A 540,087-nucleotide genomic window follows, 5' to 3' on the forward strand; every position below is an offset into this window, starting at 1 on the left:
GAACTTGTAAGGAGCATATGAACAATTTTTTCTTCATTTCTCAGTAATTACTGGTAACATGCATTGCATATTGTCGATTGCACCTTTGTTCTGTGTATTCCGTTTTCTATTTGCAGGCATCGTATTATTAATTATCGATGTTTTACATCCACACTGCATTTATGCGGAGATATTTTATCGCCTCCCTACGTGGCATTTCGAATGGCAATAAACTTATATTTTGGTTAATTGTTACATGCATGTCATGTGATTTGTGTTGCCTGAATACACGTCTTAAGTTTGTGCGTCAATTGTGTGCTAATATGAAAACTCTAACTTGCGCGTTAATGTATTATCATTTGCCAGATATCGAGCTATCGTGATGCGTACAGCAGCAGCAATTATGCTGTGACATTGCATGATGCAGTGCCTAACTAAAGAGCACACGAAGCTAATAGGGACTGGTGCAGTGACATGATATTTTACTGAACCACAGGTGTAAGCTATTTCTAGCAACATAATCAGCGTGGAAGCCTTCCATGTTTTTTCCTTCAACAAAATAGCTTATACAACCAGAGGCATCAGTTATGAGACAAAATGACTTCCCCACCCCCACCCCCATGGGGGCCCATATGTTAGCAGCCCTAACTAGTGGCTACACTTTATTCTAGACATGTATAATGCTGGAAGGAATGTTTTATTTATAAATTCTACATTTTGATGACAAAAATGAGATTTAATTTGCGTGCCTCGCTCTGAATACACAGTCGTCCTGCTTGACTCCCCACCCCCATTCCTTGGCAGCTGGAAAACCTACGTTAACGCCTCTGCATGCAGCACGAAAAAAAATTTTCAAGTGTAATATAGTTAAGCAAAACGTCACAAGGTGTCATATATTCCTGGATTTTGGAAGCGTGTGTCTCCATGTTTCGATCTCAACAGGGGCGTAGCCAGAAATTTTTTTCGGGGGGGGGGGGGGGAGTGTTCAACTAACTTTGCATATGTACGTGTGTGCGTTTGTATGTGTGCGTGTATATATACACAAGCAAAATTGAAAATTTTCGGGGGGGGGGTTGAACCCTCCCTCCCCCCCTGGCTATGCCCCTGGGTCCCAATACAGGTACAATGCACTCACTTCATACCTTCAGTTGCATTGATATCAGTAACTGCCGCTCATGGCATGACAGTGCCTAAATAATAAGCTGCCTATCTAATCATATTACTTCAGGCTTGAAGTGGTGGTCCAAATGTGGCATTTTGCTATAATTCTACTTGCCTAGACCTTAGTGGGTGCCTGCATTTTATCATGCATCTTGACGCCTGCTCATACACTCCCAAGAAAAAAAAGTATGTGTGACTCCTTTCGGAGAGTCCTGACTTGTCACGTATATGACTCTCTTTAAAGAGGCACGTCAACTTTCTTTGTGGATCATTGTACTCTCTTCGGAGAGTCGTGTGACCCACAGGAGAGTTAATGACTCTCCTTAAAGAGAGTCATGTACGTGGCAAGTCAAGACTCGAAGAAAGGAGTCCCACATACTCTTTTTTTTTCGTCTTGGAGAGTAGGCTAAATCCGGCGATTTTTTCATGTATACCGGTCTCAATAAAATCTCCAATATATGTTGTTTCGACAAAGTTGGAGAAACTCTGGTTACAGAGAGAGGGCTAGCTGCCCTGTCGCATTCGGGAAGTGCCGGGCTTCAGTTCACCGTTTGACCTCCACCATATTTGTAGAAGGTCGATTCCACGAAAGATCAAAAAAGGGTGTATGTTTGATGTTTCCGATTTTCCTGATAATTTTGTATGTTGTGCACATATGACTGCACAGCACGAAATCGCAGTTCGTTTTGAAATAAAAATTTTTTTTCAACACAGCAAAATTCGACAAGTGTCGCCGGTTGACGACGACCATTTTACGAAGAGTGCGTTTTCGTAACTTCGGAACCATGCTGGCAGCTACTCAAGCTATATATTACAAATATCTTTCTTTTTAGCGGAAGTAGAAGTAAAGAGGAAATAGCTCTTATCATTTCATAGAATTCCGAGCAAGTTATGTATTTTTAAAAAACCACGAAAAACGCTGCGTTTTTGAAAATCAGTCAAATTTGGGACGCTATGGCTACTTCTGTGAACATCTTGGCTTCTTCATATTTGCAGTATGAATAGGCCTTTATGTGAGTAATGAACCTCTGCATTTGTTTTTCTCTAATAATTTTCAAAGTAGTACATTTTCATGCTCGAAACACCAAAAAGAGAAAAGTGCTCCTCGATTCAAAAATCTATAATAAAAAAACCCCAATCTCAACTTTGTTCAAAGTCCCTCAAAATGTTCTCAAAGGACTGCAGAATGATATTATGAAAAAACATGTTGCATCATTTTTATTAGAACAAAAGCAGAAAATGTCAAACATTGTGTTTCCAGAGCGTGGTGGGTACTGCGTGAAGGACACCTCTAGTAACAAGAAAATACAGTAACACGTATTTTTTCTTCTCTGAGCTTCGCTAAACAACAGTAATGATCTATTGTCGGAAAATGGGAACTGTTTTGTAAAGAAAAAAAGATCGTTCCAATTAAATGCATTTGCGACACCACTTATATTCCTCGTCGACGGGCAGCACGGACATTTTCATTCCTCTGGATAATTTTTTTTTAGTAAATGCGCTTATATAAAAGCAACGAAGCTAAACGCGAAATTTGTGTAGCTGAGTCGATCATGCATTGTAAGAATGTGAGAAATCGCAAATGGCGACAGTGGTGAACGGCGAGTACCGCAGCGCAACCTAAGCACAGCAACCACACATTGTTTGCCAGGCTTTGTCGCTCTGCACGAGAAAATGCTGGGGTGTCGATTGCGTTGGTTACACGATACATTTTTCACCGCTCGTCGCTCTCCCGCCCGGTCTCTGGATCCGCACCGTGCGGATCGTGTGGCGGATCGAGTGGCCCGCGTTACAAGCACTCGTGTAAACGGAGTAGCATGCGTTAGGCGGACAGGTGCAAAGGGCGGCGCGATAGACGCCCGCCTGAGCAGACGACCGCAACGAGCACGGCTGTGCCAGTCAGCCAAACACCACCTGAGATAGAAGTTAAGCATCCAAATTGTGCTTCACTTTGATGCGATCACTGTCCTGCGCTCTGAAGGTGGCTATGGGTAGGCGTTATAGCCATGGCCGAGATTTTGTACGGACTGCCTCATGGTGTACAAAAAGAAAATTCCGCTGCAGTGGAATTTTCGTTATGTAGAAGATATCGGATCGAGTCTCTTTTGCGGAGGGTCAGGAAGTAGGACGCGCGCTCAATTCAAGAGGGAGACCAGATCTGCCAGCACTGCTTTAAGAGATACAAGGAGATGCAAAACAAAGCAGATGCAATGCAAACAAAACGTGTTTTGTCCGTGGCCAAAACTGCTGCCACCATTCTTCACGTAATCGATTCTTTTTAAACTCTGCATTGATCACATAAGGTTTGACAACGTACACATTTGGGCCAACAAAAACCACACCTCTTGGCGACCGCTCTCCAGAAATTAATTTCCATTCATGAAGAGACCTTGGCTTTTATACCAATCTCCCAATTCTGGCACAGTACATCATCATAAGAGACGCATGGAGGGAATGCGTTCTTTAGCACTCAAGATATGAATTATACTCAACTGAAATAGATGAAAGAAAAGGAGGCTACAACTGTAAGTGCATACTGTGGACTGAGGGATGTCTAACACTGGCGTGAAGTCGCAAACCACGCGAATGCATTTAATTGGAACGGTCTTTTTCTTTACAAAACAGTTCCCAATTTCCGACCATAGATCATTACTGTTGTTTAGCGAAGCTCATAGAAGAAAAAAGACGTGTTACTGTATTTTCTTGTTACTAGAGGTGTCCTTTACGCAGTAGCCACCACTCTCTGGAAACACAATGTTTGACATTTTCTGCTTTTGTTCTAATGAAAATGATGCAACATGTTTTTTTTCATAATATCATTCTGCAGTCCTTTGAGAACATTTTGGGGGACTTTGAACAAAATTGAGATTGGGGTTTTTTTATTATAGTTTTTTTAATCGAGGAGCACTTTTCTCTTTTTGGTGTTTCGAGCATGAAAATTTACTACTTTGAAAATTATTAGAGAAATACAAATGCACAGGTTCATTATTCACGTAAAGGCCTATTCATACTGCAAATACGAACAAGCTAAGATGTTCACAGAAGTAGCCATAGCGTCCCAAATTTGACTGATTTTCAAAAACGCAGCGTTTTCCCGTGAATTTTAAAAAATACACAATTTGCTCAGAATTCCAAATCATAAGGGCTATTTCCTCTTTACTTCTACTTCCGCCAGAAAGAAAGATATTTGTAATATATAGCTTGAGTAGCTGCCAGCATGGTTCCGAATTTACGAAAACGCACTCTTCGTAAAATGGTCGTCGTCAACCGGCGACACTTGTCGAATTTTCCTGTGATGAAAAAAATTTTATTCGAAAACAAACTGCGATTTCGTGCTGTGCAGTCATATGTGCACAACATACAGAATTATCAGGAAAATCGGAAACATCAAATATACACCGTTTTTTGATCTTTCGTGGAATCGACCAGAAGGGATTTGGTGATGGACACATGCAGCAGCGTCGAAGTCATTTTCATCTGTTATGAAGCCGAACGCTTGGCGCGCTCCGTTGGGTGTGGATAGACGAAGACGTCGTTGCGCCGTTCTGCCGGTGCGAGGTGCCTATTTATGTATCCGTGTAGGGAACGTCTTGGGATCAGTATTATGCGTCATAATTCCGGAGTTTGCCTGCAAAGATACGCCGGTCTTCACACTTCCCTATATAAGTGACGAGTGCTCGATATGCGACGCTACGCAAATGTGTAAACGCTCGATGCATGCACGAATGTCGGGGCAAGTGCGATTCGCGCTGATAGGCAGATTTAGAATAGGGTGTCCAAAGTTCTGCGTACGCAGTCGCTTGCATTTCTCGCCACTGTGCATGCGTCATATGCTTCTGGGTACATGCGTTATAGAGCAATTTTAGAATAATGTACGCAAAGCTTTGTTTTAGCGTTTGCCCCCACTGCGCATGCGTCGTATACGCTATCCTCTTGGGTACCCGCGTTACGAAAATAGACACTTTTAAAACAGGGTACGCAAATATAGCGTTCGTTGGGTCCGATATACTCTTATTTTGTCACTGAACGTGGGTACCCAAGAGGCTAGCGTATGACGCATGCGCAATGGCGAAAAACGCTAGCGAAAAGCTTTGCATAACCTATTCTAAAACTGCCTAATAGCGTATCGTACCTAAGTAACGATAACGCTACTGACCTTATTCTTGAACAGCCTCGAATAGCATGCGTACCAAAGCAACGCAAATGAACTCAGGCCGCGAACATGCCTCGTGTGGTGGCTCCGCAAGCCTCCAAATAGCGAGCAACGTTCGGAGATAAGCAGAAGGCTGCGCACAGGGGGGGGGGGGGGGGCGCCCCCCCTAATCACCTAAGAGGGGGGGGGGGCAAAATCTGCCTCGTACATTGACTTCATAGGGGGGGGGGGCGCTGCGATGAACCTTCGCCCCCCTGATAGGAACCTTGCGCACGCCTATGACTATAGTAGCCACCGAGACGCGAAAAAGCATTTTTTCTTGAAACTTTCCGCACAACAGAAGAGCCCCCCCCCGCCCTTTGCGGCCAGCCCTCAGAAGTGTTCAATTGTTTCTTCATTATCGGCTTTCTCGGCGCATCAGATACTTGTTGGACAGGTAGCTACGTCGTGAATGAGTGCTACATGCGAACAATAAGATAACGACGCGCGCAGTTTCCCCATGTACTACGCGTCGTCACAGATTACAAACTGCCTGCTTGTCGGCGGCGGTTGTTCTGCACGTAGCACTCGCGTCATCCTGCTAGCTAGTCTGTACGTCCGTTGCTTAATCTGTCGCGCGGGCGCACTTCGTGCTCCAGCCGTTCCGTCCTAGCTTGTGTGAAATCGGTCAAGATAAAAAACGAAGTAATGGAGACATTTTACTTTTTTTGTTCGCCACCGTAACACGACTGTAGGAACGGATCGGACATTCGCCCGGATGCCGCTGGAGGGACGTATTCCAAGCTACTGGGCGTCTTTTGTTTTGTTCGGATAACAGAGTAGCTTGCAGTTCAACAGCATCCCCTCCCCCTTTCTTCCGTCCGACTTCCCTTCCAGATACGTGGCCCAGCTGAGATACCGAGTCCCGCTGAACGCAGCAAGCGAAAGATATTGCAGTTGCCATTGTCCAGTCAGCGTGGTGCCTTGCGGCGTGGTAAACGAGTGCACTGGAAATGCGTAGACTTGCTTCGGAAAGGCATCGCCGCAGAGCACTGCTGGAATCGAACCTCTGACCTGTTGGCGCAACTTGGGGAAACCGCGGCTCGAGCGTTGAAGTGTTTGACGTCTGCCGCCGGCCGGCGGAATGTGTGATTTCGGAATACCGGTCAAACGAGCACGCTACCTGGTACTAACGTGTGTACCGTTTGTGTAGTTAGCGACCGTGCGCGAGAATTAGACCTGGTGTACCGGTTTATACCACGACTCGGCCAAGAAGCTTCAGCGAGACTCAAGTCAAGTTTTGGACTGATTTTGTCTCTACTACATTTCGTACCGAGTGCAGTCGCGGTGGCGCGTCGAATCGCGGGAACCACTTGGTTGACTGCGTGTCCCATAGCGTTATTGGCTTGATTTCTTAGCGCCCATTCCTAGCCGTCACGCTAAAGTCAGCTTCACGCTAAAGTGGAGTGAAACAGTTTCGTCGCTCATTTTCCAAACTACCTCTAGACGGCTTGCAGGCATCTTCCGAGCGCCACGGCAGCTTACAGAAGACTTCTAGACGTCTCTAGAAGACTTACAAACATCTTCCGAGCCTCAAGGCAGCTTCCAGAAGACTTCTAGACGTCTCTAGACGACTTAGACATCTTCCGAGCGCCACTGCAGCTTGCAGAAGACTTCTAGAGGACTTGTAGACATCATCCGTGTGCCACGGTAACGTCCAGAAGACTTCTAGACGTCTCGCAGCAGACGACATTCCGCGAGTGCCGCAGTGCATTTTCACACGACTTGCCGATCCAGGCGGCACTTCAATAAGACGCGACGCTCGCGCCTTAACGCTGTACTTATCCAAGGGAAATTTTTTAGCGTCTGCTTGATGAAAGAACAGCTTACGTCCGCTGAGAAGATGGACGCCAAGGAGGCGGCGTTCTGGAGCAGCTACACCGCCGTGGCAACGCCCAACATCCAGGAGGAGATCTTCGTCCAACATTCGGCGCCCAGTAGAGCATGGTTCAGCAAGACCGAGTCCACCGGTCTGCCTCCAATCACCAGGAAGCAGTGGCTCATCATCGTGCTCATATACTCTGGCAACTTCTGCGCCGCCATGAGCTTCTCGCTGCAGGCGCCGTTCTTCCCAAAGCAGGTAAGTAGTACACGCACCGCTCTCAAAACTGACGTGCACCTGTCACGTACCTCCATATTGGCTCCTAACTACCTTCAGTGCACACACACCCGCCACTGTGGTCTAATAGTTACGGGGCTCGACTGTTGAACCGAAGGTCGCAGATCGAATCCCGGCCTGGGCGGCCGTATTTCGATGGAAGCAAAATGCTAGAGGCTCGTGTGCTTAGATTTATAAATCTAAGCACATGAACCATGCATGAACCCCAGGTGGTTGAAATGAACGGAGCCCTCCCTCCACCACGGCGTCCCCCATAATCATACCGTGGTTTTGGACGTAAAAATTCAACAGTTATTACTATTCAGTACAAACTCGCTGTTGAGACCCATATAATTACCACTAATTACCATGGTAGCCAACTGTAACCATTAGCGCTGGCACTCGAGTAAGTATATAGGGCAGCCAACACGCACTTGTATCTCATTTACTTTTAAATCGTGGATGGTTTTCTTTCTAATGCGTTATTTCTAGCGATCGGACGATGGTCGCTAAAGCAAACGTCGCCATGCGCAGCTATAGCTAGCAGAAATTTTCAGGCTCGCGTGGTTATAAGAATCGTACAAGCGTACAATACCAGTACAATTATACTGGTATTGTGCGAATAAATGCGGTGGACCAGCTGCCACAAACTGCCAGTCGGCTGATAGTATTGTGGCTGATAATTTCATAATCGCAGCGTACGTGAGCGATTTTTAGTACAACATGCAGTTCGCTAATTCAGAGTATAGTGCCACGCGCCCTTATTTCTTTGTTTTGATGTTAACGGGTTTCTCCCACAAAAGCTGTCAGCACCGCTCGGCGCAGGCCGCGCCGCAATGTTTGCGAAGGTTCGCGATTATTTGAGATCATTCTGTGAAGATTTCGTGCAGGACGCGAACAGTCAAGATTATTCGAGAGCTTACGCGAGCACCAGCGATAACTATGGAAGGTTTGATCACTGATCCATTAAAGAAGACGCGTTCCGCCGACGACAAGGATTCCGACGACTGGGTTCGCCGCTATCAGTGTACAGCGTACAGTGTCTTCTGGGCAAAGGTTCGCCCACTAAAGAGTTTCGTCTCCAGCACTGTGACCACCGCCTTCTTCACCGCGTCTATACCACGTGACAATAGTTTTTAATGATTTTTAATGCCTTTCAATTATTTTAGGGGACATGGTGTAATTGCACAGTTCAAGTGAGCCAGTACTCAAACTATAACACGGTTATGCTATATGAACTGAACGCCTTGCACTATAGCTATAGTTTCGAGCAGTAGGTACTCAAAATAAGTAACGACACGGAATGATGTTCCAGTTTAAACTGTTCCGCAATGTACAGGAACGTAGTAGGGATAACTTTATAACTTTTAAGTAGAACAATGACAGCATTTCGTGGTGCATTTTGAGTCCTTATTTCTCGAAACGGGAGTAATCGGTGCTCAGGTGATCGAACCGAAACACCTGCAGTATAGTATTCATGTGGCTATTGCGCATGCGCTGTTGAGCTCCAGGTAACAAATGAGATACGAGTCACGGCGGCCGCATTTCGATCGGAGCCAAATGAAAAGCACAAATACTTGTGTAGGTTTTGGGTGATGCGTTGAAGAATACCGAGTGGTCAAAGTTTATCTTGAGCCCCTCACTACGGCGTGCCTCGTTATCTGATAGTGGTTTGTACTCGTAATTCTCTAGCCTTTTTTGTTTCCGTTTTAGATAACTAAAACTAGTGACCAAGGCTTTACTGCTTCTTTTTAGGGTTATTTTCACTTGCTCAAATCCTGTTATCTTTTAAAGCAACGCCTTTGCTTCAAGTTCTGCGACTGATGGAAGTAGGCGGTGCGTATGAGTGTGTGTAAGCTTCCTTACCTCGAGCTGTCAAAGTTGGTTTCAGTATATGAAGTGGTATCTTTTCTACGCCAGTCATGACTGTATTCGCGATTGCAAACACATTTTTTTCTCCTAATCGTACCTCGTGGCATCCTTTAATTTCTGAATCTACAAGAAAAAAGTCGCGTTCTTTTACAGCTAGGGGCACATGTTAATCTGTGTCAACTATTTTTATTCGTCATTTTTTTAAAGTCTACGAGTGATACTTATCCCAGCTATAGGAAGTAGTCCGCCCGCGCCTGTAAAAACGAAAGAAGCACGTGAATCCGACTTTCCCGCATAAGCCCTCTTACTGCAGAAAAGCCGGCTTTGCCGAACGTTAACAGCTGTGGGGGAAAAAAACTGAACGCGCGTTTTTCTTTTTTATTTAACGTAATTTTTTAATGTCTTCATGCTCTAATGCCTATATTGTTTTCGCATTTAGCCCGCATTGAAGTGAGGATGACGTGGCAGGGAATCGAACCCGTGCCCTCGCATGCGCACTTCTGTGGTTCTGAGCATATAAACATGCAATGCTTTCCAGTAAAGTTGTAAGTTCAGCGCCGTGGTGCTGCCCTCCTTTCTACAGGTTTTCCCACTCAATTTTATCCAAGCGCCAGTCAAATTGGCTGGCGCTTGGATTAAATTGAGCGGTGAAACCTGTAATCTCTATGGGGAATTTGCGCTGGTTTTCTTCAGTCTGGGACAGAATTAACGAAACTTCTCTATCGTAAGCGCCTTTTCTCATTGGTCAGCCCGTTTCGTTAATGATTTGTCCCACATTGTGATTGGCTGAAATGTTCTCTTAGGAAAATTTTTATCGTAAGACGTTTTGGGGAATACGGGCCCTGTCCTTTCGTTTGTACTGCGGCTTGAGGCCCGTGTGCTTAGATTTAGGTCCACGTTAAAGAACACCAGATGGTGAAAATTTCCGGAGCCCTCCACTACGGCGTTCCTATAAATCATGTGGTGGTTTTGGTACATAAGACCCCAACAAATATTGTGTTATTGCATTATTGTGCTGCGGCATCCGAGTGCAAGGCGTCGACACGGTCAAGTTCGCGCGTACTGCTATTCTTCAAGGTCACCAAAGCCAGCACAGGTCAAATAAAGTAAAAAGACGTGTGTTTTTGGTCTTGGAGCTTTTGCGTTCGGTAATTGTTGACCATATCTTGTCTTTTTGACTGCGGATTGATACTGTGCCGTCTAAAATTTGCCCTCTCAAGTACTCGCTGTTGACGCGCCTTTGCCCGTTTCTTGAGTGGCCTTTTATTATTTCTTTTTTCGTTTTGTCTGCTCTTTTAACAGTGGGCGAACAGAGTTATAAAGACAGCTAGCTCTATCTCGGAAGCTACTTTCTGTAAACACATAGTAACAGAGAACGTAATTTTGCTCGGCGTATATTTAAGTTTCTTGCGTATTTGAAAGAAAAAAGTTAGTATCTGTGGACGTTATATATGAAAAATAGTTTATGCCAAAATATTTATGCCGAGAACAACCTTGAATACGTATCGCAAAAGTAAAGCACGGGATAAAACTTTTGCAGCTCCTGAACAATGGTATCTCACAAATCTGTAACCTGCGTGCGCACTCTCTAAGATACCTATATTAAACGAAAAAGTTAACATATTCTACACCACTCTGAAATATGCGAATAATTTGCTAGTAGGGCTAAAATTTAGTAGCATCGAAATGTACTAAGAACTTCACTGCGATTATCGCTCAGAAGGAACCATTGCTTTAATAAATAAATAAATAAATAAATAAATAAATAAATAAATAAATAAATAAATAAATAAATAAATAAATAAATAAATAAATAAATAAATAGACATTTCGATGCCTGTGGGCGTTGTCTGCATCCTTCTTCGTTGCACCTGTAGAGGAATCTTCAAAAAGCAAAGCTCTCCAGAATACATGATCTATCGCGACTTCTCTTTCTCACGCATGCGCACAGAGGCCTGGCAAGGCAAGTGTCGGAAAGCTGTCGCATGTTTGATGCGCTCTTGCCGTTTACGTCGCCGTGCCGTCATCTTGTCGAGGCGCATGCGCGGTCCCAAGCGGAGGTTTGTGGGCGGTCTCTAAAGTAAACGCTCGCAAACGTGACGAAGTGCGAAGGGATGCGTTGTCACGGGCTACGCTAAACCGGCGCTGCCGAAGGACGTATAAGCTAGGCGGTAGCGTTCTCGCCCACGCTGTTCACAAGTACTGTGTGCTGCATACACGATTTAGCGTTCTTGCTGAGCAGTTGTGTGGTATATGCACCCAGTGGTACACGCACTGAATCCGAGCGGATCAGACAGTAAACTACAAGCTACAAGCTACAAACACAACTGCAGCTGCAGTCCTACGCGCCCTGTTGGAATGTGTGTGTGTGTGTGTGTGTATGTATATATATATATATATATATATATATATATATATATATATATATATATATATAGTTGAAGAAATGAAGGAGCACACTTACGAGTGAGTGAGTTAGTGAATAAACTTTATTACGAGATCCGGCATGTTAGACCGCACAGGTAGACACCAGGAGACCTTGTCTCCCTATAGCCTCCCTGGCCTGCTGGATGGCCCATCTTTGGTCTTCGACCTCCGAGCTGAGCAGCACTAGCCGCCACCGCTCCCGGAGGGCCTCAGGAGAACTTGTTGATAGGTTGGGGCATTCCCACAGTATATGTTTATACGAAGCCCTTTCTGTTGTGCATAGTTTACATCTGTTGTCCGGGTATAGGTGTGGATAGCTCCTGTGGTCTAGTCAGGAAGCAAGCATCTGAATTCCGACAGCTACAAACAAACTCCTACCCAAACCCTGTGCACCTCCACTTACGAAAATTGCATATTTTCTCATTTACGTTTCGGCCGTGGCACGGCCTTCGTCAAAGTCATTCTGACGAAGGTCGTACCACGGCCGAAACGTAAATGAGTAAAAATATGCAATTTTCGTAAGTGTGCTCCTTCATTTCTTCAACTACATGTGCACCGGACCTTCAGAACTTTCTTCTGAATTATATATATATATATATATATATATATATATATATATATATATATATATATATATATATAAAGAGAGAGAGGGAGAGCGAAGCTCATTCGCAGCTTTGTCTTTCAGCCAACGCTCAGATGCGCAGCGCAACGTGTGCCCGTATCTTGTTCACTTTCTGTAACGGTATTATTTTTTAACATGAGAAACATTTTTTTTGAAATTTTGTATCTCCACCAGCTTTTCGCCGACGTAACTCAAGCGGCATGAAGCATTGGCAATGGCAATCTTCAGCCCATACCCACTGACCTGGGATGCAGACGTCAAACAAACTCATTTCCTTTTCCATCGCTTTATAGACAGCACCATGTTTGACGTCTGCATCCCAGGTCAGTGGGCATGGGCTGAAGATTGCCGTTGCGAATGCTTCATGCCGCTTGAGTTACGTCGGCGAAAAGCTGGTGGAGATACAAAATTTCAAAAAATATTTCTCAAGCTAAAAAAATTATACCCTTTTGTAACTTTGCCTATGTTCAACTAACACATAGAGATTTCAAATGAAGTATCGTGGATATTTTTAGTCAGGGTCCGACCACCAAGACAGGTTTTTTGACGCTGAATATAAAACTTTTCTCAAAAAAGTGTTATTCGCAATTTTTTTTCAGACGATCTGCTACACCTTCAGCAACTACTACTACTACTACAGTACATAACTACTACTACCACTACTACTACTACTACTACTACTACTACTACTACTACTACTACTACTACTACTACTACTACTACTACTACTTTAAAGTAATAGTTTTTGGAAACTTCATGTCCCAAAACGAACCCTTGCATCGTACTTCATCTCGTCATGGCCACCCGAATGCAGTTTATCCCCCCGCACTACTACTACTACTACTACTACTACTACTACTACTACTACTACTACTACTACTACTACTACCACCACTACCACTACTACTACTACTACTTTAAAGTAATAGTTTTTGGAAACTTCATGTCCCAAAACGAACCCTTGCATCGTACTTCATCCCGTCATGGCCACCCGAATGCAGTTTATCCCCCCGCGCTACTACTACTACTATTACTACTACTACCACCACCACCACTACTGCTGCTGCTGCTGCTGCTGCTACTACTACTAATATGTGGGGTTTTACGTCCCAAAGCCACGATATGATTGAGGGACGCCGTAGTGGAGGGCTCCGGAAATTTGGACCATCTGACGTTCTTTAACGTACACTGACAGCGTACAGTACACGGGCCTCTACCATTTCGCCTCCACCGAAATGCGACCGCCACGGCCGTGAGTTCGATCCCGCGACCTTCGGGGCTGCGGCTCTTTAGGGTACGGAAACACGTCGCACTGCCGCCTGCGCATAGCTTCGCTAGCCGTACGGATGGCGAGCCATGCCTAATTTCCGTTATGCCACTTCCAGTCATCCGAGTGACTTTTGGGAGCGCATTACAGTACAGTAGCTAGAAAGGTTTTCTAGCCACTATACTTCCAGCCTTACGTTCACTTTCGGTTTCTGCTTCCAGTCGTCACTCCATTTCCGCTTCCTGTGTATCGTATATGCTTAACTTCTGGTCTGTACACTTGCGGATCTCGGCGTCGTGGTAATAGTACCCCAGCCTTCGCTAAAATTGGGTGGAACTGGCCCTGCGGGCCCGCGCTCCTGCACCTTCAAAGCGACTCGCATGACATCGAAGTAAGGCGGCCGCTTCTCCAGAAAAAAAAAAAAAAAGTAATGTACCGTGAGTGGGAGGGCGGGGCCGGCGATCGCTGACCCTGAATCGGAGAGATATAGCATTAGCCTCGCCTTGGAAATCGCCACGATGGGGGACGGTGTCCAGCATTGACTGGTGCTCGCCTCATACACGATGCGTGTATGAGGCGTGCGTGTACGAGGCTTTTCTTTCCATACAGACTGACGTTCGCGTCGCTGGTTTTAGGTAGAAACGTGAACGTCCTGGCAAATTTTTTTCAGAGATTCTGGTATAACTGCTGCTCAGCCACGTAATATGTTCGATAGGAAAAACGAACCTCTAATTCGCATTGTGCGTAGTGTTTAAAATAGCTGAGAGAAAGTGCAGTATAACGGAAAGGTGGGCGAGTTGGTTGGATACACTTCACTGTGAGAGTGCTTGCGCTTCGAACGGATCTAGCACGACTCGCGTCTGACAACTGCTCAGCCACGTAATATGTTCGATAGGAAAAACGAACCTCTAATTCGCATTGTGCGTAGTGTTTAAAATAGCTGAGAGAAAGTGCAGTATAACGGAAAGGTGGGCGAGTTGGTTGGATACACTTCACTGTGAGAGGAAGTGCTTGCGCTTTGAACGGACCTAGCACGACTCGCGTCTGACATAACTGCTCAGCCACGTAATATGTTCGATAGGAAAAACGAACCTCTAATTCGCATTGTGCGTAGTGTTTAAAATAGCTGAGAGAAAGTGCAGTATAACGGAAAGGTGGGCGAGTTGGTTGGATACACTTCACTGTGAGAGTGCTTGCGCTTCGAACGGATCTAGCACGACTCGCGTCTGACAACTGCTCAGCCACGTAATATGTTCGATAGGAAAAACGAACCTCTAATTCGCATTGTGCGTAGTGTTTAAAATAGCTGAGAGAAAGTGCAGTATAACGGAAAGGTGGGCGAGTTGGTTGGATACACTTCACTGTGAGAGGAAGTGCTTGCGCTTTGAACGGACCTAGCACGACTCGCGTCTGACATAACTGCTCAGCCACGTAATATGTTCGATAGGAAAAACGAACCTCTAATTCGCATTGTGCGTAGTGTTTAAAATAGCTGAGAGAAAGTGCAGTATAACGGAAAGGTGGGCGAGTTGGTTGGATACACTTCACTGTAAGAGAAAGTGCTTGCGCTTCGAACGGATCTAGCACGACTCGCGTCTGACATAACTGCTCAGCCACGTAATATGTTCGATAGGAAAAACGAACCTCTAATTCGCATTGTGCGTAGTGTTTAAAATAGCTGAGAGAAAGTGCAGTATAACGGAAAGGTGGGCGAGTTGGTTGGATACACTTCACTGTGAGAGGAAGTGCTTGCGCTTCGAACGGATCTAGCACGACTCGCGTCTGACATAACTGCTCAGCCACGTAATATGTTCGATAGGAAAAACGAACCTCTAATTCGCATTGTGCGTAGTGTTTAAAATAGCTGAGAGAAAGTGCAGTATAACGGAAAGGTGGGCGAGTTGGTTGGATACACTTCACTGTGAGAGAAAGTGCTTGCGCTTCGAACGGATCTAGCACGACTCGCGTCTGACATAACTGCTCAGCCACGTAATATGTTCGATAGGAAAAACGAACCTCTAATTCGCATTGTGCGTAGTGTTTAAAATAGCTGAGAGAAAGTGCAGTATAACGGAAAGGTGGGCGAGTTGGTTGGATACACTTCACTGTAAGAGGAAGTGCTTGCGCTTCGAACGGATCTAGCACGACTCGCGTCTGACATAACTGCTCAGCCACGTAATATGTTCGATAGGAAAAACGAACCTCTAATTCGCATTGTGCGTAGTGTTTAAAATAGCTGAGAGAAAGTGCAGTATAACGGAAAGGTGGGCGAGTTGGTTGGATACACTTCACTGTGAGAGAAAGTGCTTGCGCTTCGAACGGATCTAGCACGACTCGCGTCTGACATAACTGCTCAGCCACGTAATATGTTCGATAGGAAAAACGAACCTCTAATTCGCATTGTGCGTAGTGTTTAAAATAGCTGAGAAAAAGTGCAGTATAACGGAAAGGTGGGCGAGTTGGTTGGATACACTTCACTGTGAGAGGAAGTGCTTGCGCTTCGAACGGATCTAGCACGACTCGCGTCTGACATAACTGCTCAGCCACGTAATATGTTCGATAGGAAAAACGAACCTCTAATTCGCATTGTGCGTAGTGTTTAAAATAGCTGAGAGAAAGTGCAGTATAACGGAAAGGTGGGCGAGTTGGTTGGATACACTTCACTGTGAGAGGAAGTGCTTGCGCTTCGAACGGATCTAGCACGACTCGCGTCTGACATAACTGCTCAGCCACGTAATATGTTCGATAGGAAAAACGAACCTCTAATTCGCATTGTGCGTAGTGTTTAAAATAGCTGAGAGAAAGTGCAGTATAACGGAAAGGTGGGCGAGTTGGTTGGATACACTTCACTGTGAGAGAAAGTGCTTGCGCTTCGAACGGATCTAGCACGACTCGCATCTGACATAACTGCTCAGCCACGTAATATGTTCGATAGGAAAAACGAACCTCTAATTCGCATTGTGCGTAGTGTTTAAAATAGCTGAGAGAAAGTGCAGTATAACGGAAAGGTGGGCGAGTTGGTTGGATACACTTCACTGTGAGAGGAAGTGCTTGCGCTTTGAACGGATCTAGCACGACTCGCGTCTGACATAACTGCTCAGCCACGTAATATGTTCGATAGGAAAAACGAACCTCTAATTCGCATTGTGCGTAGTGTTTAAAATAGCTGAGAGAAAGTGCAGTATAACGGAAAGGTGGGCGAGTTGGTTGGATACACTTCACTGTGAGAGAAAGTGCTTGCGCTTTGAACGGATCTAGCACGACTCGCGTCTGACATAACTGCTCAGCCACGTAATATGTTCGATAGGAAAAACGAACCTCGAATTCGCATTGTGCGTAGTGTTTAAAATAGCTGAGAGAAAGTGCAGTATAACGGAAAGGTGGGCGAGTTGGTTGGATACACTTCACTGTGAGAGAAAGTGCTTGCGCTTCGAACGGATCTAGCACGACTCGCATCTGACATAACTGCTCAGCCACGTAATATGTTCGATAGGAAAAACGAACCTCTAATTCGCATTGTGCGTAGTGTTTAAAATAGCTGAGAGAAAGTGCAGTATAACGGAAAGGTGGGCGAGTTGGTTGGATACACTTCACTGTGAGAGGAAGTGCTTGCGCTTCGAACGGATCTAGCACGACTCGCGTCTGACAACTGCTCAGCCACGTAATATGTTCGATAGGAAAAACGAACCTCTAATTCGCATTGTGCGTAGTGTTTAAAATAGCTGAGAGAAAGTGGAGTATAACGGAAAGGTGGGCGAGTTGGTTGGATACACTTCACTGTGAGAGAAAGTGCTTGCGCTTTGAACGGATCTAGCACGACTCGCGTCTGACATAACTGCTCAGCCACGTAATATGTTCGATAGGAAAAACGAACCTCGAATTCGCATTGTGCGTAGTGTTTAAAATAGCTGAGAGAAAGTGCAGTATAACGGAAAGGTGGGCGAGTTGGTTGGATACACTTCACTGTGAGAGAAAGTGCTTGCGCTTTGAACGGATCTAGCACGACTCGCGTCTGACATAACTGCTCAGCCACGTAATATGTTCGATAGGAAAAACGAACCTCTAATTCGCATTGTGCGTAGTGTTTAAAATAGCTGAGAGAAAGTGCAGTATAACGGAAAGGTGGGCGAGTTGGTTGGATACACTTCACTGTGAGAGAAAGTGCTTGCGCTTTGAACGGATCTAGCACGACTCGCGTCTGACATAACTGCTCAGCCACGTAATATGTTCGATAGGAAAAACGAACCTCGAATTCGCATTGTGCGTAGTGTTTAAAATAGCTGAGAGAAAGTGCAGTATAACGGAAAGGTGGGCGAGTTGGTTGGATACACTTCACTGTGAGAGAAAGTGCTTGCGCTTTGAACGGATCTAGCACGACTCGCGTCTGACATAACTGCTCAGCCACGTAATATGTTCGATAGGAAAAACGAACCTCGAATTCGCATTGTGCGTAGTGTTTAAAATAGCTGAGAGAAAGTGCAGTATAACGGAAAGGTGGGCGAGTTGGTTGGATACACTTCACTGTGAGAGAAAGTGCTTGCGCTTCGAACGGATCTAGCACGACTCGCATCTGACATAACTGCTCAGCCACGTAATATGTTCGATAGGAAAAACGAACCTCTAATTCGCATTGTGCGTAGTGTTTAAAATAGCTGAGAGAAAGTGCAGTATAACGGAAAGGTGGGCGAGTTGGTTGGATACACTTCACTGTGAGAGGAAGTGCTTGCGCTTCGAACGGATCTAGCACGACTCGCGTCTGACAACTGCTCAGCCACGTAATATGTTCGATAGGAAAAACGAACCTCTAATTCGCATTGTGCGTAGTGTTTAAAATAGCTGAGAGAAAGTGGAGTATAACGGAAAGGTGGGCGAGTTGGTTGGATACACTTCACTGTGAGAGAAAGTGCTTGCGCTTTGAACGGATCTAGCACGACTCGCGTCTGACATAACTGCTCAGCCACGTAATATGTTCGATAGGAAAAACGAACCTCTAATTCGCATTGTGCGTAGTGTTTAAAATAGCTGAGAGAAAGTGCAGTATAACGGAAAGGTGGGCGAGTTGGTTGGATACACTTCACTGTGAGAGGAAGTGCTTGCGCTTTGAACGGATCTAGCACGACTCGCGTCTGACATAACTGCTCAGCCACGTAATATGTTCGATAGGAAAAACGAACCTCTAATTCGCATTGTGCGTAGTGTTTAAAATAGCTGAGAGAAAGTGCAGTATAACGGAAAGGTGGGCGAGTTGGTTGGATACACTTCACTGTGAGAGAAAGTGCTTGCGCTTTGAACGGATCTAGCACGACTCGCGTCTGACATAACTGCTCAGCCACGTAATATGTTCGATAGGAAAAACGAACCTCGAATTCGCATTGTGCGTAGTGTTTAAAATAGCTGAGAGAAAGTGCAGTATAACGGAAAGGTGGGCGAGTTGGTTGGATACACTTCACTGTGAGAGGAAGTGCTTGCGCTTTGAACGGATCTAGCACGACTCGCGTCTGACATAACTGCTCAGCCACGTAATATGTTCGATAGGAAAAACGAACCTCTAATTCGCATTGTGCGTAGTGTTTAAAATAGCTGAGAGAAAGTGGAGTATAACGGAAAGGTGGGCGAGTTGGTTGGATACACTTCACTGTGAGAGAAAGTGCTTGCGCTTTGAACGGATCTAGCACGACTCGCGTCTGACATAACTGCTCAGCCACGTAATATGTTCGATAGGAAAAACGAACCTCTAATTCGCATTGTGCGTAGTGTTTAAAATAGCTGAGAGAAAGTGGAGTATAACGGAAAGGTGGGCGAGTTGGTTGGATACACTTCACTGTGAGAGAAAGTGCTTGCGCTTTGAACGGATCTAGCACGACTCGCGTCTGACATAACTGCTCAGCCACGTAATATGTTCGATAGGAAAAACGAACCTCTAATTCGCATTGTGCGTAGTGTTTAAAATAGCTGAGAGAAAGTGTAGTATAACGGAAAGGTGGGCGAGTTGGTTGGATACACTTCACTGTGAGAGAAAGTGCTTGCGCTTTGAACGGATCTAGCACGACTCGCGTCTGACATAACTGCTCAGCCACGTAATATGTTCGATAGGAAAAACGAACCTCGAATTCGCATTGTGCGTAGTGTTTAAAATAGCTGAGAGAAAGTGCAGTATAACGGAAAGGTGGGCGAGTTGGTTGGATACACTTCACTGTGAGAGAAAGTCCCTGCGCTTCGAACGGATCTAGCACGACTCGCATCTGACATAACTGCTCAGCCACGTAATATGTTCGATAGGAAAAACGAACCTCTAATTCGCATTGTGCGTAGTGTTTAAAATAGCTGAGAGAAAGTGCAGTATAACGGAAAGGTGGGCGAGTTGGTTGGATACACTTCACTGTGAGAGAAAGTGCTTGCGCTTTGAACGGATCTAGCACGACTCGCGTCTGACATAACTGCTCAGCCACGTAATATGTTCGATAGGAAAAACGAACCTCTAATTCGCATTGTGCGTAGTGTTTAAAATAGCTGAGAGAAAGTGGAGTATAACGGAAAGGTGGGCGAGTTGGTTGGATACACTTCACTGTGAGAGAAAGTGCTTGCGCTTTGAACGGATCTAGCACGACTCGCGTCTGACATAACTGCTCAGCCACGTAATATGTTCGATAGGAAAAACGAACCTCTAATTCGCATTGTGCGTAGTGTTTAAAATAGCTGAGAGAAAGTGTAGTATAACGGAAAGGTGGGCGAGTTGGTTGGATACACTTCACTGTGAGAGAAAGTGCTTGCGCTTTGAACGGATCTAGCACGACTCGCGTCTGACATAACTGCTCAGCCACGTAATATGTTCGATAGGAAAAACGAACCTCGAATTCGCATTGTGCGTAGTGTTTAAAATAGCTGAGAGAAAGTGCAGTATAACGGAAAGGTGGGCGAGTTGGTTGGATACACTTCACTGTGAGAGAAAGTCCCTGCGCTTCGAACGGATCTAGCACGACTCGCATCTGACATAACTGCTCAGCCACGTAATATGTTCGATAGGAAAAACGAACCTCTAATTCGCATTGTGCGTAGTGTTTAAAATAGCTGAGAGAAAGTGCAGTATAACGGAAAGGTGGGCGAGTTGGTTGGATACACTTCACTGTGAGAGAAAGTGCTTGCGCTTTGAACGGATCTAGCACGACTCGCGTCTGACATAACTGCTCAGCCACGTAATATGTTCGATAGGAAAACGAACCTCTAATTCGCATTGTGCGTAGTGTTTAAAATAGCTGAGAGAAAGTGCAGTATAACGGAAAGGTGGGCGAATTGGTTGGATACACTTCACTGTGAGAGGAAGTGCTTGCGCTTTGAACGGATCTAGCACGACTCGCGTCTGACATAACTGCTCAGCCACGTAATATGTTCGATAGGAAAAACGAACCTCTAATTCGCATTGTGCGTAGTGTTTAAAATAGCTGAGAGAAAGTGGAGTATAACGGAAAGGTGGGCGAGTTGGTTGGATACACTTCACTGTGAGAGAAAGTGCTTGCGCTTTGAACGGATCTAGCACGACTCGCGTCTGACATAACTGCTCAGCCACGTAATATGTTCGATAGGAAAAACGAACCTCGAATTCGCATTGTGCGTAGTGTTTAAAATAGCTGAGAGAAAGTGCAGTATAACGGAAAGGTGGGCGAGTTGGTTGGATACACTTCACTGTGAGAGGAAGTGCTTGCGCTTAGAACGGATCTAGCACGACTCGCGTCTGACATAACTGCTCAGCCACGTAATATGTTCGATAGGAAAAACGAACCTCTAATTCGCATTGTGCGTAGTGTTTAAAATAGCTGAGAGAAAGTGGAGTATAACGGAAAGGTGGGCGAGTTGGTTGGATACACTTCACTGTGAGAGAAAGTGCTTGCGCTTTGAACGGATCTAGCACGACTCGCGTCTGACATAACTGCTCAGCCACGTAATATGTTCGATAGGAAAAACGAACCTCGAATTCGCATTGTGCGTAGTGTTTAAAATAGCTGAGAGAAAGTGCAGTATAACGGAAAGGTGGGCGAGTTGGTTGGATACACTTCACTGTGAGAGGAAGTGCTTGCGCTTTGAACGGATCTAGCACGACTCGCGTCTGACATAACTGCTCAGCCACGTAATATGTTCGATAGGAAAAACGAACCTCTAATTCGCATTGTGCGTAGTGTTTAAAATAGCTGAGAGAAAGTGGAGTATAACGGAAAGGTGGGCGAGTTGGTTGGATACACTTCACTGTGAGAGAAAGTGCTTGCGCTTTGAACGGATCTAGCACGACTCGCGTCTGACATAACTGCTCAGCCACGTAATATGTTCGATAGGAAAAACGAACCTCGAATTCGCATTGTGCGTAGTGTTTAAAATAGCTGAGAGAAAGTGCAGTATAACGGAAAGGTGGGCGAGTTGGTTGGATACACTTCACTGTGAGAGGAAGTGCTTGCGCTTAGAACGGATCTAGCACGACTCGCGTCTGACATAACTGCTCAGCCACGTAATATGTTCGATAGGAAAAACGAACCTCTAATTCGCATTGTGCGTAGTGTTTAAAATAGCTGAGAGAAAGTGGAGTATAACGGAAAGGTGGGCGAGTTGGTTGGATACACTTCACTGTGAGAGAAAGTGCTTGCGCTTTGAACGGATCTAGCACGACTCGCGTCTGACATAACTGCTCAGCCACGTAATATGTTCGATAGGAAAAACGAACCTCGAATTCGCATTGTGCGTAGTGTTTAAAATAGCTGAGAGAAAGTGCAGTATAACGGAAAGGTGGGCGAGTTGGTTGGATACACTTCACTGTGAGAGGAAGTGCTTGCGCTTTGAACGGATCTAGCACGACTCGCGTCTGACATAACTGCTCAGCCACGTAATATGTTCGATAGGAAAAACGAACCTCTAATTCGCATTGTGCGTAGTGTTTAAAATAGCTGAGAGAAAGTGGAGTATAACGGAAAGGTGGGCGAGTTGGTTGGATACACTTCACTGTGAGAGAAAGTGCTTGCGCTTTGAACGGATCTAGCACGACTCGCGTCTGACATAACTGCTCAGCCACGTAATATGTTCGATAGGAAAAAACGAACCTCGAATTCGCATTGTGCGTAGTGTTTAAAATAGCTGAGAGAAAGTGCAGTATAACGGAAAGGTGGGCGAGTTGGTTGGATACACTTCACTGTGAGAGGAAGTGCTTGCGCTTAGAACGGATCTAGCACGACTCGCGTCTGACATAACTGCTCAGCCACGTAATATGTTCGATAGGAAAAACGAACCTCTAATTCGCATTGTGCGTAGTGTTTAAAATAGCTGAGAGAAAGTGGAGTATAACGGAAAGGTGGGCGAGTTGGTTGGATACACTTCACTGTGAGAGAAAGTGCTTGCGCTTTGAACGGATCTAGCACGACTCGCGTCTGACATAACTGCTCAGCCACGTAATATGTTCGATAGGAAAAACGAACCTCTAATTCGCATTGTGCGTAGTGTTTAAAATAGCTGAGAGAAAGTGGAGTATAACGGAAAGGTGGGCGAGTTGGTTGGATACACTTCACTGTGAGAGAAAGTGCTTGCGCTTTGAACGGATCTAGCACGACTCGCGTCTGACATAACTGCTCAGCCACGTAATATGTTCGATAGGAAAAACGAACCTCGAATTCGCATTGTGCGTAGTGTTTAAAATAGCTGAGAGAAAGTGCAGTATAACGGAAAGGTGGGCGAGTTGGTTGGATACACTTCACTGTGAGAGGAAGTGCTTGCGCTTAGAACGGATCTAGCACGACTCGCATCTGACATAACTGCTCAGCCACGTAATATGTTCGATAGGAAAACGAACCTCTAATTCGCATTGTGCGTAGTGTTTAAAATAGCTGAGAGAAAGTGCAGTATAACGGAAAGGTGGGCGAGTTGGTTGGATACACTTCACTGTGAGAGAAAGTGCTTGCGCTTTGAACGGATCTAGCACGACTCGCGTCTGGCATAACCGCTCAGCCACGTAATATGTCCGATAGGAAAAACGAACCTCTAATTCGCATTGTGCGTAGTGTTTAAAATAGCTGAGAGAAAGTGCAGTATAACGGAAAGGTGGGCGAGTTGGTTGGATACACTTCACTGTGAGAGGAAGTGCTTGCGCTTTGAACGGATCTAGCACGACTCGCGTCTGGCATAACTGCTCAGCCACGTAATATGTTCGATAGGAAAAACGAATCTCTAATTCGCATTGTGCGTAGTGTTATCTAGCACGACTCGCGTGAGTGGTAGGCGTGCCGCCGCGCTTCTATATCGCCGTGGAGCTTTATTACCGAGAAAGCCTTAGATGCCTCATCAAACGCGAAAATTGGCCGGCGTCCCGCGTCGGCGGCGTCAACGCGATGACTTCACTATATGACGTCATCATGACGTCACAGATTGGCAACAGATTGTGACGTCATCAGATTGTGACGTCACATGGTGGCGTCATCACATGGCATCGTTGGTCAGAGATGGGCCGATCACGGAGGCAGTGCAAAAGCAGGTGAAGTGCCTCCGATCCTGGAGGTAGTGCAAAACCACGCGAGGTGCGGAAATCTTCAGGAGGGTGGTGGGGCAGCATCAATACATCTAAGGGGCTTTAAATACATTGATTGAGAGGAAGATGGCTTTCACCTTCGAGTCGTCCTAAGTGAATGCGTAAGCAACTCTGTGACTTGTTTTTTTTTTTTGTAACGGGCTTTATTTTTGGTGCACTACCAATGTTCACATCCTCATCGTACGGGATAGTGACGCATGAATCTTCGCGTGATAGGCTATATAGTTGCAAGTGTGCGCACGTTTGCGTTTTCGTACGATCGTCGCCTTTGCTCACGCCACATGTTCTTTTTTCGGTCCCCTAATCCACATACCTTGTATCACGTGCGCAATTTCGCTCTCACTTTCAAAGCTGCCGGCGGGGCGAGGTCACGAGGTAACTGCGGTTCACGAGACTTCATGAACGCTTGGTCCCATTGTGCATACACATCCTGCCGATATGCGGGGGTCGTGGGGACGCGGAGGCTGCCGTGGTCAGGGGGCAATGTTAGAAGCGGCGATAAGATAGGCCACAAAATTGTTTCTTTTTTTTGGGTCAGCTTTTTGGGCCAGCATCACGTGTGGTATCTCTTTTGAATAATTGCCATTGTGTTTGGGTCGCGAAGGGCGCTGCCCCGATGCCCCCCATAGCTGAGCTCTGGGTCTTATGCACTACGCCGCCTTTTTTTTCTTACTTTTTTAAGGCTACAGAGCCTTGGGATGCCTCATCAAACGCGAAAATTGACCGTTGGCGTCAACGCGAGTGGTGAAAAAGATCGTCGCGTGATGACGTCACCATATGAAATCATGACGTCACAAGTCGCCATAATTTGTGACGCCATCATGACGTCATCAGGACATGACGTCATCACATGACATCGTCGCTTGTCTAAAGGTGAGCCAATCTCGGAGGCAGTGCGAAACAAGGTGTGCGGAAAGCTTGCAATGCCTCCGATCCTGGAAGCAATGCAAAATCACGTTAGGTGCAGAAATATCTAGGAGGGATGCGGGGGAGGATCAATGCGTCGACTGAGAAGAAAAAAGAGATAGCTTTCGCCTTGAGTCATGTTAGGCGAATACACGAGACCATTGCGAGTTTTTTTTTTTTCTTTTTTTTAAAGGCTACGAGGGAGACTTACTTGATCTATATCAAGGAGGTTCTTGAGAATATTAGTGGTCATTTGTCAAAAATAAATAGGCCAAAGAAGAATAAGCTCAACTTTTACTTCACCTAACGTTCCTTGAAGTTTAAATTATGTAGGCTAAAAATTCCGCCGGCTAAAAACGCAGCATATAGCCAACACCAGGCGACACATTGACAGCATTATCTGGTGCCGGCATTATGCAAATAAATGCGGTAGGCTTTAAAAAAACATGGCTTATCCCTCCGTCATAGGAATCGGTATAACACGAAAGTGAAACGTGTCAATTCACAGAGGTAGTCGCGTGTTTATTGGGCATTGATATATGAGAGCTTTGTACAATGTCTATTGGTGTTTGGCAGCTATAGCACCGCTAAACACAAAAAGTCGCACGAAACGAACACACAGGTATACTCAGGACGAGCGCGAACTAACAACTGCCACACTGTTGTTACTTTTTTTGTTTGAGCAGCGCGCTCCTTTCGGAAACGCGGCCACTGCAGCGAGCGAAGTGACCATCGTGCGCTCTGTAACTTCAACGCAACCTTTGCGGTGAACGCACAAGACGTATAAACCGCCCCCACCTGCCTACCACGAGATAAGCGCGCGCGCACGGGCGACCACGCCCTGTCGAGCGCGCATCGCAATGAGCGGGGCGACGACCTTTAAAGCGCCCTTCGCGTCATCTCGCTGGGGATAACCAGAACACGCTGAAGTGTCACCGAGCTCCGAGTACCGCCAGCGGTAAATGGTGTATATAATTAGCTCGCCATTAGTATGCTGAAGAATGTACGCTTTGTGGCTGAGTCATTTAGCGCTGCGCGCTGTAGAGCGAGAGGTTATGGTTTCGATTCCCAGAGACGGAACTTTTTCTTCTAGTTCTTTTCTTTGGCATCTATTAGTGCACATTTTACTGCGCCATATCCGCGACGGAAATACGTCAGTGAAGTCTTGGTGGACACCGGCATAAAACACTTTCGTGTTAAAAAAATGGCCGTACGAGTCTGTTGCCAGCATGGAGGAAAAAGAACTAGGAGGGAGCATCACGGGAAAATTTTGAAGCCCAGCCATAAAAAATGAAACAGGAGCATGCTGGGAATTGTGACCAGCGTATAGAGAACGAGGGGGAGAGCGGCGTCCGAGGAGGTTGGCTTGTGGACGCTAGGCGCGCGCGCACGTCCATTTTTGTTTTTGTTCATGAACCCACCGAAAAAGGAAGTGAAACAGGAGCATCATGGGAAGAGTGTCATGAACGCGAGGAGCAAGCTGCTTCAGATGAGATTGGCTTGTGGACGCTAGGCGTGCTCCCTCCTATATTTTTTTTTCCGTCATGGTTGCCAGGCCACTTGAAACGTTTGTTTTTACAGTGAGGCCAATAGCAACTTCCCTCATAAGTGGAAGTGCGCGATTGAATTAGTACGGCGTTATCAAGAACAACGATGTCGACACGATGTGCTGTACCACGTCCGTGATCTCGTCGAGTGGGGGAATTGTTAGTGGGCACTGTCGCAACAATAGGAACACTGCCACTTATATGAGGAAACCTTCACGTGTCTTGTATCTATTATTGTCGTGCTTATCGAATCATCTTTTTTCTTTCCTTTCTTAGCTATTATGTGACTTCCCTTGTGACCTCTGTCTTTCTCAGCGAAGCTATCTCAGTCTACTCCAGGGTTGCCGTTGGGAGGTACTTTGCCCCAAATTGGCTACATTACGACAGTGTCTGGCGAAGAAAATTTCAAGTTGGCTACATGGCTATTTTCTGACTAATTTAAACTTCCATTTTGCCGCATTTATTTATAAATTCTGCAATCCCGTTACGGGATTTCCGCAGGATGGTGATACAACTTTATAATATTACTTGCAGGGCAAACAAAAACAGTAATACAATAAAAATATACCAAGTAAGTTAAGTATTTGCTAGCCATTTCTTCTGATTATTTAATAATAAAAAAGTTAGGAAAACTAGAAATATAAATTTTTTCCCAACCTCTTCCAAGCTATTCGACGTTTCAGCTTATCGAAAATCACGCTATTTACTCTTGAATATTAAACTCTATTCATAATATCGCTTTTGCTCAATTTGGCTACAAATTTGGCGCTAAAATGATACAGCATGGATACTTTGGCCACTTTTAGCTTGAGTATTGGCTCCTTTTCAAGTCTACCCAACGGCAACCCTGGTCCACCCTGGGCCGTCGTCGTCGTTGTAGTAGTAGTAGTAGTAGTAGTAGTAGTAGTAGTAGTAGTGAGCGTCACGCAGGTCACGTGACCAGCAGGGAGAGTGAATAAAGAAATGAATGACAACGTGAAGGGTACGTTCTAGCATCGTGTACCAACTGGTCCAGAAAACCGCACTGCTAAAGACATAAATAAAAATAGGCGGCGGTTGAACGCAATTCAATCTTTTGTGGGCAGCATGGCCAGTTCCCTTCAAGACAGCCCGGTCTACCGACAGCCAAACAGCTCCACTAACGTGAAACCTGTGGAGGGGCGAAGCATGCAGTGTGCGCCGGTGTTTTCCACAGCGAAATCACTGCTAATGGGCAATGAGAGACAGAAGAAAGATTAGACACAGAGACCCGCGGTCCACTTTTTGCTAACGTGCACGCTGCGAATCTTTATTGTTCAACTACGCTCAAGAGAAATCTCAAACCGGCACTACATTGCGGTCAAGATCCAGTGCCTACAGTAAAACCTCGGTGATACGAATCTCGCGGGGTAACCAAAAATATTCGTATCATCCGAAGTTCGTATCACCAGAAAACATGAAAAATTAGTATGCGACAAAAGATGTTGGCATACGTTTTGATTGAGTGTTTCTCAGGATGATTGCCAGTAAAGTTCTAAGACGTGAACGATCATACTTGTACTCGTAAATATACGGTGCATGCGCGCGTGTGTAATTAATGGACCAGATGTGTTGTGCCCCATGACCGCTATAGTAGCCCCTTCCTAATCTTACTACGCTTTTCTGCATGGCACCAGAGTACTGCGGCGAAAGAACATGAAAATCATGACATGCGTGTCTTGTAGAACATGGTTTACATGCCACGCTCATGGTGCGCTCGTGGCTGTTTCGCTAGCTTGGTATACCCCAAAACTGGTGTTTGGTGACGTGACTGTACGACGCGAATAAATGACAGGCGGTAACATGAAAATCATGACATGCATGTCGTGTAGGGCATGATTTACATGTCATGCTCATGGGCTGCTCGCGGCCGTTTCGCTAGCCTGACATACATCAGCAACGGTATTGCGCGACGCGACTGTATGCTGAACACAAATAACGGATGGTAACATGACAATCGATCATGACATGCATTTCATGTACAGCATGATTCACGTGCCACAATCAAGGTGCGCTCGCGGTCGTTTCCCTAGCTTGATATACACCAAAACTGGTATTGCACGACGCGACTCCATGACGAACATAAATGACAGGTCCTAACACGTACGCAAATCATAACATGCATGTCATGTACGGCATGATTTACATGACAATGTCTCGGTGGGCGTCCGACCGTTTTGTTAACTGGATATACACCAAAATTGGTACGGCATGAGATAAGTGCGTGACGAACATAAGCGAAAGGCCATGCATTGCATATACCAGAATATACGTTTCATTATATTGAAGATTGAAGATTGTACACGCATGAATGCATGACAAATATGCGATATACAGTGAACTAGGTGTCCATGTACATGAATGACTTCATTTGCCTCAAAGGCAAACAAGGCGATGTATGCAGCTCTTTGCTGGCTGCTTCGCATTACATCGATTCCCACAGCGCGTGGGATCTGCCGGATTATTATCATAATAATAATAATAATAATAATAATAATAATAATAATAATAATAATAATAATAATAATAATAATAATAATAATAATATAATAACAATAATAATAATAATAATTATTATTATTATTATTATTATTCAAATGATGATAATGATATTGACTTGTTTGTACCGAAAGTCATCATCAGCATTTCAGTTTCGCATCTTCGACGGTTTTCACGGCTTGGAACTGGCCGCATGTTTCTTTCTTGATTAAATGTGAGAAAAAATTGCAAAGATTGGCCACATTACGGGCTAGCTGTTCCAAACTCACGGGCTTGAAAAGAACAACAATAACGTGTGTTTACAAAAATTGTGAACGACTTAAGAGTAATTTCTACTCTACTATGGGAGAACTGCATTCAGCTGTCCCGACAAAACAGCAGGACAAGTGTGTTTGGAAAAATGGTTGACCATTTAAAGTACAGTGTGTACTCTACTTTACTCGGATAGAACTCGAGAAAAAAGCGGCTTTTCGCCGTCAAAGAACCCCCCCTCCAGCCAATGATGTCGTGGCCTCTTTGTGGCACGCTTGTGACTCTCCTCGCGAGCGCGGCGCGAAGGCGGTCCGCCGCGGTATCCGCCTCGTGCGCTGCTGCTTTCAGTTGTACTGGTGGCGCCACCAACGGCGAACGGTGGCGAAAGGTGGATACGCGCGGCTCATAGAAGCCGTGGGCAAAGCGCCCGTTACTCGCCGTTTTTCTATTCATTTTTCATTCTGGTTTGATATTTGTACTGCCGACGCTGCTCCACTAGACAACCATGACGTTTGTTACGTCGACTGTTCTATATTATTTGTTTTGAAATGACAGGCCCGTTTTCTTATGCGTGCGCGCGATGCACTGCGTACGTTTCTTACGTGCATGTGTCCAAGTTGTTTGCGTGATCTGTTAACACAGATGAAATAAAAACTGTTGCAGTACAAAACAGCATTCTTGTTTTATTGAACACCCCAAACAGTACAACAACAATGACTATTACGGCTGTATGCTTGCTTAAGAAACGCACATAAGACACGCGTTTTTATCTTCGCCCAACACTCGTAGCACTCAACTAGGCCAAGAAAACCAAAATCTAACTTGCTCAACGTTTTAAAGGGACCGACAACCAACTTTTGTGGTACCCGTTTTCTTGAGTGCAATGGGAAGCTTACCGGTCAGAGCTTCTAATCACGGAGTGGTAACGCGGAGAACGCCGTAAAACATTTGTAATCAGAGTTTTTCGATCTGCAGCGATTATGCAGTCTTAATATCACATGCTGCAAACAGTGAGAGGTGAGCGCGATAGCGATTATACGCCAGCAGTGGTGACAAGTTATGCCCTAAGTATGAAAAGGCAATGTTACGTTTGCAAAGCCTGCGGTGCCGCGACTACTGCTTTCTAGCCTATTAAATTATTTTACAATAGTTATAGCGTTTTTCTGGGGCTTCTTATAGAAGTACTATGGCCGTACACAGGTCGCTTTATCACATTTTAGTCAAGCCAAGCCAAGCTAAGCCTTCGAAAACGAAACAAGTGGTAGGATACACCAACATTGCTGTTCATGAAGTCGTAGCAATCCTCCACAGAACAGTAAGTCGATGGCATTTTGCGAGCAGCAGCGCAAACTCGCGTGCTACTCTTCAAAAGTCCGATACGACGAGAGCAGACGAGAGTCGAGCTACGCGGGAAACGCCGCCGGACGCCGCGCGCATGCGCCGCAGCCTCCGTGTCGCTGGAAGCCACGAAAGCAGCGCCGCATCTCATGCTTTACTTCTTTTACCTTAGAAACAAGCGGGAATTGACAATAACATACATATTCAAATTTTCAGCCCTCGTTCTGGTGCGTGTAAAAGCATTAGACTACGTACAACAAAGTGCTTAAGACTGCATACGTCTGGTTCATGGCGCTCGCGCTAGGCTGCGCGACATACCGGTTTTCGTTACTTTTAAACGCGATTTAAAAATATAAATCCTACTCAGATCGCGAAAAGTATTCCGGAATCTGTCACTATAATTCACGGCCTTTTCATTTCCACCAGGATCTAATCACCCGTTCTGGCCAGTTGTCGGTCCCTTTAACAGCCGTCACACAGCTGCATAATAATGCGTGAAAGTACTTTAGCAAATGACCAACAAACATTCACACAGCGTTTTTTTTTTGTTCACAGACCGTGTTAACATATGAGAAAGTTTTATAACTGCATTGCAATCACATATTTCGGAATACCTAATCACTTTCACCATTGAAGCCACAATCCTCTAACACATGCGCTTTAAATTGAGCATGGCATTACTCAGATTTATATAGGAAATGCGCACGCGTGGCATTACTCAGATTTATATAGGAAATGCGCACGCGTGTAATGTATCTCGTATGCTAGATTCTCCTTTGGTACGTGCAGCTCAACATAAAATGCGATTCTAGAAGTAATCTTCGTGGAGTAGCGAGCATATAGAAGGGCAACTACTTACAGCTTCACTTACCTTTGTCGATGAATCCATCGCCAGCATAAGGACCGTGGCTCTTAAACGAACAAAAAGCAGCCAGGGTGCTCCGTCTATTCGTCGTTCGAAGCCGCTCCCAACATCAGAGAGCGAAAGCACTATTCATGGCGAGTAGAACACGAGCACACCTCGACTATCTCGAAATTTGGCAATGGAATTGCCGCACCTTCCACAAACGGGCGGCGGCTCTGCAACAATTTCTTAATACGGCGCCAGTCAAACCTGATGTCATTTGTCTACAAGAGATCGGTAACAAGCCCGTCAAATTGAGCGGCTACTATACGATATCGAATCCAATATACCCTAAAGTCGCAACGTTGGTTCTCAAGGACATAGCGACTAGTATAGATTATATGGTAACTAGTAACATCAACCACCAAATCGTAAGAATATTACCGCAAAAGCGTACCAAAGCCAAAACCATAATCATTAACGTTTATAGCCCACCTAAACAAAAGAAGGCCGATTTTGAGGCACTCATTCGGTATGCCAAGAGTAATTCCAGCACCCAGGATCGACTACTACTACTTGGGGACTTCAATGCCCCTCACACTACCTGGGGTTACCGAAGAGATACTCCCAAAGGCCGCGAACTCGAGCGAGCGGTTGACGCGCAGGGCCTCCAACTTATCGTACTCCCACAACACCCGACGAGACTGGGCAACAGCGTTAGTGCAGACACCTTTCCTGATCTTGCATTCATAAGCAATATCGACGAGGTGTTCTGGAACAACCTAGGAGAGAATCTAGGCAGTGACCATTATATCTTGAGCGTGTCGATAGCCTCTCCGAAAATTCGGCAATCCTGTGGGCATGTGGTAATCACAGACTGGGAAAATTATCGTAAAGTGCCCATGCCTGATATTATACCCGATAGCGCTGAAGACTGGGCAACGCACATACGAGAGGCTCACAAAGCAACTTCTAAGCGGGTAGCGCTCACAGTGGAAACCCCGGTAGTCGACAGCCATCTGCTACATATGTGGGAAGCCAGGAGAGGGCTGACCAAACGATGGAAGAAACAGCGACTTAATCGAAAGCTGCGCCACAGAATTGCGGAGATATCCGAACGGGCAAACGCTTACGCACAGCAGTTGGAGACAGCCAGCTGGGCGTGTTTTTGCGACTCACTTCGCGAAACATTACACACCTCCAAGACATGGGCAATACTGCGCAGCATAATGGAACCTGGTAAAACCAAAACGGCCGCAAACCGCACTCTCAAAAAGCTCGCCGAAGAATTTCCAGGAACAGATGACGCTCTCCTGACTAAGCTCCGAGAGAAGTATGTAGGCCCGGTCACTACTCCCCCGTGCACCTTACCATACCGAGGGCAAGAAAATGCAGCGCTCGACGCACCGATAACCAGGTCAGAACTATTTGCTGCAGCCCAAGCAGCAAAGCGCAATACTGCCCCCGGACCTGATCAGTTAACAAACGCTATGATCCGGAACCTGAGCGACGAACACATCGAACAGCTTACTCGGTATTTTAATGAACAGGTATGGGAGAGAGGAGTGGTTCCACAACATTGGAAGGAAGCCAAAATCGTCCTTATTCCGAAACCAGGAAAAACTCACGCCCTACAAAATCTCAGACCAATATCACTAACATCCTGCCTTGGCAAATTATTTGAAAAGGTGATTCACACACGTCTCACGTCTTACATCGAAGATCGAAACCTTTTTCCAACTAACATGTTTGGATTTCGCCAACATTTATCAACGCAGGACGTTTTCCTACTCCTTCGGGAGGAGGTCCTTTGCAATACCACGGTTGGTACAGAGCATCTCGTCGTAGCTCTTGATTTGAAAAGCGCATTCGACACTATGTCACATGAGCTCATCTTATCTGAGCTAATTGACATCGGTTGTGGGCAAAAAATCTATAACTACGTCCGCTCTTTCCTGACCGCTCGCACTGCTACAATAGGCATAGGCACTACGCGCTCAGCTCCTTTCCACATGCCCAATAAAGGTACACCGCAGGGGGCGATACTCTCCCCCCTTCTCTTTAACATCGGCATGAGACGCTTAGCCAAATACCTCGACGGCATTCCAGGGCTAGGGTATGCGTTATATGCGGACGACGTTACCCTATGGGCCGCCAGTGGCTCTTTAGGACAAAAAGAACAAATCCTACAAGACGCAGTGACCGCTGTTGAAAACTTCGCTCGCCGCAGCGGAATGAGCTGTGCCCCCGAAAAATCTGAATTTATTAGAATCCGAGGCCGAGGCCGTAGAATTCACGAGCCGGTCAACCTCTTTCTAGGAGACTACCAGATAAAAGAGGTCCAGAAAATGCGAGTCCTCGGACTCTGGCTTCAGAGTAACAAGCGAGTGGACCACACAATCAAAACTCTCCGAACAACGGTGAAGCAGATCTCCCGTATGATTTATAGAGTCACCTATCACCGAAAAGGTTTCAAGGAAGCTGAGACGCTCCGGCTTGTTCAGGCTTTTGTCCTCAGTCGGCTGACATATAGTCTTCCTTTCCAGGACCCCAATAAGACAGATCTAAAGGCCCTAGATGCATTGATCCGAACATCGTACAAAGCGGCTCTCGGCCTACCTATCGGAACATCCACTGAACGCCTAGAAGCCCTCGGTATCCACAATAATTATGAGGAGCTACGCGCGGCAGTGCTCATTTCTCAACGCGAAAGGCTTAGCTTAACCACTCCTGGAAGAAAATTGCTATGCCGTGTAGGTTACCCATCTCGTCCTCAGTATGCGGGAGAAGAACTGGAGTCCATGGCTAAACAGGTACGTGAAAGGATCTTAGTAGCCCCTATTCCCAAAAACATGAGCCCACAATACCACAAAGGTCGTAGAAGCGCTCGAGCTCGCAAGTTACAGCGGCAATTCGGGGGAAATCCTGACACGGTGTACACAGATGTCGCCCGATCCGGTACCAACAAGTACGCCCTCGCAGTCGTAGGAGCGGCCGCAGGTCAAGGGCTTCTGACATGCGCCACTACTCGAGCTGCGTCCGCGAATACCGCAGAAGCTTCAGCCATCGCGCTAGCTATTAAAACTAAGGATATCCTGGGACAATCATCACTTATTCTTACCGATTCCAAGGTCGCATGTAGACTCTTTCTCACCGGGAGACTACCACACAGCACCATTCGCCTATTAGGACCCGACCTAACGCAGGACCATGCGATCATCTGGTGCCCGGCTCACGCAGGACTCGATGGCAATGAGAGAGCGGACGGCGCAGCTCGTGCTTTTATCAACCGAGCGGCCGACCACTCCGACGAAAGCCCTTTCTTACCGCGAGACATCCTTGAGCACCAACGGCTTGAGCGACGACAGTACAGTCCACCCCACCCTGATCTATCCGGGCGGGACTCTTACGACTGGCGCCGCATACAAACACATACATATCCGAACCTTTCTTTGAAACATGCCATTCACCCCACAATGTACAGTGATAGCTGTCCGTGGTGCGGAGGCAGGCCCACTCTCGCCCACATAACGTGGGATTGCCAGAACAGGCCACCCGAAATTAACTCGCCGCAAATAGCCGGCAAAATTTCCGGAAGGGAGCAGTGGGAGACTTTGCTCGCCAGCGGGGATCGGGTGGTGCAACTAGCACTCCTCGACCAGGCGCGGCGGGCCGCTCAAGCCAGTGGAGCCCTGGAATAGGGGCCCCACCCACCCGCTCCCTAAACACTTTTTTCTGTTCTTTTTTCCCTCAATAAACGTTTTGATATATATATACCTTTGCAAAAACGGTATTCCAATTGCAATTCAATATTAACCGACGCAACAACGATAACAACACACTTGTTGCACACAGGCGTACCAGGTTGACGCGCGAGGCCAAGCGCGGTATTTTAGATGCGAAGTATCTAAGGCGGAGCTCAATCCGGTGGTGGTGGTGTGCGGCGTGACCACCCTTACTGCGCATGCGCATACCCTCTCCACACACCTCCTCTACACTCACCCTCTCCCCTCCCCTCTCCAATTTCCCTCCACGTTCCTTCTCCCCTTCTCCTCTCCACTCCCCTCCCCTTTCCACTCTTCCTCTGAAACGCGGGCTAGACATGCCGAAATTCTCTCCTGCGCAACGCCGCGATGAGCTCGAGCGCATGCGCGTCCCCTCCGCTTCTCTCTCCTCTCCCACGCTGCCCCCTCTCGCCCGCCTGTCGACCGCGTTCCCCGCTCGCCCTGTGAGAATTAACGGCCAGGCTAGATGGAAGATACGACGCGCGTAGCGTCCCTCTTCGCGTTCCACGACGCGAGGTCGGTAGCATGCCCAACGAACGCCAACGGAACGCGATCGTGCAAGTGCTCCGGCTTCGCATCGCCTCATGGTCCCCTTTAGCGGGAGATGGTGTAATTTTTTTTAAGTGTAGCACAATCGTGCGCGTACAGTACGCTAGAATATTCTGGCACAATGTCGTCAAGCTTGCAGTCACTTCAGCGGTTCCCACGATGTAGCACTAGTTGACGTCCTCGCGTCATCAAACTGCTACGACGCCGAGAACTACACACACAGCTGACTTGGAAAAACGCAGTCTTGCAGGAGGCCGTCTTGTCCAGCAACCAACGGACAAAAGTACACAGCTGAGGCGTCTGAAACATTGCTGTTGATGGGATGGCAGCTGTACGAAATCAGGGCTCATCGTCTGGCAGGGTTCTGTTTGGTGTCGCAGAAGTCCGTGGTGTGCCCGTGTCACTGGGGCGCACGTAACCCAAGAGCCGCTTCGCCCTTCTCAGTATTTTGCCAGCGTCCGTGGTGTGCCCGTGTCATTGGGGCGCACGTAACCCACGAGCCGCTTCGCCCTCCTCAGTATTTTGCCAGCGTCCGTGGTGTGCCCGTGTCACTGGGGCGCGACTCACGAGCCGCTTCGCGCTTCTCAGTCTGGCAACAGACTTCTGCGACACCAAACTACAGTGTACCAAACAGAACCCTGCCAGAGCCTGACTTAGAGTTACTGTATATGCTACCTTATACAGTAACTCTAGCCAGACTGTGCAGAGCGCGCGCTCTCACGGCCACCGAAAGAAATAAAAGAAAGTGGAGAGAGGAGTTAGCTTGGAGCATGGCCAGTCGGTGGAAGCAAGAGGACGTGTTGCGTCGTCGGTGTGGCGTATTGTCGAGAGATGGCGCTAGTTTGTTTTTGCGCAACGGAATCGCAAACTTCATTGAAAATGCATGGGATCCTATGGGGGTTTGTGAGAGGGTGCAACCGCCTGAGCCGAGCGGTGGCGCCACCATACCGATGCACGAGGCGGATAGCCGCGGGGACACGATGACACGGCGACAAGGACTCCCCCTATGTAAAGGGTCCTTTTGTGCCTGCAAACTCTCATTTTAATAAAAGTTTTTTCACACACACACACGCCATTGGCTGGAGGGGGGTCCTTTGACGGCGAAAAGCCACTTTTTTGTTTGGAAAATTTATTGTATCACAAACGGTTAACATCAATAACAATTGAACATGACGTTTTCTTGCTAGAAATACGTTCACGAGAAAGACAAAATTCAGTAACATGGACATAAATAAACACATGGAATGAACATAGCAAAGCGCATCGAACCATAAGCGATTGTCAGTTAAGCTTTGAGACCGTCAAATTTTACCGTAGACATACGCGTTTGTGTCGCTGGTTTTAAACAGTAAGCTTGATCGCCTGGACAAACTTTGTAAGGGACTCCGAGATTAATACTCAGGCCAAATATGATGTTTTAGCCAGAAACGACGAACCTTTACTTTTTAATACATCAAACACTTGCATTAGCAGCAGGAGAGCACTTAAGCTTCGAACGATTCCAGGTGGCACAACTCTGTTACAGAGGTGAAGGACTGGCGCGTCCCGGTTTTGTGGCATCTGGAGCTTATATTTATATTCGTAGGTTGGAACAGTCATTCATCATGACATCATGACATGTTTGCAAAGCACAAATTGAACGATGGCACGTGGGAGGACACAACACAGGCGTTGTGTACTCTCACTTGTCCTCGTTCAATCTGCGCTTTGCAAACATGTCGATGCTAAATCACCGACTAGCCCAAGCTACAGTTCTATCCATCATGACGCCGTGGCAGCTACGCTGCTGACCCCGTCCTTGGCGCTGCGCCAACTTTTATCGCCGAGCTTCATACACCCAATACACCCACATCGCGATTACCCATTACCACTTCCCCCAGCACAGGGTAGCCAGCTGGTCTAAGAACTGGCTGTCTTTCCACTTGTTTCTTACTTCCTTCCTTCAAAGTGGAGGCATGTACGCTCGCGCTTACATGCTTAACTTAACCCTTCCGGCCCTGGCATCGTCAATTGACGACACCGCACAAAAGTTCCCCTAGCACCTCGGAAACGAAACGAAAACTGCTCGTTCTTGGGGAAATACTTCTTCAATGATCCCCACTGTGATTGACACCAAAGTTGCGACATCTTTGCGGAGCTGGGAGCCACAAAGAAGAAGCTTGACCGAAGTCATGGGTGACGCCAAAGCGGGTCAGGTGAGGCGGCTAAGCGCCGTTTTCGGGACGTCGTACAGAAGCTGTTTCAAGGAGTATCACATTGAAAATTGAGACGTGGTTCACATTTTGTGTACTCTAGCGAGTAGCAGAAATAAAGAAGCCATTTTCCTAATTTCACAACCACTGAGCCCTGATGACCTATTTGATTTCATGCTAATTAATCCATAAATGCTTGCACCACTGGCTCGATTTTTCGTTTTTGGTCTTCTGAGGCCCTAACTATTAGGAAAACACGCACAAAAATGTATCCGGCCAATATAAAAATTCCAGGGCTGAAAGGGTTAATCTCATGAAGAGCATCACGGCATACTGTCACTTTTAAAGTTGCCGTGTTTGTCCGTCGCTCTCGCAGGCAACCGACAAAGGAGCCACCCCGACAGAGTACGGACTCATCTTCTCGTCCTTCTACTTCACCATCTTCCTCATTGCTCCCGCTTACGGAAAACTGGTGAGTGATCACCTTTCATACGTCTCTACAGTCGATCACAAAAGTATGCGAGACGCTATAGCTCCACGAACGACAGGTGTGAATAGCTGTTACAGAAATATATACATAGATGTTGCAAATTAATTTTGCTGAATCCCGCAAGGTTGCGGAAGGATTATAAAAGGGTTAATCCGTCTTTTACATTTTCCTGTGCTGCCCCCTGGCGTTTTGGTAGGCGCCGGGACAACCGCGGTAGCCACCATAACCGCGGTATTGCCAGAACGAAAACATCCGAGGTGAAGAGATGTTTCGCGACATTTCCGCTAGGGGAAAGACGCATGCGTCGTGGCGTCGCGAAAAGAAATTTGACATCCATCCGATTGATAGAGCGACCGCCTCGGACACGCGTTTGTCCCGGGTTCGACCCCCGTACCAGGACGAATTTTTCTTCAACTTAAAACCTTTCCTCTCCGAGAAATCCGTACGAATTTCACTGTGGCTTCGTGCTACGACTGTGTGGTTGTCAACTGCCCCTTTCATATATACCTAAATGTGCAAGACTATCGGCTGTAGTATCGGTACTATATATTGCCAGACCTGTCGGCTTCAATCGCTGGTTCTATATGGTACTGTTGGGGCTATCGATATTCGAATCGCTAAGAAGTATGAAGGGCAAACCAATTTCGTTACGAGCACTCAAGGCCTAACCCTACGGTTGGGCTTTGAGTGCGCGGGGTAGCCAGGTTTCGAACCGTGACAGCGGAAACAAGTATTTGATTGCATTCATCAGATATATGCTGCAGTAATACATATACTGAGTGTCACTGTATACTCAATATGGAGTTTGACAGCACAATCAGTAAGTTTCAGTAGGCCGCAAAACTTGGTACTCTCGTTATAATAATCAGTTTATCAATACTTTTGCGCTACTACTCGCGACTCGTGTCGGTACACTCGTGCTCTTCAATGTGTCGGAACATTTAGACTAGTGCTCTATTGCAAGCTCTACTACACTAATCAAAACTTGAAGAAATCTGGCCCCTTTCGAATGTTATAGCCTGAAACGTCATTGTCCCGCATTCTTACCTACAGAGTTTGCGTGACCATAAGAATGAACATCACACTGTCCCCTGCGATGTCACGTGTCACTTTTTTTGTTTTGCAGGTAGCCATAGTGAGTCCTAACATCATGCTAAACGGAGGGTTCAGTCTTACCTGCCTCTGCGTCGTGCTCTTCGGGTGAGTAAAAACAGGTAAAAACACTCCACTCGCGTCATGTTGTGACGAGGTGATGACGTCACGACGTAACGCCATTGATGATGTCAGGTTACGTTTCCTCCTTTGCAGCCTTTTTGTAACATTCGTGTTGACTCCGACTACGCAAAATTTGCCGACTCGTGAGACATACGAAGCCCTCGCTTTAATATTTATTCAGTGCGGAGCACTTTAGGGTCCCTGGTTGTCGTAGGCTGTCGTCTCCTGTCGCTTGGCGCCAACGCGGGAAAAACCATGTATGGCATAGCCATGTATAGGTGGCAAAAGGAAGTGAGGGAAAGGAGGAGGGGTTGGGTAAAGCATAGCATAGCCGTGTATAGAGTAATATAGAAATGGGTGGAAAATGGAAGTGAGGGAAAGGAGGAGGGGAGAGGGCGCCACTGCATCCAAAATGAAGGTTTCCTCTGTCGCCATGGACGCCGGGCAGGCTGCACCTTCGGATGCCAGCGCTTGCTTGCCCGTGAACGCCAGCGTCGCCAAAAGGCAGGCGAATCATTGCTCCCTGACTTCCCACTGCTTTCACGTTGAGTTCAACTGCATACATCTATTTCTCACATTCTTTTTCTTTCAGATGTGCGCGTATGACCATTACGTGGTGTCACTTAGGCTATACTAAAACTCTGTAATGAATAACGTAAGCGTTTGGGCGAGTTGGTAATTCATCGTCAAGGAAATTTTACATTTCTGTAATGAACGTGTCTTTCAGCTTCATCAACCATGCTCCAGCCGGTGCTACGTTCGTGGCACTGGCGTTTCTCATCCGCATCATGGAAGGTTTAGGTGCGGCCGCCTACATCACGGCCAGCGCCACCATCATCATGTCCGAGTTCCCGGGCCGCATCGGCACCGTCCTGGTGAGCCGAAACGTCCCTCCATCATGATGGGGCATTTGAATGTAAGATGCAGTAAGATGGAACACTGGGCGAGTTGTATAGATTCATAGTGGCTACAGCGCGACAGACAGACGAAAGGCGGGGGTGCCTAGGTGAAGGCTTTTTCATCTTTTCCCATGTTATAGCTGCTTATTTTACCTTTTTGAATGACTGAATTTGTTGTTTGCCAAGGGCTAGGTTCGGTCACTAATGGGCGCGTTTTCTGTGTGCTTCAACCAATAAACTTCACATAGATTTGAAAATGTGTTTAGATATAGTGCGCATTTATTAAGGCGAAAGCCTTTGATGCGAAATGTAACCGTCGGCGTCTTAGCGAATGATGCAAAAAAATCATGAGCTGACGTCATCATTATGTCACAGATGGCCAAAATTTGTGACGTCATCACGACGTTACATCGCGTGACGCCGCAGGATGACATCATTACATGTCGTCTTCGTTTGGTTAAAGGTAGGCCGATCCCGGAGGCACTGCAGGAACCACGTGAGGTGCGAAATGCTTGCAATGCCTCCGATCCTGGAGGCCGTGCAAAACTACGTTAGGTGCCGAAAGCTTTGGGAAGGGGCGCGGGGTCACCACAGTTGACAGAGAAGACAAATAAGGCTTTTGCATTCGAATCGTTTCAAGTGAATGCCAAGGGACCGTGTATTACATAACAACGCAAGCTTGTTTACAGGTTGCACGGAGAGGGATAAAAATGCCCCCCCCCCCCCTTTTTGTTCCCTGTGCGCAGGTCTATGGTAGTAGTTGTATTAGTAGTTGTGGTGGTGGTAGTTTGAGGAGAGGAAAGAAACTCGTTTCTGCAACCCATAAAAGAACGCGGCGCAGCGCCGTTGGGTGTGGGTGAAAGAAGAAATAAAGGGAAGGGAGAGGTACCTCGATTTGGTGTTCGGTAGTCTACGAGTATACTCATCTCGAGAAGGTGGCCCCTGACCCTGAGACGTGCTCCCATTTAGGGTTGCAGAACTAGCGCTTTTTCCGCTCCGCAACGTCTTCCTTCTCCTAAGGTGTCCTCTCCTTCTTCATCCCTTCTGTCTTTCCCCTTCCCGCTACCTCGCCGGGACGCTGCGCCGTGCTTCCGTATGCGTTGTAGGAACAAGCGTCCTTTGAAACAGTCAACCACTGGCCGGCAGTATAGCCAACGCTGTAGACTATACGTTGGCATTTTGTTGTGACATTTTCGGTCTACATTGACCATAATCTATTATCGTTGTAGGGCCTTCATCGCGAACAAAGGACTAACGGCCGAGAAAGCAAGTGCGTAGTGGGGCGGCGTGGCAAACAAAACCGCGACGTTGTTTGAGGCAAACAGGAGTTGGGTGGACACTACTCGTGATTATCGCTTCTGTGCCGCATGCGTTTTCGCTCCGCGTTGCCAGCTCGCTTCGAGTACGTGTGTGCATATCGCAAAAAGAAGCTGCGACTTCAAGAGCGGCGTGTAGCCCCCTCACCCCCCCCCCTCCGCACCCCGACTTCTCTGTTTCCTCCCGAAGACAAAAGTTTCCGCGTGCTATTCCGTAGTTTCCATTGTTCAACGAAAGCTGCCGCGTGAATTACTGTATTATTAAAGACGATAGTCTTTCTTGGGGAACTTAGACGCAGAAATTTTGGTCTGTCTGTCTTTCTGTTTGTCTGTCTGTCACCCGATTCAGCCACCCGGCCAAAGTTTAACGACTTGCGGAACGCCCAGCCATCTTGGAACTGGTAGTGCCGTTCATACTTGTGAACATTTTCGATCAAAAAGCAAATGTTACGCATATCTTAGGCGCAACATCAATACGTAAGTATTAGGTGGTGTGTTCCTTTACTAGAAAATACGTAGATACGTAATTCTAAAGACCCTAGTGTTTCTTAGACTGCGCTGAAAATGTTAGTGTTTTGGGGCTGCGCTGCAAATCTGACGCTATTAGCCAGATGCGGCGATTAAACATAGAGGAGGAGGACTCATGCAGTACGGCCGGCAGAAAGCTATCGTCTTTTGACGACATTTTCAGCGAAGCACGCAGATACGCGGCCAATCTTTTTAAAGGGGCACTAAAGTGGAACAGTGAATCGGTTTAGATTGATTATTTGTACTCTAAGAACTCTAATGTCTTTAATTTCACCATCATAGGCATATTAATAGAGGAGAAAACCAAGGTCGAAGTTTCATTCTTAATTTTCGTGCCGAAATCTCTACGCCCGATGTCACGGATTTAAAATTGTATATTTTTTATTTTTTTTTGTGACATTGGCTGAACGAAGTTCCATGAAACTTGGTATGTTAAGTCTATGGCCCACTCAGAGGACAATGTACTGATTTTTACTGATTAGGAACTACGTAGGACCTTGTAGACGCCGTCAAAATCTATGACGTCATGACGTTTGGTGCCAGAATTTCAACGTGGCTTCGGCGCCTGCATTTTTTTTTGCTTGTTTTCTCGCTTACCAAGCGTCTTCTTGCGGCAGGCGGGGTGATCTTGGAATTGTGAAAGAGTAATATACTAATATGAGAAAAGGTTTTTCTCTTTAGTGTACCGTTAATGCGAACTATCGTAGCGTAGTGAACTGACATTTATTTAGACAGCTATACACACAGCAAAATAAATAAATAAATAAATAAAAATAGTGCAGACATAATGGCTTTCACTGTCAAGTCGTCTAAGCATGCGGAGACCCTACAATTTTTTTTCCTTCAATACTAATTGGCTCAGTTTACTGTTACTAATGGGTATATCCTTTGACGGACTTCACTTGTGGTATGTCACTATAACTGTGCGCCATAACTGAGGCATAATTCATCATGGCCAGGAATTGGAAACATTGACGTTGTTGAGGGATCTGCCACCAGATGCCACTACAGGAGCTAAATTGCGCGCACGCTGCCCGCACCAGTAACGAGGCGGACTCACCGAGGCCTTGAAGCACCCTCTTCGTCTCGCTCTTCCGCACACAAAGACAAATGACATGCATTAAAAAACTTTGACAGCACCGCGAGCTGTTCGGACACACCGCGATACAATAGAGAAGCAGATGTCGGCTTTGGAAAAAACAAGAATAAGGCCGACAAAAACAACCGAGGAAGTTACATGGCTTTAGCCACACAATAATGTAGCATATCACTTGAAAGAGCGCTTCTCAGCCAATCTAAAACGGAGTGTTGTTTTTGAAACCTCTTCTTTTAACTTTGCAATCGAAGTTGAAGGAGGCCGAAATGGGTCTAAATTGAGGCAAATCTCGTAGGCTGTGTGGTAAAATCTTCAAATGGCCTGGTAAGGTAGGCGCTTTGTGGTACATTATTAGAATTACGCCTAAAATGTTCTAGTGCTTCCCTGGTACCTGAAACCGAGAGTCCTTTTCAATATGATATTTCGTTCGTGAGATATGATTTTTTAGGGGCGCTTCCCATTCAGTTACGCCGGGGCGCCCGGCTGCCGCCGAGAGATGGCGCGACATGTACATGACCCGAAATTCTCGAGATTGACAGGTGCAATATTTGTGCTTCAAATTTGGGCACGCCTAATTTATCTTGCAAACCGCCACGGTGGCCTAGCGCCCAGAATTTTTTTTTTTGGTAACATGACCTCCTTTCTTGCAGTCGTCACTAAAGACCGCCTTCAGCGTCGGTGTCATCATCGGGCCGACCATTGGTGGCTTCCTTTTCGATGTGAGTAGCAAACCCCGAATCTATCTATCTATCTATCTATCTATCTATCTATCTATCTATCTATCTATCTATCTATCTATCTATCTATCTATCTGTCTATCTATCTATCTATCTATCTATCTATCTATCTATCTATCTATCTATCTATCTATCTATCTATCTATCTATCTATCTATCTATCTATCTATCTATCTATCTATCTGTCTGTCTGTCTGTCTGTCTGTCTGTCTGTCTGTCTGTCTGTCTGTCTGTCTGTCTGTCTGTCTGTCTGTCTGTCTGTCTGTCTGTCTATATCTATCTATCTATCTATCTATCTATCTATCTATCTATCTATCTATCTATCTATCTATCTATCTATCTATCTATCTATCTATCTATCTATCTATCTATCTATCCTCCACAAGCTTTCACGCGCACTTCGAACATACGGTGCACAGGGCGAGGTTATTGATTTGGACTTTGTACGGAACATCACGGCGACGGCAGAAATGCGCCTTAAATGTCCATATAATTTCTATCGCAATAAAAAAAAAGAAACGTGATTATTGCTTCATGAGTGAACGTGATGAGTATTACACCTTATTTTGCTCCATCAGTATGTACAGTCAACCACAAAAGCTTACGGGCCACGTGAGCGCCTGCCAAACTAGTCACTGGAAAAATTTCAGAGTATCGCATCTGTTTTCCGCGCGCCGCCGCCGACGCGATTGGCTTACTCGCATCACGTGACCTCTCGCCGCCATATCCCTTCCAAGCGATTTGGGTGCAGGCGCGTTCAATGCAGAGCGTGGCCGGACATTTAGCAGTACCACGGTCCCCAGAAGTACTTCGTCGCTTTTTTAAACGCGTCATGCAGACACGGGCGTAAGCAGACATTTTTTTCAGGGGGTGCACAGGCCTGGTGTGCCACCCCCTGGCTACGCCACTGCATGCAGATGCCAGAAGAGAGCAGCTCACCATCAATCAAACGTTACCGGTGAGCTACTCTGGAATCTCGTTTGCCGTGTGGGAAAAATAATTAATGTCGAAGAGCGCCGTTCTACGTGGCTGCATGGTTGCCCTGAACGAATTCGCCCCCCTCAAATAACACTCCTTCCTGCACTGAACTACACTAACTTTGCTGGAAAAGATCTTATGCGACAGGATACTTCACCTTTTCGGTTCGCTATGGCCAGCGAACTGCCTGTTCGCGCCACCTAGTGGTGCGCCATCTACCGTCGACCGCAGCGCTGGGCCATAGCTGGGCCGGAAATGGGTCCTCTTATTATTAACTGCAGTATATCGATTTTCTACTGCCATAGTGTTAGTTCGTTGTTTTTACGCAAAGCGCTTATCTGCGGTATCTGCAGCGTCTCAATTCTACTTTGATAGCAAAATCAAAGCTATCACGGCGCGCTTCGAACGGTGTGCCGTTGGGTAGATATTCCGACTCATAACGGTTACGCTGATAGACTGCTCTCGAGACACAAGCACGTAGCCACGGCTGCCGAAGAGCGTGTCGCGTTATAAAGAGAAAGGTAGGAAATATTTGTGCGCATTGAGAAAGAAGACAGGCCATTGTTTAAGGGAGGGATGCGTCTTGGGCGTAGAGCTGCTGTCGATCACCGCTGACGTAACGACAATGTCGCGAAGAGGCTCTTGGCCACGCGCTCGCGTGGTCCGTGAACTTTTGTGGTTGACTGTACGCTGTATTTCATTCTTCTCGTTTGTATATGTTGTTGTGTATATATGCAGCGGATTTTATGTATCAGCTCCCCTCTTATGTCTACCTCGAAAGAGGCATTTAAGAGATCGATAATTGGCGTGATGATTGTAGAAAATCTTGATTGTTTATTTTTTTCAGTTGGGCGGCTACACGACACCCTTCGTAGTCTGTGGTAGCATCGGGTTCGTCTGTAATTTGGTGACCTACCTCGTTATTCCCAGCATAGGTGAGTGATTATTACCTCAATACTCCTAAGTACTCTTACGACAGATAGATAGATAGATAGATAGATAGATAGATAGATAGATAGATAGATAGATAGATAGATAGATAGATAGATAGATAGATAGATAGATAGATAGATAGATAGATAGATAGATAGATAGATAGATAGATAGATAGATAGATAGATAGATTAACTTTAACAACTTCTGGGTGTTACGTGCCTAAAACCTATGAAGAACCCCAGGTGGTGGATGTTAATCTGTTAATGCAGAGTCCGCTGCTACGGCGTGCCTCATAATAATATCGTGGTTTCGGCGCGCAAAAGCCCGGCAATCATTATTATCACTATTAAATCCAAGTACAGGGGTGTTGCATTTCGTATCCATGGGTATGCTGCCTCCGTGGTAAGGAATCGAACCCGCGAGCCTATCAGCCCGACAGCCCTTCGTAAATGTGTCAGTCATCCCTTACAGAGCTGATAATGTGGCACCTTCTATCAAGATTGCCTCCCGCGATAAGTATGTGTGTATAATGCATAGGCACTTTCCGGTCGTGTTTTCTCGTTTTCTGCGCGTCTTTCAGTCGACGATGCGGAGTTTGCCGCTGACCCCGGAGCCGCGCTCGGCACGACGCCGCGGCGTTATCAGGAGCCTATCGATGACGATGCACAAAAAACGGGGGGGGGGGGGGGTGGTAAAAAAGAAAAAAGCTGGCCGCGGCCACTGCTATCGCGCACTGATAATACAGTTGCCTTACCCCTTTCCTCACGATTACAACAGATCGTCCCGCTATCCTCCTCTCTCTCTCCGAAACGGGTGTACTTGACGGGTCAACGACTGCATTGGCGACTCGCTCGCGCTTCCAGCTTTCGCCAGATCTTTATCAAAAGGAACTGCAGGTGCTGGTATTTTTGTAGCGGTGCCTGTTCCGATGCATAGTGCCTTCTCGTGCCTTTTCTCGCGAACAGGCATTAGCATCGACATTTCTTTCACGATGTCGCGCTCAATTTCATATTACAACGGAATAGTGTCCCTTATTTGCACAGTTAAACGGCGACGATATGCTGGAAGCCCGTGTACTTACAGATTTAGGTGCGCGTTAAAGAACCCCAGGTGGTCCAAATTTCCAGAGCCCTTCACTATGGCCTCTCTCATAATTATATCGTGGTTTTGGGACGCAAACCGCAACAGTTATTTCTTTGCACAGGGTCGTGTTATAATTGCCAATCAGAAAGCGCACGTCCCCATTTTAAAATTTTATCTAGTTTATCTGTAGAAAAGTGTATTAGAGGTGTGCACGGGCTCCGGGTAGCCCGAAAGCCCGAGCCCGACCCGGCCCGCGGGCCGGGCTCGGGCGGGCCGATGTATTTTCACCTCGGGCCCGGGCCGGGCTCGGGCTACTTGGAGTTTTATCGGGCCGGGCTCGGGCCCGGCGCCAAGCCCGACTCAAGCCCGAAATAAGGAAAATGAGCGGGAATTGTTTTCCAGCACGCATACAGCGCCTTTTCCGCAACCGCCCTCTACCGCTTTTCCTTTTCATTCGCACTGTAAACAAAAGGGGATCAGGTAAAGCACTGCCTCTGTTGCACTCCGACAAACAGAGAAGTAACACCACCTGAGCTAGTGACGGCGCCACGCGACTGTTCGCGTTAGATTTAAGGCCAAATCCCATACGAGTGAAAATGCACGCGACAGCGACGAGCGGTGTGCCGTTTGATCATATTCGATACGCTCAATAAAATGCCAAATTACCGGAAAACGATGTTTTGTTTTCGCAGCGAACCTTCAAAAAGCCGGGCCGGGCCGGGCCGGGCCGGGCACGGAATTGTGTTTTCGTACGTCGGGCCGGGCCGGGCGGGCTCGCAGCGCTTTGCCGTCGGGCTCGGGCGGGCCTCCGACAAAGTCAGCGGGCCCGGGCCGGGCTCGGGCTCGGAAATACGGCCCGTGCACAGCTCTAAAGTGTATAGCTCTGTGCGAGGTCCAACATTCTTAAGTACTCAACGGACGTGGGTAGGACATTGCATCTATAAGTAATAATGGCAATTAAGTATTAATTACGTTGTAATTATATTGCCAACTAGCCGAGCAGTAACTGTTTCTAAACTAATTAATGGTCGCGACAGAGGACAAGCACGACAGCACCCCGACCGACCTTCGCAAGTTCTGGAGCGGGCCCCTGATCTACATGTACGCGGTGGCCATCTTCGGAAGCTACGTCTGCGTGGGCTTCAATCAGGCGACGCTGGAACCTCATCTGAGGCCCGTACGTAAATACTCGCCTAACACGGTGTATGTGTGCACGTTAAGTGGGTAGGTTAGGCGGGACGCTTAAGGTGCCACCACTTAAAGGGGCTCTTCAGCACTTTTTCAGCTCAGTCAGAAAATGCAACCGATCGGTGGTCGAGGCTCCGAGAATACGCGAGCAAAACATTATGGCGCAGCACGCGGCCCGGAATTTACAATTAATTCTCAGTCTGCCCACACTGTAATGTGGCAGACACCTTAGCACGCCTTCTGCTGCAATGCAAAGGCAGCAACCCAGCCATACAAGCAGCAGCAAGAGATGCAGACCCAAACCTCCTTAGTCAAGCGTGGGAGGCTGCGATCTCCAAGCCGAACCTGGTCGACCAGCGCCACAACTCGTCGCGCGGGCCCGGCAGGCGGTCCAGGCCAGCGGGTTCCTGGAATAAGGGAACCTCCCACATTCACTCACTGGCCAACTAATAAACGTTTTCCTCTCTCTCTCTCTGTTAGAAATCGCTCTCTCTTCTGAGAGAGCGATTGATGATGCCATAAACCCAAATGGCCGTACCATAAACCGGCCAAAGTCCACGGCCATTGGCTGATTTGAGCATCGTGAGCTGCGTAGTTACCGCGGCCGCCGCGAGATGCCGCCACATTCCCGCTCGCGCGCTCGGGATCACACCGAAAGTAAGCCGCGCATTCGAAGAAAAATAAAGAAAATAAAGTGATTATTCGGTGAAAATGAAAGAAATGCGTCGATTATTTGGAAAAGTGTTGCAGGGCCCCTCTTAAGGAATACTGAACAGAACTTTTGCCGCCGAGATTTTCAGCCCAATTGAAAGCCGAAGTTGGCTCACACAACCTTGTTTTTAGGCAGAAAATAGAGCACAATAATGAATTTAGTGCGTTTTTCCCAAGCTGGCGCGTCTAGCGGCCGCGCCGTTAACTAGAGGAGGTGACGTTTAATATTCCCGGAAACGGCCGGGCGTGCCAACCTTGCCAGCCGTCGCCAGCGTCTCTCAACCCACTACGATTCCTAGAACCAGACTATGAAGCAGGCTGTGAACCAATGCGCCCAGCATTCCAGACTATGAACCAACGCGCCCAGCAAAGCATTTTATTCCTAGAACCAGTACGAACGGCACCGGCAGCGAACAGTGCTCCCGGTTGGGGTACGTCTCAATGCCTTTGTGGAATGGAGAGTGGAAAGTGAAGGAAAGGTGGAGAGGGGAAAGTAGCATGACAGGAAAGCGTCCACCCCGCTTCCGCCGCGGGGACACCTGACGTCACGGCCGTCGATGCGCAGCTCCGCGCGCACTGGCGTGCAGCCGCTGCGCGCTCGTGATCATCGAAAAGTACAGCCAACCGTTCAGAAATCGGTAAAATAAACTGTTTATCGTAAGAGTCGCGTCTTCCGAGTAGAATTTCGATGTTTTCCTCATTTTTCAATATTCTTCTTTGAAGAATATTTTTCAATATTCTTCAATTTCGTCATTTTCAATGCCAATAAACGCCAGAAAAAGCGACCGAATGCGCATGCGGTGGGTTAACATGTCACCGGGCACCAAGGTCCCAGTGGAATGGACACAGGCTTTCGCCGAACACGCATTGGAATTTACAAAATGTCCTTCAATTTTTACATCCTCCGTAACATTAATTTATCTATACTGCTGCCGCTGCACGTTGGACCACGTTGCTGGCCCGGACGGCCTAAATGGCACATCCACGGCCTCCTGATCATTATCTTCGTCGCTTGTCACTGGAGGCTCGTAACCGTAATTTCTTGGCAAGTTGAAATACTTTGTATCGTCAGAGGTGAATTCATCGCTGGCAGAGGGACCACGACATGAATGCATACTGCGCTGCTATGTGACGGCGTGCGCGTTTCGAAAGACTGCGGCTGGCTGTCCGGCACGCTGTCGAATGAGGGAATCCTGACGTCACGGCTTCCAACTCGTGTTATGCGAGTGTCTTAGCGCACGCTCACAAAAACGTAGAAAATAAGACCACCCGCTGAAAAGTTCGATAAGTGACGACTTCTTTTCGATGTAATCGTACCCTGAGAATTCATTTTCAGCATTTTCGCGGAATTTTTCAGATTTTGGTTCAGTATATGTCCCTTTGATTTCAGTTCAACTTGTCCACCACGGTGCTGGGACTGGTCTTCATGATTCCCGGTATCTGCAACGGTCTCATGACTCCCGTGTGGGGCTGGCTATGCGATAAGAAGGTGAGCTCATAGCACAACGTGGCATATCGTGCATGAAACCGTCGATTTAATACGTACCTATGTTACAGGACACTTTCAAAAATCAGCGGTAATGTAGCAGTGAATGCAGGAGAAATTATTTAAAATTACTTTAATTACCTCCAATCATCTTAATATTGATGGCCAAAACTAACCTACATTAGTAAACATAACCCCCCCCCCTTCCGGCGGTGGTCTGTGCTTACAGTGCTCGACTGCTGACCGTAAGGCGAGATCGAATCCCGGCCGCGGCGGTCGCATTTAGATGGAGGCGACATGCTAGATCTCGTGTGCTTCGATTTAGGTGCCCGTCAAAGAACCCCGTCAAAGAATGGTCGAAATTTCCGGAGCCCACCTCTACGGCGTCCCTGAATATTATATCAGAGTTATAGGACGTAAATAGGTGCTCTTGTAAAACACCATTAATTATTATTTAACATTAGTAAAAGGAGCTAGCATTATTCGAGTAATTACGGTAGGCCAGCCATACACAACCTGTCGACTTCACACCAGTATACTTTTCATTACAATGGCATGAGGCGGGACATCCTGGAAAAGTGTGAGTTCGAGGGTAGCCGAACGTGTTCAAATTCCTAATGCTGGCTTTAGTGTTCGCTATCGAGGTAATTAAAGGTAATACCAACGAGTCTATCTCTCATTTCGTGCCATAACTCCACTCCAATTTGAACAGCGAAGCCGTCTAGCAAATCGTTCCTTGTATCTCGTATCACGAAACTATCATCATAAACGGGTATGTGCCACAGAAATTGAGTAAATCCCACTGCTCACCACTAGAGTACTAGAAAAGAAGGCAACAGTTAGCCCAACACTAGGGAACGGGAAAGGCAACGGCGGCTGCGAGAAGACCCCGAAGCGATGGAAGGCCTATGTGCCAACGCTGACCTGCCCGTAGATCTACGAGAGGTGTGAACGCTTGGTTTCAGCGCGAGTTTCTGTCTCTGGAGTTTGAACGTATGTGTCGTGACTGCGACTGGCATGGCATGGCAAGAACTTCATTATGATCCAGAAAAAATACGACCGGAGGGCAAAGCCCCCGGGCTAAGTCGGTGGCTCTGCCCACGTAGGTACAGGTAGGCCAAAAGCTTTCCCGGTGGCGTGAGCTATCCGGACGGCCAGGAGTTGCTCTTGGAGACTGTCTGCGGTTTAGCTCGAATCTCTCTGCGCTGTGAATCAACGTGGAAACAACCTAGCATCACCTATAGCTAAAGCTTAGCTACGACCTAGAAACAATCTAGAAACAACCCTCATTCAGTTTTGCTGTGTCACGCCTTGCGCGGCTTAGTGCAAGCTTCGCCAGTTGTTTTTCTTCGTAGTGTTAAAACATTAAAATATATTTTGGCGCCTTATTTCTTACATGCAGGTCAACACCAAGCTGCTGACCTCTATCGGCGCCTACTTCACACTGCTGTATCTGCTGCTGGTAGGCCCGGCGCCCTTCTTTCCATTCAACACGTGAGTCGAGGTGCATTAAGGGCCATTTGAGATAGTCTAAGTACGGACGCTATGTCAGTTCGAATTGGTAAAGTAGTAGCTCTATAAAGTAAAACTTGTTCATGATCTGGTGTAAACTAATTACGAACGATGAAACAGCGCTATAGAAGACGACGAAGACGAGAGGGCACATACACGAAGCTAACAACAATTTATTGCGTTTTCCCGCCAATATGTACAGGAAGAACACAATCATCATACATATCAGGGAACAAGATATCGCAGTATGCAATGCTATAGTCAGTTTTGATAATGTAAAGACGTTTATTTGACTCGGGGATCGGGCGATCGGCACTCGGCGACAATGGGCAATGGTGACAGTCAAAGCAGAGCACGGACTCTCAGCTCGAGCGGCGTTGTGAGGAAGGAGCCGCAGAGGACGACCCGCTAGAAGGCGCTGGATATGGTGACCCATTACACAGTTCCAAGGCTTCACTGCAGTTACCCCGGGTACGAAAAGGGAACAGGAACACAGTAGACTGGGTGAGCGCTGAGCTTACAGCTGACATCTTTATTGCGTCCTCATCCTTATTTGCGCTGTTTTTCCACTGCTAAGCATGTACCAACTCGCCCAAATCAGTCTTGTACAAAAAGGGAGCCGCCCGGCGACCTAACAGCTTGTCACTATGAGCAGGTCATGGTAGGCCTTGAGGCGCTCCACGTTGACAATGTCGCGCCCTCGACGGCGCATGTCCGAAGATGATTCCATGAGTTCGATCAGGTAGTTAACCGGCTATGTGCGGTTTGCATATTATTTGTGTATTCATCAAGAAAATGAAAATTCGTTGATGAAATAGACACTTGATATTTGTTTCCTTGATACTTTCGATAATTCGGCATTTGGTTAATGCGGACATTTTTTCCGGTCCCCTGAAATCCAAATTAACGAGCTCTTACTGTAACTGTTAAATCGCTCAAGAGCGTATGTGCAAGGGCAGGACATAAAAGGCATTGTTTACACGTGCGCGTCAAGGGAAGCCTTCCATTTGTTATGCAGGCTGATAGACAGATAATTAATTACATTCACTCGCCTTCTTTAGTTTTATATAAAGTATTATTGCGATAGCAATTATATGGACACTCTCTGGTTTTTGCCGTCGCCGTTTGTCGACGCCGTCATGTCCCGGATATGTACATGTACGTATACATAAATAAAAGCCACAAAGAAAAATAAATCAGAAGAAAAAATTTGAAGCGCGCCACCGGGATTCGAACCTTTGACCCCTCTGGCTCCGTAGCGCGCTGACTCGGTCATGCGCCATCGGCTCCTACATTTTCCTTCAGACGCGCACTAAAAAGTGGCCCATTTCTGTACCCACTGACGATGTGGAACGCCGAATAAACGATGCGTCGAACGCCACCGCGTAGCAGGAGACGCGGAGGGGTTTTAAAGAAAAAGAAGTGTAAGAGCGCTGGGTTGTAGCGCGCTGCTCAAGCACGAAGAAGTGGCAACCGTAACAGTTCGCGCTCATCCTGTGTGTGCCTGTGCGTTCTTTTCAAGTGTCCTACCTTGTGTTTGAGCACTGCGCTGCAAGTGTCGAGCTGCGACCGTTGTTAGTTCGCGGTCGTCCTGTGTGTGTCCTTTTCGCCAGTCCTTTGGGCTCGAGCGACGCGTTCCAAGTATCGAGCTGCTTGCCGCGTTCTTCGTGTGACATTCTAATTTGTTGCTATCGCATTCATTACGTCGCCGTTGCGGCGAAACTGTGACTTTTGTACTGTTACAACTAATATCGGATATAAGGAACTAATTATGCTCTCAATACTACGTCGTTATAACGAGGTTCGATTACAGTTCCAAGTAACCTTTCCGTTCTCCCCTCGCTTTGATCGCAGGAAGCTCTGGCTCGTCCTGGTGTCCATGGCCTTCTTTGGCATCGGCATCGGTGGTGCCTCCATCTGCGCATTCATGGCAACCCTGGAGTACACGCTGTGAGTCTTAATTTTCTCGTGCCCCAGTGACCACAATGCTCGCAATGCGCCTTTAAACTTCACGGGGTAGATACGCACTAATTTCGGTAAATTAGGCCTCGCACTGCTCGGGGGTGGTGCAAGTGTTGGTGTGGCAGGGACGGTGCCAGATTTTTTAACACGAAAATGTTTTATGTCGGAGTCCACCACGGCTTCATTGACGTATTTTCGTCACAGATATGACGTTGTAAAATATAAAGACTAACAGATGGCAAAGAAAAAACTAGAAAAAGTTCCGTCACCGGGAGTCGAACTTACGACCTCTCGCTCCGCAGCGCGCGGCCAGAACGACTAGGCCACAGACGGCACGTTCTTCGTAATGCTAACGGCGAGCTATTTATATACACCATTTGCAGGTGGTGGTACTCAGAGATCGGTGGTACATCAGCATGTTTTCGTTATCACTAGCGAGATGGCGCGAAGGGCTCGAAGAGCGTAGGGAGCCTACATGACCGGCCGTTTCCCTAGAAGAGCGCGCTTTAAAGATCGTTGCCCCACGCGTCGCGATGAATGCGCGCCCCTATAGTGCGTGGTCACTCGTGCGTGCGCTTATCTCGTGATGGCGGTGGTTTGTACATCTTGTGCTCTCTCCGCAAGCTTGCGTTGAGAGCACGAAAGTCATTTCGCTCACTGCAGCGGCCGCTTTTGCGAAAAGAGCGCGCTGCTCACACAAAAATAAGTTACATCTGTGACAGTTCGCGCTCATCCTGTGTATGTTCGTTCCGTGCGTCCTTTCTGCTTGAGCAGTGCGTTGCAAGTTTCGAGCTGCTTGCCGTTCTTCGCGTAACATTACAATTTGTTGCTATAGCATTCATTCCTTAGCCGTTGGGGCGAAAGAATGCCCAACAAATGCTCAACACGTTTACTTTCGTGTTATACCGATTACTATGACACAGGGATCAGTCATGTTTTTTTTTTGTTTTTTTTTACTGGGGTTGCACCCACGACAAGTTGCTACGGGGGCAGGGAGGCGGGAATCTTGTGCGTTGCGTTTTGACGGTGTTTGCGCTTGAGGGGGGCGGGAGCAAAGGGGGACAGGCGGAAATTAGGGGCGGGGGGGGCGGTTGCCCCTCCGAGCTCCCCGCTGGCGTCGCCTCTGTAGTGTGGCTTGGGAAGAGGGCCCATTTGGTACCCCCACCCCTGCCGACGCCCATGGCCGAGTTGTCTATCAATTTCTTTAATGGTAAATTCCCACCTACTAGGTCCAACTTTCTGCTCTTTCTATATCTTCTTCACTGATGTGCAATTCTACCGGGTTTGCAAAGTCCGTTATACGTTAACTATATCCCTAAACAACCTTCGTTACAAGTGGGGCAGAAAGATGCGGAATGGCGCTTTTTGGATAGTAGTTTAACGCTGCATGCCACCGTAATGTATTTGCGTACACAGAATGAGAAAATAAAGAGATCATCGCTCGAATGGTGCACGTATACCGGGTTCTTTGCTCCAGGAACCGGGGTTTCGAGCGTAGCATCGCCACCAACGGCTTGGTCTCGTCCATGTTCACCCTCTGCCAGTCTATCGGGTCAGTACTGCGCCATTTCCTTTTCTCAGTGTTGCTTTCATTTGTTTCTTTCATGCAGCAGGAGCACTTTGAATCCCGAGGTCCAGCTCCCGCAGAGTTCTGGTGTCGGATTCGGAATGTAACGAAAATTGCGTTGCGTAAATGACACGTGTAACGAAAACACTAAAATCTGACCGAGGTATAGTTTGCAGAGTAATCTCGCGACATTGCGTACCGATTCATCAAATATTTCTACCTACGGCGAATACCAAGGTGACATTCTGATACGAGCTTCGCCGCACTGTCAAATTCTGTAATGGCGCACAGTTTAAGGAAATCTGAAAGGTCGTATCATACCCATCAGCCACTCAGAGGGTAGCGACATGGCGGAATACGACACTGTCCAGGATAAGTGTGTGTGGTGCCCCCCCCCCCCTCCCCCCATGAGGTGGGGGGAGGGGGGGCACCACACACACTTTGAGTTCAAGAAACACATTCCTTCACAATGGATACGTAAAAAATGAAAATGAAGCGATGACGTACTTCTCGCAATGGCATGCTTTTGTCCCTGGCTTTCCGGGATCGAGTAAAGATGGAGTAAGGACGGCCGCCATTATCGTCAGAAACCTGCGTGGCCATAACCCTGCTCTTTAAAAATTGACGGGACAGGTCCGGCTAATGAGAAGAATGGGGTAGACATTGCGCCCTCACTTAGGTGATTAGGGGGAGGGGGTGCGAGTCTATGGTGGACACCGTTGGCTACATTACACTCGCAGCCTTTGCGTGTGTAATCACCAAGGTTGTAATAACGTGCCGTGTTCCGTGGCAACTGAATGCAGGTCCTTCACGGGTCCCGCTCTCGGAGGCGTCCTGCTGCAGCACGTGGGCTACGCCTGGGGCACCGTTGTGCTGTTCGGCTTTCAGGCCATTGTGGTGAGTATATAGGGGCAGAGATGCACGGCCTCTGAGATCGGTAGGATTAATTATTCCCCGAGGCAGTTCCCGTAATCCCGCAGGGATGTGCACAAACAGTATATGCCCGCGAAATCTAGCGGAGTTGCCGTCTGCAGGACTATAGTGTGGAGTGCTTTCGTCTACAGTAGACAGTGTCAGCTTCTTCTCATGTCTCAACTTTCCTGCTTGCTGCTGACCCGAAGGTCGCGGCTTCGATACCGGCCGCTGCGGTCGCATTTCGATGGAGGCGAAATGGTAGGGGCCCATGTACTGTGCGATGTCAGTGCACGTTAAAGAACACCAAATGATCGAAATTTCCGGAGCCATGCACTGCGCGTGCCTCATAATCGTATCGTGGTTTTGGCACGTAAAACCCCATATATTATTATTATATTAGTTTCCTGCTTGCGATGGCCAGCGCAATCAGGTTTTATGGAAATGCATACGATATTTAAACAGAGAGGGAGGCAGTGAACAACCCGACCCCTTTGAAAATTTTTTTTTCCGCAAAAAAAAGAGAGAAATCTTCTGTCATCAAAATTGACAATCAAGCATGTTCCAGTAACATTCTAGCATCGTTGAAGCGCTAGCTGTGTCACGCCTGTACCTGTGTCTTGTACGTTCATCATTCATAGGCATGCATGTCTTGTTCGCGCTGGCCATCATGAATATATTCCTCCCCACCCAATTTTATACCTTATTACAGCTTCCTGCTTTTAGTAAACTGTGACCTTGTTCATTGTGAGGAGGATTTCCATCGGAACGTACTGACAAGGAACTGTGTCTCTTCCTAGTCCAACGATGTGTTGATCTGTCGTCCTTTCAGGAGCGAAGCTCCTTAGGCCCGCACCCCTCCGCGCCGTCGAAGCTCCCTTCTCCTAAGCATCGCTTTAAGATGCAGTGGCCGGTGATTTAAGAGGAAATGTTTAGGCCTTGGGCGGTTTGGTTCTAGCTCACCAGAAACTCGAGGTTAAAAGAAATAAGCTCTACATGTGCACAACTGGTTGTAATGGTCGTCTTCATTTTCACCACCTTTATCGTGGATTGTGAAATGACAACCATCATTCTAGCGCACTACGGGCGCTTTGTCGAAGGTAGTAGCAGGCAGTCTCCCCACCCGGTGCCGGCGCAAAAAGACAATCAAACGCGGCGTTCCGTCGCCGCCGTCGAAGCTCCCCGCCGCATCACCGCTCGCACCTGTCCCCTCTCCCTGCACTTCGCGCGCCGCAGACTCACTCGCTCAGTCGTTCCCTCCACCGAGCGCAGCAGACGCTCTCCCCGCCCACTCCCCACCCTACCGCCTTCATGAAAGCCAGCAGCGAGATCAGGCGCATAGTCGTTTGCGTCCCATTTCTTAGGAGCTTCGCTCATCGGTTCTATTCGTACACGGAACAACTTGTCCTTGTCAGTGCGTTTGGTTGGAAACCCTCCTCACGATGACCAACCCACTAGCTCAGGCAAGCACTGTTTCAAGTGGTCTTGTTCTGTCTCTTCTTTTGCGCAGGCCGTTCTGGTGACCACCGTCTACCTTCGCGAAGTGTGCTGCAGCAGGGCCACCATATGCCGATCGAATACGCGCGGCCGACTGCTGGACGCCGACACAGCCACGAACTCGACCAGCTGCGAGTTCACGACCGTTTCGGGCCGCGTGCACAAGGCCCAGCAGCGCCAGTACGGCGCCTGCAATGGCGACGGCCCGTCATAACGACCCACTGTATCCGCGCTTCCCCGCTAGGGGTCGGAGCTGTTGTTGCCACGTGATACGCATGCACTCACCACGCTGACGAATCTGGCTCACAAGTTCTATAGAAGCTGTTAGCTCTCCAAGCGTGTGACGTCTGAACTCTTGAATCCGTTTAGTGGACCACCATGTTGTAGGGATGATGTATAATCAAAGCAGCTAGGCCTGATAGCGAGCTTTACTGCTGGGGACTCCAAGCCGCTTGCTTATATTCACGCTCCTGCCTTCCTTTGTACTCCCAGCCGCACCCATGGAGTATACAAAGGAACGCAAGGCCTTGCGTACGCAAGCCATTTTGGGGCCACGGCACTGAAACTAACAGCGAGTTACTGCGTGAGTAGCGACTGTAAGGTCTTTGCCTACGTAAGAACGCTGCGTTTACGGACGCTACACCGCTAAGACGCAGTACTAAATCACGGATTACTCTCCGTAAAAATAAAACAGTCAGGCTGTAATCCTGCCAACGATTATTTTCAGATCGCGTCAGCTGACCCTCGAAAAATATGAACAGCGGCTGGCGCAATGAGACATACAGTTGCGCCGTTAAATACACCGTTTTTGGTGTTTCTGCGTTGAGACGTGGGCGTCCCAAAATAACCCTCTGTGCTGCTTCGTTCGTCCAGACGAGGCAGAAGGGGATGCACCGTAATTCACTCGAATATTGATTATTCAGCAAGTGCGCGCGAGAGCACGAATTGCGCGGACAATTAAAACAGTTCGCTCGTTGAAGTCATGATCATGCCCGACTGGAACACCTACAGAAGAAGCTGTAAGCCTCTCTCTAATTGTTCTTTTTTTAATTTTTAGTTTTCGATTGATTTTAAGAAAACTGCCCCACTTTTAGTTACATGCGGGAGTTTTACCGAACTTGCGGTGCGAGTTACCCTTATTTGCACCGTTCGAAGCTGTACAAAACGGGTGCCATACTGCCAGCGTTATACGATCGAGTTACTTGTTTTGAAATAAAATTGTTTCCGAGAACTCGAGCTGTCTTTGTTTTGGTTCGTCTTTTCTGTGTTCCAAAGCACGTGGAATTACGCCCCCTCCCCCCCCCCCCCCCCTGTTTCGTTTAAAAATCCGATCGTAACACAAATTATGCTAGGTTTCGGGTGCAAAATCGCGACCAGATATGCATGTGACCTACAGTTTTGTAAGTGAGAAGCCACTCAGGTGCGTTGCTTCCGGGGTTGTTACGTAAGTAAATGAAAATCGTGAAATTGCGTCGATCTTAAACGCGGGCTTTTGATTTGGGAAAGCTAATACGTACCGACAACTGCATGCGGGCGCATTTTTTTATCAGTACTCCTCCTTTGACAATATAACTGCAAGAAATTGTATTCATTAAAAACAAGAATACGAAGTATCGAGTTACCAAATGCACCTTTGCAACTTAAAATTTTAAAAAATTGCAGGCAGATATTTTTTTTCGGCAAAGTTTATATCTCTTACCGCAAATAGCGAAGGCCATCAATCTAGAATTCCAAGGCGGGCAAAAAAGATCAACCCTCTTGCCTAAATTTTGCCTCGCATATATTAATACCCATCAAATAATAAATACATGCACCGACTATGTCCGCTGTGGTGGTGACGGGTACATGAAACGAATTCGCATTTAGTATTGTTGAGAAGGCCACATTTGAGAGCTGCTTGGTCAGCGATGTTACCAATTCCGCGATAAAGGGCGCAGACATCGGCAAACATGCGGATGTGGCAACATACACCAGGAAGTGGTTATAATAATAATAATAATAATAATAATAATAATAATAATAATAATAATAATAATAATAATAATAATAATAATAATAATAATAATATCTGGGGTTTAACGCCCTAAAACCACGATGTGATGATGAGAGACGCCGTAGTGGAGGGCTCCGGAAATTTCGACCTCCTGGGGTTCTTTAACGTGCACTTAAATCTAAGTACACGGGCCTCAAACATTTTCGCCTCCATCAAAAATGCAGCACCGCGGCCGAGATTCGATCCCGCGACCTTCGGGTCAGCAGTACACCAGAAAGTAAGTCACTGATGTATACATTTAGGATAACATCAGGCGTCTTGCCGCAAGGCAAGACGCCTGATGTTATGGAGACAACCATTCCGCTATTCTGACCTCATCATTAGGCAGTTTTAGAATAGCGTACGCTAAGTTAGCGTTAGCGTTTGCGGCCCGCTATTTCCGTCACTTTACGGGAGCCCGCAAGTGGTTAGCGCGCATGCGCAGTTGCGCGAAAAGCCAACGCAAAGCTTTGCGTACGCTATTCTAAAACTGCCTATTATGTAGCTGAGGGCAGCTGAGGGGGCACGAAGGCATTCCAGGGGTGTAGGCCTTTTCAACGGAGAGAAGGGTCACCTCCATGCTGGACTGTTGCACGGGAGTACAAAAGCTGACGTCCGTAGGCGTGCGCAGGGTTCCCCATCAGAGGGGCGGGCGGGGGGGGGGGGATGTTTTACCTCTGTGCCCCCCCCCCCCGCTTCCCCGTTGGTCGAGTCCAAGAGACAACATGCTCAACAATGGATGAAAACATGAGAATGAAGTGATGACGTGCTTCACACAACGGCCTGCCTTTGGTCCTTCGCCTTCCTGGAGTAAAGATGCAAACAGCTCTTGGACATGTCATGGGCCATTATCGCCAAAACCAATGTGGCCATGCCGGGACAGGTCCGACTGAGTAAAAGTAAGGGGCAGACTTCGCCCCCCCCCCTCCTGCCCCTCTTGTGCGCACGCCTATGCTGACGTCACAGCCTCGGCAGTGCATTTCTGAGGGATTACGCATATTAATAACAGCACAGAGGGGATTATGGCGACGCCCAGGGAGCCTTCGCTGACAAGTTGCATACTCAGTTACAACCTAAGAAAAAATGTCAGCTCCACGCACAGCCATCGATGTCCCTCCCACAAAGAAATTGCATACGTGGTCCGTCCAATAGCGCTTACTCATTCTCGTGACGTCAAGCACTCAACGACCATTTCAAATAGCTGACTTTCCCATGCAGACCCACGTTTGCGTCGCTAGCTTTAGGGCAGAAACTTGAACGTCCCGGTAAATCTCCTTAGGGACTCTGGCATCGCTGCTCAGCCGAACGTAATGCTTTAGGTAGTAACGACGAACCTTTAGCTCTAACTTACGGTTTGAGCGGAAACCATCTAGCACTACTTCATTTCACAGGTGCAGGGCAGGCGCGCCGCGATTCTGTCGGCGGGGCTAACGTTCTTTCTTAGGTTGTATTTCTGTTTGTATTTTTTCTTAGGTTGTATGGTGCTATTTCATGAGGAATGTAGGGACTGTTCGAAATAGCGCCTTTAAAACACGCGCCTGATTGCCGATCTCGGAGGAAGCTTCAGAGCCTTCATTTGTCATTCACAGATGACGCCACCTAACTTCTCCCGCACGCGAGGCGGATGACGTTGGTACCAACGTCGCTCCGTACGTCACTGCTGACGTAGTGTTGTGCCACTCTCTTCTTTTGTTGGCTGCTCGCTCTTTCTCAGCCATTTCAGCGGATTTCAGTTTCTCGTTTTTACGGTTTCGGGCATCATAGCAGCGATGCGAAGCTTTAAAACCATGCTATTTGCATCACGCTTGGGTACTCACTCTATTTACATTCAAAAGCGGCCAGGGAAAGAACTCTGAGTGGTGGGGCCAGCGAACGGTCGAGATAAAGAACAAACACAAAGGGAGGCTAGCTTCTCCCTGGCTTCCCGACCTCCTCACCCTCCTCCTGAGGAGGAGAGGCTTAGGAGAGGATTCATCCTCCGTCATTACTGACTCCAGCGCGCACTACTGTCTAAGGCGAGGGTTCGCTAAGACAATATAAGATAGAGAGTGAGAGAAAGACCGTGAGGGGAGCGAAAGAGAGGCTCCGAATAATCGCAAAAACAACAACAAAAAAAAAAAAATGTCGCGGGTAGCTGAGCAGCAGTACTGGCAGTACGCCGCTGCCGCCGAGTCTTCGTTGGCTTGTAGGCTGGCGCCGCGACCGCTGTCGCAGTGCCCGCAACGTCGTCGCACCGAAGGATCGCCGGTTTGCGTCGTCGCGTTCAAGTCGCCGTGCTGCTGAACTGAACTGCGTTGACGAGTCGCCGCCTTGAAACCACGAAGTCGCCCTCCATGACATGCACCGTTGCCAACGAACGCTCGGAATGAACGGTAAGAGAACAAGCTTTCCCCGACTTTCACCTAGTCTGCCTGCCCGTGCTGCGGGCCTCGGAAAGCTCCCCAGCAGCGGTCGAGGATTTAGGTCTAGCGCGTTTGGCGTGATGAAACGCGCATTTCTAGCCGAGCTTGAATCTAGCAGGGTGGTTCAGGGAGTGTGCCTGTCCTGACGTGCGACTGTCACCCCACTACGTGCCGAGGCGGTGGTGAAGGGATTGCAATGCGACCTCAAGATCGAACGCTAAATGTGTCGAGTGTACCACTCACGTAAGGTACTGTCGTTGTCGGCCGGGCTTCTGCAAGCTATGTTTTGCGCAGTTCAGGCTAGAATGCCGATCCGTGGTTTTCTGTCTTTCCCGAATGTTTCGAAACAAGAGCGATTTCGCGGAGGCCTCCTAGCTCTCCTATCTTGACTAATAAGAGATCTTTTAGCGCGGACTCGCGGCATTGTCTAGCGGTTCGAACCTCAGACAGGGAACTCTGAAACGGCGCACGATGTCAGTATTGTGTGCGCGCTGTTTTGTGAGGCGCAAATTAACGTTGGGGTTCGTAGGAATCCGTCGCGGCCGAGTCTCCCTGCTCGAAAACTGCGAGTCGCGACTCCCTTTCAGCCGCTGCAGAGAGCTTATCGCGCACGCAAAAGCAGTAAAAAAAAGCAAACAAAACAAGAGGACAGCGAAGAGAGTTCACTTCTATTTTTCTACCCCGGGCTTCTGATGAATGTGGGCGCTTTCGCTTGTCCGACCCGCACGCGGAGCGGGACAATACTGTAATGGATACGAGCGCATTTGGCTGAATATGTCTCGTCGGTACCAATTTCATTCGAGATGGGCAAAGTGAAGAATGTGGCGTCAATTATTTCGCTCGTATATACACGTCACAACGAACTAAGTGCTGCCGTCTCTGACACCGTTATCGTAGTTCAGTCGCTCTTACTGTTATACAGCAAAACGCCGTCTACCCGCAGACCTGATTCAACACATTGTGGTCGCAATCGTCACTCCGAATATTTCGTTTTAATTTTTTGAATGCCACAACACCGACGGGGCGCGGGAAAGTCACAGTACTTACTGTAAGCTCTCGCACATGTATAGTCATAGTAAGAATAATTGTAGGCTCCGCTCACAGCAGTCGTTGTTCCCACCCGGAGAATTTTCATAGATGCATGGCATTCGGTCATTTCGATGGCTTCAAACGTCTTACAAGCGCGCCAAGTAGGTAGGTGACTTCCACCATTTAGACTCATGTTCTTGTCGCTGGTTTTCAGCATACAAATTGAACTTCCTGGTAAATGTCAGCAAAGATTCCGACATCATTAGCTTAGCGAAGCTCAATAATTTAAGTAGCGACGACGAACTTAATTCTTAATATGCGTATTACTTGAGACGTACCTACGGTTGGAAAGGAAACCACCTACACGACTATCTTACACCGATGAATAGCAGGCGCGCCACAGTTCAATGGGCTGGAGCTTGTATTTATCCGAAATTGTATTAACCGACTATAGGGTGTTGTTCCCTTTGCACTGCCTCACACGGAACTAAGAAAAACGAATTCGGATATAGTTTCAGAACAAGTTACTGAAATGTAAAATTTAAAAAAAAAATGTCGTTCTTGTGTAGGTCTTGGTGTTACCCAAGCTCGTAGCATGGGTAACTCAGCGATTCCCTTGGCAATCCCGCGCTTGTCGAGGCGGTGGCGCCCTCTCTCCCGCGGCGCGCGTATCAGCCGGATGCTTCAGGAGCGTCTTTCGCGATCTTGGGTGAATTATTGCAATTAATTCTTGCTTATTTTTGTAGTTTATATTATTTTAGACCCTGGGAGTTTATTCTGCACTGGTTTTGAGCACTTTTAGCCTTGTTTGAGCCCTGTTTTGACTGCATTGACCACTGCGTGACGATGCGACATGAGACAGTGAATGGACGACAAGCCCTAAAGTGCTACGCACTTAAAAGCTCCGGATAGTTTCAGGACAAGTTACACAGATATAAAATAAAAAGTCACACATAAACTCCTTTGTGATGCAGAAGCGTATAGAGTTTTATTTCAGGTAGCAGCACCTTTGGAACGGCCCCACAATAGGGCGCTTTTTGCGACTACAGAAACGCTCGGCGTCAAACTTTCACAAAGTCGGGATTTCCCTGATGTGTGCAATCCTGCATTTCGATTTTACATCTTGTCCTGGGGATGGTTTTTATTCCAGTGCCAAGGCATTCAACGAAACTTTCATGAAAAGTCTATTTTTTTGTTTTTTGCACAGTGAGTACTACTGCGTTCATTCATACGATTCGGATATATTCGCATTTTGAGAGCGTGCGTACGTTGTAACTTCCATCCGCGTCGTATTGAGTTATGCTTATGAACGCCTCGTGCATCATTGAGCACAGAACAACACGCAGCGCTCGGAAAGTGTTGCAAAAAAAAAAAAAAATCATGTGGTGACGTCACCATGAGACGTCATCGTGACCTCTGCAACGGCCCACTGAATTGTCCCGTTATACCCAACCGTCTGTCTCTGCTAATCAGTAAGGTAAGTTAACATCTTTAATTACCGCTGTAATTGATTTCACTAGCCATCTTAAGGTGTCTACCGCAACAGAAAAAATTCCCTTGTTTTTCAGGATTTTCGGGCACATTTTTTTTTTTAGGCACCCTCTATTCACCTTCCGCAAGCATGGCTCTTCAGCCCAGTGGTTAAGGCACTCGTCTGCGGATCGTGGGGTCTTTTGTTCGAACTCACCACCGCGAAGAAATTTTTGGTTGCTTAATAAACTTATTGCTTAATAGCGCTTTCTCTAACGTAGCAGAGAGGCGCACAGACGAACCCGCCCCGTCGCGTCGGCATTGAAATGCTTACGAATTTAGAAACTACTCACGATCTTTTCTCCGAGTCTAAGCCTAAATGATGCGCAAGCGCATGTGGTTTTATTGTATACTCGGTTACAACATAACAAAAAAAAAAAAGCGCAGCTCGCCCTAGTGGCGCAAGGCTGGAACCATCAGCGGAGCTAGTGTTCGACCTAGCTAAGTTGTGCTAGTAATGCCGAGATTTTGCTAAAGATGCTGTTTTTGCTAGTGGTACTCAATATGACTAGACTTGGCTAGACATGTCGCATTTCGATAAAATTGATTTTTTTTACCATTCCTCGCCGAAATGGCAAGCGAAATTCCATAGCCTTTGGAAATCTTGACTTTTTCGATTGTTTGAAGTTTCTTCGCATTTCGATAAAATGGATTCTTTTTTCCATTCGTGGCCGAAATGGCAAGCGAAATTCCATAGCCTTTGGAAATCTTGACTTTTTCGATTGTTTGAAGTTTCTTCGCATTTCGATAAAATGGATTCTTTTTACCATTCCTGGCCGAAATGGCAAGCCTATAGCCTTTGGAAATCTTGCATTTTTCGATTGTTTGAAGTTTCTTCGCATTTCGATAAAATTGATTCTTTTTACCATTCCTGGCCGAATGGCAAGCCTATAGCCTTTGGAAATCTTGAATTTTTCGATTGTTTGAAGTTTTTTCGCATTTCGATAAAATGGATTCTTTTTACCATTCCTAGCCGAAATTGCAAGCCTTTGGACATCTTGCATTTTTCGATTGATTGAAGTTTCTTCGCATTTCGATAAAATGGATTCTTTTTACCATTCCTGGCCGAAATGGCAAGCCTTTGGAAATCTTGAATTTTTTCGATTGTTTGAAGTTTCCTCGCATTTCGATGAAATGGATTCTTTTTACCATTCCTGGCCGAAATGGCAAGCCTATAGCCTTTGGAAATCTTGAATTTTTCGATTGTTTGAAGTTTCTTCGCATTTCGATAAAATGGATTCTTTTTACCATTCCTGGCCGAAATGGCAAGCCTTTGGAAATCTTGCATTTTTCGATTGATTGAAGTTTCTTCGCATTTCGATAAAATGGATTCTTTTTACCATTCCTGGCCGAAATGGCAAGCCTATAGCCTTTGGAAATCTTGAATTTTTCGATTGTTTGAAGTTTCTTCGCATTTCGATAAAATGGATTCTTTTTACCATTCCTGGCCGAAATGGCAAGCCTTTGGAAATCTTGCATTTTTCGATTGTTTGAAGTTTCTTCGCATTTTGTTAAAACGAATTTTTTAGTATTCCTGGCCGAAATAGCAAGCCTTTGGAAATCTTGAATTTTTAATATTTAATGTGCATAATCTGCAGACGCACTTTAAAAACTCTCTTGTCAGCTCCGTTGCAGTAGCCTAGTCGGTAAGGTGTCCGGCTCGTAACCGAATGGGCGGTGGTTCGAATCACGGGGCCGGTGTTGCTGGAAAAAACAAACTAGCCGTACGGCTATGTGGTTACCCAGGCTGAAACATGCTGATTCACTTTCCTTTTTTTAAAACCTGAGCTCACTAGTACACTGAACAACTTCTAAACAATGCATCCTGTGCCGTGCCGGTAGCTGAGTGAGTATGGTGCCCAGTTCATAAACAAAAGGTTGATGGTTCGAATGACAGAGCTGGCATTGCTCAGACACAGGAAGTTATACCGTGAACTTGCTACCAAAGTTCAAGTGTACGTGCTCGCACATAATTTGTGAACCTAGACAAAAGTAATACGGAGAACGACTGTTAAAAACATTAAGGTGGCCTGATAGGCTTAAAGGTTTAATGGGCGTCTTTTTTAAATAAAATAACAAAACGTCGTTTTTCTTTTTAAATAAAAGTAGGGGGCACGCAACAGACGACATGGGACCGGAAGGGGCCGAAAGGCCAGGCGGTCCCACGCCGTGGTTCCCACAAAGGGGTGTGCCCCCCGAGCGATTTATGCATCGTACTGCCGTAGCACCACCACGAAGCCCGCCCGTACCTTATTTTAACGGAGGTCCCGTTGAGGTGCGTACCCATAAGTAACCGAGCGCCAGGTTCGGGTGCTCCTCTGCCTTTGAAACCGGTGGCCTCCGGCCGGCACTGGGTATCGAACCCGGTACCTCCCACATTGGAAGCGGACGCTCAACCATTTTGCTACCGCTGTGGTGGGAACATCGATGTAAAATGCTCTATATGAATTTTATCAAAGTGCGACAAAGCTTTACGAAATCGAAAAAATAAGAACTTTAAACAATCTTTGCTTGAAACGAGGCCGACAGCCGGATTCGAACCACTGTCCTCCCGGTTACGAAGCCAACACTTTACTCCTCGGCTACTGGAACGCCACAGCAAACAGCGTTTTCAAATTGGTCTGCACATTCGTTTAGCCGATAACTGAAATTCAATGCTGCTTCCATGTCTGAGCTTCCATATACACGCATCAGTACGCACATTCAGGTGGAATTTAAATCAAAGGTATGTCTATAAGGATATCATTTTCAATAAATCGAAAACTTCAAGATTTCCGAAGGGTATAAGTTTTTATTCTTTCGGTCGAAAACCGTCAATGAATAAATTTTATCAAAATGCGAGGAAACAAAAAAAAATCAGAATTTTCAAAGGATATTTTGGCAAAGGCTTGCCATTTTGGCTCGCCCGTATATCAATTATATCAAATTGTGACAAAACGTCTTTAAAAACGCATTAAGAATTCTGAAGGCTGCTAACCAAGCGTTTTTGAAAACAAGTCCAACAGCGGGATTCGGACCACGTCCCTCGGTTACGAAGCGAACACTTTAACCCTCGGCTACTGGAACAGCACAGCGAACAGTGTTTTCAAATTGGTATGCACATTCCTTTGGTTCGTAATTGAAATTAATGCTGAGTTTCTATGTCTAGGCCTCCGCACGCGCATCACTTCACAAGCAAAGTGGAATTCTTAAGGAAAAGGTAAGGCTATAGGGGTTATCACTTTCAAGAAATTGAAAAAACGGTCGGTAATTACCCGGCATTTTTTTTTTTACAATTTGGATGAATCTTCAGAATACCGAAAAACTGACGAAAACAATAAGCCTTTGGAATCTTCAGAAGCGCTGGAAAAATCGATTTGATGAGAATGGGAGAAAGCTTCAAAAAATCGAAATATCCGAGTTTTCCAAAGGCTGTAGGCTTACCGTTTTCGCCAGAAACATTAAAAAAATGGATTCCATCAAAATGCGAGAAAACTGCAAAAAATCGAAAAATTCCAGATTTCCGAAGGATATTGGATTACTATTTTCGTCAAAAATACTCAATATTTTCAAAGGGCTACTGCCTTACCTGCTCGGTCAAAAAGGAATCCAAAATTTATTTTATCAAAAAACAAGGCAACTTTAAGACATCGAAAAATGCAGTATTTCTTGCCAGAAAGGCCCCCAATGTTTATTGTATTGAAATGCCACGAAACTTCAAAAAATGGAGAAATTGAATGTTTCCAAGTGTTATAGCCTTACCTGTTTGTTCAAAAAGGCACCCAAAATTTTTCATTGAAAAACAAGGCAACTCTAAAAAATCAATACTGCAGGAGGAGGAGGAAGGAAACATAAAGGGCAGGGAGGTTAACCGGAAACGCTTCCGGTTCACTACCCTACCTTGGCGGATTAGGGAATAGAAAGATGAGAGAGGGAGGAAAAAGAAGAAAACAACATTGAATTCATTGCAGCATGAGGGACTGCACCACAAGTTGGAGGCGTTCGCACAATCCTGTCGTCCCAAAAAAGCACAACAGTGCCATCACTACCTCTTGAGCCGACGAGAGACGGGGACGGTGTGACGCACCTGCACGGATAGTGGCCGATCGTCCCGTCGTCGCAGTGCGTTGGAAAGTATTTGTCTCTCCGAGGCAAATCGAGGACAGCAACTGGTTTTCTTCGGTGCCGCAAACATTGCATGTCGCACTGTGAGTCATTAGTATTAACGTTGCCGAGGGTAGCAATCCTGGCCTGTTCAAGAAGGAAATAAAGGAAGTAAAGGCGAAGCTATAGATACGGAAAGATATCGCGGAGCGATGATAAGGGCTTTGGTTGGGTGAGACGCCCACCAGACGAGCAGTCGGTGAAGAGAAGAGGCACGCCGTGTCGATTACGAGATTCACTGCAAGACTACGTAATCTCAACGTATATTCTTTGAGGACACCGAAGTTGTCCGCCTTCTTACGTGAAGTTGTAGCCGCAGTGGAGATTCTTAAGGCAAGACTTTCCTTTCAGTAGTTATCAGATATGACACGCAAACGTTTGTATAGCTTGATGTTTTTTCCCAGTTCCTTTGTATCGTGGATTGTGTCGCTTAGGCCCTGAACGTGATGCCCTCAAGCGGGTAAAACGAATGCCGGTGAAACCGTCAATGAAACATTTCTTTTTTCAACTGCACACGGGCACCTACAAAGCCATGGCTATAGAGCAAATGCATTTTTGTTGCTTGGTCGGTTAACTGTCTTGCTTGTAGAAAACCGGAAAGTATCGATCACATGTTCCTAGACTCATGACGCGATTTTTCTCTGGGATGTGCTTCAACGGACGTTGAAAGAAAGACCTGCCTTTAAAGGGACACTAAAGAGCAAAACAATTTTTCTCGCATTAGTAAAGTGGTCTTCCACGATACCAAAAACACCACGCTTTCTGCGCGAAGACGCTTAATAAGCGAGAAAACGCGCAAAAAGAAAATACAGGTGGCGACGCCACCTTGGAATTTCCGCACCATTTGCCGTGACGTCACATTTTTGACGGCGCCTGCTTTGGCCTACGTAGTTCCTAATCGGTTAAATCGAAGTACATTGTCCTCTGAGGGGGCCAGAGACTTGACAAAACGAATTTGTGGAAATTTCGTCGAGCCAGTGGCGCCAAAATACGTTAAATGCTCTTTGAAGTCTTTTACGTCACGAATTACAAATTTCGGCGCGAAATTTAAAAAATGAAACTTTGAACTTGGTTTTCTCCGCTAATAATAAACCTATGGTGGTGAAATAAACTACACAAGAGTTCTCCGAGCACACTTTATCAATCTAAACTAATTCATTGCGGAATCCGCTACTTGCCACGCAAGGTAGGCGATGAAGCGCCATGCGATATGTTTATGCTCATGTACATGCATAGTGTCTGGCGTACAGGAATGGTAGTCAGACATGCGCGTTTGAAAGTTTTTCCGGCAAACCGTTATTTTTTGGAAGAGGTGATTTTAATGCGAGATGTAATAAGGCACTAAGTGGTCCGCCAGAGTGGATAACGCTTCTGATTAAAGTTAAGTACTTTTTAATATAAACGATCTCACCCGAACGGCTAGGTCCGCTGCCGTCGCTTGGCGCAACGCAGGCAAAACCACATATAAAAATAGAAAGAAATAAAGGAAGCAAGCGAGAAAGAGAGAGAGAGAGAGAAAGGGGAAATAATAGAAAGAGCAAGAAAGAGAAAGAAATATATAAAGAGAGAGCAAGAAATAAGTTGAAATAAAGAGAGAGAAAAAGACAGAAGAAACACACCGGAAAAGAGAAAAACAAAGAAAGAGAGGAGGAAAGAAAGAGAAAACCGAAGAGATAAAAAAAAAGGCTGCCCAACTCCGCACTTCCTTCAGGCTTGGCACCTCTAGTTCGAAGCGGCCTTAATTTCTTTCCTCTTTTTTTTGTGTCTGTTTCTATCGCTTTCTCTCTCTCTCTATTTATTATCTTTTTATATTTTCCTTTCTTCCCTTTCTCTCTCTCTGTACTCATTCTCTCGCCCATTCAGAGTTGTTGCATCCCACGCCGGACAAACCGATACACGCGTTCTGGCAACGAAGCAGAAGAGTAAGAAGAGGACGAAAAGAGCGCGTGCCAGTTCATGATGATGATAGTTTTCTCTATACGCCACACGTGAAACCTCGAGCATAACAGCTCTGTTGTAAAATTCAATGCTGTTGTTGTGTGCTCAGCGTGGGTGCACGAATGCGCTTCTTAAATACATTTTGCTTGTCTTGTTGACCAAAAAGGTACAAAGGCTGAAAAGGCCTTTGTAATGAAATCTTGAATCCCCCTTCCTCCTTTTTTTCCTTTTTTTTTTGAAGTTTTCACGGATTCGGTTAAAAGTGATTTTTTAAGGATTTTTTTTTCAATAGGCAACAAAGCTGTATAAAATCGTTGATAACGTTCCCGTCTCCCGCGCTTGTCCAGCGCTTGTCCCGTTGTCCTAGTTCCACTGTTGTCCTCGTTCTAATCGCGCTTTTTCTTCCTTTGCTCTAAATACCTTTCCCATTTCGTACATTTTCCCGGTGCCAACGTTCGCGATGTCGATACCAAGCGGAACTGCGCGATGTCTCAAAGAATTCGGATATTACTTCCCGGATAGTACGTTTTTCCCGACCTCTTTTTTTACACCCTGTGCCGTTGTCGTCGTAAGTAGAAGCATTAGTAGCAGCAGCAACAGCAGCATCAGCAGCAGCAGCAGTAGTAGTAGTAGTAGTAGTAGTAGTAGTAGTAGTAGTAGTAGTAGTAGTAGTAGTAGTAGTAGTAGTTGTTGTTGTAGTAGTAGTAGTCACGCAGGTCACGTGACCAGAAGGGAGACTGGATAGAGAAATAAATGAAACGAAATGATGACGATGACGATGCTCGATCACGTGCACTCGCGCGCTCACAACTTCGCAGTCCGACGGTTTTCACGGCGTGGTACTGGCTGATTTTTTTTTAAACGTACGAAAGCAGGTTCTACCGCACAATGCCTCCCGCGAAGAGCGCCACAGCGAACGCCGGAACGTACAAAAAAAAAAAAAAGAGAGAGAGAGAGAAAGAAACGCGGGCTCTCGACCAGCAGAATAAAGTCCCTGCAGCAGAAAGGCCGCTAGCGCCCACTTTTTCCGCGGATTCCGCGAAAAGCTCGCCGAGAGAGTGTAACGTACGTTGTTACGGCGCTCTCTCTTTCCTGTCCCTTTCCGCGGAAGAGGCCGCCTTGCCAGCCCCGCCCAACTAAATGACAACAACCCTCGTTGATGAATGTCAGCAGGGCACGCCAGCCGGACCATCTCCAGTGCTTCGCCAGTTTCGGCCGTCGCGCTAAAGGGACGCTGAAGAGAAAAACGGATTTTTAAGGCGAAAGCCTTAGATGCCTTATCATACGCGAAAATTGAGCGCCGTCGGCGTCCCGCGTCGCCGGCGTCAACACGAGTGACGCAAAAAAATCATCGTCGCCTGATGACGGCACCATATGACGTCATCATGACGCCACAGATTGTCAATGTCTGTGGCGTAACTATGACGCCACAATCCGTCACATCACGACGTCATCACATGGCATCGTTGCTTGGTCAAAGGTGGGCCGATCACTAAAGCACTGCGAAACCACGTGAGATGCGGAAAGCTTGCAACGCCTCCGATCTTGGAGGCAGTGCAACCACCACGCTTTCGGAGAAGGATGAGTGGGGAGCATCAATACATCGACTGAAGAAAGAGAAGAAGAAGATGGCTTTCGCCTTCGACTCGTCTTAGGCGAGTGCAGAAGGGACCCTGTGAGTTCTGCTGTTCTGCGTATAATGTCTAAAGCAAACAAGAAAGAAAAAAATCCATGAAAAGTGTAGCAACGGGTCAAATGCCTCTCTAGCTGTTTCCGACGACTGTGTGCCGACGCTGCATTAGACGCGCAGCCCCCGTTTGTTTGGACGAGCTGCAAGGATTTCGAGGAAAGACCACTTCAAACGCAAATGGCTTGCGCGGAGCCCGCGTTAGCCGCTTAACGTGTCTTCAGTCGGACTCCAGATGCACGCACGCGTGTTCTGTAGCGATTTCGTCATATATAAAGCCTGATTACTTCATGTACATGGGACGCACCATTTCTTTCGGTCACTGATGCACTGAGCAGAACATGAATTTGGAATGGTTTGTGTTTACCGCTAATGGAAGACAATGACAGACAATGAACGATTAGTACTGATGATTAGTGCTATTGAGTGCTAATATGCGTTGCGTATTGTGTGTGTGTGTGTGTGTGTGTGTGTGTGTGTGTGTGTGTGTGTGTGTGTGTGTGTGTGTGTGTGTGTGTGTGTGTGTGTGTGTGTGTGTTTACATTGAGTGCATTGTTGTTCCTGTACTACTTGTGTATTTTGACTGTCTTAGTATTTCACCTCGTTCCCTTCTAAATATCACTTTTATTGTATTTACTTATAATTCATGAGTGTTTGAACGTTCCTTTTTCTTGTGTATGCTCCCCCCTTCTAATACCCCAACAGCTGGCCCTTAAGGGCTATTAAATGATGATGATAACGATGTATATATGTCGTACCGTTCGGCTTTTATGTCTACTTCGGTGCCGAGATACTTAATTGTCCCGTAAACTTTCGCGACAGACTGTGCCGTCTCCTGCCGCAGTAAACGAGCCTGACCTCAGCACGCGTCAAATACATAGCGCGCGCGCGGCCACGTCAACGCGATCACTGCCCTCCAGGTTTTATTGACTGTGTGATGTTTGATCTCTGCGCGTGCGCGTGTGTGGAAAGGAGGGGGGGGGGGGCAATATGTTGCCCCCGCTCCTCTGGATCACCGCCTCGCAGGCAGCACGTGCTGCCCGACGATGATCGGGTGTATACACGCCGATGGAGTAGTCGGCATACGAAGTATATATATATATATATATATATATATATATATATATATATATATATATATATATATGTACTTGTTACTTTGACAAAGTCTGGTCCACCAGACGAAACGTTAGTGAAAATATACAGTGCCAAACCAACGAAAGTCGTAGTTTCTTTCTTCATTCCTTGTTCTATCGGGGTCCGCGTGATTCTTTTCCCACTACTATATATATATATATATATATATATATATATATATATATGTATATATATATATATATATATATATATATATATATATATATATATATATATATATATATATATATATATATATATATATATATATATATATGAATTAACGCGCGCGGTGTTAATTCAACCGCGCATCATATCAATCGCCGAGCAGGCAAGCCACTTTTATAATCCTATATCTATGTTTTCGTTGCCATTTTCGCTTCGTTCCCCGTTTCACTTTGTGTGAATGCGTGTGTACATGACTCGTATATGCGCGCCTCCTTAATTGTGTCGTCGCGTTCACCCTACCATAACGGGGTCAGGCTCGTGGGCCGCGTTCCCTTCTTCCGCCGCAGCAATTACATCGACATGACTATACAGGCGGCGTGACGGGACGGATGGCATATCCCAACTTGCGGCATACCCCGACGACGTGTATATACTTTGTTTCACAATAACGTCGGTGGCAGTGGAATTGGAAGTCGTGTGGACAGCCAATCAGGGGCTGCTATAGGGCGTTCACGCGAATGTGATTCGGGTGCCACCAAGGGACAGCTTGTGTGTGTTCGTGCGTGCGTACGTGCGCGCGCAATATTTTTATTGCTGCAGGTAATGTCATGTGCGCATTGAAGTGCATAACAGAACATTGTCCATAACGTGCCCCTGATATATGTAGGTGTTTCCGCCAGTTTCCGCTAGTGTACGACAAGTTATGTGTCAGCGTGATTGGTTGCTGAAGGTTGTTGTTGAAAGCGGTGCACGTGTTGATGCATTCGTCTGAGCGTTTTACTCCCGGGGCACCAATGTGCAGAGATTTCCCTACACACCTCTTTTGGAAACAATGCACCCCCCCCCCCCCTTCCGCGGTTTTAATGATTGCGCTACCATAATGTAGCATTCTTTTCTTGCGACGCTTCGACACCTAGGATCCTAGGTCTAAGGTTCCCGCCGGGCTACCTTAACGAACGCTCGTTTTTCGGGAAGATAAGGTTAAAGAAGATTCGATGTATTTATAATGCTTCTTAATGAAAAGTGTGACGACGCGCGGCAGGGCGAAAACGAGATACAGTCGTTCCGCGCATGCGCGTCACGCTTCGTTGCCAAGGCGACGGACAAGTGGGGCTTGTGTTCTCGGCTCGCCTTGCTAGGGGTTCGACACGGCGTCTGCGCAATCGCAAAGGTGAACGTCGTGAGCGTTTCACGCATCGGCGCACACCGGAAGTGGCCGCGCAGGAAGTGCCGGCCTGCCGTCGTGCATGCCACCGGAAGTTGGAAAGGCGGGAGTCGCGGGGCCGGACCACGGCCCTCTCGGCGTGAGCGCGTTGTTTCGCAGCCGCTGCAAGAAAAGACTACCCCCCTCCCCCCCCCCCTCCAATTTCTTTCTTTTTCTTCATTTGACAACGTGTTCTAGCCAGCACACCTGAGCCGTGCGTGACCAGATGAGAAATCGAAAGAGGAAATAGATCAGGCAGAATTAGCTAAAATAATCGCTATAGATGTAGACTGAATGAGAACAATATATAGCCAACACGACAGACATTAATCATTATAGGCAATGTATGACGACACTAGCTGTACTCGTCGGGGACTGCTCATCTTGGCAGTGGAGCGAAGGCTACGCCGCACATTCGCGTTACTCCGCTAGTAGTGTCGGCTTGATACGAAAAAAGGCAGAAGTTCAGGGGAAGACGGAAGCTTGGAGAGATCAGGTGAAATGCCGACTTTTCGACAAGCGGACTTTTCTTCAGGAGTTCTCGTTATGCTGCAGCCTTCAAGAAGACAAGACCGCTTGTCAAAACGTCGCCTCCAGCTACTCCCCATGTTCACGAATTCAAATATGGACTCGTGCTTGTGAATAGACGGGATACTGCATATCGTGGTATATGCATATATTGCACATACTGATAACTGTCTTGCGACTGTTACGATACGTACGGGCACAAGTATCGCGCACGCCTGCTCATTCCGACTCTAATAAACGAAATTTCCCAGCGCAGCTGATTTCAGTTTTGGTTTTCCTTCGATATCGAAACGAAACTGTGTTTTTTTATATTAAAAGTATATTAAATGCACTACCAAGCACCACGAGATACTCCTTTTAGGGTTCTCGACACCAGTGTCTTTATTTAGTGCAACACTCCGAAAACATTTAAAATTCATGTCAACGCACGCTTGGTACGTTCGAATATGTGGGGTCAGTCGATCAGCAGAAGTGGCTTCGGAATGCGGCGCATGCAAGCCTTGTGGGCCAGTATGCATGGTTTCTCTCAGCGCTCGTCTTTGTGTGTGTGCGTCATCCAGGCACTCCACATAGCGCCCAAAGTGGTTGTTGTTATTCTTGGAGAGGTGTGTCGCCGAGCACGCCCTCTTCCGTGCCTTTTTCAAAAGAGCCGCCGGATGACCGCTAGAAAAGCCATTCTCCTCCCGTTTGCGGACCCTTATCATCTATTTCCGGCGCGCAAAAAAACTTGATCCGGCGATCGCCGTTCTTTTGTTTGCACTACATATGAGTTAGGGTCGAAAATGTGGAGCTACGAATGAGAATGTGTCACTCGCCCTGTTGCGCTTCCTGTGAGCCGCGACTCGGGAGGCATGCGTGACGTCATTGCGGCGTAATTGCAACTGCAGTAGACGTCATTTCATTTTACAGCGAGCTGTGTTATTCTACTTTGTGCCGTCGTCGTCACCGAGGTCACGTGACCAGAGAGGGAGTGAATAAAGAAATGTACGAACCATTATGAAACCAAATGATGACGATGATGATGCCCGATATGATTGACGGCAGACTTACGACACCACGTGATCTGGCTGGCCAATCAAATACACTCGCGCGCTTGCAGCTTCGCTGTCCGACGGTTTTCGCGGCGTGGAACCGGCTGTTGCTGCTTTCTCGGGCCAAACCTGTTGTCTGTATTGCGCTTGCGCATTTTCGTTAAGTTCTTGAAGGAGTGTACATGGGCGTGCCACGCTACGCGCACACACACACACACACACACACACACACACACACACACACACACACACACACACACACACACACACACACACACACACACACACACACACACACACACACACACACACACACACACGCACGCACGCACACACACACACACACACACACACACACACACACACACACACACACAAAGATAAACCCAAGCACACATGTGTCTCGCATTTTTCATGTATGCACCTAAACAAAAAAGTTTAACATATGTATGAGAGTTGGGCTAGTTGGTATGAACTGCTGATGAGACATATCTAATTAGCGCAAAAAAAGAACGAAGGACAAGGCAAAGGAAACAGACAGGACGCAGTGCTAAACTTGAACTGAAGATATACTTACTTATATGAAAATGAAAAATGCGCAAAAACTTTTGAACTACCTTGGGAAATGAAAAATTGCCATCCCCAAAAGTGTAGCACCAATTGACAAAGGAAAACCCTGATGGGCTTCTCCAAAAAAAGCTTCGTAATTGAACAAAAATTAGTCCTGATACAGGGGTCGAACCCGAGACCAACACCATTCCCGAGTGGCCACCATCACTTACAAAATATCTTGCATATGGCGCGTACTCGCACACACGCATATACACGCACAAACTGTCATGAACCAGTGTAGGCACCGCAAGAAAAACGCTACGGCTGTGTCACTGTGTGTAGTAGTATGCATACGTTGCACATTATTTGGAAGGTAAATTGGTATGCACAAATTGTACACAAGGACACAGTAAGAAAAAACACAGACAAGCACAAATTTTTTTCTTTCTTTCTTACTGTGACCTTGGTTACAATTTGCACTACCAATTTACCTTCCAAGTATGAACCAACTCGCCCAGCAACAAGTTTTATTGTTGCACATTATACTGATTATCTTTGTTTCATTTGTTTTTTGCAGATAATGTGGTTCTTGAGACGGCATCAACGTTAGCCGAAGCCCAGACCACTTGAGACAATTGGGGCGGAAAGAAAAACTGTTTGGCAGCACCTGCTGACATGGGGAGCTGCGTTTCGGCCTTGTCAAGTGTCGGCGGAGACAGGAGTCGTCGGGAGCGGACGTTTCAGGTGAGAATGGCTTTATTTTACGTGCTCTTAGAGGTATCCGAGAAAGGATTCTCAGCGAAAAACAGCCATATTTAAATATGCTTTTAAAGTAGACATTTTCGCAATATCTTTAAGAGCCTTTTGCCTCAAATGTTTATCTCGTGTTTGTAATATACCAACATGTCATTTAGATAAGTTTTCTAGGAGTTTTATGTGCGTAGTATGCATGTTTCGTGAGAAGTGGCTTCAGTCCACAAATAGTGAATGTATGCTGGCCCCTCAACAATGATAGCATGACAATATTTTCACAGCAAAGCTGTATATCGGTAGGAGATCGAAAAATGTGGTGGTCTGTGATTCTGTGAGTGCGCAAAAACCCTATTCAGGAAGCAGCGTTAGCATACGCTACCTCAAAAGGTCTCCACGCTTGCAATAGTTTCTCTTAAGGTTTTGTCAGCATATAAAGTTAGGGATGATACCCACCGCAGCATGAACCACTACCAATAAATTCATTTAGGTGTCTTTAGTATTATTTGAGCTAAAGGCACCAAAGCCAAACTTTGAAGCACCAATCTCTAAAATGTGGTGATAGAGAAATCAAAAGCTACAACAGAGGACACGTCAATAAATCCCAGTTCATGGTGAACATTGGGGCCACACGTTTCAAGTTGCTGGTTAACCATCTGTACAAGGAGCTTGGCCGGTGATTTTTTTTTTCTAATTTGCTCGGACATTAATTTATCTGTGGGTGTACAACAAATAAAGGTGATGAAAAACAAGATGTCGATAAAAGTGCTGCTGCTTCCATGGCCACCGGATCTCCGGCCACAGGGGAATGCACATAGGGTATAAAAGTTCTGAGGGCATTCCCACACCCGTTACGTGCTACAAAGTACGGCAAAGACAGATCGGTGCAACGCCGGTGCAGGTGTGGAACCTGGACGAGCAGGGCGCCGAGGTGAGCCCGGGCAAGATTGAGGTGAATGCGAACGACCTGGTGCTGTACCAGCGTGGTCGGCCACCGGTGCGGTGGCCCCTGCGTGGCCTGCGGCGCTACGGCTTCGACGCGCACCTCTTCTCCTTTGAGAGTGGCCGTCGATGCCCCACGGGCTCGGGCATCTATGCCTTCAAGTGCCACCGCGCGGAGGCACTCTTCAACGCCCTGCAGGTAAACCATTGCTCGTTCTTTGTTATACCAATAGTGTTTTATTTCAAAGTGAAGCTTTACTCGTTTACATCAAAACCTTGGTTTCCCATCTGTAATTTTCACGTCAACTAAGGAATGCTGAGCCTGGAAATGGTGACAGTGAACTGCCTTGGAGGTTGTATATACAGTTGTGCCTCACTGTGAGCCAAATCCAGAACAAAAATGCCTTCATTTACCCAATATTTGTAACATCGTATTGTATTACATGTATTGTTACATTAATAATATTGCCAAGAAACACTTTAGCCCTAAGTTCATTACATCCGACAATTTCATAACACATTATGTTCATTAAATCTCGAGATGTAACTGTAACCCACTCATGGTATATCGTAGGAGACTCGGGCCATCAGTGGTGGTATGAACTTGGATGGATGATTGACACCGGTGCTGGCGTGTGCCATGTAGTTTTAAATGCAGGTTAACCATGAAGACGATGCAGTCTTACTAATTCTACAAGGTGCAGTTGCTCATGTGTCGCATGCCATGTTGCCGCTTCATCCAGCAGCGGCAACATGGCATCAGTGTATTGCCGATTAGCAGTTGCAGGAAAGTTCCCACAGAGCTATGGCACGAAGGGAAAGCACAGTAAAGACAACTAGCCAGATTGACTGGGAGGTACCTGCAGCCATGACCCTTGAAATTTCAACTCTCTTTTAGCATCCTCTACAAGCGAAGCTCGTTATAACTCGCAGATTTCAGTGGTTGCGCCGCACACAAAAAAACCCAGCGTCGTATACGAAAATCCCTGCGTCGGCGAGTGCACAGAAGTGCAGTCCTTCAAGGTGCACCGGTCACGTGCGTACGTGCATTTGCCGTTTTCCAATAATTGCTGCTCTCTTGATCGTGGGCTTGTTGGCGATCAGCTGTTTCTAATATGGCAGTCTGATCTTTTATTGAGGCGTCTTGCCATTTCATGTTGTTCCATCTGGCCATTGTTGCCCAGATGTGAACTCATGACCGTCGTCGTTGCCTGCAGCAACTGAAGCGCTGCGCTGCTAAAGCACGTGGATCAAAGTCCACTTTTCAGCATGAAGGAAAGAAACAGTTAGGAGGAAGCATTGCGCAATGTCATAGAAAGAAAGAAAAGCAGTACGCCAGACACATGCACATGCCAAGCTTTGCTTGCCCCCCATTTTCCTGATAGGGTAAGCTCTCCTGACTTCTTTATATATTTTGCTAGGCTCCATGCTTAACGTTCTTTGAGGTGCAGAGCTACATCTGTTCCGTCTATTTGCTTGCAGGAGTGCATCCAAAACTCGGGTGCTGCGTCCGCCATGACAACGACCATCAGCAGTTCGGCGACCGTCCCCGACCAGCAGCAGACGGTTCCACCCTCGAGCGTGGTCCCGCTCACGAGCCAGAGGAATGACATCGTCTTTCCCCCGCCGATCAGCAACGGTCCCACAGTTGACTCGTCGGGCTACCTCGAACCCATCTCCCTGGGTTCGCTGCGGCCTCCCACCTCGACACAGTCAAATGCAGCCGCCATTACGACGCCCGGCGCGATGTCGCAAAACCTGCCCCAGCATTCCTACGTCAACTCGTGTGCCCAGTGTGGCCAGCCACATCCGCCACCCTGCGTTGACATCAACACCAACTATGCCAAGCTAGACGACCTGCTCAGGCAGGAGGCGGGCGTCAAGCCGAGAGACAGCAACCACTTTTACGTTAACGTGAACCCCATGCCCTTGAATCAGCAGCAACAGCACCAACAGCCACTACAGACGCACTCGTACGCGAACCTGAGTTGCCCGGCATCCCCCGAGCGAACCGTTCCCCCGATGGCAGTGTCGTCTTCAACAGCAGCAGCAGCAGCTGGCCTCGTAAATAATGGCGGATCGGTGGACGAAGTCAACTACGTAGTGCTCGATCTGGACCATCAAAGCGACTCGAGCACTAGTGCCGTGTCACCCGTGGCAACGGCAGCACCCGCGGTGGGCGCAACGGCGGCGGCACCGGGTGGCACCGCTGCAGCCGGTGTTGCAACCCTAGTGCCTGGCTCGCAGCCGACGTCACCCATACGCACGCCCGAGGGCTACGCGACCATCGACTTCGATCGCACGGCCGCACTGTCCAACTCGGCCAACCCGGGCGCGCACCATCATGACGACAGTGTGCGCAAAACGCGCCACAACAGCAACGCGGTGCCCGTGCTGTGCTGAATGGTGGGTGCGTCTCAGGATATGCGCACGTATTGGTCTGTAGCCAAGCTGATGATGTGCATGTACGTGTTCTGCATTGCCGCTAACTGGAGGCTAATCATCACGACAGCTTGGACAAGACAAGCCACTGCAGCACTGTTGGTAAGGATTTTGATATGTGACGAGGGGCCTCTCAGGCATGTGCAGATTGCCACAAGCATGGTGATAAACTTCCATGTTGACAGTGTGACACAAGAACAATCCCAGGTGCTGCTGTACAAGTGACCCTGCCCATTGGATGATGTGAAGTTTTCCAGAAGCACAGTGAGCACGCTTCTGCACTCTTCTCCTGGGACACTGCGCTCCACTCTGGGAGCCAGCTTTAACTGTACTGTCACGTTAGTTCTTGAGCTGCTCACTGTTTCCGAGATGTAGCACTGAGCTCTTGCTTTGAAGTAAGCACGAGTGGTGAGTGGCACACTTTGAATGGCACACTCATTTCGTGCACGTCGATGCTCGATACGTCATGCATGTGCTTTGCTTACATGCTCTTGTGATGGCTGAGAAAAGCTGCCTCAATGCTAACAGACACAAATTGACATTCGAATCACTGAACAGCTTGTCATGACAATGAAGCCTCTCGTGTGGCAATACGCATTGAAAATGTTTGGACCACCTACCTGATCATCTTCACAATTCTGATGTGCACCCGATTTTTGTCACAAATGAAAGAAGGGTAGCATGCTCCCTGTTTTAAAAGTTGGAGAAGAAATTTGAAATTAACTATCGCAATATTAAACTGCATCACTGCATAAGTGTGAAAACAAACAAGTCCCTTTTGGAATGAGCCTTCATAGAGTGAAATATCACTGGCAAGGATTTGTGAATTTTCAGCCAAAAATACCAAGCACAAAAAATGCACAAGCATAGTAACATACAGAGAAATATGTTCCATTGCTATCTCGTGACTGCCATCATCATATTTGAAGGCAGGCCAGAAGCGATGCAGCAACTGCAGTTTTTGTTTTTATATGCGACTGCAACATGCAGGCAACATTTCAACACATTTTCTGGAAAGGATGTCAGTCATAAAATACAGCATACACGCTACCTTCAATTTTGTGCACAACCATTGTGTTAAAAAATTTGCTCTAGATAGTTCACACTTTCTGGTGAACTTCATGCTTTCGTTTTAATGCACACAAATATGAAAACATAAAGAGCACGAGAGTAATGAAATTAAGTGCTCGCCTGCAGTGCATACTATATTTCGTGTGTCTGTAAAGAGTTTTCCAGGAGCCATCACCAAAAGACTTGATAAGTAATGCAGTGCTCATACATAACGAATGGTACTCCAAATATGGAGTAAAATGGAGCAATTTCCACGGCCTGCATATTCAGATTGAATCAAGTGTTGTAGAAGACTTGTTACAGAGCTCCTATTTGTGGCCACATGTGCAGTGGTCTGTTGACTTTTGACACAGGTGGTACCGTTGTCATGACAGCTACCAGCTTTGGAAATGCTGCATTTACAGCTAAAAAAAAAAGATTCCGATCACTAGATCTCCAGATCAATTCATTAGGGTACGAAGTTTTACCAGCAGATGTACACCAGATCATAGCAATGGGTGGCAACCTTGCTCTGGTCTGTCACAATTGCTGTGCTAAAGCAAGTGCATTTATCTGGCAGCATAAGCATGAAAAAAAGTCTGAGGGTTTAATTTTGAGACCTGTAAATACGCAGCTAGCTATATGCCATGCATGTGTCATTGTAACATTGTTTCGTGCAGCAAATACCAATGTGAGAGCATCTGTATTGGACGTAAGCATGACAGTAGCTTTCTGCAACCTATTGCGGTTAGAATAGTTGAAAGTGTGTTTAAGAGAATGCAGCCTGGTTTATTTTTGAAAAGGCAGAGACTTCCACCATATGGTGTGTACCAGCATAACTGTGTTGACACCACAGACGGTGTAACTGTGGTTGTACACCGCATATCGTGTAGACAAGGATGAGACATCGTATGTGTAGCATACTATCAGAACCGTGTAAAATGCCACAGATGGAGTAGATGTGGTTGGGACACCACTTTCGGTGTTTATATGGATGAGACACCATATATCGTGCACACCAAATCAACGTTACTAGAACAAACTCAGTTTCAAAGCTCCGTATCTCCGCCAGCGGAGGAGGGTGGTCCGAACGGCGGTCGCGAGAACTAGCGGCGCTGCAGTCCCGTGTTGCGCCACTATCGGCGCGTCGTCTGCTGCCACGGCATAACGCTGCGGACCACTGCGCAGTTGCTCGCGGCAACTGCGCGGCAACTTTCTTATTTTACTAGTGGCAAACTGAAACATTTATCATTCATTCATTCGACGTTCGCGCATCTCAATTGCGGACTACTCAGGTGGATATGCATAAGGTTGTCTGTGTGCATTGGCCCGCGTGCGTTGTTCATTGATTGGCTAAGAATCGATTTTCGGTCTATATTTGAGCTGTCTACATTGCGCTTAACTTCCAAGCATAGGAGTTTCTAAGCGAATGAGGGTTTTCAGCGTAAATTTTATAACTACCACCACAATTTTAGCCGCTGCCGTCTTATCTAGACCAAGAACAACCCAACACGTTTGTAAAAGCCTTTATAGTGTACAAAGAAGCGCACTTACTCGAGATACAAAAACGTCCTAGAAGAACAGTACTCATGTTGTCTACAATTTATTGAAAAACACTTTCTCGAAAAACATCACCAATGCTTTGCAATGTTTACAGGACACGTTTTCGCGACGGTCAAAGGGATACTGACCCAAAATTGGAACATTTTACGAGAACTCTGTAAATGAAATCTCAGTGTGCGATTGCATCGAATAGATGTCGTCTCTGAGCAATTTTTTCAGCGTATAGTTGTATTTTCGGCGTCGCATCTTTCTACGTCGCATCCTTCTACGGTGTCTTAAACAATTTGAACAGATCGGCCGTGATGTGAGCACCGAGCAGTTATTCGCGCGCACTCTGTCGCTAGAAGAGTCGTTGCAGTATTGACTCCTTCGCACAACTTCAGTTTTTCAACTTTGCCGAGCAGATGTTCCATGCCCGCACCACTTGTTACACTGTAAGACAGCCGTTTACGTTCCGTGCTGTAGCCGTTCACTACGCAGTTAAACTGCTCGTCAACTACAATTATCTTTTGCACATGTAAGTCTCCGTTCCCGAAGCACAGTGTGGGATTGGGCTAGTTGGTATGCCATTAATAAACTGCTCAGCGCAAAAAATTTGACGCGGTACACATAGAAAAGACGAGGACCAGCGCTGGTCTTCGTCTTTTCTATGTGTACCGTGTCAAATTTTTGCGCTGAGCAGTCCGTTCCCGAGTCGGCGAGTGTAAAATATTCCGCACATCTTGTTCGATACCTCTTCGTAAAACCTCTCGAAAATCCACTGCTTTGAAGGCATAGCGACAGTTGACAACTGATCGAAAGTCAGTGTGATGCAACTCTCAGTCTTGGTAGCGTATATAGGTAATCGCCTGCTTTTCGTTCTGCTGTTCTATTTCTAGCGGCTCCTCCACACTGGGCTTTCGCGGGACGCCGTGCGTTTTCGGGGGGATTTGCGCCTTGGTCCCGAACATTTTAGCTTTGAAATATGGGGTGGAAGCGCTGGCAACAAGCGCGGCATGGCATCGGGCGCGAGTTCCCACTTTCCACGTGGGATCAAAACTTCTTGTCCCGCAACGACACGACGATAGTGCTTTACAATGTCGTCACTTTCAAAATGAACGTCACAGACCTTGCATTTCGCAGTAAGCTTTCTATCTTTGCGATGGAAAGCTTGAATGGCGTAGGGTCTTTTGGAGGTCCGAAGAAGTGTCGTGAAGCGGAGTCGTTGCGGTAGCCGCTCTTGCAGCCCGGAACAAGCAAGTCGGCATACCGCACTGTGAATGTGTTCGCCCTCATTACGCTTCGTACATCATGCACGTGTCTTCGTACAAGACGCTAAGCCTGGTCAAGAACAGTCGCAAAAATGACGAGCCAACAAAGCGCAGACGTCGCTGTAACCCACGTGCGCTCGTACATCGGCGGCGCCGATTACAACAAGCGCGAGCCGCGGGAGCTAGACGTGACTGAAGCGCCACTAGTTCTCACGACCGCCACGCGGACCGCCTCAACGGCGGAGCTTTTAAACTGAGTTTGTTCTAGTAACGTTGCACCAAATGGCGTTTTCCCAATGGCATTCACAAGCAACAAAGCCGTATATGGGTCTGATGCTTGTCTCACACAACACCACCGTTTCTGTTCAAAGATACAATGTCCGGTGCATATGAGGCACACTTTGTACGAGACCTGCTAAGTGTGTAATTACCACAACCTTTTCACTAAAATGCAAAGGATGCCTTCTCGGGTTTGTCAGTTTGGCGAAATGTCCCACAGTCATTGCGCATTGATAGAGCTGTAAGAACTGCGTCCCATCAACTTTTCTTGGCATGATGAAGAAGCACAGGTTCTCATCTACATCGACGCTAACCATGAGTCTGTCCGAATCGGGCTTGCACGACTTACGGTTGTATTGCTTTATGATCTCATGCTAGGCAGTGACTGTCGCTGCTTCTCACTGGCGTTCTACAAGTGACCACAGCAGCACTCTGAACGAGGTTGCATTTATTTATTGACGTAAAAACATTCATGGCAGCTGACCTGTAGCATGTTTCAATTGGGCATTTTCATTCCAAGCATGTCCTACGTGTCTTAACATGCCTGGAAGAAACATTTAATCACCTTGAGGGCATAAGCCGGCCAGCGCATTGTTATCTTTTACTGTACTTTTTTTTTTTTCGCATGTCCGAAGTGTTCGCAAAAGCATTTTCGTTAGCAGCAATCAAAGTGGTGTCACATACTGAACAGTTAAACTTATGCCTTACGCTTAAACCACACAGTTTTTCAATGAGATGCTTTAGCGACAGCGCAGAACTGAAGTGCCAGCTCAAATGTTGCCGTCTCATTCACAAATGACCTCGCATCTGCCATTTTGTTGGCTTCTTGACCGAGAACATGAAGCAGGGTTTTCTTGCAGGGTAAACAACATAATGGCTCGGCTTAACTGCCACATTTGGGCACACTACCGTCTGGAGCTGCGTTTTACAAATGTCCAAGGTATTCCAGTTACTGACCAAAGACGGCGAGGTGCTAATGTCGGGATGTGCGCCGACTGCATTTCACGGGCATTTTCTCACACGACGTCACCAAAGAAACGCCACCACACATTATCGACGTGTTGACAATTGTTTTAGCCAAAGCTTGTTTATATACGTTTTGTTTGTGTACTGATTTAAGCATGAATGTTGTGAAGATCTCATGAAGTGTTACTTGTTTTTAGTGAGTTTTTTTGTTCTTCTTACGATTCTTGCAAATGTATGTAGAAACAAAGGTGCAGCTGAGAGACAAAACTTTCAACTTGTGTGCAGTGACCTGTGGTACATTTGGTGCTTTGCTCTATCTGCAGCCACAGTTATTTTTTAATGCATGCTCACTTCTGCGTTTGCTTGAATGCAGGTTCTTCATATTTAATCCTGCTTGTATTGCTCGTGGTGTTTACAAGGTGGCTGAATTATTAGTCGTGTTTGAGGTCTCAGCTAGATTACTTTATAAGCCCTGATGGGCTGCTTTATGAAAACAAAATACTATTTTTTCTTTTAAATTTCACTTCAATTCAGGCACATGTACCGTCCAGTGTTCAGCTTTTTGTCATTCACACAGAAATGGATACGAGTGACAGTGTTTCAAGACAGGGCTTTGCAAAGAGGCTTTCATGATAAAATCACAGTATTTACATTTCATACTGAAGTAAACACAGGGTGTGCACTTTTCTCTTCATGTATAATTACCTGTTCAAGGATACACGAAGTTATGACAGAATTTCCAATCTCCAGGCAGCACTTAACGGGAAGCTTATTGAAACGAAATCTTTTCTTTAAAGGGACACTAAAGAGAAACAATAAATCGGCCTGGATCGATAAATTGTGCTCTGAGAACTCTAATGTTAATTTCGCCATCATAGGTTTATTATTAGAGGAGAAAATCAAGTTCAAAGTTTCATTTTTAAATTTCGCGCCGAAATCTTCCCGCGTGATGTCATGGATTTCAAACGGTATTTATCGTATTTTGACACCATTGGCTCAACAAAATTACCCCAAACTTGGCATGTTAAGTCTATGGCCCCCTCGGAGGACAATGTACTTCATTTTTACCGATTAGGAACTACGTAGTCCCTAGTAGGCACCGTCAAAAGATGTGACGTCACAACGAATGGTGCGGAAACTTCCAAGGTGGCGTCGCCACCCACATTTTCTTTTTGCGTGTTTTCTCGCTTACTAAGCGTGTTCTCGCAGCAAGCATGGTGTTTTTGGTATCGTGAAAGAGTACCTTACTAATATGGGAAAAATCGTGTTGCTCTTTAGTGTCCCTTTAACAGCTGTAAATTTTGAAGCCATGCCTGAGCGCAGCCACGTAACTGGTTGTTTGTAGCTGTGCAGTAAGCACGCAGAAGCAAGCATCAGAGTTAGGCTTAGCAACAGCTGCTCTTTCCAGCAATGTATTAGGCCTAATTTCATTTGTACAGAAGTCATGCTGTCATTTCTGCAAAGTAGTTGCTGTTGGCAGCAACAAGCATGTGATAGTGTGGTTTCTGTTATGAAAAGCTTAGAACTGCACTCAGGCACACATCCGCCATTAATCAGTACAGTGTTTTGAGCCTAGCTTTGTTCAGAAAATGTATCTATGCCTATTTTTATTCACCGTCAAATAATATGACATGCTTATTACAGGTAACAGCAACCGCTTTTTCAACTTATGTTACACTTTTACAGCTGAACTTGTTGACAATGTTATCACTGTTGCAGATTTTTAAAGCTTCGACGTGTGAACTCTGAATGTACATCGATTCACAAAAGTAAGAGTTCAGTCATTGTGGTGCTTCGAATGTTTGTTTGTTAAAAATGCAGTGAAGTCTTCAGCTGCGTTTAGTGGACAAATATTGAATAAGTCTTAGTTGAAACAATTACTAGTAGCACGCTATGTTGCCACAACGTTGAAGCGACATTTGGAACATTGCAGCAACGTTGCAGCAACAAGCGGCACTACTAGGGATAATTAATGTTCATTTATGCTTCCTGTAAGCAATAGCTTATGCTTGTCCTGTTGCCTTTACTGTGCTGTGCTTATGTAATTGTATGCTGTGGTGTGTCAAGCAGCTATGCCTGCAGAAATGTACGAAAATGACAGCTGTGTGAACTGTTACATATTAACTTAAAAGTTCCTTCATAATGTGTTATGCCAGATGATGTCACAACCTTAAGGCAGATGTTTACACATTAACGGTGAGCCCATCTAATTATAGAAAGCATTGCTGAGGGCCAACAGAGATGATCTTATTCAATGGCATGTAAAAAGGCAAATACTGTTGTAACACCGATTTGAACACGTTGCTTGTGAATAGAAAATTACCGAGCACTGATAGTTTGAAGCTGGTACGTTATCTACCCTCAGCATTTTTCTAAAATGTGAAAAAATTAGAGCATTAAGTTTACAACTTTGCCATAAAAACAGTCATTGTAATTTTGTAAGCTCCATTTCATGAGGCGGTTTAGAGTCAGCAAGATTATTATACTAAATTACAGTTTATATGAAATTCCTGCTGTTAGTTAAATTTCAAAAATGTTCTATTCACAAACTCCTTAATCGATGCTACTTACAAAATTAACACACACACACACACACATCATGTTGTACAATTAAAACTTTAAAAAGCATGAATTTTAAAAATGCATACCTGTGCTTTTTTACATAAGCTCAAAATTTCAAACAAAATTCTTGGCCCTATAATTAGACATTTTCTTTTAAATGATACACTGCGTCAGCTAAGAAAAGCTTCGTGCATGTTGCAGTAATGCTACCATTTGAAAACGGAGGTCAAGACCAAGGTTTCCTACTACACAGTTACCGCTAGTTATGAAACATCACTTAGCAATTGATTGATAATTAGCGGCTGATGCTCATCTGTTTGAATGTTTCAGTAAAGCATTCAGTCTGGTTGTAACGACCAGCTTGTAATGATTGACCCATTAATGGGCCACGTTGTTTGTAATGGAACATAACAAAAGTGTCAGGTTAGCTGCTTTAATCACTGACAATGCAGTACCGAAGTGGACAGTTCGGAGCAGCATTAAAGATAAGTTATCAGCCATTTTCTAATGTTCACTACCAGTTCAGGCCGGCTTTTGCCGTCATTGGGTTGAACATAAGACCAGTGAACATAGGACGGCAATTGTGCTAGCAAAATCCTGCTACATGAGCCAATAAAAACTAGTCTGGCACTGATTAACAATGTTTTAAGTTTGAGAAGTTGACCTGTAAATATCAGAATCTTGTTACAAACAGGGTTAGGTGAAGAAACAGGTCTATGTTATCCGGTCTTTCCTTGAAGTCCTGCCTGTAGCAGACTTTAGCTTGTTTAAATCCAGTAATGTAGCCAAGCAGAAATTTTAAGACAGTACTCTTCAGCTAAATGGCTTTAGCTTGTTACCCAGTCTAAGAAATTAGTCATGGTTGACGTATTAGGAGGACAGCTAATCAGTCGACTACCTAGTCCTAGTTGGTGCCAGATACCAAAGAACCACAGGTGCGATACTTTTTGAGGCATCTCTGGCAGATGTGTTGTTGCTCAGGTGCTTGAAAAGTTTGGGTGCTCTCGTGTATTCATTGACTTAGCATACGTGTACCTTTGGGGCTGCTAGTCGCCAGAAAACAAAAAAAAAAGGAGACTGCAGGAAATGTGTTTGAATTGCGTCATACATGTTAAAGCCCTGTACGGTTGATTCAAAGTATGGTTGCTTGAAGACTTTGCTTCGACGCGGATGTAAGGAGAGTTGCTCGAGACCTGTTGAAGTTTTTCGCACTGAGGTGCCACGGCATTAAGTGTATATCTCAAATATGTCTAGCAACTATGTTACGTGTGTGTGTGTTGATTGCTAACTGCCTTTGTCAGGTTGAAACAACGCGTAATGTTCGCTGTGCGTAGGTGTCGATGACAGCGGCTCTGTTGCAACCTCGCAAACGGTCAGAACTGTACAGAACATGAGCTTCTGCATAACTGTGTGTGTTCTGTGCATGTGTGTCGTACAATAGATCAGCGTTGCTCTCGTCGTAACTAAAGCATTTCTTCTGTACGCGTTAACGGCAGGAAAAATGTTCATGAGTACCTTACTTGACATTGTGCCTCTTGAAAGTAAGCGGATAAACGGAATCAAGCTGCTAAAGTAACTTCACATGAAGTTGGTGTCAAATACGCCCAAGTCCTTGCGTGACCCTCTGCCAAGTTACTGGTTTGGAAAAAAAAATTTATGATTGTTGGCGGCACTTGACTGTAGCCTTTATTTCTTTCCTAACAGTAACATTCTCTCAACATCCAACAGGAATTCTAATGCTATCTTCTTTACACATTAGGATACAGATATTACCGGCACTTACATCTGGAACACCAAGTGTCAGTTAAGAAAATTTGGCATGCATACCAATGTACACTCAAACCTCGTTAAAACAGTCACATCTGCCATGAAAATAACTTCGTTATATCCGAAAATTCGTTATAAACATTTATTTTTAGCACTGTATCTATGACAAGGCTGTTCTTCATTTACTTCGTTATAACCGATAATTCGTTATATCCGTGTTTGCTATATCGAGGTTTGAGTGTACCAGTGCTGTTATGCTGTGATCTTTTTATTTTTTTTTTCCCCTCAATTATGTGAAGTGTTTTGCTTGGAATGCAGGAGTGCACTCTTCTTTACGAACTTACACAAACTCTGACTCGATTTATTTAATTGCGTTGCTTGTACCATCCTGCTATATTTGCCAACTACCCACTCAAAATGGACATCCCCATTTGTGTCTGCTATTACTTCAAACTTAATTTGCACCAAGATAATGCTAGGAAGTTAGTACTACAACTTATTCAAGTGCCAAGTGACTGCACACGTTTCCATTTCAGAACACTAGAACTTGGCAGTTGGTCAGCACACACTGGGTAATTCTATCAACTGCAATCACTATTGTATCGTGTGTCCACTGCAGAAAAAAATGCCAAAGAACGCGAGTAAATATGTACCTGTCGACATGTCCGCCAATTCCCAAGAGACGACTACTACTATTTATGGAGAGAAAAGGGAAATAATAAAAGCTTCATATCGTTCTACCACCAAGGTTGCGTGACTTAATTTGCACTGGACTGCAGGAGAGAACTGGCTCGGATGGCTGAGTATCTTTCCTGCTTGTACGAAAAACTGTATTTATTTATTTATTAATGTAGCCTACATCGCCCAAGTGGGTATTATTGTAGGGGGGTAAAAAAAAATCACACAGTTGTACAGTCAAAACGATGAAGTACATTCGCGCAGCAGTGCCTGCACATTCACCAAAAGCACATATCTTGTAGTGAAGGATAAACCCATCACATGCATTGATGTTCACACACCAATGCTGAATAAATGCAAAGCTACAGTGATGATGTACAGCAACAGCTGCAATGATGCAGAGTGGAGGGGGGGGGGGGGGGCTGTGTAATCTCATAAAGTGTACTAACATCTGGGGAAGCAAAATGACTGAAGCTTTACCACACTGCTTATTGCAAAAAATGCAGACCAACAAGTGTTTGCATTACAAAGCTGCTGCTGTTAGTATCAGTGAATGGGTGCCTCCAAAGAGGTTACAAAAATTCAACACAGTTTTCTTTTTTAATTATAAAAGAGGAGATAGATGGCACTCATTGCCATAAAAAACAATATATTACAAAATATGTTACAAGCTCGCACGTCGTCCACGTCTCGAGCTCGACCAAACTTTTTACAAGATCACGATGTCTTCCGCCGCTTGACCTTGCCAAACTGGACGGCCTTCTTGCGCTTCAGGGCTTCCTTCTTCCTCAGCTGTTGCTTCACCTTTTTGCGAGCTCCCACCTCAGGATTCCTCACAACCTACAACAAGCCGATCAGGCAAGGTTACTTGGCCACTACGCTCTCGACCACCACACATAGGCCCAGCATAACTAGAGTGAGAGAGCTAGGGCGTCATTTTTCTTTTAAAAAACACAGAATTTAAAAGAATAATATGGCGGACATTGATTGCCATCAGTTACCACTGTCAATGCAAATAGCATAAAGCTGACTGTACGACAAATCGAACCTCCTCATAATAAAGTCCCATATGACATGAACGCTATGTTCATTGTAAATGTATACAGTAGAACCTCATTGATACGTTCCCGCTTAGTACGATTTCCTGGCTCCCACGCTCGAAATCGCAAAAATTAGAAATAACCCAATACAGCTGTGTGTAATACGTTCCGGTTAATACGTTCCCGGAAAATACGATTATTCGGCAGCAACGTTCAGCACCGCGGAAAACTGCAGTCGTATGATACGTTTTGTAGTCAGAAACTCCCATTCAGGTGTGCAAAAAGGGGCCCTCTCGTGTTACTTGTGAAGCGTGAAGTGGCAGAAAACTGCCGCGTGGTGACAGTGGCTTCTACGCAGTGCATTTCCCCCCTCCACGCTTTCTCTGCTTTGCTCAATTGTCCCCTCTGCGTCTCTTCCGAATTGCTCGATCGTCCCCTCCGTGTCTTCTCCGAATTGCTCGATCGCCACTCTCTGTCAAGCACACTGCGACCCCAAGGCAGGCGGCAACGCTGGCCGTCAAAATCTTTAAATGGCTTTCAAAAAAAAAAATAAAGAATAAAGTTTTTTTCTGTAGCACGTGGCACGATTTTGCTGAGCATTGCAAATCCTTCATCCGTAGCACGGTACATAGGTGCACACTCGTTCCATACACTTTTGTTCAGATCCCATGGCTACAACAACAGCCGGGGGAACTTACAGTGCGGCCCAAAGAATGGAGACTGTCGCTCCTCCAGTCCGCCACGGGTTGGTACAAGACCTACGGAAACGCACATGCCACCGCCGCATCGCCACCGCTGCACAACACGCCGCAACAAGTAACCATAGCAACGTCGCCATTGTGCCCAATGAATATGGCTGACAATTTCCCCCACACTTTTCTCCTAGAGCGCGTTTGTTTTCGGGTCGCTCCGCCCATCGCACGGCGCAATTCCAGTCGGCGATCGTTTTTCTCTGGCTGGACAATTCTGTCTACGAGCAGGTCGTCAGAAGCTGCCAGAAAAATAATTTGTTCTGGAAGATATCTGGGAGGTTTCTGGTGATCAGGCGAGACGATGCGCGCTGGCCGCCATCTTTTTGAGGACTCGACGGATCGCAATGCGGGCGCTTGGGGACTTCACCTTCGGTTATCTTTTCAGGGCGTTATCTTTTAAAGCCCGTTCCGCCGTTTGAGATGGTGCGATTACGAGTGGCAGCGAGCATACCAGCGCATGTCTCAAGTTAAGACAGAACACAAACTGATCAGCGCGAGTGTGCGACGTAGTACGCGATAGCCGCGAGCAGCTGTCGCTTTCGGGACGCTTATCACTTTCGCGAGATTTCACATATCGTGTTGTACCGCGATTGTTACGTGCACTGCACAGAGTTGAGCTTGTTAAGCCTTTAGCGGGGCGGCAGTTTTCTTCACGGACGGGGTGAGTCGCGCGTGATCTCGCGAACGTACGTGATCGTATGCCGAATGCGTATGCTCGATAACTCCCGCTCTTCGGCAAACCTAGCCTCCTATTTCCAAGCGGCAATGCAGAAAGAACTGACCCTCATGTGGCGCAAAGTTTCGTCTGCTGACACGGCGGTAGCGTTTTTTTATGTTTACGCTGTTTGTCCCAGAGTTCAATTTTCCAATATTCGGGTTGCCTCGGGATTTCAACACACGTGACCACGACGTTATTTCCTGTCAGGACCGGAACTAGCTGGCTGACCTCTGGCTGCCAGCGAGATGCCAGGTGTTCGAAAATCGAAGAGTCCCTCCATGTTTTTTGAGAAATAAATGTTTTTTGCTCATGCACCTCAATATGGGCTTGTCAGCCTAAATTTTTACTGGATTTGGATCGTACGTTTTCCCGGATTATACATTTATTTTCCACGTTTTTTTTCGGAAACGTATCAACAAGGTTCTACTGTATATGTTGCACTGTATTAGCAACGAGACATATTTATTTCATTATAGCCAATATTGTTATACCAGTGTTCATTACATCAAGGTTCAACGACACCGTCGCGGCCAACCAAGTCCAGATTAATACCCGTCACATGCTTGTCTGAGGCTCACCTCGAGTGCCTTCTCCCGTTTCCGCTTCAGTTTCTTGCCGGCCAGCTTTCCCTGCAGAGCGACCAGAGCAGCACCGAATGCCTCTACGCCTGCCGCCTTTTTTATGACAGCCGTCGCTTCGTTTGCCATCTGTTTCATCTCATCACCTGGGTGTCACCGGCAACAAGAACATGCGACATGCATACGCAGTTAGCACGGACAACATCTCAATGCAGCCTTTAAAACAGGCTCGCATGACAATACTTGCTGTGGTTACTTTAGCTACCCTTCCAGTTCTTGTAACAAACAGTGTCAAGTATCGTATGAGCGCGGCAAATAGCAAGGAGGCCATGCAGGCTTTCTTATTTTGGTAGAACTAGCGTGAAACAACTGCAATGGCCAAATATTTGGTCAACAACAACTGAGGTATCAACGACAAAACACCCTCGGTGGACACGAATACACTGAAGTTGATAAATTTAATTGTGGAGCTAGTTTCACATGCCAACAGAACAATCTGTTTATGAGGTATGCCAAAGCAAAAAAAACTTTGGATAACACTTAATCACCCGGGTTATTTACCATGCACCTAGATATAAGTACAGGAGTGCTTATTGCACTTAGTTGCCACATTCGATATGACGGTACCACGACGGGTACTGGCCGCAGAAAGCTATATCCACCAACTAAAATAGCTGGTAAATCAGCAAAACTTGAGGCTCCGAATTACCCACTCGAAACAATTATAATACAATTCAAGCATCCATTTTTTTAGGAAGAGCAAACTTCATTCTCCGCTTCAGTGGTCTGAGTTTTCATGCTCCAAGCTACAGGCCTTACACAAGCACATGTGGTACACTGCCATGTTTACTCCTGCACGCATCTCTCCCCGAGATTAACCAAGTCATCCCCACCGGTGTGTTCACCGCTTTAGTGTCAAACATCGAGCTTCCAACAAATGGTGCACTCGATGAATAAAGTGCGAGACTAGAGCAAACGCCAAAGACATCCATTCACACTGACTCTGGCTAGGCGACTGGTCCTCGAGCTCCCGACAGATGGGCGTAAGGATGAGCTGCAGATGCGAATGCAGCTCGGGCCGAGTCAGGTCCAGGCTCACAGCAGCCAGGAACTTGAACACGTGGGAACGCTGCAATGACACAACAGTGGTGCATGCCGTATTGATCCGTATTCATTCGTATATGTCCGTATTAACCGTATACCAGAAGGAGAGGGTACAGTACTCACGGATTGAAACGCGACACAGTTTCTTTTAGTAAAACAACTGCTATGAGCAATTCCACGAGATAAACCGGTCATGTCACTGCAAATCTGGCTGCTAAACGTAATGTTGGCTCTGATGTAAGTGTCAGGGTCAATATTACGCCGATATGAGGCGAACTGTAGACGCTGGAAACGAAAGTGCGTGCGTTACTTAGCCCTAAATTTTTCACATTTCAATCCGTGAATACTGTACAGTTGGAGACTGCAAGAAACCAAGAACATTGACACTAGAAATCTTTAATATTGAATTTACCAGAAAAAAAAAAAAATGGGCAGTGTAACCTCGTTAAGTAGAATTCCAGGGCAATTTTAATTAAAGAAAGAGGAGGAGGCTTCAGCAATAACCACCAGTTACTTTATTTCAAATTAACTTTAATTTTGTAAGGTGCAATGACTGACCCCCCCCCCCCCCCCCCCCCCCGGCACTATGCAGTAGACTCTCATTAACGTTCGCAATATGGCTATCAAGCAAAACTGCACGATGTTTTAGTAAATTTGGACTCTTACGTTTTTGTGGACAGCAAATTTTTTTCTCCACATTTTTTTTAAAGAACATCATGAACAAGGATCTACTGTATTTGTACAAACACCAGAAAATTGCTCAACGAAGTGAAAGCACCACCAATGAAAAAAAAAAAAGACAAAAAAAAGAGACTTGAAGATGGTGGAACGCAACAAACCTTCAAAGTGGACCGCGGGTTCGACACCACCTCCGAGTGGGCCTGCTGCGACACCTTCTTCACGATCCATTCAACAGGGTGCAAGGTGTCGATGCCGAGACGCGCGGCACGAGCCGACACCCTAGTCAGGAACACCAAGTTTCTAATGACCTGCAGAATGTCGTTAGCAAAGCCCGTTCTTAAGTGAAACAATGTTAAGAAGCAACACAGCATAGTATGAAAGATGTAGACCTTTGTCATTAATGTGGTGTAAAGACTGCTTAGCATGGGAATATGATTTTCATGCAAAATGCATCCAGACACCGATATGCCAGTGCCATGTCACAAACCTAAAAGTGTTCTCTTACCCTTAGTCACTTTTTGGCGCAGGTAATAATATCTGAATGCAAAACGATTTTCTCGCCAATAAATAATAAACTACACTTGCATATAGAGTCAGAATTCCTGACGCCATGGCCAGCTTGTGCGAAAAAAAAAAACTTCAAGGCATAGATGCTCAGTGTCACATTTTCCCATTTTAATGAGAACTAACAGACAATAACGGCAAGGAAAGTACAGGGGGTGTGATTGGTGTTATTGTCTGTTAGTTCCCATTAATATTGTGTCTAACAAAGAAAAACGAGCCCTTAAGAGTCATCCCCTTTCCTTTTTCCATTTTGTGGCTTACCAATCCTCCCTTTAACAGTTACAGGTGCCACTTTCTTATAAATGCAACAAAGCTAGATACGGTGAATTATTTTATACACGAAACATACAACTGAGTGAGTGATGCCCACACTGAAATCCGGATGTCATAATTTGACACATGAAGAGCCACATTGCCCCATTCTTTCTAAAGACGTTTTTCCAAGTAATCACAGAGTGACCTTACTATCGTGCTCATACACCTCGCAAACCTACCGTGGGAAAAAACTTTTCAATCCGTCTAGTATAAGCAAAAATACCACACAGAACGAGCATTTTCTCTCTGCTTTTGTGGATAACACAGTTTTTTAATAATAAGCAATACTGGGCACACAGAATCACTCGAGCTATCTATTTTAAACGTGCAAGCCTGCTCATTATAAACGTGTTAGACAGCAATACAGGTGACGCTAACTCTTTGAGGTCTCTTAAGGGGGGACACGGGTCTTAGAAGGCCGAAAATCGCGAAAAAATCGACTTTTTGAAGCTGACGTTTTCGGAATCTATATCTATTTTTGCACAAGTCTGCTAAGTTTGTAGCTTCTATTTTCATTATTTCCGCCGTAAAATCAATCTGTAACACCAATATGAGGTTTGTCTGAGCGCAAATTGACGCTAAAATCGCGCTCTTTCCGCGCCGAACCGTTGCCGGTACACACGGGCTATCATGGCCATCTTGATCTCGTTTGGAAGAGCCGTTTTTCATCTTCAATTTCCCGTCACCGCTGGCTCGCCTTGCTCATTGGTTTTCTAGCAAAAACGCGTCATCGAGAAGTACAAGCGCGATTCTATTGGCTGCTTGGGGCACGTGACAAAATCTAGGCATCCGATTCGCCAAGCGGCGTTTCCGGCGTCTGCTTCACCGCCGAGACGCACGTGAGCGTGCGCCATTTTGTCCTGGTGTTGTCGACTGCCTACAGCTATGGGTCCTGTCATCAAGAAGTTCCGCACCAAACACAAATTCGGAAAGCGGGTGAGGCGATCGCTAGCCGAGAACTTCAGGAAGCGCCCCGCAACGACCCAGAACAACGAGGATGACGAACTCGCAGTGGCTGTCGACACCAGCGCGGTAGGCCTAACGGACACTAGTCCTATGAGCCCGTCAGTTGCCGACAACGTCGCAGAAAGCGGCCGTGTGCGTCACGACACACAAATTCTGCAGCCCCAACAGATAGAAGACAAGATGAAGAAGGCAGAAGTGAAGCTGCAAGAGATTTCATCTGTTGCGGCGACGGAACGGAAGCGCAGCCTTATCGCTAAACGCGCGGACGCCGCGGGTCCCCCATCTGATAAAACGACCTTCACCATCCTGGACTTGGAGGCGGTAAATGCTTTGATAATATTGCATTTAAAGTGCAAGATTTACAACGGAGACACCGAGATCAGGAGAGGCGAGCGGGAATACGGCCTTGCCGTCAAGCTTGAGCTAGTGTGTGAACTGCAGTGACGGGTCGTCAAAGTGGAGTTCGCCGCGCGTCGACGGGCAGCAAAAAATAAATCCATTCACAGTAAACGTGCTCGCCACCCGCCCAATGCAGGCTACTGGCAACAGGCAGACTGCTTTTAACGACATATTTGCAATGATGAACATATCGCGTCGCGGCCTCCACACGAAAACGTGGCAGGCATACGTGAAGAAGAAGCTAACACCTGCCGCTACTCTTGCTGCCTCGAAACTCATGAGTGAGTGCGCGAGTTCGGTTCGCGACATCTACGCGGAACTCAACGTGGACAACCCAGGAAACATCGCCGTGTCATACGACGGATCGTGGATGACGCACGGACACTCGTCGCATATTGGCGTCGGTACCGTCATTGAACTGATAAGCGGCCTCGTTGCAGCAGAACTTGAAACTTGCAGCAGAACTTGAAAAAAAAAAGGCATGCTCATGCTAACAATCAGTCTGATTATATGCCTGGTGCATATTAATCATTAAAAGTATGTGTGCCTTTGATATTTTTCATTCTGTAATGCTAAATAAAGTTTTAACCTTTTTTGCTCATTTTCTCAAAACATGGATTTTGGCCACTTCCCTTGTTTGCTTCTTCTGTAAAAGTCGACCTAGGACAGCTAGAGCTACAATTCTTTTTGCACAACCTAGCTAAATGTGCATAAAAAGCAATGCTGCAAGCAGATTTTCAATCTGCAATTCCAATTTTTTTTATATTAATTTAAAATTTTCTTGTTTTTGGCTAGGTGTAGGCCATGAACTCATTAGTGCTGTAAATTGAGAAGTAGTTGTTCGATTTCCAATCAGCTTGCAGCGTTGCTCTCCTTAGGCTTTCTGGTATCTATATATGGGTTTATAATGATGTTATGTTGCATAGATAATTTTTTATTGTTTCAGCAAACAATAAAATGAGATTACTAATTATATCTGAAAATAATTGACCTGTGTAAAATATAACTGAATAGTTAAATAAAGCTAAAAAAAACTGAACAAAGCAGTGCAGTTTCATCTAATTTGGCCAAGAAATAACCTATGTTATCTCTAAAAACCATGTCCCCCCTTAAACGAGCACATAATCGTCCTTTGCTACTAAACGAAGCAAATTAATGTAGGTATTTTGCACACACAGTGAAATTAAGCAAGAAGGGTGTGTAGCGGGCGTTGATGCCGGTGACCGCGATCATTTTTATTTGTGTGCGCATACCAATTCTTACACAGAGGTGCACGGCGCATACGCGGTCAACATGCCTCACGTTATCTCCGGCGTGCCGCGGGAGATACGCAGCCACGCCCCTTTTGTGTCGTCGCTTTCGAAGCCTGTTTTTCTGAGAAAATAAAATAGTTCTTGCCCAGACTTCAAGGAGTGTAGGTGTTTGCTCTCGCTGCTCCTTGGGGCGAGTACGCTACAAAGTGGTGACCCGCGACGTTTGGAAAAACAGCAGCCATGTCAGACGAGGAAGGCACTTCAAGCTCAACCACAACCAACGCCTCCGAGTGAAAGCTCCCTCATTTCTGGCCCAAAAACCCCAGGGTGTGGTTCAGCCAAGTCGAGGCCCGCTTCCAGCTTCGACGCATCACATCGCAGAAGTCGAAATACCTCCACGTCGTTGCAGCACTGCCACCTGACATCGGTGACGCCGTAGACGATGTGCTCGCCTCCACTCTATCGGAGAAGGCCTACGACGAACTAAAAAGCACCGTCCTGAAACGTCTTGAGATGTCCGAACAGAGCAGGCTACAACAACTCCTGTCTCATGAAGAGCTCGGTGACAAGCGTCCCTCGCAACTTCTCCACCGAATGCGTCAGCTGCTGGGCCAACAAGCGTCAGAGGTGCGTCAACAGCCATTGCTTCGCGAGTTGTTTTTGCAGAGACTGCCACAGTCAACACGGATGATACTCGCTGGCTCGGACAACGTGGCTCTCGAGCGTCTGGCTCAACTCGCCGACCGCATCACCGACTGCACCGAGCCATCAAAAATGCCTATTGCTGCAGCTGGAATGTCCGAACATGCAAGACGGTTAGGTCGCTTAGAGGACAGAGTTGACCGACTGGCTGCAGCAGTGGAAAACCTCGCCCTGTCTAACAAACACCGTCCTGCACGGCATCGTTCGTCGTCCCGTGCTCGAAGCCCGCACCACCGCGGCCACTCAAGCGAGGCAGAGCAGAGCGTCTGCTGGTACCACCGCCGCTTCAGAGAGCAAGCCACTCGCTGCACCCAACCATGCTCGTGGACGGGAAACGCACCGGCCAGTCGCTAACGGCGGAATGCGACACGGGCCAGCGCTCAAGCCGCCTCTTCTTCGTTGTCGACCGCATCACCGGCACACGCCTCCTTGTCGATACCGGAGCTGAGCTATCTATCCTACCAGCAACAGCTCAACATCGCCGACGCGGCAAGTCCATTTCCAGCTTAATTGCAGTCAACAATGCTGCTATTGCATCATATGGAGTGCAATCAATGACGATAGACATCGGACTCAGGCGCACATATCGATGGCTCTTCGTTGTGGCCGACGTCAGAATGGCCATCCTGGGAGCGGACTTTCTGAGCCACTTCAATCTTGACGTTAGCGTTCGCGATCGTCGTCTCAAGGACAACGTCACTTCGCTCGCTGTTGTCGGACTGAAGTCTGACCTGTCCTCATGCGGCATTTGCACTTTCCACCCAGAGTCAAACTTTCAAAAGATTCTGGCTGAATTCCCTGAAATCATCAAACCTCGGAACACCGAACTGCCAATCAAGCACAAGGTGACGCATCACATTGTCACCACCGGACCGCCCGTCACCGCTAGACCTAGAAGGCTCGCTGGACAAAGACACGAAATCGCCCGTCGTGAGTTCGACCACATGCTCCAGCTCGGCATTATTCGACCTTCTTCCAGCAACTGGTCCTCTGCACTGCACATGGTGCCAAAACAAGAGCCTGGTGACTGGCGGCCTTGCGGTGATTATCGGGCACTCAATGCTGCGACAACGGCGGACCAATATCCTCTCCCTCACATCCATGATTTCAGCGCTCGCCTCGCGGGAACGACCATCTTCACTAAGCTGGATCTGATGGCCACTTATCACCAGATTCCAGTAGAACCAAGCGACATCCCAAAGACGGCCGTGACAACACCTTTCGGCCTCTTTGAATTTGTTCGTATGCCGTACGGACTGAAGAACGCGGCACAAACGTTCCAGCGTTTCATGAATGAGGTCACTCGCGGACTGCTCTTTGTCTTCGTCTACTTAGACGACATTTTGGTCGCCAGCAAAACGCCGGAAGAGCACGAAAATCACCTGCGGCTCCTCTTCAAGCGTCTTGACGAGCACGGTCTGGTTTTGAAGCTGCAAAAGTGCATATTTGGTGTTGAAGCACTAGATTTCCTAGGCCATCGAATCACCCCGCAAGGCATCTTGCCGCTCGAATCACGGGTACAAGCCGTTAAGGAATTTCCCACGCCTACCTCTTTCCGCAAGTTGCGCGAGTTTCTCGGGCTGATCAACTTCCATAGGCGCTTCATCCCATCCTGTGCACACATTCTACAGCCGCTAACTGACTTGCTGCGCCGGGACACAAAGAAAACACCCGAGTTTCACTGGTCAGCGGAGCACGAAAAAGCCTTCCAGGACGCCAAAACTCAGCTTGCCTCCGCAACACTCCTGATGCACCCGCTTTCCGACTCGCCAACGCGGCTCATGGTTGACGCTTCAATGACGGCAGTGGGAGCAGTATTGCAACAATACGACGGCAAGGACTGGAAACCGATAGGTTTCTTTTCGAAACGGCTGAAACAGGCGGAAGTGCGCTACAGCACCTTTGGAAGAGAGATGCTGGCCATTTATTGCTCCGTAAAGCATTTCCGTTTCTTCCTCGAAGGTCGCACTTTCCACATTTTAACGGACCACAAGCCGCTGACATATGCGTTCAAGAACAACAGTTCCTCATATTCGGAAAGAGAACTGCGCCAACTTTCTTTCATTTCCGAATTTTCGACGGACATCCGCTACATAGCGGGGATCGAAAATCAAGCAGCCGACGCACTCTCCCGCATCGACACCGTTTCAGCGTCCGTCGACTTTGAGACATTAGCCGCCGCCCAGCGGGAAGACCCAGAGCTAACCGAGATGCGGCAGAATCCACTGTCACTGGTGCTCGAAGAGATCCCGCTACCATACACAACGACTATGGTCACATGCGACACATCGCAGAAATCTCCAAGACCCTTCGTCCCCGTCCAGTTTCGGCGTGCAGTGTTCGACAGCCTTCACGAACTCAGCCACCCAGGAATCCGCGCGACGCAGAGGCTCGTCACGGACCGCTTTGTGTGGCCAGGCATTAACGCCGACGTTCGACGCTGGGCGAAGACGTGCCGAGCATGTCAAGCAGTCAAGGTGACTCGTCACACGCGCACAGCACTTCAAGCATTTCGGCCACCAGAGTGTCGCTTCGACCACGTCCACTTGGACTTGGTAGGACCTCTTCCTCCTTCCCAGGGTTACAGATACCTGCTCACATGTGTCAACCGCTACTCACGGTGGCCTGAGGCAACGCCGATTCTGGACATCGCAGCCGAGACCGTCGCACAGGCGTTTGTGGCCACATGGGTTTCACGCTATGGCTGCCCACTGCGCATAACAACCGACCGTGGACGACAATTCCAGAGCAACCTATTCTCTGCGCTGGCGAGGCTTCTGGGAACACAGCTCCAGTTCACCACGGCTTACCACCCAGCGAGCAATGGAATGGTCGAGCGGCTACACCGTCAACTGAAGGCATCTCTAACGGCCAAATTGGATAGAGAGCACTGGGTGGAGAAGCTCCCTCTCGTTCTTCTGGGCTTGTGTACCGCGCTAAAAGAAGACCTCGGATTCAGTGCAGCAGAAATGCTGTACGGCTCTACAATCCGACTACCGGGAGAATTCTTTGGTGATAAACCAAGCACTGCGCCGACACCTTCAGAACATATGGAAAGGCTACATTCCTGGTTGGAGCACCTGCAACCCAACGCGCCACGCGTCAGCCGCGACCAAAGAGTGTTTTCGTTCCCGGACATGAATACGGCAACCCATGTGTTCGTGCAACGAGACACAGTGAAAGCGGCGTTGACTCCTGCGTACGATGGGCCCTTCCGTGTGCTGTCGCGCTCGCACAAAACTGTGACCATTCGTGTTCGCGACAGAGAGGACGTCGTTTCTCTCGACCGTGTGAAACCGGCTCACCTCATGGATTAACTCGTTTTTGCTAACATTTGCTTGTTTTTTTTTCCTGGCTCCGCGGTCTAGGGGGGGGCCTCTTGTAGCGGGCGTTGATGCCGGTGACCGCGATCATTTTTATTTGTGTGCGCATACCAATTCTTACACAGAGGTGCACGGCGCATACGCGGTCAACATGCCTCACGTTATCTCTGGCGTGCCGCGGGAGATACGCAGCCACGCCCCTTTTGTGTCGTCGCTTTCGAAGCCTGTTTTTCTGAGAAAATAAAATAGTTCTTGCCCAGACTTCAAGGAGTGTAGGTGTTTGCTCTCGCTGCTCCTTGGGGCGAGTACGCTACAGGTGCATTGTTTATCGTGAGGCAGTTCCACTGGATATTACCAACACAATTCGGAAAGCCAAGTGAGAGGCAGTTGCATCACCTACCTGCTCGGCTATTTTCTCCAGGACGTTTTCTGGCTGGAGCTGAGAGCAGAACTTCTCTGTAAGGCCTCGAAGCTGCAACATAGAAAGCGTACACACACACACACGTTTGCTGTGATTTGACGCGAGTTACAGCACAAGCTTTCTCATTGAGTATCTGGGGGTTAACATAAAACAACAAGCCACACGTATACCCTGTGCGTTTTGAATCCAAGCAACACCGCAAAATTTAAAAAAAGATGTTTGAGGCAGAAAGGGTGATGTGCAAACTTTTTCTATCTTTTGATAATAACAACCTTCGGTGCTGCAAGTGTCTCAAGTGGTAACGACACATTTTCCGAAGGAATGAAGCGAACAACATTTCCATAAATATATACTTAAGAATGCGAGTTCAGTGACAAAGTACCTTTGCCGGTGTGTCGACCACCAAATAGTCTGACGAACGAGGCACCTTGGTAGCTGGCTTGCACGCTGCAGCAACTTCATCAGGAGTGTAAGCCGCAAACACGCGGCCGTAAAATTGAGACGCCGCCAACCTCACCCAGTCATGGGGGTACAGCAGGTACATGTCTGCGTAACCTGTAAAATCAACAAAACAGGCAATTTACATAGTTATTGGTTTAATGAGCAATGCTATGCTGAATTATCACACCGCGCTTAAACCAAATCGAGCTCGCCGCTGCAGCGAAGCGCCGCCGAAATCTAATGAAGACAAGAAGCACCACTATGTCACATACTGTTGCATTGCCGCGATGATGGTGACCACAAAAGCCGAATTCTGCATGCCGAACTTCTGCATGACAAAAGCAAATAATGCTCAAATCACAACAGCAATGGCGAGCACAGTTGTCGGATGTCAATACCTAATATGCATGTCATCTGCATGAGCTAGTTGTACTTGGTTCACCCCACATTCCAGCATAACTGTTTGTATTCACATACTTTATATAATGAAGACCGCTATTCACTTCACGCATCCGATTATGAACAAAAGTCATTCGCTACAGAATTGGTGGTAACATTTGAGAAAGTCAATACATGAAGGCGTGTCTTGCGCCGAGCAATAGCACTAACAGTTTTGAGCAGCACGCGAAAAACAGTCACCAGAAAAGATCAAGTGCACATCTTTACACATGGATCATTGATAACACAATTTTTTTTAAATGCCCTGGGGCATACAGCACAAACTTTCTCGCTAAGCTAGATTACTTGAAGAGGCAGACATTACTTGCACTGTGAATTGAGATCTGTAATTCGCTAATTAGCAAAACTTCATTAATTGGATATTTAATTACTCTAGCATACTACATCGCTAAGTAAAGAATGAAGCCAGAAGACATATCCACGCTAAACAAATTTTGTAACTAGCACACGTTTTGAAATAAGGGCTGTGGTGAAAATGCCCTGTTAAAAAAGCCAAAAGAAGTAAGTAACAAAACAATGCATTTTGTGGCAAAACTTGGAAATGCTTATCTTCGAACTTGTGCATTATTCTAAAAAAATCTGTGTCAAGCGGATGGTATTTCTGAGGCCACCAGCTACATTTCATAGATTACAATATGTCTCGTAAAAAATTTAGCGGAAAAGCTGTTATCGAAGTTCACTAATTAACTTAAATACTCATGCTAAGTTCTTGTGACAATTCATTATCATTCCATTACAGCATGCAGGTTGAAAAAGCTAAGAAAGACAATGCTAAGGGAGCCTTCTTAGTAGCCTGCCCGGCCATCACTTTACAAAAAAAAAAAAAAAAAGAGAGGACATTTCAACAGGGTGGGGGAGATTTAAAGATGGAGAGGAGAGGAGGACATTTCAACATACTCTGAAAGGAGGAAACTGGGCAGGGCAATTGCCTGCAAATCTCACAAGGCAAGATCCACAACGTTCTCATCATCATCATCGTCAAATTTAAAAATCCAGACACACCTTGTATAAACTGTGCAACATCCAATGAAGACAGCACAGCTTTTTGTGGTGGCTGTTCCCACTTGTATTGATCAAGAACTAATGAGCTCAACCAAAGATGCCGCAAACTCACCACACAGCGTTCCAAAGCTTTCCCGCGTGGCAGGAGCTCGGGCAACATTGCAGGCGTCGACTATCTTGGTTAGCGAGACCAGGTACATGAAGGCGATGTGGTCCTTGGCACGCTCAATGTCTTGCATCGTAAGCTGCAACAACCAACCGACAAAAGCTCTTCAACTCCTCAAAAGGGTGAGAACAAAGTGCACACAGTCAAGAGCAACAACTGCAGATGCCAGTGAGATGGCACAGTGAGCACAGTGGCATGGTATAGCAAGCAGTGTCATAGAAATGAAAACGGTGTCATGGCATGGTGAACACTGCAACATGGTATTTTAAGCAGTCATGGCACAGTGGCATGGCATGGTAAGCAGTGTCATAGAATTGCAAACAGTGTTATGACACGGTAAGTGCAGTGTCATGGCATGGTGAGCAGTGTCATGCCATCATGAGCACAATGGCATGGCATGGTGAGTGTCATAGAATTGCTGGGTCATGGCATCATGAGCACTGTGACATGGCATGGTGAGCACAGTGACATGGTATTGTAAAGAGTGTCATGGCACAATGACCACAGTGACATGGCATTGTGAGCACTGCACCATGGGATTTTAAGCGGTCATGGCACAGTGGCATGCTATGGTAAGCAGTGCCATAGAATTGCAAACAGTGTTATGGCATGGAGAGCATAGTGGCATGGCATGGTGAGCAGTGTCATAGAATTACAGTGTCATAGAATTGTAGCGCCACAGCATCATGAGCACAATGACATGGTATGGTGAATTCAGTGACATGGCATGGTGAGCAGTGTCAAGAATTGCGAACAGCGTCATGGCATTGTGAGCAAAGTGATATGGCATCGTGAGCTACGCCACAGATTCACAAGCATTGTCATGGCATGGTGAGCACAGTGGTACGAAATGATAAGCATTGTCATGGCATCACGAGTGCTAGGTCAAGGAATATTCAGCCTATTTGATTGGGTCACAGACACATCAGCAGAGACTGTGCCATACCTCTTGAAACTTGTCGGGGTGCATCTCCTCAACCAGAACAGGCATCACGTCAGGCAGATGACGCTCAAAGCGCTCCTTCTCAACCTCGGCAAACAGGCCCAGCGTTTGTGCTCCTAGCCGCCGAGTGGCAAACTAAAAAAAAATTCATAGGCGACTACAAAAGCTGCCAACTACAAATGAGCTTTCTTTAAGTGCTTTACGAAATTTCGAAGTGTGCCAAGCCAAATGCTGACAAACATGAACACAATGAAGTGTGTTGCTAAAGTGAGTAAAAAATGGTCAAAAGAAATAAAACAGAACAGTAATTACATGCCAACAAAACCAATAACTTGTACTGTAAAAAAATAAAGCAAATAAATAAAAAATGTGGGGTTTTATGTGCCCAAACCCCGGTATGATTAGGCACGCCATAATGGAGGGCTCCGGAAATTTGGAACATCTGTTCCGCACTGACATCGCAAAGTACACGGGCCTCTAGTATGGGCACCGTGCATACGTTAGGAGCCGCCACAGTCGCGCGCTGCCTCCAGCGCCAAAGCGGCCACGGCAGCAGATCTGGCGGGATAAGGGAGCAGACAACGCAGGCGGCGGCAAGCCATTGCGCCGTGTTTTGGTGCTTCGCTTGAGGCGTTTTCTTTCCCGTTTGCTTCCAAAAGACGTCAAATTGTCAGCAGCTGTCCGAGAACGTAGCGTTAGCGCGGGTGCTTCTTTTCGCCAGACCTCGTGTATCCTCAGGCGAACGCGGCAACATTAAATGCATGAGCTGGCGGAAGACAACGGAGGTGACGAGCCCGTTGAGCGAAACTGCGCACGTATAACGCGGGCCGCCTCGCTCACTAAACAATCACAGCTTATCACCCTCGGGCTAACACGGCAGCGAACTCAGCGGCAGCTTGAAACTGGCGATACCAGGAATTGCACTGTCACGGCCACTGAATGAAAAAACGCTTTCCATCGAACGGCCATGGCGCTGCATTCACTGCGCCGACTTAATCAGTGCAGCCGAGTTCGTCGTCGTGGCTCGTGTTTTGCTGCCATGACACTGCAAAGCTTGCCAATTATTATTACGTTTGGATTGAGAGAGCTACGTCATATAGTTTCCTCCGAGGAGCTAATCTGAAGAAGGACAGGGACCTCCTAGAAGCGGGGCACGTTCACAGCGTCGTGGAAGAGGTGTTGCTTGGCAGATCAACAATCACAGGCAAATGCAACCCCAGAAAAAAAACCGTCTATTTACAAAACTCACTTTTGTCGTCGAACGAGTGCGATCCACCGTTCACGCCGATTCCGTTCATATTCTCTAAATGGAAACCGGTAAAAACGCGTGCCCGGAGAATTCCTGTAGGTGTTATTGCACCCAACAACGCAACCATTATTCCTGGAGTTCGGCATTCCTACGAACAGCGGAACCGGCACAAAACGAACTGCCCGCGAAAATACCTCGCGCCGTCACAGCGGGAGCGTGGAGCGAGCAGGGGTGCAATCGCGGAGCGATCTTGTATGCTATATTATTATTGCGATAGCAATTATATGGACAGTCTCGGCTGGAAAATGTCCGTCCCCGTCGCCGTCATGCACCGTATATGTATAAGTATGTATATATATATAAAAGCCCCAAAGAAAAATAATTCCGAAAAATGCTTCCGAAGCGCGGAATCGAACCAGGGACCTCTTACTGAACAGGGACCTCTTGCTCCGCAGCGAGTGGCGCTATCCACTACGCCACGAAACGCAGAACCTTCACGTAGCTAACGGCGAGCGTTATATACATATCCTTTACCGCTGGACGGACTCAGAGACGGCAGGCGATAATAAGCGTTTCTTCATTACCAGCGAGATGGCGCTAGCAGCACGACGGGCGCATTTAAAAGTCGTCGTCGAGCTCGCTCACTTCTTATATTTGCGCAGCGAGAACATTGCCCTTCCGTTGTCTGCTCGCGCGGTTTTCTCGCGGTGAGGGGAAGAGAAATGTTTCACGCTTTCACCGTGATGTCCGCGCTCATGTTACCGAGCGTACGAAAGTCACTCGAGCTGAAGGGACGCCGCTAAACGAACAAACAGAAGATGAGCGCGAACTATCAAGTGTCACAGCTCGACAGTTGAAGCACGCTAGTTTCCTTCGCTGCTTCGGCCGCCTTTGCAACAGGAACGCTGTTCAAACTGAGAGTATCCATTGGCGAGCCTCACTTCGTATAGCCTTAATTTCTTGCTATCGCATTCATTGCTTCGCCCTTGCGGCGAAACTGTGACTTTTTTTCTTATCGTCTACCACCTGCGGCTGTCTGATCGCGTTGATAATGCGGACGTACCGTCGCTCTGGTCACTAGCCAAGCGCGAGAAGCACGAAAAGTGTAGTCATCGTAAAAGGCATAGTTCCTCACTCGACTTCACCGCATTGCGAGCGCGTGAGAGCATCCCGCCAAATCTGCGCTTCTTGCCGCTAGGGACGCCGAGCGGAGTTACGTCTGCACGGAGCCTATTATGCCTCCATCGAAATGCAACCGCTGCGGCCAGGATCGACAAATAAATATTACTTCGGCATTACATCAAGCTTAAGAATGACACAATTGGTATTTTTCGTGCGAACAATGAAAAAATATTTGGCATAATTTTCTAAGGCTGTTTACTACAACAAAGTGATATTTTCAGGCATATTGCTATGCCACCATTCAGGATCACACCAGCACATTAAGATTCGAACATCTAAACTTCTGCCATTTCAAGATTTTTTTTTCCACACACCTAGCCACTCAGAAATCTCATTCATTGTCCCGAATGTGCTGCAAAAATTTTTATTCTCCTTAAAATATGCACAGCTCTCGTAAACAAACACCCTGTAATCTGCACAGCCTTGTTTTCTCCAGTTTTTTTTTTTCTACAGAGCACTGTTGCTGTATGTTGAAGCACAGTGGCGCTTCATGGCAATGCAATCTTTTCCTTCACATTAGACTTCACTGTAAGTAATATGCACTTCTGTGAAGCGGCATCAAAAGGCAAAATTTGCAGTGTACAAAGTGCACAACCCTGTCCTTTCATGCCGTATGAGGAGTTACTGATTATGATGCAGGTTACGTTTCGAAAAATATGATTAGTGCTTCTCCGTTGTAATTTCTGCGAGGCATTTTATGAAACTAAACGTGTAAAAATGATGACAGCTCACCATTTGTTCCTTGCACCACGCTATAACCACAGACAGCAAGGTGTCCCTCGATGGCTCGTCCAGCTAAGCAAAATAAAAAACAAAAGAAGGTTATTTGATACCCTCAGAACCTCTCCCAATGCACTAAGAGAGCACTGGATTACGCGGTACGGGAAATCTTTCGTACGTGTTCAATGCTATCCTCAAGCTTTGCCCCACTTCTCGAGTACCCTGCATCAGATTACTAAAGAATGCCATCAAAAAGCCCGTAAGTCACAGGTGCTTGTTTCCAAGCTGTCGCTGTGGTTCTAGGGCCCAGCCTGCCAACTGATCTCAACACAGGTCAGGCGTCCAGTGCACGAAATGTGCCACAGCAGAGTGCAGTGTGTGCCAATGTTTACAACGCCCGCGTTGAACTTGACTACAGGGCATCAAGATTCACCGACAGCTCTCAAAATTCGCTCAGTAACATGTATGGCTCTTTATCGTGCAGACCAGCCGTAGCCTCGTCCGACGAAGGGCGGCTTCAGGGGTGCGATAATCATCACTTGCAGGGTAACACGATATCATGGGGCAAACGCTTTTATAACATGCTAGCTCACGCAAAAAGAGAATACTTTTTTGAGCAAAGCTTCTACAAGTTAGATTTTGGTGGCAGCGGCAGCATAATTCACGAAATAACCCAGTGCAGGCGAGTGTACAGAAATGCGGGTCCCTCGACGGCTTGTCAGCTAAGCAAAATAAAAAACAAAAGAAGGTTATTTGATACCCTCAGAACCTCTCCCAATGCATCAACAGAGCACTGGATTACGGGGTATGGCACAAATTACTAAAAAAGAAGGTCAAAGTCACCGTTTTGCTGCAAGGGGGAAGCAATGAATGCGATAGCAGCAGACTGGAATGTTATACGAAGTAAGGCTAGCAGCTCACTCGCTTCGGAAACACGGCAGCGAGCAAGGTGACTTTCATACTGTCTATGGCCTCAGTGCAAACTTTGCAATGAGAGCGCAACACGTACAAAGCTATGAACCATCTGCTGATCACCTCTAAAGATACCGGACACAGCGCACGCGACCACGGGCAACCACGCTCAGACGGTCAAAGTACGCATTTCCTGCCGGACCCACGCAGTCCCCCATCCAAATAGAATGCTTTGCTGGGCAAGTTGGTTCATGGTCATCAAATAACACAGAGCACAAAGAAGACAAGACATAGACGAGACAAGCACTCCTATCTCCACAAGCCTTTAGTGCGATGAAGACGGATGGCTCGTTTCATCTCTGCTTGAGCGGCATTCGTTCGCAGCACTTGCACGCCTTCACTCGCACATAGAACACACGATATGCAGGGCAACGTTATCGATTAGGACTCTAAACAGAACACAACGGCACTGGACGGAATATCCGTATAATTGCTATCGCAATAAAAGCACGAATTCAGTGCATAGTGCTGTGGTAGGTATACATGCGAGAACCACATCAACAATTTAGGCAGAACGCGTCTTTGAGGAGTGTCTACTGGTGTGAGTGTCACAGGGGCACATTTGATAATCGCCGCGCCCCAATGAGGACAGAATTTCTTCAGTGTCATTGGCTCCCTTCTCCGAATAAGTGGATAACTATCAAGCAGCTTTATTTCAATTAGGCTGGTATTTTCTAAAACTCATAGCTTTACATTCCAGTGCCTTAGCTTAAATAACATATCATGCAGAGCAGCATAACATGCAGCTCTGCATGACATGTTATGTGGAGCAGCACCACTCAACGCTGCACTAACCTTTGCTATTGAGTTTATCACAGTGCACCTCATTTCTTACATTATGGAGCTTCTCTAACAAAACACGATTTTCGGATGATATGCTTTCCTTTTTCAGTTGCCGTGAGGTTAACGTCAATGACATTTCCCACAGCAGACAACACGAGAAATCCAATGGGGAAATAAAAACAAACCTTGCTGAGGAGACTCCGGATGGCAGCTGCAGCAACCCGCTGCACATTCGGTGACTGGTCGTTGACTAGGCGTGCCGCCATGGGCACAAACAGGCTGGGGGCGTAGTGAGAAAGTGTTTGCTGCACAAAATGCAAAAAAGTGCGTAGTCAGTCAACTGCTGCAAGTTCCCAACCCAGATCAAAAGAAGAAACAAGAAAAATAAAAAGGAAAGCTGATAACAAGGTTACATTCAGAAAAATACTTTGCCTGAAAATAAGGCTTGTTATTAATGAGAACTAGCAGACAATAATGCCAAGGAAAGCACAGAGGATGTTATTTGTAGTAATTAGGATATAAATGTGAAGGATGTGACGTATGTGAATGTGTACAGAATGACTAATCTTCACATTTACATCTTAACTACGAAAATAACATCCCCTGTACTTTCTTTGGCATTATTGTCTGCTAGTTCTCATTAATATTGTGTCTAACAAAGAAAAAACGAGCCCTTAAAAGTCTTCTTTCTTTAATGAGGCTTGTTAATACCCGAAACTTGGCAGATGTTCTTATGATTCAATTAAAAGAATAACATTAGACTCAGTGTGGTCACCAGTGAAACTGATAGTCATGCTTTCGGTACTTGCTGCACAATTCGGCAATGTTTTTTGTATTAATCGATCAGCCGGAAAGTTGAATTCCCATTTGGAAGTACTATACAAATGTACGAAATTGACTTGAAAAGCATGTACAATATATACAACATGTTTTTCAATTAAAGGTATTTCAATGTATGAATTGATTTTTTACTGTATTGTATACAAACATATCAAAAATGACATTTCAATGGAAAGTATGCGAACATGTGCAGAATGACTACTCAATGAAACACATGCAATCATATGAGAATTACTAGTGCTGAACGAGTCACTTCCCCAGACGAGACATCAAAGAGGACCAAGACTGCACCAGTACAACCATCTCACCTGTGGGAACTTGTTCGAGTAGGCATCAAGCATCTCGAGAGCTGAGAGACGGCCCGCCTCGGTGCTGTACTCCAGCTGCGCCGTGAAGAAGCCCACTGCCTTCTTCATGCGCCGCTTCATCGGGTAGTCGAGTACGTATTGCAGGTATGACTGGACGTGGGAGTAAGTTTGAACTATCAGTAACATAACTTTGGAACAGACAGACAGTATAGGGAACAAAGTAAACACACACACCTCATGCTTTAGCAGGGCATAAAAACTTCTGTACAACACTGTGGAACATCACTAGGGCAGTTTGGATGAAACCAGCACAGTCTGTTAAGAATAGTACTACACTGCATTAACTGAAGCATTGTCAGGCCTGTTCCTGTGAGCCATTACCATACAGCACTGCCTAGCATTTAAATTCTGGGCATAATGGAAGCATATGTATATATATACCACATCAGAAACAATGAGAAGGCTGGTTTAAGTTACACCTCAGCGTTCTTTCGCTGCTAAGAAAAAAACTGTTTTTAGGAAAACTTCCACAGGGGTGCTATCGCGCAACGATTCTATTTTTTATTCCAATGCTTTTCGTGCTTGGCCATTGGTCAGAACGACGGTCCATCCGCGTTATCAACGCGATCAGCCAGCCGCGAGTGGTGGATGATAAGAATAGCATAGAATATGGCATTGGAATCAGGAATAGCATCGTTCCGCAATTGCACCCCAGTTTGTTTTCCCCGCACATTCTCCAAAATTTATGCTATGTGTGTGGCTTTAACACATAGTGCAGTCTCTACACCTGCCTTGCTCTTATATACATACAGTCGCGATCATAAGTTTGGAGACCGCGCGAACGCGTAGCAGTGAGCATGTGTGTGCTGCCTAATGGCTTGTTGCCTGCTGTCAAGAGTCTCGCAGTGCGCATGTGCGGCCATTCTATCTCACTGGCTTGGTTGCTCGCTTGCTGCACGCTGGCTCACAGGCTGATTATTGGAATTAGCGATCCCTGTTGCCAGTAATGCTGATGGCACAGAAGGAACGACCTAAACTCGACGTGTACCAGGTGTTGTTCTATTGTTGGAGAGTACACCAAGACATCATCAAGGAACGCCATGGCAAATTTGTGGTTTATGCCCTCAAGAACCCTGTCCATTAAAGCTTGGAATGTGGCTGGGCCTCCAGCCACACCAAACGGCATCCTTGTGAATTCGAAGGTGCCCCTATGACGTATGAATGCAGTCTTCTCAACATCTTGTTCCCGCAGTGGAATTTGGAAGAACCCTTGGGAGAGGTCAAAGCTTGTAAACCATTGTGCATTGCCTAGCTGAGCCAGGAGCCAATCAGTGCGAGGCATTGGGTACACTGGTACCCTTGTGCAGGAATTCAAGCGTCTGTAGTCGACAGCCACCCGGTAGCCTCCGGATTTCTTTCCCACCAGGACTGGTGCACTTGTCCAGCTGCTTACGCTCCGCCTGATTAGGCCTGCTTCTAGCATCTCGTCCAAGCAAGCATCCATGATGCATTGTTTTTTTTTGGATTGACTGGGCGCAGTTTTGTGCGCACTGGTGTGCTGTCACCTGTGTCGATAGAGTGCTCAATGAGTGTTGTACAACCAGGCAACTTTGTGAAGAGTGCCTCATATTCTCCCAGCAGGCCCCTGAACTCATGCATCCAGTGATGTGATTGACTGAAGCTGTTTTGGAGCAGGTTTTTGGAGCAGCAAAAAGTGCATTTGGAGCAGGTAAAAGGGCTTTTGGAGCAGCCAAAAACGCGTTTGGGAGCAGGAAAAACAGCTTTTGGAGCAGCTAAAAGCTCACTGCCAAATGGAAAAATGAACCGTGTGAGGCAAAACAGTTAAATAAAGAGGAACTCTTTTGAAATAAAAATTCTGTAAAGTAATGGGTGTTTGCATAACACCATTGGATCAACTAACAGCCCCGTAAGAGTAAACATTGGCGTTGCGGTCTTATAATGGCTTAGGGTGGCCAAACAAACAACGCAGGTATACGGTTTCCTAACTGCAGTACTGTTGTACCGAGATTGTACTTACAACCTCGGTGATACGAATCTGAAGGGGGAGCGACAATATTCGTATCGCCCAAAATCTCATATCACAAAAAAACTAGCAAAACCTGTTTTCAAACCACGATATACGCACAAAACATTTATTTCCGTCAAAAGAACTCGCGTACGCCTTTCTGGCACGCACGTGAACGGACCAACAAGGGACGGCGCAGCTGGCTGCCGCGAAAGCGCGCGTCAAAGCTTCGCATGATGCCAACTGAAAACTAAGTGAAGTCCGCTCCACGATAGTGACAACCGAAGATCGACACGAACGCCGAAAGGCTTCGTGCCAGGGGCGTAGGCAGAAATTTTTTCTTTCGGGGAAGGGGGGGGGGGAGCACCCCCTTGATTTGAAGTGGGAGCCGGGCAGGCAGAGTGGTCTAGTGTCATTTTGGGCTCTGTATGCCGTAGCAAAAAAATTTTTTTGGGGGGGGGGGGGTGCCCGCCGCCCCTTGGCTACGACACTGCTTTGTGCCTTTTTTTACGACTATATAGCCTTTAATCTACCGCTGCGTTAGCCGCGTACCTTCGGAGCTCATAGTCGCTATCGATGATCGCGTGGCTAGCGACCGTGGTTTCGTGCGCGGCGGTTGCGACAAACGGTAATTCCGTTTTCAATCCGCCTGCGCTGGCCGCACACGTGCCTTCAAATCTACGTCGTTTGCGTACCTTCGGAGCTCGTAATCGCTATCGATGATCGCGTTGATGGCGACCGTGGTTTCGTGTGCGGCGGTTGCAGCAAACGGTAGTTCCGTTTCTTCAATCCGCCTGCGCTGGCCGCGCACGTGCCTTCAAATCCACGTCGTTTGTTGCTATCTATGCACTTTTGTCCGTGGCGTTTGCGGGAAGCAGCGTCGCTCGGACTAGGTAGACGTTGGACACGCGTGCACTTTCGGAGTTCCGTCAGTTTCGTCGTCGCCTTACATGATAGTGTCAAGAGCGGCCGTGGTTTCGCCCACAACGGTTGTGCATGACAAACGATAACCACAGTCCTGACAGTGTGCGCGCTGGCCGCGCGCGTACTTCCAAAGCTAACAACATTCTGCTCTCGGCCGTCGCTCGACGAATTCGGTATCAAAGTTCGTATCACCCGCCGCGACGCGGAAAAGTGTTCGGAACATCCAAATTTCGGCCCATTCAACACAGTGGAATTCGGCTGGGGAATTTCACAAATTCATATCAGCCGGTTACGTTTACATTGACAGTGGTATAACACTGGTTCGAGTAGCGGAACTTAAAAAAGGGGGCAAAAATAAGGCATGGATGTCGCTGTACTAACAACTGAAATTTTACTTCTATGTTGCTATGGCGGTGCGGTCACACCAGCTCGCGGCGAGCCGCTCCTTCCAGATGCATTTTTGGGGGGTCACACCAATTTACAGCAGTCTGGAGAGGGTTATGTCGGCCCCCAAAAGCCTGAGCAAGCCAAACCAGCGCTTACGAGCCTTCCCATCAATCTGCGTCCGGTCAGGTCCCCCAGAAAGCGCCAGGCGGCGTGCCGCGAAAAATGATGCAAGAACCCATTCCTCTCACGGCACGAAAATTTTGCCGCGCGGCAGCTTTGGAGTGTCGCGTTTTGCCGCCGGTGGCGCGCTGCGTACGTTTTTACGCTAGTGTTCTTATAGTTTGGCGCAGTTTTGGCGCAGAACAGCGGAGATGTAGCAGGATGTAGCAGGTTTCACGTCTTGGCGCAGTTTGGCGCAATTGGCGCAGCTATCACATCACTGCGCATCACTTCTGCTTGCTGTCCTGAACCACTAATGGTGTTGCATGCCACAACATCTGGCTGTTGCTCAAACAAGTTTCCGAGGCAATTGGCATCATCCACTGGATCTGGGGCAACCTTTCTGTCTGGTTTGGCAAATGGAACAACAAGCTGTGGCTCCATACCTATAGTCCACCCGCCCAAAGCTATGTGCAAGGACATGCCAGTGGCTGTAAGGAAGTCCCTTCCGAGCACAACATCCTGGCACAGGTCAGGCAGATAAATAAATTTTTGAACCCGGGAGCCGCCATCCCACTCTATTTTGCATTTGGTAGCCTCGGAGCTCTGGGACCAACCTGATGCCAAGCGGAGTGTTCGAGTTTCGCGTTTCCTTTTTCCCCCCGAAGAGCATGCCTCACTGGTGGCTAGTGGACCAAGGAGACTCACGCTGGACCCAGTGTCGAGCAATGCACGGAACGTCGTACTGCCGATTCGAACATCCAAGAGCGGCTCCTTCCCTCCTCCGGCTGCAGATGCAACTTGCATAATAAAATTGCAGTAGGAACCCGCCGAACCGGTGCCTACTGGCGCCCGTTTCCCGAGCACTGAGCCTGGAAGTGCCCTGGACGGCCGCACTGGAAGCAAACGGTGTTGTCTTGGCGCGGTCTACTCGCACAGTTGCGTGCAATGTGGCCGACGCCGCCACATCGTCGGCAAACAACTTGGCTCGGGGCCCGCTGAGGTCGACGCCCCGCTGATGGTCGGTACGTTGGTGCGCCGACAGATTGGGCCTGAATCATGGGCCACTGGTCCCGGTGGTATGACGGTTGCACTGCTGCGGGGTGGAGGGGCCACGCGCACCCAGGTGTCCAACCGGCATTCGGCGCGGAGACGACTGCTGCGGAGTGCTGGGGCACTGTCATTGCGTCAGGCATGCCATGCGCCGAATATGCCAAGTCGCGCGCGACCTGATTTGTTTTGGGTGGCGGAGGTCGATATTGTAGCCGGCGGCGCACTCGCTCCATCAGGCCATCGGCCGCATCCGCCAGGGCCTTCAAGCTTGAGAAGGTGGACCCCGCTACCAAGTCTTGCAGCTGGGGGTGCATTTGGCGCAGCACTCTGTCGACCTTGACGTCGTCGGCAACCTCCTCTCCGATTCGGTCGTAGAACTCGGAAATAACATAAACAAATTCTTTCAAGTTCTCCTCCGGGTGTTGAGTGCGTGCCTCCAACTCTTCCTTCAGGCACTTCTTTTCGTCAGCCGACGCGAATTCCCGTCGGAAAGCGGTGACAAAGGCATCCCACGTAGCGAAGGGACCCGCGAAACGATGCCACAATTTCGCGCTGCCGTCAAGCGCCGCGGTAACGACGCGGCGAACTCGGTCCTCCAGAGCTATGTCATTAATCAGGCAAAAATTGTCCACTTTGCTGAGGAATTCCTCCGGGTGTTGCACATCCTGGAAGCCCGCAAACCTAGGCAACGTGGTCACAATGGGCACTGTCACCGTCGCCGACATTTGTGTAGCCGGCGGTCGATAGCCGATCCATTTGTCTGACGCAGCATAAACTGTACGAATTCATCGGGAATTTCAGTCGGTCCAATCCCGGACGGGCCCCCACTTGTCATGTTCGTTAGGCCTCACTCCCCGAATCCCGCGCCACTGTCGTCTAACCACAACACCGTCCGCGCACACACTCCCCGCACACAGGCCGGATGTCCACTGTTGCCACCACGCCCAGGGGGCGCCACATACCCCCATCACTACCAACGGATGCCCTCACAAATGAAAGGGTCTCCTGGCAACGGGGGTTGATGCGTCTGCCGAGCAGGCAACATTTGGCCGTGCCTGCTAAAGGGAGTGCTTTATATTTGTTGCTATATGCATTCTCCGAGATCTGTTTGTTGCTGTCCAAGATCCAAGATCTCTTTAACAGATTGCAGATATGTAGGCTTGTGTGAATAGTAAATTTTATGTCCGAAGCGAATTCGAAGTGAATAGTGATTTGGTCGAAGCGAATTCGAATAGTTTATATCACATATTATAAAGAAAAATTAGCATATTTGTCATGACCCAACTATAGCCAGCGCAATATTTTTAAAGTTGAAACAAGGCATATGCATATGTCATTCTTTTTGATTCAAAGGGAAGTGGAAGCAACTTTGAGTAATAGCAGGATTTGACTTTCAGTAGAATGCAAATGATAACCTGTAAAATATGTTAGGTTATAAAATTTATTATACTTAGAGCATATAAGCCAGTATAACAAGCTTTTAAACTTAAAAAATGATGAATCGATGTGAGGGTAATACAGTAAAACCTCATTAATTCGAACTGTTATTTCGAAATCCCGCATAATTAGAAGGATTTCTTTGGCCCCGTATTTTGCAATGTAAATTTGAGTGGATAATTTGAAGTGGCGGTCAGTACCAGCCCGTTTAATTCAAAAACTTTGGGTGCCATGTGCGAATTACCTGATCCCGATTTAGCCGCAAGTCTGCAGAAACGATGGCCCTTAGAAGCCACAAGACAATGCAATGTAGCGATACTAATGAGTGACAGGTGAAGCATTTCAGCCTCCCTGCTGCCAGCGCAAGAAAAAAACTATACAAAAGGCAATCTCGTGATCAGCTAAAATGTGCGCCTGCGGAAAAGACGTGCTTCACTGCAAGACAGCGGTGACACGCAGGCAGCGTGACGCATGCTTCTCTCAACGTCAGCGCGTCATGATTTACCCATTCTTTCTGGGAACATAGAGAAATTAATAAAGGGCGGTCTGACGGAATTCGCGATGTATGCGAACCTCCGAATGGCAGTTGTTCCGGCAATTTGCGCACTTGCACTGCTGGTGGTGTACTTGCCTGCAACGCCTACTTTGAAAACTCAGTTTGAAAGCTTCAATGATAATCTTTTCCACCCAGAACACACCGCGAATTCCATCACACTGGTCATTATTAAATTCTTTATTTTACCAGAAAGAATGGGCAAATGGTCGCATCATGATGCACTGACGCTGCAAGGAGCAGGTGACATGCTGTCCGCGTGTCATCACTGTGTTGTAGCGAAGCACATCTTTTCCGCAGGCGCGCATTTCACTTGACCACGAGACCGTTTTTTTTCCCTCTTTCTTTTTTTTTCTTGTGCTGGCAGCAGCGAGGTCCGCCATTTCCCCGGTTTAGCGGCAAAATTGGGACCAGGTATTGCTGGAAGACATAACCCTTGTAGCTGCAAACTAGCAGGAACAGCAAACGACCACCTCTGATTACTTCCAGTAATTCAAAGTTCCTTGCATCCCGATTTTTGTATGTTTGGTTAATTCGAAAACCTGCTTAATATGATTTTTCACAGTCCCAGTGACTTTGAAATAACGAGGTTTTACTGTATGTTCATTTAAACTTGAAGTGGGGCTTTGCGACAGTGCGAATTTCTCCTGGAAAGGTGTATTCATGGTATAGCACACCACTGCAGTGAAACCACCTTTACAGGGGGTTACATGCGGTTTATATATGTCTATTCGTTCATTTCGAATACTTCAAAATTTCCTAGAATTTAAATTCGTTTCGAAACGAATTCGAATACTGTAATATTCGTTCGAATATTCGAAGTGCTCAAATATTCGCACAAGCCTACAGATATGGCATTGTGGTAGGCCCTTGGGAAATAACTCTACTAGTATTCGCTCTCCAGATAGAAACTGCTACTACAGTCAAATCTCAATACAACGAATCTGAAGGGACTGCTAAAAATTGTTCATTATTTTGAAAAATCGTTGTAGCATACCTGCCAAGTTCAAGGAATCTCAATCCGGACATTTCCAAAAAAGAGGGGAGGGGGATTTACATTGCCCCTCTCCCTTTTTTATTACAAAAAATATCTCAGAAATAGGGGGAAGCCCCGAACAGCCCCTTAAGTCTGTATGCGTAAAAAATCGGCGTCGTGGTCTTATAATGCCTGAAGTGGCCAAACAAACACTGCAGGTAAGGTTTCCCAACTACAGTAGAATCTTGGTGGTACGAATCTCAAGGGGGGGGGGGGGTGAAAATATTCGTATAGCCCGAAATTTCGTATTGTCGCGTAAACCTTGATGTAGCTATTTTCTTTCAACTTTTGGCTCGTTCCAATGTCGCGGGTCAGCCCAAGAGCCGGGGTTGCGGTGGTGTCCTTGAGTGGCTCACCGGCTTTGTTGTACGAGCGCATTATCTTCCTTCCTACGAGGGTCCGGTCCCCATTTAGAAGACCGCAGACGGCTTTGCATCCGCGGCGCCGGAAGGTATGCGGGGTGAGTTGTACGGTGGAAGCCTAACGGATGTCGCGGTAGTTTTCTGTGTGTTTTTACTTTAGTTTAGATCCTTATTCTTTAGGATGACGGTGGTCATCGAGTTCAAACTCGGTGGAGACCGCCAGCGATTGGGTGTACCTGTTTGAATTCGTGACACCCGATTGGGTGTCGTCAACGGAGACTTCTGAGTGGCCCTTTTTTGTTTGGTCTCTGCGGTGGCCTCGGGACGCTTCCAGAGGAGCCGAGGGGGAGTCGCACCGGAGAGGCCACGAGAGCAGGTTGCAGCGAGCGCTGCTCAGAGTTAGTTGTCAAGAGTTATGTAGCGTGCAAGTGTGTGCAACCTCTAATTAGGAAACTTAAGCCAAATAAATCAGTTTAGGAGAAAGTATATGGATATGCTGTTTGTACGTGTCATCTCTCCGGCGGCGACCAAGTAGCGACCAGAACACTACGCTACAAAGTGGTGGAGGCTGCGCGGTAGCGAAAACCCCCCGTACGGTGATGCCCACTCTGAGGAGCCAGAACGGCGTGGACGACGTTGCGAGAATGGCCCACCTTCCAGCTGCTGCAACCTCGAGACCCTTCATCGGGCCCCCGATCTTCAAAGGTACACCTGAGGAATCCGTATCGGAGTGGGTGACCTGCTACGAACATGTATCTTCACTCAACTCATGGGACGACGATACAAAGGTGAAATTTCTTTATTTGGCTTTGGAGGGCGACGCAAAAAAATGGTATACTACGAAAGTTATGACCGGCGCTCCTAATACGTGGGAAGAGTGGGCCACGTTGCTTAAGTCTAGCTTCACTGGCCGCCACGCAGCAGAGATAACCCGCCTGAGGCTAGAGAATCGAGTGCAACTGCCGTCTGAGAGCCCGGAGCAGTATTACTACGACGTACTGCAGCTCTGCGCCCGCGTAGACCCAGCTATGAAAGAGGAAGACCGCGTACGTCATCTTTTGCGCAAACTCCGTGCCGATGCTCTAGAGAAAATGGTCCTCGCCAACCCGACAAGTTCTGGAGAATTTTTACAAATTCTGCAGCGGATAAACCATGCCGCGTTGATGGCCCGTGCCCATTTGACTCCTTTGAACAGTTACCTCCCAACCAACGTCACGCAGCCGTGGTTAGCGGCCGTTCCTGGGGAATCAATCACGACACAGCCTTCCCTGGTGAGCGCCCCCGTTCGCGATCAGCGCCAGGACGCTGTGCCAACATGCATTTCGGACGCCCAACAGCACCGACGCGACGCGGCGAGCAATCTGGAATTGAAGGCCCTCACCGAGTCGATTAAATCACTTGCCGACAGGTTGAAAGCTGTAGAGGACGAGGTTTGCCGGCCGCCGGCCCAGTGGCCTCCTAGGACATCCCGCGGCGGCGATGGGCGCCCCCGGTGCTACTACTGCCATCGCCTCGGCCACATCGCGTGACAGCGTCACAGGCAGTACGAGGACCAGCAGCGACAGAGAAGGGACGAACAAAGCGGCAACGGTGAGCGGCATTTTGACTCGGGAAACGGGAATGGCCAGGCATAGGGGGCCAGCCTGGCCGTTCAGTCTGCACATTGGCGGTAAACCAATTAATATTTCTACCGGTCAAGGCGAACGGAAGAAGTGACAGACTAATCGTCGACACCGGCTCTTCTGTAAATGTTGTCTCCCTTGATTTCGCGCAGAAGATCACTTCAGTCCGAGAACTGAGAGAGAACGGAATTTTGATTAGAGGAATTGGAGGAAATATCCTATCGCACATGGGGGAAGCGGAAATACTTCTTGAATTTGGCACCGTTCAAATAAGACAGAAATTTCTAATTGTCAAGGAATGCCCTTACGAGCTGCTGGGTGGGCTCCCATTTTGCCGAGCAGCTCGGTTAGTTATCGATTTTTCTGCGGAGAAATTGCAGATTGGGGGACAGGCGTTTGATCTTCAAGTAGGGCCGAAGAATGTCACTCATGGCGATGTCCCAGTGAGGTGCCAGGAGCAGATCCGCATAGAGCCACGCACCGAGGCGATTGTGCCTGTACAGGTTCCCATAGACGGCGTCCACATTATTGAGCCAAATGTTAATTTGAGAAACGGGTTGCGTGTGGCACGAACCGTGACGAATGTGTTGAGTGGTGTCGGCATTGTCCGTGTGGCTAACCCTACTATGTCGCCAGTAACCTTGAACTGCGGCACGAAGCTTGGCTGGGCTGCGTCTATTTATGATGCGCAGCTCGGCATCGCCGCGCCGCACTGCACAGCGGGTAGCGGCGACTTCGAAGTGGACACTGGGGACCATTTGCAACCTACCGAAAGAGCTGAGCTGCTCTCACTTTTGAATAAGTTCCGCCATTTGTTTACGGGAGAACATAACCCAATTCAGAGAACTGACGTCGCGGAGCATGTCATAGACACAGGTGATTCGGCTCCCATTCATCAACATCCCTACCGACATTCCACCTTCGAAAGGGAGGTTATTGGCCAGCAGATTGATGAGATGCTTCATGACGGAGTGATCAGAGAGTCCAACAGCCCATGGTCGTCCCCTGTGGTTCTGGTAAAGAAGCCGAACGGCGGCTGGCGCTTCTGCGTAGATTTCAGAAGAGTCAATGCCGTCACAAAGAGAGACGTGCACCCTTTGCCGAGAATCGACGACATTCTTGATGTGCTGCAGGGATCCCGTTACTTCACCACATTGGATTTGACATCAGGCTACTGGCAAATTGGAATTCGAGAGGAGGATAAGCCTAAGACAGCATTTACATGTGGGCGGGGACTCTACGAATTCAATGTTGTCCCATTCGGTCTGTGTAACGCACCCGCCACATTTCAGAGAATGATCAACAAAGTTCTCAGCGGCCTGCTCTGGAGGGTGTGCTTGGCCTACTTGGACGACATTGTGATTTTCTCTAAGACCATGGCAGCCCATTTGAAAGACTTGGAAAGCGTACTAACGGCTTTGGACGCGGCGAACTTAAGACTAAAGCCCGAGAAGTGCAGTTTCGCGCGAAGAGAAATCAAGTATCTCGGACACATTCTTACGGGCGAAAACATCCGGCCGGATCCCGACAAAGTGGCAGCGATCGAAAAATTCCCTCAGCCACGAAACAAGAAAGGTGTGCAGAGCTTTCTGGGAATCTGCAACTACTATCGGCGATTCATTAAGGATTTCTCTAGTATTTCTCGACCCCTGACCAACCTGACCAAAAAAGATGCCCCTTTCGTCTGGGATGCGGCCTGCGAAGTAGCGATGCAATCCCTCAAGGACAAGCTTATCACAGCCCCCGTTCTGCATCAGTTTGAGCCGGGACGGCCAATAGAGGTGCACACGGATGCTTGCGATTACGGCATTGGAGCCGTGCTCGTTCAGAAAATCGCATCTCAGGAAAGAGTCATCGCATATGCTAGCCGGCACCTTAATAAAGCTGAGATTAATTACAGCACCACTGAGAAGGAATGTCTCACCGTCGTGTACGCCTGTGCACAGTTTCGGCCGTACGTTTTCGGGGCTAAATTCACAGTCGTGACCGACCAAGCTAGCCTTGCTTGGCTTATGAAAGTCCGGAATCCAAATGGTCGTCTCATGCGGTGGTCTTTGTTGCTGCAGGAATTCGACATAACGCTGAGACACCGCCCAGGCCGGAAGAATGGAAATGCCGATACGCTTTCTCGCCTTCCTCATGATCCCGCGCCGGCAAGCGAAGAAAATCAGTTACCGTTGCTGGCTCTGGATCGAGTGGATGTTAGGGAACGGCAGAGGGCAGATCCATGGATGAGAGAAATTATCCAGCACCTCGAGCGGCCGAACGCGCCCGTTGTCAGGAAAACTAAAAGAACGGCACGGAGCTTTCGGTTGATCGATGGTGTTCTGTATCGGAGGGCAAAAGGGTTTCAGGAAGACCGCGCGGCACTTGTTGTCCCCAGGTGTCTGAGACCGGACATCCTAAAGCACTGCCATGACGACACCACTGCAGGCCACCTTGGTGTCAAGCGCACATGGGAAAAAGTACGCTGCCGGTATTTCTGGCCAAAGATGTTTGCATACGTGAGCAAGTATGTCCTCACCTGCCCAGACTGCCAGACGAGAAAGCCACCACCCGGCAAACCTGTCGGTTTCCTTCAACCTATACCCCCCGTGGGGCGGCCATTCGAGCAAATCGGGATGGATTTTCTCGGACCCTTTGTGAAAAGTAAACGCGGCCATCGCTACGTGCTTGTGATGACTGACTATCACACAAAGTGGGTAGAAGCGGTCGCCTGCCCCGCTGCAACAGCCGCTGAGGCAGCCCAAGCTTTTGTGGAGCAAGTGGTTCTACGACATGGAGCCCCGGCGAAGATAATCACTGACCGAGGAAAGCATTTTGTCAGTAACTTCATTGAAGAGGTATTCAGAGCAATGGGGAGCAACCACGTCACAACCACCGCCTACCACCCGCAAACGAATGGCCTGTGCGAGAGGTTCAACCGTACGCTTGCAGACATGCTCAGTATGTATGTTTCGACAAACCACCGGGATTGGGACGAATTCCTCCCTTATGTCGTCTTCGGTTACAACTCTTCGCAGCAAGAGACAACCGGCTTCACGCCATTTTTCTTGTTGCATGGCCGCGAGCCGACCTTACCCATTGATGCGAGCCTCAACCTGCAACATGACAATGAGGGTGCTTTCAATGCATATGCAGTGGCGCGCAGGCTTCGCCAAGCTCGGGAGCTCGTGGCTCAGCGCGAGAGGGACCAGCAAACAAAAAACAAGAGAGCGTACGATGCCCGACGACGGGGTGCTGTGTTTCGACCGGGGCAATTCGTCTACGTGTGGACGCCCTCACGAGCGAGGGGCAAAACAACAAAGCTCCTCCACCGCTACCATGGACCATTTCGCCTCCTTCGACAAGTAGCGGAGAACAACTGGGAGGTCGTGGACCGCAGCGGAAGGAAGAGGGACATTGTGAATGTAGCGCGTTTGAAACTGTGTCGCCCCCGTTCATGTCTCGACGACGACGCGGATGACGAGAGTGAGAGTGAACGCGAGTGTTCGGTCCGTGTTGACACCACAGTGCCGCAGGGTGGTGCCGCAGTTCCGCCCGCGAGTGATCACGGTCAAAGTGAACATTCGACTAGTGACACCGAGGTCTACTTTGATCCGCGGACACAATATAGGGACCAGTCATCCGACACCGAACCGAAAAGACTATGGGCTTATGACAGTGACACCGAGATTTACTACACAGCCAGTGATGTTGAGTGAGTGAATTGAAGGACTCCTTTTGTAACTCTGTGTGTCTCCGCGTGTGCTTTCGTACTGAGATGTGTGCGTCAGAACTGTAGTTAGCAATTTATCGTTTCCTTGTTTCACTGTTTTAAACCAAGTTTATTTTTGAGCATGTGTACTTCGTCATCATGTATTAGTGTTTTAGTGTCTTGCAGATGTAAAATGTTTTGTGGATTTATTTGGTCGCGGGTCACCTTTTTCGCATGTTATAGTTATGTGTTGTTTTCTTTTAAATGTACATGAAATGTTTTTTTTTCTTTTGGGAGGGCGCGAAGCACATTATGTCCTTGTTTGTGGTTTTTTGTTTACTTGCAGCTCATCCAGAGAGGGGACACTCTTAGTTCGTATAGGGGAGGTGTCGCGTAAACCTTGATGTAGCTATTTTCTTTCAACTTTTGGCTCGTTCCAATGTCGCGGGTCAGCCCAAGAGCCGGGGTTGCGGTGGTGTCCTTGAGTGGCTCACCGGCTTTGTTGTACGAGCGCATTATCTTCCTTCCTACGAGGGTCCGGTCCCCATTTAGAACACCGCAGACGGCTTTGCATCCGCGGCGCCGGAAGGTATGCGGGGTGAGTTGTACGGTGGAAGCCTAACGGATGTCGCGGTAGTTTTCTGTGTGTTTTTACTTTAGTTTAGATCCTTATTCTTTAGGATGACGGTGGTCATCGAGTTCAAACTCGGTGGAGACCGCCAGCGATTGGGTGTACCTGTTTGAATTCGTGACACCCGATTGGGTGTCGTCAACGGAGACTTCTGAGTGGCCCTTTTTTGTTTGGTCTCTGCGGTGGCCTCGGGACGCTTCCAGAGGAGCCGAGGGGGAGTCGCACCGGAGAGGCCACGAGAGCAGGTTGCAGCGAGCGCTGCTCAGAGTTAGTTGTCAAGAGTTATGTAGCGTGCAAGTGTGTGCAACCTCTAATTAGGAAACTTAAGCCAAATAAATCAGTTTAGGAGAAAGTATATGGATATGCTGTTTGTACGTGTCATCTCTCCGGCGGCGACCAAGTAGCGACCAGAACACTACGCTACAGTATCATCAAAAAACTAGCAAAATCGGTTTTCAAACCATGAAATACACGCGACACATTTATTTCCATCGAGAGAACTCGCGTATGTCTTTCTGGGACACAAGTGAACAGATCAATAAGGGACGGCGCAGCTGGCTGCTGCAAAAGCACAGGTCAAAGCTTCGCTTGAGGCCAACCGAAAACTACCGTATTTACTCGATTCTACCGCGCCCTCGATTGTAACGCGCACCCGTTTTCCGCGACCAAAAAAAAAAAGAAAAAGAAAAAGAAGTAATACATATATTGTAACGCACACTCATTTTTCGGGAGAGAAAAGAACAAAAAAAGTCCGTAGGAGTCAAACTTCGCACATTCAGAAGAACAAGCATTTGGGTTTTAAAGAACTAAAGTTTCAAAAAAGTAAAACACAAAGTCAAAAAGTGGGCCTTGCCGCTAAAACTGTCACCACTACAGCGGCGATACGAGTCGCGTAATGGATCAGTCCTCGTCGCTGTCGGACAACTCCTTGTCGCTGTCAACACTCTTCGATTTCGGGAAACCGGCCCTGCTTTGGTCCACTGAGACCTTTTCGTGAAGCTGTGCTGTAAAATATCTTCTGCTTCTGTTTGCGCCAGTCTCGCACGCACGTTTCGGGAACTCAGAACTATATCCGAACGACCGCCATGCGGCCCGATTTCCGTCCGTCTCTCTGCACATGTAATAACTATTCTTTTAAACGCGGCATCGTGGTACACGCGTCGAGTATTTGGAGTCGGCACTTCCATGCCGTCGATGCGAACGCAGAACGGGATGACAATCTCCTCAGCACACGTACGAACTGAAAAAATGGCAGAAATGGCCAAGGCGCGTAGGAGGCGGCCATTTTGAAATGTCGATGGCAATACAATAACCGAGTTTCTTTTTTTTCGGTACTCGATTCTAACGCGCATGCGATTTTTAGACTCATTTTTCCGGAAAAAAGGTGCGCGTTAGATTCGAGTAAATACGGTAAGTGCCTAAGTCCACTCCACCATAGTCATAAAAGATCAACAGGAATGCCGAACCGCTTCATGCCTTTTTTACGTCTTTATTGCTTTTAATCTACTGCTGCGTTAGCCGCATATCTTGCTCGTAGTCGCTATAGATGATCGCATTGCAGTAACCACGGTACCGTGTGCAGCGGTTGCGGCAAACGGTAGTTCCGTTTTAAATCAGCATGCACTGGCCACGCATGTGCCTTCAAAACTACGTTGTTTGTTGCCATTTGCTGTCGCATCTGCCGCGGTTTTGTCCACAGCTTTTGTGGAAACCAGTGTCGCTTTGACATTTGGAGTTCATCAGTTTTGTTGTCGCCATACATCATCGTGTCAAGAGCGACCGCTGTTTCGTTCACAGCGGTATTTGTGGCAAATAATAACCACAGTTCTGATAGTGTGCGCTGGCCACGCGCATAGTTCCGAAGCTTCTGGAATGCTGCTCTCGGCCATCGCTAGACAGTTTCGGTACCAAAGTTCATATCACCCGCCGTGACTTGGAAAAGTGTTCGGAACATCCGAATTTTGGCCCGCTGGACACAATAGAATTTGGCTAGGGTATTTCATGAATTTGTATCAGCCGGCTTCCTATCACTGGGATACTACTGTACGTTTACATCAATGCCTCCTAAATTGTTTTAAATAATGCTATATGCATTGGGTTCACAAAAAGCCTGGATCGGATTGGGTTGGATTCTTGTCAATGTCGCCAGATCACGCACAGAAATTCAGATTCCCGGGAGGTTTTTCTGCCAACTGTACAAACATAAGAAATGGTCGAAATCCCGGAGTCTCCCGGAAAATCAGCAAGACTTGGCAGGTATGTTGTGAAAAAAAAATCCAAAATTTGCGCTAAAAATCGTAAATGCAACCAAGGGAGTCTCTTACTTTTGTTGGGTATACATCCGTCATTGCGTTATTCTCTAATAAGCGCCAAAGAAACAAACACGATGTATTCCATCTAATAATACATGCACTAATACATGCAAACAGAAACTGCATGCGGCAAACTTCGTCTAAACTAGAAGCGGTCATCTCAGTCTCGCTTGCTACAAAAGAAGCAAAAACATCCCTGACTCACCTCTCGGCACTGGCTCCTAATGTGAGCCTGTTCATGTTCGATGCTCATGGTTGCCACTTTGTCCATCAAGCCGTGCAACTCGTCAGCATCCACTTTTCGATGGAGGATGGCCTGCAGTGTTTGTTTGTTCTTTGAGTCATCAATATGGTTAAATTTGCTTCGAGCACAGATGAGACATTTTTACTACAGAAAGCCAGCGGCGTCCCGCAATCAAATTAATACACTCAGCTGCTCAACAACACTTGCTCGAAATTGAAAAATTGCACTATGTTTGCTTCGCCAGTACCCTGTGCTTAGAGTTGTCGATTGTGAACTACTGGCTTTACTGGGGTGGGGTATTCTGCAACAGTCCACTCAGTAGTCTGGCCATTTCAGCATGAGGGTGGCAATGTGGTCTTGTCGGTACTACAGTTGAGCATGGATATATCGAACCTACATATATCGCAATTTCGGCTATATCGAACTCGTAAATTATCCCCTTGAAAATCCTTTGTAAAAGTATAGAAATTTTCGCACGTTTATATTGAACGGTATTTTTACCCGCCATAGGATGTATCGAACGCCGTGCAAGCTGGAAGATGCGCTTCGGCACTCGCTGCACCCCGCGACCTTCGCGGTACCGTGCCTGCGCCGACATCCGAAACACTCGAAAAACGTGAGGGCAAGAGGGCTCGGACTGTACTCCTGTTGGGCGTGCTCTCCAACTTGCGGAATGGCTTTTTTTTTTTCTTCTTTTGTCCTCTCTCTCTTGTTCTTATGCTTTCTCCGCGTTACCGTCGGCTCGGAGAGCAGGAACGAAGGAGCCGGCGGCCTCCTCCTTTTGCCGTTTCTTTCTTTCTTTTTTGTTGTTGTTTTGTGAGTTTTGATCAGCCAACCACAGCCCGCACCTTTCGTAATTGCTCAGCCAACCACAGCTCGTGCCTTTTGTACATCGCTGCTGCCCTTGCAGGTAGCCGGGTAGCCTAATAGCCATCGCCGCCATCGCGACTGATCGCGAACACTTTGTTGGCGGAGTCCACTTCCGTGAGTTTTCACATACCACCGCATTCCTCTTTTGCGTGCGTGCTGTGCAAAGGCGCTGCGGACTGCTTGAATTGACGACTTCTCGTGTAGCAATGGCCAGCGTCAAGAAGCGCAGGAACCTTGACTTTGCGACGAAGTTGAAAGCCATACAGCGTGTTGAGGGGGCGAAAAAAGTTTGACGGTGGCGGACGACATCGGGGTACCACGAGGCACTATGAGCACCTTGTTGAAGGACAAGGCGGATATCAAGGCAAAGGCAGCGGAGCAGTGAACGTCGGCAGCCTGTCGTGTGCGCACTCCTGCCCACGGGAAAGTAGAAAAGGCACTCTATGCCTGGTTCAGAAGTGCGCACGAAGAACATTCCTGGGGATGGCCCAATGCTGATGGCTCAAATGGTTTGCTGCCGCACTCGGTGAAGACAATTTCGCTGACAACACCGGGTGGCTTCACCGGTTTCAAACATCGTCGGCAAACGACGAGCGCATAGACGACGCATTTCGCGAGTTGGCGTCCCTCCTCCCGGCTGCTGTTCCACCCGAAGTGTCTGCGGACAATTTTGTGGAAGCGGACTGCAATGTTCAGGCTGCGGCGAGCCTCGCTGATGAGGACATTGTACAGTCAAATCCCGCTACAACGAAATTGACGGGACGCGTGAAAAAGTTCGTTGTCGTGGAATTTTGTTGCAGCGAAATTTCATCTATAGACCACAAAAGTTAGGAAGATCTGATGATCACGACTCATCCTTTGGTCCCGGCAAGCGCATGCATTGTCTTTTCCATTGAACTCTCGCTAACTCGGACGTACTTGGCCGCACACCGAGTGACTGTATTTTCTCGCGTATAACACGCACAAAATATACAGAAAATTTAGCGCTAAACTTGGGGTGCGAGTTATACGCGAATTTCGGTGCGCAAGTTGACTTCACGGTAATGCAAGAATGGCGGCTTTGCGTCAATACGCGAGTTATACACGTGGGTTATACACGAGCAAATACTATATGCAGGCTACCCTCGAAGCGTGCCGAGCGCGTATCGCCGCGAAGGAGCGTGGCAAAGTTCGCTGGAGGCTAACTGAAAACGAGGTGCCGAAGCTCCGCACTACCACAGTCATAAGCGAGCGAAAGGAAAGCCGATACACTTCGTGCCGTTTTAAGACTTTTTATTGCCTTTAATCTTCCTTCCGGTGTGTTAGCTGCGTACTTGAGCGTATTCGCTATCGATGATTGCAACGATAGCGACCGCGGTTTTCTGTGCAGCGGTTGCAGCAAACGGTATTTCCGTTTTCAATCTGTGCGCGCTGGCCGTGCGCGTGCCTTCTGAACTTCGTCGTTGCTGTCTGTGATCGCGTCTACCACGGTTTTGACCGCAGCATTGCTTTGAGTCGGTGCGCGTACGTCGGATGCGCGCGTACTTTCGTGGTCGGCCATCATCGTGTCGACACGACCGCATTTGTGTTCGCAGCGGTTGCGGCAGAATGTAGTTACGCTTGGACTAGGTGCGCGCTGGTCGCGCGTGTGCCTTCAAAACGCCGTGGCCGTCATTCACGATCGCAGGGCTTGTGACGATGAGCAGTAGTTTCAGTTCTTGAAGAACGATTCTTCCGTGGCCCGCACGCGCATCAAACCCGCCGGCAGCATTATGGCGGATGGACGATCTGACGCGAGCATCTCAATGGCGAATAATTTACCGGAGTGTGCGTGTGGTGGCAGAAAGCATGTCTCCGATGAAGATACGGGTCTTGCGATGCGACCGCAAGGCTCTGGCAACGAGAAATGGTCGAGTTTCTAGCGGGATTTCGCGGCAATCCTTGGCAAGCCCCTTTTTCTTATGTTCTAGCACTCGCGAAAACTTCATTCAAGCAGCAATACCCAGAAAAAGTATTCGTTGTGACGAGACATTTTTCACATTGTTTTCTATGGGCAGCTGACGGGGAATCGAAAATTATTCGTTGTGGCGGAAATTTCGTCGTAGCGGTATTCGTTATAGCGGGATTCGACTGTAGACCAGTGCTCGCTTTTACAGCCGATGCTGCGATAAGGTGCAAAATCCCATCGTCTCTGATTCTGGCAGATCATGAAGCCAGCTGGCATTCCTGCTCCACCCTTCTCGTGCAGAAACCTTGGTGTGTGACGCAAGCCTTCGTAATTGCACTTCAGAGCTCTGTAAGGTGGCAAGGCTACTAAGGCATGAAGCGATGTGGCAAGGACCAAACAAGATGCATGCATGCTCTTAGTGGCATCACCGTTTTTCGGCAAAGGCCACACTTTCGCGCTTCTCACCTTGAGCAGGGCAAAGGCCACACTCTGCCTGGAGTGGTCGTACACGTCTCGCTCGACGTACGTCAGCAACACGTGCAGCTGCTGCTTGCTCAGCCGGCACAGGGAAGTGTCCCGCACAAGCGTTGTCATCACCTGCGCAACACGGAGATTAACTAGCACTTCTACTGCCACCAACTCATGCAACCACCACTACTAAGAACAACAGCCCTTACTTTGAGAAGACTAGCACACAAACAGAACCATTAAGCCTGGCAATAAGCACTAAGCATAGTGCTACCCCCCAACCCCCCCGAAAGCTTTGGGAAAAAATAGAGGATTCTTCCTGGCTATATGACTCCTAACTGCTCTGAATACCAACTGAAAGTTTGAAAAATGTATACCAAGTGCTTGAATTCAAAGAGCTGAATGTAAAGTAAACTGCTACCGTCTAACGTATAAATAAAATAATTATATTCCAATGACAATCAAATACTTGGTAGCACGTCAAAGAGCTAAGACCTGTCGCCCCCTAATCCTTAGGATTATTTTGCATTCCTTATTCGTCAACCATCTTGCCTAGCAAGAAATATCAACTTGTTCCAATGCCATTCTTTCTGACATTCTATTAGAGTCTGATAGGCTCTTATATCAACAGCGTAAGCTGGCCACAAATGGCAGGTGATATGAGAATGGCACAGAATCATGCAAAATACATCAATGTCGCAGCGCTCCCAGTTTCTCTGTGATGCCGCGGAATAGCCGAACGAGTACACCGCCTACCTTGAAGGCGAGGACGAGCAGCTCGAAGTTCTGTCCCTGCTTCATGCCAGCACCCGCATACTTGTGCAGCAGCACAAACAGCGACTGGCTCAGATGGCGCATGTGCTGCCGCAGGCTCGGCAGGGGCATTCGCAAAAGGAGTCCAAAGCATCGCAGTGAAGTCGTCACCACCTGTGTCCAAAGCAAAGGCAACGAAGAGTTGCATACGTGCCAACCAGCACAAAGACTGTTTCACATCTACTAATGTAGTTTTTCACAAGTGAAAGAAGCATTTGAGGAGAGGAATCTGTCAGTCTACAAAAGTATATGCGGGAGGTGCAGTGGTGTCATGGCCGGGCAAGCAGGTAATGCTGGCTTTGTCGCTGTGTACGACAGATAACGCGTCGGGCATGTTCACATAGTTTACAGGCTCTTTTACGGATGCTAGGCACAAAAATTGTTACATCATCCCATGTACAGTAGAACCCCGCTGTTACGTTCCTCACTGCTGCGTTTTCCCGGCTGTTACGTCGTTTTCCGCCGGTCCCGGCATAGCTCCCATAGGATACAATGTATTGGGATCCCCGCTGTTACGTCGTAACTGTCGGACCGTTCCCGTATGATGCGTCGCGAAGTGCGCTCGGAGCCGACCGAGTGACTACCGAAGAGAGCGGCCATGGTGCATTTTCACGCAGCTTGGCCTGGTTTGACCATAATATTAGCCACATGAGAGACGCAAGCAACAGGATCTTTCAATTGATGCAAACAAAAGCATGGCCTTCGAGATTCGCATTGCAAAGATGGCGTCTATGACGTAAATGCTCGCAAAAGCAAGGCCTTCGAGATAGGCATTTACTATTGACAAAAGCATAGCCTTTGAGATTAGTATTGCACAAACGTGGCGTCTATGACGTAATTGCTCGCGAAAGCAAGGCCTTCGAGATTAGCATTCACTTCTGCCATCGCGTTGGCGTAGACTCATCATCATCGTTATTTGCCGGAGGACGGGAGGAGTTCTAGCTGGTTGGAGCTCGCATGGTCGTGCGTGGTTCGCGGTCGGACTCGCCGCGCTGGTCGTGATTGCGTGTGCTTAGTTCTTTCATGCCTACAGCTGTTGGTGTTAAAAAAATCACATATGTTGATTACATTTCTGTGGATGAGGCTGTCCCCAGCTCCGCGTTTCTATCCGTCGACTAGATCGCGGCTGAGCGCGCCAATTTTCGTGCTGCTCGTGAGCATTGAAATAAAATTCTGTACCACTACATATTTTGTCGTTTTTCCTGTTTTTCGGCTCTTACGTTTCCCGTCTCTTACGTTTATTTCCTACGGTCCCTTCAAAAACGTATCAGCGGGGTTCTACTGTATTCAGTTTTCCCAGATTCTATTTGGTAATCAAAAAACAGAAGTAAAGAACATTTTAGTTGCAGTTTCAGAGATGATGTCGCGCACAGTTAACTGCATGCTTTTGCATGGGGTTTCACGGGGTAGTTCTGCACATGCCTTCCCATTCCGTTGAACGCACCTCCGCTCGTGAGCCATTAGCCACAAATGACTAAGAGGTAGGTTTCTGTCAGCGCTCAACGGTACCAACTCAATATCCTGGTGAGGTGAGGCTGTTCAACTTTGATTCCGCAACATATCTACATCAGCTAGACTGATTGTGTAATTCGGTTAGCTGGTTTACTGTACACAAAGGTTGAATAAATTCCCCCCATTTTTTTTACGTTTTCACTGCTGTGTGCTTCTTTTTTAATTCACAATGAGAAATGTGGTCATGGATTACTTAAACATGGTTTCCTGCCCAGAGTTACAAACAGTTCTTTCAAACACATCACTAAACGGGCACCAAGAAGTCGTCCTGCTAAATTTTTTAGTAATATATAATAATAATATCTGGAGTTTAACATCCCAAAACCACGATATGATTATGAGAGACGCCGTAGTGGAGGGCTCCGGAAATTTCGACCACTTGCGGTTCTTTAACGTGCACCTAAATCTAAGTACACGGTAAATTTTTCTTTTTTAGTAAGGCCACTCAAACTCAAATGTAGACTATTCAGAGCACTATAATATTAGCGCGTCCAGTTGTTTCACGTCTGTCCGGTTCAGGTAAGGAACAAACGGTGAACATACCAAATAGGCCCTTTTTTTTACCAACATATTTACAATACAGCTGACAATGACAGCTAAAATGCTGCATTTACCTTCAGACTGCACGAAAACTCACTTAGGCCAGGTTATGCCTGCAAATATTTTAGTGTTAGGTGCTCACAAAAAGAGAGACCAGGTTGGTTCTGCAACATGGGCACGGTCATCTTACTGCGGTGCACACTGCACTGCTCATTTTGGTACACTGATCTCAACATACAATGTTCTGGTAGTTTTTTTAATGATAAAGCAAGTTCTAGAAAGCCGTCTACAAAGCCACCTCTAGGTCACAGAAATGTTGTCAGGGAGAAACAAAAATCAGGGAGGCATGACTCACCTTTACATAGTTCGAGTCCAATAAAGTGGCCAAAATGGAGACGTATGGGTCCAGCATTTCCAGCTCTTTCTGGTCAATCGTTCCTGCCTGCTCCTTCTTCAAAATGGCATGCAAGAGCTGAAAAGCAAACAAGCAAACCAGTGACACACTAGCTACACCGTGAACATTCTCCGAAGAGATATACAGATGTACTTCATAAACAAACGGACAAACGATATGTTTTAGACTGTAGCACAAAAGCTGCAGCTACCTCGCAACAAGAGACACTGATAGGCAGCAAAGTACTACATTCAAACCCATCTATATCGAACTCTTGCAAATCGAATTATCCTTTATATCGAACTATTTTCAAACATGACAATGCTTTAATGTCAATTCAGAGGAAAATGTAACATACATTGAAGAAAAATAGCCGGAAAACTTCATACATTGAACATCGGGCCAGTGTGAAATGCCCCGAAAAATTGGCTTTCAAATAGTGGAAAAATAAAAAACAATATCTGCATAATGGCGTGAAACCACCTTCCTTGCATTATCGTGAAGCAGTGCCACAAAACCAACTTGCGCATCAAAGTTCGCGTCAAAAAGATAGTAAATTCTTTAAAAGCTTTGTATCAAATTATACGATATATCAAACTAATATCCGTTATTTTGCAAGTTCGATATATGAGGGTTTCACTGTATAGCAATTACAGGTATACACATGGCAATAATTCGTTGGTGTCGCCATGATGTGCTCAGTGCGAAGCCCAATGCGCCGTGGTCCTAGAAAGTGGAGGAAGGGACGAGAGTGAGCTGTAGCCCTGGAGAGAGGAGGATGGTACGAGAGTGCGCCATAGCACTGGGGAGAGGAGGAAGGGACGAGAGTGTGCAGTAGCACTGGGGAGAGGAGGAAGGGACGAGAGTGCGCCGTAGCCCTGGAGAGAGGAGGAAGGTACGAGAGTGCACAGTAGCACTGGGAAGAGGAGGAAGGGACGAGAGTGCACAGTAGCACTGGGGCGAGGAGGAAGGGACGAGAGTGCACAGTAGCACTGGAGGAAGGGACGAGAGTGCGCAGTAGCACTTGGGAGAGGAGGAAGGTACGAGAGTGCGCCGTAGCCCTGGAGAGAGGAGGAAGGTACGAGAGTGCACAGTAGCACTGGGAAGAGGAGGAAGGGACGAGAGTGCACAGTAGCACTGGGGCGAGGAGGAAGGGACGAGAGTGCAGAGTAGCACTGGAGGAAGGGACGAGAGTGCGCAGTAGCACTTGGGAGAGGAGGAAGGTACGAGAGTGCGCAGTAACCCTGGAGAGAGGAGGGAGGGACGAGAGTGCGCAGTAGCACTGGAGAGAGGAGAGAGGGACGAGAGTGCGCAGTAGCACTGGAGAGAGGAGGGAGGGACGAGAGTGCGCAGTAGCACTGCGGAGAGGAGGAAGGGACGAGAGTGCGCAGTAGCACTGGAGAGAGGAGGAAGGGACGAGAGTGCGCAGTAGCACTGGAGAGAGGAGGAAGGGACGAGAGTGCGCAGTAGCACTGGAGAGAGGAGGGAGGGACGAGAGTGCGCAGTAGCACTGGGGAGAGGAGGGAGGGACGAGAGTGTGCCGTAGTCCAGGGGAGAGGAGCAAGGGTCGAGCGCGCGTCTCCTCCTGCAGTTGACCGGCCGTGGCAGCTGCGCTGGCTTTCCGCGCGGCTCAGCGCATCGGCGGCCCGCGTGAGCAAATCAAGAAATTTTTATCGATCCCGACCTGTCTCAGTTATGACATAATAGGCAGTTTTAGAATAGCGTACGCAAAGCTTTGCGTTGGGTTTTCGCGCAACTGCGCATGCGTCATACGCTAACCGCTTGCGGGCTCCCGTTAAGTGACGAAAATAGCGGGCCGCAAACGTTAACTTAGCGTACGCTATTCTAAAACTGCCTATTAGGAAGTTTTAGAATAAGGTACATAAGGCTTGGCGTTAGCGTTTGTCGCCACTGCGCATGCGTCGTACGCTATCCTCTTGCGGTCCCCCGTTAAGTGGCGGAAATAGCGGGCGTACGCAACGAGCGCTGTCTTTGCGTACATTATTCTAAAACTGCTTATTCTGACCCGAGTGGGCGGTTCTTTTTTGTTGTTTTTTTGTATCGGCGCCATACGCTAAAGGATCATTTCAAAACGCCGCTCAGACGCACACGCGACGCGTGCCCTTTAGCGCATGCTTGGCTTGGCTACAAAGCGATCTCACGTTTGTTACAAAGCACTGGGCGTCGCACGGCGCGTTGTCAAGAGCCGCCGTCTGGGCAGATAATTGCATTGTTAGCCTTTGGAAAATGAAATCTCCAGCCGGAGAGCGCGCCTCCCGCTGTGCAGTGCACCTGTGCGCGCGTCGACGCCGGTTGTTTACAATCGCCATGGTGCCACATACAATCTTAAGGTCACGTGAACGACACTGCCGCCACCAACGCAAGACGCGCGAATTTCGTGTACTTCCCGGCGCACTACACGAAACCCAGAGTGCCGGGAAGCTTGTGGCTCAGAGCACTCAAAGCACTTCGTTACATAATTTTTCTCGCTACATTCGCTGGCAACACTCGTCGCCTCGCAGAAGCAACACACTGGTCGCAAGAATAATAAGAAAGGCAAGTATTCACAGGCACTTACGGTCGCGTTAAAGGTGAGCTGCGACACTGTGGCCGTGGTTCAAGGGACCTCAACACTGACGTAGCCAAGGGGGCGGGGTTCAAACCCCGCCGCCCGAAATTTTTCAGTTTTGTATACATAGTTTTCACGGACGTCACAACTGGGGCTTGTGGGATAGGTGGCCGCCATGATGGTGAACTGCTAGCGCGGTGTTATCGTTGGGTGCGTGTGCAGGTCCGATATTTTCGCGTTGTGCGGGCTCAGTAACAGCGCGGCGTCGCAATGCCGATGTGTGCGATGACTGGCTGCAGTGCGAGAAGCACGTCTGCCGCACAGAAAACGGACCTGGAGCCAAGAACCGGGCTCTACCGATTGCCGAAAGTGATAACTCGGCAATGCGACCGCACGAAAGTGTTGTCGGAGCAGCGTCGGCGTCTCTGGCTCGCTCGCATCAACAGAAAGAGCCTCAAGAACCTGGATTACCTCCGTGTATGCGGTCGGCGTTTCATGTAAGCAAAACAGGACGAAGCGAAAACTTCAAAAAATTAACGCCACCGCTTACAATCGCCTGCAACACAGCCGTCGCTGTGTGTGCAGCGGTTTAAACCTCGCAGGAGCTCTCCGGGTCGCGTTCGAGCCCGTTCCGGATCTTCTGCTGCTTAACGGGCACCTTCGACTGCGATCCGCGCGTACTGCAATCGAGTTAAAATGTCACTGTCTGCACCAAACTGCTGAGTTTAACGTGCTCGATGCGTGTTGTTTGTACCGTGCACTGAAACTGCCGTTCACATCGGGCTACTGATCGCGAGTGCCTTCTGTAATTTTGCGCTGTTCGTAACAGCTTGTAACGAGACCGTTTTCGCGCTGAAGTCGCAATTTCACATGCAACAGCGCGCCAGGTTTTCACTGTTGATGTTTTGTAATTTGCAGGACAGCCAGCGAGTCTAATGGACAACACAAACCCAGATTGGGTGCCGAGCCAACACTTGGGATACAGCAACCGCACAGCACCGGGCGTAAACTCTACTTCTCGGTACAAGCGCGCCAAAAATCGGCTGGCAAAAAAAAAAAAGGGCCACAGCCGCGAACGCAGCTAACATTCAGCCGGCAGAGGTTGACCATCCTTCGCCCGAAATGGTCGATGCAGACGATCACTTCAGTCAAGAGACGCCTGATGAATAACTTTACCTCGCTCAACACGATGACGCGCTTGGAGGGTAGCCGCTTTGCTGTCACGCCGCTCACACGGCCACTGGTGAAGTAGTTGTGAGCCTCAAGTGACTTGTAAGCTTTCATTTCGGTGAGCGATACGTCGTTCGTCCGCAGCACCAAATAGTTCACGATGTCGGCATGCGTCGTAACCGGTAGTATAGCTCCACTGCCGTCGTCGTGTCAGTACCGGCGCACAACGTGTAGGGCTAAACTCCATCGCACATGCTGATCTTCGCTTCATAACGTGCACGCGTCGGATCCACCAGCTCGGCAAAATATGACGGGCAGAATTCCTTCCGCCTGACAGGCGCCACCATTCAAACACTCGATAGCTCGCAAGGTAGCAAAATCAATGACTACCACGCCGACAGACTGCAGGAAGACAGCGATGAACACTCGTGCGCACGCTTGGGCATGCTCGCGCGCGTTTGTCGCTGTTCTCCAACATGGCGGACACCGCCAGCAGACGACGGTGTGACGTCACATGAAAACTATGTATATACACGTACACATACAAATGCACGCACGAACGTACATAAAGGGTGGTTGAACCACCCCCCTCACTCCCCTGAAAAAAAATATCTGGCTACGCTACTGGACCCAAGCCTGAACGGTGACACCGGCAAGCGTTAAACTGATTTTGAGAATACCAGTAACTGAAACAGTGTTCACTATTTTTTGCTTTGTCGGCGCCACTTAGAGCACGGACAACATGTTGCCACTCATACACGAATGTACACGAACTCGCACGCGAAATGTATTTACTTGAACATACAGGAACTTGACGCAGAACGGTCTTTTCTACGCGTTACGACATACAATGCTTTCACATACCTTGAGTCCGAACTCCACCATGACGTGACCGTTGGCCGCCTTGCTGGTACGCACGGGAAGACCGCTCCTAGCCGGTTCCTGAGGTACCAAGTACACGTCGGACTTCTCTTCGAGCAGTCGCGGCTGCGGCACCGGCTCCCGGGGCCTGCAAAGCGACGTCGAAGGCGGCGTCGCGTTGTCCTCCTCAGAGCTCATCACGTACAAAAACAAAACAAAAAAACCTAGAGTCGATTCGAACCCGGACCGCACACCGAGTTCGTCACAGCAATCTCCTCAACACGCAGTTAACGAGTCATTCGCTAATTTCTCGCGGCATTAGTGATGCAACCACGTGTTTGCGCTCGCCACTGCGCACAGTAACGATAGTGGATCAACGCCTATCATAAAGAACAAAAAGAAAGAAAGGAGACGCGCGCGCGGCGTAAGTGCTAAATCACAGAGGAAGGCAAGCGTACCTTCTCCCATGCCTTCTCCACGCGTTGAATAAACTCAAAAGCAGTCACAAAAAGAGAGTCGGGATTTCGACGTCAACCGAGTGTCGCGCCATCTGCGGAGTCCGCGCAAAGAGCAGCAGCTGCGAGGCACCTGCAATGCCTGCAAGCGCAAACGCTAGATCTCGTTGGCGTTTCGCTCAAAGGCGACGCGTGAGTCTGCAAGCTCCCAATGCGACTGGACTTTGCAAGGTGCCGCAGCTGTGTGCAGTAAGCGCCGTTCATCATACAGCAGCTTTTGTGGACAACCGTACTCATGCGTGTACTACACGGCCGGTCTGCGTTGCACAAGTCAGCGCTGCGCCGGAAATCGACGGAAAAAGAGAAAGAGAAAATGCTGCTTCTAATAACTTCAATTCTCTCCGCTTTTACATCGCGACGGGCTGACGAATCAAACTTGCGAGCGTGGTTCGTGGTTCCCTCGAGAGCGGCATGATTTAGCAGGAATCGCTGATTTTTCGCGTTCCACGTGAGAAACACAATGCGAAACAGGACAGAGACAGGTTTCGTTCGTTTGTCATATGGTACCGTCTTACGTTCTGCTTATCAAACGTCTCTTGTTCTTTTTCTATATCTCAACGTACCCGTTTCCACACAACTGTTTCCCTCCTACCACTTTTCTCTCTCTCGGCAAGGGGGATACCCCAAAAAAGTTTTATTAGTTTGTCACTGTGACCCAACTTCAAGACCGAAACGGAAAATCGATCGTCTTGCTGCCATAGCACCTGCCGCCGTTCGGGGTATCCGAAATCGCATGACCCGTGATCAGCTCGTAACACAGATCGTGGTCATACCTCGCATTTGCGGTGCGCAAGGCGACGTTATCGATCTGGACTTTAACCGGAACATGACGGCGACGGGAAAACCCGTCGAGAGTGTCTATATAATCGGATGGATGAAAAAAATTGTTGTGGTCCTTCAGAGCGTGCGTTAGCGCGCAGCGGGCCGCTCCCACGTCGGGAGAGAAAGGCCGAGCCTCTCTGCCGCGTCGCGGGCCCTTTGGACAGCCCATAACTGTTCGTCGAGGTTGGGGCTGCGTAGAACCGCATCCCAACGTGAAGAAGTGTTGCTTTCATCGCCTCGTAACGTGGGACACCGCCAGGGCATGTGACCCAAGTCCGCTAAGTCCGGGGTCGGCAACCTGTGGCCCGCGGGCCGCATGCGGCCCGTCTGGTAGTATTATGCGGCCCCCAGCACGACGTCAGAACCCTCCCTCCCCCTTCCCTCGTCAATTCCTATCTGAAGGCCGACATCGCAGTTTGCCTCAAATGGGATCAGATAAGAACAAAGAAAGATCGCTTCCAGTTGGCATTGTCCACCATCTTCTCACTTAGCCAAATATCGTCTTCACTTCCTTTCTTTGCACAGGTTCAAAAAAGGGGGAAGAACGATCGTTTGTGAAAATACTATACTCTGTTTCACACATCAGGTGCAACGCTGTGGAAGCTATGCAAAAAGTTCGGTCAGCTATTCAGCAAAATGCATAAATCCGCGCGTCTCGTGGTCGGTCTTTGTCGTTGTAAACGCTCGCACGAGCCGAGCCCAAGCCTGTGTGGGACGCATCGTGACGGGTTGCGAATGAAATACCAAAAAACGAGAGCAAGTAGATGCTGAGCAATCCAGCTGCATAATAGCAGCTGTATAACGGCGTTTATTTGTAAGGCACAGAACGTGCCTTACAAATACTGCGCACTGCAAAAATGAAAAAAGAATGTTTACTGGCTCAATAAGAACACTGAACTATTTCTCAACGTGAATGCATCTGCAGCAAGAAGTCTTGCTAGCCTCCACAGCATTGCCCCTGATGTGTGGAACGGAGTATAGGTCAGAGTCAGGAAACACCTACATCCAAGGAAAAGGAAAGCTCCTGTATGGCCTTCTTGCACACGTTAAGGCTATTGAGCTGAAACTCAACATTTTCCAACAGCAGGCTAGTGAGCCTAACCTTTGTCACGTCCCTTGCTGCAAAAGTTTTGTGGGAGATACAGCACACCGCTTCCCACAGAAAAATTCTGTCAAATATTACGGGGTTTAAAGAAAGAGTTCGAAGTTAGGCTCTCTTGATTTTCAAAAACATTCAAGTAGCATCCTGTTTTTTCAGAAGCCTTTTAAGTTGGGAATATGTACCAGATGGAACTGGCTGATCTGCAGACAGACGGTGAGCTCAAAGACGCAAATGATGCGTAAGACACAGTAGAGTTTTATGCTGGCTTCACAGCCTCAAAGTTTTTGAGTTTGAAGAAACTAGCAGCAGCCATGACAACAGTGTTCGGCAGTACATATGCCTGTGAACATAATTTCTCGAGAATGAAGTTTATCAAATCAAACTTGCGTTCCCAAATAATCGATGAACACTTCCACGAACTTATGCATCTGTCTGTCGGTAAGCAACCTCGATGTAGATGTTAGCGAGTTAGCTAAGATTGTTCAGCACCAATAGTCCCATTGAAAAACTTTTCCTGCTTTTTGCTTGTAACCTACATTTGTAAATTGCAACCTTGTGACATGCGTACTGAAAATAAATAGGATTTCTATTCCAATTTCGTACATTAGTATCAGTTCGCGGAATTTTTTCCCTTTGCCTCAATGCTGTGGTACAAAGACTCCCGAAAGGGTGCAAACTGGTCTTGGAGCATAATCTTAAAAACAAAGGGCGTACTTGGGCCATCTTTCTGTCCCACAATGATAATTGTCTTCTAACTTGTGCGCCTTTCCTTGCTTTGTCACCGCACGCCCAGTACTTTCACGTCAAGAATGGTGCACGCGCTATCAGCGTATAACATAGCATTCTTGATAGGGAATTTGCAAGCACCGAGTTTTCAAGAAAGGAAACCCAAGCCAGCCAGGTGATTACTGTTTTGGGGTAAAAAGACACCCTAAATACACCCTCCTTTGAAAAAGTGTAGTTTACAAAAAAAAAAGGAGTTTCTCACTCTTCTTGAAGAGCTTGTATTTGGCACATATATAGGGAAGACAATCTTCATTCTACTGTAGTAGAGCCTTTCAACACCAGACGACTCTGCTGACACTTTGCTGTTTTCTGCATTAATAACAAAATTTTCAAAAAACTACTCCAAACTTAACCTCACAGACAAATTTTGCCTTTAGGAAAAAAAATCCCACCAATTAAAGCCAAGCCAGCAGCACATTTTTTTTAAAATATGCACACAATGTAATGACAGCAAAAGGGTGCTTATCTGGCCTTGTTGGCATTTACATGACAGCAGTGCTGCTGCATTTTTGAGATATCGCAGTCTGCAGCTAGTCTATGACATCCAGAGAAGCCAGCATTCTTGGTTCTTTGAGATTTGAAATGAAGCTTTGATAAGTAATGGATTGCAGACCATTAGCACACATTCCATTCGTCTTTTACAGCGAAAACAAAATAAGACTGAAGAAAAATATGGTGGCAAATTCCCTTAAGAAAGCTGTCGTTCTTAGCGAATGCAGTGAGGCAAAGACATATTAGTACATACGTATTTCTAATTACAATGTTTTAGAGCTGATGGCAAACATTTCGTAACATTAGCCACCAGTTTGGCAACATTAGACTAGGCTGGTAATACAGTCGAACACAGATATATCGAACACAGATATATCGAAGATATATCTATAAAATTTTCAGCTATATCGAACTCGTAAATTATCCCCTTGAAAATCCTTTGTAAAGGTTAGAAATTCACACGTCTATATCGAACGGTATTTTTACCCGCCATCGGATATATCGAACGCCACGCGAGCTGGAAGGTGCGCTTCGGCACTCGCTGTGCCCCGCAACCTTCGGGGCACCGTGCCTCAGCAGACACCCGAAACGCTCGAAAAACGTGAGGGCGAGAGGGCTCGGACTGTACTCCAGTTGGGCGCGTTCTCCAACTTGTGGAAAGGCCTTTTTTTTCTTTTTTCTCTCTCTCTTTCTCATGCTTTCTTTGCATTACTGTCGGCTCGGAGGGTAGGAACGAAGCAGCCGGCGGCCTCCTCCTCTCACCTTCTGTTTCTTTTTCTTTTTGTTGCTGTTTTGCGAGTTTTGATCAGCCAACCACAGCCCGCCCCTTTCGTATTTGCTCAGCCAACCCCAGCTCGCGCTTTTCGTACATCGCTGCTGCCCTCGCAGGTAGCCAGGGCACCCGGGTAGCTATCGTCGTCATCGCGACTGATCGCGAACGCTTTGTTGGCGGAGTTCACTTCCGTGAGTTGTCGCATACTACCGCATTCCTCTTTTGCGTGCATGCTCCCCTGCGAGCTCAAAGACATTGAGCTGAAGTTTCTGCTGGCCAACACGACAGCGAAGCTGCAACCGCTCGACCAGGGCATCATCAAGTCCTTCAATGTGGGCTACAGGAGGTGACTCCTTGATAGGCTGCTGGTCAACCTCCGCATGGGCAGTGAGCTGAAGGTTGACCTGCTTGGTGCCATTCAAATGGTGACGGGCACCTGGCGAGACGTGAAGATGGACACAGTGGCCAACTCCTTCCGGAAGGCAGGCTTCGTGACGGTGGAACTTGCGGAAACCAGTGAAGACCGTGACGACAAGCGCATAGACGACGCATTTTACGAGTTGTCGTCCCTCTTCCCAGCTGCCGTTCCATCCGAAGTGTCTGCGGACGATTTTGAGGAAGCGGACTGCAATGTTCAGGCTGTTGCGAGCCTCGCTGACGAGGACATTGTAGCTGCGGTCGCAGGGACCCAGGATGCCCAGGCCAACAGCTCAAGTGGTGACGAAGATCGTCTGGACGAGGTGGCGGCAGCGTTCGGCTCGATTCGCTGTTTTTGTGGCGACATGAAGTGAACCGGGCTGTCACACCTGGACAGCCTCGATAAGATCGAGGCCAGCGTCTTCAACTTCATTTTGAAGACAAAGAAGCAGGCCAAAATAAGCGATCTTTTTTTGCGCAAATAAAACATTTTGTTGCATCGTGTGTGTGGAATTAGTTGTCATTCTTGAATGCGCCGATTGTAGGTGACCGTCCGCCACTGGTAAGGTCTCGGAGCCTGTATCTTTTTATACTGAAATTTTTCATATATCGAACTAATTCGCGATCCCCATCGAGTTCGATATATCCGTGTTCGACTGTATGACAGTTAACACAATATACATGTATGCCGTGTCATTTATGTACAATCATACATATTCTAATATTCCTGCTAAAATAAATGCCTGGAACGGCACCTCTTCATGTCATTCCCATCATGAAGCACACGTCCTTTGCTTCTGTCATACAAGCACATCATGCCATGCACATACTCATATTATAGTACATACCCAATTAATCAAATTATCCCAACGACGTCACAATGTAGGACCTCGGATCAATAGAAAGAAACTTGAAAACACACAGCATGCCAATGCCGAATACGAAGACTCACTTTTCTGCAAGGCTGGGAGCATGCTGGCTGATGGTTTGATATGTGTAGATGAGCAGCTCATCCACAGGCATGCCTTTGTTCCCAGAGAGGCCCGTGACAATGTTGTGCAGGCAGTCGTCACACTTCTTCACTGTCTTGTGACTCGACGTGGACAGCAAGACCTGTAGGCATAAATGTGCAAACAAATGTGCTAGAGGCTAAAGCGAGATTAAGTAATATTGTAATGGTACAGAACAAAGTTTGTAATGAGACGATGTTGACATCAGTGAGTGCAAAGATGCCACGTCCGCTGTCATTGAAGCTGATCCAACACAGCAGCACTCTATCCCTGTCAACGTTTGCTAAAATGTCATCATCGTCATCATCATCAGCCTGACTACACCCACTGTAGGGCAAATGCCTCTCCGATCTTTCTCCAACTCGATCCTGTGCTTGCTGCGGCGATGTTATTCCCGCAAACTTCTTAACTGATCTGTTCACTTAACTTTCTGCCTCCTCCTCGCACACTTGCTTTCTCGCTAAATGCCCTGACCATGCCCATTTCTTCTTGATTTCGGCTAAGATGTCCTTAACACACATTTGTTCCCTGACCCACTCTAGCAGTTCATTGCTAGAGTAGTGTGCTGCAATTATAAACAGCATTTAAATTGTTAGTCAATGTCATTGCATTAACGTCATCCATCACCCTGAGCTGTGGTACAAGTGACAGCGGCTGCTCAGACACACAGCAGCAGCAGACCCAATGTATCCTATGGGAATTTATGTACAGCAACGCTTCTCCGCATGTCCGTTTTTCACCAAAGTTTACGATGCACACGATGTGGCATGTCTTCCTGGCTTTCTCTAACAAACTTTCTGTAATGCATGGAAGTAAACAGCGCGAAAAGCAAGACGGTGCACACAGGGAGGAATGAGAAGAACAAGTGCTATGTCACGACAGAAGCTGGGCCAGTTGGTATGGATCCATGGAAGTAAGCAGTGCTTTTCGCAGTGCTTACTTCCACGGATCCATACCAACTGGCCCAGCTATCTAAACTTCTGTAACGAGGTGCGATGCACACTATGTCGAAGATCATCTCTGACCAAATTCGTCTCGGTCTTGGGCCAGTAAGGCAAGGAAGTGAGTGGAAGTGGTCATGTTATGCCGCTTTCAGTCACTTTGGTCCCCTTCCATGGGTGACACTTCTGTGGCAACACTTCTGTTGGTGGCACTTCTGTTGGTGACACTTGCATGGCAACACTTCTGTGGTGACACTTCCATTGGTGACATTTCTGTAGTGTGACAATTGTGTTGGTGACAAACTTCAATTGGTGACACTTCCACAGTGTCACCATAGTGACCACAGTAACATGTCACCATAGTGACACTTCCATGGTGGCACTTCTGTCGTGACACTTCTGCTGGTGGCACTTCCATGGTGACACTTCCATTGATGAAATTTCCATGACTGGAAATGTCACTGACATGCTACGTCCCATTGGTGACCAAAAGTGTCAGAAGTGAAACTGGGCACGATCCACCATTCCTATGATTAGGAAGGCTAGGCCAGCACAGGTGTGGCCTATTTGGCAAAACAGCCGCAGCAGCAGCTATGGTCAGGGAAACCCGAGAAGGTTTGCAAAGAAAGCTTAGCTTTGAAGCTCACATTTGCGAGGCTACCTTAGATGAAACAATGGCCACGGAAGACCTACCTCAGTAAGGGCAGGGGTCAGCTGACGCAGGCTGTCCTTAGAGGCCACAGATGCGAGGATGTTATAGATGGCAAAGCTCTTGGTGGCCTTGGCCTCCCTGACCTTGCTGCCAATCTGGGCCACTTCTTTCTCCTCAGCAATGTCCGAAAACAGCTCGGCCTGGCACACCTGCGTGGCAAAGAAAATGGCACTGCTTGCTGATTTCAGCTACTTTTAAAGAATTAAGGAAATTCAGTACTCTTACGTGAAAAAAACAGCTGAAGTTCTCTAACATGTTATGTTTTCTTGCATGTAATCTTGCATGTAGTACTCGGCTATATCTCCGCAGAAACTTGCGCAACACTCCTTTTAACGTACATGGATTATCATATATTGCTTATGTTCGCCCACAACTCGAATATGCATCATCCACATGGTCACCATATCAAGATTACTTAGTCCGTATCTTGGAAGCTGTCCAGAATAGGGCAGTGAGATTCATCTCTGGCAACTACGACTATCATTCAGCATTGCACTAATAAAACAAGACCTTGCATTTCAGTCACTGGAAGAATGCCGCGTCATTGCTCTTTTATGTTTGTTTCACGGGTACATTTATAGTAATAAATTTCACTGTTTGCCACTTCATTCTCCTGTGCACACATCTCGACACATTCACAACGCACATAGTTTCATGCACATTCATGGTCACACGCAGGCATTTAACTCATCACCACTACCTAGAGCCATTGCACATTGGAACAGTCTTCCAGATCACATTGTATCCATCCCTAATCGTGAAACTTTTCGTGATACCTGATTTCGTTACATTTTAATATTGTATAACGTTCTTGCACCTTGCTTTTTGTAATCTCTTTTTTTCCTTTTTTTCTTCTCTTGTTTTTTTTTCCTTTTGTCTGCATTTTTTTGTTGTTTTGTAAATACTGATGCCTCCCTTACTCATTACTCAATGCCCTTCAATGGGCCTGTAAGGCATTTTGAATAAATAAACAAACAAATAATACAAAAACCTTATGCCCTGATACTTGGGTAAATGTTAAAAACCTCAGCTGGTCAAAACTGATCTGGAGTTCCATGCTACAGCCTGCTTCATTATCAGATCACGGTTTTGACACAAAGCCTTAGGATTTGTATTATATTCCAGCGTACTCCAAAAATATTAAGTAACGTAGCCTAAATGCCAGTCCACTGTAAAGCGATGAGCCACTTGCCTCAATGATGTCTTCGAAGCAGGCATCCAGGTCACCGGTGACAAATCCAGATGACATGGCGGAGAGCACTGCGTGCACCGTGTAGGTCAGCACGTGAATCTGCGCAGAAGAGCACCAAACACCACAGAGAGTTGCAGCGGGCCTGGCATTATGGTCTACACATTTGCATAATTCTAAAGGGTTGCCGAACCCTGGCAGTTCCTTTCCGGCTTTTGTCCGTGCACGACAGCTGAGCACCTTAGACATTCATATGGCCAGCCCCACCACATTTTGTTTTCTTCCTACTGTTCTTCGCAGTGCATTTCCAGTGGCGGTATTGCACATCCACACTGAATGATTAACCAAAGTCATCAAAGTCATAAGCCATGGTGAAGTTACACACAGTGCATGTTGCACAGGGCATTCGTACATGACACTCCCTTGCTTCACGTGAAGCATGGCTCCTTGAAAAGGAATACTAGTGCACAAGCAGAGATTTCAACTTTCACTGTCGCAGCCGTCGCCAAGTAATCTAAATTTTCCACTTGTTCATTTGTAGTGCACAAACCCAGCGAGGGGTAATTAAAGTATGATGATGATGATGATTTCTGAGGCCGTTCCTTTTGTAGCGGGCGATCAACGGTGTTTCCGGACCTTGGCCAATTAAAATACAAAAAAGAACAAAAAAACCCCACGTAGAGTTCTTAAGGTGTCACTTTTCACTGCCTCTGCACCATCGAGGCGCTCGCTTGCCACCATCTCTCCAGTCGCCTTTTGGTAGCAGCAACCGCTTCATGATGCGGGTGCTCGTCCGGTTTCCGGAAACCCAGCGCTATCGCGAGCCTGCATTCAACTTCGTCTGGGGCGTTGTCCGCAGTCGCTGAGCCTTCTCGGTTTCCTGCAACTTGGCTGCTAGTGTGAAGCGTGCTAGGGTGTAGGCCCGGGCAATCAAGCACGACGTGATGGATAGTCTCTTCTGTGCAGTTACACAGCGGGCACTCTTTGTCCAAGTTGTCCACGTACTTCGCCCGTAGGACTCGTGTACGTAGCACCCCGCTGCGCGCCTCAAACAGCAGCGCACTTCCCCGGGAGTTGTCATACAGGGGTTCCTTGCAGATGATCTCCATGCTCGCACAGTAGGTCGTCAGCGCCGACTTCGCCAGAGCCTGTGTGTGCCACCTTTTGAGCTCCGCCTTCTTCACCAATTCTCTGACCTTCTGCCTCCCGCCTCGTTGTGGTGGCTCGGTCAGACTGACGGTTGGCGTCTCATATCGCTCAGCCAGCCGCCGGGTCCGGGTGACCCACTTGGTGTTCACGCTTCAAAGGTGCAGGTATTTGTACACCTCCCGGGCCCAACGGCCATCCGGCAGACCGCTAAGACGGAGCTCGTACGCAAGCTTCGCTGTCGCTTCGCGGGCCTCGAAGGATGACCACCCAAGGTCCCCCTGTATAGCCTCATTTGGTGTGCCGCCGTGGACTCCCAAAGCAGTGTGGCCGGCCTCTCTCTGTCGGGTCTCCAGTACCAGTCTTGTCGACGCGGCGATGCAGACCACCGCATTGCCAAAAGTCAGCGCCGGGACGGCCACGCACTTCCACAGCTCTCGGACCACTTCATATCGACTAAAGGCCCATAGGGCCCTCGAAGGCAGAAAGGCATAAAATATGGCTCAAGGTTGCCAACTGTTTTGAGCAGACAATTTGAAATCGAATGACAACTCATTAACATCGGCCAGGATACTGTACCCGTTCTGTGAGCAAACATCTCTGCTGCATGACACTGGTCGAGGATTGTGCCATCATTGAACACAGATGACCTACGCATGAGCCTAAACCAATCGGCATGTAGCAAAAATGTTCGTTTGTTTAGCAAAAGGGTACAAGATCCCTGTTCTGTTGGATGACATCCACACGACATGGTAAGTAAGTAGTACACAATGTTTCAATAGCGAAATTAACAGTGGTCACCTGGTATCCTCTCTTGAGCACTGCACGCATCTGTGAGAACAGGTACTTGAGGTAAGGGGCACCCAGCGACGACATCACCTTCACCAGCGTGCCACGAGCTGCTTCCCGGACGTCGCGAGAGCGCGACTTGAGGAAGTCGCAAATCCTGAGGAAGACGCTGAAGATGGAACAAGCCCGACTGAGATACTGGGGGCTTCGATGGAGCTCGTCATCAAATGCACGTCTTCAGCTTTTTGCAGCATTATACAGTTAGCATCTGATTTTCCTATTTCGTAATCAATTATACTCTTCCATACATAGCAGTCAACAGTGCAGAGGCTAGCGAGACTTCTTGCAGCAAATGTGTTCGCACCGCGCAAAGAAATACTTCATTCTTGTTTTGCACGCACAATGCAATTTCTTTTAATTTTATGCGGAATAATAAATTAGAAGTTTTTGTGGCTTAAGGATAAACAAATGTGTTATACAGCTATGAATATGTTGTTTTATATCTCTTAGCGTTTCGTTGTCTTTGTTTCCTTGTTCTTCATTTGAAGCGTCGCAACGCTTACACACACGCGTTCCCTTGCTGTGCTCGCACGAGCACTTGCGAAACGCGGCTATGAGACCTGCTAAGTTATTTTGCATCCGAACTTCTTGCATAGCCTCCACAGCCTTGACTGCTATGTATGGAACGGATTACAGTTCACTCATTAATTCATAACCTTTGCTATAATTATTTGAGGATCATGTGCAGTCATGAAAGTGACGACTTCCCTGCTTTCTCAACTTGTGCTACAATAAATGGATAACTACACAAGCACAAACAGCCATGCAAAAAGGATGGTCTCTTACCCCGGCAAGTGCCTTTGCAGCATGCCATCAGGCAGCGCTTGAAGAAGCTTGACCATGGCCACAGCTATCGGAATTCGCAGGATCTCGTGTTCTTCCGGAAGGAGAACCTTCGCTGCCTTGTGCTCATCATCTGCCCGAGCCTGAAATGCAGTGATTATTGGGATGCATCTTTTATAATAGTTGCCACAAGGTCTCATGCAAAAGCACTTGCTGCCATCCGGATGCAATTACTGCCAATCATCGTCTACTTTCTAAGAATGCATGTTAATCCCTACCTTTATGTAACACCCCCGAACGGGGCCTTTAAGGCAATTAAACTGAACTGAACTTAACTGAATAATATGTGGCTTCTGTGGCAGAATGCAGTAGCATGGTTTGCCCCTTTAACAGACTGGACTGGAATTAGCAACAGTTTCAGTGCAGTAGCAGAGTTAACAACCTTTAACATTAACAGTGCGTACAGGCAGGAAATGGGGAAAAGCCAATAGTTAGGGACCACTGGCTTTGTAGTAAATCTTGCCAAAACATACCTTTTGGTTCAGTACTTTGTGAAGTCTTGGCAAAAGCCGAGTGGCTATGGCTGTGTGAATAGCTGTGGCCGCATCTTCGCTGAGGGCCTTGTTTTTGTTGTCAACCGACGTTCCTCCCACTTCGCCTGTGCGACACAAAAAAGAAAGAAAAACCAAGATCTTGTACTTCACAAGTCGAAAGCTTCCCAAATATGAAGGCAACTACTCTAAGCTACTGTTCCTACCAAGCCACCACGAGAAGAACCAAATGTTTACACACCATTCACCTCAGGGACTTCGTTTTCGTCCGCATTTTCATCAAGGTTTTCATCGACATTTTCAGTCTCTTTAAGGTCCACCTCTATCTCTTTGACCTCTCCTTGAGTGGCCACAGCCTCGGCTTGCTCCGCACTCTGAGCCGGCTTGGCTGCCCCTGATTTCTGTCGGATTCCCTTGGACTTGCTTAGGTCGAAGTGGAATCCGTTCAGGATCGCCACCACCAACCTGTCAACGGGAAAACGGGCGTATAGTTGAGAGCCAAGATAGTGGGAGTCCACAAAAGATTAGGTTGTGAAAATGCAGCTCTTGCAGTTTGCAGCAGTCCACTAGAACCTAAGATAACCTAACTTAACATAGGCACCTATGTTTCATCTGTGCCACTATAATCCAACTGGCTTCATGTAAACATGCAAAGGTAATGAGTCAGGATTGCTTTAGAAGACATATTAATTTACTCGGGCTGTCTTTCAGATTTATGTGCATATATGAGGTCAGTTGCATAAACATAGTGCTTCACAAGGTTGGCATTGTTTGACAAATACGAAAATGCACAGCATAGTAGCAGTCTTGCACTTGTACACTGCATTAACCTGCAGCATCACTCATTCTAGCTATGTCACATGAACCTATGCTGACCAAAGGATCTTCAGACCTAGTAGACCTACAGTGCATGTTTGACACTTGCTTCTACCAAAGCAATAAGAGTCTATTGTGAGCAGGTTAATGTATCATTCATACTGGCAAACTATAACGGTCACGCGACGAAGTTCACTGTAATGCAACGGGTCACAAATGGTTGATAAAAGCCTGTTTTGGGGCAGTCATTCACTGCCAGAACATTCAGTCGTGCAAATACAGGAGTAAAGTTTGTAAACCGATCGAGGCAACCACAAAGTGAGCAGACATTAAAGGCACCAAACGCAATGCACTTCAGTGCGGCAATGGATAGGTTGTGTCAGCCTGTGTCAACATCGATCGCCATGAGTGGCTTCGTGGTCACCAGTTGCAATTGGTCATGCAACCTCTGTCAATCACTATAGTGAATGAGCGCTAAGAGTTGCTGATGAGTGCCCTTGGACATTCAGGCAACCTGTTGCACTGACCGTATGGCCATCTTGTGGTGCTCCGAGTCCCGCTGCAGTTGCTGGATGTATCGCAACAAGTTTGCTTCGTAGTGGCGCCACGGCAGTCTTGAACAGAGCGCGCTCACGGCCTCGATAGCTGCGTCCACCAGAGCTGTCTGCTTGGAGTATGCACTGTTGAACAGGTAACATGAGCTCAACGGTAGCAGCACACCAGAGATGGCTGGCGGCGCCAGCAACGTCAGTTCGCCTGCCCTCAGAGCAACCGCCAGTCGGTTAAGGGCTCGTGCACGTCGGTGAAGCTGGAATGAAGGAACAGGCAAACAAGAAACGTCTTTATGCATAGAACTTTGCGCAGGATGGCGTTCTGAGATCCTGCGACTATCAACTGGAGTTGGAAAACATAAAGCTCAATATTGCTTCATACAGAATTCTGAAGGAACCTTTACTTAGCCGTGCGAATGTATGTGAATAATGTATGCTGTATTTGTGTTTGTTTTTCTTGCTTGTTCCTTAGGTATGGAACATTTCTTATATTGGTCGTCTGTGAAAGTGGTTTTGCATGTTCTTATGTGCCTGGAAATATGTATGGTTTCGTCATGCCACATATAGTTTTGTAATTTTGCTCGGAAAAGGTGTGTATTGTTGGTAAAAAGCATTTGTGTTTTGAAGATGAATGCTGAAATAAATGATTAGGTAGATTGCATTGGATGATCCCACTCGTAAAAGATGTGGGGCAGCATATGCTTCGTCTCTCCAACTCCACACAGCACAAGAAAAGCTGAGGTTCACTAACTGATTCACCAACTCTCAATGACATGGCAATGGGCTGGTTGGGAATCTTTAGGAATCTTCAGGCAACCTTTAGCTATCTGTGGTGCTTGCCTTCTGTGCGGCATTCATTTTGCCCACAATACGTCTACTAACTTATGATCATGCTCAAAGAGGTTTGTCTCGACTGAGCATTTAATTATTTAGTGTTGCTGACAGACTACATATTAAAAAAAAGCAAGATCTTGCAATGCTTAAGTTTTGAGAACTAGGTTTTTAACTAAGTGTCTTTAGCTACAGTTGGGAGGCAAGCCACAAGCATTTCGACTTGGAATGCACACAATCCTCAAATTTTTTGTACATGTTCAATGCTGTCCTCAAACTTTGCCCCACTACTTTCACGAGTACCCTGCATCAGATTACTAAAGAATGCCATCAAAGAGCCCGTAAGTCACAGGTGCTCGTTTCCAAGCTGTCGCTGTGGTTCTTGGGCCCGGCCTGCCAATTGATCTTGACGCAGGTCAGGCGTCCAGTGCACGAAACCTGCCACAGCCGAGTGCAGTGTATGCCGATGTTTACAACGCCCGTGTTAAACTCAAGTAATACAAGGCATCAAGATTCACCGACAGCTCTCGTAATTCGCTCAGTAACAAGTGGCTCTTTATCGAACAGACAGGCAAAAGCCTTGTCCGACGAAAGGCGGCTTCAGGGGTGCGATAATCATCACTTGCAGGGTAACACGAGTTGGTGGGGGCAAATACTTTTATAACGTGCTAGCTTACATGAAAAGAGACCACTTTTTAAGCGAAGCTTCTAAGAGTTACAGATTTCGGTAGTGTTGGCAGTGGCATAATTCGTGAAGAAACCTGGCGCCAGTGAGCATACGGTATTGTGGATGTACGCTAATACACTCAAACCTCATTATAACGAAGTTACACCTCACACGAAAATAGCTTCGTTATATCCGGAAATTCGTTATAAACATACATTCCTAACACTGTATGTATTGCAGGACTATTATTAATTTACTTCGTTATAACCGATATTTCGTTATATCCGTCTTCGTTATATCGAGGTTTCAGTGTAGGTCCTGGAAGGTTCGCCAGTCAAATGCGTATTTGTATGCGCCGTTTTTCTATATCTGATGCTCTCTCAATCATGGACTTGTCGGCAATCAGCCGTTTCTGATATAGAAATCTGATTTTTTATTGAGGTCACTTCGCATTACCACATTTCATTGTTGCACTTCATTGTTTCACACATGGCAGTAGTTGTTGCCTGTGGCAACAGAAGTGTAAAGCTGCTAAGCACGTGGGTGAAGGTCCCATTCCCGGCATGGAGCAAGGAAAAAGTTAGGAGGGAGCATTGCACAATGCGAAAGAAAGAAAGAGCAAAGGATGCTCGGTCAGACACGCACACACCAAGCTGCGCTTGCCCCGTTTTGCGGTAGGGGAAGGGTTCCTCATTTCTTTTTTTTCCCTTTCTCAGACTTAAAACTTTTGCTTGGGATAGTGAAGCAAAACGGAAAGGCGAGCTAGTTGGTACTGATTCATAATGGTGTAATAGTAGCGCAAAAAAGACGAGGACAAGAAAGTGAACACCACAATGGGATAGTTATGACCACACTAACAATATCAAGTTCAATGGAAGCTGGTTCCCCTTACGTTCTAACTTTATTATTGGAATCAGCAGTTTGCTTTGACATTTCTACATTTTAGAAGATGTACAGCCGGCCAAATCTTTAACTATCATGCCCAGTGGCAACTTGTTTCTGTGTCAGTGCCATATGATTGAACAAAGTAGCTAAAAATTATTCTGTAGGCATGCGCTTTGTGGACATGCGCTTGCCCTCACCCTTTCTGGAACTTAATTCAGTCATACGGCGAAGATACGCAGAAAAAATTGCCACTCGCGAACAATAGTTAAAGATTTGGGCAACTGTACCATCAAGAAATTTCTACCTGCAAGAAAACACTACTGTAAAATCCCGAGCAAGCGGCCCCCCTCCCTTTTTCTGGAGATTTGATATATCTGCCAATGACCGAGCAAGCGCCTCCCCCATGTCCTCACACCATGTTCACTGCTTCATTCAGTGTTTTTATTCGCTTGACGAGGGCTAATAACGACAGTGAATGCATGCCTATTCATTAAAGCATTTCAATGGAAGCACACGCGGCTCTTCTGCTGCAATCTTGAATTTCGATCCGTGACCGAGCAAGCGCCCCCCCACCAAATCTTGTCAGATTATCTTTCACCAAAGGGGGGGTGCTTGCTCGGGATTTTACAATACACTGTTGGTGTTAATGAGGTGCTGATGATGTCAAACACTCAAAATGCTTAGACCTTGATCGTGTCACCAATATACTACATTCAAGCATGGAATGCCATGACAGTATGCTTAAACAATGTGTTGGCTTGTTTCTTGCTGTTCCACAGTGTGCCTTTGCATGCAACTGTGCAACAAGCTTAACATGACACATCCTAAAGAGAACAAAAAGAAGGAGGCAGTGCTTGTGACTTCAAACTTGACACAGACCCTCAATGCGAGAACACAGGAAAGAAATGAAGCTTGAGGACACATGCAGAAGAAGAATGCTCCCACCAGTAGCGAAGCACACTACCTGGTAGCATGAAAACATGACATTTGCAATATGACCTAACTTTCAATTATTCTTGCGATAAGGTGCTCCTTAGACAGCAATCGATGACTGCGAGTGTTTTACTGAATTTGCAACTGGAACCTTGTTTTTTACAGAAGTCTTAGCCACACACAAGTTACACTGGTAATGCGCCCGAAGAGATACTGACAAAGGAAATGCCTCTCAAAAATCCAACGTTCCTTCACATTTCAAGCGTACCAAAGCAACACCTTTCACCAGTATGGAAGTCGGAAAATTGTCCAAGGGGCTCGTTTTCTCTATTATACACAACTAATGAAACCGAGAGGCAATTAAGCCAAGGAGAGCATAGGCAACGTTATTTGTGGTTTCTTAACTGTATTGTAACGACTCTCACTTACATTGAAAGAAATTGAAGTGGACGAAAAATCACCCTTTATTCAAACCCACAACCTTCGCCTTTCACCAGTGACACATGCTATCCTTTCACTTTGCACCACTTCCTTCGCGCGACTACCCCGCATCAGATTACTAAAGAATGCCATCAAAGAGCCCATAAGTCACAGGTGCTCGTTTCCAAGCTGTCGCTGTGGTTCTTGGGCCTGCCCTGCCAACTGATCTCAACGCAGGTCAGGCATCCAGTGCACAACATGTGCCACAGCCGAGTGCAGTGTGTGCCGGTGTTTACAACGCCCCGCATAGAACTCGCGTAGAGGACATCAAGATTCACCGACAGCTCTCGAATTTCGCTCAGTAACGTGTATGGCTCTTTATCGTGCAGACAAGCCGAAGCCTCGTCCCACAAAGGGCGGCTTCAGAGGTGCAACAATCATCACCTGCGGGGCAGCGCTAGTCAGCGGTGCAAAACTTGGCATTAAACCACTTTTTAAACGACTGTGACAGTAAACTTTACAGTTTAACTTAAAAACTTGTCTTATTGTGGCATCAAGCGGAGTAACTGCGGCAAAATGTTACCAAAGGAAAAAAATTCAGCCAGTTCCACGCCATAAAAACCGCCGGGCAGCTGTAAGCATGTGAATGTATGCAATTCAAGTGAGATCATGTGGTGTCATAAATCCGCCTCTAGATTTGTAATACGCGCTTACACTTTATTGGGCAAAGCGAGATCACGTGACCTGCCAGCTCAGGCAATGGCGTTTCAGTGAACACCTCACGTCACGTGATTTGCCTCTAGTGTAGCTGAAATCCTACCAAGTGTGCGCTCCCTGTTACACGCATGACGCTCTCACGTGTCAAGATGCCTTGCCATGGTTTATTACATTTAATATAAGTCTCTGATTAATGTAATTAACTAAAGTGCAAATTGCTTTACCAGTATTTTGTACCTAAAGTCATCATCATTATTTCGAGCATCATCGTGAACACCATTTCGTTTTATTTACAGTGCAACCTCGTTAATGCGTACCTGCCGGGAACGCCGCATAACTACGCACTAAACGGTAGTACGCATTAACCACCAAGTAAAATTTTGCATCTCCTCGCGTATGCCATCGCCGCCAGCAAAGAAATATATACAGTGCCACAGCAAATATTGCCTAAACTACCCATGGCAAAGCCTTTTATTTGTTTTTGCCAAAGTGGAGAAAAGATTCTGGCACTTTCGCACGACCGTCTGGTAGTGCCGATAGCGCACGGTGGCGACGCGAAGGAGCATTTCGGAACTATTACAGGGTCCGGTATACACAGTGACCGACATAGCGACGGAACGGACAGTGTCGGCTATGTGTGTGTGCGTCTGTACCACGATCTGCTCCTAAACGAAAACTGACAGTTTCAGTGAAACGCGGTACGGCTGCGTGGAGCCGATCGTCTCCTGGCTAGTTGCGTGCAGCGCGTGGCCTTCTCAGCTCACGTCGGCACTGCCGGGCTGCTTGCTGCACTGCACGCGCGCATTTGTCGTGGGAGTGTGCTTCGTACCCACTTAGCTCCGACCGTGCACAGATGCGGCGAGTAGCTGGTTCAGTTAACGCGCCGGCGGCGATGACGAACTTCCTGCAAGCGATGCGCACTCTGCGACGCTCTAGCGGTGCTGGCAGCGGACGGAAGCGCATTTGGGTGGTCGCCCAATAAAAGCGTGCAGTATGGTTACAACAGCGCTACGCTTGCTGTAGGTACGCGTGCGTTTATCGTGATAGCGTCAATACAAAGAGGTTTCTCGTCGCCCGCGACCAGCAACGCTCAAATCCGCAACAGTGAGCTGCTTTCGTTTCTACAAAGCGGCGCGCGCTTGAACACGGCCCCGCACAACGAGGCGGCAGCGATCGGCGGCCCAGCGCGTTCAGGTTGTCGCCTATTAAAAGCGTGCAGTAGGCGTGATGCGCCGCACGCGAGCCCGGCCAGATATTTGAAGATACTTACTGTGATAAGGTTGTCGGCGATAAGTCATGCTAGCACGTTCTTCGGTGGCCGCCGCCTCACCTTCGTTCTTTCCCGGTGCTTACTCGCAAAAGCGTCGTCGCAATCGCGCGGAAGTCGGAATCAGCGATCGACCGATCTACGCACTTCTCGAAGATGGAAAACCTTTGGCGGCATTTTGGGGGGTCCGGAAGTTCAGCGGCGCAGTAAAATTTTATGGCACAAAAAGTTATTGCGGTACGTAGGGTACGCACTAACCGGTAGGCGTAGGACGAAGCACTACGGCTTAAGCGGTCAGCGAATGCATCAGGCTCTATGAGACTCAGTCGGGGATTCATCGCAACTACGTTTTAACCGTTAGTACGCTTAAAGCGGGTACGTATTAACGAGGTTTGACTGTATCTACTTATTCACTCCCCTGTCTGGTCATGTGACCTGCATGACAACAACAACCTCCTCCTCCTCCTCCTCCTCCTACTACTACTACTACTACTACTACTACTACTACTACTACTACTACTACTACTACTACTACTACTACTACTACTACTACTACCACCACCACCACCACCACTACTACTACTACTACTACTACTACCACTACCACCACCACCACTACTGCTGCTGCTGCTACTACTACTACTACTGCTGCTGCTGCTGCTGCTGCTGCTGCTGCTGCTGCTGCTACCACCACTACTGATGCTGCTGCTGCTGCTCCTTCTCCTGCTACCACTGCTACTGCTGCTGCTACTACTACTACTACTACTACTACTACTACTGCTACTACTACTACTACTACTACCGCTACTAGTGCTGCTGCTGCTGCTGCTGCTTCTCCTACTACTACTACTACTACTACCACTACTACTACTACTACTACTACTACTACTACTAATACTAATACTACTACTACTACTACTACTACTATGACGATGATGGCACAGGGCAGACTAAGAGAGCTTCACTGCAAAACACTTGAGCAGCCCAAGTGAAGAAAGCTAGAATTCAAAAAACAAAGATCGCAGCAGCATTCACATTCTACTCCCATTACAACGCTTCCCAGAATAAACCGGGTGGTTGCTCCAATGCTTTTTCACTACTTCGCTCAGATTTCTCTCATTCCACACACTTGGGCAACTGGGGTGTGACAAATCAAACCAGGAGAAAGACGTTGGTTTGGGAAAAACTGCTTCTTTCGTAATCAGCAGCTAACTACCTATAAAGAGATGACAAACTCAGTACGGAATTGAGTGGCAATAGCGCGGAGGGACAGCACATTAAAAATGGAGAGGCAATCACGTCGTCGCATTCCCTCTATTTCGTTCTGTTCCTTTGCAATGTTTCCACTAAAGTCACGAGCTAACCAGCTCAAATGAGCAAGCTTGTTGAGAATTGGGGGTTTGCCTGTGAGGCCTCATCACCCACGATCCCCAAACGAGTCTCAAGCGGTTGTTTAAAGACACCAATTTCTCACTGCCTTCAAAGCCAGCTAAACGAGTCCAATGATTACGTGAGCCAAACTCTGTGGTGGTTCAAAGTGGTGGGGTATCAAGAACACTGGGATCAAAAAAAAATTCAAGGAGCCCTTGCCCTACCAGGAAAATGAGGGCAAGCGAAGCTTGGTGCGTGCGTGCCTGACGTCCTAGTGCTTTTCTTTCTATTACATTGCGCAATGCTCCCTCCTAATTGTTTCCTTCCTCCATGCCGGGAATAGGCCGTTCATCCACGTGCTCAGCAGCGCAACGCTTCTGTTGCTACAGGCAACAAGGACGGTCATGTGTTCATATCTAGACAACAATGAAATGTGGCAACGTGAAACTACAAGTCACCTCAATAAAAGATCACATTGCCGGAGTATCGGAAACGGCTGATCGCTGACAAGCCCACGATCGAGGCAGCGTCGATTATTGGAAAACCGTGCATGCAAATACGCAGGTGACCGGCGCACCTTTGAGGGCCACATTTCTGTACGCTTGCGGGCGCCGAGTTTTTCACTTGCGACACCACCGAATTCTGCGAGTTATAACAAGCTTCACTTGAAAATGAGAAGACACTAACTCGTATGGCCTTCTTTGTCTTGTTCGGTTTCACGGTTTGGCTGTGTTCCGACACAGACTCCCTCACAGCCGAATCGGACGTCGAAGGAGTGCACGCCGTACCTGTATGTGGCAAAGGTTCTCCCAGAAGTCAAGCTCCACGTCTTCCTTACAGCACAGCTGACTCAGGCCAGTGAGGGACGGGTGCTCGCTGCAGTGTTGCAGCAGCTGCGACAGCACACGCACAAATTCCTGGCGGCTGGGCTGTCGAGACAGGAAGAAATGCAACTTAGATGGGTAGCGGTTCGGGCTAGCTGGTACTGCATGATCTTTGGCATAATGACACATTGTCCCTTTCATCTTTTGTTGCTTTTCCCTGCTCTATTATGCCAAAGTTGACATACAGTGGCGATTTAGCGGTAAATGAGAGGCAAATGTGTTAGCATTGCCTTTAGTTACCTCTAACAGCTTTCCATTACCTTCATAACTAACATTAACGACGTTAGCCAACAGCACTAATATGCGAGTACAGTGCAAGCTCATGGATATGATTTTACATATGTTTTTCAGTGTAACACGTTTCCTGCTGCCCTGGTCAACATCCCACAGGAGCATTATTTTTATACGGTTACTGCAACCACATTTTAACCTGTAACTAGGTAATACGACTGCAGAAGTGGGCTTTTGTTCATATCTATAAAACTCGCAGTTTTATATTTGCACATAGTAAACTCCCATTAAGACAAATTCTCGCTTACGCTGAACAACATAGGAGGGTTTGTTTGGTTTCCCATAGACTTAATCCAAAAAAAAATCCCCAGGGTAGATGCGGGTCGAAAAAAAATTTCTGTAATGCCGTACAGCCTAGAGCCAAAGCCACACTGGCACCCGTCAGCTTTCTGTGCAAAAGCGAAGCTACAGCTCAGGTGGAACATCAAAGCTGGAACAGCCGAGGCAGTGGCAGTAACGTGTTCGGGATTTACTGTTTTCATCATGCTTGCATGGCCTTCATGGCTACTCAGAGCAAATGCTTGCGGAAACAATGTCCCAACTTGAAGAACTCACCTCGGCTTTTCCACGGAGCCCCTGACGAATTTCGCCCATCAGAGCCTCGGTGACGCACTTCTCGTACGCCGCTCTGTCCTCTGTCAGCCAGGTGTGGAACGCGGGACCCATCTGAGCGAGGGCCAACGATGCGGCATCACGAAGAGCGAGGTCGTCAACCTGGGCCCAGCAGAAGAGGATAACGCACCATATATGCATAAGTATAATCGATTCACAGAGTAATGATCGTTATTCATGACTATGATGAGACACGCAATGTCATGCTGCAACTACAGTCACTGATTTGTTCTTACTGCTCGAATGGTGTAGGTGCAGTTGTAAATCACAGCCAACACGATGCGAACATCTGGCTTCTCCTTCTGCCCCAGTACCAAGGGAGCGGCCATCTTGAATCCCTCCAGCCTTGTCTGGTAATTTGGCTCATCCGCACACCTTGGATTCCAGGAGTTCACCTGACAAAAGTTTTAAAAGTGAAGTGAAATAAAAATGCACGAAGAAAGACCACAAAAGAAATTAATGTTGCAGCATTAATGTTGCAGCATTAAGTTGTCCAAAACAAGGGAGAAAAAGATAGTTATGCAAAGCTCCAACTGACCTTGGCAATGAACGATGCCAGTTCGGTAAAGCGCGAGACACGCTCGGCCACGACACGGTAGATGTCACACAAGAGACGCCTCGACTGGTGGCTGCCAAGACTCGAGAAAAGCACGGCAGTGTACCTGAAGAAAGGAACAAAAAGAAATTGTCTTGAATGTGATTAATAACACCACAGGTGCAATAAGAGCACTAGCATGGGAGAATGTTTCTAAGGAACATATTACAACCTGTCAGTACAGCTTTACTGACACACCCTTGTGATACAAATTCTAAGATTCATCGTTTTATTCATGGATAGATCAACACTTCCCCTACATTAACTGTGTTTATTTATAATATGGAAGCATCCCACGGGTACCACACTGAACAGCACTGAACTTATTCAGGCCACTTGGGGCTTTTAGCATGTGCTTAATTCTAAGTTCGCAAGCGTTTTTGTACTTTACCCCCATCAATGAAGTCAGTACTCGAACACGTGACTTTTACAAGAGTGGGGATACATTACCAGAGCCTTCTTTTATAAAAAATAAATGTACAGTGGCCCTTTAATGCTAGCAATATGCGAGTCCCAATGGGAGTTGGTTGTCAAAGGATGTAATGGGATAGTAGAATACTGCAGTGAACTCTCACTTCTACGAACGTCGGTTCAACGAATATTTCAGAATAACGAACTTTTAGAAAATCCCCGGTGCTTTTCTTATGCATTCTATGCAAAAATCTTTCAGTTAAACGAATTTCTGAATAGTAAATATTTCAGTTGAACTACTTGAACCCCGGACTCAGGCTAATTTTTTTAATCAATTCAACGAAGTTGAAGATTATGTGCAGTATGACAGTGAGCTTCTACTTGTGCAGAACTACTATCAGATTTGAAAATTTTTTCCAGAGTTCGTCTGGAACCGGAAGAAGAGTGTGACGAGGAAGTTGTAATGGCTGAGGCAGGTTCAAATCTTGTATCTCTAGCCGACGCTGTAGGATATATTAGAAAGTTGCCAGACTTAATGTCACAGCAACAAGCTGTGCTAGAGGCAGTGCACAGAAATGTAGACTGTCTGGAGAGTTTTGTCTGTTCCCACCTCCAATATTTTTTTAACATTTCAAGTTAACGTGTGCATCGAGTTAAGAATGCTGTCACAATCAACAATACCAAACACAGCAGCACTACGCGCTGCGGGCGACCCACAAATTCCAAGAAACAATCCCTTCTCCTCTCCGTGCCTTTCGGCATTCCTCATTTCCTCAACGTTCGGCGTGACGCCAACATGTCGTCTGCTCGTCATCTACACCTGTTTGTCCGCTCGCTGAGGAGGAACACTCGGCCACAAGGAGAGATGAGCCAACGAGCGAAGGAAAGAAAGAAATGAGCGAGGGCGTCTTTCGTAACACCAAATGGGTGTAACTCCACTATCACGGCACCATTTCGAAAAACTCTCACGGTTATGTGTTCGTTGTACACTCGTGCACAACTGCAACAGAACTAAATTTCAACCTCTGGGTGGTTTAGGGGCCCTTTAAGGGCATCAGTCCAAATGAAAATTACAGAATTCTTTTCCATATAAATTGCATTTTGCACTTTTGACTCGCTAACTGCTGTTGCCTAATGCTGTTCCATATTTTAGTGAATATTCAGTTTAGTCAACTTTTAGTTCAATGAACTATTTCATTGGGTCACTTGAAGTTCACTGAAGTGAGAGTCCACTGTAGTACTGAAGCTAATATATAGCACATTTGTAAGACAAAGAAAAACACAAGGTTACAATAACCACACCTGACCTGAAAAAAATTACGTACGAATCGCGTATGCATCACATGAGCCATTCACAAAGTAAAGAAGAAAAGACAGAGGAAATGGTTAAACATTGTGGGCAACGCATTTAAACTGTCATTCACGCAGGCAAAAAAGATTGCATTTGAATGTATCGGTGTGCAGGTGGAAAGGCGTAATGCTCAAAGCACAACCTATATGGTTGATGTTTAGTAAACTGCAGTTCATTCAACCTAGGTCGATTCTCGCAGTTGACTTATCATAATGAACTAACAAAGTCTGAAGTAGTCTTATTAGTAGAGCTGTGCGAATAGCAAAATTTTGGGTGCGAAGCGAATTCGAATAATAAAGATTGAGTGCGAATCGAATCGAATAACTTTAGAATATTTCTCAAACATTTTTTGAATAATTCGAAGTGAAATTACAGAAAAAGTTGCAGAGAATCCCTATGCATGTTCTTGTGAGATAGCAACATGAAAGTGTTTCTTTTTGCTAGGTTATGAAGCGCTGGCAGGGTCATGTTTCATAGTTGTCTTATCAAGAATGAGGCAATGTAGAGGCCGAATCGTATTTATGTACATGATTTAGTGCAACCAAAGTGTTGCCGACAACACTTTACACGTGATAGGCAAAGATGCCATTTCCTCAGCCTCTCCTCTTTCAACTTCTGTGGAAGCCCAACTGATGTGGCGGACAAGGGTGTGCTCCCTTCAAGTCCAGAGTTCCAAATCTGCCTCGTAGACGTCGATATATAAGAAAATGAAATTTTGGATGCTAAAAAGCTTCGGCGTCCAATTTTTCGGACTTCCTGCCCAAATTTCAGGTCCAAAACAGCATTAATTGAGCCCCCACCTCTGCCACATCTTTCATCTCCATGTTGGAACCAGCATTTTCCTGAGTTAACACATTTGCGACCGTAGCGGAGCTTGAAAGCAAGCTTTGCCGCAATACCAGGGTGTGATGAGGTGGAGCCATATTGAAAAATCTAGGAACCACTTCCAATCGGACGTTGACAGTCTCTTGGCTAAGTTCGACCGAAACGGAGCTTGAAAGGCAGCTTTGCCGCAATACGGGGGTGTGATGAGGTGAAGCATATTGAAAATCTAGGGACCACTTCCAATCGGACGTTGACTGTCTCTTGGCAAAGTTCGACCGTAACGGAGCTGGAAAGGCAGCTTTGCTGCAATACAAGAATGTAATGAGGTGAAGCATACTGAAAATCTGAAGGGGTCACATTCAATGGGACGTTGCCTGTATTTGTTTTTGGGAAGTTTGAATAGTTCGAATAGTAAAATTCCAGTGCGAATCGAATCGAATAGCAAACACTATTCGAAAAATATTCGAAATTTCGAATATTCGCACACCCCTGCTTATTACAAATGTAAAGATCTGATGGCATACCCCAACAGTTGGTCCGGATTGTCTGCAATCTTAGCCAAGTTGAGGACAGTCGCCAATTTTTGCTGGTCAGAATCCTGAAAAAAGAAAAAAACAACAAAGGCTCGATGATTACGTCCATGAATAACAGTTCCGTGTGTCCAGATTGCTCGACTTCATTGTTACATCACAGCAGCAAAAATGCAAATGCAATATTTTAGGGTTTTTTTTTTTCCTTAAAGGCCAACTCCGGCGATTTTTCAAGGTCGATGGATCTCAGTGAAATTCGCTGGGTACGTTCCTTTGCACGTTTCTGTCATTTATGCCAAATTACAGGCTTGAGACATGCGCAGATTGTTTGCAAATGAATTTTAAAGATTGTCTGCAAACGCCCTCCTGGCTTCCCACAATTATTGGCAACATTGCGTCTGTGACGTCAGTATTGGGAAGGCGGCGGAAGTGACGCAGCCGAGGGCACCGCTAACTTCGGCGCTTCGGCCGCTACAGCGAGCGTCTGCTGTCCACAAGGCGACAGACAGCGCTGGTTTGGCCGGCGCTTCGCTGGTCGTCCCGGCTGTCACAGTTTTCATACTCCGCGCCGGCGTGACCGGCATGCCTTGCACGACTTCCGGTTCGTTCGTAACAACGTCTACGTCATACGTAGACAGTACACTCGGTTGGGTTTCGGTTTCGGTGTTGCGCTTTTTTGCTTATTTAAAATTATTCTCCAATTTGCCGAGTATTTCTGCTATCGGGCCCGTAACAGGAGCGTCTCAGGAACATAAAAGCACCATTATTTTGACATGGCCAAAAAATCGCCGGAGTTGGCCTTTAACCCTTTGAGGGTTTTCGCCGTACATGTACGACATGCCTGTATGTTTAAAACGTGTGCCTTTTTCGATAATTTTTCTTGCTTGGCATGTGCTGCCAGACATCGGAAATGCGTGGAATTTTTTTTCATGCGCCTATGTCTCTCCGTTGTTTTTTTTCTTTGCAAAGTGGTGCGCCAGCTTTCGCTTGCTCATCCGAGAGCACGCACGCGCGGTTCAGCTGGTTTCGCGTGCCTTTTTCAATCATTTCTCTTGCTTGGCATGTGCTGTCACACTTCGGGAAAATGTGGAATTTTTTTTTCATGCGCTGATGTCTCTCTGTTGTTGTTTTTTTTCTTTGCAAAGCGCGTGCCAGCTTTCCCTTGAGCATTCGAGCGCATGCGCGGTGTGGCTGGTTGCAGTTTCGTCCTTCGGGTGGTTATCACATCTCGCGCCCCCAAAGCTGATGGCTGTCTGATTCTTAATCTCTTCAAGGGGTGACCGTTCGTTACTCTCTCGTTTGTTGCTCCCCGGAGCACAATTACATCTGTTTTTGTACGGTGCTAAATTACACAAACGATGCCGCCATGGTTGCGTTTCCTGTTTTGGGGACTCAGAAAAACTAACTGCGTCTCGTTGGGCATAAGAGGAAGGATTACTATAGCTTTTTCACTCGTTTTGCTTTCCGGACAGGCGCACAACCATACAGTTTTCTCCCGTGTGCTCACTCACGCAGTTCGCTTACACTCTGGGGGGTGCATGCCAGTTGCTCTGCTGCTAGTGAGTCGAGCGGCGATTCTTCGGATGTCGACTATTGCCCAAGTGCATTTTACTATTTCTGTATGTCTGTGAGCTATGTTTAATGCAACGCATAATTTTTATTTATAAAAAATTGTATAAGTGTTTTGTTAAGGATTTTGCTTAATGTTACTACAAATAAACCATGTGTAACAACAAATATGATTTTTTTGTCACTTTACAGTTACGCAAAAAAATTTTGGACGATTTTTTTCTGAAATAAAATCGTCTTAAGAATTTAATTCAGCAATAAAAAATTACACATTTTTGGAGTGCATGTCACGAGAAAATTCGGCCCTCAAAGGGTTAAATTACCTGAGCTTGGCTTCGGAGCTTCTTGAATCCAACGACGAAGAGCTTTGCCAACTCTGCACACTGTTGCGAGTTCGTCAACAGTCCACTTACTCTGAAAGGAGCATAAATTAAGTACACTTGTTATCAGTCTAAGCTGGTAACTTGTGCTTATAATCGTTCAACACGACAGACTTTGTGTGTGTTGTCAGATTTTTTCATCAAATATGAATTGCTGATAATGAAGAACGCACCTCAGATGGTGCCATTCGACAACTGCTTTGCAGTGCCACCACTGTATTGACATGTCAATACAGTTCATTATTTCTACAATTTACAATAACAATATCTTGAAAGATGCAACTTAAGGCACGCAGCTGTCAACAGTCTGACGCCGTCGTATAATTTAACAATGTTTGAAGACCCCAGAATGGAAGCTACAGTCGCCGACCGATAAATCGGACACCGATAATTCGGACATGCTCGGTAATTCGGACAGTCGCGCGGCACTGCCAATGATCCCATAGAAGTAATGTGTAAAGACGACCAATATTTCGGAAAGCTGCGAGAATCTACATTCAATAATCCGGACCCTGTCCGAGACTGTCGCGCACGCCGAATCGCCAGTCATTATCTCCTCCGGCACCCTTACCGTACAAAGTATGGCCTCAGAGATCAGTAATAATAATATCTGGGGTTTAACGTCCCAAAACCACGATATGATTATGAGAGACGCCGTAGTTGAGGGCTCCGGAAATTTCCCTCAGAGATCAAAACGAAAGCTAATTGGTGATCTATAAGGCTTTATTTCGATCGCTACTTTGTGCCTCAGAGATTTGTGATTGGAAATGCCGATCTTGGAGGCATTGGTCCACTGTGGGAAATCGTATCGACATCGCGAACATCCTACATTCCAGTTCCTGTATCCCCGCCAATCCCCGCGCTGTGCTGCTATCGCCGCCATTTTGTCGAATGCGTCTGCGGTAAAGCGTTTTGCGCGCGCGTTCATTTTGATCTTGAGACTTGCTTTATCTTACGCTCTGCTGTATCAAAAGATCTGAGTTAAATGGCGCCAACGGTGCCCTCACAGCCAGCGCCGACGACAACGAAACACGGCAGATACAGTCAATGCTGATTTTTCGGACGCCCGATTTTCCGGACATGCTCGAAAATTCGGACGCTTTCGCGGCACCGTCACCAGCCCCATAGACGTCAATGGTCAAGAACGTCGGAAATTTCGGACGCTAGAACTCTTCGGCGTCCGATTTTTTGGACTTTCTGCCCAAATTTCAGGTCCGAAAGGCAATAATTGAAGCCCTCACCTCTGCCGCGTCTATCATCTCGTAGGTTTGAACCAGCGCTTTCGCGAGTCGACCTGTCTACGACAGTAGCAGAGTCCGAAAGTCAGTTTTGTCGTGATGCCGAAGTGTTATGGGGTGAAGCGGACCGGAAATTCAAAGGGGCCGCTATCACGGCGCCGTGCGGCGATGTCTTTGCGGATAAGCAGTGGAAATGCACGGAGGCGTGATGGCGGCAGGTGGCAAACGCGCCAGTACGGCTCAATCGCTGACAAGCCTTACGATAAGCATCTTCAGTCAACTGCTCGATAGTGCATGTGCCCTGGGGCAGTTGCATGTGTAGTGCACGCATTTAATAGGCGAGAACCCTAACACGCCACGCCACCATTCATGCTGCCTCTTTGTGCGACCGCTAAGTGCGCCGCACAGACGCGTTGCCTTCACGAACGAAACCAGCTCGTCATCTTACAGCGATCACATCACGCTGGCGGAGATACAGGCGGACTTGTTTGCACGTAAGCGGAAGTGCGGGCAGCAACGCATTGACAACTTTTTTCGGCCACCGGGACCCTAAAGTGTCAATAAAAGTATTTTTTTCTGACGCATTCGTTTTTCGGACATTCGATAATTCGGACTTATTTACGTTCCCCATGGAGTCCAAATTATCGGTCGTCGACTGTATTTGGTGCCATTGTGAAGTGGCATAAAATCTTAGTTCAGGCCAACTGGTAATCCGTACCTCTTCAAGTTATGATGTTATCGATCGCCAACCAGCCCAAACCAACGCTTCACCAAGTTGTAGTACCCATGCCTGCCAGTTTGCATGTTGCAATGTCCTTAAAATGTACGCTAAAAATCCAAGTTTTAAAAGGTGTAACGGACATGCGGTTAAAAAAATAACATCTAGTCTTAGTAGGGTAAAAAGTAGAGCTGTGCGAATAGCAAAATTTTGGGTGCGAAGCGAATTCGAATAATAAAGATTGAGTGCGAATCGAATCGAATAATTTCGAATAATTTTCGAATATTTCTCAAACGTTTTTCGAATAATTCGAAGTGAAATTACAGAAAAAGTTGCAGAGAATCTCTAAGTATGTTCTTGTGAGATCGCAACATGAAAGTGTTTCTTTTCGCTAGGTTGATGAAGTGCTTGTGGGGTCATATTTCATAGTTGTCGTTCTTATCAAGAGTGAGGCAATGTAGAGGCCGAATTGTATCTATGTACATGATTTGGTGCAACCAAAGTGTTGCCGACAACACTTTACACGTGATAGGCAGAGATGCCATTTCCTCAGCCTCTCCTCCTCTTTCAACTGCTGTGGAAGGCCAACTGATGTGGTGGACAAGGGTGTGCTCCCTTCAAGTCCGGAGTGCCAAATCTGCCTTGTAGACGTCGATATATAAGAACATCTGAAATTTTGGATGCTAAAAAACTTCGGCGTCCGATTTTTCGGACTTCCTGCCCAAATTTCAAGTCCAAAACAGCATTAATTGAGCCCCCAACTCTGCCACATCTTTCATCTCCATGTTGGAAGCAGCGTTTTCTTGAGTTAATACATTTGCGACCGTAGCGGAGCTCTAAAGGTAGCTTTGCCGCAATACGGGGGTGTGATGAGGTGAAGCATATTGAAAATCTAGGGACCACTTCCAAACCGACGTTGACTGTCTTTTGGCTAAGTTCGACCGTAACGGACCTTGAAAGGCAGCTTTGCCGCAATACGGGGGTGTGAGGAGGTGAAGCATATTGAAAATCTAGGGACCACTTCCAATCAGACGTTGACTGGCTCTTGCCTAAGTTCGACTGTAACGGAGCTTGAAAGGCAGCTTTGCCGCAATACGAGAGTGTAATGAGGTGAAGCATATTAAAAATCTGAAGGGGTCACTTTTAACCGGACGTTGACTGCATTTGTCTTTGGGAAGTTCGAATAGTTCGAATAGTAAAATTTCAGTGCGAATCGAATCGAATAGCAAACACTATTCGAAAAATATTCGAAATTTCGAATATTCGCACACCCCTAGTAAAAAGTTGACCTAGCTGTTAAGAATTTATCATAAAAGAGGGTAAGGCTTGCACTCTTTAGATTCTTTTGCGATAAACAATTAGTCCCAGCTTGGCAATAGAAACTATGGCAAGAGATCTATAGATTAAGTGCAACTGCGCTAGTCCAAGGCACTCAAAGTGGCCAGCACTTGCCTCAGCAGGATGTTCAGCTCAACTGGAGACAAGGGCTTCTGCGTCTTCACGGCGCTTTCCACAACGGCCTTCAGCCTGTGCAGTATGTGAGGAACGTAAGGCAACATCAGCAGCGCCCCATAACTGTGCTCCCCGTCCGGTTGTTCTGTAGCAAAAAAGAAATAGACGTCAACCAAAAAAGATGGTCAGCCAGGAAAAACTCGATCTATGTATACCCTTGCAATTTTTAACAGTATCACGGGAGTACTGAACGCAGAATATGGTAGCGCCTAATATTCTCGACAGGTAACGAGATCTGCCGACGACGCGCAAGCGCACAAAGCACACTGAACTACGAGCACCTTCTGCTACGCTGTTTGGATAACAAGAGCATGTGCATTATTAACCGCAAAAATTTTCATGTTTCAATCCGTGAGTATTGGACATGCGAGAGCACATGGAAGCTGACACATATTACGACACAGACAATATTTGCTTTTTACATCTTCGTTCAACATTGCCATTGTCGGTGAAGCCGCTGGCCTAGGCAGTTTCAGAGCATTTTCCAAAGCAGGCCAAAATTATTTTCAGAGAAGTAAAAGCAGGCTCTTGCAGCAAATGTCTTTGAAAGCAAAGGTGAAACTATCAAAACTGCAAACTGCAAACTACAAATGTAGCATTCATAATGGACAAATGATAAGAGAGAAAATGTGATAGACAAATGGTAGCGATAACAGGCCTAGCCAAGGGAAGGAAGAAAATAGAAGAGGGAATAAAACCCTGGCTACACCACTGGTGGAAGCTGACACATATATAGTGGAAGCTGACACAAATGTTCAAGAGTAATTTAAATATAAATGTAAAATATGCGGTTCTTTCTCAAGTTATTTATTAGCAAACAGTCTAACCCTCACCAAAAATTGCTGTTGGGGAAATTCATTCATGGTCGACAAGGGAGGCCACCAAGGAAACCAATGGCAAAGGTGAGTGTCAGTACCCCCTGAAAGGGGTACTGACCCCAATTTTTGAAGGAGTTTACTCTGCCATACAAATTTCCTGAATACAGAGACGGCTCTGAGCAAGTGTGAAGTTTGTAAATGAAGATATTCTATTTTGCCATTAAAGTTGATCTTCACATAGTGCATCTACTGACATTGACACTGACATGACATTGATATGTCAGGGTGCAGTATCAGTTCAGGTGACTTCACGCACCAGTATGGCTAGATGTGAAGACGTCTGATACCAAAACATTCAAAATGGCCGCTTATGCACCCCCAACAGAGCCACGGAGTGGAGCAGCTGTGAAAACGTCACAATATCAAGCACAAGCACGTGACGAGAAACTCGCACTGTGTCGCAACATCAGGGTACAGTAGGAACCGAAACTAGCTTTTAAAAAAATATTGTAATCCATTTCACAGGGTGCACTCACACTTTCCAGTACATTTTCAAGGCTCTTAAGGGCTTGGGTGCTCATTTGACACACACACACAAAAAAAAGATGACAAATGGAAATCTTCATGTCAATACCCCCTGAAAATGGCAGATGCGTCACTCACCGGGCAAGCCAGCAGTAGAGCGCCGCGCTTCAACGTCGAAGCAGTGAGACACCACCAGCGGTGGCGCTCGCTTGCCACCTTCCATATCATCGTCGTCGTCACCACCTTCACGGAGCGTCAAAATGTTGTCGATGATCGTGAGGAGCACCTTGAGGATGGACGGCGAGATGTCCATGTTGCTCAGCAGCGAAGCGAGGCACGGCAGCGGAGACAGGCTCGGGTCGTCGGCCTTGTACTTGGCAAACAACATAAAGTACCTGTCGAAGAAAGCAACAAGAAAGATTGCTTCCCAAAACAGCTCTTAAAAAGGAAAGTAAAAAGAAGCAGCACTAATTAAGCTCATAGACAGATGAAGTACAATAAAACCACAATACGAATGATACAGACATAACAGATTAATCAGATACTTTAATAAAACTAGGGGTCTTTTATTAATGAACTCAAACCTCGATATAACGAACACAGATATAACGAATTATCGGTTATAACGAAGTAAAGGAAGAATAGTCTTGTTGTAGATACAGTGTTACAAATAAATGTTTATAACAAATTCTCGGATATAACAAAGTTATTTTCATGGCAGATGTGACTTTGTTATGAGTAGGGATGGGCGAATATTCGGCCGTTTCGAATATTCGAACGAATATTAAAGTATTCGAATTCGCTTCGATACGAATTTAGATTATTCGAAATTTCGAAGTATTCGAAATCAATGAATATATGTATATATTTGATCACACATAACTCCCTGTAAAGGTGGTTTCACTGCAGCGTCTGGTTGCTGTGCCGTGAAACCACCTATCCAGAGAAAACCTACACTGCCGCGAAGCCACACTTCAAGGTTAAATGTACATTTTTTTATGTTTAAAACGTGTTATATGGGTTTATATGCGCTAAGTCTAGTAATTTTTAAATTGTAACGTATTGTACCACTTATAACTTGCACCCTACTGCTATTCAAGGTTTCTTCCACTTCATTTCAAACAAAAAAGTGACATTCACTCATACCTATACTCGCGGACAACATTTCTTGGCAATGAAGGGAAGGCTAGAGAGCCGAACTACGCGTGTGCTACCGCTGAAGATTATAGTCCCACAATTGCGTCCGTGGTTTCTGCGTGAGAATAAAAAAAGAACAACATTACATTATTTTCTACGGGGCGCTGTTTGAAAAGAGGGTCAGCGCGCACCAAGGAGATATTTATATTTTTCTTGCTTTATGCAACGTCATTTCGCGTTTTTGAACCTGTGAAAACGTCGCACCTTTTACGTGCACCTCACAGTCAAAATGGCGTCTTCGTCTTCAGGTGAGCGCTCGTCACCCTCCAGCTTTTCCGGCGACAGGCCGAGGGAGCTTGTGACGAATTTCACTAACAAATCGCTGTGTAAGCCTGTGACGGCCGCTCGAATAATCACAGGAGGCCGTCACAGGAGGTACGGAAGGTTCACAAACCAAAAATAGATTCAAAACGCGCGCCGAACCGGACTACTTCGCGGAGCAGCAGATGTGCAGTAGCTCCGCCCCCGTAGCCTTTCCTTCATTGCCAAGAAAAGTTGTCCGCGAGTATAGTTCCAATTCTTAAAAATATTGTGCAAGGGCCATGACGAAAATGCTCATTTTTCTTAATATGTGGTGAGTACTATTCGAACTATTCGATTCAAAGTTATTCGACCAAATCACTATTCGCTTCGTATTCGCTTCGAACCTCAAATTTACTATTCACCCATCCCTAGGTGTGAGTGTATGCAATATTACAAATAAACGGTTATAACGAATTTTCTGATATAACGAAGTTATTTTCATGGCAGATGTGACTGTTATGATGAGGTTTGAGTGTAACTTGAAATGCCTAAGCACCATAATGAAATGGCCATGATTTTACTAAGCCTCAGCTCAGTAAAATCTTGAAACTTGTGGGGGTGCTATATCACCCCTGTAAAGGCGACTGCCGTGGCTTGGGCGCGACCGCTGTGTTTGGAACGCACGTGCTTGGCGTAAGTGGACACGTTCATCCAAGGTCAGTGATGCGTTGTCTGTAACCCGAGTTTAGCGCGGTGGCGCCGGCATCGCCGCCGCGAATTTAGGCCGGCGCATAGAAACAGGAGTTGGTGATTCTCTCTTTTCGGGTGTGGCTGCGTGCGCGGATGGGCGTCTGGTCGCGGTGGGTCCGGGGGACGGTACCGTGGCTCGCTGCCCTCGGGCCCTCGTGGTGAGTCGTGCATCTGCGGCGCCGCCACCGCATTTGTATTGTATTTTATGTCTTATTTTATGTCTTACGTTATATTGTATTGTATGTCTTACATTGTCTCGAGTGTGCGTTATATGTTTCCCAGTATTCATTGTTAGCGTGTTACGTTTACTAATTCAGCCGGCGAGCTCGCCATATATGTAAAGAAGTGTTTTAATAAACCTACACGTTTTGTTGCCCGACCGCGTGAACTGTCTCCGTGTGTTCCGAGGGCGGCGGCGGTTTTATCGCTCAGACCCCACAAACTTTTCAAGTTTAGCCTCTCGCTCTATGCAAAATCAGCCGTAGTTCAATGTTGCAGCAAAAACGTCAAGGTTTATCACTGTTTGCTCAATGTTCATACATTCATCTCGTCATCTCCTTGTGACCACATTCACTGTGTTTTCCTTGCACATATCTGACACAGAGCAGCTATGATTATAGTCACATGGGCCCTTGTGCATTTGTGTAAGATGACTCGAAGGCGAAAGCTATCTTCTTTTTCTTTTCAGTCGATTGTATTGTCCCCCCCCCGACCCTTGACCAAGTGACGTCATGTGATGACGTCATCATGCGACGTCACGGTGACGCCACGATGGCATCCCAAATTTTGGCAACTTGTGACATAATGATGATGTCATAGGGCAATGTGATCACATGATGATAATATTTTACATCAGTCATGTTGACCCCTACGGTCACTTTTCATGTTTGATGAGGCATCTAAGGCTTTTGCCTTAAAAACCTTACCTCGGATTCCGACTCAGGGTGAGGAAGAACTTGAGCAGAGGGTTGGGCTTTTGCTTTCCGGCCAACTCGGCCAAACGAGGCAACTGTGGGGCAAAGGTGCAGACCAATATTGTCAAAGCGCAAGATTGTTGCTTGGAGATGCAACAATTTTTTTTAAAGTATCACTCACCTGAGGCCACACGAATGACTCGAAAATGGCATCTATCTCAGCCGACGTGAATTCATAGGTGTCGAAACGTTCAAAGAACTGAAACAGAAGTAAAAGGAAGAAAAAGAAAGGTATGGGGAAGATGGCAAGGGAAAATAATTACTTTTAACCATGGTAAACAAACTCCTATTGCATATCAGTTTATGTTGTACTTAGACACACAGAAACTTGGCTACGAAATCCAATGCTTATTGTAACTGTAAACGAACGCACTGCCGCTTTATCTTGAATACAAAGGGCAGCACAAAAAAAAATTATGAAGACAAGGTCAATAACCAAATGTGTCTATTATGAATGTGATTGCATTTTTGTTGTGACGATTTTTTTCATAAGGCGTAATGTTCCATAAGTTTTACGTTATTGTGCCAGTAGTGCATATGAATTTGAGGAAAGATTTGTTGTATGTCTGTCATAGCACACCCAGTAATAGTTTTATTTGGCACTGCAGAGAGGGTTAATGGCATTGACAGTTTTTAAACACATGCAGGAATCAACAATAAAGAAAAAGCATCTAACGGAATGAATCTGTCAGGTGCAACAGAGTATTCACTCTGAGAAAGGTACAGGCAATGCTTGAAAAGGTAAATCTAACTGGTCTAGCCTTGTTTTTGGTCTTGTGTTTTGTATGCTTTGCAGTCAAGGTAAACGGTATCCAACCTTCCTGTACTGTGGCTTCATCCGTGACCTTACTTCTCACAAGCATGGGTACCCCGCATCAGATTACTAAAGGTTGCCGTCAAAGAGCCTGTGCGTTAAATTACAAGCGCTCGTTTCCAAGCTGTCGCTGCGGCATCTTACAACCCAGCCTGTCAACCAGTCTCATGGCAGATCGGGCCCTCGAAACACACGTGGGGATGCCACAGCCCAGTGTACTGTGCGCCGGTGTTTACAACGCCCCGCTTAGAATGTTCAAGATCAGGACATCAAGATTCACCGGCAGCTTCACTACGCTCAGTAAGATGGATGGCTCTCTATCGTGCAGACAGCAAGAAGCCTAGTCTGACGAAGGGCGGCTTCAGGGTTGCAAGCATCATCATTTGCGAGGCACCGTGGAAAAAAAAAAAGAAAAAGAAAATGCAATTGTCTTGCTGACCTACAGAACTGCAGGTCACAGCAAAGTAACTATAATGCAAAGCTCTTAAATGCCTGATCTGTGCGCAAATGCCTTGTAGAGGGAATGTGTACGATGATAGTTTTTAGTTTGCATCGCATACATTACCTCATAAAAAAGCCGCCTATGGAGTGAGACGTTCCGCATGTTCTGACTCTCAAGGGAGAGTAAAAAGTGTCAACATACACATTTACTAGGAAAACAGTTTACGACATTTGGGGACTATGTCTTTTACGCAACAATAAGGGTCATCTATCTATCTATTGGCGTGACACATCATTATTGACAGGAAAGTAGCGTGCGTGCTGTCTCTCAAGAAACAGAAGAAAATTATCAATGCGTGACAAGACTACATCTTAAAGGGTGCTACTGTGTTTAAAGTGCAAATCAGTTTTACACCTTTTTGGCACCCACGTAAGAGTAAAAAGAGTGCCCCACAATGCACTAACCTGAGAAACCAGGGTTATCACCCGCGACCTCAGGACACGAGTGTTGCCAATTACTGCACGCACCACCCGGTCCTTCTGCGAGAGGATGGCCCCACCGTAGGTTGCCACGGCAACGAGCAGCTTGAGCAGTGCAGGCAGCAGGCCGGGTGTGAGAGCACCCAGGTGCCGCAGCATGTTCTCCACCGTGCCTAGTGTGCTGCATGGAGCGACACATTTCTATTCAAATTTTTAATGTAATTCAGGTAACCGTGCTATAGTTGCACACTAGCCCCCTTTCTGAACCAACAAAGCAAAAAAAGAACTGCATGCACAACTGATGGAGAATGCAAACAATAACGTAGGATAGAGCAGTACAAGTTAGGTTGGAAGCAACTGCTGCATTTCAGCGAATATTTTTTCACTGAAAAACTGCAAAGTGGTCTAAAATCAAGTACATATGGCAGTTACAGAATAGCATAGTCTGGTGAGACATGAGATATCATCTACAGGGAATGTCAATGAAGCCAATGTTTTGTCAAGAGCACTCATCTTCATCAGAGCAATCCGCTTGTAAAAACGTTGGCTCAAGCAACAATCCCTGTTCAACAAGCCTCCACCTTCGCTCGAACTTATCTCTTGTTTGGATAGCCTAGTTAGAGTAGGATGGAGCAAAAATCTTACCCATGAAGGCGACGAACAGGCACCACCTTGGAAAGATCCAAATTGTTCCTGATGTTGCTCACCACGTCAGTAATATCACCTGCGAAAATGAATAGTATTTGCCTTCACACTCAAGTACATCCATCTAAGCCACGCATCCCGCTAATAAATTCCTTTTTCACACCATCTTTGAAATCACAAGCTAACTTTTTTTTAGTACAAAGTTTTACGCAGCATCATTAAAGCACACAGTTATAGCTACCGCCAGGCAAGTGCACTGGGAGCCCGCATTCAACAAAGTAATGTCGGCACGCGCTGCAAGGCTTACTGGAAAGGTACTGCTTCAAAGTTGCCAGCTCGAGGTCCATGAATGCAGCAAGTTCGGACTCCCGGCAACTTGCCAGGAATCGTAGCACAGTGCCCTGGCGCGTGCTGAAGCTGGTCTTGCCACCGGTCGCTGAACCAGAGCGCATGTGCATCTTGCCGTAGAGTACCCTAGACAGAAGACAACAGTAATGTTGCTAAAACTGCACAAGGGAAGCCTACACAAGAATGCGAGAGGAGTTCTCGACGTGCGAAATAGAAGATGCCAAATGGTGCTGCTAAAAGCTATTGTAAATGCTTCCCTTAAAAATGAGGTCACTGAAGAAAGCAGCAAGTCTAAAATGTCTTAGCACAGAGCACAGGACAGAAAATTTACCGAAGTTCTAAACACACGATACAACGAGGCGTCCAGCACAACTTTCAACAAGTCATTTCAACAGCGAAAATTAACCACATTCAAGCAACGTCGAAAGGTGACGTTTCCTCAATGTTGCGAAAACAAAGCATGCCGCTAGGGTGATGTTGCAGGAGTCATGCACAAGGATTCCAATCACAAGATCATTCGATAAACGTCTTAATTCGTAAACACATCAGAGTTAATTCAATCCAGTACTACGTCGCACATTCTTTGTCAATTTGTTTCGGACAGGTCTGGAATATCGCAATCCGACAAGATCCAATAAACCAGGGCAGTTTGCCTTGTTTCCGGAGCCCACTGTCACAAAATCTCCCAAGAGTGCAGACACACTGTGTTGATGCCTGCTCTCAATCTAAACATACACATGAGGGAATAAAAAGCAAGATAGTGAATCTCTGTGCAGTGCCATGCGATCGACACGTCTTCCACAGATGTCCTTGTTTCTACACAATGACGACACATTCCAATTTAAAAGCAGCAATGAAAATGTGACTTTAAACAAAAGTGTGGCCCAACCCTCACCTCATCAGGATTGGAATGACGTCGGCTCGGTGCTCCGCCCGTACTGCTCCTTCTCCGCCATCATCAACGTTGAAGAGAACAACTTCTGAACGAAAGCTGGCCTCGTCCAGAAGCCTTTCAAAGTTCTCCCTGTATCAAAACAAAGAAAAATTAATGAACCTGGTTTATTTTTTACCACCTTTGCATATCACCCAAGCACCAACCGTCAGCCACGTTAGAGCCTCACAAAGAAAGAAGATGCTAACCTGTAGGGAGTCAGGAACTTTTGGCTGTAGGCGAGGATACAGGCAAATGCAAGTTTCTGGACTTCTGGATCCCTAAATGTCAGCAGCTGTTGAGAGGAGAAGGGCATTGAAAATTTCACTCACTTGAGGATCACGCAAGCTGAACTTTCAGTATCACTAAGATGTAGTAATGAACCACTAGGCATTCCACCACCGCTCAAAATGAAATACTTCAACTACATTTTTGCCCAGCAGTTGATCAATGCCCAAATACAGTAGAACCCCGCTGTTACGTTCCTCACTGCTGCGTTTTCCCGGCTGTTACGTCGTTTTCCGCCGGTCCCGGCATAGCTCCCATAGGATACGTCGTAACTGTCGGCCCGTTCCCGTATGATACATCGCGAAGTGCGCTCGGAGCCGACCGAGTGACTACCAAAGAGAGCCGCCATGGTGCATTTTCACGCAGCTTGGCCTCGTTTGACCGTAATATTAGCCGCATGAGAGGCGCAAGCAACAGAATCTTTCAATTGATGCAAACAAAAGCATGGCCTTCAAGATTCAAATTGCAAAGATGGCATCTATGACGTAACTGCTCGCGAAAGCAAGGCCTTCGAGATTGGCATTTACTATTGACAAAAGCATAGCCTTTGAGATTTGTATTGCACAAACATGGCGTGTATGACGTAATTGCTTGCGAAAGCAAGGCCTTCGAGATTGGCATTCACTTCTGCCATCGCGTTGGCGTAGACTCATCATCATCGTTATTTGTCGGAGAGCGGGAGGAGTTCGAGCTGGTTGGAGCTCGCACGGTCGTGCGTGCGGTTCGCGGTCGGACTCGCCGCGCCGGTCGTGATTGCGTGTGCTCAGTTCTTTCATGCCTACAGCTGTTGGTGTTAAAAAAATCACATACGTTGATTACATTTCTGTGGATGAGGCCGTCCTAAGCTCCGCGTTTCTATCCATCGACTAGATCGCGGCTGAGCGCGCCAATTTTCGTGCTGCTCGTAAGAATTGAAATAAAATTCTGTACCACTAAATATTTTGCCGTTTTTCCTGTTTTTCGGCTGTTACATTTCCCGTCTCTTACGTTTATTTCCTACGGTCCCTTCAAAAACGTATCAGCGGGGTTCTACTGTACTGCTTTAGTGACTCCTTCTTCTAAGCATTATTCCAGTTATTCCCCAGTTATACTTCAGTTACTCAGATACTCTACACTAAAACCTCGATATAACGAACACGGATATAACGAATCATCGGTTATAACGAAGTAAATGAAGAATGGTCTTGTCATAGATACAGTGTTACAAATATACGTTTATAATGAATTTTTGGATATAACGAACTTATTTTTGTGTCAGATACAACTTTGTTATAATGAGGTTTGAGTGTAGTTACACTTCAGGTATGACCTTCAACTTGCTAATTAGAGTAACAAGACGTCTAGTGCTAAACCTTGAAATGGACTTACATCAAGGAAAGTCTCGTAGAGGCGTTCATGCTTCGAAACTGCTCGTGGGTTGGAGAACTTGGAAAAAAGCCTTAGGTGGTCACACAGGCTCCTGGAATCGGCAAAAGAAGAGTTTATTCATCCAACTTTGCACTGAACAATTTCAAACAATCACAGATGCCAATGTACTCCACAGGCAAATTACCTCACAAGCTTCAGCCTTGCTCGCATGGGTACATGCTGGACATCGTCGTTCGGTACCTCCTCTTCGTCATCCGCATTCTCCTCCTCGTCTTCCACATCTCCCTGTGGTTCGTCCACACCCACGACGATGACGCTCTCCTCTTCGGGATTCTCTGGCTTAGCCTCCGCACCTTCGGTGGGCAAAATGGGAGTGTCTTCCGGTTTCCGTATGTCATGATGCGGTGCCATCTGCATGTTTGGCCAGAACTCTTTTCTGCAAGAGTCAGATGTACAATGGGGCAGTGAGATTTCCGAGATCGCTCAAGGAAACACAGAAGCTGATCAAGCATCTCTAAACTGCTGCCGTGTTGGTGTGTACTATTTGGCAATAATATTGTAACGTTTGCACCAAACAAGCAAATAGCGCTATCAAATATGATGGCAACTATGGCTCCTGCTTCATCCCGAATTCTCGTGATTGCTATGCTCTATCATTCATTGCCAGTAAGTGCTGAAATCTTTAAGCTCAACTGAAGCATTAGTTATAAGGGCATAGCATGCACAATTTTTTACATCGTTCTGCCATTACAACATCCATAGGCCTAACAAGACATATAGGTAAGAAAAATAACAGTATGGTGAGTAATGGATTCTGTTGGCTACTACGTGTTTGGCACGAGGCACTAGAGGAAACGCAAACATAAAGACAAGGTGTTGAAGGAAGAGGCCTGCAAAAATGCTCGCATTTACCGCACAAAATGCGATAAATGTTATTCTAAAACTGTCTAATGAACATCACCATTAGTGTTGAACCCACAACCTACCGAGACAATTTATACTAGCTGCAGACGTCAATCTTGGGCCACATGCAAAATTTAACAGGCAAACTGTTTGTGGTGTACCCAAAGCGAAACAAGCAAAACTGGCACAAAACACGGGAGACACACGAAGCCACTCACTCCAGAAATCTGTAAAAGAAGACCACGACATCCTTGCTGCGTCTCTCTGCAACTCCGGCAAACTGCTCGGCTGCTTTCCAGAGCAAGTGGCGATGGTTGACATAGTCCGGCTTGTCTTCCAACTTTGTGGCTGCCTCCAGCGCTTCACCAAAGACGCCAGCGAGTCCCTCATTGGCCACGCCGTCCACGCCATCTTGGTCTTCGGGCGTTGCAGGGAGAGAAGTCTCTGCAAGAGCAAAAACAATTTGAAGGCAACCGATTACTCTGCAAGCTAAAAAATATTGCAGCATAACTTTAGTATGTAAGATAGAAGGATATCAATCCGTAAATGCAACTAAAGGAGTTGCCTACCTTACATCTGCAAACGCATTAGTGCAAAAAGAACTAAATACAAAGTATTCCAGACCAAGTGCACGTTTATATGAAGAAGACTGTGATCTTTGCGTGGTGGTGGGTGCAGCTCAACTGCTGCGAGATGAACACTTCAACGTGCACATCTTTATTATGCACTTCAAAACGCTGGCGTTAGATACAGATTCTTTGCATTGGTTTACACCGTTGCAAGTAATTTTTTAAGCTTGCAATTCATTATTTTGAAGTGTTGTTGAGACACATGGGCGATAAAATTCTATATGTTATTCTGAAACAATCAGTATTCTGAAATTTGTATTAGCACAATATTTTTGCATCAAACTAATGGACATTCAGAAGGAGATTTTCGAAATATATCTGAAAAAAACCTTAATCTGAGGTTCGCTATAATGAGATTTGACTGTACAAGTCATCATTAACATGCCACAAACCGAGCCAAATCAAATCAATGCTGAGAGTTCGAAGCTGCAACTGACCTATCGTGTCGTAAACAGTGGTCAGGTGCTGCACAAAAGTGCTCCAGAAAGGGCCGTCGGCACTGGCGTGACTGGAGAGAATTTCCTGGCACGGTTGCCAGAGCAGTTGGAAGTTTATGAGAAGGGTGCCCAGCAAGTAGTGGACAGGAGCCTGAAAAACAGAGGGTGCACCATTTACCTAAACTGTAACTACAATAGAACCTTGTTTGTTACATTTCTTAGGGAATGACAGAAAAATAATGTATGATCCGAGAAAATGTAACATCCAATAACAATTTTTTTTACAGAAAGGAGGGACTTTTAGCATGGAAAACTGTAAGGAAAACAAGGAAGCGTGACAAAGCACATTACATACATGGGACATTCTTTCTAGTAGGCAAGAATGCCAGCTTACACAAAATCTTGTGAAAGTAATACAGTAGACTCTCGTAAAATGGAACCTGAAGGGACCAGGAAAATCTGTTCCGTTTAACAGGAGTTCCGTTTACTGAGAGGTGAACAGGGGTGCAGAAGTCAAGTATGAAACCAATCGTATTATAGAAAGTTGTTCCATTTAAGCACCAGTTTCGTTTAACAGATTTCCGTTTACTGAGTGTCTACTGTATTGTATATTGGCAAAATTAATCGAACGAAATCGTGAGCGTCCTTTTGTGGTGATGTTTCTTCGCAGAAACGTACAAGGTGCATTGTTTTAACCAATGTTTCAACTATATTAACTCAATTTTTGCAGGTTACATACAGTCGCAAGGGTTCTTTCACATAACGCAGCCACAGCGATGTTACAGGCATTTCAGAAGCACCTCTCTGAAGCCTGTCATACTTACACCCACCTCTTCATCAAACTTTCCATACTGATGTACTAATGTCTCTCACGCAAATTCACAACGTAAGGTAAGTAAGCCCTTGCCCAATAGCTTGCTTGGCGTCTGTGTGCCTCACATACCACTTTTCTTTCATTCTATCGCATTGCGCAATGCTCCCTCCTAACTTCTTCCCTCCTCCATGCTGAGAATTGGACCTTCATCCACGTACTTAGCAGCGCAATACTTCAGTTGCTACAGGCAACGACAGTCATGCATTCATATCCAGGCAACAATGAAAGGTGGCAACGTGAAATGACAAGTCACTTCGATAAAATATCAGATGGCCACATCAGACACGGCTTATCGCCGACAGGCCCACGATTGAGAGAGCATCAATTAGTGGAAAACGGCGAATACAAACGCCCACGGGACCTTCGAGGGCCGCATTTCTGTACGCTCGCCGGCACCGGGGTTTTTCGCGTACAACACCGCCACCAAAATTTCAGAGTCATAACAAACTTCACTTGAAAATGCAAACCACATCGACAGCACTCACCATCGAGTAAGCACCCAAGGAAACACCGGCTGCCGCGAGCTGCTCGGAGCTCAGTGCCTGAAGCAGCTTGAGCCTCCTGCGGTAGTCCTGCACCGTCAGGGGCACGGCCTCCGCGTTGAGGCAGGTGTTGAAGACGTGACAGGCTGAGGCAAACTCTCCCAGCTGGAAACGTTACAATTTGTGTAAAGTTTCATTCTCACGGACACGTACGAACGGCGTTCGTAAAGTCAGTTTAAAATGTGTTTTGAAAATATAGTATAACACTGTCTTTTTCACAATATGCGCATTAATTTAAATGCGTTTGACAGGATCCCGAGATATCAGCAACATCACGGTAAGAGTGTTTAGATATTCATCTAGGTACCACAAAAAGATAAACAAATTAAAAATGTCACATAAGCAATCCTTCAAGAAGCAATGTGAAATCTCGTAAAAGCAGTACTTGCCTTTTCGTCCTTGTCGAGGGATTCTGGAGCGGTCTCGGGCCTAAACGCAGTCAACACCCGCAACGTCAGAAGTCTCACCTGAAGAAAGACAGAAAGCCTCACGGTCAGCTTGCTCAGGGTTTCAAGTGTTCACAATTGAGAAGAAAATGAGTGAAACACACCAGCACAGCAAACAAATTGCTTGTTTTGAAGGGTCCCCAAAACTACAACGTTTACTTATGTACTGTATTTACTCGAATCTAGGGCGGCCCCGATTCTAAGCCGACCCCCCAAAATTCACAAGGCCAGAAAAAAAAAACAACTTAATCATTGTACTTGAATCTAAGCCGACTCCCCCCACTTTCGCATATCATTTTTGCGAAAAAAACATCGGCTTAGATTCGAGTAAATACGGTAAGTGGTTACGCTACAGCTGGAGTACCTAAGTAATGCACGCTGTAATTTAAGCAAAGCCGCTCGTATCAAGGGAGCTGCAGGCAATTATAAAGGTTATCCTTCACTCAAGCTGTGCTTCATGAAAGTTATCCAGTGCTAAATTTTGCGACAAACACACAGAAAGACATAACAGGACGGGCGCTTTACTCCAACCTGTAGAGAGGAGCAAGAGTTTGAGTGCAGCACCTGTCCTGTTAGGTCTTCCTGTATGTTTGTCGCAGATTTAGTGCTGGATAACTTTCACGAATAAAACTATGCGTCACTAACTAGCCCCCCAACGTGTTTTGTTAAACCAAGCTGTACTTTTCTTCAGTTCCCCCGAGTGCTCAGGGACTAAGCATTTGAGCTCGGCTCCAGCTTCTAAGATCTTCTGCCAATGCGCCATACAAAGTGAAGCATGACGTTCAATGCTCAGTTGATCTCTGCACACGGAGCCACCACACACACAGCTAACCGGGTTCTTTTACTCCACTGCAAGCTCTAAGAAACCAACCAGATTGATCCCATGAGTGTGATCGCAAAGCACACAGGCACTTTGAAACATGCAGTACAGTAGAACCCCGCTGTTGCGTTCCCGTGTGCTGCGTTTTCCTGGCTGTTAAGTCGTTTTCGGCCGGTCCCGGCACAGCTCCCATAGGATCCAATGCATTGGGAACCCCGCTGCTGCGTCGCAACTGTGGGACCGTTCCCGCATCATACGTTGCGAAGTGCCACGACGCGCCGGCCCGAGCGGCCATGTTGTCTTTCATGTAGCTTGGCTTGGCGGCTTGACAATGGGATTGGCCGCCCAAAGTGCCGGGGACAACACCTATGACGTATTTTCGGTTCATGCCAGCAAAAGCATGACCTTTGAGATCCGTATTTGCACTCTAAGAAAGATTGTGTCTATGACGCGTTGGGGCCCTAAAATTGGTTTTGGCATCTGTAAAAGTAAGGTCTCCGAGACCTATTTTTGTTTTCTTGGGATGTCACGCTGGCTTAAACTTATCGCCACCGGGTCGCGCAGGCGGCCCGATTCAAAGGGTATAGCCCGATCGCCATCACCATCGCCCATGTGTGCCCGTGCTACCCGTGCTTGCTGCGGTCTTCTCGCATTGCCTTTGTTTCGTGTCGGTCGTTGCGCAGGTTATACGAGCGTGCAGCATAGTGCCTTTACACTTCCAACGCTCCAAATAGTCTTCAAACAGGATGACATCAAGAAAGCGGAAATCACTTTCGCTGCAAGAGAAGTTGAACATTCTCCGCACTGTGAAAGAGAACCCGACGCGGAAGAAGGTGTGCATAGCGAAGGAGTTAGGACTGACGCCTTCCACCTTGAACTCCATCGTTGCAAAACGGATCGAAATTGAAGAAAATGCCCGAACCTTCGACGTCAAGTGCAAGCAAGCCCGGAGTTCGGAGCACGTGCAGCTTGACAAGGCCGTTTTCGAATGGTTCAAACAAGCCAGGGCCGCAGGAGTTAACTTCGACGGTACCATCCTGCGAGAGAAGGCACTCGAGATCTCCGACAAGCTCGGTATCGACGGTTTTTGTGCATCTAACGGTTGGATCGACCGTTTCAAACGGTCGATCCAACCATGGAGACTGTTGGTGCCAGTGGAATCGCGTACAGTGACTACGCTTCTGTTGACGACGCTGTTGTCACCTCCGCGATGTTATCCGTCGACGACATCGTGGCTGAGTGCGCCGATCTGTGCGCCAGTGACGAGGAAGTTGAGGAGGAGGTGGAGCGGATACCGGAGCCAACGTTCTCATCGGCCGTAGCGGCACTGGATTTATTGCGAAGATATGTGCGCACCAGTGACGATGGCGAGAGCCACATGGCACTACAGGTGCTTGAAAAACGCCTTGTGCTTGTCGGGCGTGAGAAGATGCGCCAGGCAACGCTGCATGATTTTTTCAAGCGAAAGAATTAAAATAAAACTATGTGCAGTTCACCACTACTCTTATTTCTCAATTTTTCGCGTTTCTCGGCTCTTGCGTTTCCCGGCTCCTACATTTTTTTTTTACAGTCCCGTGAAAAACGTATCAGCGGGGTTCTACTGTATAGAACTAGAGGAAGGATGGTTCTGCCATTAGATTTAGCCAAAGAAACTGAACACAGGCACACTGCACATAAGAATACACACAAACAAAAACACGAGAGAAAAAAAGTGCATAGACATACAATGCCATGAGGTGAAGCCAGGTTCCGTTCAAGGATGCTGTAGAAGGACCTCAGCAGCTCTTCCTGCTGTTGTTGCCGCATAGTTTGCTCCTGGCTGGCTGCATGGACCAAGAAGATGTCCGCTGCTTTCAGCAGGCAAACATTTTCTGGCAACTGCCTGTTTAGCAACGAAGAAAAAAAAAAGAATAAAGGATTGTTTTTTTTTCTTTTTCGACATTTGTACAGAATAAGTGCAGAAAATCGTAATGTCCATGTCTGTGAACCCAAACAAACACTACAGTCCCTTATGCATTCGTTCAAGAAGACTCCAAGGCAAAATCCACCTTCTTTTTCTTCCCAATCAATTCTATTGATCCCCCCAACAGCTTTCTGCATCTCACGTGGTTTTGCATGCCACCGGGATCTGCCCACCTTTGACCAAGCAACGACGTCATGTGATGCTGTCATGATGAAGTCACAAGTTTTGGCAACCTATGAAGTCGTCAAATGATGATAATTTTTCGCATCACTCGTGCTGGCACTGACACCGATGGTCCCTTTTCATGCTTGACGAGGCATCTAATGCCTTAATAAGGACAACCTAGACCAAACATCAAGGGCAGTTTACTACATAGTAGTATTGGAAGACTGTTTCCAATGCTAAAAACTAGGGGTGTGCGAATATTCGAAATTTCGAATATTTTTCGAATAGTGCTTGCTATTCGATTCGATTCGCACTGAAATTTCACTATTCGAACTATTCGAACTTCCCAAAGACAAATGCAGTCAACGTCCGGTTGAAAGTGACCGCTTCAGATTTTCAATATGCTTCATCTCATCACATTTTCGTATTGCGGCAAAGCTGCCTTTCAAGCTCCGTTGCGGTCAAACTTAGCCAAGAAACAAAGTCCCATTAGAAGTGGTCCGTAGATTTTCAATTTGCTTCGCCTCATTACACTCCCGTATTGCGGCAAAGCTGCCTTTCAAGCTCCGTTGCGGTCGAACTTAGCCAAGAGACGGTCAACGTCCGTTTGGAAGTCGTCCCTAGATTTTCAATATGCTTCACCTCATCACACCCCTGTATTGCGGCAAAGCTGCCTTTCAAGCTCCGCTACGGTCGCAAATGTATTAACTCAAGAAAACGCTGGTTCCAATATGGAGATGAAAGATGTGGCAGAGTTGGGGGCTCAATTAATGCTGTTTTGGACCTGAAATTTGGGCAGGAAGTCCGAAAAATCGGACGCCGAAGTTTTTTAGCATCCAAAATTTCAGATGTTCTTATATATCGACGTCTACAAGGCAGATTTGGCACTCCGGACTTGAAGGGAGCACACCCTTGTCCACCACATCAGTTGGCCTTCCACAGCAGTTGAAAGAGGAGGAGAGGCTGAGGAAATGGCATCTCTGCCTATCACGTGTAAAGTGTTGTCGGCAACACTTTGGTTGCACCAAATCATGTACATAGATACAATTCGGCCTCTACATTGCCTCACTCTTGATTAAAAAGACAACTATGAAATATGACCCCACCAGCGCTTCATCAACCTAGCGAAAAGAAACACTTTCATGTTGCTATCTCACAAGAACATACTTAGGGATTCTCTGCAACTTTTTCTGTAATTTCACTTCGAATTATTCGAAAAATGTTTGAGAAATATTCGAAAATTATTCGAAATTATTGGATTCGATTCGCACTCAATCTTTATTATTCGAATTCGCTTCGCACCCAAAATTTTGCTATTCGCACAGCTCTACTAAAAACATCATCTATGTACCTGAGAATCTTCACCAAGACGTCACAGGTGATGTTGCTCAGAGCACCTTCGAACTTGCACAAGGCAGCGGTGGCCAGGGCGTGAAGAAAAACAAACGAGAGGCGTGCAGCAGACGACGCAGACAGCGTTTCCTGCTGCAGACGATCTCTGAGTTCCTGAACGGTTTTGTCCACAGCTTTCTGCATCTCAGCGATGTCACCCCAATCACTAAAAAGGAAAAAGAAAATAGAAATTCATCAGAAAACTTTGCGAGTCCTCCAAATACAGTCAAGCCTCAATACTATAACAAAATACAGATACAGATACAAAAAAAAATAAACGACTTTTTTAATTACTTTTTCTACATTCGTGCAGCAACAAACAAACAACAGTGCGGGAAATCGCAACTCACATATAACGACGTGTGCACATATATCGAACAGCTGTAAAATTCCCTTCAAGTATTTTCAAGACAAAATATTTTATATATCAAATTATTTAGATGTAGAACTTTTTTGCGACCCCTTCATACTCTATATATCCAGGTTTGACTGTATGGCGAACTATCATTTAGAATGATGCAAATGAGGAAATGCGTTACCATTAATACAGTGCTACGAGTATACGCTTATAACAAATTTTCGGATATCACGAAGCCATTTTCGTAGGAGATGCAACTTTTTTTATAATGAGGTCTTACTGTCAATTCATTTGCTCACATGCTTTTACATAAAGTACTGTCATCCCCTCAATAACGTTTTTGTGGTGCATACAACTTCATTCTTGTCTGACACACCATCTTGAGAGTTTGCCCTCCAAAACAATAGCAATGGTGACACAGCCCTGAGAACCCCTCACAAATTATACCACATAACGAGCCCCTACAACATAGCAGCATAGTGATTCGCCCTTTCATCTGAGAACTGAACGGACATTCACACGAAGGCTAAGCTGTACTACGCAACCAGCGAGTGCGAAAAAGTTTGCAGTGAATCTTGCTAAAGAAAATGGTCCTAAAGGGAACTGTCAAGTAAATGCAGCAGGCCAGGAGGCCAGTCTTGTGGCAGCTGTGGTGACCTACATTCTTTCTGTGCAATTTGTTTGTTTTGCTAAGCTGCCATACTGTTACACACACAAACACATGAACACACACGTAATGGTAATGCATTAAAACAGTGATTGCTATCGCACCTTAGGTGTGGCAAGCAGACCAGACCAGCCCAAAGCAGAGGGTCAGTCAGGTCCTTGGTCAAGGCTTCGAGAACAGCCTCTGCAAGCGATGCCACGTGTTCCCTGCAAAGTTCACGATGTGGCAAACTTAGGTCAAACATCACAGTCCAAGAGATGTTCTTGTACAATCACTCACAGTGGAATTTCGGTGATACGATTCTGCGTAAGACATTTTTTGGCCTAATCATTTTTATTTCCGGCCAACGTCCCTTGGAAATAAGTACATTTTCATGCGTCCAATACGATCACATTTTTGCCCATGAATTGGATAATACAACCACGAAGGTGGATCTTGACCGATATGTCTAGAAATCCTACGTTTATTCTTAGGAATACTAGCTCAAACCACATTCCAACAAGCCACTATCTGCACGGTGTAGTCGCTGAGGCCACAGCAACGGCGGTTTTGCGGCGACAGATCGCTGCCAGACGCGACCGCTGCGTCCAATGATGAAAAGAAGAAAGTGCAGCGCAAACTGACAAGCTACTTCAAAGTTGCTCAATAAAAGTGAGTTGCTGACAGAGTATTCACATTTTCCTCCTTTTTTTTACCCTCTTTGGTTAATATGATTTTTGCATAACACATTTTATTTTCCAGTTCCCGTGAAAATGCACCGAGCTTCCACTGTATACGATTGGCCACAACTGAGTTACACTCAAAGCTTGTAATGAAGCTCCATAGTACGAGAAAATACTTTTGCTTCAACAGAAAATTTGGTATACAGTCAACGATGCCCAATTTTTTGGACATGCCCTATAATTTGGATGCCTAATTTGGCCCCGCCATGAAGCAGCCCACAGAGTAGACATAAAATGCCATCTAAAATTTCCAACGCTGAAACCCTTCTCCACCCGATTTTTTTCAATTTTCTGCCAAGACTGCAGGCACAAAAGAGCACTAATCAAATTCACCACCACTGCCATGCCAATTATCTCACAGGCTTGAACCAGTGTTCTTGCGCGCCAATTTGCTAATTAATATACGCCCCCGTATATATATGCCGTAAAATCCCAAGCAAGCACCCCCCTACGGTGATGGATAATCCGAGAAGATTTGGAGGGGGGCCGCTTGCTCGATCACGTATCAAAATTCAAGATAGCGGCGAAATAGCCGCTAGGAATAAAGAATGCACAGCCTGCTTCTAATGAAATGCTTTATTGAATGTGCATGCATTCACTGTTTATCCGCACTTGTCGGGCGAATAAAAATAGTGAATGAAACAGTGAAAATGGCGGGAGGAGAGAAGAGTGTGCATTGTTCAAATCTCCCGAAAAAGGGAGGGGGGCGTCTGCTCGGGTAGGGGCGCTTTCTCAGAATTTTACGGTACATTAACTTTCAATGACATTCAACTGCGAAGTCGTACTTTATACTAGTGATGTCAGAACATGTAAAATCCATTTGTCACAAATATCTATTACAAGATAGTACATTGGTTGCATGCTGATAGGTATCACGAAGAAATGCGTCAATATTTACTGCATTCACTTGACTTTAACACAGACATTTTCTCTCCAACAAAAAATTTTACTGAAGAATAATATACAGATCACATTTGAGCACAAGCTAAAACTGCACCGCTGTCCAATCCGATCGTTGCTGCAGCACTAAGTGTCACCATGGCATTATGCTCTCTCTTAACCTAACCTAACCTAAGAGAAAAGCGGGACCTCATATGCCACAAATGATGCTGAATATATGATGTTTTGAGCTGTTGATAGTAACAACAAGGCCTCTGCTCACTGCAACAAAACTGACGAGAGTACCAGTTGTTACAGGCAGGTTTTCCCGATGCAAACTTCTTGGAAAACACTTTGAATGTCAAGACACTGTTTGTATTAGGCAAAAGCTAGACGTAAGCGGGACTCTTGCACATAAACTTGACTGTATATCAAGGTTCAATGCTATTACCACGTGCGCTTATTTCTTTATTTTGATGTGATTGCGTTTCACTCACAAAAGCAGTTACCACCACTCGGTGCAGGTTTCACCACTATGTTTAGGAAAGTTCTCGACTGTTTGAGACTATTCAGATAAGAGTGCGCGCACGACATGAGTAGCCAAGTTGATTCTGGAGCTAACGCAAGGTTGAGCGAGAGCTGGAATTCTCTATCATTCGTGTAGAAAAGACGACACGCTCCACTGACAATCAGATCATCGTCGACCAATGTCCATGCTCGCCATTATCATTGTATAGCGACTGTCGCCGTGCTTCGAGTCTTTCCTTTTTTTTTGTGCACAAGTTCGCCCAATAATGAAGTTTCATCTTTACCAGCTCTCTGGAAAGAAACAGAGCTGCAAGCCACAAAAACCTTGCCTCGTGTCATCCGAGGTGCAGAGAGGCAGGGGCCTCCAGGATCGTAACAGCTCATCGGCAGTGGCGGGCATGGGCCTCCTCCGAAGAACCACCTCGGCCAAAAGAGATAGCGCATGAGTCCTGTCATCGAAACTCGAGCAGTGCCGAACCACGTGACATAGCACATCCTGAAAGAGAAGACAACATGGCATCTCCCTTACTTTCTTCGTGAAAAAGAGAACACCCAAAAGATGGCCGTACTTCCTTCATTGTGATGTGACATCATTGTGACAGCTTTACAATGATTACCAAATGTCACAACTAACATTACACTTAACACCCAAAAGCGACAGCATCTCATTTGGGTATTTACAATGATTCCCAAGTGTCACAACTAACGTTACAATGAACATACAAAAGAGACAGCATCTCTTTTGAGTGTTTACAATGTGCCACAATGAACATCACAATGAACACCCAAAAAAGACAGCATCTCTTTTGGGCATTCATTGTGATGTTTGTTGTGACATTTGGGCATCACTGTCATGCTGTCACAATGACATCACGTCACAATGAAGTACAGCCAAACTAGTCCAATTCGTGCCCCGTGAATACCTTTTCAAAAGCCGAACATTCGACAACTTGATTCGTGAAGTCGATCACGGTTCCTGCCGAGAATGACCCAGAGTAGACCTGTGGACATTTCAGCAAAGGGTAAGTCACCTTCACAGACGTTGAACACACATACATTACATACATGGATCACAGCAACTTGTATGGAAGTCAAGGACAGTAAAGCTGCATAAGAAAGTTGTAACTTGCACCGGAAGTCTTAGGTGCACGGCTTGACATGGTCAAAATCCAACGAAATATTTGCTCAAAGCAGTTTCTTTACATGCTATGCAGGTTCTAGCGCACTAGCTTCACTTTGTACAGTGTATCTGTGCCTCCTCGCTATAAACCATGCCGCCATGCAAAATCCACTGTGCAAATCCTCCAAAACACCTTCACTGTAAACACTCAAATCTGTAACACAGCTTCTCTCATCACAAGAAGATATTTGAGAATGTGTGAGTTTTCCTTTCTTTCATGTGAGAGAGGAGTATATAACAGCTGCATCTTACCGGTACTTACCTGCGGGGCAGAGGCCTGGAGGCTTACGAAAAGTGTTCAACCTAAATTGATGACGACGCAGTGAGCCATGGAAAGAAAAATGATAGAGGAGAGCAGTGTGGGTCAAGGAACAAGCGGGTGTTATCTTAGTTTAAATCAAGAAGTAATGGGCATGGGCATGGCATGTAGTGTGTAGGCAAGATAATCCCTGGTCATTACGAGTAACAGTCTGGATTCGAAGAGAAGGCAAACACGCGAGGGGGAGACAAGATTAAGAAGTTTGCGGGTATAACGTGGTTGCAGCGAGCACACGAGCTGGTTAATTGGCGAAATATGGGAGAGGCCCTTGCCCTGGAGCTCACCTTTTGAACAAGTCTGCTGACAAGACCAGAGGATTGGCTCACGGTGCTGCTGCCATTCTTTACCAACGAAGCTACGCATTCCAGGAGCGTCGCCGTCAGTGTTGGCGACGCCTCACCAAGCTCAAGGAGCAAATCAAGAATCTGCAAGTGCATTAATCAATAAACGCGCAAGTCAGTGAAGCAACAATATACTGGTTAGAAAAACAAGCTCAACTGGCCTAAACCAACATCATTCTTGACTACTAATCAGGAATCATAGACTTGGGATCGAAAGTTTTGACTAACTGTGTTGATGTAAAGGTGCAAGTGAGGGACTGCCATTTCAGTGACCTGGTTAGACCTAAAGATTTTATTTATTTATTGATTTCATAATACTGCAGGCCAATATGGCCCTAGCAGGAGTGGAATTAATACAGGAGAACTACACAGCAATAAATTACAGATGGGAGAAATTGCACACGCAGGTCAAAACGCCTCAACTTTGATCATCAAAACAGCACATAAATGACAGACACATAAGACGTGACATAGGCCCCTGTTGTGTTAGTACACTGTTTATGTGCCATTTTGATGATCGTCAACAATCAACTAGCCTGAAATACCACCCTTTTGAAGACCTATATTTTACACTGAATTTTCAATAAATGGCATCCTAAATACCAATGAAACGCTTTCTACAGAATCCATGCACAAATTTATTCAAATAATACATTCTAAAAGACCGTGAACAAAAAATAAAGGCAATAGCTCTTGTATTTATATTGCACTGCTTTCAACAGAATGGCTGTGGCTAACAGCCTCGCACGTACAAGTGCTTTCTTTTTTTGCACTCACATCTTAAGCAGCTCTGTCACAACTAAGCTGTCACAGAAAGCAGGCAATAAAGAATGCCTAATGAAGCACAATTAGCCAGGCACCAAATATGTACCTCGTAGACTGCATCGTTGTTTCGCACCAAGAGACCCCTCTTGAACAAGACCCAGATCTTCACCAACGTGGCCAGGTTTTCCAGAAGTGCCAGAACCTTGTCGGATTCTATGTTGGATTCCTTGCTGGATTTATACTTTCCAACAACTTCCAATGCAGCCTCCTGCAACAAAACAGAGCATAAAGAAATTCTTCCCCGGAGCTCATTCAGTCTATCGATCCTTGATACCAATTAGAGCAGCACCAAAGCAAGCGGCCAAATCAATATGTATTGGCCTGCCTGTCCCCAGGGGCGGCGTCAGCGGGGGGGGCACAGGGGCTACTAAATTTTCACCTGCCCCACCCCCCAAGAGCAAACACTATCAAAACCCAATGCATAAGCCCCCCCTCCCTGCCGATTGCAATGTTTCATATAATTGCATATGCTATAATAATATATAACATATGTTAAATAATTCCATATGTTATGGAAGATTCATAAAATTAATATGGAATCCTCATTTACTCCATAAAATTATGCAGAAATTATACACACTTACTGGAATAACAAATAGAATGTTTCAATTCAAAGCTTCGCAACTCTTATTCAAGGTTAGAGAAAGCAATAAGGTTCAGCTAAATAAATATACATGTAGGACAGAATAAAAATACATATTTGGTTCGTTACATAACAGTTTTCAATATTCAAACATTCCTGAAAGAGCAAGGTCCACCAACCTTGAGACAGTTCCAGACCGCAGACGAGTTTTCGGCGTGGCTCGCGAGGTGGTCCGCCAGGGCAACAAATGTTTGCCTGAGGGCTTGACATGCGATTGCTGCACTACATGCCGAGCCATCGAGACGCTTCAGTGCCAAAGGCAACACCTGGCAAGAAACAAAAGACGAGTCCACTGTGTTCAAAATATTGGTAGTAGTGCCGTTAAGTCTCGAGCATCAACTACAGAAGTGTTCCAGAACTAAACCACCTTCCACCCGTTCCTTTATTGAAATATTCATTTAGCATGAGCTTTTGATAGCCTGGGGTTTTAATATGTGCCTACATCTAAGTACATGGATGTTCTTGCATTTTACAACCCCCCCCCCCGCCCCCTCTGAAATGCCTCAGCCATCAAAGCCAGCGGAAACAAGCAACAATTAACAGCATTGTGTTTAAAATACTACTGCCCTTAAAATCACATCTACCATATTTTAGAATTAGCACACCTTCTACTTTTTCACAAAATGCTGTCCGTGACATTGAACATAAGCAAGGCTTGCGGTTACTAACTGTGGGATGTCGTTCATAGTGTTGTTACTGTAACCCTTATTTTGTTTGGAACATATTTATCGAGCCTAAGTATGCCCAAATTGAAATCTTTGAATGTGGAGCTGATGACATTTTTTGCTGTTTACATTTCTTTTTGGTGCTATGGTTACGCTGCGCTTGGATATGTTTTGTCGTCTCCAAACCTGAGGTACTTTGTGCAGTAGAAATCCTCTGACATGTTCTTCACGACACCAGAAAAAAAAAAAAACTCAGCAATAGGGAAATGTGTAATGTGAACGTGCGGTTAAAATTAGAAAAAAAAATTGCTGATAAATATAGAAATGCATTGCACACAGCGCTGCCTCAGAATAATTTTTCAGCTTAAGGCTTAAAAAAGTCTTTGTTGGAAGTCTGGCGTTTCTTTCGTGCCTCTGCCAGAACAAGATCCTTTTCGAGCGCTTGGATGGCCTTATGGCAGCCGACATCGCCAAACTCATTGATGTACACCTCCTCAGTACTTCCAGCATGCCGACAGTTTGAAACGTATCAGACTGGAACGTTGCAGGAATGTGTGCAAAAGGGATTCTAATACATAGATGTCACTAGATTCTCTGCTGGGACCGGATGTCAGAAATGTTATACATAAAAAAAAAAACGTATCAATGATTAAGGTACAAGGGGGTTTTACTGCATCTCATGAGCCCTCTCCTTTACAGACCTGAAGATGCCTACAGTATTGTCACATGGTTGTGACGGCAGAGTAAGGTGGCAGTGGGAACTCATACTGGGCAAGCTTGTGTCCAGAAAATGAAGTCATACTCACTCTACAAACAAGTAACACTCCCAAGACGATAACAGCGAGTACAGTCGTCGACTGTCAAATAATCTGATCATCGGCGGAATGCGTCATCTTTTATACATGAATGATAAAAAATTCCAGTGCTATCGTTAGCTCCAGAAAAAACTCAAATATTCATGCTGCACGCGCAGTCTTATCAGAATGGTCTGAAACAATCGAAATGTTTACTAAACATCCCAGCGTGGGCTGCGCCGAGCGGTGGTAAGTTTTTGTGGGTGAAACTCGATCACACTGAAATAAAGAAATAAGAACACATGGCAGTATTTTGTAAGTGATCAGCCCTCGCCAATACATACCGTCCCCATACAACTGTGTGTCTGCCCTTTGACTCCCTTGACGGCCTCAAACAGCAGTCGACCAATGCCATCGGTGCTCTGGAAGGGATATGCAGGAAATGCCAGATGTAAAACTGAGCATCGCAAAATGATGACAACAGGTCAATGTTGCATGACTCTCACCTGTGGGTTAGCTTCGAGGTAAGTCAGCAACATGTCCACAAGCCTCTCTTTGTCTGACACCTGAACGAATACGTCAGTGCGAAAAATCACGTTAGTGAAGCAACAGATACAAGAAAGCGGAAATAGCGGAGGCATTCACAGAAAGCCTTAATGTGCCGTCATACGTAATTACACTTGCTGCAAGCGAATGAGAAGGCAATGCAAACAGGGCAAAATAACTCTACACTCAAACCTCATTATAACACAATCACATCTGACACGAAAGTAAGTTCCTTATACACTCAAACCTCATTATAACAAAGTCGCATCTGCCACGAAAATAACTTCGTTATATGCGAAAATTCGTTATAAACGTTTATTTGTAATACTGTAGCCACGGCCACCTGAATCGGGGCGCGCGGCGGTGTTGCTCCGGCCGTCCCATTCGGACGGAGGAGGCGTAATTGCAGAAAGCGGCGTTACCGCTCCTTTCACCGCACCGCGGCGCGCTCCTACTACCCCTCCATTCCTTTGCGCTCTATGCGGGAAGGTTTGCGACGCCTTGAAGATATCGCTGTAGAGTAACCGTGGGTTACCATAGCACTTCCCCCACCCTCAAAAAAGCACATAAAAGGATGGATGGCGGCTATCGCTATATTCTTTATTTTTGTGTGTGTGTGTGCGCGCCAGTTCTTGTCGTGATGATGGTGACCGAAGCGAAAACACCCGTGAGTCACTTATCAAGAAAATTGTTTTGGTATTCTTAAGTGCAGCATATCAGTAAAAAAGTATACATGCGAAGGAAAGCACGAGATTTATTAAAAACTCCTTTTTTTTCTGAGTGCTTCCAGAATAGGGGAAACGATCCGAAGGTTGGTTCCGCTAATTAAAGGAGGTTGGCGGATTTCCCTTAGGATGCTGCGGCCTTGAGTGCGCCAGCTTTACCAGCTAGAAGGAATGCCACTTTGGCGTCGAGGCAACGTAAGGTTTGTTGGTGTTGACATACAGTTAGGCACGCAGCAGTACAGCACGTTTCTGAAAAACACGGTAAATTACACATGGAATCCCAACGCAGACTAAAAAACAAATTACTTGCCTGAAGTCAACGTGGTATGACAATGTGAAAAAGCATATGAAAACCTATATGCTAGTCGATCCTAGTCGCAGAAAGCCTTATCAGCAGCCGCTCAGCCAACGAACCGGTAGATTAGTTCGAATCTTAAAGGGCAAACTGCATGCAGCAATAATGGAGGTGGAAATTGGGAGACCCTTAAGCTTCACCTTTAAGAGTTAAATGCGACAGCGATATCTGCGCGCATACACACACGCACACAAACGTGCACACACACACCGCCGCCGACACCGGAATTACTGCGAAACGGGCTCTTTCATGCTGTCGCGTTAAAACGACAAGCGATACCAAAACGAGAGAAAGTGGCCATTGCGCGACCGACCCTTAGCTAATTCGCAGGCGACAAGCGTCACTCATCGCTTTCGCGTTCAAATTCGCCTACATGCGGCCTGCGCTTAAATAAGAACGTCTCATTCACATCAATGTCGTATCGTGGAAACTTCAGAATGCAAAGAGACGTGCCCACAACAAAATGTTGCCTATCATCGGCAAGGTGAAAACGACTACAGCATTATCATTACCGCAATTTAGTTTTCCAGCAACGTGATGCTCTTAAGACAGCGCTCGACCGCAGAAGATAGTTATGCAGTGCCGACGACGACGAAATGTATTTCCTTTAGAAAGAAGCATGGCGCGCGCCGGTCCAGGCGGCCGTGGGAGAAACGAGCGCCAAAACAAAGAATGAGAAGCACGGCAAATCACGTACTCGGCACAATACATGTGTCGTGGCACTTATGTAACGGCCGTGGTCATGGCATATGAACGCGCAGCGCCACATGAAGTCTCCTAAGAACGCTGCTTGGCTCTACCTCGACCGTAATATGCTACAGAGAACAACACTCACTGTGTAAAGCCAGATTAACAATACATAACAGCGTACCTTGATTCCAGTTACCACGTGCACGATGTCCAGTGTGCATTTTTCCAACACATCTGCGGCTGTCTACGGCGCGGCCAGCGCGGCATCATCCACAAAGGGGTGGGAGGAGAGCGCCGCGTCGCGGCGCGCGGCTGCACTACCTCAATTACATTTTTTCAAAGGGGCGCGCGCCGAATGGGACGGCCGGAGCAACACCGCCGCGCGCCCCGATCCAGGTGGCCGTGCTGTAGCTATTACAAGACTATTCTTCATTTACTTCGTTATAGCCGACAATTTGTTATATCTGTGTTCGTTATAACGAGGTTTGAGTGTATCCTAAAATTCATTATAAACATATATTTGCAACACTGTACATATGACAAGACTATTCTTCATTTACTTCGTTATAACCGATAATTCGTTATATCGTGGTTTGTATCAGTTTCCACTCTCAAAGGCAAAGCTTAAGTGTCCTCCAAGTTGTTTTCTTTCTCTTCCCAAAGGTAGGACTTGGGCTTGTAGTCAAAACGTAGGTGCAAACTATGCTTACAATGACAGAGAAGTTAGACGTGGAAGGTCAATGCCTGAAACATTACGGCAACTTCGTAAGACAAGAACTGTAGCCAGCATGCAAAACACTTGCCTTGCGGATGAGGAACGCGAAGCTCTCGGCAGCAAAGTCCCGAACATACTTCTTCTGCTGTGGCCCGAGAAGTGGAACATACAATCTGAAATGCACGTTAGGTGGAGAAAGTTTGTACGGAATCGCAGCAAGGGTATACAAGACAAAAAATTGTGAAATTAGTAACGCAACTGTTGCATACAAACTGCTAAAAAAGCAAGCAGTCGCTAAAAGCCAGTGACACGTAAGTTTTTGAAATGTGTGGGTCCTCGTGGTACACTTTAACAAACTTAATGAGACAGCATTATGGCATCCAGTCACCTTGTGAATGCTATCCCTAGTTATTTACATCCATACAAGGTTCAAACAGGTAATTAGGTCAATAGCTAATTAAACTTTTAAGGCCATTCTAGGCATGCTTTAGAAACACCACAGCACACATGGAACAATTTCACCACACATTTAACTTCTTTGACATATGTGCAGCACATTCACGGTACAGCATAGTGCGCATTTTTGTTCGAAATGACTGTTCAGTAGTTCTTAAGGATTCAAATTCATGCGATTTTTTTTCCAATTGAAATACACACAACTTTGACAAATCGAGCTGTGCAGTTAGTTCATTCAATTCAAATTAGGAGACTTCGAATCATCAAGTAGTGCAACAGCAACACAATCGTGGCTAGACATGCACAACGATGCACATTACTGAACAAAGGTCTCTCATTTAATGCAATTGCATCGGAGAGTAAAGTACTATGACATAGCTCACTTGAATATGAGGTCGATGTCCTTGACCATATACCGCCAGAGAAACTTGAAGAGGTAGGAGAGGCAGACGAAGATTCGTTCCAGCAGTTCGGGGTCATGGGTGTCGAGGTGAGCACAGACAAGTCGGAACACGTCCGGGAAGCTCGGGTAGAAGTCGTACTGGAGGTCTCTGGCCAGGGCAACTGTGATGCTGGAAACAATGAGTCATGGTTGACATTTAGCAACTTGCTTTACAGTCTTTGACAAAGTTTTCAAATTGTGATAGATTGTTGACGAATGCGACTGCATTTAGAAAATTTCTCATGCTCACTCCAGAACTGCATCTAGGGCCTTGTTCTCAAGGTTGCCCAACTGTGTTTTGATGATGTCCAGTAGTGCATCCTGTCGAAGTAAAGAAAAAAATAACAAGTGCAAGGGCTGTTAATCAGATTCCAAAGCAAAGCAAGTGCGTGAAATATAGTACGCACAGCACGCAAGGAATTCACAAAATGTCACAAATTCTGCCTTTAAATAAGGCTTCATGGCAGTCCGCTCAACCGTAATGCAAGATCACACCTGAAGGCCATAATATTGAGGCCAATCTACAAACTGGCAATAGTTTATGTCAGTAATGTTAAAGAAATACACTTGCGCAGCAGCTGGTGGCACCATCTACAGATGTCACTAATGACGTGCACAACCACCACTGCAACAGCTACATTCTTACCACATAAAAGGGACACGAAAGCAAATGAATCGGTTTAGATTGATAAATTTTACTCTGAAAACTATAATGTCGTTAATTTCACCATCATAGCTTTAATAACCGAGGAGAAAGTCAAAGTCTCATTTTTAAATTTCGCACCGAAATCTCAGAGTGTGACTTCACGTGCATTTTTCATACTTCGGTGACATTGGCCCAACGAAATTTCCTGAAACTTGGTATGGTAAGTCTCTGGCCCCCTGAGAGGATAATGTACTTCATTCTTTACTGATTAGGGACAACGTGGGTCCTAGTAGACGTCATCAAAATCTATGACGTCACAGCGATTGGCGCAGGAACTTCAAGGCGCCGTCACCACCCGCATTTTCTCGCTTACAAAGTGTCATCTCGTGTTTATTTTGGTCTGAAGCAAAACTGCTAGCCGGCCTAGTTGGAACGAATTCATTGTAGTACTTGTGCGAAAACAAACAGGGACATTGGTACTGGGAAAGAGTAATTTACTAATCAGTTTTCTCTCTAATATCCCTTTAAGAAAGCGGCTGCAAAGCAAACTGACCTTGCGAAGCACAATTTGAGGCAAGGTGTGAATCTCCGAACCAATGTCATGCCTGAGTTTGTCTGAAAAAGAAAAAAAGGTATCAGTACAGTAACATTGTTTTATCAATGAGGCTAAAATAATTTCCGATCATGGCTTCAAATGTTGTGCTGCATACAGTTGAACACATTAGAATACGTCCCACGTAGAAAAATGATTTGCCAGCAGCAGTAGTCAGCTTCACCAAAGTGCTCTTGTAGGTGATTTGTGAGACAAACAAGGTGATGCCAACTCCACATTCCAATGCGATAGTGTAAACACAAATCTTTTTTCGGTTGTAAAGTGTATTCAACTGCGTTTCCTGCATTTTAGAGCTAATCTTTTTTGGTTATTGAACATTGTATTTATAAAGTACTCGATTTCCATCGATTTATCCATAGCTATACGTTGCACAGTGGTGATTTGTATGTGTAAGATTTTACAGGATTTTATAGTAGCTAACTTCATGTGTCGTCATTGCAGCTATGTTCAAACCAGTATCATCATCTTGCACAGGACGTCCCGATTAAGTTTTCAAGTACAGGATCTCCTACCTTACCACTGACTTTGAAAAAGTAAGGCACACAGGCAGACTTTTTTTAGGCGTGTTTAGCTTTCTTCTATGCTGAAACTGTACAAACTGTCTCGGCTTAATAATTGCTGGGGCTTAACATCCCAAAACCACGATATAATTATGAATCATGCCGCAGTGGAGGGCTCCGGAAATTATGACCATCTGGTTCTCTTCAACCTGCCCCTAAATTTAAGTACAGGAGCCTCCAACATTTCGCCTGGCCGCAGGAATTCGATCCCGCGATCTTCGGGTCAGCAGTCGAGCACCATAACCACTAGACCACCGTGGCGGGTCAGTGTGCCGACTGTTCTGTCGTTCCGATTCCGAAATGTTCTCACCAAAGTCGTCGGTGCAGTTCAGTTCGGACCACTTGGTTAGAGCTTCTTCGACGAACGTTTCGCTCTCAAACGGCGTCAGTCGCCTGTGGGGGCCCACGCGGTGGATGACATCGATGTTGATGTTCGACAGCCGCTCCGAGAACGACTGGAACTGAAAGACAGAAAACGCGACGAAACCACAGAGATGACTCTAGATGAGGCTATGTTGTGCGTTCGAGTCACGCTGTTGCGTCTTGATACGAAGTTAACACCTCGATTTCTCGAAACGTTCGCTCCAAGGATTTTTCAACGTATTGAGGTGTGTCATAAGGTCATGCCACTTTGACTTTTCTATGCTAACAATAACATTAGTCACAGCGTCGTTTGAGCCGAGGTGTCTTCAAATCTGTTGACGATGTGTCAGTCACGGTGCTGGCACCAAGGACGCCAACCACAGCGTCGCAGAAATGCGACGCTGCGCATTTTGCGAAGTGTGCTACTTGTAAGTTAGACGTTCCGGTTTATAAGTGTACGATTGACGATTATCACGCACCGAAGACGCGCCGACACTCTCTGCAAAGGCATTGATCAAAATACATCCGAGCGCGCGGGTCATAGGTTACCGGTAAATGTACGCGGAACTGTATCACCTGGCTTGTGAAGTAAGAACACACGATTCACTTACCCTGAAAGTGTTGTCCGCCTTGTGTTTTAGCGGTTTGTTCTTCATACCTGCCGCTGCGGAGCAAAATAACGCCGCTTGTCTACAATGCACGTGTGAATGGCATGGAAGTCGCCATGTTGCGGTGTCCGCTTGTATGATGCATGCGCGATGGGCTTTTGAATGACAGAGCGAGCCTGCTGTTTTGTTTTTCACGTTGGGTGGTGTCCCGACTCCAAAACTCGCGTACCAGCGACAGCTTTAATACTTTTGCGCAGGACAAGCGCCAAATTAGTATTGCGGCAAAAGAAAACCCGTTATGGTCGCCACTGTTTTTGCGGAGAATGTTAGCGATGTCGTCCAACTTTTACAACAACGGTTGTTTATTGAAACAAACAATTTAGCATGAGAAAAGCCTTTTCTAAAGAACGTGCGCCGCCATACTGTTTATACGAAACTGTCTAGAAAGTTGCACTTTTCTGTGTGCATGCATGCCTTCGTCCAAGTAGTGTACTAGTCCAAGATGCAAGTCACCACAAAATCGCAACTGCAAATCAGTATCGACAGGCATCAACTACCAGAAAAAGCAATGGCAGCACTCTGTTCTCATCCCGCCCATAGAGGCCGCATTTCGACGGAGGCAAAGTGCTTGAAGCCCACGTACTTTGATTTAGGTGCACATTAAACACCATAAAGTAAAATTTCCGAAGCCCTCAGCTACGGCGTCCCTCAATTATATCGTCGTTTTGGGATTTAAATCATAGCACTCTGCTCTTACCTGTCTGCAATGAAGATTCGACTTCCAATGTAGGTGCTTCACCTCTCCGGAGTAAAATTACAAGTGATCTTTCGAAGAGCACAAGTTTCGCAGTCCGCTCCACAGATTAATCTGGGAAAGCATAATTCCAGCCATTTCAACTGCTTCACCAGCACACAGGCTACAGTCGCCACCCAGACCAGGGGTGCAATTCTGTGCAGTGTCATATTCCGCAATACTGTCAAATTCCCTAGTGGTGGCACTTTAAGCCAATAAGAGGCACAGTAGCAGCTTTCTGGTCCAATCAGAGTTAACTGAGATGGTGAATTTGACAAGATGGTGGAATTAGGCAGTACAGAATACTGTACAGAGACTGGAGTCAATTTCTCGCACTTCCGAGAGAAGAGTGAGAGAGACAATGAAACAAAATACCACACAACAGTTTATACCGAAATGCATCCTTTTATTACACTCTTTTTATTTAGAGATGTTGATGTACAAATAGGGGTGTGAGGCATGATCAAAACTGCTCGAGATATAGTCAAGTTCTTCAGAATGTACAAGTTGATACACCATCATTGGTAGCCGCCCCAAATGCCACCCCCCTCCCAATCTCCCCGTCCTCCGCTACCTCTAAAGAGTCGCACAGAATGTATGACCAAAACAAAAACCAGGGTCCACTCAAAGCTTTAATGGGACAGTCGATGAAGAAGCAAGGCTGCGTAACAGTCGCGGCATTCGAGAGGCCATGCAGATCAACTACAGGCCAATCTTGTACTTGATGACATTGCCAATCTAACGGTGCACTTTTAGCTAAATGGGCGCATGAATTTCAATGAGGTGTACGTTATGGCAGATGGGGTGCCAGGACTGGTGGCTGACGTCGATGAGCGAAAAAAAAATTTAAAAACCATGAAGATTCCATCCTTGGTGTATGTTTACCGAAAATGACAAATACACGACTCTATGTACCAGCAAAAGATAAATGAATAAAAAAGAAAAAATGCATATGAAAACATACAGAATGAAAAAGACGATTAAAAAAAATAATGATAATAAGGCAGCAAAAGGTGCTCCCAATCAAAACAAGCTAAGCACGATTTCAGTGTAGACAAAAACAAGCTCCTCAATCAGAGGAATGCAACATCCTCACTAAACACATGCTAAACTGTGTACCAGGGGAAAAGAACAAACACTACCTTAGACACGAAACAATCAAAACACTCGCCAAGCATCGCTGGAACCAGTATTCATTTGTCCAACACACTGAGTGTGACAATCATTGCTTATTCTATGGCCACCATTCTTGATTACGACACACAGGTCAGTTTCGCTGAACACGACTACAAAACAACAGAAGTTTCTTCCTTCCCAGTCAAGACGAGATAAGAAATGAGTTTTAAAATTTTGCTTGCGCGATGAACAATGAAAAACTATCTTTAAGGTACCCGACCAACAAGTCTGCACAACCACTAGGAAAGCATGCCATCTTCTTGCTAACGCACGGCACTCGAGGAAAACCTAGAAAAGAAAACCTGCCTACAAAAAGAATTGCGCCCTTCAGGAGCTGAGCTCTCCTCAAGTACGAGCCCCATTCCCCTAAACTATCACTCTCTCTGCAATCAAAGAAAGAAACTTTTTGCGCGCGCCAACAGATACACGCTGGATGCCGCAGCCAAGCCGCAGACCTTCAGCATACAAACCACGCCCTTTAGCTTTGCACACCTTTGATCAGACCCAGCGGAAAAAAAAATAACAATGACAACAACAAAGATAGGTATGAATACCAGATTTCCAAATACACAACAACAAATTAGAACGGCACCCGGCCCTGCAATTCCACAGAGCTGCCGCCGCCGCCTCAGTTTCTTTGTTGCTCTCGCCCCCAACAGTCCTTCCCAAGTGATAAACAGCGTCAACGAATGAAGCGGCAGGTACAGTGGAACCAGAGCCACCGGCGATACAACAGCCCCACGCAACAATGACAAAGAAACTTGACTGAAGCGGTGTTGTTACCCCCTTCGCTTCGGTGCCCCCGTTGCACAGCCCCTCCCTCCAAGACCAGTGGTGGCAGTGGTGTTTGCCTCTCACCACAGAACGGTGTCCGCGGTTGAGAAAGGAGTATGAAAGGGGAGGGGGCTGCTTCTTTTGCGAACGGGTCGCAGAAGGGGGGAGGGGTAGCCAGGAGGGGTAGGCGTAACCGGTGGCATCCACTACTTTCGCGCGGGCGGAATCTGCTGCATGGGCGCGTAGCCGCCGCCGGCCGCGTACGTCTGCTGCTGTTGGTAGTACTGGTTCCACTGCTGCTGCTGTTGCTGCTGCTGCTGCTGCTGGGTTTGGTAGTACTGATTCCACTGCTGCTGGTACTGCTGGTACTGGGCGGCCTGTCCGTAGGCCGCGGCCGGCGCCTGCTGCTGGGGCGCGGCTTGGCCGTACGACGCCGCGGCGGCCGGGGGGACGACGGCCGGCTGCCCGTAGGCCCCGGCGGGTGGCACCTGCTGGCCCCCGTAGGGTGGCTGCGGCTGCGGCTGTGGCTGCGGTTGCGGAGCCGGCGGCTGCCCGTAGCCTGCGCAGGTAACCCCGAAAAGCACTCGCGCTGAAGGGGGCAGAGTCGGGAAGACAGGGGGGGAGGAGAACCAGCGCATTCACCACGGCTGACGTCGGGGCTGTGGCGGCAGGGGCCAGCCTGCGTGTGGCACACACAAACAACACCGCCCACGTGTGGCCGTATCCCATGTGGCAGCAACCAAGCCATTCTCTCTCTCTACGGACTCTCAGAGACCAGGCGTCGTGCGAAGAACGTGCGACAAGAAAGGACCGATCCGCACACGGCAGTCATCCAGCCCGTCCAGTCATTAGCAAACTACACACATAGTGCCCGTAACGGCGTTGCATACGCAAGAATGCCACGTTACGCGTACAGTGCGTGCGCACTATGCGTAACACAGCGCAGTAACACATGCAACGCCGTTACAGAGGCTACGTATGCAGTACTAAAGCTCGCTATTGACGCGTCGGCAGTTTCCGTCGGTAGAACGTGCCTCCCGTCCATCCTCCCTTCGAAGAAGACAGGACATTGACACAGTTTTCTCGCTGATAACCGGATGCTGCCGTAGTCAATGTCCCGCGTTATTGAGCAGGGATTTGTAAGGAAACACTTTCTCCCGACAAAAACCCGTGCTGTGACGGGTCGGACGACCGCTGCGGGAAAACGGTCTCAAGCATGCGCAACACGACAAGTGTCACGAGCCTTTTTCTTTTTTATGGAACTCGTATTTAATCGCGTTTGCAACGTTCTTGCAGGATTTGTATACTCTGGGAATTTTGATATTTTAGCGCAGCAGGATGAGGGGTGTATGAGCATTAGATAGCACGCGAAACGGATTAAGGTAGCAAATCAGTTTACGTAAAAACTTGCCTCGAGTACTCTTGGGAGCAGGGCAGACAGCATGCGTCTTGAGCGTGTCGACAACTACTCTAGGCTCACGTTTAAGACTCACGCTAGGGTAATGCCTCAGTTACGGCATTGCCTGGCTACGAAAAAGGAATAAGCGAGTCATTTACGGTGTATTCACCCAGTAGTGCTGCGCAGCTAGGCCGCAAAGGCCGTTGCAGCTTAGTCCAAATGCCTGTGCCATCGGGTCTCCGCTTTGAAAAGAAAGGTTATACAAGGACATTCCTTATCAGCAAGTTATGGCCCTCTCGCCAAGCAAGCAACTAGCAAAATGCATGCAACATTGCCAACATGCCTCATGCACCCAGAAACCCCACCAAGGGGGAGGAATCACATCCATACCTTGCTGGCCATATGATGGGTACTGTTGATTGTAGCCGCCACCGTATCCACCGTAGGACTGGGGAAAAGAAAAAAGAAAGCAGCGTTTTAGCCCTATGTCCAGCTGGCTACGTAAGCCAGTGTTTTCCGGCATGAAATTCCTTTCCTGGAGGCAACATCTAGCACAGAGAGTACAATAGGGACTTCAGTCGACCTTAGCAAATGACGACGGCAAAACCTCGGCACAGCAAATCTCAAAGGGTAGTGCAATATACTATTCGTTATCAACCACATCATCGAAGCATAGGTATCTGGAACAGAAAGTCTGTTCGCAACCAAAAGTGCGGACTGCCGTACCCTGCTTCAGGCACAAAAAAAAACACAAACCAGTGCGACAGCCTATATCTGAAGTGTTTATGAAACTTACAACTATAGTAGTGCCAACGTTAGTCACAAGCGAGAAGAAAGCACACATGAAGCAAATGGTTATCTCACAACACCACAGATTACAATGAAAGCTCGTTAATTCGAACTCGAAGGGGACTATAAAATTGTTCGCATTAAGCAGATTTCGAACTGGCATGCGGAACCCAAAAAAAGCCACCTCTGGACTCGTTATCGCAAATTATGCGCTACATGTTTGTGGCAGGTGATTTCGTAAAGCAAGTTCATGGAGCTCTAACAGCAAACAGAATTAACTCAGTTGTGGCCGAACAGTTGTGGTCGAACATAGTTGTGGTCGCTCAGTTGTGGTCGAACATAGCCAAGACACAGTCAACGTCCGATTGGAAGTGGTCCCTAGATTTCCAATATGCTTCACCTCATCACACCTCGGTATTGCGGCAAAGCTGCCTTTCAAGCTCTGCTACAGTCGCAAATGTACTAACTCAAGAAAGCGCTGGTTCCAACATGGAGATATGTGCAGAGTTGGGGGCTCAATGCTGTTTTTGGCCTGTAATTTAGGCAGGAAGTCCAAAAAATCGGACGCCGAAGCTTCTTAGCATCCAAAATTTCAGATGTTCTTATTAGGTGTGTGCGAATATCAAATTTTTCTAATACGAATCGAATACGAATATCCACCTTCGAATATCGAATCAATATCAAAGGAAAAAAGCCTCCACAGTAACAATATTTTATTAAACATGTAGCTATTTGAAGAAAAAAAACATTAACAGCCTGACTGGCAACACACACTGCTATCTCCAAAACACAATGTCCAGGCTAGCACAATGTACATCACAACACAAGCGAATATCACGGCACAATGAAAGTAATGACTACATGTTATCATGAAGAAATATGAGTTGCTGCACATGATCAGGCAGCAGGCGCTCCCTTGTAACAGAGACACCCCCCCCCCTGCCACTGAAAAGGCACGCTCGCTTGGAACAGAAGTGGCTGGTATAGGGAGTTACATGGGGCAAAGCTTTGCCAGACTGAGGTATCTCCAGGTGCCTACAGTCCGCCACCAGTCACGTGGGTCACTGTCTTTTTTCAGAAGTGGTCCCGCATAGTGAACGAGTGGTAGTGCGGCACGTTACGGCCGCATAATATTGAAAATGCACGGTTACATGATCGCCAACAGCGCTGCACGTCGGAAATGCACCAGCAATAAATCATACGTATTGGGGCGCTCGTCGCAGGCAGATATCGTGCCTCCGTGTACTTACGATGTTTATCGCTCCTCTCGGCAACGTTTTTAGCGATACGAACTGTGGGGGTGCTATACAGCAGTGAATCTCTCTTTTGGGGTGTGGCAGCGCGCGCGGATGGACGACGGCCATGGGTCCATGGGGGTCGGTACCGCGGCTCGCTTCCCTCGGGCCCTCGTGGTGAGTCGTACATCTGCGGCGCCGCCTTTGCATTTGTATTGTATTATATTGTGTTATTGTATGTCTTATTGTATGTCTTATGTTATATTGTATTGTATGTCTTACATGGTCTCGAGTGTGCGTTATATTCACTGTCAGCGCGTAAGTCTTAGCGTGTTACGTGTTTACTAATTCGGCCAGCGAGCTCGCCATATATGTTTTAAAGAAGTGTTTAATAAACCTACACGCGTTTTGTTGCCCGACCGTGTGAACTGTCTCCGTGTGTTCCGAGGGCGGCGGCGGTTATATCGCTCAGACCCCACACTGGCTTCCCAACGGGGGGCTCTTGGAACATCGGACGACGGTTTTCGCGGTTCGGGGCAACATTTGTGTAGCCGGCTAAAGTAAGCCTAAGGGGGGATTTTCATCGCTAGCGTCGGCGGCGTGCTTTTTGGAGAGCGCGATGAGATCGGTTGCTGTGGCGTGTTCAAACTTGTCGGCACGCTAAGTTTTATGTGTTCGCAGGCGGTTCATTTTTATTTTAAGAAGGTCGTTGAGTGTCGGTACGAGAGTCACATGGTCCGCATCCTGGGAGAGCAAAGCACAGAGAACGTGGATGGTAGGCAAGCCCGAAGCGAGTGAGTACAGAAGCCTCGTAGGTGGTCCGAGTTTTTCTGTAAATAGTTTTCTTCTGTCTCTTTGACTCTGGGAGTCGCGGCTTGTGTAGCCGGGTGGCCAGGGGCCACGGGTGTCGTTGCTGCTTGCATTGCGGCTCGACGCCGGGGCGTCGTGACATCGTCCGGGACGGTGGACGCCGATCGCTCGGTAAGCTGCTGTGTGCAGCGAGCGCTTAGGGCCACCTCACAGAGCTGATGTCTCCTCGCGGCTGCCTCCTCTGCGCCTGTGCGAGTGCTTGTTTTTGGATGCCGGTTGTGTCGAGCGAGCCGTTAGGCCTAAGGCTCTGCTTAGCTGCCTGTTGCACGTGAGACACAACCCGCTGGATCATGGCGTCGAGTTGTTGCACTCAGCTTCCCTCATTTTTAGCTTGCGCACACGATTAAACTAAGAAAAGCAACCGTTCATTGCATTTGTCGTCTCAGTCACCACCGATGTCATTGCCAGCCGGACTGCACCGTTCTTTCGAGAGTGTACACAGTGGCAGTTGTAACCCGCGGATGGCTGTGTGCTGCACATCGTCTTCAGCGATGGCCGACATCCCGTGACCTGCGTAGCTGCCTTCAAATCAGTGCCCTCGTTGAGTGCTGCCCGCAACCAGAAGACGTGTCGGTGCGAGCGACGTTCTCTCGCGCCAACGGCGACGTTACCTTTGCGGTTCCGGGACTGAGGTCAAGCCAGCGCAGCGGTGTCGACCAGCGGCTGTGTCGCGGTGCACGGACATTCTGTAGGGACGTTTACGCCACTTGTTCTTTCGTAGAGCTTGTGTAGCAGTTCGTTTTTTTTAAGTTTTCCGGGATATGGTTTTGATTTAAGGTTGGGGGGATGTGGGGTTGCTATATCACCTCTGTAAAGGCGCCTGCCTTTCGAAACTTTTCGAATACACGATTTTCGAATCGAATACGAATATTTCGAATATAATATTCGACGAATATTCGAAACTTTCGAATATTCGCACACCCCTAGTTCTTATATATCGACGTCTACGAGGCAGATTTGGAACTCCGGACGAAGGGAGCACACCCTTGTCCGCCACATCAGTTGGGCTTCCACAGAAGTTGAAAGAGGAGGAGAGGTTGAGGAAATGGAATCTTTGCCTATCATGTGTAAAGTGTTGTCGGCAACACTTTGGTTGCACCAAATCACGTACATAAATAGAATTCGGCCTCTACATTGCCTCATTCTTGATAAGACAACTATGAAACACCACCCTGCCAGCACTTCATCAACCTAGCAAAATGAAACACTTTCATGTTGCTATCTCATAAGAATATGCTTAGAAATCCTCTCTAACTTTTTTCTCTGCAATTTCACTTCGAAGTATTCGAAAAATATTCTAGAAATATTCGAGAAATATTAAAAAAATATTCGATTCGATTCGCACTCACACTTCAATATTCGAATTCGCTTCGCACCCAAAATTTTGCTATTCGCACAGCTCTAGAATTAACTGATCTTTCAGTGATAAGCGAGAAACAAGCACCGACATGCATTCATGTAAGCAGTGAGCCCTAATGTTGAAATATAAGATGCTATTTGTGCTTCAAAATACATTTATTTACATGGCGGAGTTAATGCAATCAAAATTAAAGGTAATCAGCAATTTGCACTTGGTTGCATTTCTTCTGTATCGATTATGAGCATCGCTTACAGCTTGCCCAAGAGCTCCAGTGCAACTTCTGAATTCTCATCTGCTGAGCAATGCTGCTGTTGCGTTGTTTTGCATCTACAGTGCATTTGGTTTGGTTTTGCAACACACTGTAATCTCTCTGGGCAGACTTCAGCGAGGAGCAATGAAAACCAGGGGCTCCCAGTTCGAATTAACCGTTGTCGATACTGACGAGTGAATTATAGAAAGTTTTCGTCCATAGAGATACACAGGGCTGTGCCGGGACAAGGGTGTCAGTTCTAATTAACTGCAAGTTCAAATTAACGAGCTTGTACTGTACCTGCAAGTCAGTGTGAGTGGAGACACCTATGCACTAGCCACACAGATGTCACAGCTGGAGAGAGCGCTCATCTTACTGCCTTGTCGCACTGGGCAAGCTAAGTTTGCTTGGAAGGGCAGTCAGTGGGGACAGTTGGAGATTCGTGATCTTAGGCTTACAATAGCTGTAAACCTAAGTTTCGCAACCCTGCACCACCAAACTGTTTCCAGGGGCCACTGGGCTCTTCACAGTTCGTGCTCACCTGTTGCTGGGGTGGCATGGGGCCTTGCGGTGCTGCATGAGGCGGTGGGGGTCCGGCTCGGCCGCCACCCCCGTAGCCTCGTGGTGGCGGGGGCCCGCCCCACCCTCCACCTCCTCCTCCCCCCCTCGGGGGTGGAGGACCGCCCCTCCTCATGTCTACGCCCCCGCGCATCGGGGGTCCTGGTGGTGGTGGCGGAGGGCCGCCTCGGTTGCCCATGGGGGGCCCACCGGGGGGCCCGCCCCGGAAGCCGCCGCCGCCACCTCCTCGGAAGCCTCCCCCACCACGATATGGAGGGGGTGGTCCACCATAGCCTGCAGGAAACAAACCAAAGAAACATTGCCAAAATGATTAAAGAATGAGCGTAGGTCTATAAAGGCAAGTCTTGGTGGAGAACTTCTAATGTCACACAAATGTACTGCAGCAGAACAACAATGGTACAGGTGACTAACAGACAAAAGAAAAAGAAGAATTTAAGCCGATGTTTTTTTTTTTCGAAAAAAAAAAAACGATGTGCAAAAGTGGGGGGGGGGGGTCGACTTAGATACGAGTACAATGACTAAGGTTTTTTTTTCTAGTCTTGTGAATTTCGGGGTTCGTCTTAGAATCGGGGCCGGCCTAGATTCGAGCAAATACGATAGATGCCATCGCTAAGACACATACCGTTTCAGCTACGGTATCGAGGTGACGTCCATGAAAAATTTTTTGTTTCTTACATAGAGTCTATGGCACACCAAGCAAAAGTTCCCACATAGTTGACAACATAAATATTAATATTAGTCTATGCTAGTGGCAAAAAACACACATCGGCACCTTCCCACGAAGACTACCTTGGCGAGCGTCTCACCGTGCGGCAGCACAAAGAGATCTTGCGCCCTCTAGGAATGCACGAGCAACATCGAGAGTGACCATTGTCTTCTGTTTGCAAGTCACGCTCTTGCTGCACTGCGGGATGTTTCGATTGAAAACTCGGCGCGGAGAGACGGCATCTCAATCGCCACGGCTTCTCGACGTCACCTTCGTCACTCCCAACTGCTCATTCACCACGCGGCACGTGTCATTAGCAGCAGAATTGGGTCTAGACGCATTTCGCACAACATGCCGCGAAAGTTCCGAAATCTGCAGTTTCTGATGCGCACGCATCAATGCCGCAGTACAGCACGTGGCATGACGTGCATTTTTGTGGCCGTACCCTTACTTACAGGGTCCAGCACTCTTAAAAAAACAGGTACAGGAAGCGAGAGCAGGCTGTGTTCAACTCACCTCCCCGGCCGGGTGGTGGTGGTCCTCCACGAAAGCCGGGACCGCCAGGCGGTCCTCCACCTCGTGGGAACGGTCTCCGTCGGTCAAACCCACCTGCGGAGACAAGTTACAGGCTGGCTTGCAACGGCACACTTTACAGTAGAGCCGCCAGCCATCTGCAGCAGTGTAATCCCTTAGACACCCAATTCTTGCCTCTATAAGTCCTCAAATCGGTGGTACAATCGCAGTTGTGTCCACCAGGACACGATCGCCATTGTACCTCTGGTGTGGTGACTAATAGAATTGGTCCAGCCTCATGGCCAATATTGGCACCAGCGTAATTTTAGGAAACCGGTTCAGCCACATGGCCAGCATTGGCACTGGCACAATTTCAGGAAATCTGTTAGACCATAAAGGCAGTTTTGGTACCTGTAGGATGCCGGGAAATTGGTTCGGCCTCATGGCCAGTATAGGTACTCTCAAAATTTCAGGAAATCGGTAATAACATAATTCGAGAAAATCATGTTGGCCTTATTGCCAGTTTCTGTACAGGCACTGTAAATTGCCTTGGCCAGGTTTGGTAATGACATATCTCCAGGAAATCAGCTCGACCTTATGACCAGTTTCTGCTAAGGCCTAGTTCTTGGCTATTGCTTTGGCCTTATGGCCAGTTTTGGTACAGGCATACAGGTCCAGTAAATAGCTTTGTACTTAAAGGGACACTAAAGGCAAATATTAAGTCGACGTTGATTGTTGAAATAGCGGTCCACAAACCTCGTAGCGCTGCTTTTGTGCCAAGGAAGTGCTTATTTTGAAATAAAATCACGTTTTTAGTGGTCCGCATCGCGTTAGCCCGCTTCAAATCTCCCGTCTGAAAATCCGACTCTCATACGTCACTGCTGCCGTGCCCAACGTTGCCCGCTTTTACTGCGCGGCCGCCGACACTAGTAGCAGCCGAGCGGAAGTAGCGGGACCCACAGTAGCAACAACGGCGCTGCGGCAAAGACTTGCTCGGATGGGCACATTCAAAGCCGTCACCAAGTTGCGGTTGGTCTCGTAATCCTCAGTACGAAAGCGTAGCGAGCACACACGCAGAGGTTTTGACTGTTTAGTACACTGGCGCAATGGCATGACACTAAGCCACTTCGAGCGTAAGGGTTCATTCCGCGGCACTCAGTGAAAAGACACACCGGTGTCCTTGCTGTAGCACTGGCGTCGTGCACCATTCGGGCATCCGGCAATATCACACGCATGCGGCATTTTGTCGAACTTTCTGTCAGAGCGACTTTCACGAGCGCGCAAAACACGCACGGCAGTACGCGATCCCGAAACTACCACTGAGACGGGTGAGGCACAGTTCGGCGAAAACGGAACCTTTGAACCACGCGCGCCGTCCCCATGGCAACGCCACGGAGGTTTTGTTTTCCATGAATCCAGCGGAAACGAACAAACAGCATTTTATTACGTCTTTTGATGCTCGGAATGTTCTTTTTTTACTGCTGCTAGTTTGATTACTAGTGATTTATTGTAGGCCGACTTCCCTACGTCATCGGGATCACTTCGAAAATGTCCCACTCGTGGCGCTCATCATGTGATACATTTAGCTTAATTTCTCGGTAAGTAGGGCACTGCTGTTGATAATATTGCCGTTTTAGAAGTTGTCATACATTGGGCTTTCACTCTGACACAAATTGTTATTTGCCTTTAGTGTCCCTTTAAGACAAGTTTTGGCACAGGAAATTCCAGGAAATCGACTGGGCCTAACGGCCAGGTTTAGTAGTGTCATAATTCCGGGAAATTGGTTTGGTCCTACGTCCAGTTTTCTACTGGCATATTTTTAGGAAATCAGTTTGGACTTATCGACCAGTTTTAGTAGTGCCATAATTCCAGGAAATCAGTTTTGCCTGTGAACTTGAGTTTCTTCATCCTGCAAATTTCTGTAAAACCAATTGCCACTGATCCTGATTTGCCATCATACTCCAGGCACGTAAACACAGGGCAAGGAATGCAACAACCAACATTGACATCAGCACCTCCCACAAGGCCCTCATTCAGCAGGCCCTCTTTTTAAAAAAATAAAGCAGACACCCTATGCAGGAATTGTCTCTATATTCAATATTCCATCTTTTCACCAACATACAGCAACAATAACAAAACGTACCAGTCACTGAGCCAACACAAGCAGACACTAGCCATCATCAGCCAATACCAGCCAACAATGGCGGTCATTTACACATCAGCCAACATTGGCCATAAGTAGCAAACATGAGAACAGCCAACTTTGGTCAGCTAGTGCTGCAGTATGCAAGTAGATAACAGTAGGCCATCAAATGTCTTGCAGTAACTGTAATGGCCTACTTTCTTTTTGTGTCGGTCATTTTGATTTACTGTCATACTGGTACACACTTACATAATAAATGCCTAGACACATTTATCTCTAGAGACATTGTCAAAGAATGCTTACACATTAAAAAAACAAAAAAGCATGACTAACCACGAAAGCCTGGCCTGAATCCGCCGCGATCACCACCGCCGCCGAAGCCACCGCCACGGTGGTTGTTGTCGAAGCCGCCACCCTGCCGGAAGCGCTGCTGCGGGGGTCCGCACGCCGCCCGGCCTTCTTCGTTGTACTTCTTCACAAGGGGCTCAGCCTCCTCGCGTGGGAGCTCCGTGAAGATCACCTCATCAAACAGGCTCCCTTGCTCGGGCATCACGAAGTTCGCTGCACGCATGGCAACACACAGAAGCGAGGAACGGGAGATCGTCGTTAACGTACGCATCAGCAACAACGTCAACTACACCTCGTATTCCAGACTTATAACCTAGAATGCAGCCTCCGCCCTCATGCGATTGCAAAAGGTGCACGCAAACATCCCGCGGCAACCCTACCGCCACAACTAACATGCTCAAGCTTGCAAGTATGAGCTAACCGCTTGCTAAACCTAGCACTTCAAGTACTAAGTGCACACCCTCGACCCTTTGCTGCAACCGAATCAACACACAAGTTTGTTGGCACCTATAAAGAATGTGCCAACGCCTTCAGACAGATGAGAGATTGGTATTCCCAAGTTTGGAAAGGCCCCACGCTTTTGCTGCAGCTCTCGAGCACAGTGCACACCCATCGGGAGTACGGTAAGCGATAAGACATGTTGCTTCCATACACATCGCTCAACATTTTCACAGGCCTACAAGCATATGCTTAAGACCTTCTTCAACCTTGGGCACCCAAACTCTCAAATATGCTCGGCAAAATGTGCCAAACCTCACTACAGCAAAGTCACACCAGAACGTCCAGCAGGACAAGTCTGTTACATGCCAATAGCTAGCAAGAAACATTCTAGGTTATATACAATTATGTTTTATATCCATTTGTTACACATTAATACGAGCAACAAACGTTCTCTATTTACTCTGCTGTATCAAGGTTTGGCTGTGCAGCAGGTGAGATACAATGCTATTGCCTCGGGAGGCAGTTTCCCTTACCGGGAGAGAGCGCGAGTGAACGAACGAGAACAAGTGTGCACCTTTCATCTCAAGGACGGCAATGTCCGGCACATCCTTCCCTTCTTCCTTTTCTCGCTTTTGACACCGCCTGAGGAACTCTTCATCTGTGGGCACTATCACTACGGCTCGACGCTTGAAGCCCTCGAAGGGGCGCATTTTGCGCCGCTGCGCCGTCGGGTACACATTGGTCTGAAACGAGGCACCGCGCAGAAAAAGCCCAAACACCCCTGGGTCAGCCACTGTCCAGCCGTTTTTTCGGTGAAGTCAGGGGCGTGTACACACACACAAACACAGTCACAGGAGCTAGCAGCACGCGAAGACTAGGGAATATGTGGTGGCAAAAGGGTTAGCCTGTCGCGGGTGGTGAAACTGACGCATCCAACTCACCTGGTCGAGAATGTAGTTGCGTGGAGTCTTGGATGCCATCTCGAGCAACTTGTTGAGACACTTGGTGGACTTGTCGATGAGGACGTCCCAGCGGCCTGAGTAGTTGCGTTTTCGCGGCAAGCCCATCACCTACGTCAAAGGTACGAGGACCTTTCTTTAGTGATTAGCAAAGCTTGCCAGAACCTGTCCTTCGTAATCTTACTGGCTTCTACAGAGCAAATTATTATAAGGATCACCACGACGAAGCATCTAAGCAAGGCCTTTCAACCCTTCTCATGCAGTCACAAGCGACTGCTTTAAACTTAGCCTTTTCTATACAACCACCAGTTGCTCATATAGGGCTATGTGAATGAAGACACCAGAATGACAGACAGCTGAGCTAGCTGGCAAGGACTCATCAAAAAGAAAGTAAGGCACACGGACAAAGGTAACAGGACTACACGAACGCCGACTGTCAACTAAAAAGGCACACCACAGTGGAAATGAAGGCCACAAAAAATTTCAAGTCGATGCTAGCACACCTTACCTTCTTTATGACAAATACACTATGACGCGAACCAATGATCAATTAGTGGAAATCCCATGCCAACATCTGCCAATTTTCTGATCAAAATAAAAAAAAGTAAAATACCATATAGAATTAGCAGCATTCTTCTTGAATGCAACTAGAAATGCAGCTCAGACCACTTATAATGTAACCGCTTGAAACACAGGACCAGCAATAAGGCAGCTTCTTCAGACTACCGTTTACTCTTCCATAGAACTCCGTGTGCATGCACACCGCTTATCGTAATTTAGCAAACTGTAATGCAGTTACTTGGTCATTATAATTAATTTGCTGGGCTATCCACTACTGAAACTTCACTCCAAGTCGAGAACTGCACTATGGCTTTCACACTCAAGTTCTGCACACGCTTATCGAAATTTTCAGGTGTGAAGCCCAGCATATGAAATAAGATCAGGCTTTTAAAAAGTAAAAGACAAGTCCAATCTCATAGCAAACACAAGCGTGTCTTGCCCCTGGTTTTACCACTGCCCAAAAGTAGGTGAGCAGCGGGGAATAGAGGACAAATGCTGCTGTCTCACGCACAAGAGGAAATTGCCCCCTCCTTTATGAAATCAAAGAAGACGGCAGCTCAGCGTGAAATGCCGAGATGAACAGTGCTGCTGATTATGTAAAAACCACAATCGGGTAAACCAGACATGACGAATGAAACAAAACCACTACCATAAGGTGAACAACCCTACGCTGTAGATAAGATGCACCATCATCTGACCTGCAAAGACCTATATCAGACCTGCTATTACCGGGATGAAAGTATTTATAAAAGAAAACTCAGTCACAAGCAACATGTTTGAGCAGCTGCCAGGGACATGAATTGTGGAGTTTTACTAAGTCAAGCCGACGGCCACCCACCTTCATCTTGTCAATGATGTTGTTGGTGCCGAGGATGTTGTACTTGCGCTCGGGAAACTTGGCCGTGTACTCGTTGGCCCACGTCGTCTTGCCGCAACCAGGCAGTCCACACATCATGATCATCTGCAAAACAACCGATGGCTTACTTGTGTGGGGAGGTTCAATCTTGGAGCCAAAAATTACTTCCCGATTCTAGTTACACTGCCGAGAAAATTTTGGTAGTTAAGTGTACATGTTTATTTTGCATCAGATGTACTTTTTTTTACTGTCTTGTATTGTTGAAACATACATAGTATATGGTCGCCAAGTTGATGTATGGTCACCCATTTGATTTGATTTGATGTATGTCACCCATTTGATGTCAAAAGGGAACGATGCTGGGCCGGTTGATGTTGCAGCGCTTGTGTTGTCATACTCTCTTGGTCTGAGTTAGGATCCGCATCGTACTCGTACGCACTGTCATTCACCTCAAACGCCGCATCGAGCTAATTCCGATCTTGGCTTGGATTGGCCAGCTGTTTGGCTGTGGTAGCCGTTCAATGGTTACTTGACCGGCTAAAGTCAAAAGGCAACCGTTACGTGTAGCCAACAAACACAGCCTTTGAGATTGGTAACTTCTACGTGGATTTCGACACTGCATCGATCTCCTGCTACAGTATAGACCGCTTATAACGTAAGTCACCGGAGTCGCGAATATCCGCACTATAACCAAAACAACCTTTTCAAAGGCTGCACTTGCGCAAAAAGTGTTGAGCATGTAGCCTCGCGTGTCCGATAATCGACATATGCGATTTGGGGCGCTTACAACCACTTAAATCTCCGAATGCATGTTCAAAAATTAACCGCCAAAGACCCGCATTGCCAACGAAATGAACACGAGGGGAAAAGCAAACAAAACAAAGTGCCATCGCGGAAATTCGCCGACTACGTTTCAGGCCACCTCGAGGTATGCGCATTACACGGAAACCATGTCGAATCGCGACCGAAATTTCACGTGCTGAGCGCGGTACCGATCGTTCGATTTCACGGGCGCGCACGCGATGTCCAAGACATTGCAATCGAATCCGGAACCACCATTCGAGAGTCGCTTGTGCCAACCATGCCCTCGTTTTCATTAACGATATGATTCCCTTCCCTTCAAGTGCAGCCATCGCAAAAAGTTTCGTTGATTCCGCACCAAACCGCAACTTTTATCGCCCGCGACCGCTACCGAAAAGCAACCAACGCTCATTAGGCCTAGCCTGCGGTTCAGCATGTTGTCGCGGGAAGTTTGTCCAAGACAACATGAAGGTCGGACGTCGAAAAGATCGCACTCAAGCACTAACCCAAGAACAGCGCGCGTGATACGAAGTTTGCGTTCGCGGCCGGGAGACCAACGGCGACAAAAGCCCGCCAAGCTCGTTTAAGGGGGGACGCGGCTTTCGTATCGCGAAAAATGGCAAAAAAATCGATTTTTTTAAAATCACATTTTCAGTTTCTGTAGACCTTTTTCTATCAGATTCCAAAATATCTTCACCAAAAACCACGTAGAAGTGCTTTAAAAAATTTGTTACGTCCGCCAAGGTGGCGAAAATTATTGCGGAAATTCCAAAAAAACACAGATTTTCAAAAAATCATAGCTCCGCAACGGCACCACCGGGCGCCGATATTTTGGTCTCGTCGGAAAGCACATTTCTCCATCTTCAAATTCCCCGCCTCAGCTGGCTCCTCCCTTCGAAAACAAGCGCACAAAAAGCAAATGTTCGAAGGTCGTTTCGAGGCCTCCGATTGGCCGCGTCCGCCATGTTGCCCCAGCGCGCCTCGCCATTGGTCCGATGCTCGCTTCGGGAGATCGTCGGCTGCTGCTCGTCCGTCGCGACGGCTGTCGAATTTCGAAAGTCTGACGCGTTCGCACTCGTTCTGTTCACGGCTCGACGATCACGTCGAATATAACTACGTTTTAGTTCGGAGCTGCAAGCGGAAGCTTGATCAGATTACGATGGCGCGCTGCGCTCGTAGTGAACATCGTCGCGCGTCTCGGGCTCGGACCGGCCCTTTAGCGTTGACTCGTCGGATCAGCGGTCGGAGGTTCTGCTTATCAACACTTCGGACGTCGTGACGAAGATAATCGCGGGACGACTCCTTGTACTCGCGACCACGCATTACGTACTTTGAAACAAACATCGGGCACCGCGGCCGGCGCGTCTACTGCTCGGAGTCGTCACTAGGCCTAACTCCGCTCACGGCGCCGGCGTGCGATACGAACTTCGAACTTTGCGGGCAAGAACAACGCGTTAGCGGACCCGCGGCAGTGTGCTTCTTCGCAAGCAACGAAGCGCATCTCCTGCCAGCTCCTCGGAACCGCGGATGGTCATTTTTACGCATCGGCAGCGGACCCCACATCCAAGCTCGTCGCGCAGCGGCCGCGCGTCGGCGTCCCGAAATGCGAAACCAAACACGTTGCGCGCCGATTTTTCGTCGCCGCACCTAGGGATATTGCGCATCGTCAACGAATGCCGCCAACCAGCACATCGCGTGCCAACTTCCCGGACTCCGCGGCCGAGCACTTCGAGGTGAAATAAAGCGCTGTTGATGCAATTTAGGTGCGCTTGGAGCCGTGCGTATCGCCGCAAGCTCTCATGAATCATCTGAAAAAATAAAAGCCTCGCAGGTAACCGTGTCCGCAACCGGGTGAATGATGAAACGCATCACAGTCGAGGTTTACAAATAAGCTTGAGTGAAGCAGGGAGATGAGTTTACATCTGCCCAATTCGCGTCTTGAATAAACTGCTAAGGAATTTCTATTCCACCAATGTCTTGGCCATAACTGCCTGTTATTTAGAAGGAAGGGATAGGTTGTCATGATGAGAGCCACTCTTAGTATTCTATAAAAATGATTCAATGATCAATTGCAACCAAGACTGTTAATTATGTTAGTGATAGCATGAATACAAGAAAGCTGGCAAATCATATTACATGACCTACTTGCATTACAATATCTTGCTTTTGTCATGTTACACCACTTCATAACTTCGTTTAAAATCCATGCTACATGCTCTTTGTATATCAGAAAAGGATTTTAAGAAAAAAGAGAGAAAACAAAGGCACAACCGATGAAAGGCCACATGTGCAGGAGGTCCAACCTTATAAAACACCTTAAAGATCACAATCTTCTTGTGTTTTAGACAAGCAAGGCACTTCAAACTAAAGACAGGGCACTCAAGAAACTGCACATTACAAAGGACTCAAAATATTACGACCCCAGTGCCTTTTGATGAAGTAATATCGTTAGTACAACTTTAAAAGCCGTTTTCCCAAAACGACTTTTCTTGCTTCCAGCTTCGCTTGTTCCGCTGTGACCGCTGGGTCTATTTCAGTTCCGTTTTTTGTTCTATATTCCTTGAAGCACAGTTCAGGGCGTGACATTCTTGCTTTTTCAGTATGGCCTTTTGATAATTAGCTATTTGACAAGTTGCATAAAGCCTCGATGCCTGTTGCACAGTCACCTCATGAAAAATGAAAACTAAAAAAATTTTTGTTGCAAATAAAAAAATCTAAGAATGTCATGCCCGCAATCAGACATCTTACAATGCATAGCATTTTGAACGAGTTTTCTATCGCATTTTTTAAGCGAGGCAGACTCGGAACAAGAGCAGAAGGTGAAATATATTGTACATCAAAAAGTTGTGGAGATATATTCATGAAAATTCTACAGTAGCATTAAAAAAACATTTCAGATAAGTGTGCCAATTTTCATCAAAATCCATGAAGAAATAAGAAAGTTGGTACCGAAAGCCACGTCCCCCCTTAAGTCCGCGCACTGGCAGAAAAGGCGAAAGCTCGCGTCATGAAGCCGCAAAACTTTTCAATTTGCGGACGAGGTAGCAAACGCGATATCTGTAGCAAGTGTGATAACAACGACGCTTTTCCCGACAGGAAACTTACTGTAAAGCGCATTTGATGAGGACGCGATCGTACGTTCCACGCATTCCACGCGGAACGCGCTGCCGGCAAGCTGCCGCGGAGCCTTGCCGCCGCCGGTGCAAAGGCTACTCCGTCGCCTAGGCAACCACCATCCTTCCCCACTCGGCGAGCCCGCATAGCGCTGCCGCGGTCTTTTTCCTCCCTCCGCCCCTCGTTCGTTCACTGTGCGTGCCCTCGCCCTTCGCAACGACCTCGTCGCTCCCTCCCCAGCGGCGTACCTCCTTTGAGAACCGCACCCGCTGCCGCGTTTGTTAGAAATATTTTCCCGCAACCGCATTATAAACGGTATTTCATCTTGGGGGACTGCACAATAAGCGGTATGCCTATACATGCGGTTCTATGGGAGGGTAAACGGGAGTCGAAAAAGACCGCATTATAACCGGTCCTGCACTATATGCGGTTACGTTATAAGTGGTCTGCACTGTATAGCCAGTGCAACATTTCAGCTCTGGCCACCTAGCAAAAATATTGTAAACATTGCAGAGAGCTTGTCATGGCCTTCAACGTCAAACTCGATCAGCCAGTTGGAGTCCGAAAAATGGAACGACACACTGTAGGGTGTCCGAATTTTCGGTTGTAAATTTATGTTACTTCCATGGAACGCGTAGTGGTGCCGCGAAGGAGTCTGATTAAACGGGCACGTCCGAATTTTCAGCGTCCGAATAAACGGTCAGCAACTGTATTTCCACGTGCAAATCTTAATATATTTGCTTGCAGCTTCTTGCTACAAACCACTGCATGACAGTATTTCGCGTATCTGAGCTGAAGCAAGAGTTGCTTCAAAGCCGACTTTTGGTCAACACTGAAGTCGAGTGAATCGTTCATTGGAACATTTTCACACAGCGCATCAATGGCAAAACACGTACAAGAAACAATCGCCGCAGCCCGTGCATAAACGTACCTCGCACTCAGACTTCTTCTTTGGTCCAACTGTTCCACGTATCCTCTCGTCCAACGGAACGCAGCCAATGAATGTGTAGCTTGAGTCGGGCGGCTTGAACCAGGGCTCCGGCTGAAACAAGCGCAGAAACACCAAGTTTTGACAGCCCTACTCACAACAATTGCCAGATGCTGCAATTAGCGCAGTACAGTTGTGCATCACTGTAATGAAGTTCCCCCAAGGCCCAATATAAGACTCATTCTAAATTTGTTTACAAATGCATACCAGAAGAAACTTTGTATATTCCCACGACTGTCTCTCTGACATTTGCCATTATTCGGATCTAGATTTTTGTTCTAACAGGAGTAGAACACTCCGTGCAAAAAGCCCAGCCAACCAAATTCCATTTCTTCGGAGAATTTGCTATGGCGCAGGTGGCAGTGTGCAATTAGACGACAATAATTCAGTCTCTCTACAATGCAGTGAAGGTAAGATGCCTTAGATGGAATGGCAGTTACACAGTTAAGAGAACCACTGTAGCGACTACAGTAAAAAAAAAAAAAACTCTTCCAACGTACACCAATCCAACATTCCCAAAGCCATAGAACGTACCCCAGTTTGTATATTTTACAGAGAAGTGGACGGGTCGGCAGGTGAGATCACTTGTCAAAGGGAACTGAGACACTCACCAGTTGCCCAAAGTTGCACTGGAAGGCACAGTTCTTGGCCAGGACGTGGGGGAACAGTGCCCGGCCCTTGAGCGTCTCCTTGGAGATCTCAAAGGCGGTGCCCAGATGCCTGCCATTCTTGGCATACGACAGCTGCACGGGATCGCTGTCCATGTCCTAGCGGGGTCGAGACAAAGAAGATGTAATGAACAAGCACCAACGCACCTTTGCAGAAAATAACGACGAGCGAAGAGCTCCTTCTACATCACAGCTACACACAAGCCTCGATAAAACTTAACATGGATATAATGAATTATCGGTTATAAGGAAGTTATAAATAGTCTTGTCATGAATACAGTGGTAGAAATATACCTTGATCGCAGATTTTTGGACACAACAACATTACAGTAGAACCCCACTGTTACGTTCCTCACTGCTGCGTTTTCCCGGCTGTTACGTCGTTTTCCGCCGGTCCCGGCATAGCTCCCATAGGATACAATGTATTGGGAACCCCGCTGTTACGTCGTAACTGTCGGACCGTTCCCGTATGATACGTCGCGAAGTGCGCCCGGAGCCGACCGAGTGACTACCAAAGAGAGCGGCCATGGCGCATTTTCACGCAGCTTGGCCTCGTTTGACCGTAATATTAGCCGCATGAGAGGCGCAAGCAACAGAATCTTTCAATTGATGCAAACAAAAGCATGGCCTTCGAGATTCAAATTGCAAAGATGGCGTCTATGACGTAACTGCTCGTGAAAGCAAGGCCTTCGAGATTGGCATTTACTATTGACAAAAGCATAGCCTCTGAGATTTGCATTGCACAAACATGGCGTGTATGACGTAATTGCTTGCGAAAGCAAGGCCTTCGAGATTGGCATTCACTTCTGCCATCGCGTTGGCGTAGACTCATCATCATCGTTATTTGTCGGAGAACGGGAGGAGTTCGAGCTGGTTGGAGCTCGCATGGTCGTGCGTGCGGTTCGCGGTCGGACTCGCCGCACCGGTCATGATTGCGTGTGCTTAGTTCTTTCATGCCTACAGCTGTTGGTGTTAAAAAAATCACATACGTTGATTACATTTCTGTGGATAAGGCCGTCCTAAGCTCCGAGTTTCTATCCATCGACTAGATTGCGGCTGAGCGCGCCAATTTTCGTGCTGCTCGTAAGAATTGAAATAAAATTCTGTGCCACTAAATATTTTGCCGTTTTTCCTGTTTTTCGGCTCTTGTGTTTCCCGTCTCTTACGTTTATTTCCTACGGTCCCTTCAAAAACGTATCAGCGGGGTTCTACTGTATTTTCATGTCGGATGCAAAGTTGCATGGGACACAGCTTTGGGTGTACACTCAAACTAAGTTACATCTTACACGAAAATAACTTCGTTATATCCGAAAATTCGCTATAAGCGTATATTCCTAACACTGTATGTACCGCAAGACTATTCTTCATTTACTTCGTTATCACAGATATTCCATTATATCTGTGTTTGTTATATTGAGGTTTCAGTGTACTTCATTAGCGACGTAGGTGGTGCCAAGTGAACTTGTTCCAATAACTACAAACCTCACAGCTTATTAAATTTTACGGACAGAGTGCACCTTTCATAAGATGTAACGCAACGTCTGCAGAATGAACAACAGAGGCCAATTCGCGACGTCCACTGACAAGTCCAGAAAGGCTGCAGCTGTTCAACTTGGTAAAACATGACGCGAACACTTTCCTTTCGCGAAAGCTTCCCAAAGACGACTGCGAGGCGGGAAACCAAACTCACCGCCATAGCCAGAATGACGTCCCCTTCCGCAAAGGGTTCTCCGTAGTCCTTGAATTTGCAGTTCTCCGAGATCTTGCCCGTACCACCGTAGCCGTACGACAGTGGCTCCTCACCTGCAAGGAAGGAGAGCCGCTTTCGTCCACACACCCACAGCACAGCAGCCGCAAGCACTACAATCAATTTCATATGTAGCGCGCAAAGCCATGAAGGCTACAAAAGGAGTTTGGTAAGCAACACATAAGATGACGCACACTTTGTAGCCAGATGTTACGGTTTGGGGCACAGTCACAAATCCATAACTGTAAACAGCTCACTGCTAACAAACAGGGGCATGATAATGCAGCACAAACCATGGCGGAAGCACCAGCGACACTCACCTAACTGCATAGATGTGTCCTCTATGGAGAAGCCGACACGGGCAACGTTTGGTGTGGGTTCGTCCGACGGCAAATGGGAGACGTCCAGGTACTTTGTGATCTGTTGGCAAGAAAAACTCTGATTAACACCGCCACTCGGTCACGCGATTAACAACATCACAACTGTCAAATGTTCGCCTTCGCTTTTTATAGCCAAGGTTCGTTCTATCAGATTACTGATGTTATGAAAGGTGCAGTTTGATGCAAGACGTGCGCCTACGCTGGTGTAAATTTCACGAACACTTCCACGCACTTTTTGGTAAAGGAGGCTGAATGTTTGATCACCCTGTGTTGTTGTTGGACAAAGCTTGCCTTATAACTCTCACAGTTTAGAAATCAATCTTGCTCCTAACAAGGTACATCGAATGCTTACATTTTAAAAGCTGCAAGTTGCACTAGAACAACAGTTGCACATTTGAAATCAGGACATAAGAATACATAAGTGGCAAAAGTTCCATAAATAACTACTAAAAAATAAAGCACTATAAAGCACAATAAAGCAAAACAAGCAGTGTGAGAGGAGTGCACCCGCCTTTGTCTCAAAGCAGATCTTGCCCTTGTTGACGCCATAGGAGGCTCTTGCCCCCGCCCACATAAGGCCAAAGCCAAGCTGGCTCATGGACTCCGCCTCATACCGGCTGCTGTCTATACACAGGTTCAAGTCCGAGTTGTCTGCACAATCACACACACAAACACCACAATCTGCTTACTGCAGTCGACACGCAACAGGTGAGTGCAGTTTGGGTGTGCAGTAACTTATCAAAATAACAGAGAACCACGGTTCAGAAGTGTGGAACACTTACACGTATCGAGCGTGACCAACGTCAGGTCAAAGGTTTCCTCGGGAAATTCCTCCACCTCCGCCTTCACCTGCGGAGATCTTGCCCTGCAACAAGAAAAACAGCCCTCGCCTCAGCATACATACAAAGTCCCAACAATACATACGCGATATACACAGCACCACACATTTTCCTTTCAAGCTTTCGGTGAATTCCACTCACGCTACCTCTTTTGCTGTTCCAGTTTCATTCTCAACACGCAACGAAGTATGACGGCCACTCAGCCGCCTGCTCCCCCGCAAAGGTCTAGACACACACCGCAAATGATGAGATCCCCATTGTCGTCGGCTGGGTAGTGTTGCTTCATAGACTTATGAGTGCGAAACCCAAGCTTTATCACCATGTTATCATCCCTGCATTGCTGGTTCAGCCCGATGCCTAGGCACCTTACAATAATGTCCAAAGATATGCTGTATTTTCTCGCGTATAACCTGCCCCTACATAGAAGCTCCCACCTCCCTTCGAACTACAACCTGAGGAAATCTTTTAAAAAAGATACCAGTGTATTGCCATGCACACCAAGATTCCTTTACAACCTTGCACACGAAAATTAACGTAAAACCCACAACTTCAATATAGCTTCAATTTTTTATTAATTATTTTGCACGGGTAATACAAGATAAAAATACGGTACCTATCTTGAACTTACTCCCTCTCTTGCAACTTTTTTCAGCATCGCAAGAAAACAGTCCCAATCTAAGACTGTGCTGCTGTGAACATACAGGCAAAATATCGAACAGCACACAATTTTTGAATAATTTACGCAGAGCCAAACACCTCTTGCAAGATCAATATGAAATCTATTAATGATTTAACATTCTATCCTTTGAGGCAAATAGTGGAATCAGCCACACTAAAAGTTGAGGGAAAATAAAATGTGAATGCAGTACACGCAATAAACCGGAGGCAATACTTACGACTCCCGTTTACTCTCCCACAGAACTCCATGTACAAGCACACCACTTATTAGTGTAGTTACTCAATCACTAACTATTCATCTGGGCTATCCACTATCAAAACTTTACTGCAAGTCAAGAACAGCACTATGGCTTTCACACTGAAGCTTTCCACACATTTATCGAAATTTTGAGGTTTGAGTCAAGCCCAGCATGTAAAATAACGCCGCGTTTTGAAACGACACGAAGACAAATGAAGTCACGCAACGAAAGGAAGGATTGTCTTGCCCCTGGTTTTACCGATGCCCAAAAGTAGGTGAGCAGCGGGGAATAGAGGACAAATGCTGCTGTCTCACGCACAAGAGGAAATTGCCCCCTCCTTTATGATAGCAAAGAAGACGGCAGCTCAGCGTGAAATGCTCAGCAGAACAGTGCAGCTTATAAAGAAAAAAAAAACTATAAGGTATAGACCGGACATAACGAATGCAACAAAACGTTACTACATGGTGGACAACTTTCGAAGCAGTCTATGTTAGTCCACACCAATCGATTGATTGGCCGATATCTCAATGCGCCTAACAAACATTCGATTTAAAAGGCATACACCAGGCTTCAAGAGATTTAGGCCAGATACTTCCTCATAAAAATGTTTCAACTGTATCTAAAACAGGTATATGTTAATAACAAGGTTCTATTGTAGGAGGAAAGAATTCCAGCCCCAAAGGACATGACAAAAAAAATCACAATAAGCATAAGTGCCTCCTTGCAGACTGCTGCCCTCAGAAATGTGAAGTTATTGCACTTACCTATTCCTCGGAGGGCTTGGCGACCTTTTCCGTTTCCCTTGCTGAGCATTAGCTGCAGGAAAGGAGAGAAGGAAGCACATGAGGAACTTGGCAACATGCCTTGCCCGAGGCTAATTTAGGTCGTGGTTAGTATCGTATTGCATTTATGTTGCCCGAGTCGAAGAGAGAAATTGCTCAACACTTTGAGCCAGCAATTTGTTAACCCAAAGCAACCTTCAGTGCTGAAGTCAAGCACTGTGTGTGTGAGTGCTTCATCAGCATCATCTATACATGCTCATCATTAGTTGGAACCATAGCAGTGGGGAAGACAGTCTCCGAAATCTGCCTTTTTCAGTGCCGCAAGCACGTGCACCTCCTTTCCTTAGTGGGGAGGGCGTGAAGTGTCTTGGTATGGTCTCCATACTCTTCTAAGTCTCCGACGCTTTGGTATTCTGGATGGGCTGAAGATCCGCACAATTAAAATATTAATACTGCTGCATTGGCCTGTTATATTTATTTGTTGACATGGAACCTGTGAAAATCCACAGACTTGAGATTTATCCTCCCTCCTGCTACCATACACTGCGTGCTTCAAGGCAACATGCATTGTAAGCAATGTGTTCACGCAAATAAAGTGCCGGACGTGCCAAAAGTGTGCTTATTTCTTTTTTGCAAGAGAAAAAAGAATTGCATCAGTGACGGTGCAAGGAGATGGCTCACCACTGCCGGCGTCTCCTCCGCCCATCTCCTCCTTGACCTGCTGCTCGCCGTTGACTTGCACCGTCGAGGTGGTGTCGGTGGCGGCGGCATCCTTGTCCACGGGCTCCTGCTTCACCTGGACTTGTGGTGTGCTGTCCCCTTCCTCCATGGCCGGGGCCCCGTCCTCCTCCTCTTCCTCCAGCTGCTGTTCCTCCTTCACTTCTTCCTCCTGGCAGAGAGAGGCAAAGCCAGACGAGAACTGTGACCGACCTTCGTTCCAACGTGACCGTAGTTTTTGTCATTTCAAATTAAACTCAAGCAAAAACAGCAAATTAGCCGAGACTTCACTCTGAAAACTCCACTAGCATTAATTTCACCACCACAGGCTTATTGAGAGATGAGAAAACAAAAGTCAAAAAAGTTTGCGAGCGTGCAAAACGCGCGTACTGCCGTGTGTGTTTTGCACGCTCGTGAAAGTCGCTCCGATAGAAAGTTCGACGAAATACCACATGCATGTAATGTTGCCGGATGCCCGAATGGTGCACGCCGCCGTGCATTAAAGGTGGGCAACGTTGGGCATGGCAGCAGTGAAGTGCAAAATACCGCTTTCGGGCGGGTGATTTGAAGTGCGCTAACGCGATGCGGACCACCAAAACACCATTTTATTTCAAGACAAGCACTTCCTTGGCATAAAAGTAGCACTACGAGGTTTCTGGAGCGCTATTTCAAAATCATCGTCGACTTAATATTTGCCTTTAGTGTCCCTTTAACGTGTAAGTTTGGGCTAGCTGGTACTCCATTGCACAAGACATTACAGCGAGAAAACTAAACAAGAGACGTAGCGAGAGGAGACAGACAAGCGCCGACTTCCAGCTAAAATTTATTTCAAAAAAACACTTATAAGTAAAGGCACACAGGCAGACCTGCGCTACTGCACAAAAAAGCAAACAATTGCAATACCAAAGTGAACAAAAGGCAGCGCCGTTTCTCCGCCAACTTTTACCTCATAAGCAGCACAGAATTGAGCAGGGGTGGATAGTAATAGACATACAGTAGACTCAGTAAACTAATCTGTTAAGAGGAACAACTGCTTCCAATGCTATTGGTTTCATGTATAAATCCTGCACCCTCATTCATCTCTCGGTAAACGGAACTCCTGTTGAATGGAACATATTTTCCTGGTCCCTTTGGGTTCCATTTATTGAGAGCCTACTGTACGTACTTTAATTCTAAGCACTAAGCATGACAACATAAAAGCATCAGGCTACAGCTAACGGAACAACTCCATAGTGCAGCCTCAAGGCCGTTCTATTAGGCTGTGTGGCATACCGGCACTTGGGAAAGCCATTTAGAAATATATAACCCTAGTCAAATGGCGAAAAGCATGCTTGAATCTGTCTCTATATTTCACAGTCTTTTCATTTCCACCAGGATTTAATCACACATTCTGGCCAGTTGTCGGCCAGTGTCGGAAGCCAGGAGCGGCTCTGCCTAGATGACCGAAGCGAAGCAGCCTATTGCCTTTGCAACTGAAGAAACAGTCCATGTTCCAGCAACGTCCTCCGTAAGCAGATCACTGCCCGCCCCGCTCTTGACATCATTCCAGAATGTGCAACCATTATCAATACCCAGGCTTTTATGTGCCAAAACCACGTTACGATTATGAGGGACACCTTAGTGAAGGGCTCTGGATTTGTCGGCCGTCTGCTGTTCTTTAACGTGTGCACCGACGTCGCACAGTACATGGACCTCTAACATTTCAGTTCCATTGAAATGCAGCCGCAGCCAAGTGTGGTAACCACTGTAGCACCGTGGTGGACAATGCACACCCATTGGTACAGGCTTGCGTGCAGGTGGAAATGTCGCTGCCTTGTAAAGTTGTACCAGAATATAGTGAGGTGCCCTTTAACTATCCAAGTCCAAGGATCAAAGGCCCGGCCTGGCTTACCTGCTTGGACGAGTCGTCGTCTTGATTGCAGCTGTCGTCACCGCTGCCACCCAGGTTGGTGGCCGAACTCTGCGACTCGTCCCCTTCGTCGACGCTCGTTAGGGCAGCACCTGGCAACGAGAAAATGCGGGAGGTCAACCTTTAATTTGCACGAGGTCATTTATAGATGCAAGCTACATCGAGCAGTTTGCGAACCCCCCCAAAAAACCTGCACAAGCTAGTGTACTACTCATCTTTGTCGCTGGAGTGAACGTTTCGACGAGCGGTCCTCTCTTCAAGGCAGCAGCTGCCTTGAGGAAGACGAGACCACAAGTCGAAACGTTGGCTCCAGCGACAAGAATTTTTTCATCTGTACAGTGCTCAGCAATTCAATTGCAATAATACGGCACAACAGCTGACACTCATTGCACAACCAGTAAATGACGCATTTGCAGTGGCGAGCACCCGAGGCGACTGCGTACACAAAGCTCTGTGTAGCCTTTTATTAAGATCGTCTGAAGTCGCAACGCATGCGTCTTCAAAGAGAAACTGAGCATCATTCATAGAAACATTTGGGGGCATTTGGTGCTTGCTAGTGTTTAATAATAATAATAAAATATTTCGAGCAATTGAGGCTAATGTATCAGGGCTACATGACCGTTTTCTTTGAATGTACAAAGGTTCCTTTGACAAGAGGTCGCACCCCACAAAGGTGGTAGCTACTACATTGCTAGAGGCAGCGGGAATCAAACCCGCGTCCTCGAGCTTAGCAGTGCGATGGCACAGCATTGTCCTGAAGTTTGCTAAAGTTTTTTCGTCAAGGCGCATTAGACGCGCTGTCTCCTAAAAGCGTATCTACTATTATGAAGTGGTCACAAGAAACGTTTGCTACTAAATGCGAACTTTTCATCAACCCTTTGAGACGCTTTGTACACAACTGTGCACACCACTTGTTTTTCCTAGTTGGGTCGAGAAAGAGCAAGACAAATTGATGGTTGGATGAAGTGAAGCTCCTGCATAATAAACGTGTCATCCAACTTCATTTTGCAGTGTCATGCTGCATATGATCACTTTGCTGAAGACACCAGCATGTTTAACGAGTCGTTCAGCATGCCGTATCCTGCGAGCCACACCACAAGTATAATTCTTCTTTGCTCGAAATGAACACAACCTAAGACGAATGTTTCTAGCCTGAAATGCGACTAGTAATGCAAGAACAGAACCCGAGTTACTTCGGAATAGATATTTAATTACTAGTTAAGATTAATTACGATATAAATCAACGTACTATGACACTTTTGTTGCAACAGAATATCGAGTGCCCCGAAATGTGTAAATTTGACGCACTTAGTTCTTCACAGGTGGCGTCTGACAGAGTTAAAGTCAAGCCGCTGCTTAAGTAAATCAGTAGAAACATGACATCGCTATCAATATCACACAATCACTGCTCATGCATGATAACCGCCGACGCGCCTGGGCGACTCGGAAGAGAAGTTGAGAACACGTGTACAGCGTTTTATCGCTGGTGTGATAACGTTCACGATGCGTTAAGATGACAACGGTCCTATCTACACTACGTGATCGCAACTATCGCTTTCAGACAATCGATGGCCGAGCAACCCCTTAACAATTATCTCACTTGTTAAACGCGGCAATTGGTTCTCAAGGCCACAGCGGCGTCACCGAGAACGAACGTGCCAAATCGTCAAGTCACTTCTATTCCGGAGCGAAGACAAAATTTTTTGTTATCGGTGTTACGTGAAGCGTCGTTCACGACGAAGTCCACAACGGCGGTTAGCCGCGCTTTTCGTTAACTTTTTTTTTTTTTCTCTCTCTCTCAACAAGCGCCGGCGGTGTTCCTACAGACCGGTCGAAAAATGGCGGATAGCGTAGGCCTTCCCCATGTTCACGCGACTAAAAACGCCGGGCCACAACCGCAAACTCACTCAGTACCACCGTTCGAACAGCAACAAACCACCGCAAGGCTTACGCGAAATCGAAGACACGATTCCAGCAGGGATTCGCGAAAATTCTCGATCAAACGAGAAGCCGGGTTTTAAAAAAAACCTAAAATAAAAAGCGTAGAAAAAATCGTGGCGACACCTACAATAGAACTTTCGCCGGTAGATTCGTTCCTCGTTCCTCTGAGGAACGAATCTACCGCAGCTTAGGCTTACGATTATTCCACGGCCGGTATTGCAGCGGACCCGAGTAAAGATTTAAGAACACAGCAGGCTAGCCGGCGACGCAAGTCCACGCAAACGAAAGGCTTCAGGGCGCCATGCGCAATCAATCCTCGCACAGCCCCTCTCAAAAGGAGAAGGCTCGTAAAATCCGATACTCACGATGTTGTTGGGAGTTTCGTGTGAAACTTGAAACAGCCCGATCGGGCAACACAATGAAGTAATCGTGGCTCGAGTATCAAACGTAATAAAAAATGTGCTACTCGACAGAACTGCGGCGCGCGCTTAAGAGATGTCTGTTGCGGCGCTGACGGTGCCTAGCCACAATCCAACCCGGTAGTCGGTAGGGCGCACGCGCAAGCGCGCGGCACTTTTCTGACTTCGGAACACTTTTTTTTTTTTTGTACGAAGCGGTTTAAACAACGACATGCGAGGGCTAAAGTAGTGACGGTTAGAACGAAAAGTTTGTACCGAAGAAAAGCCAAATGACGCTGTCGCAAATGCGGACCGGCACTCGGCATGCGTGGAAAGCTGGGAGTGCGACGGCAGAGCCAACTTCCACACTGTTTTCTTTTCTCGTAAATAGCAGCTGCGAGCAACACTGGTGCGAACGACACAAAAACTGACCTCCGTGCGTTAACGAAACAATAAAGCGAGCCCGTTCCACGGCGACGAAGCGTTCCCAAACGAGCCGGGGTTAGACGGGCAGCGCAGTTGGCTGTTCCGCGCTCGGCTGTTGCAACTGCACGACGAACCAGCTAAGCCTAACGGCGGCCAGTCGCCGAAAGCCGGTGCTGTTTCGGTATGAATGGACGGCGCACGCGAGGGCGGCACGGAGTTTCGGATCAAAGTTTGTCGGCGCGTTTTGCACGGCCGCACTCACCTGAATTGCCTCCGGACTCGCTCGAATCGATGGCATCCTGCAGTCGTTTCACGAGCACCGCTTTGTTACCCTTTGTATCTAGGCCTCGCGCTTGGAGTTCGGCCTTCAGCTCGACCACCTTGAGTTTGCCGATATCCACATCACTCATCGTCGGCGATCACGGTGTCGGGACGCCCACGAGAGGAACACCGTCGCTCCGTCGAGCAAGGGCCGTATTTTTTTTTTGTGTCGCGTTAACCGCTTCTTGTTTACCAATGTCGCCCCTCACCGGACACACACACACTTTACCACACGTCTTTTTTCGGGGGCGAAAGAAAATGGCGGCCAGCCAAGGGGGACCTCGTGATTGCGCCGCGAGTTTTTGAAACGGCGCCACCGATTGGCCACTGCGAGCGCGCCCACCTGCGGCCAGCCAATGAGCGCGCGCCTCTCAACCCAACGGCGCAGACGCTACATTTTCTGCTACGCACGTTTTCTTGCGTGGTGCGCATAGGTGGCGCCTGCAATCAGTTAACTTTGAAACTTAGCAGACCTTTTTTTTTTTTTCTGCGCGCATTTCAACAGCTTTAAAGGACTCGAAATTCAAATAACTATTCGTGCTAAAATGTCGTACTTACCACTAAGTAATCACACGAAGCATACACATTCCTTGGTTTATAAAACATTTTTCTTGTGACGCAAACGTAGGAAACCCCCTAAAATGCTTTGTAAGGCACATTCTGGACGTAAAAAAAATATCATACATAACAATATCACATTAACCATTTCACAAATTGGAAAACTTGGGTGGTTCTTTTTCCTTGGCCATCAGTGCCATGGCAGACTTCATCAGGTCCTCTGATTGCAGCATACACATATTCCAGCATGCCTGAAAAAAAAAAAAAAAAAAAAAGAATGCATTTAACAATATCATAATCATGGGAAGTATTTAGAGGGATATCAGATGCTGACATAGGGCTTGGCATCAGTATAGTTTGTGAGAAACAGACGATTCACAAGGGTTAGATAGCATCTTGGTTTAGGGTCAAAATTGAACGCTTAATTATTCATAATAACATATATAGTCACACACAAGCTCGGGGGTGCATTCTGTTACAGGTCATTCAACAAAGAAGTCATGATTTACCAAGCATGCTGACCGCACTTAGAAATAACCACACAAGCTTGCTGAAAAGAAGTTTTTTTTGTAAATGTGCATGTCACGCAGGAAACATTTATTGCATTGAAAATGGTGCATTGCTAGAATATTTCAGACAGAAAAAAAATTTTTTGGTCACGTGGGAGCCTTGCGAATTTCGCAAAATGTCGTCAGTCACGTTCGCAAGAAAATTTCTTCCGAGAGTACGGTTTCTTGTTTCAATCTAATTTGGTTTACATATTAACCAAAGACGTTTGAATCTCAACAAAATTACTGCAATTTTTCGGCCATATACACTAACGGAAATTTTTCCAAGATGCTCTATGTTTGCATTTCCCCACCGCAATGTTGCGCTAGGTGGGAATATTGCACTATGCATTCTGCGATAAAAATATTTTTCGACCATTGAAATTTGTAAATCTTACAGGAAAAAATCTTAAATTTGAGAAAATCTTCATTTTGGTGCACACTGAAAGGCAATTTACACAATGTGGCGGTCCAATGAAAAATCATCTGTATACCTCCACTGAAAGCAAATAAACAGTTCTTATGTGGCAAGTTTTATCCTTACATTCCTTTTTTAACTAAAAAATTTGTTTCTGAAGTTCCCCACTGTATGCAATGGGGAACCTCAATGGGGAAGTTGCCGTATGAACAAATAGAAAGATAGCCGTCAATATTGCTCCCAGAGAGTCACTAAAATGGCTGGTACATTTGGCATGGAATGACACACACACACAAGTGCTCTTGTACAACCCTCTCAATGCACGTGTGCGTCGCAAATCCCACTGGCTACAAAAAGTGACAGCGAGCTACCATGTAGCGAAGACCCTCGTCGACGCCGTGGTCCCTGGAGTAGACGAGGTGCACTTTGCTGCCCTGTACGGCCACTGGACTCTTGGAAGCAATCTGCTTGGCCAAATCCAGAGCCGCAGCCATCATCTGGGCCTTGTCCGGAAACACTCGGCTCACCAGACCCGCCTGAAAAAAGATGTAGCCTCGTGAAAGCGATGGCAAAAAAAATTAAAAGCAGTTCGACACCTGTGAAATGTGAGTAAAGAGCGAAGCTGGCAAGCAAGTGCCACCACCTGGTGAATGCAGACTGAGTTCTTTCTTTAGCTCTTCCTACTTCTTTCTTTCGTCTTTCATTATTGCCCTCTCTCACGCTTTTCCTCCTCCTAATCCTCCATATCACCCCTCCTCACCCTCAAGTGTCCTTCCCACCCCTTGCTATGCTGTACTGTACATGGTTATGGACGCTGCCTCGCCGCTGATAAGCGCAATGTCCTTGAACCACTAATAAGCCTCTTCACAGTTGCTACATTCCGTCGGATGATTATGACAGCAACACGACTTCTTTTTTTCGCTGAGAACAGCTTTTTGCTAACGCCACCTTTGGCAACTACGTCGACACCTGATGTTTCAAGTGACAACACCCACGAAAGTGAAGTTATGCAGACAGACGTTCTGTAGACAGCCTAAATGCTCGACAGACATTCTGTAGACTGCCTAACTGCTTGCTGCCGTGCGTCTCTCCATGTGCATGCCGACGTTTCCCGTGCTTTGCTTACATGCAGTGTTGTTTGGTCTTTCGGAAAGGTGCTCCTTCCATTAAAAAGCGGAAATTTCTGACACTTCAGGAGAAGTCTATTTAGCACCATTGCCAAAGCTGCACAAGGTAGAAAAAAAGCGGATATTGCAGAGGAGTTCGATAGAGCAAGATCAGAGACTTCTTTAAATAAATTTTGGTTGTGCGAAGTAAGTGGACTGCGTATTTATCTATTTTCGTGACAACGAAATTCTCATGAGAACGAACAAAAATCGCTTCCCCAGCGATTTTGTTATTGAGGGGTTTGACAGTTATCGTTATCTGTATCATGTGCTTTCCTTGTGTTATTGCCACACACACAGCACCTTACAGTCATGAATGGTGCATGCAATATTGGTGTGACATAGAGTTCTTAAAAGGTATGGGGTTTGAGTGATAAAGTGTCGCTCTCGGAACACTTGGACACAGTTCACGCCATCCAGGAAACCACTATATGTATGTTTATTAAACAATTCTTTTACATACGACGAACTCGCCTGCCAAATCTGATACACAATAAGTAACTTGCTAAATAACCTTATACAATGCTAATACAATTCCCAGAAAACATGACACACACCCGAGACAACATAAGACATATGTCTTAATGCACCGCGAAGGCGACGTCGTCGTCGTTTGACTCACCACGAGGGGCCCGCGGGAAACGAGCCGCGGTATCGTCCCCCACGGACCCACCGTGGTAGACGTCCATCCATGCACGCCGCCAATCCGCAAAAGGCTCGCTGTTGTTTTCTGTCTGCCTGCCTAGCTTGTCCCGCAGGCAGCGCTGCCGGCACCACCGCGCTAACCCTAACCCGCCACGCGAGCACAGCGCCACTGCTCACTCGTCAACCGTTTAACCTAACTGCGGCCTATCCGCGGCTTTACAGGGGGTGACAGCACCCCACAGAGGATAGAGGCAAGTGCACAGTTTTCAAGAAAGAAAGAACAAGCAAGCTAGACGACGTTTACTGTTGTGTGGCAGAAGACACCCCAAACAACACTTTTTACACACTCTACGGCAAACAGGAGCATTTGGGGTGTCTTCCTGTCACACAACAATAATCATCATCTAGCTTGCTTGCATTTCTTTTCTCAAAGCTTGCTTGCATTTCTTTTCTTTTCGCACTCACTACTTTCCTATTGAGAGTGTTATGTCAAGCTGATATCGCACGCACCATTCGTGACTGTGAAGTGCTGTGTGCGCGGTATAACGCAAGGAAAGCATACGAGGTAGATGATGATTATGGTTGCATGGCGGAAAGACACCCCTGGGACAAAAAACACCAGAAAAGGTGCAACTGTTTTTCAAGAGTAATGCAACAGGACCCTTCAGAGACGGACAAGGCAACCATCCTGCCTGGCTAGGACATCCAGCAGGTCGAGAAATGGGCTTGTAGTGTAGGGACACAGACCTGGTGAGCCTCCGCAGCCTCCATCTTGCGAGCCGTGAAGACGAGCTCGTTGACAAGGCTGGCATTGCCAATGACGCGCGGAAGCCTCTGCAGCGTGCCCACATCCGCAGCCAAGCCAAGGTCGACTTCCTGCGGAGACACATTCCAGTACAAAGTTTCCTACCACATTTACTAGAGGGAACTGCACCGCTGCGATCGTTCAGCCACTGTGAGAATGATGGGTAGTAACGTTGATTCACCTAGTCTTCGCGCTTGCGGCGTCGAACGCACTTGTGGCTTTGCTTATTGTTGTGTTTTCGTTTTTGTTCCGGATGAAGCTCGTAGTGAACCTCGTGAGTCGCTTTGAATTGGTCAGCCTGAAAGGGTCAAGGTGGTGAAGTGGGACTGCCGAACTTTTGCTGAACTTCGTCTCGTGACAAAGCGGCTGCAGGCCACACAGAGCCAAAAGGACGAAACTTAGGCAAATCCATGTACACTCAAACCTCATTATAACGAAGTTACATCTTACACGAAAATAACTTCGTTATAACCGAAAATTCGTTATAAACGTATATTCCTGACAACGTATGTATTGCAAGACTATTCTTCCTTTACTTCGTTATCACCGATATTTCGTTATATCCTTGTTCGTTATATCGAGGTTTCAGTGTACTATACCCATCATTCACGCACTGGCTCAAGCGCCATGCACTGCACCTCCCATAGACACTAGCGCCAAATTTACCTCTAGTGTGGCATTATGAAACTCTATACGTTCCAATACAGAGGGCTTTTGTTCCACTCTCTAGCAATGCGTACATCCCCACCATCGTGACCAGCCAATTTTAAGTCCACAACAGGACAAAGGCGCCTCCCAATGACCTCCAATTTGCCGTCTTGTGCAAGCCAATTCAATTTTGCACCTCCAAATTTATGAAAGAGTACCAGCACAATTTTGAGCCATCACACAAGGAACATTTCTCGTTCCCTTTCTATGCAATGATAACGCTCTCCACACACCAGAGTAGAAATACACGTATAAAATATCTTACATTGATTTTAAAGTTTTTGTCGCCAGCATCTGCATGCCAGCCCCACCACAGTGTACATTATCACGAGTCAGCACAGTTCACTAGGTATGCAAACTCTACGTCCTGCATTAGCCTAAATCACAGAAATCGCTTTCGGAGTTACCGGACGACAATGTGCTCATCGTTGTTTCCGTGCACCACGTGACTTGCTGTCTCCCTGTGGTGTCAAACTGTGTTTGCCCGTCACCGCGAAAGCGCCCCCTCGTTACTGAAACCGAAAGTGGTTTTCTTAAGGTAGTGGTATTAAAAAAAAAAATCTCCACAGCTTGCAATAAGTTGCGCAACGCTGAGTCACAGCAGAACTGGTGGGCGCGTAGCGTCCTGGCTTGGCTAGGATTTTACCCTCTCGCCTCTCTTTCCCACCTCTTGCTATCCTATCCTATACGTGGCTACGCTTGCACTATTTTTTTTTTGCTGTCTCCCTTTATTCCTATTTCTTTCTTTCTCTCTCTCTATTTATTTCGTTGTCTCGCTCTTTCCATCTTTCTTTCTCTTTCTTCAATTCCCCTCTCTCTCCTCATCTCTTGCTTCCTATCTCTATCTATTCCTCTCTATCTTTGATTCTCTCTCTTTCTTTCTATGCTATGCTTTACTTTATCCCCTCCTCCTCTCCCTCCTGCACACCGTAACTTCCCTTTCCCACCCCTTGATATACCATACTATACAAGGCAATGTTATACCCTGCTAGCGTGCCTGGATAGCCGAGTAGTTAGGACGCTCACTTTCGGATCTAGGGACGCAGGTTTTAATCTCGCCTCGCCAAGAAATTTTTTTTCGCCCAGAATCTCTCTTTCTCCTCTCTCTGTACTAGTTTTCTCACCCATCAGAGTTATTGCATCCCACGCCGGACAAATTGGCGCACGTGTTCTGGAATTTCCGCAAAATGAGCTCTTTAATGCTATCGCGTCAACATGAACATGATAAAGCACCTGTTCCATGTGTTGCCTCAATCTGCCCAGTTATCAGACAGTTTACCATCACAAGCAACTACACACGGGCCATTGCAGATGGCACGTAAGCGTGTCACAATCCCAAATTTTCTTGTTTTCTATCCGTGCTCCTAGTATAGTTGGTATGATCTGAAGAAAGTCACACCACCTAATGTAGCTGCTGCATTAGTCTCCAAAGGTCACGTCATCTTATAACATTTTTCATGGTTTATTATTAACTGAATATCTACATAGGCCTACAAATCGTAAAACATACTCTTCAGGAAGTCGCAATAATAATAATAATTGTTGGGGCCTAACGTCCCAGAGCCAGTCGCAAAACAAACCTTGACTTGAAAATAGGCGTCGCTGGTGCAGTAGCGGATGTCGCAAGCCGTGATCATGTCGACTCCGCCACCGATGCAAGCATTGTGAACGGCTGCAATCACGGGCTTGGTACACTGAAACATCGTAAACCAATGCATGCAGAGGAAACAACGTTAACCATAATGCGAAAAAGGCAAAGAAGTGGGGAACATAAAACGCTACGTATCAAATGAAACAATACAATCTTGACACAACTACAACTGTCAAAATTGATATGTCTAACTGAAATCACCCAACATATTAAACAACCTGCAGCTTGGTACAGTGACATAAGCAGGCGTAATAATGCGCTTACATTGGAGTTGATCATGAGCACTGTGTTGACAATGTAAGAGTTACATCTCAACTAGAACGATATTGAAACATGTGATACTGGCAACAATGGGTGACGCAGAGAGACAAAGGGCAAGGCATCAATTGTTACTGCAGACATTTTCACGATTGGAGGACTCCTTTCTGGACTGCTGTGCATAACTAGAATGCATGCTGCAATGCAAGACTACTACGATAAGACTACAACGCAATGAAAGCCCAACTACAGTGCAACAAAAATATGCCCGGTGTCATATAATCCCAGTAGGCATTGTAATACGATGCCTGGGGCATTCTCGTTGAAAAGGGTCTCTTAGAAACCAGCCCTGATTAAGGCAGCTCATGAGAAGCCAAACGATTGATGAGAAGCCTCTAGATTGATGACTTGACATTATATACCCCATTTCACACATCAAGTGCAACACTGTAGAGGCTAGCGAGAGTTCTTGCAGTAAATTCATTCGCACCAACAAATAGTTCAATGTTTTTACCACCCAGAATGTGGTTTCTTCTTATTTTTGGGGGGGGTAAGCAATACATGAATTTTTGTGCCTTGGAAACAAGCAGATTCCGTTATACGGCTATCAATACGTTGTTCCACATCACTCAGAGTTTCGTTTTTTACGATTTCTTTTATTTGATTTACAGCCGGTCACAACGCCTTGCGCACAGGCTCGTGCTCAGGTTGCACGAACATTTACAAGCATGAAAGCCAACCACGAGACGCGCGGAGTTATACATATTGCAGACCGAACCGCTTGCCATAACTTCAACGACGTCGCACTTGATGTGTGAAAAAGTGTGTACAACCACTGAACGTACCTTTTCTATGGAAGTGAAGGTCTCTTGATACTTGGTGATCAGCCCGTGGAGGTGCCGTGCCTTCCTGGCCACATCGGGTTCCTCGTCGCCGGACGACTGTGCCGCAAATGTGCTTGCCATGCAAGCCAGGTCCAGACCTGCGTAAGTTGGCTGTCCCTTCGAGACACGGCGTCCTCATTTGGCAATCTGAGTTACAGTCGCCATTTCTGTGCACTACTGGCAAGGAAGAGACCACTAACAATGAGTTAATGGTAAATTAAGCATTCTGATAGCCTAAAGTTCCTTTATATCACTTCCACTTGAAATATTTTGCTACACACGATCTCTTTGGCAAAGGCAGTACCTCGTTTAACGAGACGTTGGACGTGGGGTATTTAGGCAGGAATTTGAAAATACTTTACCTTTTCAGAAATGCCCACTGACAGCACATAACTATCGCATGAAACTTGAACAGGTCATTAAATTCGGTTTGTGAAAGAAATATAGCATGACTGACTGCACAATAATGAGATAATTATTTACATTGTAATTGCAATTAATTGCTGTAAAATACACTATAATTTATTCAAACACTTCCACTTGCTTCAAGTTTGGTCTCCAGATCCTCAGCATCAAATTATGCAAATTTCACGCACTTACAGATAGTCTATCATAATGCCTGTCGCAAAGGGTTATGCATTGCAGGCAGCCACTCAAGGGAGACTCTTACCATCCAGTACAGCAACTGCTATGCTAGCAATAGCAGCTACGATAACTATGGTGCAAGAATGACATCTGCGCAGCTGAAATGGTAATGACGCAATGACGGCATGTCCCATCTCTTTGTTTTTCTGCCACTCAAACATGATTAGAGACATCATAACGACATCTACTGCCCACAAGATGACAGATGTCAAATGAGAGAACTATGTCAAATTACACAGCAGACACGTGGGATCCAACCACTTATCTTCCAACAATAGATGATGAGCAAAATCTCATGACCACGCTCTCTATGAATTTTATCTGGCGCCTATGTAGAAGGGTAAACTCCAGCTATATTAGCACTGTTGAACCCTGGTGATGCGAGAGTACAATTCCACACACTAAACGATGCTCTATTTATGATTACCAAAGTCTTCCACCCTAGTTGGGGCTGACAATACACATATATTGTCATATTTGTGTGTCATGCACACGTGTGTACACACGTATTTTCGTGAATTTTGCATAAAATACTATCCATTAGGGCAGCAACAGAAGTTGTGACGGAGATTGCATACACGGTGACAGTACGATGACATAACACGCAAGGGACTCCACGGTGAACCCCTTGTCTTTTGGTAAATATACTGTCATTTGGTGGTGACAGCGAGGAAGGCAACAGTCACACTGGTAGAGATGAAACTTTATTGGGCAAACTTGCGCCCAGAAAACTAAGTACCTCAAAATACAAGCAATGCACTCTGTACACTGATAGCGGCGATCACAGTAATCTGATCGGCGGCAGAATGCATCATCTTTTATACATGAATGATTGAAAATTGCAGCGTTGGTAAGTTTCTTTTTTGTGGCTGAAGCATGATCACATAACAATAAAAAAGCGCATGTGGCAATATGCAATAACAGATATTACGACGACGCCTATCATCTAAACGATGGCATCCTCATGCAAATGATGACAAACTGAACGGCTAGAAACTTCAAGAGCAAATCTTTTCATCTTCTGGCAACACCATCAAGCACATCATGATGTCTTATCGCCACACTGATGAGACATTGTGACAATACTTTTGTCAGGTGTGACGCAAGAGTCCATATAAAAGTGCTCAAATCAATCGTCACTGGTCATGGAGAACACCCAAGCAGGAACTAGCACTCCAAAATTGGATATACACTCAAACCTCGTTATAACGAACATGGATATAACGAAGTAAATGAAGAATAGAGTTGTCATAGCTACAGTGCTACAAATAAATGTTTATAACAAATTTTCGGATATAACAAAGTTATTTTCATGGCAGATGCGGCTTTGTTATAATGAGGTTTGAGTGTAGATGCGCTTTCTCTTCACTTAAGTCATAACAGAGACAATTTTTGTACTGACAAGAAGAAGGTGACGATTATCTCACATTGCCCAGGCTTAGCCACAGTTCAGAAGAAAAGATCATTCCACCGCACACTTACCAGCCGTGAAGATTCTTCCGGAACCACTGACAATGACGACACGGCAGTTCTGGTCATTCTGTAGCTGCTGAAAGCATGCCGGAAGTTCCCTGCAAAGTTGTATTAGTTGTAGCTGTGTTAGTTTTATTACGCCAGCAGTGGAGAGGAAGAACAGAGAAAATTCCTTTGACCACCCCTGCAAGTACCCGTAACTTACCCACCAAAATATTCTGTATTCCTATGGTTGCATATGTAGTCCATACTATTCTTATGCAGATCTCACAGATGCCATATATTTGCCACATTACTGCCATATATTTCCTCCGTATATTTACTCCGGCATCTTTTTAACGATATTACGATAATGTTGTTTTCCAATGGTATAGATGGTCCTGTAACAGGTAGGGTGGTTCATATTGCTCAGAAACTCATACTTATCAATAGATTTACATCATTAAAAAAAGCGGTGTTTAAACTGAAATGGGCACCTGCTTCATGCAACATCTATCACACATTCCTCTGTCATGTTGACACGGTACACATGATGCTGTTGTGAGAAAATAAGAACTTGCAATGTCATTACACGATTGCGATCAGCTGTACCAACATCTCGAAACTCTAAAGTGGTGATTTCAGCAACGAATTGAGCATGGGAGGATCATCGTTTCTGTTTGACTGCATGCTCAGGGAGGTAGTAGTGTAGAACATGACGTCACAAACACAGGGTGGCCCACAATCGAAGCCATGATACAGGCACTAGCTAAATATCTTTACAAACTGATTTTCGAGAAAACTAAATGACCTGCAATCGTATTGTTTGGCACAGATCATAGGTGTACCAAAAAGAGCAATTATTAAAAATTTCATTGAGATCAGTGGACACAGAAAAATCAACGAAGTTGCCCTTTAATAGTATTTGTTGGGGTTTAACAGTACAGTGGAGGGCTCCGGCAATTTCGACCACTGGGGGGTCTTTAACGTGCACCCAAATCTAAGCACACGGGCCTCAAGCATTTTTGCCTCCATCGAAAATGCGGCCGCCGCGGCTGGGATTCGATCCCTCGACCTGCAGGTCAGCAGTCGAGCATCATAACCACTAGACCACCTTGGCAGGTTCGGAGTTGCCCTTTAGAAATCATATGAAAACAAACAGAATTGTTGAAATGGCATACAGAATGTTTCAGTACAGTTAATGGCAGCCAGACGGGAGAGACGGTGGAATATGAATATCAAAAAAGGGAGGCACTTCCATATCTATACTTCTATACAATTTGTGACTGGGTATGCAGCTTCACCTCTGTCTAACACTATAGCCAGAACAAGATCAATGACACTATACAATCTCAATATGACACGCATAAGAAACTAAGCAAAAAACCACAGTACATATGCGGATCTGTGCATACAAGCCGTGTGTGAACAAACATACACTTCAGATGCGCACACACGCATGCGATGCACAGTACTAGCATACATACGCGAAGACCAGTCATCAATTAATCCCACAGTCTTCAGGAACAACTTGAGCCTGGATCTTCACAACCGGTGAAGAAAAGCTCACGACTTCTTGCTGCCCATAACGGCTTAGCAGCTTCAGAATCAGGGGCAAAACAAAGAGAGTAATACGTCTTGACACATACAGTACTCGGGGTCTGAAATAGGACAGTTTAGGGCTAAGTAATACACGTGTTTTCGTTTCTGCCGTCTTCAGTTCGGGTCGTATCGGCGTAATTTTGACTTTAGCGCGTAGATCAGAGCCGCAACATTATCTTTAAAGACCAGATTCGTCGTGAGATGACATGGTTATCTCGAGCAATTGCATGCACAAGTCGTTATACTGAAAATTTTGAGGTCGCGTTTGAATCCATGAGTACTGTACATATGGACTTTTCAAAACAATGAGTACATCCATGCAGCCTTTCCAGCAGTAGACAAATGTATTTTTGCAAGCTTTCATATGTGCTGTAAGGAGTGATCTATGCCACGATTGCTCGAACCACAAGTATGAACCTAATCCTCAAAAGTCGATCGGCACAGATGTTTTTGTTGCTTCCTCGTAACAAAGCTGGCAAAAGAAACAACGCGACTAACCTGTTATCTTACCTAACAGTACTTCGAATCGAATAGAAAACCTCAGAGCGGAACCAAATGGCTTCCAGCGAATGTTTCATTATAGCTGGTGCTACCTTACGGAAAACCAATGGACAATGAGGTATAGTGGACGTTATTTGTAGTCTTTTAACCATATTGTAGCAACAATTCATGTGTTCTAGTAACTCCACTTATGTGGTAATTACTAAAACACATGACATGTTTCTACAATGTGACTAATTATCACATAAATGTAATTACTACAATGCAGTTAGAAGAGTACAACTGACGTCCCCTATGCCTTCGCTAGCTTCATTGTCTGCTGGTTTTCCTTGGAGTTGTGTCTAAGCAATAAAAAACGAGCCTTTAAATTCTCTTTTTCTTTTATTCTATTTGACGCGCTTTTTACTCCTAAAGCTGTATTAGTGTCACGGCGCGCGAATCAAACTTAATTGAAGGATAAAGAGAGTCTCGTATGCAGTTAATAGTGTATTGTCGTCATCAGGGTTTACTCACGCCCAGAAGGCCGCATTCATGGCGTTCAGTTTGTCGGGTCTGTTCATCTCGACCTGAAAGACGTTCTCAGCAGGCTTGGAAACGAGCAGCGTCTCATAAGAGTAGTTTTGGGAGTCGCCCATGGTTCTCAGGGAGTTGCAGCGGAGGTCTCCCAGACGTCTCCTCGAAGACAGCAGCAGGACACGACCTGCAAGTGGGAGCGGACGCGAGCGTTCGCGAATTTTAACTACGAAAACTCTTGGCTCAGTGTCGTGGCTCGATGCGTTCAAGGCTGTGCGAGTCGACTGTGCAAGCCGAGAGGAAAAAGGCTTTAAGTAGGCACCGAGGCCAGCTCTGGGTGAGAGAGGAAGTGGTGAAAGAGGAGTTTCGTCCTACCAAGTGACCGGTAGAGTGTCATGTTCGTTGTCGGCGATGCGATGCGTAGCTCTCCGTCGCACGTCGACACTACGCTGCCGGAGGATCAAAGGCGGCGAACGGACTGCAAATTGGTAGTAGTGACGAGCACGACAGAACGATTGCACCGTTAACTCGTCGATTAACTGATAGCAGATGCGAGATCGAGAAAGAGCAACCGAAACAATGTGGAGAGAGCGATGTAGTACTACCGTACTACGGCGACTACGGTACATGTTCATCTCTGCAAGGCAGATTTCGGCAGTTTCGTTTTCTCGAAAAGAGGCGAAAAAAAATTTTTTTTTCGTAGTAGCGCTGCACTGCACGAGAGCACGAGAGGCGGGGGGCAAATAGGAAAAGTGTGGGCTACGAAGTATTCGCTATTTATGTTGTTGCAGCGGCTGCGCTCGTACGAAGTCAGCCGGCTGCGCACGCTATTAGTTACCGCTTTCTCAGCCGATGGTCCCAACGCGACCATTCCGCGATGACAAAGAATTCGTGCTTGTTTCATCGGTGGATGGCGTTAGAAACATCACCTCAATTTTTATCAGATATGCGGCGTGTAAAAACGTATATATTTAAATGTGGAGCTCTAGAGTGTGGATGTGGGGATAACGACGGGGATGGATACAAAAACAAAAAGGAGACGGTGCACGAGTTAGCGGTGTTAGCGGTAGAAAGTAGTCGAGTCGCGTTATATGGAAATGAAAACAACAGCAGGAGGGGGCGGCTGATGGTTCCGCTGTTTCCAATCATGGGCTTGAAAAACGTCCTTATGTGCGCGGTCGCTGGTGTTCTGGCCGTGTTCGCGTTGCGTCAGTGGCGAGTACACACTTGGGGTCGGTGCCGAAGCAAGCGCTCCATGATCGGCAAGACTGTGGTGATCACGGGCGCCAACTCGGGTCTCGGCAAGGCCACGGCGATCGAACTTGCGCGGCGAGGAGCCAGGGTTATTCTCGCTGTTCGCGACATCAGTGGAGGCTTGCTCGCTGCCGCCGACGTGCGACGCGTGACTAGCATCGAGAACGTCGTGGTTCGCTACCTGGACCTCTCGTCGTTCAGCTCGATCCGGGCGTTCGCCAACGGAGTGCTCAAGAGCGAGATGCATCTGGACGTGCTGGTGTGCAACGCGGGAGTCTTCCAGTGTCCCCTGACGCTGACTCGAGACGGTTTCGAGATGCAGATGGGTGTCAACCACCTGGGACACTTTTTGCTCACCAACCTGCTCCTAGATCGGCTCAAAAACTCGCAACCCAGTCGCGTCGTGGTCGTCACGTCAAACCTGTACAAGCGGGCCAAGCTCAAGTCCAGCGAACTGCTCATGGACGTGAGCAACTACGACAAGCGACTCGCCTACGCCAACAGCAAGCTCGCCAACGTGCTCTTCGTGCGAGAGCTGAGTCGAAGGCTTCGCGGAACGGGGGTGAAGGCTTACGCCGTGAGTCCAGGCATGGTCTACACAAACCTCGGTCGCCACACCAAACTACCCTGGTATTTGATGGTCCTGCTGTTGCCGTTCGCGCTGTTCGCGGTCAGAACTCCGGAGCAGGGATGCCAGAGCATCGTTGACTGTGCCGTGAACGAGGAGTACGAACAACACTCGGGAAAGTTCTATTACAACTGCCGGCCCGAGAAATTGGAGAGCATAGCTTTGGATGACGATCTGGCGCTCAAGGTTTGGGCGGAGAGCGAGAAGTTGACGGGTGTGTTGTCCGTGGACGTTAGAGGCTGAGCGCGGACGTGTGTAGATGCGATTTCAGTGATTGATACGTCGAGTTTGCTGGTGTTTCAAACTCTTCGTCGTAGCACCTGTGATCAAATCTGTTGCGAAGGCCTACAATTTCTGGACGCGCCTTTTAATTCGCGGCAGCTAGTTCCACCATAATGTAGTAATTTATTGTATTCGTGTATTTTGTGTGTGTGTCGTAGCCTCCCCGATCAGTTGGACGGGGAGGCCCAATGTGTGTTCATCCACGTCTTTACTGCGTGCGTAAAATAAACGTGACCTCCCCCGCATCCCAGTGTGTCGACTCCCTGCTATTTTTGTTGTGCGTCGTGTAGTTTCACTTTTTGGCACGACGCCGCTCCTGTTGACAAAACAAATCCTCGTAGCGTGGGATATTTCCGGAACCGGAAGTGGCTAAGCTACGCTCGCGAAAATGCGCGGGTGGAGAAAGCGTAGTATTTAACTGACTGGTTTAATTAGTACCAAACTGTAACGACTACCGCGAAAATAAATTGCGATTATGTCATAACAGAGAGAGCGCTGCGCGCTCAGACGCGTATACGAAACTGAGGCTTATGTACGACGGTGCGGCCGAATTCGCTTTGAGTTGGAATTAAAATCCCCTTGCTTGTTCGAGCGAGTGCGAGACTCCTCGAAGGTGTTCGAAAAGAAAAATTTTGTCACATGCCGTACTGAAGGTCTGTGGTCGTGAAGCATGGCAAACAAAAAGAAGAAATACAACGCCAGGTTCCCGCCCGTAAGCCAGCACTCTCTGTTCTTTGACAAACGCTGACGCGTTTCATTTTCTCATTGCTTTGGCGAAGGCGCGCGTTGAATGGGTCCCACCGTTGACCCTACGATCGGCCTCGATGTAAACGAGCCCCGAAGCAGTACTGCTAGGTGGCCCGCCTTAAAACGTAGCAGATGTCGCCTTGTTTACTCCTCATTGGTCATGCGTCCTGTGAAGCCGCGAGCTGCGTTCGAACCGCGATTCGAGGTCGCTGTGAATCTCCCAGCGAGCGCGCGCTTCGTGCACCCGGCATTACTGCAATATGGGACCGTAGCGCAAAAAACGGAACGGCTCTCCGTATGTAAAACTGGCGCGCTGTCGTGATACGAAGAGCTCGTTTCCTTCGCGACATGCTCCACTTTTTTTTTGTCTCGTCCCGCTTACTTACATTCCTAATACAATCTCGCGTCTGAACGGCTGTGAATTACAGAAAGGAGGCCGCGGTGGTTAGCGACAGCACGGGATGTTGAGGCAATTTGCTGACCCTCCAACGTTATGTACGTCGGCTTGCAAGCAAGCAAGCCCCTGCGTCAGTGCGTACGCGGTTGAACCCCGGAAATCGAAACAAAAATAAACAAGCAGTCCGCGGCGATCTTTTCGAGCAGGAGCGATCTGTTAAGCCGCCTCCGCGATGCGGATTGTTTCCCAATCGGCGAGCGTGGCGAAAAAAACAACGTGCTGTGTTTCGCCGGCTGCGGCCTCGCTCGAATTTCTACGATTTCTCGTTTTCATTTTAACGGCTCGCTCGCACTTTTATGTACCATCCCCTCGTCATAAAAGCCTCTTGCGAGAAAAAAAAAATTCCGTTCCTCGTTGTTTGTGTAATAATCTTTTGCGCTCGCCTTGTCATATTGTTGGCGGTGGGACGGTTTTTTTTTATTTCTTTTTTTATGTCTACGCGTAGTGTTTTGTTTAGCGCGGCTGTGCGTATGCGCTCACGATCACCGTCGAACAGAGAGTTATCCATCACGCCTGTTTACCGAACCGAAATATCGAAAGGAACCGGGAATAATGAGGAAGGTTACCTAGCGCGTAGTGGCGCGCCGTGCACGGAGCATGGTAGATGATGGTGGCGCGTATTTGGCCCTGTTCTTTAAATTTTTGCGTCTCTACTGATAAGCTCTTTTTTTTTTTTTGCGTTTGGCTAAGCGCTTACTGACTTATAGTCGCAAAGTGTGCCCTTACATTGGCAAGATCTGTGGCGCCTAGCAAGCTTTGAGCCTTGGCAGAGGGAATAGATTATAGTTAAGCATTCATTCTTGCCAATTTCAGCCAACCTGAAGGGAAGAATGACTGAACATTGAACTATAGTCGATTACAACCTAAAAACAAATACGAGCTCTGCCCCCAGTACCTATTACTCATCTGTGCAAGAGAGTTGTGCTAGGTGGTTTCCATTCACACCTTAAATACTTTTTGGCTGCTAATGTAAATACTACGCACACCAAGAATTAAAAAGTTTGTTGTCCCTACCCAAAATATTGTGTTTGGATGAGCAGTGGTGTTGGAATCTTTGCCGAAGCGTGGCAGGAAGTTCAAGTTTCCTAGTGAAAATAACATGTGTCTGTATGGCAAAATCGCCTACCTGAAATACGCAGAAGGTTCCTTACATCATGGAATTGAGCAAATGCGACTAGATAGGACATCTATGCACATTCTTTCTGGGTGGGACGGCAGTGGGCGGAGTCTGCATTTATTTTTAGGGCGTAACCGTCTATAGTTGTTGCAGATTTATGATAAAAGATATCTTCATTGTGGTCGTAGCGCGACAAATGTAGACACAAGAAACTGCTATACATTCTACTAACTGATTAGTAGAATGTATAGTAGTTTCTTGTGTTATCAGGCTGGGTGATTGCCGTGGTTGCTTTGTATGTTAGTTTCTAAGCAAGTGTTTTCTGTGATTAAAAAAACCAGGTGAAGTTTAGCGCCTGTCCTGTGTGGTTCTGCTCTTGTGTCTACGTTTGTCGTGCTGCGATAACAATGAATACTTGCCAACTAGCCCAATTTGCAGTTCTGATAAAAGATACCAACACAAGAGGTCATGAGTGCAGACACCGACACAGGAGATCAGAAGAACACAAATGCCGACTAACGACTGAAAGAGCACACTGGGGAGGAAAAAGAAAAAGTAGATGCAAGAACTTATCTGTGCATGCGTGGATAAGTTCTGTGCCTGATGTGCAGTGCTATAGACACACGAGAATGAAGACGCGCGTCTGGTGGTAGAGGACTGGCATAGCCCCTAGAGGCGCAACGTCCACATGTTTGGACGCAACCTGTTTTCACCAGTTATTTAGACTAGCAGCCAAGAAAGAGCAAGATACATTGCATATAGGATGAATTGAACCTCCTGCACGATCACTGTGTCTTTCCTTAACCTCAATGTGCTGCGTATGAATGCAGCCGACCACATCGGTGAAGGCGTTACGATGTTTGGTGTCTGGGTGGACATGCCGCGCTCCAAGACCAATGTCAAAAGTATTATTTTTCTTTGGTCGAAATGAGTATAACCAAAAACAAATTGAGCATACATCTTAAGCCTACGATTTGATTCTTTTTATGTAAAAATGAAACATGACTGACTGCAGAATAATTACTTAATTACACACTAATTAGGATGAATTACTAAAACTCGCACAAAACAACATATTACGTCGTTTTCTTTCTTGAAATGCAATATCATGTGCCTTAGAATTATGTTGTGCGAATTTGGCACATTTGCAGACAGTTGATCGTAATTCGCACCTGAAGGTGTTATCGATACTAGTGGTAGTGCATGCGTGAGCCATCTGTCGTTTAACTTGCGTAAAGAAATGAAATGCCCCACCAGTTATCTCTCGCATAGACCCCCACGTGTGCCGGATTGACAGGCAGCACTGCATGCATGCGCAGATAAGATTTTGTGTCTGCTTTCTTTTCTGCCCCAGTGCACACTCTCGCATTCGTGTTGTGCTGATCTCTTGTGTCATTGTGCGCACGCCTACCTTCTTTTATCTCGAAAGGCAGTACGTCATGAAGTGATGTCTTGGGCTTACATATGATTAGAGTACACCTTGGAATAGGCTTTTCACTGTAATGGGAATATTTGTGGCAGGAAGCAGTAAGACATCCGTGCAATGCGTAAATTCCTGTTATATTGTTATTGGTTGTCCAAGCATGGCAGTAAATGAACCACAACACACGAAACAAAGTTCTTTTGTTTGTCTTGCTCGCTGCCTGCTCTGCTGTGCTGTTACCAGGAATGGTGCATAGTCTGTTACGTCCTAAAAATAAATTGTAAGCTCCTCTCACAGCCCTCACTGTCCCACCCAGGAAAATTTGCATATGCCCTATGCAATCACATTTGCCCATTTTCATGACTTCGAACACCCTTATTCCCATACAGATCCACGTTTGTGTCGCTGGTTTTCAGTCGAAAACTTCGACTTCCTACCAAATTTCAACAAAGATTCTCACATCGCTGCTCAGCCAATTGTAACATTTTAAATAGGGACAGTGAACTTTTATTTCTTAATGTGCATAGTATTTGCATTAGCAGTGAAGAAATACCTAATGTTACAATGGAAACCACCTAGTACAACTCTCTTGCACAGATCAATGGCAGGCATGCCGCAGTTCTGGAGGCGAAGTGTGTATTTATTAGGTTGCAACCAACTATAGTACTTCTGGTAAACTTCATGTAACTAGACTAACCATGCCAACCCAGATCTGTTAAGGCCTTGTATTTCTTGTGTCGCTGTTTTTATGCAGCGTCGACATTGTAGTGTATCTTTGCTTCACGCAGGCAAGAATCAAGAAAATAATGCAGAAAGACGAAGAAGTCGGCAAAGTAGCCGCACCAGTACCTGTTATCATCTGTATCCTTCCATCCATGAGTGCTCTTCTTCAGTTTAGCAATGGTTCGCTGGTGGTTACGCAGACTCTCATTCCATTTTATCTTTATCTTCATGCCAACTTTGCTTGACTATTGAAAGCTGAATTTGTCAACAGCGTAAAATTTACTGAAAAAATCTGTATAACCAGTTCGGTGTTTATGAAAAGTTGCAAGGATATTGGCACTTTACCAGCATGAAAATAATGACTGTGCTTCAAACACCACCCCTCAGGCTTTGAAAGACTCTGCTTTGCAAAATGGAAAGCCATATCAGCAAAACATTGCAGTTTCAGCATAAACTTGTTGCCTTCATGTTTTTAGAAACTTGTAATTGCTTGAATATTGACAGTAAAGGGATGACTTAATCTAGTTGGTTCATGTTGATGTTGGTTATGTTGACTATGAGTGCACTGATTGAAAGTATCGCGTAAAAAGCTCTGACAGACACAGGTCAGGAGGAAGTACCACATAAAGGGTTCACAGGTTAACACGAAGTGCCACCTAAAGAACTTTCAGGTTAACAGGAAGCACCACATAAATAATTCACAGGTTAGCTGAAAGTACCACGTAACTGACGGATTAACAGGAAGTACCACATAAAGAACTCAGACACAGGTTAACAGGACAAATTACCACGCACAGAACTTGGACAGACATGGGTTAACAAGATGAAGTACCACACGGGGGGAACAGGACGAAGCTGAATTCTTGATGCTATACCTTCAATTGGCACGCACTCAATGTCAGTTGGGGAAAACAAGGCACGATGAGTAATGACACATGAACGTCTGGAGCAGCATGTGAGAATATTAGATGAACATGTGAACTACCCATTGTCCCCAGCGGAGTGGTCGTAAGTCAATATGGAAAGCTTAATGACAAACACAAGTGGTTCGCTATTTCTACTTTTTTTCTTTCAGCCAACACATTGAAAATGCTGTGCTCGCTGTGCAGCATGGCATTTTCAACACGCTGGTTAATGAACACATTATCACTTTCGCATGCAATGATTCTCAGTATGTGTTGCATTGTTGTGCAGTTTCGAAGGTATATTGACCATGGTTAATCTAAATTAATAGCACACTTTTGTAGGAAAGCTATGACTACTCTTATACATGCAGTTAACTCTGGCTTATGGAAGTGTGTGAAGTTTTTCATGTACGGTAGTGTCACTGAGGTGTGCTGTTACAATCGGTCTGGTCAAACCATTGTTAAAGCCCTCCTGTTGTTGCTGCCACTCTATAAAGTACCACCAATCTTTGATGAGTGCCACTGTCCGCATAGAGCTTTTCTGGTTCCATACTTGAATGGCAGTGCTTACATAACAGATAGGAAATTGGAAAGCTGTATGAGGAGAAATCAAAAGAGAAAAGGTTGATGCTACTTATCCTGACCAAAGGAAAATGCTATGGAGGGGCTTTAACTACAATCAGCGTGTGCATCTAACTATATTTGTTTACAAGCTCCTGTCTTAGCACCACTTTGTGGCATGAAATAGGAGGTCTGGCAAATTTTTATTCCAAGTTCCCCAAAAAATCTGATGTTTGCAATCATATGTGCAGTTGGCTCCGTTGTATAATCGAATTTATTGCTGCTTGACATGTACACATTGTTTCACACTTACGGGAAAACTCAGAGCGCATTGCAATGTGCTCTGAGTTTTCCCCTAAGTATGAAACAGCCTGTACATGTTCTAATGAGAAAGAAAAACCCTGCAATGCCAGTCTTCTTGCAGGCGCTATTCATTCTCGAAACTGCTGGGCACAGAAAGAGGGCTGACGCATTTCTCTATTGGCCAAAAAACCTCCAGGCGCTGATTTGCATAAGCAACGAATGCGAAATCTGGATTCCCATGTGCACTTCTTTGACTCCCGCAACACCCAGCTCGAGCTCTCGAGCTTTTTGTAGAGTCCCTTGTAACGCGTGCCAGTGAAATCACGAGGTCAAGAAGTGCCAAGACGCTCTCCACGTCTCATCTGTGAGTGACATTTGACTTTTCATTCATACTGATCATTCTCATACATATGTATGTTTCTGTTGCCAATGGGTGTACTTATCACCGATGGGTTAACGTTAATGTTGTTACTGGCAGAAATGCCAGAGGAAACGTCGGTATAGAGATAGCTTGCACATGACGTCATGGACGCAGCTGCTAAATGTACTGGTACTTTACAATGACAGCGCTGATGACAAGTTGTGGTTAACCTGCTTCAGTGTGATAACGATGTGGCAGAAATGCCTCTGTATGTGAATAACGGAAGAACCTGCATGTGATGTCTTCATAACATTAATGTGACATCGCAAACATCCTGTTTCCCCATGCTGGTGCTCCAGGACGGCGATTTCAGTGACGTCTATGCAAGCCATCTATAGAGAATTATAAAATGTGATTCTGTGGCATTGTTGGTTGTGTTTTTTTTTTTTTTTTTTTTTGGCGGATTCTGCTTCTTTAATGAAACCAGAAACATTATATTTGAGGCGCTATAGGTAGCAGTTCACTTTCTGGTGGTTTAACGTGTGTGTCTTGTAGTCGGTTATGACCCAAGACTAAACGTTAGCTCCAGCCACAAAACCGCGGTGCACATGTCCCTTGCCTCTGTAAGAGAGTCGTACCAGCTTGTTTTCATTCAGAGCGCAGGTACTTTCTCTGCTAATGCAAATACTACGCATGTTGGAAAATAATGGTTAGTTTTTTCTGACAGAAAATATTTTGACTGAGTACGTATGTCAGAATCTCTGATAAAATCTGCCGGGATGTCCAAGTTTTCCACCTGCAAACAGTGACACAAAGGCGTATCTGTATGGCAAAGTTCAACTATCCTAAACACTCAGAAGTGCTTGACATCACAAAAACATGAGTGAACGCTATTGGAGGGAACATCTGTGTGAATTCCTTTTGCTTCTGATGGCATTGGCTGTGGGTGGGGCTTATATCTTTTCTTAGTGTGCAACCGAAAAATGTCAAATACTTGGTTAGAACAGCTTGAAGTGGTGTGTCCTGGACATGCATGCGTCATTTTGGCTAATGGCTTGGCTTGACTGGCTCACAGTCAGCAAGCCAGTCCCGGGTGATCTCGCCAATTTCAAAACCATTTATTAACAACAGCATGGGAGTGCATTTGTTGTTTAGCATTGTTCACGTGCCACTTATTAGCATGACATGTTGCTTTTCAGCCAGCAGAATTTACAGAAGTCATTTTGCTAGCCTGTTGGTTTTTGGTGACGTCAACGTGTACACTTATGGGGAATGTTGGACATAACATAATCCTTTTTTAGTTTTATGCGGCTTCATTGCAGTGAAAGTTACAAATGCCGATGAACAACAGTATGGGCATAAATTGGAACACGTACAAGCCAAAAACTTGCATTTCAATGTGCGCATGCATGATGGCTTTGTTCAGGCTTCCTAATATACTTTTGTGCACCAAAATATGCATACGACAAATTTCAAGCAAAATGCCCAATTTGTTCGTGCCCTAATTGTAAAACTTGAAATTGACCACTGGAGTCCGCAATATATATATATATAACGCAGGGACAGCACAACGTGCATGTAAATTTCTATTGTGCTCATCATTATGATGTAACTGTAGAGGTAATCCTGTTTAAAGTAAGTATGCAGACCACGCCAAGTTTTGCGTCATTCTGGCGCAAGTGCATTAAAGAAAAGGAGAATCGGGCAAAAAAACAAGTTTCCTAGGTGTGTGTCGGGTTTCCGCATTCCATAAATGTAAATATCTTACGTTTTTTTTTTTAACATTATAGCGCAGTATACAAAGAATGACCCACATTGTATTTCTCTAGGTCCATGCGGAAGTGATAACATTTACTGGCTAGATGATGAAATCACCTCAGTGACAACACTTTACTTGCATTAGCATAAATATTCATGGCTCTCTCCCTTTGCCCGAAGGGCACTTGGAAAGCCTCCGCAAGTATTCCTAAGAATTTCGCACACATATGCTAGTGCTGCGCACGTAGCGTTCCTTGTCTTGTGTTCTCTGCAACAGCTCTGCTAGCCATAAATTACCGCAAAGACATTTACCTGGGGTTGCTCTTTTGTTAACAGCGACACCCTTCCGCTCCACTCTTCCCCATGGCAAACATGCATACGCATGCACGCACAACTCTTCTATCAGGCTCCAAACCGAGGATCACAAGATCTTCAGGAGTTTGTGCGAGGAACTCCGTAAGCGTGTCTTCGAGCTGCCACCGCTCGCGTTGAATAGAGGCTTCATTAGCACAGACGCCTGCCGCTCGTAAATCAAGTCTTGTTAAGCCCCTTCTTTGTATCTCTTATCTTTCCTTTCTCCTTTCTTTTTTTATCACATCTTCAGGCGATCAGAAAGAACTTTAAGAAAGTCCTCTTTACAAATTGCAGTTTTTAGTGTTGAGTGCTTCGACAAGTTCAACCCAAGATCGGTTTTTCCTTTTTTTTTTTTCCTTGTCCGTTCGATCTGTGTCGTTAAGTATCGACGGAATTTACATTCTCAAAATGAATGCGCATGGTTAATAGTGTGTCTAAGTATGACAAATTCTGTAGAAAGAGGTCTGGAAAGGGCAGAGTGCACTTGATCCTGAAAGGAGTATGGATGGGAAATGTAGATTGAGAAATAATAGAAATTCAAATGAAGAGAAGCTCCGAGGGAAAGGGGCGCGTAAGACGAAAAGGGTGAATGTAAAAACAACCCTTACACTACGCACGGCATTCTCCAAGCACGTGGGTCATGCAGGATGCTTAAAGGCTATCTGAAACAGAATTTCATTTTGGCTGAATTCATTATGAGCGAAGCAGTACATAAACCTGAAACGATCTCGGCAAGGCCGAAAAGCTGGTACTGGCATGGTTTTCTCGTTGCCAGCCTTCAAACGGCATTTGAGCAGATGACTCATCCACCAGATGGTTGTCACTGTAACATAAGTTGACCCACACCGCTGCCTCTGAGATGTTTCAGTGCCTTATCTCTGAATTCGTGCCGAGGAAGCACGTGTTCTAGGTCATGCCGTTGTCGTGCGTCACTCCCGTCAAGTGCTAATGGTGGCACTCTTTTTTTTTGTTTGTTTCGGTATTGAAAATTGCTGTTTTTATTACCTTTTCGTGTGGCTGCCACTGTCCTTTAAAAGGACACTAAAGTTAGTTTAGACTGCAAGATTATATTCTGCAAACTCTAGTGTTGTTAATTTCACCACCGTGGGTTGATTAGTACATAAGAAAATACAGAAGTACATAAGTACACAAGTTTCACTTTTAAATTACCTGCCAAAATCTCCAATGGTGATGCCACAGATTTCAAAAGTGTTTTTTTGTATTTTGGCCACATTGGCTCAAAGCAATTTCCTGAAACTTCGTTTAAGTCTCTAGCTCACTCAAAAGACAATGTGCTTGATTTTTACTGACTAGGAACTTCGTAGGCCCTAGTAATCACCGTCAAAGTCTATGATGTCACGGCCAGTGGTTCTGGAGCTTCATGGTGGCATTGCCACTCACATTTTCTTTTTGCGCGTTTTCTCACATCAAGCGTGATGGTTTTGGTATTGTTAGAGAGTAATTTACTAATTCGAGAGAAATCTTTTTTCTCTTTAGTGTCCTTCTATCCTAACCTAAGCTAACCTACACATTTTGAGGCCAACTAAGATTTTGTTGCAGCAGGCCCTTAATTAGTTCTGACTTGACTTTTTTTTTTACTTCTCTGTGCCTGATCATTTTTGTCATTGTTCTATGTTTAAAGAAGCTCAGAGCCCTGTAATCTCTCGATAAAAATGAAATGCTGCCAAGTGTAAGGGTGCTCACGTTAGTTTGATACATACATACTATCGGTAGTCATTTCTGCAAACCGTTATGTGTCCCAAGGGGTCTACTATGTGTCATGAGTCATGATGCCATTAATACACTTGTTTGCTTTGTTCCCACCATCACGGCAACTGCTGCATGCAAGTGCATTCTTGAGAAATGCTCACAGCACACTGGTTTGTTATTATATTTTTGTGCACATCATCACACTTGACCGTCTTGTTACAATGAATCAGCAAACCTTGCTGAGCGTTGTGACTTCGCAAAACATTGATGGGGACGTCAGGTGCAACATTTTGAGGTCTATGTTAGCATAACACTAGCAGGAGGATCGAAAGGTGGGCCAGTTGGTAATTCATTTTCTTTGTTCAGCGAACTGGGAGCGCAGAAAAAAACACAAAGGACGAAGCGAGGAACCACATGACGAGGAACCAAGAGCGCTCGTCTTATGTGGTTCCTCGCTTCGTCCTTTGTGTTTTTTTCTGCGCTCCCAGTTCGCTGAACGAAGAAAAGGCATAAAACTAGGATGTAAATGTTTGCCCAACATTGCTCATTTTTAAGTGTCATCATGTTACAAAGTTTGAGAGGCGTGCGGTCGAGTTTCTAGGACTTCAAAAATAGACCTCGGGACACATCGAAGAATGGACATGTTGTTTTGCTGTAGGTGCTTCTTGATGACTTTAATCTCTCTTTCAAAATTTTCCATACTGCACTTCTCGGCATTGTTAACTGGAACAACAATCCACTTCAATGCAGCAATTATGGGCTTCTCGAAGTTAGGGCTAGCCACAAACTCTGTCAAGTAGCTCTATTGAAATGTTCCATTGAATTCCAATCGTTTAATATGTTGTCCTTAAGTAGGTTAGGAAAATTTAGTAGAATTTACATGAATTTCATTGTATTCCGTAAAATTATACGGAAATCATACGAACTTATTGAAATGGCGTTCGTAATGTATCGATAGGGAGGACAGACATTGGCTGCTGGCTGACTTCAATAGACTTTTTTCATGGCTTTTCTGCAGTTCAGTATGCATGAATAATGGCAGATTAGTAACTTCCACATACAGCGTGTACAGTTATTGACAAAAATATGAACAAATTAGGGTTAACTAAAATCCACTATTTTTATTCTTGTTAGCACCAGTATGCATAATACGAGCATGATTCCAGTTTGTATGCTAACCTTGAGTGCTAAACCATCTTCGGCAACAAGATAATTAGTGCTTAAACAGAATCGCGAGTAGGGCTAATAGGTGGATGTTCATCGTAATATAATTGACAGCGCAACGGGTTAAACACGGACAGAAAGAAACGGACACAGCGCTGTGTCCGTTTCTTCTTTCTGTCCGTGTTGAACCCGTTGCGCAGTCAATTACATTACGAAGATAATTAGTGGTTCGAGATGATTATCGCTTGCAGAACCTATTTTACTTTGTAATCTTTTTCGTGTTTCATTTGTCCATGACTTGATAAGCACAGTTTGCTTGCACATTGACAGGGTAATGTAGATTGGCTCTCGTAATGTAGATGTGTAAAAAACAAGCGCATGCATGTGCAGCTAGAAAACATTCTTCATGGAAGCATGACAGGCGGTGCCATTGGTCGGGAAAATGTGCAGTGCAGAGAAACGCACTTCCGTATCGTGAAAAATGGTCTATTCTGCAGTTGTGGCATGCCCAACCTAAAAAGATCAATTAAGCAACGGATTTGTGAATTCTTTTATTTACTTAATTGCACAACTTCTGATTACCACTGGCCGACGTCGGGTGTCACTGTAAATCGGTGTATAGTGTTTAGTAGAGCAGTTTTCAGTATTACTGGAAGAGCACTCAATAGTATTTTGTAAGGCAAAGTTTGTGTAGATCCCTGTCAGTCAGCCTTCACACCTTTATTCTGATTCTGTTTACGCCTCTATATGTTATAAACATCTGTTTTTAGTTGCAAACAATAATTGGCCTGCAGCAAGTCTGTAACCACACCACATTTCAGTTTTTGTCCTTCGTCCACGTTCTTCATTTGATCAGTGCAACAGCACCAGAGCTACGACATAGAAAGAAAACAATACTGAATGTAGCGCGCAAAATAGGTCATTGCTTTGTATACACATTAAATACAAAGAAATGCCGTCCTGATAGGGCTAGCTTCACCACGAAACGGATGGTATGCTTTGTTAGCCAAGTAGTCCCTGAAAGCTTTTTCTACGCTGCGAGAAACAGCTGGCTTGCGCAGGCACAAGCTGTCGAAGCCACTGTGTAAACATTCAGTCAGACAATGGACAAATGCCTCATCTTTCCCTGATGGCATCTTCACGCAAGCTGCCATATTACTTCAAGTGAAGGCTCTGCCTGGCAGTTGACTATTGAGTTCCTTATTCATAGGCACGTTAAATGCAGAAATTCTTTCGTTAGATTATGAGATAACCAGTTAACCAACTTGAATGAAGCTTGTTTCATCTGAGAGAACGGAAAACTCGAGCGTGAAATTTACCAATTTGTAAGATTGCACAAAAAGAATAGATGTTACTGTCATGTAACTTGAAAAGTTTGCATGAAATTGTAACAATGTTTGCAAGGGCTTTGCAAAAAAGAAAAGTCTTGCAGAGTAATGACCAATTTCAGCGGAGTGTATAACACATTCATTCTGTTTGCCTTAAATGTCCCGTTAAATGTAGTTAACAGAATTTTCCTAACGTTTTTCATTGCTGAGTTACAGTAAAATCTGGTTGATAAGTTCCTGTTCATTACATCTTACTGGCCTTTACACTCTGAAGCACAAATTTCATTTCAGACTCATTTGAGGGAGTTTTTACTGGGTTTTGCATCAAATCATACATTCCTTATCCACGGTCTCTTGCGGTTTCATGTGGATCGTCCAGAAGCCTATTTACGAGAATTACATCCAGTAGTACACCAACCACAAGCTCCACTGTTCTTCACTACAATACTATTAATTTCTCATTTAATTTTGTTGCTCTTACCAGTGGTTAAGTCTCTTTTTCTTTCGTAATACTTTTTTTTTAATGCCTTCACCATCCATCTTTCCCACTTGGTCGACAGGAAGGCGTGCATTCTGGCGGATGAGCGCCTGCTCTTCTTGAAGGAGTTGGTTTCCTCGGTTCCCGACGTCCAGGGTGACGAGGAACCCTATGAGGTACCCCCTGTGCGGCCTAAACTTACAGGGTGAGCACCCCTTTCATGCCACGTAAGCTGCACTCGCAGGCTCATGACATAGCTAATTTGTCATGTGTACCCTCCTTTAAAAAGAATTTATAAGGGAACAGTGGCACAATGATGGTCACTGTTTCTTGTTTGCTTTAAGCAAAGCCTTTGGTTTTTCTGGTACTTTAGTATACGCAGTGGTGTTGGTGTAATACCAGGTTACCTGACACTGGTAGTGACGTATTGTGACGCTGAGTCTGACCACAATGCCTTAAAGCTGTATCTGGGTCATCCACGCCAAATGTCCCTGCCATTTCAAATTTCAATGGTCTGAAAATATTTTTATGTCAAAATATAACTTCCGTAGATTAAGTATTGGTTACTCAGATATTCATACATAGCGCAGCATTACAAGGGGTAGATGCAAACTAGAACACTTTGACAAAATTTGTGGAGGCGTTTATGGCAGAAAAATTGGAAGTAATATAACTGAGACTCCAACATCTTACGCAGACGCTTTTGCTTAACATGTAAGCCAAATTTGGCATTGAAACAAGAAACGATACTCTCAGAAAATTTTTTTAACAAACGTCACTCGGACGACATTTGCAAAATTTGGAAGACTGCCGGGAGTGACGAAAAAATTGTTTCTCTCCAAATTATCCTAGCAATTTACTGTTTTCAATGCAAGAAATAAATTTTTTTTTTTCGATCCCCTTTGAGATGGTCACCAAGATGGCTGGGACATTTGGCGTGGGACGATCCATCTTCATGTTCCGCGAGAGCTTGTTCAGTATAAGTAGCAATTGTGCTGTGATGCCTTGTCTAACCACAGTGCTTTACAGAACTGTTTTCACGTTCCACTAGAGCTTGTCTGGTACTTGTACAGTCAAACCTCGATATATCGAACACGGACATATCGAATTATTGCCTATATCGAACGGTTCCTATATCACGTGGGAAATCGCATGCATTTTTAATTTTTTATTTCGAACGAAGTTTGACGTATAATGGATATATCGAACTCAGCCACCCCAAACCGCCCGCGCTCTGTTGACAGGCGGCGAGCTTTCCCGCCGCGCTCCGTTGACAGGCGGCGAGGTTTCCCGCAACTCTCGAAAATAGCGGTAGCGCGGTGGGCGTTTACGACTGCTGCACACATCGATGGCGCCGAGTGCGCCACTTGAACGTAGTGGCATACGCACGCCGCAGCCTTGCAGCAATGACGCACTGCACTTGTTGCACCACAGACGACCCTGACTTTTGCAGCAAAACTGGAAGCAATCCAGCGCTTTGAGAATGATGAGAAGAAGTCGAGCGTCGCGGACGGGTTAGGCATACCAAGGAGCACATTGAGTACTCTGCTCAAAAACAAAGCCGACATAAAGGCCAAGGCCGAGAAGAGTTGGCACTCGGGCGCGCGGCGTGTACGCAAAGCTGCTTTTGAAGATGTCGAGAAGTCTCTCCACAAGTGGTTCATGGACGCAAGGGCCCGAAATATTCCTGTATCGGGGCCGATGTTGCAACAGAGGGCAAAGAACTTTGCATTCATTCTCGGCGTCGAGAATTTCAGTGCGAGTAGCGGTTGGCTACAACGTTTTAAGACTCGTTTCAACATTGTCGGGAAGACTGTGTCGGGAGAGAGTGAGGACGCCAATGATGAAGAAATTCAGAAGTGGCTTGATCATGAGTGGCCCAAAGTTCTCGCCAAGTATGAGCCGAGCCAAATCTTTAATGCTGACGAGACGGGCCTGTTCTGGCAAATGCTTCCGCGGAAAACGCTGGACACTCGCGGGGACGAGTGCCACGGGGGCAAGCAAGGCAAGGCCCGTGTGACGGTCCTATTGCTGCCATATTGCTGCCAATATGGATGGGAGCACGAAGCTGCGGCCACTTGTAATTGGCAAATTTAAAACCCCGAGGTGCATGCGGAACTGCCCCAATATTCCGGTGACTTATGCCTGGAATAAGAAGTCGTGGATGACGAGGGATATTTTCCTCAAGTGGCTGAAGGCGTGGGATTCGGACCTGGTGCGTCAGGGACGGAAGGTATGCCTTATCGTCGATAACTGCACGGCACACCACACCGATGCCCAGCTGAGCAACATCGAAGTGGTATTTCTGCCGCCCAACACCACTTCGAAGCTCCAACCGTTGGACCAGGGCACTATCCACACATTTATGTCTATCTACAAGCGTCGGCTGATCGACATTTTGCTTGTAAGACTCCGGATGGGCCAAGATTTGAAGATCGATCTTTTGGGCGCCATCCAAATGCTCAAGGCGTCGTGGGAAAACGTCAAGCAGTCGACGATAGCCAACTGCATTCGGCATGCGGGCTTCGGTGGACGCACTGACGAAGCATCAGTGAAAGAATCCGAGGAAGCTGGGTTGGCATGCGCAGATGAAGAAAGCGAGCTCGCCGAAACGTGGAGCAAGCTGGAGAGCTTTGTTGGTACGGAGCCGCAAAGCATGTGCATCGAAGACTTCGTTGGAGGTGACGACAGCACTGGTACAACGGCGGAGCTAATGGATGTAGAGATCGTCGCCGAAGCTACCGCTGAGCAGCCGAATGAAGACGCTGCCGAGGTGGATCCCGCAAGCGCTGATGGTGCCCCGCTCCCGACATCAGCTGAGGTCGTAGCCGCTTTGGCCTTTGCGCGCCGCCACTGCAGCGCGATTGAAGGCACCGGCCTTTCACTTGTGGATCGCCTGGACTATGTTGAGGACGCAGTCATCAAACACGCCATTGACAACAAAAAGCAGGCTACTCTTTTTCAGTATTTTAAGCCAACACAATAAATACTTTGTTTGAATCTTCAAATGAGTATTTACTGCACCACGATTGGTTCGTTGGTTGTTTTCCACAAGTTCTTGACGCATGTTTTACGTGATTTTTTATATCGAAGACTGGATATATCGAACTATTTCGCGATCGCCGTACCGTTCGATGTATCGAGGTTCGACTGTATATGCAATGGTATTTGTGTAATGCCAGGTTACCAGACACTGGTAGTGACATAGGGTGTGTTCCAGTACTCGCCATTAACGGCTAAACAGACAGCTAAGCGGACAGTAGCTATCTTAAGCCCTATTGCAATTCTCACGTAGCCAGCTAAATAGCTTGGCAAAGACAGCATCGGAGACAAATACAATGCAGGCTACTTTGCTGTCCAAACAAGATGGCGGTCAGACAGAAGGCTAAGAACTCTCGTAGTAGGTCGCTAGCTCAAAGGAAGACATTACCAAGGTTTGTTACACACTTAATTCGAGCTACGTGGAAGTTTTTACAGATTTGAACACAAAAAAAAGTTCAAAGCACAGCGACTTCATTGGATATTTTTAGCCTTCTTTTGTCGATGCAAGGTGACGTAGCGTTGCACAGGCATCGTGAAGACGCGTTTCATTCCTTGGGCGACTCGGACTTCGAAACTGTCAATGTAGAGTCTACGTTGCTGTCCAGAATCGGAACACAGACATATTGTGACACTTCGTCTAGCCACAATGGCATTACAGGACAGTCTTTGACCGGTCTCCTTTGTGCAGTGTCCGGAAGCTTCGTGCCAAGAATGGAAGCACTGATGTCCCTGGACCCAGTCACTCCACTGCGGAAGAGACGGACAGTGCGGAAGACGAGGAGGACGACTACTTGGAAGAGGTTTGTGCACTCTTTGCAGCTTCTTTTTATTTCTTTATTTAGCCCCTCTGCTAAGCTTTTAGCCACGTCATTGTTTCTCTAGCTCGCAGATCTACTAAGGTGGTGATTTCTGGGTCTGTTGACATTTTATGGGCATCCTAACAAAGCATTGTAAGCCTCCGATTTCATGCAGTGCTTGTTGCTGGACACTACAATGCTCTAGTGCTGTGTTGTGGAGGGGGAGGGGTGGTTGCGTTCTTTAGAAATGTCTTTGCTCACACACAATAAAATCAGATTTGTGAGAAATTAGAAGCTTGCAATGCTAAGCTGGCATGTTCAGGAAATGCCAATGAGACTATGATGATGGCCATGCTGATGCACCACAGTGAAGACAAACGCAGATAGCATTGCCAGCTCACTCACAAATGTGTCGCTGAAAAAGATATCTGACAGTTGACTGGTGATGGGCTGTGGGCTTTTGCATTGAGTTTCCTATGTTAAATTGCCCTCACTAGTATTGGGCTCCACAAGCAAGCTTGTGACATTAGGATGGATAACTGGGTGTGTTGGTTTTAGCATGTTTCAAGTTTTATCCTCCTTAAAGTATGTCGCCGCCTTTTAAAATGACATTTTTTTAAGGTGAATTTTAACTAATTTTTTAAGAATTTAGAGGCATTCATTACTTCACTGTCTGGTTTCGTTCAAAAGCTATGATCTTTTTCATAACTGTCCTCAAACCAAAAATCACATGTTTGGAAAGCTTTATTCTTATTTTTCTCGAAACTTGACTTTCACGAGTTTTCCATTGCTCAAACGCTCTTAACTTTTGAACAAACCAATAGCTCTTCATCAAAATTCCCATGCTCCTTTGTGAGACATCAAGCTGTGCAATCAACTAGGCTACCAATTCAATTGCAAACACCTGAAAAGCCATAATTGTTTAGTTTTTGGGCTGTCAGATACCTGATATTGATGATAGCGCAAATATCCTAGTTCATTGCACAGCATATATATGCAATTAGTGCTGCCAAGCCATTTTCTTTTTCTGTGGTAGGATCGGTAGCTATGACTGCTGGCGTTATAGGCTTATTTGTGGTCTTTTTAATTAGCTTAAAATTTTTTATATAATACATTTTAAAGGTCTTTTACAACTGCCCTTGTGAAGGTAGACAAAAAGCAAGCAAGTTAGGATGAAAATTCGAAAAGATTCCTAAAAAGGTGTTGACGTATATTAAGCAGACTTGTAAGTTGGGGAAGAAAGTCCTGCAGTGGTACTACAGCAGTTCTTGTGAAGGGATTTCTTGTGTGTCGTTGGATTGTTATGCTTACAGCATTGAGGCAGGCAGTAATTGCCGACTCAAAATCCTGCTTGTGCAGGAGACAGATGACGGGAGCAGCGAGAACACAGCTGAGGCTCCGTATCCACCACTTTATCCAGGTGTTCGGAAAACTGCTTACCTCCAGCCCCCAACGTAAGTGTCGTCTCTGGGTGTTTCAAGTCGTACTGATTATGCTAGAGTATTTGAAAAGGTTCAGAAGCCATGTACAGTATTTGTGCAGAATTTACAGTGTACGCCTGCACCATTCCTGCAGAAAATGCAGCATACATCTGCGATGTATGTTGCATTTGTATGCATGCTGCGACACTAGATAATTTTGTACAAATTACATGCAGTATGTTTAGACATATACCTGTAGCAGGTAGTATAGGAACATGTACTGAAGTTCTCTCGGCAGCCATGTCAGCACGAGATATACACAAGAGCGTAATGTAACAAACCAGCATTGAAGATCTATGTCTTTCAACAGTCAAGTAAATGTGGAGGCCTACCGCAAGAGCAAGTGTTCATAATTCAATAGCATTGTCTTTATAGCTGGAGTGAAATTATTAGCTAGTTCAGTGGCATAGGCAGAAATTTTTTCCGAGGGGGGGGGGGGGCACCTCCTTGATCCAACATTTGGTCTGGGCAGATAAGTGGGGTCAAGTGTCATCTTGTGCTCTGTATCCCATGGGAAAAAATATTTCGGGGGGGGGGGGAGGCACTGGCCCTGTGTGCCCCCCCCCCCCCCGGCATTTTTTTAACAGTATTTTCGGTATGAAGTTCTAGATAAGAGCACTGGTAACAAACATCGCAACAGCACATACTTGGAGACAGGGATGCAGAGAGCGCTCCTGCCTCCTGTGTCCCTGTCTCTTAAGTTTGCAATATGCCACTGACGTTATGTACCAGTGAGCCTAAGCTGTCAGCACTGCTAAAGTTCGGTCACGTGTGTCTCATTTACTTTTCTATCTGTGCCTCACTGCCTGCTTTGCTGCATTCTTTGCAGATTTCCACCTACCATCCCTCACCTGCCCCAGTTCCCAGCAAACCTCATGGCCAGTTCAGCAGCGAACATCATGGCCAGCTCAGTGGCAAACATCATGGCCAGTTCGGCGGCAGCAGCAGCGGCGGCGGCAGCTGCAAAGCCAGATGATGATTATGATTCTTGAGGACTTGACAGGACTTCAAACACACACACACACACATACAAAAAGAAAGCGGATGTGATATGCAACCAACCTCATTTACCAGGCCTGGGGTGACTGAAGTGCTTCGTGTGGCTTTCAACGTTCGAGTCACCAGCTGGTGCTAGAGTGCTGAGCAGAGTGATGACGTACAGCTTCACACTGTCATTGGGCAACCTACTTGTCCGTCAACTTTTAAGTCAAGTCCTGGGTGTTTGTGCTTGCAGTGCCAATTTAAGAATGGAGCAGACAGAAAGCAAGTCAAGCCAAGGCACACAGAAAACTGGAAAAAGTGTGTGAGAAAGCAGTACCCGGTTCTCACGGTGTATCGTTCTCACCGATTCGTGCAAAGCCTGCTGGAAACTTGGTGTTACACCATTGCTACCCTGGTGCAGCACCAGTGTAGCCCTGGGGTCGTCTCCTGGTCAGCGGCAAGTATCACGTCAGTAGTGACACAAGTGTTTGGCAACACAAAGCATGGATTGTTCATGTGCTGGCATTTTTGCCGTACCCCCATCTGATCACCGGGACTCTGCACCGAAACTGTGCGAAGCCTTCAGTTGTACCTAGGGAGCACGCCATACGCTCCGCATAAAACATGCCCTCACTGTTCCCGGCCCCACTTTCCCTGTTTCCCTTTCACATCGCCCTTCCTCCAAGAGTGTTCATTCATTTGTGTCACCCACGCCATTTTTGTCACTTCGTGATGTCCCAGACGATGCACATTTGCATCTGCCACCGAAGCATCCCTCGAGGTTGTGTTGTACATAGGCGGCCCTCTTCCTTCCTGTTGTCTGTCAGGTGTGACGTAGTAACTTAAATTGAACATTAAAAAAAATTGCTAATAAAATTGAATTTTTTTTAGACTTGTGGTGTAAGCTTCTTGGCAAAGTGGCCTGGCTGCAAGCCATATGCAACTGCATATGCACCATATATGGAATTGCATATGCAGCACATACAGAGAAGCCACTTGTGGACGTAGACAGTGGCACCTGCAATGATAACTCTCCAGCAGCTGCCTGTGGTCCTAGTTAAACGACTTGATAAGCAAGGCCCTTGGCTCCCTCTGAACTGCCATGACTGGCATGGGACTCATGAGGCTGATTATGCTCCAAAAGGGAACCTTCAGTGGGTCAAAACAGCTTAATAGAAGAAATTAGTTAAAAATCCACAGCTTAATGCTGATATAACTGTTTTCGTGAACAAGAGATGGAAGTTCGGGAACCTTTACCTTCTAGTAGTCAGCTCTTTTGTGGGACATTTGCTATAATAGTTTTGCAAGAATACAAGCTTTGTCTATCTCATCTGGTATAATGTCCATCTTTGTTGTCTCGGAACCCAGGTGGTCAAAACTCGAGAGCTTGATGGCCTTGACTGCTCTTGCTCTTGCCTTGGGATGTTGGAACTGACTAACCAAGCAGTGTTCATAACCCAAGCTCCCAGATTGCTAAAGTTGGCAACGCCTTGCAAGCTGTAGTAGCTTGCGACAGACAAGAAGCTGTGCTAGCTGTGACTGTGGTAAAAAAGCTAAGCGCAATAAAACAATGGCAGCAGGCCCTATGCACCCTGGAGTCAAAAGCGAAGCTTCATTTCAGAGCTTGTCAAGTCGTTGCTCAGTGTCACAGTTCTTTAGCCTTTACGTTGCTCTGTCAGGTTTCATTTAGGTCTCGTGTTGGTGAATATTCGGTGCACCTTCAATGCAACCTGCCTTACAGGGATTTAAAGAGGCAAGATGGCTTTCGATGCCATTTGTTCTCGGTAGCCGGCCTCCCCTTAGAGACTCATGCTCACCGTTTTTTCCAACATTGAACCAACTTTGGGATCGGACCACACACCTTTCTTTTTTCTGGGATCGGCCCACTCTCCCTTGCTCGCGGTATTGCACCTACTCTTGATTGGCCCAGGCTCACATTTGGCATTTTACCAACTCCGGCATCGGTCTATACCCACGTTTTTTTCCAGCATTGCATCAACTTTGGGATCAGCCCACACTCACCTTTTCTTTTTCTGGGATCGGCCCCTGCACCTTCTCTCTTTCTCAGCATTGCACCTACTCTTGATTGGGCCAGGCTCACCTTCGGCATTTTACCAACTCCGGCATCAGTCCATGCTCACCTTTTTTTCTAGCATTGCACCAACTTTGGGATCGGCCCACACTCACCTTTTTTTTCTGGGATCGGCCCGCTCTCCCTTTTTCGCGGTATTGCACCTACTCCCTTATTGGCCTGGGCTCACCTTCGGCATTTCACCAACACCGGCATCGGTCCATGCTCACCTTTTTTCCAGCATTGCACCAACTTTGGAATCGGCCCACCCTGTCTCTTTCGTGGTATTGTACCGACTCCTTGATTGGCCCAGGCTCACCTTCGGAATTTCACCAACACCGACATCGGTCCGCATCAGGGGCGTAGCCGGGGGTGGGGGGGTTGAACCCCCCCCGAAAATTTTCAGTTTTGCTTATGTATATATACACGCGCATATACAAACGCACGCACAAACATAATTACAGTATGGTTGAACCCCCCGGAAAAAAATTTCTGGCTACGCCCCTGGTCCGCATGCTGACCTTTTTTTTTCAGCATTGCACCAACTTTGGGATCGGCCCACAGTCACCCTTTTTTTATGGGATCGGCTCTCCCTCTCTCTTTCGCGGTATTGCACATATACCTTTATTGGCCTAGGCTCACCTTCGGCATTTTACCAACACCGACATCAGTCCATGCTCACCTTTTTTTTCTAGCATTGCCCCAACTTTGGGATCAGCCTACCCTCTCTCTTTCGCGGTGTTACACCTATACTCCTTGATTGGGCCAGGCTCACCTTCGGAATAATCACCAACACCGACATCGGTCCATGTTCTCCCTTATTTTTCAGCATTGCACCAACTTTGGGATCGGCCCACACTCACCTTTTTTTTTTCTGGGATCGGCCCGCTCTCCCTTTTTCGCGGTTTTGCAGCTACTACACCGACATCGGTCCATGCTCACCTTTTTTCCAACATTGCACCAACTTTGGAATCGGCCCACCCTCTCACTTCCGCGGTATTGTACCTACTCTTTGATTGGCCTAAGCTCACCTTCGGAATAATCACCAACACCGGCATCGGTCCATGTTCACCCTTATTTTTCAGCATTGCACCAACTTTGGGATCGGCCCACACTCACCTTTTTTTTTTCCTGGGATCGGCCCGCTCTCCCTTTCTCGCGGTATTGCACCTACTCCCTTATTGGCCTGGGTTCACCTTCGGCATTTCACCAACACCGGCATCGATCCATGCTCACCTTTTTTCCAGCATTGCATTACCTACTTTGGAATCGGCCCACCCTCTCTCTTTCGCGGTATTGTACCTACTCCTTGATTGGCCCAGGCTCACCTTCGGCATTTCACCAACACCGGCATCGGTCCACGCTCACTTTTTTTTCCAGCATTGCACTAACTTTGGGATCGGCCCTCCCTCTCTCTTTCTCAGCATTACACCAATTTCACCTACTCTTGATTGGCCCAGGCTCACCTTCGGAATTTCACTAACACCGACATCGGTCCATGCTCACTTTTTTTTTTCAGCATTGCACCAACTTTGGGATCGGCGCACACTTACTTTTTTTTTCTGGGATTGAACCTTTATTGGCCGAGGCTCACCTTCGGCATTTTACCAACTCCAGCATCCACGCTCACCCTTTTTTCCAGCACTGCACCAACTCTGGCCCACGCTTTCGGCATTGCACGATTGCACCAACCCGTTCGTCCCTCGTAGTCGTACTAGTGCGTAGCTAGTCGTAACGCTAGTACCAGATCTTGACCTCCAAGGTGGTGCCGGTGGGAGATTTTTCCTGTGCGTTGTTGAACAATAAAAAATTCGCAGCTTGCGCGTTAACTAAAAGCCGAATTCTTCTGTCTCTCATTCCCCATTAGCAGCCATTGGCATGTTCCAGCAGGAAACGTTAGTAGAAGTAGAAGTGTAAGTGTTAGCTAAAAGCCGACTACTTCTGTGTCTCATTCCCATTAGCAGCCATTGTTTACCTCCAAGGTAGTGCCTGGTGAGATTTCTCCTGTGCGTGATTAAACAATAAAAATTTTGTTCAAAACGCCGTTGATTGATGAAATAAACCAACGAAAGACGCCAGATGTTTTCTAAAAGCAAAACGAAAGAACGCCAGATGTTTCTAAAGCAAAACGAAAAGACGCCAGCTGCTTAACGAAAGACGTTAGATGTTTTCTAAAGCAATGGTTTTCTAAACAATGAAAATTCACAGCGTACATGCAAAATTAAAGTGATCTGCAAGTCGTCATAACTCATCGAACCTTTAGTATAAACGCGCCCGATCTCACGTCGGTGATGATGTACTGGGCAGAATTCACGGAAGATTCACGGTTTACCGATGAACCTCCGCAGCTTCGCCCACTCATCATCATTCACTCCGTGGATATGCTGTGATTTTTTATCTTTTCCGTCAAAGTATTATGGTGAGTAGTTGGTGAACACAGTGGCATATTTTTCTAGTGCTTTTTTTTTTAGCTGCCAAAAACCATTTGTTAAAACAGCAGCCTCTGAGATTGTACGGTCTGCAGAGGGCGCACCATAACAATTTGCTTCGTTCAATTGTGTTCTACTTCGCCGTCTTGGCGTGGTGCCCCCATGTACAGCTGTCACGTGGGGGAGAGTATTTCGGCCGCGCGTTAAAAAAGTCACGTGGTACACAGAGCTGCTCCGCGCGCGGCGGTCGCGGTTGCCTAGACGACGAAGACGCGGCCGCGGCGGCACTCCGACCGTCGTTGGGTTCTGCGGCAGTGCCATGTTTCCTTTGGTATTACAAAGTATTCAGTGGGCATTGCGATGAAGCAGTGACTGCGTGAGCTGCACGTCACAGCGCACAAATGCAACATTCAAGGGTAAAATTTAGCACAGCTTCATTGACTTGGCGTCGCGAAGACTGATGAAACTGCGGAGCTGGTGCCTTTTCCTTGGCTTTGGGGTGCGTGTTTTACTAAGTACTATTTTAGCTGTCGATACAGCGATGATAATATGACGCCGCTAAACGGTCCGTGAGCTCCTGCTTTGGCCACTCGCAAGTCAGGATCGGATTCCCTTCGTTGCTGGGCGGCCGACGTCTCTCTTCCCGACGAGTTTTGTCGTGCAGTTGCGGCGACACGCCTCTCTCACTCGAAACTCGGGGTCGGCCCGTCATCGTTGGGCCCATATGCTCTAGCGAATTCCCATCATATTTCCCGCCGCGCCGCTTCTTCTCCCGAAGACAGAACCTTGTTCGTACTCGCCATACTCGTCGCCGAACGTCGTAATGCTCTGCGCCGACAGTGCACGCTTTTGTACTGCTTTGTTCACTCAGAATTTATACTTGCAGCAACAACGAAATGAAACAATGTTAGTGCTGCTAAATCAAGGTGTGCGGCCTAGAGGTAGGGGGCACTCTTGTAAGCTCAGTGCGAGCAATCCGGCCGCATTAGAATTAACACCACAATTAAAGCACGATATGCAACACGTACGAACTGACGGTCGGATGTCAACAAGCATGCACGCTAGCAATAAACAAAGATAATGATGTGCGTCTATCCTGGCCTCTCCTAACTCCATCGCACAGTAGTCAGGGAACACCAAGCCCAGCTTTTTACTCTGCCGAAATAACATAACACTACCGCAGAAGGGGAGCGCATACTATCGATACGACGGCCGGAGCCACCGCGTCTACGCGTCTCCGTCTCGCCGGTCTCGCTCGCCTGGCAACGGCCAGACCCCCGCCAGAGGGCCGCACCGGCCGCACTTTTTTAACGCGCGGCCGAAATACTCTCCCGTCACGTGGAGTCTGGGAGAATTTTGATCGCCGGCTTTCGTGCGCAGAGGCGGAACAGCTGAAACAGCTAGAAGATATTTTGACTGTGCGTCTGTTGTTTTAGGACGCTCCGTCGGCATTCACAGGTCAGCAACAACCCTTCACATCTTGCTTGAGTCGCCGAGGTAGGTACTTCAGAGATCGTCACTAGAACATAACACCGATGTTTCGCCTACCTGTGTTGGAAGGAACTTGACCATGCAAAACATTGGCACGCCGCCCTTGAAAGAAACCACATTCAGAGTATTGTACAGTACTAGTTATAAACAGCTGCAGAATAAAAGCCTGACGCATTAGACTCTTGAGCGATGTGGAGCGTAGTCGGTTTCACAGTGATGCATGGCATGTCACTGGCATTGCCAGGTGTTCGTTTTGGCCACGTTTGCGGCAGCCTAACGAAATTTGCTCGTGGAAGTGCGTACGTTGACATATGTTCTCTTCCCTGGGTCAGAGTGTACTGCGGCTTAGAGTGCATGTCTTTGACTCTCGATCGTGTCTCAAGTTCTGATGTTAACGTAAAACTCGCCGTTTTGTAGCGCGAGTTGAGATGACGTCAACTGAAGAGAAAGTGATCCTAGTGACTGGAGGCACTGGGCTCGTTGGAAAAGCCATTGAGACGGTTGTCAACGAAGAAAAAAAGAGCGGCGAGCGGTGGGTGTTCGTCTCTTCCAAAGACGCAGATCTCACGTAAGTTGAAAACGTCTTTATCAGTTGGCATGTATACAAACGAAAGCTGTGTTTGTTCAAGCTATCCGGTGGTTATCGAGAAAAGCCATCGGGGTTAAAGAGTAAGTAGTTCGCCTCGACCTTGCTGCTTGCTTCAGCCTTCATTTTAATCTGTCGAGCACTCTGTTGTGATCTGTAGCCCCAGCCGTATTCATTTCAACCTTTCTCTGGGAGGGCCAAAGTCTCATTGCGTTCTGTCTGAGCTGGTACCATTCCCAGTAGAGCCATTGTGAAGACGTTTATGTGTCGCTAACATTGGCTTTTCTGTACCCATATGTCGAAATTTTTTTTTTCGGTGCCAAAGAAAAAGGTCAAAACATAAAGGGTCATTCAAATATTCGCACCCCCCGCCACAATATCCCTGCTTTTGTGACGTAGTGGCCTATAGCAATGATGCCACAGACTACAGGAAGGGACGTCACGAAGATGCGATGGCGCTGTCGTCAAGATCATGCTGATAAAAAATTTTGATGAACATTACTGGGCATGATATGCAGGCACAGAAGGTGCGAAGGTCCACGATAAGCATCATTGCAATGTGCTCTTTGAATAATGTGGCATGTTATTATCGAATTACAGCCTTTTTTTTGCATAACTACTGCACGTTGGGAAATGATGCTTCATTTAGCAATTACACATTGCTGGTTACACAGTGGAAACATTAAAGCTTTTCTTTCTCTCACTTTTTGAAGGAACAAGCAGGCAACAGAGGCCCTTTTCGCCAAGCACAAACCCACACATGTTATTCACTTAGCAGCCATGGTTGGCGGTCTCTTCAGGAATATGAAGTACAACCTCGACTTCTTGGTCAGTGACTTGCCTTTTCACTCTCTTTTTGAGCTGTTATGATCACTTATATGCACATTAAAGCAAAGTCTGCCATAGGGAGTAATCACATGACGTCAGCGTATGCCATTTTGTTGTGCGATTTGCAGTTTGTACTGTACTTCGGGAGATGAGGAGACCGAGGCAAAGGGTAGCTTCTCACTGTGATGGCCGTACAACAAAATGGCAGCCTTGGTAACATTAGTGCATACCCTCACAGCACGGCACAGCTGTTAGATGATGCACTATTTTTTTTTTTCATTTTTGAGACTGTAACAAATGTAATATTATACAGCAAACTAGGGAATAAAAAAGGCTTCACACTTCACCCTGGGTAACAGCACAAGACAGATGAGGGAGACTAAGAATTGACTAAACAAGGGCTGAAACATGCAACTTCGTGTCTTCCTGTGCTTTTTGTCCTTGTCTGTCTTGTGTTATTACCATAGATAAAGCTTGACCGACTTGCCGAAGTGTCAGTTCTTTTAAAAAGAAGGTTTCACACCAGTATATGTGCCAGGGAAATTCAACGAGAAAGGACATTTGTATTGCCTTGAGACAACAATTCTTTTCATTGGAAAATTATGGTACATTTGAAAAGTTTATAATAACAAACATTCAGCTCTTTCCAGAGCACTCAGAGGAGCCACTTGACATTCGTCTCGTTAGCACTCCCAGCTTAAAGTGTGCCTCTGAGCACCCTGAGGAGCATGGGGCACTTTAAATTAACCATAAAAACATGTTTCAAGCGCATGATTTCAATCAGCTGAATGCAATGTGCACCACCAGAGTGTTCAAAAGAGACCACTCGAATGTACCCTTAAGGGATTAGGGGTGATACATACCCCATTTGCGGCAGTGAGAACTGCTTCACACCTTCATCAGGGAGAAAGACCCTACAGAACTCTGGCTACAAACACTGCCCCATCCCCAGGGAGCAATCGGGTAGCATTTGTCAAACACATTTACTGGAATACATGAAGAAGACCTGTCTTGTGGTTCGAGTCTAAAAGATTGCTACATTTGCTGTGAAAGTCTAAGGGCAGGCAAAAAGAGTGATGTCTGCAGAAAAGCCATTTCCATCTTTAGCTGCTCTAGGAGAAAAAGAAAGAAGCCTGGATCGTTTTAGTGTGCTCATGTGGTTGAGTGTTTTAAAGGAAATTTTTGTCTCATTTTGTTTCCTGCAGAGAAAGAACATCCTGATAAATGACAATGTCCTGCAAACGAGCTTTGAGACGGGCGTTCAGAAGGTCGTCTCCTGTCTTTCCACCTGTATATTCCCGGACAAAACGACGTACCCCATTGACGAGACTATGGTAAGTCTTGCTGCGAAGCTGTGCAGGGCTGAATCACAGTGGGTTGTATGTTCGAAGGAATATGTGCCAGCATTGGAGTAGCCAACACTCAGGTGTGGGGGGAATCAACCACCCTTGACACGCACACAGTTGCAGGCATTTCACTATCAGTCCAGCTAGTGGTGCTTTAAGAAAGCGAAATTGGCAACTACCTGTTTGTAGCACGAAGCCAAACGGGTGGTTATCATTTCCTTTCCTTAACCCTTCCACAACCTTGAAGGATTCTGCAGAACTGACTTGCAATGTGTGTCCACGCGCTTCGAGTTGTCGATGAATTCGCCCTTGCACTGCCAACTGCTAGCTTCCTGATTAGATCAACTGGTAGAGTGACCGCCCTGGAAAGGCGTTGTTCCTGGGTTGGATCCCTGGACTAGAACAAATTTTTCGGCGACTAAGAGGCTTTATTTCTGAGAAATCTGTTCGGATTTCCTTGTGGCTTCGTGCTAGAAACGGATGGTTTTCAATTTTCCTTTCTTAACCCTTCCGCCACCTTGTGAGATTCCACAGAACTGATTTGCAACTAGTGGTGCTTTCTAGAACTACATGCAATGCTGGAAAGCCAGCTACCTGCCGAATGCTTCATGCAACATTGGTTACCACTTTCTGCCTGACTCTCATTTCATGCTGATTCACAACACTGAAAGCCAACATTCAAAACTAAGAAGAAGGGGCTGCATAACAAATAATAAAAATCAAAGCATGCTGAAAGACTAAAACTTCATAGTATAAAACTGAAAGGTGTGTCATTTCGGGGAAGCTGTGAAATTGTCAGCATCAGTAATAAACTTAGTGGTAATTACACAATATATTCATTACAGAAAAAGAAAAGTTTGCTGTACAAGCATTCACTTTCCCAGTAATTGCTGGGAGATGGTACTGCTTGCGTTGAAGAGGTCCTAGGTTCATAAGACAAGAGGATTGAAGCATTTGGGGTTCAGTTTGCCCGATAAAATATTACTATGCACCTCTTCAACTTGTGCTCCTTGGGTGCCACCGCAATGCCTTCTGAGCTGTTGTCAATATGCGTGACCCCCAAAAATGCACTGCTGAGGCCGCGACAACAGCCTTTGTGCTCCCATGCAACAGTCCAGAAAGGAGGTGCCCCCTCTCTGCTTGAAAGGTCTACCGAGAAAAAGCAAGAGAGACAGGCATCATCTGCCAGGGGATATTTTTTTCAAGTGGAATTTTTCTCGTTACTCTTACTGAGGTAGTGATGTCATCTTTGGTGTTTACTTTTTTTATTCCATAAAACATCTAAATCGATTTCTTCTTGCTAGGTTGTTTATTTATTTATTTTTTCAGGCATTGAATAAACATCCATTTTTGACCATTATTTGTTACACCACGAAATGTAAATTGCCACAGAAGTCCTGAGCTTGTTCACCAAAAAACACGTCTCTGTACTGTGGTGTTCCTGCAGATTCACAACGGTCCCCCGCACGACTCGAACTTTGGCTACTCTTACGCCAAACGTCTCATCGACGTTCAGAACCGTGCCTACCACTCGCAGCACGGCTGCAACTTCACTGCGGTGATCCCAACAAATGTGTTCGGGCCGCACGACAACTTCAACCTCGAGGACGGCCATGTGCTGGCGGGTCTCATCAACCGGACACACCAGGCCAAGCGTAAGCGAGAACAACGAGGGATAAGATCTAATGGGCTGTAATTTTAACTGCGCAGCTGTTTAGCCTGGCAGAAAAAGCCACAGTGTAATGCGAAAATGCCTCACCAAGCTGCACCTAACGCGTCACCGTGCTTCCCCTAGCAACACATTGGAAGAAGGAAAGGAGGAAGAGGAGAAGAGATAAAGAACACGAAATAAAATTTCTTGGTTAGGCGAGATTTTAACCCGGGTACCCGCGGTCTGAAGGCGAGCGTTGAGAGGAAGATAAAGACAAAGAAACGGAGAGAAAGAAAGCCATGTATAGTGTGTTGATAGAACAGTAGCTTGGGCTAGTTGGTGATGAACCCTTTCAGGTGCCACCTATGAGGAACTGTCTGTAAATGCGTCAAATCGATGCAGTGTTATTTCAAGGCGCCCAATATTATATTGCAACAAAAATAATGTCGTAATACGTTCATTTATGTGTGTTACAGTAATCATTCCTAGTTACTTTGTAATTAAATATCTATTTATTCTGAAGCCATTCATGCTCTGTTTTTGCATAAATGGAATGAAATCTCAGGCTAGAAATATACTGCAAATTCGTTTTCGGTTGTGTCCATGCTGAACCAAAAAAGAATTATACTTTTGACGCGGGTCGCGGGAAGTGGCACGTCAAACGACTCATCAAATATGGTAGTGCCTTCAGCGAAGCGATCGTATGCAACGGTACACCTCAAAATGAAGTTAAACGAAGACAAATTTATTATGCGGGAGGTTCAATTCATCCAAAGCTCAATCTATCATGCTCTTTCTTAGCCCCTAGTCGATGCATCTAGCAATAACAAGTGGTGTACACAATTTTGTACATAGCGTCTCAAAGGGTTAAGCATCGACATATTTACACAGCGCAAAATGAACAAGGACAGATGAGAGGACACAACACAGGCTCTGACTTCAACTTAGTGCCTGTGTTGTGTCCTGTCATCCGTTATCGTTCATTTCGTTAACCGTTATCGTTCAAGGCCACTACGCTCAAACCTCATTATAACAGTCACATCTGCCACGAGAATAACTTTGTTATATCCAAAAATTAGTTATAAACATTTATTTTAGCACTGTATATATGACAAGACTATTCTTCATTAACTTCGTTCTAACCGATAATTCGTTATATCCGTGTTTGCTATACCGAGGTTTGAGTGTAGCGTCACTGTTTCCCCGGTCTTCGCACCAGTAGTGCATAGCTGCCCCAATTTTATTGGTTACTTCCAAGGAGATTTTTAAAAAATGCCGGAGTGGAAATGATGTTCCGAAAGTGAAGCCAAACCTCGGCCATTTTACCGTGGGCACAATAACCTGTTGGCTTACAGTGAAGAAAAAGTAGCGATTGCCTCACATGCCCTATGAGTTTAAGACGGCTAATTGTTCTGGGCAGATACTGCTTCATGTGCCTCTTTGTGTTGCAGGTTTCCTTTAAGAAGCGTCAATCTCTTGGCAGATCTTCTCGTGAGATCACGTTAGTTACCCGGATACATTACTTTCATCGGGGACAGTAATTTCTTATTTCATAACCTGCCATTTATACGTTAACAGAGCAAAAGCACTTTATCTCCAATTAGGCATCACACGAAAAGGCTATGTTTTTTGAGGTAAAGTGTGGGCGAATGCCAGCTTCGCATTTGCTGCTAAAATGTCGCTGGAGCTACCACTCCAGCATTTGTTTTAAACCTCCTTGGTTATATCCATGTGAAGAAAACAAATAATGAAATGTAAAAGGGTGCCACACTGTAGCTGTTATTGCATCTTGTAGCGGCAAACTGCTCAGCAGGTGAGCACAGGGACTAACACAATGAGAGCACAATGTGAGCATCATCTCACAACTGGACATTGAAGCTAGAGAAGACCTAGCATGGACGTATATATTTGCATCATTGTTTCACAACATGTTGAAATGAGTGGAGAGGGAGGCATCAAAGGTAGAGGGAGATTAACTAGCGTTTGTCTGGTTTGCTACCCTACACATTGGGAGGGAAATGAGGTGGTAAAAAAAGAGTGAGAGAAAGCGTGAGTGCATGCTATTCACAGTACAAATGCACAGTGCAATGTAGCTACAGATGAGCACAAAAGTCAGCTGCCTTCAGGCTGCTGTGTTTGCTGACATTAAGGTCTCTTAGCAGTGCCGGTTTACGGTACAGTAAGTGTGGAAATACCATGCCTTTGTGGTTGGCACATCACTGTTTGAATTTGCAAGACCTGTATTAGCCAGTAACCCGCCACGGTGATCTGGTGGTTATGGTGCTCGGCTGCTGACCTGAAGGTGACAGGATCGAATGCCAGCCACAGCGGCTGCATTTCGATAGAGGCGAAATGCTAGTGTCCCGTGTTCTTAGATTTAGGTGCACATTAAATTTAGGATGCCCATGTTCTTAGATTTAGGTGCACATTAAAGGGACACTAAAAGCAAATAACAATTTATGTCAGAGTGAAAGGTGAATGTTTGAGGACTCCTAAAACGTTAATATTATCAACAGCAGTGCTCTACTGATTGAGGAATGAAGGTGAATGTTGGACACGATATGCACCACCAGAGGGACCTTTCGGGATGAGCCCGATGGCTTCAGTAGTCCTGAGTACAATTAATCACTAGTACTCAAAGTACTTGTAATCAAAAAATAACATTCCGTGCATTACAAGACGTAATAAAATGCTGCTTGTGCGTTTCTGTTTCATTCATGGAAAAAAGAATTTGGTGTTACCAAGGAGAGTGGTGCGGGTGGTTTAAAAGTTCCGTTTTCGCTGGGCTCCTGTCCGTTCGTGCGGTCGCACCTCAGTGGTAGTTTCGTTATTGCGTACTGTTGCATGTGCTTTGCACGCTTATGAAAGTTGCTGCAACGGAAAGTTTGACAGAATGCTGCGTCCTTGTTATGTTGCCGGATGCCTGAATGGAGTGTGCCGCTTTAGCAACAGCAGCTGCAGCAAAGAAACCGATGTCACTTTCCAATGGGTGCCACAAATAAACCCATGCCGAAGTGGTCGAGTGCCATGCCTCTGCGACAGTGTGCTAAACAGCCAAGAAATGTTCATGTGTGCTTGCTGCACTTTCTTGCAGAGGATTAGGAGATCAACCGCAACTTGGGCAAGGCTTGTAATGTGCCCTTGAGAGCAAAAACTGCAGTGTTGGCTGCCAGGCAGTAAAGGCTGGCAACGTTGGGCCAGGCAAATGCTACGTCAGGAGGCCTTTTCAGGCGGGCGATTTTAAGTGCGCTGACACTGTGGTGATTTTCTTTAAAAATAAGCATTTCCTTGGCACAAAACAAGCACTACGAGGTTTCTGAAACGTTATTTCCGCAATCAACTTCGACTTAACAATTGCCTTTAATGTATCTTTAAAGAACCCCAGCTGGTCGAAATTTCCGGAACCCTCCACTACAGCATCCTTCATAACATTGTAAATTTGGGACGTAAAGCCCCAACAGTTATTGTATCAGCCAGTATATGATAATTTTGTCGTGTTATCGTAAGCATCTAGCAGCTTAAGCAGCTAAAACATTTTCAGACCATGGTAAATACAACACAAAACGGTAATAACCATAGCGTAAATGGTACGGTATTACCGTCATTGCTGAGACACCCTCTTGACTTCAGAAGTTTGCAGTTTCCCTTTTTTTTTTTCAGTGCATGGCAGTTCGCTGCAGGTGTGGGGTTCGGGCAAGCCATTGCGCCAGTTCATCTACTCTCTAGACCTCGCACGACTCATGGTGTGGACACTCAGAGAGTACGATGAAGTGCATCCCATCATCCTTTCTGGTGAGAATGACCCTCTGCATCATGTTGTGCTTCACAAGGATGATTAAACTTACACGGAGAACTCATACTTAGCAAACAGGAAAATACCGTCATTACATCAAGTTTTCATTATTCCATTTCGTTTATTGTACCCTCAGGGCCGAAGCATTACATGGATGTCTGGCATCAAACACTATTACAGTACAAGTGAACATGACAAAACATAAAATAACAAAAAACATAATTTAAACTAATTAGTTACTGTTAGTTGAAATGGTCTGGAAACGATGATCGGCAATGTCTGCAATGAGAGCAGGAAGGTTGTTCCAATCCTAACAGTAATCCTCACAAGTCCGAAAAAAAAAATTACAAGATATTGGTAAAGAAACAGCAATTTGTATCTTTACTATATTTGATAATTTACAGTGTATATACCTAGTTTTTGGCGAAGAAATAGCAGTTGCCAACTGTGGTCCTTGATTATGATGTGATCATGGAAGTCTCTAAACTTCTCTGGGTATTTTTCACCTCAACTTGATTTGTGACCACAATTTCCTCGAATTTTATTCCTCGTCATGTTTTAGACTGCATGCTTGGTTGTTACGTTCTTGTATCAAACTTTCGACCTACAGGAACGAGGCTTGAAGCACAGTAAGCTAGCTTGAGAATGAGCCAAGAATCATGCAGCAGATGACACAGTGTAAAGTGTTGGGTGTAATTATAAGAGTCACTGTAATGACACGAAGCATATTGCTGATAATTTAAGAGGAATGAAGTGAAGCTGGACAGCCACTGTAATGCATAGTGCAGGTAACTGATGTTCTATTAGAGTTGCTGAGTGGGTACATAGTGTATAGAATTGGTGCCATTATTGCAGAGCGTTAATTAGCTGGCATGATCAAGTTACAAAACTTAAAGCATTACTAATTTACCCTTGTCATCTGGAGCAAGACAAGAATGATCAGAGATTTCTGGGAGAGCCTTCCATTTTGCCATGGACTTGAATGGTAATTATGATTGAAAGATCATTACATTTCAATGTCTGATGCAAACTTCACTACTCTGAATATGAGATTCCAAAGGTCGAGAAAGCATGCACACGAAATGTAGATTGCAAGTAATTTGTCGAAGATGTCTTGTTAAACTGGAGGTCATCGACAAGTCTTTAGCATGTGCTGGGTTTTTGGGCAAGAGATAACATCGTGATCAGTTATGTAACTTCAGTTATTCGCAGTACTAGTTTTCATAACTCGTACCGCAGATCCATAGTGCTGTGAATGTCCATATCTAACTAGCACCTAGATCTTTCAGTGTAACTTATGTTGTTCCACGTTAGTGCAGTCAGCGCAGAAGGGTTGTTATCTAAGATGGTTGATCTGAATCCAGCTATGTCTCCTTGCCATTATCTCTTTGCAGTTGATGAGAAAGATGAGATAAGTATCAAGGATGCAGCCAAGCTCATCACTGATGCCTTCAACTTCAAAGGGGATGTCATTGTATCCTTACTTCGTTTTTCACATTAAAGTTAAGCATGGTTGTAAACTACAAAGCTGAAACAGTATAAATATGATCGATTTGCTGTTGTCTTGTTTTTGACTATCAGTATGGAGGAACATGTGACATGCCATCACTTGTCATGTCACGCTAGCAAAAACATCACGCTTTTTAGGTTGCACTGTCGGTGTATTAACTGGAATGGCTGAAATATACCTTTTTTGTTTTATAGGAGCTGCTTTTCATAATTATGTTGTTACATTATCATTACATTTCATTTAGAAGGAACAGCTGTCTTTTCTTGTGCTTCTCCTAACTTTAACCTTAAAGAAAGCCACAAAAACTTTCAAAAAAAAAAAAGAAAACTAGAGGCAGGAGCCTCTAGTTTTCTTTTTCTCTAGTTAGTTTTTCTCTAGTTAGTTTTCTTCTCTAGTTAGACAAACACAGAAGGCGCGCTTATGTATTTTTCAGTCCCAAGTTTCCAAGATTTGCATACCATAGTTGAAAACTTGGGCCTTAAAAATGCGTAAGCGCGCCTTCTGTGCTTTTGACCAGGAAAGAGTGTGATTTTCTCGAACAGTGGTGGTTTCCATGGATAAGATTGGAGCAGTTATCTAGTAGGGTGCTTTTTGCGCATACTCTGTACGGACTTAGGAGGAGGTGTTTTTTCGAAATGAAATGTCAGTTGTTAGTAGCCACCTCTGTGTCACTCTCTGCTTCCGCCTCTCAGTTTTTTTTTTTTTTTTTTTTCAATTTCCGACATTTTTGTAGCTTTCTTCGAGTTTAAGTATGTACCAACTTGCCCAAAGAGCAACACTCTTTATCTCTTAACTTTATTGCCTGCTTTCTACGTGTCATTACAACTTTTAAAAAATATTAATCTCGGCATAGGTGCCAAAGGGAATTTAAGAGTAGTTTGGTATTAGTAGTATACCAAAAATCAAATTTTAGTGCACCGGCATAAAGCAGTGGGACGATGAAATCTGTTCAGGCAAAAATGCTGGTTGTCAGTGGGTATCTTTTTGTTGGTCACTCAGCTAGGAACTGTTGTAGGGGCTATAGTGGCAAGACTATTTATTGACTATTTTTATTAGTATATTTACTATTTTTTACTAGTGCTACATTTCAACTGCTGTAGAATGAGTGGTGCGTCTTTCACATGACAGGATGTGTGTCGCTCAGTATTCACGTTCCTTAACGGAGCCTATCAAGTTCGACACATCCAAAGCTGATGGACAGTTCAAGAAGACTGCCAGCAACAAGAAGCTTCGTTCCTACCTTCCAGACTTCAAGTTCACACCCATTGCAAAAGGTAGGGTGTGAAGTGACATCTGCTGTCAGACTAGTTGGTGCATAGCTAGGAGAGCTATTTTTAGATGCAAAAACACGACACAGATGAGAGAAGAGGCAAATTTGAGTGCTACTTAATCAGTGATGATTACTGAAGGTGATTTGTGAAGGATTTTTTGAAGCTTTTATGGATAGATCATTTTTTATTTCTGATCAATCGGTGCCACCGCCCTGGGACTTTCACGTGAATGATGTCTCAGTTTAGTGTGTTGCCAAATAAACAAGGTCGCGAAACACCTAACGCATCTATACAATCACTTTCATTCATGCAAATCTCTTGTACTCAGCATTTAGTTGTTACAGCTGCGAAATGGCAAAATTAACTCAAGATGCAATTGCTTAAGTGCATCCACGAAATAGTCTGTATGGGCTACTCGAATTGAAGAAGACTTGTGGTATCACTTGAGGTCATGATTTTGTCTACGACAATGTTGTTTATTGGCGTAGAACAAACTTTGCAAGATTTCTAGAAAAGTAATCCAATGTCCTAGATCAATGCCCTGTTTGTTTGTATTGGTGCTCCTTTAAACAATTCAATTACTGTATCATTAGTTTTGTTTATTGAATTGCTAGCTGTATTTGGTTTGGGCTAGCTGGTTGTTTGATACTAAAACATTGCACACAATGCAAGCAGTTGTCATCTGTTCATTTTTAGTGTCAGTGCAAAGTTGACATCATTCATATTAAGGAAGAAGTGTGACAATTATGTGTGACAACGCCGCTTCACAGCTGTTATCCTTGTCTACGAACAAGTACTAGATACATCTGTTGCTTAGTTCTGTCTTGCATAAATTTCAAGCACTTGCCTAATGCAAAGTCTGCCTCTTTTTTTCCCTTGCAGCCGTGCAAGAAACTGTTGACTGGTACACCAAGAACTACGAAACTGCCAGAAAATAACAGCCTTTGCTTCCTTAGGACTACTACATCTTTTTCTTGTCTCTCTCTTTTTTTTAAATCTTTTCTTATGCCTCCTTAGGCACAGTTCCTATCAATGGTTTTTCTTCAGGGAGTGTGTGGTTGAATGCAAAATGTGTAATAGAAAGTAAAGTATATATATATTGAAGGAAGTCTGGTGTTGGTGCTTTGCGTAGTCTGATTATGTTATTCTAGTTCCTTTTTCTGCTGCATTGTGCAAGCAAATGACCTTGGAACATAGATAGATAAATGAAAATAAGTGCTCCTGGGGACAAAAGTCTCTGGTACACAGTATAAATCCAAATTTCTTCTTGTTAATACACAATACTGATATAATGCATAACTGTGTAGGTTTGAAAAACTATAACAGGCTCAAAGATTTAGTTAGAGGGTATGTTCTCAAGTTAAGTGAAAATTCAGCGCACAAGAGTGGATGCTTGAGTGAGTTTGTTGATGACAGCTATACGTTGCCAACTCATACCTTCACGTTGGTGCATGTTGGCGAGTTGGTGACTGCTGTATGCCATCACAAAAGTTCAGCTTTCACAAATCTTACGTTCTGGGCATGTTTATACTCCATAGTACATCCAGCACCCAAGATAGTCTTGGACTTGCTAGAAGGATTTCCTAAAATTTATTTTACGCTGTAAGTGTGCTCTCCAGGATTGCATTGCAGGGTTACTGCTTTGAAAATTAGCTACTGGCATTGTTAAATATCGTTGCTCTGCCAAGACCTTAACAAAGACTATAAAAAAAACTCCGTTTTAGATGATGGATGTAATTTCATGCTAACTGGAGTATTTCACACAGCCATTGTGGAAACCATGGTAAGTGTAGATGTACAAAAAGAAATGCAGAAGTAGTGAAGGCTCATGCAAAGTGTATGTACGCCAGTTTAGTTATGCATACATGTTAATCTGTGTGTTATGAAAGTCATCGAACATTGGAATATATTTCATATGCAGTCACTACCAGATCTAGTTATTGTGCACAAACATTACAGGTGAACAACTTTATAGCAGAGTAGCACAACACAAAAGTTACAGAGCAGCTAAACCTCAATATGTAACAAACGTAGTACAAAACTTTTATTTTGATTGACCATGTAGTCGTCTATAAGGGTAGGTCAGCCACCTCCTCCCCAGCTTTATCAAGGCCCGAAGCTGAACTCCGGGATTGTTGGAGGAACGTATTTCATCCCACGCCACAGATGAGGGAGTAGCCAGGAGATTAGTAGGCGCGAAGTTAGATGTAATGGGTTATTTGATAGAATTATAGTAAAGCTCATCATACGACTGACATTGGTGGGAAAAGAATTAGATTTGCTGCATTACAAAGGTCGACCTGCATCTCTGGTGGCAATCCTTCATTCCCCCTGCAGATACAAAACTAGGGGTGTCCAAATATCAAAATTTCAACTGCAAAGCGAATTCGAACAATGAGAACCGAGTGCAAATCAATTTGAACATTTTAGAAAACGCACAGTACTACTGAATTTCGCAAATATACATATATATACTGTGTGTGTGTGTGTGTGTGTGTGTGCGCGCACGCGCATATATATGTATATGACTTCTGCATTATAAAATCTTTCTGAATACGTTTCGAAATTTGGAATGTCTGGAGTCTAGATTAACAGAGATATTAGTCCACAGTGCCCAGATTGCAGGGAGGCGTTCAGCACTCTAGCACATATATGCTCTGGCAGTGTCCTGCATTACGGGATATGTCACATACGAGTGAACAGGACTGGGAAGAGGCCATCTCAAGTACCACACTCAAGATCCAGTCAAAGGCCGTCCAGAGGGCCCGTAAAAGAGCGAAGAGGCATGACCTCCCGATTCCGACCTGGGAGCAGCCAGCGGCGAGCCGGGGCCCCCAGCGGGTCTTCCCCGACTAGTCCCTCAGGACTTCATTAAAGTTTTTTGTCTGTCTGTCTGAATATTTCTAGTAGTAAAAGTGCCTTTTGAATGAAACACCAAACTATTCAAATATTTGCATGTCACTAAACGAAACCTTTTTTTCCCCCCCACAAGATAGCCTAGGGTGTGGCAATTAATATATATTCTTTATGTGTTTTGCCATGTATGATGTGGCTACCAATCAATCAATGAAGGATGTGAACAACTTTGGAAACAATGTTCGGCTACTGCTGGAACGAGTGCTCTCTACAATAAAAGTTTAACAGTGCTAAAATAGGGAGTGGGAAAAACAGGTATAATGATGGAAATTGGGAGGTAAATTGTCATACAAAACCATAAACTAGGAAATTAAAAGCAAGACAACGGCAGTTATTTTTGTAAGTCAGGGTGAGAAAAGATGTATGAAGATGAGGCACTCGCCGCCCCCGGAAGGGCTCGAACCTCCAACCTTTCGGTTAACAGCCGATTGCGCCACGGAGGCGAGACGGCGGCTCATTTTTGTAAGGCAAAGGTGTTACTAATTTTATTTTATTCGTCGCTTTTGAAATCACAGGAGCACTACGTAAAAAAAAAAAAAGATCTGTCGCCCCCGGGAGGGCTCGAACCTCCAACCTTTAGGTTAACAGCCGAACGCGCTAGGCTAGTCGATTGCGCCACGGAGGCGAGCCGGCGGTTCAGTTATGTACAGCAAACATGTTACTAATTTTATTTTATTGGTCGCTTTTGAAATCACAGGGGCACTACGTAAAAAAAAAAAAAAAATCTGTCGCCCCCGGGAGGGCTCCAACCTCCAACCTTTCGGTTAACAGCCGAACGCGCTAGCCGATTGCGCCACGGAGGTTCAGTTTTGTACAGCAAACGTGTTACTAATTTTATTTTATTCATTGCTTTTGAAATCACAGGGGCACTACGTAAAAAAAAAAAATCTGTCGCCCCCGGGAGGGCTCGAACCTCCAACCTTTCGGTTAACAGCCGATCGCGCTAGCCAATTGCGCCACGGAGGCGAGCTAGCGGTTTTGTTTTGTAATGCCGATGTGTTACTAAATTTATTTTGTTCAGCTTTTTTTTTTTTTAATCATGGGGCAGGGCGGGCTGAACTCACGAGCTTCCCTCTTTTTTGTGTGTTTGTTCTGATTACGCTTTATCAGGCTGCGCACTGTAGCCATATCATAACCCTACTTTCCTTGTGCACAAGTAACGCTTTTTGGAACTCCTGCACCTGCTTGCGATACAAGATTTGCCCGCCATTTGATGCATCTGACAGACACGAGTTCGCGTTTTCAGCCGCTTAAGAAAAAAAAAAATAAAGGATTAATGGAATCAGGACCGATGATGTGCAATGCATATTGCCTCAATGACGGCCACGATAAAGTGGATATTCTACTGCGTTTTAGTACACATAAGCATGGAGTCCATGCACATAGGTCAGGAGTCACAAACGGTTGATATGCTGGCATTACCAGCTGGTTCTGAGAACCACAAAAGCTTGGACGAACGGTGACTTTTGATTGCTGTTGTCAGGTGATCGAGCTCTCGGTGTGGCTGAGTAGGCTGTGGTCTCATCATATCACGTCAGTCGCGCGCCTTGATTAATACATGTATCTTGAATCTGAATGAACATGCACACCGGTCCTTGATCCGTAAACCCACTCTGTTGCGTCAGTCTGAAATTATCAAAACAATCACAGAAAAGTGTCGCTTTGCGTGATGCATAACCAGGCGTGTCCAACGTGTCCAATGGCTGCAGCGACTACATGGCGGTCTTTCGTCAACCAACCAATCAGAGCGCAGTGAAAACAACGAAGAGCGATAATCTCAGAATTGCTCAGAATCTGTGTTCTCTGATGCGGCTGTGGGTGTTCCCTGATTCGCCGATCCATCACCGAAGGTCTCCTGCCAAAAGTAGCCGAAGCCAAAGTCGACATTCGACCGGCAGCGTTGAATGAGCAAAATGGCGGAGGGACTTCGCTCGCCTCGGGCGCACTCGCCCCAACTGTCGCCGATCCAAGACCCCGAGTCGGCGAAGAACCTGTGGTACGCCGTCGTCGGGAGGGCTACCATTACAGCTCTAGCGTATCCCATAGAGTACGTCAAGTTCCTGGTGCAGGTGAGCCGTCCTTTGCACGCTGTTTCTAGACGGGTGCTACAACAAATGTGATCGAGCCCCCTGCATGTGCTATCGCTGTCACTGCGGCATGCCGGCTATCGCTGCTGCTTTCGCTTTTACGTTATATCCGTGCGTGTATATGGCGGTGCGTCGTTGTGTGTTACGGATGGATGCGTGTTTGAGTCGCAGAGAAAAAAAAAGTTAAGAAGTCCGGACTTCACTCTTTTGTGAACATCGATTGGGAGTAGCAGGGCACGCCTTTCTCGATTGTTAGTTACCCTTGGTTTTCGTTACTGTTTTTTTTTTCCTGCATGACCGTCGCTTGTAACATGCAGATAGCGTGGAAAGCTTCTGGTTCCGGTCCCCTTGTCAAACGACAGTCGCAGAGACGGGGACACTTCATGTGTGAACGATAACAAAGTCCTCTGGAGGTCGTTTGGCATGGGGCAGCAGTTCCGTATCGCTGTTTCCTTCGCGCTTCAGTTTAAACATACCTAACGCGTAATTGGTGTAGTTATGTGTTTCCGCAGTTAACTACGAGTGGCATCGACTAGTTCAAATTTCGATTCTTCAGCGGCCTTTCGTAGAGTAGCGAAAGTTGTGAACTGGAGTGCAAATAACGGAACATCAATATCGCTGGTAGATTTGGCTTATTATGACTTGCTGTTATTTTTTTCACGTTAGATTGGCCATGAACCGTTACCACCAAAGCCCACAAGGCGCCTTCTGGGGAAGCCTGCCTTGGGACTGCCGGGAGCTATTGAATACAGTGAGTCGACTGTACGATTTCGTTCAGGCTTCTAAAGTTCTGTAAGACCGGAGAAAAAAAAAAGGACTTGACCGGTTCATTTCTAAGACGGTCCAATGAAAGTTCTCCAATCGGCTGACTTTATTTTTTAAAAATCGTGTTACTTGTAAGGTTGTAATTATGCATGCCAAGAATCAGTGCAAGGTAAGCAAAAGTTTAATGTGCGTTTCTCTGCAACCATGTCAAATCTGTTGCTCAGCCCAAACATGGTGTGTGTTTGCCATGCTGATTATGTAGTAAGTGAAGCGTACTTCAACAAGCTTAGACCATTTTGCAACGTATTTGCACCAAGAAAAAAAAACAGCAGATTCCACTCCGAAGAGGCGAAAGAAGCTTTGCTTTCCGAAAGTGATGTGTTGAGTTGGAAATCTGCACTTGGGCTCATAAAGTACTCGTCTGTTTGTGAAGTTTAGGATTATTTGAAAATTGAATGCCTTACTAGTGACTGATCACCTGAAACATTAACTCTGATGCATCATAGCCTCCTGCCTTGTCAGAAGTGTATGAATTGGTGAATCTGGATGATAAAGAACACCCACTCCTGCATTGTTGCAGAATATCGGGATAGCAGTATGTATGAGTAAACTAGAGAGATGGTAACAGTTGTTAATCCGTGTCTTCCTCAGTGAAGTACATCAAGAAAGTGGACGGCTATTCTGGACTCTACCGGGGCCTGAGCGTCCGACTGTGTGCCAATGTGGTCAGCGGTGCCGTGTTCGCCGAGGTGAACCGGGTGAGTGGTTCACCTCTGACCACAGGTTCATAAGTGTTCACCTGGTTCAACAGGTTCACTTGTTCCGAGTGGTGGCCCTGTAGAGACATACAACTCCTATGCCAGAATAAAAAAAAAAAAAACAAGCGCAGTGCCTGATGCGTCTTTTTGTGTCTCTGGTGAGAGCCTGGGTTTTTAACTCAAGGATACACCCTGTCCTCTGTATCGAATAGGGTCCGCATCATTGCTGTCCACGTTCTTGTAGCATGGTTGTAACCGGCCAAATCTACAATATGAAAGGGACATCAAAGACAGTGTGTGGGATATGGCACAGAGCAGCCGTAGAATCACTGGATTCCATTGGTATAATCTGTAAGGCTTTTATGTACAGTTAGAGGCCGTGTAGACTGTGCTAACAGGTCGGCTTTCCAGTTTCTCCTCTCGTGCTGCTGGCGCTTCTGCTTCCTTTGTGTGTCCACTGGCGCTTGCAGTGGAAACAACAGTGTTACGGTAGTGTGAACAATGCCACTAGATTCGTAAAAGAAGCCTGTTCAGGGAAACAGACTTTTGAAAAGTGCATCAGGAAAAGCAGGAGAATGTTGCAATCGTTATCTGAACCAAGGTGCTAACGGAAGGGCATTTCAGTGCTGTTACAGTGTCCTTGGTCACTAACGGCAAACTTCGTTTTGTCTTTTTGGTGCTACAAAACTTGTGCAAGAAGCCTTTATGGTTGAATTATGAAAATAAGCTTTTGTTGGCAGTGATAACATGGCTTTATTATTATTGCCTTTTGAGTCTGTGCCTAATCCTTGTTAAACTAGCTCTGGACTGCTTTTAAAAACCAGTTGAATACCACAGAAAATATTTATAGGTGTCATGTACGGTTATATTTAAACATTCATTTAAACATTAAACATTCATTTTTCCCACAAGCGATTGCCGAATGGAACATGTTACCAGCCGAATTGGTTGACCGCAAGACTGCGGATTCATTCTATGAAGGACTGTGCCCCCCGCAATAATGCCTAAATGGCGCTGCGGGTAATGTTCCAAATAAAAAAAAAATATTGCAGAGACTTAACAAGTTTTCATCATGTCCCTTCTGTGTGTGAATTTTCTTTTGTTGTGCAGTGATTGCCATAAATGGCATTTGATGTTACCCTTGAATCTTCAAGGAGGGTGTGATTTATAGTGTGAGTGGGGTGATTTCGCTTTGGTGACTTTACAGAGGCTACCCGAGGTGCAGTCGTTCGATGACGAGGAAGACGACGACACCGTCACCGAGGAGCAGCGCATTGTCAACTTCGTCAAGCGCACGTTGAAGCTCATGACTGCCAAGTGTGCCGCGCTCTTCGTCTCCCAACCTTTCAACGGTGTGAAATCTTAGTAGGGATTTTGGAACATCCGCATTCGATGATTGCTTAGCAGTGTTCCCATGAGCAGGCTAGTTCTGGCAAACATAATATGGTATTGATAACACACTTGAAGCACATTTAAATTTTAAGTGTTTGGATGTAATGGACTAAGATTGGGTTAGTGCCGGGAAATTTCGTTTAACCCAGCTTCAATTTGACTTGCAGTGGTTTGCTGTCGGTACATGGCCCAGTTTGTGGGACGTGAAGAGAAATACGTGTAAGTAGTGCCCCAGGCTTCTATGCCTCTATCTCTTAAAAAAAAAAGGACTTGCATGACATTTTTTTACTTAATTTTTTGCTTTATGTGAACAGCACAGATCTTGTAACCTTTAGGAAAAATACTGGCAATGCTCTGAGCAACGGAGGTAATTCGCCACTGTAAGAGCTTTGCCATGAAACTTTCAGCCTCTTGGATTTGTTTCCCAAGACCTGTATGTGTGTCACCATATTGCCAGCCTCTGTCTTTTCCATTTTTCTACAGCATGCTGCATTGGGCACCATACATTGCTTGCCGCACGCATGCATCACAGCCCTTGTGTAATGCCCTTAACTCGGGGGCCCTAAGGAAACAAAGAAAACTGATAAGTTACTTATCATACCTTAATTGGAAAAATTGAGTCCCTTTAGCTAATGTCAAGGAAAAGCGAAGGTGACAGCATATGCTCTCACACTTGATTCAGCTTAGTTTCACTTTATATCACTTTCACATTTCATTCATTGTTATTTCACATTTAATTTACCTTATGCACTTAGTTATCGCTTATGATCACTTGGCATACACTTGCTACATTAATTCACGCTTGATTCACCTTTAATTAACATTTATTCTCAGCTGGAAAATGCAGGTATGTGCCACCCGCGGCTTTCGGTGCCGTTCATGTTGTCAATGCCAGGCGCCAAATTTTTTTGCTCATGAGCACTATAAAGCTTTCACGTTAATATTAATCCTCACCCTCTGGGAACCTGTGTTGGGATGCAGAAGCTGGTTGCATGGGAACAGGACACTGAATTGTTTTTGCACTTGCTCGCCTACTGTGTTCGTGTTCTATGAGCAGCCTGATGCAGGATCAGAACAGACGAACATCGCGACAGATGTTGACGCGCACTGTTTTACAAAATCTTGGTATGTTGTGCTTACGTATCTCTTGCCTCTTTTCAGGGGAATCCTCACTTCCATTGTGCACATATACAGAGAAGAAGGAGTGCCAGGCCTTTTTAGGTATGCCTCTTTCTCGATTCTTGTACCTACCTACTCGGAACAAGATAGAATACCAGGCGCGATTGCATCTTGGCAAGGGCGAAATGTAAGCGCTCGTATGCTTAGATCTGACTGCACATTGACAGCCCCAGGTGGTTGAAAGAGATTTCATATCCCCCGCTATGTCATGTTTCACACTCACATCATCAAACCCAGGAATTCATTTTGAGGTTTGTCTTCAGAACACGGTGGTTGTCATCCACAGTTGTGATGACAGCACCCACAAATTCATCTGTGGTGATTTTGGTTATCGCAAACACCATGGAAATTCGTCGCGGGCGAAGGATGATCGTATTGTGGTCCATGGGCTGGCGTTGCATTAGTTAGCTGCTTTGCGATAGATGATCAGATTGCAAACCACAAACATTGAATTGGTAGCATATTGTAGCGAGTTTAGTTTAATATTGAGGTTGCTGTCATGACTTGTCTGTCAGGTACAGTCGCCGACCGTTTATTCGGACTCGGCGGGAACCGCTGAAAAGTCCGAATAATCGGGAGTCCGAAAAAAAGGATTCACGAGAAAAAAGCACTTTTATTGGCCCAGCGGCCGGAAAAAACTTGTTAGTGCGCGTCTGTACACATGTACGCTTACGCGCGACCAAGTCGGCCTGAATTTCAGCCAATGTTTGGCCACCCCTGCGGGTCGTCAATAGCACCGCAACAGCCTACGCTAAATCCGCACTTGATGGCTGTGGTGTGGGAGGTGCGTCATCACGGCAGTCACTGTCCACATGCGCTGGTTCGAGTAGCTGACGGATCTCATCGCCCAACTCGGCGAAAACTCCCAAGCAACTTCCACCTGGTGAATAATCGCCGCTTTTTTTCGCCATCGTCAGGGCCTTGTAGTTGCCGCGTTTCTTTAGTTCCGACGGCGCACATGGAACGGGCAGCGTCGGAGCAATTTCAGCAGATCAGGCCTCGCATGAGCAGGACACAAAGCTCGGGATGCAGATCAGGCCTAGCCACAGAAACATGAGAACGCAAACCCTCCCACGCCAAAGGAAACGATGTTGGTCTAGTTGATGTTGCAGCGCTTCTGTAATCTGTTGTCGTACTCTCTTCGTCCGAATTAGGATCCGCGTCGTACTCGTACGCGCTGTCATTCGCCTCAAACGCCGCACAGAGCAGATTCCAAGCTTGGCTTGGCTTGGCCTGCTGTTTGGCCGTTGTAGCCGTTCAATGGATACGTGACTGGCTAAAGCCAAAAGGCAACCGTTACGTGTAGCCAACAAACATAGCCTTCGAGATCGGTAACTTCTGCGTGGATTTTTGACACTGGCACAATCTCCAGTTATAGCCAGTGCAACATTTCAGTGCTGGCAACCCAGTAAAAATATTGTAAACATTGCTGACAGCTTGTTATGGCGTTCAACGTCGCACTCTATCAGCCAGTCGGAGTCCGAAAAATCGAACGGCGGGCTGTGGGGCGTCCGAATTTTCGGTCGTGAGTTTACATTACTTCAATGGGACGAGTGGCGGTGCCGCGAAGGTGTCCGAATAAACGAGCATGTCCGAATTTTCGGCGTCCGAATAAACGGTCGGCGACTGTAAACGAGAAATACAAGTCGATATCTCCTGCAGCGATGCTACTACAATAATACATGTCGATTACACTGCAGCGGTAGTGCCATCTATGATGGCTGATGAACACCATGTTGACCATGTTTTTACTTTAATTGTGATAGATTGTGCCACATTAGTTTGTTAAAACGCTGCTGCAGTGTATGTAAATAAAAAAAAAGCAGAGCTTTTGAGTGGCGTCGGTGCAGGTGACATCCACTCAGACCTATTTTGAATGAAAGTGAGTAATGCCTGCATAGATGGTGGTCAGCTGATTTCGCTGCCTATATGCAAGGTTTCAGAATCAACAAGCCACTCGCTGAGAACATGTTGAAAAAGAAAAGCGCACACTTGGTGCTGTTACTTACTAAACAATGTTCTGTAATTCCCCTTGCGAAAAGTTTTCTTTTTTATTCTTATAACATTGCTCCTCACCCTCATGTTTTTTTTCTTTCAGTGGTCTCATACCCAGGATGATTGGCGAGGTTCTGACTATATGGTTCGCCAGCACGATATCCTTTGTCATCAATGCCTACGTCGTGCAGGACAAGGTATTCCTTCTTACACTGTCATATTTACTTATTCGTGTTTATAATCCCCAGCTTTCTCAAAACATATTGATAACTTTAACTCTTTGTGACACGGCATGTACATTTGTGCAAGCAACTTAGTTTTGCCGTTACTGTGCACCAGCAGCTATAAAGAGCCAACAAACACTGATCTAATGTTCAATCTAGCATTCTTGTTTCTTAAAGTTTTTATATATTACTTCTGGGTGAAATATTTTGCTACACACGATAACTTTGATGAAGGCAGTACCGTGTTTAACGAGATGCCTGGCACGAGTTTGGCAGGAATTTCTAAATATTTTTCATTATTTTTTGGGAATGTTTGCCGTCAGCAGATAACTATTGGATGTAATTTGAGTGAATAATTAAATTCTTTTATGAAGAAATATCACATGGCAGTGTGCAGCAATTAAATAATTAATTGCTATAAAATTCACTACACTTTATTCAAACGTTTCCACTGAGTCTCCAGAACCTTAGCATCAAATTCTACAAATTTCGCACACTTATGGAGCATCAGTCATAATGTGGGTCGCAAAGGGTTAAGAGAATGCAAAAACATGGCGATTGTAAGCGACCTTGAGAGTTTGAGATACGAGACCTGAGAACAAGCCGATTGTTTCCACGGCCTTGCATCCATATTTCGAATTGGTGCATGTTACGGTAAAACCTCATTCTAAAAAAACGGGGCGTGCAAACACGGACACAAGAAAGAAGTCAGGACACCATAAATGCCATCCTGACTTCTTTCTATGTCCGTGTTTGCATGCCCTGCCTTTTTAGAATGAATACTTACCAACTAGCTCAGCTCTCTGTTATTCTAAGGTAAAACGTCATTCATTTGACTCTGTGGTCCTAGCGTGCATGTGCCTTATTTAATTGCATCGAATACTTCAATGATTTGAGAGTATTTGGCTGTGCATCTGTTATATTGCAGATTAGGCCTAGAGCACTGACAGCGCAGAGTGTTTCAGGCGTGCAACACAAAAAAAACGCAGGCTGTACTAGCATTCAAAGATCAGCAAATCAGGAGAGCTAGTGCTGTCATAGTCATCAGTGAAGCTTGTACGTTAAACTTGCAAGCAGGATGTTGTGGGTTCAAATCCTGATGGCAGCTGCTGCCTTTCAATGGAGGTGAAAATTCAAAAACGCTCGCTTACGTAAATGTTCTCAACGCGTGTTTTTAAGAACTCCAGGCAGTTGAAAGTCATCTGGAGTCCCTCACATGTCGTGCCATACAATTGCGTTATGGTTTTGGAGAACACACGAGAATTTAGATTTTTTTTGCATTGGCCGCGTGCCTTCAGAACTGCGTGTTCATGAACGGCTTATTGCAGCAGGGCTTGAACGTGACAGTCTTGCTGAACAGTTGTTTGCAAATGCCTACACATCGCCTCCTGGTGTCCTTTTCTAAGATGCTGTTTTCTTTTTCAGACGTTACAGAGCTACGTCAGTGCAACCACTATGGTAAGAATGTGAGCCATCTGAAGTTTTCTAAAACTGCAAATATGTTGCACGAAATGTTGCAACTTGATTGCAGTTTTGACTGTTTTGTCTTCTAGAAATATCTGGTACTCCGAGGAAGCCCGAGTTTTAATTCTAGACAGGTTAATGTACTGTGATGCCATGTTAATTTTCCTATGAAGTTATGTGTTAGTCTAACCTTTATTCAACAAATATTGGATATAATGAAAATTAAAAATGTTAGCATTAAAAAGTGTGTGCAAGTTGACCATAGGACCACTAGCACCAGCAGAAGTTTCAATTTATTGCCCTGGATTCGATTCCTGTGTGGTAGCAGTGAAACTTTGTTTAACTGAAATCATGGATAAACATGCTTCGTTATAATGAATCTTAAATACAGGGTGTTCTATGGATATGTAGTTAGAGAAACTGGAATACTTCATTATATTGAGGCTTAACTTTTACTTTTGCCATGTCTTACATGACACTGCACCTTACTTATGGCAGTAGCATGTGGCCGACGGCTTTCCTGGCACAGTGCGCATAGAAGGGAGCTTGGCACAGCACCAGAAACGCAGGCGCCTCAGCATCCTGGCGCATGTGGTCAAGTGAAATTATTGTTGGAAGTGAAGAAAATCGAAAGCGACTGACTAAGAATTCCGTAAAAGATCGAAATCATGTACAAAATGAACCTGTCCTCGTTCTCTTCTCGCCCATGTTTCTTTTGTGCAACTTCTTGTTTACTAATGTACGACCAACTCAACCAGCAACATGCATTATTGAAAGTGAACCCGCAACAACATTTACAGAATGTCTTTTGTCATCACCTTGTAATGGCGATGGCACAGCCTTTGACGTATGCTGTTGCCAATGCCAGGAACGCACTTTTGGTTGCACAGGCAATTTTCAGACTCATTTTTTAAGGAAAAAGTATGCATGTTAGATTCAGGCAAATACAATAGTGTGTTGCCAGTGAAAGTTGCAGTTTGTTGTCAGTTTGCGTGATCACTTATGTGGCATGTGTGATTTCGTGCAGTTAAGTCGCATATATCGGTCTTTGTCCTTTTTCAGTTCCTGTCAAGTTCCGTCACATACCCGTTTTCCCTGGTCGGAACGGTGATGGCCGTTTCTGGAAGCGAGTAAGTGTACTGTACTTTGCATTTTAATGGATGCCTAGCAGTAGCCATTAAAGGGACTGACAACCGATTCTTCTCGACCCATTTTTTTACAACGTGACAGAAAGCTCACCCTTCGCAGTGTTTGTAGCTGCAGTAGTTAATCCCAAAAGCACGTAGTTATTTTACAAGCAGTATTTTTCTATCTGAAAGGCTCTAAACATGGATGCAGCTTTCCTTCAGCAACGCTGAGAATTGATAGCGATGCCGCCAGCCCTTTTTGCGATTTGTGAAAGCTATCGTTCTGTTTTCGCAGGAGTTCCTGTAACTATGCTTAACCACCTTTATTTATAGCTTTTCAACTATTTTTGAAAATAACAAGCTGTTACAATGTGATGATGTGGCATTATACACCTTCCCTGTATTTGTACCGCGTTGTGTGTGCATGCGTCCAAGGTTGCCTGCGCCTATGTCATGGGTGGCTCATCTCAGCGTCGTTACTCTCTCGATGCATGAGCCAAGCCAAGTGATCGAAAATGTCACTACGCATATGCGCGGCCGCGCCGAGTAGCAGCGTGCGTCATTTCTGAGATGAGGTGTAGGTAGCAAAACTATGTCGCTCCAAAATCTTAGCGACCTGGAAACTGCGTGCACGGTTGCATGAGCACACTGGAAAGTTGCTCAAGACGTGCTGACGAGCATGAGATCATTACGTCACGCGAAGGCAGCGCCACTTTAATGCATAATACTAACGCAGGCCTATATGTACATTATTATGGAGCAATACCTTTTAATATAAAGAAACGAACAATATTTCAATACTAACAAAAAAATCGTCACCGCGTACAGCAATCAACGGCCATGTGGCCGTCTTCATCGGATCATTCATGTTTTTGCTGCCAAAGGCGCCACAGGTCATTTTTCGCGACTTTCAATTAAGAAATAAAAATATAAATCCGTCTCTCACGAAAAAAACGGTTGGTTCGAGTCAATGAGACGGACAATGTTTACATCAGTGGAGTCAACTCATTTCATATTCTGGGCGGTTGTCAGTCCCTTTAAGCATGTGAGCTAACCACATGAGCAACAATGATTGGCCATGTTTCAGAGTCTCTTCAACGAGCAGTCTTGCAAATGCTGAGCACATTATTCAGAGATTGATTTCAGTGTGGCAGCTTTTTGTGTCATTATGCCTCAAAGATAGCTGTCGGATACGGTGTTTTCATAAGTTCGTGAATTCAGCATTGATTAGGTTTGACCCCGGCAAAGATATCTTGCAAATCCTACCAGCTTCATTGCGTTCATTTTTTAATGTGCTAGTTTATCAACCCCTTGTTATCTTTAATGGTGACCTGCGGTGCCAGGCCTGCCGTATTTATTCGCATACTACAAGCAATGGCTAGAGTTGGCTAGGTGATTACTTGTGTTGGCAAATGTCAGCTAGTGTTGATGTATGTTGACTAGCTGGAGGTTTCTGCGATAGTGGGCTATCCATTGTTATATCAGCAACATAGTCATTGGGGTCTGCACCGTCCCATGGAATATGGAATACTATTCCGTGCATTCCTCCCTGATTGGCCATCTCGAAATAAGTCGGGGCCGCCCACATGGGCAGTGCCGGGGTCGCGGAGAGTGACGACATGGAGCAAATGGAATAGTATATTCCGTATTCCGCGGTATGGTATAGGCCCGCTGATTCTGTCTCAGTCCAGTGTCTTTGCTCTTTCATTCGCACAGGCAACAGCCCTGTGTTGGTACTGCCTGATTATGTTTTAAAAACTTGTCGACGATTTGACGACTTTGCACTTTGTTGCCTTACAGCCTTGAAGCTGGCAGGCCCCCTAACATGCCTGTCTACCCAAGCTGGACGGAATGCTGGCAGCACCTGAGCCGATTGGTACAGCTACGCCACTCAGTCTCCTTTTCTCACTGCAGACACTGTGGTGCTACGAAATGTTACATTACATTTTGCATGAAGCAACTTGTTTTCGTAGTCTGCCGCAGTGGAGCAATGGTTATGGTGCTTGGCTGCTGACCCGAAGGTCGCGGGTTCGAATCCGGCCATGGCGGTCACATTTTGACGGAGGCAAAATGCTAGAGGCCCATGTACTGTGCGATGTCAGTGCATGTTAACGATTACCAGATAGTCGAAACTTCCGGAGCCCTTTACTACGGCGTCTCTCATAATCATATCGGGGTTTTTGGACTTAAAGCCCTAGATATTATTATTTATCTTGTTTTCCTAGACCTTGAGAGTTTCATGTCTTGGATGATTGCCACAGAAATTCTCACATATGTTGCAGCTGGTTTACTGTCAAGGTTCATGTTTGCTGGTGCAAGTACAGTCTATTTGTTTGAACTGCAAACAGTGCAGAGATTGGCATTCTTATTTCTTGTCCAATCGTTTCCGTTCAATGCCATGTCAGGGTGTTTAGCGATCGTATTTATGTCGGTTACGACCTAAGAATAAATGTAAGTTTTATTCACAGCCATCGCTGTCCCATCCAGTGAGAACTTGCATAAATGCTCAATCCAATGACAAATGACCATTTACATGACGTCAAACAACTCTCCTACGGCAACAATGACTATACCATACAGGCACGTATTCGTATTGTTAGTTTTTGGTCGAAAACTAGAACTTCCTGGCAAATTTCAGCAAAGATTACGACTTCATTGCCCAGTCAAATGCAGCATTTTAATAAGGGACGACGAACTTTTAATTCATAATATGTGTGGAATTTAGATTAGCAGCAACGAAGTACTTATATAGTTAGAATGGAAATCACCTAGCACTGCTCTCTTGCACAGATTGAATGACAGGTGCGCAGCGATTCTTGGGGTAGAGCTTGTATTTACTCTTAGGGTGTAATCGACTATAGGTACTAAAAAAAAAAGTCTAGTTATTTATTGTCGGCAAATTCCTATTTTGCTTGCATGCAAAGTTGGGATGCACAAAGAGGGCTTGCACGAAGCTTACACCTTTGAATTGCAACTCGTAGGGTCAGCTGAAGCGGGGTTCGGCCATCATCTGGAGGTACTACCAGGGACCGTACATTGTCGACGAAAATGGCGTGCCACGACCGGTCAGCTCGCCCAAGATGCTGGCGTCCCACTGATGAGCCTCGAACAAGAAGCATTTACTTTTGGATGTGGCTGCAGGTACGGCTTTGGCTTCTGTAAATGCTCAATCCAATATCCAATATGTTTCTTCTCTCTCTCTCTCTCAATATGCATAAACACTCGCCACGCAAAGGATGTCCCGGTCATGGCGTTGCCTACTGTTAGTCGTAAGGAAATCTGGTGCTGAATGCCATCGTGTACATGGGAATGCTGGGATACAGTAATTTCAGGTTGCCATTATTGTTGGAAAGTCAGGGATGCTATCGCGGGGCAATGCTTTATGCATTATTGTAGATGTAGGTGAACAGTTGTAGATGAACAGCATTTACGTAATTGTTCCTACTCCCATCTTGCACAGTTTAATTCCACCATTCTGTCTCTTTTTTTCAGATTTCACCAAGAAGTTTTACCATGGCAGGCTAGGAAAGCGGATCGTCGGCTGCCATCAGTTCATAGGCTTGTTCTGCAATACCGGACGCTCCTTAAGAGAGGACACGCACAACATTCGGGCGTGCGGTGTCGCTCCTATCGCCGTCTAGTCTCGGCAGAGGGAGCGCCTGTTCTGTTAACAATTAAAGATTCATCTGTTTCATTGTTGCACGTACTTCCACCAACCCTGCAGTTGAACTGCCCACACGACTTAGTCGCGAAATGAGCGTGCAGCATGTCTAGAAACTGCTGTGGTGAATTAGCTGCTGGGCTGTCACGCTGCCAAGTGCAAAGGTGCGGGTTCGACGCCCAGCCATGGCGGCCACATTCTGATACGGGCGAAACGCAAGCACATCGTGCGTGTGCCTCTTGATTACAAACAACTGCCAAGTGATCAAAATCTGGAGCTCCCCACACAGCACGCATAACCGTACAGTGGTTTTGGCATGGAAAACCTCAGAATTTTGTAGAAAATGAGAAACGGCACAAACAAGACTGAGACAGACAGTGCTTCTACCATCTCTGTCCTGTTTCTAGTTTAATATGGACCTGTACCTATTGGCCCAAATAAGCACTCTAGCCCATAATCTTAGCACGCGATTCAAAAACACACAAGCACGGTAGTGAAGTGCTTTAATATACAATCAGTAAAACTTTGCAAAGTGCCATTACATACAACCTAGAAAACTTCTCCCAACCCAAAGTGTGCACACGTCACCAAGCAAGCAAAACCATTTTCGCGGTTGACCACAGTGCTGTGTTAAACCCTGCTTAAATACGTTTCCAAACAGCTCTCTCTCTAACGTAGTATTCACGTGACCGAAAAGCCAAAAAGCACAAGCTTTGCTTCCGGAGTAACCATTCACAATAACGCAGTTGATACGGTACACTGGGAGTGAAATTTCGACGCAAAGTCGTCCAATGCAGGCGGCCTGTACACCTCCGCGTACCAGTACAACAGCGAGCGCGAAAGACGCCGTGAAAGACGGAGTCTCGCAAATGCGGCGAATCTTCCAACCGTTCACGCTTCTAGCTTCTAGCCAGCGCCCGTCCGCGGTGGCAGAACATGTAGAAGGACGGCCGGTTTCCGAACGTCTCGAAGGTCTTGCTCTCGAGTTCGACCGTGGCGCGGACTTCCTTGAAGTCGCCCGCGATGCACATGGTGCCGTACATGGTGATCAACAGGCACAGCACGCTCTGGAAGATGATGTCCAGCGGCAACACCGTGAAGTCCTGCTCGGTGAGCCGCAGGTAGGACCGGTGTTGGGCCGCCGATATCGCGGCGTGCACCAATCCCACGATGCCGAGGGTAGCCATGAGCTTGGGCGCCTTCGAAGGCATGGTTTCGACGCAGCAAGGTTGATTTGCACGATAGGATGGCGCCTGACCGCAGCTTAAAACTACGGTGCTTGGCTGCAGAGCTAGTCAACCGCCTAGTCACAGAACATACAAACGGAAACCCACGGAAGCCACGGAAGCCTCCATGCACGGAAGTACACTGTACACGGAAGTCACGTCAACGCCATCTTGGTTGCGCAAAATATTCATTGGTGTCTTTAGTTTCGCTAATATATTGTACCTGCTAAATGTTGAACCTTATTCAATTTCTGTTTTTAAAGAGACTTGATAGATGAAGTGTGAGCACAATAATAATCCACTGATCTCCGTGTAATAATCCAGTGAACACTTGCACAAAATGCGCTAGGCGGCTCTGTTTCAAGTAACACAAAGCATCAAGCCTTGTTCACATCAGTCAAAGCACCTCTCTATAAATTTTGCTTCAAGGTCTTTGACATTTGTCATACCTCTAGATAATTGTGCACCAGCGTTGCCTGGGAGAGTATTTCGGCCGCGCGTTAAAAAAGTGCGGCCGGTGCGGCCCTCTGGCGGGGGTCTGGCCGTTGCCAGGCAGCGAGACCGGCGACGAGACGGAGACGCCATAGAGTAACAGAAAATGACAAGAGTGGACACACGAGCCTATAAGCGGCGGAGCTACGCAGCTTCACGCCAGCCGTTAGACGGCAGCACGTCACTCCCTGTTTCCAAGAGAACGCGCGTACTAGTTATCCACTGCAGTACCTTTTCTGGTTCACGATACATCTACTTGTCTTTGTCAGACTATGTGGCTGCGGCAGTGGCTTCCGCTGGCTCGTAGTGCGGCTCTAAATCCGTCTTTATCATCTGCGATTGGACAGTTCGAAATCATCGATTGGTAGCTGTCATGACCATATATGGTCAGGGATTGCCGGCATGGCAAGACGACGCGGCATGAGCGGCGACGCATGTGAAATTCGCTGGGATCGTCTGCCGGGAACTCACTCTGTTTGGCGGCTGCTTGGTAAGAACGCCTTCATTAGGTTCTTTTTTCCCTTCATTACTTTGCAATGTATTTGTCGCTACAGCTTTAAGTTGACATTTGACGCACTTTGTGTTTTAGCGCCGAAAGCTTCTTTCTGCTTCACGCTTCGCGTATGATGCTCGTGAACTGCTTTGCATTAAGAAATAGCAACTTGAAATGCTGTGCAGCACGTTAGCGAAGAAATCGTTTCTTGGCGCCAAAAATGAGTCGCCGCTTGCGTCGTAAGGTTTTCTTTGTGCATTCAATGCCGTTACACGCAGTTCTAATTCACTGCATGGGTGTGCAAACGTGTGAAAGAGTGCAGTTGTGCTTAGAATCGTTATTTGTGGTATTCACAGTTTGCTTGACGCCTATGTTAAGAGCCGAATAAGAGAGAACTTGAGAAATGAGAACTGTGTTCGTTGGCCGTGGCTACGACGTAATATTCTCGTTAAATACTGCCTCAGTAGTTCATGCACCGAAGGTTGCTTTGTGTTCACTGCGGCAACTGCTTGAGACTGTTTTTCGCGAAAGGGCGCTGAGAAGTGCGTCGGAGACAATTTGCGCGAAGGCCAGAGAAAATACGGTAAACTTTTTTCTCTTTTTCCAGGTCATGCCGTCCGGAGTCAAGTACTACGGCAGCTACTGCTGCGCTGCGTGGTGCAACGACTAAGTGGTTCAGGATTCCGCGAGACGACAGGTAGCCCTTTGCACCTTTCCAAGATGTAATTTTGAAGTTGTGGTTGTCATTAGCTAACTATCAAAGTATGTCCGTATCTTTCGCACTATTTTGCCGTTCAGCTAGTTAGTGTTTGGATGGTCATACATATTCTTCATTCGCTTAAATCGAGTGGCCCCTTTTCTCTCTGAAGTCCCCTTTTCCTCTGTGATGCTAATGCTGTCTTCTGCACATTTATTGTATTGTAAGAATTTTCTAAATATCGCCTATTTATTCCTACTGTGCAATTTCTCAACATGTGGCAGCTGTCTTGCATTGTGCAGTGCACCCATCTTTTGTATGTGCTTAGTGAGAATGTGACTTGAAATAAATGTTTCGTCTCTCCCAACGATTGTCATGTCTGCATAAACAATGGCATTGTGTGCTCGCCGCTCTGGCGGTGTGGCTTACACGAAGCTACTTATGCATGCAAGTAACGCGTTAAAAGAAAAAAAAATATATATATATATAACCCCCGAGACAATCACGCGAACAAAAGTGGTCTCGGGGGCCGTGTAATTTTACCTATAGCTAAATAATGGCCTCTGAGATTCGCATTTTTAATTTTTTTTTGCGATTTCTGATCTCTGAGGCGGCTGTTAGGATTCCCCACATCCGTTTGGTGCGCTGCGAACCCAAATCAGCCGCAGGGGCCTACGGGAGTGTCCTCTCTTAACCTTATTTATATTACTCTATGGAGACGCGTAGACGCGGTGGCTCCGGCCGTCGTATCGATAGTATACGCTCCCCTTCTGCGGTAGTGTTATGTTATTTCGGCAGAGTAAAAAGCTGGGCTTGGTGTTCCCTGACTACTGTGCGATGGAGTTAGGAGAGGCCAGGATAGACGCACATCATTATCTTTGTTTATAGCTAGCGTGCATGCTTGTTGACATCCGACCGTCAGTTCGTACGTGTTGCATATCGTGCTTTAATTGTGGTGTTAATTCTAATGCGGCCGGACTGCTCGCACTGAGCTTACAAGAGTGCCCCCTACCTCTAGGCCGCACACCTTGATTTAACAGCACTAACATTGTTTCATTTCGTTGTTGCTGCAAGCATAAATTCTGAGTGAACAAAGCAGTACAAAAGCGTGCACTGTCGGCGCAGAGCATTACGACGTTCGGCGACGAGTATGGCGAGTACGAACAAGGTTCTGTCTTCGGGAGAAGAAGCGGCGCGGCGGGAAATATGATGGGAATTCGCTAGAGCATATGGGCCCAACGATGACGGGCCGACCCCGAGTTTCGAGTGAGAGAGGCGTGTCGCCGCAACTGCACGACAAAACTCGTCGGGAAGAGAGACGTCGGCCGCCCAGCAACGAAGGGAATCCGATCCTGACTTGCGAGTGGCCAAAGCAGGAGCTCACGGACCGTTTAGCGGCGTCATATTATCATCGCTGTGTCGACAGCTAAAATAGTACTTGGTAAAAAAAAAACCCGCATTTCCCCGAAGGGGAGTATGAGGAAGTGCGAAGCACGGGCTGATGCTATGAGGCGGCGCGCACGACTAAACTGCAGAGCCGAGCGAAGGAGACGGCAGCGAGAGAGCACGCGCCAGCCGACCCACGGAGGTCTGGCCGTTTTTAAGTGCAAAGCACTTTCACTGATGATGATGATCTGTCTTCCGAACTCGTTCCAAAGAACCCGCAACGCGTTCAACTTGTTGGCGGCGTTGCGCACGCCCGAGATGGGGCTCAGGTTGTTGTCGAACCACAGTCGATCGCACACCGCGCAGCTATATCCGAAGCTGCGGTCCAGGAAGCCTCGCTTGAAGCGCGCGTCCGGCCAATCGAATTCGAGGGCCCGTGCTCGCTCGCGCATCGCGCGTCCCCGCGCCAGATCGGCTTCGGGGTGCTCGGCTCGCTTCGCACGCTTTCGTTCGGCGTCTCGCCGCCGGCCTGCATCACCACAGGCAATGCGCGGGGCGCGCGCAGCCACGGAGCGGAGGGCGGAGCGCGCGCAGTCACGTGGGGCGTGACGTCGCTGCGCCGTTGCTACAGACGCTCCTCTCCTCTGCTCGCGCCGTTGCTATGGGACGGCGGACACAGGGTCGCTTATAAAGTGCATTCGCACTTAAAACGCACCCCAAAGCCAAGGAAAAGGCACCAGCTCCGCAGTTTCATCAGTCTTCGCGACGCCAAGTCAGTGAAGCTGTGCTAAATTTTACCCTTGAATGATGCATTTGTGCGCTGTGACGTGCAGCTCATGCAGTCACTGCTTCATCGCAATGCCCACTGAATACTTTGTAATACCAAAGGAAACATGGCACTGCCGCAGAACCCAACGACACGCTCGTCCCAACGACGGTCGGAGTGCCGCCGCGGCCGCGTCTTCGTCGTCTAGGCAACCGCGACCGCCGCGCGCGGAGCAGCTCTGTGTACCACGTGACTTTTTTAACGCGCGGCCGAAATACTCTCCCGCGTTGCCTACCCATTGAAACCCACAAAAATTGACGACATGACGGTTGGCGACATCAGTTATTCAGTTCCGCTAATATTTGTCACTTACCAACATTATTTGATTTCAGCTTTTAAAAACGTCGGGTGCAATTATAATTGATCAAAATAATCATTTGATTCAAGTGAATCGCCCTATAACACAAAGAATCTAGCCTTGACCTCATTAGTTAGTGCATAACTCCATAACTCTCTACAGGTTTTGCTTCAAGGTCTTTACAACGTCATTTCTCCTGTGCACTGAGCCCACCAGTGTTGCCTAGTTTACACACGGAAACCCACGAAACCCACAAAGGTTTATGTCATTACCAATGGTTACGTCCATAAAGTTTTCTACAATACTCTATGGTTACGTCACCATGGTTTATCAAATACAATTTTGTTTCTCCAGTTTCGGTAGCCTTTTGTGGTTACAAAGCACCGGAATTTATTTTCTTTCATCTTTTAAATAGACTGCATACGTTAAGAGCAGTTAAGAGTGAGTGGGATAATAATTCAGCGACACGCATATCTAAATTTAGCTTCAAGGCTTTGGTGATGTCATAACTCCAGCGTACTGTGCACAGTGTTGCCACGCGATTTTGTCACCGATGCTACAGTGAACTAGAATATCTTTGTAGTGGCAAAAGCGAGGAGCTTCTCGTGAGGCTCAAAAAGCTGCCGCCGCCGGTGGCGCTGCAGTAGCTACCGCGAGGTGCTGCTGCGAGGAAACGAGTATTGCGTGGTACAACGCCGCAAACTTTTCTTTTTTCTACTGATGCATCGCTTGTGAAAACCATTTAGTTGCCGGATGACAGTTTCAGCACTGCCGAAGGCTTTTTATTTTGTTCTTCTCAGCAAAGTGAACTACAGGATTAATTTACCGGTCGGTTGTGGTGGTTGGTTGCAAAACTTTATTGAGGTACTGCAAGGCGCGCGTCAGCGTGGTTCACTTTAAAACTTGAAAACAATATATTCACACGATTTTTTCCCCGTTACTTGCGCAAAAGAAACCATGTACAAATCACGCACTTTATTTATGAATGAAATAGTACTTATGAAAGAACATGCTGTTGCGAATAGCCACAAAGTGTGTGATGATTTGACAAATCAAATAACTTTAACGCAATAGCGTTAAAGAGCTCGTTTCGCAGAAATTCCGATGTCAGCGGCGGCGACTTTGGCCGCTTGAAAAATTCGAGGCAGATGAAAATAAAGGAGCCAGAGGGCGTTCGCGCTTTGGCTTTCCTTGCGGCACAGTTTAGGTCTCTTTAGCGTGCGTTTCATTTTTTTCATTCAGGTTCTGAGCAATGTCTTCATAAGTGTCTCTACTCATTGCACCTGCACAAAGCATACAATGCCAAGTCTATCACTTTAAAAATATTTCTTGCTTCAAGAAGGGAATTTTTCCGTACTTCTCAGTACCATTAAAATAGCAGCTTGCCACAATGTCAATCTGCTGATCTAAGGTGAAGCTCACCACTTTCTCATGAAAAATACCAAAAGGCTCCTTTCTTGTGCGTATCGTGGCAAACACCAGGACATCCAGGTTTGGTGTGATAAGCTTCGTCCACAGCCTTGGAACATATGGTGAGTGTAGATGTAGATGTAGATCCTGTACAGCTGGCTCACACCCACTCAGGGGGATTGGCCAAGAATCGGGTAGCTTAGAAAAAATTATTTAAAAACTAGTAATGAGAATAATTTCCTATTTTGTTTAACAGAAAGATTTTTTACAAGTTAATTTTGTGAGAATAATAATTTCAAAAAAAAAGGAAAAAGGTGGGTGGCATTAATTTTCATCAAATAAGAAATACATAAATATAGAAAAGAATCTTGCTGTACTTTGCTTCTGGTTAACTATGGAACTTTTGAACTGTGGTTATTGTTTAAATCTTTTTGACAGTTCTATGAACTCTTGCATGGCCTCGCATACTTTCCCGCTGCTGTGCCCAAGGGTAATTGCACCTAGAGATAGTAAATTTGAGGTTCTCAACTCTAATCCCATTATGCGTAACGGCGTTTCCAGAGATGTCTTTCGTAATGTAGAAAACTTCTGACATGAGATCAGAAAGTGTTCTATTGTTTCCTCTTCCCTACAATAAGAACAGAGGGGTGATGGTGCCAAACCGGCTCTATATAAATAAAAATTTAATGATGGGATTCGGCAACGCAACTTCGTAATTATAACTTCTAGATCTCTGTTATGACATGTTGAACTTTTCCAGGGTGTCATTAGATGATTAAAGTCCGGGGAATTTCTTAGAGCTGATATACTGAATTCTTGCATTATCATTTGCCTCCGAAATCTAGCCGCTACTATAAAAGCTGATGTAGGGGTAATATTAATAGCTGGTCCGTCTAACGCCGCTTTCGCTAATGTATCAGCTGTTTCATTTAGAAATAGACCTCTATGCCCAGGTACCCATACTAAACGAACGTACGTTAAGTGCTCAGGTGTTAGGGATTTGAACTCATTCAATGTTTTCAGATCACCGGATGCCGTGAGCGCACTGCACACTGATAAAGAGTCTGTTACTATTACTGCGGAATTTATTGATGTCGGCAGTTTACGAAGGGCCAAGACTATCGCTAAGTGGGCCAGGGCCTGCAGATCACCTGGTACGAGAGAATTCACTTCGTCGTTTTCGAAGGCCCTCGCGTTCGGCTCGAAATTTTGGTCTTCGACCAAGCTCGCTTCCTGCTCATCGCGGCGAGACAACCGTACTTTCTCGGCCGATTCAGACGAGGGAACACCGCGACGGTTTCTCTACGGTCTTGGCTTCACAAGTACTTTTGAAAGGTATGCAGGTAGGTCGGGTAAGAGCGTTGGCACCGCACCTGCTGCAAGAGCACGCCCGCCCGGGGGATTCGCACTTCGTTACCGCTGATAACATGATAACATTTCGCGCACCGCAGATGTCTCGGCTAGAGATTTGTCCTTCCGTTTGAGGTTGCGCTCCCAATCCTTCCGGCGGTCTTCCTATTTTGGCACCGAAAACAACGAAATGTTTCGTCCGTTTTCTACGCCCGGGGTAGCCTGTACGGCAACCCGGAGTGAAGCAATGCGTGTCCGGCTTTCTCTACTTATCCAATAGTATAAAGGGAGCCTAATTGACTCCGAGTGCACAAAATATGATTAAAAAAAAAAGAATCACCGCAACGCAAATATGCACTACAGCAGCCACTCGCGGGTCGAGCTGCGCCAAGCAGACCTTTGCACGTGTTGCGTCTCGTTTTCTCCTCGGGCTAGCGACAGCAGCGCCACACGCGGACAGCAGCTTTTTTGATCACAGCGGCTCCCACGGGTGCCCGCTTCGCTCTTGCCACTACAAACCTTCTAGAACACTGTACCGATGCTTCCAGTTTCTGCGTCGAGAGCAGTTTTCGTGTGACGCTTGTGACTCACGGCGCGCCGGCTTCCGTACCTAGAAACGTTATGTGCCAAAACAGCGTTCAAAGTTCGCTGGCGTTCCCCTGCTGAAGCACCGTTTACACCACCTCTCCGTGTTTTCAGTGGTCGTGTAATCTTGCGGACAGCGCAGAGCTCTTACCGGTCCCGCCGTTTGCGGTTGCTGGAAGTACGGATTGTTATCGCGTAGGGCGGAGGTGAGACAAGTCGGTTCCTGTAAACACACCGTCCGATACGGTTTACCTTTGCCGCTGACGACGTAGCGACTGCTTCGTTTGCACGATGTCGACTTGGAAAGCAGCGGTCGGCACTGACCTGAAAGTACAGTCTCAAGAAGCCGACGATGACTGGGAAACCGACCCAGATTTTGTGGTACGTACTACTCTAGAGTAAGCACGTCAGTTTATTGATACTCAAGCGCGTGACCTGGTTCTCGGAAACGCTGCTTATACAGGATATTGTTGAAGTTTTGAATATGCGCTGTTTGAAACATTTACAACGAAAAGACGGACATAAGTTAACGGGACAAAGTGCACATTCAAAACTTCGACATGAACCAACCAGCCCCGGTCATCGCCTTATCTGACAGCTTATTGTTACAAGTTTCATTTTAGGGTCAGTCCGCGATCGCGTGCAGTATGCAAATGTGTAAACCGCAGGAAGCCGAAAGCTGTCACGAATTTTAACTCTTTCACAGTACCCAGTGTATATTCGTGCTTGTGAATTTAAGATAGAGACTTCGGACGACGCGCCCAAGTCGCGAAAAACCCGAGGCTTCTTCTCTGACAGCTCCCCTTGCTATTCCTGAAAGTTTCGTCTCACTGACAGGTTTGGTGCAACGTAGTCTGTGTTCATTCCTGCGGTTAAATCGTTCCGAAAACAAGAACTTCCTTGGTTTCGTATTGTTAACCGGCTTGTGCAGACGTGAACCGGCTGACGCTTTGATCTGTCAAACCGACCGGCAATCCATCCCGCGAATAGCTCAAATACTTCCTTTGTTTTTAATTTGTATTACCTCATTGTTTTCCCGTCTACCAGCGCGAGTGAAGTGGGGTGTGTCAACCTGTCTGTTGCGCATTCGCTGAAGCGAGTCGTCCCCGTTTTGTTTGTTTGTTGTCGGCAACTGCAGCATCCGTTTCCTCCTCCTTGCTACGTGTTATAATTAGGGCTCCGTGTTTTCGGATGAATCCGAAAAAATCCGACACTCGCCGGTAAAATTTTTGACAATCCGGATTTATCCGATAAACTACGATTTTAAAAGGACATTTTCAATGTTCAAAGGCCATTTTCAAAGCTGAGAATCATCAATCGGAAAGAGCGCACCTCCATCAGCGGCAGCAACCTCGTAAAGTATGCTTGCGTTTATTACACAAAGCTTTAAGGTTGTAATACCAACAAACATAGGTGCTTTGTATTCAAGTATTTGTGCTTGTATGTATATCTGTTTGTGCGTTCAAGCCGTCCAGACATCTAAAATGCACTTAGTGTGTTTGCATGTTTTCGTGTTCAGATATCATTTCATCTAAGATTTCAGAGTGTTGAGAAAAATAAGAATAGGTCCTTTATTTTCCATCAAGATGATGAAGGAGGCTGGGAGAAAAAGCTGAAAAGCAGCTTGACTAACTCCTGCCCCCCCCCCCCCCCAGAGTACACTTTCGCGAGTTTATAGCAGTGCACATCAACAGCCAGTCCACATCAACAGGGTAAATGAACAGGAAGTGAGAAAAATTGAAAGAATGGAGAAACATGATTATCAGCAACAATGCAACGCATTTTCATTGGAAATAGAATCAATAGGAACACATTGCAACAACTTATAACGCAATACTAAACGCCAAATTTGGGAGTATTGGAGATTTACGTGATATAAGCTCCGATAAACGCCGAATTTCCTCCGAAAGAATAAACTCTGAAAAACACCCTCCGAATTTAAGAAAGATAAACTCCGAAAACACTGAGCCCTAGTTATAATAAATGCCACGCCATTTAGCGTCACTCAAATTTGCCTCATCTACCAACAAAATGCAAGTTCCGCCCACAAAACCGCCCTGCCATGCACCTGTGAAACAGTCATGCTAGCTTGCTTCATCTCTAACCACAAGTACTCTTTCTCGACTAATGTAAATACTACGCGCATTAAGAGTTAAAGGTTCGTTGTTCCTACCTAAAACATTGCGTTTGCGTGAGCAGCGATGTCAGAATCCCTGACGAAGTTGGCCAGGACATTCAAGTTTCCGATGTAAAACCAGTGTCATAAATGTGTGTCTGTGTGGCAAAGTCAACTATCTGAAACCCTTGAGGAGTGCTTGATGTCACAAAAGTGAGTAAGTGGATGGAGTCGGATGAAGCATTTATGCCAGTTCTCTGTGAGAGGGGCAGCGATGGCTGTGGACGGAGCTGGCATTTTTGCTTAGGTTGCAACTGACTATACTGTATGAAATGTAGATGCGATGTATGCATCATTGTGCAGTGACCTGCGAATTAAACACAGATTGCACAGGCAATACCACAACTCTGGTCAGGCTCCTTCACCACTATGCTCATATACTGTGCTGCGCTAGAAAAGCCAGGTCATTTGTTTTTGACCTGTCGATTAAATTTACTGCAGCAACGAAAATTCACCCTAGGCAAATCTATTCCAAGAGCTCCAGCATGTGCTTCAGCGGGTGCTATTCTGGACACCGTCAAATGCTGCCATATGGTCAAATTTCGTAATGGTGGCATTTTCACCCAATCAAAAAGGCCGTAGCAGACCTCTGGGCCAATCAGAGTTGACCAATGGCGCACTTGAACGATGTGGCATAATTTGACAATGTCCAGAATAGCACTAAGTATGTATGTTAACAGACGTCTTCAGGTCTTGTGTTGTCTTCAGAGAGAGTGGCCATCTTATGTACAGCATAACTTAAAGTGCAGCCAGTACATACAAAAAAAAAAAAGAAATTTCTTAGTTGCGGCCCTGCGTTAACTATAGGAAAAGTGTTAGCACTGCCAAGAGAAACTGATGTACATTCCTGCATTCAACTATTAAACTGCATTGCAGAATGATGTGACCGAAGAGGAACAGCGCTGGGGTTCCAAAACTGTCGAAGGCTCCGGACATGTCGCCGATGCTGTGAAGTGAGTTTCATTGAGATTGTTGCCGTTATTTGTTTTTTGAGCGCGTAAAAACATGCTACGTATGCTTGTTCAACATACTGTTAACATAAATTCAAATACGAACATGTTGAAAAACGACTGCAACATGTTCCATTTTGAAGTTTTGCCTGCATATACATGCTGGCTTAATTTTGCCTCCGGATTTCTGTGAAATTATGCCATACCTATGCAGTGGTCATATGTGATGGCAAGTTGTGGTGCCATGTAATCACATGTAAAAGATGTTTTGATCAGTTTCTTTTGTGCTTATTACTGTTACAGAAAGGACACTGTGTGTGTGTGTGTTGTTTGTATACTAGATTGGACTAGCCCATGCACTCAGTGGGAAATGTACGACTGGGAACATACGATACAAGCAGGTGATCATTGCCATTTAAGCTTATCTTGAGGGGCACTCACAGGTTGATGCGGACGTGATAGGGAATGATAAAAGAACGCGCAGAACATGAAAAAAATGGCCTTATGCCATGTATGATAAGTGCCGCTTTTATACCTGTGTCACACAGGCACTTTTGAAAGGCCATCCAGTCGATGACCATCGAAGTGCCACAACGCTATCGACTCGATGGAGTTGTCGCGCTGCTACATGGCAGTTTCGAACGGCCATTGAGTGGTTCAGGTGTTTCTAGCATAAACTGTGTGGTGCTGAGGATCTTTATTTTCATATTCATGTCAGCTAAAATTAAATAATATAAGTTCACTTAAAAGTACACACTCTTTTCAAGTCTTGCTTTGGAATTGTTCCCTATGTCAACTGTCACTAAAAAAAAATGTTCCTATTGTTAAGATAAACCAATAGTTTAACACTTTCGTGACCGCACCTATTCCCATCGATAGTATGTTATCGATGACTTCAAGTTCAAATTTTGGCATTCTCTGAGCGATTCCAGATAGCTAACGCAATACAAAGGGTAAAATAACATGCTTTTTATCAGTTTTGCTTGCGAGTTTCTTTTTTCCGCCGTGGGGAGATTTTTAAAGCTGGTTCGCAGTCGGGTAGGTGAGCGCTCGTTTCAAACTTCGCGTCGATGTCGCTCGCGGGTGCTCCACAGAAACGACGAATTTCGACGGATTCCGATTAATCTTAGCGGGAATCTCTGGATGATGGTAGCAGCACAGACACGGAAGACGACTTCGATTCACCAGGCTTCAGTACGGACGGCGAAAGTGCGTCAAACCTCCCCGGAACATCCGCCGGTAAGTTTCGTCTTCTCCTCGGGTCGTTTTATCGCTGCCGTGCGTCGATGTAAACGTATCCGGTGCGTTCTAAAGATAACAGCTCTTATCCGCAAGGTGTTAACTTCATTCAGGCGGGAGCATTTGGCGCTGGCTGCAGAAAGAGCACAGTTCTCTCCGCGAAGACTGCGCGGAAGGGACTTCGACCCAATGCTCCGGTGTGCTGTGCGGCGTCGCCTTCGTGTTGTTTTTCACCGCAGAAGTCGTCAGAGAGATATGCAACCACACAGATAAGTATGCGTGGATGCATACTTTCGAAAAGCCAACATACAGTGAGAGGGACATATCCATGGAGGGAGGTTACTGAAGAGAAGATGAGAAAGTTTGTCGCACTTCATGTGTACATGGATTACCATGTACACATGGTAATCCTGCGCTTGCATTGGTGTTGGTGCAAAAATGTTCCAAAAGCCAGGAGAGTTCATGATTAAAATAGATACTCCGACTTAACACAACAAAATATAACAAAAAAACTACACAGACGTTTCGCCACGTATGCGGGTGGCATCTTCAGTATGAACTGGCACCGAATGAGCGAAGGTAACCCAGTCTATTTCTAGTCCCGTATGTCTCTGTATACATCCTGTAGGGGGCCACAGTTGCTGTTGCATGCCGACCTGTCACGGCGGATGAACCACGACTCGAGAAGTATTCTCTTGCCCCACCTTTGTTCCCGAGCCAGCGTCGTCGCATTACTGAAGTCGAAGGCATGCCCGGTCGTCTAGCAGTGTTCGACGAGTTCGCTCTTGGAATGTGTGGCATGGGTGGCTTTGGCGACGCACATTTCAGGCCTTTGTCCACCATCAGTGATGCCACGGAAAAGGTTCAAGGCTTCTTGAGTGTTAAGAAAGGGAAAATAGACAACCACCCGTTTGTAGCACGAAGCCACTTCTTGAGTGTCTCTGATCTGAAGAAGACGACCGTCGCAACCCACGAGAAACTTCACCACGTGTCTTCTCTATTGCAACACATCAACAATTCTTCTACGCTATTTCTTAACCCCGTCAGAACCTTACAGTGGATGAGAAAATGGTGAAATATGAAGGTCGGTATGGTATTCAGCAGTATATGAGGGAGAAAGAGGTCAAGTGAGCGTACAATTATGGATTTTTGCAGATTTGGAACAGGCTACACTGTTCATTTCAACGAATACGCAGGAAAATTGAAAAATACCAGAACTGCAAACTATGCTAGGAAAGTTGAACAGAAAAAAATTGTTTTTTTCCGAAACATGTGCAGCCAGCCTTTGTTTCACCGCGTCGAGAAACTGCATCGCGCGGTGGCATGATAGGCACTAGTGCCTATATTCTTGTATATTTATGTAAGTAATCTTTGTACTTACAGAGCTTGCATTTCTACTATTATTCTACGAGGGCATTGCGTTGAAAACGTATATTTCCAATTTTTTTTAATGTTTGCCCTTTGCAGAGTAGCATTGATGTTTTTATGAATCTTTTTTTCTTTTTGATGCATTTTTCCTAGTTTGATAATTTTTATATTATATTAGAAATACATCCATTGTTTGGAATTAATACTGTTGGAAAGACCAATTCTTCTTCTATCATTCGATACCCTACACTTTAGGATCAATTATTTTCTGTGGCAGGCAAAAAATATTTCCTGGACTAGCCAAAAACAAGCAATTTTTCCGCGGTCACGAAATTGTTAAGGTCTTCACTTATGTATGCTGAGATTTGTTTTATCTTGCCCGATTTTTGCCATATCCGAATAGATTAAACTATATTTACTGTATACTAAATTCTATGTGGTATTTGTGTATAAATTAAAATAGGCATGCCTTGAAGGTACTGTTATTGTTACCATTAGGACGTCACTTCGACAGTTTTATGCTTACAAATTAGACCTTGTACTACATCACCGCTTGGGTTTTAACAGCTCATTCCGTTTGATTGGCTATAGCCTGCAATTCCGATGTTGGTGTGGTACTCCCCATTTTAATTATTTAATTTTTATCAATGAGGGCTTAGAAATATGCTTTAAAGATCCCAAATGGAGTTGTTTAATGTGCATTCTATAAGCTTTTGTGGCTAGCCATAGTCATGGCAACCGCATGTTGAGCGGAGTGAAATGCTAAAACAACCCAGGTACATAGATTTAAATAAACGTTAAAGAGCTCCAGGTAATAAAAGTTAATCCGGCGTGCCTCGTGATCACAGTATTAAGTTAATTAGATTCTTTCTCGTATGTAAGTGGTGGCATGACTTTATGCCTCAACTTGCTTTCGTGACTTGGTTGAATTTGTGGTATGGAAACATGGGTTATAATAATTAACATTTACATAATTTTTTTTCAGTATCGCTGAACTTCGAGAACAGGTTGCCAAGGACGATGCGGCCTACAAGAAGCGAGTGCTCGAAGAGCTGCCCAAGGCCTCCTACGGCTATGGCGGCAAGTTTGGTGTCCAGAATGACAGGATGGACAAGGTGGAGAAGCTTGTTTTATCTGCGTGTCTCATGACCATTGGGTGCGTTAAGTTAGCGCGCTCCGGACTCCAAAGGAACACGCTCGAATGCGCTCGAGTGCAACGCCTTCGGAGCTTAGCTTAACGGTGATTTCTGCCTACTGCTTTCGGTGGTGCGATCTTGTACGCGTTCCAAAATAAGCACAGAGGCGTGGTGTTACATCCAGCCGCACGCGATTGGTCAATGCAGGGCTGTGACGTCTGTCGCAGTTTACATTGGCCATTCGCGTGCGGCGGGATGTAACGCCACGCCTCCGTGCTTATTTGGAATGCGTACAAGATCGCACCACGGGGGGGCACGAAAGCGTCACGTGGCGAATGTTATGTTGCTTCCACGGTAAGAACGAGTGGAGAAGGAGAACGCACTTTGTCGGAGGAGAGAGTCGGAAACCCGTCGTTTCTTTGGAAGCCATAACAGGCACGAGGGCGTGCTCTCGCGCACGCCCTCATGCACCGTCTTAGGGTTGGAGTGCGTAGAGTGTGCTCCGTAATCACGCAGCGGAAGTCGCTTTTCAACCGTTAAGTTTACAAGAGCGCACTCCGCCGGCCAGAGCGCGTTCGAGCTCCTTAACTTAACGCGCCCATTAAGTCCGGTCATTCCATGACATCACCCCGTGCCTCTCATCACTTCTGTGGGGCATGCCGGGAAGTGTACCGTGAAATGTGAGGTGTGCATTAACTGAAACGTACAGTTGCATGAAAGCTTATGGAATGCAGGTTTCAAGCAAATGTGAATTCCCACTCTAAAAAGGCCTAATGCTTTTAGCATAATGAATCACTGTACATAAAAAGAACTACACTTAAATTTCATCATTTAGTTCCATCCAACACGATAGACTGTTCGTTGCAAACGTATATTTGTTACATGCTGATATAAATTAAATAAATTTTAGATTTACTTAACTCTATCCAATAACTTGTTATATCAACATATGGCTGCTCTACAGTCTTGAAGCTCTGAATTTCTGGCTGTGGGCTGGGTTCTCATGAATTCAAGACTTCTCATGAATCTCGTGTCTCTCGAACTTTTGTCGTGGACTGTAGTTTAACTTGAGTACTTCGTGAAGTCAACTGTTAAACTTTGGTGTGCTTAGTTCACCTTGCGTTAATTAGAAGACAGTGCTAAACACCTTCACACCATTCCCAAGTATGTGCAAACAGAAACACTTGCATTCTTTCTTTCGCAGTCGGCTGTCGGGAACGATTACGTTGCATCGCTCCACAAGCACGCCTCTCAGACGGATGCCGTCAAGGGCTTTGGTGGCAAGTTTGGCGTGCAGAAAGATCGACAAGACAAGGTTGGTTCCAAGTGGAGGGTTCTTTCACCACTTAACTGAGCCATTCACACTTGTCTTTTATTTATTCCCCCCTATACATGCAGAGTTTGTTATAAAAACTCACAGGATCCCTCATGAATTCGCCTAAGACGACTCGAAGGCGAAAGACATCTTCTCTGTTGATGTAATGATCCTGCCCCGTCACCCTCCGAAAGCTTTCTGCACTTAACGGGGTTTTGCACTGCCTCCAGCATCGGAGGCACCTCACCTGGTTTTACACTGCCCGTTATCGGCCCCTTTTTGACCAAGCTACAATGCAATGTGATGACGTCATGGGACGATATGTCACAGGGACATCATAATGACGTCACAAATTTTGGCAATCTGTGACGTCATGATGATGTCATCACATGATTTTTGCATCACTTGTGTTTCTCTGAAGCCGCGCCCATTTGATGAAGTATCTAAGGCCTTATAATATGCAGAAGCCTTATTATGCAGAAGTGTTTGTTATAATCCTTGGTTACCATGATTATCTATACCCAGATTAATGTGCCTGTGTCACAAGTACAGACATTTTGGATCTTGTGCACATTGAAAAAGGTACATGCACAAATACTGCACGTGTAGGAACTATATGACATGCTTTTCATGTGTAAAAAAAATATTCTTTATTGAGTGATATAGTCCTGTTACTGTGATGATGAATAGTACAGCTGCCAAATCGTTAGTTAAAGTGCCACAGAAAAAATGGTCCCTGGAAATAGATAAACCAGCACACTTGTCAGTATACCATAGTTGCTTATCAACCACTATCACCTGTCACTCTGCATTTTCTATTTACAGAATTGTTGTTTACCATTTTTCTGCTCCTTGCGCACATGCGGTGATGTCCACTCTTGAAGAGAGCGTCCAATTAGTGTTCTCCCCCCAAATACAGCTGAGGTTCGAGACAGAGGCCTGCAGATATTTTACGCACAAACGTCCACAAAATGCACCATGTCGGTCACTTTTTTTTTGCGACACGGTCGACGAAGTAGTCCACTTACAGTACATTTAATATCGTTCAGGTGTTTTCTGTTAAGACTAAATGATGCTTATCTCACTTTTGAGAGTGACGTATTGTCCCGCATTATATTCATGTTGGGAACGTGCAATAACACATCCTCGTAGTTAATTAATGTTGTAAGGATAGTTAATATAACTATTAATGCATTATTTACGATTACATGTATAGTACTTTTAAAAAAGAGCTTAACTGCATAATCTTTTGCGTGGATTTTTATGCCGTTTTGCACGCAAGCGTTATTGTAGTCCTTTCTGATCTATAATGTAACCATTTGCTGAGACAATTGTAGTAAACTAACAGAATGAATGCATGAACAATGTCATTTAAACCATATCACTCCTGCTTTGTATTTTGTTTCCTCAGTGTGCCGTTGGCTGGGAGCACCACGAATCGGTCGAGAAGCACGCTTCGCAGAAAGGTGATTGGCCTCTTGTCAGCCTGTTGTTTGTTGCTTACGAGATGTTCATGGTTGATTGGGCATTGTGGGCCCTTGCACTCGTCGCGCTTTGCCGAGTCGTGCGCCCTGTTTTTTTACATTGTAGCTCTGTTTCACGCATGATTTCAGCTCAAATTTGCATATTTGTGCTATTGAACTCCTAGGGAATGTTTTTTGTGTGTTGGTTTCAAATGCCATTTTTTAATTTAGACAAACGCATTTTGTCATGGTGGCTGGCTTTGGCATCTTGTGGCTAGTCACAGGGTCAGGGGTTTGATTCCAGGTCATGATGGCCTCATTTATTGAGGGATAAATGCTAATATGCTCATTTAGTACTTATTTATTATTCATTTATTACAAATACCTATAGCACCCAAGTTGGACATTATTGTAGGGGGTTAATCACACATGTAAAACTATAATAAAATGTCACAAATCAGCAGTATTTTAAAAACCATAGAACTAGCATAGGCAGACATCGTGGTAAAAGACAACACAATCAAAATAAAGTGTAAGGCATCCCGTATATAGACATTTGAAGTAAAATTTAAATGGATTTATAGAAAGCTCTCTATGGTAGAAGAAAAGTTTGGGGCAGCTTCTATTTCATCGAGAAGCAGATTCCATTCTCCAAGTGTTCGAGGAAAGAATGAAAACTTACAAACCTTAATACAACGTTGGTAGGGCCTTGTTTTTTTTTTTTTGGAATTGTTGCATCTGTTAGACTGATCATAAGGTTGTTTTAAATATATGTTCTTATCAACTCCCGTGTTATTGCTGTAGGTATTATGTAGAAAAAGCTATTTTGCTTCTTGTGGAAAGCAACTTCCACTCCAATTCTTCTCTGATTTGCGAACTTCGAATTTTGTAATCGTAGTTTCCCGTGACGAATCTTGCAGCTCTTTCTTGGACTCGCTCTAACTTATCTTCAAGAACGTTTGTGAAGGGGTCCCACACTGCACATGCATATTCCAACACGGGCCTAATATTAGTGAGGTACAACATTTCCTTTAACGCTTCGGGTACATACTTGAAGTTCCTTTGAAAGAAATGTAATAAGCGACATGCTTTGGCGCATGTTTTGTCAACGTGCACTGTCCAGTCCAATGTCGCAGTTAAAGTGACGCCCAGGTACTTCACTTCATTAACGCATTGTGCTAATACATTGTTTAGAAAGTATGAATTGAACACATTCTTTTTGTTAGTAAATTGCACATGATAACATTTTGCTTGTTCAAATCCACAGCAAGAACAAATTTTTGGGATTTAGGTGGAACAAATTTACTGGGATTTAGGGGGAAGTTGAAGAACCACAGTTGGTTAAAATTAATAGGGAACTCCATGTTGTGATTTAAAATCTCATAGTTCATTTTGATCTGATTTAGAAACATGTTTGATATGTAACTTTTGTATCACAGTAAAAATCTCTTGACAGCCCTGTACTGGAATTTTCCTTTGAAAGGATACCTTAAATATTAAAATGCAGTGAAGTGTTGAAATACTATTAGGAGTGTTTTCAATGAAAGATAAATCAAACTTTTGCATGCGTTTCATCTGCTTTCTGTAAATCCATGTATGTAAAAGCGAAATCAGTGTCAGCAGTTGCTGGATAATGGCACGTGATTTGTTAGCTGTGAAAATTCCTTCTGCAGCGAAATTCGCTAGGTATATAGAATTTCCCAAACCTCAGCTCGAGAAAGTTTGCGTGGCAAGACGTTTACTGAGCAGTAAAAAACAAAAACAAAGGAAACACACTGAGAGCTTGCCATTAAAAGCCGTAAAGCAAGCAGGCTCTTTACATTTCGTCTAGTAACGTGCATGTTTGTGCTCACATCTATTGATGCAACCTTTCCTTTGCAATTTTTTCTAGCATCAGAGTTTTTTTTCTCCTGGTGAATGTTTTGTGGAGTGATGTAAGCTTTGCTGACGATCACAGACTACAGCACCGGATTCGGTGGCAAGTTTGGTGTCCAGAAGGAGCGCCAGGACAAGTCCGCAGTTGGCTGGGAGTTTCACGAGAAAACACAGAAGCACGCATCACAGACTGGTAAGTTCTGAAGCTTTTGCAGATTCAGCACTGACACGACCTTGAGACATCACAAAAGAAACATCTTTCGTTTCCTAGGTATGCAGTGTTAACACTCTCCACACATCGGAGTCAGGCGACACATATAAAATGTTTTACTACAGTTTTAGTTTTCTTCGCTGAGCATCTGCCAGCCAGCCCCACCGCAGTGGACATTATCCCGACGAGTCAACATAGTTCCACCGAGTTTGCGAACTCTGCATCCTGCATGCAGCCTAAATCACAGAAATCACTGTTGGGGTCGCTGGACAACAATTCACTCATCGTTGTTTACGTGCACCACAAGCAGGTGACAGATCTGCCGCTAGTACATCACGAGTTGCAGTCTCTTTGTGAGGTTGCACTGTGATGACACATCGCCGAGTAGCCGCACCTTCGATATCAAAACCGAAAGTGCTTTTTAGGGTAGCAGTATTAAAAATATATTCGATGCATTCCCAGGCACCTCGATACTCGGTTTATGGTTCTCGACACCCGTGTTTTTATTTAGAGCGACAATCTGGAAATACTATTGAAAATTGATGCCAGTGCTCCTTTAAAATGTCCGGAATGAGTTGCATTTTGTGCGCTTGGTATATTTGATGGTATTACTGTACAGCATGAAAAGTTGTATAGCTACTTTGTTAGCAATATCATCAAAGTTTTCCTGCAGAGGACCACGGTAAGGATTGCAGATGGGTCGGCAAGAATCCAGTAAACGAAGTCTTGGACGCCTCTCTGGTATCTGCTTGATTGTTTTTCTGAACTGATGCAGAGGTTCAATTGACTGTATGCATTTGAAGATAGTTTGAAACGGCTTCTGGACATACATATTTTTTTATATATGCACTCGAAAGTGCATAGGTTGCGAGCCGATTTTCGTCCCATTGATGTCCGATGTTTAGTGCTCTGTTGTTATGCATAGGCGTGGCAATTTGGATAAAAGCTCTGTACTTTCTTTTTTGTGATGTAGACTATGCCATCGGCTTTGGAGGCAAGTTTGGAGTTCAGAGTGACAGGCAGGACACGTCGGCCGTCGGCTGGAACCACATTGAGAAGCTGGAGAAGCATGAATCGCAGAAAGGTGAGGATGGGTTGGGCGATGCCGTGTCTCTGGTGGAAGTGCCAATCTCTAAGAACAGCATTACACCAAACAGTGCACTTGGGCGCTGTAGTTCTCTGTCGCACACAAGCAGACAACATGCGCAGTGTGCTTTGTTCTTCCGCACTGGTTTCACTAGTGTGCATTTCTGAGCTTGTGCAGTGCCAGTTAAGAAACGCTGCTGCTGCACAACACTGAGGCCCTCTGAAACCAGCGCAAAAGTGTGGTGCTAGTTTTCTGCTTGTCCATTTGCATCTCATGGCTTTGATTGCTGACTGTGTGCAGTGTGGGCTGGGATTGCATTCGGAATGCCCATATTTGTCCGACTCGGAGTTTCTGTGCCTTGAGTGAAATTGACAACGGCAAAAGCAACCCTTTGGGCGCAGAAGTACCCAGCCCGTATGATACAACGTGCCCATTTTGCGACGCCCCAATCCGCAATGTAACTGCCACACACTTATTGTGGACCTGCACGGGTCGTCACCTCCGTGCAACAGGCCTTAGGCCTGGCCGACCACCCGACCTTGACCGCTGGATTCGTGGACCTCACCACCATTCATTATGTGACTTCATACACGAAGCAAATTTGTATGTGTATTTTTGAGTCAATAATTATTATGCCTAAGGGCAGACTTTTGAAAATAAAGAAAAAGCAGAAACAAGCAGTAACACGGCGCAATTACAATGCTGGCTTGTTAGCTGGTGAGACAAAACTACTTGGAATTCAGGCCACCATGGTGGTACAGTGGTTACGGTGCTCAGCCACTGACCTGAAAGACCGCTGCGGTCGCATTTGTATGGAGATGAAATGCTAGGGGACTGCGTACTTACGTTTAGGTGCACGTTGAAGAACTCCAAGCGATTGAAATTTTTAGAGCCCTCCACTACGGCGTCTCTCATAATCATTTCGTGGTTTTGGCACGTAAAACCCAAGAAATTATCACTATTTCTCGGGACCAGCGAAACCCATTAAGTACCTGGAAATTCCTTCGTGTGACCATCACGTCCTGACTGAATGGTCTAACAAACGAGCAATCTGCGTCAAAAAGCATGACATAGAAAATCGAGCCGGTAAAAGGTGTGGCAAATAAGTTTGAATTATCGAGAGAGTCGTAAAAAATCGTTATGGTAAGTCTCAATCATCGAGAGTCGTAAAAAATTATTCAGTCTTAAACTGTATGGCATTGTGCCTATGTGCACTGAGCTTGAAAGTAGCCATTGGCTGTCCATCTTCTGAGGATTTGTTTTATCTTTTCTTTCGTTGCGATGCACAGATTATTCCAAGGGATTCGGTGGCAAGTTTGGTGTAGAGAAAGACAAACAAGACAAGGTAGGCAAGAGTCTTTTTTCTCAACTTTTGAGACAGTTTGTTTCTTCAAATTATAATGCGAATTGATTGTGCTTATGCATGCATGGGAATGCCTTAGATATCTTAAACCTCCTCCGTATTACAACGTGCTCTGTTCTCACCCACTCCTTGCAGTGTGCCCACACGTTCGCCGAGGTTGAGAAGCCCAAACCGGCGTACCAGAAACCAAGGCCTGACATTGGTGAGCATATTTATTTATTCAGAATACCCCTAAAGGCACTCAGTGAGGGTATTACATAGGGGGAAATATTACCATAAATTGAGAATAATAACAGAGTGAGAAAAACTGTAAAAAGCGCAATCTTGACAATTGACTGATATACAATCAGTGCGATAAAGAAAAAAACAGCAACAAAAGAACAACATAGCAGAGTGAGACCTGTGTCCCTGTGCACCAGTGACGCATATTTGTGTAGTTGTGGACATGTTGTGTAGCTATGGATGCGTAGTGCAACTACACTAGGGTGTGACCAAGGTCATCTGTAGTGCTGCTACATTTGTCCTCAAAATGAGCAGTAGCATGACTGACCAATTTGCAGGGAGTGCCAGAATGTTGCAGTGCTCTGAGGTCGTATTATGAGTTTGAGATATTGCCATAATGTTGCTTCCAGGGCTTGCTGATTGGCTCGCTGAGCAAAAGCTGGCAACCAGTCGCTTTAGTCATTGGACACGTGAGAATTTACGTCATGCGAAGCAACACTGTTGTTGAAAGTGAGCATCTCTGAATACTGCCCCTGCTCCCAAATTGCGACCCTCTAGGTTGTGACACCATGGCTTGGGATGACCACAGGCAAATGAAAATGAAGCTGGCTATAGAAGAGCTGTTATATTACATTATTCAGAGTTCTCCAAGGCTTGGCAATATTTTTTCGCTGCTTTTGAGGTCCCAGTTGTTCATTTAATGCTGAAAATGAGTGGGTATAGAATCACGTCAGTGACTCTCTAACATTGGCATTTTTTTTTGGTTGCGCACGCAGAGGTGACCTCGGAGCGAGCCAAAAGCCTGCGCTCGCGGTTCGAGAACATGGCCAAGGCAGGCGAGGAGGAAGCACGCAAGCTCGCCGATGAGGAGCGCAAGCGGAGGCTCCAGAAGGACCAGGCCGAGAAAGAGGCAGCCAAGAAAGCCGAGGAAGAACGGCAGAAGCGCCTCCGCGACGAGCACAAGCGGATCGACCAGCTCCAGGAGCAGCTCAAGGCGGCCGAGGGCCATGACCAAGACGAGGGGGTCTCGGAGCGCAAGCCCCGGTCCGACAGCGCTGGAAGCCAGCCCGACGAGTCGGAGCTGATCCGGCCCGGCACGCGGAAAAACCACTCGCGGGTGTCGGTCATCCCACGGGAGCTGGTCGTCCCAACGAAGCAGGTAAAGCAGCACTTCGGGGACCTGGCAGTCCGTTAAATTTTAGGATATTTCTTTAAAGGGCCCCTAAACCACAAAAAACGTGTGTGTCAAGTTCAGAGTGCTGTCTCAATCAACAATAGCAAAACACGGCAGCGCTACGAGCCGCGGGCACCCCACAAATTCCAAAAAACAATCCCTTCTCTCTGTGTCTTTTGGCATTTCTCGTCCCCTCAACGTTCACCGTGACGTCAACATGTCCTCTGCTCGTCATATACAATACAACACGTGTTTGTCCGCTCGCAGATACACGCGCTTGCTGCTCTTCTTCCTCGATCGGTGAGGAGGAACACTCGGCCAGGAGGAGAGACGAGCCGACAAATGGAGCATAGCGAAGGAAAGAGCAAAATGACCGAGCGCGTCTTTCACATCATCAACCTCGTGTAACTCCTTAATTCGGCACTGTTTCGAAAAATTTCCACGGCTACGTGTTCGTTGTAGACTCGTGCACAACGGCAACACCACAACTAAATTTCGACCTTTGGGTGGTTTAGGGGCCATTTAAGGAAAAGGCCTTGAGGCCTGTTTCGTAATCCAAGTGCACGGGAAATAGAGAAATGATTTGTTTGCCCAAGGTTAAAGTAGGCCATGACACACTCACCCAAGAATTTGCTTTTTCCCTGAAAAATAGAAGTAGAAGGTCTATTGCGCCTTTACATACATGAAAAATGGACCGTAAAACAATATTTCAGTGCAAAATAAGCCCTAGAAGTTGCCGGCTACAAACCCTGCCCTCCACCGATGGCCGCCATTGTCCCATAACGTGTGTGAAGTTATGTGCTGCATGGAGTGGAGCCATCCTCTCCTACCAAAGTATCCGCCGCTGCAAATCGTTCAGTTTCAGTACCTAGCTGAAGAAAGCTTCAATAGCTCAACTGCACGTGCAGGTGACCATGGAGCAAAATCATTCTTTGGAATGCAGACGTTTGCACAGCAAGCAGCTGTTATGTCAGGACTCATGAGTGCGCCAGTGTTGCCCTACTCTCAGGCCGCTCGCGTGTTTATCAAAATATTTAATCTTAAATTAAGGGTTGACCAAACGCGCTAAAATTTTGCCAGTTTGTTTGTGAACGCACAAGAATTGACCCGCATAACACAGATTGTGATAGAAAATTAGGTGTCATGAGTTAATGCTCACATCTTCCATGTTTCCAAGTGTGTATACCAACATAGACAACAGAAAGGTAATGTGTTTGGCACATTTTTTTTATTTTGTCGTCCTTTCCTTAGGTTTTGGGAAACGTCATTTATGCTTTCGTTATACAACTGCTGAGCTGATAAGGAAAAAACTTGTGGTGTTTAAGAGAGAAACTCAGATTACACCAACTGTAATTATGAAAGACGGCAGGAAGGGAAAGATGGAAGGTTGCGGTGAAAAAATGTCTAAACAGGGGGTGGGTGCTGGAGCTGACGTTTCGACTAGTGGGCTTGTCTTCTTGTGCCCTAGAAGACAATTCGGCCGAGTTCCAGCCTTGAAGAAGGCAAGTCCACTTGTCGAAACGTCGACTCGAGCACCCACCCCGTTTACAGATTTTTTCAACATCTGTAATGAATTGCTGAGAGAGATAAACATTTTAATGAAAAGCTGGAGATCTCTGCCTGGTTGTTCGCCTGACATGCTACTCCAGGTGCTGGGTGACGATTATGATATACAGTAAAACCTCGGTGATACGAATCTCGCGGGGTCACGAAAAATATTCGTATCATCCGAAATTCGTATCACCAGAAAACAAGGAAAATTAGTATGCGACAAAAGAAAGTCGGCATACGTTTTGATTCACTGTTTCTCAGGGCCGCAGCGACGTCATGAACAGCTCTGAATGATTGCCAGTAAAGGTTTTAGACATCAACGATCATACTTGTAAATATACGGTGCACGCACCCGTGTGTAATTAACGAACCAGATGTATTGTGCCCCGTGACCGCTAGTAGCCCCTTCCTAATCTTATTATGCTTTTCTGCATGACACCAGAATACAGCGGCGAAAGTGACTTAAGAAGCGCTTTGCACACGATAGAGGCCAAGCTCCTTCGCCAAGGCCGTCCGCTTCGTCTCTTGGGGTCTTCGTCCACCTTTAATGGGACTTCATGACGGACCCGCAGCCCAAGCTTCAGTCTTGTTTCATAGAACGTCTGATTGCGGGGACATGGCTTGCATTGATGCGGCAGGCACACGTTAACACAGTACAAAGACGCTGCTGCCTCGAGCACAGGAGCACGCGTCAACGCGTCGAAAAAAAAAAGCGCGACGTCAACGTCTTCTGTAATCTAAACGCGAAGGCGCCTAAAGGCCTGCAAGATTCGCGCGCGCTATCTCGGAGGCAATGACACACCACTGATGGTCGCGCAGCGCTCATGCCCGCGCCCGCGCGTGACTGCCGCGTCTTCCGCGACAGCGCGGGCAGCACCTGTTCGTACCTGTGCGCTAGCACACGTTCGTATCAAGCGTCGCGGGGTGCAAATCGATTCGCAACAACCGTACTCCAATACATTGCAGGCTAATGGGCCTTGGCCGGGACCACAGAAAAATTCGTATCACCTCGAAATTCATACGAGCCGTGATCGTATCACCGAGGCTTTACTGTATACAGTGATAAACGCATAACACATACAGCCACACAAGTTTACAAAGTTTCGTTCAGGCTCGTGGCCCGCAAGAAAGTCAACAGCGCTTTCGTGGCACGTAGCGCACAGGTGCTGCTTTGCCATGGGCCCAGAACATGTCACAACTCTAAGCACGATCCCCGTTGAAGATGCAAGGCCGCCTTCAGAGACTGCCTCTTTGATGCGTATTGCTTGCATTAATGAATTGCTGAATATATCAAAGTAAATCTACAGTGTGTCCCACTAATGTCAATGTATGCAATCAATGTATGCATATAAGAAATGCTTGATATATGAAACATTTTTACATGAGGTGCAACTTATTTTAGGAAGTTTCGATTGTAATTTGCTTTGTTGCGATGGTATGTTGGACATTTTTTTCCCATTTCCTCTTCATCCCAACAGGTGGCCAGTCCCGATGTCTCCCCGACGCAAGAGACCGAACCGCTGCCGCAGATGAAGGACGCAGTTCCTGCTGCCACGGTGTCTGCAACACCTGCAGCCGTGGTTGCAGCGTCCGCGGAAGTCGAAGAAGCGCCGGCGCCCACCGCAGTGCGGGTCGCGGCAGATGAGCTGGAGCCAGAAGCTGTCGAGGAGGCTCCCAAGAAGATTGTGCCACAGATTCACCACTCACCGGTGGAGTCCGAGTCGAGTCCGGATTCCGGACCTGGTATGTCTTTGCAGTTCGCACCTCTTAGCAACCATTTGAAAGAAGTGTTACGCATTCGGCATTGTGAATTTATTTATTTATTTATGTGTACACGTACGCCGCAAGCTCCAGTCTGGAACATTTCGTGAGGACAATTATTACAGAAATAACAGCATAACAATATGGTACAAGGCATTGTAAAATTTATTACCGTCAATAAGGAAATGTACGCAAACTAAAGATCGAGATAGCGAAACAACTTTAGAAAGAAACAAGTGGGAACACGAACATGTGTATGAAAGCATGGATATATAGCAAAATGATATAAACAGGTACACTATAAATATAAGCATAACGGTAAAAAACAAAGTTTTTACTATGCAATCTAGTGATAGTACAAATAGGTAGATGCGATGAACTTGTGTAGCATTCAATGTGCATGACATCAATTAACCCTTTCGCTCCCGTTGACGAATATAGTTGTCATGAGATTTTCTACCGAAATGACCAATGACGACTATACCCGTCATCGACGAAAATTGGCCCCATATGGAACCAATGGCGACTACACTCGTCATAGTTGTGTTTCTTGACGCTAGATGGTCACAGTTGTCCACACTGTGCCATTTCTGTCGCGGCTTTCATTTTATAGTCATCTTTCATTGTATTGCCATGTGGCAAAGCTATCTTCCAGTTATCTCTTTTTTTTTTATGCAATTAGTAGTAAAATAAAGGAACCCAGTCGAATTGAAATAATTGTACCGTTTTATTCAGCAAAAATGCTGTGCAAATTGAGTGAAAAGAATTTTTTGTTAAATTTGGTACAATTTTCTTTTTCTACGTTAGCGAGAGGGTTAGAAAAAGAGAAGAGCTAGCTCACTTCTAAATGCTGGTGGCTTATGACATTCTGCTTTTTGTGTAAAAGGCGGCGGATTCAATATCTGTCTGCATTGGCTGCATTTGGTGGAACTTAAACAATTCTCGCTTGCTTTGTTCGGGCACACACTAACAAACCCCTGGTGTTCATAATTGAAGGAGAGCTCTTACGTTTTAGCAAACATATTAGTGTTTGTGGAATATTGGAATGCCATACAGATGCATGGCAGGGGTGTAGCCAGAAAATATTTTTTTTCAGTGGGAGTGGGAGGGAATGGGGGGGAGCTTTGAACCTCCCTGAACCCCACTGACTACGCCAGTGGTGTGTGACAGCAACAGCACTGGCTGCAACATCATCCAACATTGTATTAAAACCAGAAAATACTCAAGGCTTACGGGCAGTTTTATGTTTGTGTATACAGAACTGTGCAGAACCAAAAATGAAAAAAAGCAGTTCGGGTGAAAGATTGTTTCACTAAAAAACCCATCTTTGCCAAGTGACCCCAGAGAGGTTTCTCTCTCTCTTTTATTTTAACAGGTGAATCATTGGAAGAAGGAATCTATGAGCATTTGGAGCCAGTGTCGACTGAGAAGAAAATGTCGGCTGTGGCGTTGTACGACTACCAAGCCGGTAAGCCAGCCGCCTCGTAAAGGACAAAGGACAAAGAACTTATTAGGGGCTCATTATTGATCACACTTTGTGAGGCATTTGCAGGGATCAGTTCAGACCCTCATTGCAGCGAATTTCACATCACGTTTAGCCCCTTAGAGGACTTAGACGAGCTTAGTTCGTTTCCGGTGAAGAACAGCTTTTTCCTTTTGCTTTTTACAAACCTGCCTCATCAGGTATACCTTAAAGCATTTAACAGGCGCAAAGAAAAGTCTTTTGGATGCAACAAGTCGGTGTGTGGGTCCTTGTGAACCTGTGTACCACTTAAATTCGAGACTGCCTGCAGAGGAGGCATAGCCTTTAGCTTAGATTCCTAAAACTTTTAGACTGTTTCAGCACCATGCGTGTCAGAAGTGTTGGCCATGAGTAGATTACAAAGTTACTGCAAATGATGTTACATGTGAAACAATACATTAGAGAAATGCTGCGGTTGCACTAATGGCATTGTCATATTTATCTGCACACAGATTTGTACTGGAGAAAATACGTTGGCTTTTAATAACAGCGTCATGTGCTGCAGTTTTTCATTGTAGCTACATTTTCTGTTATCCATCAAGAAGACTACTGATTTTTCTGTCTTTTGTGTGTCATATGGTATGTTTACTGTTGATGAGCCTAGGCCTTTCTCTCGTCAGCATTCCTTATGCTTTGAACATTGTTAAAATGACTGCTTGTAAAGATAAGCTTCTTGATTACTCTTAATGTTAGAGCTGTACTTAGAGCATGTTGTACGTTGTTGCATTGTCATAAAGAACATGCTCACCACAAGCAAGCACTGTACTACTAGAGAAATAATAGTCTTGTTAATTGTACTTTGTGAGTGTTTTTTTTTTTCTATCCTCTCAAGTGTGCTTTATGTATAGGAGCTTGATGAATCTTCACTCTAATGCAGCTGACTACGATGAGATATCCTTCGACCCCGATGATATCATCACAGACATTGAAACGGTAAGTGGTTGCCGTCACACCTCCACTGCATCTGCCTTGTGTTAGTAGTAATCAAGTAAAGTGAACAGCCGCAGTCAAGTAAATTGTGTTTAATGCAAGTGTTGGAACATAGGAGAATAAAAATTAGTCTTTGAAAAGAGAACTTGCTGCCTTCAGTACCAGTAAAAGCTGCTGTGATGGCTATTTTCTTGTGCACTTTGTTAGGTGTTTCTGAGGTGCATGTGTACTTGTACCGGCCCTAGGAGTGTTCAACAGTGCTACCTGCAGCTTTGGCAGCAAATGCAAAAACTTCTTTCGAATAGAAGTGTCACATAGCATGAATGAACCTAGGCGAACTCTGAATCGTAGGCATGCTTCACTTCTGAAACAGAGTGTGAAACAGATTATGTAGTACGTGCTATGTTAAGACATATAGTCCAGTTGTGAACAGTAAACAAGTGTTTCAGAAGGAGTTTTTTAATCAGCATTAAAGAAGCATTTTTCAAGTTACAACCAGGACAGCCTCTAATGATGTAATGTAGGACATACAAACTATCGTTTAAAACAATTATCTACTCAGAATATACAGTAGAACATTAATTATTGTTGAACAATAGAAGTATATAGCTTGCATGAAGCCTACTGTATTTTTTACATAATGGCAACACTGCCTAATGTTGGCTGACTGTCGGTTATCCACTTTTACAACAATGTAAATGAATACAGGTGTGCTGCTATGCATCTATTTCTCTCTACATCAGTGCCCTTATGAAAATTTGTTGCCAATATTTTCTGTTGGCTCTTCTTTAGATTGACGAGGGCTGGTGGCGTGGAAAGTGTAATGGAAAAGTTGGCCTCTTCCCTGCAAACTACGTTCAACCTCTTTACTGAAGCTTCGCATTTTGAGGCAAGCTCGTCTGTGAACTACGGTTGTGGCACTGCCCACGGCGGTGATGGCGCGGGTACTTCCGCAACTTGCTCAACAACAGTCTTCTTCGGGCATCCAGCTTCGACGTCGTTTGCACAAACAAGACCTCAACATTCGGTCGCAGCTCGTCGACGACACCTTTCCCGAATGACCTTTGGCAGCGGCGTTTTTGTCGTCTCCCACAGATTGTCGCTTCGTCGAGCTACCATTTTTACTAGCAAACTGAACGAATGTGTGCAGTGAAGAAGTATGTTGAGTAGTGTTTCATTTGGGCAATTTATGTCAAAGGTTCCCCTTCCTGACATGTTGCCTTTCTTGGAATGACTTGATTGAGACCAGTTCACAGGCTTTATATGGGACACGTCAATACCTTGTCATTTTACTGCAGGCGATGGTGATTTATGTAATTTTAACCTGTGGCAAATTGCCGTGTATGTGCAAAGTGAATTGTGTTTCATATGATGAAGGTCATCATGCGTGTTGCTGAGCACCAGCTGACAATTTTAGTCCTCAGAGAGTTTTAGCTTGCTGTTATAGGTAGTATTCTAGCTTGCATGATTACGGAACACCAGAGATGTGGACGGCAGTAATAACGCTGCTGGCAACACCTCGTGCTGATTTGGTGACCTCGTTCAGCTGCAAAGCATTGGAAATGTGTCGTCTCTCCTTATGCCATTCTTTTCGAAAGAGAATAGTCGCTGCACTTTTATGACCAGGCCTTTCTTGATGCCTTTACACAAGCATAGCCTGTCTTGCAATAATATTTATGCATGTTCTTGTTGAAATTATGTCACCAGGTGGCACCCCCATTGCAACCGCTCACATTGCTAAAGTTGCTATTTGCGGAATAACGGAATGTTATTCCATTATTCCGTAGATAGCAACTTTACGGTTTTTATTTGCGGAATAGCATTTTTGTTATTCCGTAAGTAGTAATACATTTATGAGCAAGCTAAAACTCTGCAACTATTCATAGAGGGAGCAGATTTGCATGAATGGTTTTATTTCTCATGTTTACTTACTCTGTGTAAGCTTCAGAACTTCGTTGGGGAAGATTTATGATGTGTGCATTTACGTGTCATGGCCCGTGTGTGCCACCAGGCTGGACAAAAAAAGAAAAGAAAGGCTTTTTCCTATTTCTGTTGGCCCAATGCCTCGTCTACTTCGAGCCCTATTCTGTGCCCCTTTATTTTTCCCACTATTTACTTTTGTCCTTTCTCTCTAGTTTTCTGCCACCAAATTCATACCAGTGGTACAGATCCTTGGGACGTGTTGGAACACCGCATGTGCCACTGGTACTCGCACATCATCAAAAGGTAGTAGTGCAAGATGGTCGGCATCCTTTGCAACGATGGATGTTCGTGTTCGGATAGCAGGAAATTGCTGCCTTTGAGCTTGCCTGGCAGTGACAGCTGTTGAAGACTGCATGTCGCCATGAACATACACAGCTTTGAATTGTGTGACGAACCCCAATCTTCTTTCTTTCATTGAGCCAGGAATTTATGGAATTTAACTATTTTGTATGCCTACTGTTGTGAGACATTACTTGATTTGTTGAGCTTATTACTGTACTTCTAGAAGTTTTCGTTCCTTTTTTTTTATAGTTGTGATAATGATTGTGAAAGCATTGAACGGTGGCTTTGCTGCTTTAGATTTTTGTTGTAATATAGTTAACTATAATAGCTTTTATTTTGCAGTCTTTTGGTTTTCCAACTTTCTCCAGTCATGTTTTTGGAATCTTGTGCATTGACACATTTTTAAACAATATATATTTGTAGACATTTTAGAAACTGTGTCACGGGTCCAGTTTTATGGGTTTTCGTAACCGACATCTCCTTATTGGGTCTGCTCTTCAAGGAACTAATTAAATTTGATAAATGCTTTACAAGGATAGTTTTCTTCCGTTTTTTGGTTTTTATAAGGCTTATTGTGTTTGTGGTGCCTTTTATTTACTTTGTGTAATTTAAATGCTTAAATTCATACCAGCTCCTGATCTACTTAATTCATATGCCACGCACGTGTAGTTATCAAATGTTAATCGTAGGTTCCTGATGTGGTGCCAAGTTTCTTTCACATGGTATTTTATAGTGTGTCATAACTCTCTGTAGGAATGATTACGACACGAAGCACATAACTGGCAGATGTTTGGTATTTATAAACTTTTTTCCCTTGCTGGCTTCCAGTGCAAATGTGCATAAGTTAATGTAGAGAAAGTATTTCAGGGTCAATGCACTACGAGATGTCAATTTACGAGCATTCTGTTGACGGCACCCAGGAATTTTCGTTCTGCACCGACTCCAATAACAGGGCTACATCGTTTGTACGATTACATGGATTTCGCAATAAACAATCATTGTTTTTATACGAAGCATTATGCCCTGCATTAATTATGTTCACGCTGGCACCTGGTTTTGCTGGTAAAGAGTAAGTCTGACAAGCATCCTTTAATCAGCAATTTGGCTAACTCCACAAAGATGCTTCTGTGAGGGCTTTCCCACAAAGGCTGAGCCCCTGCCGACAGTACATTGTTATCAGTCAAAATTTCCTTAGTATGTTGTAAGCATGCATGCGCTGAACCCTGCGCCGAAAGTGTTTGCTGCTGCACCAAGTCTGCTGTGTACCTGCGCCAGTACCTGCGCCGAAAGGTGGAATCTGTTCCACCACTGCAGTTGCCAAAATAGCTTGGCGAGTGGCCAAAATTCTGTTAGCCAATCTCAAGTGCCAAAACGGTTTCCAGAGTGACCAACACTAGGGAGGCCAGAAGTTACGCTAATACTTCTGTAACGGCCAATCACCGACGTTGATCCATTGGTCAAGATAACACTGCATGGTTTGTTCTGGACCCTTCTACCACTCACCAAAATGTCCGAGAACACGTGCCAGCACTTTCAGTCCTGCAGGCAAATCGCTGCAGGTAATCTAAATCAGGCGATCGAGCCAAATTACTCGTCAACGAATCAAGACAGCCCGTTATATCGAATCTGTACCCACTCCATCTGATCGCTGCACACGAACATCCAAGGCAATCGCGAATCACCTTACCAGCGAAAAGCATCGTGAACATGCCCACGTAGGAGAAGCGATCGTGAACATAGATAACGGAACAGATTAGTAAAATAATAAACCAATTAACCGGACTGGTGTAATAACTACAGCTTGCGTACCGGATTTTCCAACGTTTCTAATCAGATGCCGATCGTTCTTTCCGAAGCGCAACTCTGTTTTTACTCAGTCAGTGACGTTGGCGTGCGTGTGAGGATGACGCTGCTCGGTGTCAAGATTTAGATACTTGCTGCTATTTTTAAACGAGGCCCGATAATTTATTCCTCGCCTCTATTTCCACGAGGGGAAATCCCCAGTCTGCGCGGACGAGACGTGCTTCATTGCGAGCCAGGTAAACGACTCGCTAATTCTTATTTCAAACATCCCTGCTCTTCCGAACGCGAAAAAACCCAAGGAAGTGGCATTGGCGTGGCGAGGGTGCGCAGGCAGCGTGGATCAAAACGTGAATTTCATTGACGTCAAGTGAGGAGGCGCGCACTGGCGCGCACTTCCAGTTTCGAAGGTGACGAAAAATGGCGGCGCCCACGTTTAAACGCTGTTGCTTGGTAACGTTACCAACTTTACATTGGCGATCCGCGTAGCGCGACGTTTGAAAGGCGGTCTTCGATTCTTCGCCAGTGTGCAGATGATTACGCTTTCCTTCGCACTTGCTTGCCAAGGTCGTCACGGCCGTGAACTTGTACAAAATGCACTTGTACGAGACAAGACATGGCTTCGCATTTCAACCGCATGGAGGCCGAATCCGCGAAGGTTAAGAGTAAAGTTAGCTTGAAATCCACAACGCTTAAAACAACGCTCCGTAGCTTTATAAATTAAAAAATTGTGACGCCCTCTAAGAATTAAAAAAAAAGTAAAAACACGCATTTTTTTGTTAAAATATAATAAAGTTGGTGTTTAGATGTGTCACTAGATGGCGCAACAAAGTGTGAGTTGCAAATTTTGGAGCAATAAATGTTGCAGCTTTGATTGTAAGGGCGACAGGAAGTTCTCAACTGCATGCAAATTTAAATGTCTGTGGTACTCGCCCGACCAATGGGCGACGAGTTAGCGACGTGTTTTCCTGGAAAACTCGCGGCGACGGATTGTCCGATACTATCCGTCTCGTTTTGTATTGTTTATTAGTTGGCGATTATCGTGAGTCATTCAGTGAAAAGTTGTCCTCGGCGGCGCCTCGAGTGGACCAACGATGGCGGTTTGCTGCAGTGTTACGTGATCGCTGCTGGAGTTTGATAGACGCTTTTCTACGAGACGTGTTTTCGGCCCTAGGGCCAGCAGAAGCGCGTCATAACCAGCGCCTGAATGCGCCATCCCGTCACGGAATCTCTCAGCGGCGGATAGGCTTGATCGCTTACTCCACTATCCAAGGGTAAGCTTCTTTTTTAGACTCGCCAGCGAACGTCTGTCACAAGTTTCTATCCCGAAAGAGATCTCCTAGGCCTAGTAGTACTTACATGCCGCTTGTATCGAGATAGCGGCAGAAAAGCATTACTTTCCTTCGGCAATCCGGATTGCCGAAACGAACTGAGAAAGATAAGGCGGTGTTTAGCGCGTGTTTATCGGCTTGTCGCGCGCATAAGTGAAGGGATTATTTCTTCGTTTCGCCGTCCGAGATCGCGAACGTCGCCGATAAACTGCGTTGTTGCCTTGAGAAGTTCCTTGACACCGTGTGGAGTCGACACGATGCCGCTGGTTGTGTCTTCTTTGATCGTGGTTAAGCGTGTCGTCTCTAGATCGGAGTTTTGGCGTTGGTCTCGCTGGGAGCGGATGCGAATGCTGGCATCCGCCAGTCGCAGTCCCGGTTCTTCTCGGTACAACGGCGTTATTTTCGTTGCTAAATTCTTATTATTTTTTTCTCTTCTCTCGCGCTAAATATGGACGGCGAGCCAAGATCGTCGTAGTGATAGCAGCGCGGTGTTGCGAATTGGCGCCTTCCAAGTTTTTGGAAACCCGCGTATGTCGATGCGGCTGGGACGATTAAAAGAAAAAGAAAAGGGACTCCTTGCGCCGTTTCCTTTTTGTTGGAATGGCTTTGTTTCAGATTGTGAACGAGGACCGGTGTGTGAACTTGTAATCAGTGTTTACACACGCCTATCTATAGAGCGGTGGTGCGCAGCTGTCTATTTGTGTGAACGTTCACACTTCTTTTCGCACCAGTTATCCGAATGCTGCTTGTCCGACAAGCTTACATAGAGCCCCACTGTTTTGCACCGGGTAGCATCGCACACACCGTCCAGCATTTTTATTGTACGGGCGGAGGCTACCATATGATCGTTATTCCCTGAGAACCTTAATTTAGAATATTACGAGACAGTCGAAATATGCTGCTACACGGAAGTAGTGTTATACGAACACTTCAGTTTGCAGGATCTAACGCTTGAATAGCCGCCGTTTTCGCAACTCCGCGCGCAGTACAGCGAGAGCTGCGGATCTTCGCAGCGAATCAGAAACGAGAACTGATTGCACGTGAGTTCCATTCGTGTCCGTTATCCGTTCACGGAAGGATTAGCCCCTGACTGTGGCCGATGTTCCGTATTTTAGTTCATTTTTTCTTTTACCCTCATGCAAAGCCTGAGAATTGCCTTGCATGAGGGTTGTCAAATAGGCAAAAAAACGGTACCTTTAAACAGTAACCTTTAAACAGACACTCATGTGGTTGTACAAGCTCAATCAACAACAGTACAATATGTAAATTGCAAGGCTAGAATTTTAGTAGCACCTTGTGGCTTGTTATCGAGCGAGCCACATATTGGGGCCCAGATAAAACTTTTTAGCAATGTAAAAGTAACAATGTAATTGTGCTATTGAGTCAGTGCTACGCAGAGTTGCCTGAGGTAACCTTTCATTAAGAGATGGGGGAAGGTAAAAACAAACGTTTAAAACAACTTGTGTAATCTCGGGGAGGGCTGGAAGAGATTCAGCATGGCATCAACTTGTTGGTCGCAGCCTTGGTGGTGCTAGTTCTCTTTTGTGATTGGCTGCGCAGTGACCCACAACTTTGCCTGAACTTTACCTGAGGTTTGCGTGTTGTTGGTATGATGCTGGGATTTGGGGGCTTGCTCAGCTGGCACAAATATGCACAGTGGGCTGATGGCAAAGTATACATTGCATTCTTTCTTGCTCTCTCTCTTTTCTCCTCCTCTCTCTTTCTCTCTTGACCCTTAACCCCTGTTCTTAAAGGTCTTGAGGCGCTCTGGGTTCGTACTGGGACCCGAGTTCGGAGCGCCAACCCTTCTTCATTTCTTCCTCTTGCATGAGTTGAGGCCAGCCCATTCACTAACATGCAAACAGACGTCAGCCTAGATGACGTAGGTAAGGCATGCTGCTCACTAACCAAAATATTGTACCATTGTGTTTTACCTTCCGTCAGTGTCGTTGACTAACCAGATGACTAGTGCAGGGCATTTGCCTGTTAACACCACGGTAGTTATTGTAATACCATACCGTTTTCAAGTAACAAACAGCTCGCTGTTTGCTAACGTAGATTTGCTAACATAATTTTGCCATAATCTTATGGTAAAATTAACCTATCCTAATTGAATATATTCATCTAACATTGAGCTTTGCTCAAGCAAACTGCTCAACCTCTGCTTTGCACTCAGAAAGACATGCTTTGGGAATCCCAAGCAAGTGTGCATTGTCAAGTTGCATGCTGTTGCTGCTGCTGTTTGGTCAAGGTGTTGCTTATGCAGTTCTGAGGATTTGACACACGCTTTTTTTATTGTATGCTGTCTTTTGCCATTCTTTATCTTTTATGTAGAGGTTATGTGCATGTTTTCATTGACTAGTACATTCAGTAACAGTAATCTGCAAGTGTTCTGCCATCTGTGGGAGGTACACATCTTTAACACATGAAATGGAGATGCCTCGTTTTTTAGTTCCCTTTCTTCAGGTCAGACATTTTTTAATGAATACTGAACAATAAGCAAATCTTGCATGTCTTCTCCTTAGCCTGAATTACGTACTATTGTCACCGTTGCTGACATGTCCTTGGAAAAGATGAACTAGACAGAATGGTGCTATGGATGTCCTGATTCATATTTCCTTGCAAATGATGGTGTGTTGTGCATGCACTCTAAAATAAACCAATTTTGCTATGCTCTTATTTATCGGGCAGGGCCTTGTCACATGTCTGTTGTTAATTTTTTTCACATTCAGTTGCCTTTTGTGAATGTTACATCACTGTTATTGGTGCTGTTGCCCAACTAGTGGTGGCAGCTGATGGCAACTAATGGCAGACTGGTGTCATGACATCAATCTGCCATTAGTCTTGGCATTATCAATATTGACATCTTTATTCATGACCCACACGTCATGCCATTAGTCATGACACCAGGATGCAGTATTATAACCTTCTCAAAATTAAACTGAAAGTGACTGTAGAAATGCTGCTGCATTGAATCATTTATATACCTAAGTGGCTTGGACTAGCTTTACAAGATCTTGAAGTCCCAGACCTTCATGTAACACAAAACAAATTTAAGAAGAATAATATTGGGTCAGTACTCCTTCAAAATTAAGGGGAAGTTGTGATGTCTTCAACAAGTATGACTAGTAGAAAAAGTGGACGGGATTGAAGGGCTTTCTGCTTGCTCGGAACTTCATCAGAGACTTGGCACTCAGCAGCACTGGGTCTTCACATTGTCGTTCTTACGTCTCTGCATGGAGCAGCGGAGGTGATAGAGCGGCACATGGCGGCCGAGCCGAGTTACCTGACCCTGGACCAACAGGCGCGGCTGCCGGTGGCCCAGCCACAGCAGCAGCCGCACGTGGTCATCCTGGAGCAGCCCGCGTCGCGAGCACTTCGATTCCGGTACCAGTGTGAGGGCCGGTACCCGGGCACCCTCGTCGGTGTCAGCAGCACCGCCGAGAACAAGACGTACCCCACCATCAAGGTATGTATGGTGAACACTTTTGCAACCTTTGACAGTTGCGTCTACCTTCTGAAAGGCCAACTGCAAGGATATTTAGGACTGTGTGACATGCAAAGTTTCACGTTGTGTAAATGTAGAGCGGCCTTTGTTCAAAATTTTACATTTGAAATACAGGTGGGTGCCTCGTGAAACACTACCAACCACTTTTGATACAGCATCTGTAGTAAATTACAAGCTAAGAATAAATACAAGATCCGCCTGCAAAATCACAATGCGCTTGTCAATCACCTACATTAGGGAGCCGTGAAAGCTGGTTTCCTATCAAACCGCAAGTGCTTTTTCTGTGCTAATGTAAAATACCACGCATATAGAAAACTACAGGTTTGTTGTTCCTACCTAAAATATGACTTCTGGGTAAGCAGGGATGCCAGAATCTCTGTTGAAATTTGGCAGGACAGTCAAGCTTTTAACAGCACAGCTGTTTAAGCCGGGCGTAATGTGTCTGCTGAATTAAAAAACTATCATCATCATGAACCGGCACACGCTTTCTCTTCATCTTCTGCTTTGCTCCTAGAACACGTGCGCCGATTTGTCCAGCAGGGAATGCAATAACTCTTATTGGCGAGGGAACAATTGCAAAGGGAGAAAAAAAGACAGAGAAAGAAAGAGGTAGAGTGAAAGAGAAAGAAAGAAAAGGAAAAAAAAGAGAGATCAAGATAGAAAGAAAGAGATACGAAGAAACATACACAAAAAGGTATAGAAAAAAACTTGGAGGACGCTTGAGCCTCGCCTTCAAGAGTAGAACGTGATAGCTCAATCAGGCCCCGTGTGCATCGCCTTCTCAATTGCTAGCCTGGCTTTGGTTCTCGGTGCATGCTTCAACCGTGCCGTAAGGAAACGAACGACTGTGCCCATAACATTGGCCGTTTCAAACTATCCTATAATGCCTACTGCAAGTACAGTTGTTAAATGCTAAGTCATAATTCTTCCTTTTGCGAATCAGTGAAGAGCCCACTATGCGTCCGTTAGGTAACACGCGAACCTACGCAGCTGCTCACTTTGTTGAGGCTTTTACAGCTGATGATGATTAAATATGTCTTGAGTGCTCTGTAATGGGTGGGCCTTTAAAGCACCCACTCGTTGCGCAATTCACAAGTTCTGATGCCTGGTGCAATTCTACGCTTCCACCACGCAGTATTACATGCGTTAATGAGACTCCTTCCACTGCATGACATTAATATAGTGTTTTTTTTTTCCGAAGCAGTTTCAAGCATTAGCGTGGCTCTGTGGTAGAATGCCTGCTTGCCACGCAGACAGCCTGGGTTCAATTATTACTCGAACCTAAGAGTTATTTTATTTGCATCTTTCTCGATTTTTCGGTAACGGGCAGGATGATGATTTTTCGCTCACAACCAACGACGGCGACACCAACACTGGAATTTCTGCGAAACCGAGCTCTTTGATGCTCTCGCGTTAAAAAGAGAGACAGCAAGCATAGCCACGTATAGTGTAGTATAATATGGCAAGAGGTGGGAAATAGAAGTGGGGGTGACGAGGAGGCAAGAGTGAAAGAGTATAGCGTCTTGTATAGTGTAGTGTTGCTAGGTGTGAGAAAGGAAAGTGAAAGTGAGGAGGAGGGAAAGGAGGATAGCTGCCTCAATTTCTTTTTACTTAAAAGCAGCGAGACAAACTTGTGTTTGTATGGGAACACCAACTTATCTGAAACACGCAGAAAGTGCTTGGTGTCATGGAAATGTGCTAATGCGATTGGATGGAACACTGATGGCTGTGGGTGGCGCTTCTGTTTATTCTTACGTTGTAACTGATTAGTGATAGTTTTCCCTCTGTTGCCTTGAAAATATGTCGGCGAGTATTTAGCGTTTGAAAGTTGGCACTAAACACGAAGAAAAAAGCGTTGACGTTTGTTCTGTGTGCCATCCTGTTTTCGCAGGTGATGGGTGTGCAAAAGCCAGCCGTGGTCGTCGTCTCGTGCGTCACGAAGGACCAGCCGTATCGGGTGCACCCGCACAACCTTGTCGGCAAGGAGGGCTGCAAGAACGGGATCTGCACGCAACACCTCAAGCCAGACATGACGTGCACGTGAGCTAGAATTCTTGTTTTTGAACGTGTTAGCATTAGGAGTGTCGGAGTGGTAAAAGCTGTGTGTGCAAAAACACAGCAATGTCAATCTGAGCTGGAGATATAGCTGTGATGTATCGAAGAGACACAAAGAGTTTAAATGTAAATGTAGGTAAATTGTGTGACCTGGAGTAAGATGGTGTATGTATTCACCAAATTAGGTGAATATAATTGAATGTTACCAGAGGCATTTGTAAAGTTATAAGAGATAATTGAAATTGAAGATAATTGAAGCGCAATTGCATGCATTCATGTTTAACATTTTGCAGCCTTTGTTTACATTCGTAGGAGTTCAAATTGTGCTATTCTGTTGGCTTGCAGCTTTACAAGCCTTGGCATCCAGTGTGTCAAGAGGCGAGATGTTGAGCAGAACTTGCTCCAGCGAGAAAACATTCGAGTGGACCCATTCCGAAGTAAGTGTGTGTGACATTAATTGTGTATGAAGTCTCATAAGACCTGCATGATTATGCATGTAGGGCTTGTAAGAATTTGTGAACTTTAGCCCGTTTTTTAAAATTCATAAATTCATTGTCAAGACAGTGTTGAAGCCCTGTGGTGTAAGCGTTGGTAGTAATGATTATTTCCTAATTATTTACATTAATAAGGTTACTGAGAATGTTCTCTCGATCGAGAAATATGCTAATGCCTGCTGGGACTGCTTGCTGTGTAGTTGGTGATGGCATTGCGAAAGAGGGAGCAGGTGATTCTGGCTGTTTTTGATACGAAATTTTGAATTTGTATAGCGTGATAAAGTTTGGCTAACATGTTCACAGCGATGTTTGCACACTGTGTTCGAAAAGTGCTGCAGGGGCCCCTGTAAGGGCCACCCTTGCAAAGAGTACGTGCAACATCACATTTGGGTGGTGCTATCTCTAACAAACGGTTTTGGGAAGGAATATTTTTTAAATACGAGGCCTGTTCTTCTGAACACTGCTGCTCCTATTGTGAAGATGCTTATGTAGCTCCTGCATTGCAGACGGCTTTGCCCACAAGGACCAGGCGGCCAGCATTGACCTCAACGCCGTGCGCCTGTGCTTCCAAGTGTTCCTCGAAGGCTCACAGCCGGGGAAGTTCACTGTTCCCCTTCATCCCATCGTGTCGGACATCATTTATGACCGCAGTGAGTTCTTCGCCCCATCACCTCCTGGTCACTGGTCATTGAAACATCTTGATGGTACAGCCCGAGCCATCGGTGTTCCCATGTTGATAACACAATCTGACCTTGAGAAAATGTAATCACAAACATTGATGAGCAGATTCAGACACTGGTGCAAGATATGCACACGTATCCGTAAAAACATATATAGCTATCTGTAACTTTCCATACGGTTCTTGATACTAGTGCAATATATAGATACCTACCTGTAAATTCTTTTGCAGATCATGCTATTACCAATGCTACTTAAGTAAACTTTTCCGTAAATTTTTATACGTATGCAGACAATAGCTGTATATGGATGCTTACTGGTATTTTTTACAGAGAGTAATATTATTAATGTTAGTTATGCATATCTATCCGTAAATTTTTGCACGGATATTGATACTACTGCAATATATGGATGTCTATCTGTAAATTTCCATGCAGGTCATAATACTAGTGCAAGATATGGATACCTATTCATAATTTTTTTTACAGATTGTGGTATTACTAAGGCTACAAGTACCCATCTGTAAATTTTTGTGCAGATGCAGACAGTAAACCAGATTATAGATACCTCTTAGTATTTTTTACAGTGCTTGGTATTAATAATGTTAGATATGCATGCCTATCCGTAAATTTCCGTAAAGGTAAAGAATTGGGGTTTGAATGATTTGGTGAATGTTCCATCTCCAACCATACTGTATGAAGTCTTCCGATTCTGGAAGGCTACCAGATGCCACCTGTGTCCAGAGGGTTTACTCAAGCAAATTACTGAAGAAAGTGCATTCAACAATAGAAGTTGCTGAAACAATCCTGAACTGTCGCTGCGATCGCAGCGACAGTTCAGGATTGTTGGCATGGCACAAGGGAAACTTGGCATGGCACAAACTGACAATCCTGAACTGTTGCTGCGATCGCAGCGACAGTTCAGGATTGTCAGTTTGTGCCATGCCAAGTTTGCGGCTTATGAAGATAAATCATCGTTAATGAAGTGTGCATATATCCTACAGGTCTTTGCTCAAGATCAACGTAAAAAAATATTAAAGTAAAAAATAATAATATTATAGCACTTCACACCTGGAGAGGGGCCGGGACAATAGTTTTCAAGTATTCCAGTGCTGTCAACTTATGTAGACAATAACACTTATCAAAAGTGGCTACAGTTATCACTCCTTGCTCCAAGCGTTGCTCTCTTATCATAGCAGTTCTGCTGTGAAAGACTATATCGTAAGTTTTTTCTTTTTCCATGCTGTTTGAGAGGTTCAGCTATGTCCAAAAACATGTTTGTACATATTGGAAACAAAGCCACTCCCTAAACCAGCTCGTATTCTTAAAAGAAATTCTTTGTACCAAACCTTCCACTTGTGTTCGGCTGTTTTTAGGCAAGCTGCAATACCTATTACGGCTTCATTTTAGAGGTTCATGCGCTTATTCAGGATTTGCCAGTTGCATTCACACTGACCCATGTGTTCATGTGGTATGTTCATATTGCACCCGTTCCCGTTTACATGTGTACACGGGTTTTCTTGTCGAAAAACACTTTCGCTTCCTTGATGCAAGATAACGTGCCCTGGAATGTTCTCTCATGGGTGACAAGAGGGGTCGTGCGCAAGATGATAGCCGAGGACGAAACTCCTTTGTCTGCCATTATCAACTTGCCAACAGGTGTCAATGGACGGGTGCCCCTTTACATGGCATGGTGTGTGAAAATGAAAGAGAAGGGTTTGGAAAAGTAGCTTTTGGAGTTTACACGCTGGACAAAGATACCGAGCTTTGTCCAAGCAACAAAATTTTGTCCCACATCAGAATTTCTCCTTTTTTTTTACTTATGGTAGTGTACCTATGGTGTGTCCATAGTCGGGTGCAACTTTAGAAGTCTGCGGCATTTCCTCCTCAAAGATGGGCACACACAAGCCTGCACAAATGGGTGTGCACTATACACTGACGTCGTGAGTCGCATGGCCAGTATCCCGCCATCGGAGAATGTGGTCGTGTGCATGAACGGGACTATTTCTTTAGTTGCGGAGACGATCGGCTGCCACGCTTCAGTCATCTGCACGAGTCTTCTCCGGACTTCTTAAGTAGTATCCGACTGTAGATACAGTAAAAGCTCGTTAATTCGAATTCCACGGGAACGCTGAGCAATTTCGAATTAAACAAAATTCGAAATAATGAAAGTGAGCAAAAATGGGTGGATTTCGGGGGTGGGGGCACGAAAAATATTTATTGGCCAAAAAAGTCGGTGATGACCATCTGCTTCTTTTCTCTGAATGCCACAGCTGCGGCTCTCTGTTCCAGCGCGCGGACGCGGCGCAGGGAATCCTCTTCACCCTCTTCAAAGCTGAAGAAGAGACGCGCCACATTAAGTGCCTCCATCACCGCAGAAGCTGACGGGCGCACAGACGCTTCGTCATCTTCCTCTTCCTCACCTTCTGGCTCTTCAGCAACAGGCTGCGCACCGGCTACTTGAGCGATAATGTCCTCATCAGTCAGGGCACCACACACCGATGCACCGGTGTCAACTTCAACATAATCGGCAAAACGTACGCCCCGAAGAGTGTCGCGCAATGCCACTGGCATGAGCTCCTCAGCCCCGTCCACGTCGACGTCACAACTATCCTGCGCACTTCCAGCTGCAAATCTACTGTGGCGGAAACAGTTTGCGATTGTGGTCGCGGTCACCTGTTCCCATGCGCGCACCAACATGTGCATGGCAGTGAGCAGCGTAATGTCGAAGTCCTTCCTGTCGCCCGCGCACAAAATCATTCTCTCCAGCATGTGACGCCTATAAAAGCACTTGATGTTCCTTATCACACCGTGGTCCGTTGGCTGTAGGGCCGCAGTCGTATTTGCTGGGAGGAACACTAACTTTGTTGCTCTCAGCTCAACGTCGACTTTGTGCGCCGAACAGTTGTCGACGACAAGAAGAACGCGTCTGCCGCCCAGTTCCATTCGCCTGTCGAATTTCAGTAGCCACTTCCTGAATAGGTCACCTGTCATCCAGGCTTTCTTGTTTGCGGCGTACTCCGTCGGCAGTGGCCGAATGTTTTTGAAGCACCGTGGCTTGAGTCCTTTGCCAATCACAAAAAGGGGGACCTTTTCCGTACCGGTCATATTTGCAGCGACCAGAACAGTGACACGCTCTTTGCTGCGCTTGCCGCCGGCACAGCTGTCTCCCTTGTAGGTGATCGTCTTGTCTGGCTGCAACTTGAAAAATAACGCTGTCTCGTCAGCGTTAAACACATCCTGTGGTGAGTAGCTCTCCAAGTACTGCTGCAGGGTGTCACTTCTCCAAGTAGCGCATGTTTCAGCGTCCACTTCCTTTGCCTCGCCGGATAACGTGCGGAATACGTGATTGTGCCGCTCCCTGAAACGATGAAACCATCCCTCGGAGGCGACAAAGTCTTCAATGTCCGAGCGCAGGGCGAAATCGGCTGCCTTGGCCATGATGATAGGGCCGCTCAATGCGATACTCTGGGCTCCCATTTCTTTAACCCAGATAATCAAAGCCGACTCCAGTTCCGGGAACTTCGCTGTCCTTAGCCTTTTTCAACTGGCGCCAAAATCCTCGGCTTCATAGGCGTTTTCAATGGCCGTCCTGTTGCGTATGTAGGTTGACAACGTGCTCGGAGGTATGCCGTGCTTCCTCGCAATTTCGTATTTGCTCGAGTTCCCTTGGTCAACCTCTCGCAAAATCTCCACCTTCTCCTTGACAGTCTTCGCGCAGTAGTTTCCCCGCGGCATCTTGCAACTTCGATGCGGAATAAGACTGCTTGACGGCGTGAACGAACAACGTGCTCGAGGAACAAAGTGACGCTGCCGGGTGCGGCCTAGGACTGCTAGGACTACTCCGCCGACTCCTCAGCGTCCCGCGGGTCCCGCGTATACAAGTGGCGCCAGGCGCTGAGATAGCGGGAGGGCTACGGAAAAAAAAAAATTGCTCCCTGGATTTCGGAGGCCATACTTTGCTCGCCCTTTGCTCGGAGGCCACTTGAAGCTCGAAAAAACCGGTCGTGCCACCTATCGTTCGGCCGTAAAAGCTTCCACTAGTGTTTGACGATGATGACGCTCGGCAGCGCGTGCTTCGAATTATCCGTAGAGGCGGCAATTTCTGTTCGAATTAACGAATCATTTTACACATGATCTCCTATGCACTGCGGACCGGACTGCGGCGACCATTTTGAATTATCCAAAATTTCGAATTAATGAGGTGTGAACTAACGAGCTTTCACTGTAGTAGCCTCACGGTAAAATTTGACCTCCACTAAATGAGTGCAGGCATTGCTAAATGTGAGCAAAGATGGGTGCTTTTTATTCTGAAATGGGAAGAAAGGTAACTTGTAAAGAGTGTGTTGTTGTTTGGCCAACAACACATTCTTCAAAAGAAGTCAATGTTTGTCATTATCAAAGTGTGCTGGTTGCTGGTTGAAAGCCAGCAGTACGCATTTGCACAATTTGTTCACACACTTTATCAGTGTGGGTGCACTCAGAAGCTCTCAACATTTTTGCTTTTGGAAGCATCCGTCGGTGCTACCTGCGTTTCAAGGAATCGTTGCTCTAGTTTTGACTCGCAAGGGCAGCTAGGTTTTTGGCGGAACTGTGTGAAATGGGTTAGGATGTTGTTAAAGGCTGTCTGTGTTTGCGTTTGCCGACTTGAATTTTTTTTATTTCCTTTGAATTCTCCTTTCGCAGAGGCTATGTCTGACCTAACGATCACAAAACTCAGCCATACATGCGCTCCTATGTCCGGTGGCCTGGAGATGATCCTGCTCTGTGACAAGGTCGCGAAAGGTGAGTGTACAGTGTTGTTCTCACACATACTGGCCTCATCTTAAAAAATGACAAGGTATAATAGAGTGAATATAAAATTTCGTTGTTCGTGCTGTTTTTTTTTTCTTTTTTTTTTGTGGCCATAACAGCTCATTGGCTGCGAGAATATCTTAAAGACAAAGCTAGCATTTGTGACTTCTACACGCCATCTGTATATAGAGAAATTGAGCGTATGTGTGCATGCCATGTTGGGATTGTAATTTTGCTTTTGAGATATATGAGTTTGTTACACGCCACAAAAGGTCTATGAAAGCATGAAAGCCAGCTTAATGCATTAGTACCAATAATGTATGCCATGTTGAAAATCGCACGAGAACAGGCTGCAAGGATCACCGCTTTGATCTACGATGCAGTTTTGTTTCACGCTATGTGGTAGACGTGGGAAGGCGATGCTGCATGCCTGTACAACTTCTGTGGTGGCTTAGCGACTAAGGTGTTGCGCTGCTGAGCACGAGGGCATGGGTTTGATTCCCGGCCACGGCGGCCGCATTTGTATGGGGGCAGAACGCAAAAACGCCAGTTTACTTAGATGTGAGAGTGCACAAAGGATTACTGGGTGGTAAAACATTATCCGTTGTGTGCCACATAATCATAATGTAGTTCTGGCACCAGGGGCATAGCCAGAAATTTTTTTCGGGGGAGGGGGGGGGTTCAACCATACTTTATGTATGTTTGTGCGTGCGTTTGTATGTGCGAGTGTATATATACGCAAGCAAAATTGGAAAATTTCGGGGGGGTTTGAACCCCCCCCCCCCCGGCTACGCCCCTGTCTGGCACATAGAACGCCAGGGTTTAATTTTTCAAACCTATGCGAGAGTCCCAGCGTCGTCTGTTTCCTTCTGTGCGCAGACGACATTGAGGTGTGGTTCGAGGAGGAGCGTGACGGCCAGACGGTCTGGAAGGAACGGGCTGAGCTGCTGCCCAACGGGGTGCACAAGCAGGTGGCCATCTGTTTCAGGACGCCTCGTTACCGGGATCCCATCATGGCCGACGTGCCCGTCGATGTGCACCTACTCCTACGGAGGCCTTCCGATGGTGCCCTCAGCGAGCCCCGAGCCTTTACCCTTCACCCCAACGAGAGGGGTGGGTGTTACGGCAGAACTTGGATGTTTTGAAGTAATGTAAGGTGTAGCTAAGGGAAAGTTCGTTGTGTAAAAGTTCTTGTATCCTTGCGTATTTTCATCTTTGTCTTCTATCACATATTGGCGTAGTGTTGAATATTATAGCCTGGTTACATAAGATATGACAAATCAGTATTGCGAGTGCCCATAAGGTTGAGGAAAGTACACAAGGGCTGGGACATTTTTCGTGAACCTGAAAACTTTCTCAGAAATCTATATTTGTAGGTTTATGATATAAACAGATGGAGAACAATTTTTTTTATTTCATGAGGAGATATAATGTCATTTGAACTGAGTGCTAGACGTATTTGCTATTTACTTGTGCTATAGAAGCACTCAGTGTAATTTGATGATCATGTCATTTATAATGTATCGACCCATAATCATAATTATGGGTTGATAGCCCTGTTGACAGTAATCCTTAAAAGCAGTGCAGTGCAGCTGAAGAAGATTTCTTTTTTTGCAATATATTACCCATGTGAGTGGGCATTAGAAACTGTTCAATAGTCTGAACTGTTCGAATAGAGTTTACTAATGAACTACTTAAGTTATGACTGTTAGAGAGCATATTAAAATTGAAAGGGGTGGGAAGGTACACAGGAGTGCTCCCAACAGCCTGTCTCCTATTATTTTGCAGATCCTGAAGCAATAGAACGCAAGAAACGCAAGATTGGCGAAGGTTACTTTGACCGGTACTTTCAGGAGAGCGTTCTTCTGGGTGCATCTGCTGGTAAGTACCATCGCTGGTTTTACCATTAAAACATAATGTTAAAGGGACCGACAACTGCCCAGAACATGAAATGAGATGACTGCACTGATGGAAAGATTGTCCGTTGCATTGACTCAAACCAACCCTGTTTATCTCATGAGAGGCGGATTTATATTTTGATTTCTTCATTGAAAGTCGCGAAAAATGACCTTTGGCGCCTCTGGCGGCAAAATCATACACGGTCCGATGAAGCCGGTCACGTGACCATTGATTGGTGTATGCGTTCGATGACTTTTCTGTTAGTACTGAAATATTGTTCATTTCTTTATATTAAAAGATATTACTCCATAAAAATGCACATATAGGCCTGCGTTAGTTGTATGCAACAAAGTGGTGCTGCCTTCGCTTGGCGTAATGATCTCATGCCGCGAAAAGCCATCCATGACACAGGCGCAGGCAACCTTAGTCGCAGGCGCGCACAACGCTGTACAAATACCGAGAAGGTGTATAAAGCCACATCATCTCATTGTAAGAGCTTGCTATTTTCAAAAATGGCTGGAAAGCTCGAAATAAAGGTGGTTAAGCATAGCTACAGTAACTCCTGCGAAAGCAGAACAACGACAGCTTTCACAAGGGCTAGCGGCATTGCTATCAATTCTCAGCGTTGCTGGAGCAAGCCTTCATGCGTGTTTGGAGCCTTTCAGATCGAAAAATACTGCTTATAAAATAACTACGTGCTTTTAGGATAAACCACTGCAGCTACAAACGCTACGAAGGGTAAGCTTCCTGTCTCGCCGTAAAAAACAGGGTCGAGAAAAGTCAGTTGTCGGTCCCTTTAAGGTTGCACTTTTGAAAGGGGTACCTGTTTGTGGCCTGGACTGTCTTAACTTTAACATAAATGGCACTGTTGAGTGAAGGGCATTTAGGTGACGCCATTCGTGCCTTGGAGCCTTGTGTGAGTCTAAGCTGGAGCAAGGAGGATGTCAGACAATGAGAACATTCGTTTACTGCAGCTTTTGAACACTTGGGCTGTTTTTGTTTAATTGCAGGGCTGGCAAGGCAATGCGTTAATCCTTTGCGATCACTATGACTGAATGGTTGCTTATTGATGACAGTTCAGAGCACATTTGTAATTTAGCATTGTCGACTTCTCATGTAACTCAAGTGTCAAGCAGACTCTTTCTCAAAAGTCAACACAGCCCCATCATGATATCCCACATAGTTGTTCTTTTGCATTTTTGGGGGACTGATACCACTAATGTGGTAGCTAAGCTTGTCTGATATCAACTTGATTTTGGTTTCCATGCCTACTTTTAGTGTTGATGTCTTCGGTGATTGAATAAGTTGGATTTGTATGGGGTACACTACTTGACGCATCTTTCTGTTCTTGCTTCAGTCATTCATTACAGTCATAGGTCGCCAAAAAATTGGAGCTCATTCAGACTCACTCAGGAAATATACTGTGCTCTGAAGGCTCACTCAGACTCGTCAAAATTTTCCTCAACTGGACTCGCTCAGACTCACTAGACTTTTTCTCAACCGGGCTCACTCGGACTCACTCACCAGCGCATTACTCATCCAGACTCACTCACACCCACGTAAAATTACCTTTTCCGATTAACGGTGTCAGTGCTCTTTAACACCAATATCACACGTAATCGGTGTTCTATCATACGGCTTTTGATCCTGTGCCTTCAAATACGAGTTATCGGTGGTTTCAATCTAGTGAGGACGTTTTTATAAAGTACGCGATTCACACGAGACATTTTTATCAAGAACTTCCCCTGGAAAAGTTTGCGGGGGAGGTTGTGGCACCCCCCCTAACTCATGCATCTGATCAACAAATACTTAGGTGGCGCATGAATGCTAGTGTGCTGAGATATATGCGAATAGACTTGAGTAGCAGGAAACGTAAGCCGATATAAGGCTGACAGTGATGCTGAAGATGAATAGATAGGACCATAGGTCAGCAATAAAAGGTGGAGCTCACTCAAACTCGCTCAAGAAATATATCTTGCGCTTAGGGCTCACTTGGAGTCGGACTCACCAATATTTTCCTCAACCAAACTCGGACTCACACTCACTAAAATTTTTCTGAACCGGACTCACTCGGAATCAAGCTTACCAAAATATTACTCACTCGGACTCACAGCCTGATCTGAGTCTCAGTGAGCCTGAGTGAGTCGACTGAGTTTGCCAGCCTGCGATTACAGTACATAGTGAGTTGCTCAGAGTGCACTCGAAAAATTACCTTCCTCCTCTCTACCCTTTCTTTTGACCTGCACAGCACTCTTACGCACGTTGCTTGCAGAGGTGATTTGTGGATGCAGGATAGTGCTGTGGAATGCTAACCACTCCTTGCATGCACTGTAATTGAATTCTTTTGACCTTATTTTTATTTTAAGTTGCATAGTTTGTGGATGGGCCGTTGATCTGCATATAAGTAATGAAGCCTTAGGCTTTTTTGGAAGCATATTACAGTTTACGTAATAGAGAACACCAGACACACAGATGTGCACGACAGTGCTTGTATTTTCATCTTGTGATGCTGACAGCAACTAGTGTAGACGCCTGCTGTGCTGTCACAATAATTGTTGTGCTCTGTGTCTGTTTCTGCAGAGGCACTGGCAGCAACATATGTGAGCATAGAGTGAACTGCTATTGCCTACATTTTTTAAAAACTGGCGCTGCAGAGCCATTTGTGGTGTGCTGTGGTTGAAGAAAGTCACAAGATGGTACCAGTGTAGCTGTCTTGGATGTCTCCGAAATTCTGTTAACTCCTTCTTTAATCAAACTATGGAACTCCTATGTTCCATAGTTTACGGAACTCTTAGGTTAAGAAAATTCCATAATTTACAGAATGCTGTAAGGTATAATCAGGATCTAGAACTCGCTAATTACTGCACCACTGTTTACATTCTTTTACTCACTGCCTTTGTTTCTCTTGTTTTGTTTTTTTTCTTTCCACCCTTCCGCATTCATCTTCTGTCTTGCCTGCCGTTTTCATCACCTTCCTCCTGGTCCTTGCACGTGGGCATCTTGACTGTGCCCCCTCCCCTGTTCCTATAGCACAAGTGGTGTCCGTGCCTAGAACTATGAGACAGGCGGTCAGAACTCAGGCAAGGCCTGAGAGCGGTGAGAGCCATTTTCATCTTTCGTTTGCCGTCATATATTTTTTTTTTCTGCCACTTGTTCAAAATATTTTATGTTTGCCAGTGAAATGCCGTAGATTTAAGGCACATGTGACTTCAGTAAAAAAAAAAATGAGGGATGTGCGGATTAGCTTTCGCATTCCTAAGAGACACCAGCACGGGAGCCGTGCTTGCATAATGACATGGCACGAAGCCACAGGCTGCTATCACGTCAGGTGGTGGAAGCGGAGCACTTTGTCTATAGTTGCTGCCAGAACGTTGTTAGTGGTGTCCTTTTTAAAGGGACCCTGCAACACTTTTTCAGCATTGTCAGAAAACGCGGCTGATTGGTAGTTGAGGCTCCCGAGTACACGCAAACAAAACATTACAGCGCAGCATATGGCCTGAAATTTACAATTAATTCTCAATGTCAGCTAGATATCGTTCCCTCTTCTCTCTACAAATGGTGCCATATGCCCAAATCACTGCGCCATAGTACCCAAGTCCACAGCCGTTGGCTGAGTTCAGCATGGAGAGCTGCATAGTTACCATGGGGCCGCTACGGGGTGCCGCCACATGCCCGCATGCGCACTCGAGATCACACTGAAAGTAAGCTGTGCGTTCAAAGAAAAAATGAAAAGAAAGTGTTCAAGGTCAGGGCGCATGCTGACAAAGGGACACATCTTCTCGCTCCCTTCACTAAACTGGGAGTGCGGAAACGGACAAAAGACGACGAAGAACTACACAACACGACCTACACAACACGGGTGCTCGTGTTGTGTAGTTCTTCGTCGTCTTTTGTCCATTTCCGTGCTCCCAGTTCGATTGAACCACTAGCCCAATGTAACAACTAGCTGATGTACCAACTAGCCCAATTATCGATCCTTTTACCTTGCTCCCTTGTCATCCCCCTCCCTGCGTAGCTTTCAGTGCGCTCGCTAGTACGAAAGGAGAGGGAAAGCGCTTAAAGTGTGTGGCAAATCCCCGTAACTTCGCTTCTACTTGACAGATTCTAAAAATTTTTGCGGCAGTTGATTCATGAGGCAGTGAGCTCTTTTAATGAAGCCATTAGACGATTAATTGGAAAAGTGTTGCAGGGCCCCTTTAACAGAGTGCTGAAGACTGGACAAAGGCGACCTGGATTGCACATTGTGGAAGTCTCTGAAGTTGAAATGCAAAGAGGGCAGGGTGCCTACTCGATTATGCAGTTCAGAAAAAAAAAAGGAAATGTGTGGACAAGACACATTTACCCAGTCTGCACTTCGTCCTATATTCTTTACTGTGTAACCAAGGACGCTACTGATAATGCTCTTGCAGAAAGAAATACATATGGGTACTATTTTCGGGGACAACTAAAGAAGGCAGGAAAGCCCCCCCCCCCTCCCCCCGATGGCCGAAGTACCACAGCCTCCGCGACTGAAGTAGTTGTCCCGTTGAAAAACATGTCATGCTTCTAGAAATGTGTATTCCTGGGTGTAACTAAGGCTTTGTGTACTTTAAATCTTGACAACCATTTTGGTTGAGCTCTCTTGATCGGAATGCTACAGCGTATGCCGGATTGTGAGAGAAAGATAACTCTGTCTTCTACAATGCTGCACTTACTAGTCTGCTACGAGGTGCGTCATCCCATGGCTGAGTCACTGGCCGTCTGGCTTATGTTAGTCTAGAGTGCGCACCCCTTAGCGCAGGATTCTGTGCATCCACTTTCAAAAAGCTGCTGCCTTCTAAAGTTTTACCAGACTACAAGTGCGAACAAGAGAGCGTTCCTGTACTGCTAACATTTGTACTTTTTTTTGTGTGTGTGTGTGTGCCTTTACATTGCGGCATAGATCTTCTGTCCTCGGCTCCAATGTACATTCTAGAATGCTTTAGCACCAATTTTATCATTAGTTTCTGCATAGTAGGCTGATGTGATGCATTGGACATGTAGAGTAAAGCTTGAGTGTCAGATTCCATGAAGCGATCTTTTATTTTCATATCGTCCTGGCTTTTTTTGTGCTTGTATGACATTACTGCTTGTCATGGAAATATAACAGTTCTCACTTTTTAGCAACAGTTAAATAATCTCAGGTTGTCACAATTGACATGGAGTCCTCCTTTAAGGCGTGCCTCCTAATTCGTTTGTAGTTTTGTCTCGCAAGAATCAAGAACTTAATTAATGGTGCTCTGCAATGCTTGCAATGTTGTGGTGACTCCCATGCAGCTGTAGGGACTAGGCTGTTCTTATCTTGTACGATACATGTACTGACGGTTTAGAGGATGAAAGGGCATTGCTACATGATGAGCGATAGTAAAGTCGTCATTACAGAAGTGCATTCTATTGTGTGAACCACAGGTCGTAGCCCCGTTCCAGAGGCCATGGTTGCTGCAACGGCAATGCAACAGCAGCACCACCCAATGATGCAGCAGGCCGGTGCGCCGACAATGGCACAGCTGACACCCGTCAACCCTCAGTATCGTGGCGAAGTGGCCGCGGTGGCACCGCCCGCATACGAGCCTGAGGTGGTCGAAACGGCTGAGAAGCTCGACAGCCTTGACCTTGGCATCGACCCCAATGACATTGCTCTGACCTCGGGTGACCTCAACATGAACCTCAGCGACCTGGCCAGCGCCCCAAACCTGTCGCTGGTCAACCTGTCGGCGAGCCTGTTCGACAGCGGCAACAACATTGCGAGCGAGTCAAACCTCATGGAAGATGGCCGGGGACTTCTCAACGACCTGGGCGGCAGCCGCGTCTTCAAGACAGAGCCATCTTAATGCCGGTGGTCATCTTCTGCTTCTGTGTGTGTGCGTTTTTTTTTTAATGCTGTGAATGCTCGTGTGCGGGTCTAAGGCGAACAATATGTGATCGCTATGGTACTCGGCACCTGCTGCAAATTACGAGAGACATCACAGTGTGGTGGGCTTCGAGTCCTTTTCAGTTGTTGACTGCCTAGTGGTATGGTCACTTGACATGCTCTCCTATGTAGCCATTTACTGCTGAGGCATAGAGCATTGACCAAACTTTATAATTTGACTGAACATAGTGTCCCAGCTGTGGGATGCTTGCAAGAAACCTTCCTACTTTTAGGTTGACTACGCAGAATGAAGCTATGCCTAACCATAAGGACTCGATTGTGGTCCATGTCATCTGCTCGTGAGAGTTCCAGGAGCTAAGTGATGCAGGAAGTGAGCTTGGTAACGAGGACTTTTGAAATTTTTTGTGTTGGTAAAGATTGAAGCATGACGCTGTGGTGTCTCACGTGATGCGTAACTGGCTGAATGCAATACGCAAGGTCCACAGCTTTGCTCTTCATCCATTGTCACTGTGCACACCTGTCTGACGAAGGATGCCTAAAATCATGCTGTTGCCGCAGTTTCAGCATCTCGATACCAGATGAGATTCAGAAGACTGGCATATAGTGGATATTTTGTTATAAATGTGATTCTTTTTTCCACATACTATATGGAATTTTCCTTAGACAATATAATTTGCTGATGAAGTTGTGTTGTATGTTTGATGCTTCGCATTCTGCGCAGAGCCATTGTTCAGGTTACACAGGACTCCTGTAACGATCAAAAATTCAACTTCCGAGTGTCAGTTCATTGGCATGGTTTAACATGTTTAGCATCTCTAAGCAATGCTTCATGAGAAATGCGGTAAGGGGCGGCCAATTAATTTTGACCACCTAGGCTTCTTTAACATGATTCCAAAGCACAGCACACAAGTGGCTTAATGTTATGCTAGTGTTGGAAGGTTCTGGCACTGCAGCCAGTACTCAAACCCACAACCTTGTGCGCAAAACGGCAAAGTGCGAAATGTCAGGTATGCAATTCAACTCTGCCGGTAATCAAATCTTTTGTTCAACATGTTCTTGCTTGTCCAGACTGTCTCTATTGAACTCTTTCATATGCATTCCTTTAATTTTGTATGCTTTATATACAGTTGAAGAAGTTCTGTGGAATCTGCATTAATTTCATAAATTTACGCGGAAAGGGTACAGAATTCTTGTAATAGTATCCGTATTATTTCGGTATGTGTACGTCTTTCATCAAGCAGTTGATTATGGTGAGATCTTGTTACAGCGTCTACTTTGCAGGTGCACAAACGGCTATATTTTTGTGATCTCTTGACATGCTGATGAACATCACTCCGTCCTACACCGCGAGTGAAAACGGCTCTTACAGTCTGTGTGCTATGCAGCAAAAGCTTTGGCATTCATTCCCAAGTTGTTTACCCTTGGTCACACAGGCTCGTGTAAGTGTTCATTTCTTCTAGATTGATCATATACATGTCATTGCTTGAAGCGCATATGAGAGACTGCTAGGCGACAGTGCCAATTGTTGTGGCTAAGTGTCGGCTTTCTCAATTTCCACTCTATAGCCGCCTCATCAGTTTGTATGGATTCCATCAGAACTGCATTCACTTACTTAAGATTGCCTCTTCTGCGTGCTGTATTCACCTAATTCTAATATGTGCCGGACTTTATAGCGGTGAAGAGAGCATGGCCTTGACTTGCATTCAGGAACAAAATTAATGTCACTCATATAAAAATCTATTCCGTTTAATTTATGTGTGTCGGTACTGACACTGTGGAGTCCACAACATTCCATTGCCTGTGTGGTACTTTAGATTTAATATTCCGAATTTTCTGACAATTTTCCTAACCATTTTCATGAGTAAAAAAAAAAAAAGACTTATTAGAATTGGGTAAACACGGCACATGCATTGGGGGTAGCGAATGTATGTGGAAGGGATCGATTTTATTTTTGATGGCACAATGTTCTTATTGAGAACCACCATATACAGTGTTGACATTTTATCTTTACCTTTGTCTGTGAATGTTACGAGCTTCTCATTGCACCACTGCTCTCATCGCACACTCCCATCTTGCTTGTTTGAATGTCTGTTAATGTCCTTGAAAGTGCGCGTTGTGTGTCGTTTTATTCGTGGAGATTGTTGAGGCAATATGAACATGTTTTGGGCAGACCGGTGAATGGCGTTTCCAGATGCTGGGACAGGTTTGTTGTTGAGGCTCCTGGGCAACTGAGAGATACAGTAGCTCCATCTAACGTTGCGTGACATAGTCATTTTGTCGTGGTTGTTGATTTGAAGAGGAAGGGTTGGGTTGCGATAGCGCTGGGTAAACGGTGACTTGTCGTGTTTTTATTACTCTAAAACACTTTTGAATGGGCACTTCTCATCACAGGAGTGCGCTGACTTGTAAATATCGTCAATGAACTCGTTTGTTTGTCAGCTGTTCCTGAAAGTGAAAGTTCAGATCAGAGATTGGCACATACAAGTTTCTGTGTTATCTGCATGCTGAGGTGTGTGTTCCACGATGAACTGGAATAGTTTAAGCAAACAGATAATTGGGATCATGACACACGCTCACACTGCAAAGTGGTAATATTCTTTGCACGTGTGCTACGTCTTAAACTGCAAACATTTCAAAGAGTTTTGTGCTTCTGGGCACTTTAACCCAGGAAAGCTAGTTTGGCAAGAAAACAATGGCGGCACGCTCGTGCCCCCTTGCAGAAAGTAAGCACGTACTGCCGTCTTCAACTGATTCATAAACTCTGAGATTTGCTTATGGAACGTCACATGACGCATTCAGATACGAAGCAACCTGATGTTTAGACACTTCCCGCAGAATGTGCCGAGGCACGAATGTTGCTGGATCATGCTCTATAAGTGTTGTGCAGCGAAGGAATCGTAACCACTTGGTAATGGTAGTTAACGCGGTCACACACAGTGGTGCTGCTACAGTACTTAGATAGTGGCATGCCTCCACTTAAGCTAGCAGCACGAATTCTCGCTCGGTACCGTTTTGAAATGCGTTGGTCCGAGGTTAGTTAAGTCTCCGGTCGTCTTTTCGTTAATGTAATGACGTAGGATCATTTTCATGATGTTTTTACTGGCATTCCGCACACTTCAGAAGTTTACCATTCTTATAGTATGCTTTAATACCACTGTATTGTTTTAATAGCTGTGATATGCATGAAACATGGTTTTTCACAAGTCCTTCCTATTGAGGCGCATTTATTCCTTTCCAAGGCTTTTTAATGCTTGGTGGTGGTGCAATACATTCTTCATTATTTACACACATCGAAAGACGCATGCTGTTTCCGGTGTTTGATGACTAGTGGATTGACCGGTGACTTATTATCACTGTCGTGTCCTAATTTGAACACTCCGGTGCAATGTAGCACTTCATTGCACGTTTGACTTTGTGTATTCATTACATCAGCACTTAACATGCTGGGCTCAGTTAAAAGTGTCGCGTGCTTTCATGGGCAATATTCAAGCGCCTCCGGCACATTTTAGTTTTATGTAAATATGTCTGCACCAACTTTTTTTGGTCGTTTTTTATTGCATTACAGTTCCATTTGGTAGGCACCAAGGACATGTATTTACAATACCTTTGTGCCGAATATTCTTTTTTAATGCCTCTTCGACCTAGCGCTCATGCCTACATAATCATTCTACGTTGTTTGCACTCATAGATATTTGCGTTGGGACATTCCATATCTTTTATTACTTGAACGTTTTTTAATTGCTCAAGAGATTTATGTTACATGTTTTTTTTCTGTGTGAGACTGCATCTGTTATATAATTGCTTTTGTGATTTTGTTGTGAGTTATCTGTGCTTACGCTTTTGTATCTGCCGAGACAACATGTATCATGTTGGGCTGTGACCAGTGAAAAAGTTGCGCATTGCCGAATGTTTCGCGCCTGTTGCTGGCATCCTGTAGTCCGTGCAGTGGCTTAGAATGTAGCCTCCACCGAAAGCTCATTTAGCTCGATAACAATGAATCGTCACATGGTGGCTGAGCTGTAAACATTACAGGTGTGTGCTATTGATAGGCAAATGAAGTTGTCTAGTAGAGTTCACTCGTAACTGCTACCATTATGTGCGGCAACCTGGCATGCTTTCTGTGTAAGTTGGCACGCTTGTGAAATCCCTATCGTCAAAGCTGTTACGTCCCGAACCTCTGACGTCATGCGTGCAAGACGTTTTGGCACTGCTGCGTGGAGTATTGCAGGAGCATTCTTACTGAACACTGGAGTTCTTGTAGTTATCAGCAAGCGTTCATACAGGGGCATTGAGGCACAACGTTATGTTATGTTCTGCCAGCTTGCCACAAATGTTTCTTGCGAAGCAACCATTGGTACCTTTGTGATGATGTTAGTAAGTAGAACCCCGCTGTTACGTTCCTCACTGCTGCGTTTTCCCGGCTGTTACGTCGTTTTCCGCCGGTCCCGGCATAGCTCCCATAGGATACAATGTATTGGGAACCCCGCTGTTACGTCGTAACTGTCGGACCGTTCCCGTATGATACGTCGCGAAGTGCGCTCGGAGCCGACCGAGTGACTACCAAAGAGAGCGGCCATGGTGCATTTTCACGCAGTTTGGCCTCGTTTGACCGTAATATTAGCCGCATGAGAGGCGCAAGCCAGGGGCGTAGCCAGAAATTTTTTTCGGGGGGGGGGGGGTTCAACCATACTTTATATATGTTCGTGCGTGCGTTTGTATGTGTGCGTGCATATATGCGCAAGCAAAATTGAAAAATTTCGGGGGGGGTTGAACCCCCAACCCCCCCCCCCCCCCCCCCCCTTGGCTACGCCCCTGCACTCTAAGCCAACATCGAGTATTTGGGGAGTATTTCTGCCACACAACAATAATCGTCATCTGGCTTGCTCGCGTTTCCTTTCTTGAAAACCCAGCTCTCGTCACTTTCCTGTCAAGAATGCTATGTCACGCTGATAACGCGCGCGCCGTTCGTGACCGGGAAGTGCCGCGCCCGCGGTGATAACGCGAGGAAAGCACGCGAGGTGGATGACGATTGTTGTTGTGTGGCAGAAACACTCCCAAAATACTCTATTTTGGCTTAGAGTGTGGCGCAAGCAGCAGAATCTTTCAATTGATGCAAACAAAAGCATGGCCTTCGAGATTCAAATTGCAAAGATGGCGTCTATGACGTAACTGCTCGCGAAAGCAAGGCCTTCGAGATTGGCATTTACTATTGACAAAAGCATAGCCTTTGAGACTTGTATTGCACAAACATGGCGTGTACGACGTAATTGCTTGCGAAAGCAAGGCCTTCGAGATTGGCATTCACTTCTGCCATCGCGTTGGCGTAGACTCATCATCATCGTTATTTGTCGGAGAACGGGAGGAGTTCGAGCTGGTTGGAGCTCGCGTGGTCGTGCGTGCGGTTCGCGGTCGGACTCGCCGCGCCGATCGCGCTTGCGTGTGCTTAGTTCTTTCATGCCTACAGCTGTTGGTGTTTAAAAAATCACATACGTTGATTACATTTCTGTGGATGAGGCCGTCCTAAGCTCCGCGTTTCTATCCATCGACTAGATCGCGGCTGAGCGCGCCAATTTTCGTGCTGCTCGTAAGAATTGAAATAAAATTCTGTACCACTAAATATTTTGCCGTTTTTCCTGTTTTTCGGCTCTTACGTTTCCCGTCTCTTACGTTTATTTCCTACGGTCCCTTCAAAAACGTATCAGCGGGGTTCTACTGTACTTGAGAAGCAGAAAATTGCGAGGGAGTTGATTTTTGAATAAGCATATTCAGTGAGCAACAGTCGTGTGAGCTGGTTGTTGTCATGATGGCCAACATGTCGTTTATCTCGATATTGTTAAAAACATCCACTTTTGCTTCTCGAGTGTATAAAATTTGACGTAACAGCCAGGCCATTTTGGCATGTCCACCTCACTTGCCATTACAATGGTAAGCCTTGCAAATCTTCCGTCTTCAGGTTCTAAGATCTAATGAATACAGGTTAGGGTAATTTTCCCAGTTCGCAAAAGCCAAGTGCTTTCTCTGTCTAGAACAGTTGATATGTACAATGACAAAGCATAAACTTAGATTTGTTTGCACTTGACAATTGTACGTGCTTAAGAAACTTTTAATACTTTGGTGCAGTTTGATTGCGAGGTAAAATATGGTCTCTACTGTCCCATGGTGCACACTTTTGAATTGGCGTTCCAGTTATGGACGACGAAGCATGTTCAAGCTTGCATTTGTGTTCTGTTGTTGCTTGTGTATCTCCGTCTTTTACACTTCGGATGCTTTTGTGCAAGTTTGGCCTGTAATAAGCAATGCTGTGCACTGTTTGTGCAAAACATTGAGGGCTACCAGGTAGAGGATCTTACCTGATGAAAACACTCTTGGGACCATTTGAAAAGCTCTTCTCAAACGTAATGCATTGCAGCCATTGCAAGAAATGTGATTGACTAGCATTGCAAAATCTTACTGTGATTGCCTGACATGCCTTTTCTTTTGTTGTACATTTCTGAGATCTGTAAAGGGGATGCACACTTGGACATGTTGACTTGCTGAACAGCTGATGCCAGAAGTTGGTATGCACACATTTCTTCGAGTCGTGCGCTTACTGTCAGTATCGACACATGGTAAATGGGGTGCAATGAATGTTTTAAGACTGTATGTTCTTTTGTGACAAAGCCATCAGGCGTGACGTTTCAGGCCAACTGCAACACGAATTCCCTCTGGATAAATGAGTTTTGAATGAGTTCTAATTCAATTGTGCATATTTACTTGCATGAAGCAACCTTGGCATAGTTGCAGGGCTCAAATTGTGAAATTTTCTTGTAGCAGGTTTTAAATAGCTCCGAAGAACAGGATTCATGCACGTCGTGCTTGGCACTCTTGATGTCAGTTCTGCATCGCTTTCGAGATCTGCAGTGCACCACAGTTGCTGCCAGTTCTGAAGTCCATGCCAAGGGAGCCATGCTTGTTCATTGTTTTAAGTTATACATAGTTTTCAGCGAGCTGTAATGGCAGTTTTTTGCTTTTTCTATATTTTTATTTTGTACCAGATACGTCATTTTTGTGTTTCATGAAGCGTACGCACATATTTCATATGTAATATTCGCACGCAGCCTTAACGAGGCTTTTTGTACAATCCAAAAAACATTGTTGGAGTTGGCCTTTAACACAGCTTTGGATGATAACTGAATGGTGCCACTGCAATCTTGGAACATGTGTAGTGTGCGATTTAAAAGCCTGGTGCCTCAAGCACGCCGAGTGCACACGAGACATCGGAGTGTTCGCCACGTTTTGCGTTTAGTAGTAGCAGGGTGTTTCGATTTCTTGCTGATGCATTGAGATGCACATCAGAAGCAACTGCACAGCATAGGATAGCTTGCGAAAGACATACTTTAGGGAAATGCATCTGTTTTCTGAATTTTTAGGTTGAGTTTAGATATTGCAACCGCACCCTGGCGTTGGAGTACAAACCAAAAGGGATAATGTATTGTGGCTTTGAAAAAATATTGAACATGTTGGTTACTTGGTGCAGTTGACAACAGAAGTGTACAAAGGTTACTGAAAAAGAAAAGAGTTTTAAGAGTTGTTCAAAAAAAGTGTGTTTGGAGAAAATCTGCGTTTATGCTTTTTTTTTTTCATCAGAGCGTAATGTACTGTGATTGCCATGCAAGTCAACAGCCCTTTTTTTTTTGTTTTGTAAGTGTGTGTGTGTGTCAAATTGTAAGGAAGTTTTCCTGTATGTTTTCGTTTTGTTACTGTGGCTCCCTTTGTCATATATAAATACATATGGTTTACATTGTTACATTGCCCAATAAGGTATACGAAGATGTACATAGTCTGTGCTTAATAAAAAGGCCACATGACTTGATGCTTCCGAAAGCTTATCACGGTATGCATTCATCGTTCTTGATTAGGCTTCTTTCTTAAGCTTTACATTTGAAAGATAACATGAGCTATTACTGCATTTATGCAGAAAGATGTAGTTTGATGATTGCTCCCAGAATACACACTTATTGCTTCGTCCATTCTGGACTCCTTGTTAAGGCATGTATACATTCTGGCTGCATGACGAATAGTTGTGCTACATGGCACGGAAAATGGCTTCTCTTCCTAATGCCTTATGATTTAATGCCATTTGCCCAAATGCCATTTGTCACCTAATACCTTTGTCAGAACACATTAGACTGAGAAGTGCATACTATCGATGCCAAAGCGTGCTCAGTGCAGTATACACTAGACATTTGAAATAGCATCCATTGCGTAAACAGTGCTTTATACGTGACTTTTAACAAGTCTCGTGTTATCCTGTGGTTTCACTAAAGCGAAATTCAGCTCAGAACTGCGACGACTTCGACATGACAGGTGCCGTGTTGCTTCTGGGCTTCGGATTCAACATGCAGTGGCAGAAGTTGCTATTGTCAGTTGCAACGTTGCAAAAGGTAGCAACAAACTCAAGCTAATGGCAACATAGTATGCTTATTTCTACATTTCACTAGCCTTGAAGACAGATTAGGCTTGGTAAAATGAGTCTATTTTTTATTATTATGCTGAAATTACTCTCTTTCACCGTTATCGACATCAGGTGAAATGCCTTTATGTTTAGGTATGGCGGCTGTTTAGGTGTGCAGAGCTCCGCCAAAAAACTCCATTCAGGAACTTAAGGTGTTAACAACTGAATATTATTTCTTGGGCCCGTGTGGTATGGTTTCTAGCCTTCTGGCTTGCACCGACCACACAGCTTCGAATTGTGGGATGACAGTTCACCATTGCGACGAACCACTGAATGTCGGATGAAGGTACATTGAAAGTACCAGAAGACACATGCATTTTCGCTTCACTTAATGGGGCCCTTGCAACACTCTTCCAAGTAACCATCGAATGGCTTCACTAGAAGAGTTCATTGTCTCACGAATCGACCACCGCAAAAATTTTCGGAATCCGTCAAGTACGAGCGGAGTTACGAGATCTGTCGCACGCTGTAATTGCTTTCTCTCTTGCCGACGAACGCGCTGGAACCTAAGCAAGGAGGGATGGCACGGGGGAAGGAAGTCGCGTCACGTGCGCGTCATGACCTTGAGCACCTATTTTTTTTCTTTGAACGCGCGGCTAACTTTCGGTGAGATCGTGAGCGCGCGCGGGGGCACGTGGCGGCCTCCCGCGGCGGGTGCAGTAACTATGCAGCCAACGTTGCTCATATCAGCCAATGGCCGTGATCTTGGGTATATGGCGTGGTCATTTGAGTATATGCATGGCATCATTTGTAGAGAAAGAGGGAGCGATTTTTAGCTGACTTTGAAAATTCATTGTAAATTTCAGGCCGCGTGCCGCGCTATAATGTTTGGCTCACGTGTTCTCGGGAACCTCGACTACCGATGGGCAGAACAGGCACGTAGGCAAGGGGGGGGGGGGGGGCCGGGGGGCCCGCCCCCCCCCCCTCCGAAATTCGTCCAGCCTTTTATATTCCCGGGCAACTTTTTTTTCTTTTTACCATGAAAAGACTTTCTTTCGAATAATTAGGCCTTGGGCCCCCCCCCCCCCCCCCGAAAAAAAATTCTGGCTACGTGCCTGGGGCAGAACATGGCCAGAAAACGCTGCTGATTGGCAGTCGAGGCACCTGTGAACTTGAGCCAAATATTGTAGCACGTACTGCACGCGGCAGGGAACTTACAATTATGTTTCAAAGACAGCTAGAAATCGCTCGCTCTTCTCAACAAATTACGCCATTGGAGGGAGACCGTCTGCGTCGGAGGAGGAGGACACGGCGGCCATTGGCTGATTTTAGCATTCTTGTGCTGCATAAGGTTTCCGCGGCCACCAAGCGGTGACTTCACGTGCCTACAGTAGCGGCACTAACACGCTCGCGACCACAGTAAAAGTGAGCCGACGAGAAAAAATCACAGCATATCCACGGGGTGAATGATGATGAGTGGGGCGAAGCTCCGGAGGGAATCATCGGTAAACCGTGAAACTCTTCCGTGAAATTCGTCCAGTACATCATATAAAGAGTGAAACACCGTGTATGTATTAAACATCAAACTTTTATTGTACTGTTGGTTTACGTGGTCCCTTCATTATCACCGCTTTGTGATCGGTGAAATGCAGGGAAAGTGGCCGCTCCCGAGCGAAAGAGAAAGCGCGCCAAGAGCGAGCGCCTTGTCTGCCTCCATCCGGCGACGAGCGAAAGAGAACGCGCCAAAAGCGAGCGCCTTGTCTGCCTCCATCCGGCGACTCCGAGCGAAAGAGAAAGCGCGCCAAGAGCGAGCACCTTTTACGATCGCAGGCATCCAATGACATGCGCCATTCGCTTTATACAAGCGCCATCTGTCATCTTTAAATAGCAACTCTAAGAAATACATGAAACGCCATCTAGTGAGCAATTCATCAAACTAGAGCTCTAAAGAAATACATGAAACGCCATCAAGTGAGCAATTCATTAAACTAGAGCTTGCTACATACATACTACTACAGAGGAGGAAACGACCCACACCCTAAGGAGCTTCGCCCCTAAAAAAGAAGGGAAAATGCATAAGTGCATGACGCACGCTGACGTAGCTTCTTACTTCTTTGTTATTCCACCCCCTGTGTAGCTGTGAGTGTGCTCGTCGGGACGAAAGGAGAGAGAGAGACGAAAAGCGTGCGGGAAATCTTCGTACCTCCGCCCGTATTCGACGATTTTTTTGCGCCAATCGATTCGTGAGGCACTAAATAAACTCCGATAGTGAAGTCATTCGATGATTACTTGGAAATGTTTTGCAAGGCTCCTTTTAACGATTATCTTTGCGGGTGTCCCAACCACAACCACACTAAGCAAGGGAACAGCCAACGAACATTATTTAGGACGAAAGCCAACGCGCAATGTTCCTATGTAGAATGCGATGATGTTTGTGACGTGCGGTGCCATGGTGCTGATAAGGTATTATAATTTTGACACGGCGAATCCCAACGTGCACGCGTAAATTTCGCAAGAGTTTTTTTTCTATAGAAGTCCCTTCAAACCAGACGAGGTCACTGCATTCGGTTCTTTAAAACAGGTTTATCAATCACGGAAAAATGCGATCGAGTCGGCTTCATTTTAAAACAACGCAACGCAAGGTAGTACGTTTTCGACATTGCAAGGGGACCGTCGAAGCTTTAGCAATTTGGTTTAGCTGAAGCATTAAGCTCGAAACGTCCGTGTGTCGCGCAAACTGGCGTAGCCGGAGCCCCCCCACCTAAAAAAAATTTTCTGTCTACGCCATTGGTCGCGCGTAAGCGACATACGAAGAAGCGAAGGCCCGTAGGTGCAATACAGCGCACGGAACACGCTCACAAAACTTAAAACTGAAAAAAAAAAGAGAACACCTTAGCCTACCTCTTTCAGAAGTCCCTATAGATATGGCTTGCACGTGACGTCACGGGAGCAGCTTCTCAAAGGAACTGGGAGACTGGGACTCCACGATAGCGGCTTTGATGACAAACATGTTGCGTCTATGCGAAAACGACGCGGCAGCAACGTCCTTGTGCGTGAATAATGAAAGAACCTGCATGTGACGTTTTGATGACATTAATGTGACATCGGAAACATCACGTCCCCACATGCTGGTGCTCCAACACGGCGCTCGCGGAGACGTTTCGCCGACAGGATTTTCATCGATTGTTGAAGCAGTTCAAGATTTCAATGACTTACAGACTTTCATTTGTTCTAGGGTAACAGTTTAGCTAACGACACGATAGTGAGTTGTTTCTGCCAGAATGATGACACCGCGGGACAGCGTAAGCATGACAAGCAGTCGCGTTCGATTACGATATCATATAATGAGGATCAACCTGTCAGTGCCGCGATAATTTTACCTTAGCACCGTGGCTGGGAAGCTCGCATCACACCACTGCTACTATCGCCGTCCCGACCGATCTACAAATGGCACCGACGGGGCATTATGGACCGTATTCTGATCGGCGACATCCCAGGGATACGTATACATGGCTAGCACAAGACGTCACATTAGCCGGTTCGACGTCGTACTCCTAGACGATTACTTTATGGTGCGCTGATTAGCTGGTTGAGGAAAGGCAGGCAAGTAGCCGCTTCACTTCAATCACTGGACGTTTCCATTTCTCACGGCAGATCTGGCGGCGCGCTCTCGCTGCTTGCATCCAGATCTGCCGTAACGTAGCATCTCGCGTGTCCAATGATTGAAATGACTGCTTGCTTGCCTTTTCCCAACCAGCCAATCTGCGCGCCCTGAATGCGATACGCTACTCACTCCTTCTTTCTATCTTGTTCTTCTATCATCTTTGCTTCCCCTTCCCCATTCCTAAGGGCACTGAGCTGTGCCCCCACGACAGGAGACAGAAAATAGGGTCCTTTTCATTTCTTCTTCTTTCATGAACCACTCTCTCTCATAGGGTATCAAAAGTGAGAGCACTATCAGAGTGCGGTGTCGGCGCACGAACGAACCAGCCGATATGCGACGTCACGTCCTTCCTTCCGTGATAAAGGGAGTAAGAAACACCTCCATGCTGTGCTGAGGCACGGGAGTACATACAAAGGCTGACGTCAGTGCCTCGACAGTATAATTTTGGGGGAGTCACGCCTATTTAACCAACACCACCTTAACCAACGCCTTAACACAGCCCAGAGGGGATTATGGCGGCGCCCAGGTAGTACAGTGTTCTAGTACACTGTACAGGTAGCTTTCTGTGAAAAGATGTTTAGTGATGTCACTTCCAGCAGCCTCCAGTTGAATCCGGCGCGCCGTACGTCACATTGGCGCTACTAGCGCCACCACCGTTGCGCGATTTCCGCTTCTGGCGTGACGTAAGCGAGTGAAAAAAAATGTTTCTTCTCTCGTCTACCAGGTGGCGACACTCTCTGCGGCCGCGAAACAAGCTGGCGGGCTTGGCGTTTCCGACTTGGTTGGTGGTCTCACTGGTCTCACCTCCTTCTCCTCGCGCCTCTTTGATATCCGGCAGCTCCTCCCCGCCGTAGCACATCGTATTCGCGCAGGGCTCGCCGCCGAAATGAACGTAGCAACGGCACCGCGTCGGCGAAGACCGGCCTAACGCTACAGCCAGGATGGTGGTGTCCAGTGGATAAAAAAGCGCGCGCGCTCTCCTGGGTGTTGCGGATTACACCGTTTTTCCGCAAGGCCGGATTATCCAAAACCATGGACGAAGACGTAGACCAATGCGGTACGTACGTTCCGAAAAGATGATCATTTTTTTCTACAGGGAGCTTCTCCTCTCCGCGCGCTTGCTCGCTCGCCGCCCGGCCATACTCTTTCGTTCGCTCATTCTATCTCCGGGAAAAGCTTTTCTTTCATCTTGCCCCTGTGCGCTACACGGGTGGTGCTGGAGAAACCTGGGCGTTGCACGATGGACCGAAGAACGGAGTCACATAAAAGAAAGAGGGAGAGGGAGAAAAAAAAACGGTCCCCGAATGGAGCTAGGCTCTTTAAATCGAGGCGTGGCCGGTCTAACTCGCGAGCGGGGGTTTCTTTTTGCCCGAAGTCGAAGGAAAAACCGCCACGCCGATATCGTAAGAGAGTTTTTTCAGTGCACCGGTGTTGCATGGTGGTGAGCGCATCGCCTTTAGGCTTTCTGAACTACTACGCGTGGTTGCAATAAACCGGCGCGACCAGAGAGTCCCAGCGCATGTTCTGAATCATGCCCCAGTTTTTGTGTGAATCGCGCGCGCGCCGAGCTCTAGCTAGGCAGCGGATGAATGGACATGAACGCAGGCGAGCGGCTCTCGACTCGGGTGGTGCTTTGTGGCGAAGTACTCCTACTGCCGGGTCTGAGCGCGCGCATCGCAGTTTTCGGCTTCTTGAAACAAGAAAACGGTACTGTGCGGTGCAGCGTCCTTATCGGAGACCGATCAGCATGCAGGGGTGACCATGGGCTCTTGGGAACAGCCGAACACTACTCGAATAAGCGTACGCCTTTGCTGCAATTTTTTTTTAGCATGCGTTGTAGGCACAAACCTAACTATCTATGTTCCCAAACCTAATGTACCGAGATATACTTTGAGACTGGAAATTAAAACGACTGCTTTTCGAAGCGATTCAGGTTCCTACTCTGAGGTTCCGCCTTTCTGCAAGTACCCCGCTAGCTGTATAGTTCGCCGGTACATGCAAATGGTTGATTGAATTGAATGTAGATTTTTTTTTATGTTTAGGATATATATGAGGCATATGAGGCGATGTAGCATCGATAGCAGCATGCTAACATCTAACTGCAATAACAAAACCCTGTACTGATAAAGAAGAAAAAACTCTGGCACAAGAACGTCTTTGATAGAACGTTCGTTTTCGATGCGTTCTTGTTACATATACGAGAAATGTAGAGCTGATATCAGCAAGCTGCGACGTCTTGCTGCATTTTCGTCTACTCGTGTCCTTGTAAAATAAAAATGTGTGTGTAGGGATGAAAAAGTAACACAAAACGAAGCGCTTTATTCGCCAGATGGGCTGCACGCGCGTGGACTCATGGACTGGATCACTGGTATCCCGCATAGTGTGGGCCTATAGCTAGCTATCCAGTGTGTTTCAGCTAACCTGCGCCTAGTATTAAAAAAAAACAAAAAATAACATGCGCTACGCTCGTCGAATTGGCCCAGCATTGTTGTGAGCCGCACGCAGCACGTCGACATATATATATACTTTTTTCAATCCAGCAAGCTGGGTAATTAACAAATATTGCTTAACCAACTTTTTAATTACTAACTTTAGCAAAAAATCTTCGACGCAAAAGTCGTAGCACTTGTTCTGAAACGTCAGAATATCTCATACACGCTAACTGCCCTGTTAAATTTTTTGCCAGCTTTTCTTTAGAGTGCGCGAAATTATATATATATATATATATATATATATAAATATATATATATATATATATATATATATATATATATATATATATATATATATATATATATATATATATATATATATATATATATATATATATATATATATATACTTGGCGCAAGTTAACTGAAACACCCTGTATAACGAGCGTGCCGGGAGACTCTCAGCTCGCATACGTGTGACTGCTTCGAGTGTGTGTGTGCTTTTTTTTAACACTCCTAGCTGCTTGACGCTGTGTCGCGTCCGGAGTGCCTATTTTAGGGCGTTCCCGTGTTTTCTAGCCCGCCCCCCGGTTTCCGGAGATGATCATCCCTCCCGGAGCTTCTTGCGCGCCTCAAGAGGAGGACGCGTTTCTTTTTTAACATTTCCTTTATTTTTATATTTATTTTCTCGCGGTGAGCTAGCTGCGCGTACGTCACGTAGGGTCTCGGGCTTGTCAACCTCGGTATATAACGATACCCGGCCCCGAGGGTCCCGCTAGCCGTAGGCATGCAGCGAGAAAAAATTGGGAGCTTTGCCAACTGAAGCTTACAGCTTAATTTCGCCATGTGGGATGTTTGTTCCTGTAATGTATTCAACCATTGCTTTGTTTTCATCGATGAGGAACTGCTTTACTAAAGATGAACAATGAACACTTATGTATGTATGTATGTATGTACGTATGTATGTATGTATGTATGTATGTATGTATGTATGTATGTATGTATGTATGTATGTATGTATGTATGTATGTATGTATGTATGTATGTATGTATGTATGTAAAGTATGTATGTACTAAATTACGCTGATGCACATAAAAGGGTAAAGATTACGTCTCTATCTGTGAACTGCTTCTCCGAAGGGTGTGACAATGACATACATACATACATACATACATACATACATACATACATACATACATACATACATACATACATACATACATACATACATACATACATACATACATACATACATACATACATACATACATACATACAAACATACATACATACATACATATAGTCAGACTTAGTCCAGGTGCTTTCGTACGTTCGAGAAAAAAAAGATGAGCATCGTGCATATTTGCAATCAGCAGTATCTTTTATAAGACATTAAATTGGTAGAGCGGAATTTATGCTGACCTATATGCATGTGGACTATTTCATGCGTAAAAGTTATGCGGAAGTTGCTTAAATGAATCAGAAATGTCATGTGATCACTAATTCTCAGGATGATTTCATTCACCGTGAAGACTGGGGAACAAACTCCAATCAATAAACTCGATCAAAGACAACATCATTTGAAGAATTTGCGACGTCAATTGCAGTTTCGTATTTTTCAGGGATTAAATGGTGTAAAGTCGATCTTTTCGAAGCTTTATAAAATTTGACTCATGCGTATTGCACCAAAGAAGGCAAGGTAGTTTTGCTTGCATATAATTTATAGCCAAAGTACGCGCAGTTTTGGAGATTCCATGCAAGTCGCAAACCCGACCTGCTCTCATAACAGAGTTCTCATCCTGAGACGTGATCATTCCAGGCCACGGTATAAGAAAAATACTTTTTGTTCCAGACATGTGCGCAACGTAAATGCTCGGGTTGTAGGGTTCAACATACACGAATAGCTTGATGATTTGGTAATCCTGAGCTTTAATGCTATGACTAATTCTTAAATATATATCCTGTCCACATTTAAAGAAATATATGTTCATAGAATATACTAACAAAGTAATTACGACAGCATGTTTAAATTGAAACCTAACTTCAAAAACGGGGCTAATCTTGTTTTTTAAAACTTCCCTTGTTTCTTGAATCGAGTTGTCTTCGGCACAACAAATTACGCTTCGAAAGTATTTTATACTCAAACACCTGTTTTTATTTTTTATTTTGGTTTTAGTATTTCTTTGACTTGGCATGGTATGCTGAGTAACCGAAATTCTTTTTCTTTTAAATTAAATCTATATATAAGAAGAGGTTGGTGCTAATGCGTGGCGCCGGCTACGCCTCTTCTCTTGCACAATAGCTGCAGTCGCAAAGTAGAAAACAAGCATAAAACTATGCAAATCGGCACATAGAAGAACACTCACGCATTTAGTCCCACTTCTTCAATACAAAAAGCGTCCACTCAGCAGAGAACTTTGCAAAACACAAATATTCACACAAACGAAATGCCCACTCATAACATAAAAGTTCGCCAAGACGTTCTAACAGCCGATCATTAGGCACTTGCGAATTGTCTCTTAAGTGCCGCACTCAAACTGTAACAGTTATATTTTCACACACACACAAAATTCTGCTCAACTAACACAGAGGCGGCGCCAGTGGGGGGTTTGGGGGGGCTGCAGCCCCCCCAAAATTTCCCCCTGCCCCCCCTTTGCCCCCCCAAGAGCAAGCATAGTCAAAATACAATGCATATGTTCCCAGCCTCTCTGCCCCCCCTGAAGGAACCCACTTGTCGTGGGTGCCCCCCCAGTAAAAAAATCCTGGCGCCGCCCCTGAACTAACACGAAAATATGAGCAACATGTAGCCAAGAATGCTGGTTGATAATAATGCTAATAGAAATTTTATCAGGTTTAGTGCCGTTGTGATATTTTTGATTTATCAAAAAATTCGGTTTGTGTGTTTGTTTCATGTTGCTAAGCAAGGTATCGGCACTTGTATTATTATTATTATTATTATTATTATTATTATTATTATTATTATTATTATTATTATTATTATTATTATTATTAGCAGTAGTAGTAGTAGTAGGGTATCCTGGACTGGGGACGCTCAGCCGTCGGCTCTATCTGTAACAGAGTTTATTCCTTCATTAATTTTGCTGGCTACCGTACATTCAGGCTCACGTTTGAAAACCGCACGCTTGCTAATAAACAGTAATTAAAACTGTAATGGTCAGAACTTTATGTCACAACTAATGCGGCATGCAGGTAACATCAACTGAGCTATGGTCTCGCGTTGCATCTCAAACCGCCGTGACCCCAATATGAACGCTCGGAGGAGGGAGTGTTTCGAGCAGACGATTTATAGCAGACGACGGTGATGACGTCATTGCCAGGATAGCGCGTGACCCTTGACGTCACAAAAGCGGGTTTTCTCTTTTTACCGCGACAGGGAGAGAGCGAGGTGGAGAAAGAATCGGGGAAAAAAGGTTTCATTTTTTTGTTGTTGTTGAACGAGTAAAACGCGTTTACGGGTCACGGATGAAAAAGCTGGCGGACCGTGCTGTACTTTTTTGTCGTTAGGAGGAAATGGAAGGCTGGGTGAAAACCCTGGGGAGAAAAACTACGTAGGGGGCAGTGGGTTCAAAGAGCAGACGAATTTAGAAAAGGTCAGATCTGTTTCAAGCGGACTTTGCAATAGAGTTTTCAAAGGTTTTAGAGGAAACTTCGCAGCTCTAACGACTAAAGACAGTCCTTAAAGACGTCAACGAACACGAAGAAGACGATTAGGACACAGAAACTTGAAAGCACGACCGATTAAAGGGGCACTGATCGAGGGGCACGTTTTTTTCTGTTCGTTTTGTTAATTAAACAAAACCGCACGACGGGAACGAAAACTTGAGGCCGTTGTATGTAGATTTTTATTTGGAGTGAAGAAACTGCGATGTACGGAAACGAAGATATACATAGAAGGTAACTTACCGCCGGTGGACTACGATCCCACAACCTTTTTTATTACTCGTAGGTGCATATGTGTGTTGCTTATTTATTCAAGCTTGCATGTAGCAATGGGTGTTTTTTATTTCGCTGTCTAATTGTAGTTAACGCTGTTGACTTTCCTCCAATACCAATGTATCGACATACGTTACTACAGCGACGTAATACAGGCATTTTCCCGAAACGGTCTTGTTCCTCAAAAGGGCGATTGGTGGCTGTGTCCTGCGCGGGGTCGTATTCTGAGATGATCACTTTCGGCGACAGTGTCGCTTTGCGTGACTTCGAATCTCGCGTGTCCAATGACGAAAGCGACTACTTGCCCCTCCTTTCCTCAACCGGCCAATCATCGCTCACTTGAAAACCGACACTTTGACGATACTATCTCCAAAAGTGATCCTCTCCGGAATACAAGAGCCCGTGTTCTCGTCTGTGCGAGTACACACAGTGCAAGGAGAACAAGCAGAAGCTGCGATCTCGTAATCGACAAATTATAAGCTTTTCCGTGCGCCGCGCAAAGATCCTGCATATATCAGCAGTTCGCGCCGACCGGTCGCCGCAGTTACGTATTTGGGTCGTCGACGCTGCATCGATTTCTTTTTTTTCTTTTCCTTGGCTGAATGAACGAAAGGACCGGCGCGCCGCGGTGCTTCCCGAAATTGCTCGGCCGCCGGCGACCGAAACCTCCCCACCCAACTCGATAACAGGCATGCAACGCTGCATCACGTGACGCGTGGGTCATCCATGGCTGCTTCTTGATTAAAAAAAGGGCATCCGTGTGTGGCATACATTTCGGGCCCTGCTTGCTGATTCGGCACGGACACCGTTAGCGCAGCTGTCGACCGGCTGTGGCTATTTTTGGTCGCGCAGGCTACTTATCGATGCCTGAACATTCTTCGGAAAATATCCCGGTAGGTAGGTTCGACTGAAAATTTTGTGTATAACTCGCACGGAATTACGCTGGAGTGAGTGAGTGAGTGAGTGAGTGAGTGAGTGAGTGAGTGAGTGAGTGAGTGAGTGAGTGAGTGAGTGAGTGAGTGAGTGAGTGAGTGAGTGAGTGAGTGAGTGAGTGAGTGAGTGAGCAAATTACCAGTTGCTTCCGATTCAAGTGGTCATGGTTCCACTTGGTGTCCAGTTGAACCGTAAGTGAAACCAGCTGCTTCGCAGTTGGTTTCCAACTGGGACCAATCGACCTGTAACTGGGGCCGGTTTATTTATTTATTTATTTATTTGTTTATTTATAGGAAAAGGGCAATTCGCAATAATAAAAAAAGGAACACAAAGCACATTTCGCCTAAATATATAAAATAATTGAGGCACAAAGGTTAAAAAGGCAAGCAGTTTACAACAACATAATAGAGCAAATGGTGAACAATACTATTATTAGGCGTTCTGCAACTTTTAAACCAGTTGGGCTGTAACTTGAACCAGCTGATGCTAGATGATACCTGTTGAAAGCAGTTGGATTACCAGTTACAAAGTTCAACCAGCAAAATCTCCATTGAATATGAATAAAAGAAGGCGCGGTGGCTTGGACGCCTATATTCCAGCGCACTTATTTGCCGCTGAAAACTTCGGCGTGCATGTCTCAGAGTAATTGTCCTTTATTCGCCAGCTCCAGTTGTTCGTCACATCCGGACAAACTGTTTTGTTGACAAAGTTTATGTCGGTTTTCCCGAGCGTAAAAACATGGCGAGAGAGGAAAAAAAAAAGAGGAAACAGAACTAAGAAATGTCCATGGCAACGCCACGCAGAAGTTCCCGCACTATATGTGACTTCACAGGCTTCGAAAGCGTCTGCTGGAGATTGTTTATCCATAAATAAGGTATATGCATTATATTTTAATCTAATGGAGAGATCGATCTATAGCAAGTTCTGATAACCTTCCTTGCAAATCTAGCGTGAACGTGCCATAAGATCGTTCACGTCAAACTAAACAGCATCGGCACAGTGGCACCACGGTTTGGGCATTAAAGTCAGTGAAAGGAAACATTGACGTTTCTTTCTTTGCTAAATCTAGACATGTAGATACATTAGAGTGCATATGTCACTTGGATATCACGTCGCTGATAAGATAACATAACGCAACGAAAACAACAACAACAAATAATGTCCTCTATGCTTTCCTTGGCTTAATTCTCTGTTGCTTTCATTACGCTTGTGTTCAACAAATAAACGAGCCCCTCGAACAATTCCTCTTCGGGTGTATAGGCAGTTACACACGAAGGTTTGTAGTTTCACGGGCGTATTTACTGGGATGAAGATATAGCCTTTCTAAGTGAATGAACAAGCATGTTATCCCGCACGCACAGGCAAACACTCAGGGACCGCGAACAACCTTTACAAATATCGTACGTCACACTAAATTAATTACATCTCAACACGTCTCAATAGAATGTTTACTGACGTTCCAGAAGAAAAAAAAACAATGAAACAGAGTAAAATTCTCGTAACTTTTTGTGAGGAAATCAACACCTGGCGGAAATTAACACATGAACAGCAAGGTCACGACGAACAACAGATAAGAACTGTTGATCCCACCCAGGCCGACGTCTCGGCCTTTCGCACCGCAGTACGTGAATATCTGTATCGCGAAGCTGGCGTTAAGTTGATCCAGAATCCACATCTGCCCACTTTATGTCACACGCAAACACATAGCCGGTAATCGATGCATCGTTCAATGGCTTCCACCTGGCTTCGTAATGAATTGGCAGCTGTAAACGGCAGCGCCTGCAGCTGCGGGTCTTGCGAGTGCGTGTCCGGCATATAAACGGCCAAGCTTGCCGCGGCCACCTGCAATCCCACCTTGAAGACCCGTCTAATTCGTGCGATATGCATTCGTCGCATCATTTCCTTGGCTGCGAGGGCCAGTGGCCACCTGGCCTTTCGAGTTCAGGGGACTACTTCAACGTTATGACGCCGTGCCATATAATGCAGGGCATAGTTTCCCATTTCCTTTAAAGTTGCTGATGGGGTGTATGTTAGAAGCCGAAGTAACTGTACATTGAGGGGTGAAAAATCCTTGAACAGGGGCTGTCGCTGGAGCCAACGTGTCGACAATTGGTCTTGTCTTCATCAAGGTAGCAATTGCCTACATTGTCGTATCTTTATCGTCATCATATATAATAACTTATCATATATAAAACAATAATATCTGGGGTTTAACGTCCCAAAACCACGATATGATTATGAGAGACGCCGTAGGGGAGGGCTCCGGAAATTTCGACCACCTGGGGTTCTTTAACGTGCACCTAAATCTAGTACACGGGCCTCAAACATTTTCGTCTCCATCGAAAATGCAGCCGCCATGGCCGGGATTCGATCCCGCGACCTTCGGGTCAACAGTCGAGCGCCGTAACCACTAGACCACCGTGGCGGGGCAAGTTATCATATATAGTTATCATGTATAATAATTGCTGGTGTTTAACGTCCCGAAAAAAGTTATCAGTTGTGAGCTACGTTCTTTAGGAAACTTGATCGCCCGGTGATGACGCAATTTGGTAAGAATTGAGATTCGTTAGTTGTAGCATAGCATACTGTAAGTTGCTTAGTGGTGCTGTAATGACTCCTTATTGGCTGCTAGCCAAAGCAGCGATGAATTTTCAGCTGTTCCCGTGAAACCGGCATTCCGGAGCGTTTTAAATAACGGCTATCGTACGTATAGCGGCAACGTCACACGCTTTTATGTTTTCTCTTCCATCGTGCATTTCGAGTACATTGCACCGACTAAGTTTGGCAGTGTTGATTTGATCGCCACGTATATAGAAACCGGCCATGAAAGCAGCCATGATTGCTCCACGTATGCGAAAGCCGTGGCACATCCAGGCGCAATCGGCAGCTTTTTGCATTTTGGGGGGAAAATGACGCACAAATAAAGAAAAGACTGACTTGTCAGGTCAAACCAAGGAAGCTCGTACCTCCTTGGGTCAAACTCCGCAAGTCGTTTACGCATGCATTTTTGTTTTATCCGTGACTTGTCATCTGTTCAGCACGTTGTACAGCATCAGTCAAGGGTTCACGTGCTTCCGGCGTGCGTCGCGTACTGTATGGATATTATCTCCGTGTGGGAGTCACGAAAAGAAAAGATAGAAAAAGTGAAGAAACCGCCTTATCACCGACGTAGTTTTTCTTTCTTTGCCACCTGCGGGACTCCTCGATCCAACTTTGTAAGGAAACCTTGGAGTGGCTGGCAATGTCGTTTGGTCCAAAGGTCACATCTTTAATATTTTTATTATTTTTTAGCAGACGACGCGTGATAGTTTTTCCCGTTGGCGTCGTCTGCTTCGGAAGCCGAAAAAAAAATAATTCTGGCCACCGCCGCGGCGCGGCGCTACATGCCGTGCAGCTCAAAACCCCACGTGATTTGAATGCAAGTACCCCGGGCTCGCGACCTTTGTTACCTGTTCCGCGTTGCTCATTTCTTTATGTTCTTTTTCTTTTATCCTTTATCTCTCGTTTCTCAGCGCTCTGGTGACTAGGCTTTCGCTTATTTTGTGTTTCTTTCTCAACTAGAGAGTCGTCGACAAAAGGAGCAACATCGTTTGCTGCCGGGACCACTTGAAATTCTATCTGCCATGCGATAAGGACTGACCCAGCCGCTGTCTTTCGAGAGCTTTCTTTTATTCTTGCGTCTTCGGCGCACCGGTCGGCTCCCTTCACAGTTCGCCGGTCACGGATAATGGATTCCCTCGCTTCGCGCAACGTTACACAGCGACTGTCTTTGGGAACACTAATGGTTTTGACGATGCCTCGAAAGGGACGAGGTACACAAAAGCGCGCTTAGGTTTGCTTGCCTTGCCTGTTCACTTATTCAACCTGTCGACCGTTACAACGACGCAATGTTCACTTCGTTGTTATTGCGGTTTAGTCTTGTTCTTTGCGTTTGTGAGATGAGCGAGCAAACTTTTGGAATGCACGATGTACTTTATGGATACGCGAACGCGCATTCATTTACACGATCGATAATGCGAGGACAGGTGATCTGCACACAAACACACACACACGCACGCACGCACACACGCACACACACACACACACACACACACACACACACACACACACACACACACACACACACACACACACACACACACACACACACACACACACACACACACACACACACACACACACACAAACGAAGGTGTATTGGATTGGTTGGCATGCAGCGTGTTTCCTTTGCAATGAGATAGAAACTGAACCCTTCCTGCTGGACTGCCGAAGTTTTCCCACCGTCCGAAGAAGAATCATTAAAATTGTAATGCGGCAACCTTTAAATATTTCATTACTGATAATTGGCCATTCAAATCAATATATTAATGAGCTATAGCATCTCATGAATTTACCTACAGCAAATAATGGAAGAATGCACCCACTACTCGGCCAATCCGCTCCATTGAGTATGAGCCATGCTCGGAGAACAACTTGGTCTGCCAGCCACTTCCACTGTGCAGTTGTCATTTGGGGCTTCTGTGCTAGGTCATTCGGACGGGAATATATGCAGTGCTGTAGAGAAATTCATACGTGAGTCAAACCGATTTAATAAGCTACATCAATCGCTAATAATCTTTAGCTTATGACCTTCTGTCATAACGACCTTTTTTGGTTGTTTGTTTGTTTTAATGTTTACGCAAAATGGTTTATTTCGTTGCCTAAAATTAGGAGTCTTCTTTCTGACTTCATAACGTCTAGTAGGATTTGCAGAAAAATTAGGACATGATCCACCCGACTCTTGGCCAATCACCCTTATAGATGCCAATCATCCCGGGATGATCAACGTCATCATCATAATGTGCTGTTGGTTTTCTAGCAGAAGAACATGAGACCGAATCCCGGAAACTGAGGCACCAACGCTCAGACTTCGGCATGAACTTCAAGAAAACTGAAAACATATAGCCGTCATATTAAGGCGATGCAGTTTTTGCGTTCGTTTAAGAATACCGTTTTCGGGGCGAAAATTGGGAAGAGTCACTGTAGTAAATCGAAGTAGGGCATATAGATTATCATGTAAACTGCGATTTAGACGAATGGTAAACTGGGGTTTTAGTTATTTTAAAACAAAGAACCATTACGAAGCCGTGATGGGCATCTTTAAGTGCGGAGCCAATCGATAACTTCTTCCAGGACTGCCGATGTTTTTCCTCCCTCAGAAAAATAAATATCGGTGCGGCAATTCAGCGTGTAATTTACTTCAGCTAAATTGCTAATGCCGTCATTTGGAGCTCCTGTGCTGGGACACTTGTCGGGCAGGAATATATGCACCGCTGCGGAAAAATTCATTTGTGAATCGAATCGATTCAACTGCTCCATTAGTCGCTCATAATCTTTAGTTCATAGGTCTCACAATGATTTTTCCGCTTTCTCTACTATCCTCTCCTTTTTTATAGTATTTTCTGTTAAATGTTCCATCAAAACGGTTGACCTAATATTCTAACAATAATATCAATTAAAATAATCATTATTATTGACGCCATATTTATAGTACTAATTGAGATTTTTAAAATCATATTTTATCCACCTGGTTCTTGGCCAATCGCCCTAAGTGGGTAGGCTTAACTACCGGTGCCAATATTCCTTGGGGCATCATCATCATAATCATCATCAAGTTATGAGCAAGATGCCCAAGGAATGTTTTCCTGGACACTGATTTTGTAATGGCGGCATTTTAAGCCAATAGGAGAGGCCGTAGCAGCTCTGCGGGCCAATCAGAGTTGAACAATGGCGGAATTTTGGTAACATGGCCGAATTTGACAATGTCCAGAATAGCACCCTGGACGCATGATAGCAACACTGGCTTTCGTTGGCTAGAACTGTATTGAATGCTAAATATCCGCCTTTAATTATAGCAATGTATTGAAATAATGCTTGCGTACTACAGTGCCTATCCCTTACCCTAGTCAGTGCTTCGCACACTGCGACTGCTCGTCTTAGGGAAATTCGCTACCGGTGTGTTTCCTCTAGTAAACAAACCTCTAATTCCGAAATTAACTGAGATGTGCTTGTGGGAAGAATTGTTCTTTACTCAGGTTATATTTATCTTATATAATATGCGAGAAGAATTATTTTCAAAATTATGTTTCAGTTAATACTATACAATATAGCAAATTGTGAAGCAAGTTGCAAGCAATACTACACAATGTAATATTAATCTTACCTTGATTATACAGATAAGACAGGTAAGATAAGATTTAGGCAGATAAAGGTTTAAACCTCTACCTGGGTAAACCGAGTTATAGCTTTTATATTTTTTATATATGCAGCAAACAAGGAAGCGCAGAGAACTGATCTGAAAAGGGACACTTTCTTCTTGCATAAAGACGGGTAAGGTACCCTGCACACCTTAACAGAAAAAAGAACCTAAGACGCTGAGAATCATTTGCATACCACTCGCGGTCGGCAATCGTGTAAACGTTTCCCGTGTCATTCAGGTCGATGCTCGTTCAAGCTTAGAACAGCTCATTGCTGACGCTGCGTATAAGTAAAAATAAAAAAGAAGGGCGAACGACACACGGTATTCCACTTAACTGACTGCACAAGAGCGTGAAAGAATCCGCGGGTTTATATTTGCAACCGATCAACCGTCGCCGGCAAGCGCTCGTCGCCTCTAATCGGCTTACTTCTTGCTCCGAAGTACATGCAATCTCGGCGGCGCGTTCACTTTCTACGCTATTTTTCCGTATTCGAGAAAAATACGTATTTAGTATTCCGTAAAAATCTGTACTACAAAAAAATCCATATTGGAAAAACGTACAAAAGCGCTGGCATTTGGAATATTTTTCCGCGCTACTTTCCCGAAACATCGAGAGAGCCGCCTACGCGTGCTCCTCCTTGCACGGCCGGAAACGAATATCTCGGTTATTGTGACGTCGTGTCGTCGTAGCCGAGGGAACGGCGTGGTACGCATACCGCTGAAAAGAAAAAAGGAAATAAGAGATCGAAATGTACGCGCGTGGCTGCATCTAGAATGCAGGACAGGAAGTAATAAAGAAAGAAAAAGAAAAGAGAGGGAGAAAGTAACGGATGTCGAGGCGCCCGAAGACAAGAAATGACAACACCACCGCTGTAGTGTCGGTTGCATTGCCCTCTCATTTTCTTTCTTTTCGTGGAAAAAAAAAAAGGGGGAGTGGAACGTGGCGGCACACCGCGGCGGAAATGGAGTTGTACAGTGAGATCCTTCTTTCTCCTTATTTTATCTCTCTAGTACGGAAACGACGAATCCCACTGCTGCCACCCGTAAGTGTGTGGCCCGCTAACAGACGAAATTTTCTTCCCTCCCTCTCCTACATTGCAGGCGGACATCACCGGATCTGTGTTTATCGTCTTGTCGTCTGCTTGATGGTGTGTGTGCGGTTTCGCACTTGTGGGCTTTATTTTACTTTTTGCGCATGCGCGTGTTTGTCCTCGCAGACTACTTACTCACCGGTGCTTTCTTATGGCGGCGTTCCTTCTTTGCATTTTTATACTATTTTTTTTCTTTTATCGGCGTCTTCGTGGGCGGTCGGAGGAAGAACCTGATAAGAGGCCGACTGCGCAAATTGGCGCGTCGACTAGTTCATTTCCACTTGGGAGTCCTACCTCGCGGGTACTTTGCTCTTGCGGCTTGCAAGGGTTTCCAAATAAAGAGGAAGGCTGATTTATAAATGTTTCTTTCAGTTACCAGCGACACTATCACTCTATAGGTCGCGCTGAAAAAAAGAAAAGAAAATAGTTCATACTTTAGATGAGAGCATTATGAAAGCCTAAAGGCGAATTCCGCAATTCGCATTACTGAAGCACGACGGAGGCATTATTGAAGAATTATGGAAGCACTAAAGTTCTGGTTCTTCCACACTTCGACGCTTTGTGCTAAATGCCACTGTGAGATGCTTCACCCCACTGTTCCCCATAAACTTACTCACGATGCGATTGAGTTCTAATCTACACATCCTTTTCCTTGCCTGCATAATTTAATTCGTATTTACATTACTGACTTCGATTTGTCGCTCCCGTACTACCGCAGTACTGCTCCAGATATGAGCAACTTTCAGCCAATGGGCACTAGCGTATACCCTGATTCTTGTATAGCGCCGAGTTATTCCAGGGCTACAAATCGCGGAGACCCATTCCCATTGAGGATTCATAGAAAGATGTATGAGAACGACACCTTGATTGATTGTGAACGGTTCCCAGTGCGAATAAGTACTAGATTACAGCACGAATAGAGTACTGGTCGAGTAGTCGTAATATATTAAGAGAGCAAACAAGTAGACCACAGGCTGAGTACACCACCAAGTGAGTACTCGTAACATCTTCAGATTACAAATGAGTACTTCAGTTTACCCCACCAACTAATTACTCGTGAATTGTTCACGGTACAAAGGAGTCTTAGAAATTACCCCACCAGTTTACTGCTCGCATAAAGTGTGTCGCAGATTACCACACCTGCATGTATGACTACTCGTAAAAATACATTACAGTACAAATGAACACTACATGCTACCCTACAAATTGGGTACTCAAAGGTGCTCACTGTGCTAATGAGGAAGTGCATTTTACTGGGAATTGTGACATAATCTAGTAGTCAATCTGTAAGGTACTCATACATGGGGTCCTCGTAAAATTGTTCGGGGTATACTAATGAGTACTGTATAGTATCGATTCATCATCAGCCTGATTACGCCCACCCCTAATAACTTCGCCTAAGTTTGCTGACAATCGTCCCAGCTTTTCTGTTCCACAATGCACACACACGCACAGGTATAGCCGGATACAACTTAAAAAGTCCGCGGCATTTCCTCCTCAAAGGCGGATGCACACAACCCTGCACCAATAGGCGTGCACTCCAGGCTGACGTCATGAGCCGGACGGCAGGTGACACCGCTTCGAAAAACATTGCCGAGTGCATAAGCGGTACTATTTCTTCAGGCGCGGAGGCAATCGGCTGCCGCGCTTCGGTCCAGCTTCTCCTCTCTTCAAGATCTCTACCGCGTGCTCTCAGCCTTTGTTCTTTCGAAGCCACGACCGTGTCCTTCGTAAATGCGCGATTCGGCCTTGCCAAGAATAATCACGTGACGCTCGACAGGCGGTAATTAAGAGAGAGACGCCGTGCGATGAAACCGTAAAACTCTGCGGGAGGCACAACAAGACGAGGGCGCGAAAAAGTTCGAAAGGCCGGGAGAAAAAAAGACAGGGGCTGCATCTATATCGGCCATGTATACCGCTCGCTCGCTTCCCTTGTTCTGGCGTCGTTTCCGCCGTTATTTCCTTGGGCCGATATTTACGACGCTAGGCGGCGCCATAATACACGGCGGCGGGCGCCACCCCGACGTCCCTCGGCTGCGACACTGCTGCGTTGCGTATCGCCGCTGCTTGAGCCGTACGTCGTTATAGTACAGAGAAGAACGGCCCTCTGGCGGCCAAGAATCGGCCCGTTTTCGCATCGCCATCGGCTGTTTGTCTTTCTAATCCTCGCAGCGGTCCCTTTGGTTTACGTCTTCCGGCTCACATCATCGCCCGGGAAGGGATGATGGGGGGGGGGAGGCGTTGCACTCGTTCCCATGGCAACGGTCAAGCGCTCTGTCTTTCGCCCCAACTGGCCATTGAGGTTTCTTTTGTTCTTGGTTACTTGCCGGCTTAATTACGTATAGTTGATGGTTTCCGCTTTCCAGTCTCGGTTGGAATCTGTAAGGACCGTAGGCGAGCGCACAGTGAGGGCAGGGGGGGAGGTGCGCCCCCTAATACCTAGTCTGCAATGGGTACTGATCGTATATAAGGGCCTGAGTGGGAGGGTCTTGGGTAGAGGAGGGGGGTGTGGTTACATTTCGCACCCCCGCCCCCCCGCCCTTAACGGCGAACCCTGCGTATACGCCTGTGGTAGGGACAATCTGTCCGTCTGGAGATTCAGTCACGCTGGGCAGTCAGTCTCGGTTGAGTGCTCGGGGTGTTTGGACATTTAGGATCCTTTTACGTTTAGTCTCTGTCGGAGACTTGGTCCTTTTATATTTCGTCTCAGTCAGCTGCATTGGGAATTCAGTCGCGTCGTACACACCATAGTGTTAGATATTATACGCATCGTTCAACTTTTGGTCTCTGTTACAGATTCAGGGTCTTTGAATATTCAATGTCATTGGGCATGCAGTCTCTTAATTAAACATTCTGGTTGGTCTGACATTCAGATTATGTTAGAACCTCAGTATTGTTCGACATTCTGTGAAGTTGGACCTTCAGCCTCGTTGGATATTTAGCCTCCTTAGACATTCTGCATCGGTTGAGCATTTAGTGTTGTTGAATATTCAGTCTCACTGAACATCCTGGCTCGTCGAACATCCAGTCTATATTGGAAATTTCTAACGTTGGAGACTGATGTTCACTGTATACATTCAATAGTATTATTGGACATTCAGTATTGTTCGTTGTTCCGTTTCGTAGAATATTAAATCTCGGACACTCTGTAATATTGGATATCTTGTTCATGTGGACATTAAGGACAGTTGGACGACTTCCAGTCTCTCTTGTACATTCCGTAACACTGGACATATAAGGATCGCTGGACATTCACACTTGGTCGGGCATTCACTCTCATTGACAATGCAGTCCTGTTTGCTGTAAAGACGTTTGTTTCAACGTACGGAATTGTTCTTTCTTGGCAGTATGCTAACCGGAGCCCGCGTGCTCTTTCCTCAAACTTGCATATGCACCAGCACAAGGTTAAGCCCCCCCCCCCCCCTTGAACATAGGGCATTAAATAATAATAATATCTGGGATTTAACGTCCCAAAACCACGATATGATTGTGAGAGACGCCGCAGTGGAGGGCTCCGGAAATTTCGACCACCTGGGGTTTTTTAACGTGCACCTAAATCTAAGTACACGGGCCTCAAATATTTTCGCCTCCATCGAAAATGCAGCCGCCGCGGCAGGGATTCGATCCCGCGACCTTCGGGTCAGCAGTCGAGCGCCATACCCACTAGACCACCGTGGCTGGGCGAGCATAGGGTATTGCCTATGTGGTTAGTTTTGTTTGCGCAAACATGTCTTTTTCTGTTGCACTGAGTTAAAGTTCGCTGGGACACCCTGCATATACAGAATGTCATATACAAGGTGTTTCGGCTAACTTGCGCCAACTCTCTCTCTCTCTCTCTCTCTCTCTCTCTCTCTCTATATATATATATATATATATATATATATATATATATATATATATATATATATATATATATATATTTCTTAAATTTCGCCCACTGTAAAGAAAATCTGGAAAAATATTAAACAAAGCAACTATCTTAGCATAGATGAAATAATTCGACGTTGTTGAGCGAACGTTACAACTTTTCTATTGAATATTTTCCCTTAGAGTTCCTATTTTAAATGTTAATTAAGCAATCTGTTAATTGTCCGGCTTATCGGATTGGTAGCTGTCTTAGAATGGATGAGATATTCCGACGTCTCTGAACGAGTGCTACAACTTTTGCATTGAAGATTTCTTGCTAGAGTTACTAATTAAAAAGTTAATTAAGCACTATTTGTTAATTACTTAACTTCTTGGATAGGAAAAATATCATGACGTGATGAAACGGCTCAGAACAATACTGGGCAAATTCGACAAGCGTATCGCAGATGTTTGCTTTTGTTATACTAGGCGCAAGTTAGCTGAAACTTCAGAATGGCTGTCAGTTGGGCTTGTTGGTTCATGATCTTAAGATCATGATCTTCATGATCATGACACCACACAGCGCTGTGTGTTGTCATCTCTTCTTTTTTTGTCCCTGTCTCGTTTGCGCGATTCAACCCTTAGCTGAAACACCCATTACGTCACCACGTGTAGGTAAAAGGACCCCCTTGAGCGCTGGCTGAGTCTCGTTCACGCGAAAATGTGTTTTGCTTTTCATTTTATACTCGGTTCAAGTTCGCCGGGACACCCTGCATATATGCAGCGTGTGTATGTATATGCGTCTTGCTAGGCATGACAAAATGTGCCGAGCAGACGGCGTGAAAAAACATCTTGCTTGCTCGCTGCCCTGACCTTGTGCCGTCCGGTCGCGGCTTCCCGGAACCGACGACGAGCGAAGTTCATGCAGCGCGCGTCGGTCGTCGCGCCCCGCCAGCTGTCGCGTGCAATTAGGGCTGTGACGCAACACGCGCGGTCGTATATGTGGACTTACAAGAACGCTGCGGTCGCCACACGTCACGATGATTCACAGGCTTGCTGGCGTGGAGTGGACATGCGACTCTGTTCCGTATCGTCGTGGCTGTATGCCTGTACGGATGGCCTGTAGACATGGCTGTATGCCTCTACATGCCAGATGGAGAACAGGCGCGGCGTGGGGACGATCTCATTTGCCAACCTTCTCACCCTCGAAACGATGCGTGATACGAGCTCTTTGTTTGCGCATAGTAATGTCCGCACGTGCTTTCAATTCTTCTTGGAACTAACTCACAAGTGACGTCGTCGAATGAAGGACCTGGACTGAGTGCTCGACCATCGATGCACATATCTGCTCTCCTCAGAGATAAAGTTAGTTAGTTAATTAATTAATTAATTCCATACATGTAGGGTTGCATACGTGCGGTATATATAGAGGGAGTCAGCGGTATCAGGTCCGACATTGGTGCGGTTAATTTCGTCTCCTGTGCCATGTGACATAAGAGTGGTATCACGTATGCCCTTTTAATTGCCTACATCTCTGAAAGAAAGAAAGAAAGAAAGAAAGAAAGAAAGAAAGAAAGAAAGAAAGAAAGAAAGAAAGAAAAATAAAACGCCAGGCCTGCGCTGAAACCGCAGCACAGTCACAGCGAAAGCTGGAAGAGCGGCGTTTCTAGAGCCCGTTGTAAGCTCTCTTGGGGCTACAATACAAGTACACTAGAAATGTACTCACTACGCTATAAATCACAATTTTTGTGAAGTTGGGAAGCACCTACTAAGCCATTATTCGTGATTCGGCGGAGAAGCGAGGCACCAGCTACACGTCTGTAAGGCATTATGTGCACTTTGTTGACGCGAAGACTGATGACGATGAATTATGGCTCAGCCCATATAATGGGTTGGAAGCTTTAAACGGCCCACCAGTAATGTAATTTGCATTGGGCGACGCTCAGTCGCTATTTCCCTCTCCCGTCATGCTGTATAACATACGCTGACGTGGGAGAGAGACGGGGGGGGGGGGGCGAAGAACTTTAGTGAGACCCTGAGGAAATGGATCATGCGCTTATGGGCTTCCTTGGCAACCAATACAAGTGCACTTGTGAGGAACCCACTACGCTATATATCACTGTAATTTTTGAGAAGTAGGGCAGCATGCACTGTGCCATTTTCGTCATTGTACAGAGAGCCGTGGTACCTGTTAAACGCATGTGAGGCATTATGCGCACTTTGTTGATGCTGTGCCTGATGACGATGAAGAATTATGGCAGAGCCCTTTGTAATGGGGTTGGAAGCATTCAACAACCTACTCGTTGCGCAATTCGCATTGTGTGACGCCTGGTTACAGAATTCGCGTTGTGCGACGCTTGGTGCTTATTTTACTCTTCTACCACGCTATATTGCATATGCTAATGTGGTTTCTTCCCGACATGAAGCCTGTATAGGACCTTTTTGCAAAGCAGTTTCAAGCACCGGCATGGCTCAGCGGTTGAATACTGGGATCCCACGGAGAGGGCCCAGGTTCGAACCTCGTTCCATCCTGGAGTTTTTTTCTTATTTCGTTTTTTTTTCTTATTTCGTTTTTTTTTTTCTTATTTCGAGCGATACTGGTTACGGACACCGGCGGCGGCGGCGGACAACTACGGCGCCAAAAAACCGCCGGTGAAATGATCTCATAACAGCTTTCGCTGTAAAAGAAAGAAAGAAAGAATCGCACCTCAGGCTTCATCGTGTTATAGCCACCCAAAGGAAGTTTATATGAGTGCAACATTCGCACTGTTCTGGCCTTCTCAACTATTTACATTGGTCAAAGAGCGTAAGATTGCCATCATATTCCTGTCCTCCGAATCCTCGTGTATTTCTAGCCATGCATCCTTCAAGACGTACATCGAAAATATTGCCCACCAGAAATGCCCAGGCTCGAAATGGGGAGCTTGAGTTATGAATGAATGAATGAATGAATGAATGAATGAATGAGTCCCTTGAGTGACCCTTGATGCTAGAAAAGCATTGCGCTACCATTATGCCTCGGATGTTCAGCGTCGTTCTAAAGAGAACCTAGAGCCTGTAAACTTTGCTTTAAAACCAAATATTTAAAACTGACGCGCCCCCTAGACGTAGACGGACCACCTACTCGCCGATGACGCAGCACGTGGGTCCGAGCCGGCGAAACATTGAGTTGAGGGACGTTCTAGAATACGGGGGTTAGTGTCGAAAAATTATTTCCGCCTTGCCCTGGCTATTGCAGTTACGACAGCCATGCACTCAGGATTACGTCAGCGCTGACGCAGCGGTCCGTAAACTTTCGAACGATTTCCGATGAAGTCCCGCGCTGGCAAAAAAAAAGGTGCCGTGAATTGAAAGTGTAGGACTACGTGGTCGGCGGTCGTAAAGAGAACCGCTCAGGGCGACCGGCGCAGCAGGCCATGACGCGGTATGCGTGGAAAGGATGGAAAGGGGGGGGGGGGCGCTTTGGCGCCAAACGCGGGGCAGCACTTACGTGTGGCTGATAGCTGCGTGTGAGTATCTACCTGGTCGGCGGCGGCGGGCGCTCCGACCAACAAAGTGTGCGCCTTGTCTAGCAGCAGCGGAGAGAACGAGCTCTTGTCATCCCCATTGGAATGCAGCGTGCTCGGATGTCCGATGGAGCGTGACTAATCCCGAGTTCGTGGAACAGCGGCCACTCGCTTGTCTGAGGCCTGGGATGCCTGTGAACGACTTTACATTCCTGGCCGACACTCGCGATCGTAGTCATGCTCCGTGTGTGTTTGGTTGTGAATGTGGGGTAGGCGAGTTTGTTTTATTGCTGAAGAGAAGTGGGAGGAGGGCAGCGCAAACGACCGCAAGCATGGCTCTTTTCTGTGGCGCGGCGTGTGTACTATGTGCGTGTAATATCGTGTGAGGGCGGTCGCGTGTTTTGTGTCTGCGTCGCGTGACCCGTGAACTTGGCGTCTCTGTGCGTCCTCCGCGCATTGCCATCTAACGGGCCATCTTTTTCGTCTGCTCTTGTCGTCTGCGGTCGTCTGTCACCTCCTCTCTTCTTTTTGGGGAGAGATCACAGTATGACATAGCACATAGCCTGTCGCCTGTGCTTTAGTTCGGAGAGACAGCGCTCGACACAAAGACGCTATCTGCACCAGTGGGGAGGCTCGTAGGCGGTCTATTAACCTCCAGCAGATCAATAATAACATATAAAGCGAGCAAGAAAGAAACGTTGACAGGCACCGGCTGTTACAACGGAACAACTTGTACTGCTCGTAGAAAGACCACGTGCTACGTGTCTCCAGCAGGCAAAAGGAAAGTGTCATGGCTGCGAGCGGTGCTGAGTAACACTCCCAGGTTTAAATGCACAGATATACCAGATGAAGTGTACGGGAGGACGACCGCCGCCGTAGCTCGATTGGTAGAGCATCGGGCGCGTTATTGGAAGGTTGCAGGTTCGGTCCCTGTCGGCAGCAAGCTTCGTACACTTAATTTCTTCAGATTTATATCAATTACTGCAGATGACGTCCCCTATACTGTCTTGGCTTGTTTGTTTTTTGGTTGTCATTAATGTTGTGTCTAACGAAGAAAACGAGCCCTTAAATTCTCCTTCTTGCGTTCATGTACTATCGTGACCAATACGATCTGGAACACCGGATTCATGTTTATTCGCTGATTACTTGTAATGTGTTCATACGAATGTGATGTATTGCCAGAGATAAACTTTCCGCTTGAGCATTTAATGTCATAACACTTTTGCACTGGCCAACTACGTTAAGCTGGTAGTACCTTTAAAAGGTAATTTCAGTGTTTCAGCTCAAACTGCTCATGACTACACTTGCACACACAAAAAAATGCTGGCCTTTTATGCGCCATAACAACGATATGCTAATGATATGCCGCAGTGCTATGACAAGTTAATAATTCCCACATATGAGAGCTTTCCTTAAAAAAAATAAATGCTCCAAGCTTTTTTTTTGGTCTACATACGGACGTGCGTTTTAGTGTTACGAAATTAGCCCGCGTTTTCCCTTGACCCAGGTCTCGATATGCCGGATTGGCTCTCACGTAAGACGACAATATAAGACTGTATATATAAAATATTAAAAAGAAAGAAAAAAAAAACGCGGGGCGAAGAAGTCACCCGGCGCACTTAAACTCATGTTAAGCAGCGCCTTCAACTCGGAGCCACAAGGAAGGACCGTTGCTTCAGATCAGGTCCGCCCCCGCACAATTGCTTGTCTTGCAAATTGTTTCCCTAATGGTCTCTCTCTTTATTTCTTTATAAATATTTCTTTTTCTCACAGCGTGTCCCTTCGATAAACGACGTGGAAGCGCACCGCCCATTCGGGCGGAGGGCGCGGGATTTTTATTTCTATTAACATTTTTTTTTCTTTGTCACAGTAACGTCCATGTGTTCTCTTTCGGTACGGTCTCGGTCCTGCCTTTCCATTCGGGGCATTGAATAGAGGCGTTCGCGCTAAGTGCTGACGCGATGCGTTTGAGCCTTTATGTTACGGCTTTTGCTTGAAGCACGTATACTTGGCACAGTGTACCGTAGAGTACCGTCATATAACGCGGAAGCCTGTTCGATAGCTTGCGTGGGTAATAATAATAATATCTGATATCACGCCGTAGTGGAGGGCTCCGCAAATTTCTACCGTCTGGGGTTCTTTAACGTGCACCTAAATCTAAGTACATGGGCCTCTAGCATTTCGCTTCCAACAAGATGCGACTGCCGCGGCCGGGATCGAACCCGTGACCTTCGGGTTAGCAGTCGAACACCGTAATCGCTGTACCACCGCTTCTGCCAGCTAGAGAGTCTACGCGTCAAGTTAAATATATCAAATCCATTTTTTAATTTTTTTGGTGGGATTTGACAAGAGCCGACAAGCGCCGAGTGTTTTCCGACGGTCTCGTATCGTGCGAAAATCAAAATGGCGCTGCCTGCACGAACTTCACGCTTGTGGCGTTCCTCATCCAACGTTTCTGAGACATCCTCAGAGCTGGCAACGCTGTACTTTTCAACGCTTAAATTACGATTACGTCGTTATTCGCACCACGTCATATTATATAACCGGTTTTTTTGTGATATCTCTTAGGCGTGGTTTCGAGGCATCAGGGGCGTCACATTAACGGCTGGACCTTACAATAGGTTCTTCTCACGGCCAAGAGTGTTTTGAAGGTTCGCGTTATATGCTGTGTATTGGAAGCTAAGCCTCTTTCTTCCTTTCTTTCTTTCTTTCTTTCTTTCTTTCTTTCTTTCTTTCTTTCTTTCTTTCTTTCTTTCTTTCTTTCTTTCTTTCTTTCTTTCTTTCTTTCTTTCTTTCTTTCTTTCTTTCTTTCTTTCTTTCTTTTTTAACTGAAGACCTCCAAGCTCTAGACATTTCGTCCTTTCATCAAGTGTTTCGATCTATATATTCTATACCGCCCTTTATCGCGAATAACCATCACCAGGTTGAGGCCGCATGCTTTGTCCGGCGTATATGTGTATTTCCGGGTTCGCCCCCCCCCAACCCCACATCCTCCCTCGCATTCCGTGACTAGCCTTCGGTCAACATAGATTCCAGACGGTCCAGGCGACATCATTCTTTTGTCAGACGTGCAGATCAGCGCACCATTTTCGAGCTCTGTTAGGGTCACCTGCCGCGGTGTGGCGCTTAGGTCGTGCCGACGACGTCACAAAGGGGAGAGATAAGAGCGGGAAGCCGGTGGAATTGTGAAAGCCGATCGATCAGCCACGGCGAATAGGAAAAGGACATTATACGGTTCTCTTAAGGGCAAAATGGCACCTGTGCCATCTTCCAGTGTATGTATGTATGTATGTATGTATGTATGTATGTATGTATGTATGTATGTATGTATGTATGTATGTATGTATGTATGTATGTATGTATGTATGTATGTATGTATGTATGTATGTATGTATGTATGTATGTATGTATGTATGTATGTATGTATGTATGTATGTATGTATGCATGCATGCTGAATACTGTGTTCTTCTTTCGCTCCCAGCTATTTTCCTTCCAGAACGTTGATTCATGCCCACCTCTCAGCTTTATAAAGTCATGATAAACATACTATCTCGCCATCTCTCTGCATGCCAAGCAGATACATAAGACTGGACACTTGGATAATTGGTCCCGTATGTCCGGCATACATCCCGGCGAGAAACTCCCGCATACGCCCTGACCACATATTCCCACGTGATCATATAAACACCCGTATCAAAACTGTATGCTCCCTTACTATGACCACATGTGATCACACGGGATAATGACATGAGAGGCATGTGGGCATTTTCCAATATGTAGGACTACACAGCGCTCCTCCTGCGGTTGTGCCATCAGCACTGAATTGCATTTCGCACTGTTCATACTTCAAAACTCTTAGTGATGATAAGTAGAGTGCGATAGAAAACCACGTGGTTACTTCTCAATTATTTCTATATTATCAATTCTTCAATAAAACTTCTGTTGTTATATTATGCCCGATAATGTTGTTCACCTTTCCTTCGCGTCTTTCGTACACCGTATTTATCGTGACAGATTTATTATTTATTTATTTATTCAGTGCCTTCTTCGCCATTCGGACATTACAGCAGGGAGGGTACAGTTCACGCAAAAACACATTCATAAAGCCTCTAAGAGGCGAATGAAAGGACTTGTGTGCTAAGCAGGCCCATACCTTGCGTTTATATATGCTCATGATACCTCTGGCAGTCGGCAGCGACTCTACACGGTCTAATTAACAGCTCGCGAAGCAGATCTATCCCTCCTAATTACCACCCCTTTGTGGTACGCCTTGTGATCGACCGTCCATAAATGCGTGAAATTTGTACATTTTTATGCCAAGGTTCTGGATACTCAATTTAAAGCGAGCGGAAATCTTTGAATACACTAGTGTACTTTATAGCAATTAATTGCAATTACAACGTAATTAATAATCAAATTACAGTACTGCTTGTCATGCGTTATTTCTTCGTAAAGCGAATTCAATTACGCACTCAACCTGCATCCAATAGTTATCTGCTGAAGCATTCCCCAAAAGATGCTTAAAAATAGTTCGAAATTACGGCCGAAATGACCCACGTCGAGCGTGACTTCACCGATGTGATCGTGTGTAGCAAGACATCTCACCCAGAAGTAATATATAAGAGCTTTAGGTAACAAGAATGTTTAAAGTGTTCGTTGTTTCTTTGTTGCCCCTAGTACACAGAAATGGCAAAAGTAAGGCGCGCGTACAAATGTACACCCTAAAGGGTTACAAGACCCTTGTCTTATGTCAGGGGGGTAGCCGGGGGGGGGGGGTTGAACCCCCCCCCCCCCCGAAATTTTTCGATTTTGCATGTGTATATATGCACGTACGCATACAAACGCACACACGAACACAAAAAAAGGATGGTTGAACCGCACCCCCTCCACCCGAAAAAAATTTCTGGCTACGCATCTGTCTCATGTGTATCAAACTTTCCGAGAAAACGCAGAACGGTCCTGTCTTCACGTTTCCGGGCGTCTGACACTACTAGTCAGGTTTCTCGGTCCGTTTTGAGTGATTTCTAAATTACAAAAAAAAAAAAAAATCCACAAGGCTAGGACTCGTTCGCCGTGCCGACGATTATCTGCGAGTAGCGCCTGGTTTAATTCACCGAGACGAATCGAGAGGCAGTGCAAACATGCATGACTGCGCACGACCTTACAAAGAGGCAAGGGGGGGGGGGGGGGCTGTATGTGCGTGGGATTTCCCGCCGGGGTTAGTCTTACGCTGGTGTACACGGTCAGTGAATTGATCGCCTTTAGGTACAATTCCGTATGAGGGACCAGCGCGATCGCATTGTATAATTTATAAGATAACCCGTAGAGTCATTATATTGTGTGCGAGTGCGTTTATTATTTCTTTCTTTTTCATTGAACGTTCTAGTAAACCTTGTACTGCCACATTTCCTTTTGATTGTAGAAACCTTACGACCCGGTTATCGCTGATAAAGTGAGAGTAATTTAAAGGTCTTAAAGAAGCACTGATACCGCATTTGCAACTTTTTAGTTTTTCGTTTCAATTCAATTCAATGTTTATTTATCTTTCAAAGTAGGAAAGATAGGAGCTGCCACAAAAAGCAACTGCAGTGAGTAGCTTGACGAGGTGACAGCCACTCCTTGGAAGGACAGCAGCAGGCAGTGAATAGCACAAATGAATAACAATAATATGAAACAGATTGAACAAAGTGCAAAAGAATTAATGATATACATTAGCGGAAAAAACTGCGGAACATTGGTATAACAGGATATAACAAAGAAAAACCTTGATGTGAAAACAGTTCTTCTTTTCGCGATAATTGATTGTCGCCGTCGGAACTCGAAACCGAAGAAAATGATACTTTCAAACATCATAAGGCAACTCCTGCTGCCCTGAGGCAAAGGAGTCTTCTTGTCGAAACTTTGCCTACAAGGACATGCCCTGCGTGTGCTGGCGTAGCTGATATCAAGCGTTAAGTGCAATGCAGCGTGTGTCAGCTAGATCCCCGAATTTGCTGTGAAACTCAATAAAATCTTTTGCAAAATGTAAGATACTCTGCGCATATCTCACTCGAATAGACAACAACTTATCTGCGCGTTTTTCAAAATACAGTACTCCACATATTTTGTTCCTCACGTCGGCATAAGTCTGCTCTAAGGTGGAGCCCAGATATGAGCTTGTACAGCTATGGCGGTTCCTATCTGCAACGCAACACCACGGACGCTGCAGCCCTTATGCATGACATGTCCAGGCCCCGGCTGAACACCTGATACTTTTCTGTAGAAGGCTTCACCCGGCACTTCAAAGCAGCGGGGCAGAATTTTTCAAAGCATGGTGTTTATCAACACTTTTTGCTGGGCAATTCAATTGGTTCATTATGGAGCAATGAAGTACCGGGGCCGAACAGACACCCACAAGAGAAGCGACACACACACGCACAAGCGCTGTGTGTACGTGTGATTTATCTTGTGGGCGTCTGTTCGCGATGGTATTTCCTTGTTCTACGGGGTTTAGGGACAGTGAAGGCGAAATAGGCTTTGAGCGGGTAGAAATAACCAAATGGAGGTTATCCGGCTAGTGTCTAAATTAATGCAGGAGTGAAATTCAGCGTTCCCTTGTGTATAATGTACACTATTACAGCTAGGTGGCGTGAGTCGCCGCCCCATCAAAAGGGTACTGCCTTATCCATCCACCGATCCATCATTGCATGGCAGCCCTCGCTATATACCCACGCATCCACGACTGTGAGCCAGTAAGCAGAAGTACTGTTCTCGAATACAAATCTGGACTCAGCATAACTCCTACATATATATGCGCGAGTTCGCCATATTGACCGCTCTGATTGCCCCAGAGGTATGCTAATGCCCCTATCTTATTGGCTACGAGAATTTTCAATCACTGCATTCTCAGCCAATCAGAGAAGTTGAATGAGCAGTATCGGCGAATCGGGACTGACAAGGCGGCTAATTCCACGATATGTTGGAATGCGACAATGTCCAGGATAACCCAGGAGGTTATTTTTTAAATCACATTGAGAATAACATACCAGACCCTTATAGTGCATACCAGTTCTAAGATACTCAGATTGACATACGTCTGTGAAGGACTTTTTTTCTACGTGGAAAGTCTGTGACAGCAAAGAAACAACAGCTGCCTGATAGAGATTCAGAAAGCCATGATCTTTTTTTTCTGCTTCTTAACGTATGGCATGGCGTGCATTGAAGCAGCGGTGACGCGATAGAACTTCGTGATCTGACTGCACAAGTTTCTTTTACGAGCGCCGTTACACTCGGACACGTCGAGTCAGTGCCACTCCATGATTGGTTGTCGGCTTACAGGAAGAAAGCGAATAAGGAACCATTGAAAGACGGCACTCGGAACAAGTGGAGCCGCCGTTTTTCCGCCGAAGGAATTCCCGCCTCCCAAGGGGGGGCCGCCCCGCCAACTCGTCTCTTGATGCCATCCGAACGCAAACAAACTGACTCACCTACATCTATTTGCTTCCCATTGCTTTTGCCAACGAAAAGAAACACGAGATGGACGCTGGGGAGAACACAGCTAGGGTGGCTTAACACAGTGGACGCGTTGCTATCTAAAAAAAAACCAAATGCGAAACTGCGTCGGTCGAAGCAGACGGCTTATAGACTCATGGAGCTTCGGTATCAACATGGCGGCGCCCGCACCGTTTTATTATCGTCTGCTCGTCGTGTTGCCCGTCGTCTGCTTGACGTTCGTGGTGGCGTATTTTGTCTTATTATCTTCCTGTATTTTCTTTTTCTCTCGCATGCGCTGGTATTTTATTCCGTTGAGCTTTTACCGCGCGTCGGGTGCTCCAAGTGAATTCACTATAGCAACCAGGAATGCAGATATATGCGGTTCTTAGTCTCCTTTCCGTGTATATAGTTCGTTGTCTTCGCGCATTTTGTTGATGCTAGCTTCAGCGACACGCGCCTCTTTTTCTCTCCTTGAGCGACAAAATGCCCCCTGACGCGTCTGGGACGGATGAGTGATGGGTTTTCCCCCGCCGGGCCTGGAAGCCGCGCGGCTTTGGCTTTTTACATAATTTACTTACTTTCGTCGTGCTTTTTATCTTGACATCTTCGTGGTGGTTTTCTATCAAAGACGGCGGAGATGCGCGCGTTGTAGATATATGGTGCGTTTTCCCTAAGCGCCGTGTTAAAGTGATGATCTGCGTCATCATAAATGACAAGCTTTGGGCGCGTGCACTTCCTTGTAGGCGTCACTGCATTCGCTAGTGACTGGGCTTGCTAATTTTTCTCAATTTTCATTTCGCTTTATCGATCTGCAAGAGCTTTCTTTGCACATACCGTCGCAAAGTAAGCATTTCACATTGTGATAGTCTCCATCAAACTGTGCGTGATAAAGAAATGCTGTACATACGCGACATGAATATTCTCTCGTATTATACTCTGCGTTACCATTCCACTTTTAAAAATAAAAATGTCGTTTAGAAAAGGGGGGGGGGGTACTTGTCCTGTTTTCTTCAAGGCAGACTCATATAATGTCGGCTTCTGGGCACCTCTAAAAGAAACATTGCGCGATATCAAGGAGGCTTAACAATACAAATAAAAAGCTGGAGTGCAAGCTCTTGCATAGCCTGATCGGCTAAAACGAAGGCGTTTGCCCCCCCCCCCCCCGCCCCCAATCTTGCAATCACGCTCTCTTCATGTGGTTCCCGCTTAGAGTTCAAGTGGCTTTGCTGTGAACGTAAATGCTAGGTTGACTATAAACTAAGAGATCATTGTTCGCGAGAAAAGTCTATCTATCTATCTATCTATCTATCTATCTATCTATCTATCTATCTATCTATCTATCTATCTATCTATCTATCTATCTATCTATCTATCTATCTATCTATCTATCTATCTATCTATCTATCTATCTATCTATCTATCTATCAGGGGCGTAGCCAGAAATTTTTTCGGGGGTGGGGGGGGTTCAACAATACTTTATGTATGTTCGTCCGTGTGTTTGAATGTATGCATGTATATATACGCAAGCAAAACTGAAAAATTTCGGGGGGGTTTGAACCCCCCAACCCCCCCCCCCCTGGCTACGCCCCTGCTATCTATCTATCTATCTATCTATCTATCTATCTATCTATCTATCTATCTATCTATCTATCTATCTATCTATCTATCAGGGGCGTAGCCAGAAATTTTTTCGGGGGTGGGGGGGGTTCAACAATACTTTATGTATGTTCGTCCGTGTGTTTGAATGTATGCATGTATATATACGCAAGCAAAACTGAAAAATTTCGGGGGGGTTTGAACCCCCCAACCCCCCCCCCCCTGGCTACGCCCCTGCTATCTATCTATCTATCTATCTATCTATCTATCTATCTATCTATCTATCTATCTATCTATCTATCTATCTATCTATCTATCTATCTATCTATCTAACAGCGCCTGTCCAGGAAATTTTGCCATAACAAACTCTTAGGGCGTGGGGAAAAAACCCTCCCTTTTCTTCGCTTAATGCAAAAGGTTTTATCAAGCCCCTGCTAACATGACAGCTGCGGTCGCCATCTTTCGGGGGGGGGGGGGTGGCGGAGGGGATGCTGGTACTTGGACTACACTAGTTCTAGTCATCTGCAACGGCTGTGTTCTCCCGCTGGTGCTATGACGTATTGTATCGCACGAAAGTCAGGAGGGTGAGATTTAAACCCGTGCTTATCCCATACTCATTTCCAATGCTGTTTGAACATCTACACTAGCAACACTCTTTAGACGCTAGCGACAGCTGGTGGATTTTGTAACAGCTGGTGGTAATGTGGTCTCGGCGATCAACAGCGCGAGGCCGGAACTGATCGCGGAGGCCACGCACATAAATAAGTACCAGGTTTCCGCGTACATTCAGAAATAAAGATTTTAGAAAAACCCTAATTTTGTTTAGAAAAAGTTTATTTCATCATAGGACACTACTAACACTTGAGTACAGTGTCGTAATCAAGGACAGTAACATATACAAATGTCCAAGCACTATATGCATGAAACATTTTTTACATTGATCAGATCTTACAAACGATATTTCGCGACAGCAAGTGTTATTCAAGACGATGTCTTCCCGCTTTTTTTTGCACCGCCGTTCTGTGACGGAGTGCGATAAATATTTGTGGCTAAATTTAGCTACCGTATTTACCCTCATACTAGCAGGACTGGTCAGCACCGGCTGTTGTTTGACAAATGATGACACTTGTTAGCTAACTTCTCACAAATGCGGGCTAGTTTTGTTAAATGTTGACTAAAGTCATGGTGTTTGTTGAACATTGCTCGCTGTTGTCGGGTTAATGTGGGCATCCGATATTTCAACACCAACATCGTTGTTGCTCAATATCACTTTAAGAATTTGGTGGTCTACCAAATGTTTTTTAGGGGCGAAGCTCCTTAAGGCGGCACCCGTTCGTCCCTCGTAGTCGTAGTCGTAGTCGTAGTAGTCGTAGTGCGTAACCAGTCTTACGCTTTGACCTCCAAGGTGGTGCCGGTGGGAGATTTCTCCTGTGCGTTGTTGAACAATAAAAAATTCGCAGCGTGCGCGTTAACTAAAAGCCGAATTCTTCTGTCTCTCATTCCCCATTAGCAGCCATTGGCATGTTCCAGTAGGAAATGTTAGTAGAAGTAGAAGTGTAAGTGTTAGCTAAAAGCCGACTTCTTCTGTCTCTCATTCCCATTAGCAGCCATTGTTGACCTCCAAGGTAGTGCCTGGTGAGATTTCTCCTGTGCGTGATTAAACAATAAAAATTTTGTTCAAAACGCCATTGATTGATGAAATAAACCAACGAAAGACGCCAGATGTTTTCTAAAAGCAAAACGAAAGAACGCCAGATGTTTCTAAAGCAAAACGAAAAGACGCCAGCTGCTTAACGAAGGACGCCAGATGTTTTCTAAAGCAATGGTTTTCTAAACAATGAAAATTCACAGCGTACATGTACAATTAAAGTGAGCTGCAAGTCGTCATAACTCATCGATCTCGGTGATGATGTACTGGGCAGAATTCACGGAAGATTCACGGTTTACCGATGAACCTCCGCAGCATGCTCCGCACCTTCGCCCACTCATCATCATTCACTCCGTGGATATGCTGTGATTTTTTTATTATTATTTCGGAAGCCTTCCCCTAGGCATTGAATTGTCTACCAAATCATTATTATAATAATTGTTGGTGTTTTACTTCTCAACACCACGATGTGATTATGAAAGACGCCGTATTGTGGGAGGGCTCCGGAAATTTTAACCACCTGGGGTTTCTTAACGTGCACGTAAATCTAAGTACACGGATGTTCTTGCATTTCGCCCCCATTGAAAGACAGCCGCCGTGGCCTGGAATCGAACCCTCGCCCTCGAGCTTAGCCGCGCGACACCCTACGTGTTAAGCTACCACGGCTTGTACCAAATTATTTGGGCAAAAGCCTGTGCGTGATGGCATTGAAGAAAAGCAACGTCCGTCGAGCGAACAATCCGTGGTATGAATTTTTCACTTGCAACAAGCCGTCGCAACAAGCCACCATCAATGACGACTTGCTGGGACGTCATCGTGACGGCGCATGATGACGTCATCTCATGGCATCGTCGCTTGGTCAAAAGTGGGCCGACTCCTGAGGTAACGCGACACCACGTGAGGTCTCTCATACAGCAGCTCGTTGTGTCTTGCAAGAAGTCCGGCCCCGAATGTATGTGCGCAGCAACAGGCGTTCGCGCTCAAGTGTTGCAGAGAGCTGCCGAACTTGTCTTGTATGGTAGCATGATGCGTCATGGCGCCTCTAACGGCCGAACCACATGCAGCGACTATGCCGGCGTTTTCTGACGATGCGTGTCTCGGCGTCGTCACATAAACGCCGCCAGTGAGAGCGGCCAACCACTTGAGGAGCGCTGAGGCCAGCGTCAGCCCAGCGTCGCACATTCTGACCAAGGGGAAGGAAACTGAAACCACGCAAGGCAGTGTGCAGTTTCCGTCAATGAACCAACAAGAAATATTCCTGATTATAGCTTTGATGTCTCATTTTCAGTTTTGTAGTGCGAAAAACGAGTCACAGTGCCGCCGAAAGGTCCGTTTTTCTGGATGGATGGATGCTATGAGAGTCCCCTTTATAAAGGGGCGGTGACAAGTGATCCACCAGGCTCGACAAAAAAAAAATTCCTTTACTCTTCTTTTTCTTAGTGTTGGCCTAGTGAGTCTATTTCAATTAAATCTATCTTACTACAGAAAAAAAAACTTAAATTAAACTTGAGTATCAAGGGTGTAGCCAGAAATTTTTTTCGGGGGGGAGGGGTTCAACCATACCTTATGTATGTTCGTGCGTGCGTTTGTGTGTGCGTGCCTATATACGCAAGCAAAACTGAAAAATTTCGGGGGGGTTTGAACCCCCCCCCCCCTGGCTACGCCCCTGTTGAGTATGGCTCTGGGAAACAGTTCAAAGATATCACGAGCGCTTTGCTGTCGAAGCTTCTAGCGAACAAGCTAAGTCAAATACAAGCATCAGTTGAGAAGTTGCGGGTCACTCAGTGGACGGCGACGACTTAATAGATCCAACGTTTCTAGAATTGGTTCTAAAAACGTTGAATAGATCCGAGGCGGGCGGCAGCCATTTCGGCAGCAGCGACGACGCCATTACGTAGGCGGAAGTCGCTGTCAGCCGCGCGCTGATTGGTTCTGTGTCTATCGAACTGCTTCCGGCGTCAACGCCGACGCTGCCGATATCTATGACGTCCTGCATGAGCTGGACGTTTCGGCCACCGTCACCGGTAGCGTCGACGCCGAGTGACGCCGGGGAATGAAACGCCAGAAAAAAAATCACAGCATATCCACTGAGTGAATGATGATGAGTGGGCGAAGCTGCGGAGGTTCATCGGTAAACCGTGAATCTTCCGTGAATTCTGCCCAGTACATCATCACCGACGTGAGATCGGGCGCGTTTATACTAAAGGTTCGATGAGTTATGACGACTTGCAGCGCACTTTAATTTTACATGTACGCTGTGAATTTTCATTGTTTAGAAAACCATTGCTTAGAAAACATCTGGCGTCTTTCGTTAAGCAGCTGGCGTCTTTTCGTTTTGCTTTAGAAACATCTGGCGTTCTTTCGTTCTGCTTTTACAAAACATCTGGCGTCTTTTGTTGGTTTATTTCATCAATCAACGGCGTTTTGAACAAAATTTTTATTGTTTAATCACGCACAGGAGAAATCTCACCAGGCACTACCTTGGAGGTAAAGAATGGCTGCTAATGGGAATGAGAGACAGAAGAAGTCGGCTTTTAGCTAACGCTGCGAATTTTTTATTGTTCAACAACGCACAGGAAAAATCTCCCACCGGCACCACCTTGCAGGTCAAAGCGTAAGACTGGTTACATACTACGCTACGAGGGACGAACGGGTGCCGCTATAAGGAGCTTCGCCCCTAAAACGCCGGTAAAAACGCTGCATGTGGTTCGGCCTTAACGCTTCTTCTTGACGTCACAAGCTCGGCAGGCTATTTACGCTATCTAGTCAATCGCGCGTTAATATCTACAGATGTCACGTGGTAATGGTGACTTTAGTCCTCACCTCTGTTTTTACCGTCTTTTGTTTTACGCAGGGCGTTGCCTGGAGCTCGGGATGCCGGACATGACGGCGCTCAGCCGCATCGACGAGGACACCATCAACAACAACCTCAGGACACGATACAGGAAGGACAAGATATACGTATCCTTTGACTTACAGCCGTGAACAAATTACATTTTTTTTTTCATATATGGTTGTGAAGATGAGACTAAGGAGAGAGAGTTATACCTTCATAACGACGAAGATCAACGGTCGTTGATAGCGGAATGCTATTGTAAGAGCAGACGATTTTGTTTTTGTCGTCTGCTTTGCGGGTGGCATTCTGAGTCCAAAATGACCACGTGACATGGTCGCCAACCTCGCTCTATTCTCCAGTCGTCACTGGTCGTCGAGGTTAAGGCTGGTGAACCTGGGGTGCTATTCTGAACTGTCAGAATCAGCCGTATTGTCTGAATCCGCAATGGTGCCATTTTAAGCCAATATCAGAGAGGCCGCAGCAGCCCTCTGGGCCATGTCGGAGTCGACAAGATGGTGAATTTCCAAACACGGCGCAATTCGACAGTGTCCAGAATAGTATCTGGAGCCTCCCACTGCTCCGGTGTTAGACGGGGTATTAGCCCCGAGAAGTTGGGGTGGCGCCGCCTGGCGGGACGCGTGGATGACGTCACGGCAAGGACTCTTCGACGCCCGCCGTGACGCGCCGGCACTAAGCAAGCGCCGGCGCTTGTTTCGTGCGCTGTTCTGCTGTTTGCGTTCGCTTTTTGCCCGTCTCAAGCTTCAGATGAATGACGAAAGCAGCATCGATAATGTTCCTAGTAAAACGACGAAAAGCTATATGCATTTTTCCTTCACAGTCCCCAACGGTCCCGCGCGCCGTCGTGCACACTTTGAAAGGGGTGATCAGGTTTGTTGTTGTGTCGCGCTGCTAACTTCGGGGATGGGTCTGATTCCCGTCCACAGCAGCCGCATTCCGACGGGTTTGAAAAGCAACATTTCTCTGCTTAGATGCAGACGCCCGTTAAAGAATTCGAGGCGGTCAAAATTAATCTGCCGCGTGTCTCACAATCACGTCGTGGTCTTGACACGCAAGACACCTTATTCACATTATTAGGTTGCGTTGTTCACGGGCGATTCCTTTCAAAAATATGATGGCTTCGCCTCCACAAGTATTATTTGCATCGGACGCATCCGCGATCGGCGGACAGAGTTCTTGCGCACGATTACGAAGGCGAACGCAGGATTGAGCTTCGCAAAATATCTCCAAAGCGCTCGCCCGAGAATACTGCCGCAGTTGTGTTTCTTTTTCTTGTGTACTCGGTCACTCATCATGTTGTGTAGTTTCACGTTTTTCTCGCAATAATTTCGGGGCTTCATTTCACAAAATAAAAAAGTTGAGGTTAATTGCGGAAACTTCTCATTGCTGTCAGATTGTGTCTTCATGCATCATCGTAGCAACGGCGCTGTTACACTTGTATAAGTACAAGTTTAGATAGCCAGCTCAGAAATTATTTTTTTTTGCATTTCTTTTATCCCTGAACATCATGAACCTTTATGTGGACATGACGTGCGAGACCATTGATTGACTCATTAAGGCGAAGGACGTTCAATTAATGCTTGGGCCACGTCACTGAGAGTGCCATCGAAACAGTTCAAAACGCTCATTTCGACTTCCAGGCGTTTGTTTTGCAGACGATTGTTGTCAACAGTGCTCCCACGAGAATTTAACGTTACCACTCGTGACCCGGCGGTTGATCGGACCAGCAGTTCCTGCAAATCAGGGTATACGGCCACATAATCTCAGACGAGTGTTGAGAAGAAATGTTTACATAATCCAAGTATAGTAACACCTCAGAATTTCCGAAACCATTGTGTGCGTGACAGTATTATTTTGTTTAATTTCCCGGATGTAATAAGTGATTCTTTACGATAGACAGATTCATCTAAAGTCTTCTGTAGCAGAAAGCGCAATTCTGTCAAGTCACCTAGATAATCTGCAAAGGCATACATAACTTGTACGATAAGCCGCAATGTAGGTAGTGAATTGAAAACGTCCTAATTTAATTTGTAATCTTCGGGACGCGTGTTCTAACCGTGGAGTCTACGCCACGTTGTAATGGAATTAGAACCATTAGCGTAAATTTTTTAGCACAGATGTCTTGGAGTACGCGGTGAAAACAACGGATGTCTTGCTCTCGTGCATCACCATTTTCACGGTGAAGCTTCCGTTCGGGCGGGAATTCGCCCATTATAGGCTATATTATCCAAACTTTCTACAGCTTACTAAACTTTCGCTAGTAGTGTAAACTTCTACCTTCTCCCTTGGGAGATTTGCATCGCAAGAATGAGCAGTAATCACCACCTTATCGCGAAAGAGCGGGTACGCGGCGGGCGCAGAAAAAGGCGATCCTCGGCCGCGGAGCGAGTCAGTCCTTGCCGTGACGTCACATCGCCGCGACTGCCGCGCCGCCAGTGTTCGTTCTCGGGGCTAATAGTTGGTGTCACAGTCGCAATCACAAAAGGGGCGGTAAAATGGTGTTGTTCGGCTTGTGGCAGAACTTGCAACCTCTTTCCGTTATTCCATCCCGTTCTCCACGCACGGGTAGCAGACAACGGCGTTCATTCTAAAAGACAGGGCGTGCAAACACGGACACAAGAAGAAAGAAGTCAAGACACTACAAACGCCGTCTTTTCCAGCATTAGCTAATATGGTCCAATTTGACTATGTTGAGTTCGACTATTTGAGCTCAACTCAATTTCATAGTGAACGAGCCGAGTTTAAAGTCGGTGCTTCATTTTTGTCTTCTCGAAGTTGATACTTGCCTGCAAATCGCGGTGTCGTAATGTTGGGCTGTATGTCTATCCTTACAAATGAGCTGAAGCAAAACTAAGCGAGTCTTTTTTAACCATTCCTTGATAGAATTTAGTGCGACCGTATACATCTGCAACTGCCTTCCAGTTTGCACACTGCCTCGAGATAAGAACGAAAAACGAAAACACCAAGTGCTTATGATGAGCACGGACACTTATCTGCTTCGCCTTGTTTCTTTCTGCAATATCTTCATGTTTTTTTTGTTTTTTTTTATTTCCTGCGTTCTGATATGGAGGGCATATTTCCTCGTTCAAGCCCCTTTTGCATTTCCGGCCTCCCGGTCTGATTTGTGCCGCCTCCGCGCGCTTCCTGCGGTACATGCGGAGGGAACTTCCGGCCGGAAGTGACGTGCCGCTCCCTCTGAGGGCCAATGCCGCAAGCATACTGTACAGCCGCTGTCGTAATTTTCCAACGCGTTCGAGCGTGCACTGTCGAGCATTCGTTCCTCTCCCGGCGCAAACGATTTCAACACGTTTACGTGCTCGCGTCGCACGCACTTCGGTTCGGGGGAGACGACTGACTTGGAACTAAAGACCACGTCGGTCTGCCAGAACTGGGTTTGGGTTGGGTAACCGAGATTATCCGAATATTTCGTTGCGCCGAGTTTCGTATAGATTGATTGAAGAAACTTCATAGGGCTCCATTTTGGAAGGGTTGCGGTTCCGGCGTGATTGGGTCCTCTTGTAGTGATGCAGAACTATCGGTAAATTGACTATCGATAGTATCGATAGTTTTTTTGAAACTATCGATAGTGTAAACAAACTATCGATAGTGCTACTATCGACAAACTATCGATAGTGCCATCTTTATTATTACTAGCGATATTACTGCCATGCGTGTTTATTGCTTTGTTTTAACGTATTCGTGTTCAGTTACCCACAAAGACTGTTAGCAACGTTTGACGCAGACCGTTATTTCAAGTATTTCAAGACCGTGCCGTAATGTTTGAGAAGCTTCACAATTTTTTGAGATAATTCTGTTAAGACTACGCGCCGAACGCGAATAGTCAAGTTTATTCGAGAGCTTACGCGAGCACCAGCAATAAAGCTGGAAGGTTTGATGACTGATGTATAAAGGACGACGCGTTCCTCCGATGATCGGATTACTCAAAGGCTGACGGCTGCTCCCGCCACTATCAGTGCGCAGCATGTATCGCTTGTATTTTGAGTTTTGATTTTCTGGGCACAAGTTCGCCTAAATAAAGAGCTCCGTATTTCCCAGTCTTGCTGCAGCATTCTCCACAGTCATAACCACTTGACAATACTATCGATAGTGGTGTGAATAATGATGATGTTGCTGGCCGACCATATTGTCAAAATATTTGCGATAGCCTACTACCACCTTCGCTTAATTTGTGAGCAATTTTTGGCAGAGAAATTAATTATTTCCGCCGTCAAAACGGCGAAATATATCCATCAATAAACTCGTATCCAAAAGCAATCAGTTACACCTTACAATTAACTTCTTGATATTTTTTTATTTTGAAATCAGAAAATGCAATATCAATTTGAAGCCGCGCAGTCCCACCACATGTAAAGGCTTCCTTTCCGCTACAGCTGAACAGTCTGACTTTATGATCATGTGTGAGCAAAGCATTCTGGTGAAGAAGACAATCATTTCCACTTTCTTGCCCTTCAGCCTGCTCCTACGGCTACACTATGTACCACGCGCGCGGGGAACCAAGTTTATTCTGCAGTGAGTCCGCGCTGTTGATTTTATGCTATCGATAGCACCATCGAATTTCTTACTATCGATAGCGCTATCGATAGTATTTTTCACCATCGATAGTTCGATAGTGGCTCAGCTATCGATAGTATCGATAGTACCATCGATAGTTCTGCATCACTATCCTCTTGCCCAGGGCCCAGCCACATGGTAATCGCCACGCTTCCAAAATTGCGCTCAATAAAGTGGAACACACCGAAACAGACATACATATAGATAGATAGATAGATAGATAGATAGATAGATAGATAGATAGATAGATAGATAGATAGATAGATAGATAGATAGATAGATAGATAGATAGATAGATAGATAGATAGATAGATAGATAGATAGATAGATAGATAGATAGATAGATAGATAGATAGATAGATAGATAGATAGATAGATAGATAGATAGATAGATAGATAGATAGATAGATAGATAGATAGATAGATAGATAGATAGATAGATAGATAGATAGATGCCTCCATTGACGATTTACCTAGCTTACCGCAGTAAGGACAGTTGCCATTCAATATCTTCGGCAGGAGGAAGGCTATTACATGCTTAAGTTTAGCTCAGCAACAGCAGAGATTTCGTTTAAGCTTGAAGACACACTTCAATGGAGTGAGAGTAGACGAGGGGCATCCTCCGCTTCAAATAGCACATTTTAAAGCGAGAGTGCACGTAGCCGGACAGAATGGTGTGCGTGCCTGCGCACCAAGGTGGGCTAGTTGGCGTTCATTCATCTTCAAAAGTGCGCTTAGTTAACACAGACACAGCAGAGAAGGAATAAAATACTCGGTACCAGACTTCGAGTGCATGCAGGGGGTAGAAGATGTGGAGAGGGGAGGGGGGTGTCGGCGTGAAATAATTAGGGGGTAAGGGGGATGTTGGGAGGGGGTGTATAAAGACATAAGAGAGTACATAGGGAGTACATACATATGTGCTCGTACATACGTAAGAGAGTACATATATGTACTCTCTTATTGCGCTTGAAGTCTTGTGTCCTGTATTTTATTCGTTCTGTACTGTGTCTGTATTAACTAAACGCACTTTTGAAGATGAAGGCCTCGTATTCGTGCATACTAAGATGCACGAATACGTCCTGCAGATATCCTGCAGATCTACCACGAAGTGCACGAAGCATACGGCCGAATCGTTATTTTCTCTAATATGTATATGTATTCGTTATTTGCATCGAACGAAATATTGAACGGCTAGTCCAATTGGTCTTGTCGGTTATTCATCGTATATAGGTAAGGCACTGCGTCAACCTTCTCTGCGTCTTTCCTCGCTTCCATCGGATTTTTCATTTCTGCATTGTTCCCCTAGTACGATCGAAGCATCCTTGAAGGGATAATGCACACACAGGAGTTTTTACACCCACTCTCAAGGTACCCCCTCCTCCCCCCCCCCCAGGAGGATACCAAAAACCCCCTCCCCTCCAATTATTCCACACCAACACCCGCCCCGTGCCCTTTCCACATCCAAATCCCCCTGCATGTGTGGCAGGGTCGTAGCCAGAAATTTTTTTCGGGGGGAGGAGGGGGGGTTCAACCATACTTTATGTATGTTTGTGCGTGTGTTTGTATGTGTGCGTGTATATATAGGCAAACAAAATTGAAAAAATTCGGGGGGGGGGGGGGGGTTGAACCTTCCTTTCCCCCTGGCTACGCCCCTGATGTGTGGTAACACCCCCCAAAATCGAAATTCTGGATAAACTTATGCGCACACACTTTTAGCGTCACGTGACTCTCTTCTTGTACTAAAGAAGCCACGCCCTGGTCACGTGACAGCCTCCTCCTTCCGGGCGTATACGCCGTATAGATATATATACCTGGGGCGAGGCTTCTGCTCCTGACGCGTTCGCTGGGAGTGAATAGTGCACGTGCCTCCGCCAGTCGATGGCGGGAGCGGGCGCGTTATTTTTGGTCAGAGTCCGATCGTTACGGCGGGCTGCTCCCCCCCCCCCTTTTCCTCTCTTTTTCTTCGATGATTCCGTGAAATGGCACTGCCGGTCGCTTTAACGCCTCGAGTCCCACGTCGCTGCCTCCATCTTTTTCTTACCGCGAAATCGGTTGGAGAGTCCGTGGCACGGTATTTGAAGTGACGTACGTTGTTCGAACGGCTGGACTGAAAAGTAACAGGCATAACGGAGAATAGCTCAGCAACCTAAGATTTACAGGTGACATGGTGTTCTTCCGCAATGATTACGGCGAAGTGCAAAAAAAAAAAAAAGACTGATGACTTAAATCGAGGCAGTATTAAAGTATAGGGCTAAAAACGAAGATGCTGAAGACAAAAGTAGTGATTGATAGCCTGGCAAAAGAAAAAGATTTCTCGATTGGCAACCAACCCTCGGAGTCTGTACAAGAGTATGTGTATTTATTCCTAGGCCAACAGCTAACAGGGGAGAGCGTACTCATATGGCAGGCATTACCAAATCGTGACAGGCAATCTGAAGTATGTAATCATTGCATACGTCCAGTTGCAACGTACGGGGCTGAAACGGGGAGGATAACGTAAGAACTCGAGCAGTAAGTACCTCGTAGCGCGCAGTGGAACGGAAAATGGTAGGCGTAACGTTAAGAGATCGGAAGATAGATGAATGGTTCCGACAGCAAACACGTGTTCTAGTAGTACATCAAGAGAAAGAATTTGACCTGGGCTGGCCACGTAATGCGTAAGTTAGAGCAGCAAAATAGTTGCCAGGGGATGGAGGGATGAAATCTAAATGTTCACTAGAATAAAAAGGAATCAGTTTGCGCAAGATGAGGTAAATTGGAGGTCACTAGGAGAGGCTTTCGTCCTGCAGTGTATTCAAAAATATGCCGAGAATGATGATGGTAATGATTTAAGAACCCATGTGTAAGATGCCTTTAGCACAAAAGAAAGGAAGGAAGCTGTCATGTACCTGAATAGGTTCATGATGATGATTATGCGCGTGATGGTAATAATTTTGACAGTATGAGCCTGATGAGAATGATGATGGTAATAGTTTAACAACCCATACCTAAGAAGCCTTTAGCACAAGTTTCACACTGTTTATAATAAAATTCATGCCATAACTTTTTCAAGCTACTTCTGTTAAAAATGTTGTCATCGCAGGTTTTGTTGCTCCAAGAGTCACATTTATACAATTGGAATAGGAAAGGTTAAAGACGTATTCATAACATAACGTACGATATTCTTAACAGACCGTATGGAAGAAACACGTGGCATGAAGTTTACTGCTTTACTGAAATTCTCGCTAAAGTTTGATAGTATGATCGGGCAAGTGACGCGGAATATGAATGGGAATTGAAGGTGGCTGAAACGCACTGTCTGTCGTTCGTGCATTTTTTGTCATTTACTTATGCTGCAGAACAGCGTTTTTTTATTATACCAATGAAGAACGAACACACCAAAGAAGTAATTTTAAAGTTAATAACCTACATTCCCATATTCAGCACTGCTGGCTTCCTTCGAAAGAATAAAAAAGGTGGCTTAGGCGACTGCGTTAATTAAATGAACAGTGCGCTTGACGCTTCTTTAGGGCTTTTCGGCTTCTTCCATCGGGTTCTTAAAGAGCACTGGGGAACCTCTACTGACTCAAATATTATAGAAGCAAAGCTGTAAAAAAGTTGCTTGTTCAAACATCCCATAAACATAAAAATGTCTCTTATACAAACATCCCTTGTAGAAATATCCCCTAAATAGAAACATCTGATTTCTAAGTATCCACGGAGCTCATAGAAACATCCTTTGCATAAACTTCCCCTAAATATACAAAAACAACTAATATAAAAAAAGATTCTTAAAACTTATAAGAACATATCTCTTTAGAAATAACTCTTACACAAACATTTTTAAAAGTTAGGTAATATGCCTTGCGGAAACGTCTATAAAACTCACAGAAAAATATCTGGTAGGAACATCCGAAAAACTTATGAAACATCTCTTACAGAAACATCACCAAAACATATAGAAACGTCCCTTGAGGAAATATCCCCAAAACGCATAGACGCATCTCACACAGAAAAATTCCTAAGACTTGTATTAACATCCCTTGTGAAAACATCCCTAACACTAAAAGCAATATCCCGAAAACCTAAAAAACGTTCGCTTATGTATATCCATGAATAGAAACACCCTTTAAACATGGAAACTGTGTCTAAGCTTCCAGAAATATCCCGAAAACATATATAAACATATCTTACAGAAGCTTTCCTAGAACTTATGGAACATCATCAGTTGCAGAAACGTCCGGGAAACTTATGTAAACGTCCTCCACAAACTTACCAAAAGCATGAGCAAACATCCCTGAAACTTAGCTCTCTTTACTCCCGATCTCGAAATGTAGGTCAGGTGTACATTGACTCTCGTGAGTCACGGCGCCGTCGGCATGGAGACTCCCTTGCATCCTTGGCGTTCGCTACTCCTTCGTACACAGTTCTGGGCTATCCGTAAATCATTTATACCGCGCGGCTCGCTCTGACACACTTACCTGGTGGTTCTTCATGTTTAATTCCCGCTTCCCTAAGAATAAAAGAAGAAAATATGTCCACGAGCGCAAAACGGTACCAAAATGAGCAGATCCGGGAAAGATGTAGACGTCACAAAATATAAAAATATAAAGGCCCTGGAACGGCGATGTTTTTCTGGCGTACCGAACGGGCAGGGAAGGGGGGGGGGTGAGGAGGAGACCACATTGCATAAGGGATGAAGCGACTACGTCGTGAATCATGCAAGGCGATTAATTAAAGCACTTGCTGCAGCCGCCCGCCAGACGGCGCTGGCTGCCGCGTCTTTTTGTGCGGTGTCGTTTTGGGAAGTGGTCTTGCTGTATTTGAGGCCCAGGCTGACTGCCTGAGGACAAAAAAACAAACAAAAACTAAATAACCATACTGCGGAGCAGATGCTCGTAACAGGATGAGATATGTGTATCTGGTTGCAGAAAAAAAAGAGTCAGGAAACAGCTTAGGAGATCGGAATAGAATGTCGAAATTAGTAGTAAGCATACGCCTCCCAGAACCACAAGGATTCGTATGGAAGCATCATCTGGTCGGCAGTCGAGATAGGGGAGATTAGAGGAGCGTATTAGTGTGGAAGAAAAAAAACTCAGAAGAGATTAATGGAACATGCATGAGTGGTTACAGGCACACTAGCCAAGTTACCGTAAATAGAGGTAAAGTTTCTCATGAAGAAAGAAGAAAACAAGCAGAGAGTTGGTCAAGTTGGTTAGGTTATCGGTAATAGCACATTATCTGTAAGCATATGAAACCACAAGCTGGTCAGCAGTCTAGATGAGTAGATATGTTTAAAGTAATTGTAGAGAAAAAGCAAGCGAAGAGTTCGATAGAGCCAGAGTCGTACCGGGCATAGATAACCCCGATATACAATTTTCAGAGAGGCTTTAATGAAACAAGATCTAGAGATAGGCGTGACGCTGGACTCCAATATACGGAGCGAAACCTGATTAAATCAAACGGGCTAGATCATTATCTTTCGCTTTATAGTTTCGCAAAGTATTATCTGTAGTACTGAATTATCAGTACTTACGCGTATGAAACCATTAACTTTTCAGTAGTCTTAAGTTATCGTAATATATGTGTTTAAGGTAATTGTAGAGAAAAAGCAAGCGCAGAGTTTGATAGAACCAGGGTCGTACCTGGGTTAGATAACCGCTATGTACATTTTTGAGATACAGGCTTCAATGAAACAAGATCTAGAGACAGGAGGGATGCTGGACTCCGGTACACGGAGGAAAAACCTGATTCAGTAAAGCCTGGTTAGATGACTATCTGTCGCCAGATTGTTTCACGGGGTGTCTATAATCAAATCATCACTATCTTCGAAGTGTATGACGCGCCTTTTGTCGGAACGTTAGTGCGCAGAAGCGTTCGTTTGGCATTTACTTTTATACATATACTCTGTTCCATCGTGTTCTGCACCGCTTATCTTTTCACACTTTTATCGGCTTCGCTGTTGCGCAATAACCTTCGTCTGGCAACGGCGTGCCAGACGGCGTCTCGCCTTTAACCTCGTGATCTTTTTTTTAATTTTGTTCCCTTTCATAGGGAACGCACGTGCGATTTATTTCCAGCCGATTGTTGCGCAGCGCGCGGCATGTCGGTAATCTCGACGGTATATCTCGTTTTTGGTTCTCTCTTTCTCCTTGTCTCTCCTCGTCTAGCACCGCCGATTCCTTTCCTCTCTTTATTTTTTCCAGAATGCCGGATTTCGACATCGCTGTCTCTTTTTTCCATCTTGTTCCATCTTTCCGGCTCGCAGACGACGGGTTACGAAACTGCGGCGTGATTCCGAAAGGACTCGAGTCTCCTTCTCCCGGGTGTTGGGGAGCGGTTGTTGGTTGCGAAACTTGGGGATCTCCCTTCACTTAGTGGCGGACTCAGTTTTTTTTTTAATTTTATGTTAGTTTTCTTCTACTGCTCTAGAATTCTCCGAGGTTACGCAAACCTGGCAGACCTAACTGCAGTATCCCTCGGGGAAAGCCCGCCTCGAGCTGCGGCTTTGTCTCTCTAAATACGTGCACTGTTGCGGAAGCTTAAGTGCAGACCTGCTTCCGTTCCCTAATAGGTAGGTAGGAGGATTTGAAAAGAAATTTCTGCAGTGAAAGTTCTCACAGTTTCTTAGCAGCAGCGGTGTAGGCAGCTCTTTCACTTCGCCTGACAGTCTGCACACAGATCAAGTAATTTGTCTCGGTTAATGTGTATCCCGGGTTAATTAGAGAATAAAAGACAGTTTCCTCCCAGCGAAAGTAATAGCTCCAGCTTAGCGTTGATGTCCCCAGTGAAATGTGTCACGATGTGGAGGTTTCGTAAGGCGACACGGTAACACAATATCTTTCCGGAAAATATTAGCCGTCTTTGAAGTCGTGGTTCGTATGAAGAATGCGTTTACCATCGTGCCAGTGGTAAAAGACGGCGGAAGCCTGGCTAGCCTGGCTTTTCCACTCAAGTTAAATTATCTCCACTCCAACAACTTTAAAGAAGTACTGAAACATATTTTAAAAATTTTCGGTTTGTTGCTCTAAATAAAAATACTGGTGTAGAGAAACCTAACACGAGTATTGTGGTGCCTGGGAATGCTTCGAATATATTTTAATTACCGCTACCTTAAAAATACACTTTCGGTTTCGATATCGAGGGGGTGGCTTCTCAGTGACGTTTCATAGCAGTGTGACGTCACGCGGATACAGGAACTCGCGACGCACTAGCGGCAAATCTGTCGTCTGCTCGTGGTGCACATAAACAACGATGAGTGAATTGTCGTCCAGTGACCCTGACAGTGATTTCAGCGATTTAGGCTGCTTGCAGAACGCAGAGCTCGCAAACTCGGGGGAACTGTGTTGACTAGTCGGGATATTGTCCATTGCAGTGGGGCTGGCTTGCAGATGCTCAGCGACAAAAAACTTCAAAGTCAAATTAAAATACTTTAGACGTGTTCTCCGACTCCGGTGTGTGGAGAGCGTTGACACTGCACACCAAGGAAACGAAAAATGTCCCTTTTGCGACGTCTCAGAATCATGTCAGTGCTCCTTTAAGGCGAAAGCCTTAGAAGCCTCATCAAACGCGAAAACTGACCGTCGGCGTCGGCGGCGTCAAGAGGAGTGGTGCAAAAAATATGACGTCATCACCATGTCAGTGATCACCAAATGTGTCATTGTGACGTCATCATGACGTCACTATGGTGTGACATGACGTGACATCACATGATGACGTCGACACGCGACATCGTCGGTTGGTCAAAGATGTACCGATCCCGGTGGCAGTGTAAAACCAGGCGTGGTGCGGAAAGCTTGAAATGCCTCCGATCCTGGAGGCAGTGCAAAACCACGTTAGGTGCGGAAGGCTTTCGGAGGGGGGCGGGGCAGGATAAACACATCGACTGAGAAGAAAAAGAAGATGGCTTTCGCCTTGGAGTCGTCTTAGGGGAATGCATAGGGAACCCTGTGAGTTATCTTCCCCTTTCTGCACTCTGATAGGTGGTGTTTGGAACGTGGTGGCTATGACGTATTTCAGGCTACCGCAGTTGAGTCCGGCAATTCTCCAGCGCACTTACGGGGTGTCTATGCGTGCACAGATGCGAAAGAACTCCACCTAAATGAAATGTCAGTTAGGTCCGATAATGTGGTCGTCTTGAAAATTCTAGCGTGATGAGAGTAATTAGACAGTACGAAGCGGTCGTAGCGGTTCAGAATGCCCACAATGTCCAGGGTAAGGGGTTTATCCAATGCACTGACCGGTTCACTGCTCCCGTTCTGCATCTTTTGTTTGTTTGTGCTTTCGCGCACCTGCTCTTCTCTCCGCCTTCCTTTCCACTTGTCTTTCCCCCTCGCCTTAGTGTAGGGCAGCAAACCGGATGCTACAATTTTGGTTGAGCTCCCTGCCTTTCCCTCATTTTATTATCTCTCTCTTAACGGATTCACCATACACATCGTGACCGCATCGTCTGCAACGCCGTCTGCATGCATGCATGGCTCACGCTGCACAGACGACACGGTTTAGCCACTTGGTTTTGTTCGTGTTGTGTCAATTGTTTGAACTGGTCTAGAGACTATGTATGGTGTTCTAGATATGTATAGGATGACTTTGTTCCAATCGCGTTTTTTTGCGAGTTACGCAAGATCGGCGCCTATAAAGCCTCCTTATCCGCGTTAGTTCACAATTCGAATTTTGCTGACGTAACGTATACAGATAGATTTGGGGTCCCGCCGGTCTTGTGTAGTCGCCATCTATTCCACTAATTGGACGGCAAAGCGCGAAGACGCAATGATGACGCAATCCTTAACGGATGAACGGCCACGTCTGCCACTCTGGCCCAGGAAACAAAAATGTGGCAAATGTCTGCAGTGTCTCTGTTGCCAAGCGACGCGAGTGGCTCAATCCAGACTTCCACGCGGCAGCGGCCCTATACTCTGGGCGATTTATTCTTGCGCAATTGTGGTGCATGTAGTTACGTTTCGTTGTGTGCAAGGAAACTGTCTTAAGGTGCTTTGGAACCACATTCTTGTAATAAGCAGAAGTTCAGGGGAAGATGAAAGCTTGAAGGGATGGAAAATTCTTGAACACGAGGTTTCGCGGGAGCCGACGTTTCGACAAGCGGACTTGTCGTCTTCAAGGCTGCAACTAGCGACGCCCCGTGTTCACGGACGTTTCATGCGTGTATTAGCGATTTTTGTGGGGATTAAGGGCCGAATGTACAAGACTGTCTTAAGTACTTGAACATCTATAACGCGAAAGACAGGGACATAAGAAGAAACAGTAAGACCAGACCTCCTTGTGCCCGTGTCTCTTGCGCCACCTGTCCAAGTATGAATTACTACAGACTAGCCCAAATTTCAGTTCTTGTGTCTTTCGTAAGTCTTCATTGGTCAGCCGCCTTCTTGAACAATACGTCCGACATCAGGGTTGAACTTTTTTCTCTTACGAACAATTTTATGTTTAACTGGTTTTTGAGGATACGGGCCCAGATGCAGAAATAACCCTTCTGGTGGCGTTTGTTTTGTTTTCCCGTTACATATACATTCACACCATGCAGTGTCCTTCGATGCAAGTCGTTTCTGATGTCTGTGCACAAGTGAATCTGAGTATAGTGGTTTACAAACTTAAGAATAAATAGAAGTTCCAACCCCAGGCATCACTGTCCCAACCTGGAAAAATTCACACAGACATTCCATGCAATCAAGTTTGCTCAACTCAGTGACATCAAGCACTTCTACCCATACAGACACATGTTCGTGTCGCTGGTTAACACTCGGAAACTTGAACGTCCTGGCAAATTTCATCAGAGATTTTGACATAACTCTTTAGCCAAAGATTATTTTAGGTTGGAACTACAAACATTGTTTTCGATATACGTGGTATTTACATTAGTGCAGGAAAAATGCGATTTGAAAGGAAACCAGCTTGCACGGCTCTCTTACATAGGTGATTGGTGAGCGCGCCCCGGTTTTGCAGGCGGAGCTTGTATTTATTCTTAGGGCTATAGTGTATAGCCCTAAGAATACTACGACTATAGTGTATTCCCAACAGCTGCCGTCTGTGAAGGACGAAACATTAGCGCCGATTTGCTGCGTAGCACCTGCACATATGCACAAACCGTCATCGACACGGAGGGAGAGCATATGTCAAGAAATTTTAATGTAGTAACTGTAAAGGACGGTTACCGTTTAAGCAATTTTACGCATGGTTCCGTCGCGTTTGGTTGTCCGCGTAGAAAAGATGAAGTCTCCGAGCGACACCTTCACTACAGACACTTTTCTTGCACACCATTCCACCGGTTCGTCATTCGTGATCGTGAAATTTTGTGTCCGTTGCCTATTATCAATAGCACGAATGGTGGCGTGGAGGAGGTCTATTGATCTTCCCTCTGACATGCTGGTCACGAGCACCGCCTGCTTTTTTATTTGCCGTCAAGGATCAGTGGCACTTCCTTGTTTTTGCGTCCATGAATCCACCAGTCGAACGGGGAGAGTTTGGCGGGTCTTGGTCGACATCTCTGCCTCCATCCGAATCGCAGTGACCACTGCACTCGCCTTCTTAGTCCACCGTTGAACACGCAGTGACACTTTCCTTGTTTGTTTGTTTTTTTTTTACAAACAGGAAATTTCTTTACCAATTTCGGAAGATTCTTGGACACCAGCGAGCGGGTGAGGGTGGTGTGTGCTTCTTTACTCCTAATCTTCCTCGTCGATGGTTGGCATCATGGCCCGGACAGCTACGGTCTTCTTGGTCGTGCCCGGGTAGACCTCGTTGAAACCGCCGACGTCGATGGTCTCTTCGCTGGGCGCCGCCGACGCGAAGTCAAACAGTGGCGCGGTCCCGTCGAACTCAGCTTCGTCCGTCATCGAGACCGTGCTGCAGTGTGTTCCCCAGTTCACGGCTGCTCCACCGGTGGATGACAACGGCACCAACGGCTCGTTCCGTGGTTCCTCTGCGTCCATGTTCTCGAAGAGTCGGGACGCGGCGTGACGGAGACTCCGAGGAGGGACAGCCACGGACACCGCGGTGGTAGACGTCCTTGCCGAGTCTTCGACGTCTTCGCTGGCGCTGAGCGAAGTGGCCGTGCAGCTGGAATCCTTGTTGTCCTCGCAAGAGGAAGTGCCGAATGCTTCCGAGTTGTTCGCGTCGCTAGAACTCGATTCCGTCGCCACCATTCGCTGCCGGTCGTCGGGAACTCGAGACTCCATGAGCAGCGGCATATGCATGCCCTTGTCTTCTTGCACGCCCGACGTGATGTCCTCAGTGTTCAAGTCGTCGTCGGTGAGGCAGCTGGGTGCGTTGGACGGAAGGCGGCCTTTCTTGGCCCAGCCATGGTTGACGTTCAGCGTCGCTTCGGCCGCCACGTCGCCGTCTGCTATCCAGTCGTCGAGTGACCGCTGCGGCTGCCTCAGGAACACAGGTTTCAGCGGAGGTGGCTTCTGGGGTGGCAGCTGCTGTCCCCTGAAGAATACGGGCCTGAGAGGAGCGAACAGTCTCATCCAGTCCTTGTAGTTGTCAAAGGCGGGCCGCGGATACCAGGAGGTGGGCTTAGTGGGCTCGTCCGAAACTTCTTGCGCCGCCTGGGCGCCGCCTCCGATGGCGTCACCCAGAATGTTGCCGTCGGAGAAGAAGTTGCGCCCGTTTCGGCGGCGCAACTTGAGCGCCTCTTCGGCGCCGGGAATCAACTCTTGGTTCAGGGCGTTGCCGTCCGAGAACGGAGTCCTCGCCTTGGCCCACGAGCAACGCTCGGGCGAAGACTTGAGCAGGTCGTAGTTGCGCTCGGGTTCGGTCGAAAGGACGTCGCAGACCCTCGCCGAGGGAGCGAACAAGTGCCCCTTCTCTGCGTTCACGTCGTCGTTTTTTCCTTGCAGAGAACGGAGGAACTCCGGTTCCATGTTGGACAGCTCGACTTGAAACACCTGGGTCGCCGTCATGTGACCTTTTTCTCCTAGGTCTGGCTGATATATCTGAGGCAGAGCCGTAGCTGTCCTGGCAAGACTCGTCTCCGTCGGCAGAGCGGGCGTGGAGCCCTCGGTCTGTTCGGAGAACTGGCGCCTCGTGTGGAGAACCTGCACTTCGTCGGAAACCTCGACGTGTCCGTCGGCTTCGTCGATGGTGGCCAATTCCTGATACCCCGGCATGCTGTCGTGAAAACCGAAGACGTTGTTGTTGTAGTCAGCGAGGACGGCAGGGGCGACGTGACCGTTGACTGTATCCACGTTTTCGTTCAGGAACACGGCGTTAGGGTTAATCTGGAAAAGGTCCAGCTGCCCTCCCGCCTCGTCTTCGACCGCGTTATCGTTGGACATGGTGGAGAAGAGGAAGTTGATGAAGGACTTCTCGTCGACGCTGGGTATTATCGAGCTGCCGCCGCTCGCGCCGTCGGCCTGTTGAACGACGCCGCCCCGTTCGGCGTTCAGGGGCACCTGCTGGAACTGCGACGCGACGTGCGACGACTGGAACTGGCAGTCGTCGCCGCACAGAAGGTCTGGCACCCGCGACGCCATCTGCTGCTGCTCGTCGACGTCGCTCTTAAGACTGGACGAGACGAACCGCTCGAAGGCGCCGCCCGGAAGCCTCTCGTGTTGGTTGATGTACTCGTGGTTCGTGAAGTCGTAGCAGGCCAAGCAGCTGTCAGCCGGCTGCTTCGGGTCCTCGTCCAGGAATAGCGGCATGCCTGCATCGAACGGCGGCACGCTGCTGAACACCGTGTCGTAGGCCTGCTCGATGTTCTGGTACACGTTGCGCATGGTGTACAGGGGCTCAACATGGTCCACCACCGGGTCGAGGCACGAGACGACTGACGAGAGAAGGTCGTAGGTTGTGGCGGCTGATTGGAACCCGGGGGTACACCGACTCTTACCGCTGGCGCCCGAGTGTACTTCGGAGGCGGCCTCGACGTCAGGCTGCTCCGACGCCTCCGTCGTTTCTGCACTGGTGGAGTCGCCGCTGTTGTGCCCGGTGTTATCCTGGGAGGACGACGTGTCTTCGGACGTCGTCGCGAGAGAGCTCTCCTCCATGAGCTCCTCGAGCTCGCTGGGACCGGACGTCTCTCCTGACGATTCCTGCGAAGCGTTGAAAAAGAATCGCTGAAAAAAGTTCGAAGACTTGTACGACAGTCACGTGCGAGCCTCAAAGGGCAGGAGGAAATCGCCGCGTATTTCACGTATATGTCGAAAATGGTGATAAGCGAAGCTTTATTCGATATTTCCTGAAAATGTCTTCACTTCATGGGGCGAGAGCTACACAGCACTAAGCGAAGTTCATAAGGGTAGCCATTTCATAAGATTTAGCGCATCATCCTTGTCAATTTGTACGTCGCCTTTATCTTAGCTTTATAGCTTGACGCCGCTCGACCAATCCACGCTCTTGTTACCTTTTTGTTGGCATAACTTCGTCGTTACTTTACCCAATCAGTGTCGGAATGCCGTTGTCGTTGGATCTATCCGTCGTGTCGGCACGAAAGTGCATTTGTTACCATAGCAATTTATTCGTCCCTCTGCGCAGGGAGAGACAGTGCGCGCAATCCGATTAGACAGAGGTTCTGCCTATGTAGAAATGACAAAGGAGAATGGGAGTTGATCGAGAGGGAGAGGTCATATTTTATCACACGTATCAAGCCAGCAGATAAAGAACCCAAGGAAAGCACACGGGAAGTTATTTGCAGCCTTTAACCTAAGCGACGACATTCGAGAAACTTCCGACACAGAAATGCGTATCTAGCTCCGATTGGTAACTTGGCATTCCCGAACGGCCGATAAACGGTCCCGGAAATGTCATTATCTATGGACACTAGGGGTGTGCGAATATAAAATTTTTCGAATACGAATCGAATACGAATATCCACCTTCGAATATCGAATATCAAAGGAAAAATGCCTCCACAGTTACAATATTTTATTTAACATGTAGCTATGTTAAAAAAAAAAGAAATATCAACAGCCTGACTGGCAACACAACATACACTGCTATCTCCAGAACACAATGTCCAGGCTAGCACAATGCACATCACAACGCAAGCAAATATCACGGCACAATGAAAGTAATGACTAGATGTTATCATGAAGAAATGTGAGTTGCTCCACATGATCAGGCAGCAAGCGCTCCCTTCTAACAGAGACAACCCCCCCTGCCACTGAAAAGGCACGCTCGCTTGGAACAGAAGTGGCTGGTATATGGAGGTACATGGGGCAAAGCTTTGTCAGACTGGGGTATCTGAAGGTGCCTACAGTCCGCCACCAGTCACGTGGGTCACTGTCTTCCTTCAGAAGTGGTCCCGCATAGTGAACGAGTGGTAGTGCGGCACGTTACGGCCGCATAATACTGAAAATGTACGGTTACATGATCGCCAACAGCGCTGCACGTCGGAGATGCACCAGCAATAAATCATACGTATTGGGGCGCTCGTCGCAGGCAGATATTGTGCCTCCGTGCACTTAGGATGTTTATCGCTCCTCTTGGCAACGTCTTTAGCGATACGAAGGCAGCAGAAATGTGGAAGACGAGTTATTTTATGCATGACAATCGAATCGCATATTCGAATTTTTCGAATATTCGAAGTTATCGAATATTCGAAACTTTTCGAATACACGATTTTCGAATCGAATACGAATATTTCGAATATAATATTCGACGAATATTCGAAACTTTCGAATATTCGCACACCCCTAATGGACACGCGTCGATACACCACTAGTGCGCCGTACCTGAGGGGACGGTTCGAGGCGCCGTCGAATGTCCTTCAGCGCTTCGGCAATCACGGCCTTCTCCTGGTCGCCCTCGGAACTTGGCTGCGAGCGAAGCCGGAGACAACGCAGTGTGTTCTCGGCGGACAGTCGACGCTGGTTCCACGAGCCCACGGAGTTGGCGACAACGGCCGTGTCGCTGGCGCCCCTCGGGTTCACCACTAGCGGAAGCAGCACGGGCACCGGGTCGCAGTTGAGGGCCTCCAGTGACGCGTCCAGTATGTGCCTGCCTTCGGGAGCACGCGTCACCTGCAAGGACCGGGCCAGCGCGGAGTTAAGTCAACATGGCGGCGAAGAAAAGCAAACTTGCCTTGCTAGTTTATCCAAAGGAGGATGCTGCCTCGCCCTCACCACTGTGCATTTTTGTTTACCCGTCCCTGGCACTAGTAAAAGCTCGTTAATTAGAACTCGCTTAATTCGAACTTACAGTTAATTCGAACTGACGCCCTGGTCCCGGCGCAGCCCTGTGCATTTATATGGGAGAAATTTGAACGCGTCGGTATCCACAACGGTTAATTCGAACTCGGAGCTCCTGGTTTTCATCGCTCCTCGCAGAAGTTGGCTCAGAGTGACCACAATGTGTTGCGAAACCAAACCAAACCAAATTTATTAGAGATGCAAAACAACGAAACATGTCTCAGCAGATGTGAATTCGGACGCTGCGTTGGAGCTCTTGGGCAAGCTGCAAACGATGCTCATGGAGTCGCTACTGAAGAAACGCAAGCAAATGCAAATTGCTGATTACTTTTAATTTTGATTGCGTTAACTTTGCCATGCAAATAAACGTGTTTTGGAGCCTAAATAGCGTCATATATTTCGACATTAAGGCTCACTGCTCACATGAATGCATGTCGGTGCTTGTTTCTGGCGTATCACTGACTGATCAAATAACTCTGTTCGCTGTTAGAGATAAATGAACGTAATTTACGAAATCACCTGCCACAAACGTGAAGTAGCGCCTAATTCGCGATAACGAGTCTAGAGGTGGCTTCTTTGGGTTCTGCCCGCGCAGTGTGGCGTGATGTCCGTTCACTCTGACTCCCGCCCGCTAATTCGAACTCCGCCTAATTCAAACAATTTGATAGTCCCCTTCGAGTTCGAATTAACGAGGTTTTACTACTGGTGTGCCCGAGTCATTCAGTGCCTTCAGCCAATGTGCGTTGCTTACGCAGCGTCCCTGGCAGTCCCGGTTAGCCCGATACGGTAAATCGAAGGCATCCACCGGGACATGCGGCATCAACACTATCGAGGATGCCACGAGCCCATGTCCTCCCTAATCTGCATGATTTTACAAGATGCCGACCCCCACCCTATCATGACTGCCTTCGATCCGTCGCTCTGGCCCTACCATCTTTATTGCACAAGTGTGACTGGGGCTATGATAGGTAGAGCAGGAGGCTACTCTGTAAGACTCCAATAAGTGAACTGTCCATTTCAGCACGCGTTGATTGGATAGAGACCTAACAGGAGCCGATCGTCGCCGTCGGTAGTCGAGCTCATCTCATCCAACTAGCGCGAGCTAAAATGGACAGTCATAAATCCCCGGTTGAATGTGACGGCAATACGCGGATTCACTCGCCTCTGTGTGTTCGGGCGGTGCGCCGCGCCCCTTGAAGTCATCGCCCTGGAGCTCGGTGATGCTGCGCACGAACTCAAGCACGACCTCCGGCGCGAAGTCGTCTCCACGGCGAGCCCTGCAGGGCAACTGCTCGCGGAGGCACTCGAACAGTTCCTGGTCGAGCAGCGACGACGGCAGTTGCTGGTCTTGTTCGTCCCCGCCCCGGGGTGGGAACCCCGGGCCGGCGCCCCCGCGGAGCAGGACCCGACTCATGGTCGCACTCTGGTCAGCAAGGCCGGCCCACTGCGGCCGCGGTGGCGGCACGTCGGCGCATCGCGCTCTTCGCTGGGTGCGGCCGGCAGCCTGTCCTGGCTTTGGTTGGTTGGTTGGTTCCTTGGGGGAATAGCCCAACCCACTACGGGGGATCGGCCACGAAGCGTGCGGCAGTAGACTTTGTGAAAAAATAAGTTAAAATGAATATGCGAAAAAGATAATTTATAGTAAAGAAAAAAAAATGTCCTGGCGCCCGCCCCCGCCCCGTTTGATGCAATTGTCCTCTTCCCTGTCTTCTTCTACGGACAGCTTGCCGCTTCTTGTGACTCTCGCAATGGCGATGATACTGTGACTGCACCGCGTGATTTCACTGCTGCGGCATGCACAGGCGTGCGCCCCCCTTCTTTTCAACCGTCCTGATTGTCTAAGGTGGGCGTCAAGTCTGCCTCATACCTTTACTCAGTCGGACCAGTTCGGTGATTGGGTGAGTTGGTGCATCATATATAGCGAGTGCCTGCATCATAAGTTGAGTGCCTCGATCCCGCTGGTTCTTTCGGCTCGACTTGTTCATCTTTGTGTGTTTCACGTTGCACCACGCTATGACCCTTAACCAGACTGGCTCAGACCTACACCGGCACCATCCTGATCGCCGTCAACCCTTACAAGGAGCTCAGCATTTATGACACGGTGAGACACGCTTACATGGAAACGTCTTACAAATATAACAAGAATAAAACATTAAGTGGGACAGCCCTAAACGGAAACTCTCCTTGATATCCGCAGCATTGCATGCATGGTGGTCGGCGTGCGGAGAATTGTCTACGTCTATACGCTTACTTGTATTGTGGAATTAACATTCCACACATCTGTTTGCATCTTCTCGCTCCTTCTAGCGTGCACGTCGTGTTTCATCTTGTGGGTGTTGGGCCAAAAGCTTTGTTTTTGTCTCCACGCGGAATTCATTGACCCACTCGCTAAATAATATTACGCGTTAAAAGTAAACAGTCATTACATGTTATCATCGCCAGTCTACGTTAGGTCCACTGCAAGACGTAGGCCTCTCCCAGTTATCTTACCCTGGTTTGTGCGATTCTATTTTATCCCTGCGAACTTCTTAATTTCGTCCCTTCGTCTAACTACCTGACGTCCTCGACTCTATACCAGTATTAGCATACATGGCAGAAACTCGGAGGTTAATGAAGTAAACATAGTTTAACGTGTAGCGTTTAGGCGATGACGGCGGTGGGATTTATAGTGCAAATGGGACCACTGAGCCTGCATTCTAGTTGATAATAAGAACAGAAAATAGAAGCTGGGTACATAATGCAATGTGGAGGATGGTTTGTCAGAGTTACCGAATCGGTTCCGAAGGAAGGGAGCCTCAGTCGGAAACTGCAGAGAAGTAGATGGTGCGACGAAATTGGTAAAATTTGCGCTAGTAAGATGGCGTCAGTTGTAAATGCAAGGCACCGGATATCGCTGGGACGTAATTGGAGATCGCTGCGAACTGCCTTCCTTCTTTCTGTAATGTACCTGAATAGGTTCATGACGATGATTATGAGCATGAATTGACTGCCGGACTAGGCAGCCCACTCACATGTTATGAGAAGATCATGCGTGAATAAAGACATGTTCAATCGATGGTTGACGATGATTATGAGTGACACATTTTGTGCAGAAGATCGCATATAGGGCTCCATAACACGTGCACTCTTAATCCGTCAGCATAAGGAAGTTCAGCGTGGAAAAAGTATGTGCTTGTGTGAAACTTACCGTATTTAGTCGCTTAACATCATCACTACTGGCTAATCCTGGCTATCATATTAATTGAATGTAATTTAGAGGTAGTTAAAGGCAAATAATGGTAAATGCGTAATTTTCGCTCGTGTGGCTTAATGTTGGCTAGTACTGACTATCAAGGTAATTGAACGTAATTAAAGGTAGTTGAGTGTTGTTAATTAGCGTTGGCCATCGCAGTAATTGAAGGTAATTACAAAAGTAATGAAAGGTAATGACAGCACATATTGCTCTCGCATTTACTGCTAAGTGGCCGCCGTATTCTTTCCTTGCACAGGACTGGGTGCTCCGGTACAGCGGCCGCAAGATCGGCCAGTGCGAGCCCCACGTGTTCGCCATCGCCGAGTCTGCGTACGACAGCCTGCAGAACATGACCGCCAACCAGGCGTGCGTCATCAGCGGCGAGAGCGGTGCCGGAAAGGTAAGCGTGAGGAAAAAAATCACGCCATCTCCCGCTAAAGGGGACCATGAGGCGATGCGAAGCAGTGTTTCGGCATGTAGAGCCCGCGTTTCAGAGGTGGAGTGGTGAGGGGGAAAGGGGAGAGGGGAAGTGGAGAGGTGGAGGAGAGAGGGGAGGGGAGAGGAGGAGTGGAGAGGGGCGGGAAAGGGAAATGAGAGGGGAAGAGAGGGGGAGAGGTGGTGTGGAGAGGGAAAGGGGAGAGAGGGAGTGGAGAAGGGGGAAGTGGAGAAGGTTTGCGCATGCGCAGTAAGGGTGGTCACGCCGCACACCACCACCACCGGATTGAACTCCGCCATAAGATGCTTCACATCTAAAAGGATGTTGTATCCTATCCCTGCCTAGCCTCAGTAGCCTCAGGGATCGCAGAACGTACCTAACTTCCGTTATGCCACTTATCCCTCAAGTGGCTTCCGGGTATGCACTTCCATCCATCTAACATAATAATGTAATTGTTGGGGTTTTACTCCCCCAAACCATCACATCATTATGAGGTACACCGTAGGGGAAGGCTCCGGAAATTTCCGCCACTTGAGGTTCTTTAACGTGCTCCCAAATTTAAGTACACGGGCTGGTAGCATTCCGCCTCCATATAAATGCAACCGCCATGCCAGAGGCTCGATCCAGCGACCTTCGGATCAGCAGTCGAGCACCATAACCACTAGACCACTGCGGCGGGTGCGTCTGATGTAATTATACGTTCAGTACAACGTGAGTTGTCGTAGCGAGAAAAGGTTGAGGTTGGGGTCAGGTTAGTGGAAGCAAGTCATGTAAACCTGGCTGCGCTTTCCTTAAGTAACAGCTTGACATGGCATGTCTCGCATTTGAAGCCTTCAAGTTAACGCGTACTTTCTGGAATGACACTTCATTAGAGTTAGAATGGTTTTGAACACGCGTAGAAAACAAATTAGAGAACATCGCGTGGTCTCCTGCATGGTAAATTCATATAGCTGCTACTTTCGACATTGGTGGCCTTGCTCCGGATCTACGAAGTGATGTTCAAGTTGAAGACTCGACATTCAGCAATGTGCTTGAAATGAGGGGAAGGCAAGTCCGAAAGCATCTCAACTAGCACATTTGGGTGAGAGTGAACTTTGATGAGGCCATGAAATATGACTAGTATTTGCAGCTAAGTTGAGAGGGCGGACGAAAGAATGTCAACATGAGGACACTGCTGCAACTCAACATGCAAAACCACTAACTAGCCCAGATGCATGCAAGTCATTCTAATGATTTGAGGTTAAGGACAGTTCAGCCTTGACAGGTCGTTCGCCTACTTTTGCCAACAGGAGAGTGATAAGAATGGAAGCTTGAGCGAGTCCTGTGTTTTCTTATACTTCGTCGTCGTCTCGTGTGCGCTGTTTCAACCAAGAGGAGAGTGATATTTCACGGGGCTCTAATGTATCTGCTGACTGTGTTCAAATAGCCTCTACAAGGGCTTCTCGATACTTTAAATATTGCTGTATGGTCAATACGTCAAAGTGCCATTGTCTATGTCTATCTCGTTCATGTGGCTGAGCAAGTCACGCACCCCCTTTTTTTCCTTTCAGACGGAAACTACAAAGTTCATTCTGCAGTACCTTTGCACAGTCACCACAAACGTATCCACGTGGATTGAACAACAGATCCTGGAAGCTAACACCATCCTCGAAGCATTCGGTGAGTGAGAAAATTTCTTTCGAAGTGATCCATTAATACTTCTTTCTGGGCGAGTTGGTTCGTTGTAGATGAAGGGAGTAACAGCGCGAACACACACCCACAAGAGAGGCGACACAGACACACAAGCGCTGTTTTTTTTTCGGTGTCGTCCCTCTCCGTTTTGTCTTTCTTGTGGGTGTGTGTTCGCGCTGTTACTCCCTTAATCTACGAAGTGACCCATTCCTGTAATTTCACAACGAGCGGGTTCGAGCTAGTGGGTACTCCATACTCAACAATGCTAAGTGTAAGAACTTTCATAAAATAGTCGGCAACAAAAACGGACGGGCGCTAACTTTCAACTGATTTTTGTTTCATATAAATAACTTATTTGCGACCAACGCACGATAACTTTTAACATGAACATGCGCAGTACGTCCATGCGCATGTGTATCAACGCCACCGTAAAACACGCCCCCTTTATAATCTACGTTGTGCAATCGCATATCAAGTGACGCCATATTGAAGTCAGCATAAAGTAAATAAAAGCACAACGTTACATATACAATGATTTAAGTGAGTTCTAGCCCCAGTGTTTGGTTAGCGACTCTCAGGGACCCATAATCGAAGAGTTTTGCACTCTTAATTAGGACCCTCGTAAAATGCCGACTACAGCAAGGCAGGGGCGTAGCCAGAAATTTTTTTCGGGGGGGGGGGGGGGGTTCAACCATACTTTATGTATGTTCGTGCGTGCGTTTGTATGTGTACGTGTATATATACGCAAGCAAAATTGAAAAATTTCGGGGGGTTTGAACCCCTCACCCCCCCCCCCCCTTCGGCTACGCCCCTGCAGCAACGATACTAGACCTTTTGGTCTAGTTTCCTGGCTATAAGTTGCACTTTCTGCAGGACTGGAATAATAAGGTTACTTAAGACGTTAAACCACGTGATATCTGGACCCTTGCCGCACCTGTCGATGTCGAGGAAGACTGCACCTGCCCTGCTGCAGTTTCTCGAGAAGCACCGGCCTCAGTGGCACACTGTGGCCCTTGTGTGCATCTTCTTGTGCCTCTCTCCCCCTCCTTCTAGCTCATAGTCCTTCTCCCCCAGGGTTGGGTAACAAACCAGAACGCGCTTGTCTGAATAGGCGTGCTCAGGGGGGGGGGGAGAAGGTTCACCACAGCACCCCCCCCTTCCTAGTGGTCTAGTCCGAAAGAAAACAAGCTTGGCAATGGGCGCTAGCATGAAAGTGAAGCGATGACGTGGTGCTCACAACGGCCTGCCTTTGGTTCCTGGCTTTCAAGGAGTAAAGATGAGAAGTAAACAGGTCCTGGAATGCGACATGAGGGGACCTTGACCGCATTATCGTCAGAAACCTGCGTTGCCATAACCCTGCACATTGAACAATGATTGGACAGGTCCAACTGAATCAAATTACAGGGGGAACTGGCGCCCCCTTAAATTATTAGGGAGGAACGTCCCCCACCCCCTTGTCCCCTCTGTGCGCACGCCTATGCTTGCCTAGTTGACACTCTCAGTGTTTAGCGCGACTCAAGCAGAGTAAAAGGAAACAAAGGATGCGTAGAAGGGAGGACAAGACGTTGACCTCCCCATGCATGCTTTCTTTCCTTTTACTCTGAGTCGTGCTAAACACCCAGAACGAACCGACTCGCCGAAACTGCTACTCTTGTGAACTGGTTGACCTGTGTGTCTTTCCATCTCCTGCTCTCTATCTCACTCTCCGTGTGTTTGCCTGAGACGGTAAACTGTACGAATCGTGAAACAAACCTCCTGCGTGTCACTGCTATAACTGTGGCTGTCTGTCTCCCGCAGGCAACGCGAAGACGGTTCGCAACGACAACTCGAGCCGATTCGGCAAGTTCATCCAGGTGTGCTTCGACGGCCGCTTCCAGATCAAGGGCTGCATGATACAGGACTACCTGCTGGAGCAGTCGCGCATCACGTTCCAGTCGAGTGGCGAGCGAAACTACCACATCTTCTACCAGCTCGTGGCGGCGGCCCAGCGCAGCGCCGAGCTACGCGACCAGTTCGCCATCGGCCCCGTCGACCAGTACACCTACCTCAGCCAGAGCGGATGCCTCTCCATCGATGGCGTCGACGACGCCCTCATGTTCGACGCCCTCAGGCTCGCCATCTCCGTGCTCAACATACCGCAGGTGCGTCGCCGTATAAAACACTCACAGGGTACCTTACGCATTCGACAAAGACGGTTCGAAGGGGAAAAACCATCTTTTTCTTCTGAGTCGATGTGTTGATTCTCCTCACCAGCCTCCTGCGAAATCTTTCTGCACCTAACGTGGTTTTGCACAGCCTCCAGGATCGGAGGCATTGCATGCCTTCGGCACCTCACCTGGCTTTCCACAGCACCTTTGATTGGCCCACCTTTGACCAAACGAAGATGTCGTGTGATGACGGCATCATGTGACGTCATACTGACGTATTATGGCGACGTCATCACGTGATGATTTTTTGTTCATGTTTGATTTAGTTGAGTTTGTAGTTGCAGGATTCAAGACCTGTCTTGTAAATGGTTGCCTTACTATTCGAAAACTATTCGAATAGTATTCGATACGTATCCATATTCGATTCGGTATGATCAGTATTCGATTCGTATTCGATTCGGTTCTAAGTTTCACTATTCACACACACCCCTAGTATCTATTCATAGACGGAAAAACAGATTGAACATAGACATGTTCGAATATGTTCGACAACGTCTCCGTCATCACTGTCTGTGAAGCCTCTTATCGATATCGTATTAGTTGATCACAGGACAAATGTGATTAGGAATATAAACAGAGCCAACCCAGTTCGTCCACCTTGTCTTGGCATAAGCACCAAAGTGTGCATTTTCCATGAAGGTAACCATCTACACACCCTGGGCTGTTTGCACAAAATATCACACAACATTGCCATTTGGAAGAACACCTTTCCCATATCCTATATATGGGCATTTGTGAAGAGGATTTGACTTCACGTCTCGAAAAACGTATCGATACTGATTTCCACAATGACTAAAATCTGGACGTCAGTTATGAAACATAGCGCCTTCGTTCCACGGTGACGTTTCAACTCATAGTGACAGCATGGGGTGCCTCACGAAAAAAAATGCTTGAGACCAGTCCCGCCTTCGTAGCTTACCCGAACAAAGCGCTATTAATTGCAATAGGCGAGAAAATAATGCGAGTACTATTTTGGAAAAGTCACAAAACTATTCACTGTGAAGCCGCGTGATTGAGACCCCTGCTATAGTCATGGTCATCAGAACGTACATCGAGAGGCTTCGCAATTTATTGCAGGAAATGGTGGACGGCATCTTCAGCGTGCTCAGTGCCATCCTGTGGCTGGGCAACCTGCAGTTCTGCGACTGGGACGAGGAACGCAGCTCGCTCACCGCGGGCGACGAGGAGATCCTGATGACGGTGGCCACCCTTCTGGGATTCCAGCCCGAGGAACTCACCTACGTCACGCTTCACCGGCAGATCATCGTGCGTGGAAACGTCACCGAGATACCGCTCAAGTACAACGAGGTGATCTATCTATCTATCTATCTATCTATCTATCTATCTATCTATCTATCTATCTATCTATCTATCTATCTATCTATCTATCTATCTATCTATCTATCTATCTATCTATCTATCTATCTATCTATCTATCTATCTATCTATCTATCTATCTATCTATCTATCTATCTATCTATCTATCTATCTATCTATCTATCTATCTATCTGTCTAGAGGTTTCGCGCTTCATTAATATATGTGAACATTTACTAATTCATTAGAATACTGTTCTCCTCAAATGTGTATAAAATTTCTCCATGAAGTATTGCTTTGCTTTCGTATAATTACGAACTGTCACCATCGTTCTTTTGTTGCGCTATACTGAAACACCAGGCCAAAACAAGAAGAGAGGACACATATGTGTCCACATATGTATCCTGTCTTCTAGTTTTGTCCGGGTGTCTCAGTACAGCGCAGCAAAAGAACGATGCCATACCAACTAGCCTCCGTCGAATCCTTATTGAACTGTTACCAACTTGTTCAATTCATAGTTCTCCTAAGAAGCGCGGTAAATTTATTCTCGAGTTGTTGGTTTCGTTTCGTATACGCTATAGTATAGATCGATCCTGTTAATGTGTTACAGTCTTCAGTTAAGTGAGACTGGCAGCGTAGTTACAAGATTCAGCTGCGATGGTATTATGGGACGTTCTCCTAAAAAAAAAAAGGAATAGTCGGATCGATCTAGTTGAAGAAAAAAATAGAATAGGGACACTCTGATCGATAGTTAAAGAAGAAAAAAAAAACTTGTTGAGTTAGCGCTGACCTACATAACTAGAGAAATAGCTAGGGATAGGAGCTTTGAATGTAGGCACGCAATGTCGAGCATTTCTCGCGCTTGCTTTGAGACGCAGCATTCCTTTACTGCGGAGGTCGTCTCGCTCCCAACAATAGCGATATCCTTGCCTGCCAATATACAAGGCGCGCATTGTTGTTCAGGCCCAACAAAACCGCCATGCCATGGCCAAGGCATTGTACTCAAGGACGTTCGCCTGGATCGTAAACTACATCAACATGTGCACGAGTCCCGGACGAGACAGCAATAGGTTCCTCGGCGTCCTAGACATCTTTGGATTCGAAAACTTCGGGGTAAGTTTATCCCTAATAGATGGCTGGCACTGACGTCATTGAGACCACCATGTTGGAGTACCGACATGGCGGGACGCGAATGTTTGTGATTGTGATTTCACGTTGATGTTATCAGTACGTCGTATGCGGGATGTTTCATTATTCATGCAGAGAGGCCAAAAAAAAAAAAGTAAAACGGCGTCGTTATCACATTGAAGCCCATTAACTGTCACACGATTACGCTGCCTTGACGTGATCAAAGCTGCCATGTTGGTGTACCAGTGCGTTGAGAAACTTTGTCCATGACGTCCCATGCAAGCTACATGTACGGTTGAACGCTTCTACGACGAAATGGCGTGTTTAACGAAGGATGCTTAAGTCCAAACATTATTGCGAGAGCTATGGTGCGCCACCTCAGTAATGAAGTGACGCGTATTATTTGTTTATTCGAAGGAAAATGCGGTTAAACATGTCATTCACTTTTACTGTGCTCGTTGTGCACAAACTATATGTTGCAAGGACAAGATGGCTTCTTGAGGGCCTTGCCAGCCGCCATGTAGCTTAGAGACTGATGTGGGCTGTTAAGCTCGAGGACGCGGGTTCGATTCCTGGCCATGCGCTCAGCCGCGTGGGGAGTTAGCGCAGCCGACAGGGCCGATAGTGGAGGCGACGCACTCTCCCTTTAGCCAGCACGCGCTTATCCCCCCCCCCCCTTTACGTCACCGCTACGTCACGCGTACCTCAACTTCCTCCCAGTGCTGTAACGCTATGTTTCTCGGTTCACCCTCGCGCACTTTCCCCGAGCCTCCTAAGCCTACCACGGACGAGGTGTGATAAGATCTAATCGCACTTTGGATTTTATTCGTGACAAGTTTTTCCATACCATACCATACCATACCATATCACGGTGACGGCATATTTTCGCATGCAATGTCTCATTAAACAATATCGCAATGATAGACGGCTACAAGTCGAGCAGTCCATACCTCGAATTAATATGCAAGGTCCATTACATTGGTGAAGCGTTTAGATGTTGCAAAAAATTACATTGATCGATTTCTAGCAAGGTGTGTGACCGTCTTCCTTTGTGCGCCTTGTTTTTTTTTTTAAATGCGAAGCATTTCTTAGCGAACTTCTGCGACTTTGAGCGTATCTATCTATCTATCTATCTATCTATCTATCTATCTATCTATCTATCTATCTATCTATCTATCTATCTATCTATCTATCTATCTATCTATCTATCTATCTATCTATCTATCTATCTATCTAGCCGCCTACGAATTTGTGCTCTCCTGGCCGTTTCGTTAATCGGATGTATACCAAAATTGGTGTGTCATAACATGGCCTTATTACGAACATAAATGACAGGTCATATCATGAAAATCATGACACGCATGTCATGAACAGCATGATTTACATTCCACGGCCTTTGGGCTCCCTGGCCGTTCCGTTAATCGGATGTATACCAAAACTGGTGTGTCATAACAAGGCCTTATCACGAACATAAATGACAGGTCATATCATGAAAATCATGACACGCATGTCATGAACAGCATGATTTACATTCCACGGCCTTTGGGCTCTTGCGGCCGTTCCGTTAATTTCATATATACCAAAATTGGCCCGGCATAGCAAGAGTTCATGACGAACATAATGACAGGTCCTAACATGCAAATCATGACGCGCACGTCATGTGCAGCATGATTTACATGACATGGTCTCGGGGCGCTCGCGGCCGTTTAAATGAAGGGATGCATACGAAAACTGGTATGACGAGACATTTCTGTATGACGAACATAACTGTCACGTGGTAACATGAAAATCATGATATGCATGTCATGTATGACATGATTTACATGCCACGCTCATGGCGCACTCGCGGCCGTTTCGCTAGATTGATATACACCAAAATTGGTACTGTGCGATGTGACTTTATGAAGAACATGAATAACAGGTGGTAGCATGAAAACCATGACATCCATGACATGTATGTCATGATTTACATGCCACGCTCATGGTGCATTCGCGTCCGTTTCGCTTGCGCGATATACACCAAAATTGGTGTTACGCGACACGACTGTATGACGAACGTAAGTGAGACGTGGTAGCATGAAAATCATGACATGCAAGTCATGTACGACCTGATTTACATGCCACGCTCATGATGCGCTAGCGGCAGTTTCAGTAGATTGATATACACCAGAATTGATATTGCGCGATGTGACTGTATGAAGAACATGAATGACAGTTGGTAAGATGAAAACCATGACATGCATGCCATGTATGTCATGACTTACATGCCACGCTCATGATGCATTCGCGGCCGTTTCGGTAGCTTGATATACACCAAAACTGGTATTGCGCGATGTGACTGTATGATGAACATGAGTGACAGGTGGTAACACGAAAAACCATAATATTCATGTCATGTATGGCATGATTTACATGCTCTACTCATGGTGCACTCGTGGCCATTTCGCTACTTTGATATACACCAAAATTGGTATTGCGCGATGTGACTGTATGACGAACATAAATGAGAGGTCTTAACATGCGAATCATGTCATGCATGTCATGTACGGTATGATTTACATGCCACTGTCATGGTGCGCTTCCGGCGGTTTTGTTAACGTGATATATACCAAAATTGGTATGGCATGACACGAGTGCGTGATGAACATAAACGACAGGTCATGCATTTATATACCAGAACATGCGTTTCATTGGCATGGTGTACACTAGATTGTGCATGCATGCGTGCATGGCAAACATGCGATATATGGTGGACTAGATGCCATGGCATGAATGATTTCATTTGGCTCAAAGACAAACAAGGCGATGTATGCAGCTCTTTGCTGGCTGCTTCGCATTACATCGATTCCCACGGTGCGTGGGATCTGCCGAATTTTTTTTTCATTTTTCTATAGGTGAACAGCTTCGAGCAGCTGTGCATCAACTACACGAATGAAAAGCTCCACAAGTTCTTCAATCACTACGTTTTCGCCCTGGAGCAAGAAATGGCAAGTGCACTGATAAACATACGCCGTTTTCATTCTGGTCGGGGTGTCTTGCGGGGAAAGCAGTGGACTTGAAAACATGAGCGCAAGTACACAGGCACCAAGACAAGAAATGGACAGGAATAGTGGCTACTGACATATAAACTTTTATTGAAGCGAAGGAAACATATTCTATGAGTCATTGCAATATACGTATGCAGAAGAACGTCAGAGGGTTAGCGAAAACCCCCCCAAAACGAGAACTACTCGTCCAGTCCACTGGACCTGTCTCCTGTCCACTGGACAGGAGACAGGACAGTGGACAATGTCCTGTCTCTAGTGGACAGGACAGTAGACCACTGTCCTGTCTCCGGCGTCTTGTGGACAGTGGACAGGTCCACTGGACCTGGACCTGTCCATGTCCTGTCTTGCCTCGGCCACTGTCCCTTCGTGCTCAAAATTTTAAGTATGCTGCCATACCAACTCGCTAACCTTTCCATCCTTTTGTAGATAGCAGTCATCTCATTATTACGTATCCTTACCTTCGTGTATGCAGTACCGCCAAGAGGACATCCAGTATTCTCATATCCATTTCACTGACAACACTGCCTGTCTAGAATTGATCGAAAAGGTGAGCCGAGCTGCTTTTTTTACGAATGAAGAAACGTGTAGCGTTGTTGTCGTCGCATTGGTTAAAAAATATCAACACGAGGTCAGATTGGTTAGATGTTGCGTTTTGCATTTCTGATATACCTCGTCCCTTTCTTTACAGCCTCCAAAGTGCATTTTGAAGCTCCTCGTGGAAGAATGTCGCATGCCCAAGGTAAAAATTACGTTACTCAGGGTTTTTCTTTTTACGTTGATTTACATTGATGTATTTGTTTTCATTAGTTGGCACCAGAGTGCACTGGGAGCTAGGCGATTTAAAATTTATACTGGGGTTTATGGTTCATTGGTTTGTACAGTGGCACTTTGTGTTGTTCTGTCCTTGTGCTCCGAAAAGCGCTGCCATACCCATTATGACCGACCAACAGTACATCTTGAGCTCGTGTTTCCTCTTCTGATATCTATGCGAAGACGTGAGAGAATGGCTTTAGCACCACCCGTCGGAGCTATGCCGAGAGTTGTAAACGCCCTATTGCATGCTATAGGGTCTGTCCAATAAGGGCCATCTTTGTTGGATAGGCCCTAGAGACGGGGCCATACTAAATATCATATCCTGACAGCAAGTAGCGGTGCAGTCCTCAGTATGGAGCCATGTTTTGGCCGGATCGAACCGCTATTCAGATATTCGCAGACGTTATAGCGGTCATGACATTGAGAGGTATGAAAGCAAGTGCCAAGCTTCTTCCTTATTAACTGGCAACAAAGCTTTATAAAAACGACGTCTAGAGCGATGTCAGATTCGACTGTACTTGACGTGACGCGTACTTACGTCACTCATGGCAGGGCACGGACATCAGTTTCGTAAGCAAGCTTCACCAGGAGCTGGAAGGACACGCGTACTACGTCCGGGGCGATGACCGTCGTCGCTGGGAGCAGGAGTTTGGCATCCGCCACTACGCGGGCACCGTAGTCTACACCACGCAGGGCTTCCTCGAGAAGAACAAGGACGCCCAGCAGGACCAGCTGTTCGAGCTCATGCGCAAGTCCACCAACGCCTTTGTCAAAGACCTCGTCAAGTTCCAGGTAGGCCTCTTTTCTTCGACGGTGAGTTGCGCGTTGAGTATTGTAGACTCGACGATCGGCCTTTTACGCAAGGTGTGGAAGCCCGGTATTGCAGCCCATCAGCCCAGACAGCCGTACGAGTGTTTCTTCCATGTATTTGAAGACTGCATATTCAAGTGCACGACTCTAAAGACGTTGCGCCATGCTCTTGATAGGGTCATGTCGTATCTTTCTCTTTCACTTCCCCACACCCCTCTCCACATGTAGGGTAGCAATTCGGGCAACCTAGTTAACCAGCCTGCCTTTCCTTCAACCCCTTTCTCTCGCTCTATTGATTTGGGTCTTTTCCGCTCACTTAGTGTAGAAGGTTGAGTAAACGCATCCTGTTACCTAGACAATCGAAGCTCGGCCTGATCCTGCGGAGACAATGTAATTAAAGGGTGTTGACTCAAATGGTGAGCTGATTCTTGTACCAGTGCGTTGCATGGTGCCCCCGCGAGTGTTTTAATTAGATCTGTAACGTAGGCCTATGCTGGAGTTAAACTTCAACGCTGCAGTTGTACCCACGGGCCTTTTACAACGGTTCCCAATGGGGTTTATATTCCAACAAGCCTCTCCAACAGCATATCTCAGCAGGTTATCAGGAAGCTATCGCTTGACTTTTACAATCATACTACGTTGGTTTTTGCACGAGATCGATAAACAAGATAAGTACGGAGACATTCCTACAGGTTCCATAAGAGTGGAAGTCTGGACTAGTTTATACGTCATAAAAGGTTACAAACCATACCGGACGGCTAAATGACAGAGACGATAATAGCGCTACATGTCGGCTTTGTATTTTAGCCGTCCCGTACGTTTCACGTTATTGTAGCCTTTTTCTTATAAAGGTACTTTCAGTAGCTTGTCGGTGAGTGCTCTCACGCCGTCGAATCTGTCCCTGTTATTCTGTGGCGCTCCAGGACCTTCTGGAAGTGACGTTGACGCGGCTGGCGGCCGGAGGCACCACGATGACGAAGACGATGAACAAGAGCAAGCCTACCGTCGCTGACGCCTTTCGCTACCAGCTGACGGCGCTCGTTGAACTTCTGCACTCGACGGTTCCATGGTACGGTGCCCGGAACATGCGTTCCAGCGAGTTTTGCTTCTTCTATATCTGCTGCACGGAGTCGCCGCATGTCGTGACTTGGAGTATGCAATGGTAACGCGAGGATCTACTGCGCAGAATGTGACTTACAGAAATGACGTCATTGCAACGTGTATCTTGCCACAGCTTTCGTCCTGTGCACTTTGACAGGTGATAAGCTACAAATTGACATATGCATTTAATGCAATATTGTCGTTCGGGCCTTGACTTGGACGCGCGGTCTAATGGCAACTATAAGCACATCTCTGCTTATACTTGTCTAATGGCAAGTATATATCAGGCCAGTATAATCGTGCAATCTAATGTCAATTATAACCACAATTCTGCTTATGGTTGCCATTATACTGCGCCTCCAAGTCAAGGCACAAATAATATTGTTGCATTCAATGGCGTGCTGTGGAACGTGTGTAGATTCCTAGCTTATAATCTGCGAAAGCGTACTGAGCATAAGCAGTGGGTGCGACGAGATACACGTTGCAAACGACATGATATCAGTAAGCCCTTAAGTTCTGTTTTGTTTTGTGAAGTGTTGATCTATTTCACAAACCGCTTGCTTTTTGCGGACCCACCCATGCACGTGGTGGCTCTGTGGTTGTGACGTTCGGCTACAAAACCACAATGTAGCGGGTTTAAGTTCCGACCTCTGTGGTCTTATTCCTAGATGAGAGTGCAAAACTTCATTCATATTTGGATTAGGCTCATGTTAAAGTATCTGACATACTTAATCAAAATGAGTCAAGAGCGATCAAATTCATTTTCTCTAATTTCACTTCAAGTGAACTGTGTTGCATAACGTGTGCGCCCACTTTGAATGTAATCACTGTGATCACCGGCTTTTTCACGCTGCAGGTATGTCCGTTGTATCAAGCCGAACACCCAGAAAACGGCAAACAACTACGACGACGAACAGGTTTTGACGCAACTCCGGTACCTCGGCATGCTGGACATCATCCGCATCAGGCAGCAGGTAACCGAGTTTTTTCTTTCCTTAGTGAGTCAGTGCGGCTGCATTAGCTTGAATACGGTTCTCTTGATCCGTGTCCGACTCAGCAGGACTATACTTTACGTGACAACTTTGAATGTCCAGCATTAGACGTCCAGTACTCACGTTCTGCACGTCTTATATTCACATAGTCAGCGTCATAAATTCAGGGACCACGACACACAAGGAAAAGCTGAATATTCCCGCTGCTTCGGCCGATAGCCTTAAATTTAGATTTCCGGCCTGTTCTAAAACGCGCTAACATGTGGATGTGCAGTTCGACCGAATACAATCGCAAATTGCTAGGAATTTTTCTTATACATAGTGGTCTTTGGAACCGACTGCATACGTCACATGTCTCAGCCACATTCGCTCATTTTTCCTCCTCCATCCTCATATACTTGTAGCGCGGTCAGGTGAACAAAGCCTAGCTAGCGTGACTGCCTATCCTTCCTTCATTCTTCATTCCTTCGCTTCTTACTTTTAGGCCTCTTCAGTGAGACCTTCAGTCAGGCCTTCAGTCGTTACTTTAAGGCCTAGGCCTCTTCAGCTTTGTGTAATGAAACGTGCTGGTCAATTTAGTACAGAAACGCGTACTCCTCTCGCTAATTGGGCTTAGTCTTCCACGATACCGTCCTCTCCTAACCTTTTATAAGCCTCTTAGTGCCTCCCCGTCCTGTGGCGATTGTCCTGTCCAGGGTTACCCGATCCACAGCACGATCGACGACTTCCTCCGGAGGTACCGATGCCTGGTCAGGCATATGGGCACGCTCCCGGCGGAACCCCTCAAGGCCTGTCGCTTAATCCTCGAGAAGCTGAGCATGCCCAAAATGGAGTGGCAGATCGGGAAGACCAAGGTACGTGGGCGCGCCCTCAAAACTGTCAAAGCGATCCTTGCGCGTGACCCACTTTGATCAACGGCGCGTTGCGCAGGTCATGAAGAATGAGTGCTAGAATTTATTATGAATGTGTCTGATCGTTCTAGAGGCCGATTGTTTTTTCTTTACCTCTGGTTTCACGTCTTAGCTTCTTTCTAGAGCAGGGGTCTCAAACTCACCTCAGCTAGCGGGCCGCAGTCACGAAACGTAGTTTTCCACAAGGGCCGGGGCAGTGAACAAGGTTGGGGTGGGGTAGGGAGGGTAGCTTGAACTAAGCGTCAGCTAACGTTGCCATTTGAAAAGGCTTTCCCATATCTCATAACATAGGGATTTGGGGTCAGGTTTCGACAAGCATGTCGATACTGGTATCCAGAAGGAGTGAAATCTGGACGCTTATTGTATAGACTTTTTGTTCGGCAGTCCTGTGTTAACTCATGGGGATTGAATCGGGTGGCTCACGAAAGAAATGCTTCAGACAAGTCATGTCTGTGTAGTTCGTGGACATACCTTTTAAGAAAAATATGCTTTATGGGACGAAGACAGTCATGTGCGGACGGGCCGCAAGCGAGAGGTCCGCTTGCCGCGTGTTTGAGACCCCTTATATAGAGTTTCGTGTTTCAAGAGGTGCGGCCCGCTCGCAATAAAACCCATAAAACCGGGAGCAGCTTTGAGACGCGATGGTGGGGGAACGGCGGTTGTTGGTGTTGGCCCTCCTTGACACCATATAAGACGTCACGCCATGTGGATATTGAGCATTTTACCGAAGCAAGTAAAAAAAGCTACAACTGCAGCAGGATCACATCTTCTTAATGGTACTTTTCTCACGGTCGCGGTGCGCTGTAAAACCATCCTTGAAATCGACCGCTGCGTGTTCACGCATCTGCCAAACGTTGTTGTCTTGTAGCACCGTCAAGGTCTGTACTTGGCTACAACCTAAGAAAAATCTCAACTCCGCCCACAGCCATCGCTGCCCCTCCTACAGAGAGAACTTGCATAACTGCTCAGTCCAATAACGCTTACTCATTTTCGTATTTTCGTGACGTCAAACCCTTCTCTAGTGTTTGAGATAGTTGACTGTTTCATACAGACACGCGTTTGTGTCGCTGGCTTTAGGTCGGAAACATCGCTGCTCAGTCAAACGTAATGCTTTATGCAATAACGATGAACCTTTAATTATTAATATGCGTATAGTATTTACATCCGCCGAGAAGTAGTGCTTACGGTTCGAGCGGAAGCCAGCTTGTACGACTGTCTTTCACAGCTGAAGGGTAATAATAATAATTGTTGAGGTTTAACGTCCCAAAACCACGATATGATTATGAGAGACGCCGTAGTGGAGGACTCCGGAAATTTCGACCACCTGGGGTTCTTCAACGCGCACCTAAATATAAGCACACGGGCCTCAAGCATTTTCGCCTCCATCGAAAATGCGGCCGCCGCGGTCGGGATTCGATCCCGCGACCTGCGGGTCAGCAGTCGAGCACCATAACCACTAGACCACCGTGGCGGGTCATTTGATTGGCAGGCGCGCCGCAGTTCAGTGGGCTAAGCCCACGTTTTTTCCTTCGGTTGTAATCGAGTGTAGTGACGTCACATCTTTCTAATTATACTTTTCTCGCGGCGCGCATGTTTGAAAGCGACCGCTGCGTGTTCACACATCCGTCAAACTTCTTTCTCTAGTAGCACCCTCAAGGTCTAGTGGCCTCTTGCGCATTGCCATCTTGTTCCGTTTCAACCTGAGTACCTTGTTGTAATTCCCGACAGGTGTTTCTCAGAACGTCCGTATTCGACCCCCTCGAAGAATCGAGGCGAAAACTACTTCGACAAATGGCCACCGTCGTGCAGAAGACCTGGCGCGGCTGGCGGCTACGGAGAGGTGAGCAAGTGACACAGTGCGCATGCGTAATTGCTTGAACTTCTTGCGCTGTTTCGCGCGATTAAGACGAGATAATTGCAGATTCAAAACATGATCGGCAGTCCTACTTAACCTGTTTCGCAAATCAGGCAACGCTTTTTGAAACCTGAATCGACGAGCAGACGATTTCCGTAGTTTTATTGAGTGTTTTCAGTGGATCAGAACCATCGAAACCCATTGAAGAGCTTAACGCGTCGTAAGTTTCGCGCGAACTCATCATTGTTGTTCTTGTGTGTCGTCGAGTTTCTGTTCAATCCTCCTTACTCCATGAGTCATCAAGGAGTCATCATCGTACGCTTGTGTATCTATCTGTAATGCACAGAGGGTACGGAAAGAAACGCGAACATCGCGGCGCGCTGTTTCTTATCGCGCTCTGACCTTGGTGGCAATAAAAAGATGCTAGAGTGGTCCTTGGTTGTATCATGGATGACTCTAGTGGTTTTGTATTTCCATCCGGGGTACGACCGCTTGAAAGGAAATGCGAAACAGCAGAGCGCGTAGGTGCCGCACTGTATACGTGTACACTGTACACGTATACAGTGCGGTACAGTACAGTACAGTGTATACGTGTACACTGTACACTGTAGTGTATACGTGTACACTGTACACTCTTAAAGAAGATAGAGTAAAAAGGACGTATTTTTGTTTCACAGCAATAATCGCCATCTGGCTTGATTGCGTTTCCTTTCTTGAAAACTCGGCGATGGCCATTTTCCTATCAAGAATGCTATGTCACGCTGATGACACTCTTGCAGATAGTGACCTGGGAGTGCCGGGCGCGCGGCGATAATGCAAGGAATGGCAGACAAGATAAATGACGACTATTGTTTGAGGACAAGAAGAAACCCTTTTTACTCGCTAATTTTTTTAAGAGTGTAGGGTAATAGAAACGCGTGCACTCGATGTTCCCTTTATCAGTGAACCGCTGTGCACATATGGCCCTGTTACGCCTGACACATTCTAAGAACACTAAGTGTGCATTCACGTGGCGTCAGAAAGGCCGGATTTACCCCGCTCGCTTTCTTCGGGAAATTTTACAACCGCCGAGTTTTAGTCTGCAGGATAAGGCAAGTTGCATTGTTTCTTTCGGTGCTGCAGCATTCCTTCAACAAAGAACAGCGGCCATCCGCATCCAGCAGCACTTCAGAGGTCACCGCCAAATGATCCACTTCCTACAAATGCGGCGAGCAGCCATAACCATCCAGGTTTGTCTCGCTTCCGTTACTCGATTCAAACGTAAGAAATCACTAATCTCGATTTCACATTCCACTGACAAACGGCTACGTGCCATCCAATGCATGATGCTCGACTTTCCTAGTTCTAAGCGTTAATCAAGAAATAATGGACTTTTGTCTTCTTGTGCAGTGCCTGCACAGTCGCTTCTAAATAATTGAGGGAGAATGGTTTAGTGCGCCCTCTCATAAGTTCGATATTTTAGTGTCGTCTCACTTAATGAAACGTAAGACGTGATTGAGGTATCCTAAATTCGCATTTTCACGAATAGACATACAGGTGCACAATAGGCAACATTTGCAACTAAAGCATTGTCATACAGCCAGGCGCCTTCTGTCTTTCTGCAATGTCTGTCCAGTTGCTCGGGAATTCTTAGGAGAGAGCGTTTCACTGTCCCCAAATATCGTAAGCCTGCAGAAGGGTACACATTTCATCACGAAGCCTGCATATAATCTTAGTCCTGTTACTAAAGCACAGCGATACTGTTTTAATCGTTTTGTTGTGTACATTTCATGGATGTCTTGCCTGGCACATTTCGAGTTAGTCGAAGAACCTTCTCGAATCCTGATGGTCGTTCACTGTGGTCTGACGCAGGCGTACGTGCGGGGCATGTTCGCGCGCGAGGTGGCGGCGGCGCTGCGCGAGATGCGACGCGTCGAGGCCGAGATACGACGTCGCGAGGAGCAGGAACTCGAGAGACGTCGCATCGAGGCCGAGAGGGCCGAGGCACAGCTAGCCGAGGACGAGGCACAACTCGCTTCCGCCGAGGACTTGATGCGGTGAGCATTTCCTTTTGAGACCCATATGTGACCCTGGTTAGCCCCAATAGGGACCTTTTTATGTCGTGTCGTCGCAGTTAGTCCCCAATTAGAACCATTTGACGCCCACGAGGTCCCCCCAGCTAGTTCCCAAGTGAGACAATTTGATGCCCATGTGCGTCCCAGTGAGTCCATGTGGTCCCAGTTAGTCCCCAACTGGGACCATTTGATACCCATGTGGTCCCAGTCGGACCCCTACTAGGACCGAATGGGTATCAAATGGTCGGGTCCCTACTGGGACCACATAGGCATCATACCATGAATAATTGGTACGTGGATAACCTAAGGATCACATTGGTTATCCACGTACAAATTGGAACCTAGGTGGTCTGTAATTAGCCCCAGTTTGTTTCCAACTGAAACCAATAACAGACCACCTGGTGCTCTAATAGGGCTCTACTGGAACCAACTGGGATCAGTTGGTTCCAGTAGTCCTTTTTGGTACCGGTGAGGCTCCCACCTGGTCCCAATTCAACCCACCAGAAACCACTTGGAAACCAGACGGAACCAGTTAATCCCAGGCTGGGATAAGTTGGGATCGGTTGGGACCAGTTCTAGTTCATTACCAGTTGCACATTTTCACCTGGGTAGACATTGTGTTATGTAACCCACGTTATGTAACGGGCTTCCGTCCCCGACGATCACAGTTATCTCCACGAGATGTTGCTTTCGAATTCGAGTACCGTATTTACACACACGCTACCAGCACTGGTTAGCACTTTCTAATGATGACTAACTGTTGGCTCATGCTAGCTAAAACATGGCCATTGGTGGCTTATGATTGGACATGATGGACACTGGGAGATGGTTTAAGATGGTGGACACTGGAGAGGGCTTTCGTCTAGGAGTGGATATAAAATAGGCTGACAATGAGTATGACGAAGTTTCAATGTGTTTTTTCTTTTTATATGCATATAACAATATGTGAGTCTGTGTTGCATTAGTACAGTCACCGTCATCGAGGACTTCGGTGCACCTGTAGATTTTGTCAGGAACTTTGTTTTGCACATGTCTAAATGGAACAATGTTTAAGTATGCGGAATTCAGTTGCTTAGAGACGGCTTGTGACGTATTTGTGACGTAATTCTGTTTCTTGCTTGCTCCGCTGAGAAGAGATGCTAGGAGAGCAAGCTCCAAGTTCTCGAACTAGCCGATAAATAACTTATCAATTATCTGCGTTGTTGTAACTGCATCTACTATATTTTGTCACGAATGCAGCAAAACCTAATTTCACAGCCACGTATCTTGGGATGATCCTCGAATCGATTCAGTCGTTGGACACTTTGCTAGAATCAATAGCATCATGCACATAAGAAAGCCTCATGCTATACGTGCAGGCTGTCTAATGAGTGTTTTCACGAGCTTCTTGTGTGTTATCTCTTTGTCAATAGTGTGCAAACGAGGCAGGAATACGGGTAAGTAGGCGGGAACATGTTCGGATGTACAGCACGTGCCTGCATGCGCTAAAATACCACACCCACAGCGTATAGTAGTTTATTTGCCACACCCACGTGCATGTAGCAGTGCATATACCCTGTCTCCCGCTTCTTGCTAAAAGATACGAATATACTGTGAAGCTGTATGTGGGAGCTCCACAATAGAGAGCTTTAGAGTGTCCAGTACCGCGGCACACGCAATGGCGTTTGCGCAGTGCGCAGTTACAGGACGCCAGTAGCGATATATAGTGACGATTCGTCTAGCCACTATGCCGTTATGCTTCATTCCCCCCCCCCCCCCCTCCAAGTCTTGCCTTGAGCATGCCATGCCCTGTAGAATTCGCTGTTGTTCCCGACATACCTTTTCCTTGCTGTAGTCATTTTGACTTTTCCTCTACGCTCTGCCGCGTTTGTTTCCACGGATGAAGGAACGAACTAGGAAGGAGCGTTGCGCAATGAATGTCAAGAGAGTCGATCGTCCCATCGCTCGTTCACGTTTAGCGTCTTCTATCGCCGCGTTGTAGGCCGCCATGTTGTTGGATTCGCCATCTTGTCAACTGCGACCGGCTGCATATAAGGGGTGGCATTCTGGGCATTGTCAGATTCCGCCATTGGTCAACTCCGATTGGCCAAGAGGGCTGCTACGCCCTCTGAATGGCTTAAAGTGGCGTCATTACTAAATTTCGACAATATGGTGGAATTTGGCAGGTGCTATTCAGGAAACTGATTCCACTATATTGAAAAGTTTTGTGATGGAGGCATTTTAAGCCAATCACAGAGGCCGTAGCACTCCTCTGGGCCAATCGGAGTCGACCGACGGCGGAATTTGACTATGTCCAGGATAGCACCCCAGAATACCACCCAAGGCTGCTACCATCTCTGATTGGCTCGAAACGCCGCCGTTGTACAATTTTCCAATGTAGCGGAACTCGACTAAATGTCCAGAAAAGCATCTCCGTCGTGTCCGCCGAGCCCAAGGTCAGTTGTTTGTGTGGGAGCATATCTTAGCGTAACCGTTCCCGCCTCCGCAATTTGTGAAGAGCGGGGTGACCGGTGTCGTGGCCCTACCATATTTATTTGCATAGTACCAACACTGCTTAGCTCTGGTTAGTGTTGTCCAGTGTTGGCTACATATAGCTCAGTGATTGCTAATGTTGGCTAAATTATGACTAATGTTGGCTGAATGACCGTAAGTGCTGGCTCATGTCGTCTATCCATTGTTATAATAGCAATGTATTGTGCTCACTTAATCTCGATTCGATCACGCTCACGCATTATGTGCACAGCAACCCGACTTTGCTCTGCCTTAAATTTGTTTCACAGAGGGAAAATGTGAAGGGGGTTGGCTTCAGGAATAGTATTTTTGCGAAGGCTGCGGCAACGTGACGTAATGCCTTCTCTCCTGTAGTTCCGTTTCCTTCCTCCGTCTTTGCGTTCGTTCGAAAACTTGAGCTAAAACGGTGCCTCGGGGATCCGTGACGCCATCCTGCAGCGCCGCCCAGGAAGAGCTGGCCGCCATCTCCAACCTGGTGGAGAAGAACATGCTGCGGCGTGGGAACGACTCGTCGTCTCAGCCCCGTCATCACCACCAGCAGCAGTCCGAGTGCGTCGACCTGGACGAGATGTTTTCCTTTCTCAGCGAGGTGCACGATCCGCATGCGCAGGCGCAGGAGTACATCACGGGCATCTCGCAGGAGGTCGACAACATCCTCCAGGAGGCCGAGGCGCACGAGGTACGCAGTACGCGTACTTTGTTCATTAAAGACAAAGTTGAGAGAATGAATGTTGTATACCTTTTAAAATACCAGTCTTCCAAGATAATCAACGTTACCAGACTTAATAAGCATGAGAGGCTCACATATGGAAGGACAAGTGGCGACGCCATTTTGGAAGTTCTCGCGCCAGCTCGCGGCCGTGGCGTCATGAATTTTGATGGTGTTTGCTAGGGCCAGTTCGTGTATGCGGTTAAAGGACTACATTATAGCAAAAAAGAGTTAAAGATAGAAATGAGCTAGTTTTGATACGATTTACTGGTCCACAATATGCCCGAAATGTGAAAACGTGCTTCGAAATCTGTGACATCGCAATGACGTACTGGTCATGAAGTTTCGGCTCCAAATTCGACTTCTCCTTTCCAAAAACCAACCTATTGCTGCAAGACTAAAGAAAATGAACTTTTCAAAAAATACCGTTGTTATTCTAAGTTTTTGCATACGCTCGCTAGTTATGGCAACGCGAGAAGCCTCACATGCTCTGACAATGCAACTTTTCTGCCATGTACGTGCCTATGTATGCTTGCTTAACTGCTTGGGACTTCGCAGGCTTGCTCACTGGCATCCACCGACCTGTCGGTCTCGACTGGCGACCTGCAGCAGCAAGGCGACGTTGCCGTCACTCCCAGTCCCATAGTGTCTCCTTCGCCCCCACCTCCGCCATCGCCCAGCTTCGTCCAGGAACGAAGACCTCCTAGCCTTCCCCAGTCACCGAGTGTACCCAAGGAACTCAATGGTCCCTGCACAACGCTTCCTCCAGAGGTCAGTCGTAGCCGAGGAAATTGCACTGTCAGAACAGTCAGAATTATTATGGCGAAAGCGTTAGATGCCTCATCAAACGCGAAAAGTGGCCGTTGGTGAGGCGGCGGTGTCAACACGAGTGACGCAAAAGATCATGATGCGGTGACGTCACCATTTGACGTCACAGAACGACAAACTTTCTGACGCCATCAAGACGTAACTGTGACGTCACGTGATGAGGTCATCACACGACATCGTCGCTTGGTCAAAGGTGGGCCGATTCCTGAGGCAGTGCAGAATCATGTTAGGTGCAGAAACGTTCCAATGCGTCTGATTCCTGAGGCAATGTAAAACCACGTCGGGCGCAGAAAGCTTTCGGGGAGGGGTATCCATACAATCGACTGACGAAAAAAAAGATGATGGTTTTCGCCTTCAAGTCGTCTTAAGCAACTGCGTAAGGGACCGTGTCACCTTTTCTGAACAGTGGGACATACCATGAAGAGGCACAGCACAGAGCTATGTCCTGGGCCTTTTAAGTGCGTAGCACTTTAGGGGCCAGCTTTTCGTCCACCGTCTCACGTCGCATGGTCACGCAGTGGTCAATACAGGCTTAAAACAACGCTAACAATCCTCAAAACCAGTGCAAAATATACTTACAGGGTCTAAAATAATAACTACAGAAGAAACCAAGAATTTATCGCAATAATTTACCTAAACTCGCGAAGAATGCTTCTAAAACATGCGGTTGATATCCGCGCTGCGCAAGAGAGGGAGCCACTGCCTCGGCAAGCGTGCGATCGCCGAGGCGGTGGGAAGCGCTGAGGGAATCGCTGGGTTGCTCGTGCTACGCACTTTCTCGGATTTGACGGTAGTGGAGTTGCATTCAGCGAAGGATTTAGAAGTACACCGACACCTGCACAACAACGACAGTTTTTTAAAGCGAAAGCTTTACTGGCCTAGCCGAGCGAGTTGGGCCGTGTATCTTCGCTTGCCTATGGTGGCTTGTCCTTGAAGCGAAGAACGCATACCGCGTGACTAGCCGCGTCCGCCGCCGCCGCTGCGCCGACCGCTGCTAGGATGACAAACGCTGGCTCGCCAGCCGTGTCCACGTGATTAACCACGTGACTCGCCGCTCTCCCTTCCACGTCGGGTCAGCGGGCGAGTGGGGCGAGTGCTTCAGTTCCTTCAGTTCAGCCGTTGTGCCGTGGCCATGCCGTGGCTGTGCGGTGGAAGGAGGGAGCGAGGACGCTGGTCCATCTATGCGGAAGTTGTCTGCGCGGTCCCAGCGGCGAAAGCGGCAAGCTGCGTTGGACCATCCTGCGCATGTCGCTCGGCTTGCTAATGAGTTAAAGCGGAAACGAGTACCAGCGCGCAAAGTGGCAGGCTGAAACGAGTGATGAACGGGAACTTCGGCCAGCTAAACGTCGGGAGAAGGATGCAGAAAGGCGACAGCGACGAGCTTTAGGGGTGGCAATGGACGCCTCGCGTTCGACTTCGGCGACGGCTTAGGAAACTGACGGAACGACGGTACTGAGTGCTTGCAGTATGGCACGTTCGACTAGCCGTATCGTTCGGTGCCAAATTGTGTTTCGGCTACGAGGGTAAACAAGCATAATCGAGTGTAACAAGCTTTCGCTCGCATAACCGGACCCAGCCGAGCTAAGCCGCAGCCAACGTTTATTATGCCGACAGCAGTCCAGATCTCGAAAGTTGGTTTGCCTTGTGACAGTCCAGAGTCTCGCACGTATCTTGACAATTATTATTCAGTTGAGCTTACTTAAAATGAAGGCAAAGAAGTGTCGATCGTGCTCCTTTTTTATTTCAGGAACCTCCCGTCCGGCTAAGACATCCGAACAACGATAGGAGACGATTGACGAACCACGTGGATGCCGATGACGCCGACAGAGAGCTCAGGTGCGTTTAGATAGATAGATAGATAGATAGATAGATAGATAGATAGATAGATAGATAGATAGATAGATAGATAGATAGATAGATAGATAGATAGATAGATAGATAGATAGATAGATAGATAGATAGATAGATAGATAGATAGATAGATAGATAGATAGATAGATAGATAGATAGATAGATAGATAGATAGATAGATAGATAGATAGATAGATAGATAGATAGATAGATAGATAGATAGATAGATAGATAGATAGATAGATAGATAGATAGATAGATTCGTGGGTATAGATGGATGGACAGATAGGTAGGTAGATACAGAGGCGTAGCCAGGGGACGTGGTACACCGGGTCACGACCTATGTGACGTCATTGATCTCGCTTCAGGCGTCGCCAGCGCGTGGAGAAGCAGCTGATCGCCATGGAGGAAGCGGACGGGGAGGCCGACACGGAGCACCACGACATGATCGAGTTCGCCGAGCGGCACTTCAACGCCCACCTGCGCGACTTCGGCGGCGGCCCGGTGATACGCACGCTGTCCCGCCGCCGCAAGTCGTCCGGCGAGGTGCTGCCCAAGTACGAGATGGTCACCTACAGCCGAAACAGCGCCATCCCGACGTCGCACCTGCACCTCTACGACCCGGAGAACGTGGCCATCGCCTGTTCCATATTCAAGGTACGCATTTACAGCCCCCCCCCCCATTATTCCCACTGCTCGCTGCGCAAAGTATAGGGTGTTGCGCGGTAGTTCTTAATTGTATACTGCCGCTTCCAGCCTCTTAGTGGTGTAGACTGCCAGAATTATGGAGCGTTGGTGGCACCATCTTGTCACCCTAAATGCATGTTGCAAAGCTGTTGTGTGCGCCAATCAAATAAGTAAAATGAGTGCACCGATATAGTCAGTAAAACATAATGGTTTCAATTTTACTGCAGCGGGCTGTAGTGGACGTCGGCGTCCGTGTCCTCGGCTTTCTTTTTTTTTTCGATTACGTTGCCATCGTCTGTCTTACTGGTATAGCCATTATAGAGAAGCTGCAAGCAGTATTCGCCGTCGCCGTGATGTTCCGAATAAGGTCGTGACATCCGCCCGTGATTCAAATCAAGATTCGTTACTAGGGAAAGAAAATGAGAAATAACATCTGTCTATTTACACATGTGTTGCTTCCTGCATCCTTAGTTATAGTCCTTGAGGTATAAAGTTTTGTCCTTAATCGATTACAGGATCTGTCCAAGTACCTGCGTGCCGATGGGAAGCCCGAGGGCGATGTGCACACAATCCAGACCATAATCGGCTACGGCATCGAGCGCGAAGAGCTTCGCGACGAGATCCTGGTGCAGCTGGTGCGCCAGTCGACCAACAACCCGAGTCACGAGGCCACCGTTCGGGCCTGGTTGCTCATCGCGCTCAGCGTGGTCTCCTTCAGGCCCTCGAAGGCATTCTCCAAGGTGAGCTCCCCTGCACGACTGCGATGCGCGGGAGCAAGGCACGAAGACGTCTCCCTACACAGCCAAGTAGACGGCAAATATTTACGTTCATTAAAACCCACAGCTTGTCGCCGTAACAAACTGCGCTTGTGTCGTAACAAACAATGCGCTTGTGTCGTCCGTTTCTCCCTTTGTCCACGTTTTTCGCGCAGTTTTTTACAGAACAACAAACTAAAGTACCATTTTTTGTTGCTGCGACTGTGATTTCGGTCGTTGGCTGGACGCGTTGGCCTTAAAACAATGCCTGTTTTGTTGCGAGGACTGGAAATTGTCATCACGGTAAAATGGCGGGCCGCGCGCGCGCGCGCGCGTGTGTGTGTGTGTGTGTGCGTGTGCGTGTGTGTGTGTGTGTCAGGCCCGTAGCCAGGAATTTTTTTCGGGGGGGGGGGGCACTTGCTGAAAGCTTGACTATTTGAGAAAAACGCCTATTTTCATTATTTATTTTCGGTAAAACACCATGTATCGTACAAATTTCGGGGGGGGGGGGGTGCGCCCCCCCGCCTGGCTACGGGCCTGGTGTGTGTGTGTGTGTCAGGCCCGTAGCCAGGAATTTTTTTCGGGTGGGGGGGGGGGGCACTTGCTGAAAGCTTGACTATTTGAGAAAAACGCCTATTTTCATTATTTATTTTCGGTAAAACACCATGTATCGTACAAATTTCGGGGGGGGGGGGTGCGCCCCCCCCGCCTGGCTACGGGCCTGGTGTGTGTGTGTGTGTGTGCGTGTGCGTGTGTGTGTGTGTGTGTGTGTGTGTGTGTGTGTGTGTGTGTGTGTGTGTGTGTGTGTGTGTGTGTGTGTGTGTGTTTGGTTTTCTAAGATATTCCATGTCACCTTCTTCAAAGCGTAGTTATTAATATTTCTGTATAGCCCAACTCACAATCATGTTGAAGAAAACACAAGAGACCTCACAATTTACGCAAAGGTATACAACAGCATTTAGTTTTACGACGACGGGCCCTGGTTGCTTTCTCCGAATACAATGCCTCAACGACTGATACTGTCAAATTTGAATACCGTGTTGACTCGCGATTTCGCGGTTAATGTGTTCACAGCCTGGAGGAGTGCTGAAATAAGACGTTCTATTTTTTGTTTTGTTTTTTTTATATTTCAGTATCTCTATTCCTACCTGAAGAAGAGCGTTATGGAAGACTCCGAGATCGCTGCCTACGCTCAGTACTGCCTCGAAAACTTGAGCACGGCGAATGCCACCAATCGGAAGATGCCGCCGTCGACTCTTGAGATAAACGTGAGTACACGGTCACCGTGCATTGCTTCTCACAGAAACTTTGTACATTTGACTCGAACTCCAAGTGTCGGGGCTTGCAGACGCATTTGTCGCGAAATGCAAAGTGACTGCCTATACGAAAATCTTCTGTGTGATGTATGTCGATTCATCATATTGCAACTGACTTAACGTAGTGCAGTAACTTTAACTTCGCTGACATCTGACTTCATGACTGCTATAGTTATACAGTTGCTACTGGGTCTAACGAAACCCAATTTGACGAATTTCCCGATCTAACGGAGGAATTTCTATTCCCCGGCAGGTACCCATAGGGTTCAATGTTGTCATCAACTCGAATTAACGGTGCTATCATGCCTCTAAACCCGATTTAACGAAGTTTCTCGGGAAATAAATCTGTAAAAAACTGCATTCCTTTCTAATTTTGACATAGACACGTTCTTCTTCAGGCGTGCGCTGTAACGCTGTCGCGTGAAAACATCTAGCCGCCCTAGTCACGATCGTAATTTTAATTAGTCCACGAAATTTTTGTTGGTGTCAGAACAGCATGGACACCAGACCAGTGGCGTAGATAGGGGGAGGGGGGCACACCGGGCCCGTGTCCCCCCCCCCCACCCCCCACCCCGAAATTTTTTGTTTGCCATGGCGTACACAGCACAAAATGACACTCTACCGCATTCAGTTCAATTCAGCTTATTTTCGCCATCAAAAACAAAACGTGATAGCCGAGGAGCCCGCGGTAAAATCTCTTTCGATAGTTTGACAACGCCGTGGACACCTATAACAAACAAACACCTTGGTGGCATACAGAGCTCAAAATGACACTCAATCACATCTGCCTGCCCGACCCACACTTCAGATCAAAGAGGTGCCCCCCCCCCCCTCCCCCGAAAAAAAATTCTGGCTACGCCCCTGCTTGGCGGTATGGCAGCCGCGTGTAAAGAAGGCATTAAAAAAACCATTTCACACAGTAGAAAGCAGTAATACAATACATCTGACTTATGTAGGTCTTACATCCGTATATTGGAGCAGTATTTCTTTTCCTTTAATGGCTAATATTAGCTTGAGCGCTCCGTATATGAACCAATGTAAATTTTCATCCGGTATGTGTCGATGCAGGCCGTTCGACTGCGAGAGAACCTCGTGTGCCGCTTCTACTTCATGGACGGCCGGACCAAGGCCATCGACATCCACCCGTCCATAACGGCGGAGGACGCCATCAAGACGCTGGCCACCAAGATCGGGCTGCGCTCGCTCGAGGGCTGGGCGCTCTACGAGGTTTGTCCGATTGTCATGACCTCCGAGATTCGCAATTCGCACTTGGGTCGGGGCCTCCGTGATCGCGAGCGCGCGCCGTTATTCTCGGAGGCCGCGATTCGCAGAGCATTCTGCGAACGTAGCATGAGGGCTGCTCCCGCAACAAGACCTTTATTGTGGTGTAGAAGTCATGTATTGGATGAAATACGTTTGCAGTACCCTTGTTGACTCACTTGAAAGCATACGTCGAAGAGACGCTTATGAAGGAAGCCTGAAGCTGTTCTGAATCCATCGTCTAATGCTGTAAGCTGCGGGGCTCCTGCAAACAAAGCGTTCACCTATAGTGTCTTTCGCGCATATGCAATCAAAGGACTACCTTTTGATTGCGTATGCGCAAAAGACACTAGGTAATGACCATGTGTTTTCGTGAAAATGGTAAATAATTGAGCCTAATTAAGCACTGGATTTTTTAAAATTTCATTGCTTGATGCACACAGCATGCCTTGTTGCATGCTGGCTTGCCTTCTTTGAACGTGCAGCTGCGTGAATGCGAGCATGACTCAGTCATAGGATTTCGTGCTACAACACGAAATGTACGAACTTCCTTCGTGTCTTCTACATAACGTAACCACATTATTCAGAACATTTGCTCTAAATCTAATCTGCCACTCCCACTACTCTTTCCTTAGCATTATTTACCACCCACGATCTATTCTACATCATAACATTTCCCATATGTGCGATACGTTAGGAAGAAACCCTACATTAATTACTTATTAATTAATGCGTTCTTAACTGTAACTTAGCGATCTTTATGACTAACGAAGGAGTAAGCAAAAGAAAGGTCGAGTATGCTTCGCCTTGCAACAAATATGCTCTACAGGAAAGCTGCCTCAGCGCGTGAAATGACTGGTCCCTTATGTTTTGTTGCAGTGCACACCTGACCATGAACATGTCATAAAAGGATTCGAATACCTTGCGGACATTATCTACCAGTGGGAAACGTAAGTGTCGCTCAGGCTACCTAATATGCGCATGAGATTGCTTGGCGATGCCGTGGAAAGGTTGTTTCGTCAAAGGCGTGTTCTTACTTTTGCAGAATGCAGACAAAGCTGTCACCTTGCGGATTATAAAGAAAAAAGTGTCTTAATGTGTGGGCTAGCTTATGCGCGAGGTATCGTTGCTGTCAGTAAGGTTTTTTTTTTCCCATCTAATACAACTTAATGAGAGAGTGACATAAAACCGCGCGGGTGACGGAACACAAGTAGAAGTTGACATGACGGGCGCAGACTAATAGTTGTTAGATCACTTGTTAGTCTGCGCCCGTCCTGTCAACTTCTTCTACTTGTGTTCCGTCATCCGCGCAGTTTTATTTCAGTTACAATGTCGTACCAACTAGCCCCCCAACGTACATTACTTGAATGAGAAAGACCTAACTATTCAGTTTCAAATAGACGCACGATTCGCGTCATCGTTTGTTATGCTGCCAGAGTATTATCGGAAAGATAAATTTTGCGCAAAGCTGTCTGAATTGGATCCAAGGGCTTATCCAAGATTCTGTGTATATCTTTAAGGGAGGAGGCTATAACGAAATTGTGCGTGTGAGGGGAGGGGGGGGCACAGGAAGCGTTATATTGTTAATAATAAGAGTTGCTGGGGTTTAACGTCCCAAAACCACGATATGATTATGATATACGCCGCTGTGGAGGGCTGCGGAAATTTCCACCGCCTGGGGTTCTTTAACGTCCACCTAAACCTAAGCTCTAGCATTTTCGCCTCCATCGAAAATGCTGCTGCCGCGGCTGGGATTCGATCCCGAGACCTGCAGGTCAGCATTCGAGCACCTTAGCCACTAGACCACCGAGGCGGGTAAGCGTTTTATCGTTATCTCTACATGAAACATGATAATGACTTCGCGTTATGCAAGGCGCGTTTTCGAGAAGTGCGAGAATGACATTGCAAACGTTAGCTTTATAAATGTGCGCGCGCATCTGAATGATCCTGTCTCTCCCGTAACAGGTGTCGTCGTACGTCGGCGACGTTGACCAAGTACACGACCATTTCGAAGAAGGGTCCCACGAAGGCCCTCGGAGGAGGCGAGTGCCGCTTCGTCTTCCGCAAGCGACTCTTCAAGGCGGTGCGAGAGATCCCCCAGGATCCTGTCGAAGTGAGCCTGCTGTACGCGCAGGCGGTACACGACGTCGTCAAGGTATAATATACCTCACGAAGAGTGGCCCTTATTGTCGCATTAGAAGGATTCCTAAAGAGCTACAGTTTACGCGCATTCTAATTCAATATTTTTCATAAATTCATGGAAAAAGCTTTCTTTGCACTTAGTCCCAGAAGTGAAACCGTTCAGTTAGCATTATGACACACTTTCTGATATATTCCATGAACTTGGGTCATTCTTTAGATGCTTCTCAACACCCTCGACATGTTGAGCCTCAGTCCATCTGAAGCACAAAGTGATCCTTGTCACTGCTAGTCCCCTGCAAACGGTTTCTTGGTTTCTTTGTTTATGAATTTTGGTATTCTTGCAAATGTTCGTCCCTTTCTCGCCAGCGTCTCAATTAAAACAGCAATTTCTTAAGATATCTAAAAAATATAAGGTTGACTCACTATGTAGCTCCCTATGGCAATCAGTGAACCTGTTTTCGCATACGTATATCGAAAGTCAAATAAATACAAGAAAAAATGCACGCAGCAACGAAAACGGCACGCTTTGCAGCAGAGTCCGAGGTTGTACACAAACGAGTAAAGCACCACCAACAAAATGATTGAGTGGGAAACAAAATTGCGCAAGTTTCAAATGCGAACTATCGTACCTGGACGGCGTATTCTGTCGGAATTTCACGACGTCACGAGAGCTGGCCACAGCGACACGGACAATTGGACACCATTTGAGGACTAATGCTACTATTGTTGACTTTGCTGAGTTCCCCCAGCCAATAGGAAAGACTGTAGAGTTCTCTGGGCAACTCAGAGCTGACAAGATGGCGAACTAAAAAAAAAAATGGCAGAATAAAACGTTGCCATAATAATAATCTGAATGTTTCACGTTGTAAGGATTGTGATTATTTTTATCGGCATATCCTTCGAAATGGAGCGGTGAAAAAAAGTACCCTTTAGCCAATCATGATCGACCCAGTAACGACAAACGCGCTAATCGTTCTTGCAAGCTTGCTCCACAAGCTGGAACAACTCAGTTCACACTGTCATTGATAAGTTACAACTTGGCCGTTTCGGCATCTTCATTCGTTGCGCAATACAAAACTTTAGGCTTATAAAGCGAAACTATGCTTTTTTACTTCCTAAGGCGTAATTTACCGATCACGACTTGACACATCCATTTTCGGTGTTTCATTGGAGGCGCTTAGGTCCCTCGGAATGCTGAGATGCGCTCCTTCGCGCATGCGCACTTGTCGTTTTCCAGGCGGACAGCTTCCCTGTGGTGGAGAGAGTAGCTCTGCAGCTGGCTGGCCTGCAAGCTCAGGTCTCTGTTGGCGAGCCGTCAGAAATCGAGGAGCTTGACAGGTAACCCTTGTTTGCTTGTTTATTATTGTTACGGCTAGCATTGGCCGCAACAGTGTCAGTAGTAGGTGTAATAGTGCGAATTCAAGAGGAAGAGGTCAAAATACCGACTAAACTTAAAAGCAGCATTTGACATTTCGGCTTTCCCACGGGAGCCTTACTCACAGTAACCTTAAATAGGTTGTCATACGAAACGTTAAATGCTTATAAATTCTTTTGTTCACTGCCTTGGCCCCTTCTTTTTACTATGGGAGCAATGGTAGTAGTAGTGGCAGTGCCAGCAGTAGCAGTAGTAGTATTAGCATCAGAAATACTACGTCGTTCTGCATTCACCTACGTTAGCTTATAATGTCAGGGTAAGTAAACACAACCTGATACTTATGTAAAGATATATGCCGTCCGGTGTTTCTTGCAAAGTAAAAACGAAAAATCACTGTATGCTTAGATTTTCTCTGTCCTGCCAGAATGCCAATAATTACTATTATTTTCGGAAACCTTAATTTTTACATTTTTGCTTCTCTCTTTTCACCTTTCTTGTGACGTTTGTTCCGCGGTGACCAATCGATGGGGCGAAGTCTAGGGCGTAATTTTGAGCACACGCATTCTTGACGTCGCAGGTATCGGGACGTGGAAAGCTACATCGCTGAGCGCATCAGGGACACGCGTCCCGAGAACGAGTGGATCCAGGCTCTGTGCACCGCCCATAGAGTGAGCCACAGTTTACTGTGCCCAAATACTGATGCCTTACTTGTGTCTCATTATAGCAACAGCTTCTTGAACAAGTAGCTTTCTCTGCCAGTAAGTGAGTCACAGATAACTCCACGCCAGGGTTTTCCCCAATTCCGCCCACCACACCGCTTTACCGCCCGCCACCTTGGATTACCGCTCACCATTTTCGATAGACCACCCACCTCTCCGACTGTACCCTTTTAAAATGCGTGCCTGAGGAACTAATAAAGAACAACAGTGCGCGCGCAACGCCAGCGAGCCGTGCCTTCCGCCACCTGTTCGTGTAAAAAGGAGTCGGAATAGGTGGCCTTGTGATTTCAAAGATCGTCACTTAACTCTCCAGTACCAGCGTTAGAACACAGGCGCCATTGCTTCCGTTTTCTATGTGTGTCATAGATGCAAGAAATTCACGAACAGAAATGAAATGCGGATGTGTGTCGGAAACAGGCAGTGTGAAAATCATTTAAATAAACATCGCGCCACCCCTTCTCCCCCCCCCCCCCCATCTCCAGCTTTCAAAATGTCCACCCCAAAAAAATTTCTTGGGAGGGCCCTGCTCTAAACATGACGGGCTAAACCGGTAGCCTACACTACCAATAGCTTAATCTGTCCATAAACAGACAGCATACTCTCTCAGCTTAGGCTACCCACCGCCCGCTGTGCAAGTAGTTTTTTTTTTTTGTGTACCCATAGTTTAGACAACAATTGCTTAGTCTGCCTATGCCTTACGAAAACATTTGCCTCAGATAATGCCTATGATATCTTGAATACACCCACATGCACACTGAAGTGCCAATAGCCGCTTAATTAGCGAAAGGCCCCGTCGATCATAGTACAGTAATGTCATTTCGCTCTTCTCCTATTGTGTTGCTTACTGCACGCTGCTATTATTGAAAAGACACAACCTGCCCTGTTCGATGTCGTTTTGCAGTTCACTGGCAGCTAAATTCGTTATGCAATGTGAGATCTTAGGCTTAGAAATCGAAACCATGTACTCTCGTTGACTATCGCGCGTGCCTGTGCTCCTTCCTTCTCTCCCTTAGACGTACGGAAGCGGAAAGTCCGAACTGGTGTGCAAGGTGTGGTACCTGTCCATCGTCATGCAGTACCCGCTCTACGGAACCGCCTTGTTCCCAGTCACCTGCCGCGGCTACCTCACCTACGGTGCGCTCTTCCGCCATTTTTTACTCCCTTTGTCTATACAACCTTGTAGCTTGCGAGCTACACATTAGCGAAGGTACAAATTAAAAAAAAAACAATACTGACGAAGCTTCTTACGGAGCTCCGTTAAAGAGCGCCACAGGGTCAGGATTAACATGGAACCCTCCACTACGACTTCCCTCATAACCTCAATGTCGCTCGGGCAAAATTAAACAAACGATAAACCCATTAAGACTTGAACAAACAGGGCTAGACACGGTACGGTCATAGAGTGACAGACAGGGCGCTGAACTAACAACCACAGTGGTTGTTGGTTCGGCGCTTAGTCTGTCGTTCTATCACTATCCCGTGTCTAGCGCTGTTTGTTCCCCTCTTAAAGGGGCCCTGCAACACCTTTCGTTGTTATATTGGAATAGTCCCATTATTGACGTATGACTCTTCACGAGCCATATGCCGCAAAAATTTTTCGAATCCGTCAAGTCTAAGTGGTGTTACCAAATTATAGAGATCACGTTCCGCAGCTTTCTCTCTCAACTCAACGCAGCGAGCGCGCGGAAAGCTGCGCGCGGCGTGAGGGGAGGGAGGGAGGGCGGAGGTGCGAGGAGGCGACGTCAGCGCCGGCGGCATTTTTTTTCATTTTTTTCTCTCTGGCGTCTCGGCGCAACCACGTGGTCTGTGCCGCCACTTCCGGTCGGCTTGCGTCGTTCTCGTCGAGCGGAGTCGATCGCGCTGTGTATCGCGCGTGCTTGAAAACTGCGCGTCGGTTTGGTAATGTTGGGTGTGCACCTCGAACGCCGTAGTGTTTTCATCGCTCTGCCAACCATGGAAGCAAACGTGCGCGCTCGTTTGGAACGAATGACAGCTGAGATCGGTTTCGGCCCATACTCCGATACACCGCCTCGTAAGACGGCACTGGCAGACGACCCCGAAGCGCCGCCATTACCGGACGCCAGCATTGTTATCGGAGACACGCTGCGCACGTGCCTCGGTCGGTCGTGAGAACGTGCCGACGATGCAGTTCTCAGCGGACGAGGCAACACTCGAACGGCTGCCACTCTCAACGGCAACCGGCGATGGTCAAAAGCACAGAAATATTCACGTTTTCGGCACTGCGCATGGCGAAGAAAACGGAACCACGCAACTACGAGCAGACGAGCTGTCGGTGAGACCGGAAGTGCTAATATTAATGCTTGTTCGGTGTTTTTAACGCGATAACATAATATAAACATACATATTATCTACTTATTGAACTGAAAATTAACAACGAAAGTAATAATGAGGGTGTTATCGTGATTATAACATCAGCCAATGGTGGAACTGCCGACAATCGCGTCATATTTTGCGGACTAATACATCATTTGTCGAGAGAAGAGGGAGCGATTTTCAGCTGACTTTGAGAATTTATTGTAAATTCCAGGCCGTGCGCATCGCTATAATAATTGGTTCGCGTGTTCTCGGGAGCCTCGACTACCGATCGGCAGCGCTTTTTGAGCATGCTCGAAAAGTGTTGCAGGGCCCCTTTAATGACGTACCAACCAGCCCATTCATGTGCACTCCTGCGTAAACCCATTAATCGTGTTCGAGTTGTCTCGCGCAGTACCCAGCCAGGGCAGGGCTTTTGATCTCTCTTAGCCATTATCAATCGCGAGTCCAGCGGTCAAGTAAACTTGGTAAACTGGAGCCTTACAGACTACTTGTTTTTTAAATGCGAATGCATTTCTTAGTCGGGGGTTGTCCTGCGTTCCTGACCGGCGTGCGCACAGGTGTTATCAAATCAAATCAAATCAAGTTTATTCATCTCTCGAAATCTATCTGTCTGCGCGCGCTCCTCCTCGCCCCTAGCAACACCTGCGCCGCGCCTAGCAACCGGAGCAGGTGGTGAGCGGCGGAGGGTAAGGGAGAGGAGGAGTGTACCCGCTGAGGGCGCTCGCATCGCGGAGCTCGCTCGGCGGAAAGAGAGCTCGGATAGCTCTAGCTCGGGCGCTCCTCGCCGCGCTCGGACCTATATATATATATAAGGCAGGGGGCGCGCGCTTTGGTGTCTTGATAGCGATGGAAGTCGGTGAAGTCTAACCTCTCTCGGCAACGATACCACTAGGACGAAGTGTAACACAATTCAACTCGAGCATTACGCCTCTACGTGCACACTCTCGTCTCTCTTCATTAATTAATCGCACACTCATCGGGTGCACCCTAATGCGTTCGCATTTCCTCGCGATCCCCTTCGGGGAGGTGCGTTTTTTTATTCATAAGTTATAGGAATTCCGCAATTTGTTATTTGTCACCAACGGTACATGTCCTTGTCCTCTCCAGGCCGCTTACAGAATTCTCGTTCGGGCCAAAGGAAACTACTCAAATGCAAATGCGTCAAATGGGTCATGAGCATTTGTAACGAATTATGTGGGTAGAATACTACGTTCGTTGTAACCGCGCCGTTCACAACATAGCTGGGACGTACGAAATAATTCGTTATACAGCTCATTTCATTGTAGAAACGTCACTTGTCAATAACATTTCACTGCACTGACTTATCGCATTACTTTGATCTACCCATTGCGGTGGTATAGTGGTTATGAGGCTCGACTGATGACCCGAAGGTCGCGGGATCAAATCCCGGCCACGGCGGCCGCTTTTCGATGGAGGTGAAATGCTAGAGGCCCGTGTGCGTAGATTTAGAGATTTAGGCTCGTCTTTAAAGGTGCGCTAACTGAACACAGACACTGCACAGAACGAAAAATTCAGGACACACGACGACGAGCGCAATACGTCGTGTGTCCCGTTCGTACTGTGCAGTGGGTGAATGCCTTGTAGCTCTAGCCCATAGATTTAGGTGCATGTTAAAGAACCCCAAATGGTCAAAATTTCCGGTGCCCGGCACATACGGCGTCTCTCATGATCACATCGTGGTTTTGGGACATCAGACCCCAACAATTATTATTTACCTTGGCCTGTAAAGTCGTCTAAGGAGGCGACAGATTGACACACTGTGTAACGCACATCGTTTGGTGTCTGCCATGACCAGACCATCAATTGCTGCTGGGCGTGAGCTGCGAAGGCGTTCTTCTGGTGAACGCGGACAGCAAAGCCATCCTGAACGCGTACCGCTACTCGGACCTCGAGTCCGTGCTTGTCAACGAGGAGGACCGCCTGGTCACCGTCACGCTGTCTAAGAACGTGCCGGACCTGCACAAGTGCTACCTGTTCGAGACGCCCCAGCACCAGGAGGTGGCGTCGCTGGTGGCCAGCTACTGGCCGCCGCTGGCCGCCCGCATGAAGCCGTCGTACGAACTAAGCGTCAAGGTGAGTCACTCACTTGCAGTTGAGATATTCTTCTTTAACAGGATGGCGCAGATATCATCTTTAAAAAAAACACGGCTGATCCCTCTGTCATAGGAATCGATATATAACACGCAAGCGAAACGTGCCTTCGCAGAAGTAGTTGAGCGTTTGTTGTTCGACTCCCAGCGACGGAAATTTTTCTTCTTGTTTTTTCTTTGCCATCTGTTGGTGTATATTTTACAACGTCATATCCCTGACGGAAATACGTCAGTGGAGCCGTGGTAGACCCCGCCATAAAACATTTTCGTGTTTAAAAAATTCAGAGCCCTTCCACTACTGTGAAGATGAAAGCCAGCGGCTGCGACTGCATGTTCCGCGGCAGCGGCATCACGCCGTTTTCGCGCCCATTCCCGCTTCTGTGCGCGTTCGCGCTCCGTCAATTGTCGCTGCTCTTCCTCCGAGCGAACGACATGGGTCCGTCCCATAGCGATTGCAAAGGGCAACTGCTAATAACAGCGCTAGTGCGATCTCTACGTCACGAGACAAAGGGGCACAATGGTTGTTGGGAAGTGCCGCCGCCGAGTATCGCGACACGAGTGTCGCGCCGAGTATCGCGAAAAGAATCGGTGGTGACGAGCGAGCAAAGGGCACCTGTGGCGAGGGGCGCCGAAAATTGTTCTATGCTTCCTTTGTCTGTGGACCTGATCCACCAGTACCATACAGCCTGGCTGTAAAAGCGCCTCATTTCAGTGGCTTATACAGCTTTAAACAGTTCATTTGATGTGGTATCGCTTAAGCTCAATGACGCATATCTGACTTAGTGCAATACTCCGGCAATCCCGCGCAGAAATCGCGGATGTGTGCGCAACGGCGGCAGCACCATGATGACAGTGGTGAAATAACGATGACTGCCGCGCAATTACAATGTGTTGTCGCCATAGTGACGACACGGATGACGGAATGAATAATCAAAAGGAATGCGCCGTCATCCTGGCATTCTGCACATTGCCTTGCACGACACGCGTCTGCTTGAAGTCTGAAAGTCGTCATCGTCAAATATTGTTATCTATGTATGCAGCAATGTACGCACTTCGAAGCTATTGATAGAACGGCCATTCGCTTTTTAAACAGTCTTCGTAAGTTGTTTTCTTATCTCGACGATCGACTTGAATGGCTCGTGCAACATTTTACCCTACCTCTTCCTCTCCCTCTCTTTGGTGATCGTGTCTTACAGGGTCGCCTGGCTTTCGAAGACCGTGTGAAGCTTCACCAGGAGGTGATGAACTGTCGGCGCACCCTGGTGGACAGCGGGCTGCTCAACAAGCCAGAGGTGGCCACCCTGGGACTCTTCAGGAGCACCCTGAGGAGGTGAGCTGACAAACCGCCCCTTGCGTTGTCGTCGCAAGCAGAGGGTGCTAATTACCGGACAGTCCTGAAGCAACGGGAAGCAAAGAATTCAACAACTAGCTGGCGGCCTGCCTGCTAGCTATATGCAGACAACATCACAGAGGGATTTCTCGAAGATAGCGTTGTGTGTAAAGAAGGATTCTGATTTATAAAAGATTTCTAGCTTGTGCGGTATTCCAGTATATGCAGAAGGGTTTACGGAATACCGGTTTGCCGGACGTTGTTATCGACATCTTGTAACGATTCGTGCAACCACGATTATAGACACGTTGTTTTGTTTCATCTTATTCAGTATTATGCAGCTGCTGATACTTTACACCAGCAGAGAAGTAGAATGCTCTAGATTTCTGCAGTAAGGATTCTATGCTTGCCTGGTTGATCTCGGCCCCGCCTGATTGCACCACCTATCCGACCCCTCGATTTGTTATCATAATTGGCCCACCAGTCGTTAATTTCGATTGTACGCGAATCTTTTTTTTTTTTTTTTTGCTTTGAGAGACACTGTACACATTTTCCACCGTGCAGGTTGAACAGGAATCGTTTGGACAAGCTCCGCCAGGAGTATAGCTCGGAGGGCTACAAGTCGTACCAGCACACCTACTGGGCCTTCGGCAAGACACCCATCGGACAGAGCTTCCTGGTCATGGCCGAACCGCAGGCGGAGACCACGGCCGTTAAGGTCTACAGCTCCATACTCATCTTCTCCGGACTTCTCGAAGAAGGTGAGCAGCATGGCTACTTTTTTTCCGTTCGTGGGATAACTTTGAGCATGCTAGCAGCGACTGGTGTGTCATCTGGTCATTCTTTGCTTGCTATGCAGAGGACACCGAGTGGCACGGTCAGCGCGATTTGATCCAGCTGGCGCAGTCCATCATCGAGTGCTGCATGGTGCGCGAAGTACTGCTCAACGAACTCTTCATGCAACTGATCAAGCAGACCACTGACCACCCGGGTGAGTGGGAGGGGGAGAGGAAGGAGAGGTGTGACGTTAGCGCACGTGTTCAGAATGGGGTAGGTGTGGGTCTCCGTCTCGTAAGGCTCACTGCAGATGTAGCGTGCGCCTCCTTCTACTTTCGGGCCGTCGCTCTGCGCAGCGACGGTCTTGGCTTGTGAGCGAAAAGGCGATCACTTCTGTTTGCGCTCTTCATCCCGGCAGCGTTCTAACAGCCGTGTTCGCGGTCATCAAGTGAGACGCGTTTATGCGTGCCTGTGCGGGCATGACACCGTGCTTGTTAACTTATAATTAACGAGCAATTAACGAATTAACAAAGGGCAGGGAGGTTAACTTTCCGTTGTCTAGTTTGCAAACCGACACATTGGGAGATGAACTGGGCAGTAAATGAGAGGGAGAGAGAGAAGGCACGGGTCTACATGATTCATATGCATGGTGCAGCGTACCTAATGGGGACTTAAGCCTGTCGCCTTTATGTATTGCAGAAGGGATCGTGTAACCGTCTGGGTTGTTCAGCTGTGAGACTAGGCTTCGGTGAACTTTTCAGCCTTAAAAGGATCGTCACGTCTTCTCAGTGCATACTAAAGTCAACAATTATTAGCAAGCAAATATTTTCATAAGTATGGCATGTTGTTGAGCGAATTGGTCCATAGATTCAGCAGACACGTTTAAACTGCGCTAAGAAGACAACACGTTCGAATAGAACGCGGAAATATTTTCTAGAGTCAAGCGAGAAATGAGCCTCAGTTTTTGTACCGCTATCAATGCTCACCCGCCGTGATGATCTAGTGGCTACGGTACTCGACTGTTTGCCCGAACTTCGCGGGATCGAATCCCGGCCGCGGCGGCCGCATTTCGATGGAGGAGAAATGCTAGAGGCCCGTGCGCTTAGATTTAGGTGCAAATTAAAGAACGCCAGATGGTCAAAACTTCCGGAGCCCTCCACTACGGCATCCCTCATAATCAGATCGTGGTTTTGGGAAGTAAAGCACCAAAAATTAAATAATATCAATGCTCTGCTGTTGATCTGAAGTGCGCTGATTCGAGATCTCATACACCGCCAAACTCTGCAAAATCACATTTTCACTAACAAACGCTTTTTGTCAAACGTCTCACCTCGGCCACTTCTTTCACGGTGTGTTTGAAGAAACATATAACTTATAATGTGCTGAATTTTAAACGGCGGTTCCGTTTATCAGCGGTCCGTAATGACAGAAGAACACGCATCTGATTCTGATGCGCGCATGCCTACCAGAATCAAATTATTTATCTCGATAAAGCGGTAAGAATCGTACCGCTATACGATGGCGTCTCCCATTCCGGCTGTGTGCAGACCCCAACAGCCGGGTGAACGTGCGCCACTGGCAGCTGCTGTCGCTGCTCTGCAGCGTGGCCGCTCCCACGGACCGACGCATCCTGGGATACCTGCACGCGCACCTGCGGCACTGCGCCATGGACGTGGTCACCGAGGAAGGACAGTTCGCGCAGTTCGCGCTAAAGGTAATATACACGTGCAGATCCTGTTATCAATGCGCTTATTTTAAAGCAATGACAAATCGTTGAACAGCTATAGGGAAAGTCGCTGGGGCCAATGATTCCGCAAGAGGACTTGTCTTCGTCAGGGCCCTGTCGAAGACAAGTCCTTGATAGATAGATAGATAGATAGATAGATAGATAGATAGATAGATAGATAGATAGATAGATAGATAGATAGATAGATAGATAGATAGATAGATAGATAGATAGATAGATAGATAGATAGATAGATAGATAGATAGATAGATAGATAGATAGATAGATAGATAGATAGATAGATAGATAGATAGATAGATAGATAGATAGATAGATAGATAGATAGATAGATAGATAGATAGATAGATAGATAGATAGATAGATAGATAGATAGATATAGATAGATAGATAGATAGATAGATAGATAGATAGATAGATAGATAGATAGATAGATAGATAGATAGATAGATAGTAGATAGATAGATAGATAGATAGATAGATAGATAGATAGATAGATAGATAGATAGATAGATAGATAGATAGATAGATAGATAGAGATAGATAGATAGATAGATAGATAGATAGATAGATAGATAGATAGATAGATAGATAGATAGATAGATAGATAGATAGATAGATAGATAGATAGATAGATAGATAGATAGATAGATAGATAGATAGATAGATAGATAGATAGATGCGGCGTTGGATGTGGCGTTTGGCACGACCAATTTGGAATTTTATCAGACGCCATTGTTGGTACGACTAACTTTGCTGCTCACTGCTGTAGTATAAAAAGTTCACTGTCGTGAACTTTTTTATACTACATTGTTGGTGCAAATAACTTCGTACGATCATTGGTGCGACCCTTCTGGAGCCTTATTAGTACGCGCCTTTACAATCATACTGTTTCTACGCGCATACATTTCGCTATTCAGTATGCCCATTGCTGCGTTTCTAAGCTCGTCCCCTCACTTGCTCTCGGGTGCGTGCGCAGTGTCTGATGCGCACACTGGAGACACGTGGACGACGGTGGCCTCCGTCACGGGACGAGGTGTCGTGCACCACAAGGCGACACCCGTGCCGCTCCAAGGTGCACTTCCTCGACGGACAAGTGCAGAACGTCGACTTCGACCCCTGCGTGTCGGCCGCAGAGGTGAGTGAGCGGTCGCACCGCTGTGCGCGAGTTGGAAGCTATATGCTATACATGGTACGCAGCTTACATTTTCGAATCCGAAGGTTGTTTATTGGGATAGAGGGAAAATTCTGCCGGCATATATAAAGGCGCCTATATGCTACTCTGTGTAGGGGAAGGGGATTGAGCACAGAAATGCCATAAGAGCAGGAGGGCAGGATATATATATATATATATATATATATATATATATATATATATATATATATATATATATATATATATATATATATGTGTGTGTGTGTGTGTGTGTGTGTGTGTGTGTGTGTGTGTGTGTGTGTGTGTGTGTGTGTGTGTGTGTGTATGTGTGTGTGTGTGTGTGTGATCGTGGTATTTGGAAGTGAGAACATAGTGGTTGTGGTGTAAGTCACTTTACAGTTTATCAATTAAGTTAATGTATTCGAGGACCTTGAGACACTCGTGTCATCGACTTCGCCTTAACGCAGTATTCACCAATGGCTACATGTGCCGCCTTGGTTGGACCACTAACCCATTGTGTGACAACTGTGGTGCAGTACAAACAATGGAACATCCCTTACAAAAATATTAGACTGTCTATAGGACCTCTGAAAATAAGTTTAGACAGTTTATAGACCGTCTAAATTCATTTTTGTAAGGGATGTTTTGTTAAGATTACCAGGCATAAAGAGAAGAAAGAGCTTGTCTTCAAAGTAGGATATGTACATTTTCCCAAGTACCTCTAGATCTCGGGAAAATACTTGGACCTATATGTCTTCTCCTTCTCAGCAACGTGGAATTTTTTATTGCGATAACAATTATATAGATACTCGAGGCGTACTTTTTCTGTCGCCGTCATGTTCCGTATAAACTCCAAATATTTAGCATCGCCCCCACGTCGCATTTTCTATGAGCGAGCGAAAGCTTGCGGAGGTGCAGACGGGTGCGGCTCAAGCAGAGATGAAACGCGCCGGCTGGCTCTGTCAGGCGAAGGAGCATGAGAGGGTGCCTGTGGGAGGGGGGCTGCGTCGTTCGGGCAGCGACTGCGAATTTATATCAAAAGGATGTGGTCACGCGTTGGCGCGCTCGTTATCTCGACAGACATCAGCAGACGGCTTCTACCCTTGTACTTGTGCTCTCACGGCTTACTTCGCGTTGAGGCGACATGCAGCAGGAAAACCGCTTCGCCCCCTGGAGCGGCCGTATTCTCTTACGCTGGCGTTTTGTGGAGTTACGCGAGATCAGATGCTAAAGGTGTTAGCTGCCAGCCTTACTTTTTGTAACATTCCAATTTGTTGCTATCGCCTTCACTGCTTCGACGTTGCGGCGAAACTCTGACCCTGGCTCGCAAAAATGAGAAGCTTTAATATGCAACTGTCTGTTGTATGATTGTGCAGATGCTCACCATGCTCAAAACGCGCATCAACCTGAGGTCCACGGCCGAAGGATATGCCATTTATGAGGTCATCGGACCGACAGGTATGTCCCTGTGTGTGTGCCTTTGTGTCCGGCTTCTAGCGTCCTCAGCTTCACATACTGCAGTTGTATCTCGCTGTGTACACCTTGAATTGTACGAGTTGTGCGGATGTTATGTGAGGTGATTCAAATGTCGGGGTCGCCATGCCATCGTCATCGGCATGCTGCTGTCGTATACCGTTAACATGTTTGCTCAGTGAATGACGTATGCCTACAAAAGGTGCCTAAGCCTGTGTCTGCTTATCTGCGTCGTTTTTTTAGTACATTATTTCCCGTGATTTCTGGCATTAGCAAACGCGGTCCCTAACTTATCACGCGAAATACTGCATCAGAAAAGTATCGTTACTTGCAAAGATGTGGTGGAGGTAATGTATTGAGCTTTAAAAATACAATTGCTCTGTTTTAATTCCTGCTACCTACGATGTCAGATTTTTATAAGCCTCTGTAGTGGAGGGTTCGATGGAAAACTGTCTCGCTAGGTAAACTCGTAGCGCAGGAACTATAATAGTGTATTCGCTGCTCAACAAACGACAAAATTGATGTTTTCGTGGCCGCATGGGACTCGTATCACAGCGCACAGAATTGATTTGTGTGTTATTCTGTTGTGTTTTGTGGAAAAAGTCCTCATAAAGGCACCGACATGCAAATTTCGCCATGTCTTGGTCAGTTTGGAAGCTGTATGACTATTTACTGTAATAATCCAGTCTACAATCAAGAAATCAGCCTGTATATAGTCTTTATTAATATGGATATAATCGACATCTGCCCAATGTCCACTTCTTTTTTATATAGAACGAGCCATGCTGCCGGACGAGAAGATGGCCGACGCGATGTCCAAGTGGGAACGCTGGGCTCAAAGCCAGCAGGGCACCGCGAAAGCCAATAAGCAACAGTACTTCCTTTTCAAGGTACACTAGCACTACAAGCGACCTTCTACGGCGTAGTTGCTTTTTAGTGGCGCAGGCATGGAGTGACACTCCTGTTTCTCTTCCAAGCACTTCCGGTCGAGCACTTACTTCCGGTTTTTCGAATATTTAGAAAATGTGTCTTAAAAATTAAAACTGGTATGAAATCGATAGTTCTGGTTCAAGCTGAGAGTTATATTGGATACCCATAATATCGCAGCAGGTTTACTTAACATAAGAGCCAATTAACTGTCAGGATAATTAATGTAAATTAATTTAATGATTTTGTTGAAAGAGAAGGCGGTTTTCTAATGAGCAGCTTAGAGTTACTGTATATGCTACCTAAATGTAGCATATGGGGATGTTGGTGAAATGCTAGCCTAAAGGTAGCATATACAGTAACTCTAGAGCAGCTGGCATCGTTGCGACACCTGTGGGAGTAGGCCTCAACCAAGAGCTTGTTTCTACGCGGCTTCCGAGATCCGCTTTGGCAGTGCGACGAAACGCGAAGTTAACCCAAGGAATACACGAGAGAACGCGAACGCCGAGGTGCGAGTGTCCCTTCCAGACACCAAAGTGAAGGATCAGGGTCGCCTCCAATCTTTTTTCTTAGTTGCCCGTGGACGCAATGCGCAAGCTTCGTGAAGTAGTAATCACCGTATATTCACTAGTGATTCAGGATTCACACGCGTTCACCCTCGCAGAAACACCTGATGCTGGACGCCTACATAGACCTGAGCGACCCCGTTGAGGAAGAGCTGCTGTTCCATCAGCTTGTCTACAACATCCGCCTGGACAGGTTCCCTGTGACGGAGCACGAAGCCGTGAGTTTTTTTGGCAAGAACTTTGCGTATCTGCCTGCAAACAGGCGCTTCTACCTGGATAATTGAGAATTCTCGTATCGCCGATAGCACAGCACTTTCACAAAATCTTGCATTTTAAGTTTGAGATGGAGATAGTACCTTTTTATGGAGGTGAGGGATGAATGGAGATGTGGTGATGTTGAGGGGTGGGGGATGTGGGGATGTTGGTGAAATGCTGCAAGTCCTTCTTGCAACAGTCGCTGCATCTTGGAATCTGTTTTAGTGAACTGTGGGGAGAGTAGGAGGTCCATTAGCGACAGATATGACAACGCTCTCGAAATTAACAGTTCTGCCACGGAATCGAGTCCGAGTCAGTGCTTTTCTTCCGGAGAGGGGGATGTGGGGATGGGGTTTAGAGTGATGTGCTGTAAGTTCTTGCATGCAAGAGCTGCTTCACCTTAGATTTTGTTTTACTGGGCTTTTGGGAGCGCGAGGAGGTCTATCAGAGACAAGTGTGGCAACACTGTAGATGAACGGTGGCATCAAACGAAAATGTAATTTTACAGTGACATTCCTAGACGCTATTAACCGTTCGAGGTCTCTATATTGAAGTCAATTCTTGTTTTGCTGTTTTTGTTCCCACCAGGTCACCCTGTGCGCCCTCAAGGCTCAACTGGACTACGGGGACTTCCGGGAGGCAATTGTTGACTATAGGCAAGTACTACACCTTGCCTTTATGTAGTATTTCACCCACGCCCAGCAGATTCGCCTTATCTGTAAAGTACGTAGCTGTTCTTGAATGAGTGCTGCTTGCCACCAAAATTTCAGTGCATGCACTTGCCAGGTTGTAGATATAGAGCGTCGTTAGGGTGGCTAGAGGTCATCGTAGCGCCATGCTTGTGAACGTTCTAGACTACACTTCTTATCTCGCTGTTTTAGCCTTCCATTACACTCGCAGTGTGTAAGGTAGGAAACTGCATTGAGTCTAGTTAACCGTCCTGCATATGCTCCCTTCTGTGTGTTCCGCACAGTTAGATGCATATGACACACAATAGGCTTCAGAAAAGGTCGTACGAACCAGGGCCGACGCAATGTGGAAAATGTTCTTTCAGGTAAAATTTTATGTGGCCACACATCTCGAAGGCTTCGGATAAGAGGCTTCTCGAACAATTGCAAATACTAACAATAGCTTTTTCCACCGCAAGTGTATACATGCTATCGAGTGACGTGAATCTATCTATCTGTGCTTTCAGAAAAGTGATGGCCCAGTGTCTTCCCATGCGGCTGCTCAAAATGATCTCGGCCGATCACGTGGTGACGCAGCACCAGGCTTTGGCCGGCATGAATGTGCAGGAGAGCAAACGCGCCTTCCTCGCCTTGCTTCAGTCGTGGCCCCTGCACCGAGCCACCATCTTCGAAGTCACGGTCAGTGTCACTCGTACAACATCCTTGTCACGTAACCGCTGGTTTACTAGGCGAGTCAGGGCAAACGCACATTTTATCGTGAAACAATTGTACGCACCATGAAGCAAAAAATCCGATGTCCTTCCGGTGGGCGTCGGCGTTACCACCCGACGGCAAGAACTCACACGCGATCACGTGATGACGTGATGTGATAATGTCATCTGATACGGACGTCGATATAGTCGTCACAGCCAGACGCGCCATGCTTTCGCATTCAATGCACGTAAGGTGACTCGCCGTCGGCGTCGGCGCTGCCGTGAGGAACTCCACGTGGCACGCGAGGCGTTCCTCCTCACCCTTTCTTCTTTCGCTGTACTCGTTCGCTCGGTTACAACGGCGCGTGCCGACGCTCGACGCAGGAACGAGCGCCTAAGAACTGCGCTTTAAAAGAGACACGGTCAGAACAAGCGCGATTATCGATGCATTTCAGTTTGCATGGTTGCGTCAACTGTATTTTGTTTTAACCACCGTTCGCCACAAAAGCGGCGCGGCAGAATTCGAGATCGAAACTATGCATCTGTTGCATTCGGGAACCTGGTTTGACGACAGGTTTATGCGCGCGCTTTTTCGCTTTCTGGGCATCTGAGATAGCGAGTCCGCATGGCTCTGGTATCCATCTTAGATTTGTTTTATTTCCTTGCAGCAATCCTACACATCGTCCTGGCCTAAGACATTGTGGTTCGCCGTCGACCAGACGGGCGTACACTTGCTCGAGCTTCGCACACGGGTAAGACTAAAAATATAATAACCTCAGATATTTAACAGCAACGCGATATTGATACAGACCCTGAATATATTTTCACAGCGCTATTTAGCATTCATTCGATGCAGAAAAGACATTCATAACTGAACAAAACAAAGAACAATCTTTTCTGCTTTCATTTATTGAGATTCGCGCCCGTAGATTGGAATGTCTGCACGTTATTATGTAATCACATATTCTAAAGTGTTATGCTCGTATTTGTGCCGTTTCTGGTGCTCGAAAAGTTCAGTTGTTAAATTTGAGGCGACCCTTGATTCTTTTAGAAAGTAACGCAATCTTCTTTCTTTACCGGTAAATGATCCACTAGGCAATGACCGGCCGCGAAACATAGCGTTGTGGCAAGCACACACACACACACACACACACACGCACACACACACACACACACACACACACACACACACACACACACACACACACACACACACACACACACACACACACACATATGTATATGTAAAAGTGCGTGTGTGTGCGTTCTTAGCTTTCAATCCTGCAGTTATTTTCCTACTGCATAAGGCCATTTTGTCAATGGGGAGTAAGTTAATATTCATCATTACTGTTCCTTTTATCTGCACAGATATAAGCACCGTACGAGCAGTATTGTACTGCCGATAATCGTCTCCTCTCATATAATACTTCATCGCGGGATTGTCTGCGTAACTTTAAGCTGTTTCAACCTGCGCGGGATAACCTTTTTACGTCCTGTTTTCTGAGGCATCTTTTTGTATTTCAGAATGTGCTGTGTGCCTGTGAATACGAAAGCATCGTGAACTACAGTCCATCCCTAAATAGTCTCATGATTGTCACTGGAGGCGGCAAGAAGGGCGCCAAGTACATATTCACTACCAATCAGGTACGCATCACTTGTCCAAAACCTTCTCGTCACACTGTCATGCATGGCGTATGCGCGTTTCTCGACCTATAGTACAAAGGATGCTATTCTGGACACTGTAGAATTCCGCCATCTTGTCAAATTTCGTAATGGCGGCATTTTAAGCGAATCACAGAGGCCATAGCAGCCCTCTGGGCCAATTGGAGTTGACCAATCGCGGAATTTGACAAGATGACGGAATTCTACAATGTCCAGGGGAGTATCTCATGTTAAAGAAGGAGCCAACAGCACGGGAATGCTGATAATAATAATGATGTTGATGGTTATCCACATACCCAATAAGGACAATGGAACAAGAACAGGGCAACAGTAGCTGAGAGAAATTGTAATGATGCATATAGCTCATGCATGGGTTTATTGGTTTCAAATGGCTTTGTCTCTTGGCAAAACTAGCCATTTTTGAACACATAACAGTTGAGAATTGTTTCAGAAACATGCTGCTTTTCCTCTGAGGCACCCAGAGGTAAAGCACCTTTGTCTGACCTTTGTGCTTTTCTTGCATTAAAGTGTCACCCCCCCCTCTCTCTCTCTCGATCGCTTTCCATATCATCGGGTTTTCCACTTTTTTTTTTTTTTTTGCAGGCGTTGCAGATCGCCGGCCTCATCAAAGACTACACCAACGTGCTCCAGATGAAGCGAAAGCCGATGGAGCGAATGTGGCACACGCCGCACGTCGACGCGAGCGCCACCGCCACTCAGGAAGGCGGCATCCAGCAGGAGCCGGCGACTCCGCAGGGGTCCGAGCCGCAGCCACAGCCCCAGCCCGTGGCTACTCGGCCAGTCAGCATCCTCTACAAACCGCCTCCGCCGCTTCTAGTCGGCGAGGATTTTGTCTAGGAAATTTTCGGAGGGCACATAAGGACGAGTGCTCGGGGTATATACTTATGTGTTGTACGTAACCGCAGCAAAAGTGCTCATATCCAACGAAATTTAGTTGGTTACGATTCCAAAGAGCGGGGAAGATGCTTACTTCGATGTCGTTGCGGTGCTGTGTAAAGAAAGAACGAAACTTTCGTACGGGTGGTTCAGGTCTTGCGATTTACCGGACGTTCCAAGCAAAAGTCACCGCGAATGTCTCGTAGATCGTGAATTGGGCATATCTTACTGAGCTGACCTGCGAAGGATTACCAAGGGCCTTGGGGGTCTAAGAGGCACCAAGGGTTACCACCCTTGGTAACCAAGGGTTGCCAAAGGTTACCAACAACCTCGTATATACGACGCACCCTCCATGACGTGTATATAGGTGTAATCGTTGGCGTGAAATCATTTTGTGTCGGAAAGCGGTGAAAACGTGAAACTGCCTGCGGTCACTGACCGAGCAAGTGAAACAGAAAGGCACCCTCAACGCAGCCGCGAGGGATTCGAACAACGTACTTAGCTCCCCATCGGCAGTAACATGCATTTCGTTTGAGCCGTTCTGGAAGAACTGCGCGACGGCTTCTGGCGTAAAAAAAAATAATGCATTGAGCGCGGCCTGTGAGATCCGGCAGGCGTGCACAATCTCGGAGGCCGTGCCGCGGTGCGACAGTGAGATTATTTATCCCTGTCAGTGAAATCTGATGTGTCACGTATACCTTGTCTTCAGTAATTTCGCTTGAAATAACCGTATGTGTTGTGCGTGCCATCTTGCATGACCGGACAAGATTATTGCCTGTGAGGAAATGGGGCATATATGAATCATTCAGCAATCATTCAGCTCTTCTTTCTCCCAGTGGCGGATCTGCGCCCTCTTGTGTCACTTTGAAAGTACTCACTGGCATGAGAGTACTTGAGGGTACTCACAAGCTTTCTTGGGGACAGCGCATGTCTTGAAAAGGAGAATGTTCAAATTCGAGTCTCTAGACTCCGGTGGTTCACTCTGAAAGTTTTTGGTTTGCGTCTCGGCATCATTATGCCGAGACGCATATCGCCGAATTCTGCCGTGCTTGTGTTTTTAGCCAATCAAAGAAGATGTGGACATCACGTGAGGCAATCACAGCAGACAAAATGAAATAATCTATGGCCTGGAGAAAGTGAGGCACCATTGAGGGAGTAGTGCTTCTTGAATGACGTTGTGGAATAGCAGCGCAGGTGTACCTCAATGTTTGACTGCTTTCCGCGTCGCACGATGGCGTAACAGTTTCTGCCAGTCACGAAATACTGATGCGATGACACTTCTTTTCTTGCTCATAATTTTCTCCGAGAAGATACGTGCGATCACACTGCATGTAGTACGTTCGCGAGCAGACGTTTTGAGACCATGGCAACATTAAAAATTTTAAATTTTATCTAGCACAGCCCCGCAATTTGGCATTCTTTTAATGTATTGCATAAACAGAAAATGTATAGTCGTGAGTAATACGAGATGGAACACTGAAATTACCTTTTAAAGGTCATAGCGGCTAAACGCACTTGGCAAGTGCAAAAGTGTTAATCACATTAGATTCTCAGGCGGAGAGGTATCTCTGGCAATTCAATTTCGTCACATTCCTATCAGTGTATTACAAATAATCATTGAATGCGAATTTGGTGTTCCAGCTCATATTGCTCACGAGAGTACGTGTAGCCGTATCACTTTATTTCATCTGGCGTCATGTAGGCTGTGAAGGAAAAAGAAATGTTTTTGTAGCATCGCTGGTTTCCAGACCTCAGCTCGAGGATGTATGTTTTGCGTTCTGCAAACAGCTTCCCCTTTGAACACATTAAAAAAATTATGTCGCCGGCGCTACACTCTCGGCCATTTTTCGGTATCGCTCACGTTAGGTAACGGTCACACACATTCGTTAGGCCTAGCTTTCGCAGAGCTGCCTTCATCTTGAACTGAGCATCCAGAAGTTACATTATACATCTGGTACAGACCACTCGGCTGTATGGAGATCGGTCGATCCGAGAACTAACATCCAGTGAGTTAGAAATATTACATCTCACCGCTGACACCAGTTGCGAGGCGTTCGTAGTACCTACTGCTACCCGTTAGTTATACGGAGCCTTGGAGATAGTCTCCACAGGCTATATGCAGAGTTCGTAACTTCATGCGCAGTGCCGGGTTGTTTGGTCGGGAATCGATCAGTATTCCTGATCGTTGAGAGTGAGACGAAACTGCTTGATTACAGAAGTGTTGAAAGGCGGGCAAGTTGGTATAGGTTCATACTGAAAATTGGCAGCGCAAACAAACGGGACACAGAAGAGGAACACAAACAGGCGCATTAGTAGCATTCAGGAGGTAACGACGATCAATCGCGGCTAGTTGATAGCTCATGTCTGCTGCGTCTTCGAAACACTGTTGAAATCAAGCATGAGAAAAAACAAGCACTTAAGTTAGAAAAAAAAAGTCAGGTGTTCAGTCCTTCGAAGGTGAAGGACTCTTTCGCTAAAGGCGCTGCTGGCGAGGATCGTGTTGGTCGAGTGGGTGAGCTGGTCGAGTGGTTGAGCTGATCGAGCGGTCGAGCTGGTCGAAGGCGCAGCAGAAATCTTTCACTGCCCTGATAAATGAACTTCCATAAACATGAAGAAATAATGCTCTGTTGCAGAGCTTCTTATGATATATTTTCCGGCTGAGCAGAGGTTGAGGTGACATTATAACGTCTGTGTCATTCGCTGTATAAGGGCTTTCCTCCGTAATTTGCCGATAGGAGCGTACGATCTTTTAAATTAGTAGTATTGAGTTGGGTCACGAGTGTGTATAACAATCTTCCAAATGAATTAGGAAAAGGGGATTAGAACATTTCAAATCTTACGTAACACAGTATCAGCTGAAAGTAAAAAAAAACGCGACTAGGCGATCTTCCTCAAGCTACATATACAACATCTCAACGTCTCCGAATAATTGTGTGCTAGGAGCATGAAAAGTTTTCTTGTAAAGTTTTTTATTGTTTTTTTTTGTCACGATTTGCGTAACGACCTAGTTGTAGTGGAACGTCCTCCTCCAAAGAATACCCTGTAGTTTCGCTTTAATTCAAGTACGCCCTTCCCTGTCATGTTCTTTTTCCCGTCAAGCATTTTCACCTAATTTCGTGCGGGTTTACTTCTGGATCCTCAGTTAAACGTAGTCCTACGACAACACAAGACTCTAAATCCCATGCATGTTATAGTCATTTTTTTTTAATCAAACGCCAGCCAGTTTCGCAGTCGTATTGCGCCTCCCAGTTTATTGCATCTTATTTCAACTAGCACGTGACTGCCACCTTAAATTTCACGCACAAAAAGCGTCCTTATAAGATTGTCGTATACATTTTGAAATTTTAAAACAAATTGGCATTGCATTAACTGAGAACGGCCCAAGCGGTTTTTTTTTTTTTACATCGTCAACATTGACACTCAAGTCTTTCCTGTGTTCCGCGGACAGAGGTGGTTCTTTGCCGCCAGAATTTTTTTAGCACAGTGCTACGACATCCTCTTGGTGGCTCAACTTTTCTCGGCAAGTGCTTATGAACCAAGAGTTTGTCGACGTGTAAATATAGTGCGCGAAGTACTCGTAATATATTTCCCTCTTTTTTAAAAAACTTTTAGGAAAGATAAAAGTGGCAGCGTGCTCCACGGTTAGAGCCTTTCGGCCAGAAGGCTTGTGTTCAACCGGGTTCAGTGTGACAAAGAACACATAATGTGTATTTGTGTATAATGTGTTTACATAACACAATCTTGAAGCTAAATAATGTTATTCAGCAGGCGACTGTAGAGAGCAACAGATTATCGCTAATTAACGGTGCCAGGGTGAATCACAAATATGATTACATGTCATCATCTGCAGCAGCAGCCTGACTACTCCCACTGATGATGATCATGGTTTGCAAGACAGCAAATAAGAATGTTTAATGCGGATTCTTTTCTTTTTATTCAATTCATTGCTATCTAAATAGTGACGTTCAAACTGTCCCCTACTTGGAACTACTGCTTACTTTGTGTACTTCACGACTCTGTGAAGATTTCAACGTGGCTACCGATAGAGTGTGGTCAGAATTCTGCTGACGCATTATAGACTAGTTCACACGCTAAAATAAAGCGAAAGCTACGATATCTGTAAAATCTAATGTTTGGTAACATTGTCCTCGTTAGCCGTACTGCTGCAGCAAAAATTCGTGCTGCATACCTGTAAGCACATACTTCATGGTGCGACGAACAAAGTTCTTGTGCAATGATGCCATTAGAAGTCAGTGGACATTGCGTAGTGTGCAACCAGTCGTGAAAACATAGTTTACATTGTCAATTTTGACGTACACTCGCGTTTTATTGGATGAGCTTTGGTTTCCGGTTAGGGCAATACTCAGGGCAATGTAAAAGTCAGACATGTAGCTGTATCTTCTGACTCACCTCCCCCAAATTCAGCGGGAACTCGATCGAGTACTTGTCTTTCGTAACTTCGAGGTGTTCCCTGTCACACTGAACCTTATACAGTGTATAACGCAACTTGGATGTATCGGCTTTGCTCGAACAAACTTGCCAGTGTAATGTTTGAAACCTAGATATAGTGGCTTGGCCTAATCTACGTTTGTCGTTTTTCCAGCAAAAACAAGATGAGCATCACCACTGTTGATCTCATTGTCTTGTAAAACGTCAGATCGTTTATCTACAAGAGTACTCATTCATTCCCAACACGCGTCGAAGTTGTCAATCTTTTTGAGGCGGTCCGGTGCAGTTTGTTCGAGCAAGTTATCCTCGTACACATTCAGTTATTGCGACTTTAGTACAGTGCCGGTGTCTTCAAAACGATTAACCACAGAATGTATGTGGAATGATTAGATTATCATTTTGCCACAGTGCATGGAGTAAGTCGTAGTGTGACGCCTCTCTTGAGAACACGTATGAAAAAAGTATTCGGTATGTTTTCTAAGTGTCTGAATCAGTAGGATAATCTAAGGAATGTCGTGGAGTGTTTTTGTAAGCGTGCTTACCTAAGCCGTGGTTATATTTTCTACAATGTCATTGCGGTATACTCGCATAGGAGAAGTACGAACAGCTACGCGCAGACCTGTCTTAGGATGAGCGGCATGCTGGTTTCTTGAGACGTTCTAGGTGGTTTCTTGAACTTTACAAACTAGCTTCAAGTGAAGATTCTGGCTCGGGGTTGGAGATGTAGTTAGCGGTTGTTACTGAATTCACGGTTTAAGGTTGTGCAAGCACGAACAAGGTCAGATTACCTTCTTCGAGGGTTAATCGCCTCGCGGTGTGCCAGTAGATTCTTTTTCTGCACAGAATACTCGTCCTCTCGTGAGTAGTCACTTAGCTGTACCTATAGTTTAGTTGTGTAGTCTTACGTATGCGGTAGTTTGATGCATTTTTCATGATATTGACTTTATTGTCATATCGTCGTCATTTTACTTCTTTTACGCGCCATCTTACAAACTGATGGGATGCGGCGGAGATCGAAGCTCTCGAATCAATAACTGTGCCAAAAGAAAAAATATCTCTCATTCACATTTCGCCAAATTACAGTACATGCAAACATGTCTCTACCACGAAAAAACAACCATATTTCCGCGTAGTGCCGACAGTTGCGCATTTCTGCATCAAAATGTCTTAAAATATCTGTCGCGCAAATGTGTGCAATGTTTTAGCGTGGTCTACGAACGTTTTCTCAAGCCCTGACTCATTACACGCATTGTCATTTGCTATTTGGAAATGACATGTGAACACAACTCGGAAACATGACATGTGAGGAAGAGTAAGGAAGTAGTAAACATGTCGAGTCACTCGCACATAGCTTCGTTTACTTGAAAGTACACAAATTTAATTTCAGTGTGAGAGATCTGTTCCACGTTTAGGGTTTAGGGTTGTATCTAGAATTTGCATGAACAAAAACTGTAACTTATGACAACTAATTTCGGTTCAGCTTTGTGCAAACAGACAGCGCGCCCTGTGTAACTGTATATAACTGTGTTTATTATTTCCTTGCTGTCGACATGATTACGGCTAGCTTTATGTATCCAGGCACGTTGGTACGGCAGTGTTTTCAGTCATGCTCTTTTGCATCTTCAAATGCATTCTATCCCACAATGCATGCACTCTGCATATTACCTATACGGTCACATTTCGATTTGTTTACCTGGAGGAGGGGCGATAACAGGAGAAATTGGTCACAGAAAAAGCTGCATCGCTTTACGCTGCATCTTTTATCTCCTCATATCGACCTTGTAATGGTTTGAGCTTACCTACTAAGTTTTAATGACGCAAAATATTTTCTAATCGTTTAACGATACTTGTGGGTTCGTTCTTCCAAGTCTAGTGCGCGTATCTATGAGCATACAAGCATAATGTACTTAAATATATTGCATTTTAGATCACAAGCCTTTTATATCATTTATAGGTTGTATCTTTAGCTTTGTTACGTTTCACAAGGTAGACAGTGGATTTATGTGGAACACATTGAACTCACTTGCGTAGAATTTGTTAGATTTTGACAGCGTACGGAACGTATGAAAAGTCATGTTACTTCCAAGTTGCACTCACGTGTCACATTTACATAATAAGCGCATTTGTGGGATACAGATTAAAATACAGTATAATTTCCGCGTACCCCATGTTGGCACATCGTTTTTTCCTCAATTACTTATGTGCTGACATTAAATAGTATGACATTAAATAGTTCGCAACGCTTTCACCTAGGAATCGCCGAAATGAGCAAGTCCTGCGTTTGTTGGCCTCTGTCCTTACAAAAGTGACAAATGGGGCCGACTGAGTTAACGTGAAGTTTTTCAGCAATTTGTCAACAGTTTGTCAAGTCAACCGTGAAACTGAAATACTCAGAATGATCATCCTAAGCGCATGCCATTTCTCGATAACAATACTTTCGCGAGCATTACATTATTTTATTAGTGCAGTGCCCGACTATTCATGCCAGATTTCCTTTTTTTTTTGCTGTTAGTACCGTGTGTATTCTTAGCTTGCACTTCATTCCAGTCTTTCCAGTGGTGAGGGAACAGCTTTTGGCAGACTGAAGCCATTAACGAGTGATTTCTTGCTCAAGTCTTTACAGGAGGCGCTGCGCTAATAAAACGACCCGTGTGGTATCCACCGTACTTTCCCCTTCCGAGCATATCAACGTAACGTTTGTGCGCAAAAGGAAAAACGGCACGCCAAGTATTTCTCCGCGAAGTGTGATGTTTGAACCGTAACAGGATTATGCATTCCAGTGCCACAGCTTGTGTGTCAAAAGGTTGTGAGTTCGGAACTCTTCGGTTTGTAACGCACCTTTTCTAGCTCACTCGGAAACCGCGAGTGAACAGGTTCGGCATTGGACGACACGAGGGAAATTTTAAAGAAATTTTTAAGGTGTTCTTCTTTTGTCGGAGCTTTGATGAAAAGAGATGTGATATTTTTTGCCGGTCGATTGAAATTTGGTTATCCGGTACGGCCAATTTCCTGCATGACAAAGCGGAGAAATTGCTTCTAGTAGTTCTCAACTAAAAGTGGCAATGTACATAACAGGCTTCCATGAGGAACGTGCAGAATATTCGTCTATATACATCAGTAACTACATCGCTTCATTTGTAGGAAGTTCTGCTTCTGGGCTTTCTTTTATAGTCAGCATATTTGTCGTGGTGAACGTTCTTTTCCATTGCTGAAGTCCAGACCTCTTCTTGTTTATATTTCATGACAAATACCCATGTCTACTCTCTGCCTGGATTTCGCGCATTTCTTTTTTTTCCATTTGCTCCAGAGAATATATAAAAAAATCCTTTAACGTTGCGAATATGTCTATGACTCGAATTTTTTTTTCAAAATCATCTGTATACTTTTATCAGTGCACCGTTGCTCTAGATGTGTAACGTCAAAGAAAGAAAAAGCCTGTCTGTAGCTCCCATTCAGTGTCACAACGATTCCCGTGTGCAGGCTAATGTACCATATTCAGCTACGTGTACACAGAAAGTATATTAAGACGACACGAACTCAACAAGAACACAACAGAATTTTCATAAATAGTTTTCTTCGGGCTATTTGTCAATGTTCATCAATGTGCGCACTATTGACCCTGGATGCTAGACAAAAGAGAAACCCTGCTAAGGAAGTTTTTTCACTGTGTGTTTTTGTGTGCCTCTTGTAAATGTTTTTTCGTTGTTTCTGTACTCCTTATTAGTACAAAATGTATTTGTTCTCACAGTTACTTATTAATTAGTGTTGCCTGTACACGACGTAAGCTGCTGAAGACTCCAGTATTCATTTTAACCGATGAGGTAATGAAAAAATAAAGAGTTTGTAATTGTTAAAATGCATCCACACTTACTAGGCCTTAATCGTACGTTCGTTAAGAACGTTCTTCCTCTCTTGATTTCAGATGCACTTTGAGTCTGAATGTATCTCATTGAACATGTACTCTTGCTTGGCCACTTATGTTGGCATAGTCCCACATATGGTGCTTTATTTTTAAAATATTATTCGATGTTTTGGTCCATCAACCTTTCTTGAAACATCTACACATCTAAATGTAGAAACTACATTTTGACTTCAACTTTAGTTTCGTTTGTTTGGTGAGCTACTCATACACCCTTTGACGTCATGTGGTCCCTCGACAAAAAGCATTTTAAATTTCCCCACCCCACACACACACACACAATTAAAAGCATTTCATTTTGCCTGGGTATTGTGACTGCTGGTCTCTTTGGCAGCTTACCTTTATTCTAACTCATAATGTGTCATGTCTATTACTGATCGCAGTGTAGTAGTTCAGTTACATCAACACTTCAGTTTTAATAGTAATGACGCCTGCTGTCCTCGAAAAAAAGACGATGTAAATTTAAAGAAAACACACCTGTAAAAAGCCTGTGTTAGTTCTTGTACATATATTTATTATATCCTCTCTCTCACCGAGCACACGAGCAAACAGCATTCTTTATTGTGCGGTAGGTGTTCGCGAGTTGAGAGAACCAGAAAGGCATCACGAATGCTTGACTACGTCACAGCTATGTCACGACTACGTCACAGCTATATCTTGCACTGCAAAAATCAGCTCCGGTGGGTTGTCACAGCTAAGTTCGGTGTCGTGTTTTGTAAGCAACTGATCACGAGAAGCGTGTTCATGCTCTTTATAAACACTTTCCTCAAAGTGCGACAGGGGAAGGGAAATGGGGGATCTCGAGAGTTGGAGCTTGTGTCGTATGCTTCACTTTGTACAGACAAAGAGCAAGCTCACACTGTCTGATGAAAGAAACAAAATGTGTTCACGACTTTTTGCGAAGAGCTTCTGACACGGTTGTTGGTGTTTTGATTTTGCTTTGTCACCTTCTTGTGTAAATAACTTAGTGATGGAAACGAAGTCTGTGCATGACAGCACGACGGTACACCTAACATTCAATATTACGCACGCTTCTCGCGGTAGTCTAATGAGAATCCCATTCCCAACGTAGATGAAATCGACCGTATTCGAAACGGCCACAGATGCACATGATACTCACGTGTAAACTCTGTTTTTGTTCGTGCAGCGCAAGGCTTAGAACTTTAGCGGCGGTCGGCAGGATTTTATGCGCAGTTTATTGGAAAGTGGTTGGAAACATCGCGCAGTATTTTTGCTATGCTTTCATAGCTATAAGGTGCCAATATGTTCGTTTCTGTTCGTAACACACGCTGTCCGTTATAGCGCACTGAAATCGAATCGACTGACTGGAACACAAGGCCGCCATATTTGACAACGTGATCGGCAATCTGTCGAAAAAAGCGCCGAAGAGCTTCAAATTGGCTGCTAATTGGTTGCATATGCTTAACTGTAACAGCGCCGAAACAGAACGGAGGAAGCTGGCGACACATTAGGATAGATGTCACGGTATTGAAGACAATTCGATGTGGGTGAAAAACAGCAGCAGACTATACGCACCGCTATTTGTCGCCTGTTTCTTAGTTCTGTTTATCTACTGTTGAAAGAAAACAACACGAAATAACGGTTACCATCGAGATATCGCGAGACGCAACGCTTTACGTCACCCGACTTTATTTTGCGACCACTTATGGTGGCGCTGTTGTCGTGTTCGGAGTGAGCCTTAGTTCGGAATGCTCCCTTCTTCGGGCTCCGGTCTTCAATTCGCGAGTCGAAAATGCGTGAAACGGTTTGTTTGTCGACGAAATAAACAATCTGCGCATAACAAACCTGGTGACTGGCGCTAGAGTCGTGCCGCTGGTGTAGTATTTCTGGAACGGAGTTAGAAAGGGTTGCACCTAAGCGGCAACAGCTCAAACTGCGCGTACTTTTGCTCTGAGTGCGCAAAAAAATGTTCGTGACGCACTATGCTTGCTATGGTTGCAGTGTCACCAAGCCGTTGTTTACTATTTACTGTGGCGTTTTTTTTATCGCTGTGCACGCAATTACAAAGGCTATGGCAGGAGGCGCTGGCATCGAATGCTTGTGCGAAGGTCACACTACGTTCTTCGGGGTAGGTTTTCTACCCTCTCCCCGAAGACTTATGCAAACTTGCTCATTGTACACACTACGGTTGCTTGCATGTTTGCTTTCTTTGCAGGAGTTCAGCACCCAACGAAAAGCTGATGGCCGTAGATGCTTTCTCTTTAAATGTTTGTTCACCCATTGTTCAGTTGTACATTGTACCCTTTGTGCAGTTGTTGAGTTGTACTCTGACCGTAGCCAGTAAGACAGTACAAGATTACGCTCTTAGTACTTACTGCAATACAGGCAGTAAGTACTAAGAATGGCAGTCTGCGCCTCCTGGCGTCGGAAATGTTCATCTGTTTCTCAGATCGCATAATGTAGGAACTATACCTTAAGTTATTGCGCCATAGATACTTAATGCATTTGTTTACAAGTACAGGCTGTTTATGTTTACGCATTTTCTTTGTGTTTTTTTTTCACTCTTTAGGTTTTCGTGGTAGTGATTTATTGTATTATTTTGTTATATTTTGGAGCTTGTTCATAAAAGAAAGGTGTCACTGAAGGTCATTGACACGTGGCCATATGTCTGGGAGGGTTGTGGTATCGCATTGCTAATCGCTCAGACTTTCTTCTTATTATTGTTTCTGTGAATTCGTGCTTTAGGCATGCTGCGCATCGTAGTGTCTTTAGTGCACTAGAACTGTCACGTACTATACGCTATTAACGCTTGCTTCTAATTGTCGTGCAGGCGCAGAACAGCGATCCGCATTATTGCATCTGCGCATGCGTACTGCGCAGAAGAGGCGTCAGACATAACGATCTCGGCAGGGTGTTCACTGTAGTCTGAGGATTATAGATTGGCTACGTAGCTAACATGGCGACACTCTGGAAAATGCCTGTATAACAGAATTCTTTAGTGGAAACTCACTTCCTAGAAATCTCCACTGCGAGACTACGTAATTCTGTCACATATTAGCTAGATTACTCCAAGTGTGACGATGGTGAATTATCAAAGATTTGTTAACGATATAATTCTTAATCTAAAGACGTATGCTCGATTCGCTGAGCTAAAGTTGTGAAGTAGCATTTGCAATAACTATGGGCGAGTAAAATTATTTTGCTGGATGCACTGACATTTCAGGGGGGCTGATTTAGTAGAGTAATTTAACATTGATGCTGCAACACAACTGCTAGTTATTACTAACAAGTCTGCTTCCTCATAAAGGGTTGATATAGTTCGCACCACGTCGAAGGTTTAAATGCTTATTTGGTCCGCAGTCTCATTTTTATGAATTATTTATATTACTGATAGGAAATGGCCCGACTTTCACACCAATTTTGCAGTTTTTTGGTGAGAGTTATATGAAGCATTGTAGTTCTCTCTGTCCCAACTACAGAGAGGAGATATTCGGTAATCTCTGCACTGTTCTGCGCCTGCGCGTAGTTTTCAAAGCGCCCGGACCTCCTGGCCTGCCTCGTGGAAAAACGAAACTATAGTCTCATCTTCAAAACGGGAACTCTGGGATAACCTGCTATGATCTAATGGTCAGCAATATCCCCCCAATAGTAAAATGTTACATGCATTAGCGAGGAAACCCATAGTAAGGGTGGGAGTCGATGAATGAAAATCCAGTCATTGGCGACTGTTTCTAGGCTACATTCTTCGACATATCTGGTTAAGCACGTGGAGTACCGTGTCATTACAAAGAAAAATCAAACGGTTACACTACAGTTACGTGCGCAACACGAATGCTCAACTAGTAGCCGTTTTATAAGAGCTTTAAGCAAACAACTTTAAATAACGTAAGCGCATGCTTGGCTCATATGGTCACAGCCTTGCTTTTCACAAAAGATTCCTTCTACACAAATCGAATCGATCCGGACTATTCCTCGCGAAAATAATATTTCGGGAAAGAACTTTTTTTTGCAATTTGAAGCTTTTATGTAAAGAGAATCGTATTCGGGAACAGAATCGGGAACGAGAGAGTACATCGTTAACGACATGTTTCTAAACCTTCTCTTTACTCAAATGAAGTTATTGCGCTCAAGGCTGGGATTGTCGTTTTTGGTGACGTTTTCTGTTTCGCGCATGCGGAGACGTCATCACCTGTGGCTCTAAGTCCTCTACCAGTTTGCTGAACTAAAACAGATGGTAGGGAGCTCTCGTGCTATGTAATTAACCGTGGTGAATTTGTGTGATTTGTGATTTTGCACTGTAATGATGGTAATGAACAGATTAAGAGGGGTTTACTCGCTTTTACAATGACTTATTGTGGTGACCTCTGGCGAAACAATAACTGGATTTTACTACCACATCTCGAGGACGAGGCTTTATGGTGACCCGTTTTTCTACGTAGCAGTCCCGCTATGGTTGGAATGATTGCTCACAAAGAACACTAGGTGGTGCTGCTAACGTAGTTTTTCTAAAGTTTTTCTTCTTTCTGTTATTTGCCGTTGTTCGCTCGTACTGGTGCTGTAGTCACATTCGCTTGGCGAATGCCTTCTGCGGGCAACCCTTGCTCACTTTCAAAATGTGTGTCGGATATATATTACGGTCGTGTTACACCCAAACCTGAAACAAACAAACAAACAAAGGAAGTGCAATGTGACGGAAGAGAACGCCGCATTCACATTCAGCCATCGAGCATTGCCGGTGTCAGTGTTCGAACCCGACACCCTCAATACGTATGAAAAAAAAAAAGATATCTTTTTCTTCATCGGGAGTACAGGCAGCCTTGTAGAACATCTTTTTCTTATGTATGTAAAGCGAGACCAGAATTATTTATTGATAGTGAACTGGTTGGTCGTTGCAATATTGACGTCTCAGAGTACAGGAGGAACCGGTATGGAGGGTAACACATAATTTTCGTTCACAGCCCATCAATTTCAGTGATGCTCAAGTCATTATTATTTGACATTGGAGGTATTAACGGATGGATAAGATTGATACTGCTTTTACCAGGTTGGATTCCTTGCTTTCATGAGCACTGTAATTGACTTATTAACAACTTTTCAGCATATTGTTCTTGTTCAAGTTTATTCCTTGCCACTGTGACGTCATAAGGCTATCGCGTAAAGATTTCACAAAGTTAACTATTAACTATATTACTATTAGTAAACTTGTTCTGTTTCTAAAGTATTAACTACTATAGCTATAAGTGAATATGAGCAGGGCAGGTTTGCCGTTGAACGAAGATTAGTGTTCCACTTTATATCGTACCGCCTTGTACTCGTTAAATCAACTCTCCGTGTGGGCGCTCGGAATAACTGCGCGTTTAAGCTGACGCGCCAACTTGGTGAATAGTGCAAATATTATAGGACAGGGATTAGCGTTTCCCGAAGACACGTCACGTCTTGTTCGATTTCTCATAATTTGTGTTGCTTTTCTAACACTGTGGATATGCAGGTACTGCTTTCTTCTAAACTTTCTTCTGCGCAAGTGCAGTAACGCCAGTGACAAGGCCAAATTCCTTAGACAACAGGAAGAAAAGTAATCTCCCATTTTGCGAAAGTGAAACAATACAAAAAAGCAACTTGAATATGAACCATCACGGAATACGCGAAGATTGAGGCTTGGATAGCGGTTGTATTTAGGCTATCGGCTTGAGGAACAAATAGTACATATACCTCTACTGTGGCGGATGCGATGTGGTTTACAGCGCGGAACAAAGCTTTTGTGTCTATAGTGTCGATCCTGTGGAGGTTTATAACTGTACAGAATTTCGCAATTTTTTTTTCTCCGGAGAAGCTGCAAATGTCGCTCTCTATTTGTTTGTTTGTTCAATGTCTATTTTTTCTTCTCCCAACGGAAGGAAAAACAAGAAATATACAAAAAAATGTAAGAGTGATCGCGAAACACTTGTACACTGCATGCCAAACATTGTCACGTGTACTTTACGGGAAAGGTGGAAGACGACGAAAAAAACATGACTGTGTACAAGACCTGTGGTTCGGTGAACTGTTCAACCTAGTCAAGTGAAGATTTGCACCGTTACGGAAGAAAAATGGTGTTTTGATAATTATATATATATATATAAATATATACTTAATAAACAGCTTGTGAAATTTACGGACCTGTGCAGTGCTCTGTCTCTCATTTAAGATGAATTTTTTTCCCTCAGAAGCTGGTGCAGACCAACCAGTGCATACGGCTTTGCGACGGTGATATGTGGTCGTGGGTTCGATTCCCGGCCTTAACGATCGGACTTGATTCAACGCGCTTGAAATGCGTCTTCGTGGTCAAATTTATGCGGAGTTCCCTCACTACGGCGTGGCTCATAATCATATCGTGCTTTTGGCACGGAAAACCCCAGCAATTATTATTAAATTGGTATATATCAAAATAGCCATAGTGTATGTCGAACATGACTTATAGATCACGACATTAATAACGTGACATGCCCGTCGCCTACGTCATGAAACCCTTTCCCCTACTCACGTATGGCGCATACCAGCTTATCATGACCCATGGTGCACGGGTATGCGTGCACCATAGGCGTGTATAGTTGGCGAAATTAACGTAGCAGACAAACGCTGGAAAACGTTCTGCAACGACGATTAGCCAGTAACCACGCGGTACAGATGGTGAACAAATGTATTACATGAACGGTTGCCCAGCATTAGTTGTAGTGGTGGTGCTTGTCGTACGTGAATTGTGGCTGCAGTGTCGGCTATCCGCTGATAAGATCACTGTAGATTGTACAGCGCAACTAATCGACGGGACACAAGAAAGACACGCACATAACAGGGCGCTCTGTTGCGTGTGTATCTTTGTTGTGTCCCGTCGGTTAACTTCGTTAGACAATCTACAGTGATGCTATACCAACCAGCCAGGTCTTCAACCTTGACAAATGTAATAAGCTTTACATACGTGCTCCCATGACTCAAAGTTTAGCGTTGCTCGTACCCGCAGCGAACGCTGCGGGTACGCATCGTTTCGAAAAGTGACGTACTGTGACGTGGGTGCCGACGGTACGTCAAACAATGAGCTACCCTTTAGTCACGTTATCTCGGGAGCGCTTGCAATGTGGATGGGATTGAGAGAGACGGGAGACGGCGGTGGCACAGCAAAAAGACTTTATCAAACACGATTCGAAAAACAAACTAAACCACACTCAAAATTCACGCAATCAAAAAATACATATCACAAAAATTCATCAAAGGAATTCTTAGACTAAATTGTGTCTCTAGCTCCCCTAACCTTGCCCTAACAGCCTGGCCACACTAGCCTCTCGGTAGCGTCTAAAAAAGGAGCCTTGTCGTACGGCCGGCGCGGCGTCGAAGTCGATCCTTCGTCGGCCGTATCGCGTCGCGCTCACCGTCGACGTTCTCGGGTAGTCCCGGCAGTCACCGTCGATCAGCGTCCACCTGACGAGCCTCTTGACTCCGTCGCCTGTAGCCCGGTTGCCATCGAGCTTAGCAGGTTAGGCCTAACTGTCTTCGGCCTCCGCTTCTACGTGCCGCCTTACCAAACCGATGACGTGGGGCTCCGAGGACTGTCGTGTGGATTGCCGCCCTCCGGCCAAGAAGGAGAGGAAGTGCTGCGGTGAAGTGCTGCATGGTCCGGGGAGCCAGCCTCGTTCGGTGTCTACCAAGGTCGACGGCTGCTTCCCGGTCCTCTCATGCCGCTGCTTCCAGGGGCCGTATTCTCAAACGATCGCAAATGGCGACAATCGCAAAAGTATCGCCTTTGGTGCGCGCTGATTGGCTATTAAGCAAAACTGGAAAAGTGAGGGCGCCATCTTGTATTTCCGTCGACGTGACGGTGCTCTACGGCGCTCAGGGGCGTAGCCAAGGGGGGGGGGGGGGGGTTGGGGGGGTTCAAACCCCCCCCGAAATTTTTCAATTTTGCTTGCGTATATATACACGCACACATACAAACACACGCACGAACATAACATAATGTATGGTTGAACCTCCCCCGAAAAAAATTTCTGGCTACGCCCCTGACGGCGCTCCTGACATGCCTGGAATAAACGAACCCACCTTATCACCGTCGGTTGGTGGTAAAGCCTAGTATTTCAGTGACATAGACGGTAGCTTCTAGTATTCAATCCTCGGTGGATGTGCGCAGCATTTTTAGGGGCGAAGCTCCTTATGCCGTGGGTCTGTCCATCCTCCGTTTGTATGTAGCGTTTTAGTAGCCAGCTCTAGCTCGTGAGAAGCGCGCGTTCTGGTATGCAGTAGAAGAAGAAGACGACGTTGACGAGCGAGACTCTCGTGCGTGTTCGCCTGTGTGGCATTCTTTCTTCTTTACTGCGCGCGTTCTGGTATGCAGTAGAAGAAGAAGACGACGTTGACGAGTGACACTCTCGTGCGTGTTCGCCTGTGTGGCGTTATAATAATAATAATAATAATATCTGGGGTTTAACGTCCCAAAACCACGATATGATTATGAGAGACGCCGTAGTGGAGGGCTCCGGAAATTTAGACCACCTGGGGTTCTTTAACGTGCACCTAAATCTAAGTACACGGGCCTCGAACAGGCGTTCTTTCTTCTTTACTACGTCTCCTGTTTTCAACGACACCCGAAGACAACATTTCAGAAGTAACGCGCCATGAGGCTCCCTCTTGGCACGCTTTCTCTTTAGCTCGGAGTCGCCAGATGGAAGACAAGGCTGCGGAACGGAGGGCACGGAAGGCGGCGGCAGCGCGCGCTCGCAGACAGATCGAATCCTGAGGTGAGAGCCCGCGAGTCCGAAGCTGCACGTCGACGCCTCGAAGCAGATTCCGCCGTTCGAGCCCGCGAAGCCGAAGCTGCTCGACAAGCTGCACGGCTGCGGCGAGAAGACCCCGCCGTTCGAGCCCGCGAGGCCGAAGCTGCTCGACAAGCTGCAGGGCTGCGGCGAGAAGACCCCGCGAGGCCGAAGCTGCACGGCTGCGGCGCGAAGACCCCGCCGTTCGAGCCCGCGAGGCCGAAGCTGCACGGCTGCGGCGCGAATCGGATCTTCAAAATGTGAAGGACCGTAAAGCGACGAGAAAGCGCGCGTACCGGCAGGCAGAGCCCGAGGCTGTGCGAGCACGTGAAGTGGCTGCAAAACGCATCAGGCGGGCTCTGCCCGAAGGCGCCGACGCGCGCTTCCAGCGGGACTTCCTTGATAACAGTTTCGGCCATAGTTGCGGTGTGTGCAACAGATTGTGGTACTCAAACAATCTAGTCACAATATCTTCCATCAAGAAGGACCATGCTCGCGCCAATGCCATCACCGTGCTGCAGCGCGAGTTCGCTTCGCCCCACTCATCATCACTCACCACGTGGATATGCTGTGATTTTTTTTTACGCTGAAGCTTTCAGCGAGCATTACCTTGGGGTGTCTTCAGTACTCGTTCTTTGCCAGCGCGTGTTTTTTCGTGGTTTGAACGTTCCAGGAACATGAGCAGTACGTTGTTCGCGTGCTTTATCGCGCGCCGGCAACATGTTGAGATGTTGAGACGATGTCGCTGCGGCGGCACACTACAGCTGAACGCTCTGCGTACGCCGTGTAAACTTTCAACGAAAATGCATTTCACACAAAGTTGTAATCTTTAAATATTATACTGTGCATTGAACAATTGCACAAGCACTTTCAACACGTCCTATTTTTCAAATAGCCACAGCCAAGCCTGGCCACTGTGTAGAAACCAGCATACGCTCAAAAACGCTGCACTCGGATCGCTCTGCGCTCGTACGGTGCGCTCACTCCTGTGTTGTGAGACATTCGTAACACCAGGGGCGTAGCCAAGGGGGGATTGGGGGGTGCACCCCCCCCCCGAAAATTTTCAATTTTGCTTGCGTATATATACACGCACACGAACATACATAAAGTATAGATGAACCCCCCCCCCCAAAAAAAAAAAAAAAAAAAAATTCTGGCTATGCCCTTGCGTAAAGCCAACGGCCGGTGCAACAATGACGTCGCAAGCAAGTGTTTCTTCAGTTATTGAACGCATCAGATTACACGTCACCAAACGCGATACTGGCTGTGTTCCAATTCTGGACAGCATCGTAGACAGTCTACGCTGACAGCTTAGAAGACAGCATCGAGCTCATGTTGTCCGAGAAATGGAACGCGCCTAGAAGACGTCTACGGGACGTGATGCCACCTAGCGTCGAGAAGAGAAAGCTAAGAAAAACAAACGTAAGTGTTCTTCCTTTAGCCTGTTTCGTGTTCAAACCTATGAAAAAATTAACGTAGCTTACATTGAGCGCCTGGAAAAGCGCCTACTGGTGAACAGACGACCATACCGGCGAGATCCGAGCTGTCCAAAGCGCCGCGCGAATACATGGGAGGAGCGAGGGCCTTTTGCTGTGAACTTCCGCGCCACGGCGCTGCCGTGCCGGACCCGTGGGCTTTCTCCGCGGCGGAAGCCGCGTCAAAGCGGCGAGCGTCTGCTACGCACGTGATATTTTGGCCGCTATTAGCTAAAATTGCAGAGATTTGGGCAATATTTATTACTGCGTCACTGCAACATAATACTGCAGCGACTCATCACACAGAAAACGCGTTTGTTAGTTTGTGTGTTGTGAAACGGGGATTTTGTATATATCCTTTCAGCTGGTTTCTCACCGCATTGGTCCACACTTCCGTGGCTGTTTGAGGAATGCATCCTGCGCTCACTTCATCGTGAGAAAAGGCGCTTAACTTACTTTCGTGTGGAATGACGAACGTAAACTTGCTGCAGGAGAGAATAAACTGGAGATAACCAGGAGAACGTAGCACATATACACGTAGTAACTAGCTCATGCATGCTAACGCGTTTGCGCCCTTCATATCCTATCTTTTATTTCGTGCATTCGATTTGTTTTATAAGGCTTCTTCCGGCGCTCTGCTGTTTCAAGCCATTTCATGCGAAGCCGAATCTGTCAGTCGGCGTGGCCGCGGTACCAAAAGTAAAAAATTACTCGCGTAACTCGCGTCTCGTTCACTTGGTATACACGAAAATTGGCACGGAGAGGCACGAATGTACGTATGCCCAACACGACCGATAGGTCATGGCATCACTAACCTGCCATGCTTGCCGTTTGCGTAACGACTAACAATAATAATATGGTATGTGGCGCGCAAACCCGCTTTCTGTAGCCAGAAATAGTTCTGACGATGTGTGGTCTGACGATTTGTTTCCGTCAGATTATAAAAAACGGGGTGGTCACCGATATCGATGTCAACATGTAAGACTTACCCATACATTTTGAAGAACTGACCGCATAGGTAAAATGTATGCGAAAAAATTACAGGAAAAAAAAAAAACATGTTCCCTTATGCATTCGCCTGAGATGACTCGAAAACGAAAGCCATCTTTTTCGTCAGTCGATGCATTGAACCTCCCTCGCCCCTCTCCGAAAGCTTTCTGCACATAACGTGGTTTCGGACTGCCGACAGGATCGAAGGCATTGCAAGCTTTCTGCACCTCACCTGCTTTTCCATCGCCGCCGTGATCGTCCCCCGATCACGGAGGCAATGCAAAGCGACCATGTCACGTGGTGGCGTCATCATATGACGTCACGTTGAATGACGTCATAGTGACGTCACAAGTTCTGTCGACGTCATCGCGTGATGATCTTGTGCATCAGTCGTGTTGGCTACGCGAGATACCGACGGTAAATTTTCGTGTTTGATGAGGCACCTAAGGCCTTAAAAAAAAGAAAACCAAAGAAAATGAAACGATAACAGTGCAACATCGTGTATGCCTCACTTCATGTTACGAGCGATCGCCCGAAAACAAACGTGATTCTCAGTTCAGAGCAGCTGATTGCACGCGTCTGCGAGACAATAGAGGCTTGCTTTACCCGTCTGGCCATCTCTTTATATTTATTCAAGAGATGAGCAGACTCGCTATTTAAGTACTCCGGAGCTTCAGCACGAAATTGTCGTGGACGCTATATTGAGGTCATCAGGAAAAAGCGGGAAATTGCGGTCGAGTGCCCTGTTGGCGCGCACTCAACTGCCGCGGAAACAATTGTATTTTATGTAACTACTCGTCCACATCTTTTTGTAAAATCTCTGAACCGGGCGAACGCTAACCTCCGAGAACCGTGAAAACATCTGAAGTTGAGAACGAGTTGTTTGAAACTATTTTCATTTCGTATGGTGAAGGCTTGGAGCAATGCATTCATCTCGCGCGAACGTTCTATACTAACGTTCAGCGATCCAATGCATATATATATATATATATATATATATATATATATATATATATATATATATATATATATATATATATATATATATATATATATATATATATATATATATATATATATATATATTATCGCATGTTGCATTTTTCAGGCTAGGTACATAAGGCACCTCTGCATTTGAACAATTTTCTGAAGTGATTGAGATATTACACTTCTATTTGTCAATTTCTTACCGTATTTTCGGTTCAGGCAGCTTCTACAGTAAGAATGGGGGCATTTGTAACTTGTATCAGGATATCTGGATATTTGTAAAGCATTTTCTATATTACGCCTTTTATGCAAAAACTTGTGGTATAAGGTTAGCTTTACCTGGCATTGATTTTCTTTCAAATGTTTGCGCACGGTGAGCCTTGTTGTACGCTACCTCAGAAGCAAAAATAAGCCAACAGCATTGCGGTCGTATGGCCGTCTCTACTTTTTTTTTTCTTCTTTTTTGTTTCCCTTGCGTCTTCCCGGTGTGCTCCGTCCATAATAAAGAGCTAGTGGAGGCTAATGAATTGTCGAATAAAGCGGTGTGCATATGGCTAGCAAACCAGGGGCGACCATGAGTACAAAGCTCGTAGTGTGAAGCGGTCACTGCGCGCAAGTATTTCAGCTGACTGCGCGTGCAATTTACTTTTTTTATTACTCTTAATTCGTGCATGCGCGATGCTATTGCCCGATTACTCGTGCGAATAAGGTTTTTTTTTTTGGTTCTTTGCTTGTGCGTGTCCGTTTTGCGCGTTTTTACACACGCACCAACGTTCTCGAACTTTGTGACCGGAACTAGACCACGCTGATGCCGCTTGACACATGATTTTTTGCATTCTGTTGTTGCCCCAGCACTAACACAACGCTTAAAGATGGATAAGCTCCATTCCGCACCGCATTATAAAAGTTAAGCAGACTTCAAGTGCCCTGTATGGAACCGCGGCGCGAAAAACTACAGCGCGTAGCAGACGCCCCTCGCTTTCCGCGCGCGCAAAGCCCACGGGTCCGGCGCAGCAGCGGCGCGGCGCGGGAGTTCACGGCAAAAGGCCCACGCGGGAACGCTTTGGACACTCCCCCTATTCTAGGTCACTCTAACACAGGCAAAGTACAGAACACTGTAAGGCAAAGGCGCAAAGGTACAATATCCGCTCTCTAATGTGGTAGATGTTCTTTGGTGTCACTATATAGAATGAACGCTTCTTTTCGATTATTCGAAAAATTGACACCCGGCCACTCAGACTGGGTCTCCGCCCTCCCACCGACCGATAAGGCCGAGGGAACGGTCATCAATGGCAGGAACCCGGGTCGGAACCCCAAGTTCCGATGCCGGCTTCGCGCTCAGGCGGAGACCCTCGACTCCTCATCGTGGTCGAGTGTATTCCGAGATCGCGGATGCGTCTCGGCGATCGTACTATAGAAATGATCCTATGAAGCACGATCTTAACTCAAACCCGTTCGACGACAGGACCTCATTTCAAGAGTTCATGCTGTTTGCACAAGCTTTGAAGCTATCGCTTCTGAAGAAAGATAGCTTTGCACTAACATTTGTGTTCATCTTTTAAAATGATCCGCAAAAGCGGCGGTTTCAGCATATATCTGTAATCCTAAAATTTAGAGAACGCGATATTTGCTTATAATGCATGGAAAACAAGAAAGCCATTCTGCGACGTGACACTTTCTACAAGCCGAGTTGGAGATGGCGGCCGTTGGCAACGGTAGCAACGGCCTTGAGAACCATTTTTCCTTCCTCCATGTTGAGAACACCGGCCGTAGACGACAGCGCTTGGATTGGAGTCGAAAAGTCCATGCGATACTTCGCCACTTCGCTGATGTCTTGTTGTTCGTCTGCGAGAAGGAAATATGGCGCCGCTTCGAACGCGAAGTTCAGATATCATGTGGTCATTTCGCAAATCAGTCGACATCGAACGATCGAACCGCACAAAAAACGCGCGGCAGTTTCGCTGTAGTCCGGCTTGGAGCGACGACGCTACGACTTGCTTCTCTTTCCTCACGGTTGTGGCTCGCAATAAAGTCTGTAGAAGCGAGCCTAGATATTGTTACGCTATGCTACGCTATGCCAATGCGGCCAACGCCCCGTTGTGAGGAACAAACTCCATCGGAGCAGCGAATTGCGAGAGTACAAATTAGTTGGCCTGTTAAGACGCCAGGGGCATCCTGCCTCCGTGGCGCAATCGGCTAGCGCGTTCGGCTGTTAACCGAAAGGTTGGAGGTTCGAGCCCTCCCGGGGGCGGCGGATTTTTTTTTTTTTTTGTAATGAAGGTCTTTTTTTTTTTTTTTGGCGTGCAGTAATCTTAGCAGTGTCCATTGCGGTACGCTGGTAGTAACTGCCGTAAAAACGATCGCGCAGGCAGCTGTCGTGGTTCGCTGCCTTAATTCTACATAACCCCCTCCCCTCCAGGAGGGAGCACGGGGGAGCCTCCCCCCTCCCCCTCCCACCGGAATCGACGGAAAGCTGACCCAATGTACCCAATGTAAGCAGTGCCCCTTCCTACCCCCCCCCCCCTTCCCTTAGGAACTCGCCACCCCTACATCCTTTGCCTCTTTGAAGTAACATTTTCGGTCTACACCCCTGGCTTGAAAGAAATTAGGACAAGAATCAGAAACGCGTTGCTGAACGTCACGCCTAGACGGGCCCGTATAATCGCCTGAATCGCACGCATATATACTTGCTCTACGCAGCCTTTGTGTGATATAGGATAGCAGGGCAGCTGACTCTTGTTTAGGGCCACGCGATACGCATGCCACGTCACCTGCCGCATGGACGCGTGTATAGCCAGCACTTCCTTGGCATGACCGATCAATGCTGTCCGGCCATTGGTGCATGGTCATCGAGTTAATTTCACGCATCATGCGACGCGTTACGATGCGAATGCTTGTTGCGCGCGTGTCAGCGAGTTTGACTGATCAGTTGAAAGACCTTCCTCAGACGGTCCGCACAAATTTAACCAACTGAAAGTAAGCTTAAATCAACTAATAAATTGTACATATATAGATACATATTTAATCAAGCATCCCGTGTTCGGGGTATACAATTAAGATAAATAAACCATTATCAATTGGGATATGATTCTGAAAAGTTGTAAAGTACGTGAAACGCCGAAAGATATGTCATGCTGTTCGGCGCAGTATGTTCCTCCCTGGTGTGACGAGTAGTCATTGCTTATATTGCTAGCGCCAGCCGGTAGCAAAAGGGTAACCGTTATCATCTTTGCCTAAGCCTTCGACCCGTGGTCAGATTAAACGCCGCACGCAACTGCGGCACATCGGGGAGGAGCTTCCCGCCAGTGCCACTGTCTTGCATGCGTAATCATGCAAACCGCGCAATTAAACTTTGCCTCGAGATATCTCGGAGCACAGACATATGCTAGAACAATTCTTCCAAGTGGAACTGTGTAGAAACGTGACTGCCCCCAAATTTTCAATACAAACATGCCCGTTTGCTGCCGTTAAAAAGTTCATTATGCAATCTTAGTTAATTCGGCGGCTGACAGCGATAATTATTGTCTCACTTTGTGTCCCCCTTAATGAAAAACTTATCTGCAAAGGTGGTTTTCACGTTCTTCTCGGTGCTGAATTTTAACAAAATCAGAAAGCTTAATTTTGAACACCTATGCGTCAAACATATATGTGTTTCATGCATTGTTTACTATTAATAAAATTTAGCTATCTCCATGCAATACAATAAACTATAGACAACGACTACGAATACGGTGTATTATACATATTTTCTTTGTATTAATATAACACAACGAGTAGATCTATATATATATATGTGTGGCATAAAAAAAAAAAATCTGCTTGAAGTGTTCGCAGCGCATCGAGATGACGCGAATGCATGCCACTGCTGCGGATGGATATATATATATATATATATATATATATATATATATATATATATATATATATATATATATATATATATATATATATATATATATATATATATAGAGAGAGAGAGAGAGAGAGAGAGAGAGAGAGAGAGAGAGAGAGTTACAGTCGTTGCTGTAAAAAATAGTCGAACTTGGGTAATGCTTCTGAAGAGACTGAGCAGACTGAGCCTCTGAGGGGGTTGAGAAATATATACATACCTGTCAGAATAAGATTAAAAATAAGGTAATAATTCTGCAGATAGCGCCAGGCTGGAAAATAGACACGCAAATATCCGGCAGACCGTCATCTGTTCGCGCTTTCACGCGGAAATAATTTTTGCGTGCTGATTCATCATATCCTCCAAAAAAATCCGTGATGGCGCATTTTTGGACCTTATCGACGAGGGCGTATTTATTTGGCATCTCTGGATCTTCTTTGTGATGGTTTGCGTATGGGTATGCAGTCCGCACCCGTGTACAGTTGGCGTCAGAAGTTTAGAGACCACTAAGCCTGAGAAAAGTAACATTGAATTTCTTAGCAATTTGAATTGTATTTGGTCAAACTGCAAACGTACATGTTAGTGCATTTTAAAACAGGCCAGAAATCTAAATTCAAGGCTAGCTGCTGAACAGAGGCAACAGAGGGACTAGCTTTTCCATGTGTGGCGTGGTGGTCTCCAAACCATCCAAACTTTGGATCCGGCGCCACGGGAAATTTAAACCGCTTGACGCGAATCGTAGATCTATACACCGCGCTACACAGTGACGCCATCTGGTGCATGCACGAACAAAATAATTCATCATTCTTTCTTCTCTGTATTGCCGGCGTTTGACACCGCAGCTTGCGGCCAGGTGGCACTACCATACAGGACACGGTCAGCTTTTTCAGAATAACTTCGACATTGCTGCTAACAGTCGTAGAATTTTTTTTTGCTTGAAGTCCGTATATCTCAACAAAAACAAACAGTTTCTCTCCTTTGAATGAAGTGGTAGGAATGGTTTTATTAACGAAAATGAGCTTCCAAACGCGATATGAATCACATACATGAGAGCGCAACAAAGCGCTGGCAACATCTAATGCCACACTGTGCATTTGAATATTGAAGCTCTCAATTTTGAATTTAAATTTGCAGCCGATATATCAGCAGCAACAAAAACATGGACACAAAGGCGCGAAAAGCAAAAGTGTAAGCTAGCGCGATTTGTTCCAGAAGTTACTCATTTAATAGAGCTATTAGCTGGCAGCAACAAAAGGTTACGCCCAGAAGGTGGAATCGAACCACTCTGACGTCAATCAGCTACGGGTTTGAAGCCCGCACCCCGGACCACCGAGGCTCGTCTGGGCACTATGAATCATTTTGATCCACCTTATATACCCGGGGAGCACAAGGGCGCACATCAATCCGGTGTGCTGCTCAGTTAATGTTAAATTTTAGGCTAACCTCTAGGTCTGGCATTACAACAAATCAAATTTACATGCGTGTTCGCATACGATGCACATATCTGTATATTAAAGTGTCATGAAAGATTAGATAACGTCGTTTAATGACGAATTGTGTGTCATAGCGCGATCGCTTCCTGCCTCGACAGCGCCCCCTGCCGCATCGAGTTGGCGCTCGAGTCGTTTTTTCCACACGTCGTGAAGAACGAACGGCGCAGCAAACTGCGTCATGGCGGATGTTCACGCTGACCTCGGTAAAATAGCAGAACGCGTACGGTTTTTGGCATCGACTCCCAGGACCAGTTTCTTCGCGCCGGCGGCCCGCAAGATAAGTGCGCTTCATTAATCGGCGCAACGAGCGGCGAGCGGGACAAGTTTTGCAAACGATATAGGTGTCATACGAGTCACTACCAAGGCGCCCCGTCGCAGCGCCAATATGGCGGACGCGGAGCCACAACAACAAAACCTCATGGTGGTTGGCGCGAGCGGGGGCCAGGGCGACGGCCCCGCGGTCGCCGACGGCAAACTGGACGGTGATGCGACCCCGGCGCCGTCGGCCGACGTCTCGACCGCTGACATCCTGCAGCAGGCGTTCCAGGAGGCCTCGGCGGGAGGCGAGTACGACGATCAGGTGGTGGCGTACGCGCCCGAAGTTGACGGCGTCGCGCTGCAGCCGCACGGCGACGAAGAAGACCTTGCGGACGGCATCCTGCGCCAGGAGGTCGGCGAAGACGCCCAGATCGCCGACAAGGCGGCCCTGGTCGCCGCCGTGGACGGCGACGCGGCCGCCGGGGCCCACGATCCGGCCACTGTCAACAGTTCGGCGGGAAGCGACGTGTCTCCCGTGCTAGCCGCGCAGGACTTGGCGGCGGACGCCGTGGAAGGCGCGGGAGGTGCCGCGCCCGTCGAAGCCGCCGAGAACGGAGAGCTGTTGCCTGAGAACGGCGGCGGCGGCGTCGAGGGAGTCGCCTCCGCTGACGGGGCCGAAGAAGCGGTCGAGGCGATGGCTGTGGACGCCGAAGAGCCGTCCCCAGCTCAGCAGCAGGACGAGGAGATGGGGACCGCGGCGGAGGAACAACTACCCGTCGAGGACGACGCCGCTTCGGCGGCTCCCAGTGCTGCCGACGACGACGAAGAGAGCGTCGATGCCGGCGGCACCGTCACGATTCAGCCGGCAGTCGCGACCGCGGCGTCGCAGCAGAAGCAGAGTACGGCGCCCCTGGGATCGTCGGAGAACCCGATACAGATCATTCAGCAGGGCAACACGTACCATTCGACCCAGGTGCTGTCGCCCGAGCAGCTACAGCAGATTGCCCACGTGCTGCAGCAACAGCAGGTGAAGATAATTGCGGTTCCCGTGTCGTTTGGTGGTTCGGTGCTTTGCATATTTCCCGCGCTTCCATGTTTGAGTGGGAAGTCCGCCTTGTGGTAGCTCTCTGGGCAAGCTGAGCTGGAAGGAAGTGTTCCTGTGTTCCTGTGCGTGTGTGTGTGTGTGTGTGTGTCTACCTGCTTTAGTTCTTGCGTGCTCAATACGGGCGATGCTAGAATTTTTGGGGATGTTTGAGTTGTATTGCCGTACTTGCAGGGGTTCATTCAGTCCTCTGCTTTTGGGCGCATGCTGGCTGCGAATGCGTTTGCCAATGTTGAGAAAGCGTGATTCCTGGCAGCTACTCTTTTCCGTTGTGCTTATGAAACGACAGCGGCTGGCGGGGCTTGCAAAAGGAATGTGTACATTACAAAGCAGTAAATTTGGTCAGGCTAGTAAATCATCGCAAAGGCAAATACAATGCACACTTCGTGAAGACTGACACAAGGAACACGAGGCACACTTGCTGTGCTTCGTGTCCCTTGTGTCAGTCTTCTGTATTTGCCTTGTGATCATGAACAACCAGTTAGCTCGAGATGTGTTATTCAGGCTAGTAAAGCTTTCTTGCAGAGTAATTGGTCCGTACTGAACTAGTACTGTGCTGCCTAAGGTACGAAAGAGAATACAGAAAACACTGTGCGCTGTCCTGTCACTCTCCCCCTTTTGTATCTTGTGCAGCACATTTCTAGTTTGGTATGCTTGGGCTACTTGCTGCTAATCCAGTGGTAGGCGTCATAGCGCAAGTTCTGGAGAGACACAGGCACAACCAAACACAAAACAGAAGCTCTTTTGTCACTGTCCATTTATCATGAGCCATAGAACCACCACTGCACATTTTGGCAGTTCAAACAGGCTTAAATTAACTGAGGGCTGGAACTTTATACTTAGCGAGGAGTGTGCCGGTTGACATCTAGTGTCAAAATGAATCGTCACATTTTGCTTTACGCACCGTCGGTGACCTGTAGGTGCTGTTTGATGAAGTTCACATGTGCTCTTCAGGCACATGTGTATTTAACTGCCTACAAAAATTCCTTGTGGTTCATGCTACAAGCATTGACAAACAGCATGTGTGTCAGTTTACAGTTGGCAGGACTGGCGGTCTCGCTGGCGCTGTTCAAGCACCATGCAAGCGAAGTTGACAAAACTACTTAATCCATTTCATCATAATTTGGTTGGCAGAAGATGGGTTATTTGGACAGCTGCAGAGCTCAGCGTTGTGTGTGCTTCCTAATTGCAACTAAGATAGCAAACGATCATCATGCCGTGGTCGTACTGGCGGGCTAGTTGAGAACAGCAGCGCAAAATTTAAGGAAACATGAACAGACAGACGACACACGCAACACAGCGCAACACAGTTAGCACCTGTGTTGTGTGTCGTTTGTCTGTTCATGTTTTCTTAAATTTCGCGCTGCTGTTCTCAAACATCATTACTCTGCGCAAGTCCATTGTCATGGTGGAAGCTTTTCAAGCCGTCTGCTGCATTAGCCACATTTCTTAATCACGGCACTTATCTAATTATCCGTCTCCCCAGGACGCCTTTCTGCTTCTTTTGGTTCTTGTTCTGCGGCTTTGATAAAACCAGTGGTAGTCTTCTCCACGCACGCGAAGACTGTGTATAGACGGCTTGCATTGACGTCACTGAAAGTGCCATGTTGGAGCACCAGCATGTGGGAATGCGACATTTCCAATGTCACATTAATGTCATCAAAACATCACTTGCAGGTTCTTTCGTTGTTCACGCACAGAGGCAATCCTGCCTTGTTGTAATCACATTGAAGGAGGTTAACCGCAACCTCTTTGTTGTCAAAGCTGCCATCGTGGAGTGCCAGTACATTCAGAAGCTGTGTCCATGACGTCACGTGCAAGCCATCTATTATTTTCAATTCCACACCTGTCTTGCTTGGCTGTGCGACACCTGGCTGTTCTGATGAAACTAATATGCGCATTAAAACGCACACCACCACTCGTCGATCAAAACCTTGGCACACTAGCACCACTGACGTGTACAAATGTTGGCAAATTCTGGGTGAAATCGGCAAACACTGCATCCAGTTGTAACGCAAGACAATGCTCACCGCAGCACTAAACTTATCTTTGAAAACTCGAGCTTTATTGAACCATTCTGCCTTGCCCATGCCTTGCTCAGTGCTAGGCGGTAAGCTTCTAGAGAATTTTTGCCGCAGATTTAACTCAAAGAAGCAGTTGATAGTAGCACATTCATCTGCTCGTGTGGCTTACGTCCCAACTGCATTTGAACTAGGTAACTTTTTTGCTATACATTGCATTCTTTCCTTTGTTTATGGACATACAGCTTGTCTATAATAGATCCTCCTGTGAGCTTGCATTCCGATTCGTGTTGCTTAATTTTCAGATTGGATGTTTGCTACACATGCTTCCACAATCTGGCTTTAAACTTGGCTCTCCTAGCAATGTCAGTATTCAAAAGCAGGCTTTGGGTGACTCATATTGTGAAAGCATGATTTTGTGGACAAGGACAAAGATTGCAAAAAAGTGCTGACAAAGCACAACCCCTGTTATTCAACTGGAAGCCTTAATGCTCAAGAAACGCATAAGTGTTCCAAAACAAGGTACAGGAAATGTACCACTGTATGAAGTGTCATTGAAGCGTGGCTTACTGTCGTGCTGTTATACCTTGAACAATGCGGAACTAGCCCGAATTGTGATTTTACCGACTTCATGTATTGAGTGGTGACTTCATCATAATCAATGATACAAGCTATCTGGCTCAGAAATTCGCTTAGCAAAAGCACTTGCCTTCTTCAATTTGAAGCATGGAAAAGTTCACAGATCCAGAACTAGTACCAATTCCTTGTATTAAAAATGGGTTGTGCAGTTGGCATGCAGTGCAGAAGAAATGAGTTGTTGAGCCAAACAAATTAGTTGATTGGTTGCTTCATGCTGCATGCTAACAGTGCTAACAAAGTGCAGTGCATGCTAGCAGCAGTAAACAATAGATCGAAATAACAAGCAGACCTTCACTGGAGTTGTCTCCTTGAGTTGATATATATAACTGGTTTTCTGTTATAGTGTGTTGGTTGTAAGACGGGGAACAATGACCAGAGATGGCAGATTGACTGCATGAAGTGATAGGATTGGGGAACTCATTGTTGGATGTTAGACATGTAGAGTGGATGAGATTCCATAATGTGAGATAAGTTTCTTGTCTTCTCAGTAGTACTAGTGACGTGGTTTGTGGTATATGAAATTATGGCCAGGTAGTAGCTGAGTCATGCTAGTCACTAGTAATAACAGTGGTTCATTGACATTTGTGAGGTTGCCAGTCGATTACGTATCTATGGATGGCTTGCACGTGACGTCATAGACACAGTTTCTGAATGTACTGGCACTCCATGATGGCGGCTTTGACGCAAAATAGGTTGCGGTTAACCTGCTTTAATGCAATAACAACAAGGCAGGAATGCCTCTGTGCATGAATAAAGAACGGACCTGCATGTGATGCTTTGATGACATTAATTTGACATCGTAAACATTGCGTCCCCACATGCTGGCACTCCACCACGGCGATTTCAGTGACGTCAATGCAACCATCTATTCGTTGGTGTCATGGTCAAGAACCTGCAAAATTAGTGCTCTTGGGTGTATATGATTTGATCGCTTTGGATCCTTAGTCTTGTTGTACAGGGTGCTAAAATACTTGTCAACTGGTTGAGGGGGAACACCAGGGATTTTGTGGTTGAGGAGTGCGTTGAAGTAGCTGAAATCAAAATGTCGAAATTGAATACTGTATATACACTTTTGTGAACTTCTGACAGGTCGTGGCTACTTGGTGAAGTAATGCCCTTTGTGTACGAATTGCTAGAAGCTGCCTTCTTAGCTGTTGACGTAGTCTGTCTACGATGCTGGCTGAAATCGCGACACACCGTAAATTGCCTTTGATTGTTTCCTGTAGGTGAATCGGGCCATCCAGAACGGTGGCTCTGCGGTGGTGTTCAACCCGCAGACCAACACTCGCATCATCTACCGGGTCATCTACCCATCGGAGTTGAGCAAGCAGACAACCTCTCGGCCCACGACAACCCGGGGTCGGGGTTCGTACTCTGGTCGGGGTAGGGGTCGGCCGCGTGGCCGGGGTCTCGCCAGGCGGGTCGTGGAGGAAGACGACCCGCGTAGCGACGGGCCCGAGCTCTCGCGCGAGGAGAAGGAGGAAAAGAAGAAGCACCGGCCGCGTACACGCTCGGGCCGCATCTCCAAGCCGCCCTCGTACATGGTCAAGGACTACAAGCGCATCCACCATCTGGATTTCGACGATGAGCCGTACGACGACTCAGACGGTGGCTACTCTGATTACCAGGTCAGCGACGATGAGGATCGCAACCGGCGTTCCACCGGTAAGTCATTGGAACTCTCGCCATTGCAACATTAGTTGGGCACAGCAGCACACATCTCATGGTGGCAGCATAATTAGTCCTTCTTGGGAACCTTGTTGTAAGTAGAGAGAGAGAAAATTCTTAATGAAATGCTGGAGATGTTAGCCTGGCTATTCATTCGCCTGGTCATGCCTTCTTTGACATGCTACCTGGAGTAGCATGTCATAGAAGCAGTTGCAGCTGTGTTGGGTATGTAATAATACAGTAGAACCCCGCTGTTACGTTCCTCACTGCTGCGTTTTCCCGGCTGTTACGTCGTTTTCCGCCGGTCCCGGCATAGCTCCCATAGGATACAATGTATTGGGAACCCCGCTGTTACGTCGTAACTGTCGGACCGTTCCCGTATGATACGTCGCGAAGTGCGCCCGGAGCCGACCGAGCGACTACCAAAGAGAGCGGCCATGGCGCATTTTCACGCAGCTTGGCCTCGTTTGACCGTAATATTAGCCGCATGAGAGGCGCAAGCAACAGAATCTTTCAATTGATGCAAACAAAAGCATGGCCTTCGAGATTCAAATTGCAAAGATGGCGTCTATGACGTAACTGCTCGCGAAAGCAAGGCCTTCGAGATTGGCATTTACTATTGACAAAAGCATAGCCTCTGAGATTTGCATTGCACAAACATGGCGTATATGACGTAATTGCTTGCGAAAGCAAGGCCTTCGAGATTGGCATTCACTTCTGCCATCGCGTTGGCGTAGACTCATCATCATCGTTATTTGTCGGAGAACGGGAGGAGTTCGAGCTGGTTGGAGCTCGCATGGTCGTGCGTGCGGTTCGCGGTCGGACTCGCCGCGCCGGTCGTGATTGCGTGTGCTTAGTTTTTTCATGCCTACAGCTGTTGGTGTTAAAAAATCACATATGTTGATTACATTTCTGTGGATAAGGCCGTCCTAAGCTCCGCGTTTCTATCCATCGACTAGATCGCGGCTGAGCGCGCCAATTTTCGTGCTGCTCGTAAGAATTGAAATAAAATTCTGTACCACTAAATATTTTGCCGTTTTTCCTGTTTTTCGGCTCTTACGTTTCCCGTCTCTTACGTTTATTTCCTACGGTCCCTTCAAAAACGTATCAGCGGGGTTCTACTGTATAATTGTTGAGATTTTACATACCAAAATCACAATATGATTGTGAGAGACGACGTAGTGGAGGGCTCCGGAAATTTCCACCACCTGGGGTTCTTCACTGTGCACCTAAATCTAAGCAGACGGGCCTCCAGCATTTTGCCTCCATTGAAAAAATAGCTGTGCGTGGTCGGGATTTGATCCCACAACCTTCGGATCAGCAGTCAAGGCATCATAACCACCAGTACACCGCAATGGGTAATTCTGTTGGGTGTTAAGAAATACAGTCTTCACAGTGTGTATTGCTATTGGGCTGGCATGGCAACCTTTGGCGTGGATGTACTGATGTTGACACCCACTGTGACATATCGCCAAGCATTTTGGTCCAGCTTCATAGAGTCTTTGGCAGCCCAGTATGTTGTGATACACACTGCGTCATGAATGTGAGAAACAGTTCGTAGTGTGCGCCTCAAACACCGGCATAAATCACGGAGGATCAGGGGGGGGGGTCCTGACCCCCGTTGTGTTCAGGCTGGGGAGGACATCCCTTGAAAGTGTCCCTTTTTGACATTTTCAAATGCCATATATTTGAATTGCTTTAGAGTTATATACAGTGCACTCAACTTTTTTTTTGTTAATTCCTGTTTATTTGGTTGTGTGTGGTCATGTGAGACTTGAAATCGCATCTGCCGGTTGATCGATTTCAGAGAAGGCTTAATGGAACAATGCAATTACATGACCTGCGAACCCATGCTCATTTTTTTGCATTTTATTTCAAAGCATGATTTTGATTTTTATATAAATAAAAACAAAATGGCCGCCATGGCGAGATGTGTGTCCCCCTTGCGATTTTTCTGGATTTACGCCACTGGCCTCGAACATGTAAAAGCGTTCTGCTTCCTGCAAGCTCTTTAGGCTACTCTATAATAGTCTTGCTGGTCCGGTGTAGTCATGACTGCGCCACACTGAGGCGCATCTAGTAGCGTCACAGCAAAGTGCTGTGCCACTCCTAGATGGCAGCACCATGCCTGTCAAGATAGGGAAGCATGTATAATGTGTTTGCGCCAAGAAACCTGTTAACGTTCATAGTGTAGTGGGCGGCACGTCTGGCTTCTACACTCGAAAACCACAGTGTGCTCAAAACCACAGTGGCAATTTAGATTGTGCTGCGTCCCTGTGAAGTCTTTAAACTTTGTTTTCTCTTAAATAAGCATTTCTTGTCACAAAACAGGTACTGCAAGATTTTCAGAATGGTGTTTTAATGCATGTCAGCTTAATATTTACATCTTGTGTCCTTTTCCTTTAAAAATCATCAGTGGCTTTTGAATACCAGTTGCACCTACCAGTTGTGCCTTTTGCCTACCAGTTTGCCTACCAGTTGATTATAATTAGTGCTACTGACGGACATGTCATGGGACAGATGTCATTGTGGGTACTGTTTTATCGTAGGCTTTTAAAAAATCCTGCAATAGGGCAGGCTGTAGTAAAAAGGGGTTTGGTGTTTGAATGGAAGCATGTACAGATGCACAGGAAAGATTCCTCGAGTCGCATGAAGCAGGGTTGTGTAGCAACGAAAATATTGTATAGCCAGTTCATTGTTGATTTCAAATAACAATAATGATAAAGAATTGTACTCACACTTGCACAGAAGCTGTGGAACACTGTGTCAGCATTACGTGTCCACACAAAGCAAAACTCTGCTAACCAACAACCACACCCATACGTGTACCACTTGGCAACAGCAAAACTAATGTATATTTGCAGACTTGAAATGCTTTTGGTGCGAGTTTTTTTTTTTTTTTTTTTTTTTTTTACTATATAACACCAAAAGCTCAAGTAGCTTTTGGTTCCACGCACACTCCTGTAGTCAGGTGCAACTTAAGAAACTAGGAAAGGCCCTGCCTTGATGGCCGAAACGTGACTGCTGATTGCCTCTCTGACTATAGAAATAGTCCCGCTTGTGTGTCGGGGGGGGGGGGGGGGTGGAGTCACTGGCCGTCTGGCTCACGACATCAGTTTAAAGTCTGCGCTCATTGGTACAGGCTCAAATTCATTGGCCTTTAAGGGGGAGGTGCCATTGCTTTCTAAAGTTGTGTCAGACTATAATCTGGGCATATTTTATAGTGTTGCCTTTTGCGGTTCCAGGTTACGGTGGGAGGCCGCGAAACTTCAAGTGTCCGACCTGCTCCAAGTCCTACATCGGTCGGGGCGGGCTCTGCAGGCACCTCAGGCTCTACCCGGACCACGGAAACCCCTCAGATGTTGACGAGATGGTCGCCCAAGGTAGAACAGTATTACTTCAGACCTATTGAGACGCAACTCGGCTCTTGTAAGCTTTTGATACACTTGAAAGGAACTCTTGCGCCCTATGGTGTACCACGGAACAAGGAACTACGCCTACCTGATTGGCCATTTCGAAACACATGGGCAGCGCTGGCGGTGCAAAGCGTGACTACACAGAACAAATGAAATAGTATTCCGTGGTACAGTATAGGCCCGTTGTTCTGCATTGCCTTGGGTGATAAAAATTGGCCGCCATCCCACCCTGCGAATGTGAATGTCTGGCGAAGCTGTATCAAACACCACACATGCTGATGGGGACTTTAGAGTAATGGTAGTGATGATCGCGTTGTTGTCGCTGTGGTGGACAGCGATTGGTTCGATGACCATTTTCAGCAAGACGAATTTGTTCCTTTCGTACAGCATTGTATTCACGTTGTCCTTCTGGTGTCTTTAATTTCCGTGGTCTACCCATGGCAGTCTTAAAATGAACTGAATGAGTTGCTAGATGGGTCTCCCTTTTATATATCAAAGCGGGAAACACACGCGGGGAGAAGGAGGGGCTGTTTGACACCATTCGAAGCCCTCTTGTGAAGTGCATAGCAGCTGCAACTTAATCTTTACCAGGAACGAGTGGAAGGGTGTTCCCATTGTTCACAGGCGCCTTATCATCCAGCATGCGGTTTTGATGCTTCTTTTGTTGTTTTTCTTTATTGAAACGAATACTGAGCTCTGTGTTGTATGCCTGATTGCAAAGAAAGATATGCCGTCTGCCTGCAATGGTTAAAGGGCCCCAAACCACCCAGAGGTCGAAATTTAGTTGTGGCGTTGTAGTTGTGCACGAGTCTGCAGTGAATGCTAACAGAGTTACACGCGTTTGCTCGTTTCGCTCTTTCCTTCGCTACGCTGCGTTCGTCGGCTCGTCCACCTCTCCGAATGCAACGTGCGGCCCCTACTCAGTGTTCGCCGCCCGCATGTTCCCTTGTTAATCTTTGGTGGACCAGTGTGGTGAGCAGTGGAATTTGCTCAATTTCTGTGGCACATACGAGCTATAGGAGTTTTGTGTTTACGCCGCGAAAATTTCTGACCAGCGAGGGGTATGCAGCTTCGCTGCAAAATATGTCGGGTACGTCAAGAACGGCAGGCAGCTCTGATTATGGTACAAAAAAGGCAGACGGCGTACTAATGGGAGCTGTTTGGTTCAACCTGTCGTAATTTAAAGACGCGATAAAACATTTTTGTAATTAAAAACTTTTGTTGCCTTTTTTCTCCCGATGTTGAGAGTGCCAGATGCCATCTTGCACAACATGAAAAACTGCATTTCTTGTAAGCACCAACGAATGCTTTGCAGATCCCACGGCATGCGTGATCTGCTGTGTTTATTATTATTATTATTTTTTCTTCTGATGATGCTTGGCACTAGCTTTGGTTGATGTTTTGAAGCACTGGCATGGCAGCAAGGAAAATGAATTGTAGCTCTGTGCTTTTTTTTTTCCAGCCACGAGCTTTTTTTTACCGTGCTTCTAGTGGGCCATTACAAGTACAGTGCAGACCACTTATAACGTAACCGCATATAGTGCAGGACCGGTTATAATGCGGTCTTTTTCGACTCCCGTTTACCCTCCCATAGAACCGCATGTATACGCATACCGCTTATTATGCAGTCCCCCAAGATGAAATACCGTTTATAATGCGGTTGCGAGAAAATATTTCTGACAAACGCGGTAGCGAGTGAGGTACGCCGCTGGGGAGGGAGTGACGAGGTCGTTACGAAGGGCGAGGGCACGCACAGTGAACAAACGAGGGGCGGAGGGAGGAAAAAGACCGCGGCAGCGCTGTGCGGGCTCGCCGAGTGGGGAAGGATGGTGGTTGCCTAGGCGACAGAGTAGCCTTTGCACCGGCGGCGGCAAGGCTCCGCGGCCGCTTGCCGGCAGCGCGTTACGCGTGGAACGTACGATCGCGTCCTCATCAAGTGCGCTTTAAAGTAAGTTTCCTGTCGGGAAAAGCGTCGTCGTTATCACACTTGCTACAGATATTGCGTTTGCTACCTCGTCCGCAAATTGATAAGTTTTGCGGCTTCATGACGCGAGCTTTCGCCTTTTCTGCCAGTGCGCGGACTTAAACGAGCTTGGCGGGCTTTTGTCGCCGTTGATCTCCCAGCCGCGAACATAAACCGCACAAACTTTGTATCATGCGCGCTGTTCTTGGGTTAGTGCATGAGTGCGATCTTTTCAACGTCCGATCTTCATGTTGTCTTGGAGAAACTTCCCACGACAACATGCTGAACTGCACGCTAGGCCTAATCAGCGTTGGTTGCTTTTCGGTAGCGGTCGCGGGCGATGAAAGTTGCGGCTTTGTGCGGAATCAACAAAACTTTTTGCGATGGCTGCACTTGAAGGGAAGAGAATCATATCGTTAATGAAAACGAGGGCATGGTTGGCACATGCAACTCTCGAATGGAGGTTCCGGATTCGATTGCAATGTCTTGGACATCGCGTGCGCGCCCGTGAAATCGAACGATCGGTACCGCTCAGCACGTGAAATTTCGGTCGCGATTCGACATGGTTTCTGTGTAATGCACATACCTCGAGGTGGCCTGAAACGTAGTGGGCGAATTTCCGCGAAGGCACTTTGTTTTGTTTGCTTTTTCCCCCCGTGTTCATTTCGTTGGCAATGCGTGTCTTTGGCGGTTAATTTTTGAACATTCAGAGATTTAAGTGGTTGTAAGCGCCCCACATCGCATATGTCAATTATCGGACACGCGAGGCTACATGCTCAACACGTTTTGCGCAAGTGCAGCCTTTGTAGAAGGTTGTTTTGGTTATAGTGCGGTACTGCTTATAGTGCGGATATTCGCGACTCCGGCGACTTACGTTATAAGCGGTCTATACTGTACACACAGTGAAAGAAGACGATGACAAAACTAAGAGCAAGGCTTGTTTGTAAGCAGAGCCCCTGTTCTCATCTCTACGTGCTGCATGTACAGCGCAGTTGACTGCTAAAACAGAACATGATAAACTTGAGTACATCTGAACGTTTGTCTCGTTCAAGTGTACAATTGCCCACCTTTGCAGTAAATTGCTTGTGGGTGGTGGGGCTAGCACCTTTCTGCACGTCTGTAAGGTACAACGCTCTTTATGTACTGCCATAGCCATTAATATGTGAGACTGCCACTGTTTGTTTGGCGTCTAGTGCCTCCTGTGCTAATCGCTATGGTGAGATCCCAGATTTTACCGAGAGCCCAGTTTTCAATGCGTAGACCTGTTGCTCCTGTAGCGTGCTAGTGCGTGCCACAAGAATCTGACCAGAAGAAGGTGACGACACGCCAGGCACGAGATGGCTGCACCTGTTCTTGTTTGCGTCTGCCTAAATTATATATTTCTAACGAAATGTGTCATTTGTGGTCTCACAGCATCGACGTCTGTCTGCCTGTTTCCACACTTCCATTGCCTTTGCGCTCAGTCTGGCCCTTGTGCGGTAGCTGCACCTTGTGTTCGGCAGAGCATCGATTTGTTAACCTTTGAAAACCTCAACCTCAAGAAGTTAAGCTCATGAGACAAGCCCTTGCAGTACATAGGGTTAAGTACACTTTGCACTCACCACAAACAAGTTAAGTCTTCAGTGCATTGACATACCTTCAGCCGGCACTCACTATAGAGCACCGGCCAAGTGAAATTCGTATGTGTGAGTGTTCCCTTTAAAAATGCACTGCACTGTACTAGAACTTGCCCACCAACTTGAAATCCACAAGTGAGAGCGTTCCCTTTATCAATGGACTGCGCTGTACTAGTATACTTGCAATGGCCCACCAACAAGCACAACAAATCGTGCGAGCGACATGTTTCAACAGTTGTCACTAACACCTCGATGCCTTTTCCCCCGGCGAACTGCAGCAGGCGAGAGCACCACTACCACCGACACACCTCCGACGAGCGGCAGCAACAACCCGGCCATGTACATGGCAGCACCGCAACGGGGTCGGTATGCCGACCTGGCCTCAATGCGCCGGAAAGCTCGGCTTAAAGAGGTGGGTGTGACTTATATTGGACATGGAAGGTCAGAACAATGTAATTCGGGCACCAAATTAGATACTTAAGGGCACTAAAGAGAAAAGTGTTGATAGCTCATGCAGCACACAAGCAGAACGGTATTCCTGCCTCTATAGCCGTCACCACTGATTTCAACCGTTCCAAGTCCATTAACTGATTAATATTTTCAAGCGCTGTTTGTAGACCCACCCCTTGCGTGATGTCCTATATGTTGCACTACCCGGTCCTAATCACACACGAAAAAAAAAAAGAAATCCAGAAATTACCCAGTCTTTTCAGATTGCAATAAAGAACAAAAAGTGAGTGAAAGCTGTATCAGTAAACATAAGCCTTATGGTACTGAAAAAGGCCGTCTTACTGGGAGTACTAGAAGCTTCATAAAAATATGGGTGGCGACTTTTTATCCTATTTTCAAGTTTCCACTTGGCCCACGGAAAGCTGGCAAACTTTGTGTGCGTTTGGTATGGTAGAACATGCGTAATTGAATTTTTTTATAAAGTGCAGGTGTTTGGTGACACTGTACTGACGACAAAATAAAGAGCACTTGCATTGTCATTGTGCCTGGTGCACGGCTGGTCTTGCATGTGGTTGTGGTTTGGCTTTGACACGGGGATTCTCCACGTCTGCAGGTGACCAAAGCTTGTCGAGAGGAGGAGCTGATGGAAGTGGTCCTGCCGCGCCTTGCGGAGTCTGTCTCTCTCTGGGAGTTTCTGCTTACAAAGTGCGAGAAGGGAGACCCACCGCAGTTGCAGGTAAGCCACAACGCAGTACTGCAGTGTCTAATCTCCAATGAACGGGCATTGCCTACAGGCAACGCACCATGGGCACTTGTGGCAAGGGCTTTTACTTTCAAGATATTATTGCCATATGCAGTGGCATCTATGAGCGATATCTCTGTCATGCTCACCACAGTTGATAGTGCCAGACAGGTAAGGCCCATAGACGCCGAACGTCTTCGGCGCTTGCTTAGGGCAATCGGCCAAAAGTGCCGCATTAGCCCACTTGCATGTAACTGTGACCCATATGTCTATATCGCCATAGGTGTGCGCAGGGTTCCCCATCAGGGGGGCGAAGGTTCATCGCAGCGCCCTCCCACCCTACTATGTCAATGTATGGGGCAGATTTTGTGCCCCCCCTCTTAGATGATTAGGGGAGCGGCTGCCCCCCCCCCCCCTGTGCGCACACCTATGTTTATCGCACGGGATGGGTTTGGAAACTGTTCGTACAACCCAAATCGTAATATATCGTGTAGGATGTAGTCAGTTCGAAACATTCTTACAATTTGTATTACCGCAAAATTTGGATAAACTGTGATTGCATCGTGGGAAACTGTTTGTATAACCCTAATCATAATGTATCCTGTATGATGTAGTCAGTTCGAAACAGTCTTAAAATTTGTATTATCGCAAAATTTTGATAAACTATGATTTCATTGTTGAGATTCTACTGTCTGTTGTACCCCGATACTTTAGAGCAGGGGATCTAATGTTACATTCAGAACACTGCCCACTTTTTGTTTTCAATTTCACCGAGATTTTTACTTCTTACGCATTATTCGTATGCACTTCCGAGCACAAGGTATCGCTTTGAAAAAGTTACCTGAGGGAATGTTGCCTTTGGCCATTTGGTAAACTTGGGCTGTGGAACGTTGACACCAGTGCATGTATTGCAATTTTCTTTAATTCAAATAAGGCAGAAGTTGAGGAGAAGATGGTGGCTTGAAGATATTAATATTGTTACCAGGCATTGTGGATGAGCATGTTGCCGAAGACCATCTAGCAACGAAAAGAGAAATAAGAAGACGGCATGCCACACGAGCTGCCGTCAGCCATTCTGTGCCACCCCGCATTGTGGATATTGCAATATACAGTGCAGACCACTTATAACGTAACCGCATATAGTGCAGGACCGGTTATAATGCGGTCTTTTTCGACTCCCGTTTACCCTCCCATAGAACCGCATGTATAGGCATACCGCTTATTGTGCAGTCCCCCAAGATGAAATACCGTTTATAATGCGGTTGAGGGAAAATATTTCCGACAAACGCGGTAGCGAGTGTGGTTCTCAAAGGAGGTACGCCGCTGGGGAGGGCGCGACGAGGTCGTTACGAAGGGCGAGGGCACGCACAGTGAACGAACGAGGGGCGGAGGGAGGAAAAAGACCGCGGCAGCGTTGTGCGGGCTCGCCGAGTGGGGAAGGACGGTGGTTGCCTAGGCAACGGAGTAGCCTTTGCACCGGCGGCGGCAAGGCTCCGCGGCCGCTTGCCGGCAGCGCGCTCCGCGTGGAACGTACGATCGCGTCCTCATCAAGCGCGCTTTAAAGCAAGTCTCCTTTCGGGAAAAGCGTCGTCGTTATCACACTTGCTACAGATATCGCGTTTGCTACCTCGTCCGCAAATTGAAAAGTTTTGCGGCTTCATGACGCGGGCTTTCGCCTTTTCTGCCAGTGCGCGGACTTAAGGGGGGACGTGGGTCTTAGAATAGTAAAAAATGGACAGAAAATCAGTTTTGAGAAAAACGCATTTTAGGCATGTTTGCACCCCTAAGCAGCTGCCCTCAAAATATTATCGCCGATTTCGCCCGAGAAATGGGTTAAAACTTATTTTTAAGACGCCACGGGAGCCGCAAAATGCATCTCAACAGGCAAAATTTGTTCAAACTTCCCGCGAGCGCCGCGGGCGCAGCAGCTGGCTGATCGCCGCCATCTTTGGCTTGTTTTGAAGCTGTTTTCTTTGTGTACATTTTGCGGCGTTTCAAAATGGCGTCGCTGCAACAGAACGGCTGCTATCGGCGCTTTTCCGAAGGGTGGTTGTAGAATGCTCATTGGCCAGAGCGCGTGCGCGCGAGGCGAGCCCCTTCTCTCGCGCCTCCCATTGGCTGGCGCAACCCGAGGTGGCCATTTTGTTTTTGTATTTTTGTTCTGACCTCACGCCGTGTTGCCGGTGTCGTGTGCTCGTGTGTTGTTGCAAGTGTCATCTTCCTCTGCTTACACTCGCGTTTGTGTGGCCCGCGGACACACAGTTAGCTTATTTTGTGCTGGCACATCCGGAGATTCTCGTGTAAAGAAGACGCACCAAGCGTACGAGGGCGCGATGCCGAAACTACTTGTCGCTACCGGAGCGTCGAGTCTACGAAAACCGCCCGGTTCCCCTTGGTCAAGCTGCAGCCATACGATCATTAGGCAACGCTTCAGTGGCATTTGAAACTGCATTCGTATGGCACACTATGCGGGACTGCCGAGTGTGCGGGAAATACGGCAATGGGAGGAGTGCTTGGCATCGCAGCGCGCAACGAAGCAGCGGAAGTTCAAGCCGTTGGATGTTGATGAACGGCGGCAAGGAAAATGGCACAGAATTTATCCGCGTGGACTTATCCGTGATAAAAACGTTCTTTGGGCTTGTTCTTCGTTCCGAGTTCGGCTCAAGCAGTGACCTTTTTCAAGGCAGAGTGTATAGGCTGCTTTCAAAGCCTGTGCTTCATTATCATAGGTGCGACTCGCGCGAGAAGCGTTTCTCGTAGAAGGTAGCTGGTGATAGTGGTGCTAAGATAATGTCATTCGAAGTGAAATGCATTAAATTAGGGCCACCAATACTGTTGACAAGGGTGCAACGGTAGTCGCTTCAACCACGACCTGACAGAGCAACACCGGAATTGCAGAGACGCCGTGTTACACTTTGGGAAATTGATTTGTGCTCCACAGCCTCGAGAAGGTTAAAAACTGACATTGGAAGTTGCAAAAGGAGCACTTATACAGTACTGACACCAAGCATAGACTTTCAAAATGACACAAACTAGCAGGGCACCCTGAGTACAGCCCTTGCCTGCTGTTGAGCCAAGTGCTATTGCTGGACAATAATAACTGATTTTTGGTTTAATAAATAACCCACGTGCTTTTTAGACTTAATCTCTCTGTCTATTTTATTTGCCTGTTGCAAAGCCACATTCATAAACAAATTTTGTATTTCTTTAGCTTGCAAGGAATTGGTACAGGCCTATGAATTGCTAAAGGTGGAGTTTATCACTCTGGTACTGGGTGCACTATGTGGCTTTATAAGAAGATTTTGCCAGTACATTGGCAGGTCATGGTCACATATTTGGTATGGCTGTTCTCGTGAAGAAGAAACCTATCAAATGATATAACCACTAGTGCTGTGGCTGCACTTCCACAAAAGTTACAGTTGTCTGAAACTTCAAATGCGTTTTTCTCAGTTTGATATTTTTGCTCAATGCACTCAGCCTTACGGGGTTTTTTTCCATGTTGTTGCCGAGTAAAAATCACAGATTTGGTATCATTTTACTCGTATTGAAATGATCTGGGGGGTGATGCTATTTGCATTACTCTAGCATCATTTTACAAATTTTAATTAAAGATACTAATGAGAGTGAATCAGAAAAAATAACCACCACTGAGTGTTCATCTGTTTTCTGACCTTCACAGTGCTCTCAAGTGAATAAAAATAGCATCACCCCCTACAGCATGATCTGGGAATTGGCCCCATGCACTTACATATTGGTTTTAGTAGGTCGAAATTGCCTAAAACATAATTAGTGCCTGCTTCTTACGGGGCGTAAGAAGCAGGCACTAATTATGTTTTCGAACCTGGAGATCTTTTGAACTAGTAGAGCTATTAAAAAAACTAATTACAGATTTGAAATCAGCATAAAAAACTGGTCAAGACAGTGAAGTTTGGTCCATATTGACTCAAAAATAAAGAAAAAATTTTAGGACCCACGTCCCCCCTTAAGGGGAGACGTGGGTCTTAAAAAATGGTTTTTTAAAAGTTGGGTGAATGGCATGAAATTTAATACGCTTATTCAGCTTTTCCTGCAGATTCAAAATCTCTAAGTAGATTTTTAATAGCTGCATTAGAACAAAAGATATGCAATTTCTAACACATATTTAAGCATATTTCTTACGGAGATTTTTGGCAACTTTGCTTTGTCAAACACAAAAACAAAGTATGTGGCAAGATTGCCAGGAAGCTGGTCTAGCCGGTGATGCTATTTATTTTCTTATAATGTTGTTCACCAAATTATAATTCTCGATTATCAAAAATAGTAGGCAGCAAAAAAATTTCACTCATATTTACGTCTATTTATTTTGCATTCAAAGTTTGTTGAAAACAATCGGATTAGCATCACCGGCTAAATCAGCTCTCTGGCAGCCTTGCCACATACTTTGTTTCTGTGTTTGACAAAGCAAAGTTGCCAAAAATTCCCGTAAGAAATATGCTTTTAGAGATTGCACATCTTTTGTACTAATGCAGCTACCAAAAATCTAAATAGAGATTTGGAATCTGCAGAAAAGATGGGATAAGTTTGTTAAATTTCGTTCAGTTCACCCTGCTAATAAAAGAAATAAAAAAAAGACCCACGTATCCCCTTAAACGAGCTTGGCGGGCTTTTGTCGCCGTTGATCTCCCGGCCGCGAACACAAACTTCGTATCACGCGCACTGTTCTTGGGTTAGTGCTTGAGTGCGATCTTTTCGACCTCCGATCTTCTTGTTGTCTTGGACAAACTTCCCGCGACAACATGCTGAACCGCAGGCAAGGCCTAATCAGCGTTGGTTGCTTTTCGGTAGCGGTCGCGGGCGATAAAAGTTGCAGTTTGGTGCGGAATCAATGAAACTTTTTGCGATGGCTGTACTTGAAGGGAAGGGAATCATATCGTTAATGAAAACGAGGGCATGGTTGGCACAAGCAACTCTCGAATGGTGGTTCCGGATTCGATTGCAATGTCTTGGACATCGCGTGCGCGCCCGTGAAATCGAACGATCGGTACCGCTCAGCACGTGAAATTTCGGTGGCGATTCGACATGGTTTCTGTGTAATGCGCATACCACGAGGTAGTCGGCGAATTTCCGCGATGGCACTTTGTTTTGTTTGCTTTTTTCCCCTGTGTTCATTTCGTTGGCAATGCGGGTCTTTGGCGGTTAATTTCTGAACATTCGGAGTTTTAAGTGGTTGTAAGCGCCCCAAATCGCATATGTCGATTATCGGACACACGAGGCTACATGCTCAACACGTTTTGCGAAAGTGCAGACTTTGAAGAAGGTTGTTTTGGTTATAGTGCGGTACCGCTTATAGTGCGGATATTCGCGACTCCGGCGACTTATGTTATAAGCGGTCTATACTGTACTTGCTTTTTGCCTCTACTGTTCACTTGCGATCCCCATAACAATATTCTTGAACACGGGTTGTCACTGGAGCCATTGTTTCAACAAGTGCTCTTGTCTTCTTCAAGACAGTCTTGTCTTCAGGTTGCTGCCTTGAAGAAGACAAGACCATTAGTCGAAACATTGGCTCCAGTGACACCTTCTGTTAAGAATATTGAACTTTCCCTGATGTTACTCTCAGTTCTGCTGCAGAATAATCAGCAGCAGAACTGAGAGTAACTTTGTCTGACTCGAAGCTCAGTTTTTCGATGACTGGATACTATTGTCGTGTTTCGCGTGTTGTTTCTTTTGCTATACACAAGTTCGCCCAGCGAAGAGCTTGGTCTCTAATGCTTTGGCTACTCACTCCAGTTTTGCAACAATGTACAACGTTGATTGCAGTGAAGGGATAATTAACGACCACCCGTTTGTAGCACAAAGCAGCAGGGAAATTTCCTGGTCACTTCGTACTAGTACAAACGGGTGGTTTTCAATTATCCCTTTCTTAACCCTTCTGCCACCTTGCAGGATTCTGCAGAACTCGTTTGCGTTATTGATTGCAATGTTGCAGCAGAAACATCCAGCCCAGTTGTTGAAATGATCGTCTTGATATTCTGTGTGACACCTGTACTTCATACGGGTTTTAACGTGGCATCTTCACAGATCCCAGAAATGCTGATTCAGCTGGAAGAAGTGTTGCGTGAGATGCGGGCGTTGAGCCAGGAGAGCCTGGTGCCCGTCGAACCCGGTGAGGAGGCAGCCCACGTCGGAAATCAACTCATGAAGGTGCGCATCGCTTGATTGTTCATTAGCTTGAGAAATGCCTCTTTACAGTAACAGAGCTGTCAAAACCATCTTCTAGACGACAAATGTGAATTGCTTGAGGTAACCTTATGTTCACCTTTAAACACTTCGGGTGTTTTGCATACAATCCTCCATGCCAAGATATAGCATCAAAAAGCGAGCACTGACTTGAATGTTACGTAGTGTGACTTAAAGGTTGTGTGCACGAGGGCACACAGGAACCCACAACATCTGCATTATGAAGAAGTTGTGTGTTCCTCTCCGTACCTGTGCTGTAGACTTTATTACAAGCCTACAAAACTTTTAACAAAACGGGTTAAATTTAGACAATGGGGTGTTCGACCTAGACATCAGTATGTTCTCTTGTGGCTGCTTTACTTCTTTTGTTGTTTCTTACATGTTTTTGCATTAGGCATGCTAACAGTATAAATGATATGTTTGCCTGGATAATACGTTTTTCTTGTGCTCTTTCTTTCCCTCCAAAACGTATAAACCATGTCATACTTGAAGGGTGAACTTGTCGGCTAGTTGGCTGAACATATTGTAAGAGAACAACGTCAAAAAACGAGGACAGAAAAGGTTGCTTGTGTGCCTTTTCTGTCCTCATTTTCCGCGCTGTTCCCTTACAAAACGTTCTACTGTAATTGGCGCTTGGAATGATTTTGTTGATCTCATGGTTTGGTTACAATGTGAAGCGTTATGTGTCTGTGATTCTGGCTCGCATAGATCGAAGATGAGAGCGTGGCCCAGGCGATGGGCATCACAACCGGCCTCTACGCCATCCGCGAAGAGGAGGCCGTCGCGAAGGTGGCGCCTGTCGCTCGCAAGCGGCCGCGTGTCGAGTCTGAGAGCAGCCAGAGCCAGCCAGCTAGCACGACAGAGGCCTCCGGCGTGGCCACCGGCACTGGAGGCAGCGGCGTGGAGTTCGTCACGCCCGAGGAGATGGTGGCTGCGCTGCATGGGGAGCCGCTGCCGCCCAACAAGCGGATACGACTCGATGACGAGGATGCGTTTGTCGTGCTCACGTGAGTAGCTCGTGCCTGCCTACAAACTGTGCTCATCCTAATGCTTTACTGTTGCTCAAACTTTTGGGAAAAAATTAGCTTGGCTTGTGAGGAATGTTCGCAGTACAGTCGAGAACCCACTTATAATGAATTGTTGAGTATGTCGAACAGTTGTGAAATCTCTTTGAATATATTTTCAATGTATAAAATATTTGATATATTGAATTACCTATGTTAGACCTTTTTTGTGATCCCCTTCATATTCGATATTCAGTAAACCCTCAGTAAACAGAAGTCTCTTAAACGGGACTGCTGCTTAAATGGAACAACTGCCTCTGATGTGATTGGTTTCGTACTTGTATTATGCATCCCTGTTCATCTCTCAGTAAACGAAACTCCTGTAAAACGGAACATATTTTCCTGGTTCCTTCAGGTTCCGTTTAATGAAAGTCTACTGTATCTGGATTCGACTGTACATATGTTTAAAGATTGGAAAGCGCAGGGCTGCAAAACAGCGCATGCAGGGAATAAATTCTGATGGTAGCTGTGTTCAGTCAGCAGACTAGTTTGAATACGTAATGTGTATGACTTCACAGTAACAAACATCGTCAGTTTAAGTTTTACCACAAAGTACTGTGCATTGCCTTAAAGAGGTACTGACAAGAAAACTTTCACTTGTCTTTCTTCTTTGTGTGTCAAATGAAAGGCCAAGACTTCGAGAGCCTACAAAATGTACTGGCAAGTGTGAGTGCACCCTGAAAAAGTAATTACGGTCTGTTTTTAAAAGCTAGTATCAGTTGCTCCTGTACTCTGGTGTCACAACAAGGTATAAGCTGCTCGTCACGTGCTTGTGCAAGATGTCGTGACGTTTCCACAGCCACTCCTTTCCGTGGCTCCGTTGGTCACGTACTAGTGGCCATTTTCTATGTTTTGGTACCTGATGTCATCACAACTAGCCATACTGGTGCATGAAGTCACCAGAATTGATACTGTAGCCTGATGTGACGATAGTGTCAATTTCAGAACATGTGCCATGCGAAAATTGACGTTACTGTCAAAATAAAATATCACTATTTTTGCTTACAGCTGTCTATGTATACGGGAGATTTGTACGGTGTGGTAAGGCAGCATTGAAAATTGGTGTCAGTACCCCTTTAATGGAGATGAAGTGTTCAGAAATTGAATGGAAGTGTGTAGTGTGGAACGCTAATACCATACGCAGGGGCAGCGGCGTAGACAGCGAGGCGGCGAAGGTCGATGGCATCATCGAGGCGACGCTGAACAGCGACAGCCTGTCGGAAAACATGCTAGAAAACCTTGAGTTTGCGGGCCTGCCCGTGACGGACGATGCCGTGACCAACGGCAACGATGAGGATGCTCAGCCTGCGACCCCCGTGCCCGTCACTGCGGTCACTGCCACGGCCTCAGCGACGCCCGTGACGACTGCGGTTACAGCAACGCTGGGCGGCCATGCGGAGACCTTTCAGTTCATCCAGCAGGCTGGCAAGTCACAGCTGCACAAGGTAAACCTTTTGGAGAGCCACATACTGGTCAAATGTGGTAAAGCATATTAGATGAGCATGGTAAAGAGTGGGCGGAGTTTAACATTTTTTCTTGAGATGTAACCGAGTGTAGCATTAATTTTCATTCCATGAACCAGTTGATGCAACTAAGAAAGCTTCAGGACCATTGCTTTGAAAGAACGTTCTCTGCATTATGACTGATATATTCATTCAGTACATAGGATAATAAACAATCGTCATCTATCTTGAAAGCCGATTGTGACCAGTGGTTCCAGGTCATGAGCACCGTGTGCATATTAGAGTAACGTTGCATTCTTGATTTTACAAAGTGAATGCAGAGTTTTCAAGATAAGAAATGCAAACAAGCTCATAATTATTCAAATAATCAAACAAGCTCATAAGTAAACAATCATCATTTATCTTGTATGCCGTTGGTTACTAGTGCTTCCTGGTCACAAACACCTGTGTGTATCAATGTGATGTTGCATTCTTGGTTAAAAGCAGTGAGCACCAAGTTTTCAAGATGAGGAATGCAAACCAGCTAGGTGACTATTATTGTTGGGGGATGGAAAGACACCTAGAAGGGCGCGACTGTTTTTAGGGCACTCGTCACAAGCCGTTCTCGCATGGAGCCTTTGGCGAGTGTTGTCGGGGTGAATCAACAAACGAATCATTTGAAAATGAGCTCGTCTTGTGTTGATTGTTTCTAGGAAAAGAAGGCGTGTGAACCTGAGGTAAGTATAGTCTCGAAGCAAGTTTTGTTACACCTTCACTTATGTTTAGGATACGACTGTGCAAATATTGGAACGTTTTCACTAACGAATCGTAAAAGTATTTCATAGCTTTTTCTATGATTCATCACCTGATCAAACAATCACTATTTGTACATATAAATACCATTTAAACTGTGCAAAGGCTAGCTAAGGTATGATAAATTTCCATCACAGGCATATACAGTAGACTCCCGTTAAGACGAACTCGAAGGGACCGCGATCATCCGTTCATCTTATCAGTTCGGCTTATCAGAAGTGCCCCCAAAAAGAGACATGCCAAGTGCATCCAAATATGTTGCTTGAAAACACTGAATGTTGTAGGCTTACAGTGGGGACAAAATGACAAGAAAAAGCATTTATTTGGCTCATTTAGGTAAAAACTACACGAATCTTACGAGCACCCGATTTCGCGGGTTCAAAAATAAAAATGCTCATGAAGATATTGCTGCCACATTTTAATGATAAAACTGTAGCATGCTCCTACGTTGACGATTAGAAAAAAAAATTGAGAGACCAGCACAATTTTCCTTCAAATAATGTACTCTCAAACCTCATTATAACAGTCACATCTGCCACGAAAATAACTTCGTTATATCCGAAAATTCGTTATAAACGTTTATATTTAACGCTGTATCTATGACAAGGCTATTCTTCACTTACTTCGTTATAACCAATAATTCATTATATCCGAGTTCGTTATATCGAGGTTTGAGTGTAAATTTATTGTCCTGGCAGTTCCTTTTCTTCTGCAAGCCTGCTTTGCTGACTTCAAGATCACTTCTGGATACGCCTTGGTCGCGTGCTGTTACCTTGACAAAGTCATTATATGCTGAGTTGCTTAAGGGGAGACTCTGGTCTTCTAAAAAAAACTTTTGTTTATTGTCATATTCAAATGAAATTTTCAGGCAATGTATATTTTAACCTGCTATAAACAGATATGCAATCCATTTTTTCTTAGCTCAAATAGTTTTTGAGATATTAAATAAATAATGAATGATCAAATTGCCCAATTGTTCTGCAATTTAATCATTGAATATCCTAGAAAACTTGATATGGCCATATTCTAGAACAATCAAGGATCACAACTAAACCATTACTGTAATTTTAGGTATATTTTTATAAAAGTTATTGCCATCTGTAATGTAATGGTTGGGAACATGAAAATTTTTATCAGTTTTATCAGCATATAAAAAATTTTCTCTTGACCAAGTCGATAATTTAGTAGTATTATTGTGTATAGGAACTCATAAGCTTTCAATTGCAACAAGAATCATTCAAATCTGATAACAAGATCAAAAGATACTGTGGGCAACAGTATAGCACATAGGCGAAAAACGGATTTTGAGAAAACTCAGAAAGAAGTTTGAAGACTTGGTATAGGTTTCTTCTTGCTACTAAAAAGCAACAGATGGAAGTCCTTTTCGCTCTAGAAGCCACCAGGCACATAATCACTATCATTTTCTTTCACACGCCTCCTCTTCATGGCATTCCTGAAGTTTTCTGCTCTGGTATGCTTCTTGTCACATGCCGCTAGCCGCCGCTGGTCCTTTTCTAGACACCTTTCAACATCTGTGCTGCCTTGACTCAAATGCAGCTCCTTCAAAATGGCCTCAGAGGCACGTTTCTTTCCGGCATTGAACCGGGCGACTGCTTCCGCAACAGCAGTTTCAACTGTGAAGAGCGAGGCGTGTTTGGTTTTTGGCACAAGCGACCAGATTACTGAATGGAGGCTCTCATTTGAATTCTGAGTTTTGCCTCGTTGACAGCGCTCCAACAGCTTCCGATCAGAGAGGCGAGTGTACACTGGGAGGAGGGCTTCAGCAACGTATTCAGGGAGGTTGTACCGGTGCTTGGGAGGAGCCTGCTGCCTTGCCACTGCCTTGTTGTGTGCACACCATGATTCTTCGCCTTTTGGGCACCGTGAATGTTGTGGCTTTGTATCTGTGGAAGTCACATGATAGTACGTGGCAAGGACAGCATTCTCCATCTCATCAATGTTTCCCTGGTGTGCCTTGAGTGCCCAGCCATAATAATTCGTAAGCTTTGTAACAAGCTCAGCAGTGAGCCTGCCTTTGCCACCGAGGCTTGCCCGACCTTCCCCTTTGCTCTTCTGCAAGAGGTTTCTCAGTGCAGCACCCATTCGTTTATGAATGTGATTAACACAATCCTCCTTTTCGATGGGCACAAAGCCATACACTTTCTCCTCCTGAAGGCTGTTGAAAGCGCGGCTATCTCCGTCGCACAACATCGTTGTGTAACGCAGTCCATGTTTTTCAAGGGACCGGCCAAACAGAATTTTGGCAGCCTCCACCTCCATTTGGCCAGGCTTGCTCGAAGAGTTTTTTTGGCACTTATGACGAGCTCGCCACTCACTGTATCGTGGGTCACCGTCCTTGGGGCCGATTTCGCAACCCAAACAGAAGTTCGATAGAACTTTGAAGTCCAGCACGTATCCCGAAAAGAGTTCGATCACAGTTCCCACACAAATGTGTGACAGGTGTCCACGAGTGAGCCAAGTCCCGTCAAATGAAACTGCGATATTGCCGGGGTTCCCGAAGTTCAGTTCAGAATAGATGGCCTTCACAGCTGTCGCGCACTCACTCATGACGCCCGCGGATGCGTTCACGGCGGCAGGGTTCATCTTTGTTTTTACGTAGTTTTGGTAGGTTTTGTTGTGCATACCGCGACGAGAAACGTTCAGCGCCGAGAAAATGTCGTTTAGCACAGTCTAACCATTTCCCGTGCTCATAACTGCCCGAGCAGCAAGCACATTCACTTCGAATGGGTTGCAGGTCGCATTCCCCCCTGCTCTCGGCGAGCTCCATCCGGTGCTGACATCTCCACAGACGGCACAGTTCACCACTATTTTAACTGCCACTCCGTACTCACGGTCACCTCTTGAAACGTTCAAAGGGCCGGAGCAGAATTCGCATTTCGCGCACCGAAGCAGTTGGTTCAGCAGCGGTAGGCTTAGCAGCGTAAACTCGGTGCCGCACCCCGCCGCTTCCGGGGAATCTCCGATAAGCGACTGCTTTCGGCGCGTAGCTGATAATGAAGAAAGCTTCTGGCGTTGCGCTTCCGCGCGATGCTCAATCGCCACTTTCTCAGCTTCTGAAACAAGGAGCGTGTCAACGCGCATTGTCCTCGACGTGTCGTCGGCCACAGGCATCGCTTGCGCGGCTGCAGCTTCGGTGGATGTCGTACACCCGCTGGTGCATGTCGCAGAGCTCGTCGCCGTCGATCCACTCGATGCTGCTTTAGGTATCCGAGACCGACGCTTGCGTTTTTTGCCGTAGGCATGAGCCGTCGCGAACTTGCGTTGCCCGCCAGCCATCGTCGCCGTCGCGTCCGAACAATTTTTGACAAGGCGTCTCGCATTGTCGGGCAGACGAAACTCCGGTCGTCCATTCAGAGAGAAGGATTCACCCCACGTGGTACAAACGCGCCAATGCCGTGCGAGTATTTTCTTTTTTTTCGGTGGCGTGCAGCTCCATAGTCGCCAGACCTAGAGGTGTTTCCTCGCTAAAAACGGAATGTAGAAGAATTCAGCTCTCGAATGATTCCAAAATGGCCGCGCTGCGGCCAACGGTTACCGCAGGCAACGGCATTGAATTTGCCTGTTTTCGGGGGGCGTTTTCGAGCGAAAGCGATCATGAAGCTCTCTTTAGAGCGCAATAACAAAATAAATACTCGGCGGAACGCGTTAATATCGCAGCAATAGATTCTTTAGGACGTCTAGATTGCGAAAAAAAATATTTCAAAAAGTCGATTTTTTGGCGATTTTTTGTTCTAGAAGACCCGCCGTGTCTCCCCTTAAGTAAGTCTACAAGGTTTGCTTCGAGGTCCGGATATTGTCCCGTTTTCGTCCCGCAGTAACTTTTCCTGATCGACGTGCAGCTGAAGATATCCCTTCATGCTACTCACGGTCACAAGCCTCGCGCGCAACAAAAACGGCAAGCAGGTCATGTGACCTGAGGGGATAGTGAAATGATGATGCTGCTGGAAATTATGATGATGGTGATGCTAAATGGTGATAATGATGTTTTTTAATGCTCAAGATGAGACTAGGTTGTCTTAGTCTACCCTCACATACACTCGCGTGCTTACAGCTTCACTACACTCAAACCTCGTTATAACAAAGTCACATCTGCCACGAAAATAACTTCGTTATATCCGAAAATTTGTTATGAACGTTTATTTGTTACGGTGTATATATGACAAGACTATTCTTCATGTACTTCGTTATATCCGTGTTCGTTATATCGAGGTTTGAGTGTATCCAATGAGTTTCTCTGCGTGGAACTGGCTGAGTTTTTATTTTTTAATTTTCCAATTCCTCAGGTGCAGATCCTGCCTGGCCAGTCGCTACTGAACCGCAACTTTGTCCGGGTGGTGACATCGTCCGAGAGCTCCCTGCCTCCGCCAGCAGAAGAGGTGTCACCGGCTGCGGCAGCGCCGGTCACAATCGCCAAACACGAGTCGGCAACTCCCCCCGAGGCCACGGAGGCAGCCGACGCCATACTTCCGGCCGAGCCGGAAGAGGAGCCACAAGCCACAGCAATAAGCCAAAAGCAGGCAGACGTGCAGGTCGTCGAGAGCCACGGCAATGATGACTCTCAACACGAAATCACCCAGGTCAGACACAGCTGTCTTGAGTTTGTCTTAACGGTACACTAAAGAGAAAATTGATTTGTCTTGTGTTAGTAAGTTACTAGGCTTGTGTGAATATTCGAGCACATCGAATATTCGAACGAATATTACGGTATTTGAATTCGCTTCGACATGATTTTGTTATCCGAAATTTCGAAGTGTTCGAAATGAACGAGTAAACGTATGTAAACCGCATGAAACATCCTGTAAAGGTGGTTTCACTGCAGTAGAGGGTGCTATACCGTGAATACGCCTACCCAGGGGAAATCCACACTGCCGCAAAGCCCCACTTCAAGGTTAAATGAACATATTACCGTCACATCGATTCATCATTTTTTAAGTTTAAAAGCTTGCTATATCGGCTTATATGCTCTAAGTATAGTAAATTTTAAAACAACGTATTTTACAGGTTATCACTTGCATTCTACCAAAAGTCAAATCCTGCTACTATGGAAAGTTGCTTCCACTTCCCTTTGAACCAAAAAGAATAATTTGCACGTGCCTTGTTTCAATTTCAAAATATATTGTGCACGTTTGTTGGGTCATGACAGATATACTCATTTTTCTTTATTATATGTGATATACACTATTCGCTTCAAACCTATAAATTACTATTTGCACAAGTCTATAAATTACCCTTTCACAGCATCGTAAACATCACTCTCCCAGTGACAAGATGTTCGGTAGACAAAACATCGCACAAAAAGAAAATACAGTTGATAATGCCACTTTCGAGGTTCCTGCACCTATTCGTCTCTATTTCATAGATTTCGATACCATCTGCAAGGGCTTGTATGATCCTTCATTTGTAAAAGTTAATTACATTGTGTTCTGAAGGAAGAAGAAAACGAACGTGGCAAGCAAACTTTATTGAGCTCAAGGTGTGGCCAGAATACAAAAAGAATGAAATCCATGGCATTGCACCGGTATTCAGGTGCAGCAGTTTCGGCGTGAAATTCTCAAATGAAACTTTGGCCTTCTAATTATGAACCTGTGTTCACAGAATCAGTGACAACTGAGTTTCCGAAGAACAATTTGTCAGCGTAAACTAATTTAGTGCTTTACTTTAGTAGGTTTTTGTCTCTTTATTTTACGCAGACGCATGTTTTGCATCCTATCTCTGCACCTTACTGTGCCCATTCAAGTGCAGCTTGCACCAGCTGCACTTGAATGTACCAGCTGCACTTGAATGTTCCTATGCCACCTGCCTAAACGGCAGCGGAATGTTCCCGGCTCACAATGTGCTCGATCTGGTACCAAACACACAGCTTCAGCTTTTTCCATATTACGGTTGAACCCACTCCTCTTCTGCCTCTGTCCACCGGTGCGGTTTTTCTCTTTACAGCCAACCGCGCCGAAGTATGTGTGTGTGGCCTCTGTTAATGACAGTTTGGTATCTTTCCAATTTTGTACTGACAAGTTGCCGGCCCTTAACGTGAACGTGGCCCTTACGCGAGTCTGTACGGTACCTTGCCGTAGGTGGTCTGCGCGGACGACGGAGAAGCAGTCAACGGCACCGTCGCGGCGGCGCAGCCCGTCATACGGCAGTACATGCTCCCCGACGGCCAGATCGTGAGTGCCTACGAGGACGCCGAGGGCAGCCTAGTGCAGCTGGAGACTCCCGAGGAGGAACAGACAACAGCACTGGGCAACGTGGTCATCGTGCAGAACCCCGACGGGACCACCACACTCCAAGTGGGTCATTTTGGCATATTGTTGTGGCTTGTTTCTGGGCTGGAGTCGGCTCTAGGCGATCCAGCCTCATATTTTAGAATGACAGGGGTTTTGAATAAGTTCCAGCTCGAATGCACTAATAAGGACGTCTCAGCATATTGTTATGACTTCTTTTTTGCAAGGCTTGATGATGATGCAATCATGATTAATTCATAGTCATGGTAAAGACTATTACGTGCACGCATCTTCTGCTTAGGCACTAATTGAAGGCTGCAAACAAGAAAACTATGCAAGTATCAGCCCTGCAATCTTGCCAGTGTGGCTTCTGTGATTTGTACTACCCACTCTGACATGGTGAATTTGTGCTAAGTCACCACTTTCCTATTTTTGACTTCAGTTGCCTGGCACTATGCTCTCTCCTAATGTTTCCTGCCTCCTTGATCACCACCTACTGCGAATGACACTGGTCTGTCGCAAACCGTGATATGTTTTGCCTTCCCAGGTTCCCAGTGACGGCAGCATCCCCATCGAAACGGTCCAGGCCCTGCTGGCCATGGATCAGTCGGCCATGGTGGTGCACACGCAAGACGAAGGCATCGAAACGGCTTGAGTTGGTTGGCTTCGGGATTGGAGTGACGCTTTAGGTGCCATGTGGGAAACGGACTTTTGGGCTCGGAAACCGAACTCGCCCGACACCAGATCTGTGCCACGAAGAAGAAGTGTGCGAGCAGGGCCGTAAATTTTTTCCGAAGTCGCACGTCGGCCGATGGCAGGCTCGCAGCAGTCCAGAGGCAGGTGCGGGGAGATGTTTATTCGGCGCAACGAACTGGGTCACAGCACCATGTCGCAATGGAGGTTACTGTATCGCGCAATGAACTGTGCGTACGACACGATGCAGTGAACAGCGATGTGCACAGTGGTGACTGTACATCAGGGTAACGCACGTCTTGTTACGCTTTTTTTTTTCTTTGTTAGTGTGTCCCTGATGCAAGCAGCGTCTTATTGATACTGCTTGAAAATAATACATTTGTTGGGCCGAGAACTTTTTTGGTTAACATATTCTTCTGAGTTAGTTTTACAATGACTCTTCTTTTTTTGCTGTGTGCTTATACAAAAGGATTCGCGAGATTTTTCTTTGGCAGAAGTCACTGGCAAGCAATACCAGCCGCAAAAAAATTATGAAAAAAGAAAGCCGTTTACTGCATATTGGACAAGTGTAGCACCATGCTATGTAAAGCAACAGCTTTCAAGATAAAAAGCCAGGCCTTTCTTTTTTCTTTGTTGCACCTTTACATAGACAGCAAATGCACGCCTGTACAAAAGGTCTCGTCCGCTTTACATGTTTTTTCATATTCTACAAGAGCCAGGTGACACGGGGCCCGAGGAAACAAAAGAGTGCTTCTTGTGGATCGATACTTTTTTTTTGTCTATGACTCTCGCTCGTGTCCATATATTCACATGTACAGTCCACCCATTCATTGTCAGCACTGTTTACTACTACTACATTGGCATTGCAGACCGAGCGACGACATCGTTACTGGTCTTCGAGCCGGTCAAAGCCAGTCTCGACGGCCTCTCCACATTCATTCTTCTCTTTTTTTTTCATAGTTTGCAGAAGTTTGATGTGTATATAACCAATTTCAGCGCTACCGCGGTTGCTTTTTTTGAAACTGCCGCGGCGGAGGTACGACAGAGGGCCGACAGAACGCGGGGGAGCGTTTTTAAGTCGCAGAAGCGGTGACTTCGACGACAACGCGATTTCTTTCTCTCTACCCTGGCAAGTACAATTTGAGTGTCACGTGCGTTGCGGGAAACAAAAAAAAGCGCGAATGGCATGGACAGGACATTTGAAAGCTTGCACATTTCGAAGTTTGACGCCGCGATGCGCGTACGCGTATACCGCGGGCGTGGTCAAAGTCGGCATTGCCAACACGCCTGGCAGGCAGTTTGGTAAGTGCTATTGGACTAAAAAAGGACTTGTACATAGGCCTAGCACTTTGAATGCTTCTCATATCTATGTTGCCCAGCCTTGCCCGACAAATGGGCAGGCCTTTGCTTAGCTGTTATAATGTCTCTCGTGTGCTTCGCCATGGAGCACGTTGCACCAACTTCTGTCTTTGTTTCTTTCATTGTCAGGCTTAAAGCAAAAAACCGGCGGTGGTCTGCGCATTTGCCATCATCTTTTGGATGGCAAGGCACTGCGGGGCCTGCACTGTCGTATTGGTCTTCTTGTAGATACCAGTGAAAAATTTAAGCTGAATTACCTTCGTCGCTGTGTGGTTTTGTCTCCTGAAAGTGACATTTTTGGATAGAATAAATGTTCTTTGAACCAAACGAAATGTTGTCTTACATTGCATACGAGGTGTCCTCTTCTTGTGTGTTAACATGCTCATACCCAACTTGTGATGGCTTTACTGCAATATTATACTAACATAACCAACATGAACTGCAGGTTTCAAAAAAGGTTGCAAGAACACCTGTGTTTCTCCATCTCGTTGCAGCATGTTGAAATAAAATGCCCCATTTGTATGCTATTTTGTGCAAATCATATGATCCAACTGCATAACCTTTAGCAATGTTTCTCACACCTCTCGCAACCGACTTCCTCATTCATGGAGGTGTTCCGCTGCTACAGTAGGAATGCTTGGCACACCGAAAAGAATTTAAATCACGACTTCTCTAACAGCCACATATGGTCTTGTTTTCTGGAGGTTGGAAGCTGGTCCAACAGGAGCAGTACAATCTGACATTATGGCGCTCAATCGCTTCCTATGCTGCTGTTTGTTGTGAAATCTGATGTGCCAGCGTAGAAGACGGCTAAGTGAGCTTGGAGCGAGCAACTTCATGATTCTGCATAACACCCAAGAAACAAGCGCTGCTGGCTGTAGAAAAGCTATTATAACAAGTCTTTTTGGAATGCTCAAGGCAGGGGTCTCAAACTTTCCTCAGCTAGCGGGCTACGGTTACGAAATTTAGTCTCCCGACGGGCCAGTATAGTGAAGAAAGTTGGAGTGGTGAGGGTAGGAGGGAGTTTGAACAAAATGCCCGCTAATGTTCCTATTTTGACAGAAGGCCCTATTCTCTTATCTGATTAATTTCTGAAGCCGATATGACGTCGGGTTTCGAGATCATATCGATACTGATCTTGAGAATGACTCAAGCCTGGAAATCTGCACGCTTGATTCTGAAATATATTGAGTTTTCGTTACACGGTTATGTTTTTAACACATGGTGACCGCACGGGGTGCCTCATGAAAAAGAAATGCTTGAGACCTGTCACGTCCGTGTATGTCATGAACATGCTTATTACAAAGAAAAATATATGGGACTGAGACAGTCGTGTGCAGGCCGGGCTGCTAGTGAAAGGTCCACGGGCTGCATGTGTGAGAGCATTGCTCTAAGGCATGGCAGTATTTATAGTTCTGAGGCCCCAGACATTCATTTGCCACCGAAAATGAATACTAGTTCAAAATATGTTTGTACACCTTCAGTTCATGTCTATCTTCATGTGAATATGCGTTTAATGAACAATAACTTAATGCAACAACCCATAACATGTTTTGTATAACATTTAGTTGCGAAAACCGATATTATTACCTTCTGGGAACTTTCGTTAAAGGGCCCCTAAACTACCTAGAGGTCAAAATTTAGTTGTGTTACAGTTGTGCATGAGTCTACACCAGACATGTAGCCATGAGGATGTTGCAAATCGGTGTAATAGCGGAGTTAGATGTGTCTGAAGATCGAAACGCTGCCCTCACATCGTGTCACCCTTTCCTTCGCTACGCTCCATTCGATGGCTCATCTCTCCACCTTGCAGAGTGCTTCTTCTCATCATGTGAAGATGAAAAGCAGGAAGCATGCATGTATCTGCTGCAAACAAAAGGGTTCTTGCAGATGCTGATATGACCAGGTGCAGGTGCTGACGTCACGAGCGACGCTGGCGAATCAAAGACCCGGAGAGGAGTACGGGATTACTTTTCAATTTAGTGGTACGCCGTGGCTCGTAGCGCTTCCAAATTTGGCGTTGCCGGTTGTGATAGCATTCTGAACTCGATGTGCGTTTATATGAAATGTTA

General features: G+C 46.2%; 14 protein-coding genes and 4 non-coding genes across 25 annotated transcripts; 11 read left to right on the forward strand and 7 right to left on the reverse strand.

Annotated features, from left to right (window-relative positions):
- The first annotated feature begins 6,258 nt into the window (after positions 1–6,258).
- On the forward strand, positions 6,259–59,453 carry LOC119401466 (MFS-type transporter SLC18B1). The gene is made up of 13 exons (XM_037668297.2): positions 6,259–7,412; positions 38,483–38,578; positions 39,723–39,796; positions 40,539–40,686; positions 44,301–44,369; positions 46,213–46,300; positions 48,422–48,561; positions 50,674–50,772; positions 52,172–52,263; positions 54,136–54,231; positions 55,721–55,795; positions 56,614–56,707; positions 58,233–59,453. The coding sequence occupies exons 1-13, from the start codon at positions 7,146–7,148 to the stop codon at positions 58,431–58,433; spliced, it is 1,539 nt and encodes a 512-aa protein (XP_037524225.1). The 5' UTR covers positions 6,259–7,145; the 3' UTR covers positions 58,434–59,453.
- Positions 59,454–62,359: 2,906 nt separating this feature from the next.
- Positions 62,360–83,802, forward strand: LOC119401467 (fibroblast growth factor receptor substrate 3). Its single transcript, XM_037668298.2, has 4 exons — positions 62,360–62,623; positions 78,178–78,344; positions 79,252–79,491; positions 80,775–83,802. The coding sequence occupies exons 2-4, from the start codon at positions 78,276–78,278 to the stop codon at positions 81,693–81,695; spliced, it is 1,230 nt and encodes a 409-aa protein (XP_037524226.1). The 5' UTR covers positions 62,360–62,623; positions 78,178–78,275; the 3' UTR covers positions 81,696–83,802.
- An 8,638-nt stretch (positions 83,803–92,440) lies between these two features.
- LOC119401468 (small subunit processome component 20 homolog) lies at positions 92,441–205,511 on the reverse strand. Its single transcript, XM_037668299.2, has 61 exons — positions 205,395–205,511; positions 204,731–204,881; positions 203,801–203,862; positions 202,852–202,922; positions 202,543–202,731; positions 201,792–201,876; positions 199,179–199,238; positions 199,017–199,094; positions 197,333–197,479; positions 196,617–196,778; positions 195,689–195,829; positions 194,829–194,906; positions 194,235–194,401; positions 191,881–191,982; positions 190,711–190,917; positions 188,957–189,113; positions 186,355–186,432; positions 185,909–186,070; positions 184,550–184,700; positions 183,702–183,927; positions 182,765–183,016; positions 182,581–182,671; positions 181,134–181,219; positions 180,889–181,017; positions 179,953–180,119; positions 179,646–179,724; positions 178,986–179,181; positions 177,387–177,464; positions 177,218–177,300; positions 174,240–174,496; positions 172,699–172,843; positions 169,234–169,324; positions 167,336–167,409; positions 164,168–164,291; positions 163,866–164,024; positions 163,573–163,731; positions 162,631–162,771; positions 154,728–155,008; positions 153,626–153,849; positions 153,367–153,491; positions 152,837–152,976; positions 152,003–152,159; positions 150,059–150,157; positions 148,848–149,015; positions 147,156–147,316; positions 141,301–141,445; positions 136,659–136,775; positions 134,195–134,365; positions 133,436–133,567; positions 130,135–130,245; positions 113,731–113,880; positions 112,768–112,887; positions 110,840–110,902; positions 107,680–107,811; positions 106,680–106,812; positions 105,048–105,220; positions 104,645–104,716; positions 96,881–97,030; positions 95,940–96,066; positions 94,938–95,083; positions 92,441–92,689 (listed from the first exon to the last, which is right to left on the reverse strand). The coding sequence occupies exons 1-61, from the start codon at positions 205,437–205,439 to the stop codon at positions 92,567–92,569; spliced, it is 8,250 nt and encodes a 2,749-aa protein (XP_037524227.1). The 5' UTR covers positions 205,440–205,511; the 3' UTR covers positions 92,441–92,566.
- Positions 205,512–206,571: 1,060 nt separating this feature from the next.
- Positions 206,572–237,350, reverse strand: LOC119401469 (heterogeneous nuclear ribonucleoprotein U-like protein 1). Of its 3 annotated transcripts, none has more exons than XM_037668301.2 (18): positions 237,033–237,350; positions 233,988–234,097; positions 232,061–232,268; positions 231,362–231,413; positions 229,624–229,706; positions 229,353–229,492; positions 228,782–228,881; positions 228,405–228,517; positions 226,658–226,813; positions 225,990–226,100; positions 221,126–221,248; positions 219,709–219,837; positions 219,342–219,510; positions 218,312–218,539; positions 215,839–215,931; positions 214,579–214,889; positions 209,924–209,981; positions 206,572–208,693 (listed from the first exon to the last, which is right to left on the reverse strand). In XM_037668301.2, exons 1-18 carry the CDS (start codon positions 237,178–237,180, stop codon positions 208,341–208,343), a joined length of 2,685 nt encoding a protein of 894 aa, XP_037524229.1. In that variant the 5' UTR covers positions 237,181–237,350; the 3' UTR covers positions 206,572–208,340. The 3 variants fall into 3 exon arrangements, with proteins under 3 accessions (XP_037524229.1, XP_037524232.1, XP_037524231.1); XM_037668304.2 differs by lacking the exon at positions 237,033–237,350 and adding an exon at positions 236,312–236,477; XM_037668303.2 differs by having other exon boundaries at positions 208,570–208,813.
- A 331-nt stretch (positions 237,351–237,681) lies between these two features.
- LOC119401472 (delta(3,5)-Delta(2,4)-dienoyl-CoA isomerase, mitochondrial) lies at positions 237,682–250,068 on the reverse strand. The gene is made up of 8 exons (XM_037668306.2): positions 249,821–250,068; positions 249,446–249,632; positions 246,860–246,948; positions 244,694–244,830; positions 243,520–243,633; positions 241,174–241,302; positions 238,987–239,151; positions 237,682–237,900 (listed from the first exon to the last, which is right to left on the reverse strand). The coding sequence occupies exons 1-8, from the start codon at positions 249,840–249,842 to the stop codon at positions 237,799–237,801; spliced, it is 945 nt and encodes a 314-aa protein (XP_037524234.1). The 5' UTR covers positions 249,843–250,068; the 3' UTR covers positions 237,682–237,798.
- Positions 250,069–250,512: 444 nt separating this feature from the next.
- Positions 250,513–251,848, forward strand: LOC119401471 (retinol dehydrogenase 14). The gene has a single exon (XM_037668305.2). It carries the CDS (start codon positions 250,572–250,574, stop codon positions 251,568–251,570), a length of 999 nt encoding a protein of 332 aa, XP_037524233.1. The 5' UTR covers positions 250,513–250,571; the 3' UTR covers positions 251,571–251,848.
- A 301-nt stretch (positions 251,849–252,149) lies between these two features.
- On the forward strand, positions 252,150–271,340 carry LOC119401474 (dr1-associated corepressor). The gene is made up of 7 exons (XM_037668311.2): positions 252,150–252,321; positions 256,142–256,214; positions 258,116–258,209; positions 265,081–265,203; positions 268,729–268,840; positions 270,197–270,291; positions 271,148–271,340. The coding sequence occupies exons 1-7, from the start codon at positions 252,280–252,282 to the stop codon at positions 271,308–271,310; spliced, it is 702 nt and encodes a 233-aa protein (XP_037524239.1). The 5' UTR covers positions 252,150–252,279; the 3' UTR covers positions 271,311–271,340.
- A 5,795-nt stretch (positions 271,341–277,135) lies between these two features.
- Positions 277,136–289,383, forward strand: LOC119401473 (GDP-L-fucose synthase). 2 transcript variants are annotated; one of them, XM_037668307.2, is made up of 9 exons: positions 277,136–277,296; positions 277,708–277,858; positions 278,590–278,704; positions 279,910–280,038; positions 281,498–281,705; positions 285,362–285,493; positions 286,889–286,968; positions 288,179–288,278; positions 289,158–289,383. In XM_037668307.2, the coding sequence occupies exons 2-9, from the start codon at positions 277,719–277,721 to the stop codon at positions 289,211–289,213; spliced, it is 960 nt and encodes a 319-aa protein (XP_037524235.1). In that variant the 5' UTR covers positions 277,136–277,296; positions 277,708–277,718; the 3' UTR covers positions 289,214–289,383. The 2 variants fall into 2 exon arrangements, with proteins under 2 accessions (XP_037524235.1, XP_037524236.1); XM_037668308.2 differs by having other exon boundaries at positions 277,145–277,257.
- Positions 289,384–292,083: 2,700 nt separating this feature from the next.
- Positions 292,084–292,157, reverse strand: Trnan-guu (transfer RNA asparagine (anticodon GUU)). The gene has a single exon. It is a non-coding gene; the product is annotated as a tRNA-Asn (tRNA).
- An 846-nt stretch (positions 292,158–293,003) lies between these two features.
- On the forward strand, positions 293,004–305,876 carry LOC119401475 (mitochondrial carrier homolog 2). Its single transcript, XM_037668312.2, has 12 exons — positions 293,004–293,260; positions 293,945–294,029; positions 294,695–294,801; positions 296,009–296,153; positions 296,361–296,412; positions 297,355–297,414; positions 299,471–299,564; positions 301,017–301,049; positions 302,118–302,185; positions 303,983–304,058; positions 305,164–305,323; positions 305,675–305,876. The coding sequence occupies exons 1-11, from the start codon at positions 293,096–293,098 to the stop codon at positions 305,278–305,280; spliced, it is 1,002 nt and encodes a 333-aa protein (XP_037524240.1). The 5' UTR covers positions 293,004–293,095; the 3' UTR covers positions 305,281–305,323; positions 305,675–305,876.
- A 451-nt stretch (positions 305,877–306,327) lies between these two features.
- LOC119401476 (ER membrane protein complex subunit 5) lies at positions 306,328–307,209 on the reverse strand. Its single transcript, XM_037668313.2, has one exon. It carries the CDS (start codon positions 307,052–307,054, stop codon positions 306,743–306,745), a length of 312 nt encoding a protein of 103 aa, XP_037524241.1. The 5' UTR covers positions 307,055–307,209; the 3' UTR covers positions 306,328–306,742.
- A 7,358-nt stretch (positions 307,210–314,567) lies between these two features.
- Positions 314,568–339,227, forward strand: LOC119401477 (src substrate protein p85). Its single transcript, XM_037668314.2, has 14 exons — positions 314,568–314,987; positions 317,659–317,735; positions 321,325–321,454; positions 322,680–322,790; positions 324,202–324,256; positions 326,211–326,321; positions 327,313–327,423; positions 328,716–328,771; positions 328,925–328,991; positions 329,788–330,170; positions 333,215–333,479; positions 334,873–334,965; positions 335,897–335,952; positions 336,742–339,227. Exons 1-14 carry the CDS (start codon positions 314,898–314,900, stop codon positions 336,820–336,822), a joined length of 1,686 nt encoding a protein of 561 aa, XP_037524242.1. The 5' UTR covers positions 314,568–314,897; the 3' UTR covers positions 336,823–339,227.
- Positions 339,228–340,968: 1,741 nt separating this feature from the next.
- Positions 340,969–364,934, forward strand: LOC119401478 (embryonic polarity protein dorsal). Of its 3 annotated transcripts, XM_037668315.2 has the most exons (11): positions 340,969–341,288; positions 343,100–343,231; positions 344,591–344,814; positions 346,745–346,893; positions 347,254–347,345; positions 347,909–348,052; positions 352,766–352,864; positions 353,753–353,986; positions 354,662–354,754; positions 357,803–357,868; positions 360,200–364,934. In XM_037668315.2, the coding sequence occupies exons 2-11, from the start codon at positions 343,201–343,203 to the stop codon at positions 360,619–360,621; spliced, it is 1,554 nt and encodes a 517-aa protein (XP_037524243.1). In that variant the 5' UTR covers positions 340,969–341,288; positions 343,100–343,200; the 3' UTR covers positions 360,622–364,934. The 3 variants fall into 3 exon arrangements, with proteins under 3 accessions (XP_037524243.1, XP_037524245.1, XP_037524244.1); XM_037668317.2 differs by lacking the exon at positions 357,803–357,868; XM_037668316.2 differs by lacking the exon at positions 343,100–343,231 and having other exon boundaries at positions 340,970–341,288.
- Positions 364,935–373,595: 8,661 nt separating this feature from the next.
- On the forward strand, positions 373,596–482,744 carry LOC119401480 (myosin-VIIa). Its single transcript, XM_037668318.2, has 44 exons — positions 373,596–373,817; positions 408,334–408,440; positions 430,065–430,127; positions 431,515–431,658; positions 433,245–433,353; positions 435,163–435,506; positions 436,650–436,880; positions 437,852–438,001; positions 440,911–441,003; positions 441,536–441,610; positions 441,752–441,802; positions 442,429–442,668; positions 443,610–443,755; positions 444,644–444,761; positions 445,475–445,633; positions 447,419–447,530; positions 448,668–448,774; positions 449,397–449,581; positions 452,549–452,789; positions 453,378–453,590; positions 455,395–455,483; positions 455,867–456,155; positions 456,701–456,925; positions 458,074–458,208; positions 459,325–459,483; positions 460,396–460,466; positions 461,482–461,671; positions 462,896–462,996; positions 463,611–463,701; positions 464,766–464,886; positions 467,906–468,183; positions 469,397–469,530; positions 470,095–470,291; positions 470,390–470,521; positions 471,855–472,021; positions 473,031–473,189; positions 474,584–474,665; positions 475,455–475,570; positions 476,272–476,391; positions 477,017–477,084; positions 477,624–477,795; positions 478,478–478,561; positions 479,334–479,453; positions 480,075–482,744. The coding sequence occupies exons 1-44, from the start codon at positions 373,793–373,795 to the stop codon at positions 480,327–480,329; spliced, it is 6,468 nt and encodes a 2,155-aa protein (XP_037524246.1). The 5' UTR covers positions 373,596–373,792; the 3' UTR covers positions 480,330–482,744.
- Positions 482,745–502,155: 19,411 nt separating this feature from the next.
- Positions 502,156–502,368, reverse strand: LOC119403688 (small nucleolar RNA U3). The gene has a single exon (XR_005186103.1). It is a non-coding gene; the product is annotated as a small nucleolar RNA U3 (small nucleolar RNA).
- Positions 502,369–503,103: 735 nt separating this feature from the next.
- Positions 503,104–503,177, forward strand: Trnan-guu (transfer RNA asparagine (anticodon GUU)). The gene has a single exon. It is a non-coding gene; the product is annotated as a tRNA-Asn (tRNA).
- Positions 503,178–506,074: 2,897 nt separating this feature from the next.
- Trnastop-uca (transfer RNA opal suppressor (anticodon UCA)) lies at positions 506,075–506,161 on the reverse strand. The gene has a single exon. It is a non-coding gene; the product is annotated as a tRNA-Sec (tRNA).
- Positions 506,162–506,462: 301 nt separating this feature from the next.
- Positions 506,463–538,131, forward strand: LOC119401481 (uncharacterized). Of its 3 annotated transcripts, none has more exons than XM_037668319.2 (11): positions 506,463–507,593; positions 511,555–511,993; positions 515,242–515,379; positions 519,270–519,403; positions 520,055–520,177; positions 526,244–526,366; positions 527,111–527,409; positions 528,611–528,911; positions 534,026–534,319; positions 535,814–536,029; positions 536,511–538,131. In XM_037668319.2, the coding sequence occupies exons 1-11, from the start codon at positions 506,694–506,696 to the stop codon at positions 536,616–536,618; spliced, it is 3,075 nt and encodes a 1,024-aa protein (XP_037524247.1). In that variant the 5' UTR covers positions 506,463–506,693; the 3' UTR covers positions 536,619–538,131. The 3 variants fall into 3 exon arrangements, with proteins under 3 accessions (XP_037524247.1, XP_049274730.1, XP_037524248.1); XM_049418773.1 differs by having other exon boundaries at positions 534,032–534,319; XM_037668320.2 differs by having other exon boundaries at positions 519,273–519,403.
- Positions 538,132–540,087: the final 1,956 nt, after the last annotated feature.

This window comes from Rhipicephalus sanguineus, chromosome 8 (genome assembly GCF_013339695.2).
Source record: "Rhipicephalus sanguineus isolate Rsan-2018 chromosome 8, BIME_Rsan_1.4, whole genome shotgun sequence".
Lineage (NCBI taxonomy): Eukaryota > Metazoa > Arthropoda > Arachnida > Ixodida > Ixodidae > Rhipicephalus > Rhipicephalus sanguineus.

What these genes read in the sequence shown, in the direction of transcription:
- LOC119401478 (XM_037668315.2), top strand. Translation starts at nt 343,201, where the DNA reads ATGCAAACAGACGTCAGCCTAGATGACGTAG. An exon ending in CGTCAGCCTAGATGACGTAG is followed by an intron (nt 343,232 to 344,590) that starts GTAAGGCATGCT and finishes TGCATGGAGCAG; the next exon opens with CGGAGGTGATAGAGCGGCAC. An exon ending in TCAGGCAAGGCCTGAGAGCG is followed by an intron (nt 357,869 to 360,199) that starts GTGAGAGCCATT and finishes TGTGAACCACAG; the next exon opens with GTCGTAGCCCCGTTCCAGAG.
- LOC119401472 (XM_037668306.2), bottom strand. Translation starts at nt 249,842, where the DNA reads ATGACACTCTACCGGTCACTTG. An exon ending in ATGAATGCGGCCTTCTGGGC is followed by an intron (nt 246,949 to 249,445) that starts GTGAGTAAACCC and finishes ACAACTTTGCAG; the next exon opens with GGAACTTCCGGCATGCTTTC. An exon ending in AGGCTGCGGAGGCTCACCAG is followed by an intron (nt 239,152 to 241,173) that starts GTCTGTGTCCCT and finishes ATCTTTTTTCAG; the next exon opens with GCGGGTCTGGTGAGCCGAGT.
- LOC119401474 (XM_037668311.2), top strand. Translation starts at nt 252,280, where the DNA reads ATGGCAAACAAAAAGAAGAAATACAACGCCAGGTTCCCGCCC. An exon ending in ACAACGCCAGGTTCCCGCCC is followed by an intron (nt 252,322 to 256,141) that starts GTAAGCCAGCAC and finishes TGCTTCACGCAG; the next exon opens with GCAAGAATCAAGAAAATAAT. An exon ending in ACCAGTACCTGTTATCATCT is followed by an intron (nt 256,215 to 258,115) that starts GTATCCTTCCAT and finishes CGCAACACCCAG; the next exon opens with CTCGAGCTCTCGAGCTTTTT.
- LOC119401476 (XM_037668313.2), bottom strand. Translation starts at nt 307,054, where the DNA reads ATGCCTTCGAAGGCGCCCAAGCTCATGGCTACCCTCGGCATCGTGGGA.
- LOC119401467 (XM_037668298.2), top strand. Translation starts at nt 78,276, where the DNA reads ATGGGGAGCTGCGTTTCGGCCTTGTCAAGTGTCGGCGGAGACAGGAGT. An exon ending in GTCGGGAGCGGACGTTTCAG is followed by an intron (nt 78,345 to 79,251) that starts GTGAGAATGGCT and finishes ACGCCGGTGCAG; the next exon opens with GTGTGGAACCTGGACGAGCA. An exon ending in CACTCTTCAACGCCCTGCAG is followed by an intron (nt 79,492 to 80,774) that starts GTAAACCATTGC and finishes ATTTGCTTGCAG; the next exon opens with GAGTGCATCCAAAACTCGGG.
- LOC119401473 (XM_037668307.2), top strand. Translation starts at nt 277,719, where the DNA reads ATGACGTCAACTGAAGAGAAAGTGATCCTAGTGACTGGAGGCACTGGG. An exon ending in TCCAAAGACGCAGATCTCAC is followed by an intron (nt 277,859 to 278,589) that starts GTAAGTTGAAAA and finishes CACTTTTTGAAG; the next exon opens with GAACAAGCAGGCAACAGAGG. An exon ending in CCGGACACACCAGGCCAAGC is followed by an intron (nt 281,706 to 285,361) that starts GTAAGCGAGAAC and finishes TTTTTTTTTCAG; the next exon opens with TGCATGGCAGTTCGCTGCAG.
- LOC119401468 (XM_037668299.2), bottom strand. Translation starts at nt 205,439, where the DNA reads ATGAAGAACAAACCGCTAAAACACAAGGCGGACAACACTTTCAGG. An exon ending in TCGCGTTCCTCATCCGCAAG is followed by an intron (nt 199,239 to 201,791) that starts GCAAGTGTTTTG and finishes GTATTCGTTCAG; the next exon opens with GTGTCAGACAAAGAGAGGCT. An exon ending in GCAAGGCTGAAGCTTGTGAG is followed by an intron (nt 182,672 to 182,764) that starts GTAATTTGCCTG and finishes TGCCGATTCCAG; the next exon opens with GAGCCTGTGTGACCACCTAA.
- LOC119401477 (XM_037668314.2), top strand. Translation starts at nt 314,898, where the DNA reads ATGTCGACTTGGAAAGCAGCGGTCGGCACTGACCTGAAAGTACAGTCT. An exon ending in GTTGTACGACTACCAAGCCG is followed by an intron (nt 334,966 to 335,896) that starts GTAAGCCAGCCG and finishes ACTCTAATGCAG; the next exon opens with CTGACTACGATGAGATATCC. An exon ending in TCATCACAGACATTGAAACG is followed by an intron (nt 335,953 to 336,741) that starts GTAAGTGGTTGC and finishes GCTCTTCTTTAG; the next exon opens with ATTGACGAGGGCTGGTGGCG.
- LOC119401471 (XM_037668305.2), top strand. Translation starts at nt 250,572, where the DNA reads ATGGTTCCGCTGTTTCCAATCATGGGCTTGAAAAACGTCCTTATGTGC.
- LOC119401480 (XM_037668318.2), top strand. Translation starts at nt 373,793, where the DNA reads ATGGACGAAGACGTAGACCAATGCG. An exon ending in CCGTGCTCAACATACCGCAG is followed by an intron (nt 435,507 to 436,649) that starts GTGCGTCGCCGT and finishes AATTTATTGCAG; the next exon opens with GAAATGGTGGACGGCATCTT. An exon ending in TGAGGTCATCGGACCGACAG is followed by an intron (nt 474,666 to 475,454) that starts GTATGTCCCTGT and finishes TTTTTTATATAG; the next exon opens with AACGAGCCATGCTGCCGGAC.
- LOC119401466 (XM_037668297.2), top strand. Translation starts at nt 7,146, where the DNA reads ATGAAAGAACAGCTTACGTCCGCTGAGAAGATGGACGCCAAGGAGGCG. An exon ending in CTCCCGCTTACGGAAAACTG is followed by an intron (nt 38,579 to 39,722) that starts GTGAGTGATCAC and finishes TTTGTTTTGCAG; the next exon opens with GTAGCCATAGTGAGTCCTAA. An exon ending in TGGAACCTCATCTGAGGCCC is followed by an intron (nt 48,562 to 50,673) that starts GTACGTAAATAC and finishes CTTTGATTTCAG; the next exon opens with TTCAACTTGTCCACCACGGT.
- LOC119401481 (XM_037668319.2), top strand. Translation starts at nt 506,694, where the DNA reads ATGGCGGACGCGGAGCCACAACAACAAAACCTCATGGTGGTTGGCGCG. An exon ending in TCGGAAATCAACTCATGAAG is followed by an intron (nt 526,367 to 527,110) that starts GTGCGCATCGCT and finishes TGGCTCGCATAG; the next exon opens with ATCGAAGATGAGAGCGTGGC. An exon ending in ACGGGACCACCACACTCCAA is followed by an intron (nt 536,030 to 536,510) that starts GTGGGTCATTTT and finishes TTGCCTTCCCAG; the next exon opens with GTTCCCAGTGACGGCAGCAT.
- LOC119401469 (XM_037668301.2), bottom strand. Translation starts at nt 237,180, where the DNA reads ATGAGTGATGTGGATATCGGCAAACTCAAGGTGGTCGAGCTGAAGGCC. An exon ending in AGATCTGCTTTGAGACAAAG is followed by an intron (nt 228,882 to 229,352) that starts GCGGGTGCACTC and finishes TCTTGCCAACAG; the next exon opens with ATCACAAAGTACCTGGACGT. An exon ending in AGAAGAAGTCTGAGTGCGAG is followed by an intron (nt 221,249 to 225,989) that starts GTACGTTTATGC and finishes GTTGTTTTGCAG; the next exon opens with ATGATCATGATGTGTGGACT.
- LOC119401475 (XM_037668312.2), top strand. Translation starts at nt 293,096, where the DNA reads ATGAGCAAAATGGCGGAGGGACTTCGCTCGCCTCGGGCGCACTCGCCC. An exon ending in ACGTCAAGTTCCTGGTGCAG is followed by an intron (nt 293,261 to 293,944) that starts GTGAGCCGTCCT and finishes TTTTCACGTTAG; the next exon opens with ATTGGCCATGAACCGTTACC. An exon ending in GCCGGGAGCTATTGAATACA is followed by an intron (nt 294,030 to 294,694) that starts GTGAGTCGACTG and finishes TGTCTTCCTCAG; the next exon opens with TGAAGTACATCAAGAAAGTG.